General features: G+C 32.2%; 13 protein-coding genes and 7 long non-coding RNA genes across 49 annotated transcripts; 9 read left to right on the top strand and 11 right to left on the bottom strand.

Moving 5' to 3' along the window:
* Positions 1–14414: 14414 nt before the first annotated feature.
* On the bottom strand, positions 14415–22784 carry LOC127705517 (uncharacterized). Its single transcript, XM_052209844.1, has 7 exons — positions 22771–22784; positions 22324–22501; positions 21345–21444; positions 18351–18565; positions 17251–17481; positions 16699–16869; positions 14415–14647 (listed from the first exon to the last, which is right to left on the bottom strand). Exons 1-7 carry the CDS (start codon positions 22782–22784, stop codon positions 14588–14590), a joined length of 969 nt encoding a protein of 322 aa, XP_052065804.1. The 3' UTR covers positions 14415–14587.
* Positions 22785–31553: 8769 nt separating this feature from the next.
* Positions 31554–32283, bottom strand: LOC127705327 (uncharacterized). 2 transcript variants are annotated; one of them, XR_007983832.1, is made up of 3 exons: positions 32246–32283; positions 32145–32194; positions 31554–31687 (listed from the first exon to the last, which is right to left on the bottom strand). It is a non-coding gene; the product is annotated as an uncharacterized LOC127705327 (long non-coding RNA). The 2 variants fall into 2 exon arrangements; XR_007983831.1 differs by lacking the exon at positions 32145–32194 and adding an exon at positions 31841–32044 and having other exon boundaries at positions 32246–32273.
* On the top strand, positions 31932–32246 carry LOC127705329 (uncharacterized). Its single transcript, XR_007983833.1, has 3 exons — positions 31932–31959; positions 32062–32161; positions 32212–32246. It is a non-coding gene; the product is annotated as an uncharacterized LOC127705329 (long non-coding RNA).
* A 30380-nt stretch (positions 32284–62663) lies between the features above and the next one.
* LOC127706199 (uncharacterized) lies at positions 62664–88125 on the top strand. The gene is made up of 3 exons (XR_007984313.1): positions 62664–62778; positions 70422–70520; positions 83266–88125. It is a non-coding gene; the product is annotated as an uncharacterized LOC127706199 (long non-coding RNA).
* Positions 88126–92899: 4774 nt separating this feature from the next.
* Positions 92900–101266, bottom strand: LOC127706197 (uncharacterized). Of its 5 annotated transcripts, XR_007984308.1 has the most exons (6): positions 100790–100983; positions 99995–100205; positions 97427–97609; positions 94628–94789; positions 93542–93568; positions 92909–93035 (listed from the first exon to the last, which is right to left on the bottom strand). It is a non-coding gene; the product is annotated as an uncharacterized LOC127706197 (long non-coding RNA). The 5 variants fall into 5 exon arrangements; XR_007984310.1 differs by lacking the exon at positions 93542–93568 and having other exon boundaries at positions 92900–93035; positions 94601–94789; XR_007984307.1 differs by lacking the exons at positions 92909–93035; positions 93542–93568; positions 94628–94789; ... (1 more) ...; positions 99995–100205; positions 100790–100983 and adding exons at positions 94170–94600; positions 97823–97849; positions 100233–100575; positions 101172–101266.
* LOC127706196 (uncharacterized) lies at positions 92941–112076 on the top strand. 18 transcript variants are annotated; one of them, XR_007984294.1, is made up of 8 exons: positions 92941–93133; positions 93652–94065; positions 95112–95519; positions 96993–97751; positions 98511–99500; positions 99961–100545; positions 102322–102495; positions 104257–104833. It is a non-coding gene; the product is annotated as an uncharacterized LOC127706196 (long non-coding RNA). The 18 variants fall into 18 exon arrangements; XR_007984304.1 differs by lacking the exons at positions 92941–93133; positions 93652–94065; positions 95112–95519; positions 102322–102495; positions 104257–104833 and adding exons at positions 102496–102906; positions 105837–107963; positions 108886–109001; positions 109487–109574; positions 110338–112076 and having other exon boundaries at positions 96463–97751; positions 99961–100134; XR_007984296.1 differs by lacking the exons at positions 92941–93133; positions 93652–94065; positions 95112–95519; positions 102322–102495; positions 104257–104833 and adding exons at positions 105837–106008; positions 106579–107963; positions 108886–109001; positions 109487–109574; positions 110338–112076 and having other exon boundaries at positions 96463–97751.
* On the bottom strand, positions 101900–105512 carry LOC127706198 (uncharacterized). The gene is made up of 3 exons (XR_007984312.1): positions 105499–105512; positions 103346–103739; positions 101900–102170 (listed from the first exon to the last, which is right to left on the bottom strand). It is a non-coding gene; the product is annotated as an uncharacterized LOC127706198 (long non-coding RNA).
* A 6402-nt stretch (positions 112077–118478) lies between the features above and the next one.
* On the bottom strand, positions 118479–132855 carry LOC127704667 (ferredoxin-fold anticodon-binding domain-containing protein 1-like). Of its 2 annotated transcripts, XM_052208805.1 has the most exons (7): positions 132824–132855; positions 130919–131088; positions 130148–130335; positions 128485–128641; positions 122921–123124; positions 120956–121090; positions 118479–119866 (listed from the first exon to the last, which is right to left on the bottom strand). In XM_052208805.1, the coding sequence occupies exons 3-7, from the start codon at positions 130332–130334 to the stop codon at positions 118501–118503; spliced, it is 2049 nt and encodes a 682-aa protein (XP_052064765.1). In that variant the 5' UTR covers position 130335; positions 130919–131088; positions 132824–132855; the 3' UTR covers positions 118479–118500. The 2 variants fall into 2 exon arrangements, with proteins under 2 accessions (XP_052064765.1, XP_052064766.1); XM_052208806.1 differs by lacking the exons at positions 130148–130335; positions 130919–131088; positions 132824–132855 and having other exon boundaries at positions 122921–123104; positions 128485–128616.
* A 246-nt stretch (positions 132856–133101) lies between these two features.
* Positions 133102–527078, top strand: LOC127705292 (di-N-acetylchitobiase-like). 3 transcript variants are annotated; one of them, XR_007983813.1, is made up of 10 exons: positions 133102–133390; positions 139002–139155; positions 140560–140771; positions 146749–146926; positions 148135–148232; positions 150277–150447; positions 151487–151577; positions 153186–153314; positions 154526–156643; positions 526968–527078. XR_007983813.1 is itself a non-coding variant. In XM_052209611.1 (9 exons), the coding sequence occupies exons 1-9, from the start codon at positions 133244–133246 to the stop codon at positions 154702–154704; spliced, it is 1359 nt and encodes a 452-aa protein (XP_052065571.1). In that variant the 5' UTR covers positions 133102–133243; the 3' UTR covers positions 154705–161785. The 3 variants fall into 3 exon arrangements, 1 of the variants encoding a protein (XP_052065571.1); XR_007983812.1 differs by lacking the exon at positions 526968–527078 and adding an exon at positions 158217–161785 and having other exon boundaries at positions 154526–158166; XM_052209611.1 differs by lacking the exon at positions 526968–527078 and having other exon boundaries at positions 154526–161785.
* LOC127705294 (40S ribosomal protein S16) lies at positions 168998–182619 on the top strand. Its single transcript, XM_052209613.1, has 5 exons — positions 168998–169152; positions 173359–173460; positions 177317–177413; positions 181301–181348; positions 182426–182619. Exons 1-5 carry the CDS (start codon positions 169105–169107, stop codon positions 182569–182571), a joined length of 441 nt encoding a protein of 146 aa, XP_052065573.1. The 5' UTR covers positions 168998–169104; the 3' UTR covers positions 182572–182619.
* Positions 200773–247933, bottom strand: LOC127705290 (uncharacterized). Its single transcript, XM_052209608.1, has 4 exons — positions 246954–247933; positions 245373–245529; positions 243330–243356; positions 200773–202628 (listed from the first exon to the last, which is right to left on the bottom strand). Exons 1-4 carry the CDS (start codon positions 247362–247364, stop codon positions 201064–201066), a joined length of 2160 nt encoding a protein of 719 aa, XP_052065568.1. The 5' UTR covers positions 247365–247933; the 3' UTR covers positions 200773–201063.
* Positions 301330–336301, bottom strand: LOC127705289 (uncharacterized). Its single transcript, XM_052209607.1, has 5 exons — positions 336152–336301; positions 315600–316591; positions 315108–315246; positions 312635–312661; positions 301330–304281 (listed from the first exon to the last, which is right to left on the bottom strand). The coding sequence occupies exons 2-5, from the start codon at positions 316587–316589 to the stop codon at positions 302732–302734; spliced, it is 2706 nt and encodes a 901-aa protein (XP_052065567.1). The 5' UTR covers positions 316590–316591; positions 336152–336301; the 3' UTR covers positions 301330–302731.
* LOC127705288 (uncharacterized) lies at positions 350858–369394 on the bottom strand. Its single transcript, XM_052209606.1, has 4 exons — positions 369250–369394; positions 366948–367053; positions 365541–365567; positions 350858–355913 (listed from the first exon to the last, which is right to left on the bottom strand). Exon 4 carries the CDS (start codon positions 354807–354809, stop codon positions 351192–351194), a length of 3618 nt encoding a protein of 1205 aa, XP_052065566.1. The 5' UTR covers positions 354810–355913; positions 365541–365567; positions 366948–367053; positions 369250–369394; the 3' UTR covers positions 350858–351191.
* Positions 401759–486922, bottom strand: LOC127705295 (myotrophin-like). Of its 2 annotated transcripts, XR_007983814.1 has the most exons (5): positions 486767–486922; positions 477748–477858; positions 475219–475302; positions 471754–474280; positions 401759–401839 (listed from the first exon to the last, which is right to left on the bottom strand). XR_007983814.1 is itself a non-coding variant. In XM_052209614.1 (4 exons), exons 1-4 carry the CDS (start codon positions 486830–486832, stop codon positions 474194–474196), a joined length of 348 nt encoding a protein of 115 aa, XP_052065574.1. In that variant the 5' UTR covers positions 486833–486922; the 3' UTR covers positions 471675–474193. The 2 variants fall into 2 exon arrangements, 1 of the variants encoding a protein (XP_052065574.1); XM_052209614.1 differs by lacking the exon at positions 401759–401839 and having other exon boundaries at positions 471675–474280.
* LOC127705286 (uncharacterized) lies at positions 414513–456978 on the bottom strand. The gene is made up of 4 exons (XM_052209605.1): positions 456006–456978; positions 455303–455387; positions 449074–449100; positions 414513–421643 (listed from the first exon to the last, which is right to left on the bottom strand). Exons 1-4 carry the CDS (start codon positions 456738–456740, stop codon positions 416599–416601), a joined length of 5892 nt encoding a protein of 1963 aa, XP_052065565.1. The 5' UTR covers positions 456741–456978; the 3' UTR covers positions 414513–416598.
* Positions 495303–502391, top strand: LOC127705291 (uncharacterized). The gene is made up of 3 exons (XM_052209610.1): positions 495303–495395; positions 497324–497369; positions 499962–502391. The coding sequence occupies exons 2-3, from the start codon at positions 497367–497369 to the stop codon at positions 501804–501806; spliced, it is 1848 nt and encodes a 615-aa protein (XP_052065570.1). The 5' UTR covers positions 495303–495395; positions 497324–497366; the 3' UTR covers positions 501807–502391.
* Positions 508229–520194, bottom strand: LOC127705293 (tetraspanin-9-like). The gene is made up of 8 exons (XM_052209612.1): positions 519930–520194; positions 518722–518850; positions 517688–517879; positions 516437–516511; positions 514108–514191; positions 513385–513519; positions 511913–511996; positions 508229–509563 (listed from the first exon to the last, which is right to left on the bottom strand). The coding sequence occupies exons 2-8, from the start codon at positions 518776–518778 to the stop codon at positions 509447–509449; spliced, it is 744 nt and encodes a 247-aa protein (XP_052065572.1). The 5' UTR covers positions 518779–518850; positions 519930–520194; the 3' UTR covers positions 508229–509446.
* Positions 527079–529273: 2195 nt separating the features above from the next.
* LOC127705296 (uncharacterized) lies at positions 529274–531246 on the top strand. Its single transcript, XR_007983815.1, has 2 exons — positions 529274–529384; positions 530919–531246. It is a non-coding gene; the product is annotated as an uncharacterized LOC127705296 (long non-coding RNA).
* Positions 531247–535777: 4531 nt separating this feature from the next.
* On the top strand, positions 535778–549731 carry LOC127705159 (ankyrin repeat domain-containing protein 50-like). 4 transcript variants are annotated; one of them, XM_052209408.1, is made up of 5 exons: positions 535778–535916; positions 537507–537946; positions 541562–541791; positions 542447–542774; positions 545198–547434. In XM_052209408.1, the coding sequence occupies exon 5, from the start codon at positions 545563–545565 to the stop codon at positions 547279–547281; it is 1719 nt and encodes a 572-aa protein (XP_052065368.1). In that variant the 5' UTR covers positions 535778–535916; positions 537507–537946; positions 541562–541791; positions 542447–542774; positions 545198–545562; the 3' UTR covers positions 547282–547434. The 4 variants fall into 3 exon arrangements, with proteins under 4 accessions (XP_052065371.1, XP_052065368.1, XP_052065370.1 ...); XM_052209411.1 differs by having other exon boundaries at positions 545198–549731; XM_052209409.1 differs by lacking the exons at positions 535778–535916; positions 537507–537946 and adding an exon at positions 537981–538004.
* An 18618-nt stretch (positions 549732–568349) lies between these two features.
* LOC127705516 (ankyrin repeat domain-containing protein 50-like) lies at positions 568350–569798 on the top strand. Its single transcript, XM_052209843.1, has one exon. It carries the CDS (start codon positions 568350–568352, stop codon positions 569796–569798), a length of 1449 nt encoding a protein of 482 aa, XP_052065803.1.
* The last annotated feature ends 6918 nt before the right edge of the window (positions 569799–576716 follow it).

The raw sequence follows: 576716 nt of genomic DNA, 5'->3' as shown, positions 1-576716 counted from the left end.
GAAAATTTCCCTATATGTCCAGTATAAATTTTGTACTAAAAGAGTTACGAAAACGAGGTCGAAGCAAGAAGACGACATCTTGAAACAGAGAAGAAAAACAATTGTGACAACACACATTATTTAAAAACATATAAATTAATTGACATACATCCTATGACATAAAATATTTCCCTAAATTCCCATAAATTTGTGTAAATAACCGATTTTCGGATCTCCATTGTTAGAGGCCGGTAGGAAAATCCGGGTTAATACCTGTCAAGATAATTAGTTACGGGCAAACTCTTTTTTTTTGTCTTCTTTAGTTTTATTGTAACTAATATAAGTAAATATTGTAATCACTCTCTCGTAAATAGCTATAAAATTTAGATTTGAGTAAAGTCTGGCATAGAACGCTGTTCCCCTCCCCTTCCCCTTCCCAAAAAGTGAAGATTACTGGTATGTGTCAACGACAAAGCTCAATAAATACTTACGTCAGCCAACCACTCCAATAACTGGAAAGAAGAAACTTACACCTGTACTCTTTGCAGACAGTAAGGGCAACTACCTTGAGAAGCAAATCAAACCAGGCATTGACCACCACATTAAATTTTGGTGTGCAAAGTCCAGAAACAACAGCTAAAGGACTACACTGGCTACAGCAAAATTTAGCCCATAAAATCGGCCACCTAGATAATATCTCAATATATATATGGTTGGGTACATGCGATTTGACATCATTCGATCCAAAGACAAGATACGTAACTCTGCATCCTAAACCTGAAGAAACCGTAAAATTGGCAAACTTATGCAAACTGACTGTTTCGTCTCAATTTAATTAAAAACTACAACTACAACTATAATAACCAGTATCAACAAGAACTTCAAAAGCAATACCAACAACATTATTAACTTTCTTTTTACCATAACGACTTCAGGCTACGAGTAGACACAGAGTGCGATTGATCAGTGATTTGCAGTCGACAGTGGGATTATCGACGACGTACCTTAAGCTTATTGCTGATCAACCTTAGTCTAGTGCATTGGACAATGGAGATAAAAACAAAACCATCATTAAATTAAATGAGATCATGAAATCCAAACTTGAACAAGCTCTACAAGGAAAAAGTGTACAACCGAAATATGCAGATAAAGATGAAAAAGCCAGCATTGAATGTTTCAAATGTAAGAAGAAATGTAGAGCAAGAAGCACATTCTGTAGTTCAGGCCAACATTGGGTACACTACAACTGCCAACGTCTTTCAACAAGGAGATTGAATTGTTAGAACAGGAAGAACTTGAAGACTACACATGTCGAATATGCGAAGATGTCAACCTGAAAATATTAGAACAAAAAGTACTGGCTCCAGGAAAAAAATGTGCAAACAGTATAACGTCTTACCATCCCAATGACGTACCAGCAATCACCCAAGAAATAAGCATTAGCCGTAATGTTGACTCAACTGAGAAAAAGCCCTGAAACATGTGCTGTATGCGACTCAATAGTAATGGATGATAAATATGAAATCTGTGATATTTGTAATGATATAGCTCATCCTGAGAGGATACAGGACCAATGACACCTATCATCATAACCCAAATGACAATATTACATAATACTGCTCGCATGAAAGACCCTCTATACCGTCTTTATCACAAGTAACATTAATCAACAGGCCCCAGTACAATCAACCAAATAATATAAACCCAGGTAGAAAACATGTAACGGTACAAGACCGGAAGCGTAACGCACAAAGCAGAAACAGTAGTACTAGAACCGATGTTTCTGGCAGCATAGATTCAACTAATCACAATGAACAGGTCTCAGTTGCCAACCCGCTAGGCAAAGAGCCTCCAATGGCAGATCAGGTAGCACAAACAATAGAAGCCTCAAATACTACACTGCAAATAGTTTCATTCAACTGTAAAAGTATTAAATCATGCAGTGCAACGGTTAGGGATCTGATTAGACAAAATGACTTTGTACTTATTCAATAACAGTGGCTATTTGAAGGACAATTAAATCTGATAGGACAAATCGACGCAAATGTGAACTATGCCGCTAAAGGTGTGGATAAGTATGATCCACTCCCGCCGACATATTTGTCAAGAGGATATGGAGGAGTAGCTATAATATGGAAAATGAAATTGGATTGGATAGTATGATAAATACGTTAGACGACGGAAGAGAGCGTATACAATGCTATTAATATCTTTTTATTTGCCATCAACTGGAAGTTGTAATCATTATGAGGAATTTATAGACACTATAGATCAACTTAATGAAATTGTGCTAAAATATCAAGATACCTATCTTGAGGGTTATTAACTTTGTTAGACTTGTGAAAGAAAATAACGTCTTGCTAGTTGAGATGCTTTATGATACTAAGATCCGTAGATAGGTAACAATAGAGTTACGTTACATTACAATAGTGTGCTCGAAAGTACGGGAAACAATTACATAACATAACGTTCTAAAGTCTCTTGGCTCATTCACGACATTCTGGGGCCTCAAAATGCAAAAGAAATCAAATTATTTTAAAATGATAAATTATCAAAACTATTAAAGTTCTATAAATAGATCACATTGAAAGTATTTTGTTAAAATTCACATTACGTTAACTGTCCTTCACAAAAATCATTTAACAGTTACTATAGTTCTAATAGATATAACTTCACAATTGGTCGTGTGGTAACTAGCCCTCTAGAAGTCCGTACTTTTGCTGCTCAAATAAGTCCATCTCCTCCATTGATGACGTCTTCTATTGTTCCTAATCTCCATAAAAGTCGTGCTAATTCACTTCCTAATTGAACTACATTACCGATGCTAACTTGTCAATTATGTTTTCCCGATGCTCGATGATATTTACGTAATCCAGTAAGATATTCGTTAGACCAACGTTTTACGAAATGGTCTAATAAAAGTCCTTTTCGCTCAAATAGTTTGTTGGCTGTGATCGTATCAAGTTCTTGAATATTCGCGTTGTGTTTGTCGTTGTGCATCTCTGTCGTCGTAATAATCCTTCCGTGTAAAAGATGAGATGGCGTCAATGGTTCGGGATCTCGTTTGTCTGAAGATATATATGTAAGTGGGCGATTGTTTATTATAGTTTCAATCTCAGTGAGTATTGTTGTTTAAGATTGTTCGCTGACGAGTGCCTTACCAAAAACTTTCTTTAATGTCATTTTCGTTAAGCCAATTAGACGTTCCCACCATCCGCCATACCACGGCGCTCCTTTCGGAATGAATTTCCAGTTGATAATGCAAATTCAGCTGACTTTGAAGTGCATTTGATGCGGCTACAAATGTAGGTGCGTTATCGGAATAAATAGTTTGTGGTGTTCCTTTTCGACTGATAAAACGTCTAAATGATAGGATAAAAGTGTTCAATGACAAATCAGGTACAAGTTCCAAATGTATAGCTCGTATACATGCACATATGAATAAACATATATATACCTTCCGCGGTTGTGTTGATGTATCCTTGATGTGTAGAGGTCCGGCTAAATCTATCCCAGTTGTGCAAAATGGTATGGTGTCTTTTACTCGATCCTTTGGTAGTGGTTGTGGTTCCGGTCTGTTATACGGTTTACCAATTATTTTTTGACATTGTACGCATTTGCGTAAGACACTGTTCACACATTGTCGAATTGCCGGTATCCAGTATGATTGCCTAATATGTGTTATTGTCTGGCCGACTCCTGCATGTAGATTTCCAAGATGTGCGTCCATAATAACAAAATCTGTAAGTTTGTGGTTCTTTTGTAATATAATAGGAAATTTCGCGTTTTCTTCTAGAGATGAATTTTGTATTCTGCCTTTACATCGTATGATTCCATTTTCATCCAGATATAAACGTAACTGTTGTACAAGCGGTAGTGATTTAACTTTCGGACTTAACGAAATATGTTCTAGCTCTTTCACGTACCTGTCTTGTTGTGTATCTTTGATCCATAAATTCATAGCTAATGAAATGTCCGCTTTTGTTAGAATTGTTCTTAGCTTCTTGTCACCTTGTGAACTCCTAAGTCGATATGGACGTTTTTTCTGACAGTTCTTAACGTATTTCACGACGTATCCAGTTACAGTTAAAAGTTTATGTAGATCAGAATACCTGTACATATCTATGATCTGTGATATTCGCTGCGGATCACTTGGTATTTTATCGTCAATTCTGTGTGTCTCTGTTCCTGTGATATTGTATAGCTGAGTGCTTATTTCCATATGTCCTGTCCACGAAGGCCATTTTGCGCTCGTCCGTTAACCACTGGGGTCCATTCATCCATAGTGTCGAATCTTCAAATTGCGATGCAGTTATACCACGTGTTTGTAGGTCAGCTGGGTTCATTTCTGTGGGTACACATTTCCATTCGTGAGTTTCAGTTAAATGTTTAATATCACTAACACGATTTTTTACAAACTTGTTTAACGATTTCGATGAGGTGAGCCAATGTAGAACTATTTGGCTATCGCTCCAAAATACTGCTCTTTTAATCCCTAAGTTTTTTTTTGAGAGTCGTGCTCCGATCACTGCAGCCATTAATTCTAATTTCGGTAAAGTTACTAATTTCAACGGTGCAACACGGTTCTTTGCTATAACAAGTGTCGACACTGTGCCTTTACTCAAGTAAACAGAAGCTCCGTATGCTTTCTGACTTGCATCAACAAAAATGTGTAGAGTAGATTCGCTAGTTTCCTCGTCATGGTTTGCAAAATAGTATCTCTGTATTTTAAGTTTCGTAGTTATCTGTAAGATGTCATTCTTCACATCGGTCCATGCGTTTTCAATTTTTTTCGATAGTGTCTCGTCCCATGCATATCATTTTTTCCAAAGTTCTTGAATAAGTGTTTTTGCTCTAATTGTTATCGGCCGAGTAGTCCTAACGGGTCATAAATAGCGGAAGACTGTCTCAAAAGTTCACGTTTTGTCAACTGTGTGTCCATGTTTAATTGTTTTGTTTTGGCAAAGCTGAGTGTATCTGAGTCTGCATTCCAGCGCATTCCCAATATTTACGTCTCCTTGTCTGCATCTATTACTTTTTCTGAGAGGGCTAAATCTCTGAGTTTGTCGCTGTTTGACATCCATGACCGTAAGTTGAAGCCTCCCTGTTTTAGCAATTCTCTGGATTCATTGAAGTCCTTAACTGCTGCTTCTTCGGAGTCCATGCTAGATAGTACATTGTCAACATATAAGTCTTCTTGTAAAATTGTAGCTACTTTGCTCGGATTCATCGATATATGTTTTAGCAATGTCGCGTTTAAAATAAACGGCGAACACGTCGCTCCAAAAAGTACAACTTTAAATCTGTACATTATCAATTCACTTGTTGGGTCAGTTGACTCGGATAACCAAAAGAACCTTGTGGCGTCTTGGTTTTCATTGTCTAGTCTTACTTGTAAAAATGCCTTTTCTATGTCTGTTGTGATGCCATATTTTCCTAATCTAAATCTTGTAAGAATGCTTGTTAATTTATTTAAAACAGGTGGTGCTGAAGATAAGCAGTCATTAAGGCTGGGTAAATCTGGATTTCCACGGCAACTGCAGTCATATACAATTCTAATAGGGGTCGTGTTTGAATCTTTCTTAACGGGATGGTGCGGTATATAATGGATTCGTCAATTTTTGCGATTTATTTCTGTAGAGGGTACCTTTTCTATGAAGTCTTTCATCTCCTGTTCTTTGATAATCTTATCGTATAGACTTAACATCCCCGGATCTTTAGCTAACCTAGCTATAACATTCTGGGTCCTCCTTCTTGCTACATATTCATTAGTGGGTAACTCTGTGTGATCTGGTTTCCATGGTAGTTTTGCGACATATTTATTTTCCTTAAAAGTTATGCTAGAGTTTTGGTACTCAAGCATTAGGTTTTGTACATTTTTTGTGTTTTCATCAGAATCCGTCTCTAATCTGCTCGGCTCAATTTCCCAAAATTTTTGTAAATCGCACTCCTCGGGTTTGTGCGCCACTAAAACATTCATCACCGTAGAGTTCCATTGTGCAGTGTTAGTACCTGTGTTCAGTGGTCCTGATAGTAAATAACCTATTTTGGATTTAACCGCTGTTGGTCCGTCACCTCGAATAATTTCATCTTGTACTAAAGACCAGTAGTAATCTGCTCCAATGAGTAGTGAAATGTTTAACTTTTCATCCTGCGTGACTGGTTGGGCAAGTTGTAATCCTCGTAAATAGGACAAGCTGTTGATGTTTACCCGTTTCTTCATTTGTATCGGTGCGGCAATTTTTGGAACAATAATTACTTCCATTGGAATTCTTTCTTTTCTTTCGGTCTCAATCGATAATGTTGCTTTCTCCAGGTTGCGTACCTCACCTTCTTTCCCGCCAAATGCAGAAATTTGCATGCTTACTATACCAGTTGGTTTGATATGGAGTTTTTGTACTAATTCCTGAGAAATAAACGAGTATTGAGCGCCTTCATCGAGTATAATGTTAGTCATAACACTTTCATCATGGTACCATACGGGCGCTACGGCAGTTTTTAATAAAATTTCGGTATGTGCTGTAACGGCAGAATGCATAGCGGTGCTCTTTGTTTCTGTAGTACTTAGTACATCTTAATTGACAGGTTTTGTTAAGGCTTTATTTGCATTTGAAGTTGAATTTCTATTTTGTATATTATTACGGCAGATGCTGCTATCATTTTTCTTACTGCAATTTCGGCAACTATATTTTGACTTACATTCCGAAACCTTGTGATTACCGAAACAGTTATTAAAGCAAACTCGTTTTTTCTTTACAATTTACGTGCGGGCGTTGATATCGGTGATCTTTGTACATTCATTTGGGTGATGCGAGTTTTGACAAAACAAGCACGGCCTTTTATTCTTAAATTTACCATTGTCGTTACTATCTCTAGACCCTTATGGCGTACGGAAAGGGTCAAAAGTTAAAAGAGGTGCATAAGCTATAAAATATAGCTTATGCTGCTTTGTAGCATAAGCTATATTTGACGTCCCAAAAGGGTCAATATATATTTGTCTGGCTATGCTGCCTTTTTTATCGCATATGCTATATTACAAACATTGGCTATGCTATATTTTCAAATTGTAGCATATGCTGTACTATTTCAAACACTTCATTAAAGGGTCAAAACTAGAAAGTAGCTTAGGCTGTATAAATTATTTTGATTAGACTGTATATCTAACTGTTGAAAGGCGTGTTTAACGAAAAGTCTCCGCCCTTTTTTATCAGTACTTATAGAAATGAAATGTATACATACTACGATCATTTGAAAACAATGATAAGTCAGAGTTTATTGATTTTTTTTGTTGATTTTTTTATATTATTACATTTTATATATTCATATATTTTTGCCTGGTGTATTAGTGGATTTTATCTCACAGGCCGTGGCAATTAAGCACCTGCAGTGTCATTTAGTAAATGTTCAGATCTTAATAATTAAATCAATAGGTTTAAGTATACATTGAATGCTTCTTTAAATTTCATAGGGTTGTATAAGCGTTGACCGCGCTTCATACAAAATGTACTTCGGTCACCCCTGTGAATTTACACAAAGAAGCATTCAATTCTTAAATAAAATTATTAAGACATGGTCCAAATAATCCTTGAACTTTTGGCTAAGGCCAAAACACGAACAGATATGCCAGTGACAAAAAAGTACATGCAGCAGGAGAATTTGATTTCAGCTTTAAAGTGGTACTAAGTTCATAATTTAATAATATATTATGTTAAAGTTTTTAAAAATATTCACTGGCCATAGTACTGCTCTTAATAAGACATTAACAGGATCATTTTGGGGGACTAGTCTGCAGCTGCCGACGCCAAGTTCTTGATTTGAACAAGAAATATAGAAAAGAGTCGAAACGGGCTATTCCTTAATTCTAGAAAAATTGCATCCAGGAAACTTACTTTCTATTTTGAAATGACACCAAAATCTAAGTTCTATCATACATAATTTTATAGTTTTTTTTAAAAATATTCAGAGCTCTCTGTAGCATCCATAGACAAATAAAGAACACAAACAAAAAAACAGAACAGAATGAACTATTTCATTGAAAATTGGCACAAGCAATAAAACAGTATCTCAGCTTTAGAGCGAGAACAAGCGGTCATAATTCTATATTACACAGTTTTGAAGTTTTTAGCCGGAAAGAATCCAGAAACATGGGGAAAAATTAATATATCTCACAAGTGAAAAAGTTCGTGTATGTTAACTTTGAACTATGAACGTAGTTTTTGTGTATGTTGAAGAAAATTAAGTGCAATTTGTTTATAAGCACATTTTAGTTCATTTATATATTTTGGAGTTAAGTATGATGTCCATTTCCACTAAACTAGTACACATTTTTGTTTAGGGGACAGCTGAAGCACGCCTCTGGGTGCGGGATTTTCTCGCTGTATTGAAGACGCATTGGTGACCTTCTGCTGTTTTTCTGCTATTTTGGTCGGGTTGTTGTCTCTTTGAAACATTCCCAATTCCATTCTCAATTCTACAATTAACTATTAAATGTTTATATTTTTATCCTGGCAATAATTACATCCAGATTTATTTCACTAATAATGACTATCGATTTGAGATATTTGTAATTTAAAATAATTGAATATAGTAAGGCAGTTGCTCTTTGTCCGGCTAGCCGGACGAATAGTATCAGGACTAAGTGTTCGGCAAATACAATGCTTATGTCACTTTTTGTGCGTGCGTGTACTATTATCTTCAGCAGCACCAGTCGATCGCAAATTATGGACATTTAAAAAGCATTTTTTTTGCAATCTTAAATTGTTAGGCCCCATCTTGTTACTGGTAGTTGAAGTTGTAATCATCTGATTCGACCGAAATAAGAATACAGCGAACAAACACAGTCATTTGTAGCAGAAAAATTGCTGGTACAGGCAATTACAGAAAGTATACGGTTTTTGGGGTTTTCTTCGCTGTTTCGTGTTTTTTTCGCTCGATGTTTTCTTGTTCTTGCGTTTCTGGTGTTATCCTCAACCTTTATTGCATGAGTTTTTACTGTGTATTTTGGTTTGCTTTTTGTGTTTCTTTCATAATTTGTCGTTGTGATATGCTTATTTCTGGTTATTCTTTTAATCCAAGTGTGGTCTCTAATTTTCTTTTACATGTAACATACTCAATAGCACTTTTTTCGGCTATATAACAGTCACTGTGACTACCAGTACTTTTGTTGCAAAACAGCTTTATGGAGATATGGAAACTAAAAAAAAATTGGTTAAAGATATAGAGGTATGGTAGGGCTTTATCTCTCTTCTTTCCCAAAACAGTTTCTGATTAATTCATAAAGGCGCTACATTTAAGCTTGTTGTATGGAATGGTTGTATAAAGAGTAGAGAAATAAAAATGTATTGTGCAATTTCAAAATTCCAAAAGATTTTCATTATAGAAACTTTAATAAATCTTTCAAATTTTAAGGATCATTATCCGATTCAACCCCCTCCCTGAGTGAGTCTCAGTACTTCTGGATGCTGTTACACTCTACAATCTACAACTCCTCTGAAACTACCAAATTGGTTTCCACAGAATTTTTATCATAAAGTTCTGCACTTTATATTGTAACTGCACGATGCGGTTTTATGAGTTTGAATGCGATTCTTTTATGATGAGTGTCTTCTGGAAAGTTTTGGGACCTCCACCTTACTCTCGGGTTTCACCCTTTCCACCCATCCCCTCACAACAGTATGGAATGGTAAATCTACAGAAACCCAGATACAAAGTTTGAAATGATACATTGTATAAATCATTTTAGACTTTCTCGTTTTCTAGATTAGACCGTTGGTTTTCCCGTTTGAATGGTTTTACACTAGTAATTTTTGGGGCCCTTTATAACTTGCTGTTCGGTGTGAGCCAAGGCTCCGTGTTGAAGACCGTACCTTGACCTATAATGGTTTACTTTTATAAATTGTGACTTGGATGGAGAGTTGTCTCATTGGCACTCATACCACGTCTTCCTATATATATACTCTTTAAATTATTCTAACAGTGTAACAAAGCTATTCAAACCTCGTAACAATTTCATTTTTTTAAAAGAGCTGTGAATAAATTTATATTCAAGATTGTACAAATCATACCTTGCAACAACTGATTTCAACATTGCAACTTGCAACAACTGATTTCAAAATAACATCGAATCATTTGAACTCCATTTTTTTTTAGAAAGGTTTACATAGTTATTGGTGTAAATGTTTTATTCAAGCGAGGTTTACCTCTCTATAAATGTTACAAAACCAATGCTCAATGGTGCAACTTTGCATCTCCTTTTAAAATACCTGATGCATTTCAACAGAACTTGTATCAGGTCTTTTATGTACATTTTTGTTTTGCATGTGGTAATACTTTTAGGGCCCATTGGGTGAATACAGGGGTTATTATCAGGATTTGAGTTTAGGATGTAATAAACTGAGATTATGTGACACTCTGCAGTCCTTAATTTCGCTGAAATTGCTGAATAGCCCAAATTACCTAAGCGGTTTCTGGTAAGAAGAGTAAAATGTGAAAAATTTACAATTTACCAGACAAATGCCAAATGATGGAAAACCTCATGGCAAAGCTTGCATGTCTTAAACTTTTGGTGTAATCATGACTAGTTCCTATTTTCCCTAATCTATATGCTGGTGAAGAGTGAATCAAATTTTATTTATTAAAATAATATTTTTATTTATGAATATATATATTTTTTATAACAAAACACATCTTCATATCTTAAATACAAAAGAAAATCCAAACTATGTTTTCAAAAACATCAGTACTGAACAAACAAATGATACACAATTTAGAAAGAAGTGGCTACAGCTCATGTGACCTTCAAAATATAACAAAACAAAAGGCTTCCAGGAGCCTATAATCGCTAACCTGAATTAGCTGTGATCAGAATGTTTCAGGGGGATCTAACACAGACTTTGAAAGACATTTTTTTCTAATTTGTCTTAGTTTCAGAGAAGATTTTTAATGATTCTTTGTCAAAATAATTATAAGCCCAATTTGCTTATTTTTAAAAATCAGTAAGAGTAATTTGGAAAAACCTACGCTGCCTAATGGCAGCAATATACAACCATGCTATGTCGTACACTTGTTTTTGCTAAAACTGACTTTTTTCTCTTACTAAGGCCTCTTGTTTTGTCTTTTCTGAATAACTCGAAGTCCTTTTAATTGTATTCACTTTCTTATGAACTTTGATACCTTTGTATAGATGTAATACATGAATGGGTTTATGCATTTCTGATTTTCACCGTTTTTCCCATTAAGGGCCCTTTTCTTTTTTATAACTGGACCCAATGTGTTTTTTATTAATATCATATTTTTCTACTCTCAATAACCTTTCAAAACCTATTTATAATCAAGTCTAATTCTCACCTCCTTTGCTATTCCAATAAGGGCCAGTACCCGCAAAATCTTAATTTTTGTGCATAGTAACATTGTACCAAAATATGAAAGAATCAGTCAAGGGACTCAGCAAAAACCCTTAACATAATACGACCACACTTATAATATTTTAAGAAAACTGATAAACACAAATGAATCATTATTTTCAGTTAGGTGAGCTAACAAATGATGTAAAACTTCCCAAAATATGTATACATACTAATACATAATAAATATCAAGCTATAAATTTGTTTATTCTTACTTTTCAATCAATGACATCTGGTGCATCAAAATGATCCAGTATTGCTACAAAATCCTCTGCCACTAAGGATCAAATTTAGTGAGATCAAGTAGTGATGTATGCAGTAACAAGATACACCACTTAACAATAAAAAAAATATGGTGATAGAGAACAATAGTTCAAGACAAAGCTGAATTCATTTTGACATTTATAAAGGGCAATAGCTCTAGCAAATTTTCCAAATCGAAATAATAGTCTGCTCATGACAATCAAGAGGTAAAAAATAAATATGCCCTGCAAACATCTTTAATCTGGAATTAATCAAATTTATATTTGTTTGTAATTGAAAACAAGTGTGCACACGCTGAAATGATTGCTTTACTAACCATGATTTGTTTTATGTTGATAGTCCTAAAGATAAAGTTTTACTACAAGTATCATATAGACTGAAATTATCAATGATTCATGAAAATCAGATCAATCTTATTAACCAAGCCAAACATGTTCACCTTACAATCATTCCTTGCATCAAATAAAGTTGACCTTATTGCTTTTAACATGTAAGAAGCAGACTGATACAGAAAAATTTAACACTGACCAATGAATTCCATACACCAAACATAGTTGACCTATTGCTTAAAGTATACAAGAAAAAAGACCAAACCATGAAACTTAACATTGAACAATGAACCATGAAAATGAGGTCAAAGACAAATGACACCTGCTTGGCAGACATGTACAACTTACAATCATTCCATACAATAAAAATAGTTGACCTATGTCTTATATAGTATTAGAAAAACAGACTAAAACACAAAACACTTAACATTGAACGATGAACCATGAAAATTAGGTCAAGGACAGATGACACCTGCCAGAAAGAAATGTACACCTTACAATCATTCCATACAGCAAACGTCGTGGACCTATTGCTAATAGGATAAGACCAAAACACAAAAAATAACATTGACCAATCAATTATGAAAATAAGGTCAAGGTCAGATGAAACCTGCCAGACTGGCATGTACCCATTACAATCATTCCATACAACACATCTAGCTGACCTACTGCTTATGCATGAAGTATCTTAGAAACAGACATAATCACATTACTTTAAACTGAATCACTGATCCATGAAATGAGGTTGAGATCAGGTGAACACTGTCTGATGGACATGTAGACATTGCAAGGGATCCATATACTAAATATAGTTATCCTATTTCTCATAATAAGTGAAAAATTCACATAACAATGACAGACGGAAACTTTGTAACATAAGGTATCTCTAAACAAAGTATGAAGCATCCATGTCTTCTACCTTCTAAAATATAAAGCTTTATACAAATTATTTACGCTACCACCTCAGTCCAATAGTAATACCTATGTCTCTTTTTGCGATTTTGTCACAGGCGAGACAGAAAAGCTATATGTTTTGCAGTATATCTGATGAGGATAACTCCAGAGAATAGTTGGAAAGAAGGCATTTTAATTAAAATTAAGATTGGCGAAGTTAGTTTTTAAGAGATGATTATTAGAAGAATATTATGGGAGCAAGACATAAAAATGGTTGTTCTCAGAGCTGGATTATTACTCCTGCCTTCACTGGAAATTGAACTTGACACACCATTTTGGGGTGGTGTACAACTTGCGAAATATTATCCTTGAAGGTAGAGCTTTGAAAAATGGACATATCCTCTAGTGGTAGTGTAAGCAAATTTAGTCGTTTCCCTAGCCACTGTTAATGCTAATGGTGCTGCACCACACCTTCAAATTCAAATGCCATTTTTGTGGCCTTCAGAGAAAATATGTAAATGTATTCTGTTATGATTTTGAGTGCCCCAAAAATATGTGAAAACAATACCTTGGATCATTTGAAAATGAAACAATTTGATTATTGTTTTGACATGTGTATGGTACCTAGACAAACAATAATTTGTCTGGAGGTTTTAATTAAAACTTAACTACAGAATTTCCAATTTCATCAAATGATTGTCTCTTAATAATTTTATTTTTCACAAAAAAACTTGCCCTCATGGTAAAACAGCACTTTCTAAAGTTCTAAGGAAACCATCAAAAATATCTTTCTCTGGTTCAAATGTAAATGCAGGAAATGATGCCATACTATCCCATTAATAGCAAGCATTCTGTGAGTATTGCATGGCAATACATAGTCCCCTACCGGTTAAAAATTCATTGTAATGGAAAGAAATTTTAAATTGATCTATAACTTGCCATGGTGTAAACTACATAAAAAAACAAACAAACCTACTACTAAATTATTCAAACAATATACTAAAGAAAAGGAAACAATCCAAAATGTCAATTATCTTAATACAAGGTATTTTACAAATCATTTAAAAAAGGAATTATTTCCCTTTGAACAGAAATCTAGTAATTAATAAGTATATCATCAAAAATTTAATTCTAGGGAAAGGGTTTAACTGAACAAGGAGAAAAGCTAGAATCGTGAAAATCAAACTTGACCTGTAACTTGTCATAATAAAACAATACACCAAATATCAAATCAATATCTTCAAACATGAAGAAAAAAAGTCTGGAAAACTGAATTGCCGGACTGACAGATGGACAGACAGACAGACAGACAGATAGACAAAGTGCAAACCTAAAGTCCCCTTCGACTACGTCGGTAGGGTACTAAAAACAAACTGAATCATTTTAAAATACATATTTCCTTTGCAGAGCATCAATATGTTTTGCAGATACTTTTAAGTACTGGTAGACAGTTTCAGAATGGTATATAAGGTACATTTGAATATATATATTATATCGGTTAGAAAAATGTTTTTTACTAAGAGGTCAAATTTGACCAAAGCCAGGTCCTGAAACAATAGATTCAATCATTATGTTCTTAAAGGTATTGTAATTCTTTAAATGAAGTGGTAGAACAACTTCATATGTACATGTTGAAACTATAGGATATTTTCTTTCTTCAGTAAAACCACTTGAGAAGCGAGCATCAAATCCTCCTGGAGTTACTGTGCTGCAACCAGTTATAAATCTAAGAACATCATCCACTTTAACAACACCTCCATCATAGGTACACGTTCCATCTACAAATATATCAATTATGATAAAAAAAAAAATTCAATCGTTAAATTAAAATCACATTTTTGTTGGACTCACCACTATTAATAAATTGTTGAATCTTCCAACCACTAAATACCAATAAATAAGACAAGAAAAGTAAGCGGAAAATTAAAAATCCTATAAAATTTGAACAATAAGCACACAAATTGAAAAAAATAATATGATAGATGCTTTAATTGTAATTCCTAATAGCAACAAAGAATTTTAAATAAATCAGGCAACAGAAACATCAATTTCCACCGATATGCAACAAATGAAGAAAAATATATTTATCAAAGTGTCCTTAACTCTTGAACAACATAATTACTATTAAATCATCAAAATCAAAATGAAAAGAAATTTTGGGTTGCGATAAGATTCGAATTTGGCAGAAATCTAATGATTTACGTAAAAAAGAATAATGTGTATTACTTACTTCATACCACTGTAAAAATATTATGCAGCATTCTAGAATATCATATGGGTTAAATTTTGAAGAGTAAAAGTATGTAACTTCAATTTTCCATAGCCACAATGATAAATGGATAGTCTGCAGTGTCTTTCTAGCTCAAAAATGATTTTTAACACATTATTTGTTCTTTTAGCCAAACTAACATTTCCAAAATGTATAGCCTGATTTTGTATCTTAAATTATTTTTATTAAGTCGAATTTCATAGGCTAAATTAGAATCTTATAATAATAATAAGGCAGTGGCTATTTTGCCGGCTCTGATTAAAATATATTAATTCAAGCCAACAAAACAGCCCATTTCTATAGAAATGGCTATTTTGCTGGCACCAGTAATATAGTCAATTTGTTATTTTGCCGGTTCTTTGTGAAGAGTGAAATTTAGTATTTACGTTTGAAAAGTACATGTACTATGAAAATGTGCATGGTCAAAATAGCCACTGCCTAGAATGCCTAATAATAATATACAAATAATAATTCTTTATTTAAAGAGGGTTACATAGTTAGCTATAACACTAATCTTCCCTGAGGACCTCATGAAATGACAAAAATGTTTGCACCCCACCCTTCTGGAATGACTGATGTATATATAATCAAAATCAAAACAGATGTCCTAACAATGTTCTGAAAGGACAAAGTACGATAAGGACTATATTTGGCCACCAATTTCAGCAATTTTTGAAGTACTTCATATTTCAGGTCTGAATTTTCAGCTAGAGATATAAAATAGTCTATCATGACCAAACAGTTCAATGAGTGATCAAGTTATTGTTTTATTATTCACTAATCATGAGCTAATATCAGAATATGACATACCAGTAAAACTTTAAAAAAAACAAGAGGCTCATAGAGCCTGTAATAGCTCACCTGAATTACCTATGACCAGAATTACATATGTATACTTCTTATGAAAATTATAGGTTTTTGTGGCAGTAAATGTCAATATATTTGAAAAAAAAAAATTTTTAACCTTAATTTTATCAGCAAAAATACATATTTTTTCCACCAAAACAAAAATATGTTCATCTACTAGAACTGCTGCTACAGTTCAAATTTGAGCCAATTATGCCAAAATGTGTTTTTAAGAAAATATATTTTTTTAACAATGGCACTTGGAATTGGACCACCCAAAGATCATCCATGTCAAGTTTGGTTCCAACTGTCCCAGTAATTTTAGAGAAGATTTTTTATTATTTTTTTGTCAAGCAAGCCGAGTTCTCATAATTGGCAAAATCATCAAAAATATAGTACCCTTTTTTAGAGTTATTAAATACTTTATATAATACTAAAACACATAATCCTTTTTAATTATTTTAATTAATGAATTTTATTTGAAAAAATTGCTTAATATCAGCTTTAGTCATTTAAAAGGTGTGTTCCAATTTCGCCTTAGCTGTGAATTCCAGGTAAAAAAGGTAAAAAAAATATTAAGGCGAGTTGTGAATTGTTTTGTTATTATATCAGGTGAAATATGTTTCTCACACTAAGGTTTTGCTTGGACGATCAACAACCAAGTTCGAAACAAAGAGGTTCAACTGTATATCAACAGTCGGTAAATATATATACCTTCACAATCATGCACAAAACTTTCAAAATTTTGATCAACATCCTCTGAATAATGCCTGGCATTACTGCCAGATCTTCCAAATGTGCTGACATCCACCATTTCCATGAGGATTTCGGCAGATATCTTTGGTGGCTTACCACATCTGTGACATAAAATTCTCTCAAGCTGACCTAAAATATATCAACAGGTTGACTGTTTTCAGCATGACGATAGAATGTAGGACTATCAATATTTATCCGATTGCAGTAGAATAAGCATTTATATTTTATACAATGTGATTTTAGTGTTGAAAGATAATACAAATGTGTTCATGTAATATTAAAGAACTGGAAAAATCTAGACTTTTATGGCATACTTACAGCTATCTTGAACATTGAAAGAGTCTGAAATCAATATTTTATCAATATCTCATAATGAATGTTTCTGCATTGCTTGGTAACATTCAGCTCTATTTGAGAAGAAACAAATTTTAAGAAAGAAATTTTGATGAATGGGACATGATGATTAATTTATGAAACCTAGTAATGAGATTAGCTTAAATCACATTTTACCTTGTTTATTTTGTAGTAACTTTTAGTTTTTAATCCTACACACTCTGCTCCTTCCCAAAATGCATCAAGCATTGGTTGTTTTCTGAGAATGTCAGAGTTACTCAATATCAGTGCTTTGACTATTGAAGATTTTGTCTTTGGGTTTAGTATTGTACAAATCCCAGCAGCTTCCAATACATTCATCACTGATTCATCTTCCATGAGATGTTCTGGATAATCAGCATCCTGGATCTGTAAATATATCCATAGTGTGTAAGGATGTACTAAGGTGAAACTTAGAAAATCAAGAATTTAAAATTGATGCTATGAGTGGAAAGAGTATTAGTTAAGGAGCAAAATAATCTATAAATATTTATAGGTTATGTAGCTCCTCTTTGGGATATTTGAGTTTTAAAAAATGGCGGGAAAAGGCTGACTCGGACTTTTACCTTATATTTGCATTGGTATTATTTAGGTCTCAAATCCAAAGAAAAGAAATAAAAAATCTGCTTTAATTTTGGTAAATGACCTTTTATTATCTATTGCAGTCTTATATGAAAAGAAAATTGGGTGTTATGGGGCAAAATATTTTACCCTATATCGTAGGGAAAAAACCAAGGAGTCCATAAATCCGACACGAATTCCAAAACCTCACTTAAGTACATCCTTAAGACTGAATGTCTTTTTACCAAAAAGAAAAGAAATGACACTCCAGTATTGTTATATGGTAGCTATATAAAAACAAAATGAATGTTGCGAATAATAAAGTAACCTTCAAAATAAAATACAAAAATAAAGATAAATTTATATAGATGGTACGTAACAGGGCCAGAATAGTTGTCAAATCAGCATGAAATAAAGCATATTTTTAAAGGATCTTCCATATATCAATCCTCAAAGTTACAAATCATTTAATTGGCCTTGTAGTTTCAAAGAAGATTTTAAAATTTTGACAAATATGAGACAAGCACTGCCTATAGTGGCCAGGTTTGTTGCATTGTAGTTTCAGAGAAGATTATTTTTTACTTTCAACCTATCAGTAACAAAAACTGCATTTGGTGGCCAAGTTTGTTGCCAGTCCAGCATGAAATGAGGAATGTTTGATTGAATATAGTATTTACCTTCGAAATAATATTCTTGCAGTTGGCATCTTGTACACTGTCAACTGTTGCACTGTCCAAACCTTTCAGTCCATAGTTGATCATCATATGTGAAAATGCTGGGCTTACTGGTCCTCCTTGTATCAAAATGGTACCAAGCATTTTCCCAAAAGTATGGAAATGTCTATCAACCATTCCAATCATGTTACTTATTACTTCGTAACCATCACCTGTGTCTGAACAAAGAAATTCAATGTACAGCTAGTGAAACATGTCTAAACCGAAACCTGAGTGAACCGGAGACCAGTCTTAACATAACACCTTTATTTGACCACAAAGTTAAATTTCTTTGATAATTTATCCCGTATAAACTTAATATCTGTTTACTTCAAACAAAAAATTTCAGTCTCAAGGCTGTTCAGTTTACTTATCTTATTATCTGTTTACTCAGGACAAAAATTTCAGTCCCAAGGCTGTTCAGTTTAGACAGATTTCACTGTATACGTAAACAGACTGTAAATCAATTATAATGAACATATGGTTAGCATTTCTAAGATAACCCGTATGAAAAACATGACACGTACTCCAGCCGGACAGTAGCCGTACTGTAGCCGTACTGAGAACCGTACTTATAATATTCATTTGGACTTTTCTTTGAATTGCTTATAACAGATACCCCGGCTGGACTTTCAGCGAAATTAGCCGTAAACCGGCTCGAAATATTTAAATTAGCAGTTGTCCGGTTCATAAAGTCCAGCTGGACTTTAATAAAAGTACGTCTGAAAAAAAAATCCAGCCGGCATTTCTGGCAAAAATATGGACTCTATAAAGTTCAGCCTGACTTTGTAAAGTCCAGCTGGACTTCAAAAAGTGCAGTTTGACTTTTAAATATGATTTCAGCAGGGACGAATCCAGCCATTTTCAAAAGGGGGGTTCCTAACTCAGGATAAGGGGGGGGGGGGGGGGTCCAACCATATGTCCCTATTCAAATGCATTGATCGTCAAAATAATGTGGGGTTCCAACCCCCAGAACCCTCCCCCTGGATCCGCCACTGCTCTGTTTTTCTTCAGATGGTTGATTCTTCTGATTTGATTTGCATCATGCATCCCTTGCTATAATCTGAAAATACAAAAGAAAACAGATGACATTATGAATATATACTGGTTATTTCTTTTTCTTTTTTGTACTGTCTTACTGGCAAAACCAAGATTAAAAGAACTGGGGAATTGAGAAGCTAAATGCTAACTTCAAAAAATTTGTGGCTATAATAGCCTAAATAATTTTAAAGTGGCTAAAAATAAAATAAAGTTGGCTTTGAAAATTACTTAAAGTCTAGAAATAAAAAAACTTTCAAAACAACTCAAATAATAACCATTCCTTAATACAGAGGGAATAAAAAATACAACAATACATTTTTTAACATAACAATTCAAAACAGGAAGTGACAGTGACATAACAGACAAGATGAAAATTATTGCATGAATATAAATATTTGATGCAGGTTTTTTATTCTTTTTACTCTTCAAAAAATAAGAATTAAGCTATTTATAATATTGTAATTATTTTATTAATATGTTGAATAAAAAGAGCATATCAGATTATATCACCAAAATGGTGGAATTCAATTTATTGTACTTACCAGAATATGCAATCCAAAACACATGCAAACAGCAATCTTCCTAAATTGTCATTGATGCCAGTCAGAAGGATCCATCTTCTCTATTTAATGTGAAAAGAACTACTTCCAAACATTTGCTTTACATCCAATTATTTAAAATTCTCATTTTGTTCAAGAAAGAAGACACATCTTCCTGTTTATTCCAAATTCAAAGTTTTTTGTATTGCAATACATGAGGTTGTTTAAGGAGTTGTTTTAAATGTTCCTCTTATGACTAATTGCATGTGCCTTAATTTTGAATATGTGATATATTAAAAAAAGAAAATCAATTATAAATTTGTTTAATTATGAAATTTTTAATAAGTGATAGTAATTGCAGAAATATGTTTTCTCCTACATATGGCCTCAATCTCTGTGGAGATAGTACTTCCTGTGACCTTTCCAGACTGAGGTTAATTGAAAACTGATGGCACATTTCTACAAGACTAACTGCTATTAAATCACTGTTATATGGCTCAAGTTTCTAAATGATGTTAAAGAATGAATGAGAATTATTAATTTTATGAATTCATCTAACTAAATATAAATATACTAGAAAATGTATAAATCTAACCTGTAACAGATGTTGCTAGTGTTTTTTTTTATGAAAAAAGTGGAAATGTTAAATAATTGTTGTATTAAACATTGTACTTGGATATAATTCAATCAAAAGTCACCAAAATTAAATTTTAACTTTCCATCAACAGTCTATGTTAAATATTCCATAATGGAATTGAAAATCTAGGGAAAGTATCACATCTTATAGTTTGAACTAAAACTATATTGCAAAAAAATATTTTATCATTATTATTACTTGCAAACTTTCATTTTTAACTGTTTTACATTTTGAAAGAATTGTTCCTTTCAAAAAACAGAATCTATTGTGGCAAACTTTTTATTTCTGTATATATATAAGGGTATAAGATTTGGCTAATGAAATTTTTTTAAGTCTAAATTCCTGCTCATAAATGAATGTTAAATTTTCTAAGACAAAAATCCTGCTGATCATTCTACAGAAAGGAATGAATTTCCTCAAAAGTCCAGCCGTGTTTATTTTCTTGTCAGCATTACAAAAAGTGCGGTTGGACTTTTAAGAAATACCGGCTGGCAAATAACCCAAGTATAAGAAAAAGTACGTGTACGGATCATGTCAGACTGGACTTTTCAAAGTCAGACTGGAATACGTCTCAAGTCCAGCTGGAGTCCAGTTGAACTCCTGTTGAAATTTTCATACGGGAATGAGCTAAAATTATGCAAGTTGATAAAATAAACTATCTACATGTATGTTTGAAAAGAAATGTGGGCTTTGTTGTATTCATATGTAACCACAAAAACGGTGCTTAAAACAATTAAATACCTTTTAGAAGTGAAGAACACAACATCTGTCTAAAGAGAATTTCTAAAAACTCCCTCCTTAAACCACCCTCATCCTGGCCACTTTCATTCCTGAATTTAACCTGAAAAAATACATTCTGCATAAATATTCATGAACCGATAATCAATGATACATTTGTACAATGTTGAGGAATTATATTAATAGTAAACATTAATGGGTGAATCCCTTTTAAATATGGACATGCATTTTGCAGGTTATTTTAACAAGGCATTTTGACCAAAATAAACATTGTTTTACCTACTTGTTAAATCGATAACAAGTTTGAGATAAATAGTGCTTACAAGTCCTCAACATGATTAAAATTGAAGGTAATATAAAACATAGATCCAAGCGAGCGGCTGACTCACAAATATCCCCATTTTGCACACAGTTGTTTGCATCTTACAATAACACTACTGCGTTATAGACCAACAAAAATCAATCCCATAGACCCTGAATGCCACGAAACTCATTTAGGGGGGTTATCAATACCAACCTTCATGTATAGTACACCCAATTTGGATCCCTATAAGATATGAGTGTCATTAAAATCCATTCGGTAGTTTCATAGTATCACTGTAGGTTACCGCCCATACCAACCTGTAGTAAACCCAATTTGGACCCCCTTTAAAACTATATCAAGAGCCTCCAAGGAAAATATAAATGCATGGTGAACAACTTCAATCTATGTAGACTAACTTTATTTGAGCATAATTAAAATCCATTCAGTAGTTTCATCTGTGAAATATTGTCTATATACAGACAAAATTTCACAATGAAAATTTGTCCTTCTTTGGACATTTTTTCATAGATCAGGACAATATTTCATGATACACAGTCATGAAATATTGTATTGGTGGACAATATTTCATAGGACAATATTTTGCTTTACATAAACGTTCTTTGGGAAGTCAGCATTTCAATGAAAAAAAAATATGATCTAAAGAAATCATGGAAATACCTTTAACAGTTTTCTGACATCAAAACTAGATCTCTGAAAACATCGTAGAGAATGTTCCCATAGTGATTCTGGTCTTCTGCTTACTTTAATTGTTTGGAAATTGTCAAGGTCTATTAATTCCAACTTCCATTCTAGTATGGTGTCTCTGATATCACATGATTCTCTAACAGGAGGAGGTCTGCATATACAATATAGACATTGCACTATTTATTGATAAAGTTATATGATCATGAAGCACACTTAAAGAATATATCTTCCTCTTAAAAATTACAAAAAGATAGATAAGGTTCATATTTATGTAGATAAGCAAACTGTATATTTTTTGGAAGAATTCCAAATATGTAATGTCAAGCTCATCTTTCATGAGGCTATAGTTAAAATTTAAGGCCATTTTGCTGAAAAATAAAGCTGTTTTAGTCTTTTAAGGAAATTTCTTTTTTTAGTTACTTAGCAGCTGCCATCTTTGACCACGAAAGAACCATGCATAACAAGTTTGGTTCCAATTGACCTTGTGGTTTCAAAAAAGTCAATTAAAACAAAATATATCATGCACTTATAAAAATGATCCAGAGTGTATAACAAAAAATATTTTTGCCAAAATATGTTGTGTATAGGAAAATATGCAATTTGTTAAAATACTTTATCCTCTAGCTTTATCTGTTTTTATAAAAAAACAAAAAAAAACACGTGAAATGAGCTTAATAAATGTTGACGGAAAATTCAAACATTCACATATCTGTAATGTCATTATACAATGTACTGGTGTCTTACAAATCAGTTTCCATTGGTTCTTCTTCAGAACTTTCTCTCTCATCTGGCGAATCTAGTGATGAATCAACTCATTATAGCTTCTGTAATATAGTTTTAATGGCAATTTACCAATGTGTTTTATACATCTTGCCTTACATTTTTTACCTCAAGCCAAGCAAAGTGGTCATGTAAAGACGGTTTATATTCCATTAACAGCTTTTACAGGACTTGAATTAATGAAAAGACTATACTGTTGGCTTTGTCAGTATTATTTATTTAAATTAGTATTGTATTGAGTCTATAACTAAGTTCTACATCAATGTTATTTGAACTAGAATGCATTACATTAACTTATAGTGTTTACATCATGCTGCATAGATGTATTTGAACTATAATGCATATGAAGTATTTAAAGTTATAAGAAATTACAATGAACCAAAATGTTGTTGGTAAGATATAATCATTACACAGCCACGAAGTGACCTATAATATGGTTTATCGCTATTTTACGAAATTTTCCTTTGATCTTCCTGACTGAAAATTATCGCTAGAAACTAAGGGGGCACGTGGCGTTGCTAATGAAATTGACATGAAATTGACGACGTCGTCATAGGTAAAATAGCGATAAACAGATTATCACAGGCTCAAGCGAGAAAACCAATCTCGTTGAGATGATCAACGATAATCTAAAATATACACTAGCTGTCATTAAATTTCATATGGGGACTGGAGTGATGATAATCATGTGAAAATGGTGTATATACCATTCACAGTTTAAGTATGTAAATGTATCTTTCTACTTGTTTTTTGTCTTGATAATTTCTTTAATCTTACCCTTACCAAAAAGAAAAGTTGTGACAAACTATTTGTTGTCTAGCAGCAATACTGTGCTTGAAGTGTGCAGCTGTGTGCTGCTAGTGATTCACTTCTGACACACATCATTATTTCGAACCCAATGAAAGTTTTTCACAGTGCCATCTCTATCTGACCAAGGTATTTAAACTTTTGTAAGTTCACCTGTCCTATTGAATTAATACAATAGCTATTGTTCAGCTGTGTAGTGTTTTTACTGGGACCTTTAAATTTCTTCTAAGAGAAATCTATCACTCATTGATTAAATAACAATCAACTTTCATTGGGTTCGCAATAACATATTCAAAGTGTATCAGAAGTATACCAGAACAAGAAGTATGTGCCATAAGTGTTCCACACATATTGACTTGTCTTTGTCTTCATTATTGCCTGTTAATGACTAAGGAGTCAATATATATACATGAACAGTTTGGCAATTAAAAATATGTCTTTTTTGTTTTTGCAGTAAAGAATGGACATGCAGGATAAACTTTTAACACAACATAAAATATGACCTTAAAACTAATTCAACAATTCATGCGTATTAATAGGTGTATTTCTGGCAAACTTATGGTACAGAATGGGCCAAAAGTGTGCCAGAACTGAGTGTCAGCACTGTTTGCCGCAAACAGTGTGCTGGAAAACTTATTTGCAAACGCAAAAAGTACTTGATGTAAGCTTGCCACAACTGTGTTCCTAAAGCCTTTCATTTTTGTAAGAGTATTAAATGATGTTATAAAGAAATAATATGAGCATAAATCACCTGTTAACAAGAGAATTGATGCTGGTACATGGCCTTTCAATATCATATTCTACTTCTAAAACGGCTGAATGTTGAATTACAAAATCTTCCAGCATACCATTACTACTCCAAGAGTTTATTTTTCTGCTTATGCCAGCAATTGAAATTTCAAAATCCTTAGTTGCATTTTGCTGGCAACCAACAAAATTAATAAACACCTAGACAAAAAAAATCATGTTTAAATACAAATTGTTTTGTATAAGTTAAAATAAGCAAGATTTCTTCTCTTAATAACTGTTATTCTTTTTCACGTATTGGCTATATATACATGTACTAATTTTTGTGTAACTGAAATACCCACAAAATAATTTTCAAAATAATATGCATCCACAGACGAAACAGAAATATTTCAGGAAGTGCCTTTTCAGGCTGTTACCTGATAGTTATTTTATTGCAAACGCCTTCACATTTTGGAATCATTTTGAAAATAAACTAACCTATTGCCTTCTTCCATCCTTTTAAATAAACATATCAGTCCATTTTGAACATCCTTTAGAGAATATCTGACTTAATACAGGATGATTTAAAAAAAAACCTATCCCTTCAAAATGTACAAAAAAATATCATTTTTCCATGGATCAATGATTTTGATATAGCAGTTACTCAGTACCACCTGTTCTGTACAGAAGTACCCTTACGTGTCAAGGGGAGATAACCAACAACGCATAAGACATTTAATAATAATAGATTATATGCTTCTTTTAAGTTGGTGAGTTAAAAAAAAATTAATTCGGTAAAGTAGCCTAAAACTACAAAATTATATAATTGTTGATATAGGAACCTGAACAAAGTCTGACTGTCTAAATCTCCTTTTTTCTCCACTTCTTAGTTTAAGTACAAGTCCTTCATCTGTTGGGAGGCTTTCTTTCCTCATTTTTCTTAACTAAATTAAAATAAAATACACTTGTTTATTAAGTTTTAACATTGTTATACTTATACTAAAATAGGCACTAATGCATGTTTTATCAATTAGTAGATTTGAAAACAGATGGATTAGGCAATGAGTGAAAATTATCAAAATTAAAAGCATTTAAGATTACTTTTGGCCATTTAAATTAAGCTGTTTCTGAGTTTTTTGTGCCCCCACTATAGCAGATGGGGGCATTAAGTTTTACCCTTGTTCGTTCATACGTAAGTAGGTACATCCCGTACATCCCAAAGTTGGTTTTCTGTTCTCCAATTTTAGTTTGCCTCAACAAAATTTTATGAAACTTATAAAAAATGCTTATTACCACAAAATACAGATCAAGTATGAATTCTAGTTGTGTCACTTTAACCGTTCTAGAGTTATTATTGAAACGTATCAAGGACATCTATGTGTTTTGTATGTCGACATAAAACAGCATATTTTTGTCGACATAATCATTTTTTTCGCAACAACTCGAGTTAAAAAAAATGCACTAAAACGTAAAATGTGTAGATTTCACGACATAATTTATGTCATAATGTTTACTTCAAAGATATATGTTGATATAATTCATATCGATTTTCTATAAAGAAATACGATTTAAATTTTTTATGTCAATATAACTTATATTGATTTGTCATAAACAAGTGAAGTGATCGATATAAAAGATGTCAACAAAATGCTATAATATAAACTATGTCGATAAAATTTATCTGCATTATCGACATAAAAATATCGAAATGTTGCAAACAGAAAGTGTTGTCGATTTCTTCTATGTCGCTAAAACGTAAATAAGTCACCTTTTCGTCATTAATATTTATTCTATTTGACCAAAGAATCGTTGGAAAGTTAGACTGAGAGAGGTTGTCACACTCTTCAAGAAGACACAGGCGAAAGCAGGTGAGTTTGTCTACTGCAAAAAATATTGTACACATTCTTCATAATATTACAGATTGTACTAACGGTTTAATATTTGTTGATCTTGATACAAATTAGTATAAAGGGGGTTTAGGATAATCTGAAGTATTTTGCAGCCCTTTTGTTTTTTTAAGGTGGCCATTTTGAATTTAATATGGCAGCCAAGATATAAAATTGATCCGATAGGGACAAAATTTGGTTTTCAAGTAGATTATGATGTGGTGATTGCATTTCTGTCTTTGAACTGTTGTTTTTCATAATGGCGGCAATTTCAACGATGAGTGAATCAAGCTCCTTGGAGCCTCTAGATTTAGCTCACCTGACCAGAAGGGTCATGTAAGCTATTGTCATCACTTGGTATCCGTTGTCTGTAAAAACAATTTCGTCCGTAATCACTGAAGGGATCGCTTTGAAACTTTACAAACTTCCTCTTTAGGGTGTCCCCTATGAAGTTTGTGTTTATGACTGGCAATCAACCGACTAATGCCGCCATATCTGAAAATAGAACATGGGTTCCTTCCGTAATGCGTTTTGTTATAGTCAATAACTCACCAACTACAGGTCATAGAGGTATAATATTTGATTAGTGGATACATCTTGAGTTATAGTCCACAATGGTTCCATAATAAGGTCACCTTGATCTACATTTTCCACATGAACGACTTATCTTTATTTTTTAGTTAAGATCCATTTCTAAGCAGCCTTAAGTTATAGAGGGATGATATTTGGTCAATGGAAACATCTTAGGTAGTAACCAACATCAAAACCAGAAAAAGGTAGCCTTGACCTTCATTTTCTGCATGACCAACTTAAGTTTTAAATTATGGTCAAAACATGTATCTCAGCAACCTCAAGTCATAGAAGGATGATATTTGGTCAGTGGATACATCTTTTGTAGTAGTCAACATGTGTACCAGAATCAGGTCACCAAGACCAACATTTATTTGCATGAATGACTGGTTTATATAAGTTTACCAAATAAGTCAGGTGAGCGATTCAGGCACCTGAGAAAATCTAGTTGGTTAATACTGTAGTTTTCTGTTTTTCAGGTACCATATAGTAACTGTGGTGTAAACTGTTGTTAAATTTTCATAGGGTTATAATTAAAGCACTTTTCATAATACCAAGAGTTATATAGTGTCGTTTGACAATCACAAAGACAATGACAAATATACTGTAAAATTATATAATTGATTGAAAAATAGTTATGTTATATTTTTAACAGCGTCCAAGTTTTGAGATAGAAAGCAATGAGAGTGACAGTGATGACTTGCCAGATCTAAAGGTGCTAAGACCAGAAAAGCCAACTTCCTCTACATTCATGATCTCACAGTCTATATATCCAGCACAGACATCGCTGCACTTTTTCCACACTCACGATTCCACAGTTATCAAATCCAGCACAGACATCGCCGCCACTTTCTTCCACATTTATGATTCTACAGTCAACAAATCCAGCACAGACATCGCCGCCACTTTCTTCCATATTTATGTTTCCACAGTCAACAAATCCAGCACAGACATCACCGCCACTTTCTTCCACATTTATGATTCCACAGTCAACAAATCCAGCACAGACATCACCGCCATTTTCTTCTAAATTTATGATTTCACAGTCAACAAATCCAGCACAGACATCACCGCCACTTTCTTCCACGCTCACAATCCCACAGTCAACAATACCAGCACAGACATCACCGCTGCCTTCTTCCACATACTTGACCCTACAGTCATGCACCTCACCTGAACCAAGATCTTATGTTCATGCATGAACACCAACAGTGAGAACATTTGTAAGCATTTGGAAACGTAACTGCATATTCTTCATTTTTACCATACTGAAGTACATTGTATTCTCAACATGCTCAATCAATGTATAGAAAAAACAATATATGCTCTGGAGTTAGTTTTAAATATATATAAATGCCCCTGTTACACATAGATGTGTTGACGAGCGAATGTGAAATGTACGACAAAATTTTAGTCGCAGTCCAACACATTGAACTTTTTAAGAATATGATCGTATAAAACATAAAAATGACTAATATTTGCGACTGCTCGACGATCACTTTACAATAATCAATGTTATGTGCAGAGCGGAACATTTCTATGTCTTAGAGACACATTTCACTTATCTTCTGAATGATTAATGAATACCCTAATATTGAAATTTTTTGGCATGTTACCTTCCATTTGCCAGACAGAAAATGCATAATATGCAGGGAAAGGGATTGCGTTTCGTTTGTCATGCCCTGCGACCATACATTTTGTCTTGTGTGTGCGCTGCAGGTTGAAACAATGGATGGACGTTGCCGTACATGCAGAGAAAACATTGACTCGGTCAAATCAATGTTTTATAACTAATCAGTAACTATTGAGAGTTGTGTGTCATCTGTTGACCATTTATAAGTCAGGGGCATCACCGAAAATGGTTATTTTTTAAATAACTAATATAAATTATTTCAAATTTTGACATTTTTATGAAAAATAATTCTTTTTGGTTAGTTCTTTAAAAATTATAATCAATTCGCCAAATAGGAAATGCATAATCTACAGTGAGAGGGAAAACACCTCCTGTCTTAAAGGCACAGTCCCTTGTTTTTGTTTCTTTTATTGGATACCTACTTAAAGGTTAGAAGATAAAGGTTATTATATGTTTATTATTTCTTTTAATTTTAATTGTTCAAGTTTTAAGTTCAGGAAAGTCTCTTTTTTTTTATTATTAATGCTGAATATATTTTTATATTATATACAAACCAAATATGATGTTTTAGTAATGTTCTGTCATTCTTTTGTTTCTAGGACCACACTGTCACAGTCAGTCGTCGTCGTCGTCGTAAACTATTTCAAAGATCTTTTCTTCTGAAACTACTGAACCAAAAGCTAAATGATCCTTAGGGTATCTAGAATAAAGTTTGTGATTTATTTTCTGTTTCGTCAAAAAACATGGCCGCCATGGCTGAAAATAGAACATAGGAGTAAAATGCACTTTTTGGCTTATATCTCAAAAACTAAAGCATTTAGGGCAAATCTGACATGGGGTTAAAATGTTTAGTAAGTCAAGTTCTATCAGCCCTAAAATTTTCAGATGAATCTAACAACCCATTGTTGGGTTGCTGCCACTAAATTGGTAATTTTAAGGAAATTTTGCAGTTTTTGGTTATTATCTTGAATATTATTATAGTTTATACACAACACATTGTAAAGAAAGACTTTTATTATATAACATTATAACTCTAAACATCATTATCTAAATTAAACACCATAACATACATGTAACAATAAACATTTCTATAACTTAAAATGTTTCTTGGGGCTACTCATTCATTGAAAAATTTAACCTTTAAATTTTTAAAATACATAACAATGATGGGGAGATCCCTGCAGCAAACTTAACTGTATGAAATGTCACCTGGGTCGATCCCGGCAGGTGTGAGCTACTTGACTAGAGAAATTAAACTTAACTGTATGAAATGTCACCTGGGGCGATCACGGTAGGTGTGAGCTACTTGACTAGAGAAATTACCGACCTGGCAGGAATTAACCCATCTGATGTATTATTGAATTGGGGGAGTATAATTCCCCTTGAATTATAAAGGCCAAATGAGTGAATTCATAATGATGAATGAGTGAAAGCCCCCCAAGAAATAATACCATATAAAAATATAAATTAGTTATAAGAAAACTATGACAAAGACTCAAAGATACATTTAACAAATAAACTTCTTATAAGTCCTGATGTTTTGTCTTAAGAATGACTACGAAACTTTAGTTATAACCAAGGCATAACTGAGTCGTCCAAATAATGAATAAACGCATTGCATCAGAGTCACTTTAAAGAAAGGAAGAGAAAGTATACGGCTCCCATTCTAAAGTTACTTTGTTACTTATACTAAGGCACCACTGGTTCAAACTGTTCTTTAATTATCAGTCTTGGTGTTCTAAGTTTCACACCAAAAGCAAAAGTACTACACTGGTATCAACATCACTGATTACTAGGCACTTCAGATTTCATCCCTAATTCAACAAGTGAATATTTCCAGTTCATCGAAGAGAACCAAAGACCGATGTTAAAATGCACAGTGTTACAGTATCTATGAAACGTGAGGAAAACTCCTGTTGATAACATGTTGTACAAACACTGTAATAAGGATGATGTAAATGTTGGCCTGTTCATAGAAGCCTACATGTAAGTTGTTTATCTTGCTCCATGCAAATAGAAGGTAATCGTTCGATCCCTGTTGTGGTGTAGTTATGACAAGCAAATAATGATATCAAAACCTAGCTATATATAATTGCAATTCTTTTCGATTCTTTCAGTGTGTTATAAAGCATATCAAATGGTTCTTGGTGGTAGTAGGAAGACAGTTTATGGAACTCTGTATGCCCCTAATTCGAAATGATACAAACTTGTACATTTGATTAAATTTGTTGCGTTTAATGCTTAACGAAAGTTACGTTACTGTCGTTCTAACACATTATTACTATGATGGCAGGAATCAAGGTATTGCTTTCCTTTATGTTTCGATTCTATATACTTCTGAAGTCTGCATCCGAATAAGATAGGTTATTAATATCTGTATCTGTATCTGTATTTTTTCTGTAAATAAAGAAAAAGAAAAAACGACCTGGGAAGTCCCAGTAGTCCTAAAATACTCCAGAGAGATTTAAGTGTAGATCCCGGCGGAGTTAAAAATAATACATTAATACGTAATAATTAAGATAATAAACAACCTGTGGCGATCCAACAGGTGTATTGCAATATATATAAAGAGAATGAACGACCTGGGGCGATCCCGCATGTGTAGTACAATATATATAAAGTGAATGAATGACCTGTGGCGATCCAGCAGGTGTGCAATAAATAAAGAGAATGAATTACCTGTGGCGATCCAGCAGGTGTAGTGCTATATATATAAAGTAAATGAATGACCTGTGGCGATCCAGCAGGTGTAGTACAATATATATAAAGTGAATGAATGACATGTGGCGATCCAGCAGGTGAAGTACAATATATATAAAGTGAATGAATGACCTGTGGCGATCCAGCAGGTGTAGTGCAATATATAAAGAGAATGAATGACCTGTGGCGATCCAGCAGGTGTAGTGCAATATATATAAAGAGACTGAACGACCTGTGGCGATCTAGCAGGTGTAGTGCAATATATATAAATTGAATGAACGACCTGTGGCGATCCAGCAGGTGTAGTACAATATATATAAAGTGAATAAATGACCTGCGTCGACCCAGAAGGTGCAGTGCAATATATATTAAGTGAATGAATGACCTGTGGCGATCCAGCAGGTGTAGTGCAAAATATATAAAGTGAATGAATGACCTGTGGCGATCCAGCAGGTGTAGTGCAATATATATAAAGTGAATGAATGACCTGTGGCGATCCAGCAGGTGTAGTACAATATATATAATGAGAATGAATGACCTGTGGCGACCCAGCAGGTGTAGTGCAATATATATTAAGTGAATGAATGACCTGTAACGATCCAGCAGGTGTAGTGCAAAATATATAAAGTGAATGAATGACCTTTGGCGATCAAGCAGGTGTAGTACAATATATAAAGTGAATGAATGACCTGTGGCGATCCAGCAGGTGTAGTACAATATAAATAAATGAATGAATGACCTGTGGCGATCAAGCAGGTGTAGTGCAATATATATAAAGAGACTGAACGACCTGTGGCGATCCAGCAGGTGTAGTGCAATATATATAAAGTGAATGAATGACCTGTGGCGATCCAGCAGGTGTAGTACAATATATATAAAGTGAATGAATGACCTGTGGCGATCCAGCAGGTGTAGTGCAATGCAAATGAAATGAATGAATGACCTGTGGCGATCCAGCAGGTGTAGTGCAAAATATATAAAGTGAATGAATGACCTGTGGCGATCCAGCAGGTGTAGTGCAATATATATAAAGAGAATGAATGATTGACCTGTGGCGATCCAGCAGGTGTAGTACAATATATATAAAGAGAATGAATGACGTAGTGCAATATATATAAAGAGAATGAACGACCTGAAATATAATACAATGTATTACTTTACTGTATGAAATGTCCACCTGGAGCAATCTAGAATAGAGATATAAACGTGATAAATACTGTGTGCTACATGTACTATGTGCTGAAATATAATACATATAAATACATATTGATTGATTATACTGTACGAAATGTTCACCTGGAGTGATCCCGGCAGGTGTAGAGCAATCTAGAATACAGATATATATATACTGTGTGCTACTATATGCTGAAATATAATACATATAAATACATATTTATTACTTATACTGTACAAAATATCCACCTGGGGAGATCCCGGAAGGTGTAGAGTAATCTAGAATAGAGATATAAATAATGTGTGCTACTATGTGCTGAAATATACTACATATAATATATAGTATTACTTATACTATGTAACTGCTGTTAATACATAGATATAAGGAGATGTATGTTTTGTTTATTAATAAAATACATAAATATTACTTATACTTAACAAAGGCAAAGTTTCAACCAATACAATATATTCAGTTGCATATTTTTAAGAAGTGCAGACGTATATATGTATATCCTTTACGTGTCCTCGAATCTCCATGCTGTTCTTCACTCCCTGTTGCAGTAGTATGGTAAACACCCAATGTGTAGTGTATGATCTAAGAGTGCCGTATGTGCTGTAGAACTAGTATTGATCGTTTTTGGAAAGACTTGCGGAATTTATATATAGTTGCAAGGACTAATCTTGAACTACTGATTTGACACCTGTTTACTGTTGATTACCGTATGACGACATCTTCTTCTTCTCCTGGTACGGAATTGACCTCATACTAATGTGATAATAATAACTCCGCTCGGTAAAGCAGGAGGCTTCTTCATTGAATAAAGTAAATAGATGTTCTTTAATTAAATATAGTCATTGGGTTGATGCTGTAATATTTTTGTTTCCACCAAAGGCAGTGGCTCAGCAGAATAACCGTAACAGATTCGTATGTATCCTCTTGTATCACGATCACTGACTTCCCGAGCCTGGGCGGTAGGAACATGCTTATCAGCTGCTTATTCAAAGACGGTGAGGCGTTGAAGATCCGACGCAATTGAATAACTGCCTGTAAAGCTGGGATTGTGATTGGTACTGATGTAGCAGGAGTACAACTGTAGTGTTGCCGACAAAGTAGTTAAAACTGGCCAACCCAAAACTAGTATGTAATGATACTGTCATTTTTGAATATTGTTTGACAAACAGTTATTTGTTTATTCAAAGCTGTAGATTAAAACGTTGAACGAAAGTTTACACATTTAGTCTACTCAATTGTCGTTCTAATCCCATTTGTTTACATTTTTGCGGTGCATTGTGGGATCGCGCACTGGTCAATTAACTTCTAACATGGTGTCAAAAAATCGAACTAAAGTCAATAAGCCATTCTCCTAGCGTTAGTTGGGCATTTAATGTCCTTTGTTCTCAGCTCTGCACGAAATCTAGTTTAATTCCAGTTTCGAAAGTTCTGGATCATAAGACGAATGTTTCTGTTACCTGGGCGTTACCCATGGCACACTTGGAAAAGTGATAATTGAGGAGATAATCATTACTCAATCAAATGAACGATATCCAATCACTATTTCAAAGTAACGTATATCCATGTCAATTAATTGTTAACATACGGATATTAAATAGATTTTCGAATATGGTTCGAAAACAGTAAATAATAGCTGATTAACATACATATGATACACGTGTAGGTAAGTTTGTCAATCTGATAATGAGGTCATCAAAACACATACTCCCTCTAGTAGTAAACAATAATAGAATCTAAAAATATATGACAGAGGCTTCTAAACTCTAGATAGAAGATACATTGTGTTGTGTATAAACTATAATTTAATAAATCAAATTTTCTATAAAGATGAACTGTAAACAGCAATAATGTTCAGCAAAGTAAGATCTACAAATAACTTTTATATGATCCAAATTGTCAATTGACCCCTTAAGGAGTTATTGCCCTTTTAAGACAATTTGACACAATTTGTTTATCATGTTTTCTAACTTTAAAAAATATTCTCCTCTGAAACTACTGAACCAAATTAAACCAAACTTAAGCTGAATGATTCTTAGCCTTATCTAGTTCGTGTTTTATTTTCTGTTTCCTCAGAAAACATGGCCGCCATGGCAAAAACAGAGCATAGGGTAAAATGCAGTTTTTGACTTATATCTAAAAAACTAAAGCATTTAGAGCAAATCAGACGAGAAGTTTAAGTATTCATTAAGTCAAGGTGTACCTGCCCTGGAATTATCAGGAAAATTGGGTATCTGATTTTTAGGTTATTGCCCCTGAACTGATTATTTTAAGGAAATTTTGCAGTTTTCTGATATTATCTTGAATATTATTATAGATAAAGATAAACTGTAAACAGCAAAATGTTCAGCAAAGTAAGATCTACAAATAAGTTTTTATATGACCAAAATTGTCAATTGACCCCTTCAGGAGTAATTGCCCTTTAAAGACAATTTTTTCACAATTTGTTCATCTAGTTTGCTTACTTTAAAAAATCTTCTCCTTTGAAACTGATGAATCAATTTCAGCCAAACTTGGGTTACTGTTTGATAAAAAGTACTTAAGTTACATGGCTCTTCTGTTTTAAAGAACAGTTTTCCCATTATAACTTGCAAATTTATGCTATTTGTATTTAAGATATAACTATATTTAAGGTGTTTCAAAAATAACATTGATCACATAATGTCCTTTGCATAGCAGTTTATATGACATTTGGTTTCATTTTTTTTTATTCTTTTCATCCCCATTTATAATAAATGTTCTACTATTGGCTGCTGTGCCCTTAACATGAAAGACTTAAACGTTTGCCAAAAACAAGATTCAATATTTTTTTAACGAAAGGGCAACTGATAGAATGCAGTATTTAAATGCTAACTATGAGTAGCAATATGTCGTAAAGAACACCACAACTACAACTATTATTCGTACTGCATTTTTTATATTTTTGTTAATAAAAATTACCACTGTATATTTTGCTATATATCATAACAACACCTTGCCTTGGAGAATAAGGGTATTTCAGTTTCGTTTTGTTAATTTATGCAAATAAAGTTGATGTTTTGTGACCACCTTCACATCCCAAGAACTGCTAGTCTTAGGTTGATGAAACATTGTAAGTACTGGATTAGCACAGCTGCATTTCCATCATATGACATTTCTTTGTATTTTGATCGAGCAACTATTCTTGATCAAAATATTTAGCAATGTTACCGATATCTCAAGAACTGTATGTTTAGATATTATAAAACCAAAGAAATTCTGAGGTAAATAAAACTTGATATTCAGTTCAAGTAAATGCACAGTTGCATTTTCATCATGTGACCTTGATTATCAATAGAGTGACTTTTGAGTAAGGTTAGCTTTTGCCATCACTTGATTCAGAGGAATTGATGTTTGGAAAATTTAACAGATGGACACCACATTTTTTGGCTCTTCGTAGAGCGTATTGGTGTAGCATTGTTTCTTTGTGTGTTTTCTTAGTTCCTTTGTGGACTTTGGTTTTATGTCAGTTTCAATGCCTTGCCGTTGTGTAATTTCGCAGACCTGTTTGAATTCCATTTTAATAACTAATCATTCTGGGCTCCTCATGAGCTACAATCCAGTTCATCTTTCGACAGTTTGGAGAAAAGGTGCTTGTTTTTTTTTTATACCCATGTTCCTTAGAGTATGATGTATATAAATGATATGGGGATTTTTGATTCTTCAAAATAAAAACAAAAAACATGGACACCTGGCTAAAAATTGATCATAGGGGTAAATTACAGTTTTTTTCTACATAAGTCAAAGCCAAGACAGATATCAAAATTATACCTGGGAAAAATGATCAGCACCCCAAGATATATCTTACCTTTATAATTTGAAGATCATAGATGTGGTGACCCATATGTAAGTTATAGCCCTATTTACGATTTTTTTTTCTGACGTTTGTACTTATTTTGCTATGCACACCAAAAGCTATTTGGGTTAGGGGAGTAATATGAATATTGTAAATTGCTAAGGACATCAAAATCTATAAGTTATAAAAAATATTTTGAAGTTAGAATTTGTAGGATGTCAGTCCTCTTTTCGATTTATAACCCCTTTTATTGTGTTTTTGTCTCGCCTGCGAAGCAAAATCGAGACATAGGTATAGTTTAACCGACGGCGGCGTTAAAATTTGCGACCAAGTTTGGTCATTAGGTCCATATCTCTGAAAGTATTAGGCCTAAACTTTCAAAATTTGGTATGAAGATGCCCCAAAACAAGTACTTTCCAGTCTGATGTGTGTCATTGATCCTTGTCCTACTTTTTATGCTTGAATGACCCTGAATAACTTAGTCATTTTTTTGTAAATTTTGCGACCAAGTTTGGTGATTAAGTCCATATCTCATGATCAAGAACTAAATGTCCTAGGTTGCTGATATTTGGTATGAAGGTCCGAACTATCAGGGGATATCAGTCTGACATCCGTCATTTGACCTTGATCTTGTTTTCATGGTTGATAGACTTTGACAATTATGCGACCAAGTTTGGTGATTACGTCCATATCTTAAGAACTAGGAGGCCTATGTTAATATTATTTGGTATGAAGGTTCCCTCCTACCAGGGGATGTCAATTTTTTACACCCGTAATTTTACTTTGACCTTGTCTTCATGGTTGATTGACTTTGACAATTTTGCGACCAAATTAGGTGATTAAGTCCCTATCTCTAGATCTAAAAGTCATAGCTTGATGATATATGGTATGAAGGTCCCCCACTACTAGGGGATATCAGTCTGACACCCGTCGTTTAACCTTGACCTTGTTTTCATGGTTGATTGACTTTGAAAATTTTGTGACCAAGTCTATGTCTCAAGAACAAGGAGGCCTAGGTTAATGTCATTTTGCATAAATTATGCCCCCGCTACTAGGGTATGTCAGGCTTGGTCCTGTTATTTAACTTTGACCTTTATATCATGTTTGAATTACTTTGACTGAACTTTATGTGAAAATGTTTCATGTTTGAGTTTATGTCTCAACAACTGTAAGACTATAACAGCTTAGGGTTGATATATAATGTTTGGTTTGCAAATTACTTACTAACAGTAGAAGTCAGTCTAACACCTGTACTTTTACTTTTGAAATTTTTTAACCACTTTGATCTGAACAAATTTTATAGTTAAATCCATATCAAGAACTTTACAAGCTAAGTTGATAATATTTGGTATAAAGATGAAGATATTAGTCAGACATTTGCCAGTTTACCTTGATCTTTTTTTTATTATTGAATAATTCTGACAATTTAGCTGATTGTTGCAACATGCGAGACATACTTTTTCTTTTTCTTTCGTTATTTCATGTTACTTTATTCGAAGATAACCTGTAGAATATTTAAAATCAAAATTTAAGTATTTCTATGATTGCTCCCCTCTGTGTACTGCACAGAACTTATGTAATCCGTTATAAACATGACAGCTGTGCTAAAAATAGTTTTTGTACACAACTCAAAAGCCGTTAGAAATATCAAAATATTTATGGCATGAAAAATGATCAGTACCTCAAGACCTATCTTTCCTTAACTTTTTAAGAAGATCTGATTAATCATTGTGGGAGAAATGTTCCTTTTTACAAATTTATAGTTCACCTGGTTTGATTGACAATGAGCTATGTAATCATTTGGGGTCCATCCAATCGTTTTTCTTTACAAATGTTCTCCAAAACCTCTGAAGGGATTGCTTTAAAATTTTAAAACACACTTTGGATGTCATCTACCAAGTTTGTGAATTTATGGTCACCGACCAACCAAAATGGCCACCATGGCTACAATTAGAACATATGAGTCATAATTTTTTATTTATTAAAGCACAAATTACACCCACAAGAGGGCCAAAGGCATGACAATTACATGTAATAACAACAATATAATGATGACATTAAAATTTACATAAAAAATAAAAATAAACCAAAACATTAAACACAACAAATGACCTCAAGTGCCCCCTGTCCTCAGTTCAATAGACTGTTTAATAAAGGAGCCTAAAGATTTCACTTGCTGACTAGTGGTTGGATTTAGTATATATTTCATTTTATTATCAGAAAAATCTTTGTATTGAGTTTTTAAATCATTAAAAAAGACATGTCTTAAATCATCATTTATTTTACATATTAAAAAGAAATGTGATTCATCATCCAGAACTTTGCGCTTATTACAAAGTATTTGAGGGCGTGGAATATTTTTATATCTTCCAGTTTCAATAGTGAGAGAATGATCACTTATTCTTTTGCATATAAGTTTTCTTGTATCAAGATTAGGGTATGTCAAATAAAATTCTTGTTTATATTTAGCTTTTATGTGCTTAAACAGAAGAAGTTTGCTATTTTGGCCGAGAGATGATATTTTATTGTCATATATTTCTTTTTATCTTTGCTGAAATTCATTTTTATAGAATTTTTTACTGAAATTCTAACAGTCTCCGTTTTTGTTTTTAGTTACATCTTAGGGTTTACTAATATTATTATCGGACCTAATATGATTTACATATGAGTACCATGAGTATATACCTTGATCATGAAGTGATTTAGAAAGAGAGTAACACTCTTTAAGTAAATCGGATGAGTTTTCACTCAAAAGTCGGTCAATGCACTTTTTGGCCTAAAATTGTAAAAGTATAACAGACGAGGGAAAAAGAAGCCCACGTTAATGCAGAATCACGGGCTCTACAAAAAACACCATTGATCCAAAGTCATACAACAACACCTTATATGATTTTTTTCTCTTTAAAGTGTCAAATTTGACGATTTTTGCAGTTTTTAGCTCACCTGACAGAAAGCCATTTTGAATTCAAATTGATCGGATTTGAACGAAATTTGATTGCCAAGTAAATTATGATGTGGCGATTGCATTTCTATCATTGAACTGTCAAGTTTTTTTTTAATGGCGGCCATTTCAAAATGACTGCCATTCAAAAGTAAAATTAATTCAAATCAAATCAGAAAAAGATCCGATCTTAGATAATTGTAAAAGGGGTATAGGACACTCAGAACTGAATATTTGGTAGCCATTTTGAATTCAATATTGACGTCATATTATTAAATTGCTTCGAAATTTGGTTTCCAAGTAGATTATGACGTGGTGATTGAATTTCTGTCTTTCAAAATGGTGGTGATTTCACAGATGAGCGATTCAGACTCATTTGAGCTTCTATAGTTGCTCTATATCTTGAAAATGATAAGAGCTAGAGAAAACACTATGCAAAAGTGTATAGCTGATCAAGTTTTAGTTGTTCGAACCGTTTGGGAGTTACAACCCTTTAAATGATTTTTCGATCATCTTTTTTTCTAATTTTCAAAAATTTGTTCTCCAAAGCCACATTGCTTTGAAACTATGCACACTTCATCTGTGGGTTGTTCTTTAGCATCTACCAAGTTTGTGAAATAGTGTTAATATGTAAAATTGTATTTTTATTTTTATCACTGTATCCTTTATTTGTTAAGTTGATTCAAATGAACTGTAACCTATTTAAACAGATTTCGAGTCATGTTAAAGAGGCATTAGCTACGAGAAATCAAAACAAAAATAATTGTGATTTTTTTTTGTTCAATCATTAATGAAAGTCAAATAGTGAAATAATAATTTGCTTTTAACAGCTAATTTGGTTCAATTTTGTCAAAATAAGATAAGGAACACCGCTGATGAATTATTCACTTGCAAGTGAAAATTCGATTTCATTTAGTCTGAATTCGTGTGACCTTCAGTTTAACCCCTTAGCTGGAGATGGATTACGCACCTATTCAGCTATTAAAAGGAAGAGAATGGAAACGTTGAAGGTTAAACAAAAATGAATCATTTGGTTGACTTATTCGATCCACTAACAAATTATTCTTATCCTGGTTACAGCGATGATTCGCATATTTTTTTTACCTGTAATATGAAATCAAACAGACCTAGTAAAACCCAATTGCATTTGTTCGTTATCTAGTTATATATATATATATATATATATATTTATATCGGGTTATATGACCGTCGGCAGTCTTCGGGGGTCACCTCGATGGTTAATTAGATGGCGTCTAGACTACACATGAAATGCTCATAAATCTTATCGAGTCCATTCATCGTAAATTGTATAATTTAGACTTTTGTATAATTTGGATAAACGTTTAAGTAAGTTATAAATTAAATCTCAGAATTTAAGTCAAATCATCGGTGGACATAAATTTGACAGCTAATGCCCCTTTTGAAATTCATTATTATTATTTAGAAATTTTTAGATGTGTTTTTTATATGTTGTTAATTAGAACAATGTTATGGCTAAACGCTTGTTATGTTCGAAAATTGTTTTAATTTAAGGATGTTCACTTGTATCTAATTTCAAAATTTTACCATTCTTATTTTTGAAATATTTATACATTAACATAATAGACACATCCATAGTTTCTGTTTTTGTCGTTTGGTTGTAATATTTGCATATACTTCCTTATATATATATGTATCAATTACAAACAAAAATCATCAAGCTGTTGAAGATCTTACTTTACCAAGGACGAAAAGAGAAATCATATCAAATTATAAAGCACAAAAAAACAAACAACACTTCACAACAATGAATAATATGATTGAAAGAAGAAATAAAATTTATTTCAATGATCTTACTTTACCAAGGACGGAATGAGAAATAAAATTGAATTATAAATCACAAAAAAAGCACTTCACAACAATGAATCGGATTGAAAGAAGAAATAAAACTAATGACAATGAGCAAGAAACCCAAGGAGACAAATCTCCCCTAGAGACATATGTTAACATTGGTCCTGAAGTTTGGGTACAGTTTGCATCAATATTAAATAATGTTAAAAAAAGATGTTATGAAATTTCATTCTCCCACTTGTTCATTCGCTGCCAACATTTTTGAATAGCGTCTTCATACATTATTAACTACAAATTTAATGAAGTATTTGGCGGAAAATTTCGCAATGGAATTTATCGGATTAGGCAAATAAAACAGATATATTGCAATTGAACATTTGAAGTTACAATCTTACGTAGATGTGCACAATTTCCTACATGTACTTCTCCTTTCCGTTGAATAATTAAGAGCGTGCAAAATAAAGTCACATAGACACTGGCGGAGTAATTGATAAAGTCCTCATAAATTGGAAAAGAAGTGATCTGAAGTACATGGTACAATGTTCTCATGAAACACTGTACAGTTAAATAACCATTATGGCCTCTTGTTGTATCTCAATGTTGCTTTTGTATTTGCATTTAAGTTATTCCATTTTCGATAATCTGTTTGATTAATTCACAATTTAAGAGGCTACTGGCGGGTAAGAGCTCTACACATTCTACAGACACCTGTCTTTGGTGAAGACCATATTTTGAACTCTAGATGTTTTCGATATTTCGTGTTACTTGGTTTCTGGCTCATTGACATATTCCGAACTTTTCTTTTTTTATATTTAAAAACATATATTTTAAATATACATAAATGTTAGTGCGAGTGTGAGATTTTGAAATACATTGTATTCAAAGTATCAGTAAAAGCGACGAAGACACATTTATACTTTTATCATCTTTGTAATTTGAATAAAATGTTGGTGTGTTTTTCGTTAACTTTATTATTATACAGTATCCCATATAACTATTATGTTTCTTTTTGTAATGGTCTAATATTTTCGGTTGTTTGTATTATGCACAACTAATAAAAGTTTGTTTTCAACAAGAGTATTATTTCATTTCTTTTTATTTGAACAAGATTGATAAACTGTTTAACATTCCTACACAAGTATTCCCAATTCCAAACTAAAAGATAAATAGAAAGAGTTGATCCTGCTTTGTTTCTTATAAAAGAATGACCAACGTAGATACAAGTATGTAGCCTTATGGATATAAAAGAGTGACGAAAGATACCAAAGGGACAACCAAACTCATAAGTAGAACATAAACCTTACAACACCGTGGCAAAAGAATAAGAAAAAGTCCAAACGATAAACAACTGTAACCAAATCACAACCTAGAAAACTAAAGACTGAGCAACACGAGCAACATCAAAAACCAGGGGTGATCGCAGGTGTTTCGGTAGGGTACACAGACCCTGCTGCTCCACATGTAGATACGAACCCGCCGATAGGTCTTATTTGGTAGTTCACATCTGGGGAAAATGAGAACAGGATTGTGGTAAGGACGATTGAAACATATCCGTCGTCATCTGCGAAACGGTCAAGCAGCTAGTGGGCTTCCGTACAATTTTCGAAGGGATGATTTCAACTTCACCACTTGAAACTCTTGGTTTGATAGCTTCCGTGTGAACAGCAACCTCTATCAGAGAAATCATTATAGGAAACGCATTTCCTGGAATATCGTATCAAATGGGAGATATATTCACAATATGCAAGCGCTGCTGGAATGTTGCTACATAGAAATGTACGTCTCCTTTTTATTGTATTTCGTAATAATCGGATGTGTCAAGTCCTTTCCGGTCGGTTTTTACACTTAAGGGAAGGGATGAGCGCTCACAATCACGTTAAAACCTGCACCTTCTTTGTGTGTGTGTCTTAAATCAGGAGTGTTATATACCTCTATTTGGTATTTCTGGTTACCGGAAATTTAGGACATAATTTAGCCTGTTTATTCTATTTTACGGGACTGTATGCTTTTTTATGCTTGTCGGCTGCGAACAGTTAGTGTCGTCTGTCATGCATGTGCTTGTTAAATGGCAGTAGAATAAAATTTAGATAATTTACTAATTATTTACACTCCGTTAAGAAATACCCATGGTTGGACTTTTGATGAAGATATACATATTCTGCTGTTTTGGTGATGATTGCATCGCTAAACTTACATAACATTCGATTGAGGGATTTAGACAGTTGGATTTATACACTGATTTTCAACTATGGACTATGCAGAAGGACATAATCTTCTCGATTTGTGACATTTTGGTGATGATAGCATCGCTGTAATTGAATTGCACTAATGTACTTTTATTTACTGTTATTTTCGTATGATATTACGATTGAATTTGTGAATTTTTCTTAAAGGTATGCATTTCTATCATATGTTAACGTGATTCAAAAAGTATATATATCATGAAGCTAGATAAGACATTAACATGAACTAGATGTGTTACATGCAATAGAATTGAAAAGTTTTTCAGATACTTGCGAAAGTTTTTCTCAGTTGAATTCATAACGGTGTACAGAGTGTTAGTGTCTGCTAGAGTGAAAACCTGTACATGTTCTATAACATTGTTTATTGAGACTGAGAGTGTATGTATATGTGTATATCAAAATTATTTCACGTGAACTTTTGGCTAGTTATATAAGTGTGTGTGATAGTGTTATACTAGATTGTGTTATTTAAAATAATTATCATATTAAGAGTTTCTGGTCTCTGCTAGCATCACTGTGATTAGAGAACAAATTGTCACCAATATATTTATAGCACACATAGGTGTTAAGTCAACTATATGAAATTTATATTAGTATTATATTATATATGCAAGTACAAAACAAAACTGAGTCCATGTACGGAGTTGGAAATGCCAGAGTGAGAAAGGGTGTATACAAATTTGAAATGTATTCTTTTGTTATTATTGTATTATATTATATTGCTGTCTGCATTTCCAGTGACCAGACCAAAATTTTTCGAATTTTACATTTGGGCGGGGGATGTTATATACCTCTATTTGGTATTTCTGGTAACCGGAAATGTAGGACATAATTTAGCCTGTTTATTCTATTTTACGGGACTGTATGTTTTTTTATGCTTGTCGGCGGCGAACAGTTAGTGTCGTCTGTCATACATGTGCTTGTTAAATGGCAGTAGAATAAAATTTAGATATCGATAAGCGTGACTTCAATCTAATAGTCCCCCCAAGACAACAAAAAGGATTGAGGCCCACGACAGGAGGCTGTATTTCAGACGTTGTCGTAGGTTGTCTGCCATACATGTTTTTCCTGTATTGTTTTTAGCTTTAACAAGGTTGTTGGATTTCTCGTTTTGTTTTCTTCATTTATTTTATGCCGGAGGATTGTAAAGCTCTTCTTTCGTTAATTGTTGAAGGCCATACAGTTATCTATAGTTTATCAAGCTGGCCACGTTATTACTGGTGACCATTATAATAACATTGTCCATAACACTTCTCTGCAAAATGTGTTATCCAAAGACCCGAAATATCGTGAGCCTTAATGAGGGTCGTAATGGGGGTACTTTCATGACGAATAACGGTAAAAATTCTTGCCAAATGACGTTAACGGTAATTTTTTGGTGCATGACGATAAAATGTACACTTTCTTTTAGACGATAAAAAAATCTACTGATTTTGACGAATTGCGTTAAATTTTTTCCAAAAATAACGGTAACGATAATTATTTGAGACCTCTGACGAATCACGATAAGGATATTATGACATATGGCAAAATCAAAGGTACTTTATTTAAATCATTTGCACCACGTGACTTTGTCCCTTTTGATCAAATTACTTCCCTTAGCTTAAGATTGAAAATATAATTTATTATAGATTTGCGGATAATCCAGTCCTTTTCCGTCATATATCTAAAACTAATGTATCTATAAAAACTTCCTTTGGCGGATATTTACAAAAATGCTGTGTAATTCTAAGGGAAAATGCTTAAAATTTGACTTTTTACGAAATGGGAAGGTTGAAATCATCATGTTTTAAAAGAATTTGGCTTAAGAAAGCAGGTAAGTTAAAAGTTATTTAACTTTAAAATTCAACCTACAAGGTGTTTCCCTATATGCGAACAAATCATGAACAATATCTTCTTGCATGTGTATTTCTGTTTTGAATCTTGTTATTTTACGATTTTACGTCATTTTATTTGATCTTATATAGCAATTACACAATGGTTACGCTTCCGATTTTTAAACTAAAAAGGCCGAAAGATTTCAGAGTAGACAATGTCCATTTGTACACGGACAGAAGCCTAAAAACATGTACAATTCACCTATATGCGAACAAATTGTTCATTCGACATAGGTATTTGCATATTGGCATTTTTATTAAAAGGGCTTATGTAATCCTATTGTAATGGCTGCCGTCATGAAAAGGCTGATATACTTGAGTTTTATTTTATTAATATAAGATCAGCAGATATTGAACTAAATCCTGGCCCACGTACTCCTAAATATCCTTGTCAAATATGCTCCAAAGCGGTAACATGGAAACAGAGAGGAGTGGCATGTGATGACTGCAGTAAATGGTACCACGCAGATTGCATGTTAATATCTACACCTGTATATAACGCACTGGCCAATTCCAACATTTCATGGCACTGTGTTAATTGTGGAATGCCGAATTTTTTGTCATCATTATTTGAGTCCTTCATCATCGACTCAACTTACAACTCGTTTCAATCGTTATCCAGCTGTGAAACATCAATATCAAGTCAAGGACCACCAGCATACTCATCATCACCTAAGCAAAAAAGAAAAAAATGACAAACAGAAGCAAAATAAGAAAGGCAATAACACTAAAATTGTTGTTGTGAACTTTCAAAGCATAAAAAATAAAAAAGAAGAATTACTGAACATGATAGACACTTCCAATCCTGAAATAATATTAGGGACTGAAACCTGGCTAAGACCGGACATATTAAGCTCTGAGATATTTCCACCACAATACTCAGTATATAGAAAAGATCGTATAGATGGATACGGGGGTGTATTGATAGCTGTCAGAGATATCATCATCAGCGAAGAACTACCCATACAATGGGACACAGAATCATTATACATTAGAGTAACAGCACCTGACAGTAAATCTATCATAGTAGGATGTCTCTATAGACCACCTAGTAGTGATATCACCTACATGGATAAAATGAGTAACACAGCAGAAGAAATATTTAAAGAAAATAATTCATCAATATTATGGCTAGGAGGAGACGTAAACCTTCCTGATATTAACTGGAAATCAAATTCAGTAAGTGGCAACCAATATTCTACACAAATCAATAATAGGTTTGTAGATATGGTAAATAACTGCTGTCTAGATCAAGTGGTAACATTCCCCACATGAGGATCAGCAACACTCGATATTTTCCTCACAAACAGACCATCCTTAGTAAATAGATGTGAGCCTATTCCTGGAATAGGAGACCAAGACATCGTCTTTATTGATAGTAATGCCATAGCAATGCACCCAAAACCAACACAAAGAAAAATTTACATCTGGAAGAGAGCCGACATAGAAAAGATGAAATCAGAAGCACAGGAACTATCCAAAATATTCCATGGCTTATACAACGCACAGAGCTCAATATCAGAGATGTGGGAGTTCATAAAATCAGGACTTAAAAACATCCAGGATAAAAACGTACCATCAAAAAAGTCTTCAACAAGATTCCACCAACCTTGGATAAATGGTACAATAAAACGTATCACACGAAGGAAAAAGAAAGCTTTTAAAAAAGCTCGAACAACAAAATCAACTAAAGACCTTAAGAGATACAAAACTATCAAAAAGAGCTCACAAAAAGAATGTAAGAAAGCTTATTCTACATACATCCACGACATCATAAGCCCAGAGCAGAAATCCAACCCTAAGAAGTTCTGGAGCTTCATAAAGAATAAAAGATGCGAAAATGGAGGAGTTGCACCACTTAGAAACACAGACGGGCTCACATACTCGGATAACAAAATGAAGGCAAATATACTCAACAATCAGTTCTCTTCGGTATTTAACAACAATGAAGACAAGACTACCATAAAGAAAATGAAAACCAACCCGTACCCACACATGGAAAACATCACTATTTGGGAAAACGGAATACACAAACTTCTGTCAAATCTTAACATACATAAAGCATCAGGGCCAGATGAAATCTCTACAAGATTATTGAAATCAATAGCTCCTGAAATATCATCAATACTTACCACCTTTTTTCAAGCCTCAGTCAACCAAGGCACATTACCATCTGATTGGAAAAATGCGAATGTAGTACCAATATTTAAGAAAGGGGATCGTAGCCAAGCATCAAACTACCGACCTGTCTCGCTAACTGCAATATTATGTAAACTATTGGAGCATATCATCTGTACCAATATTATCAAACACCTAGAAAGTCACTCCATCTTGACTGATGCTCAACATGGTTTTAGAAAAGAACGGTCCTGTGAATCCCAACTGATTCTCACAATTCAAGACCTAGCAAAAAACATCGACAATAAAGAGCAAGTAGATCTAATTCTCTTAGACTTTTCCCACATGAGCGTCTACTGTACAAGATCGACCATTATGGCATTAGAGGGACAACAATAAAATGGCTGAGAAACTTTCTGGATGGCAGACAGCAATGTGTACTCCTGGAAGGAGAATCGTCAGAAACCTCGCCAGTGCAGTCTGGAGTCCCACAGGGTAGCGTGCTTGGCCCGCTGATGCTTCTTATTTTTATAAATGACCTCCCAGAGTATGTGTCATCTTCAAATGTTAGACTTTTCGCAGACGACTGCGTTCTCTACCGACAAATAAGAAACGAAACAGATGTGAACACCCTTCAAAACGACCTGGATGGACTACAACAATGGGAGGCAGACTGGCAGATGGAATTCTACCCCCAAAAATGTCAACTCCTAAGAGTAACAACAAAGCGAAAAACAGTTAAGGCAAACTATAACATCCACGGCCATATCCTAGAAGAGGTTGACTCTGCGAAATATCTTGGCGTCTCCATACACAAAACATTGAGTTGGAACAAACGCATTGACAACATCGCAAAGAAAGCTAACTCCACCCGAGCTTTTCTTCAAAGGAACATCAAAAACTGTCCTAGTAAAACTAAAGCTTTATGTTATCAAACGCTTGTAAGACCACTCATGGAATACTCTAGCACCATCTGGGATCCATCTACTAAGGACAACATAAACAAATTAGAAGCTATACAACGCAGATGCGCACGATTTGTACTTAATGATTATAGAAGAACAAGTAGCGTAACATCAATGCTACAGGCACTAAACTGGAAGACGCTACAGGAAAGGAGACCTCAATGTAAGGTCATCATGTTTTATAGAGTAGTGCACGAACTGATTGCCATACCAACTACAAATCTACAGCCAGTAACATCAACAGTAAGAGGACACAAAGAACGATTCCTCGTTCCTTTTGCCAGGACTCAAGTATATCGATACTCGTTTTTCCCAGATACCATCAGAATCTGGAATGGACTGCCACAACACTTAGTAAGCTGTACAACCCTTGAATCATTCAAAAGGGGTGTGCAAGTGGTCCAGCTTCGATAGATGTACAACCTTGTTTTTATCATTATTTTAAAGAAGCACCATTTTCACTGTAGATAATTCGCACTTACCCGCACATTTGTTCTCATATCGAACATGTACATAAAACAGTACGATAATACTCCCATGGGAGGCCTGTACTATAAAGGAAGAAGAAAAAGGCAAAATGGCTGCTATGCAAATTAGCAAATTACCCCAAATTTTGCCATATGAAGAATCACGGTAAAATGTTAACCAATTTGACGCTAACGGTAGCCGAAAATGACCATTTGACGCCTGACGTTAAAGGGCATTCCTACCCTCCTTAATCAATCAATTAGAAACACAACTTATTAAAAATTATGATTTCAGTCTACGATTATGTCCGGCAATTAGTTCAACGCGAGAAAGAAGACGTAGATACTCTTTCAGAATGGATTAAGGTAGTGAGGTCGTTGATACAAATCAAAATAAAAAAAAATGAATGGGTCTATGAATACAGATGCTTTGACAATCTTTAAGACCGAAGTGTTGCAAAGCACCTTTCCTACCGCCATGAAAAAATATGTTGTTGTACCCGAGGATAAAGCCTCAAAAACATCGTTTTTGTGTGCAAATCACACTATATAAACAGCTGTCAAATGAAGTAAAGGGAAGGATTGTGCCTGATATTCATATGATGAAGACATAATCTTTCAATCAGTTTAATTGAAGTCTGGAGCTGGCATGTCAGTTAACTGCTAGTGTCTGTTGTTATTTATGTATTATTGTCATTTTGTTTATTTTCTTTGGTTACATCTTCTGACATCAGACTCGGACTTCTCTTGAACTGAATTTTAATGTGCGTATTGTTATGCGTTTACTTTTCTACATTGGCTAGAGGTATAGGGGGAGGGGGGAGATCTCATAAACATGTTTAACCCCGCCGCATTTTTGCGCCTGTCCCTAGTCAGGAGCCTCTAGCCTTTGTTAGTCTTGTATTATTTTTAATTTTAGTTTATTGTGTACAATTTGGAGTTTAGTATGGCGTTCATTATCACTGAACTAGTATATATATATTTGTTTAGGGGCCAGCTGAAAGACGCCTCCGGGTGCGGGAATTTCTCGCTGCATTGGAGACCTGTTGGTGACCTTCTGCTGTTGTCTGTTCTGTGGTCGGGTTGTTGTCTCTTTGACACATTCCCCATTTCCATTCTCAATTTTAGGTATTGACAATTCAATAGCCCCACGACACTTTCAGTTCATTTTCGATCTATGAGTTTGACTGTCCCTCTGGTATCTTTCGCCCCTCTTTTACCAAGGAGGTAATCAAGGATAATCATATGTCTGTTCTATGTTCCTTTGGGATTTATATCAAAGATGAAGAACTGGATCTTCGATCATTGTATTGGACACCTTTATAATTACATAAGTGTTCTTACAAACAACGTTATAATGCTTGGTCTTCCAAGTGCTCCGTGGAACCTCTTTCTAAATTGGTAACATCAATTTTATCAGTAATCAAAGCCGGGCTTCAAAGTTATAGTGAAACTGCATATTCTAGAGGCGTTGTGAATCGGATACTTGTGGATACCAAAAGGTTCGAAAGATCTGTTATATAATATAAGCTTAGACTTGCAATAGTATTAAAACTTTTGACTTTTCTATACTTTACACAAGTATTCTCCATTCCAATCTATAGAAACAAATTTAAAGAGTTGGTCCTGCTTTAATTTATAAAAAAGAATGGCCAACGTAGATACAATTATTTTGTCTTAAGGAGGGATTAATCGTACTTTGTAAAAATCACTATGATTCAAATTCTCTGAAAGTAACATTATCAAAATGTTTGATTTCTTGATTGCATTATATTTGTTACGTTTAGAGGACGATGGTGTTTATCAAGATACCACATATACAGTTATGTCTACCTAATAGCTCGACTTACATTTAGAAATTGAAAATAAGGGTCGGTTGAGAACAAGACTTTAAGACAAAAGAGATGATTCAAGATTTCCAATTGTGAACTTTTCAATCGCGTACAAACAAAGCACTAAGTCCTGGTCTAAGAGTACTCGAATCTACGTATACTTAAAGCTTGTTCAACGCTAATTTCATCTAATAGATATCCCATTTTTTATTATGAGTTAGACAAAAGTACTAAACAGAACACATCCAATGGATTTATTGTAAAGACGTCATAAATAGTTTGAGAAAAGCAAGACTTTGTGCAATGTCAAAATATGACCAATAGGATGTAGAAACATAAGTACATATAACTGTATACAATACATATTTTGATTAGTCATGCTTTAATCAATTAAACAAACAAATTCAATGTAAGTACCGATTAACACAATATTTGAATATTTGACTACAGTGTTACATTGATACACATTAAAACAAGGTTAATTTAAAGGATACATAAGTTAACATATATCGTATCTAAATTGACGGGATCTGTAAACAACATTACCATAACTTTTAGATGTGATATCCAGTTTGAAATAATGATTCTACGTCTCAGTCAACAAACCTCCAAATTAAATCGTTGTATTTATGAAATAATTTGGTATCGGTCTCAAGAGTGATAACAAAATGCCCGGCTAAATAATTTACTTATTTTAACACATGTTATAATAGATTACGTTCATTGAAATTTAAAAACATTACTACAAACACAAGCATATCGAACGAGTAAGGAAATATACACACCATAAGAAGGAACGAAACACGGAAAATTAACAATAAGGAGCGAAAAATACGCCTGTTATGTTGCAAAAAGTTTCCCGTGTGGGACAGTAATATATAAATCCAAAAAGGGGAAAGTATTGCTGTTTATATTAAAAATATCTTGGGTAAATTGCTGCAGCATAATTATATAAAATTCTTAATTTAAAGCAAAATGTAATCACTTAAGAAACAGTGAGTGTTATTATTTTTCTCTATTAAATTGAATTTAGACGGATATTTTTACTGAGTGTGGTTACGGAATTTGATTCTTGGCAATACAGATAAAGTTTTAAATTATAGGGCACAATTGGTACCTATACGAATATCTACAACTTGTCAGTTAACTTTATTGTCTAAACGTATATACATAGCTGAAGGACGCCTCCGGGTGCGGGAATTTCTCGCTGCATTGAAGACCTGTTGGTGACCTTCTGCTGTTGTCTGTTCTATGGTCGGGTTGTTGTCTCTTTGACACATTCCCCATTTCCATTCTCAATTTTATGGGTTGTCTGCGGAAGCGGTTAACATTTTCTTGTGTTTTCATGTTTCTATTTTTTAAACCTTATGTTCTGTGAACTTGTCATATATGTCGGAATATCATATTTAAGCTTAGTTGATAGCACAAGGTATACAAGTCTTTAGGTTATAAGGGAAAGAGAGTGAGTAATCTCTCCCATTTCTGTCCGGCAAAATGGGTCGATGGGATTCAAAAACATGATATGTTATTTCTCGGGAAGGAAATATGGACTTCTAATGGTAATACACTGGCACAAAGTCATGCTTCATCTGCTGGTGGACTGTCAGTCCCCGTTGATATCACCAGCCTAGTAGCCAGTACCAAAGTCATGCAAATTCGGATATTGATTGATGAAAATTAGCTTTTTACAATTTTATTTTTAAATATTTTTAGACTAAGGAATATATCTCCGTCCTGCAAAGCTCGAACTCCTTATCCAGAATACTAGTAGGCTTTACTTTTTGTCCTTTCTCTCCAACGTTTGTATAAGATTTTGGATATTCAAATATTTTTGCCTCAAGCATCACTGAAGATACATTGATTGTCGAAATGCGCATCTAGTGCATTAAATTTGGTACAGTTTATGGTATAAGTCATTTATGATATTTGCCAAGAAGTATGGATAGAATATAATTGGACGAACTATATGAATAAAAGTGAACATGTTGGTGAACAGGAGAGCACGGTTGAATCACATTGGAATTCAGATTTTCTGTTAGAAACTTTTGCTTTAAAACGTTACAAATGTTTTATAATTAAAGCATAATGTAGTTTAATAGTTCTAATCTCTTGTTTGATACGTTGTTTTTATACAAAGTACAATATGCCCGATCCTAAATCAAGACATTAATTTGTATCAACTTCGGTCATATTTATGAAATATTGTTGAATACATTGTATCCTTCTTTATTTCGTGATACATACTATTAATACACAGGCACTTGTCTCTGAAAAATGTGTTGCATATTATATTATTTTGATATAACAGTATATGTATAGGTATTTTTTCAGTGACGAGCGACTGTGATACTAAAGTGAGGCAGTTGTCTCCTCGAGGTTGTCTCAATGTCCTAATAGAAGCTACACCACTGATGTCACACAATTAAACATTTCATAAAAATAACGGTCATAATACATTCTAAATTATTTAACGTATTTATGCCTAGACCTGACATGACCTGCTTGACCTTTATATTACATGTATAAGATACCATATAATTATATGTGCCAGTGGACTGCACTCTTTTTTTATAACCGCGAAAAGCTGTAATGTTTTTAATAGTCTGCCATACATATTTTAAAAGTATTTTTTCTTAGGTTAAAGTAAGACTTTCTTGAAAACGTATTATGCGTCTTGACCTGACTGAACTTAATACTACATGGATAATATACCGTATACATGCGCAAGATGACTGCATGCTTAATTTTTTTATAACCACGAAAAGCTGTGTTGTTTTGGTAACCATGTTTTAATACCACTCCCATTCTAGCTATCTCTGCAAGTCCACCCAACGACAAATATTGCACACTGGGTAATTTTTTTCTGATGTTGATGACGTTTTTGTGATTCATTAAAAACTTCCGTCTCTGTTCATGCACATATATACGATCATATACTTTGTATTCAGTCTAGATAATTATATAACATTTATCATTTCTCTAAAATAAAACTAGTTTCACAGAAAACCGTGAAGCATCTTCTTTAGGCAACGACCATTTATCTTTTATATATGGGGTGCATGGTTTTGTATCTTGGGACACACATTTTTTTCGATGTTTTCTCAATAACACAGGAACAAATTTATTTAAGCTCGATGTTGAATTCATTATTTCCGTAATTTTCGATGGAAATGCATCCCTTCTGCATTTTTTTTTCTCTCCGTCAAGAAATAATTATTCAAAACAAACCCATGCCCTTAAAAAGATAAATGGTCGGTTACCCCCATTTTACGCTCGCCTAGCTTGTCCCTCATGGCTGAAGGAACAATTAACCAATGTCCATAGACCAAAGAAGGTTGTCCCTGGATAAATTGTGATTTCTTAACAACGACAACATAGGACAGCTGTTGTAAACGTAGAATTCCGAGCGTTCATATTTATAAATAAACACCATCTTTGTAGAAAATAAAACGATTTATTCACACTACATGTATCATACAGACGTTACAAAGTTCACTTAAGATACAAAACACACGGCATACACTCCGACAGTTCACACCATTTCAGTTATTGTGTTCATTCGTCAACAGTCCCATACAAACATCTCTCTCCTCTCACGTGCACGAATGAACGTTGTATAGCAGCACGAAGATTTTGCACAGATCACAGATCCAAATACGGAGAGTTTCTAAGTCTTTATTTGCACTTGCATCCTCACAATTTAATATTATAGGTCACTATACCTTGTTTTAACTAATAATTTCAGGCATTTTTGTAAATTGCACGGTGTTTCCAGCTAAATTTTCTTGCAGGCCTTGCCGGACGGCCATTTAATTTACAGCGCCATATTTGAATTTTGACAAATAAAATTTTATTTTTTCAGACAGTAAGTCTAAGTCTTTTTGTGACTTATAAATAATTAAAATAAATAATTCAGACATCTTTATAATCATTTCGAACAGTTAAATAATTTTTTCCATTCTAGCTAATTTGAAATTTTTGACCACATAGTCTGTAGTCTAGACCCCCCTTCTCTTATTTTTTTTAATTTTCTTGTTAAATTTATTTATCGCATATTTATATAGTTTAATCAAACCTTAAACACACTGTACTTGTGTTTCAACCAATATTTTGTGTTTGAAAGATAAAAGAAAATTTAGTACGCTGTTCCCACAAAGATTGATATATGTCTGAGACTAAAGTTGTAAAGTCAAGCAGATACTTCAGAGTAAATAAGAGAGATATTCAGGATAAAACAGCCCAAAGCCAACCCATATTTATATCTGATAGTAAAGGCAACTACATAAAGAGAGTTATTACAACTGAAGACTTCCTAAATATAAAATTTATCACAAAAAAAGGACAAAAAGTACAGCAAACTATTGATTGGGCCGAAAAAGAATTACCATCTATCTGTCATCAACACAAAAAACATCACATTTTATATTTGGCTAGGAACCTGTAATTTAACCGAACTTAACAAAACTACCAGATACATCTTTCTTGTGAACCAAAACGATTCAAACGTCCGATATCTAAGAAGAAAATTTATTGAACTTAAGGCTGTCATCACCAAATAAAACCAAAATCAGAAATCATCTTCTTAGAAGTACCGCCATACTCCATTCAGTGCTGGAACAGATCACAAGGCCACAAAAACTCGGACATTTTCAGTGAAGACGATCAAACACTTCAAAACCGGTTATATCAAATTGAATTAAACACCTTCATCCAAGAAATAAACCAATCTGCAGAAAAATCACCAAAATTTGATCTAGACATTCGAAAAACATCTAAAAGAAAAGGCGGTACTGACGAATACTACAACTTTAATCTTTACAAAACTGACGGTGTACATTCAAACTCTTTATTAGCAAAGCTCTAGATGAGAAGAATAGCGACCAAAATTCTCCACCAATGTTATAGATAGATATCATCAATACAGTAGAATAGAATACTATATACATATATATATATAAACTTTATAACAACCATATTTAATTGCATTCATATATAGAAATATAACAACTTTTATGTAACCCTAGTCTATAGTGTATAACTAACAAATATAGAGATATATATCTACATACTCATTAAACCCTGACATCAGAAGATATAATAGTTAACTGGAAAATTCTTATTTGAGCAAGCTTTTAGTGGGGACGCTCCATTCACATTAATCTACATAAAACTTCCTCGTTAAAAAAATAAATAAATATCTAAAGTGAAAAATGAGTATTCAGACTAGAACATCAGCAAAAACCAAGAGCAAACCTCAGCCCTATACACCAGCTAAATATGAAAACTTTAGGTATCAATAAAACCCGCTTGGACAAAAAGCTACAAGCATGTAATAGAACAATGGACATACAAATTGAGCAGAAACATCAAAACTACATCCTATAGCTATCAGCAGCTGCTTATGAAATTATAAAGGGGGAAATAGACATATACTTTGAACAACACTCTACATACAAGCTCTTGCGAAAACACCAGCATGATAATCAAGGTCTATGCATCAGAACATCACATTCGGTCATAAATAGAAGTAGTAACAGAAAAGTCTATCGTATCAATTTATTCCATACTACATCAAAGGTAGAGGTTAATGGCCAAGGTATGGAACACTTCCTGACACACATTAAAGATATAAAAGAAAGAATGAAATCAAGAGGGAACTATAAGATATATAACAAACAGATAGAGGAACAGATAAACATAATCAAGAGAAATGAAGCCGATATAGAAATAAGAGCAAAACAGAATGAGTCACTTGTAAAAACAACAGCTCATCAGCCTAAAACCAACCACAGTAATAGAATACTAGTATCCAAAGGGGCAGAATGTATACAAAATACTGACGAAGAACTTCTAAGTAACTGAAATAGAGCCATTGAATGGTCAGAAGATGAACCAACGCCAAGTCCGGATACAAGTGCAGTCAGCATGTCTACTATACATAACTACTGTGCCATATGCAATCAGACAGCACAACCAGAAATATCCATAGACTGTATTGCATGCGGCCAACTGTTTCATTATACATGTGAAAACATTGATCCTGTAAGGATAAGCCAAACTGAAGAAGAACAGTATTCATGTAGGAGCTGCTCTATTATGGACATGGACATGTTTAATATATCAATGAGAAACAATAACTCAATTATAGATACAGAAGAAACAATACCAAAAGTAAGTCTAGAAGAACAAGGCTCGACAGAGGAATATAGTGAAATGGCCCATATAGTTAAAAACATGCCAGACAATACATCTAAAGACTGTCCAACTAGAAATGACGTTACGAAGGAAGAAGCAGGAAATGCAAACACAGAAGAATTAGAAATGAACGAAACAGCTACATACAAACAGCCTAACCAAATATTACAGAATGGCAGAAATGAACAAATAGAAAATGTAGATGAGCCAAAAAACATGAAAGCAAAACCGAAAAGACAATACAAGTGCAAAAATATAAATGAAACTACTCAACAGCTGAAAGATCAATTAGCACAATGCAGAGCAAGACTAGTCATAATGGAAGATACCAATAGAGACTATAGAAATACAATCAATCTACTTAGGATGCAAACAGAAGAAAGCACCATTGACAAAGGTAATTTAAAATATTATCAACCAAATTGTAACTGTAGCAACAACTCGCAGGAGCAGACTATAAACAAAGTAGATATGATGCTGAACAACTTCAGGCTAGAAATGGAAAATAGAGACCTAAGAATTAAACATCAAATGGAAATGAATGAATTAAGAAATAAACTGCAAATAATGGAACTACAGAAAGAACTAAGAATGTGGCAAAGACCAGGAAGTCATGAATATTATCCTTATAACCAGAATATGGATAATACTAGGAACACAAACCAACACCAAATGAGTGATCAGCATACTGGCGTACAGCTAACAAATCAGCAATCCAGGATTCCTAATCAAGCCAATCCACTATTCATGAATCATTTGGCACCTCCACACTATAGCCAGATACCAACAGAGCAGAGCAGAATAAATCATGGCCATATACAAGCGCCAATGTACCACAATAACAGAATACAGGCTATACCTGCAAATGGCCAAAGCAGCCACTATTACACTGGCTATAGAGGTATACCAACTGGCAGTATCAACACTAAGTAAACATGATACAAAATGCACATTTATACAGACAGCAATATAAGGTAGCTCCACAACCTATACCACAAAATATAAATTACCACCAAGGATATAGTCAACAACAGACAAACAGAAAGGAACAAAGTCAAAGAAACATCAATAAAAGATTCTATGACCAAACAACAAACATGCCAGTAATAGCTAAACAAAGTCAGGCAGAAGAAATTGAAACACAAAATCAACTACAACAACAAACAAATCAGGCTGATAATATCAACCAAGTAGATAAAGAACCAACAGAAGAAACAGGAATGAACATCAATCTAACAAATTCAGCTGCTTTGACTACCGCGAAAAATGATGAAGATAAAACCCATACAGAAGTAAACCATCAAGTAGAAGTCACTTCCAGAACTGGTCTTATAGCAACGGCTTCTAGTGGGGACGACCCGCTGGAAGCGGACTACCATCAGAAGTTTCCCTCTCAAAGGGGGGCTAAGCATCTTAAGGGACTAGTTCAGGCTGACAATCTAGAAACAAAAGAAGATGGGAATAGAAAGAAACCAAATCATTTTTTAGGCAGCGGCCGATCAAACAAGATAAAAGGGAGGATATCATTATAGGTACACTCAATGTACAAAATGTGAAGTCAAACGCTCTCTATATCAAAAACTTGTTAAGGGATGTACAGGTGTTATGCATTCAAGAACACTGGCTCTTCAATGCGGAAAAGAAAATCATAGCTGAAGTTGCTGAAAATAGCGGATACATAGCTAAAAGCGTTGAAGATAATGACGACCCTGATTTCAACGTATCAATGAAAAGAGGATATGGTGGAGTAGCCATAATCTGGAAAAAAGAAATTAATGAAAATATAAAGGAACTGATAGACGGTGGAAATAGAATACAAGCCATACATATTCAACAAGGAGACAAACCAATATGTCTTATAAATGTATCGATATGCCATCAGATAACAAAAATGCAGATATCGAATACAAAGACACTTTGGCTCAAGTTGATGAAATGATAGAGAAATATAAAGATACACACGAAATTATAGTATGTGGAGACATGAACGGGTCACTCCATAGAAGCTCTACACCTCATGATAATTTTCTACAAACTTTCTGCAAGGAAAAATGTATAGGAAATACTGAGAAATGCCCATTAAAATGAACATTTTATCACCAGAATGGTATATCGAAAGGACAAATTGATTATTTCCTCTTCAAAGGAAATCGGAAATAATAAATAAAATCAGACAAATTGATGTCCTTGATACTGACCCAGAGAATACCTCGGACCATGTACCTGTTATTCTGACACTGAATAGCCAACTGAAAAAAGTAAGGGAAAAAGCAACAACTATCATAGCAAAACCTAAATGGACTGACTGTGACCATCAAATTTATAAGGAAATCATCAATAAAGATCTACCAAACCTCATGCAAAAATCAAAAGGAATCATTGAACAAGATATAAGAAATATAAAAAAATTGCTACATAAAGCCGGAGAAGCGGCAATCCCAAAGTATAAAAGAAAAATCAAAAGCAAATCAAAGGGAAAGGCGATATGGAATGAACAAATAGAAAAGGCATCAAAGCAATCAAAAATGCATATAAAGTATGGAGGCAACATGGAGCATCTCAAGAAAGAAGTAACGAGCTCAAAATCAAAATGACAGCTGCAAAATGAATACTTCGAAAAGCACAAAGACAAGCTTATGCCTCTCAGAGAGAATCAACAGCGGGAAAAATTATGAAAGCTTCAAATGCAGACACAAAACTTTTTTACAAGCTTATTCACATGCAAAGAAAAACACCACTTACTAACACCAAGATACTGAAACTGAATGAAAAGACTGCAGAAGATGGACCAAGCATAATGAACATTTGGCAAGAACATTTCCAACAACTAGCTACGCCAACATTAGAAGAAAATTTTGACACTGAAAAGCTATAGAGCTTGTAGAAATACAATAGAATCCATAGAAAGGGAAAAAGGTCAAGGCATTGGTCATGTCAATGTAAAGGAGGTTAATAAAGTATAGAAAAACTTAAAGCAGGAAAAGCACCGGATGAGGATGGAATTTCGGCAGAACACTACAAATATAGGATGGATGAGTTAACTCCCTTTATAGTACATTTGCTAAATTTAATTTTAACATATCTGGATGTACCAATCTTCCTAAAGACAGGGATTCTTACACCAATCCTAAAGAAAGAAAAAGACAAAACATTACCATCTAGCTATAGAGGAATAACTGTGACTAAAACCTTTGCAAAAATATTACAAAGTATACTGAAGGATATTTTGAATCTGTATTTGATAACATACAAAACTCCTTGCAAAGAGGCTTTACAGAAGGAGTGTCATCACTATGCGCAGCTTTCCTCACATCAGAAGCAATCAAAGAAAGTAAGAAATTAAAGATACTGATGATTTTAATAACTCTTGATGCAGAAAAAGCATTTGACAAACTAAACCATGAAATACTATTCAACAAGTTGTACCATTATGGAATTAAAGGAAAACTCTGGATACTACTGAAAAACTTGTATAAAAGCATGAGCATTAAGGTTAAATGGGAAGGTCGATGTACAGAAGATGTAATGGTGTTACAAGGAATTCAACAAGGTGCAAAACTATCTACGACGCTATATAAATGCTACAACAACGTCATACTGGATAGCATTTTAAAAAGTGGACTTGGAGCATGTATTGGTGATATACAAGTCCCTGCACCCACATGTGCCGATGACATTGCTGTCCTGGCAAATAGTACTGCAGACGCACAAGGAATATTAGACATAGTACAGCACCATACACGCAGAGATCTAGTTAAGATCAATCCAACTAAATCTGAAGCTGTTTTATATAATGCAAAAGGCTCAAACATAACAACACTGCAATTCGAAGACGATGACATCAATATAACCAATGAAACCAAACAACTATGTATCAAAAGAAACGAGCAAAACCGGGCAAATATCTCTGAAAGAATAAGAACTGGCAGGGCAACAATATACAGCCTTCTCGGAGCCGGTTTACTTGTCAGAAGGGGATTCTCACCCATGGTCGCATACAAGCTATGGAGAACATATGCAGTACCAAGAAGCATCTACGGACTTGAGGTGATGAACTTACTTGCAAAAGAAAAGGATATGCTAGAACTGGCAGAGAGAAAAATCCTCCGACAAATACATGAAATACAAGGGCTTCCAAATAATACAGCAAATATGGCTGCCTATACCTTGGTAGGAGCAGAACCTATTGCCATCACATTAGACAAAAATCTACTTACCTTCTTCATGAATATTGTTCGAAATTCAGGAACCATAGAATGTGAAATTCTGCGTCGACAAATAGCATTTTCAGACCAAAGAGGAAAAGACTTTATCAACAGAGTTGAAAAAACTCTATCAAAATACAATTTGAAATCTAGTAGTTACTACATAGAAAGTCCACTTAAGAAAATCGAATGGAAAAGACTAGTAGGAATAAAGATCAAGGAATACTGGAAAAATGAATGTCATTATGAAAAAATGGAAAAAACATCACTTAAATACATAGAGATACAGAACAATCCATTAAATGAAGCACACAATATATGGAAAAGCGTAAAAAACAATAGTAAAGATGTAAAGGCAGGAGAAATAAAAGCAAGAATAAGTACTCAAACGTACATATTACAAGCCAAAAGAGCTAAGTTCGATCCGAAAATTAACCCGATATGTACAATCTGTGAACAGGGAAATGAAGATCTAGAACATTTTATTCTACGCTGCAAAGAATTGGAGCAAATAAGATCTAAATATTGCTCAAAAATCGAACAGACAATGGATGAAATTGATACCTCAACATATAAGAAGATCATACAAGAAGGAAATTTACTGCAGCTCATAATGGACTGTACTAGCAAGGACACAAACTGTTACTCAACTGTGTATGAAAACATTGAAACTCTGGCAGGAAATATGTGCTACGAGATGCACATGCTGCGCACAAAAAGGATAAAAAACTTGAACACAAGTACAGTATAAGTATAAATAAACTTTTTAAAATAAAATAGTTCCCTACTTTACCATCTTACTATTTTATGACTTATTAGGACCTAAATTAAATAATTTTTTTTGCAAAGTTTTAAGATATCCAGTTACCTTTAAAGAATAATGATAAGATCCGAAATAAGGTAACTTTAAACTGTGAAGGAAAACTTATGTATATATGATGAATTATTCTAAACCCCAACCCTTTTACATAAGTCTTATAAAATAACCTTCTCATTATAAATTCTGATGTACATATAGCACCTTTAACTAACAATTATAAGAAAGTTTAATTTAAGACCACTTAAATTCTAAATTCTTATTTGTAAATATATCCAGTTCTTACTTAACTTATTCTTACACCTCAGCACATTATGAATATTATTTTTTAAATTTTATGATGACAATCCTATGAATTAGTTATAATATTAATTATTTAGTAATTATTATTGCCTAAATTCAGTTATCTGTACATAATTAAATGTTTCCTTATGTTCTAAGGTGTATATAGTTGCTACAATTATACCCTATGGGTAGTGCTCCACAATTAATGGAGGAATATATAAGAAACTGGTGAGCTGTGTGCACAGTTCAAGGTCAAATCTAAATTATATTTTTTTACGACGAAAAACTGAAAAGAAGAAAGAAACGATTTAAAAAATATAAAAAAATTGTGTAAGCAAAAATGATTGATTTTTTATTTTTTATTATTGGTTAAAATCAATGAATGATAATTAATAAAATTTTTGGGTCAAATCTAGCCCCGGGCTGTCCTGTTTCGCGCGCTTCAAACGTCGTCCATATTGTATTTCATGACATACGAGAAAGATGTTATACCTTTTGCTCCTAGATAAAAAGGCTTATGACGAAGATTCAGTGACAAATACATAATTACAGTGAGTTTATAAATGAAATATATAGGATGAAAAATTTTGTCCTGCATTTTTTTTTAGTTGTAATCTCTGTCCTGCCTTTTTACTTTTCACTCTTTGGTCCTGCCTTTTTTTTTTTTTAGTTTATCCTGGCTTTTTTTTTCATAAATTGTCATCCTGCCTTTTTTTTTGCAAAGTGTCTCATCCTGCCTTTTTTTTTTACTCAAAACTCCTGTCCTGCCTAGCAGGGGCAGAAGGATTTTGAAAATGAAAATCCTGGCCTGGTTAAAGCTGAAAGCAAATAATCTTGCACAAGACGAGATAAAAATTTCAGCTAATTTCTGCAACTCAAAATGCAGGAAACTTTTAAAATCATTTGTTAAGGTGTACAAATTTAAAAGTGAAAGTAATATTAACAAATTCAACATTTAACAAGTTACATGTTGTACCATGCAAACAAACTACATCTGAGAATACTATAACACATGGGGTTGGTCTTTTCCCCACCGAACACCCAAAAAAGACCACTAACCCTTAAGAAAAATAGTAATGTTACAAAATAAAATCAATTAAATTGCATAAAATTTAATCCTATGGTCATGTTTTTCACATTTTTATGTGCATTAGTGATAATTAATGTTTTAAGTTGAGAATTAAAATAAAAAAAAAAAAAACGCTTCTGGATCCAGCAATATTTTTTTCCGGATTTACATTATCTGTATTTCCTTGTATATTATCTTATGGTCTTTACTTTTCAATAATTAGAAATAAATTGTTCAAATAAGTTAAAACATTTTATTTAATGTGAAATTATCCCAATAATTATATTTAAAAAACTGTTAGACTTGAAAGAGTACTGTTTTTTGGTTCTCTTGTTATCATTTCTTATTAATTTGTGTATAATATGTATAAACATATTCATTCTCGTTCAGAATTTGTCAAATATATAAATAAAGATGAAAACAATATATTTATGTGTGTTAGATGGTATTTTAATGTGTTCCGCGGTGTGCGGTGGTGTTCGGTGGTGAAAAGACCTACCGTAACACATGTGTTATAGTAGTCTCAGACCAAATGTATATATTTTGTACAATTTCTTGATTTTCCTTGTTTTACATCAACTTTTAAGTCATTGTTTTACATCAACTATTAAGTCAATATAAGATATGGGGTAAGTATATGCATGATATGTGACACAGTGCATCTCATTTGAACTCGTACCACACATCTCATATCTTTCCAAGAAACAACTTTATATTTGGTTAGAATATATGTCAATGGTTATGATAAAGCTTCTCTCAAATTATTTTGTTGTTTCTTGCCTGCGCATGATGTTTCTTTAAAGGAAATATTGACGGAAAACTGCACAAAGTTAGCAGTATTCTTTGTTTTCATAAAATGTGACGTCATAACATCAAAAATCTTGTGTATATAATTCATTTATATTTCTTGATTTTATGCATTCCCAAACATGTGCAAATTAATTTGAATAGTTTTTTTGGGGCAAAACCGGGTCTTAATGCCCTTTCTCCTTTCATGTACATTTTGTTTTGTGTACTGTATTCATCATATTTTCATTCTTCAAGTACAATGTTGGTGCATCTCATAGCACTTGAAGGGTATTTGCTAGCTTAATTACTGTCCACAGTGTGCTATGATAATAGTGTGGTAACTTATATTATTTTAATGTGCCTGTCCCAAGACGGGAGCCTCTTGTTCTATTGTCCTATCTAAATGTTTCTCAATTTGGAAAATTGGATTTTTATGGCAGAACGATCATTTGATTCTTTTTTATACGCCCCCGTCAAAATTTTGACGGGACGTATTATGGTATACAAATGTCGTCTGTCTGTCCAGCGTAAACATGAAATGTCGTCTGTCTGTCCAGCGTAAACATGTCGCACCGTAACTTGAGAACGACTTATCCAAATTTCATGAAACTTAACATACATTGTAGTTGTTTCTTATGATGGTCAAACGATCTGTTTACTTTTTGGTGAAAATAAGATTAAAACTTTTTGAGTTACAGGACTTAATAACTAAAACAGGTGTGTGTTTTTTTTCACATGTCGCGCCGTATCTCAAAAACAATTTATGATTATTGCTTAAAACTTTACTAAATCTTTTGTGAGTAAAGAATGTTACTCCAGGATTATTTGATTTTCACAATGAAAAGTGTTATAATATATATAGTCATCAGTTCGTCTAGTATCTATCTTCCCTAAGGGACTAAGGGAAATAAACACTTAGCTTCTTTTTGTCTTGCACATGTTGGGACCAAACAACTTATATGGTGGTAACTTGCATAAGTGAATAAAATTATCCTTCTTTAGAGGGCTGGAGGTATAAAGGTTTAAAACCATCAAATCATGGTACAGCATCTGGTTGCATATGGGCAATAATTTGGTATTCGGCCTTTGGTTTCTTTTTGTATCTTTTTTTTTAAGTTCTAAAACTTTAACTTTTATTCTGTGGGTTGTGTTGGTGTGAGACTAGTATTAATGGAACAAGTAGGTTTTTCGAGGAAAGATTAATCAATTTTGATTCACCGTTTTCGTGACAGGAAACCAAACAGGAAACAAAACTTTATTTTCTTTATTTTGCACAATTTATTTCAAAAGACATAAATGAACACCATTACTAGTGTTACTTGCTTCATGTTGATATTTAAAATCTATTTTCAATGTTAAATTAAGGTTTTTTTTAAACGCGACAGGAAACCATAAGAAACCGAAAGCATTTTTTTAGTGTTATTTTATTGGAAAATCAGCTTAAAATAATCTGAACAGTAAACTTTTTCTTGATAATGTTACTTATAACTTTAGTTTTTAAATTTTAAGGACTGTTTTTGATAATTTTTTTCCAATAGACAATAAAAATTATAAGAATATAGAAACAAGGGCACTAAGTCTTTAGGATGTCACTATAATAAATTATTTTGGGCGCCGACTTACATCTACTGATTTTGACTACCAATGTATTTTCTCTTGCTTTTTGTTATAATTCTTGTACACTTTTATATGTAGCACATGTGCCTACTTACCCTTAGAAACCCAATGCAGTGTGCTAGCTAGCTCTGTAACACAATTGCATGATTTACACTTTGTGATTATGCGTCACTAACCAGAAAATTCAAGCACTGTAAAAACTGGGAGATCTAGCTACTGCTACTTATTTTATATAATGTACTTTTCTATAAAGGGCTGTTCCAGAAGTGAATGTATTGGGGTGTTGGGAGGCACTTTCTCAGCTCTCACTTTTGATTCAATTGGAAAGATGCATGACATTTTAAATTTCTAAATTTTATTGAAGACAAAACAAAAAGCGTGATCCAACAAACATTTCAATGTTGGGAACATCCAATATGTGAGTGATGTCCACAGTATAAGTAGTATCTTGTAACATCCACCCTGTCCCTTGCTTTTTGTAAAATTGCATGTTTTATATAGATTTAATAGGCTGTTGGTTTTCCTGTTTGAATGGTTTTACACTAGTAATTTTTGGGGCCCTTTATTATGAGCTTGCTGTTCGGTGTGAGCCAAGGCTCCATGTTGAAAAATGTACTTTGACCTATATTGGTTTACTTTTATAAATTTTGACTTGGATGGAGAGTTGTCTCATTGGCACTCACACCACATCTTCTTATATCCAATAAAAGTTTGAATTGTTTCACATTTGTGATTTCGGGAACTTTTATAGCTGACTATGTGGTATGGGCTTTGCTTATTGTTGAAGGCCATACAGTGATCTTTAGCTCAGCTGTAAATTTCCGTGTCATTTGGTCTCTTGTGGAGAGTTGTCTAATTGGCAATCATACCACATCTTCTTTTTAATAAAGACAAGATTCCATATACAAAACCATTATTTTGCGGGTGTATAGAAATTCAATGAAATCCTATAATTGTTTACACCCTTTCATTACAACTGCTGGAAAATTACAATTAAGTACCATGGATTACAGAAATATAACCTCTCATATAAAAAATCTCATATACCAATAAGAATAGCCTGGTTTATTTCACTAAATTTCTTTCCAAAATTTGTGACTACAAATATATAAATCTTGATTAATAAAAAATTCTAAACAACACGAACCGGCCCCACCAAAAACTGGGGGTGATCTCAGGTGCTCCTGAAGGGTAAGCAGATCCTGCTCCACATGTGGCACCCGTGACATGTTATTTCATGCAATGTTTTATGGCAAAGGAGTAGGTTCAGTAAGACACCTTTTTGGCCCCAAAATATAGCAGTTTTACAAAATTGTTAAAATTTAAACTTTTAGCTATTAATTGGAAAGTAGAATACTTCTGCTATATAAATATGGGCTGTTTTTGACAAAACAATGCACATATATCGGTACTAGCATCATTAAGTCATGCTAAATTACTGAAATCTTCACAATTTTAGCATTTTAGTTAAATTTTAGACGGTTTCCATCTTAAATGGAAGTGGCCGCATATGTGTTCATTCTTGATATTTAATTGTAAGTTGTATTTGATGATAATACATAACATATATAAAGGTTGAGAGTGAACACGGATGCGGCCACTTTCATTTTTGACAAAAACTATCTGAAAAGTGACATATTATGGCATATTTGATAGATTTTTCATGTTTAAGCTTGAATTTTAGCGCCTCTAATGATAAAATCAGTTCAAATCTTTCACATAAACTAATTGAATCGACTGAAGTAGACACTTAAGTGTTTAAAAAGTGTCCAAAATCTTTCATCAGATGAACCTGAAATTTGAGGCCAAAATCGGCTCTTACCGGACCTACTTCTTTGATATAGGAACATATTTTCAAAGCAAAATGTTACTTTTAAGTTGAAAAGAAAAGTGTTTTGATATATTGGCCATGCAGGCAGTGAACCGGCACTACTTTATAACCTGAAGGGAAATAACACTTTTGAAATGCTATGAAATTGTGACGCATACAACTAAACTGGATACAACATTGGCGGTTTCCATGTATTGATTTACTACTGGCATACATATGCATTTAGATTTGCATCTCTGGTTAAACTCTGTCTTAAATGTAATAGTATTACTATTAAACTCCTAAATATGTGTTTGTTTTAAAAAAATTAGTGCAATTTATTCAGAGAATTTCCATGTTTTCTTAATTGATACAGGATACCATAATCGTTGTATCTTGATGTTTTAGCCAAAAAAAATGTATTTATTGGTTTTGAAATTCCAATTTTATACAATTAATTCCAATGTCAAATTCCTATTAATCCAGTAAAGTAAAAAACTTTTAACTTTGAATTAAAATCTTATAATAGGCATCATGTGATATTTGTGACATGTACACCATGTACATGGTTTCCACATGTTAACCTTCTTTAGTGGGCTAAAATCGATAAAGTACTTCCTTTCAAGTCATGCATGGTAAAACTTCACTTCTCCTTTGACAATATTATTGCATTTTTGAAAAGTGTTTGCTGAATATGATTAAAATAAAAAAATTAAAATTGTGACAAAGATACCAACTCTGTACATTCCAAGTGTAACGGTATATCAACATGTATTTTTTTTTAAATTATCTGTATTTACCTAAAATATCAAGTACAATTTAATGCTAAAGCAAAATCAATTCATCGAGCATCGGCAGAATGATAAGAGACGTAATGTTGATTGAATTTTCCAAGGACCCTTTTCATCGTTATCCGGAAACAAAGTGTGTTGTAACGTCCCTAGAATAAGAAATCGATTTTGTCAAGTCATTGGGCATTTATTTTCACTCAAGATAGTGTGCAACATTATGCACGTAGGAAAAATAATAGACCCCCGTTGCGATCTCTTTCAAAATTGTATCTTCCTTTTTTAAACAATATGAAAACAGTCTACAGAATATGCTTGCTACTATCCCGTTGGAAACAAAAACGATGTTTAGACCTAATATTTCCTATACCCGGCCGTAAGCGCTTAATCACATGTTAGCCACATGTTTCACGTATGACCGGAAATGATTTGGACTGAACAACAAAAACAATTTTAATAAAATAAAAAGTAAATAACCATGATAACTGGTCTTCTGTTTCGTGTGAAATGTAACGCATAACGATAACGTCATTTTCTAACTTAATTATTACGAAGGACAAAACTAGAATATAAATAATCACTGATTTACCTGTTTGAACATCTCGTGAGAGTTCATATTTGCATATTGTTATGAAGAATTCAAGTACAATAAAGCAGACTACACCATCTAAATTTTGCGTTACGAAATCGGAAACCAAAGTAACGCTACTTTTCTTACACCTGCTACAAAAATAGTTATAGTTCTCGGCAATTTCTTCTGACTATTCTTTTTGATCCATGTTCTTTATTATTTGAAATCAAAAGTTACGATTTTGCAGGCGACGATTATCTTTAAATCGGGCAGCGTTACGCACTTCGGAAGCGAAAATAACGCTAAGAAACGACATACAAAAGTGGCCAAATAATCTTATATATTTGTTTATTTCAAGTTCTCTCTAGGGGAGATTAGAAAGCACCTATATTTTAATAGAAATAATAGCATTTGATGGTGGAGCAACAACTTCTCTCAACAAAATACAATATTTTATCACTTTTCTATCGTTATCGGAAACTGTCCCAATACCAAATTATTGCCCATATATGAAAAAGGGAAATAATCCCTTGAATTTGACAGTTGAAGGAAATTAATCCTACATCTCATTGCAATAAAAAATGTCTGAGTCATAAACATATATCTTGGCTGTTTCAAAGCACCATTATTTTTTTATATGGTGTTTCTGTTGAATATTTTAGAAACTGGCTGTTACATGGTTACTAAAGCTTGTACACAGGAAAACAAGAGGCTCTCAAGAGCCTGAATCGCTCACCTGTATTTCAGAGAAGATTTTTAAATGTTAGCAAACTTAATGAACAAATTGTGTAAAATTGTCTTTAAAGGGCAATAACTCCTTGAGGGGTCAATTGACAATTTTGGTCATATTAACTTTTTTGTAGATCTTACTTTGCTGAACATTATTGCTGCTTACAGTTTATATATATCTATAATAATATTCAAAATAATAACAAAAAACTGGAAAAAATTTTGTTAAAACTACCAATTCGGTGGCAGCAACCCAACAATGGGTTGTTCGATTCGTCTAATAATTTCAGGGCCAATAGATCTTGACCAATTAAACAATTTTACCCCCGTCACATTTGCTCTAAAAGATTTAGTTTTTGACATATAAACCAAAAACTGCATTTGACCTTTAAGTTCTATTTTTTGCCATGGCTGCCATGTTTGTCGATGGATCAAAACTTCGGATACAATTTATAACCTAGATACCCTAAGGAACATTTAATTAAAGTTTGAAGGTATTTGGCCAAGTAGTTTCAGAGGAGAAGATTTTTGAAATAGTTTACGACGGACGCCAAGTGATGGCATAAGCTCACATGGGGCCCTTCGGGCCTCGGTGAGCTAAAAAGAGGTGAAAATTTGATTGTTTAACTTCCAGTGATGGTTATTTTCTTAAACGCATTGAAATGTTATTTGAAATTTTTTCTATAGTACTGGACAGGATAAAACTTTACTCATGCCAAGTATTTTTTTATTTGAAATAAAGATATTAAAATTCTGCACAATTTTTTGAATAATTTCATTATTTGTGTCAATATTTACTGACTTTGAATCATTGTTTTCAGGCTTCCAGTTCAGTGTTTGTAATGAGCCACACTAGACAAAACACTGTGGCAGGCAACACTAGACAATTTAAGATGATGGAAATGGCAGGTTGTTTCATGGTAAGCATCTTTTGTAATTAATTCACTCATTATCTCCTAACTTTAATCAAAGTCTTCCAGGTTGGTCAGTAATAGGGACAACCTGCCAAATAGGGTATATAATACTTTAAATGAGTAACAATCTCTCTATTTACTCAATAATGTATATTATCAAAGTGTTAAATATGAATTTATTTCCACGTCCAATGGAAGGAAGGAGGGTTTGTTGGTTATAAATATGTCAGTTCATCTGTCCTTGTTTTCATCAGTCTTTGGAGTACCAAATTTAATTCTGAAATTTAGACAGTATCAAGCTTCAATTGAGCATGCAATACAGAGATGTGTAAACTATTATTAGGGCCTTCCAATAGGACGAGGGATCCCTTTATTTTTCGATTTGTCCATCTGTGTTTTTTGTCCACAATTTTCTGTGAACGCACAAACCAAACAAAATTTTGCACAGTTGATTTGTCTTATCTGTAAATGTGCATTGAAGCCTCTCTTGTGACGAAAGTCATGGAAAGTATTTAAAACATAGGGATTGTTTTTCTGGCAACAATGACAGTTTCAGCTCTGGCATCAACAATTGTTAAGTTTTCTGCTGAAGTTAGTTTGAAAGGAACTAACTGTGCTAGGTTAATAATTTTTTGTATGAAGTCGCTTTACTATCAGTACATATATCAGTTTGACGACTATTTTGAGGCCCTGCCCCTAGGTCCTAGGAGCTTTGAATTAATTAGCAATTTTCAATGTTAATTAAGTTGTTCTGCTTAAGTCAGTTAAATGATAGAATCTATTTGTGATAGATCAATGATATTTTGTATGAAGTCGCATTTCTATCAGTTCCTATCAATATATATATATATATATATTTGTAACTTAAGCAGAAAATAGTAACATTGAAAATTGCTAAATAATTCAAAGTTACAATAAACAACGATATTTTCTATAAAGTTACATAACGGTCTGTCCATCTCTGTGTTTGTGGACCATGATTTCCAGGCCCTGCCCACTTGATCTTGGTCTAGTGACTGATTTAATAAGCAATCTTGCTGTCCATCAAATTGTCTTTTTCTGAATTTTATGCTAAAAGGCAAGACATGTCTCTGTGTCAACAGTTAATATAAGCATTAGCATTTCTCTTTTCCATGGAGGTTTATATTTGGCCCTGCAGACTTCAGTCATGTTTGCACTAGTACATAATTGTCAGCACCCCCTAATCTCCCCACTAAATTTCAGGTAAAAAAAACTATTTGTAACTGTTGGAAAATATCTAATGAAACTGCGGTAGTTTCACAAATTGTGTGTGGTCGTTTGCGGTATTTTCATGGTAAACCCATTTTCCATCATCAAACAGAAGTTGAAACTGCTTGTAAATGATTCATTCTAGTACACTTCACGATTGTTAAAGTAAGTCAAAATCACACAAAAAACAATTTAGAAACCTGTGTATGTTTTAACCGGAAGTTTGAATAGCACATGTAAAAGAAAATAAAAACGGTGAGAGTCGAAATCCGTACTTAACAGATATCACTATAATACAACTTTGAAAGTAAAACAGTTCCATGCATGCATATCCTAAATGTGTAAAACAATGTTTAATATATTATCACATTAATGTTTGAAGGGTCTTAAGCTAATACAAAACATATTCGTCTGTATGAAACACCAAAATGGAACGAATATAGTCCGTTTGACTTCTATAAATCTTCAGAAAATAATTCTTAAAAATTCAATTTTGCAAATAAACAATTTTTTTCTTGATGTATGTTAATGTATGATATATATATACGAACTCTGACTTATGAATATCATAATTTTAGGCCAATAATCAAAAAAGTCTCTATGTTACTCCTATTTTCTTTATGTAAAATACTTAATGGAGTAAGTATGAATAGTGTAACAGCTTTTCATTCAAAACAAAAACATAAGACGTGCTTTAAACCCTGTTTCATTGTACCATGTGACTAAATAATAACTCATTTAAATATCAAAGGACATTATACATGTCATGAAAGGCTGTTACACTATTCATACTTACTCCATCAAGTATTTTATATAGACAAAAATAGAAGTAACATAGAGACCTAATGGGTAACTTTTTTGATTATTGGCCCAAAATTATAATATTCATAGTCAGAGTTCGTAATATATCATACAAATTAATTTAACATACATCAAGAAAAAAATTGTATTTGCAAAAATGAATTTTTAAGAATTATTTTCTGAAGATTTATTATAAGTAAACGGATTATAATAACCAATTACGTTTTGTAGTTTACACATTGTAAGCTGGTTTACGGTTGACTTTTTTTACTCTTTTCGTTCCCTTTTATTCATGCAGATTCCAGTTTATATTAAGCAATGCAGTGAAAAGAAATGAGAAATTCGTAATGAAGCATTTAATTTTTAAATTTATCAGTATTAATTTGATATTGAATAAAAATAACTTATTAATATAGATAAGGTAAAATTACTAGTTTTAAAAATGATAAGAGTGCCCTCTACAATATCAAAAACAAACATGGCGGTACATGAGCCACCTCGCGAAATCAATTTTTTTTTTATTTCTTGCTTATAGTACTCTATAGTCCACACCCCTGTCTGGCAGGTTCAATTTTGGAGAATAAAACCGCGGACTATACAAGCCTTTTAACGGTAACCATTTTAATTTTAACATTTGCATTTAACTATCAAAATTACAAAAAGGGTGAAATATCTGTGTCAACATGCAGTTTATTTATTAAGTTATTGGCTATGAACTAGCTTTCAGTAATTAGGATTAATCTCAGATCTGCAGTTTGTGTCTTTAGTGTTTTCATGCTTTGTATCCATCTGATGAGTTCAGCCCTTTCAACATGCGTTGGTTGTCTGTCGTCCGTCATTTACTTTTACAAAAATCTTCTCTGAAACTACTGGGCCAAAGTAACCCAAACTTGGCCACAATCATCATTGGGGTATCTAGTTTAAAAATGTGTCCAACGACCCAGCCCGCCAACCAAGATGGCCGCCATGCTAAAACTAGAACATCGTGGTAAAATGAAGATTTTGGCTTAAATCACTGAACCAAAGCATTAAGAGAAAATCTGACAGGGTAAAATTGTTCAATAGGTCAATATCTATTTGCCCTGCAATTTTCAGACAAATTCGACAACCCGTTGTTGGGTTGCTGCCTCTGAATTGGTAATTTTAAGGAAATTTTGCAGTTTTTAGCTCGGAACGGTGAGTTTTTGTCATCACTTGGCATCTGTCGTCGTCCTTCTGGTGTAAACTATTTCAAACATCTAGCTTCTCCTCTTAAAATACTGAACCAATTCCAACCAAACTTAAGCTGAATGATGCTTAGGGTATCTAGAATAAAGGTTGTGTTTTATTTACTGTTTCGTCAAATAATATGGCCGCCATGGCTAAAAATAGAACATAGGGGTAAACTGCAGCTTTTGGCTTATATCTCAAAAACCAAAGCATTTAGATCAAATCTTACATAGGTTAAAGTGTTCATTAGGTGTAGTTCTATCAACCCTGAAATTTTTAGTTGAATCTGATAACCCATTGTTGGGTTGCTGCCACTAAATGGGTAATTTTAAGGAAATTTTAGTTTTTGGTTATTATTTTGAATATTATTAATGATAAAGATAAACTGTGAACAGCAAAAATGTTGAGCAAGATGAGATCTACAAATAAGTTCATATGATCAAAATTGTCAATTGACTCCTTAAGGAGTTATTGCCCTTTAAGGACAATTTTACACAATTTGTTTATCATGTTTTCTTACTTTAAAAAATCTTCTTCTTTGAAACTAACAAACCAATTCCAACCAAACTTAAGCTGAATGATACTAAGGGTGTCTAGAAGAAAGTTTGTGTTTTATTTTCTGTTTCATAAAAAAAACATGGCCGCCATGGCTAAAATAGAACGTAGGGGTAACATGCAATTTTTGGCTTATATCTCAAAAACCAAAGCATTTAGAGCTAATCTGACGAGAGGTAAAAATGTTTATTAGGCCAAGCTCTGTCAGCCCTGAAATTTTCAGATGAATCTAACAACCCATTGTTGGGTTGCTGCCATTTAATTGGTAATTTTAAGGACATTTTGCAGATTTTGGTTATTTTCTTGAATATTATGAATGATAAAGATAAACTGTAAACAGCAAAAATATTCAGCAAAGTAAGATCTATAAATAAGTTCATATGACCAAAATTGTCAATTGTCCCCTTAAGGAGTTATTGCCCTTTGAAATCAATTTTTCACAATTTATTTATTTAGTTTAAAATTGAAAATGGAAATGGGGAATGTGTCAAAGAGACAACAACCCGACCATAGAGCAGACAACAGCTGAAGGCCACCAATAGGTCTTCAATGCAGCAAGAAACTCCCGCACCTGGAGGCGTGCTTCAGCTGGCACCTAAACAAATATGTATACTAGTTCAGTGATAATGTTTGCTTACTTTAAAAAATCTCCTTTGAAACCAAACTTGGGATGAATGAGTTTCAGAGTATCTAGTATAAATTTTGTATTTTATTTTCTTGTACATCAAGAAACATTGCCACTGTGGCTAAAATGAAACATCTGTGTAAAATGTATTTCTTTGATTTTGAAGAAAATATGACAGATACTTAGAACATTTCAATGGAAGTTTTAAGCCATTCATTAATATAATATTGAAAAGCAAAAATAATCATTGATGAAAGATTTAAACAAAAAATTACAGATGAGCGATTCAGGCTCTTGAGAGCCTCTTGTTTTGATTTTTTTCATATTTGCCTATTATATTGAAAACTATATAGACAGAGAGAAACTTTAAACTGCAAAAATGATCAGAAGGGTAGTATGAAATAGTCATTTGACTTCTGATTAGAGTTAACGCCCTTTCATGACGATTTGTACAATTTTTTTTGCGTTTTTGTTTTATATTTTATAACTTATAATAGATAAAAAGAAACTTATATAAACAAAAAATGATCAGCAAGACAAGATCTACAATTAAGACGAATGGCGGAAGTTGTCAAAATACTCCTTATTGGAGTGATTGCCCTTTAATGACGAATTTTACCATTTTGCATTATATGATAAAAATTATAATAGATAGATAGAAACTTAAATAATCAAAAATGATTAGCAAGACAAGACCTACTAACAAGTCAAATTTTGCCGATATAATTAGTAGTTTATAAATTTTTACAGGAGTTGTTGCCCTTAAATTTGGAAATTATTTTTTACCCTCTTATTTGTTTGGAGCAAAAGCTAAATTAGATAGAGAGAAATTAAACAGACTTCAATGATCAGCAATATAAGATAAAAAAAACCCCAAGATTTTTGTCATTAATTCTATTCTCATCTACAATGTTGGAGAGTATCCTTTGTTGAATATGCATATAGACCCAAGGTGAGCGACAAAGAGCCTCTAGTTAAGTCTCCCAAACGAAGTTTGGGAAGACTTATTGTTTTTGCTCAGTTCTTATTATTATTATTATTCTTCTTCTTCTTCTTCTTCTTCTTCTTCCGCCGCTTTTAAATTTGAACTTGTCCGCACCCGTTCTCCAAAACCACTTGTCAGATTAACTTAGGGTTTCACAATATGTTAGACTAACATGTCTAGTGGTGCAATCAGGGTTTTGTTTGTGCAATGGGGTCTATAAAGGGGTACTTTGAGGGGCAAAAAGAAAAGAGGGTTTTACTATAGAACCCTATGGGATTTTATTTTTTTAAATTTTCAAATGATTATAAATTGAAAACCGTTTGTGATAGACACAATCTTTTTAATTGAAAATGTTCTAAATGATAAAGCCCATTAAATGAAATACAGGGTTAGTCCCCAGGGGTCACCCCCACCCCCTGCCATTTAAGAAAGTTCTAATACCTTGTAAGTGGTCAAGATCCCCAGCCCTAAACCATATATATTTTGGTTTGTTATGCTAAGATGGTTTGAATGATATACAGGGTAAGTCCCCAGGGGTCACCCCGACCCCCTGCCATTTGAGAAAGTTCTAATATCTTGTAAATGGTCGAGATCCCCACCCCTAAACCATATATATTCTGGTTTGTCATGACAAAGCACATCAAATGAAATACAGGGTTAGTCCCCAGGGGTCACCCCCACCCCCTGCCATCTAAGAAAGTTCTAATATTTTCTAAGTGGTCAAGATCCCCACCCCTAAACCATATATATTCTGGTTTGTCATGCTAAGATGGTTTGAATGATATACAGGGTTAGTCCCCAGGGGTTATCCCGACCCCCTGCCATTTGAGAAAGTTCTAATATCTTGTAAATGGTCGAGATCCCCACCCCTAAACCATATATATTCTGGTTTGTCATGATAAAGCACATCATATGAAATACAGGGTTAGTCCCCAGGGGTCACCCCCACCCCCTGCCATTTAAGAAAGTTCTTATATCTTGTAAGTGGTCAAGATCCCCACCCCTAAACCATATATATTCCTATTTGTCATGTCTCGGAACATTTGAATGACGTATACGGTCAGTCCCCAGGGGTCCCCCCCACCCCCAATGTTCTAATATCTTGTAAATGGTTGAGATGCCCACCCCTAAACCATATATATTCTGGTTTGTCATGTCTCGAACATTTGAATGACGTATACGGTCAGTCCCCAGGGGTCCCCCCCACCCCCAATGTTCTAATATCTTGTAAATGGTCGAGATCCCCACCCCTAAACCATATATATTCCTATTTGTCATGTCTCGAACATTTGAATGAGGTATAGGGCCAGTCCCCAGGGGTTCCTCCCCACCCCCAATGTTCTAGTATCTTGTAAATGGTCGAGATCCCCACCACTAAACCATATATATTCTGGTTTGTCATGCCAAGATGATTTGAATGATATACAGGGTTAGTCCCCAGGGGTCATTCCGACCCCCTGCCATTTGAGAAAGTTCTAATATCTTGTAAATGGTCGAGATCCCCACCCCTAAACCATATATATTCTGGTTTGTCATGATAAAGCACTTCAAATGAAATACAGGGTTAGTCCCCAGGGGTCACCCCCACCCCCTGCCATTTAAGAAAGTTCTAATATCTTCTAAGTGGTCAAGATCCCCACCCCTAAACCATATATATTCTGGTTTGTCATGCTAAGATGGTTTGAATGATATACAGGGTTAGTCCCCAGGGGTCATCCCGACCCCCTGCCATTTGAGAAAGTTCTAATATCTTGTAAATGGTCGAGATCCCCACCCCTAAACCATATATATTCTGGTTTGTCATGATAAAGCACATCAAATGAAATACAGGGTTAGTCCCCAGGGGTCACCCCCACCCCCTGCCATTTGAGAAAGTTCTAATATCTTGTAAATGGTTGAGATCCCCACCCCTAAACCATATATATTCCTATTTGTCATGTCTCGAACATTTGAATGACGTATACGGTCAGTCCCCAGGGGTCCCCCCCACCCCCAATGTTCTAATATCTTGTAAATGGTTGAGATCCCCACCCCTAAACCATATATATTCCTGTTCATCATGTAATGAACATTTGAATGATGTATAGGGCCAGTCCCCAGGGGTTCCTCCCCACCCCCAATGTTCTAGTATCTTGTAAATGGTCGAGATCCCCACCCCTAAACCATATATATTCTGGTTTGTCATGCCAAGATGATTTGAATGATATACAAGGTTAGTCCCCAGGCATCACTAATGCATATAACTTTACTGGACCAAACCAATTTTCACTGGAAGTTGCCCAATGTCAGGCGACCCTGGGAATTACGAATTATGGGAGCTTCGTTTGGGAGACTTCGTAACAGCATCCTGTTACATTCATTTCTTGTTATAGTTTGTTCTTGTTATGCTGTTAAACCACTTATAGCTTGTTCTTAATATAATAATGTTATGCTGTTAAACCACTGTCCCAATTAAGTAAGTGGGAGGATTGGATGCCAGCAAACATGTTTAACCCCACTACATTTTAATGTGCTTGTCCCAATTCAGGAGCCTGTAATATAGGGGTGGTTGTTTTTTGCTGTATATCATATTTGTTTTATCATCTATTGTTAAATTTGTACATATAAATCAGGCTGTAAGTTTTCTCATCTGAATTTTTTTGTTTTACATTTGTCATAATGTTGAAGGCTATTTGGTGACCAATAGCTATTATTGTTAACTTCTACGTCTTTTGGTCTCTAGTGGAGAATGGTCTCGTTGGCAATATACCACTTCTTCTGATTTTCATATTTATTCTTATTACGCTTGTCTAAAACTGACTTATTCTTGTCTGTGGCTAATGAAGAGTATTTATCAATCAAAACTTTCACATATTTCGTGTTTATGATTAAGCAAATATACTTTTTGAGAGCATTTGATGTCACTACTAGTGTGCAATTTTCCAAGTTATAAAGGGACATAATTCTAGAACAATAAGTGACTCACAGCTCAAATTCAAAACACTTTTTACGAGTTTTGGTTCTGAGCATTGCACATGAGTTTCTCAAATTTTTTAGCAAAACTTGGCCCAACTGCAGAAACCAGCATATTAACGTACCTTAAAAAAATAAAAAAATTACCTGTGTTATTTCCCTTATTGACTTTGGTATATCGAAGGCTCTTCATATCATAGCACAGTTTAAATATCTGTAAGTGTTGAGATCATTTCAAACTTGACATATATACTTTTAACTCTGTTTAAATTGATCAATTAAGTTTTTATAAAATGTGTAGTCATTATTAACATGGATAGGCTTAAACATATTGTTTACTTGATATCTATACTTTTAAACGAGAAGACCTCATTTTGTGTGTCGCTTCTCTTCCTTCCCCAATAAATTAATCATCATGCCTCTGTATGTGTCCTATAGGTACCATGCATAGTCGCATTTGTCATCCATTCTTATGATTATTCAGTTTGGGTTATTTTGGGAGAAAAACGAAGAAAAAGTCGTCCGAATATTGTTTCCGTCATCAGACCGACTTTTAAGTCATACCCAAGACTTCCGATTTTAAACTTAAAAAGAGGGGGTAAAGGGTTATTTTCGTGCAACATGTTTTGCCACTTTTTATTTCACGTGCAGCCGTGAAAAAGGTTCGTTTTTCACCATGTTTCTTGAAATCGATAAAAAGATCAACGTGCAAGAAATTTTTAATTGTTCGCTCATTGTGAAATGGCATTTTTATTTTGCGTTCTTCCGTGCAGATACCCCTACCCCCCCTTACTCCCCTCTTTAAACATAATTTTCATAATTACTCTGGGACAGGCAGTGATCTGGAAGGATTTTTTCTCTATGGGCCCACTGGGCCCCCCAAAAATAAATTCAATGGGCCATTTTTAGAATTAATGGGCCATGTTGTCAAATGAGTGGGCCATTCGTTTACAATAAAAAATAAATGAAAAAAAAGTGTATATTTCACTGTACTAACAAGTATGATTCTAATTAATATCATGGATATTGTTCCTGTGATTTTGTAATTTCAATTTCAATGAATATACAATAACTTCTTCCAAACCGGGCAATATTTACGATAACCTTTATTTACAATATTTAAACTGGTACTGTTCCCTTGTTCATGTTCATGTTTTTTTTACATTAAATTTGGGTCTTTGTCGATACCATACTTATTCCAGATGTTCCGTATTAGAGGACGTTTCTGGCATTTCCTCTGCACTTGTATTATTATTACTTCATCACGATGACAAGAATAACAGTATAGAGCAACGTTTATTGACAAGACACAACAACAATTCGCTGAAGGCATGTTTACAAAATGTCAAAACAAGCCAAAGACAAAATAATTGGCAAGGACAGTTAAGCCCCTTTTATGGAGACAAATACTATACTATTCATAAAAAGGCTTTTGGGTTTTTCAATCAAAATAATAGCAAGCTTACTTAAAAGATTATAATTAGAGAAGAATTCTCGCCTGTACTAGCCAATTTTCACAAATTTAAAGTTGTTTATAAAAAATTATATCATGAATGATGGTTAATTACGTTTTTTGGTTAATCAGTCATATCGCATGTTGCTATTATTACCATAGGAAAACACCAGAGACGTCCCAAAAATATATAGGTGCTCCTATCATTGGAGTAAACACTACACAGTTGTGTACTCACACATGGCGGCATGAAATACGATCGGAAATCCATTTGACGATATCTCAACGTTTCAAAACGAAGTGAAAAATATCATGCGCCACGCGGGCGCTTACATTTGTCACTTTATGCGCCATTTCTGATCGATAAGCGCAATTGGCGCAAGGCGCACGTCCTTCCCGATCACTGGACAGGATAATTATTTTCGCGTTATTCTGCATGTATACTATGATTATAATCCTATAATATATAAAGACTCTCTTTATAATCCTATAATATATAGAGACTCTCTATATAATATGGCAGTGAACGCCGTGGAGAAGAACTTGACTTGGAATTGATAGTTCATGAATTGTGATAGACACAATCTTTTTAATTGAAAATGTTCTAAATGATAAAGCACATTAAATGAAATACAGGGTTAGTCCCCAGGGGTCACCCCACCCCCTGCCATTTAAGAAAGTTCTAATACCTTGTAAGTGGTCAAGATCCCCACCCCTAAACCATATATATTCTGGTTTGTCATGCTAAGATGGTTTGAATGATATACAGGGTTAGTCCCAAGGGGTCATCCCGACCCCCTGCCATTTGAGAAAGTTCTAATATCTTGTAAATGGTCGAGATCCCCACCCCTAACCCCTATATTTTCTGGTTTGTCATTATAAAGCAAATCAAATGAAATACAGGGTTAGTCTCCAGGGGTCACCCCCACCCCCTGCCATTTAAGAAAGTTCTTATATCTTGTAAGTGGTCAAGATCCCCACCCCTAAACCATATATATTCTGGTTTGTCATGCAAAGATGGTTTGAATGTTATACAGGGTTAGTCCCCAGGGGTCACCCCCACCCCCTGCCATTTAAGAAAGTTCTAATATCTTGTAAGTGGTCAAGATCCCCACCCCTAAACCATATATATTCTGGTTTGTCATGCTAAGATGGTTTGAATGATATACAGGGTTAGTCCAAAGGGGTCATCCCGACCCCCTGCCATTTGAGAAAGTTCTAATATCTTGTAAATGGTCGAGATCCCCACCCCTAACCCCTATATTTTCTGGTTTGTCATTATAAAGCAAATCAAGTGAAATACAGGGTTAGTCTCCAGGGGTCACCCCCACCCCCTGCCATTTAAGAAAGTTCTTATATCTTGTAAGTGGTCAAGATCCCCACCCCTAAACCATATATATTCTGGTTTGTCATGCAAAGATGGTTTGAATGTTATACAGGGTTAGTCCCCAGGGGTCACCCCCACCCCCTGCCATTTAAGAAAGTTCTAATATCTTGTAAGTGGTCAAGATCCCCACCCCTAAACCATATATATTCTGGTTTGTCATGCTAAGATGGTTTGAATGATATACAGGGTTAGTCCAAAGGGGTCATCCCGACCCCCTGCCATTTGAGAAAGTTCTAATATCTTGTAAATGGTCGAGATCCCCACCCCTAACCCCTATATTTTCTGGTTTGTCATTATAAAGCAAATCAAGTGAAATACAGGGTTAGTCTCCAGGGGTCACCCCCACCCCCTGCCATTTAAGAAAGTTCTTATATCTTGTAAGTGGTCAAGATCCCCACCCCTAAACCATATATATTCTGGTTTGTCATGCAAAGATGGTTTGAATGTTATACAGGGCAAGTCCCCAGGGGTCACCCCCACCCCCTGCCATTTAAGAAAGTTCTAATATCTTGTAAGTGGTCAAGATCCGCACCCCTAAACCATATATATTCCGGTTTGTCATGCAAAGATGGTTTGAATTATATACAGGGTTAGTCCCCAGGGGTCACCCCCACCCCCTGCCATTTAAGAAAGTTCTTATATCTTGTAGTGGTCAAGATCCCCACACAAAACCATATATTTTCTGGTTTGTCATGCAAAGATGGTTTGAATGATATACAAGGTTAGTCCCCAGGGGTCATCCCCCACCCCTTGCCATTTGAGAAAGTTCTAATATCTTGTAAATGGTCGAGATCCCCACCCCTAAACCATATATATTCCTGTTCGTCATGTCTCGAACATTTGAATGACATATAGGGTCAGTCCCCAGGGGTTCCCCCACCCCCAATGTTCTAATATCTTGTTAATGGTTGAGATCCCCACCCCTAAACCATATATATTCTTGTTCGTCATGTCTCAAACATTTGAATGATGTATAGATCCCCACCCCTAAACCATATATATTCTGGTTTGTCATGCCAAGATGATTTGAATGATATACAGGGTTAGTCCCCAGGCATCACTAATGCATATAACTTTACCAAATCAATTTTCACTGGACTTTGCCCAATGTCAGACGACCCTGGGAATTACAAATTATGGGAGCTTCGTTTGGGAGACTTCGTAACAACATCCTGTTACAATCATTTCTTGTATTATATGTATGTTCATAGTATACAGAAACGCGAAAATCATGGAATTTATCAGAGAGCAAAAAAATAACGGACTTTGAAAAAAAGGAAGAGGACTTAAAATAATTGTCCTGTCTCCAAGTGCCTATGACTCAGTTTGATACCTTTTCTGAAATTCTCCAGACATAAAATCTTTTACAAAAATTCATCCTATAACAGTTTACATACTTTCAACCAAGCTCTAATTAACCGCTATTTCGCGGGTGTGTTCTAGTGATATTTATAATCGGATGCTTATTCTAAGTTGGATATGGCACCTATTACAATTATATCAGTAGTTTACAAATCTAAAGTTTTCAATAATTGAATTATTTTTATATTGTAGATGATGTTTTTGGTATAGAGCGGAACTATAATGGAGGGGACAGCCGTAGATGAAACTTTTGAGATAGAAGATCTAATGTTGTACTGAGAAGACAGTTCTGCTGGGAGTTTTGTGATGTAGAGGTTTGAGATTCTCTAAATTTGACTTAAAGATATTGGTAATGAGATTGGTTAAATTAGACATTTAAAAAAAAAGATGTTTTTAAGGGCCGATGATCCATTTCCTTTATTTTCTAAATATACATGTTTCCAGAAATGAAGTCTGCAGATGACTTATTGCAGTTTAACTACATCCAGAATCGTGTGAAGAATCAACTTTCTACTTTACCGTTAAAAAGTCACTAATTATTGAGTTATTTTTCTTTTTAAGTGGCCACCAAAATTAAGGTGAAATTATGCTGAAATATCAAAATATTAGAATTTCCCCAAAAAACTCTAGCCTTTATATCACACATCTTTTGTTGGCGCGGCAGTATATTTAAGAAAAATGAAAAAAGTAAAAAAAAAATGTGGAGAACTGAAGAAAAAAATAATGATACTGCTGAAAACCTGTGTGATATAGAGGTTTGAGTTTCTCTAAATTTGAGTTCAAAGAAATTGGTTATAAGATTTGTTATATTAGACCTTTATTTTTTAAAGCATGTTAAATTTATAAGGGTGAAGATCTATTTACTTTATTTTTTAATACACATGCTCCCAGAAATGAAGTCTGCAGATGACTTATTGCAGTTTAACTACATGCTGAATTTTAGTTTATGAATCATGGGAAAAATTGACTTTCAACTTTATCTTTTAAAACCATAATTATTCAGTAGATTCTTTTTAAACAGCCATTGAATTTAAGGTAAACATTTTGATAAAATTTGAAATTTTAGAATTTCCAATGAATAAATAGCCTTTATATTACACATCTTTTGTTGGCGCGGCTGTATATTTAAGAAAAATGATAATAGTAAAAAAAAAAACTATGCTGAAATATCAAAATATTGGAATTTCCCCAAAAAACTCTAGCCTTTATATCACACATCTTTTGTTGGCGCGGCAGTATATTTAAGAAAAATGAAAAAAGTAAAAAAAAAAATGTGGAGAACTGAAGAAAAAAATATGATACTGCTGAAAACCTGTGTGATATAGAGGTTTGAGTTTCTCTAAATTTGAGTTAAAAGAATTTGGTTATAAGATTTGTTATATTAGACCTTTAATTAATTTTTTAAAGTATGTTTTATAAGGGTGAAATCTATTTCATTTATTTTTTAATACACATGCTCCCAGAAATAAAGTCTGCAGATGACTTATTGCAGTTTAACTACATGCTGAATTTTAGTTTATGAATCATGGGAAAAATTGACTTTCAACTTTATCTTTAAAAACCCTAATTATTCAGTAGATTCTTTTTAAGTAGCCACCAAAATTTAGGTGAAATTATGCTGAAATATCAAAATATTAGAATTTCCCAAAAAAACTCTAGCCTTTATATTACACATCTTTTGTTGGCGCAGTAGTATAAGAAAAATGAAAAAAGTAAAAAAAAAATGTGGAGAACTGAAGAAAAAAATATGATACTGCTGAAAATTTGTGGGATTTGAGTTTTTATAAAATTTGAATATAGAGATATAAGTATTAAGGATCTTGTACAGTCAAACCTGTTTTAAGCATGTCACTCATGGGAAGTATCAAAAGGGACGGCTCGAGAAAAGTGACCTTTAAAAAGAGTTTCTGTGGCTGGGAATGCAACTTGGTTTAGTGTTTTAGTTGGAAGATTTATCATTCGTTCGTTTGTTTCGTTCGTGTGAGCAGACAAATATTAAAGGGTGGACTCTTGCACTGTCAATTTGAAGAAGACATTTATTGATTTAAAGATGTTGATATAATTGGATAAACAAGTCTGTGAAATGCTTTTCAATGGTATTAATTGAAAGGAGTGGAATACAAGGATTCACCTATTGCAAGATCTGTTGCAAACCATGAAACGGGTTCCGATTCTCATTTTGATTTTGATACTGAACACATATATTTTTCATCATGATTATAATTATAATTAAAAACAGTAAAATGATGATTTCGTGCATAAAATAAGGTGACCGCATCGGACGGGTGATCTCTGAAATGAGTTAAATATATAGAGAAAATGCTTGAGAGGGTCACCAAGAGACCGTTAGAGATAGTTGACCTCTTAAACAAGGTGGTGACCTTAAGGCAGGTTTGACTGTATATGATTATTTTTTTCACATCTAGAATTTTTGTAATCAATAAATCATGTAAAGAGTGACTTTCAATCAACTTGATCATTAACAACCATTGTTTTAGAAGTTTCTTTTTAAGCATAAGCAGCAACTGTTTTTTTTAAAGGAAATACCTACATGCATGAGATGCAAAGAGTGGAATAATCAGCAAGGAGACATGAAATTCATTTTCAGGTATAATTGGATTGCTGCTACATAAGAAAAGTTCACAATCAGGAAATTGAAGTCTCTTTTGTCAAATTATTAGCTCTCAGCTGGTCCTTGCTGATAGTTTCTGGGCGACGGCAAGTTTTGAAGCACAGTATCCGTATCTGTTGTATCCTTCTTCTGGTTCAGTGGGTTAGGTGTGATCAACTTTTGAGTTATCTATATTAAAAGAGATCGCCTTCATAATGTGAAATGTGAAATTAAGGGATAATGCTTGATCTTTTTATCCTTGATAAGTGCCTGTATGAAGTCTGTCTTAAAAGGGGCAGGGTTCCCATAGCAATGTCAACATTTTTAGCTCACCTGGCCCTTTGGGCCAAGTGAGCTTTTCTCATCACTTGGCGTCTGTCGTCTGTTGTCGTCCGTCGTCGTCGTTAACTTTTAAATATAAATACATTTTGAACTAGTGAATGGAAAGAAACCAAACATGGCATGATTGTTTCTTATTAGATGCTGACCAAGTGTTGTTACTTTGTAGCCGATCCATCATCCAAGATGGCCGCCAGCGTGGGACTTAGTTTAACATAGGACCCTATGGACAATACATGTACATACAAATGTCTTCTTTTAGAGAACCACTGAATGGAATGAAACTAAACATGGCATGAATTTTCCTTATGAGGTGCTGACTAAATGTTGTTACTTTGAAGCTGATCCATCTTCCAAGATGCCCGCCAGCGTGGGACTTAAGTTCAACAAAGGACCCTATGGACAATACATACAAATGTGTTCTTTTAGAGAACCACTGAATGGAATGAAATTAAACATGGCATGAATGTTCCTTATGAGGTGTTGACCAAGTGTTGTTACTTTGTAGGTGATCAATCATCCAAGATGGCCAACAGTGGGGGACTTAGTTTAACATAGGACCCTATGGACAATACATGTACATACAAATGTCTTCTTTTAGAGAACCACTGAATGGAATGAAACCAAACATGGCATGATTGTTCCTTATGAGGTGCTGACCAAGAGTTGTTACTTTGTAGCCGATCCATCATCCAAGATGGCTGCCAGCATGAGACTTAGTTTAACATAGGACCCTATGGACAATACATACAAATGTCTTCTTTTAGAGAACAACTGAATGAAATGAAACTAAACATGGCATGAATGTTCCTTATGAGGTGCTGACCAAGTGTTGTTACTTTGAAGGAAGCCGATCCATCTTCCAAGATGGCTGCCAGCAGGGGACTTCGTTTAACATTGGACCATAATGGATAATACATACAAATGTCTTCTTTTAGAGAACCACTAAATGGAATGAAACAAACCATGGCATGAATGTTCCTTATGAGGTGTTGACCAATTGTTGTTACTTTGAAGCCGATCAGTCATCCAAGATGGCCGCCAGAGAGGGACTTAGTTTAACATAGGACCCCAAGGACAATACATACAAATGTCTTCTTTTAGAGAACCACTGAATGTAATGAAACTAAACATGGCATGAATTTTCCTTATGAGGTGCTGACCAAGTGTTGTTACTTTGTAGCCAAGCAATCATCCAAGATGGCTACCAGAGGGTAACTTAGTTTAAGGACCCTAGCTATGTGAAATACATACAAAAATCTTCTTTTGAAGAACCACTGAATGGAATGAAACTAAACATGGCATGAATGTTCCTTATGAGGTGCTGACCAAGTGTTGTTACTTTGTAGCAAATCCATCAACCAAGATGGATGCTAGCAGGGGGACTTAGTTTAACAAAGGACCCTATGGGAAATATATACAAATGTCTTCTTCTAGAAAACCGCCTAATGGATTGAAACCAAACATGGTATGAAAGTTTCTTTAGAGGTGCTGACCAAGTGTTGTTACTTTGTAGCTGATTTGTCATCCAAGATGGCTGCCAGCAGGGGGAGTAAGTTTAACATAGGACCCTATGGGAAATACATACAAGTGTTTTCTTCTAGAGAACAACTGAATAGAATGAAACCAAACATGGCATGAATGTTTCTAATGAGGTGCTGACTAAGTGTTGTTACTTTGTAGCTGAACCATCCTTCAAGATGGCTGCCAGCAGGGGACTTAGTTTAACATAAGACCCTATGGGAAATAGTCATACCCCAAGATTTTTTATTTAATTACGGGGCCAATATTAAACCAAATTTGGCCTCAATCATCATTAGGGTATCCATTATGATTTCCAAAACCAAAGTAGAATCAGGTGAGCGACACAGGCTCTTGAGAGCCTCTAGTTTGTTTTAGTTCTTTTTTTAAATTTTTTTATAGTTTTCTTATGCCATTTTTTCCTTTTTCAGATGAAAAAAAATTCTCCCTCTTCAACATTATTTCATTATTTAATTAATTATAACCTTTTTCTCATTCTGAATCAGTATTAAGGTCTGCAGTAATGCTTTTAGAAATTTAAATTATTATTTTTATTCCTCTAAATTTCTGGACAGTTTATCTCTTTTGGTTGGCTTTTTAATGATCATGAAAAACTTTGTTTTTGGCTCCACAAAGTTGTGGTCTCTGGCAATCTTAATGAAGGTTATTCCACTAACCAGTTGGCTACACTGAAAATTGTAACATCCATTCATTTAAGTTTATGAAATATTTTAATTTCTTTAAAAAATTATACTTGTCCCTCCATGTCTTAAGTACTTCATTTAAAAATCTTTTTATTTTTTGAAGTATCAACACTAACCTGGGGGGTTTACTAACATGATACTTCCTAAATAGGTTGTAAGTTATTAGTGGCGTGATAGATGGCGCAAGGGAGAGAGAGATTGATGTATGACATTCTAATAAGGGTTTGGGGTACTAACCAGATGGAGGGATATGGTTGCATGCTTTATATTTATTAAGTATGTGTGCACAATAGAATTTATTGGGCTGAGACTTTCTGTCGTTAGTAAATAACTTTCAAAAAAAGAAAAAGTGCCATAAATTTAGTCTAACATGATTATAACTTCAGATGAATATGTACCTAATACCTAAAATTCAGAATGGGACAGTTAAATAAGGAATCTCTTTGGGGTGATGAAATGTCAAATTCAGACCAAATTTCACGTTTAGAATTTTTTTTTACATTCTTTGCATTTCGATTGACCATTATTATAATATTCAAATTTCAATTTCATGGGGAACAGTTAATGACCACCTTCCTTTTAAACTCAGTTTATCACCAATTTAATGTCCTATTTTTGTAGCGCAGTTGACATTTCTATAGGAACCAACTACTGTAAACCAACTTATTTTATGGACATTTTATTTGTGTTGCGCCATTCCTATTATATTTCACAGCTGATATTTTTTTTGGCGTAGCAACATTTTTTCATATTTCGCAGCTGATATTTTTTTTCGCATATCACCATTTCTATCATATTTCACATAGGAATTTTTCCACGTATATATAAAAAAGAAGATTTGGTATGATTGCCAATGAGACAACTCTCCACAAGAGACTAAATGACACAGAAATTAACAGCTTATACATTGTAGGTAACTGTACGGCCCTCAACGATGAGCAAAGCCCCAACCACATAGTCAGTTTTAAAATGCCCAGAAATCACATATGATATGTAAAACAATTCAAACAAAAAAACTAACGACCATATAGACATTTCTATCATAATTTGAAGCTGATACTTTTTTTCGCGTATCGCCATTTCTCTCATATTTCACATAGGATTTTTTCTGCTTACATGTATATATAAAAAAAGAAGATGTGGTATGATTGCCAAAGAGACAACTCTCCACAAGAGACTAAATGACACAGAAATTAACAGCTATAGATAACTGTACGGCCCTCAACGATGAGCTAAGCCCAAACCACATAGTCAGCTATAAAAGGCCCAGAAATCACAAATGTAAAACAATTCAAACGAAAAGACTTATCGACCTTTTTTTAGCATATTTCACATGGATATGTTTCGTGATTATCTAATTTTGCGGGTTATTTCATACAACAGACAATTCTATTTTGAAATTCTCGTGATTTATATTCGGCTTACTTCTTTTCTTTGAAGTCTATTAAATAAATTGTCCAAAAAATGAGTTGGTTCACAGTATGCTCCTCTTCTAGTCTTGGTCATCCCCCTGTAGCAGTCTCAATAATCCTTTATTCCCCGCCCCAGCTGAGTCAAAGGTAGAGACTTCAAAACTGGTATTGCTATATTCCTTCACTACCCAAAAAAACCTAAAGAGAAAGAGCAAAGACAAGTTGGCTTTGAAGAAAAACTAGATCTTTTTCTTAAGGAGTCTTTATCTTATCTAGTAATTGTTCTAAAAATGACTCAGCATATGTATAAAAGGATATGTGGGATAATTAACGTCAATGAGACAGCATTTACTTACTAACAACAAAATATGGCCAAGACACATAATAACTAGGTTAACATACTGTCTTCAACAATAAAATGCTGTTCTAGAATACAAATATGGAGATGTGATATGATTGCCAATAGACAAACTCTTCAAGACCAAATGACAGAGATTGATACAGGGTCTTTAACAATGGAGCAATGACCTAATATTTCATATTCAAATCACATTTACATATTAACATCAGATGTGGTATGATTGCCATTGGGACAAGTATGCTGCTGGTTTTAGATATCCACCCTATCGTTCATTTTTACATATGAAGTAGACTTGATTCAGGGGCTTCTTGGGGAAGACAGAGGAACTTGCATTGTACTTTTACTTCACTTTTATTTCCCAATTTAGGCATTTCTTTTTTCCAAGTTTGTTGACATTATTGATTCGATCCTTCTGTAATTCCTACATAGCTAGTAATAAGGAGCATCCGATACAGGAACTGGCTCATAGCTTGACCTTAGCCTGGGGGTTGTTGGTGAGGTCAGTTGGGAACTATAAAAAATTACAACAAAGGAGACTTCTTTTTTCTGATTGTGAACCGTCTATTACTATGTAGCATGAATCCAGGTATACTTGTATATATGGATTTTGTATCACCATGTTGATTATTCCACTCTTTGCATGTGCTGTAGGACATTTTTCCTTAATAAAATGTTTGCTGTTTTTAAAGGATATCACTGAACCAAGGGTTCTTAATGATAAAAGTTGTAAACATAATTACAAGAACATGTGGTATGATTGCCAATGAGACAACTCTCCACAAGAGACCAAAATGAATAAAGATAACAACAGTATATCGTGTTCAGAAGTCATAAATCGATTGAGAGAAAAACTAACAAATCTGGGTAACAAAACTAATACTGAGGGAAACATATCAACTACAAGAGGAAAACAACAGAAACACTGAAGTGCAACAAAAAAAAACACTAATGGAACATGCATAGAAAAGACAAAAATGACATAGCAATTAACAACTATAAGTTACCGTACGACCTTCAATAATGAGCAAAAGCACCAACCCTCCCTTTACTTTTGACATTTGATCTTTTTATTATCTAGAGCTCTGTTAAAAAAAAAATATGAAAAAAAATTTAAAAAAATAAATACCAAAAATTAAATGAAAACAAAATTGTTAACAGATTTTTAGCTAATAAACATGGAGGGTGGTGAAAAAAGTGGGATTTTTTTAGATATTATTTATTCACCCGCTGTACATTCATTCCAAAATTGGTCTCCATTCTCCTAACTTTAGCTTGACTGGACCTTATGTTATAAAATGTGTACACAACGATTAATTTACTACAAAACGTAGATCAAGTTTAAATTTGGTTGTCGTCACTTTTACCTTTGTAAATGTGAAATTTTTCAACAATGAGCACAGTCGGCAATGAAAGGCCCTGAAATTACAGCTATAAAACAATTAAAACGAGAAAGCAAAATAATGAACGAAAAACAAACATGATATATAGCATGAACAAATGACAATCGCTGAATTGCAGGCTCCTGACGTGGGACAGCCATATACAGAACAAGGGGTTTGGGGTTAAACTAGTTTGAAGGTTCCAGTACCCTCCCTCCCCTTACCTGAGACAGTTGTGAAACAGTACAACATAACAAACTATTAAAATAAGTTGAAGATGGCTAATAACTCATCAGATTGATACAAAGCAGAAATACATCTAACAAATACACAAAACTGACCGGAAGGAGAAGGGTACTTATACATTCTCGCAACAACAAAAAAACACTACCGTGTACAGATCTGATAAGAGTACAAGCTTTAAGTAGTTGCTGACAGTTAGTTCAAAGACAATAACAACTAATAAAAAAATTATGCATCTATGACTAAAATATCAATCAGTACACATCCACACCAATGGATTTAGTGTAAAGACATCATTAACAGTTGGAGAAAACCATACCTTCTTGTGCATGTTCATTTCTTTGTATGATTTATTCATGATTAACCAAAATTCTAGAAATAAAAAATTATTCAAATATTAAATCCTTATAATGGTGTATGATAGATACAAATATAAGTTTGTAAATTATTTAGAAATTAAACAGCATCTAAGACAAAAGTTTGATCTTTATTTAATTTCTGTATTTTACTGATAAATAGACTCTCTCTTTTTTTAAATTCTATATTACACTGACAGCAGCTATAGCAGGCAATACATTAGGTTCCACACAACCCCTTATGAAATTTTTAATCTTTGACATGAAATCAAACTGACTACTTCAAATGGTACTATACCATTGCATGTTTTTGTCTGTATTTATGTGTACATCATGTGATATGATCATCTGCAGACTTTTTTTTTATATTTATGTGTACATCATTTGATATGAACAATCTGCAGACTTCAGAGGCCATATTCTCAAGATTTAATTTGATGGTGTCTAGTCTAAAATTTATACAAATGTTTTACTTTTTTGGGGAATCAAGGCATTGTTCATTGTTTCTTTTTGACTTTTTATATGCCCGTTTACGGGACGTATATATGGTTGACCGTCCGTCCGTCTGTCTGTCTGTCCGTCCGTCGTCGACATTAATTCAAAAACACTTTCACCAATTTGCATGAAACTTTGGTGAATTGTTTATATCTATTGACGTGAGCACTCAGTCAACAAAACTGTTATTTAAGGAAATATGAATATTTTTTAACCAAAAATGATCAGAAAACGTTTGAGAAATCATTTTGAAATTATTTCAACAAAATCTCTCCAGACAGTGATATTTGAGGCTAAAGTATTGGAAAGTCAAAAACTCAATACAATCATTTAAGAACTTTAAACCAAAAATATAGTAAAACCTTGACAGAGATTCAGAACTATGCACTACGGTATAGTTCCAATGTGTAGGGACAGTGCCACTCTGCACGTTAAAGAACCCTTGCCACAAGTCTTTGAGGGGTCAGTAGGTGGCCTGTTGCAAGGCTTAATTTCTGTCCAACATATCCTCCTCTCAGTTGGCAGTCAAAATTTCCCTTACCTTCGTCATCGGCCTACTTTATAGAACCTACAAATTGATTTGTTATGAAAAGAAGAGATGCGAGACAACTATCCTACAGAGACCAAATGAAGTTGCATGTTACTGTATGAACTTCAACAATGAGAAAATCCACTTACATTAAAATTTTGCAATATTCTGAATTAAAATGACTTTTTTAATACCTGTAACCTTTAACATCCGATATTTTTATTATCTAGAGCTCTGTAAAAAAATATAAAAAAAAAATATAAAAAATGAAAATACCAAAAAATAATATGAAAACAAAATTATTTGTAAACAGAGTTCTAGATAATAGACATTGAGGGTGGTGTAAAAGGTGGGATTATTGTAATATTTTTTATGACCCCTGCTTTAAAGTCTTCTAAAGTTATCATGTTTTAAACAAACAAAAATTGGAATGGCAATTTAAAAAGTAAAGTTCCTATGTGTAGGTAATTTCTGCCCAACATATCCTCCTCTCAGTTGGCAGTCAAAATTTCCCCTACCTTCATCATCGGCCCACTTTATAGAACCTACAAATTGATTTGTTATGAAATGAAGAGATGCCAGACATTACTATCCTACAGAGAGACCAAATGATGTTGATGTAAAATAGGTTACTGTATGGACTTCAACAATGAGAAAATCAACTAACATTAAAATTTTGCAATATTCTGAATTAGAATGACTTTGTTAATACCTCTAACCTTTAACATCTGATATTTTTAGTATCTAGAGCTCTGTAAAAAAAAAAATTAAAAAAAATATAAAAAATGAAAATACTATAAAATAATATGAAAACAAAATCGTTTGTAAACAGAGTTCTAGATAATTAACATTGAGGGTGGTGTAAAAGGTGGGATTATTGTAATATTTTTTATGACCCCCACTTTAAAGTCTTCTAAAGTTATCATGTTTAAAACAAACAAAAATTGGAAAGGCAATTTAAAAACTATAGTTCCTATGTGTAGGGACAGTGCCACTCTGCACGTTAAAGAACCCTTGCCACAACTCTTTGAGGGGTCAGTAGGTGGCCTGTTGCAAGGCTTAATTTCTGTCCAACATATCCTCCTCTCAGTTGGCAGTCAAAAACAATGAGAAAATCAACTAACATTAAAATTTTGCAATATTCTGAATTAGAATGACTTTGTTAATACCTCTAACCTTTAACATCTGATATTTTTATTATCTAGAGCTCTGTAAAAAAAATATAAAAAAAAATATAAAAAAAGAAAATACCAAAAAATAATATATGAAAACAAAATCGTTTGTAAACAGAGTTCTAGATAATATATAAACATTGAGGGTGGTGTAAAAGGTGGGATTATTGCAATATTTTTTATGACCCCCACCTTAAAGTCTTCTTATGTTATCATGTTTAAAACAAACAAAAATTGGAATGGCAATTTAAAAAGTATAGTTCCTATATGTGTAGGGACAGTGCAACTCTGCACGTTAAAAAACCCTTGCCACAAGTCTTTGAGGGGTCAGTAGGTGGCCTGTTGCAAGGCTTAATTTCTGTCCAACATATCCTCCTCTCAGTTGGCAGTCAAAATTTCCCTTACCTTCGTCATGGGCCCACTTTATAGAACCTACAAATTGATTTGTTATGAAAAGAAGAGATGCGAGACAACTATCCTACAGAGACCAAATGAAGTTGCATGTTACTGTATGGACTTCAACAATGAGAAAATCAACTAACATTAAAATTTTGCAATATTCTGAATTAGAATGACTTTGTTAATACCTCTAACCTTTAACATCTGATAATTTTAGTATATAGAGCTCTGTAAAAAAAAATAAAAAAAATATATAAAAAATGAAAATACTATAAAATAATATGAAAACAAAATCGTTTGTAAACAGAGTTCTAGATAATAAACATTGAGGGTGGTGTAAAAGGTGGGATTATTGTAATATTTTTTATGACCCCCACTTTAAAGTCTTCTAAAGTTATCATGTTTAAAACAAACAAAAATTGGAATGGCAATTTAAAAAGTATAGTTCCTATGTGTAGGGACAGTGCCACTCTGCACGTTAAAGAACCCTTGCCACAAGTTTTTTAGGGGTCAGTAGGTGGCCTGTTGCAAGGCTTTATTTCTGTCCAACATATCCTCCTCTCAGTTGGCAGTCAAAATGTCCCTTACCTTCGTCATGGGCCCACTTGATAGAACCTACAAATTGATTTGTTATGAAAAGAAGAGATGGAGACAACTATCCTACAGAGACAAAATGAAGTTGCATGTTACTGTATGGACTTCAACAATGAGAAAATCAACTAACATTAAAATTTTGCAATATTCTGAATTAGAATGACTTTGTTAATACCTCTAACCTTTAACATCTGATATTTTTAGTATCTAGAGCTCTGTAAAAAAAAAAATAAAAAAAAATATAAAAAATGAAAATACTATAAAATAATATGAAAACAAAATCGTTTGTAAACAGAGTTCTAGATAATAAACATTGAGGGTGGTGTAAAAGGTGGGATTATTGTAATATTTTTTATGACCCCTACCTTAAAGTCTATTTATGTAATCATGTTTAAAACAAACAAAAATTGGAATGGCAATTTAGAAAGTATAGTTCCTATATGTGTAGGGACAGTGCCACTATGTACGTTAAAGAACCCTTGCCACAAGTCTTTGAGGGGTCAGTAGGTGGCCTGTTGCAAGGCTTAATTTCTGCCCAACATATCCTCCTCTCAGTTGGCAGTCAAAATTTTCCCTACCTTCATCATGGGCCCACTTTATAGAACCTACAAATTGATTTGTTATGAAATGAAAAGATGTGAGACATTACTATCCTACAGAGAGACCAAATGATGTTGATGTAAAATAGGTTACTGTATGGACTTCAACAAATTGAGAAAATCAACTAACATTAAAATTTTGCAATATTCTGAATTAGAATGACTTTGTTAATACCTCTAACCTTTAACATCTGATACTTTTAGTATCTAGAGCTCTGTAAAAAAAAAATTAAAAAAAATATAAAAAATGAAAATACTATAAAATAATATGAAAACAAAATCGTTTGTAAACAGAGTTCTAGATAATAAACATTGAGGGTGGTGTAAAAGGTGGGATTATTGTAATATTTTTTATGACCCCCACTTTAAAGTCTTCTAAAGTTATGTTTAAAACAAACAAAAATTGGAATGGCAATTTAAAAAGTAGAGTTCCTATGTGTAGGCCCCCAAGGGTGACTGGGGAATAGAAGTATGGTCACCATTGGTCTTCCTCCGACCGGCAGTAAAACCCGTGCTAAAGTGGGGCGTCCGTTTGGCTGTGCGGGATGTACAAATTTGCAGCCACGTCCGGTCAGAATGGGGACGTTAAATCCGATGCCTCGTGTAAAGAGAGTGCCACGCTCTCTGCACATTAAGAACCCTTGCAACAACTCTTTGAGGGGTCGGTAGGTGACCTGTTGCAAGGCTAAATTTCTGTCCCTATCCAATATACCCTCATTTCCCGTGGCAGTCTAAATTTCTCCGACCTTAATCCCTTAATCTATTACAGAACCTACCTATTGTATTTATTGTGAACTTGTTCTGGTCCTGAATATGCATGAAATATTTGCCACTGGACGTTAAGCAACCAACAATCAATCAATCCTATGTGTAGGGACAGTGCCACTCTGCACGTTAAAGAACCCTTGCCACAACTCTTTGAGGGGTCAGTAGGTGGCCTGTTGCAAGGCTTAATTTCTGTCCAACATATCCTCCTCTCAGTTGGCAGTCAAAAACAATGAGAAAATCAACTAACATTAAAATTTTGCCAGATTCTGAATTAGAATGACTTTGTTAATACCTCTAACCTTTAACATCTGATATTTTTATTATCTAGAGCTCTGTAAAAAAAATATAAAAAAAGAAAATACCAAAAAATAATATATGAAAACAAAATCGTTTGTAAACAGAGTTCTAGATAATAAACATTGAGGGTGGTGTAAAAGGTGGGATTATTGTAATATTTTTTATGACCCCCACTTTAAAGTCTTCTAAAGTTATCATGTTTAAAACAAACAAAAATTGGAATGGCAATTTAAAAAGTATAGTTCCTATGTGTAGGGACAGTGCCACTCTGCACGTTAAAGAACCCTTGCCACAAGTTTTTGAGGGGTCAGTAGGTGGCCTGTTGCAAGGCTTTATTTCTGTCCAACATATCCTCCTGTCAGTTGGCAGTCAAAATTTCCCTTACCTTCGTCATGGGCCCACTTGATAGAACCTACAAATTGATTTGTTATGAAAAGAAGAGATGCGAGACAACTATCCTACAGAGACAAAATGAAGTTGCATGTTACTGTATGGACTTCAACAATGAGAAAATCAACTAACATTAAAATTTTGCAATATTCTGAATTAGAATGACTTTGTTAATACCTCTAACCTTTAACATCTGATATTTTTAGTATCTAGAGCTCTGTAAAAAAAAAAATAAAAAAAAATATAAAAAATGAAAATACTATAAAATAATATGAAAACAAAATCGTTTGTAAACAGAGTTCTAGATAATAAACATTGAGGGTGGTGTAAAAGGTGGGATTATTGTAATATTTTTTATGACCCCCACCTTAAAGTCTTCTTATGTTATCATGTTTAAAACAAACAAAAATTGGAATGGCAATTTAAAAAGTATAGTTCCTATATGTGTAGGGACAGTGCCACTATGTACATTAAAGAACCCTTGCCACAAGTATTTGAGGGGTCAGTAGGTGGCCTGTTGCAAGGCTTAATTTCTGCCCAACATATCCTCCTCTCAGTTGGCAGTCAAAATTTCCCCTACCTTCATCATCGGCCCACTTTATAGAACCTACAAATTGATTTGTTATGAAATGAAGTGATGCAAGACAACTATCCTCCAGAGACCAAATGATGTTGATGTAAAATAGGTTACTGTATGGACTAACAACAAATTGAGAAAATCAACTAACATTAAAATTTTGCAATATTCTGAATTAGAATGACTTTGTTAATACCTCTAACCTTTAACATCTGATACTTTTAGTATCTAGAGCTCTGTAAAAAAAAAAATAAAAAAAAATATAAAAAATGAAAATACTATAAAATAATATGAAAACAAAATCGTTTGTAAACAGAGTTCTAGATAATAAACATTGAGGGTGGTGTAAAAGGTGGGATTATTGTAATATTTTTTATGACCCCCACTTTAAAGTCTTCTAAAGTTATGTTTAAAACAAACAAAAATTGGAATGGCAATTTAAAAAGTAGAGTTCCTATGTGTAGGCCCCCAAGGGTGACTGGGGAATAGAAGTATGGTCACCATTGGTCTTCCTCCGACCGGCAGTAAAACCCGTGCTAAAGTGGGGCGTCCGTTTGGCTGTGCGGGATGTACAAATTTGCAGCCACGTCCGGTCAGAATGGGGACATTAAATCCGATGCCTCGTGTAAAGAGAGTGCCACGCTCTTTGCACGTTAAGAACCCTTGCAACAACTCTTTGAGGGGTCCGTAGGTGGCCTGTTGCAAGGCTTAATTTCTGTCCAACATATCCTCCTCTCAGTTGGCAGTCAAAATTTCCCTTACCTTCGTCATGGGCCAACTTTATAGAACCTACAAATTGATTTGTTGTGAAAAGAAGAGATGCGAGACAACTATCCTACAGAGACCAAATGAAGTTGCATGTTACTGTATGGACTTCAACAATGAGAAAATCAACTAACATTAAAATTTTGCAATATTCTGAATTAGAATGACTTTGTTAATACCTCTAACCTTTAACATCTGATATCTTTAGTATCTAGAGCTCTGTAAAAAAAAATAAAAAAAAATATAAAAAATGAAAATACTATAAAATAATATGAAAACAAAATCATTTGTAAACAGAGTTCTAGATAATAAACATTGAGGGTGGTGTAAAAGGTGGGATTATTGTAATATTTTTTATGACCCCCACTTTAAAGTCTTCTAAAGTTATCATGTTTAAAACAAACAAAAATTGGAATGGCAATTTAAAAAGTATAGTTCCTATATGTGTAGGGACAGTGCCACTCTGCACGTTAAAGAACCCTTGCCACAACTTTTTGAGGGGTCAGTAGGTGGCCTGTTACAAGGCTTTATTTCTGTCCAACATATCCTCCTCTCAGTTGGCAGTCAAAATTTCCTTTACCTTCGTCATGGGCCCACTTTATAGAACCTACAAATTGATTTGTTATGGAAAGAAGAGATGCGAGACAACTATCCTACAGAGACCAAATGAAGTTGCATGTTACTGTATGGACTTCAACAATGAGAAAATCAACTAACATTAAAATTTTGCAATATTCTGAATTAGAATGACTTTGTTAATACCTCTAACCTTTAACATCTGATATTTTTAGTATCTAGAGCTCTGTAAAAAAAAATTAAAAAAAATATAAAAAATGAAAATACTATAAAATAATATGAAAACAAAATCATTTGTAAACAGAGTTCTAGATAATAAACATTGAGGGTGGTGTAAAAGGTGGGATTATTGTAATATTTAATATGACCCCCACTTTAAAGTCTTCTAAAGTTATCATGTTTAAAACAAACAAAAATTGGAATGGCAATTTAAAAAGTATAGTTCCTATATGTGTAGGGACAGTGCCACTCTGCACGTTAAAGAACCCTTGCCACAACTCTTTGAGGGGTCAGTAGGTGGCCTGTTGCAAGGCTTAATTTCTGTCCAACATATCCTCCTCTCAGTTGGCAGTCAAAAACAATGAGAAAATCAACTAACATTAATATTTTGCAATATTCTGAATTAGAATGACTTTGTTAATACCTCTAACCTTTAACATCTGATATTTTTATTATCTAGAGCTCTGTAAAAAAAATATAAAAAAAAATATAAAAAAAGAAAATACCAAAAAATAATATATGAAAACAAAATCGTTTGTAAACAGAGTTCTAGATAATAAACATTGAGGGTGCTGTAAAAGGTGGGATTATTGCAATATTTTTTATGACCCCCACCTTAAAGTCTGCTAAAGTTATCATGTTTAAAACAAACAAAAATTGGAATGACAATTTAAAAAGTATAGTTCCTATGTGTAGGGACAGTGCCACTCTGCACGTTAAAGAACCCTTGCCACAACTCTTTGAGGGGTCAGTAGGTGGCCTGTTGCAAGGCTTTATTTCTGTCCAACATATCCTCCTCTCAGTTGGCAGTCAAAATTTCCCTTACCTTCATCATCGGCCAACTTTATAGAACCTACAAATTGATTTGTTATGAAAAGAAGAGATGCAAGACAACTATCCTACAGAGACCAAATGAAGTTGCATGTTACTGTATGGACTTCAACAATGAGAAAATCAACTAACATTAAAATTTTGCAATATTCTGAATTAGAATGACTTTGTTAATACCTCTAACCTTTAACATCTGATATTTTTATTATCTAGAGCTCTGTAAAAAAAAATATCAAAAAAAATATAAAAAAAGAAAATACCAAAAAATAATATATGAAAACAAAATCGTTTGTAAACAGAGTTCTAGATAATAAACATTGAGGGTGGTGTAAAAGGTGGGATTATTTTAATATTTTTGATGACCCCTGCTTTAAAGTCTTCTAAAGTCATCATGTTTAAAGCAAACAAAAATTGGAATGGCAATATAAAAAGTATAGTTCCTATGTGTAGGGACAGTGCCACTCTGCACGTTAAAGAACCCTTGCCACAAGTTTTTGAGGGTCAGTAGGTGGCCTGTTGCAAGGCTTAATTTCTGTCCAACATATCCTCCTCTCAGTTGGCAGTTAAAATTTCCCTTACCTTCATCATCGGCCCACTTTATAGAACCTACAAATTGATTTGTTATGAAATGAAGAGATGCGAGACATTACTATTCTACAGAGACCAAATGATGTTGATGTAAAATAGGTTACTGTATGGACTTCAACAATGAGAAAAATCAACCAACATTAAAATTTTGCAATATTCTGAATTAGAATGACTTTGTTAATACGTCTAACCTTTAACATCTGATATTTTTATTATCTAGAGCTCTGTAAAAAAAAATATCAAAAAAAATATAAAAAATGAAAATACCAAAAAATAATATATGAAAACAAAATCGTTTGTAAACAGAGTTCTAGATAATAAACATTGAGGGTGGTGTAAAAGGTGGGATTATTGTAATATTTTTTATGACCACCACCTTAAAGCCTTTTTATGTTATCATTTTTAAAACAAACAAAAATTGGAATGGCAATTTAAAAAGTATAGTTCCTATGTGAAGGGACAGTGCCATTATGTACGTTAAAGAACCCTTGCCACAAGTCTTTGAGGGGTTAGTAGGTGGCCTGTTGCAAGGCTTAATTTCTGTCCAACATGTCCTCCTCTCAGTTGGCAGTCAAAATTTCCCCTACCTTCATCATCAGCCCACTTTATAGAACCTACAAATTAATTTGTTATGAAATGAAGAGATGCGAGACAACTATCCTACAGAGACCAAATGAAGTTGCATGTTACTGTATGGACTTCAACAATGAGAAAATCAACTAACATTAAAATTTTAAATTGCAATATTCTCAATTAGAATGACTTTGTTAATACCTCTAACCTTTAACATCTGATATTTTTATTATCTAGAGCTCTGTAAAAAAAAATATCAAAAAAAATATAAAAAAAGAAAATACCAAAAAATAATATATGAAAACAAAATCGTTTGTAAACAGAGTTCTAGATAATAAACATTGAGGGTGGTGTAAAAGGTGGGATTATTTTAATATTTTTTATGACCCCCGCTTTAAAGTCTTCTAAAGTCATCATGTTTAAAACAAAAATTGGAATGGCAATATAAAAAGTATAGTTCCTATGTGTAGGGACAGTGCCACTCTGCACGTTAAAGAACCCTTGCCACAAGTTTTTGAGGGTCAGTAGGTGGCCTGTTGCAAGGCTTAATTTCTGTCCAACATATCCTCCTCTCAGTTGGCAGTCAAAATTTCCCTTACCTTCGTCATGGGCCCACTTTATAGAACCTACAAATTGATTTGTTATGAAATGAAGAGATGCGAGACATTACTATTCTACAGAGACCAAATGATGTTGATGTAAAATAGGTTACTGTATGGACTTCAACAATGAGAAAAATCAACCAACATTATAATTTTGCAATATTCTGAATTAGAATGACTTTGTTAATACCTCTAACCTTTAACATCTGATATTTTTATTATCTAGAGCTCTGTAAAAAAAAATATAAAAAAAAATATAAAAAATGAAAATACCAAAAAATAATATATGAAAACAAAATCGTTTGTAAACAGAGTTCTAGATAATTAACATTGAGGGTGGTGTAAAAGGTGGGATTATTGTAATATTTTTTATGACCACCACCTTAAAGCCTTTTTATGTTATCATTTTTAAAACAAACAAAAATTGGAATTGCAATTTAAAAAGTATAGTTCCTATGTGAAGGGACAGTGCCATTATGTACGTTAAAGAACCCTTGCCACAAGTCTTTGAGGGGTTAGTAGGTGGCCTGTTGCAAGGCTTAATTTCTGTCCAACATATCCTCCTCTCAGTTGGCAGTCAAAATTTCCCCTACCTTCATCATCAGCCCACTTTATAGAACCTACAAATTGATTTGTTATGAAATGAAGAGATGCAAGACAACTATCCTACAGAGACCAATTGAAGTTGCATGTTACTGTATGGACTTCAACAATGAGAAAATCAACTAACATTAAAATTTTGCAATATTCTGAATTAGAATGACTTTGTTAATACCTCTAACCTTTAACATCTGATATTTTTATTATCTAGAGCTCTGTAAAAAAAAATATCAAAAAAAATATAAAAAAAGAAAATACCAAAAAATAATATATGAAAACAAAATCGTTTGTAAACAGAGTTCTAGATAATAAACATTGAGGGTGGTGTAAAAGGTGGGATTATTTTAATATTTTTGATGACCCCCGCTTGAAAGTCTTCTAAAGTCATCATGTTTAAAACAAACAAAAACTGGAATGGCAATATAAAAAGTATAGTTCCTATGTGTAGGGACAGTGCCACTCTGCACGTTAAAGAACCCTTGCCACAAGTCTTTCAGGGTCAGTAGGTGGCCTGTTGCAAGGCTTAATTTCTGTCCAACATATCCTCTCAGTTGGCAGTCAAAATTTCCCTAACCTTCATCATCAGCCCACTTTATAGAACCTACAAATTGATTTGTTATGAAATGAAGAGATGCGAGACAACTATCCTACAGAGACCAAATGATGTTGATGTAAAATAGGTTACTGTATGGACTTCAACAATGAGAAAAATCAACCAACATTAAAATTTTGCAATATTCTGAATTAGAATGACTTTGTAAATACCTCTAACCTTTAACATCCGATATTTTTATTATCTAGAGCTCTGTAAAAAAATATATAAAAAAAAAATATAAAAAATGAAAATACCAAAAAATAATATATGAAAACAAAATCGTTTGTAAACAGAGTTCTAGATAATAAACATTGAGGGTGGTGTAAAAGGTGGGATTATTGTAATATTTTTTATGACCCCCACCTTAAAGTCTCATGTTATCATTTTTAAAACAAACAAAAATTGGAATGGCAATTTAAAAAGTATAGTTCCTATGTGAAAGGACAGTGCCATTATGTACGTTAAAGAACCCTTGCCACAAGTCTTTGAGGGGTTAGTAGGTGGCCTGTTGCAAGGCTTAATTTCTGTCCAACATGTCCTCCTCTCAGTTGGCAGTCAAAATTTCCCCTACCTTCAACTTCAGCCCACTTTATAGAACCTACAAATTGATTTGTTATGAAATGAAGAGATGCGAGACAACTATCATACAGAGACCAAATGAAGTTGCATGTTACTGTATGGACTTCAACAATGAGAAAATCAACTAACATTAAAATTTTAAATTGCAATATTCTGAATTAGAATGACTTTGTTAATACCTCTAACCTCTAACATCTGATATTTTTATTATCTAGAGCTCTGTAAAAAAAAATATCAAAAAAAATATAAAAAAAGAAAATACCAAAAAATAATATATGAAAACAAAATCGTTTGTAAAAAGAGTTCTAGATAATAAACATTGAGGGTGGTGTAAAAGGTGGGATTATTTTAATATTTTTGATGACCCCGCTTTAAAGTCTTCTAAAGTCATCATGTTTTAAACAAACAAAAATTGGAATGGCAATATAAAAAGTATAGTTCCTATGTGTAGGGACAGTGCCACTCTGCACGTTAAAGAACCCTTGCCACAAGTTTTTGAGGGTCAGTAGGTGGCCTGTTGCAAGGCTTAATTTCTGTCCAACATATCCTCCTCTCAGTTGGCAGTCAAAATTTCCCTTACCTTCATCATCGGCCCACTTTATAGAACCTACAAATTGATTTGTTATGAAATGAAGAGATGCGAGACAACTATCCTACAGAGACCAAATGATGTTGATGTAAAATAGGTTACTGTATGGACTTCAACAATGAGAAAAATCAACCAACATTAAAATTTTGCAATATTCTGAATTAGAATGACTTTGTTAATACCTCTAACCTTTAACATCTGATATTTTTATTATCTAGAGCTCTTTAAAAAAATATAAAAAAAAAATATAAAAAATGAAAATACCAAAAAATAATATATGAAAACAAAATCGTTTGTAAACAGAGTTCTAGATAATAAACATTGAGGGTGGTGTAAAAGGTGGGATTATTGTAATATTTTTTATGACCCCCACCTTAAAGTCTTCTTATGTTATCATTTTTAAAACAAAAATTGGAATGGCAATTTAAAAAGTATAGTTCCTATGTGAAGGGACAGTGCCGTTATGTACTTTAAAGAACCCTTGCCACAAGTCTTTGAGGGGTTAGTAGGTGGCCTGTTGCAAGGCTTAATTTCTGTCCAACATATCCTCCTCTCAGTTGGCAGTCAAAATTTCCCCTACCTTCATCATCAGCCCACTTTATAGAACCTACAAATTGATTTGTTATGAAATGAAGAGATGCGAGACAACTATCCTACAAAGACCAAATGAAGTTGCATGTTACTGTATGAACTTCAACAATGAGAAAATCAACTAACATTAAACTTTTGCAATATTCTGAATTAGAATGACTTTGTTAATACCTCTAACCTTTAACATCTGATATTTTTATTATCTAGAGCTCTGTAAAAAAATATAAAAAAAAAAATGTAAAAAATGAAAATACCAAAAAATAATATATGAAAACAAAATCGTTTGTAAACAGAGTTCTAGATAATAAACATTGAGGGTGGTGTAAAAGGTGGGATTATTGTAATATTTTTTATGACCACCACCTTTAAGTCTTCTTATGTTATCATTTTTAAAACAAACTAAAATTGGAATGGCAATTTAAAAAGTATAGTTCCTATGTGAAGGGACAGTGCCATTATGTACGTTAAAGAACCCTTGCCACAAGTCTTTGAGGGGTTAGTAGTTGGCCTGTTGCAAGGCTTAATTTCTGTCCAACATATCCTCTCAGTTGGCAGTCAAAATTTCCCCTACCTTCATCATCGGCCCACTTTATAGAACCTACAAATTGATTTGTTATGAAATGAAGAGATGCCAGACAACTATCCTACAGAGACCAAATGATGTTGATGTAAAATAGGTTACTGTATGGACTTCAACAATGAGAAAATCAACCAACATTAAAATTTTGCAACATTCTGAATTAGAATGACTTTGTTAATACCTCTAACCTTTAACATCTGATATTTTTATTATCTAGAGCTCTGTAAAAAAATATAAAAAAAAAATATAAAAAATGAAAATACCAAAAAATAATATATGAAAACAAAATAGTTTGTAAACAGAGTTCTAGATAATAAACAGTGTAAAAGGTGGGATTATTGTAATATTTTTTATGACCCCCGCTTTAAAGTCTTCTTAAGTTATCATGTTTAAAACAAACAAAACTTGGAATGGCAATTTAAAAAGTAGTTCCTATGTGTAGGGACAGTGCCACTCTGCACGTTAAAGAATCCTTGCCACAAGTCTTTGAAGGGTCAGTAGGTGACTGTTCCAAGGCTAAATTTCTTCCAAACATGTCCTCCTCTCAGTTGGCAGTCAAAATTTCCCCTACCTTCATCATCGGCCCACTTTATAGAATATACAAATTGATTTGTTATGAAATGAAGAGATGTGAGACAACTATCCTATAGAGACCAAATGAAGTTGCACGTTACTGTATGGACTTCTACAATGAGAAAATCAACTAACATTAAAATTTTGCAATATTCTGAATTAGAATGACTTTGTTAATACCTCTAACCTTTAACATCTGATATTTTTATTATCTAGAGCTCTGTCAAAAAAAAGAAAATACCAAAAAATAATATGAAAACAAAATTGTTTGTAAACAGAGTTCTAGATAATAAACATTGAGGGTGGTGTAAAAGGTGGGATTATTGTAATGTTTTTTATGACCCCCACCTTAAAGTCTCCTAAAGTTATCATAATTAAAACAAAACAAAAATTGGAATGGCAATTTAAAAAGTATAGTTCCTATGTGAATGATGTGTAGGGACAGTGCCACTCTGCACGTTAAAGAACCCTTGCCACAACTCTTTGAGGGGTCAGTAGGTGGCCTGTTGCAAGGCTTAATTTCTGCCAAACATATCCTCCTCTCAGTTGGCAGTCAAAATTTCCCCTACCTTCATCATCAGCCCATTTTTATAGAACCTATTTTGCAATATTCTGATTTAGAATGACTTTGCCTCTAACCTTTAAAATCTGATATTTTTATTATTTAGAGCTCTGTAAAAAAATATAAAAAAAGAAAATACCAAAAAATAATATGAAAACAAAATCGTTTGAAACAGAGTTCTAGATAATAAACATTGAGGATGTTGTAAAAAGTAGGCATATTTAAAATTTTGTTTATTATTATGAATAGTGCACTGTATAATTTGTAAACATGTTTATTGTGAAGTCTTGCAAAATTGTGAAACTTTAGAACTGTGTTTATTTGAGATGTCTATATTCAGTCTTCAATGATTGTCTTGGCAATTGAGGACAATAGAATATAGCTCTGTGTAGAAACTGACTTTTTTATATCAAGAAAGATCCAACAAAAGCTTTCAATGATATCTAAAGAGACGAAAGACAGAAATACTAAAAGGTTTTCTATGAGATTGGTGGATTATGTACAGTCAGACAACTGGCACACTCAAGCTAAAAGTTAAATAGCTATTAAAATAAAATTATGGACTTGTATAATAACATTAATGAAGACAGATGTTCTATAGTGAAAACATGTTCCTACATAATGTTCTATAGTGAAGACATGTTCATACATAATGCTGTATAGTGAAGACATGTTCCTACATATTGTTCTATAGTGAAGACACGTTCCTACATAATGCTGTATAGTGAAGACATATTCCTACATATTGTTCTATAGTGAAGACATGTTCCTACATAATGTTCTATAGTGAAGACATGTTCATACATAATGCTGTATAGTGAAGACATGTTCCTACATATTGTTCTATAGTGAAGACACGTTCCTACATAATGCTGTATAGTGAAGACATATTCCTACATATTGTTCTATAGTGAAGACATGTTCCTACTTAATGTCTTATAGTGCAGACATGTTCCTACATATTGTTCTATAGTGAAGACATGTTCCTACATAATGTTCTATAGTGAAGACATGTTCCTACATATTGTTCTATAGTGAAGACATGTTCATACATAATGCTGTATAGTGAAGACATATTCCTACATAATGTTCTTTAGTGAAGACACGTTCCTACATAATGTTCTATAGAGAAGACACGTTCCTACATAATGTTCTTTAGTGAAGACAGATGTTCTATAGCACAAACAGATGTTCCTAAGTTGCAATGAAGTGTTCAGAAGACAGACAGTGTTTCCTTTTGCAATGAAATTATCCAGAACACATAGTTGATTAGATTTCCAGTTCATTACATATTCTGACGTTTTCTCAAGAAAAACACAAGGTATTGATATAGTTTTAAGTCTGTAAAAAGTGTATTATTTGCTCAGAATTTAAATTTAGAATTTTAATGGCCAAACCTGTTAGTGTGGATTTATTTTATGATTTTCTTGTTCCTGATTTATGATGCTTCTTGAATATTTAAATTTATGGAAGGTAAAATTTTTTCGTGGCTAATATATTTTTGGAAATGTTTTGTAATTTTTTCTGGTTTTCTTTTTTATTGTTGAACATGAAGAATTATGAAATTTGTATGACTTGATAAGATACTTAGTATCGAAAAGAAAAGTTATATCAAAACTGCCAATAAATACTTTTTGACAATTCATTTCCTTAGATGAAGACATTGATATTTCCTCAGTTGAAAACATTGAAAATGCCTAGATAAAAATAATAGCTTAATATTTCATTAGAATCTATTGTAAGGCAGCATGTTATTTTGATTTGTTGGTTATTTGTAAAATCAGCCAGAACTTTTTACAAAGTAAAAAAATAATAATTGAATGCTAACAAGGGGAAATAGTTTATCAAATTGTGAAAGAAAAATACAAGTGAGCACTTGAAAAAAGCTTAAAAGTAAGAACTGTACCAAGCGTTAATCTTACTGCAAGTTAAAACTGAGGGAATTCTTTGCAACTGATGGAGGGTAATAACAGACATAGATAATATTGATAGAAAAGGAAAAAAAATGTATTTAACAATAATGTCATATTAGCTATGACATTAAGATGATGTGGTAGGATTGACAATGGAGAAATCTATGTAGCAGTGACCAAATGAAATCAATTAGTTTGATTATCTTCTTATTATAAAATTAAAAAAAAAAACATACAAAAGTCTTAATAAAATAGTTTTGATTTAAATGATTATTTCATGTGAAGTATGTGACTGCCAATTCATATAAAAATGAATTATTTTTATTCCAGATTTCAATGTTCAAACTGAAAGGAGAAATTCTTAAAATTTATGCTGGACATCTCATATCAAGGATCCATCACAATATTGATATTAGACTTATGAAGAATATTCTGATAAATTAATGGTAAGTGTTTACCTTAAGGAATCTGGTGGGTTGATTGTGATGCATACAATCACCTGAATTAATATGGAATTGGAACCATTGTACAACACACTAATAGAAGCCAGCATATGCTTTTAATATTCAAAACAAACAAAACATATTTTCAAGATACCTAGTAATTTCTTGAAACTGTGTCAATCTATTTTACAAATTTGATCGGAATAATAATAATATTCAAAACAAAAAAAAGTCAATTTTCAAAATACCTAGTAGTTTCTTGTAATTCTGTCATTCTGTTTTGCAAATTTGATCAGATTGATAAAAAAGTACTACTGGGGTAAATGTGAGATGTATTGGACCAAATAATGAGCTCAAGTTGTTTCTAATATTGTAAGGGTATTCTCAATGTTTTCAGAATACTGTAAAATTCTTAAAGGTATAAAGTATAAATAAATATTGTTCATGCAGATGATCCAAAATACTAAGACATATTTTCTGTGTTTCAGATGTACGACAAATCGTGCTACAAGTATCATACCAACAGAATTATTTGATGGGAGTAAAACATAGGAGCAGGATCTCACCTCATACAAGGTTGGTATTCTTACTTCCTTAGCGAATTAATTATCTGTCCATCTGATGTCACAATGTTCTAATAAAAAGAAGATGTGGTTTGATTGCCGATGAGACAACTCTCCACCAGAGACCAAATGATGTGGAAGTTTACAAATATATCTTTCTCGGTTGGCAATGTGACAGAGCTGCTTAAAAACTGTTTCACTCAGTCAACTTATGAACATGATGTACTGGAAATAACCAGTTGATTAAAGTAACTACTTTTATTGTTGTTCTTCATCATAACAGTTGCTGTAGAGTATTCACCTATGAACTGAAATGTTTATACTTAATAACAATGTCAAGATGACCCCTATGGTCAACTTGAACATTATATGTGCAATAATGGTAACATGACTCCAACTGGAGGTATCAGCTGTATTAAATAAAGAGACCAAATAGGAAAATTTTATGAAAAGATTATCAGACGTCAAAAGAATGAAATAATTGTCAATGTATTTAGGTTATTTTTAGTTTTTGTCCGTATACCTCACTTTTTTGTATTTATATCTGAAATTAGAACAAATGACGCTGTTTTGAGAATTTTTAATCTAAGCCTGCTTGAGGGACCTAAATCGGGGAAAATATTTCTATGGTAGTGACATTAAGTTTTCAGAATAGTACTGAACTGCTCTCCATTATTGCTGTAAAACTTTTTTGTTCAAAATTCAAGTGCTGTTCCCATATTCTTTTGAAATTTTTGTTATCCTATTGAATTAACTAATTAAATTGTTGTTTGTAGTGAGGAGGAACAGTTGAACTGATGAACTTTGAACTGATGAACTTGGAAACATCTGAAAGGTATACATAAGAAAAACAGACCACCTAGAATAAGAAAAGAGAAAGATTAACTCATAGAGTAAAGTGTAAAAACAGACCACATAGAATAAGGAAAGAGAAAGATTAACTCATAGAGTAAAGTGTAAAAACAGACCACATAGAATAAGGAAAGAGAAAGATTAACTCATAGAGTAAAGGGTAGACGAAACTATCAACACTTTGAAATTAACAAGAGCAATAATCAACATTACAGCTGCTTCATCACCATCTCAGAGGTTAGGTCTCTAACTGACTCAACTGATGAACTTATAACAAGCTTAACAGATTATCAGCATAGTTGAACAATGAACACTTCAGAGACAAAATATTCTTGGCAATGAAAATATATGACTGAAATTAACATAACAGCTGCTTCATAACAAACTTAGAGGTTAGAGCTGACTCAACTGATCAACATGGAACAAACTTTAACATATTAACAGCATAGTAATCTTGATTTGCTTGGTCTTTAACCTCTGTTCCTGTATAAAGGATAAAATCTTTGAGTAAAAATGGTCTGAATAATGCTTTAAAATCTATCTACTTTGAATTTTGTACAAATTCAATATAGAAAACAATATCAAGGAATAAAATAAAATAATTTCCCTACCTACCTACCCATACTCTGAAAACCTCAATCGGGAAGGGGAAACAAAGATATTTTTAATGATGGCCTAATATTCTTGTCAATTAAAATATATGACTGAAATTTCATAATTGTATATGGTCAGTGGGAGAGAGAGAAAGATGTAGAATGTTCAGAGTGGGAGAGGGAGAACACTTATGATGGTGAGGGGGGAGAAATAAAGAACAATTTTTGCAACTGGTAAATTTGTCTTCAACCAAACTCATGGCTTGTGATGATGTGTCTACCTTAGACATCTGATATTTTTATTATCTAGAGCTCTGTTTAAAAAAAAAATGTAAAAAATAATATGAAAACAAAATTTAAACAGTTCTAGATAATAAACATTAAGGGTGGTGTAAAAAGTGGGCATATTTTAAATTTTCTTTTTTTCACCAATGTATTTATGAAATTTAAAACTTTAAAGTCAAAATGTTTAATTGGACGTACAATTGTTTTGATTTTAGATATTTGGAGACAAAACCTATTCTTCTCCATTTATTACACTCTAAAAGTGTCATTAATTTGCAATATTCTTATTTTGATTGTCTTTGCTTATACCTCTAACCTTAGACATCCAATATTTTTATTATCTAGAGCTCTGTAAAAAAAAATAACAAAATTGTAAATAGAGTTCTAGATAATAAACATTAAGGGTGGTGTAAAAAGTGGTTATATTTTTTATATTTTGAATTCTCCCCCTCCCCAATATATTTACGAAATTAAATACAAGAGATATTTATAAGTGTTGGATAAGTTTTTTCCTTTCATTAGTGTATTTTAAAAAATGTTTTTTTCAAGCTGTACATTTTTCTTGGGTATTGAAAATGGCTTTGAAGTAAATATGTTTAATTGGAAGCAGAATTTTTTTATTATTAGATATTGGAGACAAAACCTATCTTCTCTGTATATTTCACCTTAACAGTGTCTTAGATTTGCAATGTCTTTGCTTATACCTCTAAGTTCTAACCTTAGACATCCAATATTTTTATTATCAAGAGCTCTGTAAAAAAAAAAATAAAAAAAATAAAACAAAATTGCAGAGTTCTAGATAATAAACATTAAGGGTGGTGTAAAAAGTGGGTATATTTTGAATTCTTAAATGGCCTTTAAGTTTGAATGTTTAAATGGAAGTAGAATTCTTTCAATTTTAGATGTTTTGAGATAAAACCTATCATCTCGGTATATATTTATACTGTGTATAACAATGTCTTAAATTCTGCAATACTGTGGATTCATTATTATTCGTTGGATACCAATTTTCGTGGATTTCGTGGGTACAGGTGAACCACGAATTCAAATGTTCAACGAATTACAAATGTTAATTTGGCTTTGTATGCAGAGATTGGCAAAACCACGAAATCAAATATCCACGAAAATGCAAGTGTTCCTCAATCCACGAAAATTGAAATCCACGAAAATAAATGAATCCACAGTATTGTGATTTTGAATGTCTTTGAAACTATAACTTTTAACATTTGAATTCCATTCAGTATTAAAATAATATGTGATACAAATTTTTCTTGTTATTTTTTGTTATTAAGGATATTTGTATTAAATGTTTTTGTCTCACCTGCCACGAAAACTTCAGAATGCAAGACATTGGGATCTGGCGGTGGCAGAAGCTATTTGTATTAAGCTTAATATTTCAGAAATTGATAGGCTTGGAGGATTTAATCATACCATTAATACAGACAGATGCGATATGTTTGGAAGTTTCCGTCTGTCACATGTCTGTTGTCCTTGATTTTATTTTCATGGTTCAGCAACTGCTTAAAATAAGATTTTTTTTATTTAAATAGGATTTGATATGGGTCATTGCAATGTCTATATGTTCTTCAGACAGGGTTCACCTGACCTCAACCTCGTTGATCAAGGTGAAAGTCACATATTTTGGTCTGCTTCCCAGATACTGTAAGCAGAAGTTCAACTTTATTTGGTGTATGGAATGATTGTAAGGTGTACATGTCAGTCTGGCAGGTTTTATCTGACCTTGACCTCATTTTCTTTGTCTGAATGTTAAGTTTTCCTGGTTAATATGAAAATAAGGAGAGATGGTATGATTGTCAATGAGACAACTATCAACTAAAGTTCAAATGAAGTGGGTGTAAGCATTATAGGCAATAGTACAGCCTTCAGCAGTGAGAAAAACCCATACTGTGTAGTCTGCTTTAAAATATGAAACAATTCAAACCCTGTGAGACAGACATGTACACCTAACAATTATACCTTACATCAAATATAATAAGCATATTGCTTATAGTACCTGAGAAACAAACCTAATTACCGTAAACTTGAATATTGACAATTGAACCATAAAATGTACCTGTAAAAAACTTATTTCAAACGGAATAGCACATCCGAATTGTTACGGTGATGTTGTTTACCTAGCCTGGAAAGTTAGATACGATCCGGGTAAACTTATCATTCCTTCAGTAAATAAACTTATTTAAAGGTTACCAATTCAACATTGTAATTAGATCTTTGAATTTAAAAAAAAATAATTTTGGTATAAATATTGATTTTGTTATCAGTAAATTAAAACCAAACTAAATATTATTGTTAAACACATATGCACATTCAAGGTACTACAATCTGTCGATACCTCTATCTTGGCATTGCACAAGGTCATGTTTTTCTCTGACTGTTAGTGACGTCTTTACACTTAATCCATTGGATGTTGGATGTGTACTGATTGACATTTTAGTCTTAGATACATGATTTTTTTTATTAGTTGTTATTGGCTTTGAACTATCTGTCAGAAACTGTGAGTATTCTCAGATCTGTATTTTGCGTCTTTTTTGTTGTGAGGGATGTATAAATATACCCTGCCGCACGTCTGGTTTGTGTTTTTGTTATTTGTATCGACTTGAAGATTCGAGCCCTTTTCAACTGATTTTTATAGTTTGTTATTATGTTGTATGATACACCACTGTCTCAGGTCAATGTCAGTCTTGTATCACCGAACAAGAAGGATGCCAAGCCCAACCCGTCGTTCAAAGTCCAGGTCCACACGTGCGGGATTGAACTCACAACTTCAGTGTTGAAAAAGAGGTCAAGGTCAGTCGTGTATCACCCAACAAGAAGGATACCAAGCCCAACCCGTCGTTCAAAGTCCAGGAGCAGAAGCAGGTCAGCCTCAGCCGTTAAGGCAGCCAAACGTGCTCGTTCCAAGACACCAAGAATGCAAAAAAACGTTCAAGGTCTCCATCCAAAAAAGCAAGAAGGAGGTCCAGATCTACTAAAAAGCCAGAGCTAAGAGGAGGAATAGGTCCAGGTCACCAAAGAAAAGGAGGTCAGCTGGAAAGAGGAGAGTAAGAGCAAAGAAAAGAGGAAAGAGAAGGAGGTCTAAGGGAACATTACCAATACACTGGTGACTGGTCGAAACACACAGAACATTAATGTCGGAGATGTAGTTCAGATTCATGACGATTTATCACTGAGAGTAAATTGAACTTTGGCTGTAATTGCCAAATTAGTTTACGGCAAAGATGGAATTACACGACCAGCCATAATTCGAACCAAGAATGGAGCTAAATCTAGACTATATTGATGTATAATTCGGCAATAGCAACTCCTAACTTAAGTAGTAAATAGATTAGTAAGCTTCGCCTTATGGATGATTGATTGGTTGATGTTCAGGGACTGACAGGGATAATACAATATGCCCTCAGGGCTTAAAATTTATAAATATCTTTGTATCTTTTTACCATTATCACCTCGAAATGGCCTTCAACAATGAGAAAAATAATTACCAATTAAAAAGCAATAAATGAAAAACATCTATGGCAGACAGCAACAAAAGACAACTATTGATTAGCAGGTGTCTTAAGATGGTAGTTGGTTGTCGTTGGTTCATCTCTGTCATAATTATTTTGTTATAAATTAGGCTGGCCGTTAGTTTTTCTCAATTGAACTGTTTTATTTTTTTCATATCAGGGCCATGTATAGCCAACTATATGGTATGGGTTTTTCTCATTGTTGAAGGCCATATGGTTGCCAATAATTGCTAATATCCACTTCATTTGAACTTTCATGGATAGTTGGCTCATTGGCAATCATACCACATCTCCTTATTTTTTTTATGAGGTAGAAACTCTTGTCTATTGTTAAGGAATATGTTGATCTAAAGATAATTTTCTTCTTTACTTTTTTTGGTTGTGGGGGTTGGGGGCAACATGGAAGTTGCTGTGACTCATTGGCATGTACTCCTAAGGGAGCTACCATTTGATTTTTATGGGGGGCTAGGATGAAATTTGAAAAAAATAGGCAGGACAGGAGTTTTGAGTAAAAAAAAAAGGCAGGATGAGACACTTGCAAAAAAAAAAAGTCAGGATGACAATTTAGGTAAAAAAAAAGTCAGGATAAACTTTAAAAAAAAAGGCAGGACCGAATAGAGTGAAAAATAAAAAGGCAGGACAGAGATTACAACAAAAAAAAATGCAGGACAAAATTTTTCATCCTAGCCCCCCCATAAAAATCAAATGGTAGCTCCCTAATCGACTACCTGTGGATATTTATTTGAACTTACATTGCACTTTGCTTTAACTTTAATTGAATGAGTTTAATGAAACTGCAACAAGCACTTTTTGTTGTTTTTAGTCATGAATATGACCGAAATATTTGTCACTGTACGTTGAGCAATCTAACAATCAATCCTTTTGATAGGGGAAACTTCTCCTTTAATTGATTTGATATCAATAGACCTTCATATTTTGTCTTCATTTTTTAGTGTTGACCAAGTTTTCTCCTATGGGTTATAACCCTTTTTAGGACCCCAACAAGTCCTAAAAAAAGGCAGTCTGACATCAGAGCAATCTAGGACTTCTGTTAATGTTAGTGTTTATGTTTGATGGTTTACATGTTATGCATGAATTTTGTGATGTCTTATGGTTAGACAAAAGACATTTACCGATTCCCTATTCACGAAATGGCTCTGCATTATATTTTAACAGGAGTTACATGATGGCTGTCACTTGTGGAGCAGGAAATGGTGACACTTCTTAATGTTTGTGAATGATGCTAATTTTTTATAGTCAATTCAGTATCTTCTTTTCCCTTTTATTACCAAAAACTAGGGTTTTATTTGTTATGTTGTGTATAGAGCTTACCATTCATTTGGGAATAATGCCAAAAGACAGAAAGTTAGTGTTCTATCTGTACTCAGGCTTCAACCACCAATAAAAAAATCCTGTTGCCATGATATAGCCAAGTGTACTGAAAGTGTTGTTAAACCCAATCAGTTAATTACTGTAAATTCAGAAATTATTGTGAGGTTTTTATAAATTTGAATAATGGGACTGCGTGAATATCGCAATAATAAGAACTCGCAATCTGATATCTGATATATATATCTTTATGCAGATTTTCCTGAAATCGCAATAATTAATCTAGCATTTTTGTCCATTTTTCAAAAATTGCAATAATAAATACACGCAATAATTTCTGAATTTAAAGTAATTTATCAATTCTAGCTTAATTGGTTGATGAATGATTAGCAAACAACAACAGATACCAGCTATCTCAAGACAATATTCTTTAAATAACATAGGAAAGTACCTTGGATTGTACAATACTGAGTAATTAATTAATGTTAATGTTTACAAAATAACAGTCCACAGGAAGACATGTCATTCAGTGAAATGCAATTGTCCACATCTTTGTCTTTTGGACTATGGCTAGTTGTCTCAATGACAATCATACCACATTCCTTATTTTTATATGTTGATCTAACCAGACAAAAATTTGTGTTTCTGAGCTGAACCGTCTTTTGTCTTACTCCAATATGCTGCATGCTAAGTGACTAAGTAGAAAATATCAATTTCTAGCTACTTGATTTGACCTGTAGAGGTGTAAAAACCCACAACATTCTGCATACTGGTATATGGTGGGGATACCATTATAACTTTGATCATAGAGGCAATCCTGTTATTAATCAATTGTGATTGGATTGTTGAAGGATTCAAGACAAGTTTTCTACAGGTCTTGCATTTATGTCTCTGCATTTTCTGTGCAACTCTGTCACATTATTTTTTTAAAGATATCTGTAGGAGGGCATCACAGCAATTAAATGTTTTAAAATGTTTGGGCTCAGTTTTGGATAGACTTAGTAAACTTACTATTTTTCATACCTTTATTCTTAGTAATTTTAATTTTTGTCCTTTGGCATGGCATTTTTGCACTGAGAAAAATTCCAAAAAATTAGAAAAGGTGCAGGAAAGAGCACTCCGTTTTGTATATGAGGATTTTACCAGCCCCTACGAGGACCTCTTACTTAAGGCTAAGGTGCCCTCCTTGCAGATTAGACGGATTAGAACAATGGCTCTAGAAACTTTTAAGATTATAAATAATATAGCTCCTGTGTGCTTACAAAATTTGATGAGTGTCAAAAAATCTAAGTATTCTTTCAGGTATGTAAATATTCTGGATGTTCCACAGGTAAAGTCAACCCGTTACGGTAAAAAATCTTTCAAATTTGCTGCCGCTACTTTATGGAACAGCCTTCCAAACCATTTCAGGACTGAAAATAGTTTTTCACATTTTAAAAGTCTTGTTCAGTCCTGGAGCTGTTTGGAACGTCGCTGTTCTGTTTGCAGATAATTCTTGAGATGTTTATTATTTATGTTGCTTTTGGTTGCTCTGGTCTAGCATGTTTTATTTCATTTTAAATTTGTTGCTAAATTTTTATTACATGCTATGTAAGTGAGATTTAACTTCGTATAACAGGTTGTTTTATATGTCAAATTAGACTGTTTTTATGTTATGTATATGTTTTCATATTCGGTCAAAAGCTCCTTAGAGCTTGTGTTGTGTCTTTTAACTTATGCCGAATCAAAATAAAGTTTTCTTATCTTATCTTTTCTTATAAGATATTAATCACAGGAGATTACATTGACATTATTTGTATTTACTGCCTTATTAAACTAAATAAACTTTATTCTTAATTGTAAAAAATAATTGACGTGTTGTTTTATTAAATAATTGATTGATGGATGAAAGGTTCAGTGATGCTGGATACTCTTACAATAATTGAAATAAATCTATTTTTGCTTGTATTTATTATAGTATTTCAGAGATCAGACTATTGATATTGTTAAAATAAGCAATCAAGTACTTCAGCCATAAATCCTGGTTTATCAACCCTGTCTCTCCTAGACAGTCTGAGCCAAGATCAAGAAATAACACGAACATTTATACTAACTTTGTTACACAGATTCTAAGGAGTAACAAGACTATTAATGGCATTTGCCATTTGTTCCAACCATGACCTTTTGAAGAGAAATCAGTTGCTTCCATACCAATCCTTTGGTCTCTTGTGGATAGTTGTCTAATTGGCAATCATAAGACATCTCTTTATTTTTATATGTATATGGATAGATATTGATTTTTTTCCATTTTGCAAATTTTTAGGCATTAAAAAGAAGATAATGAAAAGAATCAAGAGCATAATTTTTATTCACTTCATCTCAAAGTAATTTCTAGTTCTCTAGCTACTTCTAATCTGATTTTACTTTGTAGCTTCCAACTAGTGTCATATGACAACACTTTGTCATGTGATTGAAACTGTAACCTATAGCAACGACTCTTTCTTCCAGTTATATCACAGATATAGGTGTCAATCAATTTGACTGACATGACTGAATCATTAGCCACTCCTCTAATGACATCAGAGAATGTATATCCATCAAAATCTTTCTTTTCATTCACCCAGAAACTCATGTCATGTTCAAACATCACTGGAAATAAACTGACTGGACTATATTCAAAAGAATTATCTCCCCTGATGGTACAATGTTTAGAAAAATCTAAATTATTTGAAAATAACAATTCAACATGAGGGAGTCTGAATGCTGCTATGGTCAGAAGATTTAAATCTAATACAAAAACTAAACAATTGACCGTGTTCTTATTTGAATGTCTCTTGTAAAACCACAGATGACCAATAGTTCTATCACTGAATTTTGAAGGACAATCAATGTCTACTTGTATAGAACCAATCTCAATTAAACCAGGCAGATCAATATCAAAATTTTCTAAAATATCATTTGATATTTTCAAGCCTGGAAAAGATGAATTCAGACAGGAGCTTAGAGTTTGGAAACCTGACGAAATATCTTCAGAATTACAAATTTCTTCATTTAAGCTGAAAGCTCCTAACATCTCCGATTTTACAGGACAAGTAAATGGGCTTATTTCACAAGGTCTAAACACATGTCCAGTCATCAGACATAGATGTTGCACTTTGTCCTTAATTCGTACATTGGAATCTGAAAATTGCTCACAATGTAAATTTTCCAGTTCATGATTTATTTCATTTACAATGGTTTTGCCATTATCAGCTGCTTCATGATTTGAATTTGTAATTTTGCTTAATAAAAACGGCAAATGTTCCAGTAGTGAAAATCTCAAATGACACTCAGACAATTTTTTAACTGTATCCACATCTGCTTGACACTCATTTACTTCCCCTTCTTGTGGATTATAAATTATCTCCCCTTCTGACAGACATGCATTTTCATTACTAAGTTCACTATGTCCATCAATATTTTGAAAGGCATATTTTTTCACAGCACAAATTTCAAAGGTTTGTTTCCCTTCAAACTGTGAATTCCCTGTTCTATAAAATCTCAATTCAAAGTTTTCAAAGTATTTTGATTTAGCCATTTCTCCATTAATCCCTGCAATTAATTCTTTCAGTGCATCTGGTCCCTCTTTTAAAACTGGGTCTGGTGCTGGAACCAGTTCAATAGAAAACTGTTCTGCTATATGACTTTCAAGGTGTTTATATACACGAGAAACTGGGTGATTTTCTTCTTTGAAAAGGTTTCTGGAAAATATAAAACTGACAAGTGCAATTAGAGACAACAATGAAATTCACACTGCTAATTAATAATGTGATGCAAGATATTTTTGTTAAGTACATGTACTTAAAAAAATATCTTACATCAAATTTTAGATATTATTAACAAGACAATTACAAATAATGCCCTATGGTTAGCAAAAAAATAAACAATATTCTTTCAAAACATATAAATATTACTCTTTTATTAATAACTAGTATTGTATCTATTTATCAAGACTATGCAATTTTCTTGTTAAATTTCTGCTTTCACACAAAGTGTGTATAAGGTGTAAAATTTAATTTTCAGTCTTACAAATCGTTTCTACTTATCAACTATGCTGTATACAACATTAACCACCTGTGAGGATGTTTGCTACTCTGTTTCAAAATAACAAGGTTTTTAAAAGACTGTTATAAATTGATAGTATATAGATAACAGAACTTAAAAAGAAGAAAAAAATGATGGGCATGTGCTTGTTTTTGAGATATAAGCCAATGAAAATTTGGCGGGAAATGATTTTCTCTAGATTTTTCATACAATTAACATGTGCAGCTTTTTTCTTTCAAATACTATGAAAAAATAACAAGGATTTTATAAGATTTTCAAATATGGCTTTTAAAACTATATGAAATAAAATTATGAAAAGAAAAGTAGGGCTTAGTGGGCAAAATTTTTACTAGGCACTAGATGGATAAAACCAGAGGATTCCGAATATCTGACAAAAATTCAAAAACAAGAGGAGCGAACATCCTTAATTGAGTTACAGTTGTGCCAGTTTTGATATCATGTGACAAACATAATCATTAGCCATAGCATAGGTTAAAACATCAACAATAAGATTTACTCTCAAATAATAATTATATTGGTCCATTGATTTTTCTTATTTTATGATGCTATGAGATACAGTTTGAAAAATGTAGGTCACTGGTTTGGGCTTTTAGCCTTCTAACATCATGGATGCTATAAAATTACACCACAGTTCACATAATATTATTCAGATTTATTCTCAGTATGGAAAATTTGCCTAGTATTTACTTAACATTTCCATAAAAATAGTAAATATATAAACTTACCTTGAAATTCTTCTGTTTAAATATTCAGATTTGATAAAAGTTAATGGAATACTTTCTGTTGGTAATGGAATTATGTCCCCTTTCTGAAAGACATGAGTTATTGCCCTTTCTGTGTTAAATCCTTTATCTTGACTCCTGTAAAAGAAATGTAAACTAAATACCTAATATTATTGATGAGCTATGATTTTTTGTAGATTTGATAGCTTAATAAAGTGGAAGTTGCACCCCATAATTATTATATAGTTTATCTCAACTGTTCAGTTTATTGTACTCTTCATATAAATCTATTAGGTGTAATACCACCATTGATTTTCCCCTATTAGTCTTTGTTAAATTTGCACTTTTCAAAAAATTGTGCAGAATTTATCTTTGTTTCAAATAAAGAAATACTTTGCATGAGTAAAGTTTTATTCTGTCCAGTACTATAGAAAAAATTTCACATAACATTTCATTGCATATAAGAAAAATAACCATCACTGGAAGTTAACCAATCAAATTTTCACCTCTATTTTACCTGTGTACAAGTTTTAGTAACCATGTAACCTCAAATTTCCAAAATATTCTATAGAAACCCCAAATAAAAAAATAATGGTGCTTTGAAATACCCAAGATATATGTTTATGACCCAGAACTGTTTTACTGCAATGAAATGTAGAATTAATTACCTACAACTGTCAAATTCAAGGGATTATTTTTTTCGACCTATTTTCGTATGCAACCGGATATGACGTACTATATTTGGTGGTATTACACCTAAAATTGTTAGTACTTTCAAATCAAATACATTCAAGTGAAACACTTGATTTAGGTCACTTTATCTTCAATTTAAAGTTCGCCAAATTATATTTATAAAAGTTTTGTAAAAATATGGATTAGGTAAAATATTATTCATTTATGACATTGCAAATCAAGTGTACAACTGATTACAAAATCTATTAAAAATCCTTGCGTTAACAGAAGAAAAAAACAAAGAACCCTGCAAAGTACTTTCAGAAATATATAACTAACATCACTAATGTCTCATTGCGGCTTTAAGATGACGAACAGCAATAATAGCCCTGTTCCTTTGGTTTTTGTCGAGCCTTCGACTTTTGTCGAAAAAGCGAGACATAGCGATCCTAAATTCCGTCAGCGTCGGCGGCGTCCACAAATATTCACTCTGTGGTTAAAGTTTTTGAAATTTCAATAACTTTCTTAAACTATCCTGGATTTCTACCAAACTTGGACAGAAGCTTGTTTGTGATCATAAGATAGTATCCAGAAGTAAATTTTTTAAAAAAAAAAATCCGGTTTTTCCGTATTTTACTTATAAATGGACTTAGTTTTTCTGACAGGAAACATTACATTCACTCTGTGTTTAAAGTTTTTAAAATTTTAATAACTTTCTTAAACTATCCTGGATTTGTACCAAACTTGGTCAGAAGCTTGTTTATGATCAAAAGCTAGTATCTAAAAGGAAATTTTGTTAAAATTTTGTACCTGTTTATCCGTATTTTACTTATAAATGGACTTAGTTTTTCTTCCAGTTAACATTACATACAGTCTGCAGTTAAAGATTTAAAACATTTATAAGATTCATAAACTATCCTGGATTTTTACCAAACTTGGACAGAAGCTTCTTACAATCAAAAGATTGTGTCGAAAGGAATATTGTTAATTTTTTTTTTTCCTCATTTTTGTTGAGCCTGCGAAAGCAAAAGTAGGCGAGACACTGGGTTCCGCGGAACCCTTACAAATTTTTGTATGTTTGTATTGTTCTTTTGTTCATTGTTGTGGTTTAAATCAGGCTGAAATTTTTTCTTTTTTCTTTCACCTTTTGTCATTGCTTTCTTTAGGTTGTCAGTTTTGCTCATTGTTTATGGCCATAGAATGGATGACCTGTAATTATTCACATTTGTCCTTTGGTCAATGATTGTTGTCTCAATAGCAATCATACCTCTTATTTTTATATTTTTAACAATGTACCTGAAACCTGTGGAAGAATATTCCTCAAAGTCATTGACTACAAATGGCCAAACATCTTTCAAAATGAGTCCAGCATTAGCTGCCATAGAAACGACCTGCCAACTGTCATGCCAAGCCCTCATTGGTTTGTCTGCAGGTGTTCCACCTTGACCTTTACATAATGTCATTAAAATCTGTCCTTTGTCTGTAATGAAATTCACAGCACTGTAACGAAAAAATGTTGGTTGAAATAACTATAAAATCAAAAATGCAAAAGGTTGCTCTGGGAGAGACCACAGCAATTTGATAAATGATATTTCTAAAACATAATTACTGTGGATTCATTTATTTTTGTGGGTATCAATTTTCATGGATTCAGGAAAGCTTGCATTTTCATGGATATTTTATTTTGTGGTTTTGCCAATCTCTGCATACAAAGTCTTTGGAAAATTGGCAATTCATTGGATATTTGAATTTGTGGTTCACTTGCAACCATGAAACCAACGAAAATTGGTATCTAACGAATAATAATGAATCCACAGTAAATCATGCCTTTTTCTTTTGCTTGTTGTTCATTTAAGGGCTGAAGACATTCCATAAGGGCTCACATTCAGTGACATTTAAGCATCTAATCAAATCTTAACATATTCTAAAGTAGTAATATATATTAGCAATTAAATTTCTATCAATGTGCAACAAGAGTGTCACTCCAAACGATTGGTTTCTTTTAAAAATTTGCATAATAGGTCATAAAAACATAACCCCTTGTTTTTAGATACATGTATTACACAAGCAACAATCAAATCAAATAGAGCAAGCCTTAAAACCTGATTTTAATGAGATTGATATTTTTGTCATTTGATATCTCTCAATTTTATATCATGAAAACTATTCCTGAAGTTCTTTGGTTATTTGTGTAGTCTGGTAACTATTTGATTGATTGACAAATGTCCCATATCGACTTTTATTGATATGGTATCTTTGGAACAAACATCAAACTAAAATAAAATTACACATACAAGCTGTAAAGATTCTGCACCTGATTATCCAAGAAAATAATTACAGCAGACACTCAATTAAATTTTGTTAATTGATGTTTTTTTTCCAAATAATGGTTTGTTTCACAGAAATTATGAATAGGGCAGCATGTATTTATCTGAGCCGCCTAGGTCGTAGGGTTTCTAATCTTGTAAGTTTTTAATTTTAGTTCATTAATATGTTTAGGAGTTTAGTATGACGTCAATTTTCACAGAACTAGGACACATTTTAGTTTAGGGGCCAGCTGAAGTCCACTCTGAGTGCAGGATTTTCTCACTCATTGGTGGCCTTCGTCTGTATTTTTTACTCTTTGGTCGAGATGTTGTCTCTTTGACATATGCCTCACTCCCATTCTCTATTTTATCATTTTATAATGCGTTTATTTTTTATTATCAAAATTTGTTTCTACTCCGGGATAAGAAAATAAAAATTAATAGGTCAAGGGAGATAATTAAAACCGCAAAAATATCTGTATTTTTATTATAAAACAAATTCAGTTTAACGCCATATAACACATTTTTAGTTAGCTTAATAGTAACTCAAATAGTATAAAAACACATAGAGTGGCATGAAAACATGAAGCGTTACCATGTTGTATAAGCAACAAGAGTGCACACGCTGAAATGTCTCGCCTTCTTTACTAATCATTGATATTATGTTGATAGTCCTAAATATAAAGCTTTACTACAACTATCACATACACTTAACATGATCCAAGAAAATGAGGTCAAGGTCATATAAACCAAACAAGAAATACATGTACACCTTACAATCATTCAATACACTAAATATAGTTGACCTATTGTTTATAGTTTCTAAGATACAGACTTAACCAAGAAAACTAAACATTGACCAATGAACCAAGAAAATGAGGTCAAGGTCAGATGAACAATGCCAGGCAGACATGTACTACAGCTTGCAATCCTTCCATACAACAAATATAGTTGACCTATTGCTTATAGTATTAGAAAAACAGACCAAAACACAAAAACTTAACACTGAGCAATGAACTGTGAAAATGAGGTCAAGGTCAAATAAAACCTGCAAGACTGACAGGTACATCATAAAATATTTCCATACACCAAATATAGATGACCTATTGCATATAGTATTAGAAAAAAAGACCAAAACTCAAAAACTTAACTTTGGCCACTGAACCATGAAAATGAGGTCAAGGTCAGAAGACACCTACCAGCTAGACATGTACACCTTACAATCATTCCATACACCAAATATAGTAGACCTATGGCATACAGTATAAGAAAAACAGACCAAAACACAAAAACTTAACTATAACCACTGAACCATGAAAATGAGGTCAAGGTCAGATGACACCTGCCAGTTGGACATGTACACCTTACAGTCCTTCCATACACTGAATATACTAGACCTATTGCTTATAGTATCTGAGATATGGACTTGACCACCAAAACTTAACCTTGTTCATTGATCCATGAAATGAGGTCGAGGTCAAGTGAAAACTGTGTGACGGGCATGAGGACCTTGCAAGGTACGCACATACCAAATATAGTTGAACTATTGCATATAGTATTAGAAAAAAAGACCAAAACTCAAAAACTTAACTTTGACCACTGAACCATGAACCACCTTACAGTCCTTCCATACACCGAATATACTAGACCTATTGCTTATAGTATCTGAGATATGGACTTGACCACCAAAACTTAACCTTGTTCACTGACTGAGGTCGAGGTCAAGTGAAAACTGTCTGACGGGCATGAGGACCTTGCAAGGTACGCACATACCAAATATAGTTATCCTATTACTTATAATAAGAGAGAATCTAACATTACAAAAAATCTTAACTTTTATTTCAAGTAGTCACTGAACCATGAAAATGAGGTCAAGGACATTGGACATGTGACTGACAGAAACTTCGTAACATGAGGCATCCATATACAAAGTATGAAGCATCCAGACCTTCCACCTTCTAAAATATAAAGCTTTTAAGAAGTTAGCTAACGCCGCCGCCGCCGCCGGATCACTATCCCTATGTCGAGCTTTCTGCGACAAAAGTCGCAGGCTCGACAAAAATGTGATGATGGATGCTCTGCAGAATTGATTAGGGAGCTACCATTTGATTTTTATGGGGGGAGGGGGGGGGGGGGGGCCTAGGATGAAAAATTTTGTCCTGCATTATTTTTTAGTTGTAATCTCTGTCCTGCCTTTTTATTTTTCACTCTATTCTGTCCTGCCTTTTTTTTATTAGTTTATCCTGACTTTTTTTACATAAATTGTCATCCTGCCTTTTTTTTTGCCAAGTTGCTCATCCTGCCTTTTTTTTTACTCAAAACTCCTGTCCTGCCTTTTTTTTCAAATTTCATCCTAGCCCCCCCATAAAAATAAAATGGTAGCTCCTTTACCAAGGGTAACATCTAGCAGAAAAATCCTTTCACCTTTATATTTGTTTCATGCTTCATAAGGAACTTATTTTTAAAAGTATTGATTGCCAAATGCATGAAAATAAAGTTACAAATGTTACAAAATTATCTCTATTTCGGAGAGCCAACTTTTGAGTAAAGGAATGCCGACAACATACCCTACAATATTTCATTTTATACTAGAATTAGCTGTGTTTATTTCCTAAACATAGTAATAAAGCTATATTTTGTGCAATGTCAATTTCATCAAGTAACACTTTTTCCACAACTAGGGGTTAGTTTAGGGATGAAAATAAGTTTGCAATTTGTGCCAAAAGTAAAATAGCTATCAATGTATTAATTTAAGTTGCAGTATAAAAACAATATTAGTTCCCTCATTATTATAATCCTTTTTTGTATTTGGAACAAAAATTTTAGAGACATGTTTAAACCATTGTAAAAACTTTAAGATCAAGGAACAGTAAATGGCTATGTCACAGATTTTGGTATGATTTTGCATACAATTTTGGCTTGCTGAACTTTAATAACTGAAAATCGAAAAAAATAATACTTTATCTCTTATATTATCTGAAATATTGCTGAATGTGCATGTATTCTTTCAAAATAGGTGAATATTTGTAAAGATAGAACACAGAATAAGCAAAAAACGTTCAATTTGTTTTAAAATCATAAAATCTAAAATTTCTATTCCATAGATTTAAAAAAGAAAAATACATTGTTGACCAGTACATGAATTCCGGTTTTAATGATGTAAAATAATCATGGGGTCACTGATTTCGTTTTTATGGTATTTACCAATCTGTTATCTAGTTGGTAGTGAAATACGTCAAAAACAACTTTTACGGCCTATATTGCGATGACGTTACGCTTATTTCGACTTTTTGTTGTAATTTTTCACACAACACTTTTAATGATATATAACGTGAAGACTCTATGATTGTTTTACATCATTAAACCAGAAATTCATGTACCAACAACATCAGTCATCTGGAAGGATTTTTTCTCTATGGGCCCAGGGACCCCAAAAATAAATTCAATGGGCCATTTTTAGAATTAATGGGCCATGTTGTCAAATGAGTGGGCCATTCGTTTACAATTAAAAAAAAATTAAAAAAAGTGTATATTTCACTGTACTTACAAGTTTGATTCTAATTAATATCATGGATATTGATCCTGTGATTTTGTAATTTCAATTTCAATGAATATACAATAACTTCTTCCAAACCGGGCAATATTGACAATACCCTTTATTTACAATGTTAAAACTTGTATTGTTCCCTTGTTCATGTTATTTTTTACATTAAATTTGGGTCTTCGTCGATACCATACTTATTCCAGACGTTCCGTATTAGAGGACGTTTCTGGCATTTCCTCTGCACTTGTATTATTATTACTTCATCACGATGACAAGAATAACAGTAGAGAGCAACGTTAATTGATAAGACACAACAACAATTCACTGAAGGCATGTTTACAAAATGTCAAAACGAGCCAAAGACCAAAAAAATTGACAAGGACAGTTAAGCCCCTTTTATGGAGACAAATACTATGCTATTCATAAAAAGGCTTTTGGATTTTTCAATCGAAATAATAGCAAGCTTACTTAAAAAAAGATTATAATTAGAGAAGAATTCTCGCCTGTACTAGCCAATTTTCACAAATTTAAAGTTGTTTATAAAAAATTATATCATGAATGATGGTTAATTACGTTTTTTGGGTAATCAGTCATACCGCATGTTGCTATTATTACTATAGGAAAACACCCGAGATGTCCCAAAAATATATAGGTGTTCCTATCATTGGAGTAAACACTACACAGTTGTGTACTCACACATGGCGGCACGAAATACGATCGGAAATCTATTTGACGATATCTCAACGTTTCAAAACGAAGTGAAAAATATCATGCGCCTCGCGGGCGCTTACATTTGTCACTCTATGCGCCATTTCTGGTCGATAAGCGCAATTGGCGCAAGGCGCACGTCCTTCCCGATTACTGCAACATATAGTTTTTTAAGAAAGAAGAAGGTGTAGTATCAAGCAAGAAAAAGATTAGTTTTGTGGTGTCATAAAACATAAATATAAAATTCTACTGTCAAATTTGAGTAGCACTGAAGTCACTTCCATTAAGATAGTTTATGTTACCTGCAGAAGAAGTCAGACAACAGCTTTCTATTTTTCTTATGATTAGACTTCCCACCAGAATGAGGAAAATTGAAAATAATTCTATCAAATTTCACATTCTTGAATCGTGGATCCGTGTGAACTTTAGTAGCATCTGTTGCCAGGTAGACTGTAACACCTACAATTGAAAACAAAAAGAATGCCATGAAAATACATTTATGAACTTTCTTTAAAACTGACACCATTTGTTTATAGCAAAAGGGAGATAACTGTTTGTAATTTTCCTATCCTTAAATTTAAATAAGACTACAAGAAATTCAGTTATGTAAGATTATCTGATTTCCTCTATTTTCAAATATTTGAGCAATAAATTAATACTTAACTAATTTTTTTCATCTCTTTAGCAAAAGGGAGATAGCTATTGTACTTGAACTTTTTTTGTTTAAAAACTGGCACCATTTAAATTTCTTATACATTGTAAATATATATATATAGATTCTACCACTGCATTGAGTGTGATACGATATTTATCCAGTCAAGACAGTTAAATTTTCACAAATTTAAAACGCTAGGCTTGCTGAGCGTTTTAAATATTTGAAATTTAATAAGTGTCGAGAGTGGATAAATATAGCATTACACGAGATTTGGTGGTGGAATCTGTTTCTCTAATGATTTTCAAACAATATGCAGGCGAACTTATTCAATCTTTTCGAATAATCTGTAAAAAGATGTGTTCTTTCTATGTGACGTCATCAGGCATGGTCGCCTTTTTTCATGCCGTCACAATAGGAAATTCAGAGGAAAGCAAGTAAATTCGACGTCATAATCGGATTTTAACCAATGAAGAACTGAGATCAAACAAACCACATGTTGATTAAATTTTTTTATACAATGGGTGCAGAAAGGGATAAATTGACAAAGAATTAGAGAAATATATATATACATAATGATATGTGTTAATTTTATTGTGAGAATTATATAAGCTTCATATAAAATTTCTTTCACAAGTTTCAGCAACAAAGTTTCAATTTCCCTTATGCCAACCAAATGGCACAGACATACCATGTAATTTCTATCATAAAAGATTTGTACATCCTACACATTAGAAAATTAAGTCAATAACTGATACTTGAAATGTTTAACATTTTGTCATGTTGGGGTCTTTTATAGCTAACTATACAGTATAGGTTTTGTTTATTGTTGAAGGCAGTACAGTCACCTATAGTTGCTTACATTGTCTTCATTTGGTTACCTGGTGGTTAGATGTCTCATTGGCAATTATACTACATTTTCATATTTTCATAAGCATATATTCTGAGATCATTGTTCAGTAGCAAGGACTAGGTTGCCACACAAGAAAGGTAGAAGTGGCAAAACTTATTTGAATTGTAGCATAAATTGCAATGAATCAGATCAGTGGTTGTTGTTGATTCATGTCTGTCATTGTTTTCCCTAAATCGTTTTGTTATAAACTAGGCTGTTAGTTTTCTCAATTGAATTGTTTCATATCAGGTCTTTTATAGCCAACCATTAGTATGGGTTTTTCTCAATGTTTAAGGCAAAATAAATGCCTTTAATTGCTTATATCCACTTCATTTGAACCTCGGTGGATAGTTGTCTCATTGGCAATCATACCACATCTCCTTATTTTTATATACTAGTCATGTGTACAATTTATATATACCATGTTCTTTCAATAGCTCTATATTTTCCAATGCTGTTTTGTGTTTCTGAATCGACTCTTCTGTCTCAAAACTAGTTGACACCATAAGCTTTCTGTATTGTTTTGATAGGAACTTCACCATGGCAACAGAAAAGGAGAAATCTCCTTCACCAAGAAGTAAAATCTGACCTTCAAATGAAGAATTCATCCTGAAAATACACATGTATTATTTTATAGTGCCAAGGAATTTAATCAGAATCTTCTGTCGTAGTTGCATATATATGCATTCCGAATTTTCATTCAAGAACTTCAAGGGAAGTGAATTATAATTCTTTACCCCATCAAAATATATGACAGCAACATGTTAAAAAATATTACATTGGTTGCAATAAAAAACTTATTTCCCAGTAAAATAAAACCAATATTTCACATAAATAAAACTATGAATTTATTATCATTTGTGGGATACATGTACCAATTTAGTTTATTTCATAGGTAAAAATTCAAAATGAATTTAATTGTCCAGCAAAGTGCAAATTTTTCATACGTCTGTACGAAGACTTCAAATGGCAGACCTATTAAATCAAATATATCCACGAAAATATACTTTTTCCTCAATCCTTGAAAATTGGTAACCACAAAAATAAATGAATCTTCAGTAATATATCCTGTTTTATCACTACTCTAATAGGTGTTGCAATGCCAAATGACCATTAATTATAATTTAAAGAAAAAATGAATCATAATTTCATTTAATCAGAGATTTTATATGTCTCTGATTTAATTTATTACCTTTATTTTACCAAATGATATGTTTCTGAACACGAATAAGAACAAAGTAGAAGTCTGTTCAAATTCTCCAAAGACTAACAGAACTGTACATCTTTATGTTTATGAAGATTGCTTTGCATAGAACACCCGCATCTTTCTAAATAATCATGTGGTGAATTATGGTCATTTACCTAATAGATTAAAAATAAATCATCATAAAGTATGCTACATATACAAACATGACAAACAAAGATATAATGATTGATACATGTTGAAAAGATGACAAAATATTTTCGACCTATAAGGATATAAATATATATTAAGAATTTGTGCAATGCTACTGATAATAGATTAAATTGAACAAATAAGATGAAATGAATCAAATAGACAGGTATTTTGACATAACAAATGGTCTTTTCAGTCTCAAATTTTCAAATTTTGATAAAACAATTAGTTCTTTATATCATCATGATCATAAAATAGTGAATGGAAACAGGGAATGTGTAAAAGAGACAGCAAACCGACTAAAGAGCAAAAAATCAACCCAAGGGTCACCGATGGGTCTTCAAAGCTGCAAGAATATCAGCCTTTATGTAAAATTATGTATTGCCATACAGCATGTCAATAAAATTGAAAATGGAAATGAGGAATGTGTCAAAGATTGAGACAACAACCCAATTAAAGTGCAGAAAACAGTCGAAGGCCACCAATGGGTCTTAAAGTTTTAACACGGTGAGAAAATCAAGTATGCTTTGGCAAATAAATATCCATTCAGTTTTAATAGTCTTGTCTATTAGACATGTTAAATTGTAATCCAACTTATGATTTCTTTGTCATTTACCGACCAAAATACAAACAATTACTTTGAGTACATGTAATAAAAAGTTTAGCAAATCAACTTAATCGATTATCATGTAAATAAATTTTCACACCTTTTAAAATAAATATCTATAAAAAAGATTAACAAATTGTTTTAATCATATTAATAATTTTCACACCTTGATAATATTGAATTATGTTTATTATTTTTTTCTATTTTATAAGCAATGTTTGATTTAAAATGTTATGACTATTATAATGATTTAAGTTAAATCTTCAAAACAAATGTTAACATGGTTAATGTTCAACAAATTCCATACTTTCATATATTGTACTAGAGTACTAAGTCACATTCTTTTAATTCATGGGGAATGTGTCCATAGGGACACAGATGATGCCCCCGCTAGCATATAACGTTATAAAGGGACATAACTCAAAAACTGTAATAGTGACTCAACCAAAATTTAAACTCGATCTGTGATTCGTGGTAATGAGCATTGTGTATAAGTTTTATAACATTTGCAATTGGCTGAAGAAAACTAAAGTTAGAGAACAGAAACGAAAAATTCAGCATTTTTTTTCCATTTTTAAGGGGGTTTAACTCTAGAACGGTAAAAGTGACACCACCAAAATTCATTCTAGCTAATGTAAAAAATTTGGTGTTTAAGTGGTTGACAAAGTCAAAGGCGTGTGTCTCATAAAAATCCAATCAACTTGATATAATTGAAACTCTGTCTCTGCATTCGTTTTGATCCACAAACATCTCCTGTTACGTGACATTTTTCTCCATTCCTCATATTTTAGCCCATTATTCTTTAATCTGAAAACCCCTATCCACACCTTCTTACATGACCGAAGCGGTACATGGCCGAAACGACCAAGGCCTAAACGACACCACCCCATGGCCATGGCCGAAAAAACGTCTTGTTTCAACTTCTATGACCAGAGAAATGAAAGGGATATTTCGTTTTTTATCCATTTTACATTAATTTAGAGGTAAGATTTCTTAAAAAATGTTTTTGTTTTGTCTTTAAAAAATCGTGCTTGAGGTATATCATATCACATGGAAATTTCTAAAATTTAGAAAAATATGGTATTAAAATTTACCGGAAATGCTTCTCACAATATAAAACAAAAGTAAAACCGGATTGCATAAAAAATATTCCGACATCTGTCATAAGTTTCCTTTTCTCTCATTCATGATTTATACTTTAAAAGTGTGGTCTGATTTAGATACATTTGCTTAGTTGATTTATGTTTAGTCAATTTGTATATATTTATTATTTTTTTTAGCTTTTTGGCGATAGAAAATCAAATGACGAAGAAGAGATTCCGACTTCCCGTCACCGGTAATTTTTTAGTAACACCTTCAGGTGATACGGAAGTTGAATTGTTGAATGTTTTGTTCAGGTGTTGAAAACTCATAAATAATTTACAGAGTGTTTCCATTTACGATGATAACAAGCTGACGGAGAATTGTGCTATTTTAACTAAATATAAGATATATTGCAATCAAAATAATCAACAATGCTAATTTTTCCAAAACAAATAAAACTCATCACCTTGAAATTTGTGGTTCTCATATCCGTCAAGTTGGTTGTTACACAATCTGTGAACTGTCCCTGTGAATCTCAATCTTTGTGTCGGATAAATAATTTTACTAACCATCGAGAGGTAAGAAATTAAGTAATTAATGTTTGAAAAATGATTGAATAAAATTGAGAATGGAAATGGGGAATGTGTCAAAGAGACAACCCGACCTCTGAGGGTATCGGGTCCGTTCGCGCCCAATACACGTTCGCACCCTACACGTTCGCACCCCACACGTTCGCCCCCTGGGTCCGTTCGCACCCCTTTTTTTTTATTCAAAAACCCGATGAATTATAAGATGTTTTTTAAGATGTTTATCTCAAAATAAAGAAAAATTCGGCAATTTTAGAATTTTTTAAATGAAATATTGTTTTAATTTGATGATTAATTATTTATGATAACTGTTAATTATATATGGTGTTTACACAGCTAAACTTGATGACCCATCATGTAAATTCTGCATGTAGTTATATTAGCATGTATTTAACTTGGTATGAGTAAAAACAATTAAGATTCAAATTGTTATTGTTGTTGAGTTTAAAGCGGTTTGGTATCTTAACATTTAAATAATATTCAACACAAAAAACCTTTTTAGAAAGTCACTTTATTTTGAAACAATGAAAAAAAAATATAGCAATACACTAACTAAAACACGATTAAAAAGATATTCAACACAAAAAACTTCACTTTATTTTGCATGTTTTGAAACAATGAAAACAAACTTATAGCAATACAATAACCAAAACACGATTAAAAAATTATTCAACACAAAAATCGTTTTTATAAAGTCACTTCATTTTAAAACAATGAACAAAAAAAATATTTATAGCAATACACTAACCAAAATACGATTGAAAAATTATTTAAGACAAAATCAATAAAAAGGGTGCGAACGTGTAGGGTGCGAACGGACCCGGGGTGCGAACGTGAAAGGGGGCAAACGTGAATGGGCGCGAACGGACCCGGATTCACCTCGGAGCAGAAAATAGCTGAAGGCCACCTGTGGGTCTTCAACACAGCGAGAAAATCCTGCACCCAGACGCATGCCTAAACAAAAATGTGTATAGTTCAGTGATAATGGACGTCATTCTAAACTCTGAAATATATAAATGAACTAAAATTAGAATCAACCACAATTTATGAAGGTAGTAGGAATGGGAGATTCCTGGTCAGTTCGTCCAAAATCATGTAGGTTCCCATTCATGTGGGCCCCTTTCACATTTGTACCCCACATATTCACACCCCCATGACCCCTATTAAAGGTTCTGTGTTGAAAATTTTTTAAATCTTTGTTTAGTAAGTTCATTGAACATGTTGAAAAGAAATAAAGATAAGCTTTTTTTCTTGTTTTGAAATAAAGTGTAATTACAAAAATGTAAACAGGTTTCAATCTGTGTTTTGTGAATTATTTTGGACGAAATGAAAAAAAACAATATTGGCTTTATAACAAATGTTTTATAAGGCCAAGTTCATTTATCTAATACTTGTAAAAGACAAGGAGAAGATAAAATGTACCAACAGCTATTAAACATTTATCAAATTGGTCCCTGACACTGCCGCGACAATAACGCATATGGAAAAAAAGAGCCACCATCACGCACAACTATCATGATTTTCAAACGTATATCTAAAATAGCCTTGTAAATATCATACATGTATATTTATTATGTTTAATCAGAGACAATTATAATATGTCTCTGGATTAATATTTACTCAACTGATCACAAAACAATAATTTTTCAATTTAATAAAAAATTCACGAATTTATGAAAACATAAACATTGTGATGATAGATACATATAAGCAGATAAGTGTTAATGATTTAACCTGTATTTGAATAAAAATTTGAGCAGGAATGTGTGTGGGGTGCAAACATGTTATCATGGTTATGGGAATGAAAAGACCCGATACCGGAATGGCATACCCTACATGACAAATGACAGTAAAATATTTGTTCAAATAACTATAAACATGATGAATAAATTAACTGCATTTGATGCTAAAATATAATGGTAGCTACTGTCATTTACTGTACATTTTGTACACAATGAGATTTGACAATGATGATAAAAAAATAGAGGCTCATTTGACACTAACGTCAGCCAAAAAGGAAAGTTTGGCTGTTCATGTTCATTTATATACATGTATTGGGTCCATTCCATTGCCCACATAAAAAGTCCTTAGTCAAGTGGTCCCTATAAGATGTTCCAAGTCATATCATGATCCCATAAGATGTCCCAAGTCAAATTATCCTTATAAAATGCTTGCCTTAGGGCAAGGTTGGCAAAAAAGCGGTCAATACTAGTATTGACCATGCCGGCGGTAAATACCGGTAAATACCGGGAAATACTGGTCAATACTGGCAAATACTGGTCAATTGAAATTTTGATAGGACTTTACTATAAAACTAGTCCCTACCTCAGGTCAATTACTTGGTAAATGGATAGATATAGTCACAAGGCAGAAAGTCACTTATTTACTACATTGTGATAAGACAAAAAGTCACAATTAATTAGTTCATGAACATGGTTTAATGAAGATTTATCAAATATTAATTTAATCATACAACAGATATAGTCATTAACACCATGAAGTCAGTCACTTAAGAGAGACTATATAACATCTGATTTTCTTAACAATTATTTTGAAAGATGCAATTAAAAAATTTAAAAAAAATTGTTTTATATATATATATGTTATATATTTATTAAAAAAAACATTTCCTGCATTTAGAACATTTTTATCATGCTGTTGAATAGTCAGGAATTAATTCATTGTTTAAAACATGCAATCTTTAGAAATCACTTTTATGACTTTTTTCCTGTTATGTCAACATTTATTAGGGGACAGTTGTTATAGTAATTAAACTTTTGACACCTGTTAGCCATATAATAGGTAATGTTCTGATAATCTATATTGCTAGTCACTTGTAATTCTATTTACCTGTAAAATTCAAACCTTTTCAAGAAAAAAATATCTTGATTTATACATGTTAGAATAACTGATATAGCTGCTCAATTTTATATGTATACCAAAAGTATGCAATATCATTACCCCTAAGAACTAAATTAGTCATTTTTAAAGTTTTAATAATTAAAAACATACCAATATCATTCATTTTTATAAATTGAATCATGCCAAAGGAATAAAGTTTTCCCTCATCAACCATTTTTTTACTAGAATTGAAAGATAAGTCAGTCAAAAGAAGCATGAAAATTTCAATTGACCAGTATTTGCCAGTATTGACCACTTGGGGAGTATTGTCCAGGGCGGTAAATACCAGTAAATACCACTGGTAAATACCGGGGGTGGTAAATACCGCCCAACCTTGCCTTAGGGCAATTGGCCCACATGACATGTTTGCCATAGGTCACATTGCCCACATACATGTACATGTAACATGTTTGCACCAGATCAGTTTGCCTTTCTGAATCTGTACATGTAGTACAAGGAATTCCCCCTTCAAAGGAGATCTTTTTTCAAAATCTGTTAAAATTTCAAGTTTAACATGTTAAAGACTTGCATTTTTTTTTGTCACTATATTTACATGATTTATAGGTCTACATGTATATTTATTAAAATATCCTATATTTTTTTGTGTTTTTTTTTAAGCCATCAACAGCATTGTCAGTTTATTTTCAACTTATTAATTTCAATGTCCCTCTTACATGTATCTTTTGCCTCTCTTTTACACTGTACTAGGATAAACAATTTAAAAAAAGAATACGCCTGTGGGGTGCATATTAATTGGCTACAGTACCTGTTCTTTTGCTGGACAGTAAGGCCTCAATAATTTTTATAAACATATCTGCCCTAGATCAGTTCACCAGGGTTCGGTTGCCCTATTTTTAATTTTTTTCCCAGCTGTTGGCCTCATATTTATATCGGTTTAATGAATTTAATAAGTACATGTATTAACAGGTTTTTTTTTTTAGTGGGCATTATATTTTCGGTCTGTGCATTTGTCATGTTTGTTCCTTTCTTTTGTTTGTCCATCCGTCCGTTCATTTGTTTTTGATGAAGTTGAAGTCCAATAAACTTCTTCCCTATGATCATATGACCTTTTTACTTTTAATGCCAAATTAGAGTTTTGACCTCAATAATTCACGGTCCACTGAACATAGAAAATGATAATTCCCGCTTCAGGTTAAAGTTTATGGTCAAGGTAGCTTTTGATGAAGTTGAGGTCCAATCAACTTGAAACTTAGTACACATGTTGCCTATGATATGATCTTTTTTATGTTAAGGTCAAAGAGTTTTTACCCCACTTTCACGGTCCACTGAACATAAAAAATGGTAGTGCGAGTGGGGCATCCATGTACTATGGACACATGTAAATTAGATTTCCCCTGATTTCGCATGTTTAATCGTGTTGATGACTATACGAAAGTTTAAAGTAACGATGATATTTAACATGTTAAATATTCAAATAATAATAATAATTTTTAAATATTTGACATGTTTGATGACAAAAATTGATATTAACATGATTAAGTTAAACTACAATGCATCAGAGACTTTCTACTACATTTGAACCATGATTAAATAAAGTCACTAAATGCACATTTATAAGATTGAGTAATTATTATCTAATTTAAATGTTTTTTGTTTAAAAGGTACTACAGGAATGATGACAACACAATAACATGAATAAAAATATACAATATGAAGCTGCCAAATGTCTGAAAATATCAACAAACAATGACAAAGGGAAACTTTGGAAGGGCAAACTCAACTGTTTTGTGTTGAATACCACATACACCAGAAATAACATATTTCTGAATTGGGCTTGTATTGATTTTATACTGCAACTATAAAAAGTTTTGATAATAGCTGTGAAAGTCTAAACATAAAACTTATTTTTCATCCCCAAATGAGCCCCTGATTGTGATGGAATGTGATTGGCATGACATTTAATATACAATAATACACATGCTATTTATTAAGGGAATATGGACAACATGCACAAACTGTTTTAGCTGCAGAAAAAAAAAAAACTTGACTTATACACCACATCTTTTTAGTTTTAAAAGCGAACAGCAATGAACAGTATTTGATACATTGTACATGTACAAAATGGTATATATTTTGTGGTCAATTCTTAATGGCACTCGTTATATTATGATCATGAATAAAAGGAGATGGAGAGTTTATGACAGTGCGACAGAAACACAAAATTCAATAAGCTAGAACATGTATCATGTGTATAATACATACTTATTCAAGTGTTTTTTTATTTACCGGTACAGTAGGAGGTACTTATACATATTTAGCATAGAGTTATATCCCTTTAACTTTGAAGTTTGACATTTTGACATTTAAGATTTTTTTTTAAACTTTTATAAGTAAAAAAGTCTCACTGTGAATTCATTCATTTTTGTTGCTACCAATTTTTATTTTATGTTTGTACTGATTTTCATGGATTGAGGAAAACTTGTCTTTTTGTGGATATTTGATTTCATGGTTTTGTGAAAGTCTGCATACGAGCTTAAATAAAATGTGTAACTGGTTGAACATTTAAATTCATGGTTCATCTGTAAACACCAAATCCACGAATATTGGTATCCCACGAATAATAATGAATACAGAGTAATGTATTTTTAGTGACACACCTGCCTTAACACACCTGCTGTTTCCTGATTCTAATGGTTTCATTTTAGTTTTTAAATTCAAATGATTATTTTGTTTTATTTAGGTTACTGTCATAACAGAAAAGAAATCTGACTTTAAGAAATGGACCTGGGAAGGAATACACAACGTTATTCATGTAGTCAATGGTACAGATAGTGAGGATGAGGCAGATCTTATGTGTTATACACATAGCAAGAAAGCTAACTATGGAATTCTAGGTAAGATGTACATTTGTCATGTTTGTATATTCCAGAGACATATATGATGCATAATAAATAATTATCTGAGTATTCAAACTGTTCTAGTAACATGAGTATACGTTTCAACTCGAATTTAAGTCCCTGAGTTCTTAACTCACCATTTTGAAGGTTGGTCCTACGCTCCCATTAAGATCCTTTGAGCTGAGTCTAGAAATCATCATACAAATTTTCTCCCAATTTTATTATGACCAGAAGCCTTGTAATGAGTTCATGTTTTACCGTTAATTATTAGGTTTATGCTGATAATGATTTTCTTTAAAGTTTTTGACTAGCTAGTTCCTAGACTCATCTGAAAAAATACTTTGTGAGAAACTTTCTAACATTTTTTGGCATTATTGAGTTTAACTATGAGTATCAGAACAAAATGCTCTTATTTCATCGGAATAAAAATATATCAGGGACTGTGGATATAAAAGATCAATAAATATAACACATGTATAACACATGTATCACACATGTATCACACATGCATACTCTGTTTCACAGTTTGAAGCTTAATTGTTTAAAGTAAAATAGAATTGGTGATCATCAGCGGTCTGCCCAATACCAACACGTTGAAATACGATGGCGCTGAAGACCACAGCACTAAAACGGCCTGGGGAGAACACTGTCAGATGAACATAATTGATGTCAGCTCAAAAGTACTGACTACACACTTAAAAACAATATAATATGATATTCTGCTTGTTAAAAAAATATTTAAATTATGATTTATTTACACTATGGATTGGAATTGTGCAGCAAACTATAAAAAAGAAGAAAACATGTATAGATAATGAGAATAATCAGACTTCTAATACCAATACTGTAATCATGGTAAATTCAGATTAAGTAAAATAACAAAAATACCAAACACCGAGGAAAATTCAAAACAGAAAGTCCTTTATCAAATGGCAAAAACAAACACATTAAACAAATGGAAAACATGTTCCTGACTTTGTACAGGCATTTTCTTATGTATAGAAAATGGTGGATAAAACCTGGTTTTACAGCTAGCTTAACCTCTCACTTGTATGACAGTTGCATAGAATTCCATTATATTGACAACAAAGTGTGAGCAAAACAAACAGACATAATATGTATAAATGTCAAAAATTAGGGTACAGCAGTCAACATTGTGTAATTATTGCATGCATTTTTAATTTTGATTTCAACATGATCGACCAAAATGTGAGAATAGTAATCACGGTAATGCGATAACAGGAAAAACTGCATACAAATATATATATGTGTCAGAATTCAGAATGTTAATTCTTGATATTCAAATATTGTAATTTTCACCCAGTTGTAGTATTTGCAATATATATAATCTCACAATAATTTTTGAATTTGCGATATTTAAATCTCTTTATATAATTTCAGTAAAAATGCCGTACAGTGCTGAGATGACAAAATCTGATTTTGACACATGGGTTAATAACTCTATTAAACGTGCGAAGAAAATGTATGCCGAAATAATAGCGGTGGACTTGTTAAATATTGTCGGCAACTGTCACATGGATGAGAAACATGCACAAATAGCCTTTAACTTTACCAATGCCTTTGCCGATAGGGTTCACTTTTATAATAGAAAGGTTTGTTTCTCTATGATATTAACACGATTCTTCTTTACATGTTTTATCTTTTAGGAAGTATTGGCAGTGCAAGCCTTATAAATATTGTCACTGGAGCTTAAATTACTGTGAACCAATATCATATTCATTGTTAGCTCACCAGGACCCGAAGGGCCCCATGTGAGCTTATGCCATCACTTGGCGTCCGTCGTCATCTGTCGTCGTAAACTATTTCAAAAATCTTCTCCTCTGAAACTACTGGCCCAAATACCTTCAAACTTTAATTAAATGATTCTCAGGGTATCTAGTTTATAAATTGTATCCGAAGTTTTGATCCATCAGCAAACATGGCCGCCATGGCTAAAAATAGAACATGGGGGTCAAATGCAGTTTTTGGCTTATATCTCAAAAACTAAAGCTTTTAGATCAAATCTGACATGGGAGTAAAATTGTTCAAAATGTCAAGATCTATTAGCCCTGAAATTTTCAGACGAATCGAACAACCCATTGTTGGGTTGCTACCACTAAATTGGTAGTTTTAAGGAAATTTTGCAGTTTTTATACGACCGCAAAAAAATTTTTGTGGTCGTATATTGGTATGTCGTTGGCGTCGTCGTCGTCGTCGTCCGGCGTCGTCCGAAGACACATTGGTTTTCGCACTCTAACTTTAGTTTAAGTGAATGGATCTCTATGAAATTTTACCACAAGGTTCAATACCACAAAAGGAAGGTTGGGATTGATTTTGGGGGTTATGGTACCAACAGTAAAGGAATTAGGGGCCAAAAAGGGGCCAAAAATAAGCATTTTTGTAACTTCCAGACATAACTTGTGTGTTAGTGTATGGATCTCTCTGACATTGTACCACAAGGTTCCATATTACAAAAGGAATGCTGGGATTGATTTTGGGGGTAATTGCCTCAAAATTTAAGAATTAGGGGCCAAAAAAGGGACAAAAAACAAGCATTTTTCTAGTTTCATGACAATAACTTGTGTGTAAGTGTATGGATCTTTCTGAAATTGTACTACAAGGTTCCATATCACAAAGGGAAAGCTGGAATTGTGTTTGGGGGTAATTGCCGAAACCATTAGGAATTGGGGGCCAAAAAGGGGCCAAAAATAAGCATTTTTCTAGTTTCCAGACAATAACTTGTGTTCAAGTGTATGGATCTCTCTGAAATTGTACTGCAAGGTACCATACCACAAAGGGAAGGCTGGGATTGATGATGGGGGTAATTGCCTCAATATTTTAGGAATTAGGGGCCAAAAAGGGTAAAAAAACAATCATTTTTCTAGTTTCAGGACAATTACTTGTGTGTAAGTGTATGGATCTTTCTGAAATTGTACTACAAGGTTCCATATCACAAAGGGAAAGCTGGGTTTGAGTTTGGGGGTAATTGCCCTAGATGTTAGGAATTTGGGGCCAAAAAGGGGAAAAAAACACATTTTTCTAGTTTCCAGACAATAACTTGTGTTCAAGTGTATGGATCTCTCCGAAATTGTACTGCAAAGTACCATACCACAAAGGGAAGGCTGGGATTGAGTTTGGGGGTGATGAATCATAAGGGGGTTCAAAAAATTTGGGGGGGGATTTTTTTTTTTTCCTTTTTTTTTTTCTTTTAAAATTTTCCATTTTAAGTTGGTTATTTCTGATTTATATTTAAAAGCAAATTTAAAAGCAAATAATAATGATATGGTAGGAGATACACACCAAACAGGATGTGTAAATTATTGTACAATAGCAAGAAATTTTCAATTGCACAGTATTGCACAATAGCAAGAAATCTTCAATTGCACAGTATTGCGCAATAGCAAGAAATCTTCAATTGCACAGTATTGCGCAATAGCAAGAAATATCCAATAGCACAATATTGCGCAATAGCAAGAAATTGTCAATTGTACAGTATTGCGCAATAGCAAGAAATATTTAATTGCACATGCAGTATTGTGCAAAAGAAGATACTTCGTATAAATTGCTTATTTCTTGATCAATTTCAATGGGGTTTTATTCTTGAATTCTTGGGGTTCTTTAATATGCTGAATCTAAACGTGTATTAAGTTTTTGGATTTTGGGCCCCGTTTTTAAATTGGTCCACATTGAGGTCCAAAGGGTCCAAAATTAAACTTTGTTTGATTTCTTCAAAAATTGAATTATTTGGGTTCTTTGATATGCCGAATCTAATCTTGTATTTAGATTCTTAATTTTTGGTTCCGTTTTCAAATTGGTCTACATTAAGGTCCAAAGGGTCCTAAATTAAACTTAGTTTGATTTTAACAAAAATTGAATTCTTAGGGTTCTTTGATATGCTGAATCTAAATATGTATTTAGATTTTTGATTATGGGCCCAGTTTTCAAGTTAGTCCAAATCGGGGTCCAAAATTAAACTTTGTTTGATTTCAACAAAAATTGAATATATGGGGTTCTTTGATATGCTGAATCTAACCATGTATTTAGATTTTTGATTTTTGGGCCCCGTTATCAACTTTGTCCACATTGAGGTCAAAAGGGTCCAAAATTAAACTTTGTTTGATTTCATCAAAAATTGAATTCTTGGGGTTCTTTGATATGCTGAATCTAACCATGTATTTAGATTTTGGATATTGGACCATAATAGGTGAATGTCCAATTTAAAATTTTTAAGTTCTTAGACCACATTCATTCTGTGTCAGAAACCTATGCTGTGTCAAATATTTAATCACAATCCAAATGCAAAGCTGTATCAAGCTTGAATGTTGTGTCCATACTTGCCCCAACTGTTCAGGGTTCCACCTCTGCGGTCGTATCAAGCTGCGCCCTGCGGAGCATTTTATTGTTTATTATCTTGAATATTATTAAAGATAAACTGTAAACAGCAAAAATGTTCAGCAAAGTAAGATCTACAAAAAAGTTTTTATATGACCAAAATTGTCAATTGACCCCTTAAGGAGTTATTGCCTTTTAAGGCCAATTTTACACAAGTTGTTTATGTTTTTTAACTTTAAAAATCTCAAATGAATCTAGTATAAATTTTGTATTTTATTTCCTTGTACGTCAAGAAACATAGACACTATGGCTAAAATGGAACATATGGGTAAAATGCATTTATTTGCTTTTGAAGAAAATATGACAGATACAATGCACATTTTAATGGCATTTTTAAGCCACTTATTAATATATATTGAAAAGCAAAAATAATCATTGATGAAAGATTTAAGCAAAAAAAATAACAGGTGAGCGATTCAGGCTCTTGAGAGCCTCTTGTTTATTTGCTCCCTAGATATGGATTAAAATGTATCCACAAACAGAATATTATTCGATATTTTTTGTATAGGCATCATGGCAATTACATTTATTTTTGAAAAAAAAAAACATCCCCTGTTTCTTTACCACAGACCAAAGAAATGTATTTCTGGTTTTTCTCTCGGGTCACAAAAAAAAAAGGTTGGTAGGTTTAATTTAAAACTTAAATTCATGCATGAGGAAGCGACCATTTTGAATTTACAATATTACAAAGATATTTTTCACTACACTTAACTTTGGTAATTTTTTCACAAATTTTGCAAAATAATTCATTTGAAACACCATACAAAGTACATGTATACTCAATATAAAAAAGAAGATGTGGTTTAATTGCCAATGAGACAACTCTCCACAAGAGACCAAATGACACAAAAATTAACAACTATAGGTCACTGTACAGCCTTCAACAATGAGCAAAGCCCATACTGCATAGTCAGCTATACAAATAGAAATACTACACAGAGTAGACGTGGCCAGGTACTTGTATATCCCAACAATAAAAAGACACTAAGTACAGATCTGGGAGTACTCGCAGTTACTGACAGCTAGTTCAAAGCCACTAACAACAAATAAAAAAAAATTATGCATCTAAGACCTCTTTAATATCTTTTTGTCAAGAAATAAAAGGGGTTAGGAAGAGAAATACCCCCATCAAGAGATGCTGTGTTAGATAGATATAAGAAGATGTGGTATGATGGCCAATGAGACAACTCACCACTAGAGGCCAAATGGCATAGAAGTTCACAACTATAGTTTGTAAGGCCTTCAACAATTAACAAAACCCATACTACATAGTCAACTATAAAGAGCCCCAAAATGACAAATGTAAAACAATTCAAACAAAGCATGTTTTTATAATGATTTTGAATATAGTTTTGAAATTCACTATCAATGAAATATTGTGTGTTTGATAAGGCCACACCAATTTGATTAATAGTTCTTTGGATTTTCCCGCTCCTGTTTTGGAGAAATTGACTTTTCAATAAAAAAAAATAATTACCGCTTCCGCAAATTTTTGGGCTGCATGCCGTTCCAAATTTAGTTTCTCTTTGAATTTTTTTTTTTCACATAGACGTTTTTCTTGTGCATATATTGCTCCAATCGATTCAAACGCACGTGTGATAAATCGAATTGCAAATAAAAGGTAAAAAATCAGGATGCCAACATGTAGTTGTGTGAGCTCATTGCCGTGGAGAGGTAGTTACTGAACACACAGTTATCCAAAATGCATCTCGTTTTATCTATGAAGACCTGTTCTAGGAGACAAATATTAAAAACATCTGTCTTTAGAAGACCACGATTATATCAATGTTCCTTAGAACCATCGTCATCCCCAATCATTGTTTCAACAGACATAGACCTGAATCTGAATAAATATGTTGCAGTGCCAGGATATAGCATCAATGGCAACAGAAGAGAGGGGCTGGAAAATTAGTCCAACGATGTGAGAGCAACCGAATGTTTAAAGCTCTCAATTGTCTTGGCACACACAAGATTGTTTGGTAGTCTATTCCAATAAAACTTTGTTCTTACAAAGAATGACTGTTTATATTGACTCTATATTGTTCAGATTTGCGACATGGAATTTTGAAACACCGGCTGCTGTTATGTACAAATTTATCTACAATGTTTGTTATTTTATAGACCTATCTATCTTGGATGAAATTAATATTAAATTCCCATGAATTTTAGAAAAATCACAGATTTATCTTATTTTGATGAAACCCCATGGCCATATGCCCTTGTTAGTCTATTGGCATGCAAGCAGAACTCTTTTGTAAGGGAAAATTTAACAGTTCCAATGTTCAAGACCAAAGAGGTGGTATTGTGATTGGCATGCTCATAATAATTATGGATGTGTAATTGGTTCAACCACTTCTAGTCAAGCTAAAGAGTTTAAAATGCATTGCAGCTTTTAGGAGCAAAAGGAAAGAGTATTTTGCTGTCAGAATAATGCATGTGAATGTGGTAACAGGTATACATATTTTAAGGGAATATTTTAATACATTCAGATCTACATGCATAACAATATAACTATCTTACTCATGATGTTGTTGAAATATTCACCTCACTCATTATGTTGATCATTAGTAAGTATGAATAAATAGTTCCAAGTGGACATCAAGCAGCCAATAAACAATCATTACCATATATTGATATATATCAAAAAATATTTAATATTTTCCAGGGGCATTTTTTTAGATACATACACATATTTAAATTTATTCAACATATGTCATTTACCTAACTAAAATAATTCCTCTTGTTAAACTGCATCTGCTATGATTCCTTAATATATACACTTGCATGATTTTTATTGCAAATTCACGCAGACAAAGCTTATTTGACGAAAATAATCAAAATTAACTAAACCACAGCGAGACATGAAAGTTGGGTATGGTTCATGCGCCAATTCATCAAATTATATGTATTAGAGCATGTTTCTTCTCCTTTTTCTATGAAGTAACCCAGTTTTACCATGTACATAAATTCTAAATCTCACAATTTAAAAAAAAAATTATACTGCTCGCTTCACTTGTAGATCACCCGCCTCATAAAAACTCATTTTCAAGAAAAAAATACAACCAAAAAATTTCGCTCACTCGCCCCATATTTTTTGGAGCTTTTGTCCGAAGAACTACAAATCAAATTGGTGTGGCCTAATGAGTAACTTTTATTTTGAATAAAAACAAATTTTTCCCTTTTTTTTTTTTTTTACAGTTGTCATGCATATTGCCATGGAAACCACCATGTTTTGGCTCAAATTGTGATTTGACTTCACAATTGATTAAAAATGGAACTTGTGACACCATAATGACAAGTCCAGACAGCTTTATTACAGATTGTGATAAACCCTGCAGGGCAAAAGCTACTATGCCAATCAGTAATGTAGTCATAGGTAAGCTAGCATATAAAAAGCCACTATGCCTATCAGTAACTTAATCATAGGTACCGGTAAGCTAGCATATAAAAAGCCACTATTCCAATCTGTAACCTAATCATGGGTAAGCTAGCATATAAAAACTACTTGCCAATCAGTTACATAATCATAGGTAAGCTAGCATATAAAAAGCCACTATGCCAATTGGTAACCTAATCATGGGTAAGCTAGCATATAAAACCTACTATGCCAATCATAAGCATCATCATGGGAAAGCTAGCATATAAAAAGCCACTATGCCTATTGGTAACGTAATCATGGTTAAGCTAGCATATAAAAAGCTACTATGCCAATCAGTAATGTAATCATGGGTAAGCTAAAATATAAAAAGCTACTATGCCAATCAGTAATGTAATCATAGATAAGCTAGCATATAAAAACTACTATGCCAATCAGTAACATAATCATGGGTAAGCTAAAATATAAAAAGCTACTTTGCCAATCAGTAATGTGATCATAGATAAGCTAGCATTTAAAAAGCTACTATGCCAATCAGTAATGTGATCATAGATGAGCTAGCATTTAAAAAGCTGCTATGCCAATCAGTAACATAATCATAGGTAAGCTAGCATATAAAAACTACTATGCCAATCAGTAATGTAATCATGGGTAAGCTATCATATAAACAGCTACAATAAAATTGAGAATGGAAATGGGGAATATGTCAATGAGACAACAATCTGACCAAAGAGCAGATAACAGCCAAAGGTCACCAATTGGTCTTCAACGCAGCGAGAAAATCCTGCACCGGGAGGTGGTCCTCAACATCAATGTCAATCAACATCATGCTAAGTGCTCTCGAGTGGTCTAAGTAGTTTCTACTGTAATCACTAGCCAGTCAACACTGAGGTCCTCAACATCAATGCCAATCAACATCATGCTAAGTGGTCTGGAGTGGTCTAAGTAGTTTCTACTGTAATCACTAGCCAGTCAACACTGAGGTTGTGAGTTTGAACCCTGCTCATGCAGGTGCACTCGACTCCAATCCTAATTAAATAGGATTGTCAGTTTTCCTATCGAAGGCACAAAATAGCCCAAAAGCAGAGCTTAAAAGTGGCGTTAAAACACCAAAAATCGATCAAAATCAATCAATCTCTTCAACATCCATATTGCTCAAAAGTACCAGTAAATTTGATTATAGATGAATTTTCTATTTATCTTTTCAGGAACAGATGAATATTTGTACCATTCAAAAGTACCTGTCTCCATGTTCTACATGGGTGTGCCTTGGCATGGATATGATTATAAGTGTTCTAAATACTTAGTAAGTATTTTGGATGTGGCTGTTTTATCGAAACATACAGCTCCTGTAGAGAAGCATGTTGAACAAACCGAATCAAATTCAAGAGAAATAGTCAAATTTTTATAATATTTACCCAGAAAATCTGTTTTTTTATTTTAGTGCTGCATATTATCCACAAAAAAATGAAAACCGGTAAACATTATTGTAAATTTTTTATAGAAAGTGTTGCATTTACATTTTTTTGTCCATACTGTACACACATTAGATATAAAAAAAGAAGATGTGGTATGATTGCCAATGATGCAACTCTCCACAAGAGACAAAATGACACAGATGTTAACAACTTTAGGTCACTGTACAACCTTTAACAATGAGCAAAACCTATACTGCTTAGTAAAAAGCTGTAAAATGCCTCAAAATGACAAGTGTAACAATTTAAACAAGAAAACTAACCTCCTTGATTATGTACAAAACTACAAATTAAAAACAATAACAATATACAGCAACAAACAGCAACCACTGAATAACAGGTTCCTGACTTGGGACAAGCACATGCAGAATGTGGCTGGGTTAAACATTTTTGGAGGAGCCATTCTTCCCCCTAACCTGGGACATAAAAGTTGGATTTCAATATTATTTCAAGCAAAGATTTTTTCTTCCTGCGAAAATAAATGAATTCATAGTATCTCTCGTTTATTTGAAAGATAGGATGTTTTGTTCATGATTAGTTAAGAACATAATATTTTTGCATAAGTTATTACTTTAGTATAGACCGGTCAAAGAGACAATTATGGTATACCAATGTCTGTCTGTCTGTCAACACTCTCTACGTAAACTAAAATTTTTCACACCAATGCCCATTAATTCAGTATGTCTGGATTGATTTTCTCACATCTTTACATTATTTTTGCGATTGATTTAAGGAAGCTCCATTTGATTTTTTAAAATTTTCTGGTTTGTCCTTCAAGAGTAACAGGACTTGTCTGATTTCAGTAACATTTTCACATGTTGAACCATAACACGAGTTTGCTTGGATTCATTAACTGGAAACTTAATATAATTGTTGGAATAGGTGATCATAACACAGCATTTGATATAAACAAATTCTGGGTGAGCAATCCAGAGTTATGGGACTTTGACAGTCAAATAAATAAAAGGCATTTTTAAAATTTCATGCAGTAGCCCTATAGCTAGTATGCTTGGAATAAATAAATTACTACAAACTCAACACTGTTGTTGTCATTGGTGAATGTAGTCTCACAATATAACAAAAAACTCATATAATTAATATATATCCTTAAAAATATACATTTCAAGTAACTTTAATACTATATGGTATAATTTTAACTCATTTTAAAAGCTTTTATAGTCGTTTTTAGTTTTTCATAATTAACCTTGTCAATTGGTCTTTAAATAATTGTCTCATTAAAGGTCATATCACTTCTCTAGTTATCCTTTTATAACGTTAAATCTCTAGTTATGTCCCTTTATAACATTAAATGCAAGTGGGGGTATCATCTGTGTCCCATGGACACATTCTCCTTGTAATATTTAAAAAATAAATCAAGACAGATGCTTTACATTTTCATCATGTCTGGGCCTTTTATAGATTCTAAACAGCATGAGTTTTGCTCATTGTTGAAGGCCCTACTGTGACCTATAGTTGCTTACGTCTATGTCATTTGGTTTTTGGTGGATAGTTTTCTTACTACCACATCTTATCTTTATACTAGTCATGTAACTTTACAGAAAGTTTGCAAACCTATTGAGGTTGTGCACCTTCAATTATGAAATGGTTTATAGATTTTTAATTTTTTTTACAATTCATATTTTCCTTAAAAAAAAATTAAATTTTCAGTATATACTATTCTCCTTTGTTTAGGACTTGGCTATTTGTATCTTGGATTCATTTTTATCGTTGTATTTCATACAAAAATAAGGAGATTTAGTATGAAAATGTGAACAACTATATAGCTACAGGTCACGGTCATTTTGATATTATATTAAGTATATTCTAGGGCAGTTCTAGAAGATGTTCATATTAGATTCATTAATATATTTTTAGGGTAATGATGAAGATGTTTGTATGTTACCACAGAAGAATAACTCTGCGACTTGTGATTTTCAATCAAGGAAGAAAATGACCTTTTATGACCTTGATACAATATACCACAATTATTATGAAAAGAATAACATATGGAGTAAACTCTACAATTCTAATTATTTCAATGTTAATGTAAGTATTTACCAGTTATGAATTTCTTATTAGGGTTCTTGATATAGAATTATAAAAAATATTTGGTTTTTATAGATTATCGATGATTTTTAGAGGAGATGGTGTTTTTTAATTTTAGTTCATTTATATGTTTTGGAGTTTAGTGTGACATCCATTTTCATTGAACTAGTACACATTTTTGTTTAGGGGCCAGCTGAAGCCCGGCTCCGGGTGCGGGATTATCTCGCTGTGTTGAAGACCAATTGGTGGCCTTCGACTGCTCTTTGGTCGTGTGTTGTCTCTTTGACACATTCCCCATTTCCATGCTCAATTTTATTACTCAGCTACAATCTCATTGAAGGTTAACCGCCCTGAGATGAGATGTGGCCTAGAAACATCCTTGAGTTTAAAAGACCATTTAATATCTGTTGATGGCTATTTTGCCGATGATGTCGTTGGTGTTTAAATTGACAAGGGGTGCCCTTAGTTTCTAGCGATAATTTTCTTTCTCAAGAGAGTTGCATGATATGAAAAATCTCACACAAAAAAATCAAAGAAAATGCACCAAATATCGATAAGTTAATGTTATTATTCATCAAGGTCAAGAATTTAGCTAGTTTAATATTCAGACCTTGGGAAAATTATGTCAGATCTTACAGTTATTTGATATGAGAATTATAAGATTTGTTTGAAATTTAACTTGAATTATCATTTTTCTAAAATCTTCATTTATATATCATTCAACTTGGTATCTTGGAAAATCACATATCATTGTTTTGTAATGTCGCATTAAATTTGACAGAACAACATGAATGAGATATATATAATCAATATTTAGCAAATTGGTGTTATTTACATAGAGGTATTGTGAACTTTACAGTCAATATGTCCACTTCTGCAGTGCTATGTAATCTTTAGTATATCATATATATTGAGCAGCAAATTACATAAGTTCAGGCATTCATAACTGCACACACATACACACAAACACATCTTGTATCATAATTGTTTTTAGAAATTATTTTGTTGAAAGGAATTTATTTAAAATGTTATGTTTTAGGTTACAAATGGTGGAGCACATCAAATCTGGTATGATTCTGACTTAAGTTTGTATGAAAAATACAAGTTTGCCCTTGACATGAAACTCAGAGGTAAATCTTCTTAAACTGTATTCAAATTCTGCTCAACAGAGCATGAAATGTACAAGTATATACTGTAGTCATAGGGATGTCAAACTTTGTCTGTAACATCTAATACACACATGGAAGTATTTACTTATACTGTACTATGTTCCAAAAAGATGTGATACATAGACTGAAATAGACTATTTTCATATCACCAACTCCGGATTATACAATTTTTCGACAGGTTACCTTTTCTGTGGTAGGGCATCCTGGTACCAAGTCAAGTAAGAGCAAGGTAAAGAAGTAAAACAAAGCTTTCAATCGGTATAATTTTGGGGAGAAATTAACTGCTTTTCATTTCCTTTACATGACAAAATCATCGGAAAACAGTAAACTTTCCCCTCAAATTACACTGATTATATGTTTGATTTTACTTATTTTGGTTGCTCTTACTTGACCGAGTACCAGGATGTCTTACCACAGAAAAGATAACCTGTCCAAAAATTATATAATTTGAAGTCAAAAGTCGGTAACATGAAAATAGTCTATTGGTATTCGGATGGATAATTTGCATTATGGTGGTATATATTGAGGAGGTACTAAAGTGAAATTTTAAAAATCTAGAATTTAAAATTGTAACTATTAGTCAATAGAGCATTAGTTGAGGAACAAAATAATCGAAAAATATTGATAGGTTATGGAGCTCCATTTTGTGATATTTATTTTTTTTTAAATGGCAAGAAAAGGCCGACTCTGACTTTTACCTTGTATTTGCATTGGTATTATTTTGGTCTTAAATCGAAAGAAAAGAAATCTAGAATCTGCTTAAATTTTGGTAAATGACCTTTTATGAGTTATTGAAGTCTTATATGAAAAGAAAAATGGGTGTAATGGGGCAAAATATTTTACCCTGTATCGTAGGAAAAAAACCAACGAGTTCGACCATTTGACAAAAATTCCTAAACCTCACATAAGTTCATCCTTAAGGAGGTACATTTTGACATAAGGGGGGTGGGGAGCAGATTTTAAGGGAGATAATACTTCAAATCAATAATTTATTTGTGATAAGTCAGTTTCATTGATATGTTTTTATCATTAATGCAAAACCAAATTAAAATGATCTATGTTGTGTAGAGGCTTAGATTAGATTTTTGAAAATGGTTGGTACAAAGGAACCTGTAATTTTTTAAAGTTTTCCCGATTAACCTTGTTTTGGGGTATTCAGGGCTGACTATTATTAAAATTTTAAACCTCTTTGACACATTGTTATAACCAAACTATCTTCAACCCTTTATGATGATATGTGGATTTTAGAGTCCGGCTATCCTTTAGGATATCATATTGCGGACTATCTTGCCTATTGTTACAAAGTTGGTTCTGCTTGTCTTTTAGCTTTCATTTTGCTCCGACTGCTGTGTTGCTGTTGGTACGGAGTGTCTGGCCGTTTGGCTAATATGGCAGCTTCTATAGCCTCTTTTGATGTTATTTTGAAGGGCGACGTATGCTGTGGTGTGCGTAGTAGTTCAGGGTTGTCGATATCAAACCCCTCATCGAAATCAATCCTACTATGTTTGCCTCTTTCTGTAGCCGAGGTGTAGTAATAACCCTTTATTATTGTGTTTCCTGATTTTATAGGTGTTGTGATATGGACTGTGGATGACCTTGTGAACTATGACCAAGGTGATGCTCAAGAATGGCATTGGTTAATGCATAATATGATGGTCACTGGTGAACATAAAGAGGGAGCAGATATGTCAATGGCTTGTAAGTAATTGATAGTCATTATAGATAGCAAGACGCCTAACACATGACTATTGATCCCTTTGAAATCCTGAAATACATTAAATTTGACAATCCTGGAAATTGTTACCACTGATCTTAGCTATATGTAGTTTAACGATTAATGGGAAAGAAAATATATCGTAGATTCATGACACAAAAACCTGCACTTAAAAATTTACATTGTCATTTCGGGGCCTTTTATAGCTAACTATGCGGTATGGGCTTTGCTCATAGTTGAAAGCCGTATGGTGACCTATAGTTGTTAATTTCTGTGTCATTTGGTCTCTTGTGGAGAGTTGTCTTATTGGCAATCATACCACATCTTCTTTTTATACTTGATAGACTTTTATTGCTGTTCTTCATATTAAATACACACCTTGTCAGTTCATTGAAGAAAACGGGTTCAGGTTAATTAAAACAAACTGTGAGGACTTTTATCATTAGCACTGATTGATGTCAAAGTGTTGTAGATCCATCAATTTTAAATTTTTCATCAAAATAAAATCCTGTGATGAAAATTTGATTTTCTATATTTATGTTAGCTACTTGGAATTTTTACTTGTCACAATCTTCATAGCATTGACTGAAAACTGGAAATTCAGAATTCTGTTGGAGGTTGTTGAACAATGAAAAAACATGTGAGATTAAATATTGCGATTTCAAGGAAATGCTGAATACAAATAATGCTATCAAAATTTATTATGCATGTTTTATTAATTGTGAAACCTAGCCCGTTGCAATTTTTGCAATAATAATACAAAGCAAAAATTTCTGAATTTACAATATTAGTTTTGTAATCCATACTTTTATTATTAGATAGATTGTCCCTTTAAACAAAACTTTAAAAAGCCATCTTGCTTTCCAGCAGAAGATAAATTGTTAAAGTGTTACTATTACTGTAGTTGACAACATTTAAATAGATGCGTTGAATAAGTCATCATAGATTATAAATGGATATTTAACTATATAAATCTTTGATTTAGAAAATAGTGTAGAATGCCATTAAGTGTGTGCTATTTTTCATGATAATTGCATTAAAAAAACATCTACAATATTTGTAGATCCATAAACTGTTGTAAGCAAAATACATCACCTCTTGTGATTTTTACCTATTCTGCAATCAAGCATTCATTGATGCACCTTTTCCTTAGGTCAAGTTTGAATTAAAACTAATTGCCAAATTTATTTTTTAGTGAAAGCCATGGCCATTGGCGTCGGATGCTTTATTGGAGGAACAATAATTGGAGCCATAATAACAACAATAATAGCCAAGAAACAGATGAAGTTGATGAACAGAAGATATCAGCCTCCATTCCAAAAAGACGAGGATGATGAAACTGCAAACTTTCATGAAGACGATAGATATTTGTGATAATAAAATTTTAATCAATGTCAATTGAAACAAAATCAACCAATTATTTCTTAAGTTCTCCCTTGTCTGTTCAAGAATTGACTTCATTTTTCTTTTTATTTGCTTTAGAAAATCAACAATGTTTGAAATTGTCTTGTGGGTTTAAGATGCACTTTTGACAATGTATTTTTTGTCAAGATCAGTCCTCGTATACAAATATTTTCACTAAGTCTGAGATGTAAATGTTGTTATGTGTATTCGCCAAATCATATGTTGATATAATTTCAATTTTGTGATATTTTTTACTGTAAAATCTTTATGGACAATTTTTGAAGTGTTTTATAGATTTTTTTACAAGAAATGAAGGTTGTGAACAGATTTTTTATCAGACAATATGTTTATTTTAAGATATTTTGTTTGGTTGTGATTTAATGCCATGATGAAATATGTTTAAATTGAACTCTTTGTTAACAGGAAACATTTCTTAGTAGAATCTTATCTAAACTGGATATCTGTCTAATTTGAAACCTCCATGACTGGAAATCTGTCAGGAAAATTGATAAAAGTTCTTTTAACAGCAATTGAATCTGTAAACTAACCTGTCTATTCAATAAAAATATCTAGTCCTGAAGACCCTGGTTTAAAAAATGTATAATTCTGATCATTTTGTAATTTTAGCACAAAGACCATGATATTAGATTGCTTATTAAGAGCTTTTTTAACTGGATATAAATCTGATTTCATTTTTTTTTAGCATAATGATTTTGAGATTTAATTGCTTATTGAGAGCTTGAAGTTACAAGTTTAGCCATACATTATTCATCTTTTTTTAGAATTGGGAAGATTATAAATATGCTTAAGGAATCATCATAATACAAAATTTCTTTATACATTTAAATGCCAATTTCAAGATTTGATGAATATAATAAACTAAACTATTCCAATAGAATCCATATACAGTGGTAATACAAAATATCTATCAATGTTGAAGATGAATTTACCTTGAATATAATGCTTTGTTGTGTATTTAAACATAATGTTATAAGAAATATTTGTACTAAGATGATATTTTCCCTTTTATATACATGTATATGATAAAATTCTGGTTAGTAAACTATCTTTTAAATTTTTAATGTTCAGATGTTGTTTGCTATATTCATTTTGTTATACAGTGAAATATTTAATATTTTGTAAAGAAAACTTAACGTTATGAAAAAATGTTCAGGTTCCTGTTCGATCATGTTGATAACAGAGTTATAAAATGAAGCCACAATAATAATTCTGAAAATTTAAAAATTATTAATGTATAGAGCCATAATCCATATTCACAGTTTTACACATTATTATCATGATTATTACACTAAGTTTGGTATGTACATTATATATTTGTATAGGGATGGGCACGGATGATGTAGAGGCATATTAAATTAAGACTAAAGATGGTGTTTGTTTTTTTAAATACCAATTGAAGAAATGTACAAAAATAGTATAAGGCCAGTTACTTGCATATGATGATTACTATAGCTTACTATGATATATTTCTACATATATACATATATATATATTTTGGAAATTTTTGTATGTTTATTGTAAATTATGCCATTTAGATTGAGGAGATGTTAAAAAATGTGTACTTATGAAATTTTACATGATTTATAATGTTTAAAACTCTGAAATTTTTCCTTTTAATTTAGATTTATCTCAAATTATGTCCTTTAATGGCTGTTCCATTTAAATGGATGTATTAGGGTAGGAAAGGAAGTTTTATAATTAGGGTCATGGGTCATTTATGATTTTAGTCCATTTGATGTATGCAAAATTATACAAAGAATGTATGTTGGTTGTGGGGTGATGTGTCAGTCAATTCCTTCCCTCCAAATAGATATAAGAAGATGTGATATGAGTGCCAATGAGACAACTCTCCAACCAAGTCAAAATTTATAAAAGTAAACCATTATAGGTCAAAGTACGGTCTTCAACACGGAGCCTTGGCTCACACCTAACAGTAAGCTATAAAGGGCCCCAAAAATTACTAGTGTAAAACCATTCAAACGGGGAAACCAACGGTCTAAGCCTATTTTAATTGAATAGACCTTACAGACAAATTTATAATATTTTTTTAAGTATTTTTTATCAAAATAAAGGTGAAAGTGTATTTTATTTGTTCATCTGTGTCTTAATTTTGTATATCTGTTTCAATAATGTGGATATTGACACTTATAGACCAACACCATTTTTTTAGGTTCTTAGGAAATCACACATTTGATTTCCAATGTTCTAGTTCTTAATTTTAAAATTTCAGTTTGATAGTGTTAAAACTTAAGAAATAGTCTTGAGCAGATAGAAAAGTTCACTGTACAAAATGTCTTCAATCCATCTAGTGTTAAATTTTTAAAGAACTTGTTTGTTCACAAAAGTGTAATCCACAAATATCCTATCTGTGTGTAGTGTTTGAATTGTAGTTTTACATTTTTATATCTGCTTTACATTGTTTGTTAATAATCTGTAAATATTGTTGTTTAATTTGTATGAATCATTTTTACTTCAAGCATAACTCTTTTAAGACATTGCAGATGGACTTTTATGTTGATTTTGTTTTTTAAATTCCATTTACCTGGTAATTCTGAATAAAAGGGTAAGACAGAAATTGAACAAAAATCCCATGGAGATGGGTGGTAGGAGGGGGGTGTCAGACCAAATTCCTGAAGAAATAAAACATTCTTTCCCAGATCCCGAAAAAGTAATCATAAATTCCCGAGTCTGGATAAGTGTAAATTCCGAATTCCCGCAAAAATAAAGGCCCAATCCTGAATTCCCACAATAATGAAGGCCAAATCCTGACGTCCCGAAAAAGGTCCTTCCGCCCCTCCATAGAATATAAAATTATATTTTGTTTTGTTCTGTCTGAATATTTCAAATAAAATGCCTTTTAATAAAGAAGAAAATCTTACTTCTGTTATAACATTTCTGTAGAAGATTTATAGGGATATAAGTGTACCAAAATTTTATTTCTTACCTCAAATTACAAATATTCATGAAATTTGTCCATTCTATATTTTTTATATATTATGGTTTTTTTTCTTAGATAAATCATTATTTGTAAATTAAGTGGTTATTTAAGTACCGTATCTATTTTAGTACCTACTTTCTCAAGAAAGCATTTTTTTTTATATAAGAGTTGAGTCTTTTTATAAGATGTTTGTTTCTAAATGAAGTGGAGGTTGAGACAGAGCCTACTGTACTAAATATTCCCCATCATCTGAGCTAACACATATTGTTTATCTTGATTCCACTTGCTAAAAGGAGAGCGGGCCTGTTGTATGTGCATATAATCATAAATAGGTTTATGATAGAATATGTTTCAGTAAAAAATGTTTTACTTTACATAAGTATTAAAATCAGAGCATATAGTTCAAAAATAATTTTATTGCACGAGGAAATGTAAAAAAAGTTGAACAATTTACTCAAGGGTTATTTTTTAACGTTTGTAGTTTCACTTCCTAAGAACATCCTCGCACCAGAGTCACATGAAGGGTGAGAACAAAAATCTTAAATACTATAATGATTACAACTTCATTTTCTTGGCATGTAAAAGTTTTTCTATTTACTCACCCATCTACCACAAAATAAAATATTCATTTAGGGGGGTAAATGGTATTATGTATATAGACAGTACATGTTTTTAGATTTTGTTTGTTTGTTGGTTCATTCATTGTGTATGCTTGGCCATGCAGTGCTTTAGTATTGATTATTTGGACAAAGGGAAGTATTCATTCAATACAATATAGATCTTCAAATTTGTAAAAATTATTTATTTTGTTGTTGCAATTTTTGCCTTTGTACTAAATCTAAATAATTTTATATTTTCTATTTTAATTTGTACAATCATTCTTAATTTGTGATTTTAAACATTCCATGCTTTTATGTAATTCCAGTCTAAATTGGATTAACCCATTTTTAGAATCATTAAAAAGCTTAAATAAATTACAAATTCTATTATTTTTGATCTCACAATTGATAGGGCAAAGAAGTTATGTCAGATAATTGAACACATTTATCTCACATTATTTTTTTTTTTCATTTTTAAGAGTGATCTCTCATTTTAGGGCCTTTTTTTAAAAGGTCAAATGGGGATACATAAGGTGGTCCACAAAAATTGATTTTTTTGACATGTTAAAATTAAACAAGATATATCCAAATAACTCAAAAAATTTTAATGTTGATATTTCATGCAGACGACACATTATTGATCCCAAATATGCATAACTGTTTGACATAATCATGTGACTTGTTGTTTAGAATGAGATTGAACCTGGAAAAGACGTACTTACCCAAAACTTCAATATTTACAATTATCCATTAATATTCATTTGTAAAGACATGGTTGTGATGTGAAATGATTTTTATACCCTTTTTGTATGGTTTATACCAAGATCACCAGGATGTGAAACATTAAGTTTATTTTTGTTTGTGATTTTATCTTTTTTTATATAAATGTGTGAGTAATTTTATGTGTTTCATATTTATAAAACAGACACATATGATTGTACCTGGCTAAATGCAAATTTCTATTATTAAACCATTGTGTATGTATATAACTTCAGAATGTTTATGTAATTATATGTATTTACTTACATGAAACAGACACAAGTGATTTGTGCCTTGCTTACTGTAATGCAGATTCTATTAGCAAAACTATTGTCTTTGTATATAACTTTAGAATGCCAAATTTAGTTTTTTTTTTTTTTTTAAGTGTTGTCATGGTCTTGTGAACTTTTTTGTTTCATATTGATGGAAAGCAATTCTTTGTTAAAGTTATACATCAGTTCTCATGTTAAGCACTTTATATCTGACTTGATTAGTGTATCATTTCTTGGGTATTAGCATAATCAGTGTAAATTAAGGAAGTTCGCTTGTCATGTTTTGGAATTTTTGTCAGTTTTTTGGAATCCTCTGGTTTTATCTATTTGAATGCCTTAAAAAAAAATTTGCCCATTGACCCCCCATTTTTTTTTTTTTAAATCTTTAACATGCATAATTTTAAGCCATCTGTAAAAGTCCTATAAAATCTTAATTATTTTTTAATAGTTTTTGAGAACTTTAACTTGTCAATGATAAAGCTATGAAAAATCAAGAGAGAATATTTTCCTGCCAAAATTTCAATGGCTCATATCTTGAAAACAAGCAAGCACACAGACCCTTCATTTTTTTCTGCTTTTTTACATCCTTTATTTATATACTATCAATTTATGACAGTCTTTAAAAAAGCTTGTTATTTTGAAACAGAGTAGCAAACATCCTTAAGCACTTTATATCTGACTTGATTAGTGTATCATTTCTTGGGTATTAGCATAGTCAGTGTAAATAAACAGTTTTGATGTGATATGGAGTTTTTGTGTTTTTGTTTATTCATAGAAATAAGGAGTATCATGTTCTCATTTAAATTAGTCAATATTAAATGTACCAGTAATTCCTATCTGAAGTAGATAAAGACATTTTGAGAATTATTACAAAGCTAAAATAAGTTAAAAAAAACTTTTGATTTCAGAGTTGTTAGGGTAAAGAAAATAGTGATAATGATATTATAAATTCAACACACTTTTTTAGCATTGTTTTTTTCTTCATTTTTAAGACATCACTCTTTCTGAAAAAGATCATTTGTATATTTGCGCTGTTTTGCATCAATAATTTTTAAGGTAATAAATTATTTTGAAACTTTCTTATGATAAACCAGTTATAAAGAAGCAGGTATGATTAGGCCAATCTCTTTCCCTAAAACTTAGAACACATAAATTTAGGGTAAATGCGGGCAAAAGGTTAAGCTTTATAAAATTTGAATTGTTGAAAAATCAGTCAAACCTGGGAGTACGTTTTTATTAATTAGAAAAACTAATTAGAGAATATGGATACTTTATTAATAATTTTTGTGATTTTACTTTTTATTATGACCTAAGAATTTTCTTTGTTCCAAATTTTCCTAGAAATCTGATTTCTGGGAGCTTTGTCTTCTAGAAATTAACTGCAGACCAAAGAAATATTATATTAAAAAATGTAAAATCCAAAATCAAAATTTTAGTATATCAATAGCTGCTTTTATAGTATATATGTATAGATCATTCTAGGAAAAACTTATTGTTCTAGTCAACACAGGATCAGCCTCTAAAAATGTGTCCTAGTGTTTGTAGTAATTCCTCCAAGGAATTTTTATTTTGTAATACAGTATACCTTATCGCTATTTGTCTGCCATTACTGGACATCGCAAAGGTTCCTGTAAAATTTTGACATCACAATAGGAAATATCTTACTCCACAATGGAAAATAGATGTATGACGTCAAAAGTTCAACTGGCGCAGTTTCACGGGTCAAGCGGAACAGATCTCCAAATAGAGATAAGGTGTATCAGAGACATATTTACATGTCTCTGTTGTAATTTGATAAAATTTTGTTCAGATAATCCAGTGAAGGAATTTATTGATTTTATTGTTTACATATATATATATATATATATATATATATATATATTAAACAACGACACCAACAGCTAAAAAATATGGAAAATGTCAGCATTTTTTTATAATGACATCTATCGATTTATTATTGGATTAAATCAAGAAACAGAGAAAATAAGTTGGAAAAAACCATTCAGTAAATAAATATTAGCCTACTAATTTAATATGATGTAACACCTCTTCGGATTGGCTGACAGTGTGTTGTATATCAGCTCATAGACATAATTTTGTCATGTGATCATGAGGTCATCAACATTTTTCACGATTTATTCAGGCTTGAAATGGAATTTAGAATTAAATTATAAAGAATGACTAATATTTTTTCTGTTTATTCGAAAGAACAAAAAAAATCTAGTGCACACTTAAAAATAACCTGCTATGCTTGTTATTCAGTGTGCACCAAATTTTTGATGTTATTTCTTCATAGACAGAAAAATATTACAGTGATTTCCACGACTACATGCTGATACAGCTTGACACAGAATATTAAATTTTGTGCATTTTGTACCTTGTTGCTTATTTATTGCAATTCTTTTATGTTATATCATTTGCTTTTTATGAACTGTTTTAATAAACTGATCATTTATACTGTTTTCTATAATTTTACTTGCCATGAAAACAAGACTAATGGATTGGGATTGGGAGATGTTTTTACCCCTCGATTTTGAGGAGTTTGTGTTACTAAGTAATTCATTTTTTTATACGACCGCATATTGGTCGTACATTGGTATCACGTTGTCGTCGTCTGCGTCATCGTCGTCAGCGTTGTCTGAAGACAGATGATTTCCGGATAATAACTTTAGTATAAGTAAATAGAAATCAATAAAATTTTAACACAAGGTTTATAACCACTAAAGGAAGATTGGGATTTTGGGGGTTATGGTCCCAATAGTTTAGGAATTAGGGGCCAAAAAGGGGCCCAAATAAGCATTTTTGTAGTTTCCAGACAATAACTTGTGTTAAAATTTATGAATCTCTCTGAAATTATACCACAAGTTTCCATTCTACAAAGGGATGGTTAGGATTGACTTTGGGGGGGGGGGGGGGGGGGGGGGGGTTATGGCTCAAACCATTTAGGAATTAGGGGCAAAAAAAGGGGAAAAACAAGGGTTTTTGTCGAGCCTGTGACTTTTGTCGCAGAAAACTCGACATAGGGATAGTGATCCGGCAGCGGCGTTAGCTAACTTCTTAAAAGCTTTATGTTTTAGAAGGTGGAAGATCTGGATGCTTCATACTTTGTATATGGATGCCTCATGTTACGAAGTTTCCGTCAGTCACATGTCCAATGTCCTTGACCTTATTTTCATGGTTCAGTGACTACTTGAAAAAAAAGTTAAGATTTTTTGTAATGTTAAATTCTCTCTTATTATAAGTAATAGGATAACTATATTTGGTATGTGCGTACCTTGCAAGGTCCTCATGCCCGTCAGACAGTTTCCACTTGACCTCAACCTCATTTCATGGGTCAGTGAACAAGGTTAAGTTTTGGTGGTCAAGTCCATATCTCAGATACTATAAGCAATAGGTCTAGTATATTTGGTGTATGGAAGGACTGTAAAGTGTACATGTCCAACTGGCAGGTGTCATCTGACCTTGACCTCATTTTCATGGTTCAGTGGTTATAGTTAAGTTTTTGTGTTTTGGTCCGTTTTTCTTATACTGTATGCAATAGGTCTACTATATTTTGTGTATGGAATGATTGTAAGGTGTACATGTCTAGCTGGCAGGTGTCATCTGACCTTGACCTCATTTTCATGGTTCAGTGGTCAAAGTTAAGTTTTTGAGTTTTGGTCTTTTTTTCTAATACTATATGCAATAGTTCAACTATATTTGGTGTATGGAAATATTTTATGATCTATATGTCAGTCACGCAGGTTTTATTTGACCTTGACCTCATTTTCAAGGTTGATTTCTCAGTGTTAAGTTTTTGTGTTTTGGTCTGTTTTTCTTAAAATATAAGCAATAGGTCAACTATATTTGTTGTATGGAAAAATTGTTAGCTGTACATGCCTGCCTAGCATGGTTCATCTAACCTTGACCTCATTTTCATGGTTCATTGGTCAATGTTTAGTTTACTTGGTTAATGTTAAGTTTATGTGACAGTTGTAATAAAGCTTTATATTTAGGACTATCAACATAATATCAATGATTAGTAAAGAAGGCGAGACATTTCAGAGTGTGCACTCTTATTCTGGTTATAGGACAATTGAGACAATTTAAAAGCAGTGTAAGGGAGGTAACCCAAATATAATATGTTTGATTACCTTTTACATTGCTTTTAAATTATGTATAAAGAAATTTTGTAATTTTGAGGTTAAGAAGTTACTATTAAATTTATGATGATTAAGGAATATTGATTTTAGCCATGGTTTTGTATGTCATTTTCTATTTTTAGACTTATTTAAATAGGTAATTATGGATGGAAATTTGAATTGAGATTATGACCAAACTTGAAGGAAAGAATTTTTTGTTTGGAAAAAGGAAAGGGTGGGGGAGGTAAAAAAAAAAGGGGGGGCGTAACAAAGAAATTGTGGGAGGGGAATAAAAATATTTTGTAAAAAAAAAAGGGGGTAAAATTTATTTTTTTAATTTTTTGGTTTGGGTTGTTTGGAACAAGGGTGGGGGATAAAAATATTTTGTAAAAAAAAGGGGGTAGTAATCTTTTGTTTTTAATTTTTTTTTGGTGGGGTTGTTTGGAAAAAGGGTGGGGTGAAAATAAGGGGGGTATGATTTTTTTTTTTTAAGTGGGGGGGGGGGGAGTGTCAATTTGCAACAGCAAAACATTGAGCATAAATTCAAATCCTATAACCAATTCTAAATTCTCAATGGTTTTGTTATAAATAAATGTTGTATTCTTTTGAGGTGATTAGCTGTCAATTTTTTTTTAGAACTTGTGTTAAATGCTGATAAAGGAATTTATTTTTAGATATTACTATTAAATTTTGCTGATCAAGGTTTTCTATTTTTAGCCATGACTATGATGTCATTTTCTATTAAATACTTTTATGATGTACTTAAATGGATTTGGTTTGATGAAGGAATTTAATTTTAGATATTACTATTAAATTTTGCTGAACAAGGTTTTTTAATTTTAGCCATGACTATGATGCCATTTTCTATTTAATACTTTTATTATGTATTTAAATGGGTTTAGTTTTTTGTTTGGCATTAGAGTTACCTCCCTTACAATGGTTTTGTTATAATTTTTTAAAACATGCAGGAATTAAGTGCAAAAAAGAGCAAAAACAAGCATTTTTAAAGTTTCCAGACAATAACTTATGTGAAAGTGTATGGATCTCTCTAAAATTGTACTTCAAGGTTCCATACTACAAAGGAAAGACTGGGATTGAGTTTGATGGTTAATGCTCCAAGGGGGATTCAAAAAGTTTGAAAGGGAGGGGTTCCAATATTTTTAAACAATTCATATTTTTTTTCAACATTTTTCAAATTTCAAATTTATGAAAAGTTTCAAGAAGAAATCTTCAATTGCACAGTATTGCGCATTAAATTTGTAAAATCTTTGACCACATTTATTTTGTGTCAGAAACCTGTATTATGGCAAAAATTTGATCACAATCCAAATTCAGATAGTATCAAGCTTGAATATTGTGTCCAAATTTGTCCCAACTGTTCAGGGTTCGACCACTGAGGTCGTATCAGGCTGCGCTCAGCGAAGCATTTTCTTTATATTGTTTTATTAACTGTTGCTAGGTCTCTGTTTTGCCTTTCTATGCCCCTGCTGAGAAGGAGGGGGCCTTTAGTGTTACCTGTCTGTCCCATTTTCAATTCCGTGTCTTCTAGAGTTATGCCCCTTTATAACTTGGAAAATTGCAAAAATATCATTTCCCCACTTTTTCTCATCCAAGTTTTATGAAATTTGTACACAATGCTAAGAACCACAATATGCAGTCAGAGTTTAAATTTAGACAGGGAGTTATTAACCATTGTAGGGTTATGTCCCTTTTTAAATGAGAAAGCGTCAATTTTCAGGTCAGTACTTAATGGTCAAAGTTTTAAAATATGAAAAATTGCCCGGCTGAAAATATGAAAATAATAAGACCTGGTGCAATTTGCTTTTCTGGAAGAATAATTATGCTACATTTATTGGATTTTAATCAAACTTAAACAAGTTATTGATAGCAGAAAGGGTGAAAAGCCTATCAATTTAAAGGTCAAAGTTCAAGGTCAAAGGTTCTTGAACATGGTGTGAATTCTTCGCAATAAAATTGAGAATGGAAATGGGGAATATATCAAAACCCTGCCACAGAGCAGATAACATAAGTACAATAGTGTCGTAGTAATCGGTGACTTCCCTTTCGTCTTCAACTGCAAATCTATAGGTGCAGAGAGATATCTGCAAGATAGGTTTTCTCAAATCTTCAGTCTTCAACATGTTAATCACTGCTAGAATTTTGTTGAATGTCGTATTATACATGACTAAAATGACATCCAAATGGGGAAAAAATATTTATTTTAAGTTTTCATGATCATCTATGTCTGAGGTTTCAAAAACGCTTGCAACTGAGAAAGTTTGAACTTGAAAAAGCTACGTTAATATAACGATAGGGAGATAACTGCCAACGAGAGATCTTTCCAATAGAGACCAAAATATCTGTTAATGTAACAGTTAATGTTCTTTTCCGTGATGGTGATGTTCTCTATAGACAGTTGTATTGGTACATCAATTTTGAGCGTGTTTACAGTTTGAGTAACGTCTAAAATTTCAATTTATGTACTATCTGTATTAATAGATTATTAAACAGGGATAAAGACATCATACATTATCCAAATTTTATCAAATTGTGTCATAAATAGATATGATCGATTCCATGTGTTACAGACAATTAAAAAGGAAGTAGGAACTCAATATAGTATGTCTTAGAAAAAAGGTATAATAATCGTGCATTCTATTTCAAGGTTCTGTTTTGTTTTCTTTATTTCGGTCAGAGATATAATCTAGAACTAAAGAAGATGTGGTATGATTGCAAATGAGACAACTCTCCACAAGAGACCAAATGACACAGAAATTAACAACTATGGGTCACCGTACGGCCTTCAACAATGAGCAAAGCCCATACCACATAGTCAACTATAAAAGGCCCCACAGTATCTTGCTTATGTATAAAACCGACCGTGCAAGGGCTGTATAGCCAGTTATGGTCATTAAAAAACTTCCATTTGTTGCTTAGGTATAATTCTGATTTCAAAAGTCGTATTTCAACTATACTTAGTGTAATTTGGAATATCTGCGTTGTGGATGTCCAATCAATAACCAAGCTGAAAAGTAATTTCAGTTATAGAGCTTTGTAACTAAAAAACTTGATGTGCAATATATTCGTAGAGGTAGAAAAGCTCTGGGGTTTCATGGGGCGTATGACATTCGCGCCGATTTTTAAAATTTTCATTCGATCATTTGCGCCGATTTTATATTAGCTCCTACATGTAATTGCATTTACAGTTTAACATAGGTGAGTACTGGCCATACAAATCGGAAGGTCAGTGCAAATGATAGCGAGAAAGGTATACTTATGTTTTTTTCTACACACCTCAATCTTGAATGTCTTTGAAATGATATGTCTGCAATATTTATAGATGGAACTTTTAAGTACTGTCCGAAATACTTTTATCAGTTATATACTTTACACGGATGTAAAAATGGAAACTACGTTCCACTAATTTACGCCCTCTTACCAGCGAAAGATGAACAGTGTTATGAAGTGATGTGGAAAATAATTTGCGATCTCTGCCGTCAAAAACAACTTTCCTTTGTGGCCGAGGTTATGCATTTTGACTTTGAACAATTTTTGATTTTTGTGGCCGAGGTTATGCATTTTGACTTTGAACAATTTTTGATTTAGCGTATTCGTCAAATAAACTAATAATATTTCATTTTGCATGTCTGAAATAAAGAACTGCTTATATCTTATTAAAACATCAAATCGATGCCACTCGATCATCATGAGTGTCAAAAATTGGATATCCCCTTTCCATTTCCCTAATTTTTCATGCTATTCTCACTCCCCAGGTTACAAATAACTCGTTTTTAGATCGATATCAGACTTTTCTTATTTTGGTACAGAGTGGGCCTTGCAAGTTGGTGTCTTATCAAGTAACTCCTTTAATTTATTATATAATTCTTTTTTTTGCGAAACAAACAAAAACCAATTTTTGTCATGTCAAATATATAGACAAAACAAACATAAGAAAAACTAAGACTACTATAATAACACTATGTTTTTATCTCTGTTTAACACCACATTATTCACTATCACTATGTTTTGGTGTATACATGAAAATTAATATAATACTTCCAAGGTCTATCTTTGTCTATTAATTATTTGTTTGTCCTTCATTCTCAACGTTTTGTCAATCAAGCTTTATGAGGGTCTTGTTGGGGTCTTTTCTTTCATTAGTCTTTTTATTTACATTTTCTTCATCTTTAAACACAACGCTTATTCTGTAAAATTCGGGAATCCCCTGAAAATTATTTTGATGTTTCATTTATTTGTTCTGTACATGGTTCATTTATGTAATCAGTATTTTATTACATAATTGTTTAATTGTTCACAGTTAATCTTTATTCTTATGGCGATGATGCACACCATTACTCCCAACTGTTTTTCTTACTCTCCACATTAAATACTTATCTTGGCCATTATTCTCTTTTCTGTAAACCCATCAAAAACCTCCTCTAGTATGTTAAAGCATGGAAGTAATATTTGAATTTAAATATTACTTCCATGGTTAAAGGTAAATCACAAAAATACTGAACTCCGAGGAAAATTCAAAACGGAATGTCCATAATTAAATGGCGGCAAAATCAAAAGCTCGAACACATCAAACGCGAATGGATTATAACTGTAATATACCTGACTTGGTACAGGCATTTAGTATTTGCATTTAAACCCCATTAGTACAGATTGAGAACTTTCATTACTTATGGTTCACATACACAGGCACTATATATAAACATTTTTTTTCAGAGACAAAATTAAGTGCTTGTGTATGTGTACCATAAGTAATGAAAGTTTTATTACGACCAGAGACATGAAAGGGAGCAACCATTTAACTATAAGAAGGGGGTAGTGGTTTTTTGTATGAGTCAGAATTTTTTGGAAAAAGTATGTTCTTATTTTTCGACGCTACCAATCAAATTATGTTTTTTTCAAAATTTAACACTATATAAGGTATGGAAAAAATCTGGATTTAGATTGATAATATTTCATTTTGTCACCTGATTGACCACAATACTTTTTTTCATCGAACTTGGGACCAGAATATCTTTTAGGAATAAACCAGTCCACACTCCCCCCTTTGAAGTTAAATGGTAGTTCCCTAATACCTCAGTACATGTATGTATATGTCTCTGACTGTTGTGAAATTGCCCTCAGTAAAAAATAACAGTGGAATTCTACAATTCTCAAGGTTTCGACTGAGTGCCAGTGGGTCCCTTATGAGTAAATGCGATGGTATGAAATGTACAGATCGTGAAAAGGAACGATAAAAAAGCGAACGTCAGAGAGAACACCGAGAACAGTTTGTATTTAGGCGGGAAAGAACTTTGAAGATCCAAGATGTGTTTTTAAATTAACCTGATCAAAACATGATTAAAACTTTTAATGTTATACATTAAACTGAGTTATTAAAATTTAAGACGATTTATTGAATAAAATATATAATTTAATTGTTCTTTGATAAATTATAAATTATGAAATTTAGAGAGTAATATATTTGTCTTAGCACGTGGTTCCGTTAGCTCGATCTTTTCACTTCCGGTAATCTTTCAGGTTGGAAGCATGCCTTTTTTATCCCACTAATTTTCTGCTATTTCCTAAAAAAATAACCCAAACAAGAAGTTTAACTTGTTGAATAAAGATTATTTTAACTATGAATCGCTTCTTTTTCTTGCAGAATGCCACCAAAAGGACCTTTACAGTCCGTTCAAGTCTACGGTCGAAAGGTAAAACTGTTATTAAATTTCTTGAGCCGAGGCTGAGCACTTTCAGAACATAATGAAAGAGCTATACTAAATTTTAATTAAATTTAAAATAAATAAACGAACCCCTGCTCAAAACTTGCACTGGCTTCATTTGAAAACGTACTCTATCGAAAGCAAAGCAATGACTCGTGGGCTAAATTAGACAAAATAAATACTAATAGCAGATATCTAATTATTTAGATATATACATAAATTATACAGATGATAATTTGATACATGCACCTGTACAACAAAAAAATGTTATGACGTTGTAGGAAGCGGAAGGTGCCACTGGAAAAAACTAAAATAGCCTTTCAAGGCGTCAAAATTATTTAGAATAGAATACACCAATCACGGTCTTTTTTATGAATGTGAGTGACACCAGGTGACCCTTGCTCAATCTGCAAATTTTGTCAGTCATAGAACAATTTATTAGTTCGTAGTAATACATCTTGCTGTGATTTCGGAACCATAGCTCTGAGGTCCTTATGTTATTTTTTTACTATTTGCGTTCTACAGGTCTGCAAAGTGGGTCTCATTGGGGTCTAAGCGTGACGCGGGATTGCCGATTTTTTGTAAGCGTGACACGTGAAAGTCAAATTATTATGTCGTGAAAACAGGAAATGATGTCTAGCGGGATACGGGAAATTACAAAAAAAAGAGAATTGCTTACGTACATAGTGTAAGCGGGATACGGGATCAGAACCCCCCAATGAGACCCCCTGCAAATAGTAAAAAATAACTTAAAGACTGAAGAGCTATGGTTCCGCAGCTAGCTGGGAGTGTGACATTATGACGTGAGCATTGTGACAAAGGAAATTTATGGGAAAGTGTACAAATAACAGGTCTGTTTTAAAAATTATTGAAAGTCGGAAGACTTTTCAAGAAATAAAGGTGTAGGTACATAATAGATTTATTAGTTACACACTCTGATTGGCATTATTTACATGTAGTTCGTGAATTAATGCACCATAAAATATACTAGATATAGAACCAAGGAGTTGTGGTACAATTGGTCAAAGACTTAGGGACATGGATGTAAGCAAGACCATGTTTAAGCCACACAGATGGTCAGTGCATGAGAAACTACTTTTTAAACTTGCTGGATACATGTGTAAAAGTGTCAAGTGTTTTCTGTCATGTCTGTGTTTACTGATTTATAAGAAGTTGTCAAGCATGACTTTTGTGTCCATATAGAATTTCTAGAAATAAAGAAAAGAGAACATTGACAGGTTATCTCTTACAGTAATTCACCAGAGATTCTTAATGTTAAGTCCACTCTAAATTTAGCCTCCTAAGATGAAGATTTACAAGTGTCTTCAATTTAATGGAATAAATTTTCTAGTTTTTCTAAAACATGTGCAAGCTTGAAATAAATAACTTGAAAGCTATGAAAAAAGTCCATTTCTTGTTAAGCTTGAGTAATTTTATGACTGGAAGTTGCATTAGACAAGAAATGATTAGATATATGCACGCTTTAAACAACTTGTAGGAGGGAAGATGTGAAGGTCATTAAAGTTGACTTTTTAAACATCATTGCCTTGACCACTTCTATGCCACACATGATGATAGAATATTATGTCAATGATTGTCAGTGATTGATGTTACACACTCTCTGATTGGCATAGAAGTAGTTAGAAGGTAAGGTTGATAAGGGTTATTTTCACAGTGTGACTGCACTCATATGGTATTCCTCCAATCTTATATAGTTCAGTCCTGAATATGCTCAACATGTTTGATCACAACCGTAGCCAGGGGGTGTTCGAGGGGTTCATACAACCCCCCTTTGAAAACAAATAAGCACTTTAAAGTCGACGTTCTGTTTGAATTGTAACTGTTAAAGTTAAGTATGATTGACTTGTATCCCCCCACCCCCTTTGGAAATTCCTGGCTATGGGCCTGGGATCACAATTCTTTTGCAGTTTTCTGTCAGTAGTTAACTGATTGGAGCTTCAAACATACCATATGGGCCCTTGTGATCTATTTTATTATGCCAAATTTACCCCTTATCATTAGCGATTGTCTTGTGTAAGTGTTTTTGGGTTGCTGTCTCATTGTCACTTAGTCAAATTCTACTTGTGTTAAACATGTTAAAAGTCCAGAAAATTTCTAGATAACAAATATATATTATTTTTATTTAATTTTCTTAAATATATTTGGCAAGAAGCCCATAGCTTTGTCATTAAAATGAGCTGCAGCTGTTGAGAAATAACTGTCAATTGGATTTTTACTTGAATCTTTTAAAACAATGTTTTCAAATTCATACTTATGCCACACATGATGAAAGTTTATCTACTTCCATGGCAATGACTGTCAGTGATTAATGTTACACACTCTGATTGGCATAAATCTTTATTTGAATATCTCTTCAGGAGATGAATTTTGAGATGTATGATTTTATTTTCTTTTTCATCAGTGTTTGTTTAAGCAGGGGTATCAGAAAGGGTTGGGATAATTGGATAACCCATTGTTTCTATGTATAAGAATGTCTGAATTTTAAGCTTTCAGAAGAAACTCCTTTGATTTGAAGTCTTACGATATTAGTTCTTAAGTTATTTTGTTGCTTATCACTGTATATGACACCACTTGTACCTCCCAAACAACCCTTTGTACAAGATAATATCTATTAAGACAATCGTCATTTACACATTTAAATATTAAGAGAAAATATAATGTGAGACCTCATTACCAATGACCAATATTTACATGTTCAGCATTTTCAGTTTTCTGGATGTTGTCTCAATGAAATGGAAAGTCTTTTAAAGAGTAGATGCATTATTCTTGGTTGAATGAATGTTTTAAAAGAAAATGCGAAGAAGCAATGACTTGATAAAACAAACCCATTTCTTGGGAGAACTGAATAAAGCACATGTATTATTATACAAGAAGTTGATTAAATACTTACGCCACACATGATGAAAGTATAACTACTTCCATGGCAATGACTGTCAGTGATTAATGTTACACACTCTGATTGGCATAGATCACAATTTGTAATCTTTAAAGCAAGCTAACCAAAGATATTACCTTTCGCTACATACTCTATGAAATCGGCTGTAATATTGATGAAACCTGACCAAATTTCAAGTTTTTAATAATATAATTCTTCAATCATTTTGTAGCATATTGCATATATCATGTATATGTTTACACTATATGTACAGCGTACCTTCCAACCAGATTTATATATACATTTTTTATGAACCCCTTTCATGCCTATATCAAGCAGAAATTTTATGCAAGACCCCATACCAATGATTGACACTAACATGTTCACCCTTTAGTGTTCTGGATGTTGTCATGGTTTATAGTCTTTTAAGAATAGATAGCTTATTCTCAAACCGAATATTTGAATAAACAAAAACAAACCCAGAAGTCCTTTGCAAGAAGTAATAATCTGAAAAAAACCCAGTTCTATAGATAACAATTGTACAACGCGTGTATACTAAAAGTTTTTGAAATACTTATGCCACACATGATGAAAGTTTATCTACTTCCATGGCAATGACTGTCAGTGATTAATGTTACACACTCTGATTGGCATTGTTGAGATGTCCTAATTGAATGTCTATCTGTGAGGAAATGTGCTGAGGAATTCATTTTCTTACTACTTTTAAAACTTGAATCTCGATGCATTTTGGTGATCTTTGTGAAGTGCAAGTGTTGGCCCCTTTATAGCAGTCAAGTATTTAGTTATAAAAATCATGGCATCAGCTTTTTCTTACAAGAATGATATACGTAATGTTTACCAAGATATAACCAAACACTTCTTTTACTCCGTTAACATTCAAAACAGCAGCATACAACAGTTAGCCCTTTAGATACAGGCTTATTAAAGGGTAAGTCAAAAACCCAAAATTAGAGTTATGGCCCTTTTACATTATATAAAGGGTCAGTTAAAAGCCCAAAATTAGAGTTATGGCCCTTTTACATTATATAAAAGGTCAGTTAAAAGCCCAAATTTAGAGTTATGGTCCTATTACATTATATACATGTAAAGGGTCAGTTAAAAGCCCAAATTAGAGTTATGGCCCTTTCTCTTTTTAAAATGAAGGAAATTAAATGGTAGTTTTCCTTCTTTGCTGGTCTTGACACAAAATTGTACACCTGTTAAATATCACCTGTGTAAATTGTGCTCTTTTCTGTCAATGAATGTTTGTATAAGAATGATGTTCTTATATATTTCAGAAAACTGCCACGGCTGTAGCCCACTGCAAGAGAGGAACAGGTTTAATCAAAGTCAATGGCAGACCTTTAGATTTATTGGAACCACAAGTTCTAAGATACAAGGTATTGTGAAAACCTATACCTACAACAGACTGTCACTGACATGACAAAGTTCTTCTGAAAGGTTAAATAATTCTGCTGCATTATAGCTTGCAGTGTACCCCAAACTCTGTCTGACCAACAAAATGTCACAAAAAAAATCGTTTGGTCAGACAGAAATTTAAAAAATAAGTTGACAATATAGTAGAAAAGGTCAAATTTCTTTTCGGTCAGGCAAATCCTAAATCAGTTGCACAGACTGAACTGCTCGTTGGGATTGTGTCATTTCCACATGTCCACCATAGTTATTATTGAACAAAACATGCAGAGAGATAAACATTTCATTTTCTTTTCTTAAAACTTGCTCCTTGAATACAAAAAATACCTATCACAAAATTGTTATGGTTTTGTGATCAATAGTTCTAAAAAATCTAAGATTAAATTTGAGTTCAAGCAGACAAATGGGAGGGTACTCATGATGAAACTGTGACAGTTCTGCTTTTAACTGAGAACAGCTGAGGACAAATTCACAGCGCTCTGATGGTGACCATTCAATTGTACATTGTAACAATAGGCCATGGCAGTTGAGATCTCAATAGACTAAATCCTTGCTTCATTTTCTTGTTCATGTTCAAAGTCTTTCTGTTATTGACATGTATAGATTTTTTTTCTTTATTTGGTGAGATTGGTGTTGGTGGCCCAGTCTCATGCAGGAAAGCAACAGTAAAAGCAAAATACATGTTTTGAAACTTTGAACAAATTTTTTTTAAAGATTTGGAAAATAACTTTTTCTAAATATAAACAAAAATGTGGATTGTTGCCAATAGATGTATATATTTCATTTAGGTGTGACAGTCTTTACTTCAAACCTTTCAATTGGGCAACAAATAAAAACACAAAATCAGGGTTATGTACAAGATTAATATGAAACTGCTTGCAACAGATTTTGGTTTTCCATAATAAATTGTAATAAATTGTATAGATGCTTATGATGATACTGTGACAGTTCTGCTTTTAACTGATAATTATTGAGGACAATCATCACAGCGCTCTGATGGTATAATACAAAGTTTTCTCCAGATGCCAAGCAGTATACTTGTACGCTTGACCAACAACCAACCAACTTAATGTTTTTTTAGTCTGTTGAAAACTAGCTTCGAGTAGTTGGTAAAAATTTACAAATTAAACGAAATGTATGCCTTTAACTCATCATTACCCTACAAGTGTTAAAAAAGACCCCCCCCCCCCTTACACACACACACAAAAACAAATTCATATATATGATAAAGGCAATCCTTAGAAAAGATGTTAATTTCAAGTGCATTTTTTAAGGCTTGTTCATATATATATCAAATATCTTTGTTCTTATTAAATATTTGATATCATTCCAAAACAAGTTTTACCCTACAAAATTGACTAACCATTATATGGATAAAAACTTTACTGAAATTGACACTTGTAGACTTAATGTTTTGTTGGTGTGATGGTCAGATATGGTGCAGTAGTTCTAGTAAAATGTCATAACTTGGATATTACCGTGAAGTCAACCCTGTTACAATGTATTACACATGACATACTTAACAAAAGATACATGGAGAAGTTGAAATTTAACAAAAGATACATGGAGAAGTTGAAATTAACTATTCAATTCAACTGAACATGTCCAAAATTATATATTTTCTGATTTATTCTAGACGGAAAATTTGTATGTTTATCAGTATGATGATACTGTGACAGTTCTGCTTTTAACTGAAAATTATTGAGGACAATCATCACAGCGCTCTGATGGTATCATACAAAGTTTTCTCCAGATGCTGAGTAGTAAACTTGTATGCTTGACCAACAATCCACCAACATAATGTTTAAGTCAATAGATATAGGAAGATGTGGTATGAGTGCCAATGAGACAACTTCCGTCTGTTGAAAACTAGTTCCGAGTAGTTGATCAAAATTAACAAATTGAACAAAATTTATGCCTAGTATAACTCATCATTACCCTACAAGTGTTATACTATTAAAACAAATTAGAAACAGTTAAAATGGTCATTCCTTGAAAAAGATGTTCATTTATAAGTGCTTTTAAAGGCTTGTTCACTTGCATTAAGCATGTAAAGTAGATATCTTTATGCTCTTGTTAACTATTTGATATCATTCAAACAAAAGTTTTTATCTTATCTAACCAATATTATATTGATATGGATAGATAGAAACTTTAGGGAAATTGACACTTGAAGACATGTTGTATAATTGGGTTGTCTGTCAGATAGGGTGCAGTAGTTCTTTAAAACGTCATGAACCTGGATATATATATACATGTACCATATTGAAGTCAACCCTGTTATAATATTTTACACTTCACAAACTTAACAATATATACATGTATGAAGTTACAACTAATTGTGCAATTCACCTGTTCAAAAATTATATATAATTTTCTTTGATTTAGATGAGACTGAAAATTTGTATGTTCATGATGTTTATCTGTATGATGATACTGTGACAGTTCTGCTTTTAACTGAAAATTATTGAGGACAATCATCACAGCGCTCTGATGGTATCATACAAAGTTTTTTTTTCAGGTGCTCAGTTGTAAAATGCAGTAAAAACTTGACCACCAACCAATTTTTTATGCAATAAATTGAATAATGCTTAAAATTCTAAATAATTGTTGGGTTGGTCTATTCTGGGAAACCCCCCATGCATTTAATTTTGGAATATCTCTGTCATGTTACATTTGTAGTTCCATGTATTTTCAATTGTTAAATGAAAACCAAGACACAAATGATATCAAATTTAGGTTGGGGTTGTAAACTTTATGCATGTATAAACTATGATGCATAAAGCATTCACTGCTCTACACAATTTAAGTTTGTCAAATGCAAGTCTTCTTGTACATTGTTTCACTCTCTCTCTAGGCATTGAAGTTATTTCTAATTTTCACTTGCATATATGACTTGCCTGTTTCAAGAGTCGTCTATGCATGTGGGAATTATATAGAGAATATCATATGGCTTTTTCAATATCACATCCGTATCAACCCGAGACACCAATATAATCCCAAGAGCTCTGCTCGAGGGATTATATTGGTCGAGGGTTGATAGGGTGTGTGATATTGAAAAAGCCATATCATATACACTTTATTATATACATATACCTCACGTAGATGTTTTTTTATGTGACATGAGGTCATACAGGTATGGAGGTTTGAAATGACGTCATACAGATTATAGGTTTGACATGACGTCATACAGATTAGGGGTTTGATAAAGCCTTTGCAACAGTGACTGCAATCGATGACGTGACGTCATACAGATTAAAGGTGTGATAAAGCCTTTGCAACCGTGCTGATATCGATATCATCACGGGTGGCTGATACAGCACGCTTGCCAATGATTGTATTACACATACAATTAATCTGTATTTACTACTAAGTATATAATAAAGACTATTACTGAACTTTATCTGTTATTATAATAGTTTATTTCAAGGTACTAAACATGCTCTTAATTTTTATATAAAAATTTAAAGTGTAAGCATTAGAAATTACAATTAATTATTCAAATCATTCTTTCCAAATTTATATTTGCCAATATAGAATGTTTTACGGGACTGAAAATTTTGTATGGGTATGCTTATGATGATACTGTGACAGTTCTGCTTTTAACTGATAATTATTGAGGACAATCATCACAGCGCTCTGATGGTATCATACAAATTCTTTCATGTCCTAATACAATTAAATGTAGTTATGATACTGTGAACAATATTTACAAGCTTTTGTAGGAAATTGAAGTGTTCTCTTTCATGTCTTGTCACAAAGATTGCTCAGACCCCATGATGAACATTAAACAGTTAATTATTTGAATGATGTTTGTTTCAGCTCCAGGAACCAGTTTTACTGTTAGGAAAAGAGAAGTTTGCTGGAGTTGACATCAGAGTCAGAGTTAAAGGTGGTGGACATATTGCACAGATATATGGTACGTTTATATTAGGGTCAGAATATTGCTTGTTTAAGAAGCATATCTCAATACTCATCCTGTTTACTTTCCTGAATATAAATGAAATGTTTTCCACTTGACTTTAAACAAGCAGCAATCAATAGATGTAAGACAGAAGAATATTGCACAGTTCAGTTCATTTTGTTCAATACAAATATAGACAACTAAACTATACACTATCCAGTTGGCAAGGTTGGCAAAAAAGCGGTCAATACTAGTATTGACCATGCTAGTATTGACCATGCCGGCGGTAAATACTGGCAAATACTGGTAGATTGAAATTTTGAGTGGACGTTACTATAAAAACCACTCTCTACCTGGTCAATTACTTTTAGTAATGAAATAATAAAAGTGTTAAAGTCATTTTAAATGTTCTCATTTCTAATTTTATTGTAAATTTTTAAAAAACAGTGATTTACAATGATTTATTAGTACATAAGATAAAAATGTTTCGTCCCTGGCAAAGAAACTCATCAGGTGGCCTTTGCACTGACTATAGCATTACAATCATTACATTTTGCACTGATTTGTTGTTGTCTTATATTGTATAGAAGTTCCAAATAGGGTCTTCAGGTTTCAGTTTGGTGCTTAAGGTCAAGATGGTTGTACTATGTGTATGTAAAAATTGATTATGTAAAGGTAAAATTTATATACATTTACTACATTATATATTTTTTAGTTTAAAACATAAATTACAGTTCAGCAGTAAGAGTAAAGGTCCTTGATACCTTCCATTTCCTGCATAAAGATGATTTTTGTCTCACATTTATTATGATTTAATAGACAGGAAATATTTTGTTTAAGTGAATCTTCAAATATCACTTTTATTACTTTCAACCATGTTTTGTCATCATTTATTGGGGGCTGTTGTTTTTATACGACCGCAAAGAAATTTTGTGGTCGTATATTGGTATGACGTTGGCGTCGTCCGAAGACACATTGGTTTTCGCACTCTAAATTTAGTTTAAGTGAATGGATCTTTTTGAAATTTGACCATAAGGTTGAATACCACAAAAGGAAGGTTGGGATTGATTTTGGGGGTTATTGTACCAACAGTTAAGGAATTAGGGGCCAAAAAGGGGCCAAAAATAAGCATTATCTAGTTTCCAGACAATAACTGTGGAACGGTGTATGGATCTCTCTGAAATTACACTACAAGTTTCCATACCACAAAGGGATGGTTAGGATTTGCTTTGGGGGGTTATGGCTCAAACCGTTTAGGAATTAGGGGCAAAAAAGGGGGAAAAACAAGGTTGTCCTGGTTAATGGACAAATACTTTAGTACAAAACATATATAAAGCAGTGTAAGGGAGATAAATCAAATACATCATTGAAATTATCTCCCTTACACTGCTTTTAAATTATGTATAAAGTAATGGTTAATGAACAATAAAGATAATTTAAAACAGTGTAAGGGAAGTAATCAAAATACAACGTTTTGGTTACTTCCCTTACACTGCTTTTAAATTATGTTTAAAGAAATGCATATTTATAAAGGAAGACCAGTAAAAATATCTGCAAAAAAATCCATATGAAAGATTTGACACTATATTTTTTATTCTATTATAAAATAGATTAAGTTAGCACTATGGTAAATTTAAATGGGTAATTATGGTTGCCAACTCCATTGGAAATTTGAATTGAGATTATGACCATATCTTGAGGGAAAGAATTTTTTGGGGGAAAAGGGGGGGGGGATAAAAAGAAATTGTGGGGGGTCAATTTTTTCTCATTTCAGATTTCAGAAATTAAAAAGAATTATTCTTCAAATATTTTTTTTTTTTCAAATTTCAAATATTGAAAAATTTCAAGAAGTAATCTTTAATTGCACAGTATGGCGCATTAGATTTGTAAAATCTTTGATCACATTTATTTATTTGTTATGCCGAATCTAACAGTGTATTTAGATTTTTAATTTTGGGTCCAGTTTTCAAATTGGTCTACATTAAGGTCCAAAGGGTCCAAAATTAAACTTTGTTTGATTTTAGCAAAAATTGAATATATGAGGTTCTTTGATATGCTGAATCTAAACATGTATTTAGTTTTTGATTATGGGCCCAGTTTTCAAGTTGGTCCAAATTGGGGTCCAAAATTAAACTTTGTTTGATTTCAACAAAAATTGAATATATGGGGTTCTTTGATATGCTGAATCTAACCATGAATTTAGATTTTTTATTTGTGGGCCCCGCTATCAAATTGGTTCATATTGAGGTCAAAAGGGTCCAAAATTAAACTTTGTCTGATTTCATAAAAAATTGAATTATTGGGGTTCTTTGATATTCCAAATCTAACCGTGTGTTTGGATTTTTAATTTTAAGTCCCGTTTTTTAAATTGGTCTACATGAAGGTCCAAAGGGTCCAAAATTAAACTTAGTTTGATTTTAGCAAAAATTGAATTCTTGGGGTTCTTTGATATGCCGAATCTAAACATGTGTTTAGATTTTTGATTATGGGCCCAGTTTTCAAGTTTGTCCAAGTTGGGGTCCAAAATTAAACTTTGTTTGATTTTAACAAAAATTGAATATATGGGGTTCTTTGATATGCTGAATCTAACCATGTATTTTGATTTTGGACATTGGACCATAATAGGTAAATTAAAAAAAATCAAGTTCTTAGACCACATTCTTTCTGTGTCAGAAACCTATGCTGTGTCAAATATTTAATAACAATCCAAATTCAGAGCTGTATCAAGCTTGAATGTTGTGTCCATACTTGCCCCAACTGTTCAGGGTTTGACCTCTGCGGTCGTATCAAGCTGCGCCCCAGCGAAGCATTTTATTATAGTATTTAAATTATCACACCAAGCAATGACAGGTGATAGGTAATAAGACACCTGTAACTTCATTTACCTGTAGTTTTATGTACCTGTAAAAATTATGCATTTTCAATAAAAAATATCTTGATTGAAAAATGTTGTAATAATTAATATGTCAATTCTTTATATATATCTTAAATATGCAATATCATAACTTATAAGGACTAAATTAGTAGGTAAAAGAGTTAACAATGAATAAAACATATCAAATTCATTCATTTATATCAGCTGAAACATGCCAAAAGATAAAATTTTAAATATATCTTACTTTTTATCATTTTTTTACTTCAATAAATAGTAAAAACCACCATGAAAATTTCAGTCGACCAGTATTTGCCAGTATTGACCACTTGAGGAGTATTGTACGGGCACTAAATACCGGTAAATACCGCTGGTAAATACCAGGGGCGGTATTTACCGCCCAACCTTGCCAGTTGGTCAACATGTAAACATTGTAGCTATATATATAGACAACACTGTACTGTTTACAAAGATAAAAAAATAGAAAAATTTTTTTTGTCAGTTTTATTTTACTTTCTTAATTTGTTTCATACATTTATGTAGTGCAAAAAGATAACAGTAAAATCTGTATCAAAAAATTAAATTGAATTCCAATATAAATGAGTTAAAGATTGACAATCAACCAAGAATAATTATTGTGATACACCTCATTAATTTTTCTTGCTCTTTCATTTTGAAAGGAAAAAGGTTGTATTCCTTTTGCTGTGCAATCAGAATTTTTAAATAGATAATGTGCTGAGCGCTTTATTTTCAAAAAAGTTTTGCAACCAATGTTACTTGTGATGAAACTGTGACAGTTCTGCTTTAAACTGAGATTAGCTGAGGACAATCATCACAGCGCTCTGATGGTGACCATAAATTCATTGTAGAAATAGACTGAAGTTTTGAATTTTAAAGTAGAGTTTTACCAAAGGTTTTTTATGAATTCTGTACTATTAAGTTTGAAAAAAAGTAAGCAAATATCTTCTTTATGAAGATTGTAACTACAAGTCAGATACAGTCAAATTAAAATGAATATTTTATTTTTCAGCTATCAGACAGGCTATCTCAAAGTCTCTAGTAGCTTACTATCAGAAATGTAAGTGTGTAATTAAATGTAAAAAATATTGCATTATTGTATGTGTTTCAGGTAAAACCATTAGCATTATCATCATTGTCATGTAGAAAAAACATTCTTACTCTCACCTCTGCTACTTGTGTGTTTATGCTCCTGTAATAAAAATAAGAAACTGCAGGTTATAGCGTGTTGAATGTCTTTGATATTGAGGCAAAAGACTTGCCTGAATAAATTGTTAGTATAAAATAAAAATGAACCATTTTGAAGTATCCATACACCAACAAAGAAAAGATAATCCATGATAAGTAGGTTAATATTGTTGAGATATATATGTGCAGTAGACCAACTTTTACCTTCACTTCTGGGCAAGGGCAGATAATTGTTTATCTAGTCATAATCTGTGAAGGTGACAGTAAATATAAACCATAGTTAATCACAGGCTACCTTCTTTTAGATCAGTCTGTTTCACTTCATGGTTACATATTTATATCCTCCATGAGTACATAGACAAATTTACACATTTTTAGTAATGGTCAAATTCCTCTATATTGATACTGTAAATTCAGAAAGTTTGGTGGTTTCCTCTCAAAAGACTTGTATTATTTTGGTGTGTGCACATGTAATTTTGGTGCTTCCTCAAATTGATGTGTTTTTTTAATTTTGGCACAATAGAAGTGAGCAAGCTCCTTCATATTTGCTTTTATTTACCAGTTTATTGACAAAATATCAGAGTTCTAGGGTAAATTTCAATGACCTAGGAACAAAATTTTGGCACTTTCATTGCAGGTGGCATTATAAAATGAAATGATATTGCCTACCTACCTACAGTACCTACCCTATTTTTTTCAGCACATTTGTAGTAGCACATGTATTATTTGTTAAGCCAAATGGCCAGTCATAGTACAATTTGACATATCTCCTGTTGAAGACCATATTTTGATTAGAGAGGTCTTTCTGTGATATTTTTGTGTTGCTGTATATTACTATCTAATTAACATATACCAAATTTCTCTTTCAACAAGCCATTTAATTCCAAAAGTTGTACTCTAACTTGTAATTAAAGATTGTTTTCTGTAACAATTAAGGTTTCCATTTTAGATGTTGATGAGGCATCAAAGAAGGAAATCAAGGACATGTTGATCAGTTATGACAGGACATTATTGGTAGCTGATCCTAGACGGTGTGAACCTAAGAAGTTTGGAGGTCCAGGTCCCCGTGCTCGTTACCAGAAGTCATACCGTTAAAATGGACATTCTTCTGGTGTACATTTATCAGTAAAGAAAAAAAATCTATTCTGTGTTTTGTGTATTTACTTTGCATCCCAACTAATGTTTGAAATTATTTTAGTATCAGATATGACATTTATGAAAATATTTTTGGCTTTGAACTAAGATGTGGTAAGATGGCCAATGAGAAAACTATCCATCAAGAACGAAGAATAAAATTTTAAAACTTTGCTGTTTTTATGCCCCGCTATAGGGGAGGGGGCATTAAGTTTAACCCTTGTCCATCTGTACGTAAGTTTGTACTTCCGTCCGTACGTCCCAAAATTGGTTTCTGTTCTCTAACTTTTGTTTGTCTCAACTAAATGATATGAAACTTATACACAATGCTCATTACCACAAAACACAGAGTGTGATTTTTGGTTGTGTCACTTATACAGTTTAAGAGTTATGCCCCTTTACAAAAGGAAAAATTGCTGAATTTTTTTGTGTCCATTCTTTAACTTTAGTTTGCTTCAACCAAATATTATGAAACTTATACACAATGCTTATTACCACAAAACACAGATCAAGTGTGAATTTTGGTAGTGTCATTTTTACCGTTCTAGGGTTATACCCCTTTACAAATGGAAAAATTGCTGAATTATTTGTTTCTGTTCTCTAAACTTAAGTTTGTCTCAACTAAATGTTATTAAATGTATATATACTGTGGATTCATTAATATTAGTTGGATACTAATTATCGTGGGTACTGGGGAACCACGAATTTAAATATTCAACGAATTACAAATTTCCTAAAGGAATGTATGCAGACATTGACAAAACCACGAAATTAAATATCCACGAATATGCAAGCTTTATTCAATCCACGAAAATTGGTACCCACGAAAATAAATGAATCCACAGTAATGCTTATTACCAAAAAACTCAGTTTAAGTTTAAATTTTGGTGGCGTCACTTTTACAGTTCTTGAGTTATGTCCTTTTATAACGTTTTATGCTAGCTGGGTCATTCATTATCTGTGTCTTTATGGACACATTCCCCATCTATTTTTTTTTTTATCATTTCTTGAATTAAGTCTACACTACATTTAATTAATTAAAGTAATTGAATTGATTAATATTGTAATTACTTAGTCCATCATCAATCTGTGACACTTTTTAAGTATTTGAAAATATTGTATGGCCATATTTGTTATTTGAAAATTTTCAATAGTTATTCCAACTGAGCCTTTTTTCACCACTTGCATTATGTGACATGTGAAAAAATAAGCTGAGATGTTGGTCGAAAGTGTCATTCTATGTGGATGTTTTTGTTTTGCAAGTTTTACCATTATCAGTCCAGAAATATTTGCCTCAACCAAATGTTATGAAACTTGTACACAATGCTCATTACCACAAAACACAGATCAAGTTAGCATATTGGTGGCGTCACTTTTACAGTTGTAGAGTAATGCCCCTTTATAAAAGGATTTTTTATGCCCCCGCCGTAACGGAGGGGGCATTTAGTTTTACGCTTGTCAGTCGGTCCGTATGTCCAAAAATCAGTTTCCGTTCTCCAACTTGAGTTTGCCTCAACCAAATGTTATGAAACTTATAGACAGTGCTTATTACCACAAAACACATCAAGTTCGAATTTGGGTGGCGTCCCTTAAACTGTTCTAGTGTTATTCCCCTTTAAAAATGGAAAAATTCCAAAATTTTAGTTTCCGTTCTCTAACTTAAGTTTGCCTCAACCAAATGTTGTGAAACTTTACTCAATGCTTATTACCACAAAACACTGATCAAGTTGAATTTTGGTGGCATCACTTTAACCATCATCGAGTTGTGCCCTTTTTTAAATCGAAAAATTGCTAAATTTTTAGTTTTCATTCTGTAACTTCAGTTTGCCACAACCGAACATTATGAAACCTATACACAATACTTATTACCACAAAACTCAGGTCATCACTTTGTAGAACACCACATACGAGGTGTCAGCTATAAAAAGTAGTTTTCAAACCAATAAATTTTCTACTAAGAAGCTGGCGTGATTGGAATTCATTTCTATATAAATAATACATAAAAAAATCGTCAAAAGTAGTATTTTATCGTGAAACTTGCATATAGAGCCTTGAAATCTGTAACACGGAAAACTAGGGAGAGGTGTTTGAGATAAAAGGCCACTGAAAACATCTACTTCTGCTTGCTTGAAACAGATTATGGTTCGGTTCCTTCCGTGCAATATATTATTTGGTACTAACAATTCTCAAAAAAGAAATTTTGATACTTGAACTTGCCGCGATCGTTTTTCTCCGCTTCAAAACCGCCACCCCATGTCAAGCATAGCCGACACCCCATGTGGCGTTCTACACGGTGGATCAAGTACAACTTTTGGTAATGTCACTTTTATCATTCTTGAGTTATGTCCCTTTATAATGTTGTATTCAAGCGAATGCATCATATGTGTCCATGGGGACACATTCTCCATTTATTTTTTTAAAGTTTCTGCTCCCTCAAGTTTGCCCCATTTAAATGGTATGAATCTTATACACCATATTACCACAATAGTTTTGAGACCAAGCATTTTTGGCTTGCCTACTCCAATAGTTGTAGGTGTCCCCAAGGTTTGTGATCAGACATCACCTAGACTTTTCTTTGTGTTAACTAGTCAGTTTTAACTCCAGTGTAATATGACGTATTGTGAAAGCTAGTACTCTGGGTTGGTAAGTCTGGAAGATTTCGTATTTTGAGTTCGATTTGTTTCTGATGATAGCGTTGATAAACCATTTTTATTTCAATTTTTATACGACCACAAAAAAAAAAAATCGGTCATATATTGGTGTCTCGTTGTCGTCATTCGTGTCGTCTGAAGACCCTTAGTTTCCGGACAATAACTTTAGTTTTAATGAATGGATCTCTATGAAATTTAAACACAAGGTTTGAAACCACAAAAGGAAGGTTGGGATTGATTTTTGGGGTATGGTCGCAACAGTTTAGGAATTAAGGGCCTAAAAAGGGGTCCAAATAAGCATTTTTCTAGTTTCCAGACAATAACTTGTGTGTAAGTGTATGGATCCTTCTGAAATTGTACCACAAGGTTTCATACCAAAACTGTAATTGTTTAGGAATTAGGTGCCAAAAAGGGGCCAAAAACAATACTTTGTATAAATTGCTTATTTCTTGACCAATTTCAGTGGGGTTTTATTCTTGAATTCTTGGGGTTCTTTAATATGCTGAATCTGACCATTTATTAAGTTTTTGGATTTTGGGCCCTGTTTTTAAATTGGTCCACAATGAGGTCCAAAGGGTCCAAAATTAAACTTTGTTTGATTTCATCAAAAATTGAATTATTGGGGTAAACTTTGTTTGATTTCAACAAAAATTGAATATATGGGGTTCTTTGATATGCTGAATCTAACCGTGTATTAAGTTTTTGAATTTTGGGCACCGTTTTTAAATGGTCCACATTGAGGTCCAAAGTGTCCAAAATTAAACTTTGTTTGATTTCATCAAACATTGAATTATTGGGGTTCTTTGATATGCCGAATCTAACCATGTATTTAGATTTTTAATTTTTGGTCCCGTTTTCAAATTGGTCTACATAAAGGTACAAAGGGTCCAATATAAAACTTAGTTTAATTTTAACAAAAATTGAATTCTTTGGGTTCTTTGATATGCTGAATCTAAACATGTATTTAGATTTTTGATATTGGACCATAAAAGGTAAATGTCCAATTTAAAAATTTTAAGTTCTTAGACCAAATCGGGGTCCAAAATTAAACTGTTTGATTTCAACAAAAATTGAATATATAGGGTTCTTTGGTTTGCTCAATCTAACCATGTATTTAGATTTTTGATTTTTGGGCCCTGTTATCAAATTGGTCCACATTGAGGTCAAAAGGGTCCAAAATTAAACTTTGTTTGATTTCATCACAAATTGAATTCTTGGGATTCTTTGATATGCTGAATCTAACCATGTATTTAGATTTTGGATATTGGACCATAATTGGTAAATGTCCAATTTAAAAATTTTAAGTTCTTAGACCACATTCATTCTGTGTCAGAAACCTATGCTGTGTCAAATATTTAATCACAATCCAAATTCAGAGCTGTATCAAGCTTGAATGTTGTGTTCATACTTGCCCCAACTGTTCAGGGTTTGACCTCTGTGGTCGTATCAAGCTGCACCCTTCCGAGCATTTTATTTTAGAATGATTTGTTGGTGTTTTTGTCGAGCCTGCGACTTTTGTCGCAAAAGCGAGACATAGCGATCCTACATTCCGTCGGCGTCGTCGGCGGCGTCCACAAATATTCACTCTGTGGTAAGTTTTTGATATTTTAATAACTTTCTTAAACTATCCTTCATTTCAACCAAACTTGGACAGAAGCTTGTTTATGTTCATAAGATAGTATCCAGAAATAAATTTTGTAAAAAAAAAAATCCTGTTTATCCGTAATTTACTCATAAATGGACTTAGTTTTTCTGCCAGTTAAAATTACATTCACTCTGTGGTTAAAGTTTTTCAAATTTAAATAACTTTCTTAAACTATCCTAGATTTGTACCAAACTTGGACAGAAGCTTGTTTATAATCATAAGATAGTATCCAGAAGAAAATTTTGTAAAAAAAAAATCCTGTTTATCCGTATTTTACTCATATATGGACTTAGTTTTTCTGCCAGTTATCATAACATTCACTCTGTGGTTAAAGTTTTTCAAATTTTAATAACTTTCTTAAACTATGCTTGATTTGTACCACACTTGGACAGAAGCTTGTTTAGGGAGCTACCATTTGATTTTTATGGGGGGGGGGGGGGGGCTAGGATGAAATTTGAAAAAAATAGACAGGACAGGAGTTTTGAGTAAAAAAAAAAGGCAGGATGAGAAACTTGGTAAAAAAAAAGGCAGGATGACAATTTGTGTTAAAAAATTCAGGATAAACTAGTAAAAAAACAACCTACTGATTTACTTTGGTATTTTATATTCAGGAAAAGAATGCTTTTAATTTCAATCAACTGTTGGGAGTACAATTGTATGTTCATGCTAAGTTAAAAAACATTATGAAGTGGATGAGATGTTGCCATCTTTTTGCATCCCTTATATAGATGTATGTCCTTAGAATCAATAAGACTGATTCCAAAGTCCCCTCTTATAAAGAATTGACACTTCGTTTATATGTCGAACCCCCGAAAATCGCGGTTTATAGAGATGGAAAATTATCAATTTATGATATGAGGAAGGTTGGTGACCTGACGTAGATTAGTATTTGCTGATGTGATCCTCTATGCTCAAAAAGTTACTCAAAATTTCCCAGTTATTTGACTAAGTGCTGCAGTCTTGTCTTTGTTTAATAGGTACATTTCACGGCTTATATCATCTAACCGACTGATCAACTAGTAAGAAAATATCTTGACTGCTATATCGAACTCTAGCAAATTGCTAGATAGGTATTGGAAGATGTGATATGAGTGCAACTCCATCCGATTGACAATTGAGAAAAGTAAACCATCATAGGTCAAAGCACGGTCTTCTCGGAGCCTTGGCTCACACTCAACAGCAAGCTATAAAGGAACTATTGTAAAATCATTCAAGCAGGAAAACTAACTCAATTGAATATCCATATTAACAAAAACAAGTAAACATACATTGAAGGAATAATTTTGGTCTAAGACATTAATAATAAAAAAAGGGGGAGATGTAAAACAATATCAGAAAGATAACATGACCTTGGACAAAATGGAGTTAAATAAAATAATGTTCACCGGTAAACATAATAATTTTGTTGCAAGGCCATTACGGAAGGCACAAATGGTCTTAAGTTTGCAATATTCTCCCTTTTGCTACGGTATCCCTCATGGCTTTTTCAAATCGCTCCAAACAAAGCAGGACGACCGGCCAAACTTAGATCATTGGTGCCTTCCGTAATCATATAAACACAAACACTTAAGACTTCTTATCGTCTATGTGGCTCATTGTGTGTCATGCCGTCTTGAATCAAAACGCGAAAAGTGCGGAAACCCAAAAAAAAATAACAACCGTTAAGTCCGTTACCATTCTACACAGTGATAGGGTCTTATGTTAAACTAAGTCCCCTGCTGGTGGATGATGGTTCGGCTACAAAGTAACAACACTTGGTCAGCACCTCATTAGGAACATTCATGCTATGTTTGTTATCATTCAATTCAGTGGTTCTCTAGAAGAAGTTCAAAATTTAAAAAGATAACGACGACGACGGACGCAGGAAGCCAAGTGATGAGAAAAGGTCAACACTCAACAACTTCCTGTTTACTGAATACTTATGCTAGTATATTCTTACACATTATGAAAGTGTTTATTTCAGTAGTATTTTATCAGAAACTACAAACTTTGAGTTTTTGAAATTTGAAATCAAGCTTATGCTTCGTCGTGTGATGCGTTTTCACATGCATTGCTCGGAAACTTAATTTCTTCTTACCGAATACTTTAAGTGGGGGTATACTATCTGTGAAAAGAAACTCATAAAAATCACCAGGCTTTGAGTTTATACGCCAGACTCGCATACAAAATCTCACAGTTCAACTTGTATTAACTATATATCTAACCGTTGCAAAAAAACAAACATGTTGCATTGTTAAGGTAAATAAGCGGAAAATTAAGTCAAATGGTAGCTATAAGGTGTCAGACCACCAATTACTCCCTGCAATTTAGAACGTATGTAAAAGTAGCCCTACTCTGGCACAAAATAGTGCTTTTGATGTCATTGTTTACTTAAACTAACCAACAAATTTGCAGAAATGAAACTTTTGGTAAAAGAGAAATATATTTAGACCATTTTGAGCCAAAATTCAGTTGTCTATGAGCTTGCAATTAAAATTCAGGATTAATGCGCTACATAGTATACTAATTTAAGATTTCCAGAAAACCAGGGGTTATTTTTGGAGTAGTTATTTTCCCGAAGGCAATTCTTTCATAGAAGATTTTAAACATGGGTTGAAAATTGGCATGTAGAAAGGTGATATGTACAATTCAGGATATACCTGGTTTCTATGAAGTTAAACTTAAGGTAAAATATTTAGAAATCTGTGAAAATTGCAAAATTTGGTTGTACAGATAGGGATTTTTAATTGGTGGTCTGACACCTTTAAATTGAAAAATCAAAAACATGATCCTTAGAATTTTGTGGTCATTACGTAATGTTAATACAAAAATAAACCTGTCTGGACCCGTCTCGCTGCATGCCATATCGATTGTAAATGTTGCTAACACACTTCAACTCTATATCATCAAGCTACAATCAGACTAACAGGCTGACGGACGAACTCGATCGGCTACTAGACGTATAATCTCCGTTGACGACGCTAGTTCAAAAGAAAGAAAAAAAAGGTACTATTTCATGAACTGAATTGATACTTTTTTTAATATTTTTTTTGTTCACCAGGTTATTAGTTTCCTGTAATGTGATTAAAAATTCAGAGCTATCTAAACTCGCGTGCTCGTATTAATATGAGGATAAATAAATCCGTCTGAGAGATCTAAATTTTTATTAGATTGGTGTTTCCTCATTTCATAAATAATCGTATGGTTGCTGCCTAATCTCTGTTACAGACTATAACAACCACGTAATTTTTTTAAAATTGAGAATGGAAATGGTGAATATGTCAAAGAGACAACAACCCGACCATAGAGCAGACAACAGCCGAAGGCCACCAATGGGTCTTCAATGGAGCGAGAAACTCCCGCATCCGGAGGAGTCAAATATGTATACTAGTTCAGTGATAATGGACGTCATACTAAACTACGAATTATACACAAAAAATTAAAATTAAAAATTAATGGTGATCACATTGGATACAACTTGTCACGAGCAACGCGATAGATTTTGGAGCACTTGAGTTTTCGGATTTTGGGAGTTAGTGTTGTCATTGAATTTAGTTTTCTGGTTACTGTTTTGTGACTCTTCTCCACTTTCTCTTCCCTGCTACACACCGTGGGAAAAGTAAATGTCTTCGACTGTTCATCCGACCAAATCACAACAATTCAAAGAGACAATTTGACAAAACGTTGGCAAATTTGGATGCATGATTTTTCATAATATTCTGCCATACCATCATTTTGATTAGACGATTTCCACAGGAGTTATTGAACTTTGACTTTGTCCAATCTTAATATTTTTAGCTTTTTGTTTTGTTGTAATGGCAGATCTTTCATAGTTCCTGTTAAAATTGTTACCAACGTACTTTATTGACTCGGCTTAACAAATTCATAGTCACCTATACAAGCTGTAGACTCGCGATATTTTGCCATCTATATGTCTTATTGTTATTTTTGTCGTTAGGTTTCTCTCATTGATGTATGCACTATAACTCACTTTTGTATACTTCGTGCCAGATTAGTGAAATTAAAATGTAAAAACCACTTGTATTAGCATAAAAGTAATAGTTAAGCAAGTATTAAAAAAAAAAGATTTACAATTTACCATTGATTTTAAAATTCCTTTTAATTAGAGATACGATTTGACACTTTCAATTGTCTTTTTCATCTCATGTCGAATCAGCGTCCGTTTGGCTGTCTGTGTGTAGAAATCGGTGAAACAATTTGACACCTTTAATTGTCTTTCTGTTTCATCTCATGCTCCTAACAGAAAAGAATGTAATGCCACTTAAAATCATGAACAGCATAAACTGATGTATTTTTGAGGGATTTGTTGTGTCTTATAGATTGTCTTAATGTCTTAGCTAACTTTTGATTCGCCGTTAGCGGATAATTTTTTTTCTCTCATACTGATTTTAGTATAGTTAAATTGAGATGACCATAACAATAGTCCAAATCGATTGAATCTTTGATAGTTTTTGTTCATTGCACAGAGAACCCAAAGTTTGACTGGTGAATAAAAACATTGTCCCTCTTGGTTTTCTTCTTACCGGCAATAACATTAAATAGGCGTTGGTTTGGGTGTGCGGGTGTATACATACACACCCACGTCCGGTCAGAATGGAGACGATGAAGTCATAAAGCTCTTTAATTATTTCAATCTTATACCTCTTGGCTTTCAAATATTCGACTTTGAGCGTCCCTGATGAAGGTAAACCCAAAACAATCTTTGGACGCAAGGAATTTATAATGTGTTGTATTTATTGTTTACATCACTGGGTCGATACCTCTGCTGGTGGACTGTCAGTCCCCGAGGGTATCATCCGCACAATAGTCAGTACAACGGTTTTAACATGATTTTTAACAAATCTTTCTATAATTGTCCTTTTATTAATTTCAAAACTATAAAGAAAAGATTGCTTCTCCTTTAGGCAAAGTTGACCTAAGAAATTTATAACGTGTTATTTTCATATTTTTCCAGTGGCAGTCCACATTTCCGGCCCTTCACCCCGGTTGACCAGTTCAGTACCTATCTATAGTATTTGTTGTTAATTTGTTATCGTTTGAACATGCATGCAATATTTCCCACTAGACGTTAAGCAAAAACCAATCAACAATTAATCACTGCAAAGTAAAGAAGAGGCGAACGATACCAAAAGGACATTCAAACTCATGAGTCGAAAATAAACTGACAGTGCCATGACAAAACAAGAGGCTCTCAAGATCCCGAATCACTCACCTGTATTTCAGAGGAAAAGATTTTTAAATGTTAGCAAACTTGATGAACAAATTGTGTAAAATTGTCTTTAAAGGGCAATAACTCCTTAAGGGGTCAATTGACAATTTTGGTCATATTAACTTTTTTGTAGATCTTACTTTGCTGAACATTATTGCTGCTTACAGTTTATATATATCTATAATAATATTCAAAATAATAACAAAAAACTGCAAAATTTTGTTTAAACTACCAATTCGGTGGCAGCAACCCAACAATGGATTGTTTGATTCGTCTGATAATTTCAGGGCCGATAGATCTTGACCAATTAAACAATTTTACCCCATGTCACATTTGCTCTAAAAGATTTAGTTTTTGAGATATAAGCCAAAAACTGCATTTGACCCTTATGTTCTATTTTTAGCCATGGCGGCCATGTTTGTCGATGGATACAATTTTCGGATATAATTTATAAACAAGATACCCTAAGGAACATTTAGTTAAAGTTTGAAGGTAATTGGCCCTGTAGTTTCAGAGGAGAAGATTTTTAAATGTTAGTAAACTTGATGAACAAATTGTGTAAAATTGTCTTTAAAGGGCAATAACTCCTTAAGGGGTCAATTGACAATTATGGTCATATTAACTTTTTTGTAGATCTTACTTTGCTTAACATTATTGCTGCTTACAGTTTATATATATCTATAATTATATTCAAAATAATAACAAAAAAACTGCAAAATTTTGTTAAAACTACCAATTCGGTGGCAGCAACCCAACAATGGGTTGTTCGATTCGTCTGAAAATTTCAGAGCCAATAGATCTTGACCAACTGAACAATTTTACCTCGTCACATTTGCTCTAAAAGATTTAGTTTTTGAGATATAAGCCAAAAACTGCATTTGACCCCTATGTTCTATTTTTAGCCATGGCGGCCATGTTTGTCGATGGATCAAAACTTCGGATACAATTTATAAACTAGATACCCTATGGAACATTTAATTAAAGTTTGAAGGTATTTGGCCCAGTAGTTTCAGAGGAGAAGATTTTTGAAATAGTTTACGACGACAGACGACGGACGACGACGGACGCCAAGTGATGGCATAAGCTCACATGGGGACCTTCGGGCCCCGGTGAGCTAAAAAAGAACCAAAAAGGAAACAACTGTATACAAAACACAACATAGAAAACTTAAGCCTGAGCAACACGAACCCACCAAAAACCGGGGGAGATTTCAGGTGATCCGGAAGGACAGTTCGATTTAAACAAAGGTTTTCCTGCAATATGTGCACACGGTCCCTTTCAATGCAATGTGTATATACTGCCATCTAAGAAATAACATAAGACAGGTCGGCTAATATAAAAATAAGGAGACAAATTATGAGATAACTATTCATAAAGACCAAAAGACAAAACATGCGAACAATTGCAGGTCGCCGTTCACCTTTCAAAATATAGCAAAAGTTAAACCCATATCGTATACCTACATTCATTGGACTAAAAAATGAAAAAAAAATAAATGCCTTATTTGATTAACTGCACACAAATTAGATATTTAAACGAAGAAAAAAAACCAAATATGAAGCAGACAAGGACTAACGACAACCCATTGAACCAGTGGATAACCAGGTTCTTTGGTTGAGACAGGCAATAACAGAAAGTTACATGTTTTTTTTTATTTCTCTGTGTAACTTGGGATGGTGGTGAAACAACACAGCATAAGAAACAACTATCAATATCAGTTTGAAAGGTATAACATGATTTATTGAAAATATTGACAATTCGAACAAAAACATTTTACACATAGCTAATGTACATGAATTTACATAAATAGTGATGCATTCAAGGTCGTTCATATTTAAACACTCTAAGAGGAATCAAGAGAAGCGACATACATTACATTTAACAACAGTATCAAACTTATCAGACATTCATATATTCTAAAATTAGGATAGAACAATTTACTTTCCAATCTGATTATCGCATTTTACCAAAAAAAAAAGAAAAAAAAAGACAAGCCTCCCCTAAATAAAAAAACAAGACTTATTTTCAGAGGGAAAAAACTAGTATGTTTGTCCCTTGGACAATCGAAAATTACGAGTCAAAGCACAGAAAAAACAGACAAAAAGCAAAAATGTCTTCGCATGTCCATGCAAAACTTTGAATTCCAATGATAATTTGCATTTGATTTTTAATCATAAATGACGAAATTAAACGTGTAACACGAAAAGGGATAGGAAAAAAGAAAGGGTCTCAACATTGGATATATCATTTTGGGCTTGGATTTAAAAAAACAGCCCCTATTGATTTAATGCAGTCTTGTGCCAATCACGACCGAAATAAATATATTATGGCTAAATCATAACCAATTTTCCGTTTCTCAGTTATCATATGCAATCAGTGACGTGTCATATTTTATCAATTTAACAAAAATGGCCTCGCTTCGAAAGTCTTTACGTGAAGCTAACATATATCATACATATACCTGTGATAAAAAATAAATCAATGTTTCAAACTATTGAAATGACAATAGAGCCGCCATAAATATATGTTAGCAACTTACAGCTTTAATTAATGTGTTCCTCTTAAGTTACATTTTGTATCTAAAACTTGGTCTTAATATCTAAAATATTTACACGTGTTATGATTCGAAGAACTCGAAGAAAAACAAAACAAAAACAAAAACAACAAAAGAAAACTAAATTCAAAAAGATAGAAAATTTACAATTCACAAATTTTAAAACAATATACAAACATTACTAAACTCAAAACAACACACAAAATGTAATAACAGCATATAAACCTAAAATTGTGATCACACATATGCGGTTCCGGGATTTTGAAAGGGGATAAACAAGGCAACAATAGGAGTGGAACATGAAAAAAGTCTATGCATTATCCATACATGTAGCCACCTGCCCCCTAAATTCACCTCTATCACACATGGCTATTTAAATCACTTTTATGGAGTTGTGACATAGATATGTGAATAGTTATATCTTTCCAATTTCATGATTTGTTTTAAATCATATGTTTTTTAATCAATTATTTGCAAAAAAAGATTTAATTTAAATTAATTTGTGCATGTATTTATTTTAAAGTATTTTTTCAAAAGGTTTATTGATGAATATGTCCTTATGCAGATATTACATACAAATCAGGACATGTTGATGTGATTTTGGACCGTGCTTTGTATATGAAACGACATGCAGAGACGGAGTGCTTTTAACGTGAAGTTCGCTGTGTAAGTTCCTTAGAAAAGATATACCAGACCTAGACACATTATTTCGACTCCTAGCCAACTAGTCTCTGAGGTTCTCCTAAATAATAATTGTTTAGCGGAGAATCATTCGGTTCTGACCTCACTGGGATTCGACCTTTAGATCCCCCTCACTTGAGCTGGTCATTCGCAAAGAAAAAAGACACAAAAATAATTAACGGATAACTTATTGTAAAATATTGTTCTAAAATTATGAGATAAAATCTCTCATATAAGAACACACAAAAATGAAGTGATATTATATATGCAAAACATCAAAATGATAAAATTTTACTCTTTGACATGTTATACACTAAACTATTACATAGCATGGAATATGATGAAATTCATGCGCTTTAGCAAACTGCATAAACAAATTTATTCATTTCAAAGGTATAAAACTGAACAGACGTGACATATTAACACGGATATAAATTACAAATGAAAGGATAAATAAGCACAAGATAACTGGCGTTTTTTCATGAGATATAAAAGACAAAAAAATATCCAGAAACGCCATTTCGTTCCTACCTCATATGTCTAGCTCTAAGTTGTACAAAATTTCCGAGCGTATTTCAGGCATTAAACCTGTATGTGTAAATGTTAAAATCAATAAATCGTCAAAAATACGATTGAAGAGAATCGGAAGATACCAAAGGAAAAGTCAAACTCATAAGTCGAAAACGAACTGATAACGCCATATAAAAAAAGTCCAAAAGACAATCAACATTCCACAGTACACAACAAAAACTAAAGATTGAGCAACACGAACCCAAACAAAAACCGTGGAGGATCTCAGGTGTTCTGGAAGGGTAAGCAGATCCTGCTCCACATGTGGCATCTGGTAACTCATGGTAGCTTATGTTGCTCATGTAAGTGCTCATGATAGCTCTATCAAGGATAATTCTTTGAGTCTGTGTCAAGCTTGTCTGTCAGAAATGCATCAAGATTTCTTTTAATTCTAATGTTAGTTTCCTGTTCCCCGTATACCCCATATCTCCATTTCTCATATCTCCTTTCTTCAGTTAATAAGTTAATGCACCCTTTCTTTAACAGCCACTGACAAATATGTCATCCGATTGCAGGGTGAAAACATATTTTACACCGGATCACTAAGGTTGGCCTGAAAAGACTCAAAAGGATAAAATATGTCAATTGCCTAGCATATTTAGACAGATACAGTTGTCGGACTGGAGAAAATACAGGTATCTTATCACTTAAATGTGATTTCATATATCCTGTAATCAAAGTGAAAACTACAATACAATTGACATCCCAATACATAAAACAGGCGGAGGAACTTTCAGTTATGCTACAGACAATGTGATTCTGAAACAAATAAAAAAGAGATCATTATGCGAATGGCATATGTGTTATATAAGTATTAAGTACATTTAACGCAGAAATTGAAGATAAAACAAAAAGTGTATATTAATAATTACAAAATTACATATTTTAACCACCTTTAACGAGTAAATACTTTTGAAAGAAACAATCTGTAATATACAAGTATAGAATAAAGGGACACGTTCTTTTTAAAAACATGCAAGCCTACATTTATTGTTCATTTTTATCAATGTAATAATTTTGACATAAATGAAACGATAAGAGATTAAGGCTTTTGACGTACTTTAAGTCATCCTTAGGAAAATCATGTTTTTCAACGCATTTAAAAATTAATAACTTTGTAATATAATAAAAAAAGCTGAATAGATTCATGATTAAAAAGTAAAATCACAAAAATACTGAACTCCGAGGAAAATTCAAAACAGAAAGTCCCTAATCAAATGATAAAACACATCAAACGAATGGACAACAACTGTCATATTCCTGACTTGGTACAGGCATTTTCAAATGTAGAAAATGGTGGACTGAACCTGGTTTTATAGCGCTAAACCTCTCACTTGTATGACAGTCGCATCAAATTCCGTTATATTTACAACGATGCGTGAACAAAACAGACATAATAGGTAAACTAGTCACAATATGGGTACAGCAGTCATTACTGTGTCACAATCTCAAAACAAACAAATATTTAACAAAAAAGCACACAAAAAGTAAAATCACAAAAATACTGAACTCCAAGGAAAATTCAAAACGAAAAGTCCCTAATCAAATGGCAAAATCAAATATTCCACACGTTGATTAAACGGTCACAAAAGATATGGGTATTTATTATTTCCTTTTTTTAACTTAGTTTTCTGTCGGATGTTTCCAAATGATTTACCATTAGAATAATTTTATAAAAAATACTGTATACCTACTACATGTATTAACTAACAACAAAATCTGAATCAAAACAATAATCGTTGAATCAGTGAAGCACGTAACTATTTAAATATTGCTGCTTACATTTTCCATCTCTTCGCAGTGAATTTCCATAAATACGATACAGTGACAAATATACACAACTATATAAATAAATGAAGGAATAAATATATATATATATATAATTAAAAATTAATAATAAATGAAATCTTTAAGATATTTACCGACAGTCAGAATTTATTTTGAGGTTTACAAATGCTTTATGAAATTTGAGAAAGAACACTCATTGATCCAAATGAAATGCGACTACTCTGCCGAAAGTTTGAATAATTTAAATTTGTTTAGTTTAATGATACGTTAATTTTACTGCCGGCTTATGAGTCAAATTCGTTCCATTGGTTTCATTTTAACTAAACTGTTACGAGATAACGATACCATCTGTTTCAATCTCTTGTTCGGCTTGATTAAGTTCTTCAGTGTCTACCTCCGTCATTACAAATTGAACTTTCCTCCATTTATGTCGAATTGCCTGTCTTTTGACAGTTTTAAAATCTACGTGCTCTTGTTTCATATTTTCTAAAATCCACAAGACAAGTTCTTCATGCATATGATTTTTGCATGTTTCATTAACAGCTGTGTTGATGTCAAGCAGGTTATGGTCTACTTTCTGGAGTATTGCTTGAACAACATCTGTTTCACCACAGCGACAGGCTTCAATAAGAGCGTTGCTGATGTCTAGTAATGGATGTTCGAAATTGTCCAACAACAATACAGCTATTTCGTCCCACCCTTTAATGCAGACAGAGAGCATGGTTTTTTCCGCTTTCAAAATCTGCAGGTGGAATTTTTCTGCTAACTCTTTAACGATTTCTGACTCCCCATTTTCACATGCTATTGCAATTGCTAAATTCAAATCACATGAACTGAATAATTTTTTGTCTATAATAAACTCTACTATTTCCTTCCAACCGAATTTACAGGCTTTTTTTCATTATTGCAGATATATCTAGTTTGAGTGGATCAAAATGGTGCAATAAAAAAGTTACAACTTCTTTGTTATTGGAATCGGCAAAGGTTTTTTCCGGAAGATCGGAAAAATCAAGATCATATCTAACAATCTGCGGAAATATTATTTTTATTATTTCCAGCTTTCCATTTACAACCGCTTCTTTTGTTGCCATTTGGATGTCAGATGTTTGGAAAACAAAATTGTCTACAAGCCACCGAAAAACATGACCCCATCCAATCCGACCTGCTTCCCTTAGAAGCAACGGACGATTAAAACACTCGGGATGAATGGTTTGTAAAAGCCTTTCAACAATATGAAGGTGTCCATAATTACAAGCAACAGCCATTGCTGCTTGCAAAACGCATTGGTTACAGTGTTTTTGAACTAAAACCAAACTTTCAAGCCAACCAAATCCACACGATTCAACCATAACGTTGTTAACATCTATTAATTTCAAATCAATATTTTCTAAGGACCACTTTACAGTCTTATATGCCCCATGTTGACAAGCGACATTTATTAGATTGCGAATGTTGATAAAAGCATGGTGTCCATGTATCAATTTGAAAATTTGTACCCAGTCCCTTTTACAGGATTCTGTCAAAAGTGTAAGTACATCGATCGAATCTGGATCGGACTGTTTAAGGATTAGCCATAGAAGCTCGAATTTAGTTTCATCTACACTTTCTCTCTCTTGTTCAGGATCCTTCATATCAAGTATAAAGATTATTGCATGGTTCATGTCAACCATATTTTTCTCTGGATTGTTAATCAATATTTTTGTCCCGTCGCTGGTTTCAGTAACATTTATATTTTGATCACACGTTTCAATTATCCAATGTACAATATCGCTCCTGTAGTTTTTACATGCGGCTGATAATACAACATTTATGGCAATAGTTGATTGATCAGCACGTTTGTATAATAGTTTTATGATTACTAAACCGTTGTCATTCCGGCACGCTTTTATTATCGCAGATTGAATATCAAGCATGTTTATACTAGATTGTTTCAATAACAACTTTAATGTATCTTCCTTTCCATGTTCACAAGCACAGAGCACTGCAGCTTCAATATCATATAATCCAGTGTCAACATATGTAAGCATCCATTCCACAGCTTTATTATTGTCACATCTACTTGCATTATTCAGTGCTGCCTTCATATCAAACACACCATGGTCAATGTTTCTCCATAACCATTTACACACATCTAATGCTTTTGGGTTTCGACAAGCCTTCATCATTGCAAATTTATAATCAATATTAACTGCTTTGTATTTTTGAAAAATATATTCGATTAGTTCAAGATCACCATGAAAGCAGGCTTTGTTCATTACATTTCTCATATCGAAGCAATAAGAAGATTTATTTTCTAGTAACCACAGTACTGCTGATGCATGTCCAATATCACATACCTCATTCATAATACTTTTTAAATCAATGGATTTGTTTTTTACTCTTTGTAAAAGTAACAGAAGTATTTTTCCATGGCCTACGTCAAAACGTATAGAATCATAAATGAGCTGTTGAAGTCGCAATATTTTAAATGTTATATCAAGATAATATGATATATTGTCAACTTTGTCCAATAACAATTCTTCTAAAACATTGTCTAATCCAACCTCAACTGTTTTCTTTATTATTTTGTTGACGTCGATATCTAAATAGTTTTTCATTATAAGTTGAACAATCTTCAAGCAATGTACAGCATCGTTATCATATTCCTCAAATTCATCTTCCTCATATTCATCATCCTCATTATGCATACGTTTATATGTATTTGCAATGATTTTATCTTTATTGATTAATGAGTTACCGTCGTGTTTTAATAATAGTTCCAAAACACCATACCATCTTTTTCGAGTTGCCATATCAGCAAGTTTATTTATGTTGCTGCAACATATTATTCCAGGTTTCTGTAAAATCAACAGTTCTACAATTTTGCAATAACCACAACTAGTAAAAACTTGATCTTGTTTTAAATTCATCAATCGTAATATTTAATAATTCTTCTTCATCAAAGCATTCACGATAAACGTTCTTCAGTATCCGTTCTACTATCTCACTGTATCCATGTTTACAGAATACTTTTACTTCTTTATTGATATGCAACCATCTGTGGTTAACCTTCTTTATTATATAAAATATAATATCAGGGTCGACCTCATTGATCATTTCTTCTATACATTCATTAAAGTCTATTAAAGAGTTATCGACATTATCCACTATCCAATGTAGTTTATATATGTCTTTGTTGTTACAACTGAGGCATGTATCTAAAAATAATTGCGTCATATCAATCATATTATGTTTTACATTCTTTAATAGCAACTTTGTATTTTCAAAACATCCATCCACCATTATATCAAAGCAGATATCCGAAAAATGAATGGTTGGTAATTTTTAACAACCATTTAAAGGTTTCATTATTTTTTTATATACATGCTTCGTTCAAAGCAATATGTGGATCTATGGAGAGGGTAATATTTTTGTCTCCAATGGTAACTGATATGGACATTTGATATTTGGTATGATTGACAGTTAACAACTTGTCATCAAGTTTTCCTGTGCTTCTAAGTAAATATAATGGTAAGAAATGGATGACGAAATTTTGGTCGTAATAATCTAGGATAACTTTTTCATTTTGTATACAAAAAATCAATTGATAAATAAGGTCTACATCGTTTTCCGTAATCAATTTTGATTCTAAAAACCTATGAGGATCAATCTGGGAAAATAAACTAGAAATAATCTTTGTGGCTAGTTCCGGATAATATGGTTTTAATATTTTAATTACAATCTCATCTTCCTGTTCTGTGTAATTTTGTAAGCGAACTATATCTACCACGTGGTCGAAACTAAGCAGGGGTATGATGGCCTTTATGTTAATTCTGCTATAAGAAATTAGGACACTGTCTTCTATGGCTTTGTGTTGAAAGTGGTAAGCACCATCTCTGTGACCTAGATAACGTTCTGTCAATACTTTACATACATGTACTATATCAGATGTATGAACCTCCACATTCATGTTGTAACATATTTGAAAAAATTGTTTGAAGTCCTGTGAATCAATGTTCTCTTTGACTAATGCACGATTAGTTCTATAAAAGCAGCTTTCGTATTGTTGATGTTGATAACCCTTCGTAAGTACATAAATCAATATAACATACTTTAGTCCATTGACATAATTGTTTGTTCCTTCCATTCTTAATTTTTCAATATCATTAACCAAAATAGTCGAAGGCCATTTGGAGCAAGAAGTATCTAAATGAGTGCTGTTGCGATCCTCAGTAAATAATCGACAGCATTCTGGAAATCCGAGAAAAGGATCAGTTTGTATGATTTCATTAATTATTTCTCTTTTCAGAATTACAGCAGCTCCTTCTGGCACTAACTGGTTATCCTCTGGTTTAGCCCTTTCAGCTTCATTTGCCACTGGCTGTGCTGTATCATCATTTTCCTTCTCAGATATCCGAATTTTGTTGATGGCACAATAATTGGTAAACATTTCTTCTTTTTCTTTCGCCGTCAACTTAAATTTCTCTGAATTCAGATCAATATCAACCAAATCATGAAAAAGTTTGTGCGTTGAAAATAACATTTTACACCTATGTCTCACAGTGTTTCTCATTGTGAAAAATAACTTGACCTTGTTTAGTGTTATGTAGGAGTATAAGTGATCAAGAATATGTTTATCGTTAGAAAATTGTTTACTAGTTTTATCAAAAGCATCATCAAAAAGCACAATACTTGTGACATTACATTTAACAATGTCAGATACATAAGTTAGTCCGATCAATTTAAAAACATCAAAGTCTTTGTTTTTTTCCTTGAGCTGTCTCAGTATTTCTAAACCATTTCTACTTTTACCACTACCCTCTCTGCCAGACAATATCACAACATGCTTACTCTCTAATAACTGGATACAATGCCTTACTGTTTCTACCTCTATGTATGTGCCTGCTTTTTTGTGGCTCTCAATTTCAGCAGATGTTTGGTCTAAATAAAAAAAAAAACTATACAATTAAGTAAAAATTAGGATTTTTATCATTTATATGAAGGAGGTACTAAGGACATAGTGAAAATAGAATTTGCATAAACCGGTTTTTTAAATAATAATGTCAACAATTTAAATGAAAAAAAACCCTTAAGGTAGAATAGGAGTATACATTTAAAATGATAGAATTTGTTCATACTTTGCCAAAATGTAGTATATATTGATATATGTTCAAAAATATAATAAAAATTATAGGTCACCGCGCATTTTCTCAAGTTGCAGGTTGTGACAAAATGACACATTTTGTATGGATTATACAGGAAAAAACATCATTATGTGATTAGAAGCTAAACTAAATGATAGAGTTTTAAAATAAAAAATAGCTTTTAGAAATTGCTTTAAGAACATAAAAAGAAAAGATAGGGTCACCGTACGTTTTTTCCAGCCAAAATACAAAATAGCAAAATTCCATGCAGATTCCTTCAGACAATGCAATATTTCAGAGTTACCCTCCCTTAATGCCAATATGAAAACATTAACAGTTAAGGTAGTTCAGGGGTATAGAAAAAAAAATGACAGAATTTTCTTATACTTTGTGAACTTAAAGTAGCATGGTAATTGAAAAAATCCAAACAAAATTGGGGGTCACCGGCCATCTAAGAGATTTTTTGACCTCTGAAAATGAGTGCAAATAGGCTATATGGATATATAGGGAAAATGGACATAAAACCTCTTTGATTGATTTTCACAGCAAACAAAATGACAGAATTTGCTATTTTTTTCATACTGAAAAGCTTGATGTCTCTATTTTATGAAATTGGAATAAAATTTGGGGGTCACCGGCCATCCAAGAGATTTTTTGACCACTAAAAATGAGTGCAAAAAGGCTAAATATAGGGAAAATGGACATAAAACCTCTTTGATTGAATTTTCACAGCAAACAAAATGACAGAAGTTGCTCATTTTTTCATACTGAAAAGTTTGATGTCCCTATTTTATGAAATTGGAATAAAATTTGGGGGTCACCGGCCATCCAAGAGAATTTTTGACCTCTAAAAATGAGTGCAAAAAGTCTAAATATAGGGAAAATGGACATAAAACCTCTTCGATTGAATTTTCACAGCAAACAAAATGACAAAAGTTGCTTATTTTTTCATACTGAAAAGCTTATTGTCTCTATTTTATGAAATTGGAATAAAATTTGGGGGTCACCGGCCATCCAAGAGATTTTTTGACCTCTAAAAATGAGTGCAAAAAGGCTAAATATAGGGAAAATGGACATAAAAACCTCTTTGATTGAATTTTCACAGCAAACAAAATGACAGAAGTTGCTAATTTTTTCATACTGAAAAGCTTGATGTCTCTATTTTATGAAATTGGAATAAAATTTGGGGGTCACCGGCCATCCGAGAGATTTTTTGACCTCTAAAAATGAGTGCAAAAAGGCTAAATATAGGGAAAATGGACATAAAACCTCTTTGATTGAATTTTCACAGCAAACAAAATGACAAAAGTTGCTCATTTTTTCATACTGAAAAGCTTGATGTCTCTATTTTATGAAATTGGAATAAAATTTGAGGGTCATAGGCCATCCAAGAGATTTTTTGACCTCTAAAAATGTGTGCAAAAAGGCTAAATTTAGGGAAAATGGACATAAAAACCTCTTTGATTGAATTTTCACAGCAATCAAAATGACAGAAGTTGCTCATTTTTTCATACTGAAAAGCTTGATGTCTCTATTTTATGAAATTGGAATAAAATTTGGGGGTCACCGGCCATCCAAGAGATTTTTTGACCACTAAAAATGAGTGCAAAAAGGCTAAATATATGGAAAATGGACATACAACCTCTTTGATTGAATTTTCACAGCAAACAAAATGACAGAAGTTGCTCATTTTTTCATACTGAAAAGTTTGATGTCTCTTTTTTATGAAATTGGAATAAAATTTGGGGGTCACCGGCCATCAAAGAGATTTTTTGACCTCTTAAAATGAGTGCAAACAGGCTAAATATAGGGAAAATGGACATAAAACCTCTTTGATTGAATTTTCACAGCAAACAAAATGACAAAAGTTGTTCATTTTTTCATACTGAAAAGCTTGATGTCCCTATTTTATGATATTGGAATAAAATTTGGGGGTCACCGGCCATCCAAGAGATTTTTTGACCTCTAAAAATGAGTGCAAAAAGGCTAAATATAGGGAAAATGGACATAAAACCTCTTCGATTGAATTTTCACAGCAATCAAAATGACAGAAGTTGCTAATTTTTTCATACTGAAAAGCTTGATGTCTCTATTTTATGAAATTGGAATAAAATTTGGGGGTCACCGGCCATCCAAGAGATTTTTTGACCTCTAAAAATGAGTGCAAAAAGACTAAATATAGGGAAAATGTACATAAAAACCTCTTTGATTGAATTTTCACAGCAAACAAAATGACAGAAGTTGCTCATTTTTTCATACGGAAAGCTTGATGTCTCTATTTTATGAAATTGGAATAAAATTTGGGGGTCACAGGCCTTCCAAGAGATTTTTTGACCTGTGAAAATGAGTGCAAAAAGGCTAGATATAGGGAAAATGGACATAAAACCTCTTTGATTGAATTTTCACAGCAAACAAAAATGACAGAAGTTGCTCATTTTTCCATAATTTAAAGCGTGATGTCTCTGTTTTACGAAATTGGAAAAATATTTGGTGGTCACCGGCCATCCAAGAGATTTTTTGGCCTCGGTAAATGAGTGCAAAAAGGCTAAATATAGGGAAAATGGACATAAAACCTCTTTCATTAAAATTTCACAGCAAACAAAATGACAGAAGTTGCTCATTTTTTCATACTGAAAAGCTTGAAGTCTCTATTTTATAAAATTGGAATAAAATTTGGGGGTCACCGGCCATTCAAGAGAATTTTTAACCTCTGAAAATGGGTGCAAATAGGCTAATTTCTGAATGGATATAGGGGAAATTGGAAAAAAACCTTTCTTTTTGAATATTCACAGGAAAAAAATGACAGAACTTGCTAATTTTTATGCCCCATCGTAGCTGAGGGGGCATTGAATTTTACCCTTGTCCGTATGTAAGTCTGTTTGTCCGTATGTACGTCCCAGATTTGATTTCCGTTCTCCAGCTTTTATTTGCCTCAACCAAATGTTATGAAACTTTATCACAATGTTTTTACCACACAACACACACCAAGTTTTAATTTTGTTGGTGTCACTTTAACCGTTCTAGAGTTATGCCCCTTTACAAATTGAAAAAATGCTGAATTTTTCCTTTCCTTTCTCTAACTTTAGTTTGCTTTTACCAAATGTTATGATTGATATCTTGCAGTTTCCTTTGCATTTTCTTATCAAACTTTGAAGTATTATTAAGTATCATGTGCAGATTTCGGTGTAAATAGGCTGTGTTTGCTTTATATATAAGACTCATTTCTAAAGGAGCACCAACATAAAATATTATGTAAAGGAAACATGGCATTTTCTGTTTATTTTCTTATTATGATATGAGTTAGAATGTCCCATTTAAGTATGGTTAATCTTTCTTTTATCACACATTAAAGATTCAGATAAATGTGAGCATTTGTTCTCGTTTTCTCTTCATTTCTTTTTAATATTAAAAAAATACATTCCGAATAAATTTGACAAAAAATAGACTTACCATCACTACCACACATAATTAGCACAGTAAGTGCCCCTCTTTTTCCACTCCATTTGATTATCCAGTATTATGTGGTGATGTGCAAGTTATAATTGTTTTTTTTTGTGTGTTACCGAGTTGATTTAGGGAATTAACATGACTAAACATATTTCTTGATAGAAGTGAAACAACAACATGTGATCTAATACATTTATTTTATTTTCAATGGCTATCTGTTCTTACGTTTGTTTGTACATATATAATTAGATAAAGATGCCAAATAAATTACATGTTTTTCTCAGTTAGAAATACTGTTTGTAGTAACTAGGTTAAATAATTTCACTGAATAAAATTTGCAAAGGTCTGCTAATAATATAAATTTTTAAAAACATATTAAGACATTTTGCTTTGGACTTCAACATGACAAATTCTAGATTTAACCCTAATTTGGTTTATTATACAATTATTTGCAAAATGTAGATCATAATGAATATGTGTAAAATTTCATTAACTATGTTCAGCACAAACATTGACCTGACCAATACCTGAATACATGTATCATCATGTAAACATCAAATAGTCATGATTGAGGTCATCAAAATACTGTTTGTTTGAATATATTTGCCGTAACTTGTATAAGTCTTTCTGATATCATTTTATCTAATATTCAATCTTTTAAAGATGGAGATCTCCTTCTTTCCCATCCACAGAGGTAGGTGTATAATTATGCCAGACATCTCATTCAAAATTTTACTTTTTGAATATACAGTATTTTGATACTTCTGTACAAATAGATGAAAGTATGTTATCTATAGATAGCTTTTTAAAGTTTCAACATTAATAACATTTCTAAATAACCTTGGATGTCTTTTTACTAATATAAACACCTGAGAGAAAAGACTACAATTGTTCCTGCAGCTTTTTTATAATTGTTAAGCTATTTTCCAAAAATTTCTATATACTTGTTCTAATTGCCTGTACAAGCAATAAAAAAAATCCACCAAAATATATATTAAAATACACAGAAAAGACTAAGATTTATAGAACTGTTAATTCAACATATTTTAAAACTCTTATCTCAATTTGAACTTTTTTTCAAGAAAGTGTACAGTCAAAATTTATCATACTATGTTCATACAGTCTATCTTTATGAACAAAATTTGGGTTATAGCCGGATAAATTACTTCACTGGATTATGTATGCATTAAAAACTCAAATGCATCTCATCCAGTAAGTAATGGTTTTCCAATCAACAATAAATTATTACACAAACTTAAAAAAATTGATATCTAAAAAAATTCAAGGTTCATATAAAGTTGTATAACTATCAAAACAATTTGGTTTATATCATGAAGATATGTCTACAATACATTTACAAATATTACAGCAGGGCTCACGCTACCATTTACAGTAATTTACAGTACACATTAATGTTTATCTCTGATCATGAATTTCAACAAAAAGTTAGTTAAGGTAAAGTTCTGCATAACAACGATCAATTTTCTAATTCTTATCATACAGGAGGAATAATATTTGATGTTAAAACTTCATGACCTCCCCTGTAACTGTATCATATGCTCTTAAAGTATTACCACTGACTGACTACCTTATATAACAAAACATATTTTTCCTTTACTTTTGACTAATTAGATACTCATATACTCTTTGTATAATTTGTTTGTTTGATGTCACTCTTACTACCCCAGTTGAAGACTTTTCTGTCATTAAGGCTTTGAGTCCTGCCATGTCATTTCGTTGTACTGCTAATTGGAAATGTTGAAACCTTAGGTTAGACCTCGCTGTCTTTAGTGCCATAGATTTTGACAGACATTTTGATTGAACTAGCTTTTCAAAAGTTTTCAAGTTGGCCAATTGCATCTGGTATAACTGAGGGTAGCTTGGTGAAAAAGCAAGTTCACTAATAAATTGAGAAACATTACCTTTCTCAGTGACTAAATTAAAAAGTAATTTTGTGTCATACACAGCATTATGAGATTTATACTGTTGACCTAATAGTTTGTCAACAAGAAAAGACTGGCTATAAGATGACAAGCCAGGTGAAACAAGTTTAAACAAATTCAAAGAGTCTAAAAATGCAACAGTACTTGCACATAGTTCACTGTACATATTCATACATTTTAAGGTATGAAATAAAACATGGCAGTCAAATCGTTTTATATTATGTCCTACCAATACAGGTTTATCTGTGAAACTTGACAAATAAGTTAAAAAATCAGTCATTTCTTCATGTTTATGCTTATAAACAACAGCATTACCATTGTAATACATTTTTTGTCCTACAATAGTGATTTTTGTTATTTCTGATGCTTCTCTTGAAATTTGTTGGTCTGGAAATATATATCGACTGACGGAACTGTCTTTGGTGCATGCAGCTATCTGGGTTATATCAGAATATCTACCTGAAGTTAAACAGTTTGTTTATTATTGTGCATCTAAACTGTAAAAGGTATTTCGAAAAAGCAATTAATAGTAAAAAAATTATCAACAGGACTAAGTCTTCTATCCCCCTTATTTGAACTTTAGTTGATGGTCTTATTGGCAATTATACCACATCTCCTTATTTCATATCTCTCTTCATTGAAATAACTAAAAAAAATTAGTTTTGCTCCACTGGTCTGTAAATATTTTTCTAAATTTATCATCTTTGTATTTTATCTCACCTCCAAAATAAGGTAGATTCAAAGTGTAAATTGCTAAAAAAAGAAATGAAAGAGTTATTGCCCCTTAAATGTATTGTTTCAGCAATTTTCAGTTTTTTGTTTTATTTCAACTAAAAGAAAAAAAGAACATTAGAATAATCATCAAAATCAAGCTAAATTATCAAGGTGAGTCATTCATGATCCTCTTAATATACTTTATTCATAACGCAGCCTAATATGCATTGACTTTAAAATTTGGCTTAACACAGTATATACAGACATTGATAATGTGTTTCTGTAGATATTGTTATATCTTTGATGTCATGAAAAAATGCAGTTCTTTCAATTTTAACGTTATCCACTGAAATATTTTTTTATAATTGAGGTAACTCATTTCTGAAGTTTAATTATGTATAACTTACTTAAACCAGTTGTCTCTAAATCAAAACAAACTATTGGTGCATCATCTATGTTTGTAAAGTTTTCAGCTTCAGGAATTGCAGGTATTTCTTCTATGTCTATTGTTGCAAAATCTTCAAACCCTAATTAAAATAAAATATACCAAGTCTTTGAAAGAAAATAATTTCAACTTTATAAAATATCAAAATCTACTAAAATTCATTAATATTTTGTGACTAAATTGTCCCAAAAATTACAATACTTCAGAAGTCTGGTAAATTTCATGATTACATCTTCTATTAATTATATAATTTTAATGTCTGGCTGTAATCTCGCGCATTTTCACAGTTGGTGATTAATTGCACAGTCATTTTATAATTTGAAAACTTTTTTGACTTGGGGACATAAAAATATATACATGAATATTACATATGCATGGACCTGATGGTGTAGCATTCTCCTATTTGGATATAATGATCACATGTATCAAAGGTTATTTTATATATCCAAAGCCTTGTTTCTATTTTAAAGTATATTGATGCTATGTTTCTATTATAATAATAATTATGTATATTGACCTCTTCAAAAGTAAAAAGCACATCATACTTTCTGTCAATATAAGAATTATTACCGATTGAACTGTGGTATGTTCTCCCTTCTTTGACTTCAGCCACTGTTGTTTTTTGGAGGCGTTTCTTTTTGAGAACTTTACGTTGTCTTTTTCCCTGTTTGCTTTTGAATCTGTTTTTGTTGCCCTCTCTCTTCTTGTTTAATTTATTACCCCTGCTTAGGGTCTCATTTCCAGGTGACAGGCCTATAGATGTGTTTAACTGAAAAATCAATTCATTTAAAATCATGCAAGTCTTTATCATCTTTATAATAATTCCTTAAAAAAAATTATATTTGGATGTTTTTGCAATGAAAGTTGAAGGCATTTTGTAGTATGAATATTACATTTTGAGCAGCAATAATCAATCATTGAATAGAATTCGGCAAAATTGAGATTAATCTTGACCTGATGTAGAATAATCAGAATATTTACCCAGGAATCTTTAACAGTTGATATCATAATGAATTGTTTTTTTTGCTCATTTGTAAAGGCTGTAAAAGTAAGGGCTTTTCCAGAATTAATGGTATGGGAGGGAGGAAGGCACTTTTATTAAAATTTGATGGGTGGTGGTTATTTAAGAAAGATTGCCTGAACATTTATATGAAATATCCAATTTAAAATGTATGCATGGTGGGGTCAAATAAAAAGTGCCTTCCTACCCCCCCCCCCCCCCCCCCCCCCCCCATGATACATTTATTTTTGGAAAAGCCCTAACATAGTTGCTTAGATATGTTTTTTTGTCTTTGGTAAATAGATGTCTCATTTGCAATCATACCGTATTTTCCTATTTTTATATTTTTTTAGTTTATTTTTTTTAATAGAGAAGTATATATATATATATGAAGTAAGATTGCATTTATTACACATTCATTGTGATTCTTAAAGCCTTAATGTTAGTTGCTAATTTCTGTTCAATTGTCTTAATTGCAATTAAGTATAGGATGTTTATCAAATAATACCTAAGCAATGTAATTATAACCCTCATTCTTTTGGAGTACAGCTGAGCTGACTCTGTAATTTAAAGATGCTGATGTGGAGAAATGTTTGGTTTTTGGAGCTTTGAGAGCAATTAAGTTATTAAAGCTTTCATTTGCCTGTGATGAGCCCAAGTTAGATAGCTTTTTAGACTGTGGAACCATTTTTTGAATAAACAGTTTCTCAAGATCTGATCTGAGTTCAGACGAACATAGGTCTTTTCCACGGGGAAGATTTGATTGGATATAAGAATCCTGGTCTTTAAGGTATCCGCACCAAGTTTCATTGCAGTTATCATGTTCGCCAAATATGTGTTTTATTGATGCATGTAGGCCGTCCTCAATACCACTCGGATTACCTAGATTCTGGTTGACAACGTATGTAAAGTTTTTAACAATTGCGTCACAAACCATTCCAGTTAACTCTTTGTGTTTTGGCTTTAGTTCATTTATCTTTGAAATAATGTTATGTTTGATATGATTTCTATCACTTATTTTTTCCATTTTTGAATTGGACATTAATCGCTTGGCTCTGTCAAACCCTGTGGAATCATCATCTCCTACGACTTCTAATATATCCACTCCTTTTTCATCTAATTCCTTTAACATTTCGACTACCATATCTGGTTCCATACCCTGAAATAGTTTTTAAAATAATGTGTATTCAGTAAACATTTAGATGATACCACAACCCCATATTTGATTATCAAAAGCCTTAAACTTTGCATTGACAAAATTTTTTGTAAACATTCCTCAAAAATGAAAGCTTACACGGTTTGATTAATTCAACAGTTGTATCTAACAATTCTAATAATCTGTCAATTATTTGAAATTGAAATGTTTTGGAAACACGAAAGAATGAATGGTCCTCACATTTACTTTTATCAATTAAACATTGAATATGCCAATTCAAAATTACAACTTATTGTCAAAGTAAATATTGAAGTGTTGTTTGTTTTCACAATGCAAAGATTACGGGACGTATTATGGGATATCGTCGTCCGTCTGTTCTTCTGTTGTCAACATGTAGGACATTAAATTAACTCAAAAACGCTTTAACTAATTTGCATAAAACTTTGATGAATTGTTATGTATATTGATGTGAGATCCCTTTGGTTTTTTTTATAAATTTTAGATTTTACATTTCCGAGTTATGGGGTTTTATTCATTAAAAAAGGGGTGATTTTCCAGTTTTGGACATGACTCAAAAATGCTTTCAGCAATTCTCATGAAACTTTAGTGAATTGTTTATATCTATTGATGTAAGCTCCCTTTTGATTTTTATACATTTGATATATGACATTGAGAAGTAATTGAACTTTTTCTTTGAAAATGTGACGGGCGTATCATGTGCTCATGGCGTTGCTGTTTATTACCATTGTTATTGCTTTCATATGGTAAATACCTTTGCCGAACCACTCCAATTCTTTCTTCACTTATGTTGTCGTGGTAAGACACCTCTGCTCTTTGCCCTTTCACAAATTCTACAGCTTGATATGCGAACCTTATGGTTTACAACTTTGCCTGTGGTTTTTCTAATCAGTGTTGAAACTCCTTCAAAATGCAACATATTGAGGTTTTATATCTAAATCACAATGTTCAAGCCAAGATTCGAAAAGAACAGGTTTATATTGAGCATATCAAAGAACCCCATATACTAAAATGTTGTTGAAATAAAACTAAATTTAATTTTGGACCCCAATTTCGACCAACTTGAAAACAAGGCCAAACAAATCAAAAATCTAAATACACGATAAGATTCACCATATCAAAGAACCCCAAGATCTCAATTTTTGAAGAATAAAAAAAAAAATTTGACTCCTTTACACCTTAATGTGAAATTATTTATTTGAAAATTGGTACCAAATTCAATAAAATGCTCCACTGGGCGCAGCTTGATACGACCGCAGAGGTTGAACCCTAAACAGTTGGGGCAAGTATGGACACAACATTCAAGCTTGATACAGCTCTGAATTTGGATTGTGATTAAATATTTGACACAGCATAGGTTTCTGACACAGAATGAATGTGGTCTAAGAACTTAAAAAATTTTAATTTACCTATTATGGTCCAATATCCAAAATCTAAATACATGGTTAGATTCAGCATATCAAAGAATCCAAAGAATTTAATTTTTGATGAAATCTATATATAAATCAGAAATAACCAACTTAAAATGGAAAATTTTAAAGAAAAAAAAAAGGGAAAAAAAAGGAAAAAAAAATCCCCCCCCAATTTTTTGAACCCCCTTATGATTCATCACCCCCAAACTCAATCCCAGCCTTCCCTTTGTGGTATGGTACCTTGCAGTACAATTTCAGAGAGATCCATACACCTGAACACAAGTTATTGTCTGGAAACTAGAAAAATGCTTATTTTTTGCCCCTTTTTGGCCCCTTATTCCTAAACGTTTTGGGCAATTACCCCCAAACTCAATTCCAGCTTTCCCTTTGTGATATGGAACCTTTTAGTGCAATTTCAGATAGATCCATACACTTACACACAAGTTATTGTCATGAAACTAGAAAAATGCTTGTTTTTTGCCCCCTTTTTTGCCCCTAATTCCTAAACTTTTGAGGCAATTACCCCCAAAATCAATCCCAGCCTTCCCTTTGTGGTATGGTACCTTGCAGTACAGTTTCAGAGAGATCCATACACTTGAACACAAGTTATTGTCTGGAAACTAGAAAAATGCTTATTTTTGGCCCCTTATTCCTAAACGTTTTGGGCAATTACCCCCAAACTCAATTCCAGCTTTCCCTTTGTGATATGGAATCTTGTAGAAAATTTCAGATAGATCAATACACTTGCACACAAGTTATTGTATTGAAACTAGAAAAATGCTTGTTTTTGCCCCCTTTTTGGCCCCTAATTCCTAAAATTTTGAGGCAATTACCCCCAAAATCAATCCCATCATTCCCTTTGTGATATGGAACCTTGTGGTACAATGTCAGAGAAATTGATACACTAACACACAAGTTATTGTCTGGAAGTTATAAAAAATTTCCCCTAATTCCTTAACTGTTGGTACCATAACCCCCAAAATTAATCCCAACTTTCCTTTTGTGGTATTGAACCTTATGGTAAAATTTCATAGAGATCTATTCACTTAAACTAAAGTTATTGTGCGAAAACCAATTTGTCTTCGGACGACGACGACAACCACGACGACACCAACGTCATACCAATATACGACCGCAAAAATTTTTTGCGGTCGTATAAAAATCTAAATACATGGTTGTATTCGATATACCAAAGAACCCAATAATTTAATTTTTGAATTTTTGAAAAATTTTAAGATTTTAAAAAATTTTGACAGCTTTGGATATTTTATGTGGACTTATCTATTTGAAAATTGGGACCAAATTCAAAAATCCAAATATATTGTAAGATTGGGCATATCAAAGAATCCAAAAAATGCAACTATGAATAAAGTTTAATTTCAGACCCTTTGGATCTCAATATGCACCAATTAAAATACAGGGTCCAAAATACAATAGATTCAACATATTAAAGAACCCCATAAATTCAAGCCTGTGAAGTAATCATAATTAAATCGGTCAAGAAAAAAGCAGTTTATACAAAGTATTGTTTTTAGCCTGGTGAGCATTTTTAATTTCCTATGGAAATTCATATTGGAAGGGGAGATAACTCCGCCAAAAAAAATGAGTCTTTTTTTTGTCAGTTTTTGGTCGATTTTCTTAAAATTTATGTAAAGTATGATACTTAGATGTGGTTATAAGTTCATATTTGACTATATTATTTAATCTTCAGCTCATGAAATGTACAAAACCAAAGAGTTATGGGTATTTTTATTATGCCCCCGCCGTAGCGGAGGGGGCATCAAGTTTTACCCTTGTCCGTCTGTACGTACGTACGAAGGTACGTACGTCCCAAATTGGTTTCCGTTCTCTAACTTTGGTTTGCCTCAACCAAATTTTATGAAACTTATACACAATGCTTATTACCACAAAACACAGATCAAGTTTGAATTTTGGTGGCGTCACTTTAACCGTTCTAGAGTTATGCCCCTTTAGAAATGGAAAAATTGCAAAACTTTTATTTTCCTCTAAATATCAAGTTATTAATTTTTAGAATTGGAGTTATCTTCCTTTGTCCATGATTATAGTTGAATCAACTACAATCAATGCTTTATACAATGCAATGTTTAATTTTGACTTCCACTGATAAAACACAGATCAAGTTGAATTTGGGTAGTGTCACTTTAACCATTATTGAGTTATGCCCCTTTATAAATCGAAAGATTGCAAAATTTTTAGTTTCCATTCTGTAACTTAAGTTTGCCCCAACCAAATATTATGAAACCTATACACAATATTCATTACCACAAAACTAAGATCAAGTACAAAATTTTTGTATCCCTTTTCTAACTTTAGTTTGCCTCAACCAAATGTTATGAAACTTATACACAATGCTTATTACTACATAATACAAATTAAGTACGAAATTTGGTGGCAACACTTTTACCATTCTTGAGTTATGTCCCTTTATAAACATAAAAATTGCTGAAGTTTTCGTTTCCGTTCTCTAACTTTAGTTTGTCTCAACCAAATATTATAAAACTTATACACAACCGTTCTAGAGTTATGCGTGTTTACAAATAGAAAAATTGCTGAATTTTTAGTTTCTGTTCTCTACTTAAGTTAGCCTCAACCAAATGTTATGAGACTTACACACAATGCTTATTACCACAAAACTGAGATCAAGTTCAAATTTGGGTAGCGTCACTTTTACCGTTCTTCAGTTATGTTCCTTTATAACTATATGATATGCAAGGAGGGGCATCATCTGTGTCCACATGTGGACACTATCTACATTTTTTTTGTTTTTTTCATTTAACAAATTGCAAATTTGTGGCTTTGTGACCATTTTGAAAAAATAATGTGAAAATTTGGTTTTGTTTATATCTGTATATTATATTTGTTCAGCATCTACCTTGTTTAAAGAAACTTTAAACCACAAAAAGAAGAATATATAAATAAATGGTCAACTAATGAATGACGAAATCTAGAATGTAGCTTGATAAAAGATAATGAAACACCTTAAGAGTTGTTTGTTATACTCTAAAGAAGGCTAAAATATCAACAATCAATACTTTCTATTGAATAGAAGCGGTAAAGTTATAATTTTGTATCAATTTTAATTGATATTTCTGCCTTTTTTGCAGAGTTATCTCCCTTTTTCAATGCAAATCTCCATAGGAATTTTAAATCATGATTTTTTAGTCTTCCTCAAGTAAGAATATATGGAACTTTTTTCTGTGTATATTTGGGGTATAATGCTAAAGATTAAAACTTAAAAAATCTTCTGTTGCAATTACTTTAAGGTTAGGGTCAAATTTATGCTAGATTGACTGGACTAATGGGTATGACTGTGCGGTATGGGCTTTGCTCATTGTTGAAGGCCGTACAGTGACCTATAGTTGTTAATTTCTGTGTCATTTTGGTCTCTTGTGGAGAGTTGTCTCATTGGCAATCATACCACATCTTCTTTTTTTATAATGGGGTATATTCCAAAAAGAAAGCAACTAATATTTAACAAGCAAAATGCATTTCTATAGATCCACCCCACCAGGTGATCACACTGAATGGACATGAAATAAGCACTGTCATTTTTACCTGATAAGCTGTTGTACGATCGGCCAGATCCCTTTTTCTGCCAGCATGTATCAGTACTTATGCATATTCCACTTCTACTGTCTGTTTGATCTTCTAATTTAATAGGAAAAAATGCACATATAATATATATATATATAAATATATATATATAGAAATAAGCAGTAATAATAGACCACTTCTGTACTCCACTTTGGTCTTGACTATCCTTAATTAGTGTGATTAATTAATATCAATCTTGGTATATATATATAGTCTGTATAATTGATTCGACAAATGCTCCTCCAGTCTTGACTCTGTCTCGACCTGTGTCTACAATCATGATCTTCAAATTTAGTCTAGACTGGTCTGAATGAGCCTATCTAACTATATAATGAATTTTATATTAATCTTACAAAATTTCAGGTTATTTGGTAGTTTGTTCATTGCTGTCAAATTAAAGGCTTTGATTAATAGGTAGAAAAAAAATAGAATTTTCAGTTCTGATTAAATTAATATAGTGATCTTTAATTATAACTTTAAATTTTTCCAATTAACTTAGATTTTCATAAAACTTTGCAGCTATCTCAATTATATATTGATCTTACAGAATGCCATATTGTTTGGTAGCTTGGTGTATTGCTGTCAAACTGAAGGATTTCATTAATAGGTAAAAACAGCAAGAATTTTCAGTTTGGACTAAATTCTGATTGTCACCTTTAAATTTTTATAAAACTTTTCCAAATCAACTTGGATTTTCTTTAAACTTTATAGCTATCTGAATTATATGATGATGTTACAGAATGCAAGGTTGTTTGGTAGTTAAGAGTGTAGCTATCAAATTTAAGGACTTAATTAATTGGTTAAAAAAAGCTAGAATTTTCAGTTTGGAGTAAATTCTGATAGTCACTTTTAAATATTTTCATAACTTTTTCAAGTTATAATTTTGATTTTTCTTCAACATCTTTAGCTATCTCAATTAAATATTGATCTTGCAAAATACCAGGTTATTTGGTAGTTTTCAACTTTTGTTTATTGCTGTCAAATTTAAAAATTTAATTTATAGGTATCTTTATGAATTTAGACCCAATTGAAAATTGTGACTTTTTTTTACCTATTAATTAAATCCTTAAATTTTATGGCAATCAACAAAATAGCCACATTACCTGCATTTTGTAAGATCAATATATAATTAAGATAGCTGTATAGTTTTATGAAAATCCAAGTTGATTTAGAAAAGTTAGAAAGAAAATTAAAGGTGACTATCTGATTGAAGTACAAACTGAAAATTTTTGCTTTTTTTTGGTTGAGATTGTAGAAACTGAGTCCAGACTGGTTGAGCATTTGTCGAGACCATATTCAGACTATACCAATATTATCAAGTACTCAATCAGGCTTATAAAGTAAAGTATAAGAAAATGTATATAAATACAAAATAGCCATAATTGTTATCAAACCTGTTGTGGAATTCAATATTTCCCTTTGCAAGTGTCTTTGTTGTGACATGATGGCCTGATTCTCAAGAACACTGCCGGCTTCATTTTCTCTAATTTTCAAGGTCTTTGCATCTATGCAATGGTCATTAAGTGATGACAAAAAGTTGTTGAGCTGAGTCTGGCCAATACCAGCATGTATCATTCCTGTATTGTTTATTATATAATTAAAAGATGTTTAATAAAAATGAATTGTGAATACATCAAAAAAATTGGTTCAATGTGTATTTTTTAACATGTTTAATGAAGTGTTTTTCACAAGGCCTTTCATGACCTTTCATCATCACTACAAATTCTGTAATTGAGGCTATCGGAATTGTTTTTTAATGTAATATATATGTGAAGCCTAGGTGGTCGAGTGGTCTAACGTGTTGGATATAGTGCAATACGATTTTGTGCCACGATATCTCAGTAGTATGAGTTTGAATCCCGGCGAGGGAAGAACAAATAAATTTGCGAAAGCAAATTTACAGATCTACATGTATAACATTGTTCGGCTGATGTTTAGATGAATTATAAATATATACCAGTAGACAGATGGTGTTATAAATGTGTTTGGTGCTATAATTTATATATTAAATCCAAGGTATAATTAATGATTTTGTACATGATGTGTTTTTTTTTTTCATTTTTCTCAATCAAGTAATTCTTTCTGTTAGTATTGTTCTTTTGTATTGCTTTAATTGTTATTTTCTTATTATGTTGTCCCTTCAAAAGCGCCTCGTTGTTTCTATAACTTGAAATAAAGTATAATTTATATGTTATACTTCTATACATGTACAGATGTACAGGGTTATGTTCTTCTCATATATTTTATGATAGATATAGGAAGATGTGGTATGACTATGAGTGCCAATGAGACAACTCTCCATCCAAGTAACAATTTAAAAAAGTAAACCATTATAGGTCAAGGTACGGCCTTCAACACGGAGCCTTGGCTCACACCAAACAGCAAGCTATAAAGGGCCCCAAAAATTACTAGTGTTAAACCATTCAAACGGGAAAATCAAAGGTCTAATCTATATAAAAACGAGAAACACGTATGAACTACATAAACAGACGACAAATAGTATGATACTAAACCCCTAACGGAAGGGATAGTGTTGATATTCATATGATGAAACATAATCTTTCAATCAGTTTAATTGAGGTCTGGGGCTGGCATGTCAGTAACAGTTGGTAGTCATTTGTTAATTTATGTGTAACGGGAGTAGAGTTTCCACTGGCTTCGTTTCCCCCGTTGTCTACCCAAGTTCTGGGATATTGGACAAACTATAAATCCACGTAAACATAAAGATGTTTATTTAAAAGACATATATATGGTTGGATATAATTTACATACAATAAATGTACAGTGGTGGCTAGTCTACTTGTCATTTTAAAGTTCCATATGTGCAAGCCAAACGGTATTATGAGCGTCTGCTCATTTCAAATCCTAAGTGTAGACTGCCCTGAACCCGGTGAGTGTCGTCATACTTATAGTTCCTAGGGACAACGAGCCCGGCCGGACCGGAAGTCAGGCACGTGCAAGAAGCAGGAAGTCCCGACAAGAATAATTACATGGCCGGTCTCGAAAGAAAGAGTTACGGAACTATAAATAATACTAACATTAACCAGTTTCCCCAAATAAATAGAATAAATAACAAGTAAACAAAGTGACCATCATTACATATGTATAATTGTCATTTTGTTTAGTTTCTTTTGTTACCTATTTTGACATCGGACTCAGACTTCACTTAAACTGAGTTTTAATGTGCATATAGCCATTAGCTTGAGATCTCACAAAACATGTTTAACCCTGCCGCATTTTTGTGCCTGTCCCAAATCAGGAGCCTCTAGCCTTTGTTTGTCTTTTATGATTTTTAATTATAGTCCATATTTATATATTTCGGTCTTTCAGAGTTTACATGTACGTGATGTTGCTATATATATATATATATAGTATGACGTCCTTATTCAATGAACTAGTACACATTTTTGTTACGGGGCTAGCTGAAGCATGCCTCAGCGTGCAGGATTTTCTCATTGTTGAAGACCCATCGGTGGCTGTTTTCTGCTCTTTGGTCAGGTTGTTGTCTCCTTGACACATTCCCCATTTCCAGTCTCAATTTTACAACCAAGAAAATGTGATGCTATTTTATAAATAACAGATTTATGATGAGACGAACATTTTGGTGGCGTCACTTTAACCGTTCTAGAGTTATGCCCCTGTAGAAATGGAAAAATTGCAAAACTTTTATTTTCCTCTAAATATCAAGTTATTAATTTTTAGAATTGGAGTTATCTTCCTTTGTCCATGATTATAGTTGAATCAACTACAATCAATGCTTTATACAATGCAATGTTTAATTTTGACTTCCACTGATAAAACACAGATCAAGTTGAATTTGGGTAGTGTCACTTTAACCATTATTGAGTTATGCCCCTTTATAAATCGAAAGATTGCAAAATTTTTAGTTTCCATTCTGTAACTTAAGTTTGCCCCAACCAAACATTATGAAACCTATACACAATATTCATTACCACAAAACTAAGATCAAGTACAAAATTTTTGTATCCCTTTTCTAACTTTAGTTTGCCTCAACCAAATGTTATGAAACTTATACACAATGCTTATTACTACATAATACAGATTAAGTACGAAATTTGGTGGCAACACTTTTACCATTCTTGAGTTATGTCCCTTTATAAACATAAAAATTGCTGAAGTTTTCGTTTCCGTTCTCTAACTTTAGTTTGTCTCAACCAAATATTATAAAACTTATACACAACCGTTCTAGAGTTATGCGTGTTTACAAATAGAAAAATTGCTGAATTTTTAGTTTCTGTTCTCTACTTAAGTTAGCCTCAACCAAATGTTATGAGACTTACACACAATGCTTACTACCACAAAACTGAGATAAAGTATAAATTTGGGTAGCGTCACTTTTACCGTTCTTCAGTTATGTTCCTTTATAACTATATGATATGCAAGCAGGGGCATCATCTGTGTCCACATGTGGACACTATCTACATTTTTTTTGTTTTTTTCATTTAACAAATTGCAAATTTGTGGCTTTGTGACCATTTTGAAAAAATAATGTGAAAATTTGGTTTAGTTTATATCTGTATATTATATTTGTTCAGCATCTACCTTGTTTAAAGAAACTTTAAACCACAAAAAGAAGAATATATAAATAAATGGTCAACTAATGAATGACGAAATCTAGAATGTAGCTTGATAAAAGATAATGAAACACCTTAAGAGTTGTTTGTTATACTCTAAAGAAGGCTAAAATATCAACAATCAATACATTCTATTGAATAGAAGCGGTAAAGTTATAATTTTGTATCAATTTTAATTGATATTTCTGCCTTTTTTGCAGAGTTATCTCCCTTTTTCAATGCAAATCTCCTCAAGTAAGAATATATGGAACTTTTTTCTGTGTATATTTGGGGTATAATGCTAAAGATTAAAACTTAAAAAATCTTCTGTTGCAATTACTTTAAGGTTAGGGTCAAATTTATGCTAGATTGACTGGACTAATGGGTATGACTGTGCGGTATGGGCTTTGCTCATTGTTGAAGGCCGTACGGTGACCTATAGTTGTTAATTTCTGTGTCATTTTGGTCTCTTGTGGAAAGTTGTCTCATTGGCAATCATACCACATCTTCTTTTTTTATAATGGGGTATATTCCAAAAAGAAAGCAACTAATATTTAACAAGCAAAATGCATTTCTATAGATCCACCCCACCAGGTGATCACACTGAATGGACATGAAATAAGCACTGTCATTTTTACCTGATAAGCTGTTGTACGATCGGCCAGATCCTTTTTTCTGCCAGCATGTATCAGTACTTATGCATATTCCACTTCTACTGTCTGTTTGATCTTCTAATTTAATAGGAAAAAAATGCACATATAATATATATATATATATATATATATAGAAATAAGCAGTAATAATAGACCACTTCTGTACTCCACTTTGGTCTTGACTATCCTTAATTAGTGTGATTAATTAATATCAATCTTGGTATATATATATAGTCTGTATAATTGATTCGACAAATGCTCCTCCAGTCTTGACTCTGTCTCGACCTGTGTCTACAATCATGATCTTCAAATTTAGTCTAGACTGGTCTGAATGAGCCTATCTAACTATATAATGAATTTTATATTAATCTTACAAAATTTCAGGTTATTTGGTAGTTTGTTCATTGCTGTCAAATTAAAGGCTTTGATTAATAGGTAGAAAAAAATAGAATTTTCAGTTCTGATTAAATTAATATAGTGATCTTTAATTATAACTTTAAATTTTTCCAATTAACTTAGATTTTCATAAAACTTTGCAGCTATCTCAATTATATATTGATCTTACAGAATGCCATATTGTTTGGTAGCTTGGTGTATTGCTGTCAAATTGAAGGATTTCATTAATAGGTAAAAACAGCAAGAATTTTCAGTTTGGACTAAATTCTGATTGTCACCTTTAAATTTTTATAAAACTTTTCCAAATCAACTTGGATTTTCTTTAAACTTTATAGCTATCTGAATTATATGATGATGTTACAGAATGCAAGGTTGTTTGGTAGTTTAGAGTGTAGCTATCAAATTTAAGGACTTAATTAATTGGTTAAAAAAAGCTAGAATTTTCAGTTTGGAGTAAATTCTGATAGTCACTTTTAAATATTTTCATAACTTTTTCAAGTTATAATTTTGATTTTTCTTCAACATCTTTAGCTATCTCAATTAAATATTGATCTTGCAAAATACCAGGTTATTTGGTAGTTTTCAACTTTTGTTTATTGCTGTCAAATTTAAAAATTTAATTTATAGGTATCTTTATGAATTTAGACCCAATTGAAAATTGTGACTTTTTTTTACCTATTAATTAAATCCTTAAATTTTATGGCAATCAACAAAATAGCCACATTACCTGCATTTTGTAAGATCAATATATAATTAAGATAGCTGTATAGTTTTATGAAAATCCAAGTTGATTTAGAAAAGTTAGAAAGAAAATTAAAGGTGACTATCTGATTTAAGTACAAACTGAAAATTCTTGCTTTTTTTTGGTTGAGATTGTAGAAACTGAGTCCAGACTGGTTGAGCATTTGTCGAGACCATATTCAGACTATACCAATATTATCAAGTACTCAATCAGGCTTATAAAGTAAAGTATAAGAAAATGTATATAAATACAAAATAGCCATAATTGTTATCAAACCTGTTGTGGAATTCAATATTTCCCTTTGCAAGTGTCTTTGTTGTGACATGATGGCCTGATTCTCAAGAACACTGCCGGCTTCATTTTCTCTAATTTTCAAGGTCTTTGCATCTATGCAATGGTCATTAAGTGATGACAAAAAGTTGTTGAGCTGAGTCTAGCCAATACCAGCATGTATCATTCCTGTATTGTTTATTATATAATTAAAAGATGTTTAATAAAAATGAATTGTGAATACATCAAAAAAATTGGTTCAATGTGTATTTTTTAACATGTTTAATGAAGTGTTTTTCACAAGGCCTTTCATGACCTTTCATCATCACTACAAATTCTGTAATTGAGGCTATCGGAATTGTTTTTTAATGTAATATATATGTGAAGCCTAGGTGGTCGAGTGGTCTAACGTGTTGGATATAGTGCAATACGATTTTGTGCCACGATATCTCAGTAGTATGAGTTTGAATCCCGGCGAGGGAAGAACAAATAAATTTGCGAAAGCAAATTTACAGATCTACATGTATAACATTGTTCGGCTGATGTTTAGATGAATTATAAATATATACCAGTAGACAGATGGTGTTATAAATGTGTTTGGTGCTATAATTTATATATTAAATCCAAGGTATAATTAATGATTTTGTACATGATGTGTTTTTTTTTTTCATTTTTCTCAATCAAGTAATTCTTTCTGTTAGTATTGTTCTTTTGTATTGCTTTAATTGTTATTTTCTTATTATGTTGTCCCTTCAAAAGCGCCTCGTTGTTTCTATAACTTGAAATAAAGTATAATTTATATGTTATACTTCTATACATGTACAGATGTACAGGGTTATGTTCTTCTCATATATTTTATGATAGATATAGGAAGATGTGGTATGACTATGAGTGCCAATGAGACAACTCTCCATCCAAGTAACAATTTAAAAAAGTAAACCATTATAGGTCAAGGTACGGCCTTCAACACGGAGCCTTGGCTCACACCAAACAGCAAGCTATAAAGGGCCCCAAAAATTACTAGTGTTAAACCATTCAAACGGGAAAATCAAAGGTCTAATCTATATAAAAACGAGAAACACGTATGAACTACATAAACAGACGACAAATAGTATGATACTAAACCCCTAACGGAAGGGATAGTGTTGATATTCATATGATGAAACATAATCTTTCAATCAGTTTAATTGAGGTCTGGGGCTGGCATGTCAGTAACAGTTGGTAGTCATTTGTTAATTTATGTGTAACGGGAGTAGAGTTTCCACTGGCTTCGTTTCCCCCGTTGTCTACCCAAGTTCTGGGATATTGGACAAACTATAAATCCACGTAAACATAAAGATGTTTATTTAAAAGACATATATATGGTTGGATATAATTTACATACAATAAATGTACAGTGGTGGCTAGTCTACTTGTCATTTTAAAGTTCCATATGTGCAAGCCAAACGGTATTATGAGCGTCTGCTCATTTCAAATCCTAAGTGTAGACTGCCCTGAACCCGGTGAGTGTCGTCATACTTATAGTTCCTAGGGACAACGAGCCCGGCCGGACCGGAAGTCAGGCACGTGCAAGAAGCAGGAAGTCCCGACAAGAATAATTACATGGCCGGTCTCGAAAGAAAGAGTTACGGAACTATAAATAATACTAACATTAACCAGTTTCCCCAAATAAATAGAATAAATAACAAGTAAACAAAGTGACCATCATTACATATGTATAATTGTCATTTTGTTTAGTTTCTTTTGTTACCTATTTTGACATCGGACTCAGACTTCACTTAAACTGAGTTTTAATGTGCATATAGCCATTGGCTTGAGATCTCACAAAACATGTTTAACCCTGCCGCATTTTTGTGCCTGTCCCAAATCAGGAGCCTCTAGCCTTTGTTTGTCTTTTATGATTTTTAATTATAGTCCATATTTATATATTTCGGTCTTTCAGAGTTTACATGTACGTGATGTTGCTATATATATATATATATAGTATGACGTCCTTATTCAATGAACTAGTACACATTTTTGTTACGGGGCTAGCTGAAGCATGCCTCAGCGTGCAGGATTTTCTCATTGTTGAAGACCCATCGGTGGCTGTTTTCTGCTCTTTGGTCAGGTTGTTGTCTCCTTGACACATTCCCCATTTCCAGTCTCAATTTTACAACCAAGAAAATGTGATGCTATTTTATAAATAACAGATTTATGATGAGACGAACATTTTGGTGGCGTCACTTTAACCGTTCTAGAGTTATGCCCCTGTAGAAATGGAAAAATTGCAAAACTTTTATTTTCCTCTAAATATCAAGTTATTAATTTTTAGAATTGGAGTTATCTTCCTTTGTCCATGATTATAGTTGAATCAACTACAATCAATGCTTTATACAATGCAATGTTTAATTTTGACTTCCACTGATAAAACACAGATCAAGTTGAATTTGGGTAGTGTCACTTTAACCATTATTGAGTTATGCCCCTTTATAAATCGAAAGATTGCAAAATTTTTAGTTTCCATTCTGTAACTTAAGTTTGCCCCAACCAAACATTATGAAACCTATACACAATATTCATTACCACAAAACTAAGATCAAGTACAAAATTTTTGTATCCCTTTTCTAACTTTAGTTTGCCTCAACCAAATGTTATGAAACTTATACACAATGCTTATTACTACATAATACAGATTAAGTACGAAATTTGGTGGCAACACTTTTACCATTCTTGAGTTATGTCCCTTTATAAACATAAAAATTGCTGAAGTTTTCGTTTCCGTTCTCTAACTTTAGTTTGTCTCAACCAAATATTATAAAACTTATACACAACCGTTCTAGAGTTATGCGTGTTTACAAATAGAAAAATTGCTGAATTTTTAGTTTCTGTTCTCTACTTAAGTTAGCCTCAACCAAATGTTATGAGACTTACACACAATGCTTACTACCACAAAACTGAGATAAAGTATAAATTTGGGTAGCGTCACTTTTACCGTTCTTCAGTTATGTTCCTTTATAACTATATGATATGCAAGCAGGGGCATCATCTGTGTCCACATGTGGACACTATCTACATTTTTTTTGTTTTTTTCATTTAACAAATTGCAAATTTGTGGCTTTGTGACCATTTTGAAAAAATAATGTGAAAATTTGGTTTAGTTTATATCTGTATATTATATTTGTTCAGCATCTACCTTGTTTAAAGAAACTTTAAACCACAAAAAGAAGAATATATAAATAAATGGTCAACTAATGAATGACGAAATCTAGAATGTAGCTTGATAAAAGATAATGAAACACCTTAAGAGTTGTTTGTTATACTCTAAAGAAGGCTAAAATATCAACAATCAATACATTCTATTGAATAGAAGCGGTAAAGTTATAATTTTGTATCAATTTTAATTGATATTTCTGCCTTTTTTGCAGAGTTATCTCCCTTTTTCAATGCAAATCTCCTCAAGTAAGAATATATGGAACTTTTTTCTGTGTATATTTGGGGTATAATGCTAAAGATTAAAACTTAAAAAATCTTCTGTTGCAATTACTTTAAGGTTAGGGTCAAATTTATGCTAGATTGACTGGACTAATGGGTATGACTGTGCGGTATGGGCTTTGCTCATTGTTGAAGGCCGTACGGTGACCTATAGTTGTTAATTTCTGTGTCATTTTGGTCTCTTGTGGAAAGTTGTCTCATTGGCAATCATACCACATCTTCTTTTTTTATAATGGGGTATATTCCAAAAAGAAAGCAACTAATATTTAACAAGCAAAATGCATTTCTATAGATCCACCCCACCAGGTGATCACACTGAATGGACATGAAATAAGCACTGTCATTTTTACCTGATAAGCTGTTGTACGATCGGCCAGATCCTTTTTTCTGCCAGCATGTATCAGTACTTATGCATATTCCACTTCTACTGTCTGTTTGATCTTCTAATTTAATAGGAAAAAAATGCACATATAATATATATATATATATATATATATAGAAATAAGCAGTAATAATAGACCACTTCTGTACTCCACTTTGGTCTTGACTATCCTTAATTAGTGTGATTAATTAATATCAATCTTGGTATATATATATAGTCTGTATAATTGATTCGACAAATGCTCCTCCAGTCTTGACTCTGTCTCGACCTGTGTCTACAATCATGATCTTCAAATTTAGTCTAGACTGGTCTGAATGAGCCTATCTAACTATATAATGAATTTTATATTAATCTTACAAAATTTCAGGTTATTTGGTAGTTTGTTCATTGCTGTCAAATTAAAGGCTTTGATTAATAGGTAGAAAAAAATAGAATTTTCAGTTCTGATTAAATTAATATAGTGATCTTTAATTATAACTTTAAATTTTTCCAATTAACTTAGATTTTCATAAAACTTTGCAGCTATCTCAATTATATATTGATCTTACAGAATGCCATATTGTTTGGTAGCTTGGTGTATTGCTGTCAAATTGAAGGATTTCATTAATAGGTAAAAACAGCAAGAATTTTCAGTTTGGACTAAATTCTGATTGTCACCTTTAAATTTTTATAAAACTTTTCCAAATCAACTTGGATTTTCTTTAAACTTTATAGCTATCTGAATTATATGATGATGTTACAGAATGCAAGGTTGTTTGGTAGTTTAGAGTGTAGCTATCAAATTTAAGGACTTAATTAATTGGTTAAAAAAAGCTAGAATTTTCAGTTTGGAGTAAATTCTGATAGTCACTTTTAAATATTTTCATAACTTTTTCAAGTTATAATTTTGATTTTTCTTCAACATCTTTAGCTATCTCAATTAAATATTGATCTTGCAAAATACCAGGTTATTTGGTAGTTTTCAACTTTTGTTTATTGCTGTCAAATTTAAAAATTTAATTTATAGGTATCTTTATGAATTTAGACCCAATTGAAAATTGTGACTTTTTTTAACCTATTAATTAAATCCTTAAATTTTATGGCAATCAACAAAATAGCCACATTACCTGCATTTTGTAAGATCAATATATAATTAAGATAGCTGTATAGTTTTATGAAAATCCAAGTTGATTTAGAAAAGTTAGAAAGAAAATTAAAGGTGACTATCTGATTTAAGTACAAACTGAAAATTCTTGCTTTTTTTTGGTTGAGATTGTAGAAACTGAGTCCAGACTGGTTGAGCATTTGTCGAGACCATATTCAGACTATACCAATATTATCAAGTACTCAATCAGGCTTATAAAGTAAAGTATAAGAAAATGTATATAAATACAAAATAGCCATAATTGTTATCAAACCTGTTGTGGAATTCAATATTTCCCTTTGCAAGTGTCTTTGTTGTGACATGATGGCCTGATTCTCAAGAACACTGCCGGCTTCATTTTCTCTAATTTTCAAGGTCTTTGCATCTATGCAATGGTCATTAAGTGATGACAAAAAGTTGTTGAGCTGAGTCTAGCCAATACCAGCATGTATCATTCCTGTATTGTTTATTATATAATTAAAAGATGTTTAATAAAAATGAATTGTGAATACATCAAAAACATTGGTTCAATGTGTATTTTTTAACATGTTTAATGAAGTGTTTTTCACAAGGCCTTTCATGACCTTTCATCATCACTACAAATTCTGTAATTGAGGCTATCAGAATTGTTTTTAATGTAATATATATGTGAAGCCTAGGTGGTCGAGTGGTCTTACGTGTTGGATATAGTGCAATACGATTTTGTGCCACGATATCTCAGTAGTATGAGTTTGAATCCCAGCGAGGGAAGAACAAATAAATTTGCGAAAGCAAATTTACAGATCTACATGTATAACATTGTTCGGCTGATGTTTAGATGAATTATAAATATATACCAGTAGACAGATGGTGTTATAAATGTGTTTGATGCTATAATTTATATATTAAATCCAAGGTATAATTAATGATTTTGTACATGATGTGGTTTTTTTTTTCATTTTTCTCAATCAAGTAATTCTGTCTGTTAGTATTGTTCTTTTGTATTGCTTTAATTGTTATTTTCTTATTATGTTGCCCCTTCAAAAGCGCCTCGTTGTTTCTATAACTTGAAATAAAGTATAATTTATATGTTATTCTTCTATACATGTACAGATGTACAGGGTTATGTTTTTCTCATATATTTTATGATAGATATAGGAAGATGTGGTATGACTATGAGTGCCAATGAGACAACTCTCCATCCAAGTAACAATTTAAAAAAGTAAACAATTATAGGTCAAGGTACGGCCTTCAACACGGAGCCTTGGCTCACACCAAACAGCAAGCTATAAAGGGCCCCAAAAATTACTAGTGTTAAACCATTCAAACGGGAAAATCAAAGGTCTAATCTATATAAAAACGAGAAACACGTATGAACTACATAAACAGACGACAAATAGTATGATACTAAACCCCTAACGGAAGGGATAGTGTTGATATTCATATGATGAAACATAATCTTTCAATCAGTTTAATTGAGCTCTGGGGCTGGCATGTCAGTAACAGTTGGTAGTCATTTGTTAATTTATGTGTAACGGGAGTAGAGTTTCCACTGGCTTCATTTCCCCCGTTGTCTACCCAAGTTCTGGGATATTGGACAAACTATAAATCCACGTAAACATAAAGATGTTTATTTAAAAGACATATATATGGTTGGATATAATTTACATACAATAAATGTACAGTGGTGGCTAGTCTACTTGTCATTTTAAAGTTCCATATGTGCAAGCCAAACGGTATTATGAGCGTCTGCTCATTTCAAATCCTAAGTGTAGACTGCCCTGAACCCGGTGAGTGTCGTCATACTTATAGTTCCTAGGGACAACCAGCCCGGCCGGACCGGAAGTCAGACACGTGCAAGAAGCAGGAAGTCCCGACAAGAATAATTACATGGCCGGTCTCGAAAGAAAGATTTACGGAACTATAAATAATACTAACATTAACCAGTTTCCCCAAATAAATAGAATAAATAACAAGTAAACAAAGTGACCATCATTACATATGTATAATTGTCATTTTGTTCAGTTTCTTTTGTTACCTATTTTGACATCGGACTCAGACTTCACTTAAACTGAGTTTTAATGTGCATATAGCCATTAGCTTGAGATCTCACAAAACATGTTTAACCCTGCCGCATTTTTGTGCCTGTCCCAAATCAGGAGCCTCTAGCCTTTGTTTGTCTTTTATGATTTTTAATTATAGTTCATATTTATATATTTCGGTCTTTCAGAGTTTACATGTACATGATGTTGCTATATATATATATATATAGTATGACGTCCTTATTCAATGAACTAGTACACATTTTTGTTACGGGGCTAGCTGAAGCATGCCTCAGCGTGCAGGATTTTCTCATTGTTGAAGACCCATCGGTGGCTGTTTTCTGCTCTTTGGTCAGGTTGTTGTCTCCTTGACACATTCCCCATTTCCAGTCTCAATTTTACAACCAAGAAAATGTTATGCTAATTTATAAATAACCGATTTATGATGAGACGAACATAAAAGTAAGTCAACAGACACTACTATTTTTCCAGAGGACTAATAAAAATGTCAGGTGACATATGTGGGGTTGGGAAGGTTAGAAACTCTACATGAAAAAAACCTGTTGCAGCTTTCGTGTTGACATCAAAAATTCCAACACCTTTCTTTTCTCTCCCAAAGTGGACCTTGCCTAGTTCAATTCTGTTTAAGGTTTGACATGACGAGTTTTGACGAATAATGTACACTATGCCGGTCAGACCATAGCACCGGACTCCCTTTGCATCATGCAAATGTAAAGGTATACTACATTCTCTGCAACCTTTTAGCTGGTTAGCCAATGTGTCCAGTTCGATAACTAGTCTACAGTGACTTAAGGGTACAAGATCAGGTGGTATATATGTTAAGTTATCATCAGTTAATGTGCTTGCTGTAATGTTCTCTGTTGGTGTTACGGGGTTACAAAATGTAGCATAGGAATGATCTGATACTCGGTTGCTGTTTTTATGTTTTTGCTGAACTCTATCTAGAATTAATTTTGTTATTTTTTTGACAGATTTTGTTTGTGAGAATTGCCCCTTGTGGTTTCTGATGGATGGCATAATTTCTTTAGAGCAGACTATTATTTATTGCGATTGTCGCATTGCGAAATTAACATCTTACCTCCATGGCCATTTTTTTCAAAGGGTGCTCCGTCACTTTCAAGTCCAGTTTCAGTGATGTTAATTTGTGAACCCGCTTAATAATACACCAAAATGATTCTCAATATGTATTATTCCTGAGAATCAAGTCAGTCATCTTAATAAGCGGTTCACTTGTTTCATATCTTCTCTTTTTGTTGATATTTTTTTCGACTACTCACCATTCACTTTTACCGGAAGTAAACATGCTACATTTCGTCTTATAAAAAGATAAATTAAACACATTCGTTTCATTGAATGATTGCAAAAAATATTATTCAAAGTAAGTTATCCGCTGAAAAAAAATTGTTTACCAATGTTTTTTTGTATTTATCGGGTTATCGTAAAAATATTTGTTTACGACAAAGAATGCGCAACTTTCTGCGCAGAAGGCGCGAAAATTTAAACCCCCGAACTACCTTAAGCAAAAATAATCTACACTTGTAAAAATATTAATATTTATAAGTTATAATCTTATAAATTTGTTCTTTTAAATGAAAATTAACATTAGTTATCTGCATTCCTGAATCAATTTTTTCTAACTTGATTGAAAATCTGGACCTTAGGTTCTCTGTTTTTTAAATCCAAGATGGTGAAATACACCCATACCTCCTTAAAATTTTCATTAATAAGTCTGGAACGATCAAAACCAAAATGTGAAAGTCAGGGATGTATTAGTATGATGCTCATAAAATTTTTTACCGCTGGATGAATTTAGGGAACATTAGTAACAATTTAGTATCAACTTAAGAAAAACGTGTATTAACTTGATAAAATCTTGCCTTCTTATATATTTAATTAATATTGAGTAGACGAAAACGTAGTTGCCAATCTCACAGTATTAAATGTCTTTACTTTTTGTGGTATGTTGATTTTTATTACAATCTGAGACAATATAGGACTAAAACAGAGACGAAAGATAGGATTGACAAGAGGCAAAACATATAGCTTGAGGCATATTTGAACAATACCGACTTCTTATTAGTTCTATCTCTATCTCTATCTGCACCTCTTATTTATGTTCTATAACATAAATGCTCATTTTTTACTTTCCACATCTACAAAAGAGGATGTCAACCGCAACCCTTTATATTTCATGTCTATGTCTCCATGACACATTCATGGGATCATCAGTATCGAAAGGCATTATACATTATGTTTTACGGCTGGTTTAAAGGACTTTTTAGTTCTTCCGCAGCAGGTCAAATCATCTAGTAGTATAACTATTAGTTAATATATCATTGATATTCAGGAGAACTCGTTGTGTTTTAAGTTTTTCTATATAAAGATGCTGAAATGTTTTTTCGGATATAATTTATAACTAACGAACAATATCATTATTTTGTTTTAATTCGCATTAACATGAGTTTACGCATCGTTCGAATTTTTTTCTACGTTCATATGTTTATATTCATTAGTTGTTAATTCATTAGGACCCAAATTAAGCTGGCATCAACATATGCCACTGTCAAGAAAACTGAGTTTGTCTTTCGTCTTGAATCAATGAATAAATATAGTACCCTGTCGAGTAATACGTTTTTATTTTGGTGTTAGGCCTGTATAAACACGTGTTATCCGATGGAGAATGTCTGTCATAAAGTTATCACTTTAGTTTAAGTATTGCATCCTATTGTATGTCACCAAGAATGTATCAGATTCAATCCACTAAAAACATATATCTTCACACATACACACACACACACACACACACATATATATATATATTTAGAGGAGGGGATAAAGCGTCTGCGCAATGCTAGGCGGTGTTGTCGTAAAAGTGAGAAATAAAAGTACAGGTCCCAGCCCCGCCCGGGGAGGAAGTAAAGAATCAGATCTATTCTAACATCGTTAGGTTGATTTTCTAGGCACTTTATAATATATATATACAAGTCTAAATTGAAAACAACGTTCAAACCTATTATTGCGTTGGATTAAAACTGCAATATTTATACGTGTGCATGCAACACAAATTTCTTGTTAGAGGTGTCTAAATACAGCAATATATATGTAAAACGTCTGAATAATAGTCAACAATCCTTCCCACGAGGGCACTGGATCGTTACGAGTAACGATACATGTACACAATAAATAAATTATATAAACGCCTGAAAAGTGTACAAAACAACACCAATAACAAAAAAAAGAAAACTATAAAATTTAATGTAATTATTTATAAATATTTCGGAAAACAGATATCCTTTATCAGTATGATTATGATCATGGATGTCAAATGAATCATATCAATCTACTTTGATTAAACTCTAACAATCTTGAAATGTATACAATAAAACAGTTAAACCGAACATCATAGTTTAGACGATTGTACAAATCAAAAAATTTATAAACATGACATAGGTTATATAGCTATTTACAACAGAGACTGCAAAGATATGCTTCAAATAAAAATAGTAATGTGCGATATAAACTGGCACAATTCTAAAATTTAAAAGGTGACGACAGTTACGATGTTACAAGAACGATTGCGTGAATAAACACTCCAAATAAACAGCACTGACCGATATAAGTTTGTAAATATTTGAAATTTGACAACGGTAGAGTAATTACAACAGAGGCTTCGTATTTAAACATCCCAAATAAATAGCAGTTAAAAAATATAATAAATTTTGACTAAGGTTAAATAGTTGAACGTGACTAGGTACATTTACATCCCTCCAAAATGAATAGAACCAAGCAATTTAAACTGATATAATTACAAAAAAATTTAGAGTTGAGTAAGGTACAGCCCTTGGATAGTGTAAACTTCCAAAAAAAAGTGTATGGTGTAATGGTGTATGGCATATGGTGCAATGGTAGAAGGTGTATGGTGCTATGGTATGTGGTGTAAGGGAATGGTGTAATGGTGTAACGTGCGATCGGGAATGGTGTGAATGAATGGTGTACGACATTTAAAACTATGCAAAATATTGATAAGAACTGATTTTTAATTTCATACATTAATTTACAATATTGTAATCAAAATACGTTTTTTAAAATAGATAAATAATTTTGTAGTCGCACGCTTTCTTTGAAATTAAATTGCATTATGGTGTAATGTGTAAGGTGTATGGTGCAAATGTGTAACGTCTATGGTGTAATGGTGTATGGTGTTAGTGGGAAGTTTACACCATCCAAGGACTGTAAAGAAATAGAAGCAGAGACTGTAGTAATAAATAATATAACCCAAATGTAAAGCATTGCGCGAATTCGAACTACATCTTTTCATTTATCACATTTGGTGCAAAAGTTTTTTATTTTCTTATCAAAAATTTTTCCCGAGAGAGTCTATCCTCCCTAGACCAAGCAGTGTTGTGGTCAATGATTGTAATGGTCAGTCGATTGAGATCTGCCTTAGTGTGGCTAGGGGATCTCAAATGTCGACTGAGGGGGAGGTCTGGCTTGCATTGGTAGTCGCTACGATGGCCGTTCATTCGTTTGTGAAATGGCTGTTCTGACTCGCCAACATACTGTTTACCACATTTACACTGTACAAGATACACAGCATTTGCTGTCTTGCAATTAACATTGCAAAATATGGTGTATTCTGTACCGGTGGAATGACTGTTAAAATTGTGTGTTTTCAGTATTTGTTTGAACGTCAGACATCGTTTGTTTCCGCAACCCTTGCAAGAGTCCACAGAAGAAGATATAAAAAAGAAGATGTAGTATGATTGCCAATGAGACAACTCTCCACAAGAGACCAAATGACACAGAAATTAACAACTATAGGTCACCGTACGGCCTTCAACTATGAGCAAAGCCCATACCGCACAGTCAGCTATAAAAGACCCCGAAATGACAATGTAAAACAATTCAAACGATAAAACTAACGGCCTAATTTATGTACAAAAAATGAACGAAAAACAAATATGTAACACATAAACAAACGACAACCACTGAATATACAGGCTCCTGACTTAGGACAGGCACATACATACAGAATGTGGCGGGGCTTAACATGTTAGCGGGATCCCAACCCTCCCCATAACCCGGGACAGTGGTGTAACAGTACAACATAAGAACGAACTATACAAATCAGTTGGAAGAGGCTTAACTCATCAGATGGATAAAAATACAAATACTACAAATACAAGTGGACGTGGCCGGGTACTTGTACATCCAAACAACAGAAAGACACTAAGTACAGATCTGAGAGTACTCGCAGTTACTGACAGCTAGTTCAAAGCCACTAACAACTAATAAAAAAATCATGCATCTAAGACTGAATTATCAATCCGTACACATCCACCATCCAATGGATTTAGTGTAAAGACGTCATAAACAGTCAGAGAAAAACATGACTTTGTGCAATGCCAAGATACAGGTATCGACAGATTGTAGATCCATGAATGTGTATATGTATATAACAATAATATTAGTTTGTCTTTAGTTTACTGATAACAAAATCAATATTAGTACAAATAAAAACAATATTTAATGATCTAATTACAGTGTTGAATTGGTAACCTTTTAGAATAAGTTTATTTAAAGGATCGATAAGTTTACGAGGATCGTTTCTAAATCTCCGGGCACGGTAAACAATATTGCCGTAAAAATGAGGATGTGCAATCCCATTTGGAATAACTTTTCTACAGGTACAACCAAACTTCAAAACCAAATCTGTATATCTGTGGAAGAGCCTGCTTTAGAGGATAAATCAGCTCTCACCAGCAAGTCTTTAAGGCTTTTGGGCCTACGTAAAGCTAGTACAGGTGGCTCGGGAAAGATCTTGGATAGTTAAGGATGTTTTTTTATTTCTTTCCAATTTTGGCGGATTAGGTATGATAAGTTGTCAAATTTGGGATGGTAAGTCAACACAAAAGGCACCCTCTTGTTGACCTTTTTGTCTTTATATTGTAAAAGTTCATCTTCGCTGATGTTGTTAGCACGAGGAAAACCTTTATCAATGTCTTTTCTTTTGTAGCCTCGATGTTTTAGGTGACCACGAAGTTCTTGCAGTCGTCTTTTTGCAGTATCGTTGGTGGAGCAAATCCGTTTTATTCTTATGGCCTGGCTGTAGGGAATGCTCTTGGTGCAATGCTTAGGATGATAACTCAAAGGAGAGAGATATTGATGTTTGTCTGTGGGCTTGCAATACAGATCTGTAAATATGTTTCCATCCCTTAGTTGCGCTGTAGTGTCAAGAAATGTGATCTTAGAGTCAGAGATTTCATAAGTGAATTTTATTGAGGGATGAGCATCGTTAGCATGTTGAATGAACAAATTTAGTTCTTGTTCAGTATTATCCCACTTCATGTCAATATCGTCGATGAATCGGAACCAAGAGAGAGGTTGATAAAGAGAAGAATTGAGAATTCGCTGTTCTTATTTCCCCATAAAAATATTGGCAAAAGGGAAATATTCTGGAAAAAATTTTGGATGAGAAAATTAAAAACTTTGGCACCAAATTGGATAAATGAAAAGATGTAGTTCGAATTCGCGCAGTGCTTTACATTTGGGTTATATTACTTATTACTACAGTCTCTGCTTCTATTTCTTTACCTTAATCAACTCAACAAATTTTTGTAATTATATCAGTTTAAATTGCTTGGTTCTATTCATTTTGGAGGGATGTAAAAGTACCCAGTCACGTTCAACTATTTAATTTTAGTCGAAATTTATTATATTTTTTAACTGCTATTTATTTGGGATGTTTAAATACGCAGCCTCTGTTGTGATTACTCTACCGTTGTTGAATTTCAAATATTTACAAACTTAGATCGGTTAGTGCTGTTTATTTGGAGTGTTGATTCACGCAATCGTTCTTGTAACATCGTAACTGTCGTCACCTTTTAAATTTTAGAATTGTGCCAGTTCATATCGCACATTACTATTTTTATTTGAAGCATATCTTTGCAGTCTCTGTTGTAAATAGCTATATAACCTATGTCATGTTTAACATTTTTTAGAATTGTACAATTGTCTAAACTATGATGTTCAGTTTAACTGTTTTATTGTATAAATTTCAAGATTGTTATAGTTTAATCAAAGTAGATTGATTCATTTGACATCCATGATCATAATCATACTGATTAAGAATATCTGTTATCCGAAATATTTATAAATAAATACATTGATAGTTTTCTTGTTTTGTTATCGGTGTTGTTTTGTACACTTTTCATGCCTTTATATCATGTACTGTATTACGACGCTTGATTAAAACTGACGAGGAAAGGTAACACCCAGCCACCGAAAGCTTTATTATATTGTGAAGCCTAGGTGGTCGTGTGGTCTAGCGCGTCGGATACAGTGCAGGCGATTTGGTGTCACGATATCTTAGTAGCATGAGTTCCGAATCCCGGCGAGAGAAGAACAAAAAATTTGCGAAAGCAAATTTACAGATCTAACATTGTTGGGCTGATGTTTAGACGAGATGTATATATATATATATATATAAAGAAAAGTCAAATAGAATCCGTATGCCGGTAACACATAAGAAAAATAATATAAGATAATGACGGTTTCAATTCATCACTTTTACTAGCGCTTTCACTGCTTTCACAGATCTTCAGGTAATGTGACTTGTATACATAAATGTTATAAAACAATTGATTGACGTTAACAATAGTATGACGTTAACAAATACAAGGGAGACTACTAATGTCATTTTAAAATTGGAGTAAAGTCTTTAAAATGTTTCGTAAAAATTAAAATATTATTTATCATTTAATCCCGGGTTGAGAATGTTTATGAATAATTCTTCTTTCTTCTTCCGGAGAAAATCATTTTGACGATTGACCATATACAACGGAAATATTTTAAATCGTCCATTAGAACAATGATGGAAATGGTCGTTAGCCCTGATGATTGTTAAATCTTCATGGTTGGTTTGCTGTCTATGTACAGTCCTTCTAGTCCGCAGTTCTGTTTTTGTCTCTCCAATATATAATTCCTCACAATTTGCACATATGAGAGAATAAATGACGTTTGAACTTTTACAAGACATATTTTGTTTAACTGTGAAATGCTTTCCATTTTTGAAATAAATTGAACTTTCTTCTATTAAATCTGGACATGTCATACATCGTTTATCGGTACATTTTCTAACAATAGGCAAAGTTTCATTAAAGTCGAATTTTGAAGATGTAAAATATCGTTTTAGACTTTTTGACTGTCTTTTACTGTTGATAATCTTCTTTTTTTGTAATACTTTGTCCATTTTTCCACTTTTGTGTAAATTATTTTCAATTTGTCGCATGAAACTAAATATATCAAAATCTCGTGGGTTATATGTTGTGACAAACGGGATAATTTTGTCTAAACTGTTTGATAATTCTTCGGTTGTTTCGGATCGCCGTGATTCTGTAATGATTGGTCCTTTTATCAGTGCCTTTTGAATTCCGTAATCTATCACTTGTTCTGGATATTGCTGCTTTTTTAAATACACTTTTGATTCTTCCAATCTTTTATTGCGTAATAGTTCTGTACTTGTAAAGGTAATTATTCTTGACGCTAGATTAAAAGGTATATTTAATTTTACATGTTTTGGATGATTTGAGTAAAAATTTAAATACATATGTCATTGAAAACAGATTAACAAAAGAATTTATCCTTGCATCTTTGAAACTTATATTAGAAAGAAATAGTTTTTACTTTGACGGCACATACTATCATCAGAAAAAAGGAACAGCTATGGGTACTAAAATGGCGCCTTCATACGCCACTTTAGTACTTGGATATTTGGAACAATTATTATACGAACAAATGGACCATAAATACGGAAATGACTTTGCCATTTACCTACGTCAAAACTGGAAACGATTTCTTGACGATTGTTTTATAATTTGGAATTCGGATATATCTGTCTCAGATTTTCATTCTGATTTAAATTCTTTAAACCCACATATTCGTTTCACAATTAACAGAAATGTCAACAAAATGCCGTTTTTGGATATTTTAGTACTTATAACGGAAGACAATGAAATTGTCACAGATATCTTTTCTAAAGACACCGATACACATATGTATTTAAATTTTTACTCAAATCATCCAAAACATGTAAAATTAAATATACCTTTTAATCTAGCGTCAAGAATAATTACCATTACAAGTACAGAACTATTACGCAATAAAAGATTGGAAGAATTAAAAGTGTATTTAAAAAAGCAGCAATATCCAGAACAAGTGATAGATTACGGAATTCAAATGCACTGATAAAAGGACCAATCATTACAGAATCACGGCGATCCGAAACAACCGAAGAATCATCAAACAGTTTAGACAAAATTATCCCGTTTGTCACAACATATAACCCACGAGATTATGATATATTTAGTTTCATGCGACAAATTGAAAATAATTTACACAAAAGTGAAAAAATGGACAAAGTATTACAAAAAAAAAGAAGATTATCAACAGTAAAAGACAGTCAAAAAGTCTAAAACGATATTTTTCATCTTCAAATTTCGACTTTAATGAAACTTTGCCTATTGTTAGAGAATGTACCGATAAACGATGTATGACATGTCCAGATTTAATAGAAGAAAGTTCAATTTATTTCAAAAATGGAAAGCATTTCACAGTTAAACAAAATATGTCTTGTAAAAGTTCAAACGTCATTTATTCTCTCATATGTGCAAATTGTGAGGAATTATATATTGGAGAGACAAAAACAGAACTGCGGACTAGAACGACTGTACATATACAGCAAACCAACCATGAAGATTTAACAATCATCAGGGCTAACGACCATTTCCATCATTGTTCTAATGGACGATTTAAAATATTTCCGTTGTATATGGTCAATCGTCAAAATGATTTTCTCCGGAAGAAGAAAGAAGAATTATTCATAAACATTCTCAACCCGGGATTAAATGATAAATAATATTTTAATTTTTACGAAACATTTTAAAGACTTTACTCCAATTTTAAAATGACATTAGTAGTCTCCCTTGTATTTGTTAACGTCATACTATTGTTAACGTCAATCAATTGTTTTATAACATTTATGTATACAAGTCACATTACCTGAAGATCTATGAAAGCAGTGAAAGCGCTAGTAAAAGTGATGAATTGAAACCGTCATTATCTTATATTATTTTTCTTATATAAAAATATATATATATATATAAATATTCTAAATGACTGAATAATAGCCAACGATAAATCTTACAGGGCGATGGATCATATAAATATGATACAGTGCACTACAAAATATAATATATTACCAGTCTAAAAGGGTACACCATCACCACAAGATAACAATATAATAAACAAATGTAACTATGAATATTTCGGATAACAGATATCCTTCATCAGTATGATCACGATATTAAATGAATCATATCTATTCTGATTATAAAACTATAACAATCTTGAATTTATACAGTAAAACAGGTAAAAACAGTTTTACCCAAACAACATATATAGAGACGCTAGTACAATTCAAAAATTTCCAAAACACGACGCACGATATACCTAAAATAAAAATAGTAATTTGCGATATGAACAGGCACAACTCTAAAAATCCAAAATGACGACAGTAAAGATGTTACAACAACTGCGTGAAAATACATTCCCAATAAACAGCACTGACGGATCTAAGCTGGTATAATATTTGAAAATTGACAATTGTAGAGTAATTAAAATAGAGGCTGCGTATTTAAAATATTTAGGTATATCTTTGCGTCGTGTTTTGGAAATTTTTGAATTGTACTGATGAAGGATATCTGTTATTCGAAATATTTATAGTTACATATATATAAATATATATATAAATCGGATGCAATACTAAAAACACTTAGATGAATATGTATACATGTTCGCATGTAAAAGTGTACAAAACAACACCAATATTAAAAAAAGGAAATAATAAGAAATTTATGCATTGGCTTTTTTTCCCCAAACGGTTAGGGCCATAACCCCAAAAATCATTCCCAACCTTCCTTTATTTGGCATGGAAACTTGTGGTACAATTTCATAAAGATCCATACACTTTGATTTACACAAGTTATTGTCCTGAAACAAGAAAACAACTTCTTTTTCACCCCTTTTTGGCCTCTTGTTCCCAAACAGTCAAGACAATGATCCCAAGAATCAATTCCAAACTTCATTTTGTGGTATGGAACCTTGTTGTACAATTTCAAAGTGATCCATACACTCAAAATATGTTATTGAACTCATGACGACTACGCTGACATCGTGATAACATCCTTTGAACGCAAACATTTTGCGGTCGTTTAAAAATGGGGCAAAACGTCATTTAAGGGCAATAACTTCAATAAGAAGTCGAAATTTCATTTTTATAATGTTGTCTTATTTGTAGATTTTGTCTTGCTGATAATTTTGCTTCTTAAAGTTTCTATATATCTATTACAGTATTCAACATGATAGGCAAACATAACAAACAATGGTAAAAATTGACATTAAAGGGCAACAACTCTAGTAAGGAATTGTCTGAGGATTTTTGTCATGATGACTTATTTGTAGTTCCTGTCTTCCTGATCATTTTTGCCGTTAAAAGTTTCTGTCTTTCTATTATAATTTTCGAAATAATAGGGAACAAAATTAAAAATGGTAGAATTCGTCATTAACGGGCAATAACTCCAATAAGAAGTCGTCTGACAGTTTTCACTAAAAGGACAACAGTCAGTGCTCAAAATTCTGAGCAATTTTGCCTCTTTCGGAATTTTATCTTTTTACAGCAGTTTTAAATAATACACAAAACTTGCATTTTAACCATATGATCTGTTTTTAGCCTTGTCGAACATCTAGGTTGACAAGCGGGGTCATTGGACACATTTTAAAAATTAGATACCCCAATGATGATGCAGCCAATTATGGGTAAATTTGACCAAGTGGTTTCAAAGAAGGAATTTTTTGTAAAAAGTTAACGGACGACAACGGCGATGACGGACGATGACTGAGGATGGACGATCGATGAGGAAAGCTCACTTGGCCTTTCGATCGGGTGAGCTAAAAAGGTACGCAATCAGGTCCATGATTTTTTTACATAACCAATTTGCAAAGGAAATTCCTTATATTTTTTTAAAAGATGTTGACCCTCAAAACACCTGATAATGCCTAATGTGAAATTGTACTTTGTAAAATACAAAGACATCACTCACATACATGTACAACCTTCAGTTTCGATTAATCAAGTTAACTAATATATTATTCATTCAAACCACTTTAGTGGCCTTGTCTATTTTTTACGCATGTTAATCGTTGATTCAGTGTTTAAATAACTTAAGTAAAATGAAGAATGTCTGGCATTATTGCTAATAAGATCACTACCCATTAGAGACATAAAGTATACAATTGAGAATGTGTCAAAGAGACAACAGCCCGAATAAAGAGTAGAAAACAGCCAAAGACCACCAACGGGTCCTCCACACAGTAAGATAATAGCAAACCAGATAGCGGACCTTTAGTGGTTCCTAAACAAAAATGTGTACTAGTTCAGCGAAAATGGACGTCACACTAAACTCCGAAACATATAGATGAAACAAAATTAAAACACAAACAAGATTAACAAAGGCCAGGGGTTCCTGACTTGAAAAGTGACAGATTAGAGTATTCGATATGACAAAATGTAAACAATTCATACGAAAAAAACGACGATCTGATTTATGTATAAATCAATAAACGAAAAACCATAATGATAAACAGCACCAAACGGCAACTACATGACAAATATGTAAATAACAACCTATTGTCAACCTATCTTCTAACAATATGACAGTTGTCATTCTATAAGGGACTTTCCGATTTTAACATTCCTTGTTACTTCGGTTTTTTGTTATTTTACTCTTTTGTACTCTATGATCCTAATTTCTCGTCTAACATGACCTCATTATAACACAAAAAAATGCATGCTTTAAAAAACAGGATTGCAATAACAATGTTTAATGATGATCAACAGCAAATCAACACAAAGTATCAAAATGCAGAAAATAGAAGGCAAATTCTTCGTCTGTTGTTAGGAACCATAGATTAGTAAAAAATAAATACAATTTCTTTTCTCTATTTTAAATATCAATGTTCATATAATAAACTTACCTATAAGTCTTTGTCTCTTTGATCGTTCTACAAACAATGCAAAAGAAAGAATTGTTATATATAGACTTTTATTATCATGTCTTCAACATTTATTACAAATACAAACTTATTAATCGTGTCAATCAATATGACTACCTATAGCTATTATTGTTGATATATTTACTGTCTGTATGCCTTACAACACCCAAGAGTCATTAGCACACACATGAGCCTTTCAGTGCTTTTCCAAAATTTTCATTAATATCAAAGAAACAAGATTCAGCAAACTGTCATATTCAAAAAACATATAGGCAAACTAAGTATATATATATATTTATATATATTCAAACTAATATCATCCTATAGAGACACTGACGTGCATTTAGTTCTGGCATTCTATTGAATAAAAATAGAGAGTTACTAAAACATTTGACACATTTATCTGTATAGAGTGTGATACATAGACAGTAGCTGTTTAGTGTCTCTAAATATCCGCTGTATTTGTACGAGGCTAAGAACCAGGTGTAATGCTAGCTTTAGCTAGCTATTACTCCTATTTCGAGTCGAGTACAAACACTGCTGATAATTAAAGACACACAATAGTCATTGTCTTTATCCAGCAATTAATTTTGTACATTGTTTTTGCTTTAAAAGACAGAAAAACTCACATTGATTGTACTTATTTTCGATTTAAAATATATTAGTTTTTGTTTATTTTACCTTTGAGGCCCGCGTAGCAATATTAAAAAAAAATCACACAATGATCGGTACGCCAAAAAAGAATCTCCCATAGTCAACAATATTACATTGCCCAAAGTTAATAATTATTTATAACAACATAAAAATCATTTTAACAGTAAATAGAAATAGCAAATTAAACATTGTCCGATTTTAGACAAAAGTGTATGAAAAAAAAATAAAAAAAAGAATATATAGATAAAAAATGGTTGCCATTACAATCTGTCCTAGGTGATTTAAATATTTCATAACTGGTACGAATAGTTATATTTTGTTTTTATTATGTCTTGCTATTTAGAGTTGAAGTAATATGATAATATCTTTAAGACCATATTTAAAACTGTACATGTGTGTAATGCTGCTTGATTGTTTTCTGTCTTTATGTCAAAAATAAACAAATTACAAAAAAAATGTATGATTTGTCCTCCGCTTCAGAATTTCGAGCTCACCGTGATATTCACTGATTATAGACTGTGTTGCATGGTTGATTTATGTGTTACACATTCAAATTTTGAACTTGAAGATTAACGCCATAGAAAATGGACTTAATCCTGCTATTATACAATATTGCAATATACAAAAGTAGTCCGGCTAAGGACGGAGCTTTACAGTGATATCTGTATAATATACAAATACAGTTTTTATGGCTGTTGAGGTATGATATCACACCCAATTGAAGGATATTTAAATGTGATGGACATTGATGCATTGCGGTAAAGTAGTGCGTAATATATTCATTAGCCTATTTGTTAATACGGCTACCAGTTGCACCTAATAGACCTTAATGGGTTCAAAATAGAAAAAAAAAACATATGCATATCCTTAAACAGAATTTCGGCATATTACTCATCACTGTATGAATAATCAGTTAACCACAAGTTTTTTGTTTTTAATTGAAACAAACAAATTAGCAAAATAGCTTTATTATAGCATTTTACATAATCTTATTGCGTTATTTGGTGTGTTAATACCTTTTGAATAAAAACAGTATATCCTTAAGTTGATAAAATACAAAATGTTTACAGAATTTGTTGATCGTTGAATAGGAAATAAAAGGAGATGAAGGGAATTGTCGATTGGAAAGAAACAAACATATATATACGAAGTTACCAAGATATGGTTTTCTACAATTGCCCAGTGTCAAGTATATATCCAAAATTCCACGATTAGTTTCCATTTCAAATAATGAACAAATAAAAAAAGGGAAAAAATTAACAAGCAAGAAGCGTATTCTTCTAGATACTTAAATAGGGAATATAAAAGATCTGTCCTTAACATCACTTTTTATAAAGAAAATTAAAAAAACATATATAAAAATATGCCTACCTTTGATAATTTTACTTAAGTCCTGTACCTCCTCTGTGATTTTAGCTACTGAAGTTTCTAGTTCATCAACTCGTTCTTCAATCTTTCTTATCTTGTTTGATTTGTCTACAAGTTTTGGAATTGATTGTCTAGTAATTCTGTACTGTAGATTTATATTCTAAAAGTAAAATCAAGTTAATATAATTATGCATTTGAAGATATCATAACAGTTTGATTAAAATTCAAATTTAAACAAAATTTTATTTATGTCGGGCGTCCGAAGTGTCTATTGGATTAACCTTCATCACGAAGACTCAACCGAAAACATTTGAAAACCAAGGATGTATTAAACCCCAAAAAGTGAAAGTTAAAATTATGATATTTTCATCTGTTGAACGGACGGTTATGCAGTTTTAACTCAGTTAAATATTCGCTTGGAATATTGTGTGTTATGTTTATAATTCTAATCTAACAGTTTAAATCTCTACTAGGGAATGGTGATTTGACATGATCATATTTGACAAGTTTCTCCTTAACGAATTTTAATTAAACATTTATATCATATTTTAACATTTAAAGTAAAAAGTTCAAACAGTTCTCTTACCAAAAAATGCAAAAGAAATCATGAGATAACGAAGAGCATAATATTGCGTATGTTTTCCTCAACTTAATTTCGACGTCTAGATAAAATTACACACGAAATGTTGATACATATTATCGAGTTCATGCATTATCGATTGTTTATTTTATACTTTTTGTAATTTGTTTATACGTTTTGGTTCTTTTTTAGGGACAACCTAAAGTCCGCTTTCGTTATAAGTCGATTCGGTGAAGATGCATTTGACAGTTAATTGTTAAAAGCTTAAAGCGAATTCAAATCGAAACTTATCTCAATTTTGAATACGGCTCGAGTTTGATGATGACATCAGACAATAAGGCTAAATCAAGACACACCATATAGAATATCGAAACAATAAGGTTGATAAGAACATCAATCAGATGAAAAGAAATGACGATATTTAATCGACATCAATATTTATATTATATAAACATATGTGAAATTAATTTGTCGATATTGCACCTATGTGGTAATTATCGATGATAGGTTTGACAATAGCACAATGGTATAACCCCATTTAAACATCCAGTCATGAGGGAAAAGTTAAATGTCGATATCGAAAGCACAGAAAATAAAGATACATACTAGTTTAGTGAAACAAATCATATTGAAATTCATAATGCTGATATCGAATTTATATCGTCGATTTTACAATATTTAAACATATACAACTGAACACAGACAACTACAATTAAGAAGTCGGTATTGTCGATACTAAAACTTAAAGAGAAGATACTACATGAATGCAGACTACCTTAATTATGAGAACACATGCATACGGTAATACATTTTCAATATACGATTAAGTTGCGATTTAAACAATAACACCTATTTTCAAATACTATAAGAAAAAACTTACTATTATATCATTATCTTAATATTTTTTATATGGTAAAGTTATGGATAACTTGGTTATCGATATTGATGAATATTGTCGATGACGTTTATGACAACATGTGAAACAACATTAGGATAAAGTTTACCTTGTTGATCGCTTCCATGTTTTTATGAAGTAGTTTTTCATATTTTCTTAACATGTTCAAAGATAATGGTTTCAAGTGAAGATCTCTCAAAATCTTTTTCACGTGAGTCTCCTTTCCACAAACACGAGCTATTCCAAGAAGGTGGTTTTCAATATCTTTTAAAAATAGTCTAAAGTCGCTATCTGGTTTCTTTGCCTCTGGTACATGAGCAAATTTCGAATTTCTTTGTTTAACTAGGAATTCTACAGCTTTACTTATATGGCTATAGTTCTGAAGGATAAATCGCTGAATTTCTGGATTAATGTCTTGTGTAGCTATAGCGGGGGAAGCTCGAACGGAACAAACACTTGAAGATCCAGTTGACGTTCTTTTCCTATCATTTTTGCAGGGCAACAATTGGGAGCTGTACATACTCTTCCATTCATTTTCAGTGATCAAAAAGCTGGTACACGGGAAAATGAATCCAGGTGGACACTGACAATAGTTTTGGTTGTTTTTCCAGAGATGATAAATAAAATGCTTGTTTACATTAAGAAACTGTTCTAATGTCTGCCCTTGGGTGTTTAAACAGGTGAACCAAAACACATCTAAACAACAGTTAACCAACAAACATCGTGCAAGTGAAAGATCTAACACTTGCGAAGTGATACCAACTTTCGCATAACTGCAGCAGTAGTCGGTATGTCCAATTTCTTTGTGTGAAGATAACTTTTGGTATTTATCGAACAATAACTCCAACTGAGAAGGAATTATGATTCGTTTTCTTCTAGGTGGTGTATTTTGACATTGACAGCATCGTGAGTCATAGCATAAATGGTAGATTTCGTGCTGATTCTTGTTGAGGAACTTTTCGAATGTAAGATGTTTGTTTTACAAATCTAATGCAACAAGATCTTTAAGTGCCTCTTTCGAATGAGCAACTATCAGAATTGCGTATCTCAAGAAGTTTTCCTGTTCTTAAGCCAATGTGGACAAAGCCATATCTGAAACGAAACAAATTACGAAGAATTGATTAAAGCTGAGCCGTCTATTCAATCCCAAACAATTGCAAACAATCTAAATATTCTACACCTGCAGACAGATATGACTGTTTGACAATTTTAGTGTTCATTCCCCCAAATAATATCTGTATTTTACCCCTTCTATCGCCTACGTTTGAACCATAGCGTATTTGATGAAGGTTAATTTAAATACTCACAGATAGATTCAGCCAAATATTTTTTTTTAAATTGTTCTTTTTTATCTATATAGTTCAGAATTACTTGGCAGTTAATAACGATTCTATGTAACGTTGTAAATTGTTTTGCAATTTACGTTTTCTTCACTCAGATTTGATTATCAAATAAAAGAAAAACAAATCAAAATTGTAAAATTATACAAAATGCAAAATTACGGTAAGCAAACGGATTCTGAAAAAGAGTCACACAAGATTCTAGGCTCTTAACAATTTATGCAAGACCAGGCATTTACATACGACTCTTTGGATGCAGTTTCACAACTTAATTTATTACTAACCCAACAGCGATTATTTTGATATAACAAAAAGCTGCATATTTAATAATTTTGTTGGAGTACTTTTTTGTGTACCAAATGAATGCTAAATATTAAATTAACATTTCGGGCATTGTATATAAAGGTCCGTGACATAAAGGTATTTAAAAGGCTTTGTGGACACAACACGCAATTTTGTTAAGATTGTATGTCAAGTATATAGGGCGTTGATAATAAATATAGCAAGAGTGTGCATAGTTCCAAATAAGGCACTCACAGCATGAATTAATTTCATTATCTATGTTTCATTTTTGCATTTCCCGTTGTTGACACAATATTAATTAAATATGAATACTGGATTAACGCTATAAAAGTGAAAAAAATATGGTTTGGGAATTCAGAATTAATATTCCTAAAAATGGAAATATGACGAGCACTCATCATTATATATATTTTGTATTAACGTATTTTGGCAAAAGTTGATCAATAGCAATAATATTATATGGTTAGAATTATCTGTTTAACATATATTCGAAATTTTAAACACTGTTTAGCTGCACATTTCTTTTCTTATTATAATAATTGAATGCCATATGTTTACCTTTTATCGAGTCAATAAACTGATTTGCCGCATTTGAAACATTAAATCATTTCTTATTGTTCATATAAATACTTTTCCAACGGATAAAGATATTTATTGTCTGAGTGGGGGACATTCAAACTCATAAATCGAAAATAAACTGACAACGCCATGGCTAAAAAAGAAAAAAAAACCGACAGATAATAATAATACACAAGTCAAAACATAGAAAACTAATAAAAAAAAAAAAAAATAGGGGTGATCTCAGGTGATCTGCAAGGGTAAGCAGATCCTGCTCCACATGTGGCACTCGTAGTGTTGCTCATGTTATTACAAACCCGGTAAATAGTCTAAGTTATGATAGATTTTGAAGACGTACAATCTAATAAATGTTATGAATGTATTACGAGTAGAGAATATGGAAGTCCATCTTACTTGTCTGGTGGATGAATATGTCTACTGGAAAAGTCTATCTTATTTGTTTAATGGATGAAAATATTTATTGGACTAGTCCATCTCAATTGTCTGATAGACAAAAACGTCCGTCAGACTAATCCGTATTATTTGTCTAATAAGTGAAAAGGAAAGGTAAAACTGCAGACCACATGTTTGTTTTCATAAACAGTTTTTAAATCTTCTTCATTTGTTATAATTTCAAGTCATTGGTATTACAAGATATTTCCTCATAAAGTTAAAATATAGCTGATGTGTCATTTCGCAAACGATGTCAAAACAGTTGACCGTTTTAAATCTGGTTATTCTACCTCATACATTGTTGTTATAACCACTGTCATGTTCTATAGTTATTACAGACGTTAAACTTATGCTTACCTGTATCATGAGTTGAGAATATGAAAGTTTGAAATTAAAGTTTGAAAGCCTACACTAGTATATGAATGCCAAAAGGACTTATTTAATTATCTTGTTTTATACAAACAATAATCTTATTTTTTTTTAAATATATCTTTCTAATGTCAAGTGGTACATTTAATTATTCGCAATTGCAAAAGAAACGGTATTTAAGCTGTTAAAATTTAGGTTATTAGTTCTGAGTACACTACTTTATACGTGTCGTGATAATGAGTAATAGTATAGAGTAGAATTTTACCTCTGACCTTGAAAATGTACATGCTACAAGTTTACAAGATGAAAAAAAGGAAGCCCTATTTTCCTAGAAAAAAATGTTTCCGAAAAGAGTCATCAAAATTAATGGCTCATAACATTTTATACCAGACAACAAGTCAATAAACGACTGTTCCTGGTGCAGTTTCACATTATATTTTTTTTAAAGGCAGCTTATCAATATTTTGAAACGTTAAATGAATTACTGTTGAATGTTATGAAATAAGGAACTGAATCTGCACCATTAAGATTCGTATACAGACTCGTCAAAACATGTAGATATTAATGGAGTCACTTACCGTTAAGCAGTAAACATATGTTTATAATGTATATTAAACAACGTATTACCGTAGTTACTAGTAACTGATTGTGTGATTTTAAAAGATTCTGCTTAAATATCAACGATGAATAAATTGAATGCTTAATGGTCCTGCGTACGTCATCAGAAGTGAAATTTTTAAACGCATTCAACTATAAATGCGGTATTCTTTAAGACAATTTGATGCTATTATTGTCATCAATCTATTCATTTCTCAGTAATCTATCACGTAACGAACATGAAGAATAATGCACAGTTGTTGTAATAATTCTTCATTAAAATGTAGGTATGACAGACGTTTCATTGGTGTTTTAAATGTATCACGAGTAAACTATAACGAAGAAATTATAGGCATGTAATTATATGTTGCAACCCTATACATGAATAACAAAACGACTTACCTAATCATTCGCTTAAAAATAGATCCTTGTAATGTCTATTTAAACTAAAGGTTTGTCAATATTCATTTGATAAAAAGGTATTTAAACTTTTCAAAAGTAGGTTTGAAGTTCACTACGTTGTATATGTGTCATATGACTCGCTGTAAATAAGTGAGGATATAGAGTAGAATTCTTCAGCTGACATTGAAATTATTGAAAGTAAAATTATAAAAAATAAAATAAAAAAGAGTTCTAGTACATAATGTACATTCTAAAGAATTAGATAAGTTTATTGTTTCTGTAAAGGGTTATCATAGATTATAGGCTCACCACAACGCGTCTTTGTTCGACATTTCGTGATGAAGTTTCAATGACTGGGTGTCTTAAAAACCTGACAGTGATTCTTTTAATATATAAAAATATCAAATGGTTTTGAAACTATATGTAAACGGAAGCATTCAGAAGGGATAACTATCAAATACATTCTATAGCAGATAGCAAAAATGTTGGAGAAATTAAATAAAATAAAGAGTAAAAAATTTAAAAAATACCTAACTCCAAGGAATCGATTGGTATGCAGCAAAGATTAACACTTTTGAAATTAAATTACTATTACAAATTTTAATGGACCTTATCCCGATGTAAACATTGAATGTGAATAGATCGCGAAAACCGCAAATACATGTACAAAAATCGAGACGACCTTTTCAATTAAAATGGCAGAAAAAAATAGAAAAATGATTCATACTGTATTAAAATATCTACGTTCGACACTTCGTGATGAAGTTTCAATGACTTGGTGTCTTAAAAACCTAATAGCGATTCTTTTAATACATCAACATTTCAAATAGTTTTAAAACTACATGTAAACGGAAGCGTTGACAAGGGGTAACTATCAAATACATTCAATAGAAGATAGCAAAAATGTTGGAGAAATTAAATAAAATAAAAAGTAAAAATTATTTTTAAATCAAATGAGATAAAAAGTAAAAAAAAAAAAAATAAAAAAATAACTCCAAGGAAAATCTTATTATAAATTTGTACATTTTTTTCAAGCTCAAACGTATTATTTCTTTTTGTCATGCATTAGAATCAGAATTATTATAACAATATTGTAGTTGAATAGTTTGACTGTCCCTTTGGTATCTTTTGCTCCTCTTTTTGTCGTCTATTTTGATTACACGGTCGCAAATATTCGTTATGCGTCGGCAGTAAAACTATTATTCAATAAGTGACACATATCACTTCTTTAATTTGTAAAAGTATTCCTGAAACACTTTCATTATTAAATGAACAAGAGTTGGTGCCGTCAATTTTGAATTGACTGTCACAAATATCCGTTATGCGGCTCCAGAAAAACTGCATTTGCACTTTACGGCTACAACTCTTCAACTAAAGTACTGCTATAACATGCGTGACAAATATCACTACTTTATTTGTGAAGGTACACTTTCATTATGAGTGAATAAAATCGATAGAGTGCACCAATCCCTTATCAAATAAACTAAAAAAAAAAAAAGAAGCAAAATAAATATATTTTATATCAGGGAGCCTGGCATAAGCTAAAACCAGTATGAAATACCAACCCATTAATAGTATAAAAACATATATATTACTGTACAGGGTGCACACCATGTGTTTTAAGTATAACTTCATCAACGCGACTCATCTATAAAATTACGGGGTATGCCAATTTTCTTAACTTTATGTTAACTAGTAAGATTTCAAACAAGTGATTATAGTTAATGAGTACCGTCGTATTGGTCAATGAAAGGAGAGATATAAAATATTATGAGCATTATTCAAGTTGCTTATGTTGATTTTTCGATAAGAATTGGTAGAATGTCATTTAAACTACCTTATGTTCATGGAATTTTTATTTTGGCGTCAATTGCTCCGTTGTTGAGTTTACAGCATTTGTTTAGGTATATTCTTAATTTTGTTTTCATATTTGAAAAGATAGATTGTTTTCTACTCATGTTATCTACTCTACAAGAGTTATTTATATAATTTGCTTGCCAAAAGTAGTAGTTTTGAAGGTTAAATTTTCCGAACAAAAATAATAATGAATAAGTCAAATTCACTTTTTAATGCTTCAAATGCCATAATTCTTTGGATTTCTAAAAAAGTTGTTAAAAAATTCATAACTGCAATTACTGTCGATATTGATTGACATGAGGGAGCCAATGCAAAAAAGATATTTATGAATATGATAACACACGTATAAAAAAACACCTTTGCTTAAAAAAAGATTGCTATGGTTAATTGAATTGCCTACACCATTTGAATGTGTTCGTCTTGATTAAAGTCCCTTCTTATACAACCACTATATGTTTAGTTGAAAGTTTTTAATTTAAGAACCGAGAGAACTTTAACATATCGAAATAAATATTTGGTCGGTCGTGAACCAGAGTCTGTCATTTTTCATTCCAGAAATAAAAACCATGAACCTAAAGACGTTGAAACCACTCATTAGTAATGTTTTTTTTTTCTTTCTTTTGTTGACACGCATAGGTGGGAATCTGTTTCAGTAGTTAAAAGAGGCACACGGTGTATACTCTTTCAACACTGTGCTACCATAGTAAGGAAGTTTATCACTGGTTTTGGGCATTCTTTCCTTTCGTAGTATTAATGTTCTGAACTCAATTCATTGTTATGTATTAAGTATGAAATTAAGACACATAATAACATAAAATGTCAGATTATCAGGTTAAATAATTTCACATAATCTTCATGATAATGGTCGTGAACAAATGAAAACACAGCAGTTGTTAAACCAATTAACACATTCCTTTTTTATTATACATGTTAGTCCTTACCCAAAGGAAAACCTCAACTATTATCCATTTCATATCAAATACTGATCAAATTCAAAATGTATCCTGGCTTCATCGTAACAACGCTCATCAAACATTTGTCAAGTACTATCCACCCCGAGCTGTATCAACATGTGTATAAAGATATAAATAAAATATGTCGTTAGAGTCATCAAAAAGTGATATTATTCAATAGTATTCCTTTAGGTCAGCGAAAGGTGTAGTTGCATATAAGGAATGAAATAGTTGTATACTTTCAGTGATCATTTTTTAAAATTCCTTTTGGAAAATAACACATCATTCGTTTATTTATCCCACATTTACATTGACTTCTTCTTTACTTATATATTTAAGGAATGACCGTAATATTTTTTCTGTCTATGAAGAAATAACATAAAAATGTGGTGCACACTGAATAACCCGCGTAGCGGGTTATTTTAAAGTGTGTACCACATTTTTTATGTTATTTCGAATAGACAGAAAAAATATTACAGTCATTTCTTATAATTTAATTCTAAATTCCATTTTAAACCGGAGTATACCATGAAAAAACGTTCATGACGTCACGGTCACATGACAAAATTATGTCTATGAGCTGATAAACAAAACAACGTCAGCCAATCAGAAGACGCGTTATATCCAAAATTAAATTATATATATAAATATATATATTTATATATGTTCATATATTGAAATACTGATGAATTGATAAACTATCATATAAATAAGAAGAGCCTAAGATATGTCCTTAAAGACTTGTCTTTTGTTACCTGTTTATTTCTAAATATATATCCTTGTAATTATTTATTTTTATATCTGGTTTTTACCGGTTTTTTTTTTGCCGTACCATGGTCCGACATTTTAGACTGAGTTTTTTGAAAATCTACTTGATGTTTCTATATTCATAAACGAAATTGCTTTAAATGTCTGAACAAATGATATAAAATTACAGATATAAAAAGTAGATAGTATTGGTCATTTAAAAGGGACATTGAGAAACATTATAACTAAACATTTATATTACGTTTAATTGTTAATCAATATTTAGTCTAAAGAAAGGATTTAAAGAATTGTTGCCAATTCGATTGCAATTTTGTAACAAACAATCCCAAATATGGTAAGTAATAATTCAAAGGCATATGTTTGTTCCGTGAGCATGAACTACTTTGTCCAATTAAGAACCATTTACAAGTTTTCATGAAATTCAACATTCTATTCAGTTCATATTTTCCTTGCGATCACCCCCTGTTTTTGGTGGGGTTTGCTCAGTCTTTATTTTTCTATGTATACTGTTGTCACTTAATTTTTGACTGAGGACTCTGAATGTCCCTTTGGTACTCTTTACCTCTATCTTAGATTTTGACCATTTCTTTTATAGATCAACCCCTTGTTAATTGTCAACTATTTTATCAATTTTCTAGATGAGAAAAACTATCATTATATGCACACGCTAGCTTTGCGAGATGAATCAACCTGTATAATTTCGTGTTAGTTAGGTAAATGTATATCGATGAAAAGGCTTACAAAAGAGAAATAAAAATTAAATTTACAGTATTTTAAAAACGAATTGCCTGGTCTGGTAAGATCGGAAAAATAGTATTGGCGCATATACGATAAATACGATAAATATGAATATTTCATAAAAAATAGTACTAGTAATTTTGTAAATTCCATCCTATAAAATCCCCGTGTTCTCTTTCCATACAATCAAATGGTCTTCTCCTTACGGACACTAGAACAGAAATATCGATATGCAAGTTGAAAATCTAAAGAAAATTACATATGTTTATGCAAATCGATATGTCAATTTGAGGGTAGAACATAAGTTTACCGATGTTCAAATCTCGTTAAAAAATGAAAACAACACTTGAAATAATTTCATGCGTCCGAATCACTTTCCAGGATTTAATCGATTAGGTAATGACAATTCAAAATAGAACAAACAATTTGGGTAGCAAAACATTCCTAAATTATTACGAGTTCAAGGTATCGGGTTGAAAGCCTTTAATAAGCTGGCACTTCTGTGTCAAGTTAGATGTAGATTCTTTTACTGTATCGAGTGTGATACGATATTTATCTACTCGAGACATTTAAATTTTCAAATTTAAAACGCGAGGCGCGCCGAGCGTTTTAAATATTTAAAATTTAACTGTCGAGAGTGGATAAATATCGTATTGCACAAGATTTGGTAGTGGAATCTGTTTCTCTAATGATTTTTTAACGATATGCAGACAAACGCGATCCTTCCTTTCGAATGATCTGCACAAAAACTTTTAACATTTTGAACTTCCTCTAGAGAACCACTGAAAGGAATGACACCAAACATGACATGAATGTTCCTTATGAGGTGCTGACCAAGTGTTGTTACTTTGAAGCTAATCCATCAGACAAGATGGCCACCAGCGGGGTCTTCGTTTAACATAGGACCCTATGGACAATACATACAAATGTTTTCTTTTAGAGAACCACCGAATGGAATGAAACCAAACATAGCATGAATGTTCCTTATGAGGTGATGACCAAGTGTTGATACTTTGAAGCTGGTCCCTTATCCAAGATGGCCGCCAGAGAGGGACTTAGTTTAACATAGGACCCTATGAGAAATACATACAAATGTCTTCTTTTAGAGAACCACTAAATGGAATGAAATAAAACATGGCATGGATGTTCCTTATGAGGTGATGACCAAGTGTTGTAACTGTGTAGGCGATCACTCATCCAAGATGGCTGCCAGCGGGGGACTTCGTTTAACATAGGACCCTATAGACAATACATACATATGTCTTCTTTTAGAGAACCACTAAATAGAATGAAACCAAACATAGCATGAATGTTTCTTATGAGGTGTTGACCAAGTGTTGTTACTTTGAAGCCGATCAATCATCCAAGGATCCTACGTTAATAACACACAAAAGTCTTCTTTTGAAGAGCCACTGAATGGAACAAAACCAAACATGGCACGAATGTTTCCTATGAGGTGCTGATCGAGTGTTGTTACTTTGTGGCAAATCTATCAACCAAGATGGCTGCCAGCGGGGGACTTAGTTTAGTAAAGGACCCTATGAGAAATATATACAATATATTCTTCTAGAAAATCGCTCAATGGATTGCAACCAAACATGGTATGAATGTTTCTTTTGAGGTGCTGATCAAGTGTAGTTACTTTGAAGCTGATTTGTCATCTAAGATGGCTGCCAGCGGGGGAGTAAGTTTAACATAGGACCCTTTGTGAAATACATACATATGTTTTCTTCCAGAGAACCACTGAATAGAATGAAACTCAACATGGCATCCAAGTTCCTAATGAAGTGCTGACCCAATGTTGTTACTTTGTAGCCGAACCATCATTCAAGATGGCCGCCAGCAGGGGACTTAGTTTAACATAAAACCTTATGGGAAATATATAAAAATGCTTCTTCTAGAGGAGCACTAATGGAATGAAACCAAACATGGCATAAATGTTCCATATAAAGTGCTGATGAAGACATTAATACATGAATCTTTATAGATTAAGATATACTGTAAACTGCAAAAATATCAAGAAAAGCAGATCACATAGGTCAACATGAGCAAAATTGTCAGTTGTCATATTGGTGGAGTCATTGCCCTTATAAAGTCATATTCTACAATTTCAATTACTTTATTGGTAATTTCTGTAAACTTTACAAATGTCTTCTGCTTTTGATTAAATTACGGAGCCAATATTAAACCAAGTTTGGCCTCAATCATTATCATGGTATCTCTTATGATTTAAATCTATTTTTACATGATTTCCAAAACCAAACTAGAATCAGGTGAGCGACACAGGCTCTTGAGAGCCTCTAGATTACCTTAGCTTTATTTGGTAAAACTTTTAGGAATTTTTGGTCCTCAATGCTTTTCAACTTCGTACTTTTTTTAGCGTTTTTAACTTTTTTTTATTCGATGAGTCTTTTGTAGACGACACGCGTATCTGGCAAAAATACAAAATTTCAATCCTGGTATCTATGATGAGTTTGTTTCATGACGTCACAATAGGAAATTCATTTGTTTGTGTTAGTAAGTTGTTCCTTTATAAAAAGCAAACCGAAAATATTTGGAAAGGTAATGGTCTGCTTACATATTAATTCAACAGATAACTGTTGTTGTCGAGGTCTTTTCAAATCTTGAAACCTATAAATAAAGGCAACAGTAGTATACCGCTGTTCAAAAGTCATCAATCGATTGAGAGAAAACAAATCTGGGTTACAAACTTAACCGAGGGAAATACATCAACTATAAGAGGAAAACAACGACAAGTGAAACAAAAACAAACGACAATGCAACATACATAGAAACAAACTATTAGATAACAACTGCCATATTCCTGACTTGGTACAGGACATTTTAAGAAAAAGTGGTGGGTTGAACCTGGTGTTGTGGCTAGCCTAACCTCTCGCTTTACGGCAATGTTAAATTTACTGCTAAAATGACAACATTACATGACAGGAATACAGTACAAATAAATGCAAGAACACTCAGGACAGAGAAATACATAAATAAATATATAATGGTACATTTCGACATTATAACCACAACATAACAACGAATACCTAATATTAAGTTTGGACAGTACACAAAAAACAGCATAATATAATTACGAACTGTTGTCACACGAATGTATCCACGCCACAAAAAGTGACGTCACAGGTAAATTTCTAAAAATTCAATATAAATCGAGATTAAGTTTGTAATAATGTTATTTGATGTATTTTATAACAATAACAAGAATATTAATCTAGAATTGTGTTAGTGATTGTATAACTCACTGATCTATCTAACTATGTCGGCCGTTCTGTCAAATCAAATTGTGTAAAACAAATAAATCTTGTGCACATAGTTGCTTTACACTAAAATCATACAAAAGATCTGGTCGATTAATTATCTTTACTTTTACATACGAATAGAAAATAAAAAACAGAATTACAACTATAAACGATAAGACACAAAACAATGTCCGTTCAGAATTACAAATAAAACATCATTACTTAAAACATTAACGCTGGATAAACAAATACCGAGACACGTCTTATAGCAATGCGAATTCACACTCAGCAAAACAGTCATAGTCTATAAGCTTTTTTAAATTTGATAGTTGAGGATTATGGTGTATCAATTCATGACAAAAAAAAAATATGTCATTGATACCTATATTGTATATGTCATTGATACATATATTGTATATGTTATTGATACCAGTGTTGTATTTGTCCTTGATATCTTTATTGTATATATTGAATAATACATGGCAAAATCCGTATCGCATGCTGTATCACCACGAGAAACCAATATCAGTCCCGAAGGCCGAAGGTCCCGAAGGCTGATATTGGTCAAGTGGTGATACAGCATGCGATACGGATTTTGCCATGTATTGATCTGTTTATCATATATTATTACAAACTCAGATTCGTAATATGTAAGGGGACAATCATTAAACCTTCATTCTGAGGTAGGGGCCTGGAAGATTTTAGAAATAAATATTCTGGTCCCCACTTAGATGAAAATATATAATCTTGTCATATCACACATGCAAATAAATATTCTGGTCCAAATAAATGTTTGTAGTCAGTTACAAAGGTATCCAATATTAACAGAAAATCCGGAAAGAATTCTATTATCAGTTGTTGTTTTGAAGGATATGCAGTGAACGTTCCCCCTCCTTTTTATCTAAATAAATATAATTTCGTTAAATAAATGAAATTTAAAAAAAAAAATAACTCACTACGCTTGCCAGAAGACTCTCTTTTCGTAGACCAACCATCGATTGTAATGGTATTATATTTTTATATTTATAGAATATATATATTTGAGACTTCATTTTGACTGCTTTGTTTTTTTGTTTTTGTTTGATTATTTAAATAATCTGGCCGCCTTTATGTTTGAAATAAATATTCTGACCTCATCAAATTTTCTAGCTCTCCCTCCCAGCCCCCCTCAAAAGTAGATTGTTGTCCGCTGCTGCTAAGCCCTCTTGTTGACGCTTATTTTATCATGCCAGAAAATACGGCAATTGGACATCATATGTCAAAATTTGACGTCATTCGATATATGACGTCGCGCCTTGATGACGTAACATTGGAGACCTAGCGAGGTCTTTTATTTGAAATAATTTTGAAAGAAATGCGGTAAAAGAAAAAAAAAATTGCATAAATTTTAAGCGGTTAACAACAGAGGAGTTCCGGAAACAATCTCGAGATGTTCCAAAAGGGGTGCGATATGTGGTATGCGATACGGGTTTAGCTATGCGATACGGGGTATGCGATACAGGGTAGATGATACAGACTTGAGTAAAGAACCTTTTTTAGATGTACAAAATTTCTGTATTTAGTACTAAATATATGATAAATATCATTAATACCTATATTGTATATGTCATTGATACCTATATTATATTTGTTATGATAGCTTTATTGTATATGCCATTGATAACTATATTGTATATGTCATTGATACCTATATTGTATATGTTATGATATCTATATTGTATATGTCATCGATACCTATATTGTATATCTGATGATATATATATTGTATTTGCCATCGACAGCTATATTGTATATGTCGTTGATACCTATATTGTATATGGAATATTACCTAAATTGTATATGTCATTTATAGCTTTATTGTATATAGAATGTTACCTATATTGTATATAGAATGTTACCTATATTGTATATAGAATATAGAATGTTACCTATATTGTATAGAGAATATAGAATGTTACCTATATTGTATAAAGAATGTTACCTATGTTGTATATAGAATGTTACCTATATTGTATATAGAATATAGAATGTTACCTATATTGTATAGAGAATATAGAATGTTACCTATATTGTATAGAGAATATAGAATGTTACCTATATTGTACAGAGAATATAGAATGTTACCTATATTGTATATAGAATGTTATCTATATTGTATATGTCATTGATATCTATATTGTATATGTCATGATACCTATATTGTATATGTCTTTCATAGCTATATCGTAAATGGAATGTTACCTTTATTGTTTATGTCAATGTGTGCCTAAAATATTCAATTTCTATGTTTATATCAAATTTATAACCGTGCCTGTATAATCAAGGTTTAAGTGAAATCTTTTTTTTTCATTTTTAGAGTTCAGTGCCATCGTCATCCAGTTTACTTTCTTACCACAATTTGTGTAGTAACCACATTTTAAATTGAATAAGCAAAAACTGGGCGCAATTTTTATTCATCTACAAGTGCAAGTAAAAACATATATAATATTGATTATTCAATGTTTGCTTAAAAGTTGGTATTTTTTAATTCATGTCTCATATCAATTTACAAACTCTGATAGTGAAAACAGGAGTTGTATCATAGTATGTAAATTTACTTATAATTAGTAGAAACTTTGGCGCGAAAGGCATACCGTATTAGGAATAAATCTAAAAAATGATTATTTCAATCAAGCAGTGAGTGATTAATATCATATTTTTAAGTAAACATATACAGTACAATGTTTTTATAAGTCCCTGACAGTTTTTCTAGTATTTCATGTCCTTTTATTTATTTATTAATCTTCAATTGTTGTACTAGTATATATTAATTCTTGTTTTTGATATGCATAATGCCCTTTTAGAAAATTCTATCATTCATAGAAGTATTTCACTTTTTTGAAGAAAAAAAAGTTATCATGGATTATTTATTTATTTTCCATTCGTTTGATGTGTTTGAGCTTTTGATTTTGCCATTTGATAAGGGACTTTCCATTTTAAATTTTCCTTGGAGTTAGGAATGTTTTGTTATTTCCCTTTTATCATTCAAACCCGACACAATTCAAATTTTATTTATAACTCGCCATTACTCATAACTATGTAACAAATATCAAATCAATATTTTCAAGCATAACAAAAAAGTGTGGACAACTGTTTATTTGCGTGAATTTTCTAAGCCTGAGGACCATATCTGCACCATAATCACCCAAACCGAATAAAATTCGAACTTAATCTGTAACTTTTCGTGGTAAAACTATATACCAAATGTCAAATAGATATTTTCCAGCTTGACAAAAAAAGGCGTGCAGGAAAACTAACTCTGCAACAAAATCATCTAGACCGAATAAAATTTGAATATGATCTTCAAGTATAACAAAAAAAAGTGTGAAAAACTGATTACTTGAGTGAAAATTCCAAGGACCATAACTCTGCACAAAATCATCAGACAAGAACAAAATTCACACTTGATCTGAAAGTGGTCATGATAAAACTATATACCTTAAATCAAATCAATGTTCAAGCACAACGAAAAGTGTGGAAAACTGATTTGCCGAACTGACTGACAGACGGACGAACAGATTGGTGGAGTGAGTGCAAACCTCAAGTAACCTTCGGCTTTGCCGCTGAAAATAAAAAATAAAGTTGGAATACAGTTGGCAACTTGGGAACTTAAAAGTTACAATGTACCCTTATGTTCTATTTTTAGTCATATTTGTTTTACTAATGAGTAGTCTGTCGTTTCAGTTATTTTCTTTTTGAAGAACGCTAAAAGCAGCAGGCAACATAGGCTAAACAAACAAGAGATTCCAAGTGCTAGAAAAAACCTCAAACAGGCCTTATGTCAGATCAGCTGGTAACAATAATGAATATGTAGTGTACTTTTTATATACATGTTAACTAACGAAGCAAAAGGCTAACGTTGTAAACCACATTTTTGCCATTTCTTTGTTTTTCCTTTATTAGATACCTTTTAAAGTGGAATTATCTACGAGATGTAAAAAAAAATAAGATAAGATTTCTTTTTTGATTCAATCATTAATGAAATAATGATTCGCTTTTAGAAGCCATTTCCTGCATTATACAGCTGACTATTTAACATCTAGGAACACTTTTGCCGTGATAATATTTTATACAAAATGACAATTTCTATAAAAGAACAGCGTTCCAATGTTCCCCGTATTGCACATATTCTATCTTTCTAAAGGCCATAACTAAAAAAAAATGTTTTTTTTTTTTGCTCTTTAAAGAATTTTATAAATATCTCGAGAAAGAAATGAATATTCAGAGCAAATGCATTGCGATTTCTTTTATTATTAATTTTCCCAAAAGGCATACTCTTTAAGAAATATTTTATCTGCACTAATTTCGAACAAGATGGACAGATGGACAGCCAGACGGATGCCCAGTATTTCTATGGGACAATAACACTTAAGGCAAATAATATTTTATAAAATTTAGTATAACTACTGACATTTGTAGAGCATATAATAAGGTTAGTGATTCAATAACAATTTTGTACCTGACAAGTACATATGCACCAAAACTAGAGGCCCTAGAAAGGGTTAATATTTCATATTAGATTCTGATGTTTTTGTAAAGCAGAGCATCTTTTGTGGTCAACAAATATCCTTGACAACAAAAAAAAAAAAAAAACAAATAATAATAAAGCTCACAACATCAAAATGACTTTTTTACAAATTGTCAATACGGTGGGAAAACGGCAAAAAAATTTCAGTCAGGGGGAACCTCCTGAACAAAGACATGTTTATTCTTTAAATTAAAGAGCGACTGTAAAGACATTTGAAGTCCAAATGCTTATAAAACTTTACATTTTTCAATAACAGCCTTCCATTTGTTTGGAAGAGGTAACTCATTTTTTTTTTAAATAAGGAAATTTCATAATGTTCTACATTCAAAACTTTTGCAGTCTGTCCCTTTTTTCGATGACAGTGATTGTGACCTAGAGAACAATAAATAATCTGTTCCAGTGCCTTTTTTACATTTAACAAGCACAATCATAAACAAAGACTGTGTATCCAGCACCTCTGACCCCATTTGCAGTACTTTCAAAGCCACTGAACTGTGTTGTTTAATTAATTTGATGAAAAATAATCAAATAAAGTTTACCTAACCTTCTCTCTCAAATTTGTCTTTACTTACGTGATATTTTTTTATTATCCTTTATAACATATCATTAAAATTAAATGATTCTCATATGCATACATTTGCATGCCTGTTTATTTAAACACGTTCTCATCTAAAATTAGAAATTCTCATTAACGGTCATTTGCCATAATTCGTACTCAAATAGGTCGAATTATCGCTCATAAGACAAACTTGTGCAAAAACGAGAAAAATAAAAGAAAAACACGTTTTTCTTTTTATCAAGCACTTGAAAATCGTGAATCTGACATATTGAACACCTGGTGTATGCTGAACTGAATTGTAATAAATTAACTTGCATTTCTCAGGCCTGTATGCCAGCATACGAACCTGGTGTATGCTAAAGTCTACATTTGATTTATACATTGTATTTCTCAGGTCTGTATGCCTGCATACGAACCTGGTGTATGCAGAACGGCAAATATTGAATCAAATGTTGTATTTCGCAGGTCTGTATGCTAGCATACGAACCTGGGTGTTTCCAAAAAATCCTTTACTTCAGTAGTTGTGTTTTAACGCTGATTTCGATTTTTTTTTTAAACTAAAAGCCTACCACTGACCTCTATATCTTCTCCCGATAGGTAAACAGAAAAGCGTTAATTTGCAAGGCAAACCGGTAAAGCGTTTACTGTTGTAAATCTAAAAATGAAAACCGATTCTCAAGTTCCACGACTATGATCACTTTATTGACATGACAGTTATCTTTTTTTTGCAAATTAAAATTACGGAAAAATGAGGCGATCATAATTTGTACAAGGTTCCAAGTTGTTGACAAAATTTTAAATGACGTCAGGGACCTTCTGACGTAAGGCGGAGGGAATTATAGACGGATAGCACTTGACTTACGCGAGTTACTTTTTACCAGTACACTTAATTAAAATAATAGCAATTGATTACAAAACAAAATGTTTTTTTTATACTTTGTATTGGTAAATGGTAAAAAGTCAAAGAACAAATGGACTATTTATCTGCGTTGAATGACCTAATAACACCTTATGTCACGCACTCCTATATGACGTCATTTACAAATGTAAACAATGTGAATGATCAATGAAGGAGTTCCCGTCACGGAGAAGAAAATGGACAATTCATTGAAAAATACGCTCTATTATCTAAATTTTAATATACCAGAAGCAAAACAGAATGTCAGATACATTTACGGTAAGTAAACCTAGCTGTTTTTGTACATTTTCCACGAATTTCATACAACACCCTCTTTTTTTAGAAGTGACTGACTGATTTAATCCGGCTTGAAAACTATAATACAAGATTATTGATTACGCTAAGTTTGTTTTCTCAAGAGGTTTGTTCACTTCAATCAATTTTTTGCTAGACATCATGTGGCGAAATTTACTGCTGTTTTACTATCAAGCTACCCCCCCCCCCCCCAAAAAAAAATAGCCTTGCAAGACGTCATAAGTATTTGGACTACCCCCCCCCCCCCCCCCCCCCTTGAAAGTATTTAGAGAAAAAATGAATGGGAAATACGATTATGTGTACATCCATAGTGATGTCTCCTTGCATTAGTTACAATTTTAAGGATTTTAAGGGGTGCTTTGTGGGAAAAATTTAGTTGATTTATTGAGGGAAACAATACTGGAGCAGTCCATTTCTAAGGAAGTCAGTGCCCTCCCCAGCCCATCCCCCTTATGAAACTTCTGGATCTGCCACTGAGTTAAAGTCTCCCGGATTTAAAAAAAAAATGAAATTCAGCCCCTATCCAGATTTTCAAAATGCATGGCCAATGCCCTTCAGTTAACCCATTCAGGTCTTATTCTAACAACTTTTAGGGAAATAAAAGTCCAAGGTAAAAAGGGGGGGGGGGGTGAGCGCTCACATGTTAAAACCGGCCACACTAGTCTTCATGTGCCTGTCCCAAGTCAGGAGCCTGTAGTTGAAGTTGTCATTGGTTCTTGTATGTCGTATTTCTTTTTCGTAAATTGTTTTGCTATAAATTATTGTTTCTTATTTTTCATGTTGGGTCCTTTTATCATCTGACTATACAGTATTGGTTTTTCTCATTGTTGAAGTCCGTACAGTTGCCTATACTTGCTTACATCAACTTCATTTGGACTTTGGTGGATAGTTGTCTCATTCGCAATGGAAGCAGGACAAATCGCCCCACTGGCAAATCGCCCCACACCAAATCGCCCCACTTTTTCACCAACTCGCCCCACTTTTAAAAAATCGCCCCAAACTGGTTTACCAACTCGCCCCACTTTTAAAAAAATCGCCCCACTTGTGAAAAGGGTTAATTAAATCCCATTAATTTTTCTCCTGCCAACTTGCCCCACTTAATGAAATAATGTAAACCTAGATGAATATATAATTTCAGGTCTGCCAACTCGCCCCACTTAATTAAAAAAATCTTATACACAGAATACAAAAAAAACGAAAATTTACTAAATCATTATTATTGACATTGAGTTGGCATGACTCAACTTGATTCATCAGGTATTTTATATTTTTCATAATTAAAGTGGGTCGAGTTGGCATTAATCAATTCATCAGGATTTTTCTATTTTTCACTGGTTGGGCTAGTTGGCATTCACGTCACAGAAAATACTGATACTCACTTCTTTGTGCTTTATTTCAACAAAAAGATAAGAACTACAAAATAGATATAAGAAGATGTGGTATGAGTGCCAATGAGACAACTCTCCATCCAAGTCACAATTTGTAAAAGAAAAACCATTATGTATAAGTCAAAGTACGGTCTTCAACACGGAGCCTAGCTTGGCTCACATCGAACAGTAAGCTATAAAGGGCCCCAAAAATGACTAGTGTAAAACCATTCAAACGGGAAAAACATGTGTATCTAAGGTTTTAATAGGTATTGATTTTATTTATAAGGGGGGCAGGAACATAGATATACAACGGGATTGCATCTTTTTTCATAAGTGGGGCGAGTTGGCATTATACTAAATTCATCAGGATTTATCTATTTTTCACAAGTGGGGCGAGTTGGCAGACCTTATATCAGAGGGACTTTTTTCCCTTTTCATAAATGGAGCAATACATCCAACCTATTTTCAATGGAATTTTATCCTTTTCATAAGTGGGGCGATTTTTAAGAAAGTGGGGCGAGTTTGTGAAAAAGTGGGGCGATTATGTGTGGGGCGATTTGACAGTGGGGCGATATGTCATGGATTCTTTGCAATCATCCCACATCTCCTTATTTTTACAAGGAGGTTGTATGATGTGTCCTTGTTTTGGAAAACTGTACAGTACACTTGTCACATGATCACTGCAGCATTCTGTGATGTGTGTATGTAAGAAGCTGTTACTGTAACAGGGTAATATGAAAAGCTATCAACAAAATCGAAAGACAGACAGAAAATTTTAAAATTTAGTGAGCAATAAAAAACAAAAAAAGAAGTAATTCAAACAAATTAAACATACATTTATTGCGAAAGGATCAGAACAGCACATTTTAAGAGTGTTCAAATTGGAAAAATGAATGTTAATAAGGAAATGACATATTTCATTGATCTTCAATCAGATGCATGGCGACAAAAATACTTTCAAGGGAACGACTTCAATTCAACCACTAAGAACCCTTAGTTCATATAAATTCTAAAATCAGTAATTGTGATAATGTTAAAGTTGTGAAGTGTATAATATTCACACATATATATATATGTATATAATATGTAGTTTCCATTTCTCGTTTCAGCATTTTTCATACAGTGGCTATACCTTTCATGTAACTATTTATGTGTTGCTTATGAATTGAATTGTAACACTTCTTAGTGACTGGATAGGTTAAACCAATGCCTTCCTAGAAAACTACGACATCAATGAACAACACCTGACCTTTTGCTGTTCCTGCTAATAAAGTAAAAATGGCTTCACTAGAAAAGGACGACACCTAGAACATGTAGAAAAAGCATCAATTCTTTGGCTTTCCTGATTGAAGGATAATATGCCATTATAAACAATTTTTACCATAGTATAATGCTGTAAATTCACTAATTTTCATATCTATTAGCTAATCCAGTTAGATATCGACTTATGATATGCAGTGAAGACAGATCATTGCAAATTGTTTACATTACCGATAATTAAAATACATGTATGCATGTTTGGCATACATATTTGTAAAGTAAATTGTATACAGACATCCCCCTAAAAGCATTAAAAAAAAACCAAGAACTTTGGCATACACCATGTTGACAGGAAGAGATGCAAACACAATGACTTAAACACTTTGCTGTATCACTTTCTATTTAGTATGCATATTGCCAACTATATCAGATTTTAAGACAGTTTCATTTTCTCTCCATCAATTTCTAACCAAGAGTTCCAAATGGTGAAGTTGAAATCATCCCTTTGTCACGAGTTGGTTGACCGTTATGGAATAACCGTTTCACAGATGATATCGGATATGTTTCTTACGTCGTAACTACAATCCCCTTCCCTTTTCATGAATGTGACTTACCGAATTAGACTATTTACCGGGTTTGTAATAACATGAGCAACACGACGGGTGCCACATGTGGAGCAGGATCTGCTTACCCTTCCGGAGCACCTGAGATCACCCCCAGTTTTTGGTGGGGTTCGTGTTGCTCAGACTTTAGTTTTCTATGTTGTTTCTTGTGTACTATTAATATTTGTCTGTTTGTCTTTTTCTTGCCATGGTGTTGTCAGTTTATTTTCGATTTATGAGTTTGACGGCTTCTGGTATCATTCGCCCCTCTTGACACAATGCTTGAACTTACTAACTTAGAGCATGATGAAAAATAACAGTTTTACAATTTAAAATATGAATACATGTACAACATACAGCTGGTTAGAATGCAAACCATTCAGCTTGCTAAATATCCAATAAGTGCCACAAAATATGCAGAAATTTTAGACTGGAGGCAAACCCTACACAAATACAATAGCTCAATGAACACCAGCTTGGTTTGACAATGCTAAAATGTATGTAAAACTATAATTTAATAGAACATAGGTGGGTATACAGGCAATCAAATCTTGTATATATCCAAGTAAAAAAAAATAAGTGTTCACCGTACACCAGTGTTGTATGCAAGAATACCGTGAACTGAAAATGTCAAACAAATATGCAAACTTTTATGTTCCAATGTGTATAGGACTATAGGTCGGTATGCCGACAATCAAACCTATGCATTCCATTTTTTTACAAGAGTTTATTGAAAAGCGGGTTGATATACAGGAATAAACCCCTGAGTGTTGCAGTTCAGAATTGAGAGCTTTCTTTCAAATTCAAACGAAGTTGAAGGCTATACATAAGTAATTCCTTACATCGATGTAATTCGGCCTTTGACATGTTTGATGGAGATACATTTGTATGTCTCTTTCAAAATCATACACATCTCCTTATTTTCTATGGGGGGTTGGTTATGCAAACATAAGTAAATAAGAAATGTTACTACACAGTAAATGCTCAGCATTCAGGCAGACAGACTTGCCAATACAAACATGCATCCAGAATAAAATTTTAGAATCCATGCAGGCATACAAGAACCTGGCAGAAAAATGCCAAAATAAATAATAATTTGAGTCTATATGCAGGCATACAGACCTGACAAATACTAATATACGCAGAAAGTGAGAGTTTAGCATACGCCAGGTCGGTATGCAGGCATACAGACTTGACAAATACTAGTATACGCATACAGTGAGAGTTTAGCACACACCAAGTCAGTATGCTGGCATACAGACCTGACAAATTCTAGTATACATTTGTACACATAGAGTAAGAGTTAAGCATACACCAAGTCGGTATGCAGGCATACAGACCTGACAAATACTAGTATATGAATAGAATGAGAGTTTAGCATACACCAGGTCGGTATGCTGGCATACCGACCTGACAAATTCTAGTATACACATAGAGTGAGGGTTTAGCATACACCAGGTCGGTATGCAGGCATACAGACCTGACAAATACTAGTATATGAATAGAGTGAGAGTTTAGCATACACCAGGTCGGTATGCTGGCATACCGACCTGACAAATTCTAGTATACACATAGAGTGAGGGTTTAGCATACACCAGGTCGGTATGCAGGCATACAGACCTGACAAATACAAGTAAGAGAAAAAAGACTGAATTTAGCATATTTTTCATTGAAACATCTGAAATAAAGATGGGCAAATGCTATGTTATGTATATATTTCAAAAATGGCATAAAAGTATAACAAAAATGCAGAATGAGTAATTTTTTAAGGTTTATTTGCTTCAACTATTTCCTGGTTGTTGAAATAGTTCATTCTAGCATCCTATGAAAAAGGTTTATGATAAAATGATGAAGTTTTGGATTCGCATTTACAAAAAAAGACCACAAATCTTGCAAAAAAATGACAGACAAATATTAATAATGCTATACAGTGACTTTTTAACGCGAAATATATCAATCACCCCAAAAGATGTAGCTTTTTCACACAAAAATCAGTTAAGTGGCATATGAGAATTTCTAATTTTAGATGAGAACGTGTTTTTACCAAGTCATAAGGCCATTGACATTATTTAACATGAGGTTATATAGGTGAGTCATTTTCTTTTATTGTAAGAAAAATTGTTATGTGATATTATCATTAAATCTATATGTATAACAAAGTCACCAGACTCACAGAACTACAAGTTTTAAAATTTTGTATTTGTATTTTACTTTAAAGAGCAGAAAAAAAGTTTTCAACAAATTTTACCTTCAGATATTCCTGATATTGTAAAAAACTTTAAAATATTTAATTAGATTGGTATATATAAATGATTTTGTTAGACTTCTATTTATTATCAAAATGGATGTAGTACACATACTTGAACTATTTTTCATAAAAAAAAATCCAACACAAATAGCACAATCACAATACAAACTCAATCTATATTTGAGTTATATCTAATTATTCCAATAGACTTGATCGTTGATTAAAATATTGTCATAACTTTTCAATCTAAGCTTACCACTATTTGTTCAAAGTTAAAATAACAGAAAAAAAAAATGTTTGATGTGAAGTATTATAAACTCTTTGGTTACATAAAGTATTGCAAAAATGATATGAACCAGTTATACATACAAAAGTAGAATAACAAGTTTTGTTCATTTGATTACAACATTAAGATAATCCAAGCAATCAAAGGGAGGCAACTGCTAAATTCTTAAAACACATTGAACATAAAACTGAAAACTACACATGGTTTATCGTATGTGTAAACATTCAAAGACATACACAGACAAACCTTTTGCCTCTCTTAATTCAAACTCATGCATGTCAGGATGAAAGGAAACAAATTATTGCATACCCCATACACAACTATTAGTTTAATGTAGCTCTCATTAATTGCATCCGGAAAATATCACTTGTTTTGATAACATGACACAAGTCTGACAAGGTATTGGTGCAAAGGTAATTTAGCTTTTGTATAAAAAAATTACGTAAAGGATGTATTCTATTGTTTTTCGTAATATTAGTTGAGATATGAAACTAATTATACATGTATACAAACTTTGGTTCAAAACATTTTGCTATCAAGTTTAAGGTTGTGGTTTTTCAAACAAAATAAAAAAACCATTTACTTTTCCATAGAAATTGATGTTTAATATATGCTCTACTGAAGAACAAAACACCATTTATTAAAAATGTTGTTAATGTTAAATACTTTTGTGCAAACATTCTAAAATGAATTAAGACTTGAAATATCCATTCATGCAAAAATTCATTAACACAATGTTGATGTTTTAATAATTAATATGCAATAACTAAATCTTTAGTTTCTCATAATTCTAAAGGCCAAAGTAAGTAGAGTACACATTTAAATTTTGTTTTAAATGGTAAATAATAAATCTAGACCAAATGTCTATTGAATGATCCTTTGAGGAGTCTTCTTTACATGCTTCAGATCGTTTTTACCTTGATCAAACTGATATTTTAAAACAAAATTTCAGAGTAAAATAATTCTTTATTTCCTTGAAATGTTTTTAATAGATATTTTAAAAATGTCATTAATGTAATTGCAGTACACAAACTATAAACACAAGTTTGCACTTCTGTCACAAACATTGTTACCTTCCTCATTGATCGTATCGGTGTAAACTATTGTAAATATCAATGAACCGTCAAACACTGATAATAACACTAGATGATAAAATGCAATCATGGGGAAAAGTACTTGATTTTACTTTTCAATAGGAAATTTGTGTTAATTTATTAAATTTAATTCATCAATCTTTATTTTTATCAATGAAAAGAAAGATATGTAAATAATCTCACATATAGATAGTGCAAACATATGAGAGAGGTAAAATATACCAAAGGGTCATTCAAACTCATAAATCGAAAATAAGCCGACAACGCCATAGCTAAAAAAGAAAAAAGACCTGATATAACTAAAGATTTTGATATGAAGTCCCTGGAACATAAACAGAAAATCGGGGTCAAGGTCAAATGTTAAGATCACGTTCTAATTTTTTAACTTGACCTGTTATCGCAATTCTTCAGAAATAGAAGGAGTTGTCGACATGAGTTTTTGTCAAATTTGAATTTGTGACTTTTCGCAACACCAAATGCATGTTTGGCCAATGGTACAACATAAATCAACATTCCTGTATTGTAGCTCAACATACGTAATGTATACATTGACATTATGACATAAGTAAAATTGAGACTGTGTTCAGAACGTAAATAATAAGATAATTCTAACCCTTCTGTAGAACCCGAGTTAACTTCCTTTTTTTTGTGCTATTCGTGTTGCTCAGTCTTTAGTTGCTCTGTGTTTTGTAGACTTGTTAGTCTTTTCGACGTTTTTCATAATTTCCCATCGAGTTGTGAGTGTTTGTCGACTTATAGGTTTTTGATATCTCCTTGGTACGTTTCTCTTCCTTTTTTCTGCTGGAATTATGGAACTTTGAATATCCTTGAACTTTTGTAGCATATTCAAACCTTGACTGTATTCTACCGCACAAAGCGGAGGAGTACAATGCAGAGATATAAGAAATATAGTTTAACACTGACACATCTTAATGTGCCCTCCCGAGTCGGGAACTTCGTCTGTTGATTTCTTTTGTCATATCGCTGTTTGGGTTTATAGCCGATCTTTGATTGCTGTTTGCTGCTACCAACTTTTTTTTGACTTAAATGGTTTATATCCTAACACATTGATAGGCATCTTATGTCGCTGTAGACTGTATATTGATATCAAGGTCTGCTTTGGTTATTCTTGTTGGTAGGAACGTCTTGTGGGCGTTTATCCCTTTATCTCTTTTTCTATACTTCATGCTCGATTTAGAGAATTGGAAAAAGTTGAATGCCTATTAGATAGTTAATTTGTATAGACATAATAAGTTATGATTTTGCAGTTATTGAATAAATTTTTTTAAACAGTAACCAGTAAAATCATGAACAACAATAAACTGCAAAACTAGTCCTTCAAACATTTATTTTGTTGCATTTTTTGAGGCATTTGTTGTGTCTTCTATATTTTGTCGATTTTTTTTTTCAAACTAAAACCTAATTACTTTTTAAATCGGCGTTAGCATTGCCGCTCTATTACATGATCGCCAATGACAAAACATGCGAATAATTACAAGTCACCGTACATCATAAAACAATAAGCAAAAATTAAACCCATATAGCATACCAGCATTGGACTTTTAAAAGCCCGATTTGAAAAAAATGTGAAACAAGACAAAAGGAATAAAAGAATAGACTTCCAATGTCTCCCGTCTCGCACATATTTTATTTTACAAGGGCAATAACTTTGAAAAATACCCTTTTTGTTTGTTCTTTAAAACGTTTGATAAATATCTTAGAGAAATGAAGGCTTCAGAACAAATGCATTGCGATTTCCATTATAATTCATATTTCCAAGGGGCAGTACTTGTTAAAAAATATATATGCACTTATTTTTGAAAGTGTCAAAGAAATAATTGATCAGCACTGATTTTCAAATTTCTCTCAGACATTGATGATATAAACCTATAATATAAATTTCATAAAAATCTGGCTAAAATTGTACACATAAGAGCACTGATAAGGCAATTTTCAATATAATTAAAACTTCCAAGGGGCATAACTTTTTTTTTTGGCACTGATTTTCGTACTCGTTCAAGAAATTGGTAATATAAACCAATGATATAAGTTTCATAAAAATATATAATGAATTGTACACGTGAGAACAAGACCGGACGGACGGACGTCCGGTACTTCTATGTCCCCAGCAACGCATTGCGAGAAATCAACGGCCTTTTTTGATTTACTACAAACAAATTCCTTGGTTGGAAGAGGCACATAAAGAAATCAACATGTTTAATTAATCATTTTGCATTAATCTGATGTACATGAATATACATAAAACAGTGATGCATTCAAGGACGTTTATATTTAAACACTGTATTACAAGAGAAGTTAAGAGAAGCGTTATACATTACATTTAACTAAAGTATCGAACTTATTAGACATTCATATACTATAATTGGGGATGGAACATACTTTCTAATCTAATTAACGCCGTTTAACAAATAAAAAAGACAAAAACCCCTGTAAAAATATGTGCCCTCACATATAACAAATCCAAATTAAGTATGACTGAAACAAAGAGTAGATTCATCGCTCCATTTATTGCATGGTTGTCTCTAATTCAATATAACTCGAAATGATCTGTTACACATGTTTTGATGAAGAAGCAATATAATACATTTATGCATGATATGCACACTCTAGCAATGGGTTGTGTAACATTATATAGAACGATTATTATGCAGTGTCGCTATAACTTTGACTTTTGCGTACAGATTTGAATATAGAGGGGAAATAGCTATTATTTATGTCCCTGGGACAATCGAAAATCATAAATAAAAAAAACAGAAAACACAAACAAAAAGCTAAGATATTTTCGTATGTGCATGCAAAAATTAGAATACCAATGAAAATTTGCATTTGGTCTTAAATCATAAATACCGAAATTAAACGTGAAGCATGCAAAAGGATAGGGGAAAGAGAAGGTCTCAAAATTAGGCATTGCATTTTGGGATTGGATTTAAAAAACAGCCCCTATTGATATAATGAAGTCTTATGTATAGTGTAATGGCAAAATCATAAACCGTTTTTGATTCGATCTATCATATATACACATTGTTTGTAACTAGAAGAAAACAAAACAAAAGCAACAAATGAAAACTTAATATAAAAGATAGAAAAATTTCTAATTCAAAAAGCTTAATACAATTTACAAACAAAACTAAATCTCCAAACAAAACAAAATAAGTGATAACAACATTTAAACCTATATTATGATAAAAGATGGGCGAAAGATACCAGAGGGACATTCAAACTCATAGATAGAAAATAAACTGAAAACGCCATGACTTAAAAAGAAAAAGACAAACAGACAAACAATAGTACAAAGACACAACATAGAAAACTAAAGACTAAGCAACACGTACCCCACGATGAAAAGTTTGTATTGTTAATGAAAAGAACATGATCAATATATCAGAAAATGAAGTTCAATTACCTGGCTTCTTTGATCGCCTTGTTTTTGAGTGTCTGAAGAAACTCGGATTCATATGAAAATAAGAAGAGGTCGGCAAGGAGAGGCGCACAGTTCGTTCCAATAAGAATGCCGATAATTTGTTGAAAAAGTCTACCTCCAAATTAAACAAATAAGTTGTCAATAAGAAACTCCAGCATACTGATCACTTTTTCCTCTGTGTAGCATGTTTTACCTTTTTTGTTCACTATTAACAAAATATGCCGTATGGTATCCCAAAGTAATAAATTTATAGCGTATGCTACCGTTTTTAGAAAATAAATAGTAAAGATTTATTCTTCTCAATTACGTGAATTAAATTTGGATCTCCTGAGACGTAAAATTTGGACTCCTCTTCTTACTCATGATTTTGTATAATAGATATTCATATATTTCTTTCCTAATATAGTACTGTAATAAAGTATTTGCATTTCGTTAAGCGGGTACTCGATGTACCGACTCTTAGGAGTATTCACAAGCAAATAACAATGCATGTAGGATAATACATGAACGCGAAGTTCAAGATTTATTATAAATTACAAACTAAATTTAAACAAATTATCAACTCATATTTTAATTCCTTTCCATATATAATTTCATGTTCAATATAATGAAGAAAAAACTTCGTATAAAATAATAAGAATGGTAATAATTATTATGTTCATACTTTTTATTTTTATATTTATTTTTGTCATTTTTTAATCATTCTTTAAAATAATAGAAAATAACGTTCACTTATGACAGTCATTAGAGCATCATAGGTATGACTATCTTAGGACAGCTTTGATTTACATTCTATGACATATCATATGATAGTCATAAGATGATCATAAAATTTGTTTCAAGATATATCTTATGACATATATTATGATACATTCGAAAATCAGGCCCCAGAATAGCAATTATGTCGAAAGAAAAAAGAATGAGTGATTTATTATATTATTAAGACGGTATTTTACAAATACCAAATAATTGTTTTTGATCGATTACATTTTTCAATTTATCCAGATAAGGGGAGATTACTCTTAAATAAACATTTCATTTTGCTGAAATTGTTCAACCCACCATTTTTTCTTAAAATGTCCTGTCCCCAGTCAGGAATATGGCAGTTGTTATCTAATAGATCGTTTCTATGTATGTTGCATTGTCGTTTGTTTTTTGTTGCACTTCAGTGTTCTGTTGTTTCGATGTTTTCCTCTTATAATTGATGCGTTTCCCTCGGTTTTAGTTTGTAAGCCGGATTTGTTTTCTCTCAATCGATTTATGACTTTTGAACAGCGGTATACTACTGTTGCCTTTATTTATGAAGGAATGTTGATGACATTTCAAATTTTACTTGTAGCGAGAAAACATGTTCGGTGACACCTTTTATTCTATTTGTTTTAATTAAAGTATGTTATAAAACCTGTCTTCTCATATCTTATTTTAAAATCTGATAGATTACTTTCTATTTTCAATGAAGTGTTTATTCATTACTAATCTATGTAGCATGAAAAAATAGCGCGGTGACTTATACTTTTTTTATTATAATTTGTTGAAAAAAGAAATTTCTATCTGAGAAGTACATTATATATGAAAAGTTGAATAGATGCACGATTAACCACACGTTGATAAAACAGTCAAAAAGATATATGCATGTCTAATGTCATGATTTAACTCCATTTTCTGTCGGCTTTAACCACATGATTCACCTTACCATTATGATAAACTTTGTAACAAATTCAACTATTGTGTACCTTTAGCATGTATTAACTAACCCAAGAAATCGGAATAAAAATAATTAATCGCCGAATAAGTAATTAAAACCCCAATTTAAAATTTTATTGTTTATATTTTTTAGTTTTAGCAGTGAAATCCTATAAACACGATACAGTGAAAAAAAATATACTCAAACATATGAATAAATGAATAAATTAAAAGATGAATATCAACCAAAAAAAAAAAAAAAAACGTTTTGGGATGTTTACCGAAAATCAAAACTTAAATACATCACGAAATTTGAGAAATACCTTCCATTAATCAAAACAATACTCTGCAAAAAGTTAGCTTAAATAATTTTTCTTAAATTAATGGTATATCAAGGTTGCTGTCGTCTTATTCGTCACTAAAGGTCGGTTCATTGGATTCATTTAAACTAATCTATAACGGAATAATGATGTAATCGGTTTCAGTCTCTTGTTCTTCTTTTCTAAGATCCTCAGTGTCAACCTCTGCTATAGCAAATAGAATTTTCCTCCAATTATGTCGAACAGCCTTTATTTTGACATTTTTCAATTCCAATTGTTGGTAGGTCAGTATTTTCTAAAATCCACAAGACAAGTTCTTCATGTAACAAATTTAATTTGTAGCGTATTAAGCAAATATTAAATTCAGTATGCGTGACCTTATTTCCATGTTAAAATAACGAAAATGGAGTTACGCTAAAGTAGTATGAATGAATGAGTATTTATTTGCAAAAGCATACAGAACATGCTATGGCAATACATAATATAAACACAATATGACAAAAGACTGATAACAGAGAACAATACAATAAAACATAACTAACCAATAATATCAGATCTAGCTTTCCATGCATTCTTCAAATAGTTACAGAGCTTAATTGTAAGCGATCTAGAATGAGCTTACAACAAACAAGATAATTTAAAAAATATTAGGCCATGAACAATAATAGCGTGGTAGAAAAACAGTTCAATAACTATAATCTTTTGCTATATATACTATTGACTAATAGAGTTTGTTATGGTCGCTTTCGTTAGTGATGTACCAATACATATTGTCATATTAGGATTTGTTAAATTGTTTGTTCTATGTGTTAAATTTTATCATATCTAACCAAGAAGTAGATTTTAGTAGACGCTCTTATGTAGTTAACTTATTCTATATCTACTGCTTTTGTAAAATTAGCAATGAGACAATTATCCACCAGACACCAAATGACATAGATACTATCGTACGGACTTCAACAACCAGCAAAACTTATAACGTACAGCAAGCTATAAAAAGGCCTAGACATTGAGTATGCATGTTTAAGAACTGTCTTATTAAATTAGGTTCAACATTGATTTTGTATAGTTTATATGTTTAAACTAAACATGTTAAATAAAATGACGATTTTGAAATGAAAAAAACATGTTAAAACGGATATAAAAATTTCTTTTTAATTTACTTGTCTTTCTTAAGAAAACCCAGGGACAATACAATACCATACAATGCAATGGCAAAACAATTAAAGAAAACAAGAAAAGATGAACAGCTGCTACACATACTACAGGAGTGCGATACTCGTCCCACAAATACCATAGATAAATTATTATAATAGGAAAGGTTCGGAGATAGATTCACCAATTGATTTTTCTCTTTTTTTTTCTCAATTTCATCAAGTTGTATTTGTATCTAATTGATAGAACAATAGAAAAAAGTTATAACTAAAATACAATTGAAAATTCAAATCGGAAAGTTCAAAAATTCAAAAGCTCAAACACATCAAACAAATGGAAAACAACTGTCAAATTCCTGACTTTGTACAGTCATTTTCTTATGTAGAAAATTTTGGATTAAACCTGCTTTTCTAGTAAGCTAAACCTCTCACTTGTATGATTGTCGCAAAAACTTCTTAATTGTATTGACAACATTGTGTGCACAAATTAGACACGATAGGTAAAAATGTCAAAAAAGATGTACAGCAGTCAACATTAAGTTATAATCTTAATCACTCTATAAAAACAAAGAAATATCTCAACAAAAAAAAACCAAAAAAATGGCATATAGACATAGCACATACGCAAAAATGAAAGACACCAAACAAAACAATGACCACAGCACAATACCACATTAACGGGATGCATAGGTATCGAGCCACACCAAAAGGATGTAACCACAAATGGACTAAACAGTAAAGGTTAACAATTTAAAAAAACAAATAAAAGAAGCTTGTAAAACTGAGAATGTAAATGGGGAATATGTCAAAGAGACAACAACCGGACCAAAGAGCAGACAACAGCCGAAGGCCACCAATGGGTCTTCAATGCATCGAGAAAATCCAGCACCCGGAGGTGGTCCTCAGCTGGCCCCTAAATAAAATTGTGTACTAGTTCAGTGAAAATGGACGTCACACTAAACTCCAAATCATATAAATGAACTAAAACATACAAAACTTACAAATGCCAGAGGGACAGGCGCAAAAATGCGGCGGGATTAAACATGTTTTGTGAGATCTCAACTCTACCCCTATACCTCTAGTCAATGGAGAAAAAAGAAACAAATAGCAATACGCACAGTAAAACTCAGTTTAAAAGAAGTCCGAGTCCGATGTCAGAATAGGTAACAAAAGAAACTAAGGAAAATGACAATGATACATAAATGAAGAAAGGACTACTAGCAGTTACTGACATACAACCTCAATTAAAGTGATTGAAAGATTATGTCTTCAACATATGAAAATCAAGTACAATACCTCCCGTTAAGGGTTTAGTATCATACCATAATAAAATATATGATAGGAACATAACTCGTATCATGCCAACAACTGGTTTTAGAATAAATGTGTTTATTTCCGATTCAAAGACCCTATGAGTGAATCAATATTAATACCAAAATATGCAATCCTTAATGACTTGACAACAGTATCGTAACTATATCCTTTCCGAATAAGTCTGTTTAAAGGTTTGGTTAGCTTTTGAGGTGAATGCCGACATTTTTGTACTTTGTAAAGAATATTACCATACCATACCTGAACGTATAAGATGTCTGCATATTGATTTATATTTACGAATGATGTCCTCGTACCGATGATAAAATTTAGTAAATGTTTTGACTAGGTTGTGATATCGAAAACCCTGGTGTAATAATTTTTCAGTAATACAGAGATTTCTTTCGTTGAAATCAAATACATTGTTACATACACGAGCGAATCGAACAAGTTGAGATATATAAACACCATAAGATGGCGACAAGGGAACGTCACCATCTAAAAATGGAAATTAACAATAGGAAATGAAAAATCATCTCTTTTATCATAAATTTTGGTATTAAGCTTCCCGTTCAAGATAACCGTTCTAAACTAGGATATCAAGATCCAGGAAAGGGCAGTGTTCATTGTTAGTATTAGCTTTATTTAAAGTCACACGTTATTTAGATGATAAATAACATCAGTACCTAGAATCTATACTTCAAGACCATGATGTATTATTTGTGAAGTTGATACGGAATGTTTCTTAACAAGGTTTTGGTATCTACCGATGAGTTTTTTTAGAAAAAGTACCAGGCGTTATTTGACATAACCCGGGTTCGTCCACTGCTCAGATACTGATGACATTATATAAAGCTCTTGGACATCGAGTTAGAGTTAGAAAATGTATCCCCTATATGCAGTTTAAGTTTGTATATTGCTACTAAGGTGGGGGAAATTGATAATTTCAAAATCGCCTCGTTTTTCATAGATTCTGTTTCTTGTTTCATTTATACCGACTGTAAAAACTCCAAAACAAGCTATATTGTATTATTACATTTGAATACTATAATATTGGTCCCTTTAATTATTTGATAAAACACAGTCAAGTCTATGCCAGAGGTAAATTTTTTAAAATACACGTCTCTACATTGACAATTTTTAACAATAGAAAAGATTTAACATTTACATCAACATATAAGTGTTCTTATCGGGATGCTTTCAATTACATATTTTTAAATGAATTTTTCAAGGTGTTGATTACAACCAGTGATTATTTTTTTGGTAAGGATAACGAGGCTTATAATGGTAATAACGTGATGTATGTTCATGGTGTGACAGTAGTATTTTCTAGGTCATATGGATAATGATAGCCTTTTTAGAATTGTCACCACATTCTAACACTGACCCAAAACCTTTACATTTACGTACGCAGTTAACTGAGTACTTTCAATATATAATTCAGAAATAAAGTAAATATGATGATCGTTTTTTTTTTTTTTTTTTTGCTATCTTTACAACCCTAGTACTTTTATGCATTTTACTATGTAGTGATTACAAAATGCTTTAAAATTCTCAAAAATTTATTTTCTTCTGTATGTAAAATTATTTCATATTTTTCTACACCCTGATTCATGCCTTATCGTGAGGTAATATGTTCAGAAGATGCTTTTTTTCCAATCACAGTGTTTTCGATACATTGACCTTAGTTGGGACAAAAAAGAGCATCCACCTTTTAAAAGTATCATTACATCGGAAACCAATAAGAAAAGTCAAATCACGATATATTGTTTTATCATAATTTAATGGTAAAGTATAAATGAACAAGAAGGTAAAAGATTGGAAATATTACAAAATAACGGACTTAAAAAATTCTTATGGTTAAATACATTGCATTATCTGTTTGTGTTATCATATCATTTGGATAGAAAAGTTATGTCAATTTTCATCACGGGTAAAAAAAGAGTGTATTGTCATTGATATGATTCTCTCAGTTCCATAAATGCAACTCATCTACATGAATCCTAACAATGCAGTTTATTAACTCAACTTGACCTTAATTGTATAAAATTTATAAACTCATCATAGAAACCAGGACTAAAATTGTGTACGCCAGACGCGCATTTCGTCTATATATAAAATGAAGAATATTTGGTATGATGTAATATAGATACAATGAATAAGCGTTGATTCTTGAAAAAGGAACCATGAGCCCGGAGGGCGAATGGTTTGTTTTTCATGAATCAACGCTTATCTATTGTATCTATAACTTAAACTATTGTGTTAATGTCTTTTCAAAATTAAAGCCTTTTCTTAATTAGAAGGTATTGTAAGTGAGTTTAAATAACCATGGTATCATGTTCATCGATGCATTATTAAATATAAGATCACAACTAATTGGTTAGAAAAATACAAATATAACACAACACGTCTGCCTTTAAATTATCAGGCATCTGAATATTATCTGTGTTTACAAAATAAGACATAATCGAACTTATTTCTAATAAAATTGAGAATGGAAATGGGGAATGTGTCAAAGAGACAACAACCTGACCAAAGTACAAAAATATCAACAATTACATACAAAATAAGAAAAAAAAAAACAAAACAGAAAAACTAAAGAATAGGGACAATAAAGAGAATACAGGGATTTGAACCTAAACCGACAAGTCCCTACCTTTAACTTGACTCTTTAACTCATTGATCTTAACCATGCTAACCTCGCGGCTACCAACTTATACTATACGATTGCCTATTATGTATATATAAAGGTACAAGCCCTGTGTGTCCGTTGTCTTGATGTATATCATATGTTCATTTATATATATAAAATAGACATATAAATTGTAACCAATTGGTAGCCGAGAGGTTTCGTCGATATGTTGATGTCAGTCACACATAACAGATTTCAAGGACGGGTTCGATTCCTAGTGAAGGCATATAAAAATTTCAAAAATTAAAGGTAAGTTTTTAAATTAATTCCATTAGTGAACATAAATCAGTAAATTAGCTAATTCAAACTTAATGAAATTAGGCACACAAAGGAAACAATTGAATATAATTTGGTGAATCTATTTCAGCGACAGATTTAGAAAGCGTTGATTCTAGAAAAAGAATCCACGGTAAATGAATAGGTTGACGTCACGACAATGGTTTAATGTCAATGAGACAACTCTCCATTAGAGGACAAATAACATAGAAGTTAACTATCTAAGGTCACCGTACGGTCTTTGAGGTGTTATACCACCATTAATTTCCCCTATGAGTCTTTGTTAAATTTGCACTTTTCAAAAAATTGTGCAGAATTCATCTTTGTTTCAAATAAAGAAATACTTAGCACGAGTTAAGTTTTATCCTGTCCAGTACTATAGACAAAATAGAAACACCAAATAAAAAATAATTGTGCTTTGAAACACACGAGATATATGTTTATGACTCAAACTTTTTTTACTGCAATGAAATGTAGAATTAATTTCCTACAACTGTCAAATATAAAGGAATATTTTTTTTCAACCCTTTTTCGTATGCAGCCGGATGTGACTTACTATGATTTGGTGGTATTGCACCTAAAGAAGACTTTTTTGTTGATTAAACTGATTTTTTTTTTTTTTTCCTTTGTAATATTGGTCATTTCAAGCATTACTGTTAAGTTTTGTCATAATCAGTTCAATAGTTTGAGAAAAATCTATACTACTAAAAGAAGAGACCTATTTCATTGAGCCGCAACTCCTCTGAAACCATACAAAGTCGGAAATATTTGTGATATGACGTATAAAAGTGTTTTGTACCTCCTAAATTTGTCTTTGAAACAATCTTTTTTCCACAGAAAACGCCAATTTTAGAGAAAATATTCAAATTCGGAGACCGTAATCGATCCGTGTCTTATACGCTTTCGCGCATGATCAGTCGACGTACTGCCCGCAAAAGTGAAAGTAAAAAGAAAGGATAAAAGATAGGACAGTTAGGCCTATCAGGATCCTGTATTGTATTGTTAGTGCATTATTTTGCTAAATTGAACAATATCCACCCTTTTTACTCAGTTGCAGAACTATCCAAAAATGAAATGGGCATTGAACGCGTCGAAGTGATCTCCTTCCTTTTTATGTGTAAACACAGGCATCCAATTGTACCGCGATTTCGCAGGCATCTTCTGGTCTAGTATAATGTAAGACGACGTCTACAGCGATTCGACCAAATTTCTTTAAAAAAATCCAAATAAAGCCGCATCATGATAGAATAAAGTGTGGACCAATAAATGATCAAATGTATCTCATCTGCCCACAAACAGTTTAATATGATACAAAAGATGACTCTATGTTGATAAATACCAGTAACGGACCTCTTTGTCTTCATTATAAAGTCCCTTTTGGTCCATTTATACCTCTTATTTCCTCAAAATTTCTACTTTTTAGGCCAATAAATACAAATTTTGGGGTAACTTTCACTCATTTATGAAAGACATATGAAAATAAATAAGTAATTGAAGTATTCAAGCTGAACGAACTATCCAAATAAAAGTTTACTGACTCCATGGAGGTTTCAATAAGTCCTTACGTAAAACTTAAATTTACGCCGCGTTCCAGAGAGTGACATGAAAAGCTTCCATTTTAGTGAATAATTTTTGTTACTGCTTCAAAAATAATTTCATTTACTAATAACTATATATTTATTCAATTATTACTTAGGAAAAAGTTTTCTATCAAAGCAAAATACAAAAAAAAGGAGAAAAAGACAGAAAAAGCCCCCAAAAAATAATGAGTATGGCTTGCTCTGTCTACTAATATTCGTGGTCCTATTTCAAGCCAATTTTCTCATAGAATGTGTTTGTGAGACTCAATCCATTCAGAATAATACATTTTTGTAATATTTCACTTAAATACCATAAAATTTTTACAAACGAGAGTACATACAAGGTCAAAGGTACAGCTTCCCATAATAGGTGTAGTACCATCATTGATTTTCCCGTATTTGTTGTTGTTAAATTTGTACTTTTCAAAAAATTGTGCAGAATTCATCTTTGTTTCAAATAAAGAAATACTTGGCATGATTAAAGTTTTATCCTGTTCAGTACTATAGACAACATTTTACATAAAATTTCATAGCATATACGAAAATAGGTATCACTGGAAATTAACAAATCAAATGTTCATCCCCTTTTCCCTGTGTACAAGCTTTACATGCTTTAGTAACCATGTAACCTCAAGTTTCCAAAATATTCTAAAGAAACACCAAATAAAAAAAAATAATAGTGCTTTGAAACACACGAGATATATGTTTATGACTCAAAATTTTTTTACTGCAATGAAATGTAGGATTAATTTCCTACAACTGTCAAATTCAAGGAAATATTTTTTTTCAACTCTTTTTTTTTGTATGCAACCGGATGTCACGTACTATGATTTGGTGGTATTACACCTCGATAATGAGTAAACCCCATACAACATAGTAGGCTATATTATTCCACTGCATGTTTATTCTGATAATCAACATTTGATTGGCTGAAACTAATCCACGTGACGTCGAACAAAACTTCATATTCCCTTCTGAGTATCATGTTCCCCTCTGAACGTCGGGATTGCCTTGTGCGACGTTATCCGCGGTTAATGTTTAAAAAGTTTTGATCGTTTTTTTAAAGATAGTATAGTAATTTCGTTTTTAAAAACTATTTCAGATCTAAAAACAAACAGAAAAGAATAAATAATTAATTTCTAATCGATACTGTCTGCTCTATGGTCGGGTTGTTGTCTCTTTGACACATTCCCCATTTCCATTTTCAATTTTATGATTATCTTGACGTGTATGTTGTGTTAAGTTATAAAAAAAAACGGATAAGAATACAATTATGTAAATTAATATCATATGTTCAGAAGTAAAAAAAAAAGATAGGCAGTAGAATAAAACATTCATTTACCTTGGCTATGGGAGATATGAAGATTTGTTCACCCTTGAAAAGTCATATTTCCCTCGGGCGATGATGCCCTCGTAAAATATGATTTTTCTTGGGTGAACAAATCTTCATATCTCCCTCAGGCACGGGAAATATATGTATAAAATGCCCCGAATTGATATGTAAAAAATGTAGTACTGTGGATTCATTTATTTTCGTGGGTACCAATTTTCGTGGATTGAGATTAACTCACACTTTCGTGGATATTTAATTTCGTGGTTTTACCATAGTCTGCATAAAGGCCAATGGAAAATTTGGAATTCGTTGAACATTTAAATTCGTGGTTCACATGTACCCACGAAATCCACGAAAATTGGTATCCAACGAAAAATAATGAATCCACAGTATATGATGTTAGAAATGCATGTATCGAATGAGCTTACGTCGTCAATTTGAAATCATCCATAACATCAACAGTACAATTTTTTTGACTGCATCAGATGCGCGTTTCGACAAACTTCAGTTATGCTCTATATCAAAATATTTGAAAATGAATATATTTTTTATAACGTTGAAGAGTTAACAGGATCCAAAAGAATTCAACAGACAAGAAAATTGATGCTACGAAAATAATAGTTGTCAATGAACTATGTCCCCCATTTTCAAAGGGATTCATAGAAAATAAATGAGGATTAAACAGGATTAGCCGATCAGAGATTTCAGGCTTATGATTGTGTACGCCAGACGCGCGTTCGTGTAGAAATGACTCATCAAACAACGGATACAGCAAAGCAAAAGCTTTGTGTAACATTGGTTTATAAGCTTCCTATGGAAGTACATTTCTAGAGTATCAACTTTCATCTAATATTCTACAGGCTGTTTCTTTGTAACTTGCAAATTATCCGTATATGTATGCAGCTAGATCAGAAAAATTTCGGAAATATCAAAAGGAATGATTGATACATGTATGTAGCAAAAAATAACACTTTGAAATTAAGTAACTAAGCATATTAAAACGGACCTTATCCCGATGTGAACATTGAATTCGAATACATCAAAAAGACCGCAAATGCGTATACAAAAATCGGGACAACCTATTCTTTAAATTGTAATCAAATAATAAAGAACACAGTTTAACAAATAGTTTCTTTAAAATGTTAGATTGATGTTTAAAAATGATGTTTAATCAGTATCTTCACTGCAGATTTTGTCGACTTTCTCATAAAAAGAGTTACCTTTCTATTGTTCTCGCGCTATCGGTTTTACCACTGCTTATATACTCTTAATACGGACATGATTGCCATTTCAATTTGTTGCATTGCGTTTCTACTTTTAAAATGTTTATCTCATAACTTTTATGACACATATATATGTGTAGGTTAAACAATTATTACAATTTGTATTGCTTCATATATAATGTACAAGTTTAAATATGAATATGGTAATACGGAAATATTATGTGAATGCAAATGCAAAAACTACCCATGGAAAAAAGAACAAAGATATGTTAGTTTGTATTGTTTCTTTAGAGAAAACAGATGAAATGTTACTAAAAATACACAGAATAGGTTAATTTTTGTTACTATTAAAACTTACGCTCTAGCTAGCATGACTTACGGTACGAAATGTTTGAAATCTTTTTTTCACAACAGACAATTACTTCTATTCTAAATATGGCCTTTTTTATAATTTTATGTACATCAGAGAAACCGATTCTTTCCATATCAATAATGCAATATTTTTAGATATTTTATAATATGTTATAAGTCACATATCATATCAGTCCAGACTTTGGTGTAAAACGTATGCAAGTGAAAGACACTCGTGGGGAAACAGAAATATTAAATGGAAGATTTTTCAAATGAAAAAAAAACAGAAACATATGAAATGCTTATGTTTGTTTTTTTTCTAAATTGTGTAATCACTTTCGTAATCCTTCTTCACAAAAAAGAAGACAGTTTATAAAAACTTTAGAGACACTAATTACAAATATGAACATTTCCTCTTGTTAATAATTCCTTCATCGTTTACGATTTCAAGTAATTGCAGCTATCTTAATACGACTGAATTCCTGCACTTCCTGCACTCATTCTCCGTTAAATTTATTACTGAAACTTGTTACATTCGTATAACCTTTTCATAACGTTTAGATATCGTCCTTTTTAAGTATTCTATTTTAACAGCTTTATAACAAACGACCCTATCTACAACTTCTAGTACTTTATATTTACTTTTATTTGGTTTTTATCTAGTTTAAGTTTCAATGACATTGTTCAAAGTTTAAATGATACGTTACCTTCCTCATTGATCGTATCGGTGTGAATTGTTGTAAAAATTAATGAACCGTCTAACACTGATAATGACACTTGATAATAAAACGCAATCATGGGGAAAATTAAGTTACTTTCATCAATCTGAATTGATATCAAATATGTTTAAATAATCTCACATCTAGATAGTACGTACATAAAAGATAGGCAAAAGATACTAAAGAAACATTCAAGTCGACAATAAACTGACAACGCCATGGCAATAATAAAAAAGGACCAAAAGACAAACAACAGTAAACAAAACAAAACACAAGGTATGCTTTAAAAGAGAGGAAAAAGATACCAAAGGGACATTCAAACTGATAAATCGAGTTTAAGCTGACAACGTTTAGATTAAAAAAGAAAAAAAAAACAAAAGACAGTACACAAAACACAACATCAAAAATTAAAGGTTGAGCAACATGAACCTAACCAAAAACTAGGGGTTATCTCAGGTGCTTTGGAAGGGTAAGCATTATCTCATTATATACGTTCTGAATATTTATGTCAAAATGTTAACGTAAACATTACTATCACGTATGTTTAGCTACAATACAGGAACGTTTATATCGTGTGAACCCTCGGCCAAAATTGCATTGGCGTTGCATCAAGTCGCAACCTCAAATTTGTCAAAATTTCATGTCGACAACTCTTTCGATTTCTGAAGAATTGCGATAACATGTTACTTTCAAAATTTAGAACAATATCTCGACTTTGACCTTGGCCCCGATTTTCTGTTTATGGTCGCAGGACCTCATATCAAAATACTGTAGGTCTCCACGTCTCAAAGTTTATGAGTTACAACAACATAGCACAAAAAATGGGGATCAATTCATTCCCTTATTAGTTTACCATAAGGAAGACATGAACGTTTTGGGAAAAAAAGATCTTACTACTTACCCAAATACATATTTGATTAGAAAATGTGGTAAAAAAAATAGCAGTGACCTGCTCTAGTTTAAAACATCAGTCCCATTGTTAAAATAACGCAAGTATATATTTTGTCTAATAGATACTTTTCTTTGATATTTTGCAATGACAAAACATTTCCTAGTTGTTCTTTCTGTATTGAATAGATTAATATCTTACAAAAAATGTAGGTACGTCTTTACTTACAATGCCATTTTTCTTAACATTTCTATTTCCAAGGAGCATGTTCTTTTGACTAAAGTAGATTATTTTTTAACCAGTCATGGTACAATTTGGCACGTCTATTGTTGAAGACCATTTGTATATCTCTTGACGTTTTCCTGTGACATTTGTGTAGTGTTGTATTACAATCATATTAAAAGGGATTGTAATTTTCCTACCGAAGGTCATGAATCTCTCCATTTGACTTTAGCTTCCTCCACCATATACGATTGACCGCCATGTTTTAGCCAAAAGTGCTGACAGTAGTGTTAAACATTTTTATTTCGGTTAATTGCCATATTTAAACTGCACAATTCTTTTCGGAGATTGTTTTCTGTAACAACTATGGTTTTCATTTCAGATGTTGATGAGGCATTCAAGAAAAAAAATCAAAGACATTTTGATCAGCTATGATAGGACATTAGAGAAGCAGATCCCAGACGTTGTGATCCTAGGAGGTCTGAGCCCCGGGCTCGTTACATGTTGTCAAAATAATAAATCCTCTGGTGTACATTTATCGGTTAAACAAAAAGTCTACCTTGTGTTTTATGTATTTAATTCCCTCTCAACTAATGTTTGAATTATTTTGAGTATCAAATACGACAACTATGAGAGTAATTTTGCTTTGAAAAAGGAGATGCGGTTTGATTGCCAATGAGACAACTTTCAACTAAAGAACAAAGAATGAGTATATAAACAACTTGTTCTTTGCTGCTAGCTTGCAAATATATTTGATAGCGGTCATATGTGTTTGATAATCTTCAATAGTTATTGAATTTTGACAATTTTAACCAATTGCAGTATAATGCACATTAATATAAACATATACATGAGATGTTGGTAAGAAAAGTTTAATACGTTGTTGATTCTTATTTTTTTAATCTTTTATGTCCATACTTTAATACCAAATTGAGGTGACGATATTTGTAAGAGTGATGATACTTTGACCTTATTTGGCTTGCCTACTACAATAGTTATACAATATCTAGGCATTAGTGAGACCTAGGCGTACTGTACCAGGTGTGATTGGTGTCAACAATAAAGTTTGACATGAAGTAGGTACATCAGTGAGACTTATCTTTGTGTTAATAGTCAGTTTTCATTCAGTGAAACATTATGTCACTTCGTGAAACCTACGACTCTGAGTTGGTATGACTGAAAACTTTTATTTCAAGCATATTTCTCACAATACATTATTAATAAGAATAAACCATTTTGATTTCAATTTCTTTAAATTTTTTGTGTCAATGGTACATTTGACTTATTGCATGTAAGCATTTTATGAATGAGTATAATGACAAACTTGATAATTGACTTTGATAAGTTATAGAAAAGGCATATTCTGAGGTTTTTATTGTCCGAGGGTTGTCAGAATTGATCAAACGAAAGACCGACCGTAGGGAGGTCTTTCTTTGGGCAATCCTGACACCCCAAGGTGTGTAATACGACAAGAAAAACCTTAGAATATGCACTATCTGACTTATATACCGCAAAACATTATTATCTGCAAAGATTTGCATCCTTTTTTACCGACCAAACTAAAATGAAATATTCTTTTTTGATGCGTTCAGGTTTAAATACGCCCTACGGCTCTTTTATAATTTTAAATAAAACTCACTAATAAATCAAGATATAAACTTTAGAAATCATCATCCAGTTAAAATAAAAGTAAAACTGTAACTGCAAGAAGCAAGACACATATGAATTGTTACGGTATATGAAAACTATGTAAAAGATGGACGAAAGATACCAGAGGGACAGTCAATCTCACAGATCGAAAACAAACTGACAATGCCATGGCCAAAAATAAAAAGACAAACAGACAAATAATAGTCTAATTCGGAAGGTCACATTCGTGAAAAGGGAAGGGTATTGTAGTTACGACATAAGGAACATATCCGATATCATCTGTGAAACGGTTATTCCATAACGGTCAACCAACTCGTGATGGCGTCCGTAAAATTTACGAATATGTAAGTAATCTATTTGTCAACTTAGTTTAAGAAAGAGGTAAGCTGTTTAAAAAAAGACAAATTATCACATATTTACCGCGGAAAGTAGATCATTTTTTCAACAATTTTCAAAGAACTATTGAGAATAAATGTTTTCTCTGTTTTGTTCGGCAATAAATTGAAAATTAGGATTAAATTGTAAACCCATTACAGGAACTTGATTTAGAAAAATACCTAAAAAACCATCCGACATGTGACTGTTCCCAATCGCCTTATATTTACAGCCCCTCTGGCTATGTTATTACTGGGGATCTAAACATAATTCAACATGGACATCGCCGAAAGGTGATATCTCATGGTCCTTAGTTCAGAGAACCCCAACACATCAATTGGAACCATAACTTCAAAATAATTATGAAAACCATCGAGGACTACGCCAGAGCATGGGCTAAACGAGAAGAAGTTGAACTGGACACATGGTAAAAATGGGTCAAAACAATCAGGTCTCTGATAAAACGTCGAATTCATAAGTTGAAAAACTGTGTGAATGATCGACCAAAGTCCGTTTTCAGAGACAAAGAAACTGTGAAATGTCTATTATCTCTTCACGATAAATATGTTGTTGTTCGTGTGGACAAAGCTTCAAATAATATTGTATTTGTATGTAAATCGTACTACTATGAGTGTTTTGCAAATGTATAAGAATGAATAAGCACTCAGGTAATCCCACATACGAAAACATTTCATTTGACAAGGATGAGATGTTGGCGAATCATAAGTCCTTCATGGATTCAATGAACATTACATTAACAGCAAATCTGAGGATTACCTTGTTTGTATTGGATGCCTAAACTTCACAAAAATCCGTACAAAAAAACAGTACATTGCCGGCTCATTTGTATGTTCTACAAAGGAATTGTCTATTATATTGACAAACATTATGGCCGCAGTAAACGATGACCCTTTTCGATCTTTCTCTGAAATTCTATAAAAACTTTAGATTTTTCAATCCTGTATACCACCATTCCCAATGTGAAATTGAAAAATCGTCTACAGGAAATAATCTACAATGCTTATCAATATAAAAATACGCTATGAATGTATTCCTTTGGGATACCATACGGCATATTTTGTTAATAGTGAACAAAAAAGTAAAACATGCTTCACAGAGGAACAAATGATCAGTATGCTGGAGTTTGTCATTGACAACATATTTGTTTAATTGATAGGTATACTTTTTCAGCAAGTTGTCGGCATTCCTAACGGAATGAACTGTGCCTTTCCTTGTCGACCTCTTCTTATTTTCATATGAGTCGGAGTTCCTTCAGACACTTGTCAAAAATAAGAAAATCAAAGAAGCCCGATCATTTAATTTCACATTCAGATATATTGATGATGTTCTTTCCATTAACTATCCAAATTCTTCTGATTGGGTTACATTGATATATCCTCCAGAACTAGACATTAAAGAAACAACAGACATTGCTTTTTTCGCCTCATTTTTAGACTTAAACTTCGAATTTGACATGAGTGCTCATCTCAAATCCAGAATCTATGACAAGCGAGACGTTTTTAATTTTGAAATTATGTATTTTCCCTACCTTAGCAGCAATATACCAACTACACCTGCATATGGGCTATGCATTTCCCAACTCATTCGGTATTTAAGAGTTTGCAGCTGCTACTCTGACTTTATAAAAAAGTCAACAGTGTGTGAGCAGAAAGTTGATGAGCCAAGGTTATGTCAAAAAACGTCTCGAACTGTTTCTGAAACAAGCATTTGAAGATACCAAGACCTTGTTGATAAATATTCCGTATCAACTTCACAAATAATACATGATGGTCTTGAAGTATAGATTCTAGGTACTGACGTTGTTAATCATCTTAATAGTGTGTTACGTTCCCCTCGTTTTTCCTTGTATATTTCTAACCTTTATTGTTTATCCATTTTTTATTACTAGTATATACTTATGATCGGTACTGTTACATGCCACAATTGTGCTATAGTAAATTTTGAGTTCTTTTCTTTCATTTTTGATTATGTCATGCCTTTTTTGTATATCTTTGTTGAAACAGTTATTTGTTTTATAGTGATTAAGATTATATTACAATGTTGATTGCTGTATCCCGATTTTTGACGTTTTTACCAACTATGTCTGTTATTTTTGCCCACACATTGTTGGCAATACAATGGAATTCTATACGACTGTCATACAAGTGAGAGGTTTAGCTAACTATAAAACCAGGTTTAATCAACCATTTTCTACATAAGGAAATGCCTGTACCAAGTCAGGAATATGACAGTTGTTTTCCATTCGTTAGATGTGTTTAATCTGTTCGTTTTGATATATATATGCCAGTGAAAAAGAAGTCAACATAAAGGTGAGATAAAAGAAGAATATACTGTCGTTTTCAAAATTGTATTTCAATAAAACTGATCATTGTAAAGTATAAAAATCAGTACATTTCTTATAAAAATGAATAGCAAACTACATCTTTCCGTGTCCAAAAGGAATGCTACTAATTTTGAGGAGTATCACCACTTCCAACGTGGCTGTAATGACAAAATTCATTGTCTTAGTAAGTTTATATATGTTTGTACACCTGTACACAGCTGAGAGTGGATAGTACTTGTTAGGCGAGCGTTGTAACGATTAACATAGTATACATTTTGAATTTTATCAGTATTTGAGATGATACAAATTACATTTTAGGGTTGAATCCCTATATTTGTTTACCTTTGGGCAAGAACTAACATGTCAATAAAAAGGAATTTGTTGGCTTAACAACAGCAGTATTTTCATTTGGTCACGATCTAGATTTACGAACCTTATTCTGACAGTTATAATGAAGATAATGTAAATTTTTTTAATATAATTACCTGATATTTTATATTAACATGATTAATATGTGTGTTGTCTACATATAAATCTTAGTTTTATAGTTAATACATAACAATGAATTGAGCTCAGAATATTATAACTACGAAGGGAAAGAATGCCCAATCCAGTGATACACTTCCTTAATATGGTAGCACCTTGTTGAAAGCGTAAACACCGTGTTTACTGGAACAGACTTCCAACTCTCCTTGTCAACATGTGAAAAACATAACCAATAGATGATTTCAATGTCTTTAGATTCATATTTTTTTCTGGAATGTTAAAATACTGATTCTGGTTGATGACCAGCCCAACATTTATTTCGATATGTTAAAGTGATTTTGTAAAATGAGTGATTTTGTAAAATTCGTATTATTTCCGGAGCTTTGTGTTAGATTAGAATCATGAAATTTTTACCTATTATGTCTGTTTGTTGTGTTCACACATTGTTGTCAATATAATTGAATTTTATGTGACTGTCAAACAAGTGAGAGGTATAAATCCAGCTATGAAACCAGGTTTAATCTACCATTTTCTGCATAAGAAAATGCCTATACCAAGTCAGGAATATGACAGAAATCCATTCGTTTGATGTGTTTGGGATTTTGATTTTGCCTTTTGATTAGGGACATTCCGATTTGAATTTTCGCTTGGAGTTCGGTATTTTTGTTATTTTACTTTTTTCTGTAATTAGATTGAATCTTCAAAAATTAAACAAGGTCATTGCTTGTTTAAGTTAATAGAAAATTATTAATCTTTAATAAGGTAGATTTGGTGTAAAGACCTGACTGGTGTGTTCGTTTTGGCTAATGTAGTCATCTTCATTTGAGACAACAGTCCCTGTTACTTGCTTAAGTGTTGCATTCTTTGTCTTTTTTGTTTTGAACGTTTACTATAAGGAATAATTATGTCAACTGTATCTGGTATAAGGAATGAGTGTAAGGTGTACATACCATTGTAGGGTTCATCTGACTGTAACTTTATTTTCATGGTTCGTGTCCAACGAGACAACTCCACGAAAAGACAGAAGTTATCAACTATAGGTCACAATAGGGCCTTCAATATTGAACAAAACACATACTGTATTGTAATCTATAAAAAGCCTTAAATGACAAATTTAACGTAACAGAATTCAAACAAAAAAAAACATTATATGATATACAGAATGCGGCGGGTTTAAACATGTTTGAAGGCCCCCAATAACCTTGAACACTAGGGTAACGGCACAACACAAGAACAAACAATGCAATTAATACAATAAAATAAAAAAGATATACGAAACAGCAATAAACGACAATCACTCAATTACAAGCTCCTAACCTGGAACAGTCACATATTGAATAAGTTCAGATCCGAGTGTACTCGCAATTACTAACTGACAGCTAGTCCCAAAGCCCATAACAAAAGCCTGTATCTAATCTAAAGTGCTCAAGAATTCATATACCAATTTTGAGTGTTCCACATAGACATCAGCATAATACAATTTACCGAATAAAATCATTTTGCGCAGGCCTTTCTCCAGGATTTTTTGATAATACAATTATTTTTTTGTGTGAGTAGAACGAAATAAATGAAATGTCTGTTTGGGTTAAGGAGTTAATTATCCATTAAAAATTCTTACTTTATTAAAAAGTATTTTAAGCGCATGTGTCTCGATTTTTGTAGATCTGCATGTACAGTAAATCTTCCGAATGCATTATGTATTCGCGTAAAAGTTATATTGGAATACGATCCGTTTAAATTTGCCAATATACTTAAAAATTTCAGAGGTTATTCTTTGCTGCTTAAATATAAGTTGAAGTTCTGGTGATGTATACAACCAGTATAGAAAAAAATATATTGAGGTTTGTGCGTGAGTACTGGTTTACATAGAAATATTTCACATTTATTTTGCATATCGTCAGTTCATTTTCGACTAGTGAGTTGGAGTAAAAATCCCTTTTGGTAGCTTTTGACTTTCTCCATGTGAGCATACCATACGTGTGTTATCTTTTCATATTCATCTTTTGTAAACTTCATTTTAACCAAATACCAATGTAACATATTGGCTATGTATGAAAATTTCGTCGAATTTTTCTCGGGAACTTATAATACTTGCGAAAAATGTAACTCTATGTTTCATGTGAGCATGTTACATCGTTTGATGCATTTTCAGATTCAACACTCTACAACATCCAGTTTAATAAATACTTATATATTCCCTCACATAATGGCAGAGTATGAAAGTTTCGTTGTGTTTTTTTTAAAAAGTACAAGTCAGGCCTTGCAGCACATTTGTTGTTCTCAGAAATCAACCAATCAAACTACTGGATTTTTGTTTCGAGTAAAAACCATTACCCTTGGACGTTTTGCTGTTTTGAATCTCGCATCACGTGAGCATGCGTCTATCACATGATGTGTTTTCACATCCATTGCTCATCAACTTTCTTTTCACCGAATAATTATAGCGGGGATAAAATTTGTGAGCCATAGCTCACAGTTCAACTTAATCAACTACTAGTATACATAAAAATGTTGCATATTCGTAGGAATCGTAGGAAATTGAATAAAATGGTTGTTATAATATTGATAATCTCAGTTCAACGACGTATTTGACCGTTATGTAATATCAATGTAAAAAAAAAAAAAAAAAACTAGCTATTTCATTTTATGAACCCATATTTATTTTGTTGTTTTAGGTTCGATCAACAAGGCGTTTGTTTACATGGTGTCATTGATTAGATGGTTTCTACTTCAATCTGTAATACATTACCACAACCGAGTCTGATAATACAACCGAGTACAACTTGTCATGAATAACCCGATATATTTTCTGAACATGAGTTAGAGGCTTTGTACTGGTTAGAGTTTTGTGGACTTTCATTTGTCTTTTCCCCGTATCATGGATACTTGGTGTCTTTTCCCTTTCTTTGTCTTCCGATTAACGCGCCGTGATGGAATAGTAATAGTTTTGAACAGTCCGTTTGTCTGTCCAAAACACAACATTTCCCAGAGACCGCTTGGCAGACAGCTAACATACTTGGTAGAATTATTTTTCAAGACATTCTCTTGATCATACTTTACCATGTTACCGCCATTTGGACTTTAAAATTCTTATGAAAGTTATGGGACCATATTGTTTTTTATGTATCACAATGGTGTCATGTGAACGCAACCCATTTGTGACAGTCTACCAGAAGGCTTACATACTTGGTAGCAATCTTCTTAAAATATAGATCTCTCATTTTGCAATACTCTTTAGACTTCAAAAAAATAAGAGAATTTACTCAGATCGACTAGGTAGGATTGTTTCTCATTATTGGAAGAATATCATGGTCTATACCGTGTTTTTTTTAGAAATACATTTTATAAAAAGGATAGTCCCATAAAGACATCTTATGAACACACCTTCTCAAAAACCGTTTGACAGAAAGCTCTCATACTTGTTAGAGTATTTAACAATATGATATCGTCATTTTGATATGACGATTTCACAGGAGTTATTGAACTATGACAAACACAATGACACCGCGTCTTGTGAGTTCTATGATGGTTTGACAAAAATCGTAGAAAGTAGAAATCTCGTATTACATTTTTATATGGAAATAGACCATTGCACTTTGATCTCAAATATATAGATATGTCCATTTTTATCAAAAGTGGACATATAACACAATACAATTCACACGATGACCTATTAAACGCACTCCTCTCAGATGGTTTGATAAAAAAACTTGCATGTTTGGTACGATTGCTTGCCATCATATGTAGTAAAGTATATAAGGAATGACTGTAACATTTTTTCTATCGATGAAGAAATAACTTAAAAAAAGTGGTACACACTGAATAACCTAGAGGTTTATTTAAAAGTGTGCACCTCATTTTTTATGTTATTTCAAATAGTACTTATATCGTATACCTGTTTTAAGATATAATGAGCACGATATAACAAAATGCGATACAATACAAAAGAAACCTCAGCGACCTTTTTTGATTCATTAAAAACAAAATAATAATTTAACAAAAAAAATCCAAATATGACACAGACAACGAACAACGACAACCAGGGAATTACTGGTTACTTGGTCGAGATATAGTCCGGTCGATTGGTGAAATAATTGTGTGTTTGATGACAAAAGTATCAAATTTGGCATGGTAGTAGGGGTGGTTATTCCAAACAAAATGAGCTATGGTCCCACCTTGAAATTTCAAAATGGCGGCTTTTTTTCAAAATGTTCGCCATTGAATATCAAAACACACAAATTTAACTTATATTAGGTTACCAAATGTTTCTTTTTGGTGCAGAATAGATTAAAAGCATGAAACATGATTGCCATTATGAACAAATAAGATTTGTTTTGTAGGTATTGGTATTTTTGTAGATGTATATTTTGAGATAAAAGTGCAAAATTGTAGATGCTGAATTACCATCAAGATCTTCTAACTAAGCCAGCTTTAATTGAAAAGAATGTTTTTTTTTTGTCAAGAATAGATTAAAGAAAATTGCCAGTGTCCCGCTTATAGCAAACGATCTGACCCAGAAGTAGGAACAGGATACACAACACTTGAAACATTTTTAGAACGATGTCAACTAATTGACTGGTTCCCGAAATGGGTAAACTTTTTTAGGAGCGGATTTGTTGATTCTAGATACACGAGACATTGTTGATCCACGTGTCTTCGAAACTATTAGAAATGTTGAACATCAGTTTGTAGCTTACAGACTAGAAAATAAGTCAAAGTCCCTCTTTGTACCAATTAAACAAAACAAGCTATTGCTGTTTAATCGACAACAACTGACGATTGAGACAAACAGCAGATAACATCTTTGAAAAAAACCTGTTCTTTGTTTTCACAAATGTATGTTTCATGACTTAGATGGATTCGTACGGCATAAAAACCAATCATACTCTCAAGCCCTCTCACAGTTTGGAGAGATTCGTCTAGGATCAAAATCTGAGCTGTTAGTTCCATTGGAAAGATGGACAGTGCTGCACGAGCAAGCACAAAATCCAGACCTTTTGGTCATAGATGGCGCAGCAATAATTAATTTGTTGAAACCCTATGAAAGTAAGACATTTGAAGACTATTTTAGCGATATTTTCAAAGGTATTCAAACTAATGTAAAGGAGATATAGTCGGTTCAATTTTCATGCAGGGTTCAATTTTCAATATAGTATTTTGACCCCGGGTTATATTTTCAGGAAGGGGGATTTTCCATATGACACCTGCAGTCGACATTAAAACTGTACCTCTGAAATATCACAAAATATTGGAGATGAACACTTTATCGATAAAAAAATATATACTTCTGCCGATCTATAAGTTTACATTCGTCGAATGGTTTGAATAAAAACCATACAAACCTATGAAAGTTATCAACAAATTAAAACATTATTAAATTTGTATTATTTTCGAATGTTTTTTGGGATGAATAAATACACATCCACGTTTATTTTCTATTTAGAGCTTGTTTTATCTATATATAACATCATGCACATTTATTTTATACCTTGAATTTGACATACACGGTCATCTCAGTACCAGAATCTATGACAAACGAGACGATTTTAATTTTGAAATTATCAAATTCCCGCACCTTAGTAGCAATATACCAACCACTTGCATATGGGATATACATTTCCCAACTTATTCGGTATTCGAGGACATGCAGCAACTACTCAGACTTTATAAAATGTCACCAGTGTCTGGGCAGAAAGTTGATGAACCAGGGTATGTCAAAGAACGTCTCGTCCTTTTTCTAAAAACGTTCATCGGAAGGTACCAAGACCTTGTTGATAAATATTCCGTATCAACTTCACAAATAATACACGATGGTCTTGAAGTATAGATTCTGGGTACTGACGTTGTTTATCATCTTAATAAACGTATTTTAGTATTCTTTTATTTGTCTTTATGAATATATCTTTTACTGTTTAGTTTGTTTTAGTGGTATCCATTTGACGTGGCTCTGTACATCCAGTCATTGTATTATTGTTCTATGATAATTTTTGTATTCTTATCTTTCATTTTTGCTTATATGCTTTGTCTATATACCCTTTAGTGTTTCTTTGTTACATATGACGTGGCTCTGTACTTATACATCCTGCATTGTGTTATTGTGCCATGGTAAATGTTTGTTTACATTTTTTTTTATGGTGAATAAGATAATAACACAATGTTGACTGCTGTACCCCTAATTTTGACATTTTTACCTATTATGTCTGTTTGTTTTGTTCACACATAGTTGTCAATATTATGGAATTGTATGCGACTGTCATACAAGTGAGAGGTTTAAATAGCTATAAACATACGTTTAATCCACCATTTTCTACATAAGAAAATGTCTGTACCAAGTCAGGGATATGACAGTCGTTGTCCATTCGTTTGATGTGTTTGAGCTTTTGATTTTGCCATTTGATTAGGAACTTTCCGTTTTGAATTTTCCTCGGAGTTCAGTATTTTTGTGATTTTACTTTTTATTACAAGGTTAAATCCTAGCTATGCTACTGATTCTTGTTTCATTTATTTTGGCATTGCACAAGTCGTGTCTTCTTTTGACTGTCCATGGCGTTTAAACACTAAATCTATGTCTGGTATGTGTTTTAATTTTTTTTAGTCTCTGATGCATGATTTTTTTACTATCAATTGTGTTTGGCTTTTAACTAGCGTTCAGTAACTGTGAGTGCTTTGAAATCGTACTTTCGTCTTAATATGACATGTTGACACAATTTGTCATGCATTTCTATTATTCAATGTTAATTTATTTGTCTCGTCTCACAATTTTTGATAAGTTTTTAGTATTACGATAGATTTTCACTTCTGTACTCGTACTGTGAACAACAAAATTATTTTTTTAAATGTTTCTGTACTCCTAACAACAAAATTATTATATCTAAATTTATATGTGTACGTTACTTTATTAAACGCCATTTTGTCCTAGGTTAAAGTTGTCTTAATGACATTGGTACATATATTTTACTTATATTGTATTTATATTGTGTCATAGATAAATCTCGTTCAGTGTTTATTTACTTGTTTTTGTTTATATGTCTTTTTGATCGAGTTAAGCCATTTCAGTTGGTGTTTTATTGTGTGTCTTTATATGTTATAAAAGTTACACTACTGTTTCAGGTTAGTATGAAGGTTGACAATTAAACCCGCTACATTGGTATGTACCTGTCCTAAATCAGGAGTCTGTGGTCCAGTGGTTGTCATTTGTTGGTGTGATTCATAAGTGTTTCTCGTTTTTTTATATAGATAACACCGTTGGTTTTCCTGTTTAATTGTTTTACACTAGTCATTTCGAGGCCCTTTATAGCTTGCTCTTCGGTGTGCGGCAAGGTTCCGTGTTGAAGACCGTACTTTGACCTATAATTGTTTTCTTTTTACACCTTGTGACGTGTCTCATTGGCGCTAATACCACATCTTCTCGTTTATATTTACCATTTAAATGATTTAAACCGAGAATCAGATATTGAAGTCTGATTTTCTATAAAAGTAATGGAATTTTAAAAGGACCTCTTTTCATAAAAATCATTGATTTTTAGGCTCTTTTAGATATATTGCTACAAGTATGTGTTTCAATGTAACTCTTGGCAGTCAAATTCCCAACAGTCATAAATATAAATGTAATTATAGAAAAGATAATGCAAAAAATTATTAATATTCAAAACTTTAATTGTTAAAATGTAATCCGACAATTTGATCTTAATACAAAGTTTATTGATTGATTACAAGTTTTGAACATTTATTTGTATCTGCATTCTCCTTGTTTTACTCAGGAGCATCAATATCGAGTATAAACAAGTAGTTGCATGCTCCATGTCGACATGGTTTTTATCAATACTTTTCAGTAAATGCCTGTTTTGGTCTCCGGTTATAGTAAACGTTTATTTTGATCAAACGTTTCAATTATCCATTGAACAATATCGCACCTATGATATTTGCACGGCTCTAATAACACAGCAGTTATGTTCAAATTTTGAATCGTACAGCTAGCGCCGGTGAATGACATATTCGACTTACTGCTTTCATTAACCTATATAGGTCAACGACATTTGTATGTATTTAATGAAAAAGTAACAGATTTATCTTTGCGTTTTTAAAAACATATAAATCACCGTACCTTAGCACCGGTGAAACAGCAATTAATCATTAAGATAATATGATAGTTATCAAATGTGTCCAAATTATTTCTTCGACGCCATGGTGGAATCCAATTTCAAATGTTTTTTTTTTTTTTTTTTTTTTTTTTTATATAATGTGTCGGTATAGCTTAGATATAATTTAATTATGAGTAGAATAATTTTTTTGCAATATTCATCATCTTTATTGTTTTTCTCATTATATCAACGTTGAAATAAATCTTATAATGTTATCTATATTGGCTGATTTGTCAATACCATGTTTAAATAACAATTCTAAACTGAATTGACATTTTCTTTTATTAGCAACACCACACGCTGTTCATATTGGAACATCTAATGCTAGGTTTCTGTAAAACAATATGTTGTACAATTTTGTCATAAGCCAGACAATTCAAACAATGGCCATCCATTTTAGTAATATCAAAACGTTTTATTGGTTCTTTTTATTTATCAATTGTAATGTTGATTAAGACTTTTTTTCAGATAATATAAAGAAAATGTCTGCAACACCTATTCGAGTATGTCTTCATATTTAGAACACGTTTTTACAACTTTATTGATATCCATCCATTTGTGGTTAACCTTCTTTAATATATACAATATCAGTTCAGTGTACTTCCCTATTATCACGGATCATTTCTTTAATACATTTATCATAATCTATTAAAGAGTTATCAACAGTATCCGTCATCCAATCTACTGTTGTTTTTTCATTTGGTGAAACAGGTGAATCATACATTAATAAATAACTGAGTCATATCAATCACATCATGTTTTACATTTTCTAAGAGCAACTTCCTGTATTTTGGAGGACTATAAATATGCTTTTTGACCAATATTAGATTAAAATCTAACAGTGAACGGTTGGTATAATTTAAAAACCATTTAGCTATTTTTTGTTTTACTTTGATCTAAAACCGATTTCTAAATAAATTTGGATATACTGGTAAGATCAAAATTTTATCATCAATTCGAACTGATATCGATCTATCATTATAATTTAAGTGATTTCCTGAAGTTCTGAGTACATATAAAACGAAGCTAGGAGTAATGCAACTACGCAAGTGCAATGATAATGGCGATAACAAGGTATCATTTTCATTGCATAAACAAAGAATCAATTGACTAATAAAATTTACATCATTTTCTCTCATAAGTTTGGATTGTGTCATTCTATCAAAATCTCTCTCGTGATACGAGCATACACTATTCATTAATATAACTATTTTTTTGGCCAGTTCCTTATAATGATCTTTTGATATTTTTATAACAATCTCATCATCGTGTTCCATGTAGCTTTGGAGGCAAACTAAATCTACGATGTGGTCGAGCGTAAGCAGTGGTATGATTGCCTTCAGGTTAATCTTGCTGTAAGAAATGAGGACACTATCTTTTACGGCTTTTTGCTGAAAGTAGTAAATCCCATCTCTGTTAACAAGATAGCGATCTATTAATATCTTACATACATGGTCTATATCAGATAACTGTATTGCAACATTCGACTGGTTCAATGTATAACATTCATCATATATTTGTTTACAAGTCTCTACATTGATGTTCTTTTTGGCTAATCCACAAATATTTTTTAAATTGTCAAATTTACCGAGTGTTAGTAAATAAATCAATGTTACATACTTTAGTCCACTTATGTAGTTATCCTTTCCTTCCATTCGCAATTGTTCAATATCATTAACCAAAACAGGCGGAGGCCACTTAAAGCAAAAAGCATCTAAAGCAGCAGTGGTGTTTCTGATCTCAGTGAACATTCGACAGCACTCCGGAAACCCAAGAAAAGGATCAGTTTGGATTATTTCATTAAGTAAGTCTCTCTTAAGAACTACAACAGTTCGATCTAGCACTCCAGCCTCTGTCTGATTCCTGTCAGCTTCAATTAACACTGGTTGACCTGTCTCGTCATCCTCTCCCTTGGATATCATAATGGTATTCATGATACAACGTTTAGTTAACATATTTTCTTTTTCTACGCTTGTTAACTCAAATTGCTCTGAATTAAGATCAATATCAACCAAATCATGAAATAATATGTGAGTTGTTAATATCTTTTGGTTTGCATGTTTTACAGTGTTTCTCATTGTAAAAATAAACTTGACCTTATTTAGACTTATGTTTGAGTATAAGTGATCGAGAATGTGTTTATCGTAAGAATATTGTTCACTAGTTTTATCGAATGCATCATCAATAAATACAATACTTGTCACATTAGATTTAAAAATGTCATAAACATAATTAAGTCCTATCAATTTGAAAACCTCAAAGTCTCTATTTTGTCCTTTGAGCTGCCTCAGTATTTCTAGACCGTTTCTACTTTTGCCACTGCCCTCCCTGCCAGACAATACCACAACATTCCTGCTCTCTAATAACTGGACACAATGTCTAACGGCTCCTACTTCTAAGTATTTGCCGTTTCTTTCGTGGATTTCAATTTCAGCTGATGTTTGATCTAAAGAAAAGCACATTGAAATAAACAAATGATTAGAAATTGTTTCTATATGTTTTCATTTGTCAAGGAAATATACTGAGAACATAAAATTAGTATAGACTTTTTTAGAATTTTCACTTCGACAGTTAAATTTCAAATAAAAATTTATAATTATATGCATGAGTCTGATGCGCTTTTCTGGCCTTACGTTCACTTGAAACGCTCAACGACAAGAATTTGTGAGCCAAGTTATTATTCATACATAAAGACATGATTAACGATCTGCTCAAAATGAAAATAAATTCATCTTAAAAAAAATACTATGCCCGAAAGACCTTGAACCTCATTTTTTTTGATAATGTCTAAATTTATAAACGGAGAATAAAAATAAATTTATGTTATATATCATGTCCGTATACAAATTTCATTAGGTTTTAACAAATTTAAGATTTCAAAACAAACATAGGGAAACTTATAAGTGTATCGGTATTTATACATCCAAAAATCTAATTTATCCAATATTTCAACCGCAAAATATCGGAGATAAGAGTTATCTTGAGGTTTTTTTTTGTACACTGAATTAGAGTCTGAAATTTTTTTAATTAAATGTGTAGTATACATGTAGTTTCATATCTTTGGGAGTGCCAGTTGTGAAAGTTATAATGTCCTTTACAATGTTTTATCCAATATTTTCTATACTTAAAAAATGAAATAATATGCAGGAATATGTCATCCATCAATCTTTACAGGTAAGAATCGGAATTTATCAATCACAGCTACAGATTAATTTACGACCTTCCAGCAAGGTAGTACACAGGTAATATCACTACATGGGTTAATTACAGTCAGATATATGTCGGACTAGTCGGACGTCTTTTCCCATAGGGACATTTTTAGGAGCAAGACTTAAAATGTACTGTACTTGGTAATACCATTTCACCTTTTTGATTTTGAAATTTGTTGTTTTCTAATGAAATATACAGTCACTCGATCAGCATGATCAATTAGAAAGTAGGTATATGTCAAATTATATGACTAGTTTAAAAAAACTCGCTTAGTGAAACATGCTTTCAGCAACATTTTTGAGTTCCCTTATAACTTTGGTAAATCTATGCAGAAATGTGCTTTAATCTAGGAAATATAACATTAATTAAATTGAAATGATACGATTTTATTTAAATCTTTCAGTTGCTTAAATTGAAATTGTTCAATATCATGAAGTTACAGATATATGCTACAAAACTGGTATATAAAGTCTCTCATCATTAAATTTAACTGACACAATGACTCTTTATAGCAGCGATAAATTTACAGAATTTCTTATTATTTGTGTAGATCAAACTGTTAAAAGTGTTCGGTATGACGTTTTGTGGTATTAGTATTTCAATCTAATGAATTAAAGAAAACAAATTCTGCCTAAAACCTTTAAACAAATATAAAAGATGAAAACTTGAACATTTAAGTAACAGTTTGGCAACAACTCAGAGCTATTATTAAATGAATTTGATGTTTTCACAAACCAGGGGAACTATTTCATGCATGTTCAGGACAAGTAACAAACTGTAGTTTCCGTTTATAATCGGGATAAATAATGAAATAACATAGGATATTATTGAATGCCTTGAATGACATTGCATTGGAACTTGGTACCGCCAGCGTTGTTTCCTCCACAAAAAATTAACTTTCAGAAACGAAATAACTCTATATAGGTATATAAACTTCCATATTTTAATAAAATATGTGCACAAGTTTGCGATTGGGAAAAGGCTATAGTGTTGTTTCCGTTGTCATTGTCCTACAGTACCATTATATGACGGCCTTATCTTGCATTCCTTTTTTCAACCATTAAACGTTGTCTATTGAAATAATTGTATTTTATATATTTTTTTTAATTAATTTAGCAATGGTTAAACATTTTGACAATAATTTAAATACATTAATAAACACATATATAAGCAAACAAAAATTTACAGATACAACTTATCGAATGCTTTTGTTTTTATCAGAAACTAGATTTCAGACACGAAAATAACAACATGATAATATTTTATGTTTTGTTTAATTTATTAATTTAACTTCAGAAAATCGGCACTATGTGCACATAAAAGGGTTGAATAACGAGTTTTTCCAGACATACAAGATTAATTTCAGCCATTTTTTCAATGACTCTGAACAACGTTTTCTTCATAAATATTTTTTGCTTTGAATGTAGAATGGGTATCTGTAATAAAAAGTAAAATCACAAAAATACTGAACTCCGAAGAAAATTAAAAACGTCTCTAATCAAATGCCAACACTTTATACAAATAAAAATCATTAACACGTGTTATACGAACATATTAGAAAAAAATACCGAACTCCATTGAAAGTAAATAAAAAGGGAATTGAAAACATAAAACATGAAAAATCCGAACGCCCTATTCTTGATTTCGTACAGGCATTTCTCGAAAAATAATGGTGGGTTCAACCTGATGTTATAGTTATCCAAATATCCAACATGTATGATAGTTGTAGAAAGCTCTGTTACATTGGCAAAATTTTGTGAGAAACCTAAACAGACATAATTGGTTAACGAGACAATAATTGGGATCCAGCAGCAAATTGAGAATGTTAAGCATTAATCAAAACACCGTACCCTTTTGCTATCTTCATTTTCAATACCACCGTAAGGTCTTTTGTCATTTATTAAAGTAATATTTATGGCAATCTTTTAAAAGAATTATAAAATTCAGCCTCTGCTTTTGGCTGGATTTATATCAATTTCTAATAAAAGAAACACACACGATCCAGTAGCTTTGCAAACACCATTTGGGTTATTTCTTAACGCCTAATAAAAAACGGACAGAAAGTACATGAAATTAAATCTGTAATGGAAGTTGCATGTTATAACAAAGAAGTGACACATTGATTGTAAAACCTTATCTTTGTAAAAGTCACCTCAAGTATAATTCCTCAAAGTGTTTAAAGACGTATAACATATCATACGAAAAACATTGGATATATTATAAAATGACGAAGAGGTTAAATTTATTTAATAAAAAAAAAACTCTGTTCGCTTTTCGCAGGCATACAAGTTTACAAACTTGAAAAACATATTAACCTTAGCAACTCTTGTAAAGTAACATGTTGCAAATTATAGAAATATATCAGTACATATAAATTTATGTTTATATATATTATGGTGTATATGTATCTCAACTTGTTCGATTTTCCCGTGTACAATGCATTTGATTTCAAAGAAAGAAATCTTTGTATTACTGAAAAATTATTACAACAGGGTTTCCAATATCACAATGTAATCAAAACATTTACTAAATTTTATCATCGGTACAAGGAGCGACACCCTTTCGAAAATAAATTCTAAATGCAGACAGTTAATACGTTCAGGTATTTCACATCCAATCTTTTATGGTAATATTCATTACAAAGCACAAACATGTGGGCATTCACCTTAAAAGCTAAACAAACCTTAAAACAGACTAATTAATATATATATTTGCACACCAACCGTGCAAGGGCTGTATAGCCAGTCAATGTCGTTGAAAACTTCCATATATAACAGACTAATTAAGTAGGGATATATTACGATACTGTTGTCAGGCCATTAAAGATGGCATATTTTCGTATTTATGTTGATTCAATCATAGGATCTTTCCATCGAAAATATACACATTTATTCTAAAACCAGTTGTTGGCATGATACGTGTTATATTCTTCTCATATATTTTACTATTTACACCACTGGGTCGATGCCACTGCTGGTGGACGTTTCGTTCCCGAGGGTATCACCAGCCCAGTAGTCAGCACTTCGGTGAATATCAATTATATGGTCATTTTTTAAAATTTCCTGTTACAAAATTTTGAATTTTTCGAACAACTAAGGATTTTCTTATCCCAGGAATAGATTACCTTAGCCGTATTTGGCACAATTTTTTGGAATTTTAGGTCCTTAATGCTCTTGAACTTTGTACTTGTTTGGCTTTATAACTATTTTGATCCGAGCGTCACTGATGAGTCTTATGTAGACGAAACGCGCGTCTGGCGTATTAAATTATAATCCTGGTACCTTTGATAACTAATTATAATGATATGAAACTAAACACCAAACGGGAGGGATTTTGCTTGATTTTCATATGATGAAGACATAATCTCTTAATCAGTTTAATTGATGTCTGGAGCTGGCATGTCAGTAACTGGCTTAGTTTATTTTGTTACCTTTTCTGACATCGGTCTCGGACTTCTTTAAACTGAGTTTTACTCTGCGTATTGCTATGTGTTTGTTTTTGCTACATTGGCTTGAGGTATAGGGGGGTTGAAATCTCACTAAACATGTTTAAACCCGCCGCATTTTTGCGCATGTCCAAAGTCAGGAGCCTCATGCCTTTGTTAGTCTTGTATGTTTGTTTTTTTTTTTTTTTCATTTTGAACATTTATATGTTTTGGAGTTTAGTATGACGTCAATTTTTGCTGAACTAGTACACATCTTTGTTAAATTGCCAGTTGAAGTCCGCCTCCGGATGCAGGATTTTCTTGTTGTGTTGAAGACCCATTGGTGGCCTTTTGCTGTTTTCTAACTCTTAAGTCGGATTGTTGTCTCTTTGACACTTTCCTTATTTTCATTCTCAATTTTATATGTGTATCATATTTTTGAAAGGAGTAAAAATAAATGGAATAAGTATTTTAGAAAAGTAGAAGGTCAAACAGTTAACATGTGTCAAACCCCTGATTTATATTGCGGCATTTTCATTCACTATTGCTTAGGCTCTTGACGACGTACATGACCATGGTCAATCTAATGAGTCTAAATAGATGTTCGAAACACCTTGTTATCTCTGGATTAGAAGAACTGGAATAGGATATAACAACAGTTTATTTAAACACTTTTCAACCTATCTTAATTAATATTTGTTTTCTCAAAATAATTTTTGCATTATGTACCTATGTGCAATATATATTTTTTGTGGATAATGCACACCTGGATGGGAAGACAATGATTAGACTAAAGGAACAACAAGACGATAGAGGAGTTATTGAAATAAGTCAGGCATTATTTCCTTGTTTTATTTCTAAACAATTAAGCTGACGTCTCTTTTAATGTATACACGATTTTTTTGCCCTATCGATACTTAGTAAATGCAAATGCGGCGATGACAATGTAAATTCATAACAACTGACATTAGTTATTTTTACAACATTCTTCGAGAAAGATCCAAATTGTCTGTCTTTCTAGTTTGCATACTTAAAACAGGACTAATTTTGGACGCAATAAAAGCTTAAATGTATTTTTGACAAACATCCAAAAATAATGCAAGTATATGTTAAGTACTTCTGTGTTGCTTTTGACCTTTAGATTCAAGTGTATTTTTTTAGCCAAAACACTGGCTTGGCGCAAAAAATTTTAAGCCATGTATGTATGATGAATATTTAAATAAGTGTTTAAATGATATAAAATTTGAAAATCATTTTTATTTCTTTTCTTGCATTTTTCGGTAGAAATGAACTAGACGTTTGACGTTTCAAAAGCAATTTAACAAGACAAACTAAACGTGAGGTTAATATGATAAACAAGTGAAAAACGCAAAATTCAAGATATTATGGAAACAGTACACGTTTTGACAGTTCAAAACGACGGTATTTGCATTTAATGTTGTACACTATAGTTTCTACTGGAACAGATTTGAAAACAAATTGACACTTCAAGTTTCTCCCCTTTTTTATCCCAATAAAGTATAGAAAAATTAACTGTCCGTCCGTCTGTCTATCCGTTAATCCATGGTTAGAAAAAAAGACGTATTGCTTGAAATAAAGGTAAAGTCTTATCATAATCTTGAAAAAATATTAATTTTTAGAAACATTCTTAAATTTGTGAGAAAAAAAGGTATATTATACGAATAGCGTTTATCGATTAAAAAAGATTCATGGCCGTGAATGTAACCACATTTGAGATTGCAAAATTAAGTCTCTGTTATGTCAAGAGTCTGTACAGTCTCGTGATTCAGTACCAAAATGATAATTGTCTAATCAAGAGTATATGCAAGTATATGATGAGACGAAAACTAGTAAAATTTTATAGTCCTCTTAAATTCATCAAATCTTAAAAACTCTATTTTGTAAGCATTGTTTTTTTTTTATTTTAAAGTGCATTTAGTAACTAGTACCGATTCAAGTTAACAAAAGTTTATTTTAAATCTTATGTCATCTAAGAGATAGACTAAAATTAAGTACCAATGCATTTTGTTAACGGATCAGAGAAGCGTTGGATAAAGAAAAATCGCCAATTGAGTTGCTTAAAAAACAACATGTTATGGAACTGCAAACTATTAATAACATCATAGATTAACCATTGAATTCAGCCTTAAGTGTGGTAACAAATTTATGTCTGAATGTTAGAATACCCGATGTTTTCATGGTTATTTGATTTCATGTTTTTAGAAAAATCTGCAAAAACGACTATGAGAAATTTATAATCATTAAGTATTTAAATTCATGGTTCCCTTATGTCTACGCAATCTAAGTAAATTGGTATCATGCAAATAATGATAATTTAACATTATTGGCATTTTAGGTTTTAAAAAAGTATTTTTAGCCACTGGTGCTCTCTTTTTTTTTAAGATTAATCAAAAATAAATAAGTTTAAAAAAAAATTGCTTTTGCTTCATTAACTATTTTTAGATGTTTATACAATATATTGAAGAATAACGGGTTAACTTGACACAACTCACCAATATCATTAATACTGCGTAAATTCATTTAGTAATGAATCACTTTGCACCATGATAAATCATTTACCTCAACTCATCGTTGTACAAACTTTGAGAAAAATGACCAGTTAAGTACCGTTATTGATTTAATGAATTTAGTTTGCTCATTCTGACAATTATCATTAAATAACTTTAATTAGAAATATTTTTTAGAATAGAGCATATGCCAATTTCTGCCACAAATTAGAATACCAAACTATGGAATGAATTTCTATTGTGTGATTTTTGTTTTTATTTTGAAAAAAAGAAAACTGCATAGGATTTTTTTTACCTTATATTCACAATATTCATGTTTTAGCCAAATTCATCTATTTGACAAAGAAGAAGGTGTATTTTTAAGAGTTTATACAGTTATTTAGGTGTTTAAATGCCTAATGTTTTAACATTCTGACAGTGTTTAAAAACAAACTTGGATAGTTTTTTACATACATATATAAGTCTAATGATAATGCTATTTGAAGAATTCAAAGAACGCGCGTTTCATTTACAAAAAAGACTCATCAGTGACGCTCGAATGAAAAAGGTTTAAACGTCCAAATCAAGTAAGAAGTTAAAGAGCATAATCCCACAATTCCGAAAGGTTTTGCCAAATAGAGCATAGTTATTCAATTAATTGGTGTAGAAAATCCTTAGTTTTTTTAACAACTCAAAGTTTCGTTACACTGTGAATTTATAAATATGACCATATCAATGATATGTCACGTCGACGCAGAAGTGCTGACCACTTGGCTTTCGACAGCATGCTTGTAAGTAAAATACTACTGCACAGTTGAATTATACTCATCTTTCTTTTCTTCTGATAAGTTATGTTAACTGCTCAAACTTCAAAAGTATATTTAGAATTGATATTTTGAAGCTTTAAGACATTTTGCAATGTATAAAAAGTACAAGGTCAATAACTCTTATATGTCGTATAAAAGTTTTCAAGTTATATTTATATTGAGTAGGATAATCTCAATGTTCTACCATACTGCCTCGTCAAATTTTTTTTAAAGATAAAGACAATACTTTTTTCTACCCAAAGTTATATATGTTGATATGTCGGCAATGTCGGTAGGAAGACGGGTCATTTGTTCACATTTTTTTTCAGCTGTATACTCCTAGTAGTGTGTTTGGTCGTTTGGTTCTTAGTGGCACAACTGTTTCTGAAGATAGATCAATAAAAAAATTAAGGAAGACGGACGCCAGATAATGAGAAAAGCTCACTGGACCTAACGTATTGACGAACTAACAACAAAAGATCCCCGATTTCCACTAAACTTCAATATTTATTATAGATTATCAACCCAAACAAAGACCAAAGGAAGAATGTTCTTTTTCGTAGACATGTATTGAATATAAATGTGGAAGATAAATGTGCAAATTTGTAATTTAATACAAATCCCACATTGAAAAGTGGAATAAAAAAACAGTTTTGAATCATGATATGCGATATACATGTGTATAAAGTAAATCTTTGAAAATATTTAAAGTTTCTTAGTATAAAAATAGAGAGAGAACATTTTGTAACTGCCTTCGTCGTTATGTATAGCGGCACACATTGGTTTTTTATCGAGCCCATGATATGACATTATTATAACCGTATGATAAAATTAATACGAAACAAAACTTACCTAAAAGCCTAGATCTTTTGGAATTATCTGAAAATAGGACAAACTTGCGCTTATCCTTTTTGTTTTGATACATTTCTACGTTAAGCTAATATTTCAACAAACTAAAACAATGCATGATTGAGTATGAAAGAATTGAATCTGTAAAATTTGCGAGCAAATCAGTTGGATTAAGGTTTTACCGAAACGCCTCAATCGGACATATTAATATTAACAAAACGTCATAAATCCCCTTTGACGTCTTGTGTATTGTTCATACAAATTCAAACCCGTCGATATATATCTAACTTGATAGTTCACATTCCAGGAAATGACGACGGGATTTTAGTAACGACAATTGGAACATATCAGTTGTCATCTATTAAACGGATATTCCCTAACGGTGAATCAACTCGTGACGACGTCGGTAAAATTAACGAAAGGGTGATTTAAAATCACTACTTGGAATTCTTGGTTTAGTTGGTTTCTTGTGAGCAATAAACTTCTATCACGGAAATCATGATAGGAAGTACAAGCCCTGGGAGGAATATATATATATGTATTTAGACCCCTCTACCAAGAAATTTGTTTTGCATGCACACGTATAAAAATTGCGGTTTTTATCCAACGCAATCATAGGTTTGAACGTTGTTTTCAATTTAGACTTGTTTATATTTTTTCGTTTGGCCTTGTATTATATTTGCCTTTGGGTTTATATGATCCGTTCATCCTATTTCGACTCTTCAAAATTCATACGTGATATGGTGTACAAATTTTTGCACTTCAATGTTTGCGATATACCATCTTTTCCGCAAGTTTATTGTTTTCTGTTTGGTATTAAATTAATAATTAAAATCCATGTTACATCTCGTGATCAATTTATTTGGCAATCGTCAATGGCAGTCAGCAGGGTTTAAGAACATCAGTTGTTCGACCTGTTAGTCAAATGCGTTTTGTTAAAATATACTTTTCCCTTTTTTGTCATTTGGAAAATGCTGTTTGTGCTGTATTTAGACCCCTCTACCAAGAAATTTGTTTTACATGCACACGTATAAAAATTGCGGTTTTTATCCAACGCAATCATAGGTTTGAACGTAGTTTTTAATTTAGACTTATATATATATATATATATAAATTGCGGTTTTTATCCAACGCAATCATAGGTTTGAACGTTGTTTTTAATTTAGACTTATATATATATATATATATATATATATATATATATATATATATAAGTCTAAATTGAAAACAACGTTCTATCCTATAATTGCGTTGGATAAAAACCGCAATTTTTATACGTGTGCATGCAAAACAAATTTCTTGGTAGAGGGGTCCAAATACAGCACAAACAACATTTTCCAAAAGATCAAATGAGTGAAAAAGTATATTTTAACAAAACGCATTTGACTAGCAGGTCGAACAACTGATGTCCTTAAACCCTGCTGACTGCCATTGGCGTTTGCCAAATAAACGGATCACCGATGTAATAAATGGATTTCAATTATACATTTAGTACTAAACAGAAAACAATAAACTTGCGGAAAAGATGGTATACCGCAAACAAAAGGTGCAAAGGTTTTTTACACCATATCCGGATTTCGACAATTAATGTCTCTTCAGTGATGTTAGGAATCGAAAAGGTATTTGGAAGGCCATATAATTTACCTCAATTTAGGATAGACTCTTGAATTTTGAAAGAGTCAAAGTAGGATGAACGGATCATATAAACCCGAAGGCAAATATAATACAAGCCCAAACGAAAAAATATAAACAAGTCTAAATATATATATATATATATATATATATATATATATATACTCCGTATGCAGGCGCTGCTGGTATGTTGCTAAATAGGAATAGAAAGTTCACAATTGGGAAGCTGAAATCTTCTAGTTTGTCGTATAAATTTTTTCTCAACTGACCCTCATCGTCAATAAGGAAGCTTTTGCACCTAAGGTTCTAAGTGGTTAATTTGTCATCCCCTCAGACGGTTTTCTGATCGTGTAACGAGTTGGTTAGCCTTTATGAAATATTTAAATCACAGATGACCACGTTTATGTTCTTGTTGTCATTACAATACTCCGTTTCTTTTATTTTTCAATTTTCTCCACAAATATTTACTTATTTTGGAATATAACACGTGTCACATAAAATGCCTACCCTTTCAGAGTACCTTAAACTGATGTCATTGTCGATTTGTTTTCTTATGATCATTCTTAAGTTTTTGTATGCAGTGTTTGTAGACTTGTGTTTCTATTTGAATTATTTAAATGAAGTTTCACGAACATGAACTTTCTGCCGCGTGTAAATCAAAAATGAATAGTTGCTAGTACTATTTTGATAACTCATGATTATGCATGTTATCCATCAGAAATAGAAAAAACAGAATGAAAATGTCAAATCCTTCAAAATCTTCAAACTTCAAAGCCCTCATAACTTAAGTACATATATCTAATCAATGGTTATTAAAAAGAGCATGACATTAATTCAAATATACCTGTTAATAGTTTCCTTAAATCGTTTAATTCTATTCTATTTTCTATAGATGACGTCTCTAATGATTTTATTCTGTCTTCTAAATTTTTTAGCGTACAAGATACCTTTTCTCTTGTCTTTTGGTGTTCTGATATGACATTCTAAACAGAAAAAAGACCAACGTATAGCATATAACATATAATAACCTGTGATAAATAAACACTATAGACAAGGGCATAGGACATAGGATATTGCACTAAAAGATAAGTACAATGTATTATATTCCTGTTTTCGATTGTCCTTTAATGTCTACTCCAATACCATGTTGATAAGGCTTGAAGAAAAATCAAAAGGATGAAACCAATTTTTGGTCAAAGAGAAAGAAAGAAATTCACCTCAATGACTGGCAACTCAATTCTCTAATCTTAACACATAACACTTATCATTATGTAACTTCATTTCTTTAACACTGGTGATGGTCAATTTGGGTGCATTCAATAACTATCGATATTACCTCATTTATAGTTTCATTTCTGTTGATGTTCTCAAGAAGGATATTTTGATAATGGGAACATAAGCGTGCGTCTAAAGGCCTAGAACGAAGATGACTGATAGCGTTTTTGACTTCAAGTGTTTTTCCACAAGTACGAGCAATATCAAGAATGCATTCTTCGGTCTCTTTTGATAAGTCCTCGAATTTGTTATCTGACAGTTTGGCATTTGAGGCGTGACCAAAGTTCAAATTTCTACATTCGACTAATTTTTCAACACTGATTCTAACTGAACAGCACCACTTGAGAATCAGTCCTTGAATTTCAGGATGTATGTCTTTCACATCTATTCCTGACTTTGCTGCAACGGAACAAACACTGGTTGTTCCTGTTGATGATAGTTTCCTGTCGTTGATGCAAGGCAACAAGACGGATCTGAACATACCTTTCCATTTATTTTCATCGATAATTGGACCATCACATGGGAAAATATATCCAGGTGGACACTGACAACAGTTTTGATTGTTTTTACAGAGATGGTAAATGGTATGCTTGTTACGATTAAGAAATTGTTCTAATGTTTGCCCTTGAGCGTTTAAACAGGTGTACCAAAAAACATCTAAACAACAATTCACCAACAAACATCGTGCAAGTGAAAGATCTAACACTTGCGAAGTGATACCAGCTATTGCATATGTACAGCAGTAATCGTTGTGTCCAATCCCCTTATGCGGAGGTAATTTTTTGTATTTATCGAACAATAATTCCAACTGAGAAGGAAATATGATTCGTTTTCTTCTGGGCGGTAAATTGTGACACTGACAACATTTTGAATCGTAGCATAAATGGTAGATTTCATGCTGGTTCTTGTTGAGGAATTCTTCGAAGGTAAGATTTTTGTTTTTTAAATCTAATTTAACAAGATCTTGTAATGCTTCTTTCGAATGATCAACTATCATAATCATATATCTCAAGAAGTTATCCTGCTCTTTAGCCTCTGTCGACAAAGCCATATCTGAAATGAAACAAATAACGAAGAACTATTTAAACCTGAGCTTTTGATGACGGCTGTCTATTTAATCCCAAACAATTGCAAACAATCTAAATATTTTAAACCTGCAGACGGTCCGGGTACACAGTTATCGTCCTTTGATTTTCGTTGTCCACAAATATAGTCCCTAGTGTGGACAGTGTGTTACTTGTCGATTTTTTTTATACCCCTTCCGAATTTATTTCTCCATGTTTTATGACTCAAATAGTAAGTAGGGGGGTGAAATGACACTGTAAAAAAATTTGGGTCATGAATTTTAAAGTAAAGTAGTGATTTGGTCCAGCTGAAAAATGTTAAAAATTAGCACATCGGAAGCTGTCAAAAGATTTGAAGACCCCCTTAGCATGAAATTGTCCATATTTTGAGTTAGAGCCGATGAAGTTTTCTATAATTTTGATATAATTTGTCCCAAAAGTAGTACAACACACTGTAAAAATATTATTGAGAAAGCGCAGGTGGGATTTTTTTAATTTCCATTTATTGTCTAAAAGAAATGCACTACAAAATAACTGTGTACTCGGACCTAAGAGGTGAAATCAGGAAATATAGAATCTGTACTTTGGCAACTTCCCTGAATGATTTGATGGTGTCAATTTATCAAATAGCATAAAACTAAAGGATTTAAACTTTTATTTGATAGAATTTCTGCAAAAATGACCAATTTTGGCATTTTATGGTCAAAATAAGCATTTCATAGCTTTTTCAATTTTGATGCATAAGTGGCATTCTGACTTTCTATCTGACAGGTTTTTATGTGTCAATATTTGTGTTTCTATGTTTCAATCCAGTTGTATTACTCATTTGTGAACTCTGAATCTACAGAAAAGAAGATTATCTCAGACAATATGCGCAAAATGTGTTGTATATATGATCCTCGTCTAACGCCCTGTTTGGATCAAGTTAAATGTGAGGAGCTTGGAACATAAAAGTTGAAGTCCATTATAAAGACCTCACTAAATTTGTATAAAAAGCACTTAACAATGTCTTTTGTACCTGTTTTATGTCACATAATACCTTTCTTTTCTTCTGTAGGATAGCAAGTGGTTCAAATATAAGCCTGTTGAGACTAAAATTGCATGCATGTTTTTCACTAAAAAGTGAAAAATCTTTGTATCAGACCATACTGTCTGCAAAAAAAGTTGAATGCAAGAGTCTTTTTGTGCTCAGATTTATTGTATCATATCACCTGAGTATAGAAATGATAGAAAAGACACAAAATTTTATTTCATATAGCTTCAATATGCATTTTTAAATGTAAATGTGTGATACGGCCTAAATTGACCCTAAATTATTTTCAGTCTTACTTGGCCTAAGACCCTTTTAAGCTAATGTGATATGTTATTTGTAAGTTTTCTTTCCATTTAAAGTACATTAAATACATATGTAAGGATTATTTATAACCAAAAAGCTTTACAAATTTAAAATTGCTGGAAAATATTACATCTTCATGTAAGGCCCCCCTTCATTGGAAAACCTCCATTTTTAGCCACAGGCTCATATAAATTTGACTTTTTAATAATTATGATAAGTCTGATGAATCAAATGAGTACTCTATTGCTTTTAATACATAATATATTATATATTAAGGCATTTCAAAAGTATTTTTTTGCAATATTTTAATTTTTTAAGCCTCAATTGTTGATAGTTGAAAATTTTCAATTTTAACGTCTAAATTTAACACTCAAAGTTCAATATAGAATTAGTCATATTGTCTATAATATATATCCTATTGCCATGAAACTTTGTAAGCAGTCTTATAATTTAATAAGCTTTAGTCATACCAAGTTTCATTAAGATTGGTCAACTTTTTCTACCCTATTAGGTCCGGGTACACAGTTATCGTCCTTTGATTTTCGTTGTCCACAAATATAGTCCCTAGTGTGGACAGTGTGTTACTTGTCGATTTTTTTTATACCCCTTCCGAATTTATTTCTCCATGTTTTATGACTCAAATAGTAAGTAGGGGGGTGAAATGACACTGTAAAAAAATTTGGGTCATGAATTTTAAAGTAAAGTAGTGATTTGGTCCAGCTGAAAAATGTTAAAAATTAGCACATCGGAAGCTGTCAAAAGATTTGAAGACCCCCTTAGCATGAAATTGTCCATATTTTGAGTTAGAGCCGATGAAGTTTTCTATAATTTTGATATAATTTGTCCCAAAAGTAGTACAACACACTGTAAAAATATTATTGAGAAAGCGCAGGTGGGATTTTTTTAATTTCCATTTATTGTCTAAAAGAAATGCACTACAAAATAACTGTGTACTCGGACCAGACAGATATTAAGTGTTAATTACCCCAAACATTGTTTGTATTTCATTCCCCTACCGTTGCTTTCGTTTGACCGATAGAGGATTTGATGAAGGTTAGTTAAATTCATCATGAATAGAGTCAGCCAAATCAGTTTTTTTTTTTAAATTGTTCATTATAATCTATACATTTCAGAATTACTTTACAGTAAATAACGATTTCATGTAACGTCGTAAATTGTTATGCAATTTACGTGTTCTTCACTCAGATTTGATAAAATAAAATAAAAAGTGAATCGTAAAGTTATACAAAATGCATAATTAAAATAAGCAGACGGAATTTGAAAAGGGTGATACAAGATTCTATGCTCTTAACAAATGTATGCCAGATAACGCGTTTACATACGACTTTTTCGGATGCAGTCACACAACTGTATTTCTACTAATCCAACATGTCCAACAGCGATTATTTTGATAAAAAGAGCTAATAAGAAACTATTAAAGAGTTGTCAATGCATCTTGGCCTAAACCTGAAGGTTATTCTTTTCCAATTCCTATTATTGATGATTGCTAAGATGAAATAGGCCGTTCCAAATATGTTAGTAAATTTGATTTGTAAAATTCTTTTAACTAAAAACATAAAAAAAAAATTATTTCTTTGTGACACGCTTCGAATTATGCCAGTGTAAAATTATGCCGTTTGGTATGAAATATGTACCTGTCCTCTTTATTACGGTAAATGAATAATGGTGTACAAGTTATATTGATGATGTAATAATCGATAGTGACACCCGAGAGGAACATACCAGGAGGATGATAGAACTTGTTAAAAGATAATCTGAGTTAAAAAGTTAAACAGTAGTTTGCTTCAAAAATTAATTTTGTACAATTGAATATTGACAACATGTCCTTGGTCAAGGTCCGATGTAACAACTACACGCTATGATGAAGGATGTTCTGAAATATCACTCACCTACATTTAATAGAGAAATCATGAGATTTCAGGTATTGCCTGGAAATATAGAAAATGTTTCCATAATATTGCAACAGTTTGAACCCCCATGTCCAATTGTAGAAAGACGGGAATTCAAATGCTCAGATCAGTGTCATCAAGCCTTTGTTAACAATAGAGCTGGTCTTACAAGTTCTCCAATATCAACATATCTATTCTTTACAAAACAGTTTGAATTACAAGTTGACGAAAGGGATGTAGGTGCTGGTGCTGTATGGTTACAAGAAGGTCATAATGATATTGAGCAAAATATATGTTACTTTTTCAACAAGTCCGATGCACACTAGAAGAAATATTAAACAAGAATGTGTCCATAGTACACGGATGCCCAACTCGCACTATCATTTTCTATGTTCAGTGGACCGTAAAATAGGGGTCAAAAATCTAATTTGGCGTTTAAATTAAAAAGATTATATCACAGGGAATATATGTACTAAGTTTCAAATTGATTAGACTTGAACTTCATCAAAAACTACCTTGACCAAAAACTTTAACCAGAATTTGCACTATCATTTTCTATGTTAAGTGGACCATGAAATTGGGGTCAAAAATCTAGCTTGGCATTTAAATTAGAAAGATCATAATACAGGGAACATGTGTACTAAGTTTCATGTTGATTGGACTTGAACTTCATCAAAAACTACCTTGACCACAAACTTTAACCAAAAACTTTAACCTGAAACTTGCCCTATAATTTTCAATGTTCAGTGGACCATGAAATTGGGGTCAAAAATCTAATTTGGCATTCAAATTAGAAAGATCATATCACAGGGAACATGTGTACTAAGTTTCAAGTTGATTGGACTATAACTTCATCAAAAACTACCTTGACTAAAAACTTTAACCTGAAACTTGCACTATCATTTTCGATGTTTAGTGGACCATGAAATTGGGATCAAAAATCTAATTTGACATTTAAATTAGAAAGATCATATCACAGGAAACATGTGTACTAAGTTTCGTATTGATTGGACTTGAACTTCATCAAAAACTACCTTGACCAAAAACTTTAACCAAAAACTTTAACCTGAAACTTGCACTATCATTTTCAATGTTCAGTGGACCATGAAATTAGGGTCAAAAATCTAATTTGGCATTAAAATTAAAAAGATCATATCGCAGGGTACATGTGTACTAAGTTTCAAGTTGATTAGACTTCAACTTCATCAAAAACTACCTTGACCAACAACTTTAACCTGAAGCGGGACAGACGGACGGAAAGACGAACGGACCCACAGACCAAAAAACATAATGCCCCTCTACTATCGTAGGTAGGGCATAAAAACTTGAAAAATAGTGTATAGCACTCATCTTAACGTAACAGCATTGTGTTTATAGTATTGTTATATCATGATAGATATTTTTTTCTTTCAGAGGAGAGATGTTAGAAATCCTTTATACTATTAAATTTACATGTTATTTAGAACTTGGTTGTAATTTGTTTTGTTGATTTTTCTAGATCTAGGATACAGTTATATTGCACAAGTCAGTGACGCAGTGACATATTTGTAATGAAGGGTTGAAAATGTGTAGCTGTTTACAAAATTTTATTCTAAGATATAGTTTTGAAAATGGAATATTCTGCTGGCAAAATTGGTATTGTAAACAAGCTTATTCCATAGCAGGACATTATGGGTAAAATCAATTGTAGTAAATATGCAGAACGGTTAATAGAATTGGTGAAATGATATTTATAATCCAGGATTCGAATTATAGCCATTGAGAACAGTTGATCGATATGAATTTCAATACTGGATTCACCAATCTGTGGACAATTTCAAGTATAAGAATCCAAATAAATCAAGTATAAGCTTTCGAAATTTATTTTTTTAATAACAACCTTTGAAACATTGGACAAATGTTGGAATGTCCATTGTTTTTGGACTAAAATATTTCCAAGGACTGACATTTATGATTTTTTATGTATATGCAGGCCAATATTATGAAACTTGTAATTAGTGTTTAAGATATTTTGAAAAATGTACTTAAATTCTTATTTACTTGGATTCCCTTTGCATCTTTTTATTACCTACAGAAAGTCTATAACCTTATTGTTTGAGATTTGAAGGATCTTTGAAGGAATCACATGGCACATTGAATTGTGATACGGCAAGACTGATTTATGGAAATTCATGTACTAGTTTTGATTTATTGCTGTCAATCCATAACTACAAATTGACAGGGAACTCGAGGGTCGGTTTAAAAGGCATAAGATTTTATTTCAATAAATTTTTCCATTGTGAATTATCCATTTCTGTGTACATTATAGCAACATTCTGCATCACCTCTGTGTTGAGTAGATTCTTCTAAGTGACCGCATAATTTAGGCATTCCGGATTTTGATTCTTTTTCATGAAGGTAAATCCCGAAATGAAAAATTAAAAATATGTGTTTAAATGTAATTTTCTTTACACGAAATCAAAATGAAATGGCTTACATTGAATACTTATAAAAAAAGATATTAAGTGTCTGTCAAAACACTACATCATCTACAATTATTTGTATATAATATATTCCAATCGTCAAATCCCTGGTATTCTTTCGGGGTTTTTGAATTCTAGAGTGTCTTGATCTCGCTCGGACAGCCAGTAGTAGTTTATATTTAGCTCTGTGTATTATTTTTGAATCATAAATTACACCATTTTGTCAAATAAACTCTTCATAGTTACCAGGTTAAAGCTATAAACATAATTTGTTTATAATGATACTATAGAAGTTAAGAACAATTCTATAGTCGTCTTTCATTGAGATTTAAAAAAAAATAAACAATACATAATAATTGATAATTGTGTTTGAATACCATTTGTGTACCAAATGAATGCGAAATATTAAATTAACATATCGGGCTTTGTATATCAAGGTCCATGACAGAAAGGTATTTATTTGACTTTGTGGAGACAACATGCAATTTTGTCAGGATTGTATGTCAAGTATATATATAGGTCTTTGATAATAAAAAAAGCGATTGATAATAGTTCCAAATAAGGAACTCACAGCATGAATCCATGAATTTGAATACCAATGTTTCCTTTTTGCATTTCATGTTGTTGACACAATATTTGACAGTATTCATAGCATTTCTGTATTAAATATTAATACTTAACTTACGCTATAAAAGCGATAAAAAAAACATGCTTTGGGAATTCTGATTTAATATTCATAAAAAGAGAAATATGGCGAGCACTCATCATAATATATATTTTGTATTAACGAATTTTGGAAAAAGTTGATCAATAGCAATAATATTTTACTGCTTAACATATATTCCAAATTTTCCTCTAATTATTTTGATTGAATACCATATCTTAACCTTGTATCGAATCAATAAACGGATTTGCCGCATTTGCCGCATTTGAAATATTAAATAATTTTTTGATCATTCATTTAAATATTTTTCCAAAGGAATATCTATTGTCGTCCTTTTTTTTTTATTTCAGGTAGAAAAAAAAAATCAGCATTAACACTCATAAAACAGAACGTTGCTATATGTGTGTTGCGTAAAAGACTTTCATGAATATGGTTTTATCATTCACTCAACATATTTTTGAAACTCCTACCCTGCTCGAATGATTAATTTACATATTCCACAATTCAATTAAGGAATATTCTTTTTTTTCGCAGAATTAGTTATGAAATCAGCTTTCAACTGTCAATGATTTACCCTTTTTAGTTCACATTATTTGGCTGATGGATGAAAATCCCATGTAAAACGCTGGACTATATATGTATCTTTATTGAAAAACATATGCTCAATCTTCTTGAATTGTTATTATTTCAATTTTACCCTATGGTGATAGTTGGAAATCAAGTTAAAATAGGAGTGATGCACGTACCTTTCTTAGACAATATCAAAACATTTGATCGTTTTAAACCAGGTTTGTTACCTCATAAAATTGTTAAATACTGCAATTAATTATAAGTCCAAACAAATTAAAATCTCTAAATGTATGACAAGGAGACGATATGGAAGTTCATCTTATTTGTCTTATAGATGAAAACGGCGACTATACTTATCCATCTTATATATCTGATGGATGAATACTTCTAATGGAAAAGTCAATCTCAATTGTATGCATGATAGACAAATACGTCTAATGCCAAAATGACTTATCTAATCATCTTGTTCCATACATAATAAACTCCTATTCTTAAAAATAGATCTTTAACATGTAGTGGTACATTTAAATCAAGGTTTTTCTTATTTCCAATTGCAAAACAAACGGTATTTAAACTGTTAAAATTTAGGTTTTTAATTCTTAGTACACTACTTACATGTAATACGTGTCTTTGTAATAATAAGTAATGGCAATGAAAATGTATATGATAAAAGTTGACACAATGAAAAATAGAAATACACTTTAAAGAAAATGTTTCCGAAAAGAGTTATCAAAACTAATGGGTCATTATATTTTATAACAGACAAAGCGTCTTTCTGGTGCAGTTTTACAATACATTTTTTTTTCAAATGCAGGTAATCGATATTTTTTAGGGTTAAAAATCACTGTTGAATGTTTTGAAATTTAGTTTTGAATATCCATCAATAGACTGGTTATCTGGTATAAAATGCAAATATCAATTATGTCGCTTACTGTTTTGCAGTAAACGTATTCTAGTTAGTAATTGAGATTGTTGATTTCTACTTAAAATGAACGATGAATTAATTGACTAATGAATAAATGGTCCTGTATAAGTCATCAGAAGTGAAATTATGAAACACATCCAACTATATATGCAGTATCCTTTATTACAATGAATCACAAGCAACCTATAACGAAGAAATGATAAGCATGAAATTATATGTTGCAAGCCTATTCAGGAATTACAAAACGACTTACCTAACCATACGCCTAAAATACATCTTTGTAATGTCTAGAGGTGTATTTGAAATACAGGTTTGTCAATTTTTCATTTGATAAAAAGGTATTTAAACTGTTGAAAATTAGTTTTGAAGTACACTGCTTTATATATATGTGTTATATGAGTCGATCGATGTAAATAAGTGAGAATAATTACCCCCCAAGGGTGACTGGGGAATAGAAATATGGTCACCATTGGTCTTCCTCCGACCGGCGGTAAAACCCCCGCTAAAGTGGGGCGTCCGTTCACAAAAACTTATTTTCACGTGAAATTCACGTGATCTCACTCACATGAAATTCACATGATTTGACTCACGTGAAATTCACATGATCTGACTAACGTGAAATTCACGTGAAACTCATTTGATCTGACTTAGGCTAATTTTTTATATAATGTGCATATGTGGTTGGTTTTGCACAAGATAAAATCACTGTTTAAAATAATTAAGTGTGTACACTAATTATTGCCATTTTGACATAATCGCCAAAATGTAAAAATAATTATTGAAGAAGAATTAGAATAAGAATATAGATATTTTATTTGTTTGAAATACAAAAATTAACAAATTCTAACAAAATTTCACAATAAACATTTTAAAAACATACTCAGGAGAACATTTTTACTAGCACTTTAATATAATTTACATAAAAGGGGGACATATAACCATCAAATGATTAATATTTATCTTTTTATTTCGCATGAATTTTCCCCTTGATAGTGGATTAGATGCAACTACAAAAAGATCAGTGTTGGTTTTGAGTTGTATTTTCTATCACTGTTTATATTTATCTCTAGTAGAGCAATAAGGGTAGAATTTGTATCTTTGATTTCAAATTCCTAGATACCTAGATTATATTGATGGGCTAATATTGATTTATCAGTAATATTTCTATTATTATTTATCAGTAAACTTAATTTCTTTCACACACTGAAAGTTTTCTTTATTTTTGTCCTCTTATAAAATATGGGAGGTAACTCCAGCTTAAGAAATAGATTCCTGTTACTGTAATCAGAGACATATAGTGTATTATATGTCTCTGCTGTAATTAAGATCCTTTACTTTCCAAAATTGCAAAGAAAAAAAATGATAATGAATATTAGTTACTTCAAAACCTGAGTTATCTCCCTTTTTTGCTGTGTATTAAACTTTTCCTCAAACTTAAAAGTCAAGTACAATTTTGACCTTTGAACCACATATAAGTTTAACAATAGAAAATATGAATAAAAATAAGTAAGTGTGCTGAAAAGAATTTTATTGGGCCAATTGTTGTCAATAAATGTAAAATTGAATGTTTATCAAAGTATATATATTGGAAGTGTAGTATATTTTTAAAACTGCTTTGCTTTCAGAAATATGAAAAATGTTTGATTTAATGAGTATTACAAAAGCGGTAAATGCTAACTACTCCCTCATCTAAAAAAGGAAGAAAAAAGAAAATATCTTCTCTCAGGGATTGCATGTGTATCAACTGGATTGCAATTTATGTGTTGGTACACTTCAAAATATTTTATAAACCTTTTTATAATGATCAAGATTTCTCAATTTTTTCTTTTGAGTTAATGAGTTGTCAGGGTTTGTCAATCAATGGGAAAAATTTTAAACTAAATATTAATTTTATAACTTCAGTAGTAACTAGGTAGGGATTTATTTTAATTTTATGTTGTGTTTTTTTTACATTGAGTCTATGGGAGTAACATTCTGACTTAACAGTGCTTAATGAAAAATGACAAACAAATCTTTACGGTAGGCTATTATTAAGACTAAAAAGTAGGGTAGTTAGGGTAACGGGGAGTGGAACCACACATATATCATAGCGATCTAGGGGGCTCTGCCACCCCCCCCCTTTTTGTGGGAAAAGTTTTGGTTGATTATATTGGGAATCACTTAAGCATGACTGGAGCGCCCCCCCCTTTTAGGTCAATTAGTGCCCCCCACCCTATGAAAAGTTCTGGATCCGCCAATGTATATTTTATTTTGTATTTTGGCTTATTAATAAGTATGTTTTAAGAAGATAATTAAGGATTGTCTGAAATAATTTGTTAATTTATAGCGAATGGTTGGTTAAAAATTACAACTTTGATAGATCTGATATTATTTATTAAAAAAAAAATGCAGTCTTGAAACATGTACAACCAGGAATTTTACACCTAAAAATGCTGTATAATTTTCAAATATTTTTAATTATCTTCAAAGATTTATAGTTAATAAACATATTTTAAGTCCTATATAGTATCCAAGGCAAATGCATTTATGTGTTATGTATGTTATCGAAAATTATTGATTGACATTAAATTATTACCAGAGGCATATATAATAAATAATGTCTCTAATATTATTTAGCTGTAATAAATGTGAGGGTATGATTGCCAATTAGACAGGCTGTTAATTGGATTAAACATATATATTCTTCAACTAAATGAAATAACTTCATTAAAATTATATCTAAGAATATAGTTATTAAATTAAAATATATCAAATAGTTTTAAGGATTAAACGTTATGCTCTACTAAAGGGGTGCTCCTATGTAAAGGATGCTTGTAAACAAAAGAATTTGTTATTTGTTTATTTATATGTCTTACTTAGTCAGGACTTTAAGCAGTAAATATCATTTTAAAACTGAATTGAGTCAGTAAAGTAGGGAAGCTGATTATGCTAAGAAACATTGGATATTGGTCTATTGAATGGGGAAACCAGCAAGTACCTTATTTGCACATGAATAACTATTCTTCGTGACGATATACGGGACCGGAGATCTTAAATAAAAAAGAAAATTTGTATTTATATTTCAGGGATAAGGTTTTAAGGTTTTTGTAAGGGTCAGCGGGAAAAAGAGCATGAAATGTCAATTTTATTTTTATTCTGCAAATCAGAAAAATAGGGTCGGCGGATCCGTAAACCAACAAATAAAAAAGCCCTGGCCTAAGGGGCCTAAACAATACTTTTCTAATACACTGTACAAGTTACCTATTTCTTGACCAATTTCAATGAAGTTGAATGCAATGTCTTGAATTTTTCGGGTACTTTAATATGCTGAATTAAACTTATCTTGTATTTTAGAGTTTGAATATTTGGATCTGTTTTTAATCAGTCAGGGGACTTACTTTAATGAGTGATTTTCTAAATCACTGATTCAAGTGACATTGTGTCCACAAATGTTGGAAATAATCACCAATTTAAGTTGTACATGTACAAATAAATCACTAGACTAAGTGATTTCATTTTATTGTCGCTTTAAATGTATAATACATGGGCTTATTATGTTGCTAAAATTACCAGAACCAACATCTGTGTTTATAGACTGTCCAGTCATGTCAAGTGATAACCTTGTACTGAATCTGGGATATTGACATGACAATCACTTGTTTAAGTATCATATCTCTATTTATTTTAAATAAAATGCTCCGCTGGGCGCAGTTTGATTCGACCGCAGAGGTCGAACCCTGAACAGTTGGGGCAAGTATGGACACAACATTCAAGCTTGATACAGCACTGAATTTGAATTGTGATTAAATATTTGACACAGAATAGGTTTATGACACAGAATGAATGTGGTCTAAGAACTTAAACATTAATTTACCTATTCAAACCATATCATTATTATTTGCTTGTATATATAAATCAGAAATAACCAATTTAACATGGACAATTTTAAAGAAAATAAAGGAAACCCCCCCCCCCTTCCAAATTTTTTGAACCTCCTTATGATTAATCACCCCCAAACTCAATTCCAGCCTTCCCTTTGTGGTATGGTATCTTGCAGTACAATTTCAGAGAGATCCATACACTTGAACACAAGTTATTGTCTGGAAACTAGAAAAATGTTTGATTTTTGGCCCCTTTTTGGCCCAAATTCCTAAACGTTTAAAGCAATTACCCCCAAACTCAAACCTAGCTTTCCCTTTGTGATATGGAACCTTGTAGTACAATTTCATAAAGATCCATACACTTACACACAAGTTATTGTCCTGAAACTAGAAAAATGCTTGTTTTTTGCCCCTTTTTGGCCCCTAATTCCTAAAATTTTAAGGCAATTACCCCCAAAACCAATCCCAGCCTTCCCTTTGTGGTATGGTACCTTGCAGTACAATTTCAGAGAGATCCATACACTTGATCACAAGTTATTGTCTGGAAACTAAAAAAATGCTTATTTTTGGTCCCTTATTCCTAAACGTTTTGGGCAATTACCCCCAAACTCAATTCCAGCTTTTCCTGTGTGATATGGAACCTTGTAGGACAATTTCATAAAGATCCATACACTTACACACAAGTTATTGTCATGAAACTAGAAAAATGCTTGTTTTTTGCCCCTTTTTTGGCCCCTAATTCCTATTTTAAAGCAGTTAAAGGGAGGTAATCTAATCCCATTTAAAAACAACAATGTTTGATTACCTCCCTTACACTGCTTGTAAATTATTTATTAAGAAACGATGATTGTCTTGAGATGATTAGCTGTCAATTTTTTTGTTAGAAGTTACTTTTAATTAATATTAATTTTAGCCATGACTATGTATGTCATTTTATATTTTAAGACTTTCATGATGTATTTAAATGGGTAATTATGGTTGCAAACTTTATTAGAAATTTGAATTGAGATAATGATTATATCTTGAGGGAAAGATTTTTTTTTGGAATAAGGGAAAGGGGGAGGTGAAAAAAAAAATTTTTTTTTGGGGGGGGGACTATTTGCAACAGCATAGTGTATTGCACAAAAGCAAAAAATTGAATATATATTCAAATCATATATTAACCAATTTTTAAGTTCTTTGACTACAGTTATTCTGTGGCAGAAACCTATCATGTGTCAAATATTCAAATACAATCCGAATTCAAACCTGTATCAAGCGTGAATGTTGTGTCCATTTTGACCCCAACTTTTCAGGGTTGGACATCTGCGGTCGTATCCAGCTGCGCTCAGCGAAGCAATTTATTTTGCTTTGTGAATTTCTTTTTTTTTATATTATGAGTAAATTAGGATATCTGTATTTGAAATATTGGTTCCTTGCAATGTTTATATGTACACGTACATGTCTGTGGGACAGGGTTCACCTGACCTTACTTCATGGAGCTGTCAAGGTAAAAGTTACATGATTAACACATGTCGGTCCTTTTCTCAGATATAGTAAGCAGAACTTGAGTAGATCAACTGTTTTTGGTGTTTAGAATAAACATTGACCTCATTTCACTGGTTCATTTATCAATGTTATCTTTTATTTCTTTTAAGCAATATGTCAAGTATATATATGATGTATGGAATGATTGTAAGTTGTACATGTCTGTCTGGACAGAGTTCATCTGACCATTCATGATCTGATTTTGATGGTTCATTGGTCAATATTAAGATTTAATAATTTAGTCTATTTGGTGTATACTATACATGCTACATGTATAATCAATTAAAAGATCCGCTTTTTTAGCTCACCTGGCCCAATGGGCCAAGTGAGCTTTTCTCATCACTTTGCATTGTCGTCATCGTCCGTCGTCGTCCGTTAACTTTACAAAAATCTTTTCCTCTGAAACTACTTGGCCAAATTTAACCAAACTTTGCCACAATCATCATTAGGGTATCTAGTGTAAAAAATGTGTCTGATGACCCCGCCTCCCACCAAAATGGCTGACATGGCTTAAAATGGAACATAGGGGTAAAATGCAGTTTTTGGCTTATATCTCTGAAAGTAAAGAATTTAGAGACAATTTGACATGGGGTAAAATATGTTCATCAGATTATGATCTATCTGTCTGTTGTTGGGTTGCTGCCTTTTAATTAGTAATTTTAAGGAAATTTTGCAGTTTTAATGCCCCCGCTGTAGCGAAGGGGGCATTAAGTTTTACCCTTGTCCGTCTGTACGTACGTCCATCCGTACGTACATCCCAAAGTTGGTTTCCGTTCTTTAACTTAAGTTTGCCTCAACCAAATGTTCTGAAACTTATACACAATGCTTATTACCACAATATACAGACCAAGTTTGAATTTTGGTGCCGTCACTTTTACTGTTCTAGAGTTATGCCCTTTACAAATGAAAAAATTGCTGAATTTTTCTTTTTTTTTTCTAAATATCAAGTATTTTTAAAATTGGAGTTATCTTTCTTTGTCCATGATCATAGTTGAATCAACTACAATCAATGCTTTATAGAATGCAATGTTTAATTTTACCTTCCACTGATAAATTAAAGCAATTTTTACTTTTCATTTCTAAAAATATTTTAAAGTCTTCTTTGAAAATTGGAGTTATCTCTCTTTGTGCACAATGGTAGTTGAATCAACTACAACCAATGCTTTATACAATGCAATATTCAATTTTACTTCCTACTGATAAATTAAAGCAATCTTTACCATTCAGTGCTTACAAGCACTTTGATTACTGCTCTAGAATTATGGCTATTTACAAATGAAAAAAAATGCTGAATTTTCGTTTCCGTTCTATTACTTGAGTTTGTCTTAAATTAATGTAATGAAATGTATATATAATGCTTTTTACCACAAAACTCAGTTTAATTTGTTTCCGTTCTCTAACTTAAGTTTGCCTCAACCAAATGTTATGAGACTTATACACAATGCTTATTACCACATAATACAGATCAAGTTTGAAATTGGGTGGTGTCACTTTTACCGTTCTTTAGTTATGCCCCTTTATAAACATAAAAATTGCTGAATTTTCCGTTTCCGTTCTCTAACTTTAGTTTGCCTCAACCAAATGTTATGAAACTTATACAAAATGCTTATTACCACTTAATACAGATCTAGTTAGAAATTGGGTGGTGTCACTTTTACTGTTCTTGAGTTATGCCCCTTTATAAACATAAAAATTGCTGAATTATTTGTTTCCGTTCTCTAACTTTAGTTTACCTCAACCAAATGTTATGAGACTTATACACAATGCTTATTACCACAAAACTCAGATCAAGTACAAATTTAGGCAGAGTCACTTTTACCGTTCTTCAGTTATGTCCCTTTATATCTTTTATGATATGCAAGCGGGGGCATCATCTGTGTCCATGCATGGACACAATCCACATTTTTGGTTATCTTGAATATTATTATAGATAGAGATAAACTGTAAATAGCAAAGTAAGATCTACAAATAAGTCATCATGACCAAAATGGTCAATTGACCTGATAAGGAGTTATTGCCCTTTAAAGTCAAATTTAACAATGTTTCGTAAACTTTTTTAATTTACAAAAGTCTTCAGACAACAGAGACAAATAAACCAAACTTGGCCACAATCATCATTAGAATATCTAGTTTTTAAAAACATGGCAGATATGGCTAAAAATAGAACATAGAGGGAAAATGCAGTTTTTGACTTATATCTCTGAAACTAAAGCAAAAGTATAACGGGTTCATTATTTCATGCATCAATTGTAAATAAAAATATCAGGTGAGAGACACAGGCTCCTTGGAGCCTCTAGTTTGGTTTATGCAATAATTGTACATGTTGTAAGGTGCACATGTCTGTCTGGCTTGGTTTATCTGAACTTGACCTTAATATTTGCTTGATAGTATATTTTCATGAATCATTGGTAATGTTAAGTTTATTTGATACTTATCGTAAACTTATAATTATTCTTATATCTTTAGGACAAGCACCATAAAACAGTTGGGACATAAAAATACCTGGAGTCCGTCTATCCCTTTGGCCTTATAAGCGCTCTCACTTGCATGTCTTGTACAATTCTTGTCAAATTTTTAGTTACTTATTTTGATAGTCAAGGTTATATCAACAATGTCTGACAAGTTTTAAAATCAGTGCCAATCAATCATTTTTAAAAGAGTTATGCCCCTTGGAAACATTAATTATTTGGAAAATTGCTTTGTAAGGGCTCTTGTGTACAATTCTGGCCAGAACTTTATGAAATTAATATTTAATGGGTTAATATCATCAGAATGATCAGAGCATTTTGATTTTCATCTGTAATGTTTACAAATTCCAGGGTTCATGGCAAATTTCAACAATTATAAACCTCCACAACCTCCATAGCAGAGGTAATCAAAACGTAGTGCAGCAACAAACAAAAACTATTAATATTCCACTCCAGTTAATCCGACACACAATATACATAGATATAAGAAGATGTAGTATGAGTGCCAATGAGACAACTCTCCATCCAAGTCACAATTTATAAAAGTATATATATATATATATGTACCCGGTAAGTTTGGATATTAAATTGATGTTATCATTTTTGCTTGAATGGTAAGGCAATATTTAATTTGATGTATATTTTACAAAATAATATATGCTGGGTTTTTTTTATTACAGCAAATGTATTCCAAGAGTGTATGGCTGATAAGCAACTACAGGATTTTATCATTGAAGCAACATCTTAGAAGGATAAGTGCAAATGTATGAAGGAAGCCTTGTGTTCAAATACACGTAGCAATTACATGCAGGAGAGAACACTTAAACATTACTAACATGTAGTCATGATATTGGAGTGGTGCATTCTAGAAATCTAAACACCTGGAATAAATATTGTGTATATTTTTTTTCAACCACAAGTACTTTCAGCATATAATACAATTCAAATTCAAATTATTGTGTCAACATGACAGTTACTGTCTAAAAATGGAAAATGCTTGTTTTAAAATGAATTTTATATAAATATTTTAAATAACAAGAACTTTTAGCTTATTGTGCAGCCAAACTTTGAGATCTTTTAATGGTATATGCCTGTTGTTTGTCAACATTTATTTTCTTTTTGACTTAGCCTTAAGATCAGTGTTAAAATGAAAAACTGAAAACCATATATGAAATAAGAAGGAAATGGTTGTAAATAACAGCAAGACTTTCAATATGGTATATCAAATATATTTCACAGAACTTTCTATTTCAGTTTATTAATACAATGAGATATGAGGTATAAATCAATCAGAGAGTAACACAACAACAAAAACACCTGAAAGGCATTAAGGTGCTAACACACTCAACAATAGACAGGTGTCTAAACAATATGTCATGATCTGTTTAATTGACCAGAGTACATGAGTATGTGGCAGGGTGAACTACCTTTTTTCTTCAAAACTCTCATAAGAAGAATTGGCATCTTTTGCAAGAAAGACTTTTCCATAATGTGATTGGAATGTCTCAAAACTGATGAACACAAAAAGACTTATACATACATACACATGTATTAAAAATGAAATATACATCAGTGCATACATCTTCTATAAATGAATCACCTTCCATACATCAAATTAAAAAAAATATTGAGACTTGAATACAACAAAAAATGTTCTAGGAGTGAACTATGGTGCCCTGGATATTTGCTTGCCTTCTTGGTTTTATTAAATCTTATCTGCTGCATTGAAGATATTGTGAGTTGGAGTTGATGAATAAATATTATTTGTATTGTTTAGGACCAAGAAATCTAAGATACAAAGAGAAAGTAAGATAGAATGGAAGTATGAATACATCCTCAAGACAAAGAAGAATATTTATATATATCAAAATAGAATGTGTACTTGATTAGCATTAACTTATCTAAAATATGCTCAAATACTGTGAAATTTGTGTGATTGAGACTCAATTCACCTTAATTTCATTTAGAAAAAATAATGTGAAAGCTGGATTCACATTAATTTCACGTGAAAAATTTAACGTGAATTTCACGTGAAAGCTCGATTCACGTTAATTTCATGTGAAATATTTCACGTGAATATCACGTGAAAGCTCAATTCACGTGAAACTCACGTAAATTTAATGTGAGTTTCACGTGAAAAATTTTCACGTGAGTTTCATGTATAAGCTTGTTTGAGGTGAATCTCACGTGAAAAATTTCATGTGAAATTCATGTGATTTTCACGTGAAATTTACGTGAACAAAATTTGCCTGTGTATCTGAATAAATTGGTTGCCAAAAGTAGTTGTTTTGAATGTTGTTTTTTCGAGAATAAGTAAGTTATAAGTAAAATCACAAAAAAACCGAACGCCGAGGAATATTCAAAACGGAAAGTCCCTAATCAAATGGCAAAATCAAAAGCTTAAACACAAATTCAGATAAATTTCACATTTTTAATCCTTCAATTGCTATAATTCGTTGGATTTTTATATTTTCCAAAGGTGCGAAAAATTCATAACTGCAATCACTATCGATATCAATTGATATGAAAAGGCCAATGATAACAAACGTTGAAAAAACATAACTTAAAAGCAAGACTGCTATGGTGAATTGAATTGCTTACTCAATATAAATTTGTTTATCTTGATTAAAATTCCTTCTTGTACAACCACTTTATGTTTAGTTGAAAATTTAAACTACACTATTTTTTACTAAGGGATGTAAAAAGAGAGGGGGGGGAGGGGGGGAAATAATTTCACATTACTATTTTTTTAGACAGAAGGTTAATGATTGGACACATGGAAGCAAAACATAAAGATGATTCTACATTTCTAAAAAAAAACACACAAACGTATATATATCTTACATTTCGTTTATTAATTTTTGTTGGATTTACTTTGTTTAAAAAAATGAACGAATACACAAAGGTGGCAATCTATAATCGTAGCCGACGAAACACAGTAAAATCAATGCCAGCAGGGACATCTGCATCGTAACAATAATCGACTAAGAAAATGGTAAGCCAAAGGTACAAAGTATTAAAATCCCTAGTACAACAACAGGGAGGAGAACTTCAGAACCATATAACTGAATTCAACTTACAATTTTTTCCATCTAAGGAAGTATTTGTTACAGTTTTCGTAAATTCCCTGACTAATTAAAGCAAGGACACAAAGTTCCGGAAATATTTGCAACTTTATAAAATCACTCATTTAACGAATTCACTGTAACATATAGAAATAATTGTTGAGCCTGTCGTGAATCAGAGTCGGTATTTTTCAATTCATGAAAAAAAAACATGAATTTAAAGACGACGAAATAGTTTATTATTAAAGTTTTTCCCATGTTTACCAGGGAGAGGTTGAAGTCTGTTTAAAAGAGTAAAAGAGGGACATGGTACAATTTCAGTAAGGTACTACATGTACCAGTAGAAGGATGTTTATCACTCGGTTGGCATTATTTCCTTTCGTAGTATTAATTTTCTGATCTCAGGTCATTGCTATGTATTACGTATGAGAGTAAGGTTTTTAAGCAGACAAATCAGAAAGAATCATTTTACATTATCTTCATAATAACCGTCAGCATAATACTTGCTGTTTTGAAAAAAAATATATATAGATTTATTCTGCCTACTGAAATGTCTGAAGTACATATGGCATTTTTTGATATAATCATGTAAAGGAACGAAACTCACATTGAAAAACAGTTCGAAAAACGCCTGGACATTCGTTTGTTATCTCGATTTTATATTGGCTACTTTTTCAATGGCAAATATATACCAAACCGTACAGGTTGAAGTACTGGTGAATTGATCAACCATCATAAAACTTAGAAGGTGAAAAGGCTTACCTTTCTTTTCAGCCTTGTCTTTTGTGAATATTTTATCTCAATCAGGATTCCAAGGGGGTCTTTCCTCCAACATATATATACCAACCGACACATATAAAGATTTAAAACCAGTTATTTTCTGTTCTGTCTTGTCTCTGTGAACTATTTATTTCTAAATATATATCCTTGTAATTGTTTATTTCTATAACTGGGTTTTTCCTATAATGGTTCAGCGTTTATAGACTGGGTTTAAAAAATCTACTTGATGTATCTACAAGGATAATAACAATTGTTTTAAATGTTTGATCAAATGATACAAAAATACAGGTATGAAAAGGCAAATAGTATTGCCATTGTTAATAGTCATTTAAAATATTAATACTAAACGTTTACATTACCTTTAAATCTTAAGAAAGTATGAGGGTAATAATGCTACTTCGATTATTTAGATATGCATATACATGCTTCATAATAAGACAAAATAGAACGCTTTGCTTTGAATAGGAATAATTAAGATTCAGTCTAAAGAAAAGGTTTCAAGAATTTCTGTCAATTCGATTAAAATGTGTGGCAAATCAGTCGGAAATATCGATATGTAAGATTTTAAGGTGTCTCCTTTAATCGGCTGGCATTACTGTGTCAGTAATTAAATTATTTATTAAATTCATAATTAATATTTTAACGATACCTTGTAAAATAAGAGGAATACGAATAATAGTTATACAGAAATAACGATGAACTTGCTTCAACAGATAGGTAGTATGTTTTCCATTTGAACTTCAAGTATATAGGTGTGCTGTTTGCGATGACTTCTAAAACTATGCTTTGTTTTGAATCAAAAATGCCACTTGATTACTCAATACATGGACAATTATTGGTAGTCGACCAGGGAATTAACAAAAATATCGAACTCCAAGGTAAATTCAAATAGAGGAAAGTCCATGAAGTCGGATAAATTAACATTAGGAAGCTATCAAAGCAAGAGTTCTAAATAGTAAAGTTGCAAATCATCCCTTCGTACATTTCATGGACACCATTACCTGTATGTTGACCTTTTCGCAGATGGCGACGGATATGTTCCAAATGATGAGAGAAAAATATCCGGGTTACTAACTAAAACCGAGGGAATCACAACAACTATAAAAGGAAAACAATGTAATAATAGAAACACTGAATTGTAACAAAAACAAACGTCAACATACCTAAAAACGGACTATTTGATAATATCTGACATATTCTGAAACGGTACAGGACATTTAAGAAAAAAAATGTGGTTATAATTGTGTAAAAACCCTACTGCACACTTTGTCTTGGTAACATATGAAATTTTACTTAATAACATATGAATTCTGGTGCTTTGGTCTGATTTTTGTTTGCGGGAAGACCACAACAGCATACTTTTGAACATACCACAGAATGTCTATTTTTACAAGCCCCACACCGCCAGAAAATACAAAAATGGTATTGGTTCAAATTGCAGTATATTCTTCATGTTGTACCTGTTATCAACATGATATGATTAAACATTATCATGATAAGTGCAGAATAACGAGAGCTGAATGTATGGGTTTGTTTTTAAATTCAAGTCAAAATATCATATGCATATCAGGAAGATACACTGTAAATGTTAACAGACGGACCAACAGACAGAAAAACATAGTGCCCCTAGGTTGGACATTAAAATACGGATTGTGGCTCAACAACTCAATCATATCTATGCATTACTGTAAATCGAGTGACATCCAGAACTAGTGAACAGAAAACAGTTCAAAATTGTATTTCAACTCAATGCAAATATAGAAAAATTATTTTTTATACATTCTTCAAAGATGACATATGTTAAGCTTTGCAAAAACTCACGTTACCATTTTTGCATCATTTCCATACATCAAAATTAATCAATCCTATATTTTCCTTTCACAATCAAAGATTACATCAATATATTCCCACCATAACTTATCTGTTTACAACATGTCATGTAAGCTGCATGAAGTTTATATCTATTATAGTTATCAGGTCAATAAAAAAACAAATGGGGAATGTGTCCATTGAAAAAAGATGATGCCCCGCTTGCATATCATATACAATAATAAATGAACATAACTGAATAACGGTAAACGTGACGCTACCCAAATATTAACTTGATCTGAGATTTGTGGTAACACCTATTTTGTATAAGTTTAATAACATTTGGTTGAGGCAAACTTAAGTTAGAGAACGGAAACGAAATTCAGCAATTTGTGCATTTGTAAATGGGCATAACTCTACAACAGTATATGTTATGCCACCAAAATTCAAACTCGATCTATATTTTGTGGTAATGAGCATTGTGTAAATGTTTTATAACATTTGGTTGAGGCAAACCTAAGTTGGAGAACAGAAATGAAAAATTCAGCACTTTTTTCATTTGTAAACGGCCGTAACTATGGAACAGTTAAATTAACACTATAAAAAAATCAAACTTGATATGTTTTGCGTGGTAATTATCATTGTGTATATGTTTCATAACATTTTGTTGAGGCAAAATAAAGATAATGAAAAATTCAGCTGTTTGTCCATTTATAAAAGGGTTAAAACTCTAGAACGGTTTAAGTGACGTCACAAAAATTTTATTTTGATCTGTGTTTTGTGAAAATAAGCATTGCTTATAAGTTTCAGAACAGTTGGTTCAAATGTTTTAATAGATATTCTAATAATTTCATTAATGTGATGGCAGTACACAAACTATAAACACAAGTCTTCACTTCTGTTTCAAACCTTCTTTTAATGAGGATTTAAAATCCAAAATTATACTTCATGACCTTCGATATGACAAATGACGACAGATTCAAGCTCTAACAATATTATTAACAAAATGAGTAATTTAAGTTTTTGTTCGGTCATTGTAATAGCTGCTAAATTTCCTCTTTTCTGCACATTCTAAATATGACATCCCATCAGGTGAACTACCTTCTATACTAGCACCCTGTATAATAATTATTTTGGCTAATTTTTATGTTCTTTTTGATAGTTCACCTCTTCAACTGTTTTCGGTTTTTATACATTCTTGGCTTTCAAATATTCGGATATTTGTTCAAAATGAAGATAAATCAAGAAAAAGCTTCGGACGATTGGAATTTTGAACGATTTTTTTTCATTTTTTTGAAATTTATTTCATATTTTTATTGCTTCATATATGATGTACTAGTTCATTTATGAATATGAAAATAAGGAAATGTTGTGTGAAAGACGATGAAAAAACTACACTTAGAAAACAGAACAAAGATCTGTTAGTTTTTATAGTTTCTTTAAATACAACAGATGAAATGCTCTTAAAAATACACTGAATGAAATTAGTTTTGTAACTGTAAAAGCTTATACGATGCGAAAAGGTTTTTTTTTTCACAACAGACAATTTTCTCTATTCTTAATATGCCCTGTATTTCTATTAATATCTACATCAGAGAAATTGATGCTTTGTAAACTTATTATGCACTATTTTTAGAAACTGTTATAATATGTGATAAGGCACAAAGCATATCAGTCAGAAAAAACGTTTGCAAGTCACACACACGTTCGGAGATACAGATATTTTAAATGGAAGATTTTTCAAGTGAAAAAAAAAAAGAAACAAAATGAAATGGGTATGTTTGTTTTTATTATAAATGGTGTAATCTCTTTTGTATTCCTTCTTTACAAAAAAAGGAAGACAGTTTATAAAATTTTACGAGACACTTAAAACAAATATAAACATTACCTCTTGTTTCATTCCTTCATCGTTTATAATTGAAAGTAATTGCATCTATCTTTATACGACTGAATTCCTGCAATTATTATCATTCTCAGTTGAATTTATAACTGAAACTTGTTACATTCGTTTAACCTTTTCATAACATTTATATATTGTCCCTTTAAGTATTCCATCTTAACAGCCTCATAACAAACAATCCTATCTATAATTTTTATACTATATATTTACGTTTATTTGGTTTTTATCTAGTTTAAGTTTAAACGACATTGTTCAAATGTTTAAATGATACGTTACCTTCCTCATTGATCGTATCGGCGTGACATGTTGTAAAAAATAATGAACCGTCTAACACTGATAATGACACTTGGTAATAAAATGCAATCATGTGGAAAAGTACTAAATTTTAATTTACAATATAAGCATTGTGTTAGATTATTCAGTTAAATTCGTCAATCTTAATTGATATCAATGATAAGAACGATATTAATAATCTCACATTTAGATAGTGCATATACATCAAATAGGCAATGGAACATTCAAACACATAAATAGAAAAAAAGCTAACAAAGAAAAAGACCCGAGAGACCACAAGATTTTGATCTGAAATCCTTGGATCATAAACAGGAAATTTGGGTCAAAGGTCAAGATTATGTTCTGAATTTTTAACGTAAGTTGTTATCTCAATTCCTCAGAAATAGATAGAGAAGTCGACATGAGATTTTTGTCAAATTTTAGTTGAGACTTTACCCACGCCAATGCGTTTTTTTGGCTAAGAGTGCTCACTACATGAACATTCATGTATTGTAGCTAAACCCAAACATATGTAATAGTACTGGATACGTTTACATTTTGACATACGTGTTTAGAACGTCAATAATGAGATAATGCCTACCCTTCAAGAGCACCTATGAAAACACTAAGTTTTTGGTGGGGTTTCTGTTGCTAAGTCTCTAGTTTTCTATGGTGTGTTTTGTAGGGGTAAATTCAGTAAATAGATATACGTCACCACGGATCGCTTAATTAGGGGAGAGGTTTCTGACGTCATGTGCTCTTCTGATTGGTAGATTGTAATTTTTAAGAGAAAACCAATCCGGGATACAAACTAAAACCAAGGGTAACACATCAACTATAAGAGGAAAACAACGTAATAACAGAACAAAAAGTGCAACAAACAACAAACACTAGAATGCCTGTCTCAAGTCAGAAGCCTATTATTTAGTGGTTTTCGTTTGTTTATTCATTACATATTTGTTTTTCGTTCATTTTTTGTACATAAATTAGGCCGTTAGTTTTCTCGTTTGAATTGTTTTACATTGGCATTTTTGGGTCTTTTATTGCTGACTATGAGGTATGGGCTTTGTGCATTGTTTAAGGCCGTACGATTATCTATAGTTGTTAATTTCTGTGCCATTTGGTCTCTTGTAGCAAGTTGTCTCATTGGCAATCATACCACATCTTCTTTTTTATATAAACATACATAGAAACAACTATTTGATAACAACTGTCATATTCCTGACTTGGTGTTACCGTGCAACACATTTTTAAAATAAAATGGTGGGTGGAACCTGGTTTTGTGGATAGCCAAACCTCCGCGCTTTTTAGCAAAGGTAAATAAATCGCAAAATTGACCACATTACATGACGGGAATACAGTAAAAATACATGCAAGAACACCAAAGACAGATAAATACATAAATACATAATACGTGATCGAAAACTTAGTTTTAATTAATATCTAAAATATTAACATAAGGAATAACAAATGTAACATATATATTAGAAAAACTATATATTTATCATACGGAACATAAACGTTTCATTGGAAACAAATATCAAATTACAAATATTAATCCGTGTTGTGATTTTTACAAATGGAAGAAAGAAAAACACCCAGCAAAAACAAACTAAATTTAAAAAGATAGAAAAATTTACAATTCAAAAACTTTAAAAATATAAACAAACATAACTAAAACTCCAAACAAAACACAAAAACCTAAAACTGTTATCACACAACAAGGCAAGGCAACAATAGGAGTGGAACATGTAAAAGTATTAACCTTACATGTAGCCACCTGCCTCTAAATTTGCCTCTACTAGATTCGGCTATTCACATCCTTTTTATTGAGTTGCGGCATAGATATGTGAATCTTAATCCTATTCATGATTTTTTTACACCTTATTTCCCTTAATCATTTTTTTTGAAAACACATGTAGCTTTAATTTACTTTAAGTTGTGCATGTATTTATTTTAAGTACTTTCGCAAAAGTTTGATGGATTGATATTTCCTGTGGCAGACATAATGGTATGACATATTAATGTGATTTTGAACCTTGCTTTGTATATGAAACGACATGCTGAGGCGGAGTGTTTTAAGGTGATGATTCGCTAAATTCTTTAGAAAAAAACATCATTCTAAGACACTCCTTACCAACTATTAGCGTTTCTCATAAATTCTACATGCTTAGCGGAGAATCATTTGGCTTGCCGTAGACGGTATTTGACCTCTAGACCACCCTCATTTGAGATAATCATTCGCAAAAGAAAAGGACGCAATCATAATAAACATATAACTAACATATAACTAATTGTAAAATATTGTTCTTGAATAATATGATTAAACACATACAAATTATTAATGTAAAACACCCCTCTCAAATAAAAACACACAAAAGTGAAGTGATGTGCAAAAATGAATATGATAAAATTATACTTGCTGATATAATATATATGGAACATGTTGAAATATTACAGCGCATAGAACATTGCGAAATTGATGCATCTAACACAGTGCATAAACAAATTTATTCATTTCAAAAGTATACAACTGAACAGATGTAACAAATTACCACGGATATACATAACAAATGAAAGGATAAATACGCACAAGATAACTGGCGTTTTATCCTGATATCTTTATAAAGAATGTTTTTATCAAAAAACGCCATTTTCAATTCTACCTCATATGTCTAGCTCTACGTTTTAGAGGCGTCTTTCAGGCATTAAGGTGGTATGGGTGTTTTTCGCCATCTTGGATTAAAAAAAACAGAGAACCTAAGGTCCAGATTTTCTATCAAGTTAGCAAAATTTGATGCAGGAATGCAGATTTTAAGGTGAATTTTCATTTAAAAGAACCAGTTTATAAGAATATAACTTATAAATATTAATATTTTTACAAGTGTAGATTATGTTTGGTTGTTTTTAAATGTTTTTAAATTGGCATTTTAAGGGGAGGTAGCTCTTAAACAGTGCATTTTCTGAAGGAATCTACATTGGAATTTTCCTATTTTGTATTTTAGCCGGAATAAACGAACGGTGACCCTATCATTTCTTTTGATATTCTCAAAGCATTGTCTAAAAGCTATCTTTTCGTAATTTATTATACAATTCTATCATTAAGTTTAGTTTCTAGTCACAATATGGTGCTTTTTCCTGTATAATCCATACAAAATGTGTCCTTTTGTCACAACCTGTAGCTTGAGAAAATACGTGGTGACCTATCATTTCTATTATACTTTTGATCATATATCAATAGATATTACGTTTTGGCAAAGTATAAACAAATTCTATCATTTTTATTCTAAGTTAATGCACTCTTTAATTAACAGCCAGTGACACATATGTCATTCGATTGCGGGGCGAAATCATATTTTACACCGGATCACTAAGGAAGCCTGAAAAGAAACAAAAGGACATAATCTGCCAATTCGCTTGTATAAGACATATAGAGTTGTCGGATTGGAGACAATACAGATATCTTATCAGTCAAATGTGACTTGATATATCCTGTAATCAAAGAGAAAAGAACAATACAATTGACATCCCATTACATAAAACAGGCGGATGAACTTTCAGTTATGCTAAAGACAATGGGATTCTAAAATAAATAAAATAGAACATTATGCAAATGGCATATGTGGTATATAAGCATGATAAGTATATGAAGTACATTTAACGAAAAAATTGAAGATGAAAAAGAAAATGTATACTAGTACAAATTATTACAAATTACATATTTTAACCACCTTTAACGAGTAAATACTTTTCAAAAGAAACAACCTGTAATATACAAATGTAGAATAAAAGGACACATTCTTCTAAAAAAACATGTATTGAGTCTACAATTATTATTCATTTTTCATCAATGTAATAATTTTGATATTTTTTTAATAAACTCATCATAGATACATGTACCAGTATGGAAAGCCTCAGTTGTCATATATTAGAGATTTACAAAACGTTATGCTGAAGCTTAAAATGTAAAGTTAAGACAGCGTGATGTTGAATTGAGTCATCAAAATGCTAACTCTAAATTACAATATGCTAAGTTGAATCTGCGCAATGTTGACTTGCAATGACAAGTGCTTTAGTCGTGATAGTATAATGATAAGTCACGATGTTGTGATGATATGCCAAACACACGTAACGTTGGGTTTAAAGTACTTGATGTGAAGTTGACGTTGCATGATGTTAGCTTGCAGATGGATACTGCTCAGTCATCCACATCGACAGCTATGATAACAAATACAATGAATAGCTAAAATGTATGGTGCTGACTTGATATTAATTAATGTTGAGCTGATATAGTACCATGTTATATCATTGTGATTTTACGATTGGTCTATCATGCAATCTATTGATTTAAAACACCATAATGCACAGTTGAAGGTACATGATGTTAAGTTAAGATAACACGATGCTACACCACTATATTGAAACGAAAGGCTCATCATACAATTTGTTGACTTAAACCAACACGATACAACGTGTTAAGCTAAGATGCTCACTTGAAACTACAGGACGTACAGTTGAAATTTTGTAATGTTAAGCTACGATAGCACGATGTTATATCATTATAATGTCACAATAGGCTTATTATACAATTTGCTCATTTAAAACTACAGAACGTACAGTTGAAAGTACGTGATGTTAAGTTAAGATGGCACGTTGTTATATCATTAGAATGTCACGATAGGCTTACCAAACGATATGCTCGTTTAAAATTACACTACGTACAGTTGAAAGTTCGTGATGTTGAGCTATGATAGCAATATCTTATATCATAATGATATCACGATAGGCTTGCCGTACAATATGCTCATTTAAAACTATACGACGTACAGTTGAAAGTACTTGTTGTTCAGCTAAGACAGCACGATGTTATATCATTATAATGTCACGATAGGCTTATTACACAATTTTCTCATTTAAAATTACACCACGTACAGCTGAAAGTACGTGATGTTAAGCTAAGATAGCACGTTGTTATATCATTAGAATGTCACGATAGGCTTGCCATACAATATGCTCAGTCAAAACTACACGACGTACAGTTGAAAGTACGTGTTGTTGAGCTCAGATAGCACGATGTTATATCATTATGACGTCACGAGAGGCTTATCATACAATGTGTTGACTTGAAACTACACGATGTAAATTTGAAGAAGTTTGGTCTTGACTTGAAACAGTAAAATGTTAAGTTAAAAAAACAGAACGTAAAGTCAAAATAAAACAATGATAGGATGACATGTACTTGTGCAGAATTGAAGATTTTTGGTGTTGACTTCGAATATAGTACAAATATTAAATCGTTTTATGTTAAATTGAAAGACAATAACGATGCGTAGAAGTACTGAAATTCTATGGAAAAGAATGAGGGACAAATCCCCAGGATTTTTTCCTCTTTATTTGCAAGTTGATGAATATTAATGAAATTTAACTCCGAAGTCAAAATGATATACAAAGAAAGTTTTCCATAAATTCATAAAGCAAAAAAATTACCCTTCGCTATTTATTACACTTGAATACAGTTTTGCCTATATTTTACATGTTTTGTTTGGGGTTTTTTTTATGATTAAAAACCAGACTTTTTTTTATGAACAATATTTAAGAAAATATTTATCTATGTGGTGTTTTAATATATACAACATAATATTGCGCTTATTAGACTTCAGTTATGACTGTGAGGGTCAAATTTTACTCATATAAAATCACATCTATGTAAGAGTTAGCGGAGAATTTGTATTTACCACTCCCGTTTTCCACGAAATAAAACATAAGAATCTGGAGTCTTAATCTTAAAAAACAAAGATCAACTGATATGACAAATAATACCATTAGCGTTGGACTGAGATGGTGAGAGATGTATAAGAATGTGACCCCCTCCCCCCGGTTTTGTTAGAGGTATCTGAAAATTTGTATTTTCTTTTCCACGAAATAAAACAAAAGAATCTGGACTTAATTAAAAGCGATGCGATTACGATTTCCATAGAATGTCAGAGACAGTTTGTCGACTAGTTCGTTGATAATTCGGCTAGGCAAGTAAAGTATGTCTTGTAACAAAGCAGGGTTTATTCATATTCATATCACACTTACATGTTCTCGTCCTGATATGCATGTAATATTTGCCACTGTACGTAAAACGCATCCCTTTTCCCCGAAATAAAACCAAAAAATCTGGACTTAAACAAAACCGATGCTATTTGGATTTCCATAGATTGTCAGAGACGGTTTGTCAACTAGTTTGTTAGAAATTCGGCTAGGCAAGCAAAATATGTCTTGTACAGAGCAAAGATTTATTCATATTGATATCACACTTATATATTCTCGTCCTTATATGCATGTAATATTTGTCACTGTACACTAAATACAAATACGTTTTCATCAATTCTTTTTTATGAAAAGGAGCCTATTTTAAGCATGTTCATCGATTTGACACCCTGTAGTTCATGTTTTTTTTGGGGGGGGGGAGTTCCTCGAAAATTATAACGCATTCCTTCTTTATTTGCAAAATCGCCAAGTGACGGGTGCCACATATGAAACAGGATCTGCTTACTCTTCTGGAGCACCTGAGATCACCCCTTTTTTTTTGAGAGTTTCGTGCTGCTCAGTTTTGTTTGGCTTTTGATCTTTTTTCTCTCGTTTATTTCGGCTGATGAGTTTTTGTCATGCCATTGTCAGTTTGGTTAAGATTTTTACTATCCCTTTTGTATCTTTCGTCTTCTTTTATCCATTTTTGTGTATTTTTTTTTTTTTCGATTCTCCCCTCCCCCTGAACAGTATAATAGATAGATAAATGACCCTTTTCAACAAAAGGAGATCTACAAGTAACTCGACTTGACCGAAATTGTAATTTTCTTCCTCATTAGATATATTGTCCTTAGGGTAGATCGGGTGTCTTCCGCCATCTTAGGGAGCTACCATTTGATTTTTATTGGGGGGCTAGAATGAAATTTGAGAAAAAGGCAGGACAGGAGTTTTGAGTTAAAAAAAGGCAGGATGAGCAACTTGGCAAAAAAAAAGGCAGGATGACGATTTATGTAAAAAAAAAGTCAGAATAAACTAATTAAAAAAAAAATGCAGGACCAATAGAGGGAAAAATAAAAAGGCAGGACAGAGATTACAACTAAAAAAAAGGCAGGACAAAATTTTTCGTCCTAGCCCAGTCTGTTTTCGACTTATGAGTTTGAAATCCTTTTGGCATATTTCGTCTCTAATGATGGAATGTGTAGGGACTTTATCTATTTCGTTTTGTAGACAGAAAACGAGTCTCGTGATCCCAATTTTTATTTTTATTTTCTAACATTGAGTTTTCCATGTATAGTTTATACAAAATCTGACAATACTGCATAACCTGTAGCTTGCAAAATGCTCTGTGGCCCAAATTTTTTATTATGTTTTTCAAAAAAGAATAAACTACATTTTTGCAAATAATTAAAAAAAAATCTATCGATTTTAATTTAGACCACACTCATGAAAACTATAAGAGAGAGAGAGAGAGAGAGAGAGAGAGAGAGAGAGAGAGAGAGAGAGAGAGAGAGAAAGAAAAACTGTTGACATAAAAAAAACATATCTACAAATTAATCAAAGCAATACCAAAATAATTCATGGACTTTAACAATTTTTAAAGATTTTTGATTTTTTTCTTTTTCTTTGAAAACACATATAAATAGAGAGAAGCTGCAAAGAACCAAGAAAATCACTATGGACAAGAAAATAAGTGACGGAATTCATTAATTGGCTTCTTATTATAAGTTATAGGGGTCATTGTCCATCAATGACTTTACCAATTTAAAAAATAAAATATTCTCCGAGTGGATATATACATAAACCTGGGCACTATCTTACTTGGTGCTGGAAAAAATGGTTGGCACTGCTGTAAATGATGTATTTCTTTTTTTGAAATTTGACGATTTAGACTGGAGGCTCTAGGTCATATTTCATTAGGTTTCATATAGACTTCATGTATAAGCGAAAAGTATACAACAGAATCAACCATACTTTATATTTGGGTTGGCCCTCCCTAGCAGTAGGATTCTTCCACCTATCAATTCTTTTTGTTTTATTTCGTGGAAAAGAAAATTCAAATTTTCAGATACCTCTAACAAGGCCGGGGGTGGGGGTCACATTTTCATATAGCTCTGACCCTCTCAGTCCAACGCTTTACCGTATTATTTGTCATATCAGTTGATCTTTGTTTTTTAAGATTAAGACTCCAGATGCTTATGTTTTATTTCGTGGAAAACGGGAGTGGTAAATACAAATTCTCCGCTAACTCTTACATAGATGTGATTTTATATGAGTAAAATTTGACCCTCACAGTCTTATAACCGAAGTCTTATAAGCGCAATATTATGTTGTATATATTAACACACAACATAGATAAATATTTTCTTAAATATTGTTCATAAAAAAAAGTCTAGTTTTTAATCATAAAAAAAAATCCAAACAAAATCATGTCAAATATAGGCAAATCTGTATTCAAGTACAAATATATAGCGAAGGGTAATTCTTTTTTCTTTATGAATTTATGGAAAACTTTCTTTGTATATCATTTTGCCTCCGAACTTGCAAATGAAGAAGAAAAAATCCTGGGGATTTGTCCCTCATTCTTTTCCATAGAATTGCAGTTTCAATTCACATAACTCTGTAATGTTTTACGCATCGTTATTGTCTTTCAATTTAACATAAAACGATTTAATATTTGTACTATATTCGAAGTCAACACCAAAAATCTTCAATTTTGCACAAGTACACGTCATCCTATCATTGTTTTATTTTGACTTTACGTTCTGTTTTTTTAACTTAACATTTTACTGTTTCAAGTCAAGACCAAACTTCTTCAAATTTACATCGTGTAGTTTCAAGTCAACACATTGTATGATAAGCCTCTCGTGACGTCATAGTGATATAACATCGTGCTATCTGAGCTCAACAACACGTACTTTCAACTGTACGTTGTGTAGTTTTGACTGAGCATATTGTATGGCAAGCCTATCGTGATATTATTACGATATAACATCGTGCTATCATAGCTCAACATCACATACTTTCAACTGTACGTTGTGTAGTTTTAAATGAGTATATTGTATGGTAAGCCTATCGTGACATTCAAATGATATAACAACATGCTATCTTAGCTTAACATCATCTAGTTTCAACTGAAAATTATGTAGTTTTAAATGAGCATAACGTGTGGTAAGCCTATCGTAACATTCTAATGATATAACAACGTGCTATCTTAGCTTAACATCACGTACTTTCAGCTGTACGTGGTGTAATTTTAAATGAGAAAATTGTGTAATAAGCCTATCGTGACATTATAATGATATAACATCGTGCTGTCTTAGCTGAACAACACGTACTTTCAACTGTACGTCGTGTAGTTTTAAATGAGCATATTGTATGGCAAGCCTATCGTGATATTATTATGATATAAGATATTGCTATCATAGCTCAACATCACGTACTTTCAACTGTACGTCGTGTAGTTTTAAACGAGCATATCGTGTGGTAAGCCTATCGTGACATTCTAATGATATAACAACGTGCCATCTTAGCTTAATATCACGTACTTTCAACTGTACGTTCTGTAGTTTTTAACGAGCAAATTGTATAATAAGCCTACTGTGACATTATAATGATATAACATCGTGCTATCGTAGCTTAACATTACAAAATATGAACTGTACGTCCTGTAGTTTCAAGTGGGCATCTTAGCTTAACACGTTGCATCGTGTTGTTTTAAGTCAACAAATTGTATGGTAAGCCTTTCGTTTCAATATAGTGGTGTAGCATCGTGTTATCTTAACTCTACATAATGTACTTTCAACTGTGCATCATGGTGTTTTAAATCAACAGATTGCATGATAGACCAATCGTAATATCACAATGATATAACATCGTACTATCTCAGCTCAACATTAATTAATAACAAGTCAGCACCATACATTTTAGCTATTCATTTTATTTGTTATCATAGCTGTCGATGTAGATGACTGAGCAGTATCCATCTGCAAGCTAACATCATGCAACGTCAACTTCACATCATGTACTTTAAACCCAACGTTACGTGTGTTTGGTATATCATCACAACATCGTGACTTATCATTATACTATCACGACTAAAGCACTTGTCATTGCAAGTCAAAATTGCGCAGATTCAACTTAGCATATTGTAATTTAGAGTTAGCATTTTGATGACTCGATTCAACACCACGCTGTCTTAACTTTACATTTTAAGCTTCAGCATAACGTTTTGTAAATCTCTAATATATGACAGCTGAGGCTTTCCATGTACCAGGATTGCAATTTTATATTTAAGCTAGACGCGCGTTTCGTCTACAAAAGACCCATCAGTGACTCTTGAATAAAAAAAATGTTGAAAAGGCCAAATAAAGTACGAAGTTAAAGAGCATTGAGGACCAAAAATTCCTTAAAGTTTTGCCAAATAGAGGTAAGATAGGATATTGAGGCTTTTGACATACCTTAAATCATCCTTAGGAAAGTTTACTTTTTTCAGTACATTTAAAAATTAATAACTATGTAATATGATCAGCTGTACAGATTCATGATTGATCACACATTGATTAAACGGTCACAAAAGATATACGTATCTATAGTTTCATAATTATGATATACAATTAGAATATTCTTTATAACAAATTCTGTATACCTACTACATGTGTTTTCTTAAAGCAAAATCTGAATCAAAACAATAATTGTTGAATCAACGAAGCACTTTTTTTAATAATGGTGCTTATACTTTTTGATCTCAAAGCAGTACATTAAAAATGCGATACAGTGACAAATATGCACAACTATATAATAAATGATAAGTGAAATCTTTAAGATATTTACTGACAATCAGAACTTAATTTGATATTTATAAATGCTGTAAGAAAGACCACTCATTAATCATTGTTAATCAAAATGAAATGCGACTGTTCTGCCGAAAGTTTAAATAATCTAAATTTGCTTAGATCAATGATATATCATTTGTTTTGCCGTCCAATGAGTCAAGTTCGGTCCATTGGTTTCATTTCAACTAGATTGTTACGAGATAACGATGCAATCTGTTTCAATATCTTGTTCGATTTGGTTAAGATCTTCAGTATCTACCTTCGTCAATACAAATTGAACTTTCCACCATTTATGTCGAATTGACCGTTTTTTGACAGCTTTCAAATCTACTTGTTTTTGGTCGATATTTTCTAAAACCCACAAGACAAGTTCTTCATGCATTTGATTTTCACATGCTTTATTAAAAGCTGTTTTGATGTCAAGCATGTTATTGTCTACTTTCCGCAGTATTACTTGAACAATATCTATTTCTCCATGCCGACATGCTTCTATAAAGGCGTTTCCAATATCTAGCCGTGTATGTTCGACTTTGTCTAATAGCAATACAGCTATTTCGTCCCATCCTTTAACTGCGACAGAGAGCATAGCCTTCTTAACGTTTAAAATCTGGCGGTCGACTTTTTCTAATAGCAATTTCACGATTCCTGTTTCTCCATTGTCACACGCCTTGTTAAATGCTAAAGTAAAATCACACTGACTGCTTAAATCATTGTCTATAATAAAAACTGCTGTATCTTTCCAACCAAATGTGCATGCCTTTGTCATCACAGTGGCTATATCCAGGAGGTTTGGATCAAAATGATGTAGTAAAAATTTTAAGACAGCTTCTTTCATTGAATCTAAATATATTTTCTCTGAAAAGGAAGAAAGATCAAGCCATTTTTTGCCTATAACGGGTAGCATCATTTCGACGATATGTAAATGGCCGTTTGCAAGTGCCTCGTTTGTTGCCACATGCATGTCACATGTACGAAATTTCACCTTACGTAAAAGCCAGCAAAAAATGTTAATCCACCCATTCCGACCTGCTTCTTGTAAAAGCAAAGGAAGATTAAAACACTGGCACTTAACGTTATGTAGAAGCCACTCGGCTGTATTAATGCGGCCATAAGTACAAGCTTCAACCATTGCTGTGTGCACATTGAATTTGTATTGATTACAATGTTTCTGAATAAGAACCAAACAATCAAGCCAACCATAGGCACACGATTCAACCATCACGTTTTCAACATTTAAATATTTAACATCAATGTTTTCTAACGCCCATTTGACGATATCGAACGCCCCACATTGACATGCGAGATTTATCATTTCTCGAGTATTAAATAATGCATGGTTAACTTTTCCAAGTAAAAATCTGAACATTACTAACCAGTCCTTTTTACAGGATTCTGTCAAAATTTTGTTAAGATCAATCATCCTTAGATCGGATTGCTTAAGGATAAGACATAAAAGGTTATACTTAGTGTCATCTAAATTCTTCGTTTTTTTCTCAGGCGCATCCATATCAATAATACAATTTATTGCACGGTTCATGTCGATTATATTTTTGTCGGAATTATTAATCAAATTCGGGTTTGCGTCGCTTTTGTCAGCTACAGTTATATTTTGGTCACATGTTTCTATTATCCATTGTATAATATCGTTATTGAAGCATTTACAAGCGTCTGCTATTATGGTATTTGTATCCAAAATTGATTTATCAGCACGTTCGTATAATAGTTTTGTAATTTGGAAACCACTCCTTTCATTCTTGCACGCTAGTGTAATGGCATATTTAAAATCAATCATGTTTATACTAGATTTATCCAAAAGCAATTCTACTGTATTTAAATTACCATGTTCACAAGCAAAGACCAGCGCAGCTTCTGTATCAAATAATCCCTTGTCAACATCAGTAAGGATCCATGTTACAACTTTAATATTGTCACATCTACATGCATTATTCAGTGCTACCTTCATATCAAACAAATCACGGTCAATTTTTGCCCATAGCCATTTACAAACATCTAACGTTTGCTTCTTCGAATTTCGACAAGCCTTAAGCATTGCAGTTTTATATTCAAAATCTGCCGCACTATATTTTTGAAAAAGATAATCGACAAGTTTAAGATCCCCATGATAGCAGGCTTTGTTCATTATATTCCTAATAATGAAAGTATGTTTAGGTTTATTTTCCAGTAGCCACTGTACAGCTGATGAATGACCAATATGACAAACATCATTCATAATACTGTTTAAATCAATGAATTTTGTGTTTACTCTTTGTAAAAGTAACAGAAGTAATTTTCCACGGCCTCGGTCAAAATATACAAAACTATAATTAAGCTGTTGACGCCGCAATTTGTCTAATGTAATATTGAGATAATGTGCTATATCATGCATATTGACAACTTTGTCCAACAACAATTTTTCTACAATATTGGGGAGTCCAATTTCAACTGCTTTCTTTATTATTTTATTGACGTCGATATCTAAATAGTATTTCATCATAAGTCGAACAATTTTCATGCAATGTTCTTCATTTACTTCATCTTCCTCTTCTTCGAAATGTTTATATACTACTTCAATGATTTGATCTGTATTGATTGATAACTTACTGTCGTGTTCAAATAATAATTTTAAAACACCACAGCACTTTTTTCTACTGGCAGTACCAAAAAGTCTGTTGAAGTCAAAATATTTTAAAATTCCAGGTTTCTCCAAAATAAACAGTTCTAAAATGATGATAAAACCAATACAAAATTTACAAACATCATCATCATCATCATAATCACAGTCATTAACTTTTTCATATCCGTCAATCGTAGTGTTGATTAATTCTTCTTCGTCAATTAATTCATTATCAATGTTCTCAAGCACCCATTCTACTATCTCACTGCATCCAACTTCACAGCATAATTTGACTATTGCATTAATATTCAACCATCTGTGGTTAACCTTCTCTAGTATATGTAAAACTATATCATTCTGATACACAACTAACATTTCTTCTATACATCTATGATAATCTATTAAAGAATTATCGACATTATCCACTATCCAGTCTAGTGCAGGTTTTTCTTCGACGCTCGTGCGGAAGCCTACGTTAATAAATAACTGCGTCATATCAATCATATTATGTTTTACATTCTCTAATAGCAATTTTGTATTTCCAAGAACTCTATCCGGTTTTGTTTCATCGAAGATATTTGTAAAATCGAGCAATACATGGTCGGTATTCTTTAACAACCTTTTAATGATGTCTTTATATTTTGATCGAAATGCTATTTGAATAGAAAGATTAGGATCTATGCAAATGCTAGTATGTTTGTCTGCAATGGTAACTGATATTAACATTCGATCTTTAGTATGATTTACAGTTAACATTTTTTTATCAAGTTTTCCTATGCTTCTGAGCAAATATAATGGAAAATAATGATGGGTGTACGATCTAAATGTCGTTAATAAACGAGGCCATAGTACGGTATCATTTCTATTGTGTATACATGCAATCAATTGATATGTAAGGTCTTCATCATTTTCTGTGATTATGCTTGATTTCATAAATCTATCAAGTTTGCTTTGGTCATAACATATACTATCTATTAATACAAGTATTATTTTGGCAAATTCATGATAATATGGTTTTGGTATTTTAATAACAATGTCGTCTGCCTGTTCCATGTGATTTTGTGGATGAACAATATCTATCATGTGGTTGAGACGAAGAAGCGGTATGATGGCTTTCGGGTTAATCTTGCTATAAGAAATGAGGACACTGTCTTGAATGGCTTGATGTTGAAAGGAATATGTACCTTTTGTGTTCATTAGATAGCGACCTGTTAATACTTGACATATGAGTTCTACATCAGATTTACAAACCTCTTTATTCTTGTTGTAACAGACATTGAAAATTTCGTTACAGGCCTGTGCATCAATTTTCTCCGTGACGCATACACGAACCGTTTTCAAATCGCCATTCAAGTCGTGAGAATACAAAAAACATTAATCAAAAATTCTGCCAATTTGGAATGTGACATGCCTTGAATGACTTGCAGTTTGATTTCGGCCTAGTGTTAGTACATAAATCAATATGACATACTTCAATCCATTCATATAATTATCTATTCCTTCCATTCTCAATTTCTCAATTTCATTTACTAAAGCTTTTGGAGGCCATGAAAAGCTAAAAATATCTAGAGAAGTATTATTTTTTTTCTTTGTAAATATTCGACAACATTCCGGGAACCCAGGAAAAGGATCAGTTTGTATGATTTCATTCATGATTTTTCTTTTAATAATTAAATGAGCTGGCCCTGGCCCTGACTGAATAGTTTCTTTCGCATCCTTTTGATGTGATACTGACTGAAATTGAAATGTATTGTCCTCATCGCCCTCATATATCCTAATTTTGTTTATGTCACAATATTTAGTTAACATTTTTTCTTTTTCTTCCTCAGTCAACTTAAATTTCTCAGAATTAAGATCAATATCAACAAAATCATCAAATAATCTGTGAGTTGAAAATAACATTTGGCATGCATGTTTTACACTGTTTGTCATTGAAAAAATGAATTTGACCTTATTTAGTGTTATGTACGAGTATAAGTGATCAAGGATGTGTTTATCGTTAGAAAATGGATCACACATTTTATCAAAAGCATCATCAAAAAGGACAATACTTGTCACATTACGTTTAACAATGTCAGATACATATTTAAGTCCTGTCAATTTAAAAACATCAAAGTTTCTTTTCTTTTCCTTGAGCTGTCTCAGTATTTCTAAAACTATTTTTACTTTTACCACTGCCCTCTCTGCCAGATAAGATCACGATATTTTTACTCTCTAATAACTGGATACAGTGTCTAACTGCTTCTATCTCCATGTATGCGACGTCTTTTTCGTGAATCTCAATTTCATCAGATGTTTCATCTAGATGGAGAAAGTAGCATCAAATAAGGTGAAAGTTTTCATTATTTACATAAAAGTCAGAGGTGTAATAATGCATGATATGATTTTAACGGTATAGAACAATAGGTTAAATCAGACTTAATTATTGGTTATTGTATTACATTTCTCGAATGAGTGAACTAGTTTCTCAATCTTGTTAGTATTATATGCTTTAGATCATATAATTATCATTGCCAATTACATGTAATGAATCTTCTTTTCAATTTACCTTGTTTAGGTGGAAAACCCAACACGTCTTTAGTAATGAAGAAAAGGAATTATTTCAAATCGGGATTCAATGCATACCTATTGGATTATTGTCCAAATAGAGAATACTTTTTACACAGAAGAGTAAACAGAAATAACGCAATAAGAAAGTTAATATATAAACGACAGATTTTCATAATATTATAGACAGAATTCAGTTAAACTAGACATCGAAAGATTAAAACTTTTTAACATTCTCGTCAATTTAGCATCAGCTTAATTTAATATAGAAATTTTGCATATCCTGAAAAATAAATCATAAATAAAACAGCATATTTAGTGTTTGTCTTCCCTCGTCAGGACGAAACTTATCATATCCTATTTATATTAATTAGAATCAGGTACAAATGAGAATTCCAATCTACTGGTAGAAGTTCGGATATTGTGCTAGGAGTATTTTGAAAGGTACACATTTAAGGAAGATCCATTCGATGTGAGACGTAACCAAAACCTAGTGTTGTATGATTGCACTGGGTGTATTTTTTATTCATTATTTTCACTGATAGATATAAGAAGATGTGGTATGAGTGCCAATGAGACAACTCTCCATCCAAGTAAAAATTATAAAAGTAAACCACAGTACGGTCTTCAACACGGAGCCTTGGCTCACACCGAACAGTAAGCTATAAAGGGCCCCAAAAAAAATTACTAGTGTAAAACCATTCAAACGGGAAAACCAACGGTCTAATCTATATAAAAAACGAGAAACGAGAAACACTTATGAACCACATCAACAAACGACAACTTCTGAACATCAGATTCCTGACTTAGGACAGGTGCAAACAAATGCAGCGGGTTTAAACGTTTTAATGGTACCAAATGCATTTCAAATAAGGGAAATCAAAATGAAAATAATACAATTACAGAAACTTTGTTAAAGAAATCTAGTAAAATACATGAAGATTCATGAAATCCTTTTAAAAAAGTTTATTTATCAAAAATGTGCAGATAAACAATACTATCCTCTGCATGAATATTAATTCTGATTTTTTTTATAACAGTGTTTCTAAGAATCACCAAACTTTTTCCTGTTTTTTTGCTAGTGTTTGCATTTCGCTACTAAAAGAGAGACGAAAGATATCAGAGGGACATTCAAACTCATAGATCTAAAACAAATTGACGACGCCAATGCCAAAAAAAAAAAAAAAATACACAAACAGAAACTTGATAGTACACAAGACACAACATAGAAAACTAAAAGACTAAGAAACACGAACCGCACCAAAAACTGGGGTGATCTCAGGTGGTCCGGAAAGGTAAGCAGATCCTGCTCCACATGTGTCACCCGTCGTGTTATTGCATAGCTAGTAAATAGTTTAATTCGGTAGGTATATTCGTGAATAGGGAACAGAGTTGTAGTTTCGACATAGGGATCATATCCGATATCATCTGTGAAACGGGTATTCTTTAACGGTCAACCAACTCGTGATGCCGTCCGTCAAAATTTATGAAGGGATGATTTCAAATTCACCATTTTAAACCATATATGCAATATCTTCCTTTACAGTAACAGAAAGGGAAGATACAACATGTACAACAATAAAATGTATTTAAGATTTAAACTGAATTGTATAAAACGTTGTGACATTTTTGAAAACCAACTAAATGTTCTTCAATCTTGTTTTTTCTACCGCATGATTTATGCTTTGTTGCAAAATCCTAAGAAATTGCCAATTGCACTGTGAAAACTGGTCTAGTTTGGCTTTACCTTTTAACTCTTTAATGTAAACCTGATAAAACATAAACTGCGCATCTAATAAATAAGGATACAATTAAAATGATAAATCTAACCAGTACGCAGGTAGGTTAATGCCGGATTTTATTAATTTTCTAGGCATCCCCCCTTTTTTATTTATTTTTTATTTTGAAAGAAAAATAACTGATTCCAGATTTGTTTATGTGGTACACATTGGTGATACGTCTACCAAGAAAATATTTTCTGCTGTCACACGTGGTGTCTAAGTCGTCACGTGATTTTACGATATGACTAATTTCCCATATGATTTAGCCTGTAGAACAAGTTCCCATACTAAAAATGTCGCCATGAAATTTCACTGTATGGTAAAAGATACCTTTTACTCCATAAAAACTGCTGATCGCTCACTGATAAATGTTTCCCTTTATTTTAACAACATTAAAACCAGGAATTCACGTCCGTTGTTATGAATTTTATCATAAAAAATACCTCTATTTTCAATTTAACCAAAAATGTATACAAGCGTTCAGCAATTTTCAATAAGCTGACTAATTCTTCTATAAACAACTCGAAGGATTTGAAATAATATTGCCGTTGGTAACTTGTTCTACTCGTTTGTTTGTTGTCCGCATATACCGTCTGAAATGACGCCCATTGCATAAACGCTTTACTGATCGCGGAAGGGAGGTAATCGAGGTAAAACATTCCAAAGTTGCGTTTACGGGAATTTCATAAATGCAAGATAAAAACATTCTTGCGCTGTTGTTTCTGATTATATCATGCACGCATATTTAGAAAATCACGCATATATGGCAATCAATAACATTCGTTAATTATTAAAAAATACCATGCCCTTAAATAAGTACGTTTTGAAAAAAAAGGGGGTGGGTGTTTCATCTTCAATATTTCACACACAATGTGAGCATTCTTTCTTGAATATACTATTTAAAGGATTTCTATGGGTAATGCATAGTTTTAAATTTGTGTCATACTGTTGAGACACCATTCTGATGTGTTTTATATTTTAAAATGTCAAAAAGTATTAAAGTCTATATGTAGAAGGTGTTGATCAATTCCTTTATTACTGACTTAAAAAAAGAAGCTATTTCAAGGGTCCTCAATTATCAATTTCCTGGTGAAGTTTTAAAATTTATAACAATAATAATAAATATTGTGCACATTATGAATGAATTTCCTTGTAAAAACCCAGTCATTCTGCAAATGAAGGGATTATTAAAATCAGAGACATTATTAGTCATATAATACATGATATTTCTCTCTTAAAATGTGTAAGTTGACCTCAAGAAATCAAATCTGCTGTGAGAAATATGTACCATTCATTATCCCCTGTAACTGCTGAATAAGAGACAGTGGTTAAAAGCCCAGAAAATATTAAAAAATTTATTTCTTTAACTGCTGAATCCATTTGTCCAAGTTTTAAACTTACTTAACTTCTAACACTAAATAAAAAAAGTACATCAAGTACTAGTAGTTAGCCCAAAAATTTAAGAAGGATGATAAAAGAAAACTAATAGCATACAATATTAAAGAGAATTTCTAAAACATTTGTTTAGCTTTTTATACATGTACATAAATGTGTACTTTCACTAAAAACTTGCATGTTTCATAATACTCATTGTATTATGATGTTTATGTATCTTGCCACACAAGGGTAAATAAATAATGTCTATACAATGATTTGTAATAAAGCTTTTGATTTTTCAATTCATAATAAAGTATAAATGAATGGTAAAATAGTTAATAGTAAATGTCTATTTAAATGTTTTATAAAGATGTCTGATGAATCTTCATATATTTCTGATCTAAATAATGCCTCACACTTTATTTTGAAAATATCAAATCCTGCTACACTAATTTTTTTCATTCAATAAATCCAAATCACATTCAAACCTTTGAAATGTCTCTGTCTTACATGTTCCAGAATCAAATTAGTTATTGGTTCCTTGTTTGATATCCATTTGTTGTAATACTAAACATTGTTTGGCTTCAATGATTTTCAACTGGTTAATTTTAAATTCACTTTTTTGTATGCCACAAATCAGCTTTACACATTGTTATTTAAAGCTATCAGTCTGTTTTGACATCTTAGTAATAAATGTCATAAATAGTCATAAACATTTCATTTCTCACAGATTTTAAATCATCACAATATTATAACATGTTTTATCTGACAATTTCCTTTTGTATGTAAATCCCCACAAGAAACAAGTACACAGTATTTTCCTCTGATTATATTTTTATTTCTCTGTCTTCTATGTTCCAGAAACACTATATTGTTCAACTTATTGATATTCATTTGTTGTCATACTGATCATTGCATTATTCCTCAATTTTCCTTTAATTCACATGTAACATGTCATGAATTATCTTATACACAGCTCAGTAATCAGTCTTCTTTGATATAAATTATCAAAAACTAATTCTCACATATATATTTTCTATCATTTCTCTTTTCATGCATAGATCCAGAATCATCTCTGTAGTTTTTATATGATACACAATTTTCTTTTGCTGCATTTTCAAAATAAAGGAAGTGCAGTCTTTTTCTCTCACAGTTTTATTGTGTGGTATAATACCATTGCTTACAAGTCACCAAAGTGCTTAAATAGAATTGTTAACAATATTTGGATAAAATATACTTGATATATGAGGGTATGGAGTTTACATAATAGAGAATAATGGAACAAAAAAATTATAATAAGAATAGAGAATAATGAGGTGCTACCCTTATGGAAAAATAAGGCTTCTTGCAAATATTTGCGGCAATGTTGCTGCAAATATTTGCGGCAATATTGCTGCAAATATTCATTTTTCGTATGTAAATTAGTTTTCTTGCAAACAGTTGCTGCAATATTGCCGCAACAATTTGCGGCAATATTGCAGCAAATTTTTGCGGGAAAATCAGTAGCTATGATTGTCGCAGCAATATTGCGGCAAATTCATTAGCTGCAATGTTGCAGCAATATTGCAGGAAAATTAATTTCTTGCAATATTGCAGTAACATTGCAGCAAATCTTTCAACAATTTCAGTTGAAAAATTAGGAATTAAAAACTAAACATTTAAAAAAGTATGATTTAATAATAAAACAAAATTTTCTCTGTCCTCTATAGGTTGCTGTGTTACATATCTGTGTATCCTTTAGTTCTGTTTCTCTGTACTCACTGTCCTTAAAGTTGAATTTTCTGATTTCAAATACTGCAAAATAAAAGTTAAAGAATTTAGCATACATTAAAAGAATAACTAAACATTATAAAGATATAAAGATATAAGTTACTACTATATATTGTAAATTCTGGACTTGTAAAATGAAAATAACTCTTTATAAAGAGATGATTACAGACCAATTTTTCCAGCATTTGTTTCACTTAAAGGGTCAATGTCTAAAAGTGATCAAGTCCTTCTAGAAATTGCATATTACTATAGAATACATTTAACCTTATGCCAGTACTAGGTTGTTATTGCTTTTTTGAATATTTGTTTTTCATTGAACTATAACATAATTGGTCTTGTCTTTTTTTAAAAATTTTTGAGATTAGTTGTGTATATATAAAAGCTAAATATTGTTGCCATTTGTTGATAGACCTCTTATTGGCAGTCAAATCACAGATCTCTAATTTGATACCAAACTGCTTTTATTAGAAGATTTCTTGTTTCAATTTAAGTAATGTACTTTCTAAAACATATAGTCTTAAAAAGATTTAAAAAAATATCTCCTGTCTTACACAATTTTAATAATATTCATGTGCATAAATCTATTGTCTTATACTTTTGTCAACTCTATTAAGTTAAGAAAACTCTTTAAATATCACTATTTTGAACTGTAAGAGCAAGCACTTATTCAAAATGGTGGACATTCAACTCCGTTGTACTTACCAAAAGATGTTATCCAAATTATGTGTAAACACCAATCTTCCTAAATCCAAGAGTCATGTCAACTGAAGGCTATCATATGCACTATCCAGTGTCAATAGAATTAGTTGGAACTTTTGGATCTAAATCCATTGTAAAATTCATATTACTTTGTTCATGATAGAAGACATCTTTGTTTGTTGTATGCATGTTCATGTCCAGTTCAAATTTTGCTTAGGTTGCTTAGGGTATTGTGACAATGTGATCCCTTTGAAATTTGCCCCTAATTATAAATATCAATTGCCTAAATCTTGAATATTTGTTATATATTATAATAAAAAAATAATTATATATATTTTTTTTTTTTTATCTTTGATGTTATAAGTTATAATGGAAATATATACAAAGAAGAAATGCTCTACCCTTAATTTGGCCTCAAACTCTGTACATTAATTTATGGTACTTCCTTACTTTACCACTACACAGAGATACATGGAAACCAGATGGCACATTACATTTCTATCACCAGCTCATATTACTAATTGAGATGAGAAAGATAATTTGTGTATACATAGTTTTAAAATAATGATACTAGAAATTAAACAAAATGCAACCTGCAGGTGAGGCTAAATTCATTTGATGGAAAATATTAGAATTAAAAATATTGTTCATAGAAAAATGTCATAAAAAAGTGACAAAAAGGCATAACAATACATGTAGAACAAAAATTATTATGACTCAATTATTTAGATTAAACTTGTTGAAATAAATACCAAAGTATTCTTGAAATTCTTTCCTTACAAAATATCATATAAATGTGATGTACAGTTTAGGAATTCTAAAAATATAAGCATTGTTATTTGAAGATTTATTTAAAATAAATTATTCAAATATCCAGATATTTCTGATTAAAATAAAGTATGACGACAACAAATTTAGATAGTTAGAAGTATCCATAACCAAATGTTCAAAGAAACAATATGTTGTGTATTATTTGAACCTTAATTTAAATCTTAAAACAAATAATCATATGTAATATTTTAAAATGCTTGAAATATTGGTGCAACTTAAACTATCTGATTGTCTGACATTATTAAAGAAACTTTTCTTGCAAAGTTGTTGCAAAAAGTCATTCCTTAAATAATAAAAGAAAAGGTTCCTGCAACTTTCTAGCTAACAAATTCTTTCTTGCAACATTGCAGCAAACTTGCTGCAATTTTCTTGCAAACAAATTTTGTTGCAGTAACATTGCGAGAATGTTGCAGGTAGCTGCAACAACCTGCAACTTTCTTGCAAACACTTCTTGCAAACAAATTTGTTTGCTGCAATATTGCCGCTATATTGTTGCAATATTGCAGCAAACTTTTTATTTCTGTAAGGGTAAAATATAAAGAATAGAGAATAATGGGCAAAATGTATAAAGATTAGAGAGAAATGGCCTAAAAAATTAAAGAATACAGAAATGAAGGACCCCCATCCAGACCCTCATATATGATCTGATACAAAATAGTAAGTTTAATTCTATCTTCCTATAAAATAGCATATCAGTTAACTTGGATGTAACCTTTTAGATAAAAATACATTTCCAAATTAAAAAGTTTCTTTAAAATAACAATATATATTATATAGTTTAAACTACATAATACTAAAAATGATACTTTCTGAGACATAATCACTGATTAACCAATATGCTTATTTATATTACTTCATCTGCACTGACTGAATGAAACTGAGGGAAGCAGTTATGTACACACAAAACAATATAATAATATCAATGCTTACATTTTGGAGACCTCTTGTTTGGCATTGTGGAAACTATGTTTTCTCTGGGTATTAGAAATTTCATTCTAATGTGTAGTGATAATCTTTCTACAAAAGAAGAAGACAACTTTACAATCATAACTGGAAATTTTCAAGCCCATAACACTCTAAATAGTTGAAAAGTGTCTTTTGATAAACAAAAGTGTCCTCCTTAAATCTGTACTAGACATCATAGTTACAACAGACAGAACTCATGTCAATTTTGATAGTTAATCAATATAATAATAATATGTTTATATCATCTTTTTAAAGTGCAATAAATCAATAAATCAAATTTGCTCTATGTATGAACACAAAAAGTGATAAAATAAAATGTTAATATGATTTTAAAACATAAATGAAATTAATATTGTGTTTGAAAAATGGTCACATCATACTAAATGATTATAAAAGCTAGTTATTTTTATATATCAAATTCCTACTTATAATGATAATTTACTAAATTTAGACAAGCTATTGGCATGACTGCACACACTGTGCCATGAAGCAGTTAAAAAATGCACATTTTTTACTATGCTCTCTTTTTCTTTCTTTGACCCCCTTCTTTGTATTTGTAATATGTAAAGGATTATACAAATCAAATACCTAAGAGAAAATGGGACATAATCATGATGCTTAAAGAGTAATTTGAAGATTTATGCTCAAAATATATGGAAGTGTTTTCCTCCATAATAGTATGATCTAATATGACCATGGCATGTCAGTCTGACAGCACTTTTTCATAAGCAACCACATTATTTTAACACTAGTAAAGTAATTTTGACTTGCCTAAAATTATACTTTCTATAAACACTGCCTTTCGTCATTGCCGTTTTTTAAATAGCCAGAAAAACGCCAAATGTGAAAATTAACACCCCTTTTTAAAGAAAGGTACATTTTGATCTAGATGTATCAATGAAATGAAATATACGGCCTTTGGCAGTAAAAGAATATGATAATTTGAAACAAACTTACCTCAAAATAATAGCAATATCCATCTTTGAAACGTGTGTTTACGTGATAAGACACTCATGACAAGGTGCCCGATCAGCTGATGATCACGAAGTATGACGTGATGTGCAAGCCCAACCTTGACGTTGATGGAACGATCTAGCCAATCAGATTCCGCGTAGTTTGGTGAATGACGTCAGATTTAGATTTCGATGCAAACACCGATATTCAGTGCCAGTTTTTTTTTTAAAGTACATTAACCTACCTGCGTAAGACAAGATCTACAAATAAGACAACAATGCCAGTTCAGGTTTTTATAAGAGTTATTGTCCTTTAATGACAATTTTTAACGAGAACATCTTTTCCAATTATTCTAATAATTATAACAGAGAAGCGGATGATACCAACAGGAAAGTCGGGATCATAAGTCGACAACTAAATGTCATGACCATGGCAAATACTAGAAGATCCGAAAAATTAACAAAATAAAAACAACAGTTTACGAAACACAACAAAGAAAACTAAAGAATGAGTAGAACAAACCTTGTCCAAACCGGGGGCCATCTTTTGGTTTCCTTTTTATTATACATTTATGAAAAAAATTGATAACTTTACCCGGAGGGAAACTATATTTCCGGGCTCGTTAAACACATTCAATATAAAAATTATGATGTGCTATCTCGTTTATAACAAGTTTTCTACAGGAACAGTCAAACTTTTCAACTTAAATTTTAAGGAATTTGTGATATTGAAATCTTTATCTACAATTCTTATGATTGTTCACATTTATTATTAATCTGAATGGCTTAACTTTTTTATATTCAATTTAAGCAAAACTGTTTACAAAGTACTTTTAGATATGAGTTGTATAAAGTATTTTCTAGATGAAACTCAATATCAAATATAAAAAATAGACAATTATCATTATATCTCTTAACATATTTCGTCGAAAGAAATAAGTATTTGTTGAACAACTAAATAGTTTGTCAGTGGAAAATTATAACAAAGAATAAGATAACCATACCGATGAGTCTTTTTCTCTTCGGCCCTTCTGAAAAAGAAAAGAAGTATATCAACATTATAGAAATAGACAGATGTGGTATACCTTTAAATGCAGTAATTATCACTAAAGACCAAAGGACAAGAATGTAAAAAATACTAGTGTGTCTTCATTGTTTTCCCCAAATTCCAAAGTGTGAGTAGATTGATTATGTCAAAATTCGAAACAATAACGCAATTAAAAATATTTAATAATAATGATTTCTTCTTAAAACAGCTTCGACTAGAGCAAGTGCCTTTAGCAGAAGAATGAAATGTTCCTATTTTACGTTATTTATTATTTTTCACTCGTAATTCTCTCTTTTGTTGAAAAATCAGGACCCCCCCCCCCACCCCTATTTAGGAGACTTTTTGGGTCTTCCTATAGCAATATTGTGGAATGTCTACCTACTTCGAAATTAGAGTAATAAGCTTATAAAACCCATGAAAAAGATGGAGAGAAGATAACAAGGTGCAGTCAAAAACAACAGATCAACGAAATTTAGACACATAAAAGATACATTGCAAGCAATGAATAATAAAAAAGAAGTCAACAAAAGTAAAGATTAAGCAACACAATTTCTGAGTTTTTGCCAGTGTTATAAATATCCAAATAAACGTGACATGTGTTAGAAAATATTGATATATTGATTCGAATGTGACCAACATTCATTTAATGCCAAATGAGTGATCATTTGTTTGCATATCTGTCGTATTTTTATCAGTTGTATTGCACAACATTCTCTTTTGATAGCATACTAGAAATATGTGTTGAATATATATACACATCCTTTTTTTAAAACCAACCCCCTTTTTTCAAAAGTCCGTTAATTTTTTTTTTGTCAATTTTGATTATTTTCGATCTCTATATAATATATCAGTGACCGCCGTGGATAGTAAACTTGGAATAGATAGTAAATAGCAAATCTACATATGATATATCAATGACCGCCGCTGACAATAAACTCGGAATTGATAGTAAATAGCAAATACACTTTATTTATAGAATATGATTGATCATAGTATGTATACAGAAAAACGAGAAAATAATTGTCCTTTCCCAAAGTACTTATGAAAATTATGAAAAAAGTCCCAAACGGAAGTCTTGTCTATGACTTAAAAGTCCGTCCGATGACGGAAACAATATCAGGATGCCTTTATTTAAGTTTTCCTCCCAAAATAACCCAAACTGAATAATCATAAACGAGGATGACAAATGCGACTATGCATGTTACATATATGACACAGAGGCATGATGATTAATTTATTGTGGAAGGAAAATAAGCGGCACACAAACTGAGGTCTTCTCATTTAAAAGTATAGTTGTTACTAAGTACATCTAGCAAATTTTAAATGGAACACAGCAGAGTCAACAAATAACATTATATCATACCTGTTTGTAATATACACAACTTTTCTATTTTTTCTTTCATTTCTTCGTTTGAATTTTTAAGTGACTCAATTCCGTCATTCAGCACCTCGTTTTCTTTTATGATATCCTGGAATTGAAATATAAGGTTATTGTGTTTTTCCATAACGTGAATTCTTTGGTTTCCTATAAAAAAGGGGCGAAAGATATCACAGGGAAAGTCATTCTCATAGATCGAAAATAAACTGACAACGCCATGGTAAAAAAAAATGACAAGTTTTATTCATACATTGACAGGATGAAACAAACAATAGAAGTTTAATTTATACATTGTTTGTTATTGTGTACCTGTACGAATTATAAGTTGTTTGGAAATTTTAAAGACTCCGATGGTATGCTTAATTATAAACAAATATTGTCTGTTTTATGTTTCTTTTGCTATAAAATCAACATAAAATTAACGATTCTTATACTCTTATATTTCTCTGAACTGATTTGTTTTGGTCATTCTTATATTTCTGGATATGCAAAACATTTCAATGTGTACGAAACAGGAATAGTCTGTGTATTTGATTTTACTTTCTTACAGTCAAGGAGACGGCAAATAGTTACAAGACCTATGGAAATCAACATTCATACAGTCGTCATAATATGTCGTTGTCCAAATATCCCAAAGTAAAAAGAAAAAGTAAAAAAAATCTTAACAACAAAATCAAATTTCTGCCATCAATACGACTTTTAAAAAAAAAAACATTTTCAGAAATTACAAAGGGCAACCTATGGCGACGGTTTTCACATTGGACAGATACGTTGATACATGTATTTACTTTCAAAGGCAAATATCGATTCCAACAGGAATGTTCATATTCAAATTTGTGACGGCCAATGATGTATACATATTTTTATCCTACTTCCTTTACATTTCTAGGAATATGATTGGTTTAAAGCGTGTAGACCGTGTATACTTCATATAAGGTAAGTAGGCAGGGTTTATTTCGATACACGGTTAGTAGTGGTGTTACGTCCCTATATAAAAACAACACGGTGTTTAAGAAAAAAACTGAAAGGTTTCAACAAACAAAGAAATTGAAGATAAACGATTGAAATAAATTCATAGACCAAATGTAAAGCTAACAAGTTGTTGTTGTTTGCATTTGTATTTGTGTAGACCAACAGAAGTAGGTTCTCAATTACTTAGTATTGAAGACTTGATCAATTTGATAGAGCACTAATCTAAATACTACATGTTAAGATAGTCGGTTAGATAAATTCGTTACATAGTGTGCTAGTGACCAAATACTATATGTATATATGGTGTCAGTAAATTCCATATGGGGATTCTACCTTCGCTCTCATCCCATATGGAATTTATTAACCTCATATAAATCGTATTAGATCACTCGCACACTATGTAACTAACAGTATACTTCAGAAGCTATATGTACAAAAGACATAGTTATTAAGTTATTGGTTACGGAAGCCTTATCTAAAAATATTACAATTTATGAAAAACAAAGATGGGGTATGACTACAAACGAGACAGCAACATACCAGTGATCAAATGCAGAGGTCAGAAAGCAGCTGAAGGTAAACCCATAAACTTAACGCTAGTTGCAAATGATCACGACCTAACATAAAGGAAAAGCAAGGCAAAACGGCGTGATTTATGATAAAACAACACACGAGAAACACATATGACAGGCACAAACGAACGGTTACAACTGGATCAAAGATTCCTGACTTTGGACATACAAAGTATAGAATAAAGTCACAAAGTACCAAACTTAGTTTACTCGTAGTAATTGAAAGCCAAATAGAACTAATAAATATATCAGGTTTTCCAAGATTTACATTTTTCATGACAAGACATTGTTGTTAATTAACTTTGCGTCGCATCGTCTTGGTTCATTCTGGTTACGTTTTTTTCAAAGAAACACCGTCACGTCACCATGTATCGATTTTAAGGATGTCTGTCTGTTTATATACTGTTTCATTCATAATAAACAAGACAACACATGACTTATATATTCTTTTTAAATAATTAACAATTGGATGCGGAATTGACTAGTTAACATCTTAGTTATAGATCAATTATTGTGATAAGTTGATCATAGTTATCAGATAAAAGGTTAAAACAAAAATAAAGAACTCCGAGGAAAATTCAAAACGGAAAGGATCATAGGAGACCCTAGTTTATAATTAAATATATTCTACCAATAAAATTTGTTATAATTAGTTTGGCATTTCAATATATGGCACTGAGCTCCTTCTTCACATCCATTCCTTCAGTTTAAACGATTAACAATAGACAACTATCTTATTTTACCTCATAGTTGCTTATCGTCTGTAACAGAACCCTTTCATATTGACGAAACATATTGGTATCTAGTGGTTTATCACGAAGATCCAGAAGCATCTGTTTGTAATAATCTTCCTTTCCACACACAGTCGCTAGATCTAGTATGGCGTCCTCAGCTTCGCTTATAAATGTATTGAAATCAGCACATGACATACTTGCTTTTTTCACATGACTAAAAGTTACGTTTCTTAGTTCAGCTAATTTTTCTACCGATTTTCGTGTGTAGCAGCAGTACTGGATAATAATACCTTGAAGTTCTAAATGTATTTGCTGAACAGTTATACTTGATGTAGCTGAAAATGAACAAATACTAATGGTTCCACTCACCGGTCTTTTCCGGTCGTTTTCGCATGGCGGCAAGGTAGAACTGAACATTTGATTCCATTCGCTATCCATGATTATAGGAGCATTGCATGGAAAAATTAAGTCAGGTTGACACTTACAACATTTGTTATTGCTCTTCCAAAGATGGTACAAAATATGTTTGTTTGAGTTTAGGAACTGTTCAAGCGTCATGCCTTTGAAATCCAAACAACTGTACCAAAACATGTCAATACAACAATTCATAAGAAGACATCGTGCTAGAGTTAAATCTAATACTGCTGTGGTGACATTCTGTTTTGCATAACAACAACAAAAGTCACTGCGTCTTGTTATTTTATGAACTGATAATTGTCTGTTTTTATTAAAAAGAAGTTCCATTTGAGATGCAAATAAAATTCTTTTCTTTCTTTGTAGAGGTCCCGGTCCACACTGGCAGCATTTTGCATCATAATATAGATGATAGATGTCATGTTGGTTCTGATTCAGAAAGTCCTCAAATGTTTGATTGTTGTTTTTCAGGTGTTGTTCTAAAAAACATTGCAAAACCTCTGTCGAGTGGTCAACTGTCAGAATTGCGTTCCTTAAAACGTTTTCCGGTTCTTTTAATAAAGATACCATGTCTGAAAGCAAATATGACCAATTTGTATTATATTGTTTTAGGAAAAAAAAAATCAAATGAAATCAACTTTATTGTAATTAAAAATCCCAGTTGTATTGATAAATAAATATTTAATTTTACTAATGGTAGATAGATAGTATTATTACATTTGGTGTTGCATTCTGCTGTTTTTATTGGATATTACGATCACGTGTTTCAAATGATAGTTTAAGTATCCGAAGCCTTGTTTCTATTTTGAAGCATATTGACGCTATGTTTATATTTATATGTATATTGACGGTCAATATAAAGATTCTCGCTAAATTTAGTTTTAAGACGCCATGACGTCACATATAACAACCATAGAGGAAGCGCTGCAACAGACGAAAAGAAAATTTGCAAGTCCATAATTGATAAATATATCTTGGTATGATTGAATGTAATTAATTATGATTACTAGGAATTATGAGAAACACAAACTGATTAAAGTTAATATCCGAATACTCGGACTTGTTACTAAGTTTGAAATATTTTTCACTCTAAAAAAACTAATTCAGTTTTTACGACGATTTTCATATATGAATAGAATGAAAGGAATTGTTATCAATCTGGGATTTAAAAGCATAGATAGCTTTGTCTGCTAGTTCATGATTGGTTTAAATGTTAGTAATATTATTCACATTTGGATACAGAAAATCACCTTTTCAGAACGTTTTCTAAAATTACATTTCATACATTAATCAATTTTTTAAATATGAAGAATTTCAGATATGTACCAATCAACATCCATACTCTTATTTGAAGGACAATTTTCGTTATTAGCTTTTATATATATTTCTGCAAATGGTGATGAAATGACGTGTTCTCCGCCGGTATTGGTAAACATTTTACATACAATTTCAAATTTAATGCTTTTTTAAACAAAGCTTCATAAGAAATATTACTTAAACTGCTTTAGTTTTTGGAACAATAATTGGCTACCTTGGTCAAAGTTCTATTATTTGGCAAAATCTTTCGAAATTTCGGACAATCATTACCTTTACCTTATTTTCCGTTTTTGTCTTTTCTTCTGTGAACTGTTCGTCTCTATAAATGTAGAATTGTTGTTTTTATAGAAGGGTTTTCCCTAATATAATCTTTAACAAAATAATCTTAATAACGAAGTCAAAAAACTTTAAATGTCTGAACAAAGAACCGTTACCGGTTACCTTTTTTATTTAAAGCCGCATCTTCTATAAATTGTGTATCTCTAAAAAATATCCTTGTAATTATTATTTTTATAACTGGTTTTTCCTATACGGTCTTTTTAACAGAAATTGCTTAACCACTGAAGTCAAATAACTTTAAATGTCTGAACAAAGAACCATTACCTGTTACCTGAATTTCTTTTAACTTCGTCTTCTGTAAACTACATATCTCTAAATTTATATCCTTGTAATTGTTATTTTTATAATTGGGTTTTTTCTTATATGGTTTTTAACACGATCTTATTAACAGCGACAAGTCGATTTATTTTAAATATCTGAACAAGTTTTGTCATCTGTGTAATATATATCTCTTAAAAAATATCCTTGTAAAAGTTATTTTTATAACTGTGGTTTTCTTCATATGGTCTTTAATAATAATTTCTAAACATTAACAAGGAGAGAAAACCTTTAAATATCTGAATAAATAAATGTTTGATTATTATGTAAATTATGCTTCATTATAACCGGTTTGCAAAAATCATTTAGTTTAGAAATTGTGAATTGTTAGTGGAAAGCCATCATGAAATACAAATATACAAATACAAACTCTTTGAGATCAGTGACAAAGGGAATACTTGATATGCAATTAACAAAGGAAACAAACAACACAAACACAGGGAAAACATATCCCTTAATGACAGAAAATAAAACAAAATATATATTCCTATACAATACTACTCTGATAAATATTATTAATTCAATATTGATAAATCCATTGTCCCTTGTTTTCAGTTCTAATAGTTATTTTATAAGGGACCTTCAACCTTCCATTTCTGTTAAGGCTTCATAGAATTTTTTATCTTACTTTTCTTGGCACATTTCTACTTGTGACATATTTAAAAAGAACATTACAAAAGTAAAGAGAGATGTTTTTTTGCAACTATCTTCCTTAAGACGTGGCTGTAAGCAACTTTGTTTAATCATTTTGAAAGAAAGCAAAATTCTAACTATTCCAATTAAATTAGACGATGAATATTCTTTTACACATATATCGTGTATCATATGTTTTAACTTATCCACAATGCTTATAACCACAAAACACAAATCAAGTTTGAATTTGGTTGGTGTCATGGTTACCGTTCTAGGGTTTTACCCAATTACAAATGGAAAAATTGCAGAATTTTTCGTTCCCGTTTTCTAACCCAGTTTTGCCCCAATTAAATGTCATGAAACTTATAAACAATGCTTAGTACTACAAAAAACAGATCAAATTCGAATTTGGAATGCCTCACTTTTACCGTTCGTGTATAATGTGCCTTTAGAAAATAATATGCAAGCGTAGGCATCATTTGTGTTCCATGGACACATTATCAATTTAATTAATTTTAGTTTATAAAATAAATACATATTTCTTATCTACCTCTAATACAGTTTTGTTTTTATCATTTTGTATTCAACAAATGTTGGAACGTTGATATCCTTTCTCAAGGTGAGGAAATATTAACAATTATATAAGCTAAGTGTTCAAAATAAAATCAACTGAGATAGTTGGGTGTTTGTCATTAATTTGAAAACAAAACAAAAAAGGCATATAATTAGAATTAAACACAATTTATATGATCAAATGTGACTTGAACACTTGTGAAATTTAAACATGTTTCCGTGAAGAATAAGTTCGAAATATAATTCATTAAGACATGTATTTTTTCAAAAGCCTTTTAAATTGCAAGGTATCAGTTTCAATACAGAAATCTTCAAATAAAACGCACAGTCGAATGCGATAAATGAAATTGTTTTCCAATGTGTGTCGAAACAATAGTTTTGAGGTACAGAGTTGAAAAGAATAGTTAGTACTAAGATACTAATAGTTATTAGATATAAGAAGATGTGGTATGAGTGCCAATGAGACAACTCTCCATCCAAGTCAAAATTTATAAAAGTAAACCATTATAGGTCACAGTACCGTCTTCAACATGGAGCCTTGGCTCACACCGAACAGTAAGCTATAAAGGGCCCCCAAAATTACTAGTGTGAAACCATTCAAACGGGAAAACCAACGGTCTAATCTATATAAAAAACGAGAAACGAGAAACACTTATGAACCACATCAACAAACGACAACTACTGAACATCAGATTCCTGACTTAGGACAGGTGCAAACAAATGCAGCGGGTTTAAACGTTTTAATGGTACCAAACCTTTACCCTTTTTCTGAAACAATAGTGTAACATCACAACATAGAAAGACACACTATAAAATATCAACTGAAATAGCTTAACTCAATCAAAGGATATATTAACACCATTGAACATACTATTTATGACTATTTAATGATAGGAAATACTTTCTTTGTTGTTATTCCTTCAATCTAGAATAAACTTCTTATTCGTCTCATTTAGGAACAAGACGTTACATCATCTATATGTGTTTACAGCATTATTCCAAAAATTCATCCTTGTAATTTTTATGTTTTCACTATTATATGGTTTGCCAGATCCTTTTTAAATTCTCACAAGTTTGTTTTGTTAACGAATGATACGTGCAATCTATGTGGAAAGACCAATTGTATTTGTTCTGATATTTTTTTTTTCTTCTTCAACCAAATTTGTTACGTGCCCTGTTTTGTGGTTTCGCAAGATGTCGCTTAGATTTTTTGCATATGATATCGAACAGTTATTGCGCTTTTGAGACTGACACTGGTTAGTCGAAGACTTTTTATTGTTAAGGCCATATCCTTAAACACTGTTATCTTTGTAGTTAGATCTCCTCCGTAACCGTAAAGAAAGCGACAAATTTGTTTTACCAAATTGCTCGCTATATCCTCAGGAGTTTTGACGGAAGCGATATGGAGACTCCATATGACTCCATATAAGAGTTATTTCCCTAATGCATTTGAAATAAGCATTCGTAACTAGTTAACCATAAGTGATAGAAACCTAGGGTTTGTTGATTTGAGGTCCTTTGTCCAAGGAATAGAAAACTAGGTCAAGGTCAAAGATCAAGGTCAAATTCTAAATTTTGACTTTTCCTTGTTCCATGATATCCTCTGTCAGTTTTAAAGATATATATAAAAGAACTAGTGCAAAATGTTTGTCTTATTGTGATTAAGATAAAATACATTGGTCTGTAACAATCTATTGACATCTTATTAGAGTTATTGGACATGAAATGATTCAATTTAAGGTTAATTGATTATTACTCCAACTTGGTACATGATAAAGCTATAGGGTCTTTTGCAAACTGTTGGTTGACATTTGGCCTTGAAAAGTATCAACCGAAAGTGACCTTGTGAAAACCGGAAGTAGCTATTGTTGCACTTATTTCATTGAAAAGTACCTAGAAACAAAATATTTTTTAAACATGCATACATAAACCTATCATTTGAGACCGGAAGTGAATTTCACTAAACCGGAATAACCTAATATCTCCCTTATTACAGGCAAAAGTATATAGAGAGACAACTCTTATCTTCCTAATTTTCCATGTACAATCCTTACATTATCAAACCAAAAATTATTAAGTTACTTTCATCCTTATTTTCTCATTTAATTATTAAACACAACTGATATATTGAAACTATATTGTATCTAATAAGAATTAAGCGTCAAATATAATAAGGATTAATGGATTTGAAATTTATTCATATAATTTTTCGTACATAAATGGCAGTGCATCATAAGCCTCTAAAGGCTGGTTGGTATAATATACATGTTAATTGACTGTTTATGTTTAAAATTGTAATATAATCTTAGTATCTATCTTTAGAAACCATACATTTTTGGAATCAGTGTAAATAAAGCTATCATGTGTACCATAATTGACATTTTTTAAACCGGAAGTTGACAATTATCTCTCTTTGTTCAGGCAAAAATATATAGAAACATTTGTTTATTGAATCAGTATGAAGAAACCTATGCTTGGACGCCACAAGTAACTTTGAGTAAACCGAAAGTAGCTTCTCATCAATAGTTTATAAAATTGATGTGGAAAGACCTTCAATTGTTCTCTGAACAATTGGAATTTCATTAGGTATGCTTTTTGTTTTTGTATTCGAAGTGCGAGCAGTCAAGATTGACTATTGTATCAAAATCCAAAAAAAGACAAGGAAATTCAGGAACATCATTATAGTCATAAATTCTCAGTTTCAGTATGTTTACGTTGGAATTCATTATCTTTATAATTGTGTTAACTGCTGTATCACCAGTCTATCAACACTGAGATTGTGAGTTCGAATGCCCCATGTGCGGGTGCTCTCGATCCGGCTGCAATCTAAATAGACAACATGGGCAAGGAATGTTAGTTTTCCACCCGAAGGTCCGGGCCGGGTTCTCTCCGGGCACTCCAGTTTCCTCCACTAATAAAAGCTTGGCTGTAGAACAAAAGTGCTGAAAGTGGCGAAAACACCAATTTAGCAATCAATATATCTTTGATTCAATTGATGTAATGTGTGTTGTGTACAATTGGACATTATTTCTTGTCACCTTTGAATTATGAAATGTGTTTTTGGTTATTCATAGTAAAGTTTATATAATAAATCTATATAATTCTCTGAACACTTTATAAAAAGTAACAATTGAATCACCAAACTGCAAACCGATAGTTTTAAATTGACATAATATGTGTAAATGATGATACAATCGCATACATTATATCACTTACTAATCAATGGTGGTTCCCTTTTCACTGATCAAAGTGCATACTGAAACATATGTTAACTATGAAAAAAGGACTTTGACTGGAAAAGGGGCAAATAATCTCCATGGAATTAGGATTAATTGATTTATTTCGTGCATGTTCAGGACAAGAAACTATAAAAAGTAAGTATTTTTTTCTGACTTTACTTCTTTTATACTCTTTGCAAGGTAGACCGAGCGGGATAAGGGTAAAAAATGTGGACATTCGAATGAAATGTGTGTATGTTGAATAGGGGGCGAAATTTATATTTGCAACAGACCAATTACAGATCCCTCGATGTGTTATTGTAAGTGTTCTTTATAATCAAGGAATCAAGGATTTCTCTACACGAATCATGGATTTTACGTCTTAATTTTGACTAGACTTGTCTGTATATTGTTGCATGCCGACACAGCATAACGGACGCCAAACTTTTGGTAAGCTTTTACTGCTGGATGGAGAAAATGTCAATGACCATTTTTTTTTCTTTGTAGTCTTGCATGTGGTTCACACTATTGTTTTGTCAATGTATATACAGCCAAATATCAAATATTATCGAACTAACTGTATACTATAACACGAGCAGACTACAATGTATGACTGGAGGTTATTCAGGTCAATACGAATGGTAAGCAGTTCCATTTCCACTATTGACCCCAATCATGTTAGCCGTAACAAATAATAGTTTTGTTACATTTGGTTATGTCAAAATCAAGGACAATACATGTGCTTGGGCTTCAACAGTCGAATTACATCTGTGCACATCTGGTAATCACGAAACACAACTTATATAGAAAAGGAGAAGTTGTATGATTGCCAATAGGACAACTTTCCACCTACGTTCAAATGAAATAGATGTTAGCAATTTTAGGCAACTGTACAGCCTTCAACAATGAAAAACCCTTATACTTTATAGTCGGCGATAAAAGGTCCTGACTATCTTTGTAGTATCGTACATCAACAACTTAATCAAGTTTTTAACTATACTACTAGAAGGGCATTTAATGTTCAAAACATGAATTGTAGAACTTCCTTTTATCAAAATTCCTTCATACCCCCTGTTATTCGTGAATGGAATAGCCTTCCCCTAGATGTAAGATGTAATCCATTAAAAATCACACTTAAAATATGTCAAAGAGATAACAACCCGACCAAAAAGCAGATAACAGATAAAATGAGAGCAGCAAACACTATCTGCTAGAATGTCATAATTATAGACTCATAAGGATACAAATCATTTCCACACTACCAATATATATATACAAATATTATTATTATGTTGTGCTCTCACCAGTGATGAGGAAAACGAAAATATTTCTAAAGTTGTACAAAGTTATATTTTGGAAACAGGGAGATTTGGTTCATAAACTTTTATTTTCATGTCGATTTAGGTATTAAAACTTTATAACTTTTTGAAACATTTGCATATTTTCACAGCTACAAGAGAGACCACATTTATGAAAAAGAGTTGATCTCATTTTTCGATCAAACTGACTTCTGAGTAACGGAAAAACCACAGAAAAAACATTTTTATGCGAGTTTCTTACACATGTTCCCAATTTTGTCATTTATTTTTAAAAGGGAGACGGATTTATAAAGTAAGTTCTTCTTGTTTCCGAACAAGAACAACTTTGGTTTAACTTACACCTGGGTAAAACTAACCAATCTGCAAGGAGTATGACAATTACAGGATCGTAAAATCCCATTTCTTTTTCAAATTTTCACTCCCTTTTTCTCAAGATAAAACCTGTTGAGAACCTTATGTCTTACTGAAACCTAAAAGTTTTGACGAGACACAAGTTCAATTACAGCGAAAACGCGCATTTTAACAAACTTTGTTACTTTGTAATGAAATTTAACATTTTTGAATAGCAATACATGATATTCAATGAAGATTTAACTTCATTTCTCCAACTTAAAAAGTTCACACAATGTTCCACCTTCAAACAGTTTTCACTCGCATGTCTTTATGGTGTTGAATGAGTTGATGAATGGTAAGTTGAGCATCTTTCCCAAAAAGTAGCACATACACTTAAAATTGGAAAGGCTTTTATGGTTTCTTTATTTCTTTTTAGTCTTAATTGCTAATAACTTATCTTTAAATATATATTCCTGTAATTGTTATTTTTATAACCGGAATTCCCCCTCCATAGCCTTTTATAATTATTTGTTTTTTATAATCTACCTGATATATCCAATGACAAGTCAAAATGCTTTAAATGTTCTAAATATTTAAAATTACTGATTTTAAAAATCAAAATATCATGGGTCCTTGTGAATGCCAAATATATATCTTAGTTTTTTGTTACCTTTTCTGACATCTGATTCGGACTGCTTTTAAATTGAGTTTTTCTGTGTGTATACTGTGTGGTTGTTTTTCTACATTGGCTAGAGGTATTGGGGAGGGTTGAGATCTTACGAAACATGTTTAACCCTGCCGCAATTTTGTGCCTTTTCCAAGTCAGGATCTTCTAGCCTTTGTTTGTCTTGTATGTTTTTAATTTTAGTTTATTTATATATTTTGGAGTTAAATATGACGTACATTTTCACTTAACTATTACACATTTTTTATTTAGGGGCCAGCTGAGGCCCATCTCCGGTTGCGGAAATTTCTTGCTACATTGAACACCCATTGGTGGCTTTTGGTTGTTATCTACTTTTTGGTCGGCTTATCGTCTCTTTGACATATACACCATTTCCGTTCTCAATTATATATATATGAAACATGTGAAATAGGGAAATAGGGAAATAGGAAAATAGGTAAATATGATATCAACCGATGTCCAAATGACGTGGAATATTCAAAGAAATGAAGGTGCATTAAAGTTACTTAAAGATGCTTCGATCTATCATATATTTCACACACAAAAACCGTTAAAGAGCGTTGTAATCAGTATAATTAAGAATTTATATTTAGTCTACAGATATTGTGGGTGTCAAGCAATATAAACAATTTGCAATTCTTTTTTGTATCGGTGTGTTCTCTTTTTATTCATTGGCACTACTGTGTTCAGTTTATGACAATTTGAACATTTTCGATTTCATCTTATGGTATTCGTAATTTATATTTGACCATTCTTCACAAATAAGGAAATAACGTATAATGACCTTTGATCTGCTATTAAATGAATGATCGTATGTTTTCGGTTTGAACTTCCAATATATATATAGTCAATATGGATATAGATGAGATATATGTTTACGTATATTACAGGCAGGATAAAAAAAAAAACATTGAACATTTTTGACATTAGAAATTTCAAATTTTGACTTTTATTCGTTTTTCGAACATGACGTTACATTATCCAATACTTTCAGCTAAATACTTTGTTCTAAAAAAAAATCCTTGAAATCTTTGGGTTTTTCCTACATCATGATAGGACGAATCCATTTAATATTGTACCTGTGTTTGTTTTTGTTTACAAGTATATTTTTGCAATCTTAGCTTTTTTGGGTATATTGATTGTTGTATACGAAATGTTAGCATTGAAGAGTTGACAATTGTATTAAAACAAATACACCCTATCCTTTTCAATAGTAACTGATTGTCCCATAAAACTGTATTACGCTGTGTTGCATACATTCCACCTCTGAATGCGTTTTATTTCATAACCTTAAAAGAGGATCGAAAGATGCAAGAGGGACATTCAGACTCATAGATCGAAAATAAACTGACAAAGCCATGGCTGTAAATGTATCATTTACAAGAATTGTTTGTACATGGGCGCAGCACGACGAATGGTGTTTTGGTTAATTTAATGTCAAAAGGCAAATATAATATGCATATCAAGTCAATAACCAGTTAATGTGATCAATGATATGTTATCTATCTATTTATTTCTGTGTGCTTGTTTACATGATAACCGAACAGGTTCCTAAGTTTTGGTTACCGAAATTGTACATTTGTAATCGTTTACTTAAAATATAATATGTCTTTGTTTACATCATAATTCCAACCCTATTGTGCATGTCTTTCTAGTTTAAAGAGAACGGATAGTAGACACATTGAGGAGTTGTATCAAAGTAGATATATTTACTTTGAACTAGGTGAGACATGGGCTGTTTGGGTACGATATATGATTTAAACATACAAATTTAACAATCAGTAATCAATATACCGCAAATACTTTCATTAGACGAACATATTGTAACCAAAGTTGCTTCACGTATATAATGCAATGGTTTTCTAAGAGCCTGACAGTTTCAGTAGTCATTTATCTATTAATTGTTTATATTCAATAGTGATGATTTTATGTGTTATTTTTGATCAAAAGTCCGGATGCTTGCTCTCATCACCTTTTGTTATTTTATCATGTCTATTTATTATGACTACACATTTCTCTAATTCTTCGTCAATTGATGCCTTTCTGCATTTATTGTATGAAACAATTTAATCAACGTGTGGTTCATTTGATCTCAGTTCTTCATTAGTTAAAATCCGATTATGAAGTCGAATTTTCTTGCTTTCCTCTAAATTTCCTATTGTGACGGCATGAAAAAAGGCGACCACGCCTGATGACGTCACATAAAAAGAACACATCTTTTTGCAGATCATTCGAAAAGAAGAAATAAGTTTACCTGCATATTGTTAGAAAATCATTAGGGAAACAGATTCCACCAGCAAATATCGTGTTAAACGATATTTGTCCACTCTCGACAGTTAAATTTTAAATATTTAAAATGCTCGGCGATCCTTGCGTTTTAAATTTGAAAATTTAACTGTCTCGAGTAAATAAATATCGTATCACTCTCAAAGCCGTGGTAGAATCTATATATCTCATCATTTTGGAAACAATAGGCATTATATTTCGATAAAAAAACATAAAGATTTATACCATGGAACTCTACACTAAATATGATGAGCTGTATTCATTTATGATTAACTTTTCAAGATAGGGTCCTTAATAATTTTGCATAAGTTTCTTTCTACCTTTGATTCAACATAGTTTTTTTTTTAATTGTGAATTGATTACCATTTGACATTGTTTACGTCAGAATTATGAAATGTGTATTTGTGTATGGTTTCACAATATCGCATTTAATATGGGAACACTATATGATTATTTGAAAAATAAAGAGATGGACATCACAAAAAAATGAAAATAGTATCAAGTAAAAAATGAAAACGTCACTTTTATAGTTAAAGTGTACGAAATGCATTATGTTTTTTATTTACCTTAATAGAGAACGTTCAATGTCAGCAGTTTAAAAGCCAAGGACGTAACAGAAACAGTTTTTTTTTCTTTTTAAAGGGCTATATGACCAAATTAAATGCCCCACCGTGCACAGCTTGATATGACCGCAACGGTCGACCCCCGAACAGTTGTGGCAGGTATGGACACATAATTCAAATGTGAGGCAGCTCTGAAATTGGATTGTAATTAAATAGTTAATATATGATGGGTTTCTGACACAGAATAAATGTGGTGAAAGAAATGAAAATTTTGATATCCAACTTTTACTTATTATGTTTTATTATAAACAAATCTGAATTCACGAATTGATGCAGCATAACTAAAAGCCCCTAAAATTCAATTTTCGTCAACATTAAACACAATTTGAGTTTGGACCCTTGGAACTTTAAAGTAGACCAATTTTAAACCGGTTCCAAAATCTAAAATCTAAACACAGGAGCAGATTAAAAATATCAAAGAACACTATTAATTTTATTTTGATGAAATAAAACAAAGTTTAATGTTACCCTTTAGAATTTAATATGGCCCAATTCGAAAACTGTGACCAAAACCTACGTTGAACAGTTAGATTCAGCATATCAAAGAACACCAAGAACTTAAGACTTTTCCAACTTTCCTATTTTGGTATGGAATCTAATGCTATAAAATATAATATCGATCCATAAACGTATACTTAAGTTATTGTCGGTGAACCAGGTAAATAATTGTTTTTCCCCCCGTTTTGCTCCAATACCTAAACATCTACAATAATAACCCACAAAATCAACTCTAACCTTCCCAACCTTCCTATTGTGGTATGGAACCTTGTGCTTAAATTTACTAGAGATCCAAATACTTATTGAACCTTTTAACATATTTTTGTCTGTTTGTTAGTTTTCTTCATACATCTTTGCCAATATAATGGTATGTTATGCCAATGTCATACAAGTTAGAAGTTAAGCTAGCTATTTTACCAGGTTTGAAAAGTAGAATAACACAAATACCGAACTCCGAAGAAAATTCCTCTCGATCTGACGTGGTTGTGTAAGTATATACTGGCTTCACTAACGCTTCTCTTTAGCAAGCCTTTTATTGTCGGTCATATAAAGTTCGGATCAATATTTCATATGCAGTCACTGGTTTCAATTTGAGGTTTAATCAATTATCATAAAACAGCATACCAAATATAACATGTGTATAACTGACTGAACACGGATGTTGTATTCACTCTGATCTATGTACGAATTTTATAGTATAAGTTGACAACGAATACAAATACTTTATAAATCAAATTAGCAGACCATAAGAATTGCTAAAGAAATAATCAATGCCGATCAAAATAACTGATAAAAAACTTCAGGCTTATGAAAATACAAATAAAACCCCGCTGGTCATGTTATAAGCAGGGACGTCTGCATCGTAACAATAATCTACCAAGAAAGTTGTAAGCCAAAGTACAAATATTGAAGTTATAAAGTTCAACAATAGGGAGGAGAACTTCAGAACCCTAAACTAGCGAATTCAATTTGCAAAGACTTTTTTTAATCTAAGGAAGTATTTCTTACAGTTTTCGTAAATACCCTGACTAATTAAAGCAATTCACGATCCCCAAGGATACACAGTTCCGAAAATAGTTGCAACTTTATAAACTCACTCATTTAACGAGTTCACTGTAACAAATTGAAATAATTGGTGGGCCTGTCGTGAACCAGAGTCGGAATTATTTCCATTCCAGAAGAAAACATGAATTTAAAGACCGTGTTTTCCGCATATTTACGAGGGAGAAGTGGATGTCTGTTCAAGTGATGAAAAGAGGTACATGGTACGATTTCAGTAATGTACTTCCGGTAAAATGATGTTTTTGACTTGGTTGGCATTATTTTCTGTCGTAGTATTAATGTTCTGAGCTCAGCTCAATGTTATGTATGAAGTATGAAAGTAAGATTTTAAAGCATGAAATTTCAGGTAATCAGAAGAGTCATTTTATATTATCTTTATAAAAAACATCAACATAAGGTATTAATATAGTGTATTTTATTTCCTTTTGAATAATTATTTCTATACAAATATGCTTTACCAGAAAACACCTGGATGCAACATAATACTTGCTGTTCTAGATACTTTTTTACAGATTTATTCTGCCTACCGCAATATCAATACTACATGTGGCATTTTTCGATATTACATGTAAAGAAACTCACATAGCCTAACGGACCTTACATGGCCATATAACCCTGTTCTTTTAAATTCTTATTTTAGGGATCTTCTTGGGGTTTTAATTACAGCATGATCAATACAAATGGATCGTTGTTTTCTAAAATTGGGTCTCAAGTGCCGATTCAAAACCATGAGTGCTCCAATTGGAACAAAGTTTAATAATAAACCCTTTGAGAGAAAAACATACCCAAATTCCTTTTCAGAAATCGTCAAACACTTAAAAACAAGATCGTGCACAATTTAAAATACAACTGTTGTTAAGTCCACTAATTCCTTTTCTAGCATACAGGTTCGTGCTGGTCCAAAGGTAAACAGATATAGGGATTTAAACTTCAAATATTATTTAAATGTTTTTTATTTCAAATACTGATAAAATTTAAATGTATCCCGACTCAATCATTACAATATTCGTCAAACCAGTACTATCTACTTTTAGCTGTGTCCACAGGTGTAAAAACATGTAAACAAACTTACCATTGTAAATGAATTTTGTCGTTACAGTAATAAGGGGCAAGGTGAAAGTGGTGGTACCCCTGTTAAAATTCAGTAGCATTCGATTTTGTCACATAACGGTGTACTTTTATAAAAAAAAGAAAAGCACTGCTTTGTATACTTTACAATGACCAGTTTTATAAAAACTACAGTACATTCGTTTGTTTTTTTCCGCCTCTATATTGAATTATTTTTCACTTGCATATATATACCGAGCCGAACAGGTTGACGTACTGGCTAATTGATCAACTGTTATTAAAACGAAGAAGATAAAAAGTGCTTACCTTTCTTTTAGCCTTGTCCTTTGTGAATATTTAATTTCAATCAGGATTTCAAGGGGATCTTTCCTCTAACATATATATGCCAACCGACACATTTGAAGATTTAAATAAAACCTTGTTATTTTTTTTTTCTGTCTGTTCTCTGTGAACTATTTATTTCTAAAAATATATCATGGTAATGGTGAATTTCTATAACTGGGTTTTTTCCATAATGGTTCAATGTTTATAGACTGGGTTTTGAAAAATCTACATGATGTGTCTACAATGAAAATCAAAATGTTTTTAAATGTCTCATCAAATGATAAAAAATACAGGCATAAAAAGGCAAATAGTATGGCCATTGTTAATTACCGACCATGCCAAGGCTTAACAGCCAGTCAAGGTCGTAAAATACTACTCAGATAGATTGATTATTGTCATTGGACATACTAATACTAAACGTTTACATAACCTTTAAATCTTTAGAAAGTATGAGGGTAATAATCGCGACGAAATGCTACTTCGATTATTTAGATATGTATATATATACGTGCTTAATGATAAGACAAAATCGAACGCTTCGCTATAAATAGGAATAATTAATATTCAGTCTAAAGAAAATTTTTCAAGAATTTCTGTCTATTCGTTTACAATGTGTGGCAAAACAGACGGAAATGTCGGTATTTAAGATTTTTAGGTGTCTCCTTTAATTGGCTGGCATTCCTGTATCTAATTAATTTCATAAAGTTTTAAATTTTATTACGTTCATTATTAAGATTTTGACCATACCTTATAAAATAAGAGAGTTAGGAATTAAAATAATGCCGAAATAACGATGACTTGCTTCAACAGATGGCTAATATATTTTCCATTTGAACTTCGAGTATATAGGTTTTTTGTTTGCGATGACTTCTAAAACTATGCTTTGTTTTCATACAAATATGCCACTTGATTACTTAATACATGGAGAGTTATTGGTAGTCGATTTAGAATTAACAAAAATATCGAACTTCGAGGTAAATTCTAAAGGGGGAAACAATAAAACCAGATAAATTAAACATTAGGAAGCTATAAAATCAAGGGTTCCAAATCGTGAAGTTGAAATTATCCCTTCGTAAATTTACCGCACACCATTACGTGTTGGTTGACTGTTATGAAATATCTGTTTCACAGATGACGACAAATATTTACCATTTAATGAGAGAGAAAAAATTCGGGTTACAAACTTAAACCGAGGGAATCACATCAACTATAAGTATGGTTTCCTCTATATAAAAGCCTATGCAGAAACATTGAGCTGCAACAGTAAAAAACGACAACATACATAGAAACGGACTATTTGATACACGGCCATATTCCTGACTTGGTACACTTCGTATAACAGCATTTTTGTTTACGTTGAACATACTACAGATTGTCCATTCTTATCCTTTTGCAAGCCCCATCCAACCAGAAAATCAACATTTGATATTGGTTCAAACTGCAGTGTTTTTTTAAGTTGTACATGTTATCAAGATGAAATGATTGAACATTAGCATGATAAGGGACAAAATTATGAGTGCTGTATAGGTTTGTCAATGGACAATTATAATGTCTGATTGTTTGTAAATCTTATTTTTTTCTGTTGTATTCGTGTGTTATGGTAAAGTTAATGTATCACCCAGTTCATTTATTAGATTTTAGTTTGGGTCAACTAAATTTATACGATATATTTGGTTTACAGTTTGATTTAGAAGAAACACCGACATAACTAGATAATACAATTAATTATCTAATTACTACCACAATTTTATATTAATAAGTTTTATAATTTTCATTGTTAATAATACATGTTATATCAGTATTACAAACCTAATCTTGAATTCTATCCTAATTCTATCCTATTTTTTGTAAATTTTTAGAAATTCAAATGTGATGTCACTTTGCGTGTCGATCTCTTCGGCTAACTCGGCTGTGACTTTTTATGTCCTGGTTTATGTTGTTTTTATGTATTCGTTTTTATTCTTTAGTTAGTCACCACTTCGGTGTTTTCATGTATTTCTATTGTATAGTCATTTTTATATTTTCATAAATTCACTATTTGCAAAAGTATGAATTATTCTAAATACTAAAGATGTTCTTGTCCAAGGCAGAAAACCTTAGCCGTATTAGGCACAACTTTTTGGAACTTTTAGTCCTCGATGTTCTTCAACTTTGTACTTGTTTTGGCTTTCGAACTTTTTTGATCTGAGCGGAACTGGTAAGTCTTGTTTAGACGAAACTCGCGTCTGGCGTATTAAATTATAAACCTGGTACCTTTTGATAGCTATTATGTGTTTGTTTCTTTGTCCTATATGTTCTCTGATTTATTTGTATTGTAGTCCTGTCATGTAATGTTGTCATTTTAATGTTATATTTAACATTGCCATAAAAGCGGGAGGTTTGGCTAGCCACAAAACCAGGTTCAACACACCATGTGTTCTTGAAATGTCCTGTACCAAGTCAGGAAAATGGCCATTCGCAGCTACATTAAGGACGCAATTTTGTAAAAATGACGAAAAAAGGAGGGTAGAAAGTGAATTGTCAGCTCTGGCTTTGCTGTAAATATTCCATGGTCGTACATGGGCAATAATGAAAGGTCGTCCCATTTCTCATCATTTAACACAAAAATATGACCCTGTGACCCTAGTTCTGTCACGTTACATGCCGTTTTCATGTGTTAAAACTGTAATTTGTATTTGGCTCGAGCACAACCTTTTACGCTTCACCATTCTCTGTCAAATTTTAACAGTAATTTTACCAACTACCAAGGTTACTTAAAAGTGCTGGGGGTTAGATTTTTTTTTAGATTGTTTATTTGGAATGAATTTTATTTCTCTGATGGTCAAATTCCGTGATTTTGTCAACTTTGCTTATCTCGCACGACTCTCAGAGATAAAAATGGAGAAACCCCCAGCAAGTTCATGCTCGTATTTCAATGCAGAAATTAATTTTCTTCAGTTGATTGCTTTTGTTATAGATTAAAAAATATTGAAAATTAAACGAAAATCCTATTGTCAGCGATGTTTTTAATTGCAACAAAGATCGCGATTTAGAATCGGTACCGGGGAAAGCGCGAATAAATTCCGCTCGTAAACGTTTTACTAAAACAAAGTTACATATTTAAACTTAATAGAAATTTAATATTTTATAAAGTATACGCATTTCTAAAAATTATCTAAACTAGTATATTTTTAATGCGGTGACCCTGCAAATAGGGTGGACTTCCGAAGAAGAAGATGAAGAAGAAGAAGATACAATAATTCTTTTTTTAACATAAAAACAGGTGTTTTAACATTTAAAAGATTTTTTCAACTCTGTTTGAGTGAATATCAGTACTTCAGATATATACGATGTGTCCTTTTGTATTTGAGGGTACCTTTACTACAATAAAGAGTGTTAGGGTTGTGAAAAGTCCAGTAGAGCTACCTTTTTTGTAGTTGGACCAAGTTATAGTATTTAAATCGATTCATTTCAATTATCTTATTTGTGCAGGACACTTAAATAAAGGAAAGTAAAACTATAAAATATTTTAATTATTACAGAATTTTGAAGGTTTCAATCTATATGCCATGATGTTAAATACAATTGTGATCAAGTGTGTCCATATGTGACTTTTCATTGCAAAGGGACTTATAATCTTGAAACTTAACTCAAAAATTATGTTTACTAGTGTTAAGTTATAGGTCCTATAAATGGCTAACTGAGTTTCAAGTCTGAAAATGATGGAGAACATGTAATTAATCACTAAATTGAACCTAGAAAATAAACTGGCATGGGATATATATATGTATACCAGTTTTTATGCCTGTGATAATGCATCTACAAACAATGAAAATTAAAAAAAGTATCACAATGTTTTTCAATGCGTAAAATGCAGCAGTGCCAGTTTAGCAATAACAAAATTTCCAAAATTTCAGCAGTGATTTTCCTTCACAAAATATTTTCAATCCCATTTTTACCAGTAATCGGTGATATGCAAGAATATTAAATGAATGCATTAATTTCTGCATTTACAGTAATTCTATTTGTCAAATTGTTACAGCAAACAATCAATATCTTAATTTTACAGAATAAGTTTAGCGCACATTAAATTTGTATGTTTGCATAAAATTAATCTCGTCTGAAGGTCTGATCGCATTCCAAGAATTCAACAATTTATTTATAAAATAATATTGAACTACAAATTTATGCCAAAGCATGAATTAAACCCTCTTCTAAATCATTGTTTATATTTAATATCAAATAATCTTGATGCTTGATACTGCTGTATACTCAGCTTAGTATCATTTTGTGTAAAACCTAGTGAATATGATAATGCACTACTGTATACTTTGAAAAGTATTTCAGGAAGTCTTTATCATGTTTATGTACATGATGTTTTTCATTTTATTTTTTTAATTGAAACATAAATGTTTGGTATAGGTGATCAATGTTATATTTTTTCTTAGTTTTTAAATAAAAGATTACTTGTTCTTTTGCAAAAAATGTTGCATTTTTTCAATGAAGTTAAGCAAACATGGTCCTATAAGATATGAGCTAACAAGTATCTCAATAATAATAGAACTTTATAATTTACATGTAAAAAAATATTAAACAAATGAATAATTCCACGTCTGTTACCCTTACACTTAAAACGCATACAGCGCGAGTGACCTAGGAAACATTGTGTTTTGTCCTATTTGATTAAAGAACGGTCCATAATTTATAATGGTCAGCAATGGGTACATATTATATTCATTCCCCTAACATAACTTTTTCAGTTTAATTTTAGTCTTGAACATTAACGATCGGTTGAACATGTACAATGTGACCTGCTTTCTACCATTTGAAAAATAAAAATGCAATATACTATTGGCTATCGTAAAAGAAAAACTGACCTGCTATTTCTTATTTTATTCTGCATATTATTTTTTGAGCATTTTCCACTATTCAAACAGCATTTAATTAATAACATGAAGTCAACAATGAACATTAACAGATATCTTAGAATATAAACATTTCAAAATTATTGTCTAGCTGATTCTATTTCTGTCCTTTACAGTTTATTTTAATGCATTCAGAGACTAAGGATACATAAGGAACACTCATATTTTAGTAATATCATGTGACTTTGTATTCAATCCCTGTTCATCTTGTATCATTGACATCAAAGTATCCTGAAAAAAATTATTTCCCTCACACAACTTCTTTAATTTTAGATCCCATTCTATCTACACTGGTCTGTTATTAAGGAATAATTTTCTAAGTATTATCAGTTTAATTGTCTTATTTCACTATAATTTAAGGCTCAACAGTACCAGTTATTTTTGTTGTTGGGTTTTTGTATGAGTTAAATATGAGGAGATGTGGTATGATAGGCTATTTCTTGATTCATGTCTTTTACTGGAAAAGATCATCAATTACACATACTCTTATGACGTCATTTACCAGAAAGAAGGCGAGCATGTACCCCTCCCGGGTACCCCTGCACTATTAAAGTCTGAAGCAATTTCAGGATCATCATTCTGCAGGGTAGTATAGAAATAATGTATGTTCCGTAAGTACGTATCTCAATTCCCTTACGACTTGAGGGAGTAGACTATTTTATTAGATTTTAATTTCCCAAATATTTTGTGCAGTATAGCATAAATTTTTTTTCACCCGTTTGCTCAACATATGTTTGAAGTGACGATGCCTATATTTTTGTCAGGTGGTGATTGAAGTCAGATACAACTAACTACTGCATCTCGAGACTGGCATATTGCCAGTGAGAGAACTAACCCCAGGCTTATAATGAAGTGGTAATAAGCAATTACCGTATAGCGGGTTATTTTCGCGGGTGTAAAATTTTGCGATTTAGGGGCAACAAAGTATACGAAAAATTTTGTCAGTTTTTATTTTGGCGGATTCTTTAATCCACATTAAATATTTTGGCGGATACTAAAATGGTTGCAGTTAAAAAGTTGTAAAAATTGACAAACAAGTGTCTATTGTTATGGTTAAAGAATTGTTTTACCTGCATGAAGTCTTATTTATTGATTATATTTTGATACAGTTATTAAATAGAATACGGATACTTAGATATTTGTCACAGATATCCAAACTTCTTGTAAATGTTACGGTTGGTTAGTTACGAAATTGACCGGACCTTTGATGTACTAATTAGATTATAAAATTATCATGAGTGACTTGCAATTCTTATATAATTTGACACTAATTAACAAGGATAAAATACCTGACAAAGTACCTTACACTCTTACATTATTAATTATTTTGTTATGTAACCAATTAACTAATTAACACCTGACAGCCAGTGAACAATGGCCTTTTGCATTTATGTTGTTTAAATTAACATAAACCATTATTGATTCGACAAACTGGAAAAAATTGATACTTTACAAAACGCTTTAGTTATTAGAAAGTACCGAACGTATGCATAAATTTTCGCAGAATTCAATTTTCGTGATTTCCCCTTACCCGCCAAAATAAGCGAAAATAAACTCCCCACGAAAATAACCCACTATACGGTAGAGGACTGCATACATTCTTAAATAAGTGTAGATAATATAAGTAAAACAGTCAATTACAGATAGTAATACTTACAAGTATATGGTCAGTATGGACTTCATATACATCAGCAACCTCCTGGAGCTCATCATTTCAGTTTCATTTTTTTCTTTTCATGAAATGTCATATACTTTCTGCCATGTTCTTAATGACGAGATATAACCTACTCAGCAACTGTGAAGTGCTACAATTTTAATGAACATAGAACATAAACAGTTACCAACCAGGTAATGCCGTTTCTGCTTCCTGATTTTCTACGAAGCTATATAAAAATATAAATATCATATTCATGTTGAATTAAAATGCAAGTTTACATCAATCAAGGCCATTATGTTCCAAAATAAATAACATAATGAATATATATATATATATACTAAACAAAATGAACAAACTTTAATATCTTGCTTAAATAATTAGGACCTTTTAATATGTTGGTAGTCATCCAGATCCGTCTTAAAATATATCATGTACAAATTGTACATGCATACACATGTTACATACATATATGTATAAAACTCAAAGCTGATGTGTCCACATCATGCACGTAGTTATGTTAATTAAGCTTACATATGAATTTTAACATATGTATTTCTCACGTGCCTTCCTTTCTGGTATGCATCTTCTTGTCAGTGGACGTAGTTAAAATGTACACAGTTATATATATATATATATATATTTAAAGGACTGGAGCTCTTATTTAAATAGTGACATCAAGACATGAAAATCAGATATGTCCATCTACATGTAACTTAGATGACAGGGAAATGTTAAAGTATACATGCCTTCTTTTCTGGTAAAAGAAATGTAGTATGTTTGTGCAAATGTATCCAATATGAAATGACTCAAATTCAAATAGTCACAAGTATGAAAAGCAAATATGTCCATAGGGTATAAATGTTATTTAGTTGACTACAGAGCGTTTTACGAATCTATCAGCATGTATCTCAAATATCATTATTATTATTTGAACTATGGTACCTGTGTAACATATTAACAAAGCTGACTACAGTGTGTTTACAAATTTGTTGTAGGAAAGTGTAATGTCATTTAGCAAAAATGACATGTATCGCAAATATTATTCTTATTACTTAGACTACGGTACAGGTGAAACATGTCGACTAAGCTGACCATGTAGTGTTTACAAATCTGTTGTAGTAAAAAGTCCAAGTAAACAATTACATGCAACTCAAATATCATTATTATTCACGGCTACGGTACATGTTTAACATGTTTACAAATCTATAAAGGAAAGCGTCTAAGTTAAAAAAAAAATTGATGTATCTCAAATATTATTATTACTTGGACTATGGTACAGGGTGTTAACTAAGCTGACCACGTAGTGTTTATAAATCTGTTGAAGAAAAGTATCAAAGTTAAAAATAAATGTATCTGAAATATATCATTAATATTTAGGGCAACGTACAGGTTTAACATGTGAACTAAACTGATCATGGAGTTTTTTTATAAATCTGTCGTAGGAAAGTGCCATAGTAAAAATACATGTATCTCGAATATTGTGATTATAATAATTGGACTATGGACAGGTGATTATGTTATCTGATTTTGTGAGAAGCTTTTGCATAACTATCATAATATGAATGGCATAATGGGCTTGGCCACACATGCAGCATGTTGGTCTGCATATCTGCACCAAATCTGATATGAATATATCTCTTTCTCTGCTTGAAGGGGGATAATTTCCTTATCTTGCAATATATGTGTCCTCCCCCTTTTTGTGCATTTCTTCATTTTTAAAGGAAATGCGACACAACTACAACATTAAATCGACTCAAATGTGAAAATAATAGCATATTATATATGTTATATATATTATATGTGCAAATAACCTTTTCTTAACCGAAAGAATGCATAAATGAGCATAATAGATACCCGACACTGGCGGAGCACAATATCAACAGGTGGATGCCTGAGTTTGGCAATAAACTCCATTTAAACGTACCGTATGCATTTCTTGTGATGTTGTGATGTTAATTTTACTAAATATCTAGCTAGATTAACAAAATTTCACATTTCTGTCCATATTTCTACATTTTTCGTCACCTTACAGGTGCTCGAGAAAAATGTTGATGCAAGCTCCTGAATGAAGCAGTATTTTTTTATTGGCTTCAAATTTGTGGAAGGAGGGGCTTAATACTCGACAGAAAATCGGCTAAATCATATAATTTATCCATTACATTTTACAATTTTTCGATAATTACACTGATTAGGACCATTCCGCATCCTAAAGCAACGATTGCTGCAACGTTGTTTCATCAAAAGATGGTGAACTGGACATTTTTCTTCTCGATCATGGCGTCGCGGTTACAACGACGCATGAATATTTAATGAGATTGAACGGAGTTATCTGCCCTTGTCGATAGTAGTGTAAAAACGGCCTTAACGTAGCTGCGTTGTTATCTTATAATTCGTTTCTCTGTGTGTGTTACATTGTCGTTTGGTTTTTTGTTGCACTTTAGTGTTCCTGTTTTTGTTTTGTAGTCCTGTTATGTCATTTTGGTGCTATATTTGACATTGCAGTTTAAGCGGGTGGTTTGGCTAGCCACAAAACCAGGTTCAACCCATCATTTTTCTTAAAATGTCCTGTACCAAGTCAGGAAAATGGCCATTGTTATATTATAGTTCGTTTCTGTGTGTGTTTAATTTTAGTGTTGTGTTATTGTTGTGTCGTAGTTCTCCTCTTATATTTGATGTGTTTCCCTAAGTTTTAGTTTGTAACCCGACATTGTTTTTTATCTCAATCGATTTGTGAATATCGAACGGGGTATACTACTGTTGCCTTTATTATATGCATTTATCAGGACGATAAACTGTAAATGTTAAATAGCAAAAAAATATCTTTGCAACCGGTCAACCTCAAAGGAGTTGTTGCAAGAGTTCTTTAATGTGTCAAGACCATGGTACTCCTCCCCACTTGACGTGGTTTTGTAGCTATACTGGCCATTTGAACTCTCCACTATGGCAAGCCTATTACTATTGATTAGCTTTAGTTCTGGTCATTTCCAAGACGCAGTCACTGGCTTTGAATTGAGATGCATTTAATTATCATAATACCACATACCAAATATATACAACTGACTGACGACAGATGGATGTATTAACTCTGATCGAAGTACAGATCTTGTAATATGAGTTGACGATAAATATAGATACTTTATAAATCAAATTATCAGACTATAAAGTCTTGTAAAAAGTAAAAGAAAATTAAAAAAAATTCCGAACTCCGAGGAAAATTCAAAACAAAAAATCTGTATTCAGATAACACAACCAATAGCTCAAACATATTAAACGAAAAATAACAACGGTCATATTCCTGAGTTGGTAGTTTTTGGTATAGGCATTTTCTTATGCAAAAAATGGTTGATTTCACCTGGTTTTATAGATAGCTAAACTTCTTACTTGTATGACAGTCTCATAAAATTCCATTAGAACTAGCAAAGGACTATGACTGGAAGAGGCTCAGTTCCTTATTAAGTGTATGATAGTTCCAATGACAAGTTATAGTTTCGTTACAAGTCTTGTTTGGTGATGTCACAATCATCAACAAGAATGTGTCTATAGTATACAGATGCCCCACTCGAACTATCATTTTCCATGATGTTCAGTTGACAGTGAAATTGAAAACTTCCTTGACCAAAAACCTGATGCACGGTGGGTAAGGTTGTCCTACAAGAGAACGTTCTGTGTTGGTGATTCGGTCCTGACTGGTGCTGGTGAGTCCTGATTCTGTGCTGGTGGATTTGTTTACATTGTATCAGAACGGCAATAAAACAACCGTTCTGTTGGTTAATTTTTTTCTCTGATACGTCCTAAATACCATGCGAGGAATATTACAACAATTTTTTATTGTATAAATCGTGCAAATTCGCCAAATGAAATGGTCCTGACGACGTGCTGGTGATAAGGTAAAACGGTCCTGGTTCTGTGCACCTATGTCCTGGTTCTGTGCCTGTATATCTTAGTTAAAAGTGCCAAGTATTCAAGATCATTGAAGCAGAAAATTTGTGTAATTGATAGAAAATATACCTAGCATATATTTGTCCATTTGCCTCCTTTTGAGATAAGACAATATGCATATGACTTGCGGGATTACGTTCCTTTTGCATGACCATCAAAAACGTTGTAAAATATCTCATACCTATATAAAAAAGATTAGGTGGTATGTTTGCCAATAGAAATTTTTTTTATCAGAAACAAATTAGTTGGTGTAAACAACTAGACGTCACCGTACGACCTTCAACATTGACCCGAAAAAACAAAATGTTGAAGGTTTTGCATTAAAATGCAGAGCATACATATAGAATAAAGGACTTTTTTCCTAATAGAATTGAGAATTGAAATGGGGAATGTATCAATGAGACAACAACTCAATCAAAGAGCAGAAAACAGCCGACGGCCACCAACATAGCGAGAAAATCCCGCACCCGGAGGTGGGATTCAGCTGGCCCCTAAACAAAATGCATACTAGATCAATGGACGTCATACTAAATTCCATAACATATATAAACTAAAATTAAAAAAACATACAAGACTAACAAAGGCAAAAGGCTCCTAACTTTGGACAGGCGCAAAAATGCGTTGGGTTGAAACATGTTTTGTGAAATCTCCGCTATACCTCTAGCCAATGTATAATAAACAAACACACAGCAATACGCACAGTAAAACTCAGCTTAAAAGAAGACCGAGTCCCTGTCAGAATAGGTAACCAAAGAAAATAAGCAAAATGAAAATGAGACATAAATTAACAAGGGACTTTAAGCAGTTACTCTCATGCTAGCTTCAGGCCTCAATTAAATTAAACTGATTGAAAGATTATGTCTTCTTTATATGAAAATCAAACACAACCTAAATTGATCACTGCAAACTATCATGTGAGTTTAGATAATAAAGTCAGTGTAGCCTCAGCATCCTGGTTATTGTTTCTCTGACAAATTTGTCCGATACTGTAGATACTTTTCTTTTTATTCAACCAAATGAATCTCGGCCTCGTTTCTGCGCGTAAGAATCGAGTGTCCTCAGCAGCTAATATCAAATTTCTTTGTAACAATTTAGTATTTACTAAAAAGATGAGTGACAATAATATTGCGTTTTTTTTTAATAAGGGAGAGGGAGGTCACGGTGAAAGTTGTTAAGCTTGGAATAGTTTTGAAATTCTAAAATTGTTGATAAAAAAATGTTGATGTACTCGGATTTAAAAGTTGTACTTTAAAATAAAAATGTATCTATTAGCTATTTAGCATCATTTGCCTTTTGTCAACATTAAATCATTGTCTGAAAGGTTGTCCGGAGGGGAGAGGCGTGGTTGAGATTTTCGAAAGTTCAATAAAACACTTAAAAGAAAGTCTGTTGTCAAGGATTTTTGACAAAGCATTTTGGGGAAGTAAGTGAACGATGTGTCCTATTTTTATGTTTTGAAATATATTTCATGAGTAAAATAAAATATGCGTAAATTTTTAAGAAAATGAGTGAAAAATTAGTGAAAAATTAGTGATCGGAAAAAAACGATACCAGTAAGAAATACTCTTTTAGTTAAATATTTGTAATATTAGCACTAAGCTTTAAAATTTATTTTTTGTGTTTCAAACATACCTTCTCTGTAGTAATGACTCGTAAGAAAGTCACTACACACATTTATTTCATTTTTTTATAATGTGAATTCTCAGTATTCTTTTATTAACATGTAGCCTTAATATATATTAAAAAAATCAAATCTAAAGCCAGATATATCAAACATTATTTTTTATTTTATTACAGTTTTCAGGACAACACATTCAACTCAAACACGCCTTAAACGTAGCATGTGTACTCGACTGTCTTTTTACGATAAGAAGATTGCCAATTTTAAGCCTCCCCCCCAAAAAAAAAAATTGTCATCTGAAAAAAATACTATGCATAGATCTAGAAATCAACAGATAAAAATTTCATTCAAAAAAAGATATTCTCTTGTATTCAAAGTTTTTGCAGTTTTTTTTTTTTTTCGAAACAAATTGACACACAAAATGAATATAGTATTGTTGAATTTTTTAACTTAAAATGTTCGATACATTGGTAACAATAAAATAAAAACTACCACTGCTCAGTTTTAAAGTTCTGCTAAACAAAAAATTAAAATGTGAACTTAAGTTTTACTAAATTTGTTTGATGAGTACCAATTAAAATTTTAATCTAATAGAACATGGTATATTTATTAGTTGAAAATGCGGCTTTGAACTAGCTGTCAGTAGCTGCAAGTACTCATGGTTTAATACCTCTGCTGGTGGACTATCAGTCCCCGAGGGTATCATCAACTCAGTAGTCAGTACTTCGGTACTGACATGATTTATAACAAACTTTTCTAAAATTGCCCGTTTATAAATTTTGAAATTATAAAAAAACTTAGGTTTCAACTCCCTCAGGCAAAGTTGACCTTAGATGGATTTAGCTATTTGTTTTAGGTATTTTTGTCATATAGCTCTTCAACTGTTTCGTTACTTATAAATACCTCGGATTTCAAATGTTTGGCTTTGAGCGTTCCTGATGAAGGTAAATCCAGAAAAACGCTTCGGACGCATGAAGTTATTAAACGTGTTGTTTTCAATTTTTTAATAGTTTGTGTCTTTATGTTATCATACTGTGTGATAAGTTGTCTGCTCTTTGGTTGGGTTGTTATCTCTTTGACATATTCCCCATTTCCATTCTCAATTAAAAATGTTGTGTTGTTACACAACTGTACCAATAAAGGAGGAAATGTGAGTTGGGTTGAGATTGGGAGGAAGTATGGAGCGCAAACAAACATGTTCTGTCACGAGTGCCAAAAACCTGTGGTTGTCGATGGTTGTAATCTGTCATATTTTATTTTTTTCAAAGTTGTATTTTAAATCAAGCCGAACGTCTTCATTTTTAATCGTTTACATGTTCATAGCTAGCATTCGTTATGGTTTTTGCTTGTTGTTGAAGGTCATACTTTGACTTGCAATTGTTCACATCTTGTTCCATTCTAGTCAGTTTTTATCAGTTATGTATGATAAGCAAGTCTGGGTCGGGTTTTTTTATCCAGTCGAAATGTATTGGAGACAGTGTTTATATTAAAGAAGAGATTAGAGGCACCAGTTGTTAGATCATGTAACTTCGTATATTAAATTGAAATAAATCAGTCAAACGTTTATTGTCGGTATAAATGTCGCTTTTCCTCAAACACCTTTTAATTGTTAGTTAGCATAGTATGCTGAGAATCATCAAATTAAGGGCAATTAATATCTTAAATAAAACTATTCTAACTAGATATATTTCCATCTGATATTTGACGGAAGATGTTGCCATTTTATGTAATATAAGTTACGATTATTTGAAAACACTTATTAAACAGCCAAATGGATGCACAAAAGTAAAAATAGGAGTCACAAATCCGATTGAATACAAGAATCTGCCCAATTTTATTGATTCTGTAACGTTTGTTTTAAATAGGACCAACTTTTTACCAAAGATCACCAGCACCGTATCAGGACCCATCAGCACAATGACAGGACCCGCCAGCACAGAATCAGGACATGTCTAAACTGAGAACATACATAATTTTAATAAATTGCGCAGTTTTTTCACAAAATAATTTTGTCGTGTGGATTTGGGTATAGAAAGCGAACTCCAAGGGCATATTTTTGTTTTATTTTTTCAGTTCTAGATAATTTTTTAAAATGAGCATGTTTGTGTTACGCTTATAAGAGGTTTCTCGATTTGCTACGTATCAGGTACGATTGGTACGTAACACAACCGTTGGTACTGTTTTGGAGGTATCATTTAATGCATGAGATTATTGTATTCATCATGATGAAATTAAAGAAATCGAACTGCATATTAGCGATTAAAAAAACTTAATCATTTATTAATTACGATTCCACTGCTTCTAGAAACACTTTGTTCGTGATTTTATACGAGAATATTTATTTTGTGCACAATAGAATGAATCAAACAGTCCTTACTGGAGCTGAGTTGCCTCGACCTTTAGATTCTAAATATAGATTTGAGTTTCTGTTTGTTTGGCTTTGATTTTATTTTGTGATATATTTAGAAAAAAAAATAGAAAAAGAATGTTTTCTGATACTTGAATAGAATTTGGAATAATTAGAAATTATTTATTAATAATATCTTACTGGTGTCGTTATAACTAGTACACGTTAAAATGGCAAAATTGTGGATGTAATCATTAGAAAAAAGTTGTTGATTATATTACTTAAAGAATGAATATAAATTTTATGACACTAACGAAATATTTATTATTACAATATTATTTCATCTTATTATATCATTAAATAGTGTTATTACATCAATATTGGTGAATTATATCGCGAGTAAATTAGTGTATGCACGAGCTTGCGAGTAGTATATATAATCTACGACGGATAATGCTAACCAATATCTATTAATCCTTTTATCGTATGTAGCAAAGCTAGAATAACTTCTAACATCCCAGCGTATTTTGTTCACTGATTAAGGCAATAATTTGACGCTATATTTGCACTAATGCAATATGAGTATATCTTTCTAACTCTTGGTATTGTTCTACGGGAAATACTAAGTCGCTATACAATGTCTTTTGCACCATTTACAACTGATTTCTGGACTCAAAATTAAGGATCGTTTTCATCGGTTGGTAAATGTTTCTAGGTAATTTGTTCAGGTTTATATGTATCATGAATACGACCTTACCAAAAATACTTTAACTCTAGGTTTTCTTCTTCTTCTTTTTTCTCACTTGGCTTACTGCGAAAAAAATATATGAACTGTTGGGTTTTAAAAAAGGACATGTTTCTAAAGTTTATATAGCATAGTGATTTAAGGAGTTTTTTTAAGAAAAAGTTCTAGTCTGAGGATACAGATAGTTTTCCAAAAAAACGAAAGATGCCAAGTGAATACAATATCAGTTATTATAATAATAGCTCTATGCATAATTGCTCAAAGGCAACTTATATGTTTGCTGTCAGACAGGCTATCGAAATTAAAAGTAACTAGATGCTCTAAAGACAACAATATAATTCATGACTAAAATATTATTTTTGTTGATCATTTTTCTTTTTCAATTTCTCTCTATCTTCCATATTTTGCCGTACACTTACAAAAGTTTAAACATTGCCATTTAAGGGCAATAACTTTCATATGTAAACAACTGACAATGCCATCTACATTGACCTATTTGCATGCAGATCTTGTATTTTTGATCAATTTGCTATTCAAAATTTCTCTCAATCAAGGGCAATAACTACAATATCAAGTCGACTGATAATTCTGAATTGCTGATCACTTTTGCTTTTGAAGTAATTCTCTGTCTATTAAAGATTTCAAGATAATAAGCCGTATTTTGACCTATAATGCTTTACTTTTACAAATTTTGACTTGGATGGAGAGTTGTCTCACTGGCATTATTACCACATCTTCTTATATCTAGAACAGAAGTTGATCTATGTTACAGGAACTATATAATATCTGTTCATGCTATATCACAAGTTCATTTTTTTTTCATACTGATACACTATATTCACTTGTTTATTCCTCAGGTTGATAATTTTAATATTATTCACAATACTGGAAATATAACCATTACTAACATCTTTTTATATTTCGGAAACGCAAACTTAACAACAAATGGAAGTTTAAAACGACTTTGACTGGCTATACAGTCCTTGCACGGTCGGTGTAAATTTAACAACATCAAATGGAAGTTTTTAACGACCTGGACTGTAAAGTTATTTGTTCATATTTTTTAAAACCCTACCAAAAAAATACAAAACTTAAACATTTTATATTGATAGAAAGTTAATACGAACAAAATTTATATAGGTTTAACATTTGTTTTGTAATTAAGCTTCTTTTTGTTTATGAAGTTTTAGGGGGAAATAACTCTAAACTATAAACCTTTCGTACCAACGGTTATTTGCAACGGTTGCTTGAAAGCATAATCGAGTGCACATAATATTGTTTACTATGATGACAAGAAGTAACCACATGAAATTAGTACCAAATTACAGCTAAAAATTCTCAAAATAGTTCTGTTTATGATTCATAAAAAATACGTTGATATTAAGTGTATACATCAATCATTTCCAAAAGTTAGATGAAGGCTCCCAGTTCGTACTACGGTTGGTACGGTAGCAAATCGGGAAACCTCTACTGAAACAGTTTAGAGAGTCACATTTTACATTGTTTGCCTATGAACCCATAAGAAACACAATTAAAACATCTCAACTGTTTCCTTCCATTTTTTTATGCAAGAAAACGTCAAAAATCATCATTTTCGCCTTTGTTTACATATTTTCACCAGCACCAGTCAGGACCAAATCACCAGCACAGAATGTTTTCTCGCAGGACAACCTTACCCACCATGTGAAGTGGGACAAACGAACCCAATAAGATAATGCCTTTAGGTGGGGCATAAAAAAGATAATGATTGTGGCTCACTAACTGATTAATATATATGCATTACTGCAAAACTCACTTATTAATGGTGCAGCATATCCATAAACAAATTAATCAATCTTAAATTTTACTTTGTCAATCATCAGTAGCATCAACATATTCCCAAGATAACTTGTCTGTTTCCAACATGTCATGTAGGCTGCATGAAGTTTATGTGCGTTATAGTTAAAACGCCTAGACATTGAGCAGAAGGGCAATTAATGCCCATAAGTGTGCAAATAGAAAGTTCATGGTTTCAAAATAAAACCCAATTAGATGCGTTTTACTATAAAACCATAAAGGCCATGTTTCTCTTAATTTGAATAAAGTGTACAGTTTCAGAGAAAAGTTTCAAAAAGATTACAGACAACAGGCTCCAAAAATCTCATACTGGCCTTCAAACCGAAAGGGGAGCTTTCTTAACCCTGTTCTCCCATTTTCTATTTCAGTATTTAACAGCTGACTATATGAAATCTCAGATCTATTTTACCTTGACTGAGACTAATAATTATATACAAAATGAAAATTTCAAAAGACAAATAATATTTTATAAAATTTATTATAAATACTGACATTTGTGAAGCATATGATAAGGTTAGTGATTCAATAACAATTTTGTACCTGACAAGTACATATGCACCAAAAACTAAAAGCCCAAGAAAGGGTTAATATTTCATTGTTTAGATTATGTTATTCTTATAATTTAAAGTAGAATATCTTTTTGTATTCAACAAATATCCTTGACAACAAAACAGGAAAAATAATAAAAGCTTTATCAGAAAGACGTTTTATTGAATTTTGACTAAAGTTTGACAATGGCATAAATTTTTCAGTTGGGGTGGATTCTACCTCCTAAACAAATACATGTTTTCGCCAAATAAAAGAGAGTGATAGTGATAACAGTCTAGGTCCAAATGATTATAAAACTTTTTATTTTTCAATATTTACAGATTACCATTGGTTTGGAAGATGTGACTAATTTTGTTCTAAATTAGAAAGTCAACTTATGTTCTACATTCATAATTTTTACAGTCTGTCTCATTTTTCGATGACAGTAATTTTGACCTAGTGAACTAATAATCCTTCCCAGTGCCTCTTTTACATTAAACAAGCACAAACAAAAACATGGACTGTGTATCCATCACCTCTGAAACCATTTGTAGTACTTTCAAACCCACTGTACTTTGTAAAATAATTAATATGATGAAAAATAATCAAATAAATTTACCCCACCTACTCTTTCAAATTTGTCTTTACTTACTTGATATTTTTTATATGTTTTATAACAATTCAATAAAATTAATTGATTCTCGTACGCATACATTTTTAAACCTGTTTATCTACCAATGATTTAGATATATTCTTAATTACAAATAAATTACAATAAATAATATTAACCAGTTTATGTTATACATTCACTAGTAAAATAGCAAATTTTATTCACCTAATTACCATATTAAGATAATTCAAGCAATCAAAGGGAGGTAACTGCCATATTTTTATAAAACATTGAACATAATACTGAAAACTACACGTGAATTATCATATGTGAAAACATCCAAATACATGCACAGGCTAACCTTTTTGCTTCTCTTCATTCAAACTCATGCAAGTCAAGATGAAAGGAAACAAATATTGCACACCCCATACTTCACTATTAGTGTAATGTAGCTCTCATTAATTGCATTCTTAAAGGTTTCACATGTTTTATAGCATGATACAAGGTATTGGTACAAAGGTAAGTAAGCTATAGACATAATAGAGTATTAAAAATTCTGTAAAAATGTTATCCTTATGCTCTGGTAATATCAATTTAGACATGACACTTTTATACATACAAACTTAAGTTTAAACCATTTTGTTATCAAGTTAAAGATTGTGGTTTTTCCAAGAAAATAAGTAACATTCTATTTCCCATAGAAACTGATTTTTACAGATGCTATCCTGCAAAGCAACGCCATTAATTAGAATGCTGTAATTATAGTATAGTAAATTGTGTGCACTTAAAACTTCCTTAAACAAATTAAGTCTTTTAATATCTGTTCATGAAAAAAATCATTAACACAATGTTAATGTATTGATAATTATTGTGCAATAACAATAACTAAATCTTTATTTTCTCAACATTCTAAAGGCAGGAGAAAATAGAGTTCACCATTTCAATAGTAAAATAATTGTTTTCAAACAAAACAAGATCAATAAATAATGGTTTCGTAAATAGTTTTGAATTTTTAGTAATATATATGATTGTCAATAGAATTTTTTTTGTTCAAAATAGTAAACAATATGTCTATTCAATGATCCTTAGAGGACGTATGTTGAGATGGATGGACATTATGGTTTTTACTTCCTTGTAATTGATATTTCAAAACTAAAAGTAACAATAAAATAGATTTTTTGCAAATGTTTTTAATATACATTCCAATAATTTCTTTAATGTGAGCGCAGTTAGCAAACTATAAACACAAGTCTGCATTTCTGTCACAAACCTTCTTTTTTATGAAGATTTAAAATGCAAAATTATTTTTATGGCCTAGGATATGATAAATGAAGACAACTTCAACCTTTCACAATATTATTTAAAAAATAAATAATTTTAATTTTTGTTGTCATTGTAATAGCTGCTTAATTTCGTCTTTTTTTTTACACATTCTAAATGCAGCATCCTGTCAGGTGAAAAACCTTCTAAAAAAACATTTATTAGAAAACACTCAGACACATTTAAACGTGTAACATGAGGTCAAATATATAATACAATATATGTAAATAACATGACAGAAGAACAATTAAACATATTAAAGTCAATATACATAGCTCATTAGCATCAAACAGTGTGAATGATTATGCAGAAAGATATACAACACATATGGATCGAAATGACATATATCAAAGAAATACATTAACTTTTCTGATGAACAAGGATAGCTTTTTGTATAGTTCAGTATTACAATAAGACAGTAAACCTTCAAACTTGATAATGCTCGGGTAAGCTGTGTAGTACATAGGTATGTATTTGTTTCTTAATGACACAATATTTTCATTTTTACATATAAACAAAATATGGAATTCATCTCCAATACCATTTGTACATAAGTTACATGTTCTTTCCTCCCTTGGTATATTGTACCAACGACCAGTTTCTATAGGTAAATGTAAATAGATGTACGTAGTTTGGTTAGCCACGTTCGATTAAATTCACTAAGTCTCAATAAGTGATTTTCCAAACAAAACTGTTTTTTGAATATCGAATAAAAGAGGCCACGGGAGGAGTTTTGTATATCACTATACCATTTTTGTATAAACTGGTCACATAAAATTTGCTTCACAACAATTTTATCACAAAATACAGACTGGTTTTTAAAAATGTAACTCATTCCAACTTCATTAAAAATAGTTTCTACACATTTAATCCATTTGAAGGTATATTTAGTTTTAATTTGTAAGGATAACATCAGTTGATACAAAATACTACTTAGTTTAGAATCATTTTGTACAAGTCTTGTCCAGAATGATACCATTCTAAGTTTGACTTTAATTTCGAGGGGAAATCTTCCAAGTTCACCTAAAACCATAAAATTTGGTGTAGTGTTCCTTACTTTGAGTACTCTTTTACAAAACTTCAAATGGATTTGCTCAATAGTTTTAAGGTTTTCGTATCCCCAAATTTCGGATCCATACAATAAAATTGGTTCTATCATCGAGTCAAATAGCTTTAATTGGATATCAACAGGTAAAGACTCATTTCTGATAAGTTTATAAACACAAAACATTGCCTTTTCTGCTTGTTCTACAAGTTTTTTCTTAGTCTCAATAAATGTACCATTATATTTAAAATAACTCCAAGGTAAGGATATGTATCTACAATATCAAGAATTTGACCTTGTAATGTAAAACTGAAATTGTGGTTTATTTTTCTTTTAGAAAAGATAATAACCTTGGTTTTATTTACATTTACTTGTAGTTTCCACAATGAACAATAAGACTGAAATATATCAAGAGCTTTTTGTAAACTATCTTTACTCTCTGCTAAGATGACTGCGTCATCCGCATATAATATAATAAAAATTTTATAAAAAATATGTAATTCACTTTAAAGTTTCTCTTTAATTATTTCTAAGGGCAGTCCATCTAGCTGACAAAAATAGTCTTCAAGATCATTTAAAAAGATCGAGAAGAGAAAAGGCGATAAATTCTCCCCCTGTCTAACACCTGTTAGACATGGAAAGAATTCTGACTGAGAGTCATTAAATTGAACACAAGACTTAATTCCACTATACATATTATACACAACTTTAAAACATTTCCCTTTAATTTCACTTTTTTGTAATTTTTTCCACAGCCCTGTACGCCAAACAGTATCGAATGCCTTTCTAAAATCCACAAATGTACAAAAGAGTTTCTTCCCAAAAGAAAAGTACAGTTCAATAAGTGCGTGTAATACAAAAATATTATCTTGTGTAGAATAGCCCTTACGGAATCCAGTCTGGTTCTCAGATATAATATTCAGTTCATTTGCAAAAATATTCAGTCTAGTATTTATAATGGACGTGAAAAGTTTCCCAAGGCAACTGATGAGAGTAATTGCTCTATAATTATCAGGATCAATTTGGCATCCCTTGTTTTTGAAAACTGGTTTAATAATACCAGAAGTCCAGTTTTCAGGTATAATACCTGTATTCAAAATGAGATTAAACAATTTACAATAAATATATACTAGACTAGGAGGCGAATATTTCAAATATTCGTTCAATATTTTGTCCAAGCCCGGTGCTTTATTATTTTTTAAATCTTTTATAGCTTCACTCACTTCCAGTTCAGTTATGACTCCGTTCAAGATCTCATCACAAATTGGATTATTACAAACATCATTTATATCAAAGTCCTCCTCATCATCATCACCGACATAGTCACCAGCGTTTAATTTTTTGAAATATTCATAAAATGTTTCTATGTCTATATCTGGATTTTCTTTTCGCCTACTAGAATATTTATGTAATGTTTTCCAGAATGCTTTAGTGTCCGATCTAGATAAAGACCTAAGCTCACTGGAACATTTCTCAGAGTAAGCTTTGAAACTTGTGTTCAGAACCTTTCGGTACTCCTTTGCTAATCTATTCATGGAGTCTTTTTTTTTCAGTTGTCTTGATTTTTGAGTAATAATCCCTGGCTTTGTGAAAAGCATTACGCTTTATTTTACATTCAGTATTAAACCATGGTTTATTATCACTTTGTTTTTCTTGCTTTCTTTTTCTCGAACCAAAGACAGAAGATGCGGTATTCATCAATGAGCTACCAATATCATGCAGTATACCGTTAATCTGTTCAGGCGTGACATCCTCAATATTTACATGATCGAGTACACCGTTCACCTGTTGTAATACTTGACCTATGTCATCACTGAGCACCCGTTCAAATTCAGGTGCCTTTTGATGGTTCCATTTGACGTAAGTATTACCTTTGTTTTTATTTTGTTCTGTCTTTAGTGCCACTGGAGGTGCACTGTCAATCGAAAAATGTAATCGACAATGCACATCAGAGAACATGGGGTTAAATTCAATTACCTCAAAATCTGCAATATCATCAAATAAATGCGGAGATACAATTAAATAGTCAACGAGGCTTGCATCTTTGCAAGTAGTATTACCAATACATTTGTCTTTACAAAGACGACCATTTGCAATACAAATTGAACATCGTTTACACAGTTCCACAAGTTTTTTACCATATTTATTGACGCGTGTATTGTCCAAACTAAATCTTTCAGTAGGAATACCTTTTTCTGTCATAAGATTGTATAACATAAAATTTTGATCATTTGACACTTCAGTATCAATGTTTAGAATCTCAAATAAATGTTCATCTATTTCAACAATGTCACTTAGTCTTCTGGTTCTTGAATTAAAATCACCGACCAAAGCAACTTTTTCGGTATTTTTTGAAAATTTTAAGAGTTCTTCTTCCACTTCGGTGAAGGCATCATCTAAAAAACTTTATTTCATTTAAAAGCTATCAAGACATCAAATATCTCAAATAGTAAATGTTCTATTAAAAACCATTATCTTTACATTGATAATCTTAACACCAAACGTTCTTAAACTTCATCAAACTTTATTCTGACCCCAAATATTTTAAAACTAAAGCTCCTCCTCTCATAATTTCCTTTATGAATTTTTGGTCCACAATACTCTTCCACTTTGTACTTTATTTGGCCCTTTAAACATTTTTTTTATTCAAGCGTCACTGAAGAGTCTTTTTGTAGATGGAACGCGCGTCTGGCGCAAACATAAAATTTTAATCCTAGTATCTTTGATGAGTTTATTTTTACCTCATTCTTTATATACTTTCTGAACAACGTTTTATTTCTATCAACATACAAATTTTAAGGAACACCTGTAAAATTTGGTCCTCCTCTGTTGAAAAAGAGTAACGAGAGGTGGTGAAGTGTTTTCCCTTGTCCAAACCTCTCTTTTGATGTTTCTTTTTTTCACTGTGAACATGACAGAGTTACATTTGAAGCAGCGGTTAACTGTGCTTTGAGATACATATATTGGGGTTTCGATGGATTTGACTATTTGTTATGTCCTTTTTCATAATATCGCTCTTCAACTTTTTTGGTTTTTATGTATCATAGGCTTTCAAATATTTGGCTTTGAGTGTTCCTAATGAAGGTAAATCAAGAAAAGCTCTTTAGACGCATGAAATTTATAACATGTTGTTTTCTATTTTTTTTAAATTACTTACATGTTTGATAAGGAAACGGTATGTCACTGCAAATGAAAAAACTACACAAAGAATAGAAACCAAAGATATGTTAGTTTTTATTGTTTCTTCAAATAAAACAGATGAAAGCTACTAAAATACACTGAATGGAATTATATTTCTTACTGTTAAAGCTTAAACTCTTACGACCCGAAATGTTTGAAATCTGTTTTTCACAACAGATAATTACCTCTATTCTAAATATGCTCTTTAATTCCAATACTATTTACATCAGAGAAATTGATTCTATGCAAATTTAAAATGCACTATTTTTAGAATTTTTTGTATGATATGTGATCAGTCAGTACATCCCCACAAGTGCAAGACACTTTTGGGGAAATAGAAATATCAAGTTGAAGACTTTTCAAAAGAAAAAAAAAAAACACAGAAAAAAATGATGTAATCTCTTTTGTATTCCCTCTTCACAAAATATTGTGAAATCTATTTTGTATTCCCGCTTCACAAAAAAGAAGACAGTTTTTAAATTTTTAGAGAAACGAATAACAAATATGAACATCTCCTCATGTTAATAATTTCTTCATCGTTTACAATTTAAAGTAAGTGCATCTATCTATATACGAATAAATTTCTGCAATTATTATCATAGTCAGTTGAATTTATTTCTGAAACTCGGTACATTCGTATACGTTGTTCATAAAGTTTATATATCGTCCTTTTAATGATTGTAACAGCCTAGTCTATTAAACGTCTAGTACCATGTGTTAACTTTTATTTGGTTTTTAAGTAGTTTGAATTTAAATGACATTGTTCAGAGTTTAAATGATACGGTATCTTCCTCATTGATCGTATCGGTGTGAATGTTGTCAAAATTAATGAACCGTCTAACAGTGATAATGATACTTGATAATAAAATGCAATAATGTGGAAAAGTACTTGATTTTACTTTAAGGAATATTGTGTTAAATTATTTAAATCTTATTCATCAATCGTTATTGATATCAATGAAAAAAAAACGATATTTAGATATCTAGATTGTACATTCATGCAAAATATACCTAAGAAACATTCATAGTCTTTAGTTGAAAATTAACTGACAACGCCATGGCAATAATCAGAAAGTACCAAACGACAAAAAGGCAGAATACAAAGCAGAACAAAAGGTATGCTTAAAAGAGAGACAAAACGTATCAGAGGGACATTCAAACTCATAATTCGAGATTAAGTAGACAATGCTATGACTAAAAATTAAAAATACAAACGACATGGCGTTTCATCAAGTCACAACCTCAAAATCTCATGCCGACAACTCATACGATTTCCAATGCATTGCGATAACAAGTAAGTTCAAAATTAACATTTTCTCGAACTTGACCTTAACCACGATTTCTTATTTATGGTAGAACGACCTTATTTTAAAATGCTATATGACTCAGAGTTTTATGAGTTACAACAATATACCACCAAAGAAGGGAACCAATTCAGTCCTTTAAAAGTACACAATGAGGACAAAATAAACGTTTTTTCTTTATATCTGACGTGCATGAGTAGTAATAAACACAGTATACGTGGAGAGAACTCCCGTGTGAAAAAAAGCGTTTGGTTGAATAAGGACATCATATCAAACGAATGAAAACAACTGTCATACTCTTGACGTCGACAGGCATTTCCTTGTGTAGAAAATGGTAGATTAAAGCTAGTATTATAACTAGCTTAACCTCTCACATGTATGACAGTCGCATAAAATTCAATTATATTGACAACAGTGTATAAACAAAACAAACAGACGTAGTAGGCAAACATGTCAAAAATGGGAAAACAGCAGTGAAAATTGTGTTATAATCTAATAATTATAAAAAAAAAACCCAAATATTTATCTTTTTTTTTTATCTAAAAACAAAATGGCATATAGACAAAACACATGAGCAAAAATAAAATTCAGACCCAGGCATAATATTTCAGGTGTGGTTGGTGTCAACAAAAATGTTTGGCATGGGGAACATCAGCAAGATATCTTTTTGTTAACAGTCAGTTTTAATTAAGTGTATCGTTATGTAATGTTATGAAACCAATTACCTATATTGTCGATAAGAATAAAACTTTTTTTGTCCATTGTAAATCTGACTTATTTCCTGTAAGCACTTTATGAATGAATATGATTGCAACTTTATATACATTTGAATTTTCCTCGGAGTTCGGAATTTTTGTTATCTAACTTTTTAATGACACAAAACACAAGCACCTTATGAATAAATATGATGGCCACTTGATAATTGACTTTGGTGATTTATTTTCAGGAGTAAACTTTCACTTGTGAAATAATTTTATATTCATGCTAAGTTAATAGTTTGACACATAATATCTTCCAAAAAATGTTGAGCTGTTGCCGTCTATTTGGCTAACATTTTTAATACATGTAAGGTGTTTAAGAGGCTGGGACATGAATCACTGAGCTTTACACCAGAGAAAGGGAAAATTGAAAAATTGTAAATGTTCTATATGTATTAAAACTTTAATACAAACATCTTTTCTAATACAAATATTCCACTTTTGGGTTGAAAAAATTGTTTTACGCTGTATTATAAGGCCTATTTACAAATGCACCAATACAAGTAATGACATTGTTATTCTTTATACATATTATACACATTTTACCTTGTAATGTTCACTAAAATTAATTAAAAACATTGTGTTTGCCAAGGTCATTAGATACTCAAACAAGGAAAACATATAAGAATAATATAAATAATATTTTTTCATTGAATAGTGGAGTGGTTTAGGAAATTTAAGGCCCCTCTTATGCCGTACTATTCAAAATTTATTTCCTCACAAATACACAATTAATGAAGTAATACTTTTAAGATCAAGCGTACATACTGGTTGTAAGATTAATAAAACAAAATCGGGTAGTAAATGACTAAATAGAAAGTACAGGAACTCTGAGGAAAGTTCAAAACAGAAAGTCCGTAATCAAAGGGCAAACGTAAACGCTCAAATACACCAAAACAAAAGAATAACAACTATCATATTCTTAACGTGGATCAGAAATTTTCATTTGTAAAATTATTAATCTATAATAAGGGAGATTAGGTGTTAAAACCTGACTTTAAGATTAGTTTTGGCTAATGTGATCCTCTTTTCTTACGACTTAGCAATTAGCAACAAAAATATGAAGCTGCTAGTAGACCAAGGATTATATATATATATATACATGAATGAAACTGTATGTATGAATAGATAACCCTTTCAGTGTTTGCGTCCCTCTTTGTAAGACTGGGCACACTTTTTGATTTTTGATTATAGCGTAACTGATGAGTCTTTTGTAGACAAAACGCGCGTCTGGCGTAAATATAAAATTTCAATCCTGGTATCTATGATGAGTTTACATACTAGTTTGGTGGCAACAACCTCCAGTTTAATAAATACTTATTCCTACACATAACGACAATGTATAACATTTTTGTCGCATTTTTCTCAGGAATTACAATTCAGGCCTTGCAATACATTTATCGTACTCAGAAATAAACCAAATTACTGTATAAACTGTTTCGGACACAAGTACTGAAGAAAATTCCAAAACTATGAACCAATGGAATTATGGAGTTTTTAATCACTCTGCGTGTGAGCATTCTTTATCGTGTGATGCATTTTCACATCCATTAGTCATCAACCTCCTTTTTAACGAATAACTTTAACATATAACATTTGTGAGCAATAGCTCACAGTTCAACTTAATAAACTACTGGTATATAAAAAAATGTTGCGTATCGCAGAACCTTATTGGAAAATAAAATAACATTATTGTTATAATATTGATACAAAAACAAACTTAGTCCTACGAAGAATGTGACTGCTTTTTTTTTCAATGTAAAACAAATAATAAAAAAAACATATCTTTACTTTTTTATGAATCTATTTGTAATTTTTGTTTTTGATTCGTCTAACAAGGTGTGCATTTACATGTTTCCATTGTTTAGATGGTTGCTACTGCAATCTGTCACACATTACCACAATCGCACCTGATGAAACAACTTGTCTTAAACAAAACGATACATTTTCGGAGCACATGAGTTCCAGGTTTTGTGCTAATAGTTTATCTCCAGTCTTCTGGTAATAGATTTGAAGACTTTCATTTTTATATTCCTCGTTTTTTTTTTGGCTTTTGTCTAGCTCTGGCTACACGAATCTTAAGGGAATAGCCATAGTGTTCGACAGTCTGTTGTCCGAAATACAACATTTCCCAGAGACCGCTTGACAGACAGCTTTCAAATGTTCTAGACTTATTTTTATTATATTTTCTATTTCATACTTTAAATTATGACTTTACAATTCTTACGGAAGCAATGGGACCATTTTTTGTCTATTGTAGCACAATAACGTATTTTAAACGCAACCCATTGGAGGCAGTCATTCAGAAGGCTTTCATACTAGGTAGCAATCTACTTAAAATATAGATCCCTCATTTTGCTATGCTCATTAGATTTCTACAAATAAGCGAGTTACGATAAATTTGAATTCACTCAGATTGACTTGGAAGGATTGTTTCTTATTATGTGAAGAAGATCTCTTTACCGTGATGTATATGCATGTATTATAGAAGGATAGTACCATTAAGACACTCTCTGGACACACCTTCTCAAAGACCATACTTCATAGAATTGCTGGTCATTTGTATTTCAGAATACGATATCGTCATTTTTATAAAGCGATTTACACTTCTCGAAATTAGTCATTTCTGAGCCTTTCATAGATGACTATGCGGTATGGGCTTTGCTAATTGTTGAAGGCCGTATTGTGACCTACAGTTGTTAATTTCTGTGTCATTTGGTCACTTGTGAAGAGTTGTCTCATTGACAATCACACCACCTCTTCTTTTTCATACATCTAACCAAACAAACTTACCACAGACTTAAGACTGCTTCATATTTTGTCTTCCATTTAGAAATTGACAATATGGGTCGGTTTGAAACAAAGCTACACGACAAAAAATTGATTCTACGAAATTTTCATTTCTAAGTAGCACATTTTTAAAAGCGCCTGTATATGAAAATGAATCTGTATGTCGACACAAACCCCAGTTAATGCGTTTCCCATTTTAAAATAACTTTATAGCGGAATGTAGCTAAAAGGAAGCTATTGAATAAAGTTTCAATTTGGTAAGATTGAGGGTCATCCATTCGCATGTTTACGAACACCATTACTAATTCGTTGACCGTTATTAAATATATGTACCACAGATGACCATATATATGTTCCTATTCCTCTAACCACTCTCCTCTCCTCTCGTCCTCTCATCCTTGATAGTGACGTCACTGAATGAGACTTGTCGACCGATTTGCGCTTGCATGAGTAGCATTGCGGGGTCACATGTGGAAAAGCTTATGGTTACCCTTCTAGAACACCTAAGTTAACCGCTGGTTTCTCATCGGGTTCGAGATGCTTAGTCTTTAGTTTTCTATAATGTGTTTTGTGGTCTTATTTTTCTTCTTTTTTATTTGTAGTTTGCCATGGCGTAGTGAGTTTTTCTTCGACATATATGTTTTGAATATTTCATCGGTATGTTCAACTTTGTTTTTTCTACTTTAATTATGGAACTTTAAATATCCTCGGCCTATGTAGCACACTCAAACATTGACTGTATTCTATCGGAGAACGCGGCGGAGGAGTTTAAATTCACAATATTTTAATGTGCCCTCTCAAGTCGGGAATCTTGCCTGTTGATTTCCTATGTCATTTTAGTATTTGTCGTTGTTTGGGTTTATGGCAGATCTTTGATTGTCTCTTGTTGTTACCAACTATTACTGAATATAACTTATACCAGAACTAATTCATAGGCACCTGTCTGTTGCTCTAGACCGACTGCATATTGCTATCAAGGTCTGTTTTGGTTATTTTGTCGTAGGATAGTCTTATTGGTGTTTACCCTATATCTCCTTTTTTCATACTACATGCTCGATTTCGTTAAATAAAAGTATAAAATGCCAATTGCCTAATTTGTAATTTGTATAAACATAATAATTTATTTTTGCAGTTCTTCAATTAAAAGTTTGAACAGAAACCACGTGTTTTAAAGTTGGATTAATTACAGGTACACTTTTAATTGCCTTTTGTTATCTCATGGTCTTAATTAAAATAAAATTCATAGCACTAACAATCATGAATAGCAATCAACAGCAAAACTAGTCCTTCAAACATATTGTTGTTGTATTTTTAAGGGAATTGTTGTGTCCTATATATTTTCTCACTTTTTTTTAGCCATTCATTCGGCGTTAGCATTGCCGATATATCATATGATTAATTGCCAACGACAAAACATGTGAATAGTAACAAGTCACCATACAGCATAAAACAGTTAGCAAAATTAAACCTATATTACATAACTGCATTGTGCTGGCAAAAGCTCGGTATGAAAAAATATGAAACAACCCAAAAAAAAACATCAACGGCCTTATTTGATTATCTACAAACAAAATTCCTTGATTGGAACTAGCTCATCCAATAATCGACATATTTATACTCAATCCTCCCCGTAACAGGGGACACTGGCATAACAATACTATATAAGAACCAATTATCAAAAAAATAGTCACAAGATTTATTGAAAATATTTACAATATTTTGCATCTAGCTAAAGTACATGGACATACATAACACAGAGATGTATTCAAGGTCTATCATATTAAAACACTTAAAGAGAAACGAAGAGAAGGGACATAAATTACATTTAAGTTTCGGACAAACATATGATATTATCGGGAATGGAATATGCTTTCTAATCTGATGATCTCTCGTTTACCATGAAAGAGGCTCTTAATTAACCTCTCCTAAACAAGAGCTTAAATGCAAAAAAAAATGTGCGCTCCCCCATAACGAATCCAAAATTAGTACGACTAAAAAAAGAGTACATCTGTCGCTTTTTTGGCTTCGATTTTCAGCAGCCCATAATGATAAGATGAAGTCTTATTTACATATGTCATGGAAAAATCATGACAAATATTCGATTTCGCAGTTATAATATATACAATGAGTGACATGTCATATTTTGACAACTAAACGAAAAGGGCATTGCTTCCGAAGTCTCTACATGAAGGTACATTAAAACATACTTATAACTGTGATTACAATTAAACAATGTTTAAATCAATTGGAGTGATGAAATGATTGAAAACTATGTCTTTCTTAATAACTTAAATATTAATTCGAGGAATAACAAATGTATCACATAAAAAATGGGACAACAACGTTTCATTGGAAAAAAATTTCAAATTATAGATATAAATGTATGTCGATATTTTTATAAACAATAACAATAACATAAAATCATTTTAAAAAAGATAGGTATAATTACAATTCAAAAACTTTTAAAAACTATACAAAAATAGCTCAAATTCACAACAAACCACAAAAGGTGATAATAGCATATAAACCTTAATTTTTGATAACATTTGATATCATTTGCGTTCCTATGATTTTGAAGGGGGCAAACTAGACAACGGTATATAGAGATGTACAGGTATAATGTATATGCATGAACCATAAATGTAGTCTCATAAAGGGGGTCACCTTCTCCCCGATACCATAGATTCCTGCCCTCTTATCCGCATCTGTTACACACTGTTATTCACACAATTTTTATGGAGTTATGGCATAGATATGTTAATCTTTTTTTTTCCAAATTCATGAAATTTGGGTTTTATTTGTGCGTGTATGTTAAAGTACTTTTGTCAAAAGTTGCAGGATGGATATGTCATGAGACAGATATTATATACATATAAAGATTAGTCTATGTGACTTTAAACTTAGCTTTGTATAGGAAACGACATGCTGAGACAGAGTTTTTTAATGTGCTAGTTCGCTGGGTAGATTCCTTGGAAAAGCATCCCATTTCGAGCCGATTTATTGCGACCCCTAGCTAACTAGAGGCTGCGGTTTCATATTAATAATACGTGCTTAGCTGATGAGGATTTTTGGTGTACTTTAATTTTGTGCTAAGAAACAATTATGTGTTTTCAACACGTGTTGACACTAATAACAATACATAGGATAAGCTGACTGATCATGCTGATTTTGCATGTTGATTAAAAGACACATTGATGTATAATGTCATAATTTAACTCAATTTTCTTTCACTAAATAAGTTACATTTACCATTAGGATTACCCTTGTAATAAATACTGTTTACCTATAACATGTATTTACTAACAAAACAGATTCTGTGACGCACATTTTTAAATATTTTTTTTATATCTATTAAATAGCAGTGAATTTCAATACTCAGCCATAGTGATGACATATACAAATACAAAAAATGTATATATACAAATACAAAAAATGTATATATACAAATACAAAAAATGTATATATACAAATACAAAAAATGTATACAGTTAAATGAAAAATTAAATAATTACATAAGTATAGATAAAAAAATAAATAAATGATGTATAAAATGTTTAAAGATATTTAACGAAAATGAGAAATTTTAAAGTTTCGAAATACATCATTGCGTTTGCGAAAGGCATTTACTGATAAGAATAAATGATGATTACTCTGTCGAAAATTGGCTTACTATAACTTTGCGTCGGTAAATGGTTTATCACGTTTTCAGTGGTCTTATGTGTCAAGTTCGATTTATTTGATTCATTTTATAATTAGCCAAATCATTATACAAAAATGATGCTATCTGTTGCACTCTCTTTGTCGACTTGATTAAGATCTTTAGTAACTACCTTAGTCAATGCAAATTGAACTTTCCTCCATTTATTTCGAATTGCCTGTATTTTGACAGTTTTCAAATCAACTTCTTTTTGGTGGATATTTTCTAAAACCCATAAAACAAGTTCTTCATGCATATGATTTTCACATGCTATGTTTACAGCAGTTTTGGCGTCTAGCATGGTAGTGTCTACCTTCCGCAATATTGTCTGAGCAACATCTATTTCTCCATGGCGACAAGCTTCAATAAGAGCGTTTCCGATATCTAGCCGTGTGTGTTTGACTTTGTCTAATAACAATACAGCTATTTCGTCCCATCCTTTAATACAGACAGAAAGCATCGCCTTTTGCACAGCAAATATCTTATGGTTGACATTTACTATCAACAGCTGCACGATTTCTGCTTCTCCGTTGTCACAAGCTGTGTTGAATGCTGATGTAAAATCGCAAAGACAGTTGACATGTTTGCCAGTAATAAATGATGATATGTCTATCAAATCAAGTGCACTATCACTAAGGCAGTTTGAATCGTTGTCTATGATAAACGCTACTATGTCTATCCAACCAAATTTACATGCATTTGCCATTATTGTATTTAAATCTAAGCACCGCGAATCAAAATGCCGTAAAACGAAATTTACAACATTTTCGTTTTTTAAATCGGCAAATTCTTCATTCGAAAGAGAAGACAAATCAAAGGCATCTCTGCCAACTACTAATAACATCAATTTGATAATTTCCAGATTTCCATTTACAAGTGCTTCCTTTGTAGCAATCTGAAGGTCAGAAATGTAAAAATGAAAATTTGTTACAAGCCAAACGAAAATATGTGTCCAGCCATTCCGACCTGTTTCCTTTAAAAGTAATTGAAGATTAAAACACTGATAATTACAGTTGTTTAGGAGCCAGTTAGCAATACAAAGGTGCCCGTGGGTACAAGCTTCGATCATTGCTGCATGCAATTTGTATTGGTTACAGTGTTTCTGAACTAAGACCAAACATTCAAGCCAACCAGTGCCGCATGATCCAATCATCACGTTATTAGCATCTAAAAGTTGTATATCAATATTTTCTAATGACCATTTTACGATTTTAAATGCCCTATTTTTGCAAGCTACATTTATTATTTCACCAACATTAAGACCAGAATTGTCCACTTTTCTTAGTATCCATTGAAAAATTCCTATCCAGTCCTTTTTACATGACTCTGCCAACAATTCATAAATATAAATTGCTTTAGGGTCGCATTGTTTAAGAATCAGCCAAACAAGTTCTTTTTTTGTTGCATTCTCATGTCCCTTTCTTTGTACTGGAGCATTCATATGAAGTATACAAGTTAATGCCCGGTCAATGTCGACCAAATGTTTGTCAAATCTTTTATTACAATTCTTGTTCCCATCGTTGGTTTCATTTACAGTTTTGCTTTGATCACACGTTTCAATTATCCAGTGTACAATACCGGTCCTGTAGTTTTTACATGCGACTGACAATACAGCATTTAAGTCAATAGTTGATTTATCTGCACATTTGTATAATAGTTTGTTAATAATTGTATAACCATTGTAATCATTCCTGCACGCCAGAGTACATGCATATTGAAAATCAAACGTGTTGAGACCAGATTTATCCATTAGCAGCTGTACTGTATGATCGCTCCCGTGTTCGCAAGCACAGAGCAAGGCAGCTTCTGTATCAATTAACATTATGTCAACATCTGTAAGGATCCATTCCACAACTACGGTATTGCCAAATCTACTTGCATTATTTAATGATGCCTTTATATCCAGCAAGTCATGGTCAATGTTTTCCCATACCCATTTACAAACATCTAATGATTTCTTTTGCGCCTTTCGACAAGCCGTTATCATTGCAGTAAAAAAATCAAAATCTGCTGCACTGTATTTTCGAAGAAGATAATAGACAAGTTCAAGATCACCATGATAGCAGGCTTTGTCCATTACATTTCTAATATCGAAAAAATGTACAGGTTTATTTTCTAGTAACCATTTAACTGCTGATGAATGTCCAATACTACACATATCTGTCATAACACGAGTTAAATCAATGGTCTTGTCGTTAACACTCTGTAGAAGTAACAGAAGTATCTTTTCATGGCTTTTCTCAAATCTTGAACTATAATGGACCTGTTGAGTCATTAGTGAATTTAATGTAATATCAAGATATAACGGAATATTATCAACTGTGTCCAATACAAAGTCCTTTACAACATCGTGGAAACCAGTCGCACATGCTTTCTCGATTATCTTTTGTACATCAATATATCCTACATAGTATTTTATTGAAAGTTGCATAATTTGCTCCATTTTTGAATGATACCAATTAACATCATCCATACGATTACATGCATATTCTATAATTGTACCAATTTCAATTGATTTGTCGATGTCATGTTTAAAAAGTATTTCTAAAACAGCACAACATCTACCATTAAATGCAACATCAACATGTCTGTTGAGGTTCAAGTTATATTGTTTCTGGTCAAACTGTTCTAATAAGAATTGTACCAAATTGCTTTCATCTATTTCACATGTTTTCGCCATGATTTTGTTTAAACAAACATCATTGAGATTTAAGTGTTTCAATATAAGTTGCACAATTGTCTTCCAGTGAACTCTGTCATCATAATAATCTAACTCTTTAAATGCATCTTCTATAACTTTATTTATATCAATTACTCCCTCAATAGTATCTACAAATACTAATTCTAAAACTTCATACCATCTACCACCAGCTGCAACAGCAACAAGCCTGTTTACATCGCTATACTTTACACCAGTTGTCGATAACAGCAGATATACTATTTGATTAATACTTTGGTCCTCAAAAAGGATAAATTCTAAACTGATTAGTATATCAATTAATTCGTCATTTTCAAATACTTCATGATCATAATTCTTAGACACCCACTGTATGATGTCAATGAATCCTCTTTTACAACACATTTTTACAACTCTGTATATATCCAACCATTTTCGGTTTATATTTCTTAGTATATGTAAAATCAAGTCGGTGAAGATCGATTCATAGCAATTATTATCAAGTAGGTTTTCAATATATCTGGTAAAGTTTATTGAAGAATGATCGACATTATCCAATATCCAATCTATGACATGATATTTTGTGTCATAATATTGATGGCTAAGTTTAACCATGATCTCTGCAATATCAATATTATCATGATTTACATTTTGTAATAGCACCTGTACATGTTCAAATTGAATGCTATAAGTATCTATTGTAGCTAATATTGAATTCAAATTGAGTAAGGAATGGTTGGTGTTTTGTAAAACCCATTTGACAATGTCTTCATATTTTGAATCGAACGCCCGGATTAACGATTTTGAAGGATCAATAGAAAAGGTACTTTCCTGGTCTCCGATGACAACTGATATCAACATTTCATTGTGTGTATGATTAACAGTCAACTTGTTGTCATCGAGTTTCCTTATATTTTTGAGTAAAAGTAGTGGAAAATAATGAACGGTGTAATCTGTGTTATACGATGGTGTCTGTGTTGGTGTTTTGTGTATACAATCAATTAATTGGAATATCAGATCTTCATCGTTCTCTGTAATTATTTTTGATTCTATCAGTCTATTAGTAAGCGTTTTATTATAAGCGCAATTATTGTTCATGAATGATATGATTTTTGTGGCAAGTTCATGATAGTATGTTTTTTCTATTTTAATAACAATTTCATCTTCTTGTTCCATCGAATTTTGCTGGCGGACAATATCCACCATATGATCGAAACTAAGCAGCGGTATGATGGCTCTTGGGTTTATTTTATAATAGGAAATGAGAACACTGTCTTGAATTGCTCGATGTTGAAAATATAGTTCCTTTTCCTGTCTTGATAGATATCGACATGTCAGTTCTTTACAGAAATATTTGATGTCATGCAACATTACAACGGAACTTCTTTCATAACATTCCGTGACAAGTTTTCGGAAGGCCTTAATATCAATACTGTTTTCGTCCATTGACAACATTTTCTCTTGAAAGCAGGTTGTTTGTCTTACTGCAAACCTTATACTGAGGCCGAGTGAAATGGATGCCCGAGTTTGATTTAAGAGTATATAAACCAAGATGACATATTTTATTCCCTTAATGACATTGTCCATACCTTCCCTTCTCATGTTCTCAATTTCTTGTAATAAACTTTTTAAAGGATATTTAAAGAAAGCTGCTCCTAATAATGTAAATTTTCGGTTCTCCGTGAAAAGCCGACAGCATTTTGGAAACCCATGATAAGGATCGCTTCGTATCATTTCTGTTACATCCCGAGAGTTGAAAACTATACACTTATTGTCTGCAGAAAAATGACACGACACATCCAGTTTGTCGATCATGGACACTTTTATTTCCTCAATACTGATGCTATTGACATTGGCATCAAAATTAAAGAATTTCTTTCTGTAAGTAATATCTATCTCTTTGTGTGTACAGTTCATGCAGTTGTCAATAAAAATTCTTTCTTTCTCCATTAATGACAGTTCGAATTCTTTAGAATCTAGATCAAGACAAGCAGTGTTATTACAGAAAATATCATGTGATGACAAAATACTTTGACATTCACGTTTTACACTGTTACGCATTACAAATATTACCCTAACGTTGCGTAAACTAATGTAAGAGTGTAAACTATCAAGAATTGGTATATCAGTATCATCACAAAACTGTTTTCTTGTTCTACCGAAAACGTCTTCAAAAAAAACTATTGTGTTTGCATCTTTTTCTATAATATCTGAGAATTGAGTGAGTCTGTTAAGTTTGATAACGTCAATTTCTGGATCTTTTTCTTTCATTTGTCTTAATATCTCTAAGCTATTTCTACTTTTACCACTTCCCTCTCTACCAGATAATATCAGTACTTTACTGTTATCGAGCATCTGAAGACATGCTGTAACGGCCTGTATTTCTGTATATGTCTGGTCTTTTCTATGGTTATCAATTTCTGCTATTGTTTCATCTAAAAAATATGTCGTCACGTCACTATATATACTCCTTCATTCTATTGTTCTGTATTGGAGGAAATTTGTTTAACAATCTTTCAATTCATATTAAATTTAATGTATGGATATTGTGGATATTGGAATATCACATTTGAGAAATTAATAAAAGGATACTACATAATATACAAACTTCTAGAATAAGATACAAACTTTTAGTATTCGAAAAGCGGTTTTGTATTCAAACCTGTCTAAAAAAAACACCCAAAAAAGTGTTTGTTGTCTGAAGTCAATATTTCACGGAAGTTCTTAGGAATGAATTGATAAATTCTTCAACATGTATATCCATGCGCATCACAGAGATATATATAGTAAACAAGTATATCAACATCACATCTCACTAATGGCTCACAATAAACATTTGAAGGACCCTACTGTGTTTGGTTACATAAACAATACAAAACAAACATCGGCCTTTAGTAAGTATTTTTCATTCAAGCTATCAGTACTTTGAACAAGTTCACTTTTTCTGGAGTGTATACAATTCTTTGGATGTTTTAGATATATTATTTGCTTTTGGTTGTCATTTTTTAAATTCGGTGGAGAGTTTTTAATTTTCAACTCTTTTCATTACAATTTCCCAAAAAGTTTTCTAATTAATTAAATGGATGTTTGAAAAAATCTAACTGAAAGTTTATCTCCTGCAACTCATTACAAACCTTCTTTTGTCATTTAAAAGATAGATATGCTAGATATACTTGCTGGAAGTGTGATGATATTATTAAAGCTGTAAAATGTCCTTTTGACTACTATAATATATGTTTTGGTATTAAAGTTTATATGTATTCCTCTTGATACCAGATTTGCCTCTTTATTGTAGACTTGTTCCTCTAATGTTATGAATCACAGTTTATGTTTTTGCCAAATTCAGGAAAGAACCGTCTAAATTCCTTTTAATTCGTATATTCATCAACGATTATCGTTATCTTAATAGTATTTTGTCGTTAAATAATAGTCAAGTATTCTCCAAGCATATTGACACAATTTACCCAAAGGAACTTAGTATACAATTAAAAACCAATTGTTCAGAGAACAATTGAAGGTCTTTCCACATCAACTTTTAAAGTTATTGAAAAAAAGCTAGTTCTGGTTTACTCAAAGTTAAAATTGGTATCCAATCATAAGTTTCTTTACTCTGATGCGATAAATCAATGGTTTCTATATACTTTTGAGTGAAATAAGAGAGATAATGTGCTACTTCCAGTGAAGTAAATGTCACTTTCGGTCTCATATGATAGCTTCTTTCACACTGATTCCAAAAATATATAGTTTTTATATTTTTTTGCCTGTAAACAAGGGAATAATTGGCCACTTCCGGTTTATCGAAAGTCACTTCTGGTCTTAAGTGTTAAGTTTATGTATTTAAATTACAAAATATATGGATTCCGAGTACTTTTCGGTTGTTGTCTGCTCTATGGTCGGGTTGTTGTCTCTTTGACACATTCCCCATTTCCATTCTCAATTTTATTTTCCATGAAAAAATGCAAAATGGCTACCTCCGGTTTTCTCAAGGTCACTTCCGGTTGTTATTGTTCAAGGTCGTATGTCATCCAACCTTCTGTAAAAGGTCATATGGCTTTATCATGTACCAAGATGGAGTAATAATCAATTAACCTTGTATTATGACATTTCGGGGAAGTAACTCCTATTAGATGCCATTAGATTGTTTCAGACCAAATGTAACATATCTATATTAAAATAAAGCAAACATTTTGCACCTGTTCTTTTATGTTTATGTTTAAAAGTGTCAGAGAAAATGCAAAAAACAAGGAAAATTCAAAATTATGTAATTGACCTTGACCTTTGACCTTGACCTCATTTTCTAAGTTTGGACCCAGTGGCCTCAAATAAAAATAGTCTAGGGTTATACGGTTAACGGTTTATGAGTTACAAAAACATACCAAAAGGTAACGGTATAACCCCTATAAAATTTCATCGAATCGTTTCGATCCAAATTAGCCAAATATTTCTGAGGATGTAACGAACAATTCAATATCTTCTTTTGTTACGAAGGAGATGCACACACTTGATAAACAGTGAATTGGGAGATAACTCTTACAAAGAAAATTGTTCGGCTTAGCACGGTAAAAATTTAAAAGCGCATAAACTGTATGATGCTATATAAGAAATATCTTAGCGACATATTGCGAAACAAAAATTTTACGCGAGAACAAAATTTGGTGGAAGAAAAAAAAATAATAATTAAAAACCAACTGTTCAGAGAAAACCAGGATATAATAGGCATCTTCCGGTTGATTGAAAGTCACTTCTGGTCGTAAGTTTATGTATTTATATTACAAAATATATGGATTCCGAGCATTTCTCCATGAAAAAAGTGCAAACATGGCTACTTCCGGTTTTCTCAAGGTCACTTCAGGTTTATATTTTTCAAGGTCATTTGTCACTTAACCTTTTGTAACAGGTCATATGGTTTTTTAATGAACCAAGTTGAAGTAATAATCAATTAACCTTATATTAAAACATTTCAAGGGCACTAACTCCCATAAGATGCCTTCAGATTGTTTCATATCTTCATTACAATAAAGCAAACATTTTTCACTTGTTCTTTGATATATATCTTTAAAAGTGTCGGAGAAAATGCAAAAACAAGGAAATATCCAAATTGAGAACTTGACCTTTGACCTTTTACCTTGACCTCATTTTCTAAGTTAGGACCTAGGAGCCTCAAATAAAAAGGTTCCAGGGTTATACGGTTGAATGATATACAAGGTTAGTCCCCAGGAATCACTAATGCATATAACTTTACTGGACCAAACCAATTTTCACAATGTCAGGCGACCCTGGGAATTACGAATTATGGGAGCTTCGTTTGGGAGACTTCGTAACAGCATCCTGTAACAATCATTTCTTGTTTCTTTATTAACCAAAAAATATAGAAAAAAAGATATTGGAGTCATTGAGGAATTTAATGAATTTTGATATATATAAACTTAAAATTAAAATTTATTTTCTGTTTGGCTTCATTTTGCTATGAAACAATTTTCAGTAGAAAACGGCCTGACTTTTGCTTCAAGTATTATACATATATAAATAAAATTGAATCCAAGTAAAGATGATGTTTAAAGTTGTGGTTTAACTTTTTTGGCAGATTTCTTGTAGTAACACAGTTTGCAGACATGTCAATAATATACCAACTGGGAAAAGACAGGAGAGAATATGGGATGCAAATGTAAAGCTTGCTACAGGTACTTGATATAACTTACATATATACAATGCAGACAAAAGTCTAACTAATTAGGCCCATGGGCACCTTATAGTAATCAGTCTGTATGTCTGAACCAGTAAACAAATCAAGATTGACTAGGTAAGGTATTCAAAGAAGGTTTTTCATTGTGATTCTTATAATGCAATCTTGGTGTTGAAAGTCTTGTTTTGCCTGCAAAAATTTAGAAATAAAACAATTCCGCAATATGATGTCAACGTTTTTGGCGTTGATAATCAGTGTAAAAATATGACGTCACTTGCCCTCTTGATGTATGTTTTCAACTGTTGGGCATATTTAACTTGCTGTTCACCTCAAATATTAATTAAATAGCACAAAAGGATGTTTTAAAAGTAAGGTCAGATTGGATTTGGTATCAATAGTGCAAAACAGAATGCCTGATCTATTGCAATTTCCAAATGGCTGCCAAATGGCAGTAAAGAACAGGCCTTGTCCTGGCCAAGGCATGTAAATAGAGAATTTGACGGTCAGTTTTTACCAAATTAAAATGTGCGTTACAAAAATATTGTATTAGAATATGTTTTGGATTTATTGAATTGCCTTTACTGCAATAGAATATAGTTTTTTCATTTTTTAATAGCTTCAATAAATGCCGGACTGGGTGAAAGGCAAGTGAACACATTACTATCTGGTTTGAATATTCCTCCTGTGAGCCATTGTTTGATGTCAGCTAGGCAAAAGGATGTTGGAGTTGGACTACAGGAAGTAGCAAAAGAAACAGTCGATCAAGCCCTGTGTGAGGATAGAGAGTTAACTAAAAAGTAAGAAATATTTCTACTGATATTATATATTAATGGCTCCCTCACTTTGGTGGGGAGACATAAATGTATTCTTTTCATCTCTTTCTCCTCTGAAACTATTGAACTAAGTTTCGTGAAACTTGATTGGTAGCTTGGACACCATAAGTAAATAAGAAATGATTTTTCAATTTTAATAGCTTCAATAAATGCTGAACAAGGTGAAAGGCAAGTGAACATTACTATCTGGTTTTAAAATCAGCTCTCAATAAATCAAGCGGTTTAGAAAAAAGTGCAAAAAAGTGTTATATTGAAGAATTTTCAAACTCCATAGGCCGTAATTTCGCAAAAAACCTGCTGACCAAAACAAAACGCAAACTTGATCAGTAACTCATCATAGTAGAGTCTTCTACCAAATTTCAGCTTGTTATCACCAGTTGTGTAGAAAAAATCCCCGGAAAGTTGAAACGTTACTGACGGACAGACTGAGTCGAGCGACTACTATACCTGCTTTCACCTTTGGTGACGCAGGTAAAAAGACCAAACATTGATCTAACATTAATTGACAAACAAACAATACAACAAAATAAAGCAAACAAAATATGACATACAATTAATACAGAAATATTACTGTAAAATCAATGTACATAACGTTGTGTGATATCCCAGCTAAGGAATGGAGTTATCTATTTTTGACCAACCAATTTATCCTGTAGAATTTCAAATGTTTATATATATATGTTGTCAGTATTATACTGTAATGGAAATTGACCATTTTGACTTTCAGAAATAAAGACCAAGATAGCATAACAGCTGCTGTAGATGCAGGATGGCAAATGAGGGGCAGTGGAAGGTATTATAACAGTTTATCTGGTAGGTCATTCTCATCGGTATATACTTTTAAATGATGTCTGTATAAATAGTCCTGGATTTGACATTATTTAATGTATGAATATTATGTGCTTACAAAAGATGAAAATACATAATTATTTAAAGGAGAGGGTTCTGGACACATAAACACATGAAATAAAAATCACAAAAAAAAAAAACAAATAAAAACCCTCTTACATGGACAAACGTGAAATGAAAAGGCCAAAAACCTTGCACAAAATAACCATTTACCACCCTCTTTAAACAAATAACAGGAAAAGTGAACAATGACACACCAACCAATTACTTTAGGTCAAACAGCAAACCACTCTTAATAAAATAAAAGATTTCCATATAATTTTCCATTTTATAATGTCGCAAAAAAATATCAAAACTTTCCACACATCTGTTTCACCAAAAGCCACAATACAAAAGTACCTGCATTTTCATTGAATTAGGGCAAGAGGTCCATTGCTGACTTAACTCTTGTTAAATTTTTTAACAATGAACATGCCAAAAAAATACAGAATGTCAAACTTTTGTGACTGCATTGACCCTGTTCATACATCGATGAACTGGACTGGAAAAACAGTGTTTAATTCTAAAATCAATGCAGCTAAAATATAACATGTGTACAGAAAAGTGTAGAAATTGATAGAACTAGTTCGCCAACTCATAGATTCATAGTTACAAGGAGGGTCAAGATCCATTTGATTTTTGTAAGGTTGTCCAATGGAATTGCGCTAGTGTTAGCTCAATAGTTGGTGATGAAGGCAGCACTACCATTGCTAGACTGCGAGCAAATGTAGATAAGAATATCACAAAGGTGTCCGACTCGAACCATATTAAAAAACTGCTGGGAAACAGTCTATATGAAATAAAGAAAAAACATAAAACATTGACAATTAAAGTCATCCAGTACTTGCAACCCTTATTCAATTATATACTGGCTCAAGGCAAAGGAAACCCAGACATGATTAAACAAAGCATCTTGGCTCTTTGTGATTAACCTTTTGGACAACATCAGAGTTGTAATAACAGTTGGTGCAAGTTCTTGGACAATCCAAATGAGAAGTTTAGCTCATTGCCGCATGGTAAACCACTTTCAGATGGGGCCCTTCAGATTGCTTTGAGAAGTGTGTTCACCACTTATGCTGGGAATGCTGGTAAACTTTCATCACTAGGAAATACACAGCCAAATGAAAGTTTCAACAGAATTGTGGCTTCTAAGGCCCCTAAACAGCAACATTACAGTTCTTCTGGTTCTTTGAAGTTTAGAATAGCCGCTTGTGTTGCTCAGAAGAATGAAGGGAATAAATATATATTAGATGTAAGATTTTACTTTTATTTATTCTCCTGTATTTGTGTATTTAAATATAAAAAAAATTGAAGGAGCCAATACAAATAAATTGCACCAATACCATAATATACAATTTTAGCCTTTGTATGAGGTCGATACAAGGATATATTGACCTGAAAGAAGTATTTTGACTGAGGACGAAGTCTGAGGTCGATATACTTCTTTGGGTCGATATATCCTGTATTGACCTCATACAAAGGCTATAATTGTTATATTATTAATTTCAAACCATATTTGTATCAAAATCATCAGTGTAATATATTCCATCATTTGATTTTGTTGGAATTCTATAGCCTGAGATATCATATTGTCTCAAAGACAATAACAACATATTAATTACAACATATTAGCTGTTATTTCATTTATTTTCTATGGGGTTTTTTGTACATCTTATGTATTTGAAGATTTTTTTCTTCAAATAATCGATCGTAAATATAATTTTTTTCAAAACTTTTAACAATATCATGAAATTCATTGCCTGACGTCACAAAGTATATCGGTTTTCAGATATTCTAAAATAGAACCGTGCAATATGCTTTTTGCTATCCGCCGTTTTCTATCTACTTTCGAAAATATAGTTTAACATGTGACTATCTCTGTACGAATCAAATAAGTTATAATATACGAATTAATAATATTAAGAAATATCCTACTGATAATCTAATTTTGACTTAAATCATCTAGACAAATTTCCAATGTTTTGCCTTGAGCATAACTGATGAATTCTTACTTGAAAAAAAAATGAAACAAAGGATAACAGGACAAACCAACAACAACACATCAATTGATCAAAGACAACGGACCACTCTCCTCGAAAATCAAATAATATAAAAAAACAAATACAGAATTTAGTTATACTGATTAAGATTGTAATTGACATATCATGTTAAAATAGGTCCCTAGGTGCAGGACCTGAAGGGGAGTGCATTATGCTTTTTTATCACATGACATGGAATCAAAATGTTATTATTAATCTGAATGGCTGATTGTTTGTGACAACAATGTCGAATGAAGGAAGCTGTATCCACAGGTAGCTGTGTTACCTTTGTAATATCTTCAATGCAAGTTATCTCTTTTAATTATGCAGAAATGAAAGTATTGCAAATCTAATGAGAGATAATAACATGAACAGTAATTATTATTTATAATATGATATTTCTATATTTTAGGTTAACAAGAATATGTCAGTATCCCCAGGATATTTCACTCAACGTTAATCAGTTCTTAGAGATCTTAACCACAGAAAAGGAAAAGCTATTGCAAATACCTATAAGTTCAAACAAAGACGAAGAAATTTGAAGTCAACAAGGTACCTAAATTTTTACCACTTTGTTAAATGAGACGGAATGTTTTCCAAAAGGGCCTATCTTTTGGGGGATTATTTCTGTGTTGCTCTTTTTTAATTCTGAGGGGAGGGGAGACACAGTGTCGGGTAACCATATAATAATGATATAGTATGTAAACAAAAACATATAAATGTCAAGACTTCATTCAGTTTGTGAGTAAGTCAATCAAATCCTCCTACAGTTCATTATCATTTGTGAAATAATATAGATAATAAGGACACACAAATTGCCCTATACATGTAGGATTTACTCTATCCGTATGTCTGTCCTTCACTAATTCCTATGTTGTATGATAACTCAATTTAATTTGACTGATTGGTATAAAATGTATTTACAATGTAAAGCATCATCCTATTGATTCTGAAGTGTTTGCGATTTAATGGACTAAGGCTGAAGAGACCCTTTATGATGCCTCATTTTTCTAGTTATTCATTCGCATTATTTCAGACATCAAAAGCTTGCCACTAGGGAAGTTAGAGAAGGTGTCACTTATTCTTCTGGTATTGATCTGAAAGACCACCCTTCAGATGACATTGAAAAAATTCCAAGTCCATCACTGCAACCTGCATACCAATTGATTGAATGGACCACCAAAGTGAATCAAATTTTCTTCGACATTGAAGCAACAGGCTTAGGTATGATTGCAATAAGAAGATATATCTGCACTATATAAATTTTGATCTGACATATATATGTTTTCAGAATTGCTTTAATATGGACATGGAGAAACTTTTATTCAATGTTGAAATTGCAACCATATTTTTCATTAAAAAAAATTTTGAAACTTTATTCATGTGCCTAAATTACCAGACAAATTCATTATAAAATCGATCAACTGCAAATACAACATATGCACAAAGGAAAACAAAAACGATGAACCACACTAAAACATAAATTAATTTCAGGTACTCTAAAAGGGTGAGCAGTTTGTGCTATATATTATACTTGTATGCCTCTAAGATATTGTGTATATAAAAAAGATGTGGTATGATTGCCAATGAGACAACTCTTCACAAGAGACCAAATGACATAGAAATTAACAACTATAGGTCACCGTACGGCCTTCAACAATGAGCAAAGCCTATACGGCATAGTCAGCTATAAAAGGCCCCGAAATATGTATGGCTACTTTGCTCAAACAACAATGTATGGTCAGATATTAGGTCCCCAATTTCCAAAACAATTTATTCTTAAAATGGACTGTTCAGTACCCAATTTTAGTTATGGCCCCCGATTTGACAAGTTTAGCTTCAATTTGATACTATCTTGAAAACAAAAAAGGAGATTGATGAACATTCAAATAGCATAAATGATAAGAATGACATGCTTCACAAGCTTGGGCTTGTAAAGTTTACGAAATTTCTAGTCAATGCATTTTCAATTTTTTTTGGCATGGTATGGTTGGCTAGTGCTTATTCAATATGCCTATCATGAAAGTGATTTTCCAATACTATGCTTTTTATATTTCAGCAAGAAATCTCACATCACACAGATTTCTGCAACATCAGACAAAGGTTCCATCAACACATATGTTCTTCGATAACACCTAAGGCACAGAAAATAACAGGGATCAAAGTTGAAGGAAGCAAGATGTTTTGCCATTACATGGAAGTAAAATCTATTAGCATCAAAGAGGCTTTGGAGCTTTTTCTACAATTTTTATATCGGAACAAGGCAAACGTCACTATTGGTCATAACACCAAGTCATACGACATACCAGTGCTATTTTGTGCTTTAAATAATTGTTCAATTATGAATGAATTTTCATGTTCCATTGTTGAATTTTTAGATACGCTACAATTATTCAAATCTTTATTACCTGAATTAACCTAATATTCACAATCAAATTTGTACAATACAGTTTTAAATGAAACATACGACGGTCATGATTCGATGGAGGATGTTGTTACATTGAGTCGTCTTTTCCATCACATAGCTCCATCAACAGAAGCAAAACAATTGTCATCTTTTTCCTTTGATTCAGCTTCAAGAAGATATGACCACAACCAAAAAACGAAACTACTTCTCCCTACTTTGACACCTCTTACAGAGAAGAAAATAATAACACCAAGAACTGCAAATGTCATAGCAGCAAGTGGCATGTCCTTTTCTCATTTACGCCTTTCATATGCGAGAGATGGCCGCCAAGGAATAGAAGATGTTCTGAAAGAGGAGGATGTAAATGGAAAAGTGCGTGTCACCAAATCAAAGAAGATAGTGGATGATATATCTGACTTTTTCCAAAGGTTTAAACCAGAAGCTTGATAGCATGTACATTTTTTTGTACCTTTGATATTTTAATACCCCAATTTAGAACTACATTCCAATCTTGGTTGAGTTTTACTGTTTAGGTCTAGTTCTCAAATACTAGACATGGTATTCCCTATTTTTCGAAAGTTGGAGTTGCCTCCCATTTACAAGAAACATGCAAAAAGAACGAATGTGGTTCAATGGAATGAAGACATCCCCAACTCAATTTGTATTTTGTATTGAACAGATGGGGCAAATATTACTCTTTAATTTGAGTGGCCTATAGTTATCTGTTAAAATTAAAACATGTGGAATTAATTTACGCAACACAATAAGTTTGCCCTATGGCATAATGCTATGTGTAAAGAAAAAATGCAGATACATAGTCACTGAGTAGTTAGTAAACAAATACCTTCTAAGAAGTTCAGATAACTCTGCAAATGGGAGATAATTCTTGTTTATCGAAAGTACTAAGGGAATGTCAATGAATAGTGGCTTCAGTTCTTATCAAATTCTCTCCAAATTTGGATGGAAATCTCCTTGCATCAAGACCTTGCATCAAGGATTGATATCATAATCAGAAGGATCTGAATTTGGTGACCATTTCTTTGGGATTAGGGCTTGTAAGAAAATTCTTGGGTATGTGGGAGAGTGCTCACTATATTTTAGGTTATTTCAGTTTCAATAATTATCATAAATGTCTTAGGATTATGGTCTTCAGAGGATAAATTTGTTTTGTTAAAAAACTAAGCATGCTAATTGGCATGTCAAATAATGTTCAGGTATTTTTTTCTTATTGAGTACATGGAGTATATATATTTGTTTTACCTTTTTTATCTGATGCATGCAATTCTGGTCTAAGCGAAATTGGAAAGTCATCTATTGATATTTTGGAAAATACGTAATATCAAATTGATTCTAGGGACTGTATTGATATAGAAATTATGCGATAATTAAAAAATAAAAAATATTTCAGGTATTCAGTTAATACAAATGATTCCCAAATGAAAAAAAGGGGATGCATTTTAAATATTGTCATGGTATTTCTAAATGATGCACTTGTCAATATTTACATTGTAAAGGAAACTTTGGTATCTGAATGGTGCATTGTTTGACTTAACCCCCTTTTAATTTCAAGGTATAGTTTAAATTATACCATATTATGGTATACATGTAAAGTGTGTTCATTTTTTCAGTTATGATAAGGGTTAAATTTTAACAAAATTCTTGATTTTTGAACTTGGCCATTTTCAAGCAAATTCTTATGAGGGTAAACATATGACTGTGTCTTACATATTGAGCAAATGCAAAAGTTGGAAAACACTGTTTACTATCTAACTTCACATAGATATAGGAAGATGTTGTATGAGTGCCAATGAGACATCTCTCCATCCAAGTAACAATTTATAAAAGTAAACCATTATAGGTCAAGGTACGGCCTTCATCACGGAGCATTGGCTCACACCGAACAGCAAGCTATAAAGGGCCCCAAAAATTACTAGTGTAAAACCATTCAAACGGGAAAACCAACGGTCTAATCTATATAAAAACGAGAAACGAGAAACTACATACACAGACGACAACTACTGTACATCAGATTCCTGACTTAAGACAGGTGCAAACATTTGCAGCGGGGTTAAACGTTTTAATGGTACCAAACCTTCTCCCTTTCCTGAAACAATAGTATAACATCACTACATAGAAAGACACACTATAAAATATCAATTGGAAGGCTTAACTCAATCAAAAAACGTAAATTAACACACAATGAACGAATAAATTTTATCTGTGATATCTGAATGCAAATACATAGTTAATAAAAATTATAAGGGATAAATAATTAAGGTCAAAAGTAAATAAACAGGTTTAAACAAGGTTAAAGTATGATACCACTGTGAAATGTTAAACAATATTTAGAAAATAATCACGTTTGAAAAAACCTGCGTCATATTATACACAGGTAAATGAAAATAATTTTGTTGTTAAGTATACTTCTTCTTCTGTGTTCATTTGCTGTGTAATGGCAGGTTTTAATTATTGTTTATGAAGTTTTTAAAGTAAAATGATGCAATATTACTTCTCGAATTGTACAAAATATGGTCAAAATCACAGTTTTTTGAAAATTCAAATTCAGTTTTTTTTTAATTCCAACATGGATTTTTTTCTTGTATCAATTTTTAAGATCATTAGACCTTCATTTTTAACTATTTTTTTTTAATAAGGTTTTAATTACAATTCCCGTTTTTTTTTTGTCCTAAAAGGTTGTAGGAAGTGTTGCTGTTTGGAAAAATCAAATTTTAAATATTCAAACTAAGCTGATTTTCTTATTCCATCATGGATTTTTTTCTTGCATCAATTTTTAAGATCATAAGACATTCCTTTTTAACTATTAATTTTGAAATATAGTTTTAATTACAATTTCCTATTTTTTACGCCCTTAAAGGTTGTAGGAAGTGTGGGTTTTTGGAAAAATCCAGTTTTTAAAAATTCAAATTAAGCTTATTTTCTAATTCCAACATGGATTTTTTTCTTGTATCAAATTTTAGGATCATTAGACCTTCCTTTTTAACGGTTAATTTTTGAAATATGGTTCTAATTACAATTTCCTATTTTTTTACGCCCTAAAAGGTTGTAAGAAGTGTGGATTTTTGGAAAAATCCATGTTATAGGTGGCGCTGAATATTATCGTCATTCTGCAAAATAAGTATTAAATTCTTTGCAATTTGACAAGTATTTATACTATTTATTGTAAAATAAAAATGGTTTATTGTTTTATATTTTATTTATATGAGATTTTTTTTATTTAAAGGTAAAGGTGGTTTTTCTAGTGAAAATGTGAAGAATTACCTCCCTTTACTAATTGTATGATAATAATTTTTTTTTTTTTACATGGATTCCTTGAATAAACATGAAAATATTTTCAGAAGTGTTATATCTTTATTATCTATGCCATTTTGAAGCATTCTAATTACATCAACCTGAGCAACGTACTCCCTTAAAAAAACATACAGACAAATTTATTTCGTAAAGGTAGATAACTCGTATAAGATTTCATCGAATCGCTTCGATCCAAATTAGCAAAAAATTTCTGAGGATGTAACGAACAATTTGTTAAAAGAATTTTGTTGATATCTTTTTTTGTAACGAAGGAGATGCAAACACATGACAAACAGTGAAAAGGGAGATATCTTTTACAAAGAAAATTGTTTGGCTTAGCAGGGTAAAAAATTAAAACCGCATAATCTGTATGATACTTTATAAGAAATATCTTAGCGACATATTGCGAAACAAAAATGTTGCGCGAGAAAAAAATTTGGTGGAAGAAAAAAAAAATAATAATTAAAAACCAATTGTTCAGAGAACAATTGAAGGTCTTTCCACAGCAATTTTTAAATTTATTGAAAAGAAGCTAGTTCGTGTTTACTCAAAGTTAAAATTGGCATCTTATCATCAGTTTCTTCATACTGATGCGATAAATAAGTGGTTTCTATATACTTGTGAGTGAAATAAGGGGGATAATTAGCTACTTCCGGTGAAGTAAATGTCAATTCCGGTCTCATATAATAGTTTCTTTCGCACTGATTCCAAAAATATATTGTTCCTATATACTTTTTCTTGTAAACCAGGAGATAATTGGCCACTTCCGGTTTATCGAAAGTCATTTCTAGTCTTCAGTGATAAGTTAATGTATAAAAAATACAAAATATATGGATTCCGAGTACTTTTCCTATGAAGAAAGTGAAAAAATGGCTACTTCCGGTTTTCTCAAGGTCACTTCCGATTGTCATTTTTCAAGGTCATATGTCATCCAACCTTTTGTAAAAGGTCATATGGCTTTTTAATGAACCAAGTTGAAGTAATAATCAATTAACCTTATAATTGGACATTTCAGGGGCACTAACTCCTATAAGATGCCATTAGATTGTTTCAGACCAAATGTAACATATCTTCATTACAATAAAGCAAACATTTTGCACTTGTTGTTTCATATATATCTTTAAAAGTGTTTGAGAAAATGCAAAAACAAGGAAAAGTCAAAATTTAGAACTTGACCTTGACCTCATTTTCTACGTTAGGACCTAGGGACCTCAAATAAAAAGATTCCAGGGTTATACGGTTAACGGTTGATGAGTTAAAAAAAACATACCGACAAATTTATTTGGTAAAGGTAGATAACTCCTTTTAAATTTCATCGAATCGCTTCGATCCAAATTAGCCAAAAATTCCTGCGGATGTAACAAACAATTTAAAAAAAAATTCTGGCGATATCTATTTTTGTTTCGAAGGAGATGCACAAACTTGATAAACAGTGAATTTGGAGATAACTCTTACAAAGAAAATTGTTCGGCTTAGAATGGGTGAAAATAAAAAGCGCATAAACTGTATGATACTATATAAGAAATATCTTAGCGACATATTGCGAAACAAAAATTTTACACGATAACAAAATTTGGCGGAAGAAAAAAGTAATGATAATTAAAACAAAAACAATAGGTCTTTCCACAGAAAAGAAGAAAGACCTTATAATAATAATAATCAGAACAAATACAATAGGTCTTTCCACAGAAAAGTAGAAAGACCTAATAATAATAATCAGAACAAATACAATAGGTCTTTTCACAGAAAAGTGGAAAGACCTAATAATCAGAACAAATACAATAGGTCTTTCCACAGAAAAGTGGAAAGACCTAATAATCAGAACAAATACAATAGGTCTTTCCACAGAAAAGTGGAAAGACCTGAAAATCAGAACAAATACAATTGGTCTTTCCACAGAAAATTGGAAAGACCTAATAATCAGAAGAAATGAATACAATAGGTCTTTCCACAGAAAAGTGGAAAGACCTAATAATCAGAAGAAATACAATAGGTCTTTCCACAGAAAAGTGGAAAGACCTAATAATCAGAACAAATACAATAGGTCTTTCCACAGAAAAGTGGAAAGACCTTATAATAATAATAATTAGAACAAATACAATAGGTCTTTCCACAGAAAAGTTGAAAGACCTAATAATAATTTAAAACCAATTGTTCAGAGAACAATGGAAGGTCTTTACACCCGAAAAGATCTTTTTTTATTCAAAAATATTAAAATTCAGCTGAAAATGTCATTTCTAGCATCAAATGATAGCTTATTAAACGCTGATTTGAAAAATATATGGTTTCTAGACATTTTAATTTGAGATAATTTGTTACTTCCGGTTTGAAAATTTTCACTCCTGGTATTATTTGATAGTTTACTTGACACTGATTCCAAAAATATATGGTTCTACATACTTGTATATTACACAAGTACAAAAAAGCTACTTCCAGTTTACACAATGTCACTTCCAGTTGGCTTTTTCAAGGTCATATGGTTTGAAACCAAATGCAAAAAGTCCCATGGATTTATCATGTATACTTATAATTTAAGTAAAAGCAAAGGTCAAAATCTAGAACTTCAAATTTACCTATGTCGCTTTCTTTTACGGTTGCAAAGGAGATCTCAAAACAAGAAAAACAGTGTTCGGGGAGATAACTCCTACACAGAAAAGTGTTCGGTTAAACAGGGTCAGTTTCAGAAGCGTATAAACTGTATGATATCATATACAAAAAAACTAAGTGACATCTTTTTAAACTAAAATACAGCGCAAGAAAAAAATTAGGCGGAAGAAAAAAAAATAATAATCAGAACAAATCTAATAGGTCTTTTCACGGAGATGGAAAGACTTAATAATAATAATAATCAGGACAAATACAATAGGTCTCAACACAGAAAATTGGAAAGACCTAATAAATCTAATCTAAACAGCAATAACTGTCTTTTTCTAGATGAAGTTATTTCAGTTTTACTTGGGAAACCTTACACAAATGTTACGACAAAAGGGACGATTTGTCGTTCCTGATTGTTAATTTTCCCTTTTAAGTGGAAAATCTGCAGTTGGCATCATCTTACGATCTGTATATCAGATGAAGAACTGGATCTGCCTTCACCGTCCTTACAAACAACGTTATATTGCTGGGCTTTTCAAGTGCTCCAGAAAACCTCTTTTTAATTTATTATTTTTTCTCAACAATAAAAGTTATTGTGAAACTACCTATTTGAGGGTAGGCGTGAACCAGTTGTGGATACTAAAAAATCCAAAGATCTTTAAGGGAACATACAATCGAAGACGATTTCATCTTGCAATAGTATTAAGACATTTGACTTTTCTACACTTTACACACGTACCGGTATTCCTCATTCCAAACTAAAAGTCAAATTGAAAGAGTTGGTCAAGCTTTGTTTCATAAAAAAGAATGGCCTACGTATATACAAGTTTCTTGTCTTAGGGAGGGATACATAGTACTTTGTAAAAAATTCCTATGATTCAAGCAAAAAATTCTCTGAAATGACATTATCAAGATGATTGATTTCTTGATTGATTTAGGTGATGTTCTCTCACTAAATGATTCAAAAATTGGAGGCTATTGTGAACACATATACCCCCTCAAATTTGGGATGAAAGATGCAACAGATACAGTTAAGTCTGTATCATATCATGACTTACCTATATATAAATTGACAATGAGGGCTGGTAAAAAACAGAACTTTAAGACAAAAAAGTTGATTTTAGCTTCCCAAGTGTGAACTTTCCATTTCTATGTAGCAACATTCAAGCAGCGCATGCATACGGAGTATATATATCTCCCAGTTGATACGATATTCCAGGAAAACTTAACTTAGATTAAGGGACTCAAATTAGCAAAAATAATCAGGTAAACAAGATCTACTAATGAATCAAGGTAGCCGAATCTTCAGTCGATTTCTTTAGTGAGTGATTGCCCTTAAAGGACATATTTCTATAGTTTAGTCTATTACTTAAAAACTATATAAGATATATATAGATTCTACCACTGCATCGAGTGTGATACGATATTTATCCACTCAAGGCAGTTTAATTTTCAAATTTAAAACGCGAGGTTCGCCGAGCGTTTTAAATATTTAAAAATTAACTTTCGAGAGTGGATAAATATCGTTTTACACCAGATTTGGTGGTGGAATCTGTTTCTCTAATGATTTTCAAACAATACGCAAGCAAATATATTCCTTATTTTGGAATGATCTGCATTCCTTCTTTTCGAATGATCTGCAAAAAGATGTGTTCTTTCTATGTGACGTCATCAGGCATGGTGGCCTTTTTTCATGCCGTCACAATAGGAAATTCAGAGGAAAGCAAGAAAATTCGACGTCATAAACGGATTTAAACCAAGGAAGAACTGAGATCAAACGAACCACACGTTGATTAAATTTCTGTATACAATGGGTGCAGAAAGGGTTAAATGGACGAAGAATTAGAGAAATATATATATAGACTTTTCAATTAGCAATAATGATCAGCAAGACAATTATGTAAAGGATATAAGCCGATAACAGTCCATTCTGTAAAATATTAGACTTGTTAAATATTCTATAGAATGAACTGTGAGAGGCTTGTATCTTACTTCAAATATTGTTTAATTTGTTAAAAAAGGTAAAAAAGCAAACTTTTGTTTAGATTTATTTTCATACAGTGTGTATTTTGTTTTGGATAAACTTTATTAATATTATCCTACATGTTAGCCCTCTCAAACGTTGCTAATCTTAAACAAGAAAAAAAGAGAAAGAAAAAAAGAAAGAAAAGTACAGTCGAAGGTAAACTGCATATAAAGCTATAAGTACATGAAGACACAGTGCGTGTATATTTCAAATGCTCTTAGACTACATACTGTAAATTCAGTTTATTATTGCGAATAATGCGATTACATGAGTATGGCAATAATAAGAACTCGCATTATGATATCTAATACATATATTTCTATTTTCTTTTTCCTGAAATCTCAATAATTAATCACATTTTCCCTTAGTTTTCAAAAATCGCAATGATAAACGAACGCAATAAATTTTTGAACATACAGTAGTACATTTCCGTGAATATCTTCACATGTATTTAGTGTGTCAAAATTGATTAAGACGATAAACGTATATTCTTGAAGAAAAAATCTTTCCAACAAGAGGATAGCGATGTCGAATGTAATGACTATGTAAGACAGGTTCACTTTACGGAACAAGGTTCAACTATATCGAGTGCAACGCAGCCGATTTAATTTCAAATGCAAAGCTATAAAATATAATGAATGAGCACAAATGCAAACAAAACAAGCGTGCAAGTAATTCAAATTAATTTGTTGTTCATCGGAATTTCCCCTCTTAAATTGTTTTAATGAATGTTGGAATAATGTTCGAAATATAACATCTTTTAAATTGTAAAAATGAATAAACCTTATTGCTATTTATTCCAACCTGGAAAAATTCTAAATAACACAACTCTTTCAAACCAGATGAAGCTATCTGGAGCCCTGTTTACACAACGGACCGTGCATAACAAATTTTAAAGAGTTATGTTTAAACCATTGAAACACTTCAAAGAAAGCACTTTTCTGACTTTAATGTTTGTTTAGAAAATAGGATTATAAACTTTAGAAATTTAAAAATGTTAACTTTCTACACATTTCCGACCGTAGATCATTACTGATGACCTTTGTTCTTGCGTCACTTGACTTTAACTGGAAGTTGTTTAAGTGACTTGTTTTGTCTTTGGATTGGCTCAAATAGTCTTATTATGCAAACTGGGTCAGATACCAATAAGTAAATTATATGCTATTTTTCTGGAGTGTGATAAAATTTCTTTTTTAGCCCGTTTTATGAATACACCCGTATTATTACAGCCTTTTGTCATCACAGGCTGTTTCCTAGTATCGATAAACCTGAAAATCATAAACGACATTTTCTTAAATTAAAATATATAAATAGAGGTATTGATTTTATTAACTTCTCTAGCATATTCAATGACTCTTCCGTCTATAGCCAAAAACCTCCATATTTTGATAATATAGAACCACCCATTATTTCGTATTCTTATAAAAAAAACGAGCAGAAATTTGATTTTTAATTATACGTCAGTTACATCAGACGTCAATATAGAAAATAATGTTCCTTCCACTTGAGACTGTGAAACATCTAGTTTTAGATATGTTCCCTATGGTCATGTTATTACAGGAGACCTCAACATCGTCGAAGACCGTGAGGTCAAAACTTTTCTAAAGAAAGGACCGAAATACCGTCCTCCATCTATAATAGATTGGAAACAGTGTCGTCAGGTCATTAAAGACGCTCTGTCTGCCTACTGTAAAAATTGGTGCAAACGTGAAAAATCTGATAAAAAATCTCTAGACAGTTATCTGAATAAAATTATGAATACTGTTAATATTCGAATATCTCATTTTGAAAACAATTCTGAAATTAATAATAGGGTCCATGATATTCCCATTTCTAGAATAAACTCCAAGTACTCGCAGAGCGGTTTGTGTTCGTACCGGCAGACAAGGCAGCCAATAATGTAGTGGTGGTATGACGCATATACTACACGGAAGTTCTTCAAAACGAAATTATCAATTCCTCTACATTCAGGTCCGTACGCACCACTGAGAGTTAACAAGCATATCACTGCCACTACCCAGCTTAAAGCCTCTTCCGAACATTTGAAAGTCACTACCATGTACTGGTTACCGAAATTACACAAAAAAAACATTTAAATTCCGTTTCATCTCCCCATCTAGTAAGTGTTCTACTACTAATCTATCAGTGCTTCTTATTACCTCCCTTACTACTATCAAAGAACTGGTTATTAACTTTTGTAATAAAGCTTATGAAAATAATGGTATTAATTATTTTTGGAGTGTTAAAAATTCTTTAGAGGTTTTAGATAAAATACATGCTTTTGATGGTCCTTTTAATTATGTTGACAGTTATGATTTTTCTACTCTCTACACTACACTTCCACACAATCTAATAAAGAAAAAGTTTTCATATTTAATAAAATGGTCTTTCGAAAAATCTCATTGTAAATGTATTTGCTGTAACTCATTTAAAGCCTTTTTCTGTAACGAAAAAGGAAAGTATGCTAGATACACTTACTGGAAATGTGAGGATATGATTGAAGCTTTAAATTTTCTCCTAGATAACATATATGAACGTTTCGGCGATAAAGTGTATCGTCAGGTAGTAGGTATTCCTATGGGCACTAACTGCGCCCCTTTAATAGCAGATTTATTCCTGTATTGCTATGAATCTCAGTTTATGACCAAACTCAGTAAAGACACATCATTGTTACATTTGGTTGATACATTCAACAATACCTACCGTTATCTGGATGATATTTTTTCGTTAAATAATCCAGAGTTCTCTAAATATACTACCGAAATTTACCCAAAAGAACTTACTTTAACTAAATCTTACATAAACAGCAGCAGTTGTCCTTTTCTAGATTTAGACGTTTCAATTTCTAAAGGGAAACTCCATACTAAAATTTACGAAAAAAAGGACGATTTTTCATTCCCTATTGTTAATTTTCCTTTTTTAGACGGCGATGTGCCTTTGGCTCCATCATACGGTGTTTATATATCACAACTCGTTCGGTATGCCCGTGTGTGTAGTGATGTTATAGATTTTAACGAACGTATTCAATGCATCACTGGTAAATTATTAAGTCAGGGATTTCGTTACCATAAATTACTTAAAACTTTTACTAAATTCTTTCATAGATACAAAGATTTGATTAGTAAATTTGGCTGTACCTGTAGAAAACTTATTAAAAATGGTATTTCACATCCTAAATTTTACGGTAATATTGTACTTAAAGCGCGGAAATCACTATGTGGTCCGTGTAAACTTATCGAACCTTTAAACAAACTTATTAGTAAGGGTTATCGTACCAATGTTGTAATTAGATCTCTGAATATAGTTTACATTGGCCCTAATATCGATTTTGTCATTAGCAATATTTAAACATAACTAAATTTGTATTTTCTTTTCAAACGGGATGTATAGAGACACACACACGTTCATTTTTATCTATAAAGAAGTCACTCCTAACTATCCTACTACCTGTCGATACATTTATTTTTTGCATTGCACAAGTCATGTCTTCTTGGACTGTTCATGACGTTAAAATACTAAATCCCTGGGATGTGTTTTAGTTGATTTCAGTCTCTGATGAATGATTTTTTATTATCAATTGTTTTGGTTTTTAACTAGCTGTCAGTAACTGCGAGTACTCTCAAATCGTACTTTCTTCTTAATTTGACCTGTTGATACTATTTGTAATGCTTTTTTGTTATTTAATGTTAACATGGATCTTGTCTATATACCAGCTTTGATTATTTGGTATTACTACAAATTTTCACTTCTTCGTGCTATGAACATCAAAATTATTTCATTTCCCCTTAAATACTGTTCTTGCACCTGTACAGGAAATTTTATCTAGCACTAATTGTATAGTTTTACTGTTGATATTCATCCCATATGTACCAAGTGTTAGATTAGTTTTATTGATATTAAAGAAATTTCTTGGTATTCCTAAACGGAAGATTTTATACACACAGAAGAAGTATACTTAACAATAAAATTGTTTTCATTTACCTGTGTATAATATGACGCAGGTTTTTTCAAAAGTGATGATTTTCTAAAAATTGTTTAACATTTCATAGTGGTATCATACTTTAACTTTGTTTAAACCTGTTTATTTACTTTTGACCTTAACTATTTATCCCTTATAATTTTTATTAACTATGTATTTGCATTCAGGTATCACAGATTAAATTTATTCGTTCATTGTGTGTTAGTTTACGTTTTTTTGATTGAGTTAAGCCTTCCAATTGATTTTTTATAGTGTGTCTTTCTATGTTGTGATGTTATACTATTGTTTCAGAAAAGGGAGAAGGTTTGGTACCATTAAAACGTTTAATCCCGCTGCAAGTGTTTGCACCTGTCTTAAGTCAGGAATCTGATGTACAGTAGTTGTCGTCTGTTTATGTAGTTCATACGTGTTTCTCGTTTCTCGTTTATATAGATTAGACCGTTGGTTTTCCCGTTTGAATGGTTTTACACTAGTAATTTTTGGGGCCCTTTATAGCTTGCTGTTCGGTGTGAGCCAATGCTCCGTGTTAAACGCCGTACCTTGACCTATAATGGTTTACTTTTATAAATTGTTACTTGGATGGAGAGTTGTCTCATTGACACTCATACCACATCTTCTTATATCTATTAGATGTATTAACATATTTAACCAAGACACATTCTGTTTGTGCCTGTCCTAAGTCAGGAGCCTGTAATTCAGTGGTTGTCGTTTGGTGCTATTTATCAAATTTGTTTTTCTATCATTATTTTGTACATAAAAGAGACCGTTAGTTTTTTCTCGTTTGACTTGTTTACATAAATTTTGTCATTTCGGGGCCTTTAATAGCTGACTTTGCGGTATTGGTAATTGTTTCATTGCCACAATATATTTTCCTTTGCGAACTACCGTTTCATTTTTCACATTGTAAGTGTACAAGATCCTTGTGTCTTTGCTTAATGTATAATTATTGTATTCAATCAAATTTACTTTTGAGATCTAAACTGCATTGAAATGTTTGAAACTGTTTAGAAATACATTGGAAAGAAACAAATGTTACTTATATACATGTATATAAAAAATACCTTTTATTATTATCCCCCTTTTGTCAATCAATTCAATACAGGGAAATGTTTTATGTTAAGATTTGAATAACACAATTACAAACTGTCTAAAACTCATAATACAAGCATATAATTAATTTAGCACGTATGTTCATTTTAAGGATAATGTACCCTTTTGTTTTTTCAATGCTAAACATATGGAAATTTTATTCAAAAACCGCAGCCTTTCCACTTGTTCTCCGTTAATTGTCAGTTCAGTTCTCAATAGGTAGAAGATTGTTGAATGCAGAGCTGTCAATGATTTCCCTCGAATAAGAATAAAGATAAAATTAAAAACCAATTGTTCAAAAAACAATTGAAGGTCTTTCCACCATAAAAAAACATGTATTTTGATATGAAAATATAAAAATCGAGTTTAGAATACCATTTCTAGTATCAGATTATAGCTAACTGTGAGCTGATTCCAAAAATATATGGTTTCTATACATTTTAGTTAAAAATAAGGGATATAATTTGTTACTTCCGGTTTGAAAAAATCATTTCCTGTATAATATGATAGTTTACTTGACACTGATTTCAAAAATATGGTTCTATATACTTTAACATTAAATAAGAACCCCGGTTCACACAAGGTCACTTCTGTTTGGCTTTTTCAAGGTCATATGGCTTGCAACCTAATGCAAGACGTCACATGGCTCTATCATTTATAAAAATAAAGTTAAAGCAAAGGTCAAAATCTAGAACGTCAAATTTACATATGACCTTCATCTAAATTTCAAGGTCTGAAACTACGGACCTCAAATCGAAAGACCCTAGGTCTCTACTATCCATGGTTAATGAGTTATATCACGAAACAGCTAGTTTTAATATAAGAGGGGAGAAAACTCCCATTTTCTTTCAACGTATTCGTTTAACAAAAATTTATGTGTAACGACATGTCGCATATAACAATAAAGGGGGCTCAATTTTTTTTTTAAATATAGCATTTCGCTATTTTTTTCTATAAACGAACGGTATCATATACTTACTAGAAAAATAAAATAAAAAAATGGGGTCACCGTTCATTTAAGCTCACAATCTGCCTTCGAAAGAAGCATGCATTTTTGTTAAGGTACTTTTTTCTGTCGAACTAATAGAGCTTTCTTACAATTTGACGAAAGGTACGTACGCTTGACGAATCATACGTAAGACTCGTTTTAGGGATCCTTTATTTTAAATTATTTGAATAATAGTCATCGAACTTGGATGGCATTTCACCCTAATATTAACCTATTAAGGACCATTATCCTACATGCAATGACACTTATCAAATGAGATTTTTCGTGAGATATAGGATTTCGTAACGTACAATAGGTTAAACTATAATACATTTGTAAAACCAGGTGGAAGGAGATGATGATACAAAACATCCTGAATATAGGGTAGTCAGAAGAAAAAAATACCCCTAAAAACTGAAAAAAAAAGTGTTCCAACCCTCCTTCCTGATCCCTACCTTTCAAAATTACAATGTTGCATGATTTAAACTAAGAATCATCGCCTCTCCCTGTGTAATATTCATTGTTACCTTGTGATGTGTCCATAAACCGGAATAAGGCTCTCCTATGGAACCATTATTTTAACGTATAATTGTGTTTGGTTACAGTCCTGAACATTCATGAAATATTAGCCACTGGACATTGAGTGACCACTATGCGTCTATCTTCCAAGCATGTGTACTGTTTAATCGTCATATATGATGCAAAATTATAGATTTATTTTCTTGATGTACATTTAAGTGTAAAAATGTGAATTTAAATGAAAAAAAACGATCTACATGAATACATTATGATGATTGTATTATAACTTATGTATTTCAAGTGGTGAGACTCTAACAAAATATTGAATCTGAATCTGTATATAATTAGTTGATCTATAATTAAAGATTAAGGGCAGATTTAGCAATGAGGCGCACCAGAGTACCTCTACTCAACAGACACATTCCTAGCCTCCAATTCTACATCTTTGCCTTAATCTATTATATAGAATTTAGTCAGATAGAGAGAGAGACGGTTTAATTTTCCAAAACACCCAAGCTTATGGTTTTTTGATTGAGTGTAAGGGAACAAGCATTTAACTTCAAGGGGGTTATGATTTTTTCCTAAAAACAATTTTTGATTCCCAATTTGACAAACAAACAAAATTTTGGTCAAGTTGAGATTACAGACAAAAATATTCTGAATCCTGATTTTTTCTTTACCTTATAGTGTCAAAATTTTGAAGAAAAAAAATTGATTGAAAGCGCCGAAAAACTAAGACAAACAATATTGATTCAGTTCATATTAAACTGAATTTGCAATTATAGTTATAGTTTCACATTTGTTGCCTGCGATCACAACATACACATTACTTTTTTTCACATTTAACATAACATTAATAGAAAAAAAACTTTATCACAAAATCTGTTTTCCTAGATTTATTGCACATTACTTTTTCAAAACATTGTAGCATCCTTGTTTTGCAAATCTCGATTGCTCATAAAAAATAAAAATAAATGTGAATCTTGTCGTTAAATTTAGATTAACGTACTTCAATAATGCCATTAAAATATTCATCGTGAAACTCGTGCATGAACAATTCCCGCGGAAATATGTGTACTCCTGGTTTATGTAAGTAACGTATCGGACGTAAGTGTATTCAACACGTGTATTATTTGCGATATGCTTTTTTTTAAAGATAAATTTGATTTAGAAAAGAATGCTGTTTTACCGGATAAAACAAAGACTTTAAATTGTTATTGTGAAAATGTAATACGTGCTCCCTTTACGTTCGTTCGTACCACTCGTCAAAATGTAAGAAAGTTCTAATAGGAGAAATAGAGGTAATCTCGAAATACAAAAAGAACTATATAACAGAAATCGCTTAAATGTTACAATTTTTTAGTTTGAGTACAGCTTATTTGAGAAAAATAATACAAAATTTATGTCACCGATAATATTTCAATTTAAATGCAAAAAAATGACAATGTTGCACCAAAGGGAGATAATTTGGAGCTTTTTCAATACTATAAACATTTTAAAAGTCATCTTGGCCCAAAACAAATCGATTTTTTTGGTTCATTTTTGTACCATATCATAAAGTTACAACTTATAGTGTCATAAATAAAATTTGTAATGAAAAATAAATGTTGGGTTATTTTCAATTCTTTTCAAAAGCCGCATAAGATATTGACAACATATGAGTACTAAATTGTTACTTGCGACATGTCATACCACATACAGTTTGGTTGAAAGGGTACGTTACATTAAATTGAAGTGTACAGGGAGATAGCTCTTACAAAATAAAATATTTGGTTTAGCGATGTCAGTTTCAAAAGCGTATAAACTTTTCGATATCATATACCAAAAATCTAAGCGACATCTTTTAAAATAACAATACAGGGGAAGAAAAAAAGTAGGCGGAAGAAAACAAAATCAGGACAAAAGCAATAGGTCTTTCCACGGAAAAGTGGAAAGACCTAAATAATCAGAACAAAATCAATAGGTCTTTCCACGGAAAAGTGGAATGACCTATATAGTGGTTTAAACAAGTATAAAAATTCCAGTACACCTTCTTGCGTGCGCTCGACTTTAGTGACGAGGATTTTTTAATTGTAAAGGTTGTTTATGTAGACAACAAATACTAGCATACTATAGACAAGAGAGTGAACAAATTCTGTAGGCTTTAATCAAAAATCTTTGCTTTATTTGCCAAAAAATATCCATTTTCTTTAAAATGAAATGAAATATTAAACAGTATTGCTTTTAAGAACGTTTCCCTTTGGTATATGTACAAAATGGTACGTCATTTTTATGTTCTATTTTCAATGTTTAAATATTGTTGCACTTTGAAAATTTGGTCGTACTCAGGCCTTCAGAAGGGGTCATCAACCTTTATTTCAATAAACTTCATTTGTTTCTAGAAAAACAACTATTACTACGAACATATCGAAATCGAATAGATGATTGATTTCTTTAACCTGCGGTAACGTGTTCTTTTTTCTTTTTCCTACATTCTTCGTCGTGGATAAGCAGGGTTTTGCATTATATTCATATATAGACTATGATTCTATTTTAAAAAAAAATATTGCAAATTAACACCGACATCTGAAAAAAAATTTCCCCTAATTATAATCATATTTAAGTTATTAAACATGCGGTCTTTGTATTACGGCACGATCTATAAAGCGTTGGGAGTATTATATTTTTCATTGTAGCTGATGTTAGGAAGAATAAGAGTTAAACAGAGGCCGATTTCCATATCAAAAGACGGACGAAGATTAATAAAATCTTTTGAAAAAAAAGAAATACATAAAAGTACAAACACAGCACTTACAAAGATCTTTGTCAACCAAATTTCTGATAAAGAAGACAACTCAAAATATGAGCCCGGAAACACGGCTGTGAAAAAAGTTTTGACGCTTGCAATGTTAAAATCAATTTGAAAATATTTAAAAAAAAAAAAAAACAAAAAAAAAAAAAAACGTCTTGATCAGTGATGAAATTATTCTATGAGAAGGTTTCCTATATATATAGCTAGAAAAAATATGTTTTTGTGTAATTGATTTTTGTTCTTTCGTTTTAATTTTTTTCAAATTTAAAAAAGCAAATTGTGTTTATGGTGGATTTTTTTTTCAGTCCTTGAACCTTCATTTACCTATAAGAACCAATTATGCTACCTTCAGCTGGGCAATATTTTCAAGAATGTGGGATGTTAATCTTTAAAATATTGGACGGTTAAAATTAACATGGATTCTTACAGGTTAATGATAGTCCAATCACTGAAATAAGAAATACGAAAAAGCCATACTGACAATTGTGCCACTGTTTATATATGTTATGATTAATTTCAATGACTTAACTTATTTTTAATTTAAGCAAAAATGTTTACATAGAAGCTTCCGCACAATTTGACCAACATATAACTCTTACCAAAACTTTGAAATATTATATAAGACCAATAACTATAATATCTCTCAAATATATTTTGTCGGAATAAAAAAATATATTCATTTCATAAAATAGTTTTTCAAGGGAAAATTATAAACATACCGATGAGCCTTTGTCTCTTTGATCCTTCTGAAAAAGAAAAGAAGCTCTATAATACTATAAAACTAAAAAGATGTGGTAAACTTACGATTGTAGTAACTGTCCACCTGATGACCAAAGGATAATGATGTGAAAATTACTACTATGTCTTCAAATTTGTCATCACACGTTTAAAGTGTCAGTAAATTTATCAGCTATAAAACAATAACGCAAACAGAAAACGACTTAAAACAATTTCGACTGACGCAATTACCTTTAGCAAAAGAAATAAATGTTTCCACTTTTTGTTTTTGTTTTTCACTGGAATCTTTTTCTACCGTTGGGAAGTCAGTCTCGTATTTAAGAGATTTATTTTGGCTTTTCTGTAGCAATAATCTGGAATGTCTACTTACTCCGAAATTAACATTTGAACCGTCAGAATGTTCTTTTTATGTTTGTTTATGATTCAAAAGATGTTAAAGAGAGAGGCTCGCATTGCTGATTTTGGATTTTGTTGTTTAACAAATATATCTGATATAGCATATTCACTCAAATAAGATTATTTTCTTAAAAGAGGTTGTTCAAAATAATTGATTTTATGTTCATGTTGCTGTCTCCTTGATCTATGCCCCATGTTGCTGTCTGCTTGATCTATAATATACCTCTTTTGAAATGCACTAATGGTAATCTTAATCATGACTGGTCACTTCATTCAAATAGAAATTTAGAAAAATATACCAAACAGCCACGTTTTTTCAACAACTATTCATTCTGTCAGATTAACTGTGATGTCATAGTACTCTGATTTATTCATAAATATCTTTTTAAAATGTCTTTTTAATGCGCTCCTACGCTGGTTCAAGAGCGGGTTAAATTTCGTTTTTAATCAAGAAAACTAAGTTATATAGATAAAAACATTTCAAGTCTTTGTATCTGTCTATCAAACAGGATTATATCCGGTTACTGAAGCATCTGTAAATTTGACCTCACATGTTGTCAGGGTATGATATTCCGAGCACTTTATAAAACCCGTGTAGCAAACTGTCAGAGAAGAAATATTTTTCTGTTGTAAGAGAAACAAATAATTAGTTCTAAGCAAATTCAAGCCTTGAAAAAGAAGGGGCAAAAAAAAAGATAAAATTTCATCTTGTAATTATCGAGATACATGTATTTGCAAATTACTGTAAGTTTGTCATTTGAACACCTGAACGATTAAGTAAAACACGCCACTACAACTCACTACTTAAACACAACGGAAAGGACGTACAGTGGGTCACCCTGATAAAATACGTGTGTTATATCGTATGTAACATGTGTAAACACTTTAGTTACAGATCACGGCTTGCTAAGTAAATAAACAGTTTTGATATATATCGATGACAATTATTACATTGAGAATATAGATATACATTTATCGATGCTTAATATTAGCATAATTATTTAAATCAAATGTTTGTAATTTGAAAAGTATTGAAAAACCACAAGCCCAATCTGAGACTATTATAACACAGACATTGTAGTAGTCTGAGCACAAATCAACCTTTTTTTCTATAAAATACGAATATGTGCATCCTAAAGTGGCGGTAAAAGCAGAAGTAGAACCACGCATGTTATTTTTCATTAACGGCATTCTCAACACGTGTTTCCAAAACACAACGGTAACTTGTTGATTTGTTAAATTAAACTATGTGGGTTTTTCTGAGCTTCAAAAAGTAAAAAAATCTCTTACTTACTAGAAGAAGGACTGTAGTTATAGCAGCATTTCAAATTATATAAGTTTATTCTCCAGCTTAAATGTGAAGAATTGAGTACTGTCAGTCATAGTAATATGCTTGGCTGGTTTAGAAAAAAAATATATTGATCAAGCTATTTCATAAAAAAATTAATACTGGATAGACTTGTAGTTAAAATATACCGAGATTTAAAATAAAAACCAAAATTTTAAAATGGAAATCAGTTATTGTGTAATATATACTGTACACGTTATATCATATCCCAGCACCATGAGCATAGTCCTACCTACGGACGAATATAGGATAGAAAAGTCGCAGTACAAAAATTTACAATTCAGTTTTTAGTTTATTTTTTTAATAAGAAAAAAATTTGTCAAAATAATTTTTGAAATTTTTCTAGAACTTTTAGATATATGGCAACTTTACAAACAAAATTTATTCTGAAAAAATCAATAATGAAAAAATAATTGTAAAGATTACAATTTTTCAAAGTGGCTTGGTACTTCAATGGTTTCATTATGACACAGTGCAAATAGATATATCCTTTCCATGCAAAAAATTTGACATCAATTCATTACTCAAGGTTTAAATGAACTATTTCATAAATTGTAAAATGAATATATGCAAGTAACCAAAAATAAATTGTAGATATTTTTCCTTTTTTCAAACAAAATTCAACAAATAATATGTTTGACTTTTATACTATCAAATTTGTTACTTTGTGTCCTGTAACTTCCAGTACGTTTGCCACAGAGTCATATTATACAATTGTAATCTATGTCTGTGTCCTTAATCACAGGTCTATTTTATATGTAAATATATATCGTTGTTTTTTTTTGTTATTAGAAAATAAGATATAAAACCTCAATCGTAGAGATATAATAGCAATATAATTATTAAATAGGTTAAAATATCTAGGAGCATTTAAAACTACAACAAAAACCACTATATAAAATTTTTTGAAAAAATGGGTGTGCATTCCCAAATAACTTGTGTCCTAAATCCTAAATGTTATGATCACACCATATTTAAAAAAAAAATTATATCATACTGCTTTTAAAATGTTGACCCTTTTCTTTCATTTGAAATTTAAGCAATGACAAATAAATAACTAAACAAGAAAAATATTAATCCTCTCGATCACCTTTTGGTCCTTGAAATTAAAACAGTTCGTACTTTGACACCTACTGTTTAGTAAACATCCTGTAAGGTAATAAAGATCAAACAGTAGCTATTATCCCTCCACTCAAGTAATTAACAACTGGGTCATACAGAAACGCCACCTGTTGTTTGTAAAGTGATAAACTTTATAGTTTGATAATCAACATAATTAAAAAGGTATTACATATATATACCCAGTTTTTAACTTGCAATTAATTATTTTTATTACATGGAACAGTCAAAAGGTGATCGAGATGAATAACATTTTTCTTGTTTACTTATTTATTTGTCAAAATGTTATGCAACTTTACGTAAATAAAAACCATATTTGTTCTCGACTCAATAATTTTTTTTTTAATTAATTGACTGTCAATTTGACTCAGTTCTAAAATCAGGAACAATGTTTTCAGTTGAAAACTCAATGTTGAATTACCCCAACCCCATCTCCCCTTTTTCTATTGAAACACGTTATAAATACACTTCCCTTCTGAAACATATTTTGTTCCTTTTGACAAATTGATCATAACGAAGAATGAGCCTTGAAGGGGTAGCAAAATTCATTGGCAGTGATTTAAATCAACGATCAGAAGAAAGTTCATTCATTAAACAACGTTTAGATAAGCCGAAAAAGTGACCCACAGTACGTCACTTCCGGTAGATTTGGTTTTACTGCTGTTTCCGGAAGTAGTAGCCACGTCCACTTGTATTTGTAGTATTTGTATTCTTATCCATCTGGTGAGTTAAGCTTCTTTCTACTGATTTTTATAGTTCGTTTTTATGTTGTTCTGTAACACCACTGTCCAAGGTTAGGGGGAGGGTTGGGATCCCGCTAACATGTTTAACCCCACAACATTCTGTATGTATGTGCCTTTCCCAAGTCAGGAGCTTGTAATTTAGTGGTTGTCGTTTATTTATGTGTTGCATATTTGTTTTTCGTTCATTTTTTGTACATGAATAAGGCCGTTAGTTTTCTTGTTTGAATTGTTTTACATTGTAATTTCGGGCCTTTTATAGCTGACTGTGCGGTATGGGCTTTGCTCATTGTTGAATGCCGTACGGTGACCTATAGTTGTTAATTTCTGTGTCATTTGGTCTCTTGTGGAGAGTTGTCTCATTGGCAATCATACCACATCTTCTTTTTTATATTGATTGGATTTCCCTAAGGTAACAATAGTTGAACTTTATTTGCTATTATCTCTATTGTGGACCAAATTGTATGGAACGGCTTCACTGCCTTATAAGAAGAAACCATAATGACATGATGTGAATGTTGCTTACATCATGTAAAAACACTATGACATGATATGAATACATCATTACATGATATGAAAACATCATTACATGATATGAATACTTCATTACATGATATGAATACTTCATTACATGATATGAATACTTCTTTACATAATGTGAATTCTTCGTTACGTGGTTATGGTGGTGTAGTTACGTCTTTACATGATGTGGTTACGTCTTTACGTGATGTGGTTACGTCTTTACATGATGTAAAAACTTCATTACGTGATGTGGGTACATCTTAACATGATGCGATCACTTCATTACGTGATGTGGTTACTTCTTTATAAGAAACACATATGACGTTGTGTGAAAACTTCATCATGTGATGTCGTAACTTCTTTATAAGAAACGCATATGACGTTTTTGAACAGTTCTATTATTAATAATACGAAATTCGGCATTGATTCCCACGTCAGAACACAATAAGATTGAGTCTAGATAAAGCCGATACAGCAGACTTTGGTAGGATAGCGTTCCGACAGTATCTGATCATCCCGAATACGGCGACAGTTATTTAACCGATATCTGCAATCAGCGTCGGTTCACTGTCTGGTCACTGTCTGATCTCTGTCTGATCACATTCGTTGAATCGGGACGCTTTCTGGAAAGATTCGGTCGTTTTTGACCGTGCGAAAGATACAAGTCGGATTAGAACCGGATAGAAAAAGGGGTTAATTGGGACAAATTCGGCTGGAACCGGATGAATTAGGACGCTTCGTGATTGTTGTCGTGATTAAAAAATTGGGTTTTTTTAGAAATTTTAATTAAAGTTTGAATTTCGAGCCACGATTAACAGAATCTGATCAGTTTTTTGACAAATTTTAATCGGGAATGGTCCTGTCAAGGCTGTCTGTAAATTCGTGAATATATGATCCCGGCTTTAAACAGGAGTTATAATCCAATCGACACTGTGTAAACGCCACATAACCGAATCCCTATGTTTTGAATGTGCTCCCAGAGGCGGTCTTCCCTAGTCTTTCAAGAATTTAATTTAAACCCTTAATTATGCCTGAGAGGTTTCGTGTTCTTATAAAAATGTTTTGACATAACGAGGTGTTCACATAACGTCATATGTGTTTCTTATTAAGAAGTAACCACATCAGGGAATGAAGTTTTAACCTAACGTCATATGCTTTTCTTATAAAGAAGTAACCACATCACGTAATGAAGTTTTCGAATCATGTAAAGATGTACCCACATCACGAAATGAAGTTATCACATAATGTAAAGAAGTAACCGCATCACGTAATGAAGTTTTCACATTATGTAAAGACGTAACCACATTATTTAAAGACGTAACCACCTCATGTAACGAAGAATTCACATCATGTAAAGGAGTATTTATATCATGTGATGATGTATTCATATCATGTAATAGTGTGTTGACATGATGTAAGCAACATTGACATCATGTCATTGTGGTTTCTTCTTATAAGGCAGTGTTGGCGTTCCAAAAAATTGCATCAGTTTTTTTGCATTTGTTATCAATTATTTCGAACTTTAGAATAAGAATCACTTCTGTGCGTTTTAGTACCTCTTTAAAAGAAAAACGATGAATAGAAAGAAAAAGAAACAGTCAACAAATTACTACATAGAAAACTGAAGATTAAACTACGTGAAAGTCTGGTGCTTTTGCCAGTCTTATATATAACTACATTAGCGAGTGTAAGAAAATATTGATATATTTATTAAAATATGACAAGCATCAATTTAATGTCACATATTTGAATGCTTACTTGCACATCTGTCGTATGTGTATAAGTTGTATTGCACAACCTTCTCTTCTGATAGCATACCAGCAATATGTGTTGAATATATATATATGTAGGACTCAAATCTATTGTGGGTTCCAGATCTATGGCAGATTACAAATCTATGTTAGGATGGTATGCAAATATCTTGTAAACACATTTTTTCGATTCAAATTCTGATCATTTGTACAAAAAAGTAACGACTTGGCCATAAATTAGGAAACTAGAAAATGTGCCATAAATTTGGATTCCTAAAATTCTGCTAAAATTACACTTGGGATAGCATTACTTCAAATTAACATTATTATTTACCTCTTTGTGATGTATCCAACTTTTCTATTTTTTCTTCCAGTGAATCAATTCCGTCCTTTAGCACCTCGTTATCTTTTATGATATCCTGCAATTAACATATAACGTCGTTGATATTTTCATAATCTGAATTCTTTCATTATCCAAAATAGAAGTTTAATTTATGCATTGTTCGTGATTATGTACCTGTACGAATGATAAGTATGGAAATGTTCAAAACTTAAATGGTATGCGTATTCATAAATTCTATTGTCGGTTTTTTGTTTTTGTTTTTGTTAATGTTTTGTTTTTTACTAAAAACTCAATATAGAATTCACAAAATATTAGGATTTAATGATCACTACTCTGAACTCAATTTTTGGGTACATTTATATCTTTGTATATGCAAATTAAAGCTTCAAAACGGGAATAGTCCGAGTATTGGTAGGTTTTAATTCCTTACCTCCAAGAAGACAGCAACTAAAACAACACAAATAACTACCAAACCTATGGAAGTCAACATGCATATAGTTGTCAGCAATAGAAAGGGGTCTTAACAAAATTTTAAAGGTCCCAATATCCTAAAGTCGAAAAGAGATAAAAATCTCAACAACAAATTAAAAGTTCTACAATCAATAATAACTTGTGTTTAAGTAATACAACACTTTCAGACATGACAAAAGACAACACATGAAGACGTTTCTCATTTTGGACTTTTTTACTATACCTCATAGTTGCTAATCGTTCGTAAAAGAACCTTCTCATATTGACAAAACATCCTGCTATCTAATGGCTTATCACGAAGATCTAGAAGCATCTGTCTGTAATAATCTTCTTTGCCACAAACAGTCGCTATGTCAAGTATGGCATCTTCAGCTTCGCTCATAAATGTGTTGAATTCAGTACATGACATACTGGCTTTTTTCGCATGACCAAATGTTAAATTTCTAAGTTCAACTAATTTTTCTACCGATTTTCGTGTCGAGCAGGAGCACTGGATAATTATATTTTGAAGTTCAAAATGTATTTGCTGAACAGTTATACATTGTGAAGCTGTAAATGAACAGATACTCATGGCTCCAATTGCCGGTCTTTTCCGGTCATTTTCGCATGGCGGCAATGTGGAATTGAACATTTTCTTCCATTCGCTTTCCATGATTAGAGGAGCATTGCATGGTAAAATGAAGTCAGGTTGACACTTACAACATTTGGTATTGCTTTTCCATAGATGGTACAGGATATGCCTATTTGAGTTTAAGAACTGTTCAAGCGTCACACCTTTGAATGCCAAACAACTATACCAAAACATGTCAATGCAACAATTTATAAGAAGACATCGTGCTAGTGTTAAATCTAATACTGCTGTAGTGACACTATTTTTCGCATAACAACAACAAAAGTCACTGCGTCTTGTTGTTTTATGAACTGATAATTGTCTGTTTTTATCAAAAAGAAGTTCCATTTGAGACGCAAATAAAATTCTTTTCTTTCTTTGCAGAGGTCCCGGTCCACACTGACAGCATTTTGCATCATAATATAGATGATAGATGTCATGTTGGTTCTGATTCAGAAATTCCTCAAATGTTTGATTGTTGTTTTTCAGGTGTTGTTCTAAAAAACACTGCAAAACCTCTTTCGAGTGGTCAACTGTCAAAATTGAGTTCCTATAAAAGTTTTCCTCTTCTTTTAATGAAGACACCATCTCTGCAAGCAAATATGACCAATTTGTATTATATTGTTTTATTTGTCATTGAAATCCCAGTTGTAATATAGATAAATATCTAATTTCACTAATTCTGGAATTTTGGGTCTTTAATGCTCTTCGACTTTTGTTTTATTTTTTTGATTCATTGATCAGTCTGTTATAGACGAATCACGCATCTGGTGTACAAAGTTTTAATCCTGGTATGTATGATGAGTTTATGTATAGTAGTGCAGATTCACATACTTAAATGCAATATAAAAAACTTTGGTCACGAAAAGGTGTAGATATATACAGGGAACGAAATGATTTGTATACTTTTCAATGGACCTTTTTTTTTAAAATACAGTTTGGAAAAAAACGATAGTACATTCGTTTCTTATCCTTCTTTATATTTGAATGTTTTTCACTGTCAATGCATAAACCAACCCGAACATGTAAGATAATTAGTTACAAAACGAATGACGCCTTGATAAGTTGAAATGGAACATTGAAGGAAGTATTAGTAGATTTGCATTTACCTTTATCTGGCAAAACCTTTCGAATTATCGGACACTCAATACTTAGGCCTTACCTTATTGTTCGTTCTGTCTTGTCCTCTGTGAACTATTCGCCTCTAAAAATATATCCTTGTAATTGGTATTTATTATAAGAGGATTTTCCGTAATATAATCTTTAACAAAAGATTCTTAATAACGAAGTCAAATAACTTTAAATGTCTGAACAATGAACCCTTACCGGTTACCTTATTTATTTTAAACCGCATCTTTTATAAATTGTTTATCTCTAAAAAAATATCCTTGTAATTATTATTTTTATAACTGTTTTTTTTCTGAACGATCTTTTTAACAGAAACTGCTTAACAAATGAAGTCAAATAACTTTTAATGTCTGAACAAAGAACCCTTACCTGTTACCACCTGAATTTCTTTAATCCTCCTCTTCTGTGAACTACATATCTCTAAATTTATATCCTTGTAATTGTTATTTTTATAATTAGATTTTTCTTATATGGTATTTAACAAGATCGTATTAACAGCGACAAATCGATTTACTTTTAATATCTGATCAAGTTTTGTAATCTGTTTAATACATATCTCTAAAAAATATTCTTGTAAAAGTTATTTTCATAACTGTGGTTTTCTTCATATGGTCTTTAACAATTACTTCTTAACAATAACAAGGAAAGAAAACCTTTAAATATCTGAATAAATAAATGTTTGATTATTGTGTGATTTATGCTTTATTATAACCTGTTAACAAAAATCATTTAGTTTAGAAATTGTGAATAGTTATTGGAAAGCCATCATCAAACACAAATAAACAAATACAAACTCTTTGAGATCAGTGACAAAGAGAAAACATGATATGCAATAAACAAAAAGAAACAAACAACCAAAATACAGGAAAAACATATTCCTTAATGACAGAAAATAAAACAAAATATATATTCCTATACAATATTACTCTAATAAATCAGATTAATTCAATATTAATAAATTCATTGTCCCCTGTTCTCAGTTCTAATGGTTGTTTTATAAGGGACCGTGAACCATCCATTTCTTTTCAGGCTGATGAGTTAAGAATTTTTTATCTTATTTTTCTTGGCACACTTCTACTTGTGACATATTTAAAAAGGAACATTACAAAAGAAGAGAGGTGTTTTTTTTGCCACTATCCTCCTTAAGACGTGGCTGTAAGCAACTATGTTTTATCATTTTTGAAAGAAAGCAAAATGCTAATTATTTCAATTGAATAAGACGATGAATATTCGTTCACACATATACCGTATACCATATGTTTTAACTTATACACAAAGCTTATAACCACAAAATACAGATCAAGTTTGAATTTTGTTGATGTCATGTTTACCGTTCCAGGGTTATACCCAATTACAAATGGAAAAATTGCATAATTTTTCGTTCCCGTTCTCTAACCCAGTTTTGCCCCAATCAAATGTTATGAAACTTATAAACAATGCTTATTACCACAAAAAAAAATCAATTTCGAATTTATGTGTATAATGTCCCTTTAGAAAATAATATGCAAGCGTTGGCATCATTTGTATTCCATGGACACATTATCAGTTTAATTAATTTTAGTTTATAAAATAAATACATATTTCTTATCTAAGAATAATCACCACTTTAATACAATTTTGAATTTATCAAAACAAATAATGGAACGATTATATCCTTTCTCCAGGTGAGGAAATATTAACAATTATATAAGCCACGTGTTCAAAGTCAAATCAACTGGGATAGTTGGGTGTTGGTTCCTCAAATTGAAAACAAAACAAAAAAGGCATAGAATTAGAATTAAACACAATTTATATGATCCAATGAGACTTGAACACTTGTGAAATTTTAACATGTTTTCGTGGAGAATAAGCTCGAAATATGTCATTACGACATGTATTTTTTTCCAAAACCTTTTAAACTGCAAGGTATCAGTTTCATTACAGAAACCTTCAAATAAAACGCACAGTTAAATGCGATACATGAAATTGTTTTCCAATGTGTGTCGAAACTATAGTATTGAGGTACAGAGTTGAAAATAATAGTTAGTACTAAGATACTAATCGTTATTATGACTATTTAATGATAGGAAAGACTTCCTTGATTATTCTTTCAATCTAGAATAAACTTCTTATTCGCCTCGTTTACGAACAAGACGTTACATCATCTCTGTATTTTCAGCAGACACATTATTCCAAAAATACATCCTTGTAATTTTTATGTTTTCCCTATTATATGGTATGCCAGATTCTATTTAAATTCTCACGAGTTTGTTCTGTTCACGAATGATACATGCAATCTATGTTATTAGGTCTTTCCACTATTCTGTGGAAAGACCTATTGTATTTGTTCTGATTATTTTTTCTTCTTCTTCAATCAAATTTGTTACGTGCCCTGTTTTGTGGTTTGGCAAGATGTCGCTTAGATTTTTTGCATATGATATCGAACAGTTATTGCGTTTTTGAGACTGACACTGTTTTCTTTATGGTTAGATTTCCCCCGTAACCGTAAAAAAAGCGACAAATTTGTTTTACCAAATTGCTCGCTATATCCTCAGGATTTTTGACGGAAGCGATACGAAGACTCCATACGAGATTTATTTCCCTAATGCATTTGAAATAAGTGACATGCATTTTATACTGGTTAACCATAAGTGATAGAGACCTAGGTTTTGTTGATTTGAGGTCCTTGGTCCAAGAAATAGGTCAAAGGTCAAGGTCAAAATAATTTTTTTTACTTTTCTTATTCCATGATATCCTCTGTCACTTTTAAAGATATATATAATAGAACTAGTGCAAAATGTTTGCCTAATTGTGATTAAGATATGATACATTGGTCTGAAACAATCCACTGACACCTTATTAGACTTTTTGGACCTGAAATGCACTTATTTCATATTAAAGTACCTACAAACAAAAATCGTTTTTAAATATGCATACGTAAACCTATCATTTGAGACCGGAAGTGAATTTTACTAAACCGGAATAACCTAATATCTCCCTTATTACAGGCAAAAGTATATAGAAAATATATATTTGTGGGAGCAGTATAACTAAAGCTAACATGTGAGACCATAAGTGTCATTTTTTAAACCGGAAGTTGACAATTATCTTCCTTAGTTCAGGCCAAAAAATATAAAAACATTTATTTATTGAATCAGTATGAAGAAACCTATGCTTGGACGCCACATGTAACTTTGAGTAAACCGAATGTAGCTTCTCATCAATAATTTATAAAATTGATGTGGAAAGACCTTCAATTGTTCTCTGAACAATTGGTTATTAATTTCTTTATGTATGCTATTTGTTTTTGTATTCGAAATGCGAGCAGTAAAGATTGACTACTGTATTAAAATCCATAAAAAGTCAAGGAAATTCAGGAACATCATTATAGTCACAAATTATCAGTTTCATTATGTAAACTTGTGTATTTTTTCATGTTGTACTATTTAATGGTTACGTTGGAATTCATGATTTTGAAAATTGTGTTAACTGCTGTATCACTAGCCTATCAACACTGGGATAGTGAGTTCGAATGCCCCACGTGCGGGTGAAAAAGAAATAATAATTTTTATTTTTATAACTGGATTTCCCCCTACATGGCCTTTTATAATAATTTTTTTATAAATCTACCTGATATACCTAATGACAAGTCAAAATGCTTTAAATATTCTAAATATGTAAAATTTAATGTCATTACAGATTTAAAAAATTAAATTATTGTGTCTCTTGTGGAGAGTTGTCTCATTGGCAATCATACCACTTCTTCTTTTTTATATATCTCATTCGGAAACAATAGGAATTATCTTTGGATAAAAAATCATAATGATTTATACAATGGAACTGTAAACTAAATATGATGAGATGTATTCATTTTTGATTTACATTTCAAGACAATGTCATAAATAATTTTGCGTATGTATCTTTCTACCTTTTATTCAAAATAGACTTGTGAACTGTTTACCATTTTACATTGTTTCCGTCAGAATTATGATATGTGTGTTTGCGTTAGGTTTTACAATATCGCAGTTAATATAGGAACACTATATGATTACCTTAAAGATAAATAGATGGACATCACGAAAACATGAAAATAGTATCAAGAAAAAAATAAAAACGTCAATGTATAGTTAAAGCGTACGAATCGCATTATTTTATGATTTACCTTAATCAAGAACGTTCAATGCCGGCAGTGTGAAAACCAAGGACGTAACAGAACCTTTTTTTTTTTAAAAGAGCTATCCGACCAAATTAATGCCCCGCCGTGACGGTCGAGCTCTGAACAGTTGGGGCAAGTATGGACACATCATTCAAAATTAATGCAGCTCTGAATTTGATTCCTATTAAATAGTTAACACATCATGGGTTTCTGACACAGAATAAATGTGGTGAGAGAACTAAAAAATTTGAAATTGTAATTTTACCTATTATGTTTCATTACCCAAAATCTGAATTCACCATGAGGTTCAGCATATCAAAGAGCCCCTTCGATTCAATTTCCATCATAATTAAACAAAGTTTAAGTTTGGACCCTTTGAACTTAAAGTAGACCAATTTGAAAACCGGTTCCAAAATCTAAAATCTAAATACACGAGTAGATTCGAAATATTAAAGAACACTAATAATTCAACTTTGATGGAATCAAACAAAGTTTAATGTTAACCTTTAGAATTTAATAAGGGCCAATTCAAAAACTGTGACCTAAACCAACGTTGTAATTGCACAATTAGATTCAGCATAGTAAAGAATCCCAAGAATTCAAGACTTTGAATTATACCCCCATAGCAATTGGTCAAGAAATAGTCAATTTATACAGTAAATATTACAAAAGTACTTTTTGGTCCCTTATTCATAAATCGTTATGGTCATAACCCTAAAAAACCTTTTTTATGTGGTTTGAAACTATGGTACAATTTTATAGCAATACTAGTTTTTTGTGTCCTTAATTCCTAAACGGTTTGGCCCACGACCCCCAAAATCAATCTCAACTTTCCTATTAAAGTATGGAACCTTGTGGTAAAATTTAATTATGATCCATACTCTTATACACAAATGTTTGTTCTGAAGCATGAAAAAAGCTGATGTTGTCCCCTTTATGGCTTCTTATTTCTAAACATTTATGCCAATGATTCCCCAAAATAAATCCCAACTTTCCTATTGTGGTATGGAACCTAATGCTATAAAATATAATATCGATCCATACACGTATACTCAAGTTATTGTCGGTGAACCATGTAATTAATTGGTTTTGTTGCCCCATTTTGCCCCAATTCCTAAACATCTACAATAATAACCCACAAAATCAACTCTTCAGTCTTCCAATTGTAACATTGAACCTTGTGCTAAAATTTACTAGAGATCCAAACACTTATTGGACATTTTAACATATTTTGTCTGTTTGTTAGTTTTTGTCACACATCGTTGCCACTGTAATGGACTTTTATGCCACTGGCATACAAGTGAGAGGTTCAGCTAGCTATTAACCAGGGTTAAAAAGAAAATATCAAAAATACCGAACTCCGCAGAAAATTCTAAAAGTAAAGTCTCTAAGCAAAATCAAAAGCTCACACAGAACAAACGAATGGATAAATTTTAAAAAGAAGATGTGGTATAACGGCCAATGAGACAACTCTCCATAAGAGACCAAATGACACAGTAATTAACAACTATAGGTCATATCATATTCCTGACTTGGTACAGACATTGTCTTAATATGCAGAAAATACAAATCAAAATAACTAATAATAGACTTCAGGTGTATAAAAATACAAATATAACCCCACTGTTCATGTTATAAGCATGGACGTCTGCATCGTAACAATTATTGACTCAGAAAGTTGAAAGCCTAAGGTACAAAATATTGAACTCCCTAGTCCAGCAACAGGGAGTAGAACTTCAAAACCATATACAAGCGAATTCAACTTACAAAAGCTTTTTGTACATCTTAAGAAATATTTGTTACAGTTTTTTTTTTTAGTTTCCCAGACTTCTAGTAATTAAAGTAATTCACGATCCTCAAGGAAACAAAGTTTCGGAAAAGGGTGCTATTTCATAAACTCACGCATTCAACGAGTTCACTGTAACATAGAAATAATTGTAAGGCCTGTCGTGAACCAGAGTCGGTATTTTTCCATTCATGACAAAACATGAATCTAAAGACGACGATTTATTATTAATGGTTTTACCATGTTTACCAGGGAGAGGTGTAAATCAGCTCGTGTGATTGAAAAGGGGTACAAGGTACTACCAGTAAAAGGATGTGTATCACTCGGTTGGCATTATTTCTTTTCGCAGTATTAATTTTCTGAGCTCAGTTCAGTGTTATGTATTACGTAGGAGAGTGAGATTTATAATCAGACAAATCAGAATGAATAATTTATCATTATCTTCATAATAACCGTTTGCATTAGGTATTGATCTGGTGTATTTTATATCCCTTTGAAACAATTATTGACCAGAAAATCACCTCAAATTTGATAAACCAGAAAACAAATAAATGCAATAAGATTCTTGTTGTTTGAAATTTGTTTTAAGATATATTCTGCCTACTGAAATGTATATAGCATTTTTCGATATAAGCATGTAAAGGAACGAAACTTATATTGAAAAACAGTTCGGAAAACGCCTGTACATTCGTTTGTTATCTCGATTTGATATTGGCTTCTTTTTCAATGTCATATAGAAATAGAAATAGAAATACTTTATTAATCCAATAATGGACCCTTGCGGGTTTTAAATTTCATACAATGATTACAATGATTTTTGTTATGACAATGAAATGATAACAAAATAATAATATATATATACCAAACGTATTGGTTGAAGTACTAGTGAATTGATCAACCATCATAAAACTTAGAAGGTAAAAAGGGCTCATTTTTGGGGCCCTTTATAGCTTGCTGTTCGATGTGAGCTAAGGTTCCGTGTTGAAAATCGTACTTTGACCTATAATGATTTACTTTTACAAATAGTGACTTGAAAGGAGAGTTGTCTCATTGGCATTCATACCACATCTTCTTATATCTACTTACCTTTCTTTTAAGCCTTGTCTTTTGTGAATATTTTATTCCAAGAGGATCTTTCCTCTAATATATATATGTATACCAAACGACACATATAAAGATTTAAAATCCAGTTATTATCTTTTCTGTCTTGTCTCTGTGAACTATTTCTTTCTGAACATATATCCTTGTAATGATTTATTTATATAACTGGGGTTTTCCTATAATGGTTCAAAGTTTATAGACTGGGTTTTTAAAAATCTTAATAATGTATCTACAAGGATAATCAAAATTGTTTTAAATGTCTGATCAAATGATTAAACAAAATACAGGTATAAAAGTATTGGCCATTGTTGATAGTCATTGAAATCATCATCACTCAACATTTACATTACCTTTAAATATGGAACGCCTCAGCTGTCTTATGTGGAACTCTGATATTACTTTATGTTGTTTTATTATTACTTGATGATATTTTGTCTTTACTTAATATGGTTTTGACATTACGTAATGATGTTTTGATATAACTCAATATGGAATAGTCATTACTTAATGATATTTCGATATTACACGATATGGTTTCGTATTGACTTGATATAGTTTTGTCATTACTCAATATGGTTTCGTTTGTCATTACTCGATGTGGTTTCACCATTATTTAATGTGGTTGTGACATTAGTCAATGTGGTTTTAACATTACTTGATGTGAATGTGACTTAACGTTATGCAGGTGTTTCATTACATAATGTGGTTTTGTTATTTCGTAATGATGATTTGCCTATTCTTTATATGGTTTTAACATTACGTAATGATATTTCAAAATTTGACGATTTTACACTACATGATGTGTTTGTTTCATTATCTGATGTGGTCCTGTCATTCTTTGATGTGGTTATCCCATTACTTGATGAGGTAAAACCACGTGACCAATTCGGAAAAAAATATGTTCTATTTTTAAACAGATTTCAATATATCATTTGTTTAATGTGTTTTGGATGGGTATCGCTATCCATTGAGTTAAAGTTCAAATTAAAGTTCGAGTGGTTGTTCAGAGTTATTTAGTATGAAAAAGGTAACCGGCAGACAATAATAAGAAAAAAAGTATTAAAAAGTTTACAGTATTTCTCACATAATTGGGATATCCCCAAACCACTTTGTCTTGTTGTTTTTATCCTAAGTTCTCAAACGGAAGCAGTATTTTTGTAATAAATTTGTAAAATATTCCACGGAACCCTATGTCTCGCCTGATATTGCTGCTGTAAGTGTAAAAGCGTCATGTTGATCGGCTGTACATTTATCTATACATTTATCGGTAAAAACAAAATTAAAAAAAAATGTTTTTCTGTAGATGCTTTTTCTTGAAAAACTCCTATACTCCTATACAAGTTTTAAAACACTTCATGGAGGTTTACAATTCTATCATGTCAAAACAGTTTAATTCGGTTTTAAATAGATAGATAGGTAGGTAGGTAGATAGATAGATAGATAGATAGATAGATAGATAGATAGATAGATAGATAGATAGATAGATAGATAGATAGATAGATAGATAGATAGATAGATAGATAGATAGATAGATAGATAGATAGATAGATAGATAGATAGATAGATAGATAGATAGATAGATAGATAGATAGATAGATAGATAGATAGATAGATAGATAGATAGATAGATAGATAGATAGATAGATAGATAGATAGATAGATAGATAGATAGATAGATAGATAGATAGATAGATAGATAGATAGATAGATAGATAGATAGATAGATAGATAGATAGATTTTTTTTTTTGTACTGAGCGACAATACTATAAAATACCGAATTTTTTTTAGCGTAAATGATCATTTGAACTTATACAAATATCAATCTTTTATTTGTAATCAATTGAATTCCCTGATCTACCTTGCACTAATTGAAAAATAAACTTTTTGGAATATCTGTTTCACATGTGACGACGGACATGTTCCAGTGGTCGTAACCATAATACCGTCATATTTTTCTTGAATGTGAACTACCAAATAAAACCAAATCACTGGGTTTGTACTTTCTCGAATAACACGACGGGTGCCTTTCTGGAGCATCCGAGATCACCCCGATGGATTTATATTACCCAGTCATACCGATCTATTGAGTCAGCCAAATGAAACTGTTTTGTATGCCACCGCAACTGAAAGTTGGGGGGGGGGGGCATATTGTTTTACCCCTCTCCGTCCGTCCGTCCGTCCGTCCCTTTATGGGTATAAAGTTATTCCGCATAACTCCTCCTACAGTTTGAATCCTAGGAAGTTTTCTCTTTACTGTCTGTTTGTACATATATTGAAGGTGTGCATGAGGTCAGGGTTTAGTGTTTATTAATATTTGCTCTTTTGGGAGATAGTTGAACTTTGTAATTTTTTGGGAAATTTACTTGCATAAGAAGAGCGTTTCCAGATAACTCCTCCTACAGTTTGAATGCTAGGAAGTTTTCGCTCTGCTGGCTGTTCGTACATATATTGAAGGTGTGCATGTGGTCAGTGTTTTTATTTTTATTATCTTTTGCTCTTTTGGGAGATAATTGAACTTTTTTTTTGTCATTTTTGGGGTATAAGCGGTTAAATGAGTTGAGTGCGGGGAATCACTTTGTCTAGTTTACATTTTTTTCTCGTGTTGTGCTGTTACACAAGTGTAACAGTCCGATGTAAGGTTAGGATTTAGCGCTCACATACATGTTAAACTCCGCCACGTGCACTTTCTTTATGTACCTGCCCCAAGTCAGTTCAATTGTTGACGTTGTATAAATGTGTGTCATTTTTTTTTTGTAGATTGTTTAAATATAAATAAGACCGTTTGTTTTTTCGTTTGAATTTTTTCACATGGTGCATGGTGGCCTTTTATAGCTGACTATATGGTGTGTTGAAGGCTGTACGGTTGCCTATATATGATTTCTTACATCCACTGCATTTAAACTCTGGTGGATAGTTGTCTCATTGTCAATAACACCACAACTTACTTTATTTTAACTTTTATGTTGCGTTTTGTATACTGTAACATTTTTATCTTTTGTACGCATACCCCGGAGCCCTCTTTTCGGAATCCCGAGCAAAACTTGAGTCCTTGTTCCGCGATAGAAAATTTAATTACGAACTCATATAAGATAGCACGAATTTCAACTCAAAATCTTAATTAATCTAAATGAGACTTAAATTCTAATCTTACTCAAACTCAAATTTAATGGTGTAACTTGAACTCTACCTTTAAATGTGACTCAAACTTGAAGTCCAACTCGAAACTCAATGCTAACTAAAACTTTAATTCTAATAATGACTTGAATTCGGAATCGGAGACTAACTCAAAGTTCTACTCAAACAGTAACCCTAACTTTAATTTGAACTCTAATTCGATGGATGGCCACACTCATCCAAGGCACATACAACATGGAAATCTATCTAAAAATAGAACAGGTTTTTTCCGAATTGGTCACGTGATTTTACCTCATCAAGTAATGGGATAACCACATCAAAGAATGACAGGACCACATCAAATAATGAAACAAACACATCGTGTAGCGTAAAATCGTCAAATTTTGAAACATCATTACGTAATGTTAAAACCATATAAAGAATAGGCAAATCATCATTACAAAATAACAAAACCACATCATGTAATGAAACAATTACATAACGTTAAGTCACATTCACATCAAGTAATGTTAAAACCACATTGACTAATGTCACAACCACATTAAATAATGGTGAAACCACATCGAGTAATGACAAAACCATATTGAGTAATGACAAAACTATATCAAGTCAATACGAAACCATATCGTGTAATATCGAAATATCATTAAGTAATGACTATTCCATATTGAGTTATATCAAAACATCATTACGTAATGTCAAAACCATATTAAGTAAAGACAAAATATCATCAAGTAATAATAAAACAACATAAAGTAATATCAGAGTTCCACATAAGACAGCTGAGGCGTTCCATATTTAAATGTTAAGAAAGTATGAGGGTAATAATCGCGACAAAAATGCTACTTCGATTATTCAGATATGCATATACGTGCTTCATAATAAGACAAAATCGAACGCTTCACTTTAAATAGGAATTAATAAGATTCAGTCTAAAGAAAAGGATTCAATTCGATTACAATTTGTGACAAAACAGTCGCGGAAATATTGGTATGTAAGATTTCCAGGTGTCTCCTTTAATTGGCTGGCATTACAGTGTCTAATTAATTTTCATAAAATTTAACATTTTATTCAATTCAAATTAGGATTTTGACCATACCTTACAAAATAACAGAGATACGAATAATAGTAATACAGAAATAACGATGACTTGCTTCAACAGATAGCTAGTTTGTTTTTCATTTGAACTTCAAGTATAAAGGTGTGTTGTTTGCGATGACTTCTAATACTATGTATAGTTTTTAAACAAAAATTCCACTTGATTACTTAATACATGGACAGTTATTGGTAGTCGAAAAAGTATTAACAAACATATCGAACTCCAAGGTAAATTCAAAAAGGGGAAGTCCATAAAACCGGATAAATTAAACATAGGAAGCTATTAAACCAAGAGTTCCAAAAAGTAAAGTTGAAATTATCCCTTCGTTAATTTTACGGCCAGCATCACGAGTTGCTTGTGTTTAACAGATGACGACGGATGTGTGCCAAGTAATGAAAGAAGACTAAAATCCGGGTTACAGACTAAAACCGTGGGAATAAAAGGAAAACAACGGAATAACAGAAAACACTGAACTGCAACAACAAAAAAACGGCAACATACGTAGAAACAGACTATTTGATAACATTTGCCATATTCCTGACTTGGCACAGCACATTTTAAGAAAAAAAAGAAGGCTATACTTGTGTAAAATTCCTACTGCACCCTCTGTCTTTAGAATATTTACTAATTAAAATGCATTTTAGTGCTTTTGGTCTGATTTTTGTTTGAAGGAAGACCACTTCAGTATCCGGATGGGGACAGGATAACTTAGTTGCGAGCAATATATTTTTTTACAACTGTTGTTCGACCAGTTTAACTATTTCGTACAGCAGCATTTGTGTTTACTTTTGAACATACTACAGATTGTCCATTTTTATTCTTTAACAAGCCCCATCCCGCCATAAAAATCAAGATTTGGTATTGGTTCTAATTGAATTATATTGTTCATGTTGTACATGTAATTTACACGAAATGATTGAACATTAGCATGATAAGTGCAGAATTACGAAGGCTGAATGTATGGGTTTGATTTTAAATTCAAGTGAAATTATTATATGCATATCAGGATGATAAACTGTAAATGTTAAGAAGCAAAACATTTATCCTTGCAACAGGCCACCAACAGACCTTTCAAAGAGTTGTTGCAGGCATTCTGCAATGTGAAGAGACCATGGTACTTCTCTCGACCTGGCGTGGTTTTGTAAGTACATACTGGCCACACAAACGCTCCCCTTTGGCAAGCCTTTTAATGTCGGTCAGATTAAGTTCGGATCATTTCCAATACGTAGTCACGGGTTTTGAATTGAGGTGCATTTATTTATCATAATGCCACATACCAATTATATCTGACTGACCACGGATGGGTGTATTCACTCTGAACTTAGTACAGATCTCAATATGAGTTGACAATTAATACAAATACTTTATAAATCCAATTATCAACCCATAAAGGCACGTAAACGACTATGACTGGAAGGGACTCATGTCCTTATTAACTGTATGATAGTTCCAATAATGACACGTGATAGTTTTGCTTCAAGTCTTGCTTGGTGATGTCACAATCAAGGAACGATAATGTGTCTATAGTATACGGATGACCCACTCGCAGTATCATTTTCTATGTTCAGCGGACCGTGAAATTGGGATCAAAACTCTAATTTGGCATTAAGATCATATCCAAGGAATTATGTGTACTAAGTTTCAAGTTGATTGGACTACAACTTTATCAAAAACTACCTTGACCAAAAACTTTAACCTGAAGCCGGACATACGGACGGACGGAAAGACCAAAAAACATAATGCCCGTAGGTTGGACACAAAAAGGGTTAAGGATTGTGGCTCAACAACTTAATCATATATATGCATTACTGCAAATCGAGATATATATCTAAATTGACATTCGGAATTAGTGCACAGAAAATAATTTAAAACTGTATTTCAGCTCAATGCAAATACAGATATTTTAATTAATGTTTTTTTTTAAATATATATTTTTGAAAGATAACACAGTTCTTCAAAGATAAGCATTACAAAAACTCACTATATAATTGTGCAGCATTTCCATAAATCAAATTAATCAATCTTAAAGTGTCCTTTGTCAATCAACAATTACATCAATATATTCCCACCATAACTTATCTGTTTACAACATATCACGAGTTATCAAAGCAACAAAAAAAAAAAATGGGGAATGAGCAGAGAAAACTGTATTTCAACTCAATGTAGGTAAAGAAATTCATGCAATGTTTTTCATATAATCTTCAAAGATGACACAGTTTAAGCATTGCAAAAACACACTTTATAATAGTACAGTATTTCCATAAATCCAATAATCAATCTTAAATTTTCCTTTGTTAATCAACAATTACCCAATATATTCCCACTATAAATTACCGGTTTACAACATGCCATGTAGGCTGCATGAATTTTATTTCTATTGTAGTGATCAGGGCAACAACAAAAAATGCCAGATTGTGTAGAAGGGCAATTAAGCCTTTAAGTGTTTGTGAATTTTTTGTACAAATAGAAAGTAGTTAGATTTTGATATTCTGAACTTTTTCTCCAATTATATATCTGTATTTTTCATGGTTTCAAAATAATACCCAATTAGATGCATTTTACTATTAAGTTCCATTTTAAACCATGAAGGGCATGTTTTTCTTAATTTGAATAAAGTGTGCAGTTTCAGAGAAATGTTTACAAAAAGATTACAGACTACAGATGCCAAAAAACTCATACTGGCCTTAAGTCAAATAAACTTATTATAATGGATCTGTAGTGTTTTCTTAATATATTTTTTTCACAATCAAACTAAAATGTGACCTTTCTAAACAAAGTTGTGCAATTTTCTATTTCAGTATTAAACAGCTGACTATATGACATCTCAGAACTCTTTTGCCTTCACTGAGACTATTAATTTTATACAAAATGACAATTTCAATAAAACTTAAGGCAAATAATATTTTATAAAATTTATTATAAATACTGACATTTGTGAAGCATATAATAAGAAGTGATTCAATAACAAGTTTGTACCTGACAAGTACATATGCACCAAAAACTAGAGGCCCTAGAAAGGGTTAATATTTTAGTAGCCTGCCATCTTTTTGTGGTCAACAAGTATCCTTGACAACAAAATGGAAAAAAAATAAAATCTCTAAACATTAGAATGACATTTTAAACAAATTTTGACAAAAGTTGGACAATGCCATAAATTTTCAGTCAGGGTAAATTTTACCTCCTGAACAAATAAATGTTTTTTTTGAAGAGTGACTGTAAAATATTTTTCAAAAACAGTCTACCATATAATTGAAAGATATAACCCAGTTGATTCTATATTGGAAAGACACATAATGTTTTACATTGAAAACTTTTGCAGTCTGTTCCTTTTTTCGATGACAGTGATTGTGACCTAAAGAGAACAACAAATAATCCTTTCCAGTGCCTCTTTTACATTTAACAAGCACAAACAAAACATGGACTGTATCCATCACCTCGGACCCCATTTGCAGTACTTTGAATCCCACTGAACTGTGTAGTTTAATAAATATGGTGAAAAATAATCCAAAAACATTTACCCCATCTTCTCTCTCAAATTTGTCTTTACTGAATTGATATTTGGAACAGTGTCTTTTATAACAAATCGTTTTTCTCTTACATATATGTCTGTTTATTTATCAAGACATAAGGTCAAGACAAAAGTCCATTGGCATTATTAAACATGTAGTTACATGGATGAGTCATTCATTAAGAGTTTTTTTTTATCGTTAGAAACAAATGTTACATGATATTATCATTAATTCTAATTGTATAACAAAGTCATAAGACTCCCCGAAACTCCAAGTTTTAAAATTTTGTCTTTGTTTTTTACTTTAAAAAGCATAAAAAAAATTCCAAAAAAATTTACTTTCAGATTTTCATGTCATTCTAAAAACTGTAAAATAAAAAACCTCAATTTTTTATTAGATTGGTATATATAAATGATTTTGTTAGACTTCTATCTATTATCAAAATGGATGTAAAACACATATTTAAACTATTTTATTCAATAAAAAATCCAATAAAAATATCACAAAACCGACTCAATCTATATTGGAGCTATATCTAAACTATTCCAATAGACTTTATCGATGATTAGTATAACGTCATAACTTTTCAATCTAAGCTTACCACTATTTGTTCAAATTTGACTTAACTTACAAGAAAATATTAGATCTGAAGGAATTATATAAATTCTTGATTGCATAAAATATTGCAATAAATAATATTAACCAGTTTAAGTTATACATACAGAAGTAAAATATCAAGTTTTGTTCATTTAATTACAAAATTAAGATAATCCAAGCAATCAAAGGGAGGCAACTGCCAAATTTTTATAACATTTTGAACATAATACTGAAAACCACACATCGTTTATCAAATCTGAAAACATTGAAATACATGCACAGACAAACCTTTTGCTTCTCTTCATTCAAACTCATGCAAGTCAGGATGAAAAGAAACACATATTGCATACCCCATACTTAAGTATTAGTTTAATGTAGCTCTCATTAATTGCATTCTTAAAGGTTTCACATATTTTAATAACATGACACAAGCCTGACAAGGTATTGGTGCAAAGGTAATTAAGCTATAAAGTATAAAAAAAATATTATCCTTGTGCTCTGGTAATATCAATTTAGACATGACACTTTTATAAATACAAACTTTAGATTTAAATATTTTGTGATCAAGTTAAAGATTATGGTTTTTCCAAGAAAATAAGTAACGTTCACTTTTCCATAAAAATAGATGTTTAATAGATGCTCTCCTGAAGAAAAAAAAACATCTATTAAAAACGTTGTTAATATTAAATACTTATGTGCAATCATTTTTAAATGAATTAAGACTTAAAATATCCATTCATGAAAAAAATTATTAACACAATGTTGATGTTTTAATAATTATTATGCAATTACTTAATCTTCAGTCTCTCAACATTCTAAAGGCTGGAGAAAATAGAGTATAAATTTTCAGCAATAAAACATTTGTTTACAAATGTAACAAGATCTATATCAAATAGAATGTTTGAAATAAAGTTTTGAATCTTTAGCTATTAATTTGATTGTCAAAAGAAATTTTGTTGAAAATAGTTTATTATAAATCTAGACCTTATGTCTATGATTGATCTTTACTTGACGAAGCTACTTGACATGCTTAAGATGGTTTTTACCTTCATCAAACTAATATTTTAAAACAAAATTTCAGTGTGAAATAAATTCGTAATTTTTTTTTTCAATATATATTCTTAAAATTTTATGAATGTGATGGCAGTACATGAACTATAAACACACTTCTGTCACAAACCTTCTTTTTATGAGGACTTAACATTCAAAATTCAACATTATTTTTTATGACCTTGATTATGACAAATAGTGAAAGCTTCAAGCTCTCACAATATTATTTTAAAAAAAAATTAGTTTTAGTTATTGTTCAGTCATTGTAATAGCTGCTTAATGTCCTCTTTTTCTGCACATTCTAAATACGACATCCCATCAGGTGAACTACCTTCTTTACTAGCACCCTGTAAAATAATTATTTCAATTAAAAGTTACATTTGTATCTTGACACGAAATATTATAAAATAATAAACATCATCTTGACACCAATATCATATTATAATAGACATTATATTGACACCAAATATTGTAAGACTTCATTAAATGTTTAATATCTTGATCCCAAATATTTAAAGACTAAAGCTCTGCCTCTCATAATTTCTTACCTCATTCTTAAAATTTTCTCAGAACAACCTTTTATTTTTATCAACCTTAAAATTTTTCAGAAACACCCATAATCTTTGGCCCTCCTCTCATGAAAATGAGTAACAAAAAACGGTGAAGTGTTTTTCTTTGTCCTAAGTTCTCCATTGTTGTTACATGTACTATTTTTTTTCACTGTGAATAACATTTGCAGAATCCGTTGATTGTGCATTGAGGTCCATGTATTAGCGATTCTGTGTTACATTGAAAGTTTCTGGTCTGTCCCCCAATTGATTTTTCAGTCAGGTCTCATATGTTTGTGGCATATTCTCCAAGTAAAAAAATATCTACTTTTATTGACAGTTATAGAAATTCAGTTAACAACATCATAAAGACATTAATTATTAATAAACATTGTTTAGAAAATGGTGTGTCTTAGACTCATCTAGCTATAGACTACATGTAGCTGCTGTGATTTTTCTTGTGTCACATGTATGTGTAATTGAAAGACTTTGACGAACTGAAACTTGTGATGAGGTTCAAAATAACTTGCAATGATATGTCAGACTTTGCTCTATATTGAAGGCTTTAGTGTTATCATGGTTATGAATTTGAGATGAACAGCATTAATCCTGTTTTAACTTAGATTTTTCGTGTGCCTGTAGAAAGTTTTTTCCCCAAGTGAATACCATATCCTTTATTTCCTATAAAAAATACATTGTATAACAATTATCTAAAACTCTTTTGTCATCTAACTTACCTTTTGTAAAAGAATTTTAACACTACTTGTATGACCTTCCCATATTGCTGCTAATATAGGTGTTATTCCATGTTTATCTTTAATCTGAAAATATTAAACAAATTATGATCACTATAATGTAGTGTACAGGGGTGTGGAAATGCCATGCCTGACTCGCCTGACTCATACATTTGACCAACCGGACAAGCAATTTTTTATGTCTTTGTTGCCCGTGGACAAGTAAAAAAAATGTTGCTTGACATTTTTAATGCATATTAATCACATAAAAAAATCCTCAAAAAAATTCATTCATAATAGTAGAAAAAATATAAAAAAACAAGACGAAAGCAACATGTTTTAGTAAAACAACATCAATGATCAAGAAATAGATTGATTACAAAACAACAAAAAATAAGTATGCGGACCCTGGTGTCATTAATATTCTGTGATATTTTCCCATTGATCCGGGATCGTTGATCAGGTTATAGCAATGGTAAGAAGGAAATGGTCATTATTAATTTCGAGCAGTGATTTTTCAAGTATGAAAACTAAATGTCAAGTTGGATAAGCATTGGATAGGTCATCGATCGGAAGTTGACCAACGGAAAAATACGGAAATTAGAAGCAGCAAAGCGCAAATATTATAAAAATAAACAGAATAGAGGATTTAAAGTTCTATAATATTTTAATTGAGCTTATAATAAGTTGTTCTTAAAAAATCTCAAATTTTATAATTGGTTCACCAAAAGTTTATTGAAGGGAAAAGGAGGAGGGTGCAAACAACAATTCAATAATTCATAATTTATTTTGTTTCATCTCTTCATTAACTATCAAACTCTAGATTCTTTAATTTAGAGTTGTTTTGGGATGGTTTCTACTGTAATGTAGCTCAGTGCTGTATATGCTTGGATGGAGAGTTGTCTCATTGGCACTCATACCGCATCTTCTTATATCTATTAACTTATCTTTGTATCATTCTAATATGCAAACAAAGACCATGCATACCATTTTTATTGTGTTTCAGAACTGTTTTAGAAACATATACGTTTACAGAAAAATACATCTTCTTCATTCCAAAATTCATTAAGAAATAAGGGCAAGTAACTTTACTTTCGGACAAGTAAAATTTACAATTTTACTTGCCCGGGGACAAGTGGTCACAACAAATATTTCCACACCCCTGGTGTAAATTCAGAAATTATTTCTTGCATTTATTATTATGATTTTTCAAAATCGACCAGATATCCTATTACCTTTGAACTTGCATTAACTTGCCCTCCCTTATCAACCAGATATTCTATAACATTTGAACTTACATCAACTTTCTCTCCCTTATCCATCAGATATCCTATAACCTTTGAACATACATCAACTTTCCCTCTAGGCCTTATTGCCCAGATATCCTATAACCTCTGAACTTACATCAACTTTCCCTCCCTTATCCACCAGATATCCTATAACCTTTGAACTTACATCAACTTCTCCTCCCTTATCCACCAGATATCCTATAACCTTTGAACTTACATCAACTTGCCCTCCCTTATCCACCAGATATCCTATAACCTCTGAACTTACATCAACTTGCCCACCCTTATCCACCAGATATCCTATAACCTTTGAACTTACATCAACATTCCCTCCCTTATCCACCAGATATCCTATAACCTCTGAACTTACATCAACTTTCCCTCCCTTATCCACCAGATATCCTATAACCTCTGAACTTACATCAACTTGCCCTCCCTTATCCACCAGATATCCTATAACCTCTGAACTTACATCAACTTGCCCTCCCTTATCCACCAGATATCCTATAACAGTCAGGGGTACTACTTGTACATGTAATCTGTATTTACTTGAAGAAGTAAAAAAAATATACTTATATAAGTTAATTATAATGTTTGAATAATCTCCCCTTAATTTTCTCAAAAATTCACTTGTATAAGTAAATTTTTTTTACAATCCCACAAAATTTCTCAAGTTTGGAGATGTAAAAACATGCCTTTAATGATTTTTCCCGGGTTAGCTCATAATTTTTTATTAGAGTTCAATGTTTTTTCTCATTAATTCAACAAAGAAACTGATTGCGCAAAGATCTTAAGTATTTGGCAAGGCCTTCAAAAATTGCTCCTTGTAAATGAGCAGTGTTCTGAAGATAACCGACAAATGAGATTTTCATTGTCCATGAAATTACACTTAAATGATTAGTTAAGACATCTGCAAAGGACAGACAATTTACAATTCTATTAGAGCAAAGAAGTCCTAAGAATTCAAGAAAAGAAGATAGGATGACTTTTTCACTTATATAAGTAAAAAAATCTGAATGTCTAAGGGACATAACTAAGCCAATTTTGTGTTTACCTATACAAGTAAATAAAATACACTTGTATAAGTATCCTACAAATTTACTTAAAGAAGTATATTAATATTACTTCTTCAAGTAAATAAAAATTACTTGTACAAGTAGTACCCCTGACTGTACTATAACCTCTGAACTTACATCAACTTGCCTCCCTTATCCACCAGATATCCTATAACCTCTGAACTTACATCAACTTGCCCTCCCTTATCCACCAGATATCCTATAACCTCTGAATGGCCATAATCTGCAGCATAATGTAATGGTGTTCTTCCTTCTATTTCTTCATTCAAATTGACTCCCTGAAATAAACAAACAAATTGTTGCAAGATATTTCAATTGTTTATAACGAAGTTTCCAATGGACCTTATGTATTTAATCATTGTTATTAAGTGGAACAAATGTTGAGACAGAACCAGGCAATTGGTCGAGTTTTAGCTATTGATGCATGGGATGTAACATCATGAACTGATGCATGGGATGTAACATCATGAACTGATGCATGGGATGTAACATCATGAACTGATGCACGAGATGCAACATCATGAACTGATGCATGGGATGTAACATCATGAACATTAATGTAATCAATCAGTTCATAGTTTGTATTTTTATTTAGTATAATATACTAAACATGCTAAATAAAAATACAAACTATCAACTGATTGATTACATTAATGTTCATGCACTGACTATAAGAAGTAAACATATGCAATTGATCACAGAGTTGAGATTAGGTAGGCATTGACACTGGTCAGCTTTCTTTTTGGGGTACTTATAAAGTGCGAAACAGAATTGAAACAAACCAAAACGAAAATATGACAAAAGACAACGAAATATAACGAAATGAAACAGAATAGAAAATGAAGAAAAACAAACAACGAAATCAAAATGAAATAATATATTTTTAGCCCAATAGCACTTGAGAATCCGACCGTTTAGGTTTATGCAATTGTGTGGTGGCAGGTGCTCTTGATAGTTATCATTATTACAACCACACAACAGTATAATTTTAGACACTCAAGTCTGTTTGATCTGTATTATCTAAATTCTTGTCAATGTTTTAAACAACAGTGGACCCCCTGAAATGTGAAGCATGTTTTATTGTTCATAATTGATTTTATGTTGAAAATCAAAATAAAAGTTTTTACTACAAGCTTTAGCTTTACATTAAATTAATACAATGTAATATTGCAGTGATAAATGAGCATGAATTGAAGGTGAGCATGGTGAGATAAATCTTTCAGACAGACATGGAAGCTGAATAAAATCATTCCTTTCACTGAAATATAGTAAACCAATTGCTTAAAGTATCTCAGAAACAAACCACATGACGAAAACTGAACCTTGACTAATGAACCATGAAAATAAGGTCAAGGTCAGATGAAATCTTCCAAACAGCAATGAACAGTTATATATACATTTTGTACATCTTACTAGCATCTTATAGACGGGTTAATCCACGTCTTATCTCAAAAACATGTGCGCTGCCATTAAGAGGTCACGTGGTACTTCGGCCATAGCACTCGTGAATGATAACGCACGTGCAGTCATAATCTATATAGTCTATATAATTATCGGTCATTTATAACGTTTTTGTTTCACATATTTCATGTACATATGACCATGGAAAATAACGAAAAATATAGGAAAGCTTTGGAAATAAACATGATTTGTGCTGTTAATGGATGTTCTAATAATCGTCGTTAATTAAATGATTGGAATTTTAACGTATCATTTTGTGAATTACATGGACAAAATCACGAAGACTGTTCTAGTTTGGTTCCATTTAAACTACATGTTATGCCCGCTAATGAGACAAAACGATTACAGTGGATTAAAGCTTTAAATAGAAAAACACTTCCAAAGCAAGTATTCGTATGCTAGGATCACTTTCTAGACGGAGCTCCGACGGAACAAAATCCTTTCCCAAAATTAAATCTTGGGTATGAAAGCCAGACAACCCCCGGTAGATGTAAACTGTCGAGACAAGAACCAGAAATGAGAAAAAGAAAACGTTTACTGGAAGAAAGCAGTAGTACCGAGACGAGTGTTGACATTAATCAGACTGAAAGACCGTCTAATTCTGAACTGCTTCCAGAACCTTTTTGTGATTTTAATGTGGTTAATCCACCTAAGGCATCAGTTGGAACACAATATGTCGATTCTGATTATATGATTTCACAGGATCACATGTATTCAAAATCCTGGTCGGACACACAGAATACCTTTTCTCAAATGAATACGGCGTTGACTGAAGAAAAGGGGATTCAAGTCAAAATTGAAATTAGTGCTATGTCCTCAAAAATAAGTATAGTAACAGACAGTGACTCTTTGTTATATACTGGTGTAAGTAAAGAAGTATTCTTTACGTTAGCAGATGTTTTGTCAGAAGTAAATACATTTAACTTTCAACTTGAAGTCGCCGACCAGTTACTACTAGTGTTGATGAAACTTAAACTAAACTTGCTGTTTGATGACTTAGCTCGTAGATTTGGAATTTCTAAAAGTTAAGCTAGTAAAATGTTTTATGCTTGGATGCCAGTCCTTGCAGAAAAAACTTAAGGATTTAGTTGCATGGTTGCCGAGGGAAACAATACGAGCATGTTGTCCCGATATCTTTCAGAGAAAATTACCCTCGCACCACTGTAATTATAGACTCTGCCGAAACATTTATACAACGACCTACGAACTTGTAAACTAGAAGTGAAACTTTCAGTAATTACAAGTCGCACAATACCCCAAAATATTTAGTTAGAATATCTCCACATGGACAAATCATGTTTATTTCCAAATCTTTTGGCGGAAGAGCTAGTGACAAACTTATCGTGGAAAAGAGTGGATTTTTAAACTATTTATTGCCGGGTGACGAAGTAATGGCAGATCGTGGATTAACAATTGAAGATTTTCTTTTTCCTCATCGTGTAAAATTAAACATTCCTGCATTTACAAAATGCAAACCCCAGCTTTCAAATGAAGATGTAACAACTACTAGACGTATTACACATGTACGAATACATGTAGAGCGTGCTATTCGTAGACTGAAAGTATTTAAAGTTTTAAGTGGAACTGTACCAGTGTCGTCTTTAAAGAATTTTGATGACATACTTATTGTTTGTTCCGCATTGGTAAATTTGAGATCAGATTTAATACGGGATGTCAATGTACATACAGATTGAATACTATATAGTATAATTACATTGTAAATTGTGTTTTTCGTCCTCCATTTTTTTTTTATTACATTTTTATTCAACCTCCAGAACTGAGATTGTTTTATTCTAATTAATTGATTTCCATAATTGACTTGAATGAAAGAATTCAGGAAGTGTGATATATGTCAATGAGACTGTAACCCAACAATAAAAGTTAGATTAAATCATCAAAAACTCTTCAATGAACAGTGGACTAAATCTCCTGTCTTGGATGTCATTAAATGTGAGTGTGTATAAACTAGCTTGGAGACGATAATTCCTGGTCTTCTTCTTATTATTGTTGTTATGAACAAGTGAAAATTAAAAGATAATTGTATATTAAATCACATATATATATACTGGTAATCATAGACCTGCTCATTACTTTTTATTATTAAATTGTATCGAATTATGAGCATCTGGACTTATCAAAGTAGGAATTACGGGTCTTCTGAAGTGAACTTCTGGGGTAATACATGTTTATTACATAACAAGCAATTACATTAACATGTGAAGGTAAACAAGTCAACACTGTTTCCCTTTCCAACTATGATTATTCCTAGTAAATTACACACTTGTCTATGAAGTCTTCTTGTCCAAACGTCAACATTGCATACCAATGTGTTATCTCATTAATATGAGATAATTATCAAATTTAATAATTCAGATCATTTATTTTGGTTGTATCAACAATAAATTTATGTGTGTTCAGATAGCGTGCTTTCTCTAATGTTTACAATGTTTCACGACCTTAATGGCGACCGAACATCGATGAACTAGTGCGGACATGTGCAATACTAAGGGGGGTAATTAGAAAGACCCGTCTATAAACCAAATTATTAATGTAGCATGATATAATGCACCTCTTCTTTAATGATCAACTATTGATATGAGGACTAAACATTAGTTTGTTATTGTGGTGCTGTTATATTGCCCGCATCTCATTTTATTCATGTATTTTTACAACAACCGTATTAATTAAAATCATAAAAATTCAAACATATCAATTAGAATAAGATGCTCGGAAATATGCATGATCCAAATGTTCTTCTTCTGATATATACATGATATACAGTTTCAGCTTCATATATATTTAAGATTACCAAATTGTTGCATGCATGGAGTACATGGAGTATGTGATTAAAATTAAATTTGAAACAAAAATTTATTTTTTCAATTTCTAGATACTTGAATGCCAATGGTGATATTTACACGAAATAAATATACATGTATACATTAAATAACATCATTTACCACAGTATCAGTTCTTTTTTAAAAGAATATGAGCCAATAAATGGTCAATTTCCTTCCCATATAGTTTTGTTATTATATACTTATAAAATTTCATCATGTTATGTTACATTTCGCTGCTTTTCCTTATATTTCATTTTGTTTTACAAAGTTTCTAATCCCTTTCTCATTTTATAAGTACCCTTTTTTGTTGTGATCTAACTGAAATGGAAGTAAGAGAATACTAAATAGTTGACAAAGATTTGCAGAGCTCCATATAAGAATTCACAAAATGGGGTTTTTACCAACAATTTTTTATGTAATTAAGGTGGTACCTAACACTACAGGGAGATAACTCTGTAAAAATCAGCTAAACGTTTTAATCACGTTGTATTGTTAAGGAAATATTAAGCTTCTCAATGATCACAATTAGTGTTTATCAAACTGCTATATAACCAATGAAATTTTTCTGATAAACATGATAAAGTGGTTGGTTCAAATTTTTTGAAATTTTTATATTTTTGTCAAAGGGTCAAAGTAAACATTTTGTCAAAATTTTACGAAAATTAAACGAGCCAAATCAATATAAGTCAAGGTGTTGGGTACCACCTAAAGTGAAATAATTTTTTCAATTGCATTATTAATTCCTGTGAATCCAATTCACCCCTCAAGCCAATATCAAATTGGGTTTTCCAACACCAAGCTCCTTCATGTATTGGGTTTTTTCATCAACAAGATATTGAAAAATGATTTAGGCATGTTATAATGACATAATGTCAAACCGAGATTCTCACCCATCTTAACTGTGTTTCTTTCATTGTATATGTGATACATGTAGCTGTTTTATTTGGTTTATTCACTGTACGTCAGTTAATTTGTGTCCGGTTTTAACTGTTCTGCCAGTTTTGTATTTTGTCACAACTTATAAATATAAACTGGTGTCACTAGTGGGACAGTAACTAATTGTTTTTCTTGAGCACATATGATTACTCTTCAGTTTATTTGGGGTAGCTATACATGTATGTAGGTGTGGCTAAATTTTTATGTAATAAATTGTAAACAGTTACATTAGCTATAGATATTTTTGCAGTCTTATCTGTTGAGATTATTGCGGGAACGTAAACAATTGTACTTGTCCATTGTCGACGTCGTATTGTCAGTGACGTCGCATTAGGTGGAAGTACGTACTTGTATACTAAATGTAATGGCTGAACAGTTGTTGTAATTATGATATGAACTAGTACTGCTTGTCACACCTTCTTTTTCAAAATAAATAAGTGGTTCCCAGATTAAAGATGTACATGTACCTCAAAACCTTGACCAGGTTAAGGATAAGACCATGGAGTGGTTTAATGATTGAGACCACATTCAATTTACAAATAATCCTGCAACATCAAATAGATAAATGACGATTGTACTGCACTTGCAAATAAGACAACTATCTCAAGCATATAGAACAATTAGACCAAATATAAAGAAAGTAGCAAGCTGCTACATTTACCTCAAAACATTGTACATGTATGTGTGTTCACTCAACTAAAATGAAAAAAAAATATGTACTCTTTTAAAACAAAAATAATATTTGTTTACATAAATCAAGGTTTTGTAGTCCCTTATACATGTTATAAGAACTTCTTTCTGGTACTTTTCAGCTACATAGATGATTTGACCTATCACTATTCCAACTCATTTAGTTCTTGATGAAACTTGTGTTTGTTGTTCTAAAAATGTTCTCATAATCATGTTTATGTTCATTTACTACACTTGCAGGGGTAGTTATCTAGAGTAAACTTATGAGTCAGATAATAAGCCATTGATAATGGCAGGCAAACACGCCCTGGAGTCGCCAATGAAATTGATTGAACAAACCCATGCGTTTGAGGACTCTGCTGATAACACTAGCTACATGTAGTCTTGTTATCATCATAAATATCCCTCAGCTATCAAAAAGAAGCTGAACACATGCCTATTCAATATCTTTACCAGAAATTTACTTTCATTTTAAATCACTGCTATACATGTGCATGATGTGTAATAATAAATCTCGAGCAATTACAAAAATAATCATGATGACATGACTTACGCTAATTGGATAAACGCAGAGCAGATCGAAATCTGTTTTCTCCAACATGTGTTTTGAGCGGTCTCACTAATTAGCGACAAGAAGCGTCAAGAAGAAAAATATTAGCGACAAGAAGAAAATAATAGCGACAAGAAAGTTTTTTACTATTAAAATAATAGATTTATAGAAAACAAAATCATCTGATTATATCAAGGATCCATAAAAAATCTAAACATTCATGTATATATACATACCTTTTATTTTTTTTTATTAATAAGGTTAATATTTGAACCTTTTCAGTGTTCCAGCTAGGATTTCAAAAGGGCAGGGAGCCAATCATGAAAAGGGCACTTTAGAACGATGCCGACCGCCCTGTGAAAACGACCTAGTGGAACACTGCTTTTATCCTGTTAAGACAGAAAAAATGGTGTCATGTATTTATATATATGTATTGCCCTTATGAGTCTGAAATAAATATCTTATAATTTGGTTACAACCTTAACTTTGATACATGTACACCAACCATGCCAACTCTACATGAATATTGATTCCTTCATCTATATATTATGCTGTAAACTGAAGGTATATTATCTTTAACATATCCTTAACTAAGTTAATACTCTTGTTTCGAGCATTTAAAAAAAAAGACAATTCAATGTGTGTTTCAAAATTAATTTATTTAGAATAATTAGGTCTTTCCACTTTTCTGTGGAAAGACCTATTGTATTTGTTCTGATTATTATTATTATTATTATTATTATTATTTTTTTTTTCTTCTGCCTAATTTTGTTCTCACGTAAAATTTTTGTTTCGCAAGATGTCGCTTAGATATTTCTTATATAATATCATACAGTTTATGCGCTTTTTATTTTCACCCATTCTAAGCCGAACAATTTTCTTTGTAGGAGTTATCTCCCCGAACACTGTTTTCCTTGTTACTGCATCTCCTCCGTAACCGTAAAAGAAAGCGACAAATTTATTTTACCGAATTGCTCGTTATATCCTCAGGATGTTTTGTCCAATTTTGACCGAGGCGGTACGTAAACTCCATATGAGAGTTATTTCCCCTTCTGTATTTGACATTAGGGATATATAAATGTATAGCATGAATGGTAAGTGATAGAGACCTAAGGTATATTGATTTGAGTTCCTTGGTTCATTTAAATGAAATTGAGGCCAAGGTCAAAGGTCAAGGTCATATTCTAAATTTTGACTTTTCCTTGTTATTTGATCTCCTCTGTCACTTTTAAAGATACAAATTAAAGAATAAGTGCAAAATGTTTGCCTAATTGTGATTAAGATATGATACATTTGGTCTGAAACAATCCAATGAAATCTTATAGGAGTTATTGTCCCTGAAATGATTCAATTTAAGGTTAATTGATTATTACTCCAACTTGTTACATGATAAAGCCATAGGGTCTTTTGCAAACTGTTGGTTGACCTATGACCTTGAAAAATGTCAACCGGAAGTGACCTTGAGTGAACCGGAAGTAGTATTTTTTGCACTTATTTCATGGAAAAGTACCTAGAAACCATATATTTTTTGAATGACCATAGGTTAACCTATCTTTTGAGACCGGAAGTAACATTTTACAAACCGGAAGTAGCATATTATCTTCCTTATTACAGGCATAAGTATATACAAACTATATATTTTTGGAATCAGTGTCAATAAAGCTGTCATATGAGACCGGAAGTGACATTTTCTAAACCGGAAGTAGCTAATTATCTCCCTTTTTACATGCAAAAGTATATATAAACCATATATTTTTGGAATCAGTATAAATAAAGCTATCATATGAGACCCGAAGTGACATTTTCTAAACCGGAAGTTGGCAATTATCTTCCTTATTTCAGGCAAAAGTATATAGAAACCATATATTAATTGAATCAGTATGAAGAAACCAAAGCTTGGACGCCAATAGTAATTTTGAGTAAACTGGATGTAGCTTCTCATCAATAATTTAGAACATTGATGTGGAAAGACCTTGATAATAAGATTGTTTACGCTAAATTTGTTTTCTAACTTTTCTTGTCACTAAATTATACTTCTTGTCGCTAAATTATTCTTCTTGTCGCAAATTTGTTTCTTCTTGTCGCTTCTTGACGCTTCTTGGTGCTAATTAGTGAGACCTGTTTTGAGCAACGGAAAATTCCAACAGGGACTCTTTTCAACTGCTTGATGTAACGCTCTATTTTTAGAATGAAAGGGCATTTCCCATTATAAATATTACATAAAAAGATTTATGCAACGACAATGTAATAGATAAGGGTAAATAACGCACATGATAGCGACTAAAAGAGTTAAGAACTTATGTGTTATGGTTTTGACATACTGTATAATTGGGGTTTCCTTTGCATGAATTGAGTTTTTGAACGCTGCAATGGGCAATTGAATTGGATTTTCAATTATCTTTGTTGCGTAATCACACAAATACGCAGCTTCTCTGGAGCTCTGATTTGATTACTTGTTCTTCTTATTTTATATTTAACTCCATCACGATGGTAACAACCCCCTCCTCTCTTCCTTTCTCTGTCCGGAAAGGATGAGGGAATGTCCCTTTCTACTACAGGAAATAAACGCCTTAGCCGTACAAGTTAGCTCAAGCTATAGACCTGTACAAGTAGGAGTGAAAAATTATCCATATCCTATAAGTTTTATCTTCACTGAGTAAAGTTCAGTCAAGATTTGGAGTAATAGGCGTACATATTGGCTGCTTTTACCTCTTGTACAAAACTCTGTACCGCGCCTAAATCGCCATTCTTCACTGCCCACAAAAAATCAGTCATTTCGAATGTAAGATAGTTTTCCTTTTTTTTTTGTCTGCAACCGGAAATTAATCAGTCACTCCTGATAAGGATGAAATGAGAAGATTGATTTGATTAGTCATTCTCTACACAGTCGACCAATCAAAATTACTCTAAGAAACCGGAACTTTGACATATTAAACTTTTTTTTGCGGAAAATTTGAAGAGAAAAAACATTACATGTCTTGTTTTACAGTGCCAAAATCATTAACGTAAATGTGTTTGCGGAAATAAATATTGTCTTTCTTCCAAGACATAGACCATTCATAGTGTGTGTGTCAAAATAAGAGGGAAAGGGGAGGGGCGGGGTCCCAGTGCGAGACAACTCGGCCAAGAGACAACTCGGACCATCTACAATAAAATTCTTCACCGAGAGCAGTACGTATGATACGACCGCAGAGGTCGAACCGTGAACATTTGGGCAAGTTTGGACACAATATTCAAGCTTGATACTGTCTGAATTTGGATTGTGATCAAATTTTTTACAAAATATAAGTATCTGAAACAAAATAAATGTAGTGGGCCTCATTGGGGGTCTAAGCGTGACGCGTGATTGCCGATTATTTGTAAGTGTGACACGTGAAAGTCAAATTATTGTGCCGTGAAAACGGAAAATGAAGTCTAGCGGGACACGGGAAATTACAAAAAAACGAGAATTGCTTACGTACATAGTGTAAGCGGGATACGGGAATCTGACAAAACAGTACGCGTAAGCGGGATTCGGACTCAGAACCCCCAATGAGACCCCCAATGTAGTCAAAGATCTTAAAAATTTGAAATGGGACATTTATGATTTAATTCATCTAGTTTGGTCTGATATCCAAAATCCAACGACATGGTTAGATTCAGCCAGGAACATATATATATATATATAGATATACTGTTCCCAGATTCCGCATAGAAAAAACACCAAAAAATATAATTTGAAAACAGGATCCACAATAAAAATCTAAATGCGCAATTAGACTTAGCATATCATATAGCGCCATATTAATTCAGTTTTTGATGAAATCTTTTTCATTTCATTTTTTTAATTTTGGACCTATGCTTTGGACCTCAATGTAGACAATTTAAACAAATTGGGCCCAAAATAGTAATACAAGGTTAGAACCAAAACTTAAGACTCTGAATTAATCCCAATTGAAATTGGTTAAAAGATTTGTATTTATAATATTTTCAATTGAAGATGTCTTGCTATTGCGCAATACTGTGCTGTTGTTCAGTACTGTGCTGTTGCACAATACTTAATTAATAAGCTATATATATATTAATTTACACACCCTGTTTGGTGTCACGGTATCTCCAGCCATATCAGTATTTGTTTTTGTTGCTTTTATATATATAAATCAGAATAATCAATGTAAAATGGTTTGTTTTTTTTGGGGAAAAAAAGTAATGAAAACTAATCCCCCCCAAAATTGTCACCTCCCAAAAAAATAATTTGGCCGGGGAATTCGAAATTTAGAAAAATCACGACGAAAAATAGTATGAACGAAACTGAGCATTGTTAACGCTTTATTTTGCTGTCAGGTCTAGGTATGGATGTGTAAACATAACGGTTGAATTGGTTACGAGTGATGGCTGTCTTATAGGGTGAGCTTGTAGGGTTTGGAATAACTACATAGATATAAGAAGATGTGGTATGTGTACAGTTTGTTTATATGAGAAAATTCTGGGCCTTTTTGTAAGTTTATTTTTCTATTATTAATGCTTTCGTTCAATTTGGGAGACTCGCGGATTAACGTCAACCCAGGAGCAAATATTTCAGGTTCGCGAGTTTACTGACATAACACCAGTAATTAATGAATGGAATAACGATATTAGAAGGCAACTGAAAACAACAGATTATATAACAACACCACAACAAAACATACGAACATGAAGATATTTCAAGAATAAAAATAAATACTTTGCACCTAAAGCGGCATGGCAGGTATTGAATATAAAACAGAAGATGTGCTGGGTATGATTGATAATGAGACGATTCTTCACAGGAGACCAAATGACACAGAAATCATAACAAACTATATATCACCGTACGGCCTTTAACATACAAAGCCCATACCGCATAGTCAGCTATAAAAGGTCCCGAAATGACAAATGTAAATCAATTCAAACGAAAAAAATAACGGACTACTTAATGTACAAAAAATGAACAAAAAACAAATATTAAACACAGCAACAAACGACAACCACTGAATTACGACACCTGACTTGGGACAGGCACATACATACAGAATGTGGCGGGATTGATTATGTTAGCGGGATCCCTGAAAGCTGGTTCGACTTTAAAAAGGGAAATTACAGAGTGGTCTAGTTGAGTACTAGTATTCTGAAACGACGTGCTGATTTTGACAATTACTTAACACTCGCTTGTGATTGGTGCCTTGACTTTAGTGGTTCCTCAAAATTGCGTCGGACTCAGTAAAACATGCACCCATCAGCACATACTGGATGTGCAGAAGTTGCCATTGTAAATGAACTATATAATCTGTATGCAATAGTGTTAAAATTGTTGAGTTGTTTATAAATAAAAGTTTTCAAGTTGTTTTTAATATATCACATACAATCATATGGTACAAACTATAATACTATTCACAGCATACATTCAAATGCATTAAATATGTTTATTTAGGTTAACGTAACAATAACACAACGTAACTGTAGACCCAAAGGTTATTGACACATTCGTAATTAACACAACGGTCCCCAATATAGCCTTGCATTCCGGCAATTAGTGTCCAACTTTTTCTTATCCCATAGTCACGTTTTCAACGTAATCGTAAAAAGTGCAATCTTGAAAACTATAATAGTTAGTGAAACTTTAGAAGAAAAATCATTAGCAGTACAAAATCAGTTTAAAAAAAAGAGATTTTCACCATGAATGCTGTTGTAGTCCACATGCAATGTTGGAGAGTGCATGTCCATTGTTGAAGATGCGAATAGACCTTGGTGAGAAAAACAGGCTCTTTCGAGCATCTAGTTAACTTTTCCGATTCCTGAAGTTGCCTTTGTTTGTAGTCCCTTTTTTTTCTCTCACAATCCTGGGTTTTTACCTATATAGGTGCTCTCTGGACAAACTGATATTTTTCGACTTTCATCATAACCAATCATTTTTCTGGCAATAAAAGAAGATTGTCTTCAAAACTCAATGCTGGTCATATCATTTCCCAATTATTTCCAATCGAAATTCTTAAACTTTCTTTTATTTTCCTGCTGGAATTAATTATAGTATTGATCGAATAGTATATTTTTTTCAGTAACTAATTTAATTACACCGCCCCTTTCCAACCTTTCGGAGGAGGGGAAATAAACAGACAAGACAAATAATCGGTTCTTAATAACGCAGTGCTTTACAGCCGATTGCATTAAGTGTGTAGGTAAAGGTAATATCTTTGGTTAGCTTGCTTGCTAGCTGAACCGTGAAGTCAGGTAAGGTATAATTCCCTCCTTTCGAAGTAGCCTAGTCTGACAGACAGATAGATTTGGTTATCTGTCGGACTAGTCTACTCATAAAGTAGGGTAGTTTACATAACCTAATAATGACTTCAGGTTTCAGCTAGCAAGCAAGCCAACCAAAGATTTTTCCTTTACCTACACACGCAATGCAATCGGCTGTAAAGGTTTAAATAATTTGTCTAATTTTTACCTATTGTCAGTCAAATTAGATCTAATAAAGAATACAGTAAAAACAACTTTTCACAAAACAGTGGATACATACAGATCGAGATTAATGAGATATAAAAAAAAACTCACCAAACACAATAGGCTTATGAAATGTCGTTTGAGGTCGTTAATTATAATACAAATTATAATTTAGCAAAATGATGGGTTTGTGAGCATTCGTACTACATGTACACCTTTTTCAAAGACCAAAAAATAGTGAAGACCTACCTTCATGACAAATTATGTTGTTGTCCCTGCAGACAAAGCCCACATGAACATCGTTTTGTTTGTAAATCACACAACATTGATTGCTTAGTTAAGGAATTAGGTATTGAAAATCATCACTTTGAAATCCGACATACCGGTATACGCCAAAAAACACTTATTAAAGGGAATATCCTGATCAGCCATATGTCTGTTGAAACTTGATATGTCTCTCAAATCAAATCCGGCAAAAGCTTTATTTAAAGTCGGCATGTCACAAAACAATAAAATAAGCTCTTTGAGCTTTTATAACCGACAAGTGCATGCATTAAATGATTTACACAATGAACATACACAATACTGATGTTAAAGCATAAAACTTGAGACATAAAATTAAAACATATATTGCATGCACAGTTAGGCAAGGCTGAACTGATGTCAATATTACACATTATATGCATGCATCAGCACTAAGCTAAACGAAGCATTTAAGCAGCAACATAAAACACTAAATCATGCCAAGAAATCCTCTCTCAAAAATCCGGTCGACCTCCTACGGCATCCATTAATAGTAGTTCAAGATTTGATTTCATTCAACAAATTAATTTATGACCTGCAAGTACGTGTCGCTTAGAACACAGCCATATACCAAATGGTTAATATTAATCGTCCGTGTAATTTGCTCTATGGGATATTTGCAAGATTTCAACGGAGGCAATTTCTTGGCATGCGTAGTAATCTCAAATTATAAAATGCTAAACTAATAAAAGACACAAAAATGAGTGGAATTATAATAAGAAGCATTACCGGTATTATGTTTCAAAGCTGTAACATAAGACATACAAATAAATACTGAGCACATGCATTGCAATGGCAGGAGTTGCCAGTGCATGAGTTTATTTTACTCTTGAATTAAGTGAATAATGTTTCAGTTCATAAGTGGTTTGGCAACTCATACCATAGTTTGGCTGCAGAATATATGAATGATTTCAAACCATACATTGTAGTTCTGACTGTAGGCATTATAGCTAAGTCTTGATATCCGAAAGAATATTTTGTTCTTTAATGTTTATAAGATCACGAAGGTATATTAGATATTCCTTATTTACTGTAACAGTTCTAAATTACCTCGATTGCCATGGTTGTTGTGCGTTTTACTTAAAGATATGGTATTTTTTATTTCAAAAGTAAATCATCAAATGTGCTTTTGTGATCCTGATGAATAAAGCGGATTGCTCTTTCTTGTATTTTTTTCAATTTTTAGTAGTGTTTGTGTATGACTCGCTGCAGAAATGCTAGGACAATGAGTAGAAGTTAAAGTTTGACATCATGGAAGAGTGATATATAATGTTCATTTCCACCGTTTAATCAAGTATTTGCTAAGTGTTTTTTTTAAGATTTTGTGATAACTGGTTGTGTTAGTTTTGGGAATCTAACTGAGATGTCATTTATTCCTGTTGCCTTTTTTATGTTTGATTTTTAAGTTGTTTGTCTACAAATTCATTTGAGATGATACTTAATTCTAGTTTTTGTGTGGCAGTTTTGCTTTCATGTATTTTTTAACACTTCGATGATTATTGTAACAATCTAATTAAAATATAGAACTCGGATTTCCGATTATACTACATACGAGTGGTATAACGAAATCCGAGTTCTATATTAATTAGATTGATTATTGTAAGAAATAAAATTGAGAATGGAAATGGGGAATGTGTCAAAGAGACAACAACCCGACCATAGAACAGACAACAGCAGAAGGTCACCAACAGGTCTTCAATGCAGCGAGAAATTCCCGCACCCGGAGGCGTCCTTCAGCTGGCCCCTAAACAAATATATATACTAGTTCAGTGATAATGAACGCCATACTAAACTCCAAGTTGTACACAAGAAACTAAAATAAAAATAATACAAGACTGACAAAGGCTAGAGGCTCCTGACTTGGGACAGGCGCAAAAATGCGGCGGGGTTAAACATGTTTATGAGATCTCAACCCTCCCCCTATACCTCTAGCCAATGTAGAAAAGTAAACGCATAACAATACGCACATTAAAATTCAGTTCAAGAGAAGTCCGAGTCTGATGTCAGAAGATGTAACCAAAGAAAATAAACAAAATGACAATAATACATAAATAACAACAGACTACTAGCAGTTAACTGACATGCCAGCTCCAGACTTCAATTAAACTGATTGAAAGATTATGTCTTCATCATATGAATATCAGGCACAATCCTTCCCGTTAGGGGTTTAGTATCATACCATCATAACATATATGAGAAGAACATAACCCGTGTCATGCCAACAACTGGTTTTTAAATAAATGTGTTTAGTGCCCATGCAAAGACCCTATAAGTGAATCAATATTAACGCCAAAATATGCAATCTTTAATGACCTGACAACAGTATCGTAACTATATCCCTTCTTAATAAGTTTATTTAAAGGTTTTGTTAGCTTCAGAGGTGAACACTGACATTTTTGTGCTTTATAAAGAATATTTCCATAAAAAATTGGATGTGAAATACCTGAACGTATAAGAAGTCTGCATGTTGAGCTATATTTACGAATGATGTCCTTATACCGATGATAAAATTTAGTAAATGTTTTGACTAGTTTGTGATATCGAAAACCCTGGTGTAATAATTTTTCAGTAATACATAAATTTCTCTCGTTAAAATCTAAAACATTGTTACATACACGAGCGAATCGTACAAGTTGAGATATATAAACACCGTAAGATGGTGACAAGGGAACGTCACCATCTAAAAATGGATAATTAACGATAGGAAAAGAAAAATCATCTCTTTTATCATATATTTTAGTATTAAGCTTTCCGTTAATGATATAGATATCAAGATCGAGGAAAGGGCAGTGGTCATTGTTAGTATTAGCTTTATTTAAAGTAAGTTCAACAGGATAAATTTCTTTAGTATACATACTGAAGTCGTCATTATTGAGAGCCAAAATATCATCCAAATATCTAAAAGTATTAATAAATTTGTGTATCAGATGTTGTTTCGATCGGTCTTTGCTGATTTTTGTCATAAATTGTAACTCATAGCAATACAAAAAAAGGTCCGCAATAAGTGGTGCACAGTTAGTCCCCATTGGAATTCCGATAACCTGACGATATACGGAATCTCCAAAGCGAACAAAATTGTTATCTAGTAAAAATTCAAGGGCATATATAGTACATGTGTTGTTGCCAATATCTTTTGCCGCATTTAAAAAAAATCATTGAAGTGTTCTGCAACTTTGTTTTGGTCACTTAGGGAGCTACCATTTTTATTCCACTGTTTTAACGTATTGATAGTTTAATCAATATTTGATTGGTTGAGACTATCCCACGTGTCATTGAACAAAATAATCTTCATATTCCATTCTGAGGATCATATTCCCCTCTGAAATGTTGGGATTACTTCGTGCGACGTTACGCGCGGTTAATGTACATAACGTTCTGAACTTCTTATTCTTCTTAAAATAGCGATAGCAAAAATCATTATCATGTTCAAATTTATTTCAGACGATAAAACAAAAAGACTTTTACTTAAATTTTGAACCTTACTGTTTATCAATGGGTATGTCGTGTTTAGTTTGACTTACCGTAAAACAAGCGGATAAGAAAAAAAATGTATGCAAAATAATATTTAATGTATTGATAGTATACAAAGCATAGGCAGTGGAATAAAACATTCATTTCCTTTGGCTCGGGAGATATGAAGATTTGCTCATGCACCCTCGAAAAACTTCATATTTCCCTCGGGCAGAGCCCTCGTGAAATATGAATAGTCGGCTTGGGTGAACAAATCTTCATATCTCCCTCCGGCACGGGAAATAAATGTATAACCTTCAGGGAGGGTTATGGTTTTTTGTATGAGTTAAAAAATTTTATTTGCCCTTTTTATTTTTTTCTTGAAAATTTATTACTATATGGTATGGGGAAATCTGGATTCAGAATATTTGTTTTTTTCATCTGCTTGACCACAGTATTTTTTTTTCCATTGTAAAATTTGGGATCAGGATATTATTTTAGGAAAACTTTTGAGTCATATACCCCTTTTTTCAAAGTTAAATGGTCGTTCCCGTATTATGGTTTTTCATCACATAGCATAATATTTTTTAATGTTTAATGTGAAGTTGCTGTCTATGTTTGTAATGAAAGGTTATTTAGTAAGCTATAAATCCGATGTTTTTGGTCCGCCTATGCGTTCATAAGGGAGCTACCATTTGATTTTTTTAGGGGGGGGGGGGGGGGGGGGGCTAAGATGAAAAATTTTGTCCTGCTTATTTTTTAGTTGTAATCTCTGTCCTGCCTTTTAATTTTTCACTCTATCCGGTCCTGCCTTTTATGTTTTTTTAGTTTATCCTGACTTTTTTTATATAATTAATTGTCATCCTGCCCTTTTTTCTGCAAAGTGTCTCTTCCTGCCTTTTTTTTTTACTCAAAACTCCTGTCCTGTCAATTTTTCCAAATTTCATCCGAGCCCGAACGCAGAATACAAAAATAGTGGAACTTTGTCATTACGATTTGGGGCGATTAAGCAATAAGGGCGAGGTGTCATTCCTTCATAAGATGTCGTTTCCTTTTTTTTCCCGGAATATTTGTTTATGCAATGATCTCCCTTTGATGAATGTTAGTAAAGGTGGCATCTTGTCGTGCATGTACTTTGATAGCTAAAGTATTAATGTTTGGATGATTGAAAATCTATTATTTAAGTCAGGGAATTTCTGTACTTACACAGAATAGACTGTCGCTGGTTAAGTTGCATTTGCGGAATGAGGACAAAACTGGCCCGAGAACACAGTTATAATTTCGTAGTGCATTTCTTTTAGACAATAAATTTAAATTTAAAAAATCGCACCTGCTCTATCTCAAAAAGATTTTTACAGTGTAGTGTACTACTATTGATACAAATAATATCAAAATTATAGAAATTTCTACCAGCTCTAACTCAAAATATTGACAATTCTGTGTTAAGGGGGGCTAAACTTCAGTTTGACAGCTTCAGACATTCTAATTTTTGAACTTTTTTAACTGGACCAAATCACTACTTAACATAAAGATTCAGCACCCAAATTTTTTTAACATAAAATTTAATCCCCTTACTTAATATTTCACGCATAAAATATCAAGAAATAAATTGGGAAAGTGTATCCAAAAAAAAAAATGCAAGTTATACACTGTTTACACTAGGGACTATATTCGTAGTGTCCTTGGATCAAAACTGTGTCAAAAGAGGGGCGAAAGCACAGGCACTTGTCTCAGAAAAAAAATACCTTACTTATACTATAACACAAGGTACTTTAACTCGCATTTGTGGAAAATGTCACCCTGTCGCGAAATTCCGTTATATATATATATGCCGATTTCTAAGTTGCCAATACCACTAAAACTTGTTATGCCGTAAATCTAAATTGATTTTTCTACAAAATGGTGTTAACACGTCTACTTTTGTTGTCGGAATCATCCATAGCAGGCCTACCCAAATAGGTCAATCGTAATTATTTTGTATACCCACTCCAGATTGGAAACATAAAACTCGCAGTTAATGATTGATTATAAAAATTATTTTAAAAAAAACTGTTAGTTTTCGTCTGAATAAAACTTACAATGTATCACCCAGTTAGTAAAATTGTATAGATTCCATGAAAAAAAAATCTTAACAAGTGTTATTTGTGGTATGTCAAATAAGTTACGAGTTTCTTTTTTTAGACTCAAATTTTATAATTACATGATTGTCATTCAGACTCTCTCTGGACTTTATGTTTGAAATGAGATAAGATCAGATAACTCCAAGAAACATTTAGACCTTCCCATAAAATTTGACCAATTGGAAACCGAGATATATAAAGAGAGTGGGAAGATACCTTTTACTGCTAGTCGTATGTTTCCAATCGAGTGCAGGTAGATGAAATAATTACGATTGACATACTTGGGTAGGCCTGCTACGGATGATTCCGACAACAAAAGTAGGCGTGTTATACACCATTGTGTAGAAAAATCAGTTTTATCAACTATATCTACTATCCAATGCATGCAAAAACAAACAAAAAACCCATGTATTGTCTGTAAAGAATACACAATGAACATAATGAAGTGGAATACCGAATAGATTAATTAAATAAAGTCATGCAGATTCATTGATTTTCATGGGTACCAATTTTGTGGATTTTTGTCGATATTTTAGTCTGTGGTTTTGCCAGGATCTGCATACAAATTAAACCTACAGAAAATTTGTCATTTTTTCAACATGTAATTTTATGGTTCATGTGTACCCAAAAATTCATGGAAATTGGTATCCAATAAATAATAACTTTAGACATGTAAGAGTAAGATAGACTTTAAGTAATATATATATACTATAACTTATTATTCCTTGTCGTTAATTTTCTCCTGTTGTGCATTATTTAATTTACATTATTTGTCATGTTGCATGTGTCGAGTATGTTATACACTTGGACAACATGTTGGATTACACAACTTATATAAATGTACTTAAATTATCCAATAAAACATTTGGATTTGAGTTTGAATAACCATCCACAGTACATGAAGTATGTAACATGTATTATGTATTATATATCTGTATTTTTTTTTCTTTTGTAGTGAAATGATATGAACTGGAAACTTAAACACAGGTAACCTAAACATGGTAAGTCTGAATTAAGTTGAGGTGGCCATCTTGTGTCAACAGTTTATATTACAGTAAAGTAGCTTTGCCTACATCACTTTACTGCTGAACAGTGAGCTGTTATAGTTATATTGTGAATTAGAATAAACAGAGGTTAAAAGTATCTGAGAACATGCAGAAAATGTCAGAAACTGAGATGTATACCGTATATGTAAATTTTAGAAAGTACAAAATGTATAATGATCATGATGATAATTAAGCATATTAAATTGTTGTGAAATTTTAAACATGTTTTGTGCATTGACAAGACCTCAGACATGCTCTATTTTTAACTAGAATTTAAAGGATTTAACCCCTAACAATATGCTGGGATTTTTTGATTTTTTAGGAATAAGCATGGTAAGTCCTACAAAGCCCCAGCCTTTGTGACCTGAATAAAAAGACTCCTTTTTATATTGGTATCACGTCGTCGTAGTCGTTGTCGTCCGAAGACAGTTGGTTTCCGGACAATAACTTTAGTATAAGTAAATAGAAATCCATGAAACTTATACACACGGTTTATAACCACAAAATTAAGGTTGGGATTAATTTTGGGGGTTATGGTCCCAATAGTTTAGGAATTAGGGGCCAAAAAAGGGGCCCAAATAAGCATTTTAGGAGTTCCAGACAATAACTTGTGTTTAAGTGTATGAATCTCTCTGAAATTATACCACAAGTTTCCATACCACAAAGGGATGGTTAGGATTGCTTTTAGGGGGTTATGGCTCAAACCATTTAGGAATTGGGGGCAAAGAAGGGGGAAAAAACAAGGGTTTCCTGGTTAATGGACAATAAAGACAATTTTAAAGCAGTGTAAGGGAGGTAATCCAATCACATTTAAAGTACAATATATTTAAATGGGTAATTATGGTTGCAAACTCCATAAGAAAATTGAATTGAGATTATGACCATATCTTGAGGGAAAGAATTTTTTTTGGAAAAAGGGAAAGGGGGGAGGTGAAAAAAAAAAGGGGAGGGGGGCGTAAATAAGAAATTGTGGGAGGGGACAATTTTTTCTCATTTCAGATTTCAAAAATAAAAATTAAAAAGAAAATTTCTTCAAATATTTTTTTTTTTTTGCAAAAAAAAAGGGTGCAGGGTTGGGGGGGGATTCGCAGCATAGTGTATTGCACAAAAGCAAAAAATTGATTATAAATTCAAATCATATAGCCAATTCTAAGTTCTTTGACTACAGTTATTCTTTGTCAGAAACCTATTTATGTGTCAAATATTTAATTACAATCCAAATTCAGATCTGTATCAAGTGCTAATATTGTGTCCATTTTTGCCCCAACTGTTCAGGGTTGGACCTCTGCGGTCGTATCCAGCTGCGCTCAGCGAAGCAGTTTATTTAATAAGTCACAACAATTTTAGGGAATAATAATTACAATTAGATAAATTCTGAGTTTTTAATGCAGATTATAACCTAGCATCTGAAGAAAAAAGAATGACAGTAAAGGCTACTGATGGCTAGAAATGAAAAGTTTGATTCTGTCAGATAAAGTAGAGTTTACATATTTTGATGAAAAAATAATACAAAAAACATGAAAACCTACAAAAAAGTATTGCTGCATTCTAAAACTAGTATACATTTTTGTTTAGGGGCCAGCTGAAGCATGCCTCCGGGTGCGGGATTTTCTTCGCTGCATTGAAGACCCATTGGTGGCCTTCGGCTGTTATCTGCTCTTTGGTCGGGTTGTTGTCTCTTTGACACAATCCCCATTTCCATTCTCAATTTTATCTAATGTAATTATTAGTACATGTAGTAACTGTAATAGGCATTTGACTTTACCAAAATTTGTACGAAACAATATAATCAACGTTACAAAGAAGATTTAAAAAAGAGTATGATTGGCTGAGTCCATGAAATATTTCACCAAAGGCAGATTGAGAAAAAATGCTAAACTCGAGGGCAAATTCAAAAAAAGACAAAATTAAACACTATGATATCTATCAACAGGACCAGTAAAACAACAAGTGCCATGTTTTGGCCCAATCCAAGCAGAACAAAAGACTTCAAAGATCAAAACTGTGATTAATATGATGAATCTATTCATCCATATTTTCTTCCTCGTAATAACTTCATATTGAAAACCTGATAAACATAATAAATCAACCAGCCTTATGGTCTCATGGTAGAAGGCTTGGCTACACTGAGGGAAGTTGTCTCAAACTAAAGAAGACTTTAAACTTTTAGATAATATTGTTATTTCTGTGCTAAGCATGCAAAAATTTAGTAGTTAAAGCAAAGACTGGTTGGCTCAGTGTCAAATAATAAGTGTATAGGGATCTCAACCCTCCCCCTATACTAATAGAAGTATGTTTCATTATTATACGTTATTTTGATTGGCTAACAGCAATCTTGCATCATTCTTCATTTTAAATATTGAGTGATATGTCTTAATGAGGATTGTTACAAATTTGGCTCAGCATGTTCAGGTCTAGCACAAAGCAGGGTAAATTAATATCAAATTTGCTTGTTTTCTTCTTGAAATTTTGCTTCATACCATTTAACAACCATTGTGTTTCACTGATGAATAATTTTCAGAGCATGTTTATTTTTTCTGTTTTTAGGACCCAGACATAAAGAATAGATTTGAGGAAGAGATTCTGAAAGTTGCAGAGACAGATGAACATTTTCTGACATATAAAACATTTGCAAGGAATTTTAAAGATAAATGTTTTATCAAAACCAAATTCCATAACCATTTTTTGGAAGTTATTAAAGCAGTCAGAAAAGGTGCTCTTCAAAAAGAAAGAATTGTAGGGATTCAAGGTATCGGCAAATCTTCATCTGTGATGTATCATGTTCTTAGTTGTAGAAAAAATGGAGATGGAGGAATTCATTATGTTGACTTGAGTATAATTGAAAAGAAGGATAAGAATTTAGAAAAGTTCTCTCAATACATTGCCAGTGTAAAAAATAACGATTGTTTGGTCATTGATCATGTGACTTTATTTAACGGGAAGTTAGTCGAAAAAATTGAAGAACTCACATCTTTTGCAAAAATAGTTTTAATAGAATCTAGATTCACTGCATGTGTTTATACAACTAACCTTGACTTCAACAAGGACTTTCAACTAGATCTAAATGACTTTGAAAGGATTTGGAACGGAATGTTGTCAGTAAAAAGTACAGATTTCCCAGGGCGACATGAATTAGTTAGTTCTTTACTCAAATTAGGTGATAAGGTATATTATGAGTTGAAGGATAAATTCATAGTTACACCAAGACTATTACATGATGCATTCGATGAAATGTTCATATTTGGTAAAAAAATTAACGAAATTTCTTACTGTGCTGAAATTAAATTAAGAGAAGAGATTGCAATGTTTAAAGATGAATTGAAAAGCAGTTATTGTGAAACATTTTTACTTGATACTAAACTACTTTTGGACTGCCTAGTTGGGCAGGGTAAAAACATAATTTGTACACTTTCTCAGGTTGCTAATTTTAAGGTAGCTATTAATATATTTGACATTAAAATTCTTGAAGTAACCAGGCAGGATTTGGAGGATAATTGCAGATTTTACGAGCTCGAGCTGGAAGAAGGGGATCGATATGTAACTATCAGCCATTTAGTGCCCTTTCTTGGTCAACATTGGATAGAAAAGCTGCCTTTGAAGTTGGAAGAGGTATTAAATTGTGAAGATGCTAATAGAATTTTGGATTTTAGTCTACAAAATGGTAGTTTGCGGAAAATGTTCAAGGATGGTCTTGTAAATTGTCAAGTGGAAAACGATTGTGTTATTATCCCCGATAAACATAAATTTTTTGATACTTGTAGTCTAGAAGCATCCGATACAAATGAGTATATACAATGTGACGGAGTAATGAAGCCCAGAAAGTTATATTGCTTAAGACCAAAAAATGAAATTGTAAAAGATGCAATAATACAGGAGAAATATAAAGGTCATTTAGCAAATGTGTGCAAAGCTGCCGTTTATGTGAAAAGAGAAATAGAAAAGTGTAATGATCAGTCATTCATTATTTATCCTCATGTTACAAATTTCATGGGCTTTGATTATTTTCTATACACTCAGCCTACTTTGTTTGATTCTGGTAGTAGTGACGAATCAAGTAGCAGTCCACCATCAAAGAAATCTAAAAATAGAGGGATGCTATTTTTGGTACGGGTTGCAACAGGATCCTTGCACACTGGAATTACAATGAGCAGAGCATTATCAGTCTTTAAAGACATCATAGATGAAGTCACGCTTCATGTAGTGGTTATTAATGCGACAAAAGAAAGTGATACATATAATCTTACAGGGAATTACATTTTTAAAAACATTTCCATTGTCAACATAGGTGCTCCACATATTTTGAATTCATTGAAGTTTTATGACGAAAAATTTCATAGTCTGTTAGAAGCAGTTGTAAAAACCTCTGTTGTTTCAAGCTGTAAAAACAAATAGTCTGTGGGTTGAAATGACATCACCCAACCACAACCATCAGTCAGGGGTACTACTTGTACAAGTAATCTTTATTTACTTGAAGAAGTAAATAAAATAAACTTATATAAGTTAATTATAATGTTTGAATAATCTCCCCTTAATTTTCTCAAAAATTTACTTGTATAAGTAAATTTTTTTTACAATCCCACAAAAATTCTCAAGTTTTGAGATGTAAAAACATGTCTTTAACAATTTTTCTCAGGTTAGCTCATAATTTTTGGTTAGAGTTCAATGTTTCATCTCATTAATTCAACAAAGAAACTGATTGCGCAAAGATCTTAAGTATTTGCGCAAGGCCTTCAAAAATTGCCCCTTGGGGGCTTGTAAATGAGCAGTGTTCTGAAGATAACAGACAAATGAGATTTTCATTGTCCATGAAATTACACTTAAATGATTAGTAAAGACATCTGCAAAGGACAGACAATCAAAAATTCTATTAGAGCAAAGAAGTCCTAAGAATTCAAGAAAAGAAGATAGGATGACTTTTTTACTTGTATAAGTAAAAAAATCTGAATGTCTAAGGGACATAACTAAGCCCAATTTTTTTTTACCTATTCAAGTAAATAAAATACACTTGTATAAGTATCCTTCAAATTTACTTATACAAGTATATTAATATTTACTTCTTGAAGTAAATAAAAATTACTTGTACAAGTAGTACCCCTGACTGACCATGAAGACTTATATTTATAGCATTTTGTCGTGAAACATTAACATAGAATATTTAGTGATGAGCTTTTCAGAAAATTTGGTCTGCTTTATTATTGCATTTGTTGTACAATGGACTAAAAACATGTGCGATACAAACACGACGAAAAGTTCAGATGTTTTATTTTCCAAAATTATCCAATTCCAATCTTCATGATCTTGCATTCTATTTACATGATAAAAAAGGTTGCTAAACTTTCTGATTTACATGATAAAAAAGGTTGCTAAACTTTCTGATTTACAGTTACCTTTGGAGGATAACAGTTTTTTTCTCCAAAGATATTTTTTGGGGCTTGCTCTCTCATAACTGTTTACTCTCTATTTCCATTTGTTCATCCTCCTGTCAGTCAAACTTAACAATAATAGACTTGAAAAATTGGTATTCTTCTCAGCTTAGTACCCATCAGTAACCTGTAGGAGTATCAGTAATATGAAAAAAGGTTGATCAACAGTATTCTTAATATCACATTGACACTTTAGGGGAAGTCCCGTCTGTCCATGTTTTAATTATACAAATTGGTAATTTATTTCTTGTTTCCCTGTCCTTGCGAATTGTGTAAAGTGAGTTAAAGCCTCTTAGTACACATATGCATGTAGTAGGAAATAAGGTGATGTTTTGGAGTTTAATGGCTTCGCCCTATCATTTCTGACAAAAAGAGCCTAAAATTGTGCTTTTACAATTTATTTTGATAATTAATTGTTTCTGTCTATCATGTCTATGCCTATTTGGGTCGAGATTATAGAGAACAAAAGTTACGAAAAAATTAGCACAGAATTTTCTGTACCATGTACCAAATTATTTTTACTACAATTAAAATATAAACCATTGTGCCCTTGTGAGAGAAGATTTTGTTGTATATGAATTGCAATCATAGTATGTTTTGGATGTATGTGTTGACATTTTTTTTTGTTGAATCCTGTTATGCAAGCTGTTAAAAGAATGTTTTACTTCTTAGTTATAAATTGACTGCATGTACCGGTATGTTGCTGCTTTAAATATAAAAACATTTATTAATTTTATTACATCTTGTTTTTCAATTTTTAGTTTTATTTTTTTTTTTTCCACATATTTTTGTGGCTATAATGTTGTCTAAATAAAAATAAGAAGATGTGATATTATAGCCAATGATAAAAACTCTCCACCAGAGACCAAAGGACATAGAAGTTAACAAATGTAAATCACTGTACCATTTGTGTACGGGCTTCTTCAATGAGCAAAACTTATACCTCATAGCAAACTATAAAAGGCCCAGAAAAGGCAAACATAAACATGATAAAACAATTCAAACTAGAAACTAAAACTTCTAAAAGCCTGATTTATGTCAACGTACAAAACAATAAATGAAAAACAAGAAATATTAATGAGTAAAATTGAGAATGGAAATGGGCAATGTGTCAAAGAGACAACAACCAAAGCAGAAAACAGCCAAAGGCCACCAATGGGTCTTCAACACCGTGAGAAAATCCTGCACCCAGAGGCGGGCTTCATCTGGCCCCTAAACAAATATGAGACCTTTTTTCTTTTCCCCTTAGTGTCTTCTCACTTTTTACACAACCGCAAAAATTTTTTTGCGTTCGTATAATGCTATCATGTCGTCCTTGTCTTCGTCTGAAGACACATTTGGTTTCCGGACAATAACTTTAGTTTAAGTGAATGGATCTCTATGAAATTTTACCAGAAGGTTCAATACCACAAAAGGAAGGTTGGGATTGTTTTTGGGTGTTATGGTACCAACAGTTTAGGAATTAGGAGCCAAAAACAAGCATTTTTGTAGTTTCCGGACAATAACTTGTGTGTGAGTGTATGGATCTCTCTGAAATTGTACCACAAGGTTCCATATCACAAAGGGAAGGCTGGAATTAAGTTTTGGGGTAATTGCCCCAAACGTTCAGGAATTTGGGGCAAAAAAGGGGTCAAAAACAAGCATTGTTCTAGTTTCCAGACAATAACTTGTGTTTAAGTGTATGGATCTCTCTGAAATTGTACTACAAGGTTCCATACCAGAAAGGGAAGGCTGGGATTGAGTTTGGGGGTAATTACTCCAAGGGGGGGGGGGGAGGGATTTTTGTTTTCAATTTTTTTTGGGGGGTTCATACTTCAATTTGTACTTTTCTTCTTCAAGATTTTTCAAAATAACAAATTTTTTCAAAAAAAAATTTTATGGAGGATTTTTTTTTTCGTAATTTTTTGGTTAGTATTGTGCAATAGCAAGAAATCTTCAATAGCACAGTATTGCGCAATAGAACAGTATTGTGCAATAACACAGTATTGAATATTGCGCAATAACATAGTATTGCACAATAGCACAGTATTGCGCAATAGCAAGAAATCTTCAGTTGAAAATAAATACAAATCTTTTAACCAATTTCAATGGGATTAATTTAAAGTCTTTAATTTTTGGGGGTTCTAACCTTGTATTACTATTTTGGATATTGGGCCCCATTTTCAAATTGGTCTACATTGAGGTCCAAAGGGTCCAAAATTAATTGTTTGATTTCATCAAAAACTGAATTATTGCGGCTCTATGATATGCTGAATCTTATTGTGCATTTAGATTTTTTATTTTGGGCCCTGTTTTCAAATTAGTCCATATTAAGGTTTGAAGGGTCCAAAATTAAACTTTGTTTGATTTCTGCTGAAATTAAATTTTTGGTGTTTTTTTTATATGTTGAATCTAACAATGTTGTTAGATTTTGGATATCAGACCATACTAGGTAAATTAAATGTCGCATTTCAAATTTTTAAGATCTTTGGCCACATTTATTTTGTGCCAGAAACCTATATTATGTCAAAAATTTTATCACAATCCAAATTCAGACAGTATCAAGCTTGAATATTGTGTTCAAACTTGCCCCAACTGTTCAGGTTTCGACCTCTGTGGTCGTATCAGGCTGCATTCGGCTAAGCATTTTATTTAACATATAACTTGAATAATTTATCATTGTCCGGGTTATCTTTTAATCTTATTCCCTTGTTCCTACATTTCTTTATATAAAGTATTAAACATGTTAAAAGATGATGTATGATTGACAATTAGACATATATTCCCAACTGACTAAAGGACAGGTAAATGTACAATTGTCAGCAAGGAGCAAAACCCATACAGTCTAGATTGTTATAAAAGGCACCTGATCAATTTATATATCATATATATAAAAATAAGAAGATGTGGTACATGTGATTTGATTGCCAGTGAAAAAATTCTCCACCAGAGACCAAATGAAATAGAAGCAACTAGAGGTCACAGGTTATATGCCCGTTTTATCTTGAAATAGTTTTGAAATTTTATTAATCTGTATACTAATTATTACAGTCCTATTATAAATACCCTGTAGTTAAAGGATCACTTTCGGTAAAAACATCTGAATGTATAAGATGTGGTAAAAGGATGAAAATAACATTGTTAAAGTAACTTGTTTATTCAGATCAGATAAATTTATGAGAAGTATAATTATACATCTCAAAAGTAAGGATTGTCAGTTTTCCTACTGAAGGTCGGTGGTTCTCTCTGGGCCCTCAGGTTACTGCCACCAATAAAAACTGATTACCACAAAATAGCACAATAGTGCTGAAAGTGACAAAAAACACCAACTTATCAATCAAAAGTAAGGGTGTTAAATGAATTAAGTGACAAAAGTGACACTTGCGTGGATCCATGACTGTATATTGATTGTATTCTTCAATATTTCATCCATATTCCCTCCAGCCTTTTCAAGGAGTTGCAGTTCAAAAGTGTTATGTGGAGTGGACTGTGTGTTATTGACAAAAGATGACAGAAGTGTGATGCCTTTAGTAGTCAAAGCTTGACATTGTCAACAACACAATTATAAAGGGAGACAAGAAATCAAAACATTGATCTCTGCCAAAAAGAGATATAAAAATGGATCAAAGGCTCAAATGGCTGGGTTGTGCAGATAGACTTTAAACATATATAGTAATGGTCTATACTGAACATTTCAATATATAGAAATATAAAATATAAAATATAGGACAAACAATGATAAATCCATAATTTAAAGTGCACAATGTAGATATGTTTGCTAGCTCTCTGTAAGTTCTAACGGTCTGGGGGTAAAACCAAAAATGTGAAAATTAAATCATCTTTTGAATTTTTTCTGAAAATTCACTCAGCTCCAAAGTCGATAAAAATATGATCAAATTAAAGAACCTTTGTGAGCACGCTCACATACCCCACGCCCCCACATTGTCACTGGACAAACAAAATCTCACAAGATTCCTAAGTTCAAAGACTCATAACTCTACAAAAGTCAACTGATAAAAATTTTCTTGTGGAAATGCACATTAACATATTATGTCCTCATTAACTACAAAGTTTCATGAAATTCTGTTGTGTAGTTTCAGAGGAGTTGTGATTACAAACTGTTGAAGGAGTATATTTAGGCCAAAATTCTAAGTTCAAAGGGGCATAACTCCTAGAAAAAAAATTGAATTATAATTTCCTGTCGATATGCACATCTACATAGTATGTCCTCATTATCTACAAAGTTTCATGAAATTCTGTTGTGCAGTTTCAGAGGAGTTGTGATGACAAACTGTTGCAGTAGTATATTGAGGCCAATAAGTTCAAAGGGCATAACTCCTAGAAAAAAAATTGAATCATAATTTCCTTAAGATATGCACATCTACATAGTATGTCCTTATTATCTACAAAGTTTCATGAAACTGTTGTGTGGTTTCAATGGAGTTGAGATGACAAACTGTTGCAGTAGTATATTGAGGCTAAAAAGTTCAAAGGGGCTAGAAAAAAAATTGAATCATAATTTCCTGTCAATATGCACATCAACATAGTATGTCCTTATTATCTACAAAGTTTCATGAAATTCTGTTCTGTGGTTTCAGAGGAGTTGCGATGACAAACTTTGCAGTAATATATTGAGGGCAATAAGTGCAAAGGGGCATAACTCCTAGAAAAAAAATTGAATCATAATTTCCTGTAGATATGCACATCTACATAGTATGTCCTTATTATCTACAAAGTTTCATGAAATTCTGTTGTGTGGTTTCAGAGAAGTTGTGATGACAAACTGTGCAGTAGTATATTGAGCCAATAAGTGCAAAGGGGCATAACTCCTGGAAAAAAAATTGAATCATAATTTCCTGTCGATATGCGCATCTACATAGTATGTCCTTATTATCTACAAAGTTTCATGAATTTCTGTTGTGTGGTTTCAGAGGAGTTGCGATGACTGGATGGACGGACAGACAGACAGATGGACGGATGGTTGGACAGACGGACGGACAGACGGACGGACAGGTCAAAAACATTATACCTGACGAAAAAAATTGCATGGGGTATAATTATCTAAACAATTCCATAATAGCAGGTGCAAAGCTGAAATATATGTGCAATCATTCTGTGAAGTTTCATTGCACAAAATTGGTATGGTCTTTAGTAAATTTTAATGGGAAATGAAGTTTGGAAAATTGGAAATATTGATGGTCTCGCTGTGTCTTTGAAACATAGTTCAGCAATTTATGCTTTGAATTTTGACAAGTGCATGTAGAGACGATCTCAAAGATTAATACACCATATTTTTTTTCTTTTACATTACTGGAGTTAAATAACCAGTACTCCAGCAGTTCATATAAATTCATTGAAGAGAATAAAGGAATGACACATGCAATCCCTTGAGAAAAAAATACCAATACTATATCATATTTTTTTTTTTATCTTTTTTACTTTTTAAGTATTATTATTACATTTTTGTATCATTTTTATATATAGTTTTTTTTTATATAAAATCAAAATACATGTACAAATGCAATACTTGACAAAAATATAATAAAAAATATATAAATATCACAATTTTCACATGAAGAATAAATACACTTTTAACCAATCAATACCAAAGACCTTCTTGTAGTTGGTGTTGAAGTTTTAGTGTCTCACAATATTTGATTCATAGCAGATGAGATAAAAACGTGAATAACCTGTCTATATTTACCAATGTTTTGTCAATTATTCTTCATAAGTCTTGAAAACATCAGGTTCAAAATTTACTTGGCAATGACATGAAATTAATTTTTAACTTGCCACAAAAAACTCAAATCAATTGAATAAAGAAGTGATCAATTTCTCAGCGCAATATAGTTTATTTATTGAGCATTTTAGCAAATTTGAACTTATGATGGCAAGTGTAGCAATTTATTTATTCAAACTTAAAAATTCTTTACCCTTTCCTTTCTTTTCTACCTTATTTAGAGATGTTGTGCATATTTCAATAATACAAACATTTAACAACATCCACCTTTTCTTTTACATGCAAAACATGCAAATTACAATATATCCAGAAACACATCTCTGAATATTTCTTTGGTAAATGGAGAAGATAAAGAAAGGCAGACTATATGAAAGACTGTTTATTGTGAGCATGTTTCAACCAGTGAGACATGTCTTTAATAACTATGTATTAAGAATTCATTGCATGTATTTTTTAATGCAAGATCTTGGAACTTTTCAAATACCATAGAACAGTTGACTAAAAATAAGTTTTAATTACCATAAATTCAGAAATTTATAGACATTTTTATTATACAGAAAATTGCTACATGATATGTTCGCTACAAAAAAAATCTTTATGATTTTAATATTTAATTGTAGCATTTCCTGAAATCACAATCCTGGTAATCAAACTTGCATTTTTGTCCATTTTTGAAGGATCTATACAATAAATGTACACAAAAATGTCTAAGTTTACATTTGTATAGGAGTCATCCTTCTGCAATGATAAACACACTACATAAAATTCTGTTCGAAAGTGATCTGTTCTTTTGTTTCTAAGATTAGTTATAACATCCCAAACATGCACATTACAATTCAAAGTACACACTGTAATATAGGGTTCAAATGTATGGCTACACAGTTCCAATCTCACAACTTTTGAATTCCACTACCAAAGTTTCCAGCAGAACGTCTTCTATAATCCTTGTAACTCTTTTCCTTTCGAATAAAGCAAATGAGGGCAAGGGAGACAATAACAAGTAATAACTGAAAATAAGAAAAAAACATATATAGATATAAGAAGATGTGGTATGAGTGCCAATGAGACAACTCTCCATCCAAGTCAAAATTTACAAAAGTAAACCATTATAGGTCAAAGTACGGTCTTCAACACGGAGCCTTGGGTCACACCGAACAGCAAGCTATAAAGGGCCCCAAAAATTATTAGTGTAAAACCATTCAAACGGGAAAACCAACGGTCTAATCTATATAAATAAACTGTTATCACAGAGATATGTCTCGCCTTTTTGTAATTTTGATAATGCAAATGTTGAAATTAAAATAGCAATATTTTAACATGTAAGTTATGCAAATATTCAAAGTCGATGAACCATGACTGAAGGTACATGGCTAAACAATCTCCATGGAATGAGATGTGCCAATGCTAATACAACTGCATACCAAATACCATTGACTTATAAGTCGTTCCCTTTAAACAAACCTAAACACAAACATTAACTTGTAAACTATGTAAAAGTTTCAGAGTCAATGAACCATGATCAGGGGTGGGGCTATATAATCTCCATGGAAACGATACTTGCAAATGCCAATACATTTGCATACCAAATATCACTGACTTAACATTAGCAGTTCATCTTAAACTGATCTAATCACAAACTAATACATGTAAACTAAGCAAAAGTTTCAAAGTCACTAGACCATGACTGAGGGGGCGGGGTCAAATATTCTCTACGGAAATGAGATGTGCTAATGCTTATACAACTGAACACCAATTAACAATGGCCTACCACTAATGGTTCCCCTTGAACTGACCTAATTACAAACTAATACATGTTAACTTAGCAAAATTTTCAAAGTCTATAGACCATGACTAAGGGGGCAAAGCCAAATAATCTCCATGGAAATGAGATATGCCAATGCTAAACTAACTGCATACCAAATATCATTGACCTACCACTAGTGGTTCACCATGAACTAGACCTAATTACAAACTAATACATTGTTGACACCCCGCCGCCAGAAACAGCATACCTATGTCTCGTTTTTTGACTCCGTCAAGTCAAGACAAAAACAAGAAACGAGAAACACTTACGAACCACATCAACAAACGACAACTACTGAACATCAGATTCCTGACTTAGGACAGGTGCAAACAATTGCAGCAGGTTTAAACGTTTTAATGGTACCAAACCTTCACCCTTATCTGAAACAATAGTGTAACATCACAACATAGAAAGACACACTATAAAATATCAACTGAAATGGCTTAACTCAATCAAAGGACATATTAACACCAGTGAACATACACTGAACAAATAAACTTGATCTATGATACAATGTAAATACAAAATGAATAAACTAAGGGAAGAATAATAAAAGTAACATGTTATACCGCTGTGAAATGTTAAACAATATAAGAAAAACAATATGCTCGAACAAAAATATCAGCCATTTGCAATTACTTTAAACACAGGTAAATGAAAATAATTTTGTTGTTAAGTATTCGTGTGCAGTTCAAAAAGAGAAAGGAAATATTTTTACAAAATAAATAATTTTGATGTTCATAGTACGAAGTGAAAATTTATGTTTGATAAAAGCACATAAAAGTAATGGGAGACAATTATCAGCAATAACTGAAAAAAAAGATGTTTAAGATAAAACAAAACATGTTAAGGGCGACAATTATCAATAATAACCAATATAAAGAAAAAAACAGTTTTCCATAAAGCAAGGGAGATAATTTCACAATTTTGTTTTTATTAGATAAACATCAATCACATAATGGGAGACAATTAAAATAAAAAAAGTAAGGAAAAGTGTCAGATCACCAGTTATAACTAAGAATAAGAAAACAATGTTTCCAAAAAAAGTTTTCATATTTATTTCATTGCTTACATGTCCTGTATTCATTAAATTATATAAAGTTGAAAAATCTTTTTTTTTTAAATTGTTCATTTGACTTGGTTACCCTTACAGGAAAAAATACTTGTACCCTTATTATAATAAAGTATAAGGTTTAATAAAGAAACAGGAGACATTAATTGAAAAAAAGAGATCTAGGTCTTCAATACCTCCTAATGCATGTATGTATCAATATTGTTCCAATAAATTCTAAAAAGATTTGGCCATGACCATTATTGGTAGTTCAGTAGACAAAAGACAATACTTGCTTGTTTAAAGATTGCATCAATCCTTTGGCAAACAAAACCTTGAAATAATAATCCTTAATTAATCTTACTGGTTATTTTGATCATTTGTCCATTATTCAAGACCAACGATTTTGCAGTTTTCACATGCACATAAATTTAAAATAAAATTGCAGGAGCGATAATCTTTACTAATTTACAGTATTATTTCATTCAGCAAGTTCATTACCTGCAGTACACCTATAGCAACCCCTGCAGCTCCAATCAGGTAGAAATTGTCTATAATCCATTCTTTGGCATCTTCATAACAACTCTGAAAAATAAATCATTAAAATTACATTACAGCTTGGGTGAATTCTATTGTCATTCCCACATTTCCATTGTAGGGGTTGCCACTGAGAGGACAAACTTCTAGAAATTCCCTTGTGTCTATTGGTCATCTTCGACCTGACATTTTTTTTTGTATCATCAGAAGAAATGAACCTACTTTTCAAAGAAAAAAAATATTTAAGCCTCTAAATTTTCAGTATTTATAAAATATCTAGGATACATTTGTGCTGGTAGAGGTAAGCAGACCATGGTGGCCAGGTTTTAAAGGGTCTACTAAAGTAATTTTTGGTTTCCCGAAAAAAACATACAACCGTAATTCCCCGACTTTTATGTTTTTGTTCAAATTAGGATGATTGATTGATTTGTTGGTTGCTTAACCTCAAGTGACAAATCAGGTTTATTGAATAACCTACTGAAGGTGGTACCAAACACCTTGACTAAAATTAATTTGGCTCCTTTAATTTTCATAAAATTTTGACAAAATATTAACTTTGACCCTTTGAGAAAAATATAAAAATTTCAAAAAACTAGAACCACACACTTTATTGGATTAAAATTAATTGGATATATAGCACTTTGACAAACACTTATAGAATAAATTATCGAAGAATTCAAATAGAGAAAAATATTCAACGAGTGACCGAACAACACATTAATTCACGAATGCGCGTAGCGCATGAGTTAATTATCAGTGTTGTTCGGTCACGAGTTGAATATTTTTCAATATTTGAATTCTTTGATTAGTTATTCTTTTTATTACATTGGCAAAGGGCTTTTTAATGAAATTAAAGTAGAAAATGTAAGGAACTATATCTTTTTCTACGCATTCACAATTTGTTTTGATCTGACGTTATCGACGTCTTGACAACGCCTATTGTTGTATGATGTCAGAGGAGTGAAATAACCACGTTTATTTCACATGTGAAATTATCGGTTTTTATTTCACTGGGAAATCAATGTAATTCATTGCAACCAATGTAATAATTATTTTTATCATTGAGTAGCTTAGTAATATTTCCTTGACAATAGAACATGATTAAAACTTTCAGCTGATTTTTACAGAGTTATCTCCCTGTAGTGTGATGTACCACCTTAAATTTGTTTGATTCTTCCTATATTTTAGCTTTTAAAATATATACTACTGTGGATTCATTTATATTCGTGGGTATCAATTTTCCTGGATTGAGGAAAAATTGTATTTCCAGGATATTTGATTTCATGGTTTTGCCAAAATCTGCATACAAGCCTATAGGAAATTTGTACTTAGTCTAACATTGAAATTCCTGGTTCATCTTTACCCATAAAATTGAAGAAAACTGGTATCCCATGAATAATAATAAATTCACAGTAAAGAATAATAGGAGTACTCACAATACGATATGCCACTACACCACCAGATTGTCCACATCCAGCGTAACCACAACACGAGTCTGGTAAAGTTTTATAATTATGGATATCATAAACTCCGTACCAGTCTGTGTAATTGTTTACTCCACAACATAAGTACTAAAAATATATATAGATAGTAAGGTCAAGTCTAGGTACTGGGTATTAGGTATTTTAGTAAGACTGATAACAAAAGATTGCATCTAAATCTGGAAAAAAATGCAGGTGCTTGTGCTCATTTACAATTAAAGAGTACTTGAAATGTTTACTGAACTAAATACAAGTGTTGCATAATTTTAAAACTTTCAATTACCAACATAGGAGAAAAACTTATCCATATCAAGATCTTTAGATGTTTATTCTACAAGTTTGTCTTAGTCCAAAAACCTCCCAATTGATGAAAAAAAATTCCTTTGTTCTTCTCTTTTTATTTCATGCTTGACCTTCCAGCTGTATTAACATAGAAAGTGCTGACAAATATTTGTTGGTTTCAGTTTTATAATAACATAACTTAAAGCTGCTAAATAATAAGTAATAAACATTATTTCCTTTAAGTTCTCTTGCTCATCATAGGTTTACAGAACCGAAATACTGTTGAAAAAAAAATGAATTTGCAGACAAGGAATTATATTTACCCATCTACCTAAATAACTGGTTAAGCACTGATGCAATTGCTGTCATTTGTTGCCTGACATTATTGAATATTACCTTTTCTTGCAATTTGTCCCATGCACTTCTAGTTTCATCTTTCTTCACACCTTCTAATAACTCTCTCCTAATAATTACTTCAATCTACAGAAGACATTGACTTTATTTTACTCCAAATAATGAAATTAATTACTGATATGACAAATACTAAAAAATTGTCAGTGGTTAAATTTCATATTTACAGTATAAAGATTTTCACAAAATAAAATTTATTACTTAGAAACTAATTGCAAAAGCTATTATCTGTTGATGCAAAGTAACTTAATATTTATTTTGTGGCAGAACTACTACTGCTCACTTTCAATATCCTAAAATAAATCAAGTCCATAATAGGTTCACAATAGGTTGTAAAGGACATATATTACAAACTTATTCAATGTAAAAATAGACTGACAAATTTCAATATGATCAAATAAATCTATAACAATATAGAATAAGAAATAAACTGCATGTATTAACCACCATCAGATATTCTTGGTCTAAAAGTTTGGAAGACAAATCAAATATCAAAATATCTTCAACAGAACAACCAAAAAAAAATTTCTCCTCTACTCTATAAAATATATTTTTCTGTTATTTATTATGGAGCAAAGGTAAAGCATCCAATTTTAATCTGGCTGTCAAAACATATTAACCAGAGACCAAATGACGTAGATTTAGACAACTACAGTCAAACCTGCTTGAGACCACCTGTATTAAGCAAAAAGCTGTATTATAAGACCATTAATTTTAGATTCCTCTGTAGTATATTTCATATAGATTGAACCTGTATTGAAAGACCACATGTATTGCTCTCCCTTAAGTGGTCTCTTAAAACAGGTTTCAAACATCCTACAACAATGAGTAAAACCCATATGGTAAACTATAAAGGGCCCTGATGTCACAAAATAGTAAACATGTCAAAGAAGAAAATGTATGTCAAAACAATAAATGAAAAAGAAACTTGATAGAATGCAACAAACATGACTAAGGGCTATTCCATTAAAAAGGATGTACTAGGGTCGGAAGGCAATTTTCAAGTACCCCCATGACCAAGAGGAATGTACCATGTATCTGAACACCAACCAACAGGAAGTCGTTTCATGATAATACAAGAACCAACTGGAACATATCTAACTTATTTTTTACTGGCCCTTCAAAATTGAGAAGAAATTACCTCTTGGAATTATAGATATATGTATACTCTATAAAAATATCTACATGTAATATCAACATTAATTAATGATAAAGAAAATTACTGTCACATTTCATTGGATTTTGACATGAAAATTTGTGAACTAAAAGTTATTTTGAGTTTCTGTATAAAATATTTCATGCTTTTTCTTTCTTTTCCATATATCTTTTGGTTTTCAATTCTAGTGTTTATATTTCATCATCATAGATGTATTTTGTCACCTGCCTGGAATTATTATTTTTTTTTATTGTATTTGATTGGCAAACCCGGAATTACCCTTATCCGACCCCGGAATCTGATCCGGTATTGTCATCGTCTTCTTTTCCGGTTTATGGCATCAATTGTTCTTCAATGTTGTTTTTGTCAGTCAGATACAATTTTACTCGTATTTACACATTACTTGTTGGGGATTTTCAGTATAAAGCTAGCGGTTGAACAAAAATGAGCATCGCTGTCATGAATAATTAAGATAAAAATAAATTTTGAGATCGTTTGGAAGTTTTTGTCCCAAATTGAAAACTGGGAAAAACGTAGGGTATTTGCCATTGCCAATAGGAATGGGTCCGGTATTTGGACCCTGTGGAATACTAGAAAAATCCCTGTAGGGGTATACGATCTCAATAGTAATATGGCTTAAAAATGACCATACTGATGGTTAAAAAGGTTGGCAAAGTTAATTTTTATTTTCTTTCAAATCGAAGGTCCTTTCATTAGAATTTGACACCGTTCGTCATGTGCTTGTCATTAAAGGGAAGTAACTCTTGCACTTCCGGAACTGGTACCATAGGTAGAATACAACGTTGCGCCTGCCGCTGCGTAAGTCGCGGGAACAGTTATGTTTTCCAAAATATCACGATATGAGCAGGAGACAAAAACAATCGGTTATATAAGTCCTTGCTAAAACAAATAATAATAAATAACGAAAAATAACACAATGAAACCGACAGTCACAAAAACTGACTGTCAAAGAAGACCAACAACCAACAATACTTAGTTTCTCTAAACACCAACGACCACTGGCCATAAACGCTTCAACACATCAACAACCAACAGGATTTTTTATAATTGCCGTCCGACCCTGGTACATTCTTTTTAATGGAATAGCCCTAACAATAATCACTGAATTCCACCTTTTTGTTTATTTCGAAAACTTACATCTTTTCTGTATATGAAAGCTATTATTCCTGCTGCTAATTCCATGGCAAAAATAACAATAACGAAAATAAAATACTGAAAAAAGAAAATAAACAAAGTTAAAAATCTGTAAATAATTTAATACTCAGAACAATAGTATCAGTTTTAGTTTAAATTCAATTTAATTCATAATTCCAATTTTCCACAAAATTGAAATTTTTTATTACAGTTATCTCCCTTAGGCCATGTAATTTTTTTTGTAGTAATTTTTGTGTGATACAAGTCTATACTTAGTCATGTTAGTGGGTGACTTTTTTTCCTCATTTAATTTTTACTAGGATCATTTTATTAATGTATGTGAATATGATATATATTTATTAAACTTAGAAAACAAACTAACAGGTAGATTGACAGTAAAAAGATATGAACCAAAATGAAGTTTTGATCATGATCATGTTGATACAAATATATATCAAACTAAAACGAAGAAAGATTCTGAAAAACAGTCTTGATTTCAGAAATGTATCAGGTCTATTTCAAAGTAGTATAGTCATGAAAGCTTGTATCATTCTATTCCTATTGATCTGTGGGTATTTCATTCTCATATATTCAATACATGTTATCCATACTAAAATATTGTCTTTGATTTTTTGGTAGTATATCTAGTTTTGTTGTTTCATAGATTTTTCTTTTATTCAAATACACCCTTCATATGACTATTTTGCTTGTGTGAAATGACATGAAGTAAACAAACAAAATCAGGACCAAGTCCCTGATAGTTTTAAGATATAATATGGTGTCAGGTAAGTTCATTTAGTACAAAAAATGAATATCATGCCAAACTTTTAATGTCAAAAATTTAGGTCGTTTAGGATACTGATATCCAAAGTTCAATTTGTTTCCTTACTTATGACATTTTTTAGTTCTTTAATACAGGCTAAATTGTAACTATTTTATAAGCCAGTTTGTCTGGTCCACCAGTGGTTAAGTGAGTGAAGATTGAAAGCGCCTGAGATCACCCCTTGGGGTTATTGTTGCTCAGACCAGTCTTTGATGATGATGGGAGTTTTTAACAACCTTAGCTGGCTATACAGCCCTCACACGGTTGGCTTTAATTTTCTATGTTGTTTTTTGTATATTATTTTTTGGGTTTTTTTTTGCTATGAAGTTGTCAGTTTATTTTTGACATGAGTTTGAATGTTCCTTATAAGTATCTTTCACCTGTAACCTCTCTTTCAGAAAGTTTTAGAAAGAGTGAATTAATCAACATACCAGCCCCAGCATGCATTGGTTGTTCATCCATGCTCCTATAAAACCAACAAGGGCCACAACTATAACAATTATACCAGCAGATATCAACAATGCTGAGGATGTCTCAAATTCTTTACTCTGTAGGATCTCAACGAAATCTGATCTGGACACTTTCAAATATATCCCAATACACATTGCAGCTATGCCCATTATCTGCATAATTAAGATAAGTCTAGACATATGAAATATTCAATCAAAATCTCATCAACTTTAAATATAAAATATTTAATCAAGATAAAACTATACAATAATAATAAATATCAACATTAAAATAGTTATAATAAAATAATGCATAATTTACTTTGCTTGCCTTCTGACCCTCAAACATATTATTGCTTTGCCAAATTTCTTACATAAAAAAAAACAATTAACATGAACATGATGAACCTCTATTGTTTTAAGTCTTTTCTATTATTCATCATGTTCACTCTAACAACTACAGCTACTTATCTTGAAATTAGACAATGTATAACCTATTGCTATTTGTTGTGTGCACCAGTGTCATAAAAGACATCAGACATGACATGTTGTTACTGTATTGTGTGCTGTAGCTACATGTATTTTGATAATTGATTCTCCCTTTGATATTTTGGAACATATCCTAGATTTTTTGTATAATTTTACCCTTAACATTCCCAATCTGCTTTGATATGATTTAAGAATGGAAAGCAGGGTAAGCCTAATTTTGTGAAATATGAGATATATATCATTGTTTTTTTGGAATTAAGTTCATAGTATGTAGCCTTACACTTTAGTTTAAAATTTTACATTTGGCTATGTTGGATAATATTTTATGTTAGTTTACATGTGGAAATCCTTTTTTTGTAGTTGGTATTATGGTATACATGGTATATATAGCAATTTCGATCCTTCTTTTGCCATTTTCCCGTTTTTAATCATGAATGTCAAAAGCCTCTAGAGAAATTTTTGATCTCCTTTTTAACGCGTTCAATTCAACTCAATTTCCTATCAATTATTCATTAACAAATACTTACAAAAAATAGTATATTGCATACTGCAAAGGTTGTCTTCATACATTTAATTCCGTTCATCCTGAGGCTTGTTGTGGATTCTCAAATTCCACTCAACCTGTGACTGATACTTTACAAACTGCAATCGAAACCCTGAATAAAATTAATGTTGACACGTTAACCACTTCCATTCTCAATTTTATTTACTGTTATATAAACATATGAACACAGATTTTATTGTCTCCCTTCTACAAACAATAGAGAAAGGAAACAATTAATGAGTCAAAGAAACAACAACCCAACCAAAGAGCAGAAAACAGCAAGCCTATTAAAGGCCACCAAGAATATTCTGCACAGGAGTCGGGCTGGGCTTCAGCTAGCACATCAACAATAATATATACCAGTTCAGCAAAATGGAAGTCACACTTAACTCTGAAACATGAACAAGAACTGAGGTCATCTTTAATTTGTACTGTACGCTTTGCTAATTGTAAGCTTTATCATGTTTATTGTCCAAACTTACTGTCATGACTGTAAAAATTGTAATGGATGATAATTTCTTTTATCCTTATAATAATACAAATGATATACATCATGTACATTAGATAGGGTTTTATTAGCTTTTTTAAACTGCAATAATACATAGAGAATATCATATGGCTTTTTTCAATATCAAATCCGTATCAACCTGAGACACCAATATAATCCCAAGAGCTCTGCTCCAGGGATTATAATCATATACTCTTTATTATATACATATACCTCACGTAGACGTTTTTTATGTGACATGACGTCATACTGTACAGATAAGGAGGTTTGAAATGACGTCATACAGATTAGGGGTTTGATAAAGCCTTTGCAACAATGACTGCAATCAATGATGTGACGTCATAGAGATTAAAGGTGTGATAAAGCCTTTGCAACCATGCTAATATCGATATCATCACCGGTGGCTGATACAGCACGCTTGTCAATGATTGTATTACACATACAATTTTTCTGTATTTACTACTTAGTATAATGAGTCTTTTTCAGAATCAACAACAAGTAATCTTCAGTATCCTGAAGTTTTGTTGAATAACTGAAGAAGAAGAAGAACCTGTTAACTTTATGTTTGCTGTTTAAGTGTATAAATATATGCACATATATCATGTATATACATTTGTACAAGCAATTACAAAAAATCAAAACAGTGAAGAAAGACTGACAGTGTCAGTGACAGTGTGTGTTACCTTTTGCTTATAAACAGAACCTCCTTTCTAATAATAGTGCCATGGTGTCTATTTTTAGACTCAAGAAACTTGTCAAACCAGTTTTAAAAAGAATTGAACTTTTCCTAGTTTCAAGTTTTTTCTTGTTTTTCTGGGATAATAAAGTGTTTAAATGTAAAGAAATCTCATTGATGGTTAGATTTATCATTTTGTTATGCCAGTTTGTTCTTAATTGACAAATATTGTGCTAAAATTGTTAATTTGATATTCTTTAACTTCGGTCATAGGTCCAATCTTGTAAAATAAATTGCTAAATTTTGGATATGAAGCCCCGTTCACTTTAAAATTAAATGAAGATTATTTTCAGTGTTTATTTGTGTCAGTTACATGCATACAATATTATGAATAAATCCAATGTTTAAAAAATATTGCTTAATAGTTAGAAAGTATTTCATTATCACATTAAGACAAGTTACAACCCCTATTTATTTAGCATGACATAATTTATACTCCTCCCATTTCGCTCAAACCGGAAGCAGCATTGTTATTGTCGCTGATTTCTTATGCGAAGTGGATTCGTAGCTGGTTAAACTCTTTCTCTCTAAGATCTGTCAATTAACACAAGGTTAATAATTCAATTCAAAATGTGTCTAAAGATTATATTTACGTTATCCTCAATCTGTAAAATTGAGAATGGAAATGGGGAATGTGTCAAAGAGACAACAACCCGACCATAGAACAGACAACAGCAGAAGGTCACCAGCAGGTCTTCAATGCAGCGAGAAATTCCCGCACCTGGAGGCGTCCTTCAGCTGGCCCCTAAACAAATATATACTAGTTCAGTGATAATGAACGCCATACTAAACTCCAAATTGTACACAAGAAACTAAAATTAAAAATAATACAAGACTAACAAAGGCTAGATGCTCCTGACTTGGGACAGGCGCAAAAATGCGGTGGAGTTAAACATGTTTATGAGATCTCAACCCTCCCCCTGTGTTTCCTAAAAGTTACTCATGATCATAGTCAGTCAGGGGTACTACTTGTACAAGTAATCTTTATTTACTTGAAGAAGTAAATAAAATATACTTATACAAGTTAATTATATTGTTTGAATAATCTCCCCTTAATTTTCAAAAAAATTTACTTGTATAAGTAATTTTTTTTTACAATCCCACAAAAATTCTCAAGTTTTGAGATGTAAAATCATGCCTTTCACAATTTCTCTCAGGTTAGCTCATAATTTTTGATAAGAGTTCAATGTTTCATCTCATTAATTCAACAAAGAAACTGACTGAGCAAAGATCTAAAGTATTTGCGCAAGGCCTTCAAAAATTGCTCCTTGGGGGCTTGTAAATGAGCAGTGTTCTAAAGATAACAGACAAATGAGATTTTCATTGTCCATGAAATTACACTTAAATGAATAGTAAAGACATCTGCAAAGGACAGACAATTCAAAATTCTGTTATAGCAAAGAACATGAAGAAGTTCTAAGAATTCAAGAAAAGAAGATAGGATGACTTTTTTACTTGTATAAGTAAAAAAATCTGAATGTCTAAGGGACATAACTAAGCCAAAAAATAATTTACTTATACAAGTAAATAAAATACACTTGTATAAGTATCCTATAAATTTACTTATATAAGTATATTAAAATTACTTCTTCAAGTAAATAAAAATTACTTGTACAAGTAGTACCCCTGACTGATAGTATCGATTCATACTATTTGTGTTTATATCCAAATAATTTTCTGGTGCGTGTACTTACACTACAAACTGCTCAGAGTCTGAAAAGACCATATTTTGTGCTCGACCAGAAAGGTCGAGCACAGATTTTCCTTAACAAGAATCTTAACTGTACTTAAGTCTTAACCATGTTAACTGTACTCGACTCTGCCTCTGGTCTCGACATTACTTAATAAGTCTGATTCAGTACTTGACAATCTTGGTGTAGTCTGAAATGGTCTCAGCCTATCTGGACTCAGTCTTGACCAGTCTTGACTCAGTCTCACCAGTCTCGACCTGTCTTGACCTTAAGTCTTGACCTTGACTGGTCTGAATCAGCCCACCTAACTCCATTATATATCGATCTTACAAAATTCCAGGAAAAAGGTAAAAAAAAAAGCAAGAATTTTCAGTTCTGACTTAATTCAGATAGTCACCTTTAAATTTTGTTATTAATTTTTTAAATCAACTTGGATTTTCATTAAACTATACAGCTATCTCAGTTATATATTGATCTAAAAGAATGCCAGGTTTTTTTGTAGTTTGGTGTATTGCTGTCAAATTTAAGGATATAATTAACATGATTAATAGGAAGGAAAAAAAGCTAGAATTTTCAGTTCGGACAAAATTCAGATAGTCACCTTTAAATTTGTTTATAACTTTTTTAAATCAACTTGGATTTTCATCAAACTTTGCACCTATCTTTATTATATATTGATCTTACAGAATGCCAGGTTCTTTTGTAGTTTGGTGTATTGCTGTCAAATTTAAGGACTTAGTAAATGTGTAAAATAAGCTAAAATTTTCACTTTTGACTAAATTCAGATAGATACCTATAATTTAAATATTTAAATTTGACAGCAATAAACCAAATTACTAAATTACCCGGTATTTCTGAAGATAAATATATAATTGAGATAGCTGTAGATTTTTATGAAAATCCAAGTTGCTTTGAAATAGTTATAAAAAATTTAAAGATGACTATTTGAATTTAGTCCCCACTGAAAATTCTAGCTTTTTTTACCTAGATTAATTATATCCTTAAATTTGACAGCAATACACCAAACTACATAACAACCTGGATTTCAGTAAGATCAATATATAACTGAGATAGCTGTATAGTTTTATGAAAATCCAAGTTAATTTGAAAAAGTAATAAACAAATTTAAAGGTGACTATCTGACATTGTCTGAATTCAGTCCGAACTGAAAATTATAGCTTTTTTTACCTATTAATTAAATCCTTAAAATTGACAGCAATAAACCAAACTACCAAACAACCTGGAATTATGTAAGATCAATATATAACTGAGATAGCTGTATAGTTTTATGAAAATCTAAATTTAAAGGTGACTATCTGAGTTAAAGGGGCACTAGCTGTCAAATTTGTGTTCGCCGATTTGACTCAAATTCTCATATTTGATTTTATAACAATGTAAAACATTTATCCAAACTATTAAAAGTCTAAAATAAACAATTTACAGGGCATGGGCTCGATAATATGTAGCTTCGTTTCTTGTATATTTTAGTCTAGACGCTGTCTAATTAACTATCGAGTTGACCTCCGAAGTCCTCCGATGACCATATAAGTGCTGTAAACAAAAATATAGATATAAATAGATTAAGCGAACTCGTGCATCTGGATTATTCTAGGTCTGTTTAATTTCATATTATAGATTAAAATTATATGTTTATCATCGTTTTTACCTGTATAAGAATGATTTTTTGTGGATTGAATCAATCAATCAAATGATTTACCTTTGTTTCACTTTCAATGTTGACATTCTTTTCTTTTAAATAACTTTGCACGCACAATTCATGCGTTATCCATCTCTAGCTAAGGTGTTGAATTGAAGTTCACATGAATACGGATTCAATGAGGTCGAATTATTCACTTGCAAGTGAATAATTCATCATCAATGTCTGTTAGCTTATTTTGACCAAATTGAACCATACTGGCTGCTAAAAGCAAATAATTATTTCACTATTTCACTTTCATTAATGATTGAACAAAAAAAATCATATTTTAGATTTTTATATATCTGGTAGCTAGTGCCCCTGTAACATGCTTTAAGTCCAACTGAAAATTTTTGCTTTTTTGGAAAGATTGGAACTTGTTCTAAATCTTTCCTAAGGCACCGGCCTCCCTAACAACAAGTAACTAAGGACAGGTTAGCTACTTAGGGGACGACCATTTGATATTCTGGGGGGGGGGGGGGGGGGGGGCCAGGAGGATTTTGAAAATAAATAACTCAGCCTTGATAATCACAAAAATAAATGGTTTGTTCTGTGGTAGTTTGAAAATAAATTACCTGACTTGCAATGTATTGAAAATAAATAACTCAGCAGGTCTAATCGAAAGTATGAGATGGCACCAGATTCTTCATAAATTCATCTTTTTTCCAAAAAAAAAATCGGGAAACACTTTCCATATCTTTTGATGTTGTTCCTAGAAACTTAAGTCTTACACTGAATCTATAACGTGATTTTGCTTTGAGACCAAAATATTGTCATACAATTATTAAAACAGAACTTGCATTTTCAGTTTAAGAAAGGGTCTGGGGAACACCCAGAAGGCATGATTTTGCATCATTTGTTCTATAGCTTCTTGGGCCTTCAGCAGTTCAGAAACCCTTCAAAAAAAAATTTAGCCTCGCTCCGCTCGGCGAAACATGTTTGCCAATACTTTTAAAAGAGCCTTAGTTACAACCAAACTTTAATACTGTGTATGTATGCAATACATGTATATGCATTGGGGAATATAGAAGATTCATTTCTGCAGAGGATAATAATTAATTCTGATTAAATGGTACATAATGACTTGACTATACATGAATTATTTATAATAAACAAATAATTTAAAAATTGTATGTTTTCGAATATTATAAATATAGTTGTGAAAATAAATAATCAGTCCCTTGCTTTAATGAAAATGAAAAATCTGGCTTCAATAGTGCGGAAAATAGATAATCTGTCCTCTTAGTTTACAAAAATAAATAACCGATCCAAAACAAATCCTCCTGGCCCCCCCCCCCCCCCGAATTTCAAATGGTCGTCCCCTTAATGTATACACATTGAAATATAGTTCCCTATACTTCTCATTCTGTGCACATATGCACATATAAACTGAAAAAAATGGATATATTTTTGGAGCAGTTCATCATCAAGTATGTATGTCTTTAAGGTGTGTTGATGTGCAGGCTTTTTTTTTTCATTTTGATTAGGTAATTGAGTAATGATACAATACTAATATGATTGACAACTGTCATGATTATCAAACAACCAGAGACAAGGTGGACCTTTAACTACAATGCCCCACCTCCTTAAATGCCAATCATATTGACCACATAACTAATCAACCTCAGTCTACCATAATTATACAGACCCTTCTTTATACATCTCAATACACAAATATTTGATCTCATAATTGAATACACAAATGTATATATTAGATGTTTGATATTATATATATACGGATGATAGATTTAATCATTGCCTATTACTTTTGATCTACACTACATAACGCGATTGTGAAATTATGTCTGAAAGATAAATGGTTATAATTAAGGATTAACAAGATCTTTGAAAAAAAATATGAAATCTAAATATTAATATATAAAAGGTATTCAAGTAAGGCCTATAATTTACTTGATAAATCTGCAATAATCATCTGTAATTATAAATCAACAATTTAGGTTAGTTTACTTATTTTTTTATCAGTGATCATCAATGATCATGGTGATTGGCTTGAAACAGTTAGTAAAATTTTAAAACTTTTAATTAGAACAAATGTCTGTTAACAATTTTAGTCATTTGAATATATATATATTTGCAATCAAGAAAGAATCCACATTCAATAAAATAAGTTTTTAGTCCCTACCGACGAAGTCGAAGAGGACTTTAGGTTTGCACTCCGTCCGTCTGTCTGTCCATCCGTCCGTCCGTCCGGCAAATCAGTTTTCCACACTTTTTTCTTCATGCTTGAAGATATTGATTTGCTTAGAAAATTCCATAAAATAATCAGTTTTCTGCACTTTTTTTTGTCATTCTTGAAGATATTGATTTGATAATTGGTATGTAGTTTTATCATGACAAGTTACAGTTAAAGTTCAAATTTTTTTCCGGTCTGATGATTTTGTGCAGAGTTATGGTCCTTGGACTTAAAAGTTCACTTAAATAATTAGTTTTCAACACTTTTTTTAGTCATGCTTGAAGCTATTGATTTGACATGTTTGATATTTGTTATATAGTTTACACCATGACAAATTATAGATCAAGCTAGAATTTTGTTCTAATACAATGAATTTTTAACCGGTAGGGGACTCAGTATTGCCATGCAATACTCACAGAATGCTTGTTTAATTTGTTTATGTTGAAAAGCATGAAAAGGTACATTTTCAATACCCTTTGCTGAAAAATATTTAAAATATTAATTGATAAGAATACACTCTTATAACCATGATAATTGTTTTCGAAATCAATAAGCAATTCCCATAGTACAAAAATAGTACACCTATGTTTCAACTTACAAAACAATGGAAAATGCCCCAAAACAACCTTTTTAGATTATATTTTTGACACAATAAAGTTCTTGGCTTCAAGTCTATCTGTTGGTCCTATGTCTTACAAGGATAGTTGGTAAACTTTATTAGAAGAATCTTTGATTTGCAATTTTTGTTTGTTTGAGATATGTTACAGAGAACATTATTTGGTTAGGATATAAATTGCAGTTTAAATGAAATTGTACAAATTAAGAGACCCCCTATCATTCAATTTGATTTACATTTGGCTCATTTTATCTACTGGAAAAGTGCTTTTCCTTCTAAAGACCTGCAGTTTATGCAATTGTCAGCAATAATGCTTTATTAATGTTCTTTTTTGTCCACACCATACCTAAACATGAAATTATTCAAACTACTTTTCCAGTCTTTCCATGAGTGATTCCCATCACTTTGATTTTACCAAATACCTGGAATTTTGTAAGATCAATATATGATTGAGTTAGATGGGCTGATTCAGACCAGTCAAGACTAAATTCAAAGGTCAAGACTTAGTCTAGATAGGTAGAGACTGGTCGAGACAGAGTCGAGACTGGTCGAGCCTGGTCGAGACTTGTCCAGACAGTTTGAGACTGGTTGAGCATTTGTCCAGACCATTTCAGACTACACCAAGATTGTCAAGTACTGAATCAGACTTATTAAGTAAAGTCGAGGCCAGAGTCGAGTACAGTTAAGTACTGCCGAGATTATGTCAATAGATATAAGAAGATGTGGTATGAGTGCCAATGAGACAACTCTCCATCCAAGTCAAAATTTATAAAAGTAAACCATTATAGGTCAAAGTACAGTCTTCAACACGGAGCCTTGGCTCACACCGAACAGCAAGCTATAAAGGGCCCCAAAAATTACTAGTGTAAAACCATTCAAACGGGAAAACCAACGGTCTAATCTACAAATGTATATAAAAAAGAGAAACGAGAAACACTTACAAACCACATCAACAAACAACAAGTCTTGTTAAGTAAAATCTGTGCTTGACCAGTAAACAAAATATGGTCTTTTCAGACTCTGAGCAGTTTGTAGTGTACATTAACAGTGTTAATGTATGTATCATTGTCATTATGTTATGCCCCCACCGTAGCGGAGGGGCATTAAGTTTTACCCTCGTCTGTCTGTAGGTACTTCCCAAAGTTGGTTTCCTTTCTCTAACTTTAGTTTGCCTCAACCAATTGATATGAAACTTATACACAATGCTTATTACCTACCACAAAATACAGATCAAGTTATGAATTTTTGTGGCATCACTTTATTAACCTTTCTAGAGTTATGCCCCTTTACAATTGGACAAATTGCTAAATTTTTCGTTTCCTTTCTCTAACTTTAGTTTGCTTCAACCAAATGGTATGAAACTTGTACACAATGCTTATTACCACAAAATACAGATCAAGTTTGAATTTTGGGGGCGTCACTTTAACCGTTCTAGAGTTATGCCCCTTTACAAAATTTTGGAAAAATGCGAAATTTTTCGTTTCCGTTCTCTTACTTTAGTTTGCCTCAACCAAATGCTATGAAACTTGTACACAATGCTTATTACCTCAAAATACAGATTAAATTTGAATTTTTGGGGTGTCAATTTTATTGTTCTAGAGTTATGCCCCTTTACATATGGAAAAATTGCTGAATATTTTGTTTCCGTTCTCCGACTTTAGTTTGTCTCAACCAAATGCTATGAAACTTATACACAATAAATATATAAGATAGAATAAATATGAAAAATACTGTTAAATAATAATGCATATATTGATAAAAGCAAGAATACATTGAATAAGTAAAAATAAGCTGAGGATACTACAACTGTCAAAGTAGTCTCAGAAATAAGTTCAAATAAGTAACGGGGAAAAAAGGAATAAGGAGAGCCAAAGCCATAAGTGGTCTTGCTAACACTTTAATTTTCATTTTTATAAATTTACTGTTTGCAAAAGTATGAATTATCTTTAAAATACTAAGGATTTTCTTATCCCAGGCATAGATTACCTTAACCGTATTTGGCACAACTTTTTGGAATTTTGGGTCCTCAATGCTCTTCAACTTTGTACTTGTTTTGGCTTTCTAACTTTTTTTATCTAAGCGTCACTGATGAGTCTTATGCAGACGAAACGCGCGTCTGACGTACCAAATTATAAGCCTGGTACCTTTGATAACTAATGCATGTTTTTATATTTATCCCTTTGAAATAATTAGAATAGTTAATTTCTTGAGGCTTATCATGCTTATGTCCCTAGCACAGTCAAAGGATGAGAGGACTACAAATTTAACAGTCTTTTTGAATGCGATGTTTTAAAATTTACTCTTGAAATACATGAAATAATGTCTTTCTCTTCTTTTTATGCCCCCACCGTAGCTGAGGTGGCATTAAGTTTTACCCTTGTCCGTCTGTACGTTTGTCTGTACGTACGTCCCAAAGTTGGTTTCCGTTCTCTAAATGTTATGAAACTTATACACAATGCTTATTACCACACAACACAGATCAAGTTTGAATTTTGGTGGCGTCACTATAACCGTTCTAGAGTTATGCCCCTTTACAAATGGAAAAATTGCTGAATTTTTCATTTCCGTTCTCCAACTTTAGTTTGCCTCAACTAAATGTTATGAAACTTATACACAATGCTTATTACCACATGATACAGATCAAGTTTGTAATTGGGTGGCGTCACTTTTACTGTTCTTGGGTTATGCCCCTTTATAAACTTAAAAATTGTTGAATTTTTCATTTCTGTTCTTTCACTTAAGTTAGCCTGAACCAAATGTTATGAGATTTATACACAATACTTATTACCACAAAACTCAGATCAATTACAAATTTGGGTAGCGTCACTTTTACCATTCTTCAGTTATGTCCCTTTATAACTTCATATGATATGCAAGCAGGGGAATCATCTGTGTCCCATGGACACATTCCCCATTTATTTCTTATGATTTACTGATGATAAGCCTTTGTTTTCTTTAATTTTTATTTGCATGTTTCGAGCTGTATTTATTTATTTGTGTAGACCAAAGTGAAGTTCAAACAAATCCCTGATTTAAATGTATAATAATAATACATGTACTTTGTATAATATTCATTACAGTATATTTAATTCATAGGTTAACCTCTGAAAATGATAATACCTGTCCGTTGTTTTACTTGTGGTAAAGTAATTGGAAACAAGTGGGAAGCTTACTTAGGACTGCTGCAAGTGGAATATACAGAAGGGTGAGTAAGACTTAGAAAATACTTATGTTTCTGCCTATCCTTTTAACTTTGATTTATTTGTGTCATTGACTGCAATAATTTATGATGTAATGAGTTAGAATAAAAAGCAAGATAATTTGCTGGTAAAGCACCTACCAGTACTAAATATTCAGAGCCAATTAACTATGAAACACAAAAAATGTTCTTGGTCTTGCTTATTCCAAAGTTAGATTTATTCTATCCTCATGATCCTAACATGATTTAAAAAAAACAATGAAATAAAAGGTATGACAGATTATGATTAAAAAGAAATACATGAATGAGACAACAACTTGATTATGTAAAAAATCCATTAGAACACTGGAGGTTGCGAAACAGATGTCATTTACAGAAAAGAGTCTGTATAATACCAATTTAACTGCATGCTCAAATATATACAGTACACTCAAGGTGGATCAGTCAAATATCTTTGAAATACTTTTCTTCATACTCAATAGAAAGAACATCACATGGTCAGTGATGGTTGTTAATCTAATCAGAGTGTTATTACCAGCAATCACCCTGATTCAGAGTGATTCACCCAACACCAACAAAAGTAATTATGACTGAATATCCTTTTGTGTACTGTACTCATAAGTTCATTTTTAGATTACAGTTCAACACTTGATTTCTCTTATTGTCCTTCCTTCCTTCCTTCATTTTGTAGTGAACTGTTAATTTTCTTGTCAAATTATGGTATTTGGATATAAGAAGATGTGGTATGAGTGCCAATGAGACAACTCTCCATCCAAGTCAAAATTTATAAAAGTAAACCATTATAGGACACAGATTTCAAGGTTCACTGAAAATTCAAATGAAATACATTTAGGTTAAAGTTTAGGTTCAACATGTTCAAGGTAGTTTGTGGTCAAATCAATATGAAACCTAGTACATATGCCATAATATAGATGTCAAATTAGGGATTAAGGAATTTTACTAAAATTTTATAGTTCACTGACAAGGTTGGTTGGTGTTCACTGCCCAATACTCCTTAAAGTGGTCAATACTTGTAAATACTGGTTGATTGAAATTTTCATGGTTCTTTTTACAGACTTTAACTATTGATACTAGTAAAACATTATTTGATGAAGCAAATTATTTTAATCTTATTTCGTTGGCTTTGGCATGATTCAGTTTATAAACATGTCAGAATGATTTTGGTATGTTTAACTGACTATTATCATGAATCACAGAACACTGAAATGTAATTGTGCCAGTGGTGCACATATTCTTGTATCACATGGTATAATTATAATACACATTTTCGTATAACATGGTATTATTATAATACCCATTTTTGTATCACATGGTATATTTATTATACCCATTTTTGTATCACATGATATAATTGTAATACACATTTTTGTATAACATGCTATAATTATAATACACATTTTTGTATAACAATGTTATACAAAAATGTGTATTATAATTATAGCATGTTATACATTGTACAAAAATGTGTATAATGTTATTAACATGCTATAATTATAATACACATTTTTATATATTTTAGTGATGCATTAGACGCCTTAGGACTGAAGAGATACTGCTGCAGGAGGATGTTATTGGCCCACGTTGATCTGATTGAAAAATTGTTGAACTATGCTCCATTAGAAAAGTGAATAAGATTTTGGACAGGGGACCAGTGCACATTTTTTTCACACCGTATCATTGTTATAAGTAAAATGAGGCCCATTTAATGATTATTTTTTTTCATTTTGTAAACAAGCAGATGGATCAAAAATGTTTCATGAAGGAAAATGGTAAATCCAGTATGTTTAAACACAATTTGTAAAATGTGATACAAATGTACATATAACTGTAATAAAAATTAATATTTTGTTTATTTGGTTGGATTGTTTTTTTCATCATGTGACATACTACATGATCAGTTAGATATGACAATTACTGTTGGTGTTGTGGAACTTTGCATTGAAATGCCAAAAGTAAAATACTGTGAATTCATTTATTTTTCGTGGGTTCAAATGTTCATGGGTTGCGGAAAACTTGCCTTTTCGTGGATATTTGATTTCATGGTTTTGTCTTGAAGGTTGCATACAACCTGATAAAAAATTTGTAATTTGTTGAACATTTAAACTCATGGTTCACCTAGGCCTGAACCCAAGAAATTGATGAAAATTGGTAGCCAATGAATAATAATGAATCCACAGTAAATTGTTACAAAAGTTCCAAATCTGTGATGATACCAAGTAAACTTATCATATGTTGTACAGTGTAGCTACCAGGCTTAAAATTCTGTACGCTGTCTTCTTTGTTTAATTATGATGATACAGTAAGATGAAAACTTTTTGAAATAATTTTAAATCTTAGAAAATTAGGATAGTGTTAAAGCTTTTGCATCAGAAAATAAGTCACAAACAAATCAGTTTTTCAAAAAGGGCCAATTTTGCATCAGAAGATAAGTCACAAACGAATCAGTTTTTCAAAAAGGACTAATTTGGCATCAGAAAATAAGTCATAAAAGAATAAGTTTTTCAAAAATGGCCAATTTAGCATCAGAAAATAAGTCATAAAAGAATCAGTTTTTCAAAAAGGGCCAAGTCCTGTAGAGTATTCAGGATTAAACCAAGGTTTCATGTTCAAAGATATGTAAAAACTTCAGATCCTTTGGTATTTGATATATAGTCCAAGAAGGACTTCATCCTAATTTTGTTTCTCTTCCTAATAGGTCTGGTATCAGAGAGACAAAACTAATCAACTCTGTAAGCATGTTAGATATTTTATAAGATATAGAAAGCTTTTTAGAAACCGGCATGGTTTCTAAAAAGCTTTCTATATCTAGAATATGAATTTTGGATCAGACTTCCAATTTTTAACCTGAAACCAATCTATGCTTATCTACAAAACTCTTAAAGTTCTTCAAAATGAAAGGACATTTGACCATATTAAAGTCTGGACTTAAAGGATCAATGTTACAAATTCCAATGTTTAATTTTTCACAGAAAATTCTTATGGTTTTATAAAAACAGAATTTACAGCTTTGCCTTTCGGAATCGCGATTGCTCAAACAGCTTCAACAGAGCTGATAGTGCAATAGTGGGTATTCGGGAAGCCATCAGATTCATGTATTTATGTTCGTGGACTATGAAAAACCAGTTTCTATAACTATTGCGCTAATCAAATTTGCCCAAGGTGGATCTGGGATTGAAAATAATATAAAGTCTAACCTTTATGTATTTCCTTTCAAAGGATTTAATATCTTAAGGTACAGTTCAATCTGCACAAAGATTTATATTATATATGCAAAAAGTCATTTGAACAATGAATGGACAACTCCAGGGAAACTGCTTCTGGAGTCTTGGATAGACATAGCATTTAAATATGCTTAACTCTTGTAGTTCCTCTACTCTTTGGCAAACTCTCCGGAACAACTGAAGAAGAATATTTTCAAGGGAGCACCTTTGCAAGTTGACCCACACTCTCTGACATTTTTGACAGACTTTGGATTGGGAAAACGCACTTAGGATTAATTAAACTTTCAGAATAGAAGCTAGAAATGCATGAATTGGTTTGAGTAGAAAGCAGTTATGAATACTCTGTCCAAAATATAACACTTGGTTCAGGGTTGAAAGGTTTATGTCGAATGCAACAGTAGGGGTTTATAACAACCAACAAGCCGTGTAGGAAGGACACAATCTCCTAGACTATGTTTTCTACTTTGGGACATGCTGCATGTATTTCTCGCAGCTCATATCACTAACGGCTTTTCCTGGGGTAAAAATCATGTGAGGGTAATTGAATGGAATCTGCATCCTGTAAAATATTTACAATATTCGAATACTGGGAACCCCCAAAAAAGACTTTTTTCCTACAAGAAACAATCTCAAAATTCAGATGTTTATTAGCCCAGTTCAAGACCCTCTCGCTTAGCAAAAGAAAATGAATATCAGTGCCACTAGGAATATATTGCACAATTTTTCATATGATTCATAAAAAGTTAAAAACTACAAAGATAATACCATTAAAAAGCCTTTAAGGGTACAGAAATATGAGGCTCGTAGATTGAAAAAGATGGATAGTAACGCTTATCCAATATGCATATAGTCTAAATGATGACTCTGTTCAAACATTGAGAGTTAATGATACAGGAATATTTTTAATGTGCTCTGTTTAAAGGACCATCAGTTTCTGAAATCACGAAAGCTGCTCTTTGGCTGTTAGAACACACTTTCATTTCATTTTAATTGAAAGGCGTTTTTACAAAACATGCTTTTTTTGGTCAGAAGACAACCATGAACCCTTTAAGATGTTCAAAGAATTTAAGGGTCGTTTCTTTTTATAACATTTTTAATATTTAAGACATGCCAATCATTTTTATACGACCGCAAACATTTTTTTGGGTCGTTTATTGCTATCACGTTGTCAATGTCGTATGTCGTCATCGTCCGAAGACATTTGGTTTCCGGACAATAACTTTAGTTTAAGTGAATGGATCTCTATGAAATTTAAACAAAAGGTTCAATACCACAAAAGGAAGGTTGGGATTGTTTTTGGGGGTGATGGTCCAAACCGTTTAGGAATTGGGGGCAAACAGGGGCCCAAAACAAGCATTTTTCTAGTTTCAGGACAATAACTTGTGTATAAGTATTTTGATTGCTCTGAAATTGTACCACAAGGTTCAATACCACAAGTAGAAGGTTGGGATTCATTTTGGGGGTAAATTGCCCAAACTGTTCAGGAATTAGGGTCCAAAAAGGGTCTAAAACAAGCATTTTTCTAGTTTTCAGACAATAACTTGTGTTTAAGTGTATGGATGTCTCTTAAATTGTACCACATTTTACAAAAAGAAAATTTTTTTCCCTCAAGATTTAAGAAATTGTCAATTTTCCAATGAAAAATTGGGGGTCACAATTTATTTTCCTAATTCTTTGTATATAGTCTGAAAACAGATTTACTAAGTATTGCGCAACAGCCTAGTGTATTGCACAACAGCAAGAAATCTTCAATTAAATATAAATTCAAATCATATAACCAATTTCAAGTTCTTTGACTACATTTATTCTGTGTCAGAAACCTATTATGTGTCAAATATTTAATTACAATTCAAATTCAGACCTGTATCAAGCTTGAATATTGTGTCCATTTTTGCCCCAACTGTTCAGGGTTGGACCTCTGCGGTCGTATCCAGCTGCGCTCGGCGAAGCATTTTATTTAATAGATGCTGGTATAAGTAAAGCAAGTGATAAAAGTTATGCATTTCTTAATATAGGCAGCTATTGGTAAATCAACGGCCTTCAACAATGAGCAAAATGAATACAATATACTACCTTTTAAAGGATTCGGCATGATTAAATGTCAATTGTTTCATAAGAGAAAACCTGTGGTCTGATTGATGACAAACAGCAATCAATGTCAACTACTGAATTACAGATTCCTTTATTTGTGACAGGCACTTAATAAGTCTCTTCTGACTAGTGCGTTGAGCTCTTAATTCTCCGCTTAACCTGGGATAGTAGTGTAATTACAGCAAAATATAAGAACGAATTATACAAATCAGTTGGAAGGGTATGACTCAAAATTCGACAGGAAATACTAGAAAATAACTAACAAAAACACCTTACCAAAATACATAAAAGTACAAATCAAAGTGAACTCGCAGGTATATTAAGTCAGTTCAAAGCCAATTACAAATCAAACACTAAAAATCAATCAGCACACATCGAACGGGATTTAGTTTAAAGACGACATAACTAATATCAGTTATAAAATGGTTTCAACTCAGTCCCTCATGCAAAGTTGATTTGGCTCAAATGATTACTCTTAGACCCCTTTTGTCTGATCATAAATTACCTCCTTACGTATTGAAGTACTGTATGTAATACACACCATAGACTCAATTTCTTGGGTTTCATCGTTTCTAACGAAGGTTATTAAAGTACTTCGAAAGAACCAAAATGATCAAGTTTTTATTTTCATCTATCAGTACTATAAATAGAAGTCCATTACCCTGCGTTTATTACATTGTAAACAAAAATGCATAAATGATACAATATAGATATTGAGGCCCCTCATGGGGGTGTCCAAGTAATCACATAATCACAAATGTTTTTGCCAATTTATAATCACATAATCATTAATTATTTTTTTAAACAAGATAATCAAATAATCAAAAATACAGTCCTAATTTATCAAATAATCAAATAATCATGAAATATTTGGTCTGGTAATAAAATAATCACTATAAAAATGGCCAAGTAATCACATAATCAAAAACCCCATGAGGAGGCTCAATATTCACATCTTCATGTACCGACTTTGAATAAAATGTTTTATCTATATATGTAATAACAGTTAAATTACCGGAAAAAGAAAACTTATCGTCATTGATTATATTTAGATTGTTATCGAAACCGAAAGAGGAAATCACAATTCACTAAATACTATTAGGAACGATTTATTTCATATTAGTTTCCGCATTGCTAGCTATTAAGCGTAACGAATTGCGTCATATTTAGGAAAAAATAATTTTCAAAACTCAGCAGTGACCAGGGTAAGTATACCTCAATATCTTTTGAGAGACAAGTGTTTTCAAAAGTTATGCTCTGTTTCTGATCTATGATTATCAATAAAATTGAGAATGGAAATGGGGAATGTGTCAAAGAGACAACCCGACCATAGAGCAGACAACAGCCGAAGGCCACCAATGGGTCTTCAATGCAGCGAGAAACTCCCGCACCCGGAGGCGTCCTTCAGCTGGCCCCTAAACAAATATGTATACTAGTTCAGTGAAAATGGACGTCATACTAAACTCCAAATTATACACAAAAAAGAAACTAAAATTAAAAATGATACAAGACTAACAAAGGCCAGAGGCTCCTGACTTGGGACAGGCGCAAAAATGCGGCGGGGTTAAACATGTTTTTTGAGATCTCAACCCTCCCCCTATACCTCTAGCCAATGTAGAAAAAAACAAACGCACAACAGTACGCACAGTAAAACTCAGTTTAAGAGAAGTCCGAGTCCGATGTCAGAATAGGAAACAAAAGAAAATAAACAAAATGACAATAATACATAAATAACAACAGACTACAGTAACAATGTTTATCAGTTTCGTCACTATGATTAACATGCATAATATAATAATTTATCTATATATTCATCTTTATTCACCGATGAAGTCAACAGAGAGAGAGAGGAGAGAACGGGGGCATATAATTAACAAAAGAACAAGAAATCAAACCCTGCATTGATATCATAGGATTCAATATATACATTGAAGCACTCTTTTAAAAGAAAATCAAGACAAAGTTTTTTGGAAATACATATAGGACTCTTAATCTCGGGAAGCCACTTACTGAAAAATGGGTGCAAGGTATGAGCCACTGGAATAGGTAACTTTTTCAAACTTCATGTATACAATAAGGGCGAGAAATGTATATTCATACAGGACATCATACATACATACATTTCTCTAATTCTATGGAAATTTATCCCATTCCGAACCCATTGTATAAAAAAAATTAATCAACGTGTGGTTGCCAGTGATCTCAGAAGATGATTGGATGAGTTTAAGGGTCATAACCTTTCTCAGCTCACTGGATGCATCAAAATATGCTAACAGGTGTTAATGAAATTGACAACTTTATGGAAAGTGGAATGCACTCGAAGGGGATTTTAGTTTAGCAAAAAAGGAAAATTTATTTTTTAATCATTAGAGAAACAGATTCTTACATATATAGTTACTCGTGGATTATCGGATTTATCCAATCTCGATAGTTAAATAATAAATTTTAAAGTCCTCGCCGAGGCTCGGACTTTAAAATTGATAATTTAACTATCTCGATTGGATAAATCCGATAATCCACTGGTATCAATGTAAGAATCTATAAATAACAGCCAGCTACAAAACATTGAAGGAAGAGTCATGTGTTACGATTTGTTTATTACTCCCTAATGACCTTGGTATAAAGTTGGCTTTGGTGACACCCCTGGAAAAATTCTGGAAGCTCTGTTATATCAAAGAAAAACTTTGAGGCATAATGACACACAGGAGTCTGTAATACTTATTCAATAATAATTTTGATATGCTGTTCGAAAATTTTTATCATATATTGATATACTTTTTTTAATTTTTTTTCAGGAAATGCACAAAATCTGGGAATTAGGAATGTTAAAGAGCAAAATCATTCAACCGAAATGAAAACTTGATGGAAAAGGCAATCTAAGACCAAACTATCTACCAAAGTCCTAGCTACCTCTTGCATAAACACATCATAGCTATCCCTTGCATAAACGCAAGTAATGCGCAATTCTACACAAAATACAAAAATAGTACTCTGATTTTACAAATCAACACGATGACAGCTGCTTCTCTGTCACAAGAGGAAGAAAATTATGTAAGGATGAGCTTGTTGCTGACTGGAATTTCTCCACGTGGAGTGAGATCTTTGTTTGATCGCGAATTTGCTCCATCATGTCTGGATGCCACAATCAAGAAAGAGTATAACAAACTGAATTACCTTAAATTGAAGCGCGTAATAAATCAATGTCAGTGGAATCTTTTGTTCCCAAGATGTTCCGGTAAGTGAAGAGATCGAAGTTTTATTCTCATAAAATCTTTTGTTCCCAAGATGTTCCGGTAAGTGAAGAGATCGAAGTTTTATTCTCATAAAATCTTTTGTTTCCAAGATGTTCCGGTAAGTGAAGAGATCGAAGTTTTATTCTCATAAAGTCTTTTGTTCCCAAGATGTTCCGGTAAATGAAGAGATCGAAGTTTTATTCTCATAAAAGTGCAATCGCCTGTTCTTTTAAAGATGTCTTTGTAAATTCAGAGATCCAAGTTTAACTCCAGTAACAATGGAACCATTTGTTCTCATCATAACAAGGTAAATACGGAGGAGCATTTTTTTCCTGTTAAAAATTAAATCTCCTGTTCTCTAGATATCTTGATAAGTGCAGAGATCTTATGTTTAGTCCAGTAACATCAGACAATTCGGTCTATAAAATATTCTAGTGATAATAAATATCCATTTTTTCTAATATAGCCAAAACGCCTGTTTCCATGATATCATGGACAACTTTTATTTCAGTCTCAGCTGAATCTCCTGTTTTCAAGATATCATGGTAATAAGTACAGAGATATACGTTTTAATCCAATCTCAGTTGAATCTCCTACTCTCAATATACCTGGCTAGTACAGATATTCAAGATTTATTTTGGGAACAGTTAAATCTACTTATTGCTAAATGTCAGTTACGTACAGGAATGATTACTCTATATCAGTGACAGGGAATGCTCTTTCTCAAAATATGCAATTTTGTACAGAGAACGAAGTTTTATAATACTGGTCCTAGTAACAGTAGAATCGCCTGTTCCCAAGGTCTCTTGTGAAGTACAGCAATGCATGGTTTATTTAAGTAACAACCGATTATCCTCTTCCGAAGATTACCTTTATGTACAGAGATGCATGTTGTATTCTATTATAAGTGGAATCTTATGATTTCAAGATTTCATGGTAAGTCCAGACATTTTGTGTTAATGTGTCTTTTGATTGAGTTAAGCCATTTCAATTGATATTTTATAGTGTGTCTGTCTATGTTGTGATGTTACACTATTGTTTCAGGTAAGGGTGAAGGTTGGTACCTATTAAAACGTTTAAAACCTGCTGCATTTGTTTGCACCTGTCCTAAGTCAGGAACCTGAAGTTCAGTAGTTGCCGTTTGTTGATGTGGTTCATAAGTGTTTCTCGTTTCTCGTTTTTTATATAGATTAGACCGTTGTTTTTCCCATTTGAATGGTTTTACACTATTCACTTGTTGGGGTCCTTTATAGCTTGCTGTTCGGTGTGAGCCAAGGCTCCGTGTTGAAGACCGCACTTTAACCTATAATGGTTTACTTTTACAAATTGTGACTTGGATGAAGAGGTGTTTCATTGGCACTCATACCACATCTTCTTATATCTATCTATGTTTTTTTCAAGCCTTAGTTGATTCTCCCGTCACCTAGATATCCTAATAGGTACATACAGAGATATAATGTTTTGTCCAGTATCAGCGGAATCTCCTGTTCTCAAGACATTCCTCAAAACACCAGAACCCCTTTTATGCAAGATATCTCGAAGCTTATAAATTAATAGAAACATGTTTTTATGACTACTCATTCGTATTTCTTGGTTTGAATGCTCTCCAACGCTGTATTTGATTTGACCTTTAAACTATTTTGAGTTGAGCGCTACTAATGATACGTATTTAGACGAAACCCCTGGGATAGTTGGAACGTGGCCAGAACAGCGGCAAAAGATAGAAAAGCTAGGGCCTTATGCGACTTCTGGCACGGAGAGAATTAAGAACCTGGGATAGTTGATTAGTTGCTTTCTGAATAAAGTAGACTCTCCTGTATATCATTTTAAGTACAGATATCCCAGTTTTATTATAGAAACATTGGAATCTACTAATTCCAAGATATGATCAGCTAGTAAGTTTAGAGAGGCATGTTCTATTCTAGAAACAGTGGTTTCGTCTCTTCCCGAGATATCCTCAGGCTGGTAGAGAGGCATGTTCTATTCTAAAAACAGTGGCTCTTCTCTTCCCGAGATACCATCAGGTTAATAAGTTAAGAGATGCATGTTCTATTCTAGAAACTGAGATATCTTCTCTATCGGAGATACCCCATGCTGGTTAGTTTAGAGAGGCATGTTCTTTTTTAGAAACAGTGGCTCTTCTCTTCCCGAGATACCATCAGATTAATAAGTTAAGAGATACATGTTCTATTCTAGAAACAGAGGTATCTTCTCTCTCGGAGATACCCCCATGCTGGTAAGTTTAGAGAGGCATGCTCTATTCTAGAAACAGTGATCCCTTGTCTTCCCGAGATATCTTCAGGCTGGTACGTCTATAGAGGCATGTTCTATTCTAGAAACAAGTGGTTTCTTTTCTTCCTGAGATATCCCCAGGCTGGTAAGTTTAGAGAGGCATGTTCTATTCTAGAAACAGTGATCCCTTCTCTTCCCGAGATATCCTCAGGCTGGTACGTCTAGAGAGGCATGTTCTATTCCAGAAATAAGTGGTCTCTTTTCTTCCTGAGATATCCCCAGGCTGGTAAGTTTAGAGAGGTATGTTCTATTCTAGAAACAGTGGCTCTTCTCTTCCCGAGATATCCTCAGGCTGGTAAGGTTAGAGAGGCATGTTGTATTCTCAAAACAGTGGCTCTTCTCTTCCCGAGATATCCTCAGGCTGGTTAGTTTAGAGAGGCATGTTCTATTCTAGAAACAGTGGCTCTTCTCTTCCCGAGATATCCTCAGGCTGGTACGTCTAGAGAGGCATGTTCTATTCTAGACACAGAGGTATCTTCTGTTCCTAAGATACACTCAGGCTTGTTAGTTAAGTGATTCATGTTTATTTCTACCAAAACAATCTCTTTTTCACTGGATGTCCTCAATTGCAAGCTGGTATGTTTATAGATACCTGGTTTATTCTAGAAACAGTCGATTTCCGAAAACAGCATACAAAAATGATAAAGGAAAAACGTGTATCTTTATGATTGTTAAATAGGAGAGACATAAACAAAAGTATAAATAAACCTGTAAACCAAATTACTTTTTTTGAAATAATGCTAACAGTTACTTAAGCAAGCTCAAAGTGATTAACTGCCTGCTTTAATGTCTAACCCTCTTCTCTAATATCAGCTTAATATAGCTGCACTTTGCTATTATAGAAGGTTACAATCAGTGTCTGCTATAGAAAAAAATACAATATCTTGTTCTTTAAAAACGCTTCAACATATATCTTTTTTAAATGGATGTTGAGATGTAACATCACAGTGAATGATTAGGGTTATATTATCTATGGTGTGGAAAAGAGAAGTGAAAGCTTTTGAAGTTTTTCTAAAACTTTTTGGTCGAAAACGATGTGACAATGCCATTCGAAAAAACGAAAAACGACTAAAATACAAGTTACAGTATACAAAACACAACATAGAAAACTAAAGATTGAGCAGCATGAACCTCGCAAAAACCTGGGTTGATCTCATGTGTTCCTGATGGATAGACAGATCTGATCTAGCTTCAGAGGAAACATCTGATCGATGTCTTCAAAGAATATTAACTGTTATTACTTTTTTTCATTCGACAAAACCAAATCCGAATGACTAAGTATGAGTGTTTATCTTGCATATGTTTTAATGTTTTAATGTTTCCAGGTGTTCCTGATTCAAAAACGTTTGACGTCACGTTGATGATAACATTATTGAGAAATCTAACTCCCATGATTCCTCCTGCTGGTGGATATGACTGTTTACCATCAACAGTTGAAGTCACACAAGGTGCTGATTTGTCAAGAATAAAGTATTACAGGAACTACTTGGCTCATCTTGATGATGGGAAAATAGACACTACATTCTTCAATACTGCCTGGACTGATATAACAGGTGTATGTAATTCTAATCAGTTTTCTGAAAATCTATATTTACGTTATTAATTTAAAAAAAAAGAAAGCCGCAACGACCTTTTGTGAACACTTTGTTCCCTATTGTTCATATGTTGTGGGTTTTTTTTCGAAACTTTATCCCCTCCTACCACTAGGCCAATAGCGATCAAACATTGCTAAGGCTTTCATCAGAAACTATGGGTATTGAAAAACTTATAAGTGTTTATCTTTGTATTTCAACAGTCTTAAATACTATGTACATCGTTACTTGACGCCAATGTCGGTACCATCTGATCGAGCTGGTGATTAATGTGATCATGCATTTTATGATAAGGCGTCATGTTAGTGACTAAAATATAGTTGTTTGACAAACCTTATCGGAAGTATATTTCATTATTACATTGCATCGTCTATTCATCTCTAATTCCGGTAAGCACATATAGCTTCCCTGGCCGATGGTCAATAACTTGATATAATGTAGAATTATTCTTCAGAAGACGTGTTTCCTTTCCTTTCTTCTTTTCTATATGTAGTTTACCCGTTCATGCATGACGACTGTCTAATCTCTTTAACTTATTGCCATAATATTTTAGAATTTCTACACATCATACAATTTGTGTATCATCTGCTTTTTCGAGTACTATCATATATGTTACAGGCTATTGCTAGACTAGGAGGACGCACAATGGAACAGGAATGTTATCAGTTGAAAACCAAACTTTTAGATCAGACCAACCAAGAAATAATAATGGATATCAAACATTCTAAGGATGAAATCAAAGAAATAAAAGGATCATTGGAAGAATTGAAATCGTCTCATTTAAAAATCAAGAAATCACATGAACTACTGCAAGAAAATTACGAAGAAGGAACTAAACGCTATTCACTGCTTCAAGAAGACTATGAAGAAATGAAGAATTCCTATGCATCGCTCCAAAAAAAACTTGCAAACTCTCAGCAGGATACAGTGCCATGGAATGTAAGAGGTAAACATTTGAAATTAAAGTTGTAAACTTAGAAAAATAACCAATAATGGAAGGTCATACTAAACTCTTTATATAACTGCAAGTTAAATTCGAAAAGCGAGAAATTCACAAATCCTCTCAATCTAAACGCTCAACTCTATCAACCAACGGAACGACTGAAACACAACAGTCATATTCTCGACGTGGTACCGGAATTTCCCGAATGGTGGGTTAAACCTAGTTTTATTACTAGCTATACCTCCCACTTTTATGCAAGCTGTTTATAGTTCTGTTAGGTGAACAAAATGTGTTGGCAACCCAAACAGATTTAATTTGTTATTGTGACCGAAACTGTGATCCATGATCCAAAGTGATTTAAACATACACAAGATATGCTACACAACTTAAAATATTCAAACAAACATACAAATGAAATTTTCAAAGACGCCAACTGAAAGAGTAGTAAAGTATATTGAAACACTAGAGATATATACTGATAGACCATGCTAGAAATGTCAGGTGGAAGTTGGATTGTTTAAGTCTTATTTTGAAGTAAAATTGCATGTAAAGGATTACTGTAATTCAAAAACTATTGGACAATATAACATGCACATAACACCAACACAAATTCCCCACTCCAGAGAAAACATGTACATGAAAACAACAACAAATAACAAATGGTCATCATTGCCTAAATTGGTGGAACAAGTTTAACGTGCACACACAACTCCCATTTTCATGTTTATGCCATTGTTTAGTAAACATTGAACATTGATTTTTACAACTGAATAAATATTTACAGATCAGATTCAATTTATTGTTTCTGCCCACAGATAATTAGAAATGATGGTATATTGTACTTTTTTATTGGATACCTTAACCTCACTAAATTCCGTACAAACAAATGACATTGACAGGTTCATATGCATGTTGTAGCAAGGAAATGACCGTTTGAGCAACACAAAATTTGTCTGCTGGAAATAGAATGAAACTGTTACTCGCGTAGATGCCATATCCGGATTCATTAGCACTCTAACGCATTACTAGAAAGTTTCTAATCTCGTTCCTTCTCTGAAATAATTTCTACAAATACCATCGATTTTTCTACATTTTACGCTGCCATACCGCAGAAAAAATTGAAAACCCGTTTAAGAAAATAATCCTCAGTGCCTTCCTACATAAAAAGGGTACAATGCGCTTCAAATTTATTATTGTTGAAATTAATTTGGAATATTTTGTTGAAAATGTACCGAGTATAAAACAAACAACATCGAAGAACAAGTGATCAGTATGCTGGAGTTTCTCAGTGACATCATATTTACTGAATTTGGAGGTAGAATTGTCGAGCATGTTGTCAGACTGCTATGGGAACAGCCTGTTTATCTCTCCTTGTCGACCTGTTCTTAATTTGCAAAACTCCTTCATACACTTCTTAAGAGAGGCGGAAGATACAAACTCATAAGACAAACTGACAACGCCATTCCGTATAAAAAACGAAAATGTGGTATGATTGCCAATGAGACAACTTTCCACAAGAGACCAAATGACACAGAAACTAACAGCTATAGTTCACTGTTCGGCCTTCAACAATGTGCAAAGCCCATATCGCATAGTCAGCTATAAAAGACCCATGTCAGGAATATGACAGTTTTTTTCCAGACGTTCCGTTGGACGTCAAGCCGAGCTGTCGGTTTTGTCAGTTTGTATAGACTTTATATAGATATAAGAAGATGTGGTATGAGTGCCAATGAGACAAAAAAAAGTAAAATCACAAAAATACTGAACTCCGAGGAAAATTCAAAACGAAAAGTCCCTAATCAAATGGCAAAATCAAATGCTCAAACACACCAAACGAATGGACAACAACTGCTATATTCCTGACTTGGTACAGGCATTTGCTTATGAAGAAAATGGTGGATTGAACCTGGTTTTAAAGCTAGATAAACCTCTCACTTGTATGACAGTCGTATAAAATGCCATTATATTGACAACGATGTGTGAACAAAACAAAAAGACATAATAGGTAAAAATGTCAAAAATAGGGGTACAGCAGTCACCGTTGTGTTATTATCTTAATCACTATAAAAACAAACAGATATATAAACAAACATTTACCATGACACAATAACACAATAACACAATGACGGACAACTCACATTATTACGGTATTTTTGTTCATATATTTCTATATATAAGAGGAGAAAATTCTATGTCAGGTTGAACTGCTCACATAGAAGGGGTATATGCTATTAAATCATTGTGTAAAGAATTCCCAGGGTAGCATTAGTGAAATGTTTGTATATTATCCACAGAGTTGCTTGAATAATTCATTTGGATGTAATTTTAGAAAAGGCGGAAGTTATTTATTTCTTATAGGTTATATAAGTCCACTCAATTCTTATTTATATAAATAATGATAGAGTTTGTGTTAAATTTCATTGTAGCACAAATCAACAAAAATCTTGAAAAATGGAAAAATAAGGATAAGATGTTTGTAAGCACAAGAGCTGCCAAATACGTACTGCAACTTTTACAAGGCAACAGTTGCGTTACCATAACAGCTAGTTCTGGTGTAGGGAAGACTGCAACACTCCAGCATGTGGCTTTACAAATGAATGCTCATGGGTACGACATACTTTTAGTGACAGATCCAGGTGACATTGTCAAATATTACAATCCAAACCAGAAAACATTGTTTGTTATAGAAGATTTATTTGGGAATTTTTCTGTGAGCCAGAATGATATCAAACTTTGAGAATCCGTCAGTGGTCCTATAAAAGAGATAACTGAAGATAAACAAACAAAAATAATGGTAGCATGTAGATTGCAAGTGTACCAAGATAACAACTTTGACACATTATCAATTTTTAATTCATCTGTGTGTAATTTTTTGTCAGTTGATATGTGCTTGACAAAAAAAGAGAAACAATCAATAGCTGAGGTATACCTCGAAACAAAAGCTATTGAGATTTCAGATTATTATGATTTGTACGATTGTTTTCCACTTTTATGTCAATTGTATTATGAAAATCCTACCAACGACATAAAACATTTTTTCCAGCATCCTTATTCAGTTTATGAAGCACAGGTTGACCAGCTACAAAAGAGAAGATGTTTTGGTAAATACTGTGCTTTGGTTTTATGTGTCATGTTCAATAACAAACTGAACGAAGATATGTTAACGAAGGAGATTGATGAAGAAACAAAAACTATCATAGAGAACACGTGTGAAACGTGTAAACTGGACAGAGGAACATCAAGACTTTTTTTGAAAGATGAAATGGATTCCCTTTTAAATACATTATTAAAAAAACAAGACAAATTATATCCAACAACAGAAAACAACAAACTTATATTAAAAACTAAAAGCTTCTACACAACTATTCATGATAAAATATTTCACTTTCTAGCTAAATACTTTGGACAGAAAATAATCGGCTGTCTGATCAAGAATGCTGACAGCTGCTTGATACGGGAAATATTTTTACTGGAAAGAATAGACGCCACAGATCAGTCTATCACGAGTGTGCCCTCTGAGTACCACCAACTATACATGCAGAGAATGATTGACGACTGGTCAAAAGGGAAACTACAAGATGTATTTAATAACAAAAACATGAAAATGCGTCATTTCAGACAAAGGTTTCTGTGTTATTTGAATACATTAGATGTAGGTTACCAAAAGCAATTGGTACATGCCTGTGATACTGATTATAAAAGATGTATACGTGAAATGTTATACTACAGGGATATTGTATGTGACACTGTCATGCTACATTGTTGTTCGATTGGAGACATGAATATGATCCAGTGGTGTTGCAGTCATGGTGTTGATGTAAACGAAAGTGGAATTTGTGGCCAGTCGCCTCTGATGATTGTTTGTAGATATGGCCATACTGACATAGTGAGAATGTTTTTAAACAAAGCAGCAGATTGTAATAAATGTGACGAAATTGGTCAGTCGCCTACACTAATGGCTTGTATACATGGTCACACAACCATAGTAAGGATGTTAATAGACAACGGCGCAGATTACAGTAAATGTGACAATCTTGAACAGTCACCGCTGTTTATGGCATGTAAACATAATCATACAGACATAGTTGAAATGTTGATAAACAGAGAAGCAGATTATAAAAAATGTGATTTGAGAGGTCAGTCGCCTGTAATTATGACATGTTTACATGGGCATTTAGAAATATTAAAGATGATGTTGGAGAGAGAAGCAGATGATAGCAAATGTGACAATACTGCTGATTTACTTGTCATGATGGCATGTAAACTTGGCCATACAAGTATAGTTAAAATGCTGTTAGACAAAGGAGCAAATCAAAATACAAGTGACATACTTGGTCATTTCCCTTTATTTATTGCTTGTAAACATGGTCATACAAAAATAGTAAGAATGCTGTTAGACATTGGAGCAAATTATAAAAAATGTGACAACGATGGAATGTCACCGGTAATGATTGCTTGTATGCATGGTCATACACAAATAGTTGCTGTTGGACAATGGAGCAAATTATAATGCGTGTAACAATAATGGTGAGTCATCTTTAATGCTAGCTTGTATGCAGGGTCAAACAGAAATAGTAAGAATGTTATTTGAGAAAGACGTAGATTATAATAGATGTGACAATGATGAACAGTCACCAGTATTGATGGCTTGTATGCATGGTCACACAGAAATAGTAATGATGTTGTTAGACAACGGAGCAGATTATAATAAATGTGACATAAGAGGTCAGTCACTTGGAATGTTGGCGTGTATGCATGGTCATACAGAAATAGCAAAACGATTATTAGATAAAGGAGCATATTATTATATTGGTGGCACAGGGGATTGGTTACCTTTAAATATGGCTTGTAAATATGGTCAGACAGAAATAGTGAGGATGTTGTTTTACAACGGAGTAGACCATGAAAAATGTGACTCAAGAGGCCGGTCACCTTTAATGAAGGCGTGTGGACGTGGTCATAGCGATGTAGTAAGAACGTTTTTAGACGAAGGAGCAGATTATGATAAATGTGACTCAGACGGCCAGTCACCTTTAATGAAGGCGTGTAGACATGGTCATATAGATATAGTAAGAATGTTGTTAGACAAAGGAGCAGATCATGATAAATGTGATGCTAATTACCAGTCATCGTTAATGAAAGCATGTAGACAAGGTCATTCAGATATAGTTAGGATGCTGATAGACAGAGGCGCATATTATAATTATCATTATGACAAATGGAACCAGTCACCTGTATTGTTGGCTAGTAGAACTCGTCAAATAGAAACAGTGCAAATGTTGTTGGACAAAGGAGCAGATTATAATATGTGTGACCATCTTGGGCAGACGCCGATACTAATGGCCTGTAAAACTGGCCAAACAAAAGTAGTAAGAATCTTGTTGGACCAAGGAGCAGATTATAATGCATGTGACAATTTTGGGCAGACACCGATACTGATGGCTTGTAAAACTGGTAAAACAGAACTCGTAAAAATGTTGTTGGACAGAGAAGCAGATTATAGAATATGTGACAAGTATGGACAAACGCCTATAAAGATGGCTGACAAATACTGTCATTTAGCAGTTTTGCGGATGTTGTTAGACAAAGTTAATGTGTAAGATTTTTAATCTTCATTTGCTAATGTTGTATTTGTCATATTGAAAAGGAGAGACCGTAGAAATCATTAACGGTACAAATTCCACTGCAACAGATGTCAACTTCTGCACTTATTATTTGTTCGGCGATTTAAGAGTCTAACACATTGGATATTCCAAAATCTAATACAAACGTTAAAAACAATATTACCCCCCCCCCTAAAAAAGCACAAGCATAGCAAAAACCGGACAAAGAATCAGAGCAATGCAAAAGGAGATATACCCTTTAATGTTTGACTATAAATAGAACTGAAACAGATAAAGAATATGCACATCAATAACATAATATTTCTGTTCAAGGAAACAATGAATTTGTATTCAATGATCATCAATGTCTGACAGTTAAAGAAGAATCATGAATCAATACCACTATATTTTTTACTTTATATAAGATTTACAATATAAGAAGTGCTGATACAATGACGAAATAATGATTGTAATTTGTTTCATATCTAGAAAGTTGCTTTACTTTCAATGTTATGGTTGTTTTTTAATGCCTGTGGCTGGTTAAAATATATGCTATATCCTTTTTTTCAATTATTATCATTAAAGATGTTGATTTGGATATATATGTATGTGTTTAAGTACGTCTATGTTTTCCTTCAATGGGATAGAATATGAGGATTCACCGACTGTAATACGTATATTTTGGTCAGTTATTCTCCCGTGCTGTACAAGCATATATAAGAATAAATGAAGTGCGGAATATGTTTTTATGATATTCAGTATTTATCCTGCAATTAGCCATCTATTATACAAATAACAGGTATACAAATAAATTTTTGCTTTATTTGTACATGTACAAATAAAGCCTCCTGTTACCCCACTTCCATGTTGAGCAAGCGGTAATATGAATATTTCTGTTTCCGAACCAGTTCATTTTGGGGTTCTCTTCGCGGTCCGCGTTTCAACCATGTCGATTTCATTGAGAAATTAGAGACAATGATTTAGATTTTAATAACTGAAGTTTCAAGTGTTGGGAGTAATTTCAGGATAAACACAATATATGTACATTGTCGGAAATATAAAATTTATTTGTACTCGCTTTGAAACAGGAGAAAAGCTCGGCGGAGCCTCGCTTTTCGTCCTGTTTCTAAAGCTCATACAAATAAATTTTATATTTTCCGACAACATACATATATTGTATATTTATAGAGTAATGAACATACATTTTTAGTTTAAGATTTATAACGATGATTGATTAACATGTGTCACGATTCACTTTATATATGGTACTGATAGTTTGAACATCGATAAAATATTATTCTTTTTGTCGCGTTATTCCAATATAGTTAATTATCTAAATATTAAAGTAGAATATTTACTCAGCATTATGAATAATTTGGGTTGATGCATTCAATCAACAGTTTGAGTATCAATAGTCCAAACTCATATAATGTGCTTCTTTTGTGATTTGCAACATCAAATTGCTTTCCGGTTCAGAATGTCTATTATTATCATCCTATTTCCATAGTATTCTATCTGTAATATGTGTTTTATCTATGAAAATTTTACAAAAAATAAGACTGTTTTGTAGTATAAAACCATTCATATGATTCCAAATATATGATTGGATTTGTTTTATTTGTTCTTATATTTTAGTTATATTCTTATGAATGATTTTACACCAACACCAGACTAACGCCTAACTATTCTGACCAAATCCCGTTTAATACAGGCTCAGATAATTGCTACCTCCCTGATGCTGTTAGTCAAAGACCATCATTCAATATTAAAAAAGTATATAAGAAATGTATTTAAGCCGTTGATACTGTCTTCATAGGTCAAGTGATTATATTGTAGTAAATATTTCTAATTTCCTGAAAGATGAAGCGACTCTAGTGCCTAATTTACAATTGTTGTACGACACTATTTATCACTTTGGTTCTGACTCAATAATCAATTTTAAGTATCTGTATCAAAAGTTAAATAGAATAACTGATATTAATTTTAAAACTCTTCCCAATGAACAATATACAATTTATTAAAAGCAAATACGAAGAAACAAAGTATGTGTAAAAATCCATGTCGATCAGCCATTTACTATGTCATATACATATATTTATCCCGAGAAAGATCAAAGCATGTATGATAGTTGATGGAGTGTTTAAGGACAAAATATTTTACAAGATGGGTTGCATGAGCGTAGCAAAAACTGTTTACACTTATCACAACTATTTTCTTGAAGCGTGGTTTATGTCAACTTTTATTGTAGGTAGATACAGGGGACCTAAAATTTTCCCAATCTTAATTATCAATCACAATTTATTTGACTAATAGTACTGCAAAAAGTAAAATCACAAAAATACTGAACTCCAAGGAAAATTCAATCAGAAAGTCCCTAATCACATGGCAAAATCATATGACAAAACACATCAAACGAATGGACAACAACTGTCATATTCCTGACTTGGTACAGGCATTTTCAAATGTAGAAAATGATGGATTGAACCTGGTTTTATAGCGCTAAACCTCTCACTTGTACGACAGTCGCATCAAATTCCATTAGATTGACAAAGAAAGATGCGTGAACAAAATGTCACAAATAGGGCCACAACAACAACACGAACCCCACCAAAAACTGGGGTGATTTCAGGTGCTGCTCCACATGAGGCACCCGTCGTGTTGCTCATGTTATTACAAAGTCGGTAAATATTCGTGTGTATTGCTCCAATAATTTTGATGAAGATTAGAAAGTCGCAATGTCTGACTTTAATGGTCAAAGTTTACATTAAATCCCTCTGTGAAATTATATTTTGACTTGCTATTTCATCAGATAAAAAATACGGAGATTTAAAATGAATGTAAACGAGTCATATAACCACTAGATACCAATCACGTGGATGTAAGCAAATATAGGTCGCCTTCGAACAATGAGCAAAACCCATGCTGCAATATATTATAATCAAGGTATAAAAGGTCCCGACATAACAAAATGTTAAACACAATTCTAAAAATTATCTTATTAATCAAAGAATATGTACAAAATTACATCGACACAATCAAATTCATTGTGGAGCAACTCGACCTAATGACTGAACGTCATAAATGTAAATATAAATGATGGAGCAAATTGACTAATTTGAAATTTTTAATAATCAGAACACATCTAACGAACGGAAAACAACTATCATATTGCTGACTTGTCACCTTTATCGGTGGATTTTACATAGATAAATAAAATCGTATAATAAAAAAGCCTTTTTGTGCTTCATTGTTATATTTGTTTGTTTTTCTAGTGATTAAAATGATAACACAATGTTGACTGCTGTACACCTATTTTTTACATTTTTGCCTATTGTGTCTGTTTGTATTGTTCACGCATTGTTGTCAATATAATGGAATGTGATGCGACTGTCAAACAAGTGAGAGGTCTAGCTAGCTATAAAACGAGGTTCAAATAACCATGGTCTACATAAGAAAATGCCTTTACCAAGTCAGAAATATGACAGTTGTTATCCATTCGTTTGATGTGTTTGAGATTTTGATTTTGCCGTTTGATAAGGAACTTTCCTTTTTGAATTTTCCTCGGAGTTCAGTATTTTTGTGATTCTACTTTTTTTTGTACAAGCTAGGACAGCTACCTTGAAGTTTTAAAGTTTTATTCTTGGATGGTATTACATCTATGTCTTTAGCAATATGATGGTTCTTAATAATAGGTACATCGACACATACTTTGAAATTGAACAAAACCTTTTTTTATAGATTTTAAGGTACTACCCGCAATCGTAAATAGAGTGGTACACCTTAAACTGACAAAAGAAACATTTTATGACCAGACAAAAATTGAAATATAGATATTACTCTTTCCTTTAAAACAATTTCTAATCGTGTGATGTTCCGGTACACTAAACTCGTTAACTAAGCGTCTTTTTCGAGGCCAGGTTCAATCCACCGTTTTCTACATTTGAAAATGCCTGTACCAAGTCAGGAATATGACAGTTGTTGTCCATTCGTTTGATGTGTTTTATCGTTTGATTTTGCCATCTGATTAGGGACTTTCCGTTTTGAATTTTCCTTGGGGTTCAATATTTTTGTGATTTTACTTTTTGCAGTACTATTAGTCAAATAAATTGTGATTGATAATTAAGATTGGGAAAATTTTAGGTCCCCTGTATCTACCTTCTCTCTATTTCGAGATTACTTATTATGAATTTTGTCAAATGAAAACCTTTTGTCTATAGACAAATAAGATTCACAACTTATATTTCGCATACAAAAATCTATTTATTCTGATTTCATCCTTATGTCGAAATGATATATTTTTCTGTCACCGGTTACAGATTAATACCATAACTGATTATACTTTAATTTAAATTTGTTCGAAATAAATCTGTTCAAATTGGATATATATTTGTTATACTTCAATGTCTAAATATTTGATAGCGAATGAACTCATAAAATTTAATGAACTTTTTTACTATTGTTCGATAAAGATTTGGATACAGAGAGGGCTTTAACCAATAATTGTTTATCTGCATTTGTTACACGTGATTAGTATGGAATAATGGCAACAATAGTATACCGTTACTCAAAAGTTATTATTCGAGGAAGCAAAAAAAGAAAATCAGGAAAACAAACACCGAGGGAAACACATCAACTTTAAGAGGAGAACAACAGAAGAACAGAAACACAGAACCAACATACATAGAAACGGATTTAAGTAAACAATTGCTATAGTACTGACTTGTTACAGGACATTTAAAGAAAAATGAAAACATATTCAGTATTTCTTCAGTAAATATTGGATATCTTCCTAAATCACCGTCATGTTTGTACTTTTCCCTACTCCCAGTGGAAATTTTCAGATGCTTTAATTAACTAATTCAGTTTACAGTTCTTTGCATAATTTTTCAAAACAATAATTTCCTTTGTCAGCTAACTTTTTTTTAATCTAAAGCGCCACAAATTTTATCTCCATAAGCTAGAATTATTTTCTATATGTGGTGAAATATATGTAGTAAGGTTTCAATATTTGTTAAATGACCTTTAAATATTTTTTAAATTTTGAAAAGGGCTTTGTGTCCTCTTTTCAATAGATTATATTTTAGCAATTGCCTCTGTAAAGCACCAAGAAGTACTGAAGTTTATTCTAGCAATGTATACTAGTTATAAGTTTTCAACATGTTCTGCTGTTTTCTGCTCTTTGGTTGGGTTGTTGTCTCGTTGACACTATCCCCATTTCTATTCTCAAATTATTAACATTGGGTAATGAGAAAAACTACAGAAAATGCTCGAATAGGAATAAGATGGAACATTTCATCAACATTAGAAAATCTTGATTTTGCCGATGATCTGGCTCTATCACATCCCCACCACCATTTAAAAGAGATAACAAACCGTCTTAATAATTTTGCCAGTCAAGTTGGACTAAACATCAGTCAAACGAAAACAGAAGTCATGACCCTTAACATCAATAACCCAACTTCTATCCTTATAGATAGAAGAGATCTTCCAATCTCAAAAACATAAACATACATAGGAAGTACAATAAGAAACAATGAAGGTGCAGGAAATGACATCATGCACAGAATAAACAATGCAAGAAATATTTTTAGATCACTAAACAATGTATGGAAATCATAAACTGTACCAGAGTTGTGTATTATCTACTCTGTAATTCTGAAATCGAACCAAACACTAAAGAAGAATCCTGCGCAATTTCTGGCCAAACAAAATATCCTATGAAGACCTTCTAAGACTGTAATCAAGATAGGTACAATTTTACTGAGAAGGCGTTGGAAATGTATTGGGCATGTGATAAGAAGAGATAGAAATTCCATCAATAGAATACCATTACATTTGACTCCAGAAGGAAGGCGTAGGCGAGGAAGACAAAAAAATAATTAAAACATACTGTTGAAGAAGAACTGAAGACCATGAATAACACATGGGGATCAGTTGAAGAGATGGCAAAAGAGAGACAATGGAAACCTTTGTTCCTGTCCTACATGACAATGGCATGCCGGGCAGTAAGTATGTTTCGAATCAAATCGTTGTATCTGTAAAAAAGTATAAAGGTTTTTATTGATTAAATTAACGACATCTGGACATTTGGATAGTATTGCTGTTTTTATCTGGGTACAAATGTAATGAAATCGTGAAGTCTTAGGGATTAGTACAGCTTTTTGCGTAGAATGGGGCAATGGCGATTCAATTTTTAAATCACATAATCTAATCCGGAAGTTAATTTTATATTTTGGCATTCGAATTTTAACTGTGATATTAACTAAAGCTTTAATTCCTGGAATGACATACCAAGACGCTTAGTCATTATCCAAAATCCCGAAATTCCAAGTTCGTGTAATCTAAATGTATTCTTAAAGAGGATGTTTGCATGCTTTATTGACTCTCAAAAAAGCCTCGTGACAATTCGTGTTCGCCCAGTAACAAAAATCAGTTGATTAAAAGTTGGAATACTAGTATACACTTTATTTCTCAATATCGTTGAAGGAATTTATGAAATTCATTAATTCCTGCGCTCACATTATGAAATGCGAAATATTTTTTCATGCGAAATTGGTTCATAAACAGGTCGATTAATCAAGTTTTCAAATTCCTTTTTTTACCTATTAAGTCTGTTTTATTTGTTCACACATCATTGACAATATAATGGAATTTAATGTGACTGTCATACAAGTGAGAGGTTTGGCTAGCTATAAAAGCAGGTTTAAGCTACCACAGTCTACATAAGAAAATTCATGTTCCAAGTCAGGAATAAGACAGTTATTATCAATTCGTTTGATGTGTAAGAGTTTTTCATGTTGTCATTTGATTAGGGACTTTCCGTTTTGAATTTTATTAATCTACAGGTAGGAAAATTGGATTACAACAATATGGTAAGGCGTTATTTCATTAGGGTTTCTACTCTTTAAACGATTAATTGCATCTAATTCTAATACCCTTATCTTTACGTAATGTCGTCTTTTCTTTTATCCACTTCTTATACTAATACCTTTGGAGATATTTTTTAGCCATGGCGTTGTCAGTATATTTTCAATCAATGAGTTTAACTGTCCCGCTGGTATCTTTCGCCTCTCTTTTAGAACAGATCGGAATAACTACTTCTTAATCTATTTCTTCAAAGTCAGGAATCTCATCGGTGCCATCCGTTGTTTTATAATGAACATTGAAATATATTTCATAAATATGTATGTAAACTAGACCAATAAAGCCATGCTTCATTTAATATACAAACAAGCCATTAGAATTAATACAAATTGTTAATCTCTCCATGATGAATATGTTGTTTTTTCTGTGGACAAATATTCAAATAATATTGTCTTCGTATGTAGGCCGTACTAATATGTAATACGAGTAGTCTTGTAAAACAATAAGAATAAATGAGCACTCACAAAAACATATCATTTGACTAGGCATGGCATGGCTTCAACGATCACGATATGGAACAGCAAATTTTTATTTCTTACTGTTTGTATTATATACTTGAGTTTCACAAAATTCAAAAAAATAACGGTACATTGCGGGCTCATCTGCACGTTCTACAAAAATATTTGTCCATTAGGTTTTCCGCAATGATTATAGTCTTTAGAAATACTGTGAAACTGTTTATTCGCGTAGTGGTATTAATCATATGATGATTCTAAAAAACTTCCGGAAAATTTTTATTTTCAATCTTTCACTTTAATTAATACTATCAAAACTTTTGAATTTTCAACCCAATATACCACCATTCCCAATGTGAAATTGAAAAATCGTTTAAAAGAAATTATCAACAATGCTTTTCATTATAAAAATGGTAGTATACGCTATAAATTTTATTAATTTTAGCATAGTTTGTTAAGAGTGAACAAAAAGGTAGAAAATACTACAAAGAAGAACAAGTGATCAGTAGAAGAACAAAGAAGTCAAATCATTTAATCTCACATTTAGAAATATTGATTTTTTTTTCTTTCTTTTCATTAACAACCCAAATTTTTCTGATTGAGTTCTATTGGTATATATTTTTAAAAATTTAGAAATTAAAAAAAAAAAAAAAGAAAAAAAAAAAAACGCGGCCTAATCGGCCTCATTTCAGACTAACACCTCAAATTTTGGATAAACAGTATCAGAAACTGTGACAAACGAGACGATTTTAGTTTTTGTTAAATTAACAATTTCCACCAGCTCAGAAGCAAAATATCAACTTCACCTGCATATATATACACTTCCCAACTCATTCGGTTTTTAAAAGATTACAGCTGCTACTCAGGTTAATAAAACGTCACCAGTGTCTAAGCAGAAGGTTAACGAACAAGGAATATGTCAGAGAACGCCTCGTCTTTAAAATAAAAAGATCATCGAAAAATACGTTCACCTTGTTGATAAATATTACGATCAATTTCATAATATTCCTAATATTCTAGGTACTTTATCTAAATTGCATGTTATAGTGTCCTCTTTTTTTGTAAATTATAAACCTTAACTGTTCAGTCCAGTCTAGATGATATCATTTTGGCGTGGGTGTGTACGTACTTATGTATCCCGCCATTATATTGTTGTGTTGTGGTCATTTGTTTGTATTCAAGTTCATGGCTTTCATTTTTGCTGATGTACTTTGTCTAAATGGCTTTTAGTTTTTTCTTTGTATACATATTTGTTTATTTTCATTCTGATTAAGATTATAACACAATGTTGCATGCTGTACCCCTACTTTTTTCTTTTTTATTTATTATGTCTGTTGTGTTCTCACTTTGTTCTCAATATCGTGCAATTTGATGCAAATGTCATACAAGTGAAATGTTTAGCTAGCTATAATCCAGGTTTCATCGACCATGTTCTACAAAGAAATATCTGTAATACGCCGGGAATATGACAGAAGTTCTTTCCATTCGTTTGATGTGTTTGAGCTTTTGATTTTGCCATTTGATAAGGGACTTACCAATTTGAATTTTATTCGGAATTCGATATTCGATCGATATTTTTTTTTTACTTTTTTGTAATATTTGGACAAAAATATAGCCAATCTTTGCTTAAAATGACTGCAACACAATTTACCATGACCCAATATTTCGAATTTTATTTAAAACAAGTATTTTCTAAAATCCTGAATACTCCACCTGTAATTATAGGTTTTACCAGAACACACCCGCTATATAGCGGGTCCGTGACTGAATTAAAGTATATAACTATGTGTAAGCCTCATTTTAGCCTGGATTTTTAGTATTGGTATTGTCATCTGCTTTCAAAATTTTTCTGTTTGAACCCGTTGACCTGGAACTTATCAATTATTGGTAATATTAATTATTTGGAAAACAAAAGGGCCTGGAATGGAGTAATTTTAATCAACAGCATTGTCCTATATTGGTTATAAATCAAGTTGAATCATTTGATTCGCCGTTTTTACGTCATGCCGGCTAACAAATTGGAAACTGTGCCTATACGCCTTATTTTAAGTCTAGATTTTTAGTATTCGTATTCATCTTATAAAGTCATGCTGATTAAAATACTACAATAGGAAACAATGTGACAATGATTGAATTTAGTAGTGTCAACCCAGTGATTATGACCCGTGTATATAGCAAATCCTTAATACACCGTTTGGTGGTGCGCATGACAGATGCGGAACGTACAGATAAGGTAATATGTAACAGGTGAATATACTATTGGTATCGGTATCGGATTCGACCCGGAACTTGTTAATTATTGGCAATATTAATTATGTGGAAAACAAAAGGGTCTGGAATGGTGTAATTTTAAATCAACGCCATTGTCCTATATTAGCTATATATAAAGTTGAATTCTTTGATTTGTCGTTTTTAACCCATGACGACTAACAAATTGGACCTCGTTATTTTAGTATTATAGATAAGGAGTGAGAATGGGATATCGCATGATATCAACTCGAGTTATTTATATAATATAATAATAAACGAGCCTTCTTAAATAAAGTAACGAGAGTTGGTACTAAGCGATATCCGATTTTCACAAGTTGTTGAACCTATTTGTCTTATGGTCAACGCTCTCAATGTTTTAAACTAAAATTCCGCGAAATGTTGATCTAGTCTTTAACACATTCCAGTATGACGTCATTTGTCCTTTTCTTGTATCAAACTTTAAAATCAGACATCTTTTTAAGACTTTTTGTTCGCTTCAGAATGACTACAACCTTAAAAGAATATTTGATAGTGTGGCTGCAAATATGGAACACTATTGAATTTACCTAATCTTGTAGAATGTTTTAATTTGTTGCACAATCGTCGTGGTGTTTCAAAAATCAATGAGGACACAGTTGAGCAACTTAAAGTGTTTGCATTGACAGTTCGATAAAAGAACGTAGTTATTTTGTAAAAGGCAAATGAAAGTACCGTTATCAGGAATGTGTGACTTAAAATCATGTGAAGGTAGCACTGCTGGTTTTCTTTATACATAGCCTTCATGTCGTAACTATATGACAATGTTGTGTTTATTTTATCATGTATAGAAAAAAAATCATAGACAAGATTCGCCAATTCACAATTACATTTAACTTCATTAGCTGATTATTTTAAGTTATAATACGACGGGTACCACATGTAGAGCAGGATCCGTTTACCCTTTAGGAGCACCTAAGATCACCCTCGGTTTTTCTTAGGGTTCGTGTTTCTTAGTCATTATTTTTCTATGTTGTGTTTTGTGTACTACTTTTTGTCTGTTTGTCTGTTTCTTTTTTAGCCATGGCGTTGTCTGTTTATTTTCTATTTATGAGTTTGAATGTCCCTCTGGTATCTTTCGACCCTCTTTTTAAAAAAATGTTACTATGCTTAATTGTCTCACAATATGCATAAAGGACAAGTTACGATAAGGCATGTTTTGGCCCCCCCCTTCCCCCCCCCCCCTTTTTTTCTCATTTTTCAGATTCGGTTTTGGAAAGCTACTTATTATGTTAAAATATTCCCTGAGGTTTGAAGTCTGTTTGGATGAACTTTAAAAAAATAGGCCTTATCGTACTTTGTTCTTTGACATATGCATCATTTATATAGTAATGACAAGAAAGAACTAAAAGATATTTGTGAGATTTAACTTTTGGAATACATGTAATGTGTGTGAACATTGAATCTATTCGGAGATTTAACTGTTATTTTGTTAATGGAAAAGTAATCTTTTATACCAGTGAGCTTACAGTTCATGTTTTAATGATACACGTAAAACAGCTATCCATTTTGTGCTGATATGCAATATATTCAAAATGACTTAGTTTTTGTACACAGAAATGTTACGACTTAAAATGAAAAAGTATGTTTAAAATCATTCAGGCTTTTTTTTTTGTGAAATGAAATGATGTTTTCGACTTTGATAAGATAAGTTTTTTTTTAAATTTCTTTTTTGTTGGTATAAACCTGTAATTGAAAACAGAAACAACCTTTACAGATCTTGAGATATACAGTAGTAAAGTACACAAATAATTCAGATATACGGTATACTATCTAATGACTTCTTACATTTCAGGTTCTTGGATTTGGTATAATACATGAATCTTGCTGAGAAGCAATATTGGGTTGATATAAAGTAACTCAAATGGCAGCGGCGTACCTGTCAACAGAGGAAGAAAACTATGTCAGAATGAGTTTGTTAATCACGGGGGTTTCCCCACGTGGAGTAAGATCTTTGTTTGATAGTGAATTTGCACCAATATGCCTTGATGCCTCAATAAAAAAAGAGTATACCAAACTGAAAGACCTTAAATCAAAGCACATAATAAACCAGTCTCAGTGGAATCTCCTGTTCCCAAGAAATCCAGGTAGGTACAGAAATCTGATTTTTATTCTGCTCAATCAAACCGCCTATTACCAAGACATCCTTTCAAGAAAAGAGATGTGTTTGAATAAATGGATGCACGTGTAAAACATCAAAAGAATAACAAATAATCTTCACAAATAACAAGAAACTTTATACTATGAAGAGTGTTAGACTATTCGTGATAAAGTAGATAAATAGTCACGATTGATTTTTTTTTCAAAAATATTACAGATTGATGAACTTCGTCAAAATTAAACATGCAAGTTATTTTGTTTGTTCGACAAAACAGCCTCCTACAGTCATTTCATGATATGCAAGATAAAGATACATATACTGAAGGTATGCATATTGTTCGGATTAAGATTTTCAATAGATTTTTTCACAAATGACAGGCTGTTAAAATTTTGGATTAATTATTCATGGACTTTCTCATTAACACCTCGAACAGGTGTCTAGTTAGAACTTTTATAGAAAGCTGATTGTTTGTTCATATACCCAACGTTTGCTTTTTGTCATAATTGTGATTTCTTGTTATTGCTGACACATGACAGGATGCTGAAAATAGTTATATGTATACCCATGTGACAACAACTCCAATAGTTTGCCTTTGATTCCAAAAGTTTAAAAATCACTTTTAACCTAATACATACAATGTTCTCTCATCAGTTTGCAATTCATCAGAAATAATTGTTAACTGGTTATTTTAAGTCACATTCATTGTTTCACCCCCTGTTAACTTTGAAGAATTTGGGTCATGAAGAAAATTAAAAAAACTATTATCCTTGAACATTGATGGTCATGATTGGATAAATTCCTCTGAGTGATGTCTCAATGGACATCCTGATTTCTATTGTAAGACATAAAGTTGAAAGGTCAAATATCCCTTTTATTGTTGGTCAGGTGTTCAGATAGGTTGCAAGTTTTTGCACCTAAGCACAAAAATGGGCATCTTAATTTTAGAAAAGTGTGATAAAAGATACCTATAATGCTACGGGTTATGGGAAAAAAACTAGAAAATACACTTTTGCCATCTTCCTGATGAAAATCCAATTTTAACAAATATATCCCTCTGAAGAGAAATAATTTTATTCCTCTTTAAAGGGTGAATCACTCTCTGAAGGTATCATCACCATATAGGGTGTGTGTTCCCAACCTGTGTAACGTTTAATTTATAGAATTAAAAAATGTACATGTAAGTATGAGTAAGTAACGGTAGCAAGAAGTAATCCTGGAATGAGCTTCTTCTTGATTACATTGTGTAAGATACGGTCAATTTATTTGTCCTAAGAATGTTTTTTACCTAAAACTGTAGTGCGATCATCGAATAATGCCTTATTTAGTACTAGCATTGATTTAAAATTCAAAGGTTTAATGCGAAACTACCAGACATATAATGCTAGCCTGTTATTCAGACCTTTAATATGTTGATGCATTCTGCCGTTACTAATATTTTGGTATTGCACAAGGTCATGCTATTTTCATACTGCATATGACATCTTTCCTAAAAACTCTTTAAATGTACTGATGGATAGTATATCCTTCCTAAGCACATACAATTACGTTGTTCACATTATCTATATTGGGTTTTGTTGCAGCAAGCCTCGGACCAATAACAAGGCCCATACAGAAATATTCACGTAATTATATCATAGCACAAGAAAATCTTCAAACACAAATAAATGAGTGCGTATGCTAGCCTGTCGACAAAAGATTCAATTATTCGGATGACATTTTGTGACATTAAACTCACCACCAGTAAGTTCTTAGATGCCTCAAGATGTCAGAGTATACACTAACTATTACACTATTCTTATATACGTACTTGGTTTTATATTACTTTTTATGACTGTGTTTAAAATATATATGTTTAGGACGTTTCTGATTAAGTGCCTTCAGAACATGTTTTGTTAACCCCAACTAGACAAACATCACCCCTGAGTATTTGTTTTATATGTGTCCGCTCTCTTATTTTTAGATGTTCCCGATTCAAAAACGTTTGATGTCACGTTGATGATAACATTACTTCGACATTTGACTCCTATGATTCCTCCTGCTGGTGGATATGACTGTTTACCACATACAGTTGAAGTCACACAAGGTGCTGATTTGTCAAGAATCAAGTATTACAGGAACTACTTGGCTCATCTAGATGATGGGAAAATAGACACTACATTCTTCAATACTGCCTGGATTGATATAACTGGTGTATGTAATGTTATATTTTTTTCTCACATAGCCCCCAAAAAATGGTTACTTTTGCCTTTTGTAATCATTTATATCTGGTGATTGGTTTTAGTATGACGTCCATTTTCACTGAACTAGTACATATTTTTTATTAAGGACCGGCTAAGGCCCGTCTCCGGGTCTGTGATTTTCTCGCTATGTTGAAGACCATTCGGTGACCTTGGCTGTTTTCTGATTCTTTGTTCGGGTTGTTGTCTCTTTGACACATTCCCTATTCCAATTCACACTTTTTTCACGTACTTTTCTATCTGTGATCAATTAATTAAATATAGATTGATATCATACGCAACAGGTGCGAAAGATACCAGACACAACATAGAAAACTAAAGACTAATCAATACGATCCTCGCCAAAAACTGGGGGTGATCTCAGGGAGGATAAGCAGAATCTGCTCTGGCACCCGTCGTGTTGCTCAAGATATTACAAACCCGGTACATAGTCTAATTCGGTAGATCTAATTCGTGCAAAGGGAACGGGATTGTAGTTACGACATAAGGAACATATCCGATATCATCTATGAAACGGTTATTCCATAACGATCAAACAACTCGTGATGGCGTCCGTAAAAATCACGAAGGGATGATTTCAACTTCACCATTTAGAACTCTTGGTTTAATAGCTTTCTTGTAAGCAGCAACTCTCTATCAAGAAAATCATGATAGGAAATATAAGCCCGGGATTATCGTAACAATTGGGAGATATATATTCCGTATGCAGGCGCTGATGGAATGTTGCTACATAGAAGTAGTAAGTTCACAAGTGGGAGGCTGTAATCCTCTCTTTTGTCGTAAAGTTTTTTTTTTCAACCGACCCTCATTGTCAATTTCTAGATGTAAATCAAGATATGAGGTAGACTTTACTGTATCCTGAAGCGTTCACTTTAGTCACCAAATTATGAATTGTTTAGTGAGAGAACATCATCTATTTAACGGAAAATAAATTTTAAGGATATTGCTAACTTCTTTCTACTTAAGATATTCCTGTATACAGCCAGCCTCATAATAATGAAGAAACAATTCTACAAGAAAAGGGGCACAATTGATTCTACCTGTGTGACGTTTACATTCTGACGTCATACGCGCGATTCAACGTTAGAGCCATGTTGATCTAGCAAGTCGGTCCCAATGCTTAAAACCTTTCAATCGTTTATGGGTGGATTACACATAAATAAATAAAATTCAAAAATAAGAAAGTAATGAATGAGGTTGTGACATTTGATATATGCCTTTTTGTGCATCTTTGTTAAATATTTGTTTGTTTTTATTGGTATTAAGATACTGTTACATTCTGTCTTTATTGTTTATGATATTCTCGTATTCTTTTTTTTCATTTTGCTAATATTTTTCTATATGCCTTTTGGTTTAATTTTCCATCGTTACATATATGACGTGGCTTTATACTTATACATCCCGTCATTGTATTGTTGTACTATGGTAAATGTGTGTATTCTTGTCTTTAATTTTTACTAATACGCTTGGTCTGTATGCCGTTTTGTGCTTCTTTGTTACATGTTTGTATGTTTTTTGGTGATAAGGATTATAGCACAATGTTGACTGCTGTATTATTGATATTTTTACCTATTGTGTCTGTTTGTTTTGTTCACACATCATTGTCAATATAAAGAAATCTGATACGACTGTCATAAAAATGAGAGGTTTAGCTAGCTTTAAAACCAGGTGTAATCCACTATTTTGTACACAAGAAAATGTCTGTACCAAGTCAGGAATATGACAGTTGTTATCCATCCGTTTAATGTGTTTTGGCTTTTGATTTTGCCATTTGATTAGGGACTTTCCTTTTTGAATTATTCGTCGGAGTTCGGAATTTTTGTGATTTAGCTTTTTATATCAAGTTTGGTAATTTAAATAAATATCTCTACATTTTTCGTTTACATTTAAGACGGCACCATAACCACTTGTCAGCTTTTTTTTATGTTGCACTTTTTTACTGTAACTTACATTGTTTATAAAAGTGAAGAACACAATTGCTTATTTTTGTACTGTTACTGTCATGGTATTGACTATTACTAGACAAATAAGGTTAACATTACAGATGGTACACAATTCAAATTCTTGTTGGAAATTCTTCTGTAACGAATCCGATTTCAGATATGCCATTGACAACGACTTTCCAATTTTCCTGCACTTAGAGTGAGACGCGTAGATAAAATTGTAGGTATATACATCTATACAAATATCTAACTTTACACTTTAGTACCTTTGTGTTTTTACAGGCCCTTGTTAGATTTGGAGGACAGAAAATGAAACAGGATTGTGACCAGTTGAAAATCAAACATCTAGATCAGACCAGCCAAGAAATAATGAACGCCATCAGACGTTCTTATGATGAAATCAGAGAATTAAAGGCATCAGTTAAAAATTTGCAGTCGTCTGAAAAAGAAATGAAGAAGTCATACGAATTATTACAAGAAAACTGTGAAGAAGTGCAACATTCGCATGTAAGGCTTCAAAAAACAGTGGCGACCTATCAGCAGGATACTGTGCCGTGGAATGTTAGAGGTCAATATTTTAAATTAAAAGCTGTAAGGCTAATAATTGTTATACAATGGTGTAACGCACAGTTTATAATTCTTTTTTGTATCCTGGTATGCTGTCGTAAATATAAAGGAGGTGTCGTTGTTATTCTGTGGTTTACATGTTGTAATGTTCTATTATTTTGTTTATTAATGTGTTTCTCTGTCTCGTGTTTTCTTTCGTTTATCTGTGTTGTATTTCTGACACGTAGTGTTGTCATTTACGCGGTATTTTTACCATTGCCATATAAGCGGAAGGTTTGGCCATAAAACCAGGTTCAAATCACCATTTTTTGTCTTAAAATTTTCTGTACTAAATTAGGAATATGGAAGTTGTTATCAAATAGTCCGTTTTTATGAATGATGATGTTTGTTTTAGTTGATGTGTTTCACTCGAATTTGGTTTGTAATCCGGATTTGTTTTTCGCTAAACGATTTATGACCATTGAAAAGCGGTATACTGCTGTTGTTTTCAAAATATTATAATACCCACTTTATTATATTCTATTTCAAATTTATATCTAATAGGTTAATTTTTATTCACAAAAGAAGTGTATTTTCATGAATAACATATGCACGATTCATCAATTTTTGACACCTAGTAACTCAGAAATTAGAACGTTGACCAATACTTTTGATTATATTTTAAAAAAGCATGGCAAAATTGTCAATTTAGGAAAGTATTAGTATAAGAAATTTTATCTCAGGAAATATATAGTTTATATGGTTTTGTTTTCCACACATGCGAAAATTTACTTAAAAATAACTGCCAAACAAAAGAACAGCAAATGTTTCGCACTTACTAATACTTGATTTGTTTTCTCTAAATTCAAAGTATCGATAGTTTTCTTGTTTTTCTGCGCACTGTTGTTTGTCTGTTTGTGGGTTTTTTTTCATGCTATGGCGTTGTCGGTATATTTTCAACTTATGAGTTTTACATGAGCCTTTTGTATTTCTCCTCTCTCTCTTGACATATGGATAATATTTTGACATCTGTCATTTAACTACATGGTAAATAACAATTGAGCATGGTGTAAAATTTACAAATTGTCAACATATAATTTATTCAAAAAGTGAAAGTATGTCATATTTGGAAATCTGTCAAATAACTATGAGACACTATTTGTCCATGATGTTTATTAATATTCTATGATTATATGTCTCTTCCATTTAATACTAGTATGTAACATTTATTCTAAGTATTTTTTTCAAATATAACGGGAAGAGGATATTTTCTTATTTAATAATTAAATGAAGATGTGGTATGAGTGCCAGTGAGACAGCTCTCCATTTAAGTCACAATTTGTAAAATGTAGACCAAAGTAAAGTCTTGACTCACACCGAAAAAGAGCTATTAAGGGTCAAAAATGATGTGTGTAAAACAATTCAAATAAGATTATAAGTTTCCAGAATTCTAAGCTAAGGCAGATTGCTACTTTAAAAAAAGAGGCGAAAGACACTAGAACTACATTCAACTCAGAAGTCGAAAATAAACTGACAACGCCAATGATAAAAACGAAAACAAGACCAACAGACAAACAGACAAACAATATTACACAAAACTCAATATAGTTTTGACAAATCCAGAACCCCACCAAACATTAGGGGTGTTCTCATGTGCTCTTGAGGGTTAAGCAGAACCTGCTCCATATGTGGCACCCGTCGGGAGTCTGTTAATAAATTCTTGTCGTCTGTTGCTATATATCATATCATATTTGTTTTTCGTGTATTATTTTGGTCATAGTTCAAGTGTTGTCGTTTGTTTTTCCGTTTGAATTGTTTTACATAAACATTGCTGGGCCTTTTATAGCTAACTGTGCGGTTCGAGATAGGTTAAATGTTGAAAGCCGTACGTTGACCTATAATTCTATGTCATTTTGGTCTTCAGTGTAAGATTTTCTCATTAGCAATCATACATTATATCAAACCATTATGAATTTCTAAATTTTAATCAATGCCAATAATCTGGAGAAATAAAAATATTTTGTAGCACAAAACAACAAAATTCTTGAAAAATGGAAAACCAAGGATCGGATGTTTGTAAACACAAGAGCTGCCAAGCATGTTCTGCAATCTTTACAGGAGAATAGTTGCGTAACCGTAACTGCTAGTTCTGGTGTAGGAAAGACTGCCATCATCCAGCATGTGGCTTTAGAAATGGATGTCATTGGATACGATGTACTTCAAGTGACAGATCCAGGTGACATTGTAAAATTTTATAATCCAAACAAGAAAACCTTGTTTGTTATTGATAATTTATGTGGGAACTTCTCTTTAAACCAGATTGATATCAAAATATGGGAGCCAGTGGTCAGTCGCATAAAGGAGTGTCTTGAAGATAAACATACAAAAATTATTGCAGCATGTAGATTGCAAGTGTATCTAGATGATAAGTTTGACACATTATCAATGTTTAAATCATGTGTTTGTAACTTGTTGTCAGATACCATACGCTTGTTAATACCTGAAAAAAAATCAATAGCTGAGGTATATCTCAAAACTAAAGCTTATCAAGTTACAGATTATTATGACTTGTATGATTGCTTTCCACTTTTATGCCAATTATACCATGAAAATCCCACACTTGATTTAAAGGATTTATTTCAGAATCCTTTTTCCGTTTATGAAGCACAGGTTGACGAGCTACAGAAGAAAGGAATTTATGCTAAATATTGTGCCTTGGCTTTATGTGTTGTATTCAATAATAAAGTGAACGAAGACATATTGACATTAGAGATTGGTGAAGAAACCAGAACCGTCATTGAAAACACGTGTGAGGCGTGTAAACTTGATAGAGGGACATCAAGGCTTCTTTTGAAAGACGAAATGGATTCTCTTTTAAATACATTTTTACAGAAACAAGGCACAACATTTTGTTACCTAGAAAACCAAATCTTCTACACAACTATGCATAATAAAGTATTCGACATTCTTGTTAAATACTTTGGACAGAAAATATTCGACTGCTTGATAAAGAATGCTGACAGCGGTTTGATTCGGGAGAGATTTTTACTGGACAGGAAAGATGACATGGATCAGTTTATCACTATTGTGCCCTCTAAGTATCATCAAGTGTACATGCAGAGAATGATTGACGACTGGTCAAAGGGAAAATTACAAGATGTATTTAATAATAACAATATGAAGATATATCAGTTCAGACAGAGATTCTTGAATTATTTGAATAAATATGACATATCTTTTCAGAAGAAATTAGTTCATACCTGTGATCTGAATTACAATAAGTATAATTCTGTAGGGAATCAGGTACATGATAAAGACGTTATGTGTGACACTGTCATGTTACAGTGTTGTTCTATAGGAGACATTTCAATGATCCTGTTTTGTCTCGGTCATGATGCTAGTATTGACCAATGTGGTTATCGTGGTCAGTCCCCATTAATGATTGCTTGTAGATATGGTCATACATGTACAGAAGTAGTCAGAATGTTGTTAAACAAGGGAGCAGATTATAATAACTGTGATAATCAAGGTTGGTCACCTGTTCTGATAGCTTGTGCGCACGGTGATAAAGACATTTTGAGACTGTTGATAGAGAAAGGAGCAAATTATTCTAAATGTAACAAAATTGGTCAGTCAGCTGTGATGGTGGCTTGTTTAAATGGTCATACAGAAATAGTAAGAATGTTGTTAGACAAAGGAGCAGATTGTAATGAGTGTGACAGTTATCATCAGTCACTTGTAATGAATGCTAGTCGAGATGGTAATAAAGAAATAGTAAAGATGTTGTTAGATAGATACGCGGACTTTAATAAATGTGACATCTTAGGCAAGTCACCTGTAATGATGGCTTGCATACATGGTCATACAGATATACTAAGGATGTTGTTAGACAAAGGAGCAGATTATAACAGATGTGACACTTTTGATGAGTCGCCTGTCATCATGGCTTGTATACATGGTAATACAGAAATAGTAAGGATGTTGTTAGATAAAGGAGTAAAATGCAATAAATTTGACAAGTATGGTCAGTCACTTGTAATGAATGCTTGTATTCATGGTCATACAGACATAGTAAGCATGTTATTAAACAGAGGAGCAGATTTTACTAAACTTGACAGGGATGGTCGTTCACTTATCATGGCTTGTATCTATGGTTATACAGAAATAGAAAGGATGTTAGACAAAGGGGCAGCTTATGATAATACTTACGATAAATGTGGCAACCATTATAGGTCACTAGTGATGACAACGTGTCAACGAGGCCATATAGAAATAGTAAAGATGTTATTACACAAAGGAGCAAATTATAACACATTTGACTATTATGGTCAGTCACCTTTGATGATGTCTTGTGAACATGGTAAAACAGAAATAGTAACAATTTTGATAGACAAAGGGGCAGATTATGATAAATGTAATAAAGTGGGTCACACACCTATGGGCATAGCATGTAGACGTGGTCATACAGAAATAGTACGGGTGTTATTAGACAAAGGAGCATGTTATGATAAATGTGACAATAATCGAAAGTCAACTGTCATGATGCCTCGTAGACATGGTCCCACAGAAATAATTAGGAAGTTGTTCTTCGGAAAAGGAGCAGAAGTATTAAAAATGTTTTTAGACACAAGAGCGGATTATGATAAATGTGACGATGATTGTCAGTCACCTGTACTGATAGCTTGTAGATATGGTCATACCGAAATAGTTAAAATGTTATTAGACAAAGGAGCAGATTATAACATATATGACAAAGATAGTTGGTCACCTGTAATGATTGCTTGTAAACATGGTCATACTGAAATAGTAAGGATGTTGTTAGACAAGGGAGCATATTATGATATACATAATAATGAGGATTTGTCACTTGAAAGGATCGCTTTAGACAATGACCATGCAGATATTGCAAAGATTTTATTAGACATGTTATAAGAAAAATATCATAATATCTATGTTTTTCGTTTATTCACTGGTACTTACGGATTGCAGGTGTGGTTATATATAGACAATGATAGTGCATTGACTTGACATATCAACGATATAATGATGAGGCTTAGAAACAGGCAAATGCGAGACACAGCCGAGCTTTTTCCCCGTTTCCGGCCGAATCCTTATATCGTTGATATGTCAAGTCAATGCACTATTATTGTCTTTATATTGCAATCTAGAAAAAAAAACATTTTCAATTGTTGTTTAAGTGTTAAATGTTGTTTATTTGATTAAAATAGTAAGATCTCCTTATCGAAAGGCCTCATATCAGGCGGAGAAATTTACAACACGGCATGAAATGTACATTACCTGTTGAAATCCACAATCGATGGTGAACGAATTCGTTTGAGTATGGACTAAAATATCAACAATAAGCATAAAAACATACTGATTTTTAGGTTTCAAACAAAAAATTTAACAAGTGAAATTTGTTTTTCCAAAATTGCAAATGAAATAGGTTTGAGTCGTTCCACGCTTCGTTCTATGCATTGGAAACAAGAACAGGTTGAAGAGGTCGTATGGATAATTAAATATAGTTTCGGCAATTCTATTTAGATATTCATGAGGAAAAGTGATATCGAGTCAGTGACTGTATATGAAATAGAAATATACAGTCAACGCATTTTGACTGCTCAAATAGAACGAGTGCAGTATAAATAGAAATAATAAGTATGTTGGTAGACATATTTTGATACGTAACACAAACTGCCAATTAACTATATTGATAGGTTGTTTAAAACGGTATCCAGAAATTATAAGGACCAGAGTATAAATGTGTCAATTCAAGCTAAAAATTGAAATGGGGGCCCTGGCGTTTATGTTGTATACAGGTCTTGTATGTTTTATTCTTCTGAAATAATGTACCATTTGTTGAAGGTCCATCAGAGCTTCTCTTGAAAGACGAAATGAATTCTCTTTTAAATATATTTTAAAGACTTTTTTGAAGGATTAACAACACTGGTAAGTCAAAAGGTAGTAAATTTTTAATAATTCAATGATAATAATATCAAAAAATAATTTTAATGAGGTACGGTTATACTGGATTGATTTTTTAAAAATTTTCTTCGATAAACATTTTTTGAAAAATGTTGAGATTACCTATATTTTAGTAAAGTCATTTACATATACCGGCTATAATCTTTGTGTTTTCTTATATATATATATATATGTGTATGGTTTTATACTTTTATTTCTATTCCGTTATATTTGGAATTTCCCTATTCTATTTCTATCTTTAGACTTGTGGTACAAGTTTGACTAGTATGTAAATCAGAAGTGGTCTGATGTTACTGTTGTTTTCTGCACGAATATTTCGAGGGCGGTAGTACGGGTGGGGTTTTATAGGCATATATAAGTCCTGATTACGTTTGATTATTATCGATGTGCTCCAGTAACTTTGATAGACGAAGTTAACGTTAAGCTCTGCATAATATGTCCGAGGAAGGCTCCGACCATGATGAACGCCGTGCTACTACTCAACATGCTGAAAATAGTAACGAAACAGAGTTAAGTACGAACGGGGCTATTTCGCTTTTCACTTCAGCTTTAAACAATGCTTTAGAGAAGCAAAAACATTCCTTGATTAATCATTTCGAAGCTCGTTTAGGAAAAAGTGTTAAAGCAACCGGTGTCGACCAACCAGAATTTGTATTCCAAAGTGAGGGAATTAAAGTGCAACATTCGTTTAATACCGAGCGTCTGGAGAGGCTTGCTGCCGTTGAAAGTTGTATAAAGCTTGGAAACGCTTCCGAAGTTAGTGAAATTATTACCCAGGAAAAGGAAATCATCCGTAAGCGTAACAAAATTCTAAAGATAGCCGACAAGCATGGATGGGACACGGTTAAAGAGTACTTGGATAGTCCGTTGGCCGACAATAAAGAAGATGCTAGTGATTTGCGTGCTGCTATTTCCAGGGCTTCTCGTAAAAGAAGTTCCAAGCCGTACAGTAAACCAGAATCTTCCAATAGTGGTTCCGGAAAAGGAGAATTCAATTCCAGGAGTTTTTTTCGTGGCCTTGGCCAAGTCAGTGATACCGAGTTCTCCAAAGCAGGCAAGTCAGAAAGTTACAAGTGTTTCTATTGTAACCAGCCCGGGCACTTTGCAAGGAACTGCCCCGAAAAAAGGATTCCTACAGCGACAGTTGGTGCACCAAAGTTCCAGGAACAGAACACAGGAAAGACCCAGTAACAAAACAGATACAGACATAGATGAAGTTGAGTATTGTTTTCAATTTGTTAACAAGTATGAGAAAAAATCTTGTCAAAATCTTATAAATGTGAAAGGAAATTTAAGAAAACATGCATTGTTTTGGAAAAATGTACTTCACGCTAATGATTTTATAATGAATGTTATTAATTTTGGTTATAGAATTCCTTTTCTGAGTGAACCACCGACTATTTTTCTAAGTAATAATAGATCCGCGTTAAAACACTCAGAATTTGTGGAAAATTCTATTGAAGAACTTTTAACTAAAGAATGTATAAAAAAAGTGAATCGACCATTTGTCGTTAATCCACTTACTGTGTCGGTAAATAGTACGGGTAAAGAAAGATTAGTCTTAGATTTGAGACATGTTAATAAATTTGTCGAGAAACAAAAAGTTAAATTTGAAGGGGTTAAAGAAGCTATGACATTTGTAAATTTTAGCGGTTTTGGGTTTAAATTTGATTTAAAGTCTGGTTATCACCATATAGAAATTCACCCTGATCATCAAAAATATTTAGGATTTTCTTGGCAATATGGTGATACAGTGCGTTATTTCACTTTTTCGGTTTTGCCTTTTGAACTTTCATCAGCTGGTCATATATTTACCAAGACAGTACGTGTGTTAGTTAAATACTGGAGATCTTTAGGATTTCCCATGGTGGTTTATTTAGATGATGGTATGGGTACAGCAGAAAATTTTGGTACATGTTTTGAATTATCGAAAACAGTAAAAAATGATTTACTGCTTTCCGGTTTTATTGCTAATACAGAAAAGAGTGTCTGGGAACCAGTACAAAATATTGATTGGTTAGGTTTTGTTTGGAACTTAAAGATTGTACTTTAGAAATATCGCTTAAAAAATTATTTGCTTTAAAGCTGGTAATATCGAGCGTAGTAGATGGCAAAACTATTTTGACTTATAGATGTATTGCTAAAATATGTGGAAAAATCATTTCTATGATTCCTGCTCTTGGTAACGTTTGTCAAATGATGACGAAGCATATGCATATGCTAGTCTGTTGTAGATCTGCATGAGACGATGTCATCCCTATAAATGACAACATTTTGAAGGAACTAAAATTTTGGTGTTTTGAATGCGAGTCATTATCTTTCCAACGCATTGTACCTATAAATAGAATACCACAGCGTGTAATTTTCACTGACGCTAGTCAGTATGCCGGAGCAGGGTTTATAACGAATGATAACAAAATTGTACATTTTATGTTTGATGGTCATGAAAGAAACAAAAGTTCTACATGGAGAGAATTGAAAACTGTAGATAAGAATATTTCTTCTTTTAAATCTGATTTAACAGGAAAATTTGTTAAACTTTATACAGATAACCAAAATGTAGTACAGATTGTTAAAAATGGTAGCATGAAAGTAGAATTACAAGACATTGCTTTAAGCTTATTTCATATTTGTTTGTCACATAATATTTTCTTGGATGTTGAATGGATACCTAGAGATAAAAATACTTATGCAGATTATCTGAGCAAAATTTTTGATTATGACGATTGGGGTGTTTCCTATCAAATTTTTATATATTTTGATAAATTATGGGGACCATTCACATGCGATCGTTTTGCAGATTCGAAAAACAAAAAAGTAGACTATTTAATTCTAGATATTATTCACCAGATACTTCCGGGGTTGATGCTTTCGCATATGATTGGTCTGCTCATAATAACTGGTTAGTTCCACCAGTTTGTTTAGTTAGCAAGTGTTTAAATCACATGCGGTTATGTAAAGCTAAAGGCACTTTAGTTGTACCTAAATGGCCATCAGCGTTATTTTGGCCTATCTTAGTGAATAGGTTTTCAGACAGATTTAAATCTTCTGTTATAGACTTTAGAGAGTACGTAAAACCTATGAACTTTTTTACAAAAGGTTCACAAGAAAAGAGTATATTTGCACAGAGACCTTTTAACAGTAATGTATATGTTTTGTTGTTGGATTTCTCGAAGTATTGAGATTTATGCATTGAATGTTGTATACAGACTGTAGTTGATTTAGTTTTCTGCGATGGTTATTTGCCGCAGTTATGTTATAGATAATGCATATTTTAAGGTTTTTCTTGTCGTAGAACACACCGAGGGGTGTCAGGATTGATTAAATGAAAGACCGACCGTAGGGAGGTCTTTCTTTGGGCAATCCTGACACCCCGAGGTGTGTTCTACGACAAGAAAAACCTTAAAATATGCATTATCTGACTTATATACCGTCAAAAAAATATTGTTTTTTATAAAGATTTGCAAAATTTAGCATCCTATTTTACCGACCACACTAAAGTGGGATATTCCTTTCTAATGCGTTCAGGTTTTAATACGCCCTACGGCTCATTTAGAATGTGAAATAAAACTCACTAATTAATCTAGATATATAAACCTTAGAAATTATTATCCATACACAATACAAATATTACTGTAACTGCATGAAGTAAGAAACAAATGAATTGTTACCATCTGATAACGGTGTATGAAAAATACAAGACACTTTGTAAGTAATTTATTGTACCAACTTAGTTTATGGAAAGGGGGAGGTGCTATGTTTTTTTTGTCTATTTGTAATGACATTTTATCGTGGAAAAGTGATTATTTTTTCAACAATTTTAATTGAATCGAATGAAATATTCAGAATGATTTTTTTTTTAATAGCAATACATTTTTTAACAGATAATCAGGATATAATTATATACCCTCCCCCACCCCACCTCATTGTGAGGTACGTGAATGTTATTCAATAGAGTATAAGAATATTTTATTAGTTAATCATTTGATAGAGTAAAAGGTATACATAAATGTAAAAAAGTTAAGAACTGACACGAAGGAGGCACGAAATCGTGATACATGTACATGTTACACGAAAACGAATATCAATACATGTAGGTCACAGTATGATTTCTTATTCAGTGTGTATCGTCCTGAACATGCATGAAATATTTGCCACTGGACGTTAAGTAACCATCAATCAATCAACCTATTCAGTGTGAATCAATAAGATTTTCATAATCTTACACACGAATATGTTAAATCTGGCTTTATTCTAAAGTGTGATGAAAGTTTTACATTAAAATTCATCTCGCATATATGATAATGTCTCTGTATTGTAGCGATAAATTAGCAAAACTTCACATTATTTGTTTCTAGAATTAAAATTCGGGCAATGACGATTTTTTTTACACCTATCATAGATTAAACTTTAAAAAATAAATTCCCAAATCGGCAACAGAAACTATCAGACGAATTTAATTTTGAAGTAAATTATAGTTTGCATTTTTATCAAGGAAAATAATGACCTCACACAGGTCATTATTTTATGCCTTGGAGCATATTTCATTGAAACATGGTATCGTCCGGGTTGATTCTTCGAAAGAATGACCTATCGTTCTGAAAGAAAATAACTCTATATAGGTATATAACAGATATGAGACTATATTCGTAAGAATGTTAAAATTAACATTGTGATGTTTTAACTGCAACAATTAGATATGTCATTGTTAACATTGTTGATTAATTGTTTATGAATACAGTGAGGGTTAATGCCACTGTATATATATAAGTATATGACTTTTTTAGATACTGTGAGGTTGAATGCCACAGTAAGTGTGCGAGGAAAATGCCGCATTCATTTGTTTGCGAGGAAAATGCCGCACTCATTTGTTTGCGAGGGAAATGCCGCATTCATTTGTTTGCGAGGGAAATGCCGCATTCATTTGTTTGCGAGGGAAATGCCGCACTGGGTTGTTTGCGAGGGAAATGCCGCATTCATTGATAGTAGTAATGTTAATTATATTTACTTTGTTTATAGTTATTACTTGGTATTCATTATTATATTTATTTTACAGATCAATGGAAACAATTTGAGTGTTATGCCAATGATTCGAGATTTGCCAGTATCATACGAGATTTACCCTCTTTTGTCGAATCGTCTAGATCAAATTCTACAATTAAGAAATACAAGTGCTATTTTAAAAAGTTTGAAAAATGGTGTGTTTCATGTTCACTTGAGTGTTTACCAGCGACAACTACTACGATTTCTATGTATATAGGTGGACTCATTCAACAGGGATCCAGTGTTGCGATTTTAGATGCAAGTTTTTATTCAATAAAATGGTTTCATGACTTTAATTTCAAACATAATCCTTGTTCAGACAAATTCCTTGGTCTTATTTATGAAGGAGGAAGGAGATTGCTAAGTAAACCTATAAACAAAAAAGAACCTATAACGCCAGATATATTAAAGAAAATTGTTTTGAAGCACGGAGATCATAATAATCTCAAAAAATTGCGTGTAGTAGTATTATTTCTGTTAGGATTTTCTGGATTTTTGAGGTATAGTGAATTGGCTAACATTAAGATGAATAATATCGAGTTTCAAGTCAGTCATGTTAAAATTCGCATTGATAAAAGCAAAACTGATTTATACAGAAGGGGTAATTCTGTTGTTATAGCTGCAACAGGTACAGATTTATGTCCAGTTTTTTGGTTAAATAAGTATATCAATTTAGCTGAATTGAGCAAAAATTCTGATAGCTATATTTTCAGAGCACTGTCTTTTATGAAATCGAAAGATGTTTATAAATTATGTAATATAAATAGTCCATTGTCCTATACCAGAGCGAGAGAAATTTTGTTAGAGAGTTTATCAGATATT

The sequence above is a fragment of the Mytilus californianus genome, unplaced genomic scaffold (genome assembly GCF_021869535.1).
Source record: "Mytilus californianus isolate M0D057914Y unplaced genomic scaffold, xbMytCali1.0.p SCAF_6, whole genome shotgun sequence".
NCBI lineage: Eukaryota > Metazoa > Mollusca > Bivalvia > Mytilida > Mytilidae > Mytilus > Mytilus californianus.
This window is presented reverse-complemented; position numbering and strand designations above follow the sequence as displayed.

Coding starts and splice junctions, on each gene's coding strand:
- LOC127705289 (XM_052209607.1), bottom strand. CDS start 316,589: ATGGCTTTGTCGACAGAGGCTAAAGAGCAGGATAACTTCTTGAGATAT. Junction 315,247..315,599: donor GAAATGAAACTATAAATGAG/GTAATATCGATA, acceptor TTTTCTGTTTAG/AATGTCATATCAGAACACCA. Junction 312,662..315,107: donor TTTAAGGAAACTATTAACAG/GTATATTTGAAT, acceptor TCCTATTTTCAG/ATAATTCCAAAAGATCTAGG.
- LOC127704667 (XM_052208805.1), bottom strand. CDS start 130,334: ATGAATTCTTCATTTGAAGGTCAGATTTTACTTCTTGGTGAAGGAGAT. Junction 123,125..128,484: donor TTGTCTGACTTCTTCTGCAG/GTAACATAAACT, acceptor TTTTCGTTACAG/TGCTGTGAATTTCATTACAG. Junction 119,867..120,955: donor TTAAACAGAAGAATTTCAAG/GTAAGTTTATAT, acceptor TATATTTTCCAG/AAACCTTTTCAAAGAAGAAA.
- LOC127705516 (XM_052209843.1), top strand. CDS start 568,350: ATGTTGTTAAACAAGGGAGCAGATTATAATAACTGTGATAATCAAGGT.
- LOC127705290 (XM_052209608.1), bottom strand. CDS start 247,364: ATGTACAGCTCCCAATTGTTGCCCTGCAAAAATGATAGGAAAAGAACG. Junction 245,530..246,953: donor ACATGGAAGCGATCAACAAG/GTAAACTTTATC, acceptor TTTTACTTTTAG/AATATAAATCTACAGTACAG. Junction 243,357..245,372: donor CTTAAGTAAAATTATCAAAG/GTAGGCATATTT, acceptor CATTGTTTGTAG/AACGATCAAAGAGACAAAGA.
- LOC127705294 (XM_052209613.1), top strand. CDS start 169,105: ATGCCACCAAAAGGACCTTTACAGTCCGTTCAAGTCTACGGTCGAAAG. Junction 169,153..173,358: donor TTCAAGTCTACGGTCGAAAG/GTAAAACTGTTA, acceptor TATATATTTCAG/AAAACTGCCACGGCTGTAGC. Junction 173,461..177,316: donor CACAAGTTCTAAGATACAAG/GTATTGTGAAAA, acceptor TGTTTGTTTCAG/CTCCAGGAACCAGTTTTACT.
- LOC127705288 (XM_052209606.1), bottom strand. CDS start 354,809: ATGAACACAAAAGGTACATATTCCTTTCAACATCAAGCCATTCAAGAC.
- LOC127705159 (XM_052209408.1), top strand. CDS start 545,563: ATGGTAGCATGTAGATTGCAAGTGTACCAAGATAACAACTTTGACACA.
- LOC127705286 (XM_052209605.1), bottom strand. CDS start 456,740: ATGGAACTTCTTTTTGATAAAAACAGACAATTATCAGTTCATAAAACA. Junction 449,101..455,302: donor GTTGGATACATCACAAAGAG/GTAAATAATAAT, acceptor TTTCTTTTTCAG/AAGGATCAAAGAGACAAAGG. Junction 421,644..449,073: donor AAAGAGACAAAGGCTCATCG/GTATGTTTATAA, acceptor CATATTTTTTAG/ATGAAACAATAGCAGAAATT.
- LOC127705292 (XM_052209611.1), top strand. CDS start 133,244: ATGCTAATTTTTCCAAAACAAATAAAACTCATCACCTTGAAATTTGTG. Junction 140,772..146,748: donor TTCACTTTTATAATAGAAAG/GTTTGTTTCTCT, acceptor TTTTTTTTACAG/TTGTCATGCATATTGCCATG. Junction 153,315..154,525: donor AGCAGATATGTCAATGGCTT/GTAAGTAATTGA, acceptor TTTATTTTTTAG/TGAAAGCCATGGCCATTGGC.
- LOC127705295 (XM_052209614.1), bottom strand. CDS start 486,832: ATGACTGATTTTTTGTGGGCAGTGAAGAATGGCGATTTAGGCGCGGTA. Junction 477,859..486,766: donor TACAGAGTTTTGTACAAGAG/GTAAAAGCAGCC, acceptor TGTTTATTTCAG/GGAGTCAATTTGAATGAAGA. Junction 475,303..477,747: donor ATAAGGGAGGGCAAGTTGAT/GTAAGTTCAGAG, acceptor TAATATTTTCAG/ATTAAAGATAAACATGGAAT.
- LOC127705293 (XM_052209612.1), bottom strand. CDS start 518,778: ATGAACGGAATTAAATGTATGAAGACAACCTTTGCAGTATGCAATATA. Junction 517,880..518,721: donor TATGCAATATACTATTTTTT/GTAAGTATTTGT, acceptor TTAATTATGCAG/ATAATGGGCATAGCTGCAAT. Junction 509,564..511,912: donor TTGCTATAGGTGTACTGCAG/GTAATGAACTTG, acceptor TCTTATTTTCAG/TTATTACTTGTTATTGTCTC.
- LOC127705517 (XM_052209844.1), bottom strand. Junction 18,566..21,344: donor GTGTTCTTCACTTCTAAAAG/GTATTTAATTGT, acceptor TTCTTTGTTCAG/ACACAGGTGATGGTTACGAA. Junction 16,870..17,250: donor GTTACTACAAAATAAACAAG/GTAAAATGTGAT, acceptor GATATATTTTAG/GTCAGCTTGAGAGAATTTTA.